Raw genomic sequence first — 576,716 nt, 5'->3', positions numbered from 1 at the left:
ATGTTTGATATTTGTATGATCAGCAATTGCTATAGATCAAATATTAGACTGTCTTCTAGGACTACAGAGATGGAAAAATGACATTCCTACACTGAATGAGTTCAAATTCTAACAGCGGATATTGATAAGTAAATAAACAAAGTCAAGCTACTGTGATTAAAGGACACATGAAGACTAGGGGCACTCAGGAGGATCATCTAAACCAGACTCAGAAATTCAAAGGTTTCCCTGAGAAGTCATGCTTGAGCTGGACCTTGGAGACCATATTGACATAAGCTAGGTGAAGAATGGGGTAAATGCTCTTCTGGGTACAGGAATATGTTCAAAGACATGGAGATAATGGAGAGTGCATGACAAATTCAAAGAAATGCAGATCAGCAGCAATCCACCTAAAAGATTAATAAATTTGACAGCACAGGATCTTGGTGCTTATGCTTCCACTGGTATCGTATCATCTCTTCTCTGTTTTATAATCACCTAGTTGTTCATCTTTCTCACCTAGTACACAGTACATCCCATGAAGGGAGGGACACTGGCTATCTTGTTCAATGTTGTATCTCAAACAAAAAGCACAGTAACTAGACCATAGAAGGAACACAATAAATTTTGAAGAAATAAATGAATGTTACTCACCCCATCTATTTATCTTAAAATATGAAAGCACAGACTCCAAGAGTTTAATTCCCTTGTCTAAAGACACATAGTAGACCTGATCTCAAACTCTGAACTACTGTCATCCTTCTGCCAGGTCTCCTTGACGACCACTTCCACTTCAAGTGGTTAAGAACTGCTGTTGGACCACATCAGGAATGAGTGAGAATAAGCCATTTAATAGCATTTAGTACAGCTCTCGGCATTTAACCAGCCTGAAATCTCTGAATTAAGAATGCAATTTAACCTTTTCTCAGGTAATCAGGTAAGAGGATTAGAGCACAGGAACACACAAATTGCAAAATTTGTAAATTCTACTCTGGCAACTATAAAGAATTAATACACTTCTTAAAAGTAAGCAGTTTTTTGGTCAAAGGATACAAATTTTCAGTAATGAGATGAGTAAGTCATGGGGATCTAATGTACAACATGGTGACTGTAGGTAATAATACTGTATTGTACACTAGAAATTTGTTAAAAGAGTAGATAGATCTTAAGTGTTCTTACCACCACTACCAAAAAATAAAAATAAAAACAAAAACTATGAGGTGATAGATGTGTTAATTAACTTGATTGTAGTAATCATTTCACAATGTGTGTATATATATAAAATCATCACACTGTATACCTTAAATATATACAATTTTTATTTATCGGTTATATTTCAATAAAGCTGGGGATGGGGGAGTAAACAGTTTTTTTTTTCCCTTCCAAAAGATTCAAGGCCTTTCACTGAAAAAATCTTATTAGATGAGCATCACAATAGTAATAACCTAGGAGCAGGAGGTATGGCCATTAAAGTAGAAGTTTCTAGAAACACAGAGTTAAGCCAACAGAGAGAAATAAGCATGAATTCATCTTCACTGTCTAAAGTAGCCCATAGTACATCCAGATAGAAATAAGACATTGTCATGCAGAAGTTTGCAGGTAGGTACTATTTACATGGTCCCCTGGAATAATCACAGTGTCCTGACTTTAGAAGTCATTTGGAGTCAAACCTGTTAAAGAACACTGTGTACAACAATATGCACCTTCATCAATATGAAAAATGACTATCTGAGAACTGAACTCATATTTGAGAATGAGAATATATTTGACTATAGAATTAACCTAAATATAGTTACATAAGCTATAAATAATACTCAAAATTCCAAGTCTTCCTCATTAGAAATAAGCCTAGCATGCCTAAAGGGAATATTTTTCTTTTTGTTTTCTCAGGATTTCTCACCTTTTATTGACCATCTGCTTTGGAGTTTGAACTCTTTTCCTCTCATTTCATCCTCTGCTGACATGGCCATTTGCATTTATCAAGAACTGCTATAATTCTGCCTCTCAAAGTTCATACTTTTTAAGTTAAGAATGATTATCAAGTCTATTGCTCAATGTGACAGTTTCTCTAGTTCCCTGGAGCTCCCAGGCTCTAACAATTTCATGAGATGCGAGCTTCCCTGAAAAGCTGGGTGAAAGATGGGATTTAATAGTTGGCGCAGAGGTGGAAAGACAGAAAAGAAAAAAGCAAAGACAATGATGATCACAGGCAAAAATTAAGAGAGGTAGGCAAAGATATCTTGAAGGCCTGGATGGAGACAGCTGAGCACAAGAGAGAATGTGGCAATCAGAGGGATGCCTGAATTTGGTACGGTGCATTGTTTGAAGGGAAAAGAAGCAAGGCTTCAACTTGCTGATTGCTCTTGAAATAGGGCCTGGAGAGCTTGGGAATATCTTCTCTTCATAGGTAATCAAACAGACAGATATCAGTGTCAGTGCTTTCTTTAAACTAATAAGCTTGACTACATCAAAAACTAATGATGTAATATATGTTGGCTAATTGAAATTAATAAAAAAAACAGTTTCAAGACAAAAAAAAAACTCTAATAAGCTTGAGTCTAAGACTTCAAAATCCTTTGACATAATGGCAGTAGCATGTAGAAAAACAAAAATTCTAAAAAGAAATATTTGTTTCATCGAATATGATTCAAAATGGGAGGCAACTTAGCATGTTGATCAAGACCCTTGACTGGGTACAAACTCAGATGTCCTTATTTGTTGCCTTTGGGATTGGGCAAGTTAGTCAACCTATCTAATTGTCAGTTTCCTCATCCACAAAAGTAGAACAACCAAACCTATCTAGCTATTCAGTTATTCAACAAATATTGAGGGCCTACTCTGTGCCAAGCAGTTCTAGGCACTGGGAAGCAACAAAGAGCAAGATGTAGAAAATTCCAGGCCCTCACAGAGCTTCCATTCTAGTATGCTATGGGAATTGGGCTGATGAAAGTAAAAAAATTAGCACTTCCCCTGGCACATTTAGTATCTATTATGATAAACAATATGTCTTGCAGAAATGCCTCTTGCCAGCTTCTTACTTCTTAGAAGTCTGATATGTGGTGTGTGTGTGTGTGTGTGTGTGTGTGTGGTTTGCCTTCCAGCTTTCTGTTCTGCCTGTGGCATCTCTGTCCCTGCCCAGCTGCCTCTATGCTTTTTCCACACTGTGGCAATATCTTCAAATCCTTGCTACGTCCTAGACACTTGCCATTATCACTCAGATGTGGTACAGTCTCTCTCATTAAAACAACAAAAACCGCATAACAACATTAAACCTCCTTGACTCACACATGCTCCTCAAGCTCCTGACCCCTCTCTCTCTCCCTCTAACCGCAAGTGTCATCCAAAGAACTTCTTTGCAAACATCCTTCACTTCCACACGTTTCATTCACTCTCAGATGATTCCATTTTGGCATCTGTTCCCATCACCCAAATAGCCTGTTCTTGCTTAGGTCACAGGTGACCTCCCTCCATGTTCTTAAACCCATTGTACATTTTCTAATCCTTCCAAATCTTAGGCAATTTCTCATCAGCTTCCTCCTGTTAGAAAAATCTCTGTCCTTGGATTCCGACCTTTCCAACAATTCCATTTTAGTCCCCTTTGGAAACTTCTCACACACCATCTACCTTTTAAATGTTGAAATTCTGTTTGGTCTTGGTCCTCTTTGTGTCTTCGCTCTTTCTCATAATCACTTCTTATTTGCGTCTTACTTCACTGTCATTTACCATCTCACCCTCTCTTCATAACTTCAAATACATTTAATATTCTCTGTGTGTCCTTCCAAGACCTTCTTCAGGGCTCTAGATGCACACAACCAGCTTCCCACCCTAGATCTCCATTTGACTGTCTCACTAGAATCTCAAATTGGAACATGCCCAACTTGCACTTCTTTTCTTCCTAAACACCCATCCACATTTCTGATATGTTCCTCCTCCATTCTTCAATACCATTCATCCAGTTGCTCCTGCCAGAAACATGGGGCCATGCTTGGTACCTTCCTGTCCCTTAGCCCCGGAAAGCCCATCACTGAGTCCTGTCCCCACTACCCCTTAGCTATACCATGCAACTGTTCATTTCTCAAAATCTCCACTCCCTCACCCAGATCAAGCTGCCACCATGTCCAAAGAACTTCCTCACTGTTCTACTTCATTCACTTTTATCCTGTTCCAATCTATTTTCTACTCAGGAGCTGCAGTATAGTATTAAAATTAATATCTGATTATTTCACAACCCTACTTAACATTTTTTAAAGATTTTTAATGTATTTACTTGAGAGAACGAGAAGAAAAGAGAGAGCACAAGTGGGGGATAGGGCAGAGAGAGAGCGAGAAGCAGACTCCCTGCTGAGCAGGGAGCCTCATGAGGGGCTTGACCCCAGGACCCTGATATCATGACCTGAGCTGAAGGCAGATGCTTAACCGACTGAGCCACCCAGGCACCCCAACATTTTAAAGATACTGTACATCTCTTACAAATACCAAAAGTCTTAATATGATTCTTGAACCCTTAAACAATTCAACTTACTAACTGTACTAAAACCTACAAAGCATTTTTGTCTATGTATATGAAATAGGGAAATAAAAAATAATTTCCCTTTAGCAGAACTGAGTATGAGCATCATGTCCTCACTACACAGAGTCAGGAATCAAGAAACACAGACTGCAGTTTCTAGAACAAGAAATAATACAGACAAGATATTTATATCATTTAAATGTCTTGTTCTGATTTTAATGGGAATGCTTACAAAGTTTTACTAGTAAATATCATGTTTTCTGTAAAAATATATTCTTTCCCTTTAATCCTACGAATTTTAAAATCCTTAAGTCAGTAACTATGTACACACACTGTCATTCATATGCATACAAGTGAGTACACATGCACACACACACATCACAGTGTGAATCCAAACCCGGCTGGAACTCATATTTTTTATACATTGAGTGTCTGTTCTTAGCTCTTAACTTGCATTTGAGTAAGGGCTTAACAATTCTAACACAAAAAGAAAGTCCTAATCACCTTGATAGGCCATGACGCTAGAGAATATGAAGGGATTCCCTTTCTAAACTTCTCTCTTTCCCTCACCCCTACTTCTCTCACAGAAACCATGCTCTGTGACATGAGACAGATGATATCCTCTCAAGAAGTTATTACAGAGATTTTCTGGGCTCTACTTGTCCTTAATATACAGATCAATCTAGGGGGGAAAATGCCCTCTGCATCTTCACCAATAGAATCCTGAGAGGAGCAGTCAGATCTGCTAAACAAGCATGTGTAAAAAGTTGCTCTTCATTCATGTTGTTTCTCTTGGTGTTGATCTATGTGCCTGATGAGACACCCACAAATTCTCCCTTTTGTCCCTTTCCACACTATTATTCTGTCTGTCTCAAAATAAATGTTGTAATCACTGGATCATTCGCTGGATGTCAATCTCTGTCCCTTGAAGCTGATTGTTAGAGAGAACAACCACCCTATTGCTTATTTTTTAGTGCCTCTCACCAATCTGCACATTTGTCCAGATGTCTGAGGTTCAGCTGGGCAGAATATTTACCTATTTACTCAGGTGTTTAGGAAAAAAAATATCGAGTTTACAAACAAGTCTTTATGGTGAAGATATATTCCTGTTGTACAAAATGCATTTAAATAAATCAGTTTCTGAAGAGTGGTAAACCACTGACACCATTTATACTACATGACGGTGCTTCCCAATGGGCCAGAGAGGTTTCAATTATCTTGGATGGGGACCACTTCAGAAGTGACATGATCTATATTAAGTTAGCCTTTATTGTCTTCATAGCCATCATAATGGGGCTATGTCGCAGTGTAATAGAAAGAGAAAGTGGCTGGCATTAAAATGACTTGTTTGTGCAAACTCCATCTCAAATTTCTGAGACCATCGGGCACCGAATCTATACCAGAGCATCACTAATCAAACCACCTGAGACACACTGAATGCATATTGTGCGCATATACCACACATAAACACACAACTCACAAACATTTAAACATTTGCCCATTAAAACACAAATTCATAAGCACTCTCCTTATATCAGATAACAGTGATATGATGATAATAAGAAACTTTTATTTCATCGCAGGTCTTCCCTGTCTTTAGTTACAGATTATTGGCAATGAGCAGATGACTTTCTAATGACGGACAAGAGAAAGTGAAAGAAAGCTCCATGTGAAATGGTGGATGGAAGCCTAGGAAAAAGGCAAAGTAATGTCCAAAGTCACAGACAGGCCTGCAAAGAATCAGGAAGAATTAGAACACAGTGGTAACTACAAGGAAATACGTGCTTCACAAGATTATATGGAGGAAGTGTAAAAATTAGGAAGGAAAGTCCCATGCTGTCCATTTGGCTTGATGTTATGTAATGATGAGGAATCCTAACAGGAGTTGAACTGGTCAAGTAACACAGATGCTTTCTAAAGTCCAAGTGTAATTGACATTTTTGTAACCTAATTGTAAGGAATGTAATGTGTGTGGTGATATTGCTGTTTTTAGGTTTACAAAGGGAGTGCCCACTGCACTCTGGGCTCACTCCTGAGCTTGGAAGAAACTAGTATTCGTCATGTACAGGTCGTAAGTAATGAGACTGTACTGTCAGGTTACAAAGGAACATGGCCTCACATAGGATATCAGCCACCCCTTCTGAAGACCAACACAGAGCAGGTATCCTGTTAAACTGCTTCCAGAATATAGAGGCCTGGCTCATGGCCTACAGTTCCCCTGCTCCCTTAAATGTTCTTAAATTGCTTTTTCAGAGCACACCAATGCCTTTAAGGCATCCTGGATTACCCAGCAGGTCAGCAAACAGGCTGCAAGGGTTCCTCACTGGATTTCCTTTTCTGTTTTACCTCCTCTTAGAAAAAAAAACACAGAGAGAGAGGCTTGGAGGATGGTAGTAAGGGGACTTAACAGTTTAAGCAGAGGTGTGAGTCTTAAGTAAACAAGTAAAAAGCATACGTAGACAAAATTACCATTGAAAAATCTCTTTCTTATAGATATCAAAATTTGAAAATGACTCATCTCTACTAAAGAAAGAAAAAAAAGGGAACTCTAAAGTCAGATGTCAAGGCATGAAAGCTATTCTGTTTCTAGGATAATTGTGAAATCCCTAGTGGTAAGTGAGGGATCAATAGAGAATTTTAAAATATACCCCTTTATGAAATAATTGTCCCATTCTATTTTAAAATCAAGTCTAAAAACCTTAACATATGACAGTGGATTGTGGATCTGCTGTGGTATGAGGGCTTGGGAGGAGAGAGGTGACCATGAAATGCAAGTAAGAGGGGACTCCACTAGAATGAAGAGGATGTTGAGGTTGACTTAATAGCCTTCCCTTACATCTCCAATGGACACAACAATGGTCCCCAGAGGTCTATAAGGGGGGACATTTCAATTCCCTTTATTCCTTCCATGATTTCTTACTCTGTATTACTCAAGTCAAAAAGAATCCCCCCAAAATGACAAATTGAAGTCAGTAGCCTTGTCCTTATTCTCAGAGAGAAAGCTCCTAGCTCCAGTGGATCTATTTAGCTCTTTCCCTAGTAGGGAGGATATTCAGGGTTATGCAGAGCTTTTTCAGTGCTTTCTCTTCTTCCCATCTCCCTCTGAGATGCCCTGATGCACATATAAGTGCATGCAGGTACATGCACGTGCCCACACGTGTGCACACACACACACACACACACCCCATTTAACATAGAAGATCAAAGAGCAAGAACCAACTTCATGTTTCCAAGAGGTAAGGTGATATTTCTTTTTCTTTGCATGAATGCAAGTTTGGTTGGGGTGTAAAGATTAATCATTGACCTGTAATTAGAGACTACAGTTGAATAAATGTTATGTGATGATGGTGGTAATTATATTCTCACTTGGAAGTCCATTCAGAACACCAATCCCTCATAAAACTCAAGGAGGGTATCAGTTCCAGATGTGAAGTTCCAATCACGGGCTTTTTTATCATGACACGTCTCTGACTGATTTTTTTTCCCTTTGTCATCACTGAATTTGCTTTTTAAGAAGGGGTAAACATTCTCAAATTAACTAACTTTCAATAAGGAAAGGAACTTATATAAACAATTGTTCTTTTCCATCATTAATCTAATGGAAATAGTGCAATTATAGTAAGAGAGGAAATTGCAATCACCAACTCTTCTCTGCTGCTCATTCTTCCTGTGTTTAAAAATAAAAATTATCCTCCCAGCAAATGTTCTTCACAAAGATATAAGTTGCAGGGTAGGATTATCTCATGACTTCAAATAAGTTCTGTTATTCCAAGAAAACACTTTGCAAAGTTTCCAAAAGTTAAGCCAAGCTACAAGATATATAAGCAGTTTAGATATGACCAAGACAGTATCTTCCCCTCCTGGCTAACCTTTTATTAAAAACTACACACTTTATTTCAACATTCTGAGCAGATCCTAGACAACTATGTGCATACAAGTCCCAGAGCAGACATAAAAACCAGATGGGAAAGAGATTTACAAGAACCAATCTCAAAAGAATATTTGCAAGCAGAATGTCAACTCAACATTGATTTCAGCAATGTATTTTGATTTACAATACAGATGTCTTTTCAGAATTTTCATTTCTCCTTATGTATGAACAAAGTGCAAGGAGGATATAGTCCCAGCTGCTCACTTCAAATGTTCCAACCCTAAACAACAACAACAAAAAATTATCATTTACGTTTATCCCCTGGGAAGTTCAGATTTTTTTTTTAAGCAGACTTTAAAGGCAAATTGTTAAATCAAGCAAGCAGTTGCCCCTATACTTATGAATATTTTTCTGAGGATACCACCTTGTCATATCTCAAAGATCTTAACAAGGTAGAGAAAGAATGAAAGTATTTCTTTTGTTATTCTCTTATTATACAACAGTATAGTGAGATTCTTTATGGTGGGGACCCTGGGCACTGTGCTAGGTACTGAAGATATAAACAACAACAACAAACTCCAAAGAGTTCAGAGTCCTTGAGTCCTTGAAAGAATTTTTTTTAATGCAATGTTGTGAAATATACAAAGAATTACTTGAATACATGAAGGAAGCACATAACTTTATCAGAAAAGACAAGGTAAGAAGGAAATGATGGGAGTAATGAGATAGAACTGTCATCAGTACCTAACTATAATGACACTTGAACCTCTAAGGACAGATTGTTTCTCATCTTCTTTGGTCGTAATAAAATAAATTCTGAAATCATTCAATATGAGAATCATCAGCAAACATTTACTGAGCCAATTATATAACGATTTCCACTTGATAAGGAGCACTCACTCCATGGAAAAATACCTGAGGTATAGTCCACATAATGAGCTGCCTCTGATTATTTTTCAATGTTGAAAAATTATAATATTTAATTTCAACATTATTCCAGGGGCTTGATATTTCTACCATATGTGAGTATAATGATTACTTTCAACCAAGATTTATTGAGCTCCTACATGTGATTGGATTTGTGACATGGAAAAGGAGAAATGTAGTCAGGAATAGATACTGATAAAGCTGAGCACAGTAACTAGGTACACACATTCTGGCAGCACTGGGATCACACAATCTAATTTATTTTTGAAGGACTATATGCATCAGTTGGCTTATGTTGACTTTGACAGCGCAATTTATGCAAAAATACTCAAATTTCACTGATACTACTGAACTATGAAAAGCTAGAAATATCTGCTCACTCAAAAAAGAAATCCACAATAAACTCTCCAAGATGAAATTTCACTTTTTCTCTTTCTTTGCAAATGGAGAACTGGGTTTAGAAAAATAACAGCAGTTAAAAAATAAACAAACAACAAAACTGGTGTATTTCTATTATGTGAAAAGATACCATTCTCCGTTAGGCCAAATGTTACTTGGTTAATTAGCTGGTCCTCATGATAAAGCTATGACATGTAGTATGTCTCTATATTAATAATATTAATTCCCACATATGATACTCATTCACAGATTTCATTATAAAGTTCGGCGAGTCTGAAAACATCTATCTCACTGCTTCATAGCCATATCTCCTATAATAGGTTTTATGGTGTTTACAAGGTACTTTTGCATTCATTATTTCACTAAATGTTTGGAACAAACCTTTGAGGTAGGTAATGTGTTAATAGCCCCATTTTTGGATAAAGACACATCTTCAAAATGCTTATGTAACTTAATAAAGGTTATACAGTTAGCAATGAATATTAATAATGGTGAACCCTAGACCTCACCAGAATGGTTGAACATGGCCTATATAGTTTGTGCTAATTATCTGGTCTTATTTTATTCCAGTTTGTTGAAATATGCAATCCAAGTATGATAAAAGCAGTCACTCAGAATTAACTGGAATATCTGATTAACCCAAATGCCCTAAAATAATGTTAAATATCTGAGTTTTTATTTTTTAGAAAGATAGCCCAAATTTGTAAACTTTCTTAAAGAAAACACAGTGACCCTGGGGTAGAACTTTTGGGATGTAAATCTCCAACTCTTTCTTGAAAGAAATAACTCATGAAGGTGCATTTGATGAAAAACTGGACTAGGACCTTGAAGGCATGTGATTACAGTCAGTTTATGCTCCAAGCTTCCAAGAACATATTCTGAGGGGCCAACGGGATTCGAGAGTGACGAAGTTGCTGCAGAGAGTTTTTCTTTTTCTCTGCAGTTCAGCCTCCTCAGAATGATAAATGGGCTTACTTGCAGCTTTTCTGAACGACATTATTCAATGTTCTGTTGGTTTAATCTGCTGGTGCTGGGTGGAGTACATGCAGGAAGGGGAACTTCTTGATGGAAGGTAGATAGTAGGCAAAAGCTTTAAAGTTTAGAATCCAGTGGAGGGAGCTCTTACTCAAGTACTAACTTGGCCTTACTCGGAGGAGAAACACATTGAAACTTGTAAAGAAATGCTGGAGTCTAATTACCTACACTTAAGAAAAATACAGGAAGCACCAACCTAGAAGCTTACCCCAGGCTTATGTTTACATATCGTTCAATACAGTACAAGATTTCACTATAAGGAAAAGGAGATTTGGGAAAATAAAGTGTGTGTGTGTGTATGTGTGTGTGTGTGTGTGTGGTCTCAATTAGGGCATATTTGACAAACTTAGTTTTTTTAATATGAATTATATGACTAATATATTAATTCTACAAATATTTATTATTGCAAGTGAAATCAAGAATTAACTCAATTATCCTGATCATGGAAGCAAAATGAAAAGACCTCATTTACTTTGATTAACTTGATTATTATAAGTGTTTCATTGTTTTATGTCTAGAAACAGTTTCACTACTTTTCTGCTAGAAAATATTTTCAGTCTGTTGGAAGTCAAACACTTTTAAGAGATTCTAAAGGAGCTGCAAAGAATAAATAACATTATTCTCCAAGGAACTTAAGAGTCCTTTATAGGCAATGTAGTACTTACAATATACAGGTAGGAGCTCATTGTAATGAATTCCCCAAGACATGCAATTTGGTTGTAGTGGATCTATGTAGTAATGAAGGCATTGATAGAAATAACTTTTCCCGTCTTCTGGAGCAGGGAATGAAACAGCCACTTTGCAGCAAACTAACAAGCAAAAGAAAAAATTAGGCCAAATCAAGCAGGGACAAAATGGGATGTGTCATGCACATGATCTCACTCTCCCGTCTCTTCTCCCAAGCCCTAGTTTAGATACATGTTTTGGATGAGCATGTTCAAGGTGAGAGCAGGGAAGAACAAGAAAATGTAAAAGGTTAAATTATCTTCTTGAGAGCACCCAGCATCCTTTAGTCTATCTTGTACATGGAACCTTATCAAAGTTGCTCTAAAACTTCTATTGCTAAGCTACTCTTTTACAAAACAAAACAAAACAAAAAAATGAATGGCTCCCAAGTGCCCACAGGAGAAGGACTATATTCTTCAGAGGAGCACTGAAGGCTCTCCACCCTTGACTTGGGCCCATTCACCTCTCTCTCTTTCCTGCCTTACCTCCCTTCCTCACCCCCACGTGCTCTCTGCCCTAATGAGACTGAGTTCCAAAGGGTCTGCTGCCCAGGGGGCTACAACCTGGACCTGCTGCAGAATCCTCTGCTCATTCGAAGACCTCATTCAAAGTGGGCAGCCTTTCTTGTCACTCACTATCAGGATCAGAGCAGTATTCCTAGGTACAGAATGTGTTGCCTTCAGACCCTGAAGTGGGTGAGCAGGCACTCTGAGAGCTTCCTTTGGGATAGAGGACCACAACTTACTTGGAAAACTTACTTGGAAAGGGGTGACCCAGCACATCATTAGCCCCAGGACCCCTAAAATCTTCAGTGAATGGTAAGTCCCTGAGTGTTCCAAGTATTTATCTCTCACCCTCTGGAGCGCATGTGTCCTTCCCTGCATGCTGGCCCCTTCTTGCTCATCCTGCTTGATCGACATGGCGCCGCCAATGTGATGGATCAGTGTGATATTCTGCGGGATGTCCACATGCTCTAGAGCTCTCTGACTGTAACATGACTGACAGTGAGAGAGTTTTGTCTTGGGGCAAAACAGTAAATTAAAGAGTATTCTTTGTTCTGTATGAAGGGAAATTGTTTCTGATCCTTTTTCCTGATCTAAATAAAAAATACATTTGCAAAATCAGTAGCTCTATATAATATACCTGAGTCCTTATTAATCTGCGATAGCAATAAAACCACATCATACACAGCAGCTATACCAGAGAGAAAACCTGGTTGATCTTGGGGTTGTCTATAGTCATTCTCCAGGATCCATCTGGTTTGTGCATGGGGCAAATGGGATTAATGTAGATATGAATCACTGAATCCTTTAGATTTTTAAGAGTAGCATTACTCTCTCTAGCATCTGTCCACAGGATGCTGTTTTTTATTGACCATCCTAAACAAAGCATGGAAGGCAGTTTCAGAAGCTCCCACTTGGCCTTCTCTACCATGATAGCTTCTATCTCACAGAACCAGGATACAATGTGGGAGTTATTCCAAAATTCAAGTGTGTTAATTCCAAATAAACATTCACAGAATGGGCAAATGACCAATGGGTGCATCCACAGACCTGTAGCCCAACCATAGCTGGAATGTGGCCAGGACCCTTTTTATTTCCTGACTCCCATATGCCCCACTCTAATGAAGAAAGCATGGTAACATATCAGGTCACTTGATATCAGTGTCAGAACACATCCTGTGTCCAATAGGCCTCGGTATGTTTGGATATTGCCCTTTTCCCAGCATACAGTCACTGGACTAGGTTGTTGGCTCTTTTGGAGAAGGGCTGGGGGAACCATCACAGGGTATAATAGAGTCTTTTCCCTGAGGATCCCAATCCTCTTGAGTCAGTGGATCCTAATCTGCAAATTGGCTCCGATCCAGAAACTGGGCAGGAGAATGTGGCTTTGTTTAGGCAACAGAACCCAGACTCCTGTTCATCAATTCTGGTTTTCTTTTGATCGTGTTGGCAACCCATCTATTTTCACTTGGCAAAATATAATAACATTCTACAAACCACCTTCATAGTTCTCTGTGGGTTAGGCTCCCTTGGCTGTCACTCTGATCTTATCTGTGCTCAGGAAAGCAATGATCTCCAAGGTGTGGTGTTAAGAACTATTTCCTGGACTCATCTGTGTTAGAACCCAATTATCCCCATTGCTATTACTGAGCCAATTTTCTCTGACAGTCTCTTCTACCTTCAGCTCCTCCATGGAGGAGTGACAGCACGGAACACCACAGTGATACTGATGTCCTTCTCTCCAGTGAATTCCTGATGGCCTCGGGCAAAGTTTGATGTGGGGACCTCCCCCCATGGAACATAAGAACATCTGGTGATTCTTTTTGCCTCATGTAATATAACCAATCCAGCACATCTACCTCATTCAGTCTTTTATTTCCATTCTCTTGTGTGTATCCCTAGGCAATGTTAACTATTTCAACCTCACTCAGTGTGAGCTGTTGCCTTGTCTAGGCTCCAGGACCCATCCTAGACACAAGTTTGCATCATCTCTTTGGGCCCTTGCCAGGGTATTACCCACAAACAAGTGTCCCAAGTCAATAAACTCTCTGATAACCAGTCTTTTATGTTTGGACTCCCTTGATCAAGCACCCTCAGCCTCCAGCACAGAGGTTCACCCCAGCCCCTGCTGATCCCTGCTAGCCAGGTCTTGTAGCTCCTTTGGAGTGTGGTCCCTCTTTTCCCCTTTCAGATGTAGTTCATCCCTGGCTGGGGTATGCTGCTCCTTAACCCCGGTTATAGGCCTGGAGTCGGGAAAGCAGTGGGGGCAGCTTCTGAGGTGGGATCCCTCCTTCCATATCTTCTGGCTTGGCAGGGCATGGGAGTTAGGGAAGCAGGTACTAGCTCTTAAGGGGAGGAGTGGGCAACTTCTTCAAGGCCAGAAGACCAGATAAGTCTGGGAAATCAAATTTTTAAGCCAAATATCCTCATCCCATGTAGAGGGTCCTAAGTTTTTCCATCTTGTCATGACTTTCACGTAACAGATCTGCCTCATTTGAACATTCAATCATCTTTGAAGTTCAGCCACTCTATCAAATCTTATGCTTGATCTTCAGCTTTTTCTGCTCCTCTGCTGCATAAGATGATTGCTTCTTTATAAGTTAGCCAAGAGACTCAATGCAATTTAGCAATAATCATCCAATTCCATAGTCTTGATTTTTATTATATCATAACACATTTTAAACCCTGAATGATTGCACTGGCCAGCACATGTCCCATCCCAGCTCAACCTCCCAGCTCACCATGGGTAAACATTATAACAACTGGACCACCACCTTGTACCAGGAGCTATCTGTGAGGGGATCGGATCCTCATTACTAGCAAGCCAGTGAGTGGCCCATTTCCAAAGTCCCATTTTACCACCTGCTTTTTCAGACCACTGCTGGTACAACTGTACCATTTTGGATTCGTCGGAAAGGAAAGGCTGAGACGGACTTTGAAGTACAAATAATTTCTTAGAAAGTAAACTCCTATAAAAGGAAAAGGAAGGAAGCAGATTGGGCAGGGGAGCCAGGAGGCTGCAATACAGATCTCACAAGTCTCTCTCAGCCGAAAGGAGAACTCCACAGCAAGGACCGCTCATTGAAGGAGCCACACACTGGGTGGAAATGGCCAGGCGTCATACCACCACCGTGCTTAGCCATTGGCCTGAGATTGCCCTGAGAATAGCAAGACCTTGTCTCAAAGGTTAAGGTGGGCCAGGAGGAAGCAAATGTCTGGAGACCATCAGCTAACCACACCCTTTGCAGTGGGGCAGGGAGTCCTTTCTCAAAAGGAGAAGAGCTGCACATGTCCACGTCTGCTACGTCTAGGCAAATCACAAGGTGATTATTGTACTGTGTTTTCAGTAGATGCATACACACAAAAAAAAACTTTGACATTTAGGCAAAGTGAGGAAGGAGAGAAGGAAGGTTGGGACTATTTAATTTTAAGATGGTGTTTCTCAGGGGCGCCTGGGTGGCTCAGTTGGTTAAGCGACTGCCTTCGGCTCAGGTCATGATCCTGGAGTCCCTGGATCGAGTCCTGCATCGGGCTCCCTGCTGAGCAGGGAGCCTGCTTCTCCCTCTGACCCTCCCCCCTCTCATGTGCTCTCTCTCATTCTCTCTCTCTCAAATAAATAAATAAAATCTTTAAAAAAAAAAAAAAAGATGGTGATTCTCAGCAGGGGCTCTCTGGAATCCTAGGGTTCTCAGACTTGTGGCTGGGGGTTCCACAGCAGATTGTGACCAACCCCCCCACACACACACACACACAAATATTTTAACTTAATGTGCCATTCAATACTTACAGAGATAAACAGTGATTGAATGTCTCTGGTAGGTATATTTTGATAGAGGTCTTTTAGTTCTGTATGACAGGACTTAGTAGGACCATGTTCATTTGCTTGAGCCAATTTTCAGTTTTTGATGTAGGTTTGAGAAGGTCATTGATAACTGGTGAGCATTTTGCACAAAAGGAAGGACAAGAGTGTATGATAGTGATATTGTCAGCTTATCACATCCAACCTCCCATCATGTCCTACCAACTCATTTATGAGAAATTCCTATTCTAAAAAAGGAATTTTTCCATGCCATGGCTTAGCTGCCTGCCCCTGCTACTTAGCTGTTGCTGTGAAGGTTGCACAATATAAATTGTGTAAATTCAAACTCAACTGTGTTGAAAAGTTTTGATACTTTGGGTGATTTTCTCATTTAGTTCTTTTCTTATGCCCTTAGTTTCATAGGTTGTTAGTGTTTGTGTTTTCATATCTGATGATACAATGTGGTAAGTTTTTAGGGCATATATAAGATGGAAAAGAAGGATTCTAGCCCTTGGTCTAAAAATAAGTCTGATATGTTTACTGATGAAGAACTACAATCCTCTGAGTCATTTCACTGTGCTAGTGAAACACACACACACACACAGTCTGGCACTAAAGTGAAAGCTACTTATCAATGATTTTAAATGGGCTGGTCATCCAAGTTGTCCAATTTTTTGTGCCTCCTCTATAGCCAGAAAATTAGAATTGCAGCAAAGTGAAAAAGACACAACAACAAATCATGTTCATTTGACAAATAAAAGGGATAATTATTTTAAAGGGCTATTGGAATCTCAAAACAGAGTAAAGCTTTTGTTAAAAAAGAAAAAAACTGGGCGCCTGGGTGGCTCAGTCGTTAAGCGTCTGCCTTCAGCTCGGGTCATGATCCCGGGGTCCTGGGATCGAGTCCCGCATCGGGCTCCCTGCTCCGTGGGAAGCCTGCTTCTCCCTCTCCCCCGACTCCCCCTGCTTGTGTTCCTGCTCTCACTATGTCTCTCTCTGTCAAATAAATAAACAAAATCTTAAAAAAAAAAAAAAAAAAACTAGTAACATTCAGTGAAAAGGCTCAGAAGCCAAGTTATTTAGCAACAGAACTTACTGCCCAGAAAAGTAAAGGTAACACAATCGTTAAGAACCCAATAATGCCAGCATGTAGTACGCAGGTGAGTAAAACACTAGGATACATGCAGTATCAAAACTTGAAAAGGCTCCACTATTTGTATAATAAGTCAATGTATTAATAACACTATCAATAATTTTCATATCATAAACATCTATTCAACTCTATTTTGCAACTTTCATTTAAATTAAATCTACCAAGCCTATCTTTGGTAGCCTACCAAAGCCCTTTTTTGACTTAAGTCATTTATTTAACAGAAATTTGTTATCTTTGCCTTATGAGTTTTAAAATTTTGTTAAAAGGAAAGAAGGGAACAATTTCAAAAAAGGTAAGCTGAGCTTACTTACTTACCTGGCTTTTTAAAAAAATTTTTAGTAGCTCTTGACCAGTTTTTTATTTTTTAATGAAATATACTAGAATATAATGGCATAGAAAACACCAGAGTTTCATCATAAGGATGTTTAGCAAAAACTGCATATTGCACCAATTGCAATGAATGGGGACAGAGGGAGGGATATGATGAATACATGAGTTGGTTAGGATTGGGTCATTTGATTTTTACCTGGTATATGATGATCAATTTGAATACCTGGTTTTTTTTTAAAGAAAGTTTGGCTACAAAGATTTTCTTAGTTTTAAGTAGGGACTAACACTATTCTTTTTTTTTTTTTTTTTAAGATTTTATTTATTTGAGAGAGAGAGAATGAGAGACAGAGAGCATGAGAGGGAGGAGGGTCAGAGGGAGAAGCAGACTCCCTGCTGAGCAGGGAGCCCGATGTGGGACTCGATCCCGGGACTCCAGGATCATGACCTGAGCCGAAGGCAGTCGCTTAACCAACTGAGCCACCCAGGCACCCGGGACTAACACTATTCTTTTATGTATCATCCTCAGCAACTGTGTGGTAGAAATTAGTGATCAGACTGTCAAACCTACTTGGATGGGGTTTAAAAAATATCAAGCAAGAATTTAAAAACCAAAAGAACTGATGTTTCCTCCCCCTTCACTACTGACTAACATTAGTATGTGAGAAGGAAGAAAGATACAAAAAGAGTATCTTAGAAGCTGGCCAAATAAACTGATCTATAGGAAAATATTTTTTACACTCAAAAGAGCACTGAGAGTTTAGTTGGATTATTATATTTAAAACTTATAGATTACACCAATGTATAGAGGACTAAAGATATAATAATACCATGCAGGGATTCTCTGAGACCTGAATATTATTTCAAGGGTTCTTCTGGGATAACAAGAGTAAGAAAGGTTGCTCTGAGGTCTTCCTCACCCTCCCTCTTTCCTGCCATGTATAACTTCCAAATGAGGGTGAACATTTCCAAAAACTAAATTTTTTTTAAATGACTTGGGAACAATTTCCTTGATTCTTTGCTGAACTGACAAACATCATTCCTTCTTAACTATATTAGGGCTTAGTCTGTGACACAAACTACTAGCTCAAATACTGGGAAGATAAGAAATATGAATGGTTAAAATGGACAGTTCTCTAGTGAAAGAGACCAAAATATACTCAGGAGAAAGATCTTGGAATAAATTAAAGTCTAAACTTGGAAAAATAAATTTGGAGGGTTGCCATGGCTGATTTAGAGGCAAGCAAATTAAACTTAGTGAAATTCAAATTAATTTCACAGATGGTATCCAATTCTGGTGTGGCTGGCAGGGTTCCAGGTTATACTGGAAACATAAAGAAAAAGCAAAAATCTTATTTCAGTTTTCTTTGGAGATGTGAGATGCCTGATCTTTATAATTGTGTGTTTATATGCATGTTTGTGTGTGTTTGTGCATATGAGTATATGTGTTTTTGTGTGTATCTAGTCAATATGAGACAAAAATTAACAAAGGGAGAAAAGTAACCCAGTCTGCTAGACGGGTAGGAAATAAATTCTCAGACACATGTCAAGGGAAATATCAAGTAAATATTTATTGGGTCTAGTTTTCAGAACTGCCAGATACATCTTGTTATGACATTGAAAATAAACTTGAACCTTACTCAAGGGGCAGGATTATATACTAGTGGCGTATGTATTATAGCTGAATTCTTGGTTCCATACTTCTTGTATAAATTTTTTTTTAAAAAAACAGCCACCTGAAATATACATATAATGTCTTATATTTAATATGCAATATTATGTATAAATGCATTTTTACTATCCTAGGATATTATTTATTGATAGTTATATATATGGAGATTATTTACCTTCTGATTGATTCTTGTCCTCGGAGACATTCTGCTCTTTTTAGATATTAGCAAGCAGGTCCATGTCTGTCATGAGACCTTCTTGGTCACCCAGCATTCTAAAGTCTGGAGGCTCCCACCCAATATCATTTCAAATATATAAAAACACACTCATATCACATGTTAAATATAACTTCTCTAAAAATTTTTGGAAGTTTTTTTTATTATTTTTATAAATTTGAGTTTTCTTAAAGATAATTTATTTTGTTCTTAAGGTTTAAACTTACCATGTTTACATTTAGGTAGAGCTGGATCGAATTGTGCTTAGCTATTTGACATGACATTACATCCTACAGAAACTTATTTATACTTTTATTGATTCTAATTTTCCAGGAATAATTTTTCTTCTCATTTTTAAGCTGATGATTTTTTTTCCAGATCTTAAAAAAAGCCTTTGACAAGCTCACAGACTAGTCTAGACACTAAGCCTACAGGAGGCTAATAGATAAAACTGCCGTGTAGATACCACTAATAATGCAATCTTCTTCATTGTACTTGGTAGAAAACCAAGTTTTGTTTTATGACCTATAAAATGCTCCATATGAATTTTTCTATGTCTTCTCTGGCCCCAGTTCCTGCACTATTCCCTTTTTTACTGAGTCCAAGTCATACCAGCAATCTTTTTGTTCTAAAGACCCATCATGCTTTGAAAAGAAAAAGGATAGTAGTTTGAGAGAGTATCAGTTGTTAAGGGAAGGGCTTTCGGGTTTTCATCTTTATTTGTATAGGATAGGGAAAACCTGAGCATGCTTATAGGGAGACAGCAAGTAGCTTTGGAAACAATGACAACCAGAAAATAAGAAAGGGCCTCTCTGTCTTTTTCATTATTGAACCACTGCCTAGCTTTGTACCTGGGTAGCACATGGTAGGAGAGCTGAAATAAACCTTTCTTGAAGGACAGTGGGATGCAGTAGATGCATTGATATCAAAGAGAGTGTGTTGGTTTTCTACTGCTGGGAAAGAATCTTTTTTCCAAGCTCCCTCATATGCTTCCTGATAGGATTCAGTTCCTCACAAGCTATTGGGCTTACGGCCTCACTTCCTCACTGACAGTTTGCCACAAACCACCCTCAGTTTCTTGTCATGGGGGCCTCTCCAGAGGGCAGCTCACAATAAGGCAGCCAGCAACCCTGAGAGGGAGCGAGAGAGCGATAGAAGGTGAGCTTCCAAGACAGAAACCAAAGTCTTATATAACTGAATTTTGGAAGGGACATCCCAATATTTGTGCCACACTAATCATCAGAAGTGAGTCAGTAAGTCCAGCCCACATTCAAGGAAAGGAGCTACACAGGCACGAATGTGTGGAGGTTAAGAATCACTGGAAACCTTCTTACAGCCAATTCACTATCTAGTAGATGATTTGGACACTAAACAAATAACAGCATAGGACATTGAAGAATAATTCAAAAAGCAAAAACCTATAATATTTATCCCTATCTGGAGCAGAAAAGAAAATCTTTAGAGAAGGTAATGTTTGAACTAAGATTTGAAAAAAGAATAGAAAAAAAAAAACAACATTATGAGCAGAAGAAAGATGCATAGATGTTTACAGCATGTTTCTGGGACTTTAAGAACTTCAGTAAGCTTAGGGGCGCCTGGGTAGCTCAGTCGGTTGAGTGCCTGCCTTCGACTCAGGTCATGATCCCAGGGTTCTGGGATCGAGCCCTACATCAGGCTCCCTGCTCAGTGGGGAGTCTGCTTATCCCCTGCTCATGCTCCCTCTCTCTCTCTCTCTAATAAATATATAAAAAAAATCTTTTAAAAAAAGGAGAATTTCAGTGAGCTTGAAGGAAGTGTTGGAGAACATGGCCATTGATGAGAGGGAAACATGTAGACAACTGTAGACCATGGGGTTTCTCATCTCTTCTGCTGAAGAGTTTAGACTCCATATCATACTTGAGAATATTTCCAAAAGAGAAGAGATGAAACTCATATCTTAGAAAAATAACACTAGAAATAGAGTGTAGAATGACTTAAAATAGGGGGAAAAAGAAGTCAAGTAGGCCATTTAGAAGCATGTTGTGCCAACCTACACAAAGATTGGATGCAGTAGCCTACGGCAGCAGTCGTAGATATGGAGAAGTAGTGACATGACTTGACAGATATGGACAGGGGTTGTTTAAAGAGAGCAAAGAAAGGATGGCTTCAGAATTCCTTGCTTACATGATTAGGCAGATGTTAATGACATGACTCATGGATGGATGGATGACAAAGGATGATTTTGAGTAAACTACAAGACATTGTAGATATAATACACATAGGCTTTACTTCACAGACAGGAAAAGGGGAAGGAAATAAGGAACAATCATTACTCAGATGGAGACAGCAAGATCAGGTCCAGTTTCACAAATATTTATTGAACCTACTATATTCTTGGCACTATACTAAATGTGGTACCATAATGAGTTACGCCAGAGTACTAATACACAGATTATATTTTAAAGAAAAAGTAAAAGATCTTATGAATTATAAAGTCATTAAGTCCAGATTCACCATTCTAAGTATACTATTCCCAGAGTATAAATTCTGGACTTCCAAAATAAACACAGCGATCAAGGGGAGCATGAAAAAGAAAGTACACGATCAAAGTCCGTGCACACCAAGCAACTATATTTCAATCACATATACTGTTTCCCAGAGTTTGCCTTTTATTGATATTTATTTTCTCTTGATCCAATTAGGAGTTTAGCCTGTAATTTTGGTGCAATTTTACATTTTATGCGTTTATGAGTTTCACAGAAACCATTAATAAAATGTAGGAAAGGATAATACTCAATGAATCTCTTAGGTATTCACTTGATTACTAGAATTAAGTTGGCTAGTTCCATTCTCAAGTCCTGTTTAACACATAATGCTTATGTAGCTTAGAACAACTTGCATTTCACAGCTCGTTAATTAAAGTTTGTCATTGTTAAAATTGTAACTGCACAGTGCCGTGACTGGGGTCTTTTAAAAATCAAATTATTATTTACCCAAGTGACACTGATTTTTAGTGTGTGTGTGTGTGTGTGTGTATGTAGGTGGGTGTAGATGTGTGTGCACACACTTGTGGGCATGTTTTAACAATACAGTATCTAAGACTTTTTGTCCTTCATTAATCTGTTTTTGAAAAAATGTATGTGCTGTAGCTGCTTAGTTTTGGTGACAGGCTTGTGTGTTCTGTCCCCAGATGTTCCCCTAACTTACTTTTTCTCACTCCTAACAAGCACAGCTATAGGCTTTTGCTTATCTTAGGTATCACATGTTTTCAAATATATCGATCAATCGATTGATCAATCAATAGATACTGCCCCCTAAAAAGAGAAAGCACCTTAAACTATATGAAGTGGGATAACTATCAAATGGCAGTAGAAGATGAATTCAAACACTTCCCACAGTTTCATACTCTACCCAAAGCTATTATGAAAATTTGCACCTCTCCTTATGTTTAGACCTGAAAAATAGTATAATAGACTTAAAAATGCATTTATTTAACTAGCTTTACCTTCACCTTTCTAATGTAGTTGACTTTGCCACTTAGTTGGCTTTTTTACAGAAATGTGCTTGTAAGCAAACTTTGCTTCCTTAAGATTCTCTATGAATGCTTGAAACGCATCAGTATATGTTAACATTTAGACGCAACCTGACCAGAACTTTGTAGAAGTCAAAGGTTTTCATGAAGAAATGCAAGCACATCAATACAGGAATTGTTCAATATTGGAAGAATCTTGTCTATTTTATTCACAAATACACACCTTGGACGTAACAAAAGGCCTGGCACCTAGAAGGTACTCAACTGTGTTGATTTAAATAAATGATAGGTGAATGAATGAATGAATGGGCTGCACAAATGAAACATGGTCCTGTATTCAAAACATGAGAGTCGAGGAAGGGAGAGTAGACAGATGCTGAATTAGATCTACCAAAGGCAATGCCTTGGACACGTGGGAAGGCAGGCCAAAATGAGAAGAGATTAAGTGTTGAGGTGTTAAGCAATTTGCCCCGGGCCCTACAGCTAGTAAGCATTTCTTATGTGACTCTGCACATTCTTTCATGGGTGAAGGACTTAGGGAAAGGCTTGGAACTCTCTTGCTTTTGTGAGAGAGACCTTCGGAGAAAAGTTGGAAAGCGAGGTACCAGATTGACAATGAAGTCTTTCTAGTAGTTGAGGGTCTCCTTCTAGCTAGAAATCTCCATAGACCTCTAAGGAGGATTCTTACAATGGGGCCAGCAGCTTGGGGATGCACCAAGAAAGGTTTGAGTTTTATTTGCATGGCCCCATCTGGAAGTTGAGAATCATGGTTCTGATCAGATGAATACTTGAAACTCACTTTGCTTTCTTGTCACTGCTTTAATAAAAATGAAGACCAGGCAAGAGAAGTCCAAAGTCAAATGATTTGGGTTCTGTTAACGTCTTACACAGTTCGCTTTCCTATCTCCTGAAAGTTATCTAGTTAATTCATGCTGACATGCACTGTAATATACTGTTCTTACCCTTTTTCTGTTTCAAATTGAAGCACTGTGTTGGTTTCCCTGACTCTGCATGTTCCTGCTCAAGCAGAATGGGACCTTGCCCTTAGCTCCCATTTAGAGGTACTGCTGCAGGCTTCCTCTGTCCTTTCTTATCCACTGGCATTGCAACCGGTATTAGCTTCACATCTTGGAGTGTCTTCCAGGGGATCCTGATCCCGCTTGGATTTTCAGGTTGGATTCCCTGTACTCATGCAAGAGACATGAGTCAGAAGCTTCTCTCTCTCTTTTTTTTTTAATGTTTTATTTATTTATTCATGAAAGTCAGCGAGAGAGAGAGAGAGGCAGAGGCAGAGGCAGAGGGAGAAGCAGGCTCCCCACCTAGCAGGGAGCCCAATACGGGACTCGATCCCAGAACCCTGGGATCATGACCTGAGCCAAAGGCAGACGCTTAACCATCTGAGCCACCCAGGCGCCCCAGTCAGGAGCTTCTCTTAAATTGTGCCTCTCAAATATCAGCTTCTCTTCCCACCAGTGACCTCAAAGTCTAAGAAATACGAAAAATATTTCTATATCTCAAAGGACCAATGACTTTTAAACTAGGTTGTCTGAGGTTTAAGTGGTACTCATCCCCAAAAGTTTTATTTTCATCAGCTGCCTGCTTACCATCAGTTCTCTTGTGTGTTTGCACATTCATCTGTCCCTAAGAAGTAAGGAGTTCTGATGAGTGACGTCTTCAGACAACTGAAATGCATTTCCTAAAATGTTAAAACACTTACTTGAATCGCATGTGACTTAATTATTTCCCTATCTTAATAGAAGATATTGAAAATAATTTAACCTTTTGGGTAACTCAGGAGCATGATTTGATATTTCATTACTAGGAATGATATATAAGAGACTACATTAGATTTGAGTCAAGGAACCTGGATTTCCGATCTGGTTCTACCACCTATGGCTCTGTAACCTTAGATGAGTTACTTAACTGCTTTGATATATCAATTTCTTCACCTGCAAAATGGGTCACGGTCATGCACAACTCATGATTTTTGTGATGGTTGGATGAAATAATATGAAAGACTACAATTCATGATTTCCTATTACTATATGCTTACTTGGTAATATACTATTTATTGATATAATTTGCTTTCACAAAGAGATATTCCATTTAAAATATTGTGTTTACCAACTGGGATGATACCTTTTTAAATAACCAAGTAACACAATGTAGTGAGCTAAGCACAGGATGATGAGATGGAAACCATGAGTTCTGGTATCAATTCTACCAACAAGTAGCTAATAACTTCTTGGCCTCGGTTTTCTCATCTTGAAAAATGAGACACTGAAAAAGCTAACCCGTTCTAGCTTTTCTTTTTTCCCAGTAAAATCAAGAATTTTTATTATGCCTTTATGTTATATGCCAACATCGTTTTAAATTTTTTCATCTTCCTTTATATCAACCAAAAGTTTTGCAATTGGAAGGCAAATGCCACATGCACCTGTGTATCTGCCAAGGGCGTCAGTCTTCCCTCTTCTTTGCTCTGGATGAGTTGTCCATCCTCTCCTCTAATACCAGCCCCTTCCTGGTGCACTAGCCTCCATCCCCTTCCTGCTTTTGTCAGTATTTTTCCCCATTGCCTCCTACATCATCACTTCTTCCTCTTTCATGGATCATTTCCAGGAGCACCCAAACAAACACCTTGCAATTTCTCCCATCTTATTAAATTAAAAAAAAAAACACAAAAACTCTTGGCCCTACACCTGTCTGTAGATACCCCAGTCTCTGCCTCTCTTTTAGAGGGAAATTCCTGAAAAGCCTTCTCTACACTCATTGTTTGAAGTTCCTCTCTTCCAATTAACTCTAAAATATTTTTGCAACCAGTCTTCTGGCCCTTTTGCTCTAATAAAACTGTTTTTAATGTGGTCATGATCTCCAATGACCTCCACATTGTTATCCCTCAACTTACTCGACCTGTTAGAAGCAGCTGACACACTGATTGCTCCCTCCCCTGAAATATTTTCTTAATTTGAGTTCCAGGACAAGCTACTCTCCCGGTGTGCCTCCTACCTCACTGACCATACCTTCCCCATCTATTGTTCCTATTGTTCTTCATCTCCTAGATCTCTTCATTTTATAGCACTCCAGGGATCAGTGGTAATCTTGACCATATCCATGGTATTGACTCTTATCTATACTCTGACAACTCACAATTGTGTCTCTAGCCCAACCTGTTCCCTAAACTCTGGATTCACATGTAAAAACTATATTCTTATTCTTTTGCAACATACTCTTCTCAAGGCCTTCTCTTTCTCAGTTAATAACAACTACATTGTTCCTAATGCTCAGGTCACAATTTGGCATTCATCCTTGACTTCCTCTTTTCTCTCATTCCACTCAGCAAACCCTTTTGGTTCTGTCTTCAAAATGTACCCAGAGCGTGACCACTTCTCTCCTCTTCTCCTGTCACTACCCTGACCCAATCCTTCAGGATCTTGCTTCTGAATTATTTTCATTGTCTCTACTATTTTGTTCCTTTGATCTTGGTCTCCTAGAGTCCATTCTATTCAGAGAAACCTGCTAAAACAAAAGTCAGAGCATCTCCCTCCCCTGCTCAAGCCAACCCTCCACTCCCACGTCTTCCTCAGAAACAGCGCTCTATGTGATGTAGCGACCTCAGTCCTCCTGCCCCCCCCACCCCCTTGCTTGCAGTGAGGTGGCCCCACCGGCCACCAGCCTACTTTCTGTGCCTTGAATGTGCCAGGTAGCTCCTTCTTCAGGGCCCCCCTACACGGGGCCCTCAAACCATTGGTTTTTCATCATCAACAAGCCATTAAAGACTCTCAAGCTGTCGGGCATGCTTTGTACTCAGAAAACCCGCAGCCTGATTCCTCATCTCCTTCAGGTTTTGGCCCAAAGATTATCTACCATGTGAGGTATTCTCTTATTTAAAACAGCACTATCTCCTTTCTCTGACTTATTTTTCTCCACAGCCCTTATCACCCCTGGCATAGTGTATATTTCACATTTTTGTTTGTTATTTTATTAATTTATTTGTCTATCATCTGTCTCCCCCACTAGAAGGTGAAGCTCATGTGTCCAGAAATCTTTTTTTTTCTTCATTGCTTTAGCCCCAGGGCTCAGAACAGTGTCCAGTACATGCTAGCTACTAAATAAATGTTTGCAAAATGAACACTGACTGAGTCATAGGGGGAAAAAAAAAAAAAAAAGCCCTACCCTTTCCAGAAATAACCAAGTTCACAGACATAAACAGAACTATAATGTTATAGATAGAAAAGAATTCATGAACAACACCCCTGTGTTTTTAACTCTGAAAGATCTTAAGAAATGTTGAGAAATTTCTTAGGAATGTATAAAACTTCTCTGATTTTAGTATGTACATCCATTAGTCCTCATCTCTTCTTTTGTGAAGCAGAACAAGAAAAAAAATCTTGTTAAGTGAAAGCAGACCATTGATCATACAAGACAGAGAACAGGCTGTTAATGAGTTTCAAGTTGTTACAATGTATGCGTTAAGGTACAACCATAGTGCTATTAGATCTTTTAAATTCTATATGATTTTGAACTGTCATGGTTATTTCACTGATTCACTTGATCTCACTAAATACTTTCCCAAGGACTCAATTCATTTCAACAAGCACTTATTGAAGATTTTTGTGAGCAAATATCTGGAATGTACTTTTTGATAAAGAGAACTATCTAGAGAAATGAGGCCGGGCTTCCCTTTGTAATGCAAATAAAATTCTTCTTCAGCCCCCAGTTTTTGTGCAGATCTGGAAACATAGTGCATAGATGGTAACACTTTTGGGAAGGATCGTCAGTCCCCTAAGTCAATAAAAGTAAACAGTGCCTATGTCAAAATAATATCAAGAGACAAAGAGATACTACCATAAAAATCGAGCCCAAGAAGTAGAGTGATGAAGGAGGACGATTCGAGTCCCCAGCTCCACTGCTTATAAACTATGCGACATTGCACATGGTGTTTAACCTTCCTGAGACCCACTCCCGAACATAGGGAGATAGAGTTGAAAAAAAAATCTTCAATCCTTGCACACATACAGATGAAACATAATGTATATAAAGCACCAAGTACAATGTCCAGCACAGAGTAGATGTTCAATGCCAGTATTTATTATAAATAGGCAGAAAAAAATTAGATACAGTCCATGTATCAGGAAACCCACTTAAGATAAAGTATCTCTTCTGTGATGGTTAGGAAAACCTTGACACTTTTGGTCTCTCCCCCAACCACATCCCCAGCTTCCCCACTTTGGTTTATTGCCTGTATGTCCTTTAATTTGTCTTGGCTTTGCATAGTCATGAAGAAGCTGAGAGAAAAACAGTGACCTGATCTCTAAATCCCTGCTCTGGCTCTAAAGCAATTAGAGCAAGGAATAAAAGAGATAAAAGAAAACAGTATGAGATAACTCAGAAAGTTAAAAATAGAACTACCCAGGGGCGCCTGGGTGGCTCAGTTCGTTGGGCGGCTGCCTTCGGCTTGGGTCATGATCCCGGAGTCCCGGGATCGAGTCCCGCATCAGGCTCCCTGCTCGGTGGGGAGTCTATTTCTCCCTCTGACCCTACCCCCTCTTGTGCTCTCTCTTTCACTCTCTCTCTCTCAAATAAAATAAAATTAAAAAATAAATAAATAAAAATAAAACTAGAACTACCCTACAACCCAGCAATTGCACTACTAGGTTTGTTTTTTTTTAAGAAACTTTTATTTTTTTTATGTTTCTTTTTTTATTTAAATTTAATTAACATATAATGTATTATTAGTTTCAGAGGCAGAGTTCAGTAATTCATCAGTTTTATATAATACCCAGGGCTCATTACATCATATGCCCTCCTCAATATCCATCACCCAGTTACCCCATCCCCCCACATCCCTCCCCTCCAGCAATCCTCAGTTTGTTTCCTATGATTAAGAGTCTCTTATGGTTTGTCTCCCTCTCTGATTTCATCTTATTTTATTTTTCCTTCCCTTCCCTTGTTTTGTTTCTTAAATTCCACATATGAATGAATTGTCTTTCTCTGATTGACTTATTTCACTTAGCATAATACCCTCTAGTTCCATCTACATCATTGTAAATGGCAAGATTTCATTTTTTTGATGACTAAGTAGTATTCCATAGTATATATATATACCACATCTTTACCCATTCATCTGTCAGTAGATATCTGGGCTCTTCCATAGTTTGGCTATTGTGGACATTGCTGCTATAAACATTGGGGTGCAGATGCCCCTTCAGATTACTACCTTTGTATCTTTGTGGTAAATACCCAGTAGTGCAATTGCTGGGTCATAGGGTAGCTCTATTTTTAACTTCTTGAGGAACCTCCATATTGTTTTCCAGAGTGGCTGCACCAGCTTGCATTCCCACCAACAGTGCAAGAGGGTTCCCCTTTCTCCACAACCTCGCCACCATCTGTTGTTGCCTGAGTTGTTAATTTTAGCCATTCCGACTGGTGTGAGATGGTATCTCATTGTGGTTTTGATTTGTATTTCCCTGATGCCAAGTGATGTTGAGCATTTTTTCATGTGTGTGTTGGCCATTTGGATGTCTTCTTTGCAGAATGTCTGTCCATGTCTTCCGCCCATTTCTTGATTAGATTATTTGTTCTTTGGGTATTGAGTTTGATTAAGTTCTTTATAGATTTTGGATACTAGCCCTTTACCTGATAAGACATTTGCAAATACCTTCTCCCATTGCATAGGCTGCCTTCTAGTTTTATTGACTGTTTCCTTTGCTGTGCAAAAGCTTTTTATCTTGATGAAGTCCCAGTATTTCATTTTTACTTTTGTTTCCCTTGCCTTTGGAGACATGTCTAGCAAGAAGTTACTGTGGCCAAGGTCAAAGAGGTTGCCACCTGTGTTCTCCTCTATGATTTTGATGGATTCCTGTCTCACGTTTAGGTCTTTCATCCATTTTGAGTTTATTTTTGTGTATGTTGTAAGAAAATGGTACAGCTACGTATTTATATGTGTGTATGTGTATATGTGTGTATGTATATCTATATCTATATATCTATATCTATATATATGAAATAGAATATTTCTCAGCCATCAAAAAGAATGAAATCTTGCTATTTGCAATGACATGGATGGAACTAGAGGGTATCATACTAAGCAAAATAAGTCATTGAAGAAAGACAGATACCATATGATTTCACTAACATGCGAAATGTAAGAAACAAAACAGATGAACATAGCGGAAGGGAAGGAAAAATAAAATAACATGAAAATTGAGAGGGAGGCAAAGCATAAGAGACTCTTAATTATAGGGAACAAACTGAGGGTTGCTGGAGGGGAGGTGGGTGGGGGATGGGGTAATTGGGTGATGGCCATTAAGGAGGATACCTGATGTAATGAGCATTGGGTGTTATATGAAAGTGAAGAATCACTAAATTCTACCCCCTGAAACTAATAATAACATTATATGTTAACTAACCTGAATTTAAATAAAATAAAATATAAAATAAAATAAAATAAAAATAAAACGAACATATGGTAGGTAGAGTTCTACTTCCGGCAAGATGGTGTAACTTCTTTTACAGACAATCCTCCCACTCATAACAACAACAGACCTAGAAAAGAATTCAAAGAATTTTGAAGAGTAAACAAAAGCAGGCAGATTATGCAGGGAAGTAGAAATTTGCAGGAGCAACAAGCATGGGGGTGAGTTTTGTGTTTTCCTGTGGCTTTGCCCCACAGTTGGGCTGCAGTTACAGACTTTTACTGTGGCACAGGAAGCTTAAACTATGAGAGAAGCACCACCATCGTTCTGGATGGAAGAGCCAACGGGAGAGCCTGGGCAACCACAGCTGCCACTGGAAAGTGAGAAGGAAAATCCCAGAGGGAAAAAGTAAGATGAGTAAACCTCCTAGTTCTATGTATGAAAACTAAAAAAGGTTCAGTTTGCCGTCTTAACCATACATATGAGTGACAGATTTAAAACAACACAATAAAGGCATAAAGAATTGAACTAAGAGTTAGAGTACTGCCCACATAAAATAATAAAATGTTATAGGTTATGTCATGCCTGGTTAATTGATGGCAAAAAAAAAAAAAAAAGGAAACATCAACAAAATTCCTCAAAGAATATATTAGAATGCAGAGTCTATGCAACAAAATTTTCAGAATGACCATGATAGAAAATTTCTTAAAATATGAAGAACCAGAAAAATAGAACCCATTCTCAATGACCTAAAATTCTACCTCAAATGTAAATATTTAAAAATTATATCAGGCAATGGACTTGAGTCCAAAATATATAAAGAACTCTTTATACAACTTGCCAGTTTACAAATGGACAAAAGATTTGATGGACATTTCACAGAAGAATATATACAAATGAATAATAAACACGGAAAAAAATGTTCATCATTTGTCATCAACAGAAAAAACTAAAACAATGATATACCTTTAAACACCCTTCAAAATAGCTAGAATTAAAAACACTGGCAATACCAAGTGTTGGTAGCCATGTGTCCTCATAAACTGCTGGGAATGTAAATGGTACAACCACTTTGGAGAACAGTTTAGCAGACTTTAAAAGTTAAACATACACCAACTATAACCCAGTGATTCCATCACCTATAATCCTATTCTGTATGAAAACATGTCCACACAAAGGCTTGTTCATAAATGTTCTTAGTAATTTGTCATTTCTAATATTCTAAAACTGGAAATAACCCAAATGTCCATCAGCAGTGAATAAACAAAATATGGTATAATCATACAATGGAATGGTATTCAACAGCCAAAACGTACTACCTGCTAATATATGGTACTAATCTTGAAAGTCACAGAATGACTTTCAAAATTATCCTATCAAAAAAAAAAAAAGAATTCAGGCAATAAAAGTGTATATATTGTATGTTTGCATTTCTATAAAAGTCCCTAAAATGTAAATGTAAATTTACCTATAATGCTAGAAACAGGTCAGTGGTCGCATGACACAAGGAATGAAGTGACGCATGAACTGCAAGGGACACACAGAACTTTTGGATGCACTAGAAATGTTCAGTATTAAGGAAGAATAGGACCAAACGTAGAGCTAAGGACAATAATTTTGAATTTCATGCTAGTCAATCTAAAATCTAATTTTTAGATGAATAAGCAGGGCCCATTTACCATTTAATGACTTTGTTCATGCAAAGTTAATCATGAATCTGATTATTAGTACTCAAAGCACAAAAGCAAGTCTTAGTTGTCTAAGTTTTGATTGAAAAACATTTTAGAACTATGTTTGAAAGTGGACCTTAAAACTTTCCCAGTGCTTACTCCAGAGTTCTGCACCTGTGGGCCTTTACTTCTCAATTACTGGGACAAAGATGATAGAAAGCACAGCTCTTTCTCCTGAAAAAGCGTTATTGTTAATAAAAGTATGTCTAGAACTTCAAGTTGCCCTGCATCTAAAACTTTTGGTGAAAGGGACTTTGTCTTAGGTGGTCAAGTATTTATTATATTTTCATAACAAGTCTGGTACTGTGTGAGGCACTTTGGGGAAGGAGGAGATACAGGGCATGAGCCACTGTCCCTGCTTTCACCAGTGTATAAATTAACCCAGCACACATAAAACAATTAAGGAAAAACAGATAATAGAATAATAAACGTCAAGTGTGCTTGCAGTGGTCAAACTATAAATGTGAAAGATTAGAAAAGAAATAAACAATGAGACAGAAAAAGAAGTGAAGGGTCTATGTGTGGACTTGAGAAAGGTAGATGGGAATGAGCAGAAATGGGGGAACTGTTTATTACCATTCATTCATTCATTCATTCATTCATTCATTCATTCATTCAATGATATTGAGAATCTACCATGTCATAGGCATTGAGCTAAGTGCTAAGAACACATTGGTGAACAAAAATGCACATAACCCCTACCCTACATATTGCTTCCAGACTAATGGACGGAGCCATTGTCAAATAAACACACAAATAAAAACATAATTGAATGCTAGGAATGAATGGAACACGAAGTGCTAAGAATAAAACAGGGATAATATTTCAGTTGGCAGGGTCCAAGGAAGTGACATTTCACCTGAGACTTAACTGACAGGAAGCTGCCAGGAAAATAATAGGGTTGGGAGTGAGTGGGATGAAGTAGAGTGATCCGTACAGAGAGAAGAATCTATATGAAAACACAGAGGAAGGAAAGAACTTGGTACCTTGGAAAAGCTTCCAGGACAATGTGACAATAGGCAGTGCATGGGTGGAAGAGAGGCAAGAGCTGAGAAAAGGTAGGATATGAACAAAAGGGGCAGGACCCACTGGTCTTGTTCAAGATTCCAGATTTTATGTGTAAATTTGTGACCAACTGGTGTAAAACAACATGCCCTCTGAGGTCAAATAAATTAGTGTAGATAGACAGTACACTAGGTTCTACATTCCTGAAAGGCAAGCTCCTTCCACCATCCCTCCTAACACCACCGGCTTCTCTGTCTCTGCTTCTCCTGGGGTTCACTTCTCTAGCTCCCAACCATCCTGTTCCCTTCGACTATCGCCTGATTCACTCTTTACCCCTTCAAAGTCCTGAGAAAGACTATCTGACTGGCACAGTTCATTACTTTCAGCCTTGTTTGGGCAGAGAGTTTTGTAAAAGGCTATATGATTCATTGCTGGCCAACTTATGAATTGGTTGCCTTTGGGTCACACATGCACCCCTAATCAAATGAGCTGTGACCAGGGATTACATGGTATAGAGGTGATTCCCGGAGACTGCCACTGAAGTAGAAAGAGCAGTTTCCATTATAGGAAGGGTCGTGAGGATGGCAAGCCCTGTGATTGGTCTGCTCCCTACAGTGAGAAACAAGGCTGCTCAAGTAGAGTAGGAACAAAAAATGGGAGGCCTTGAAAAGTCAAAGTAACTGAGACTTTTTGCGTCAGTGACTAGAATCATATGAAGAGATAAACAGAAATTGACATGATAAAAGCAGTTTCAGGGAGACAGTAAGTTTATCTTAATTTTCTGCTTCTTTTCCAATTAGACCATGCATTGAGATTTAAAGGTCATATAATATTGCCTTTCTTTTAAACTCTCGGATCAAATGTGATGAGAAATATGCACAGAAGTCAAAGGGATGAGGATACAACACCAGCCTTCTTACTGATAAAGCTAGAATATAGAAAATGGCTTAGCTTTGTCTTCCCCTAGAATTGTCTGCCAGTCCCAGGCAGGGTGGGCATAGCCTGAGGGAGAGGAGGAAAAGGTACCGCTCTGTGGCAGGGCTAACCTAAGACTAAGCGAGACAGAAGGAGATCCTGGGTCCAATCTCATCACAATCACCTCTCTGACCTTGGGTGGGAGTGAATGAAAGGTGGGAGCTGTTTGTCATAACTGGTACTTTCTGAAAATTTGGCAAGTGGCAAGTAAATTCTTTCCCCCAACATCATCTCTATCCCAAACACTTATGATTCCTCACCCATAATTTGTGTTTCATCTTTTGCTAATACACAAGATGCCTTCCTCTTCCTCCTTACCATCATCTGTTACTCCTTTCAAAAATATGCTCAAAATTCAATCTGTGCATGATGTCCCCGTGAGAGAAACATCTTGACTTAGCAGACCTTTATTGTTTACCTCAGAATGTGTGTAAATAATTTACAACATAGGTAATTTCCACTTTATATCATTACCCTAACTCAACAAATCCATTGTAAGATGATTCTCTCTGAAGGAATGACATTTTTTTTCCAACAAAGGGCCTACTCTGTTTTTTTGGATCAGAGGTTCTCAAGAGGATGAGGTGGGAGGAAGGAGAAAATTATATCAGAATATAAATAGAATTGAGAGGCTAAGGGAAGGAGAGAATGGACACAATTTGAAATAGTTTTTAGGGCATCATCCCATTACATACTAAAGCAGTAGATTTTGTGTGGTTTTGAGCAGGAGGAGTAGGGGCAATATTTGCATTTTTGAACAAGTATCCAATCATTCTAATGTATTAAAAAATCTGAAGACTACTCTTTAGGGCATTAAAAAAAATGCAGAAGGTATTTCCATGTAGGACTCTATGAAAAAGTTTGGGGGAAAAAAAAACTTCAAGAGAAGTGTTAGCAGAGTTAGGGGACTGGAAATTCTGGCAAGTAAATTATTTGCTTTATTCTGCCTCGCTTACTACTCATCTTGAAGTATCAGTAATCACAAAGGTCTTGTAATAAGTTTTGAATAGTTTGCTTGATGACTAAAAAACCTGAAAAGGAGGATTAAAATATATATTTCTAGCACAACGCAGGCACATCCATTACTGGCACATGTGGTTGTGAGAATCAACCACAAACAATACACAAATTCATAGATAGCCTGACTCCTTTCATCTCCAACCATGTTTCTTTAATTAAAGTCTCATGCTTTCATTAATGGTATTTACAAATGTCTCCTGGTCCTGGCTAAGTGTTTCTGAATACTGGTCTTTGATGCCTAAATAGTCCAAAACAGTTTACCAGGGCATACAAAATCTCTAAATTTGGGGGAGGAACCGTTCTTAAGCGTGAAGTTGCGATTTAATTCATGCATTTCTTAAGTATGGAATTCTAAGTGAGCATTTGTGAAGCAAAGGAAACCTTTACTAATGAACCTTCAGGGACCAGTTAGCACGGTTTGTTAAATTGGAATACTAATTAGGTGTAGGCAGTAGTCTAAATCAACCTAAATGCTTGTTAGTTTGACCAATTACAGGTGCCCAATAAGTGTTTGCTTAAATCCAATAATTCTATGTCCAGAGGGAATATTCCTGACCTGTATGGCTGAATTGAAAAATATAGGCAAAAAAAAAGAAAAATATAGGCTATTAGTCATGAATAAATTGCACATAAACTGGGGCATTTCAACATAGCTACTGGAAGGCCAAGGTCATGGCAGTAATGGTTTACGCACATCCTGTTCCTTTGTTAGGTCCTGTGCAGTGATAGTTCCAAATGTACCTACATTATTTTGAAGCTTTTCCATGTTTGTGTAATATAATGAAAAGTGCAAGAGTCTTAGAGTGACAAACCTGGACTATAAGGCAATCAAGGACCACCCAACTCTTTAAAGACAAAGCAAGTCTGGTACCCACTGCACTGACTTGAGAGAAGTTTTCCTTCCATTATGTCCCACTACTTCTTTCTGTAATCTTTATTTCTCCCTTTCCTACCCCAAAATCCCACACTGCTTTCCACTCAATGTATTCTCAAATATTGGCTTTTTTAGGTTCAGACTAACAGCTGTGGCCTATAGCCTTTGTTTCAACCACCACAGTGTTTCTAACTCCACAAAACCAACCCAGAATTGTTCACACCTCCCAGATGCCAGAGAATGCACAGGCCAGTGTTTTCCATGACAGCACAAACAAAGCTAGCTCAAAACCTACAATTACACAAGGGCCTGAGGCATTGCTGGGGATAGTAACTAGACCAGGTCAGAAGGGACTCCAGTTTGCCTTTTGGGTCGTCTAAAACAGAGGTGGTAAATCACTGTGTTAGGAGAACCTACCTTGCTTTGGTATCAGAAAGAACCATATGAAACATAGGGCAAATTCCAAATTGTCACTTGAGAGGTTAGTATTAGATTCATTGCATGTGACAGAAAATCCCCCAAATAGGAGCTTATTTGAGCTGCAGCCATGGTAACTGCATCCCAGCTAGTTAGAAGAAGGAACTGGAGGGTCTCCTTTTTCATGCAGATTTTTCGAATTATAATTAGTATACAAAAAAAATAGCACATAATCTGTGTCTCAATTTGGTGAGTTTGGACACATGTATACACTCATTTTCCCATCTCACCACAATCAAGGCAATAAACATATCTATCACCTCCAAAAAGTTCCTTGTGTCCCTTTGGGGTTTTTTGTTGGTGTGGGGAGATTGGGGGACAAGGACACTTAACATAAGATGAATTCTTAAAAAATTTCTAGGTACACAATACTTCATTGCTAGCTCTAGGCATTATATTGTACAGCAGATCTCTGGAACTTACTCATTTTGTTTAACTCTAACCTTTACCCATTGAACAACTCCCCATATCCCCCTCCCCCATCCCTAGTAACCAACATTCTATTGTCTACTTCTATACATTTGACTATACATTCTACTATACATTTGATATTTTAAATGCTTCATATAAAAGGAATCATGCAGTATTTGACTTTCTGTGACTTATTTCACTTAGCATAATGTCTTCCAGGTCCATCACAAATGATAGGGTTCTCTGTTTATTAAATACTGAATACACAAACACACACCCCACATTTTCATTATCCATTCATCTGTTGATGGATATTTGGGTTATTTCCATATCTTGGCTATTGTGAACAATGTTGCCGTAAACATGGGAGTGTAGATATCTCTTTGAAACCCTGATTTCTTTTTAATACGGTAGATATGGGGACACTGATTTATATGTTTTAACATGTAAATAAATTGAATCAAACAGTCCTAATGACAAACACATAAAATAAAGTAAATGAGTGCAGTTACCCAGGTTGACTTTTGGTTAGTCATTCCTGCTGTATGGGCCCAGCAGGTGAGGAACACCTTTGTGATTCCTTCCAACTACGAGATGTTGTACACTATTAAAGCCAGAGACAGCTTTAAGATTTCAGTCCTGTTGGGTGTATACTCAGAAGTGCTGGATAATGTGGTAGTTCTATTTTTAATTTTTTGAGGAACCTCCATATTCTTCTCTATGGCAACTGTACCATTTTACATTGCCACCAAAAGTGCACAGGGTGCGATTTTATCCACATCCTTGCTAACACTTGTTATCTCTTTTTAACAATTGTCATGCGAACAGGTATGAATGATATCTCAGTGTGTTTTTGAGTTGCATTTCCCTGATGATTAGTGATGCGGAGCATCTTTTCATGTGTCGGTTAGCTATTTGCGTTTTCTCTGGAAAAAAATGTCTATTTAGATCCTCTGCCCATTTTTTAATGGATTACTTGTCTTTCTGCTATTGAGTTATATGAGTCCCTTATATATTTTGGACACTAACCCCTTATCTGATACATGGTTTGCAGATATTTTCTCCCATCCCAGAGGTTTCCTCTTCATTTTGTTGACTGTTTATTTTGCCCTGCAGAGGCCTCCCTTCTTTTAAAGATAACTGCCCATAGTCTCACATCACTCATACCTTTAGCCCACTGGCTAGAACATACTTAAGTGGCCTTGCCAATATGCAAAGACAACGGAGATACACCTTTACTCTGGGTGACTTGCTAAAACAGCGAAAAACCAGATGTTCTTTTGCAAAAGAAGAAAGCAGAGCAGAGACCAGGTAAAAATCATGGTCTCTGTTTCACTCTCTCACTACCTATGGGACTTTGGGCAAAAAATGTCCTCTGATGAATATTCTCATTCTTTAAATTAAGATAATACCTCCTTCATGTGAATTATTTTGCTTCGCCTCTCAACAGTATCTGACGCTGCTCACCATGAGCTCCTTCCTGAAACCATCCATGCTTCCTGAGACTTCCATGGTGTGACACTGTCTTGATTTTCCTCCAATCTCCCTGGCTATTCTCAACTTCAGTTGCTACTGTTGCCTCCTCTCCCTCAGGCTCTTAGTGTTCCTATTGGCTCTGTCCTGAGGCAACTTCATGCCTCACTTCCCACTTTATCCATTCTTTTCACTGTTCCACGTGGCGAAAGAAAGTATAACACACGTTTATTGAATAAATATGCCAGGAACTATTAGCACTTTATACATAGAATCTAGCTTAATCCTATCAACAACCCCAAAAGTAGATGCCGCAGTTACTCCCATGTTTTACATGGAGGTTGATGGGATTTGTCCACACTTGGATTGTGCTGGGTGTGCTTTTTAGTCCAGGATATCTGTTTTTTGAGCTTACTACTACATCCTACCCATCAAATACAAAACAAAACACCATATTCCATGCATATACTCAATTGCTTACTGCATAGCTCTGCTTGGCCATCTTGCAAGCATTTCAAACTCAAGATGCCCCAGAGTAAACTCACAGTTCTTCCAACGATTATTTATTGAGCACTTACTGTGCATCAGCTGCTGCTCTAGGTGCTGGATCTACCAATGTAACTAACCTAAATAGACAATCTCTGACTTCATGCAATTTTACTGTCTAGCTGGGGAGACAAAGAGTAAAACAAGCAGTATCTGTTGTGATCAGTGCTGTAAAGAAAAATGAAGCAGAGTAAGTAGACAGAGAGAGATGGAGAGGGCCATGTGGTAGGTAGAATAATTGCCCCACAAAGATGTTGACCTCATCCACTAAACTCTGGAAGCAGCAAATGTGTTTCACCATTTGGGAAAAGGGATTTTGCAGATGTGATTAAGGTTAAGAACCTTTAGATGGGTAGATTATCCAGGATTATGTAGATGGACCTAGTACAATCACATGGAAGAGGAAGGCAGAATGGTGAGTCCGAGAGATGTGACAATGACAATGGAAGAAGAGTCAGGAGAGATTCAAAGTGTGCGAGGGACTCAACCCACCACTGCTGGCTTTGAAGATGGAGGAAGGGGTCACAAGGCAAGGAATGTAGCAGCCTATAGAGGCTAGAAATGGCCCTCAGTTTACAAGAAGCAGAAAATGGGGATATCAGTCCTACATCCACAAAGAACTAAATACTGACAACAACTTGAATGAATAGAAAACAGGTTCTCCCCCAGAGTCTCCAGAAAGTAACAGAGCCTTGTCAGTACCTTGATGCTAGCCTGGCAAACCTTTGGCCACTGACCTCTAGAACAACAAGCTAATAAATTTGTATTGTGTTTTTTTCTTTTTAAAGATTTCATTTATTTATTTGAAAGAGAGAGAACACACAGGGAGAGGGAGAGGGAGAAACAGACTCCATGCTGAGCAGAGAGCCCAACATGGAGCTTGATCCCAGGACCCTGAAATCATGACCTGAGCCGAAGGCTGATGCTTAACTGACTGAGCCACCCAGGCACCCAAATTTGTGTTGTTCTAAGGCACTAAATTCTGGTGATTTGTTTTGGCAGCAGTAGAAAACTAATGCAGGCTATTTTAAGTAGAGTGGTCAGGGAAAACCACTCTAAGCAGAGTCCTGCAGAAATACCTGGGGGAAGAGCTTACTGGGCCAAAATGAATGACCCTGAAGCCAGAGGAGCTTGGAATATCTGAGGAACAGCAAAGAGTCCGATGTGTCTGGAATGAAGGGAGAGCAGTAGGAGCTGAGATGGCAGGAGAGGCCAGGAGCCAGCACATGTGAAGCTCTGTGGGTCACAGAACTTTGGATTATATTCTAAGCATGATGGGAAGGCACTTTGGCAGAGTAGGGACACAAGCTGACTTACACTCTTAAAAGGCTCCCTGCGGGTGTTGTAATGAGAGTGGACTGAATAGAGCAAGAGGAGAAGCAAGGAAGTTCTCTTAGGGAGCATTTTTTACTGTTATTCAATGATCTAAATAAGAGAAGAAGACACTTAGACTTGGGTGGAAGAGGCAAAGTCATGAGAAGTGATCACATAGAGGATACATCTGAAGGTTAGAGTCCACTGTATTTTCTGATGGCTAGGAAGTAGGGTGGGAAAGAGAAGTCAGATGAGCAACTGAGCACATGGTGGTGCCAATTATTGAACTGGGAATAATCACAGAAGAAAGTTGGGGGGATCATGGGTTTGCTTTTGGACATGTTGAGTTTTAGAAGCTAATTAGCTGTTCAAGTCAAGATGTCAGATAACTGTTAGGTACTTGAGTCTGAAGTTCAGGGGCACAGCACAGAGGACCACAGGGGAAGGGAGGAAAACTGAATGGGAAGTCATCAGAGAAGGAGAAAAATCATGAGAAACTCAACTATAGGAAACAAACTGAGGGTGGCTGGAGGGGAAGGGGGTGGGGGATGGAGTAACTGGGTGATGGGCATCAAAGAGGGCACATAATGTGATGAGCACTGGTTGTTATACACAACTGATAAATAATTGAACACTACATCTGAAACTAATGATGTACTATATGTTGGCTAATTGAATTCAAATAATAAAAAAAAAAATGAAGTTCAGGGGCAATTTGGGCTAGAGGCATGTGGTGTATAGAATAATGCCCTCCACCCTGAAGATGTTGGTGTCCTGATCCCCAGAACCTGTGATTACGTTATCTAACATGCCAAGGGGAGATTAAAGTAGCAAACCAGCTTATTTTAAAACAAAACAAAACAAAATCCTAGATCATCTGGATTGGTCCAGTGTAGTCAAAAGGGTTCTTAAGAGACGCCTGGGTGGCTCAGTCAGTTAAGCATCTGCCTTCAGCTCAGGTAATGATCTCGAGGTCCTGGGATCAAGCCCCACATCAGGCTCCCTGCTCAGAGAGGAGCCTGCTTCTCCCTCTCCCTCTGCACGCGCCCCCCCCCCCCACCCCATGTGCTCTCTTGCTCTCTCAAATAAATAAATAAAATATTTTTTTTAAAGCATTCTTAAATAGGATGAGAAAGACAGAGGACTTAGAACCAGAGAGAAAGCATCATGAAATAGATTTGACTGACCATTATTGGCTCTGAAGAAGGTGGAGGGACCACAACACAAGGAATGCTGGCAGTCTCCAGAAGCTGGAAAACACAAGGAAACAGATTCCTCCTGATAGCCTCCAGAAAGGAACACAGCACTGATAACACCTTGATTTTAGCCCAGTGAGACTCATTTCTGACTTCTGATCTTACAGAACTGTAAAATAATAACCTTTGATGTTTGATTTTGTTTTTAAGATTTTATTTATTTTATTTGACACAGAGAGAGAGAGAGCATGCGTGCACAAGCAGGGGAAGCGGCAGAGCAGGGAGCCAGATGTGGGACTCAATCCCAGGACCCCGGGATTATGACCTGAGCCAAAGGCAGACGCTTAACCAACTGAGCCACCCAGGCCCCCCAGACTTTGATGTTTTTAAGACACTAAGTTCACAGTAGGTAATTTGTTAGAGCAGCAATAGGAAACTAATACAAGTCATAATTTCACAGAAACATGTTTTTTTCTTCAGTGTACCCTGTTGGTAAGTGGCATAAACATCACCCATCTGTTCAAGGCAGAAATATGTATCATATTTAATTCTTTCCTCTCCTTCATGCTCCAATCCAGTCAACAGCAAGTTCTCTAGATTGAACTTATAAATATTTATTCAAAGTTATCCACTGTACTATTTCTCTAATACAGATCATCATCATCATCTTTCTTCGGGAAGGAAGAAGGAGACAGTACATACCCACCATTCTCCATTTAGCAAGCCAGAATAAGCCTTCCAAACTGAGTATTTCTGGTAATTATTCCTCTCTCCTGAAACTCTTTGATGGCTTGCTGTTTTTTTCTTTTCTTTTCTTTATTTTATTTTATTTATTTATTTGAGAGCATGAAAGGGAGGAGGGTCAGAGGATAGAAGCAGACTCCCCGCCGAGCAGGGAGCCCGTTGCAGGACTCCATCCTGGGACTCCAGGATCATGACCTGAGCCAAAGGCAGTCGCTTAACCAACTGAGCCACTCAGGCACCCTGGCTTGCTGTTTCATTCAGAATATAGTCCAGACTGTTTGACATGTCTTGGAAGGTCCTCCAGGGTTTGCCTTGGTCCTCAGCCTTACTTCTTGACGCTCATCTTCACACTAAACTTCAGACCCTAGAAAGCATTTGGAGGCCTCCTCACTTGCCACTGGCCTTCCTTGTCCCATGACCGCCTCATAGAAAAGGCTCTAATGTTCAACATCCTCCTCCATTCACCATCAGGGCTCAACTTAATCCCTTCAGATTGTTCCTGATCTCCTAAATTGTAGCCACCTTGGTATGAGGACCTTGAACATTTGCTTCAAACTACTCATCACAATAATCAGTGTTCTGTCTCAGGAGAACAGGGCTTTGCCCTACCTGTCCACTACTGCTATCTCCATTCTTAGCACCCAGCATATAGGATATTTGTCAAATAATATTTGTCAGATAATAATTGCTCACTAAGGAGCTGTAAATCACTATCTTTAAAATCTCGACAATGGTTCCTGCGTAATTTTTAGTAACCACTTTCTTTATAAAGTCCTTACTAATAGAGTGTTCAGATACTTTTTTAAATGCAATACTTTTGTGCCTGTCGCCATTTTCACATTCTTGACTCGCCCCCACCCCCACTTTAGAAATGGGCAGTAAAAGATAGGTGGGAGAATGGCTTTATTTTTCTTACATTTATGTCACTCAACATGTAGCTATTGAGCACCTAAATATGCCAATCACTAAGCGCTGAGAACACAAGAAGGGAATACAATACGCATAGTCTCTGTTTTTACGGAGTTTGCATTCTAGTATGTGTGTAAGGTGAGGGGAAATCAGAAAGTAAACAAACCGAAAATTACATAGAACATGGACAGTAATAAGTCAAAGTCAGAAAGGTAGGTGGTGTGTGGGGGTGTGTGCGTTACGTTAATTCTACCCTTAGGGTAATCGGGAAAGCTATTCGAATAAACCGGCATTTAAGCCGGGACCAAGAGCAAATGAGGAGTCCGGATCCGGTCACAGTGAAGCAGGCAAGATCAGGAATTTCGTTTTCTAAATTCAAATCGCAGCTTTACCAACTGCAAGCTGTATGCGACTAAACAAATCAAACTAGCCCGAGTCTGCTTCCTGGCTGTTAAAGGAAAATAATACCGCAAACCTCACAGGCTTGTGACGAGGTCATGTTCAGCAAACCAACACAAAGTAAGAGCTCTTCTCAGGAACTCTGAGGACAGGCTGAGACTCTAGGCAAGAACTCCGGGAAAGCCCAACCGCCTCACAGCACGAGCACAGCCCACTGGCTGAAGTGCAGGCGGTGATTGGCTACTCAACTCCTCCGCCCCGCCCCACCCGGGCGTCCGGTCCAGTCGTGGCCGACTTTGTGCCGGCGTAAGTTCCCAGGGGCCACCAAGTGGGCGGACGGTCCCCGTGACGTTAAGATGACGCGTTACGTCACGGCGGGCGGAAGTCCCGGCCGCTGTTTTGAAATCAGGCCGCCGGAGCCCTCGAAGCTCCTTCCACCGCGGAGGCGGGCAGTAGCCCAGCGCCGGGTAGACCCCCTGACGCTTCCTCCCAAGCCCCGCGGGCCTGAGGCCGCAGCCTCGCCATGTCCACCCCTCCGTTGGCGGCGTCGGGGATGGCGGCGGGGCCCTTCGGCGGGCCCCAGGCTCAGCAGGCCGCCCGGGAGGTCAACACGGCATCGCTCTGCCGAATCGGGCAGGAGACGGTGCAGGACATCGTGTACCGCACCATGGAGATCTTCCAGCTCCTAAGGAACATGCAGGTGGGAAGGAAGGCGCGCGCGCGCCTGGCTGTGCGTGGAGAGAGCGGGATGCTTCTTGGAAGAAACGGGCGCTGGCTTAGTCGTTACGTGGGGCCCCTGGGCGTCAGCGGGGCTGTCCTGGGCAAACCTGAATTATAGCATCGCTCCATTTGCATTCATAAGTATTCCCCAGTGATGCGCCTGTCCCCAAGAGTCTGTGATGTAAAGGTGATGTCTTCCAGAGAGGAATTCTGAAAGACTGAAGGCTCATTTTCTGCATTCGCCCGGATTCTCTTAATTCCTAGGCAAACTCTTGTGTACCTTTCAGGGTAAACGTGGATCTCTCACTATTTAACCTCATTAGACTGTCTTAGCTTTCATCTCCTTTTCAAGTAAAATACTTTCTGAGGGTCTGAGGAGCTGAAGAATTCAGATTCTGCCAGCCAGTTTTGTTAAACATTTTTGGCATAATTGACATACAATTAAATACATTTATATAAAGTTTTGACATATGTATATACTTAGGAAACCACCAGCCACCACCACCCTAGGAAGTTTCCTCAATGCCCCTTTGAACTCTTTACTTCTGGCGCTTCCGTCCGCAGACAACTTCTGATTTGCTTTCTGGCACCATAAATTCGTTTGTATTTTCTAGAGTTTCATATAAATAAAGTTATACACTATGTAGTTTTTTGTTTTGTTTTTTGGGTCTGGCTCCTTTGACTCAGGATGTATCAATAGTTCATTCCTTTTGATTGCTTAATAGTGTTCCATTGTGTGACTGTATCACAATTTGTGTAACTGTTCATCTGTTGATGGGCATTTGGGCTGTTTCCACTTTGGAGCCATTATAAATAATGCTATGAATGTTTACCTAACAAATGTTTGTGTGAACACGTTTCATTTCTCTAGAACGGATAGATGGGTAGGAGTGGAACTGCAACTGCTGGGTCATATGGCAAATAACTCTAATGTTTTGAGAAACTTTTCCAAAGTGGCCACATCATTCTGCATTCCCACCAGCAGGGTTTGAGGGTTCCAGTTACTCCTCATCTTGACAGCACTTGTTAGTGTATGTCTTTTTGCTTTACAGATTCACTCTCCCAGTCTGTGGCTTTTCATTCTCTTCACATGGCCTTTTGAAGAACAGACATTTTAAATTTTGATGGAATCGAACTTATCAATTTGTTCTTTTACAGATTTTGCTTTTGGCGTCATACCTAAAAAAATCTTTGCCTCACCCAAAGTGACAAACATTTTCTCCTATTTGTTTTCTTTTGGAAGTTTTATAGTGTTAGGTCTATGATGCACACTGACTTTGTTTTCTTATATATAATGATAAATACGGATTCAAGTGCATTTTTTTGCATTTGGATATCCAATTATTCCAGCACCATTTTGCTTATCTTACTACTGTGTCATGTGGATATCATTCTTGTTTTATGAGGGTTCTGCCAGAGAGGTGAAGTGACTTGTCCAAAGCTAGTTGGTGACGGTAAATTTGAAACCAGGTCTTCAGACTCTTACAACTCTGATTTCAGTGGGTGCGCTGTAAAAGTAATTTGAGTGCATAGAAATCTTAACCGTGTCAATACGCCAGTGTGAAACACAATACACAAAAGGAATCCAAAAGAAGATATGAAATCTTTAGCAATCATTTTTAAAAATTAATAGATTAATATCTAAAAATGACTGAAGTAGGATTAAATTGTTTTTCAGAATTTGGTAAATATTTATTTTTACCCTGCTATATGCAAAGTACTGAATTAGGACTAGATCTTACAGCTATCATTTATCAAGTACTTTCCTTGGTCAGGCACACTGTTTTACGAACGTTTCTAAGAAGTCTTTTTACCCTTATTTTACAGTTAAGGAAACAGGCTTAAAGAGAGAACTGAAGAGGAACAAATAAGAGAGGGACACAAACCATATGAGACTCTTGACTCCGGGAAACAAACTGAGGGTTGCTGAAAGGAGGGATGGGGTAACTCAGTTGATGGCCATTAAGGAAGCCATGTGATGTGATGAGCACTGGGTGTTATATGCAACTAATGAACCATTGAACATTATATCAAAAACTAATGATGGTACTATACGTTGGCTAACTGAATTTAAATAAAAAAGAGAATTTACCAACACACCTAACTAGTAGTACTTCCTACTAATCTATAATGCTAACTTGCTGTCCAACACTTTGTATGATTAAGAGAGATATAATACACACCCGTGACCTACACTAAGAGAACCAAACTCTTTCCAAAAAGTATTATCAATAACTAGATTACATGTGGTCATATATTCAAAACCAATTTGTAAGGGACTATGATAGTTATTTCTTTGGGCCTCTTACGTTGTGAATTCTGTGGTTTAACTAATGTAAGACCCTTTGACGTGTGTCATAATTGGCTGAAAAAGAACAACAATGTGATCCACTGGAAGAAGTGGCACAAAACAGACTACATGTAACCTTGTTATTTCTTAATACATTTTTAAGGTATTAAAAAAAATTTAATTATCTTCTATATTATTAATCCAGAAGGATGAAGTGCCATAAATACAAACCACTGAGATTATTTCTAAGTATTTGTTTTAGAGAAATGGTTCTTTATTTGTTAGTTCTCCATTAGCCTCTTGAGAATTTGATGAAAAGTACAGATTCTCTTTTTTTTATGTTATGTTAATCACCATACATTACATCATTAGTTTTTAATGAAGTGTTCCATGATTCATTGTTTGCATATAACACCCAGTGCTCCATGCAGAACGTGCCCTCTTTAATACCCATCACCAGGCTAACCCATCCCCCCAACAGATTCTCTTCTGAGAAGAAGGCACATGTGAATATCCTGAGTAAAATTTGAGGGGTAATTTTATTCAAGGATTGCTAGGTCCCAGGTTAAGGTTCCCTGAATAAGAAAATACTGCTTTGGTTTTGTTATCCTTTAAATCTTAAAAAAAAAAATTAATATAAAATCAGATTTCAGAAATTAAAAGAGGACATTAAAGTGAACAGTATCCCTCCCATCCCTGTCTGCTGGCTGTCTAACCTCTTTCCACAGGCAATGAATGTTAATGCTTATTACTATTCTTGTGTATCCCTCCAGATATTCTATGCATATTTAAGCAAATGTACGTTTGTTCTTTCATTTTTCCCCTCTTTGCACAAATAATATATATCATACACAACACTTTGCACCTTCTTTTTTATTTGGTATATTTTGGATTATTCATATCTGTCCAGAATATATTTCCTTTTCCTTTTAAGGTGTATATACAGTAATACACTGCATGGAAATACTGTAATTTATTCAACCAGTTCTCTAGGCATTTGGGTTGATTTTAATCTCTCACTATTATGCTGCAGTGAATAACCTCCTACATAAATGTGCAACTATACCTATAGGATAAATTCTTAGAAACGGCTTTGTGCTTCTGTAATTAGATAAATTCTGATGAATTGCCCTCCATGGGTGTTGTACCACCTTCTGCTACCATGTCCTAACCAAGACCAACAACCAGGCTCTGACTAATAGCAAGTTATATTTTGGGACCTTGGATCATGTGATAGATGAAAATCTACTTTACATTCTTCTAGTTTGAATGAGTTTGAGCATCTCTTCATATATTTATGAATCATTTCTATTTCCCTTTCTGCTAGCTGCTTGTTATAACCCTCTCCCTCAATTTATAAGATTTGGCTATTTCCATATTGGAAAAACTTGGTCTATGTGATAGAACTTGCAAATATTTCTTTTCCCTGGTCTGTTGTTTGCCCTGCTTATGGAAGTTCTGCCATACATATGTACTTTTTAAGGCAGCTGAATTTATCAGTCTCTTAGGACTTTCAGGTTCTCTGTTTAGTAAGGAAGGACTTTTCCCATCCCCAAATCAGGAAGATTTCTGGGTTTTGTTTCAATTTTTACATCTAAAACTTTGACCCATATGGAATTTATCCTTCTATAAAGTGTGAGGTATGGCCCCAGCCCTACTTTTTCTAAAAGGGTGAATAATTTGTTTTCTTTCCTCCATTGATTTCAGATGCTACTTTATACAAACGAATCTATTTCTGGATGCTCTATTCCATTTGGCTGCCTGTCTTTTATGTAGTAATCCCAAACATTCTTATATTTATTGTGACTCTATAATGTGTTCACACTTATTTCCAAAATTGCCCTGGATGTCCTTATTTATTTTCCACCTGTACTTTAGCATCAGCTTGATTAGTTCTGAGAAAAACCTGTTAAGGTTTTATTAGGTTGATTTAACCTGGAGAGATTTTACATCAGTGTGATGTTGAGTCTTACCAACCAAGAATACAAGTATCTTTTTTTGTGTCCCTGTGAAGTATTTTAAGTTTTCATCTATATCTTGAAATTTTTGAAGTCTACTGGATATTTTATCTTTACTGCTGCTATTGTAAATGGTGTCTCTTTCCTTTCTCATTTTCGTTTGTTTCCGTATATGAAAGCAAAGCTATTTTCTCTATATTAATTTTGTACCCACTCTTTCTTGACTACCTTTGTTGATAATAGCACTCTATCATATCATTTTATATCATATCAATAGTGATGATTATACTACTTCCTTTTTAATGTTTCAGCTTTTTCTTTTTTTTTTCCAATTGCCTTGGCCAGTGCCTCCAGAACAGTGTTCACTAGTAGTATTAGTGATCTTAGTAGACTTCTTGTTCTGTTCCTGACTTCAGTGAGGATGCTTTTAATGTTTGCACATTAATCATGGTGCCGACTTTTTAACTGAGATAAATGTATTTTATAGTGCTGGGGAATTTTTACTCAGTGTTTTATATTTGTTTTAAGACTGGATATTGAATTTAGCCTTTTGGTGTCAAGGGGTGTGATCATATATTTACAGATATTTATTAGTATTCAAGAGTGAGATGGTTATTGATGAGCTTTTCAGCTAAACATGTATACTACTGGTTGATATCAGGAGATCTTAAGCACTATTACAACTTATATTCTGTGGTAGAGGGACCTTGTCTCCCTCCTGTTAACTACTGTGCTGTAGCTTCTCGATCAGTGCCTCACACATGAAAAGTGTGCAAGAATTTTTCTAAGTAATTAAATCTTCCCTTCTTTGAAAATCTGATGTTGAGGTGCCTGGGTGGCTCAGTCGTTAAGCGTCTGCCTTTGGCTCAGGTCATGATCCCAGGGTCCTGGGATTGAGCCCCACATCAAGCCCCACATTGGGCTCCCTGCTTGGCGGGAAGCCTGCTTCTCCCTCTCCCACTCCCCCTGCTTGTGTTTCCTCTCTCACTGTGTCTCTCTCTGTCAAATAAATAAGTAAAATCTTAAAAAAAAAAAAGAAAATCTGATGCTATCTATGAAAGGGTGAACTTGAGGAGGGTGATTCTTTGCATTTCAAAAGGATTTTGTTTTTCTTTATGCAAGGATTTACTTCTTTTACATAACACACTTCTTAGTTTTAAGTACAGATTTATGGATAAAATAATTCACTGAAGTAAAATAATTCAGACTGTACTTTAAAACCTTCCATGAGTGTTCACTATACTAAATACAGGGATTATAAATGTGAATAACTTACAGTCTTCACAAAGTAGGAAATATAGGCCAAGTATTAAACCTAGTAAATAAAGGTACAATGCTTCTGTACGCAAGATGTAATCATTATACTGCTTATTGTCACCCAAACAGGAAAGCAGGATCCTTTAAAACTTTTCTCTGATGGGTGAAAGTTCATAAATTGAAGGTTCATGAGAAATACTACATTGTATTTAGTTCTTCACCTTTGGGGGGATGAACTTTCAATGCCTTTTCCCTTTAAAAGTTTTGACTGAGGGCGCCTGGGTGGCTCAGTTGGTTGGGCGACTGCCTTCGGCTCAGGTCATGATCCTGGAGTCCCGGGATCGAGTCCCGCATCGGGCTCCCTGCTCAGCGGGGAGCCTGCTTCTCCCTCTGACCCTCCCCCCTCTCATGTGCTCTCTCTCTCTCATTCTCTCTGTCTCAAATAAATAAATAAAATCTTTAAAAAAAAAAAAAAAGTTTTGACTGATTCAGCCTTTGATGTTTTATCACGTTTCTTGGAGTTATTGTCCTCAGAGTGTTTTAATGCTTGAGAATTTCTGAAAATCCTAATAAATACTCATTTATCTTTAACTTGTAAACCATAACACTGCAGGGAATTTGGAAATGATAGAAAAGAAGAAAATAATTATTCAAGTAGATCTCCCTGTTACATCTTCTATCAACTATGTTTAGGCCTTTCCAGTCTTTTTTTCATGTTTACTGTTTTATCTACTTGTAATGATAGTGTTTCCTGTTTTCTTTTTTTTCCAAATACTGTACCATGCACCCTTTTTTGCATTCCTACCCCATCTGTTAAGAGTAAACTGAGGTTTAGAAAAACAGGCTGATCTTCTAGCTATTGGATAGTTGTGTCTTGGTTTTTAAGGCACTTTAATCCCCAAGATAAGTGTATGAGTATACACTTATAATCAAAGCATCTCATGTACTAGAAAACATGGTCTAAATATTATTAATTCTAACGGTAGGATGATTTCACAGATCAAATTGTGGGAATAAAATATTGCACAGAATATTTTGATGTACAGAGATGTACAGAGAAAGGAATATTTTGTTCATGAGGTTCAGCAGTGCACAAAAGGTATATTAAGTTCTAAATAATAGTCAATTTCCACGTGTCTGTGATTTTACCATTTCAGTACATACTTTTGGCTTTTTTTTTTTAATAAAACTCCCGAATTAAAAATATATAAGCATCCAAGACAGAACTGTGATCATAAGCAGTTACTTATAATAATTTATTAATGGTGCTCAAGTGCAGATTGATTTGCACCTCTCTCTCCTGCTGTTGATTTTTTTTTTTTTTAAAGATTTTATTTATTTATTTGACAGAGAGAGACACAGCGAGAGAGGGAACACAAGCAGGGGGAGTGGGAGAGGGAGAAGCAGGCTTCCTGCCTAACAGGGAGCCTGATGCGGGGCTCGATCCCAGGATCCTGGGATCATGACCTGAGCCCGAAGGCAGATGCTTAACGACTGAGCCACCCAGGCGCCCCTGTTGATTTCTTTTTATAGTAAAACTTTTGGTGACAGCTTTGTGTTTCATTGCATGCCTTGAGCTTCGTAATTACCTTATAGTTAAGGTATTTTGAGGTTTTTTTTTTTTTACAGCAGTATACTGTTCCTTTCTTCTGCTGAAAAGTCCTGATCTTCACTTTTTACTTTTCTTGTGCTGCTGCTTTTTCTTTAAATTTATTTTGTTTTTGATTTCCCAGTTGAGTTCAGCAGCTTGCTGTCTTTATGTAATAGTAATATTAAAATCGTGGCATTATTTTTAAAGTTATAATCTACTTCAAAAATTAGAGGGAAACGTCTTTCAACTGGTCAGAGAGGCCTATCATGAAGTTTTTTCCGGGGCTGTCTTACAGCACTGAAACAAGTACACCAAGGAGCTAACAAATGAGCGAGTATAACTCTTAAATTCTTAAAATTACCCTTGATTAAGTGTGAAGAACAGTTTGCTTTTATGCAGTGCTTAAAAAGTGTTTCTGTTTTGCTAGCTTTACTTTTAGAAAATCTTGATTGTCATTACTTCATATTTTTCTTGTTTTTGTTTTGCCTGATAAGCTGCCAAATGGTGTCACTTACCATACTGGAACGTATCAAGACCGACTAGCAAAGCTACAAGACCATCTTCGCCAACTTTCTATTCTCTTCAGGAAGCTGAGATTGGTCTATGACAAATGCAACGAAAACTGTGGAGGGATGGATCCCATTCCAGTGGAGGCAAGTTGTAGTGGTAGAGGGAGGATGAATGTAAGATGCCAGACATTTGTAATCTTTTCCTTTTTCTCCTTTCCTTTTCAGATTTCAAACTGTACTGGTTTTACTTTTGACTAGAGAAGGTGAAACTGATATATATGCATAGAATTAGTACTATCTTTTCATGTTAATAATTTGTAGATTTGAACATCCAAGCCTGTAGTGAATTTTTGTTGTTGGGAGGAAAGAGTGGTCTGTGGCAATTTTTATTCTTGCTGCCAGGGTCTATTTAATTAAATCAGTGCATGATTTTTTTAAATAGGAGTTTTAATAGTATTGTCAAATACTCTTACAGTGGTCTTCAGGGCAGTTCTCTATAGATGAAATATTATGTTTTCATCATTATTAATTTAAATTAGCTTAGTGGAATCACTTCTTTTTGAAAATATATTTCTTAAACTTAATCTTGGGTCACAGATATATTTTAGTTCACTAGGTATATGATATTTTTATAGGTGGCCCTTTCCTGTTGACAAGTTCTATCTCTGCCAACAAAAGTAGCTGGGAAGGTTTGGATGTTCTCTCACTACATATGGAGAACAATTTCATGTGACAGGTGCCTCCTTTCTGAGTGATCAGCATGTAAGGGATGAACAGAGAAAAGAGTAAACTGCAAAATGGCCTGAAAAGAAGTGGTCAGAGATACAGGAGAAAGATCAAAAATGTGGGCGACATTGTCAGATGCTGGAGAGAATTCAAAGGAAATAAGGAATGAAAATTGTCCAGTAGATTTTGCTAGAGGAAAATTGTTGGTATATGTAAGGAGAACTTTGTTGAAAAGTTTGTTAGCAACAAGAAGTCAGATTGCAGTGGGTTGAAGATTAAACAGGAAATAAGGAACTGGAGCTAACAAGTGGATATCTATCTTTCAAAAAGCTTAGATAAAAAGAGGAAAACAGTAGATAGAAGGAGGGTTGGTGTCAAGGGTTTTGGGGAAAGGAAAGGAAAAAAAGGGGGGGAAAACCTTTAAATGAGAGAGTAGACATGTTTAGATTGTAAAGGAAGAAAACAGTAGGGACAGCTTGGGAGCAGGGAGATAAATAATGGAAGACGAGGATAAATCAGAGAACAGGAATAGAAATTAATCATCTTCAGGAGGGAGGACAGCTCTGCATTAGGAGAGAGGAAAGGAAGAAAGGGTGGTTGTTATGTGGATGAGTTTTTATTTGTCCCAGGAATTTGAAGAAGTTTGGCCAGATGACTCCTGGTTGTACCATTTGTTTACCTCTGGCCTGTTCCTGCATTGTTGATATAAGATGGTAGAGACCAAATGATTCCTAAAATCTGTCACATTTATGAGGGGCCTCGAATAAACCTTATCACAAACCATACGTATTTCATTATAATTCTGCTAGATGTTTCATTGCTATATAATTTTTTTTCTCCTACAAAAACTTTCTCCCAACTAAACAAGTTAAAACCTCTAGAAATTTGCATAAACACTGAGGTTCTAGATAGCAACGTAAATGAATGACATTTATATAATGCACATCTGTGAAGTTCTTTTCTTTCTAGTATAGATGAAAGAAAGCCTATTCTATCTCAATGGACTATAAATTTTTTAGGGGCAAGTATCACATCTTGTCATTTTTGCAGTATCTCACCCAGTGTCTGAAAGTTAAATATTTGCTGACTAAATGGATAGGCTATTATTTAACTGCATGTAATGACTAATGTTATAAGGCCTATTTTGCAAAAGAAACCTGAAAATAATGTATAGGAGGCACTGAAATGATAAACTTCTAATGCTGTTATTTTAGGCCATCACCTGAATTAAAATTTATTTGTATAATACTAAAAGAAAAGCATAAAAATTAACCTTAATCAGAGAGACTTTCTATACCAGTGTAATCGGAAACTTTGCATCATGTTTTTGACTTTGAACTCTGTCACTCCCAGCAACTAATTCCATATGTGGAAGAAGATGGCTCAAAGAATGACGATCGGGCTGGCCCACCTCGTTTTGCTAGTGAAGAGAGGCGAGAAATTGCTGAAGTAAATAAAGTGAGTTATTAGCCTGTGTATTTTATATTTCAGAATTATGGATAAAAATTACAAGGGAGTCTATGTAACTCAAAGACATAGTTTAAATTATAGAATTACACAAAGTTGTTTCTGTGGCAAATTTAACCTAGTTAGAGTATAACCAAACACTAAAAAGGTAAGTAGAAATGTCACTTGAATAGTCAAAAGAGAGATCGCAGAATTCATGCCATAAAACTCTTAGAAAAGCTTCATAGGCACTCAGTCACAACTCATTTACTTTTTTATTTTCTAGGCAAAATTCTGGTTTTTGAGCTTATAGCATATTTGGAGGAGTAAATGATAAAAATTTACAAATAGAAAATGTGAATATCTCAACACCTGAATAAGAAATTAAGAGTTATCCTTTAAAAAACAAAAAAAGGTGCCTGGATGGCTCAGATAGTTAAGCATCTGCCTTCGGCTCAGGTCATGATCCCAGGGTCCTGGGATCGAGTTCCGCATCGGGCTCCCTGCTCAGTGGAGAGCCTGCTTCTCCCTCTGCCTCTCTCTCTCTCTGTCTCTTATGAATAAATAAATAAAATCTTTAAAAAAAAAAGAAATTAAGAGTTATCAAAGCATTAGATAACACCACCCTCCATCTTGCAAAAATTCCTAACTTGAATGTATTTATTACTGAATACTTTTAGAAGTTTAGAAGATAATGTTCAGATAGTTCTTGTGAAACAAAAAGATACAGGGAAAGTTGTCAGTTCATTCTGTGGTGGAAATATGGCCCACACTTACCAAAACGTAACAAATAGCACAATAAATAAAACTACCAATCTCACTAATTCACTTACAAATACACACCCCTCCACCACCTGTTCTGATCCTGAAATTCTTAATTCTAGTTAATAGAATGCATCAGGGGTATTAACAATTAATCCATCACAGCTGAAAAGGGGTTCTGAAGGTAGATGAGGATAATTTAGTTTACATGTATAATACGTAACATCAGTAGATTAAATTGGAAAAAAAAATTTTTTTCTCAGATCTAAAAGACATTTGATAGAATTCAAATGTTACTAATTCAAAGAACACTTAAAACTATTAGTCTTTTAAAAAAAAAAAAAAAAAAAACTTATTTCAGGGGCGCCTGGGTGGCTCAGTTGGTTAAGCGACTGCCTTCGGCTCAGGTCATGATCCTGGAGTCCCAGGATCGAGTCCCACATCGGGCTCCCTGCTCGGCAGGGAGTCTGCTTCTCCCTCTGACCCTCCTCCCTCTCATGCTCTCTGTCTCTCATTCTCTCTCTCTCAAATAAATAAAAATAAAATCTAAAAAAAAAAAAAAAAAAACTTATTTCAGATAAATAGCCAGCATTTTTATACAGGTGAAATATAGAACTAGTTCTGTTAAAAACAGGCCTAAAATAAGATGCCTTACACCACTGTGTTTATTATTATCTTAGAAGTTACAGTCAGAACAGAAAGAAAGGAAACAAACAAACTTTGGGAAACAGGGGTTATAATATTATACACAAGCTTGTTAAGCTTAACATAATATTATAACTCAAGCTTGTTAAGCTCAAAGAAAGTTGACTAACAACTAGAGTCATTTAGAGTTTGATAAAAGGGCTTAATATGAATGATACCGTTTTCTTATAATGCTATAAACCAACTAGATTATAAGATCCTATTCACAATTGCAACAGGTATTAAGTAGTTAGGAATTATCAATGATATATGTGACTAAACTTACACATAAAAGAAGTTTTGAATAATTAAAAGAACACATGAAGTTCTTGTGTGGGCAATAAATATTCTAAAAATGCCAGTCTTGAGTATGAATTCTCTTGAAAGTACACAAAATAAGATTTTAGTGCAATACCAATGAAAAAACAAGTCCAAATTGGAATTTGTGTGTGTGAACATACTAAAACATCAAAGAAAATTCTCGTAAGAGTAATAAAACAACTCTTTGCTTCAAAAATTAAAACATGATATGGACAATATTATAAAAAACAGTAACTGTGTAATAATGGTACAAGAACAGAGAGATTAGTAAAATAATAGCCAGAAAAATATTCTTCCTATTGTATATGAAAATTTATTATGTCAGAAGAGGGATTGTGTGGGAAATTTGTCTTTAAAAATAGAAACTTTGGGGGGAGATTATCTAGCTTTTACCTTATGCCCTATGTCAAAATTAATTTCAGAGACCTGAAAAGCAAAATATTGGAAAATTAAGAGAAAAATGTATATCAAAACACAGGAGAAAGGAAAAAGCTGGATTTTATAAAATTTTCATTTTTTTCATTAAAAGGAGAGATACGAATTAAGAATATTTCCAGCAAATTTGACAGTAATGAATGAGCATAAAGAACTTAGAGTAAGAAATTTGTAGGGAGTGAGGAGAGGATTGGGGAACTTCTAATTTATATATCTTGAAGAATAAATGGCATTTGGTAGTCTGGAGATACGAGGCATTCATTTTTAAGAAGTGTTACAGGTTTCTGTTGATTATTTCAAATTTTATCATAATTATCAAATAATAAATTAATGAATAGATTATAGATTAATTCACAGTAGATGTGCTCTGTTACTTTTCTCTGTAATAAGGGTGTTTTTTATAAGATAGTGAAATATGTATATAAATAAAACAGTGTTATAATGGTAACTTTGATTTAAGAGCATGTGACATCGAGTTTGTTCTCTACCATAGAAGATTTTATGGTATTTTAGAAAAAAAAAAAAGTCTGTGTAAATTAAGAAAGATATAATTTTTCTAAATATATGTTTCATTTCACCTTTTATTTCTCTGGGTTGTTCTTCCTTTTTTTTCCAATTTGATGGCTTAGAAATAACTCACTCTTGATTTTCTTTAAAAGACCTTTCATATAATCAGAATACAATAATACTTTGACAGTGTATAATCAAAAAAATCCTATTAGCTATTGATTTAGAATTTTGTGAAGGATATAATTGGGTATAAGGGAAGGGTATAATTGATACAAAGGATAAGATGTATAAAAAAATTTCTTTCCCCCCTTGAGAATTTAGCTTTTATCCAGTCTCTCTCTCCTGGACCCACCTACATACTTTCCTTCCCCCAGTCTTTTCAATGCAGTTATATCATAATTGGGGTTCAATAAATATTCTGTGTTTTTATTATTAAGGCACATAAATATTGTTTATTGCTTAGCCACATAGTAAACTAGGGTCACATTTCCTTGAACAATTTTTTGTCCTCCTGGAGTTAATAATTCTGTAATTTTTTAAAATTTTTCATTCTTTATGTATCTGGGGCAGCATCTCAGCACTGTTTTCTAACTTTTCCACAGAGTCAAAATTACCAGGCAATTTAATGGTTCTTTTTTTCTCCCTAGAGTCTTCCATTTTCTCTATGGGTCTGGATTAAATGCTCTCTAGGCCTGCTGTTCAGCACTGTCCTGGGGCTTCCTTCACCTCTTCCGTTGGCTTCACTGTTTCCTCAGCCTCATATCTTCCTCTTTCTTGGTTTACTGCCTTGTTGGTAAGGTACATACATCAGTGGCTTCTTCAGAAGGAATGTAGGGACTTAAGTTTTAGTCCTCCCATAGCTGTCCACTTGATAGTTTGGCTGGCTATAAAATTCTATGTTGTAAATTGATTTCCGTCAGAAATTTGAAGGTATTCTTCCATAATCTTCTCAAATAGGTTTGGCAAACTTTAAAGGACCAGATAATAAATATTTTAGACTTCATGGGACATATATGATCTTTGCTGTAATGTAAAAACCATCCTTAGCTCACAGGCCTTACAAAAACAGGTCATGTGCCATAGATTGCAACCCCTATCTATTTCATTTTGTTGTCTTTCCAAATGGAGGCTCTGAAAGATCTGGTGAACTCTGATGCTTAATCATGAGGCATTTATATTTAAGAATGAGACACTAGAAAGCTAATACTAGGCTTTGTGAGTAGACTTAATCATGTTGAGTTTGAGAAGCAAGTTGGCTTTTTGTGGGGGGAGACCCCCAACTATCATTTTCTGAGGGTTTGTTTTTTTTTTTCTTTAAGGCTGTTTAGTTTCTTCAGAAAAGAATCTTCCAGTGCCCTACACAGAGAGATGTGCTCTTGTCTTCTTGCCTTCTGCTGTGCTGGTGACACTGAATCCACAGCCGTTGTAGTTCAGTTTCATGGGAAACAAACCTCCTAATCCTTAGAGGTGGGGTGGGGCACAGGGAGAGAGTACTCAGTCAGTCACCTACTCATGAGGCGTGGGAGTGAGCACCTGGCACTCTTGCTAGTCCCTGGAGCTCTTTCAGCTGTTCCTCCAGTTCTTATCCCCAGGCCTCACCTGGTGCTGTTGCCATGGCACCGCCTCATCTCCATGGAGGGGCAGCCCTGTTCTCAGTGGTGCTGTCCCTGAGTCCACCTGGGCTGTAGTTTCCTCCCAAGTCATTTACCACTCCCCTTCTACTTTTCCTCTCAAACTACCACTGCGCATCTGCTACCGTCTCCTTTCTGATCATTTTTCTCCACATAGGATTATAGGTTTTTCCATTCCTCTCCTGCCGTCTTATTAGGGTTTTGAGAAAAAGAAGAGAGATAAACACACGTATTTAGTCCACAGTATTTACCTGCAACAAATTGATTTCAATACACAGAACAGATATACAGTATTTCTGAAGATTTGTCTACTTATGGAATAAAAGCCCATATTCAAATTTTGTGTTCCCATTTATACTTCAGGCATTTAAGAACTCTTTGATTAAATCATTTGAATCTGCTGATTTTGCTGTTATAGGTGCTTCTAACTTTGGGATAAAACTTGTTTTAGTTAACATACTGAATTGAAGGTTATTACAAAGAAAAAAGAATCTATTTAGATGTTTTAATTGAACAGATTTAAAGCTTAGCCCTGTATATCTATAGGAATTCTTTTTTTTTTTTTTTAAAGATTTTATTATTTATTTATTTGAGAGAGAGAATGAGACAGAGAGAGAGAGGATCAGAGGGAGAAGCAGACTCCCCGCCGAGCAGGGAGCCCGATGCGGGACTCGATCCCGGGACTCCAGGATCATGACCTGAGCCGAAGGCAGTCGCTTAACCAACTGAGCCACCCAGGCGCCCCAGGAATTCTTTTTTTAAAGAGAATTTAGGGGGAAAGTATCTTGAGTGGCAGGGGAAGTCCTCATTTGATGGCCTCACAGCTCTCTCCCTTCCTAGGAACTGTTACTATATTTTGAAACAGGACTAGAACATTAGGTAGTAAACAGGAGGTTTAAAAAAAAAAAAGGGAGGAGGGAGGACTAAGATATGGTTAACTCAAACTAAAATCCAAAAAATAAAGAAGACAGGAGAGATTAAATAGCTAAAAACCAAGCAGAGTGGATTTTTTTTAACCTAAAGATGTCTGTGAATTGAATGTAACACATATTTTGACTCTTAATAAAGTTATGTATTAATTAGTGCTACTAACATTATTTATTCTTTTTTTCCAACTTCATCCAACTTTGTACTTCCCTTCTAGAATAGAAGATAACTGGAAATTTTTATAGTACTGAGTAAGGTCATGACCAAGGGATATGTTTTTCTCCCTTGATGGCTCACACACCTGAATGTTTCTGTGAAGAATGTTTTCTTAATAGCTACCTGCAGATGGTAAAATGTTGCCCTAATCTAATTATTTAATCACACAGATACTACTAAAAAAGTTTAAATTCTTTAATTTTCAACTAATAAATATCTGTATTCATAAACTTAAATTTTTATATTCCTTTTGTCTATTCTTATCAATTCTCTTACCTGTTACACACATTTTTTTAAGTTATTAGGTGGTGATAGGAGAGCTTTAAGGTTCACAGCAATCTGAGCTAGTAACAAACATCAAAGTAATTTGATGATAGAGAATATTAAAATGAATAATTTTTAACGGCAGCCATATATTTTTTTTAATACCAACAGGCCATATTTAACTGGAAAACAAAGAACAAGCTTAAAAATGATTGCTAGGGAATTTTTTTCCTTGTTTGTTTTTTCTCTTCTAGGATTTGGAAAGCTTTTGATTTGGCTTTTTGGTTTTTTTACTGAATATTAAAATATTCATATATTTGGGTACCTGCTCTGTGCCAATTATCATTCTAAGTGTGGGAGTTGCTGCGATGAATAGGTCAGATGTGTTGTCTACCACTGTGCACACACATTTCACACAAATGGGTAAGTGTCTTCTCTGAGGACAGAAGACTCTAATGGAAACAAAGCAGCATCCTTCCATGTACCCATTTGTTGTGATATTTACAAAAAAACCTGGAATTTAAATAAAGACTTTTTAAAAAATCAGACCAGGGCGCCTGGGTGGCTCAGTTGGTTAAGCAACTGCCTTCGGCTCAGGTCATGATCCTGGAGTCCCAGGATGGAGTCCTGCATCAGGCTCCCTGCTCAGTGGGGAGTCTGCTTCTCCCCCTAACCCTCCCCCCCATGCTCTCTCTCTCATTCCCTCTCTCAAATAAATAAAATCTTTAAAAAAAAAATCAGACCATATTTTTAATACATTGACATTTGCTTATTTTAAATGATTAAGTTGCTTTATGGACCTATATAACAGGAATAAAATTATATTCTTGGCATTCAATTAAAAATATTCAAAAACTTATTACAATGTATATTTTATTTTTATTCTAAATAAGCTACATAAAATAAGTAGCTTTATGTACCCCTCATTTAACTTTCATTTTCAAAATATCATTATATCTTTGTGTATTTAAAATTGTACAGAACAACATGTTGGTGTGTTTACTACTTAATATACAGTCTGATTTCTTTTTTTTTTTTAAGATTTTATTTATTTATTTGACAGAGAGAGACACAGTGAGATAGGGAACACAAGCAGGGGGAGTGGGAGAGGGAGAAGCAGGCTCCCCGCAGAGCAGGGAGCCCGATGCGGGGCTTGATCCCAGCACCCTGGGACCATGACCTGAGCTGAAGGCAGACGCTTAACAACTGAGCCACCCAGGCGCCCCTACAGTCTGATTTCTAACGACGAATATACCACCAATACCTACCATAGGCCATGAAATTTGGGGGCACAAAATTTTGTAATCCGTATTTGATGTAAATCATGAGTTGATAGGGTGGCCTAGTTCAGTAGTCAGATTTTCGGCTTATTTAAATACTTTTCATTTTCTCTTCATACATTCTGGAATCTATAAGCCCTGATACTCACGTAAAGACAAAAACACTTGTTTGAGACTATATGTATGAAGGACATCAGAATGAGTTCGATTTTGCTTAAACTCTTTTGTTGATGGGAAAACGAAAGAGGTACATGGGTATTTTTTACAGGTTTGATGTGTAATTGAGTCCATGCACTTAGCAATTAAAGCATTTTTGACCAGTGGTCACAGCCTTTATAGGAATATTACATGGCATGACTTAACATAAACATATTTTTTAAGTGTCTGCTCTACTTAACACATTCACCTGTTGATGTAACAAATTAGGCACAGCTGATGGATTTTGATAATAGCAGCTGTCAACCTCTGTTAAAATCAATCAGGGGCAAGACTGTATATATTAAATCCTGTATCATGTCATGAAAATTTATTTACAATTTAACCACTAATAAGCATAACTGTCAGCTTGCTGTTGATGTGTTTTGGCTCTGGGTATCTTTCTTGTATGCTAATTTTTAATTTAAAACTTTGTGGCATCTTTGAGAAAAACTTCCCAAGTGCTTTAAAATACATATTTTTTTAATTACTATTACCTAGAGTTGAACATTACCTTGAAAATACCCTACATTTTTTAGTTTTCTTAACTTTTTTTTTTAAAGATTTTATTTATTTATTTGACAGAGAGTGAGAGATCACAAGTAGGCAGACAGGCAGGCAGAGGGAGAGGGAGAAGCAGGCTCGCCGCTGAGCAGGGAGCCTGATGCACGGGGCTCGATCCCAGGACCCCGGGATCATGACCTGAGCCGAAGGCAGACGCTTAACCAACTGAGCCACCCAGGCGCCCCATAGTTCTCTTAATTTCTTAAGAATGAGACTACTTTTTTTTTTTAAACAAGTATATTAGAATTTGTATTTCCAAATGACTATTCTTTAAAAGTAGTCCTATTGGCTAAATTGCACATTTATGCCAGTGATGCATCCGTTATGGAAGCCATCAGACCTGTTTTGATACTGATTTTAAACTGTATTTTTAACTGACCAAGAATATAATTTTATTGCTTCTAATAATTTATACTGAAAATTTGACCAGTGAGCTCATTTCACTGGACTTGGCCTTTGAGTGGTTTTCAGTTTTTAAAACTTATTAAATTATTCCTCCTCCTTCTTTTCTATGGACAGAGTTTTCACCACCGAAATGATTCAGGAGACTCCACCCCACACATTTGTCCAGTTAACCTTTTTCATTCAAGTTTAAATCATATTTTTTCTTCAAGAATTTTAATGGATCCCTGTTGCCCACTACCAAGCTCAAGTTTATCCCCTTCCACTATGGCTGACCACCAGTTTCTCTAGGCCCTGTGTTTGCTGACCAGTAAGAGGCAGTGTCTCTATCTTTTTGGGTGACACAGCATCTGCCTTACCAGGTTATACAGTCTAGTCATGTGGGCATTATCTTCCTCCTCCTTGATGCAGAATCTCTTCAAGGCAGGGACTGTTCCTCATCTCCCCTCACAATGCCTAACCCAGAGCCTGGTACATAATATACCCTCAGTAAATGTAGAACAGAAAGTGTTACAGGCTCTGAATCCCATTCCAAAGAAAAGTTGTGAAACTTAAAATAAGCATACTCAAAGTATGTCAGAAGGTACTAATTCAAATAAGACTTTCTTTTTTTTTTAATCTCACATTTTAATCTTCCTTTTATTCTTCGTCAGTAGCTCTTTCCCATTCTCCCTGAAAAGTTAGATTTGAGAGGGGAGGTCGCAGGAGCTGCAGTCCCTCACAGCTAGGGGGCAAGTGATGGCTCAGTGTGACGGGCAGCTGACTCTGAACCGTGCTGAAGCCAGTCATTAGTTCATTCAACTAAACGTAACTGGTTTTCAGCACATGTGTTCGCGTAACTGACTGTCCTCTTGGGTCTAGGTGTACAGGGAGTAGAACTGGCAGGGCCTCGTAAGTTATATGATGCCATCTGATGAGAACACTGAGGAGGAACTCATCTAAGATGAAAGAGCAAGTCAGAGGCAGAGTTAGCACTGGGACTGAGGTTCCCAGCCTCCCAGGATACGGCAGAGCACCTTTACCCTTCTAGCCATCTGTGTGCTGCCACCCTAGCCTGCTGGCAGAGGTGTCCATTTCTTGCTCTCTAGGATGCAGAGGACTTCATGGGCTTGGTACTGGCCATCTGGTCATCCGTCAGCTCACCATTATGAGGGTCCATTTGATTAGATTCTGTACACAGTGGCTTCAGTAGCTGCCACATACTTCTGACAACAGAGCCCAGAGGATGGAGACTGAGTCACTAAAATTCCAACAGTATCTTCCTCCCAAAAACAGTGTTAAAGTGAGCTTCATGATACTGTATACTGTACATATGCCCTGTTGTTTTATCTGTATTGTATTAGTTATCTTCACAAATATGAATTAAATTTAATATTCAACATTAAAATCTATATAAGTTGTTTTTCTGTTCCAGTAAGTTTCTTGGTCCTCCCTTTTAGCTACTTCCTATTACTTCTCTAACTCTAGATAAAATAGGAGTAACTTACTTAATCTTAGTTGGCTCTTTAATGAAATCAAAATGAAGATTTTTAGGCCTCTTTATAATAAGCATATATACTACTTTATCTGGAGGTATTTTAATATAGCATCTTTAAAATTATCTGATTAAAGATATTTCCTAATGTAATGTTTCTAAAAGGTTAGTGAATAACATTATTATTATTATAATAACTAGTAAGTACTTTGACCGGAAGTTCTCTATTTTGTTTTACCTAAGCAGACATTTGCCACATAGGATTTGAAGGAAGGATGCTTAAAGAGAAACCCAGATACAGAGACACAGAGCTGTGGGCCATGGGCCTTCAGGGCATCCAGCAGATCTCAGTCATGAACAAGATTATGTCAGAGACTGTGCCACTGGGTCTGCAGTTTTCAGAGTCAGAAGTGGATCCCACTTCATCCTGTGGTCAGTGACTTCTGCCACATTTTTGAAAGCCCAGTTGCTTCAGGCATTGTATTTTCATTAAACTTCATTTCTTATATTGACAGTTTTTTACATTTAGTGTCTACAAGGAACATTTGTTGAATGCTTACTTATATGCCATGCCCAATTTTAACACAGTTATGTCATTCAGATCTTTTAATCCTCTTAGCAACTCTTATGAGGTAGGTTCAGTTATTATCCCCATTTTTCTGACGTGGAAACTGAGGCACAGAGAGGTTAGGTAATTTGGCCAACGTCACATATTTAGCTAGTGAAGGAGGGGAGTATAAACACAGAGAATCTGACTCGAGGTTATGCTCTTGACCATTATGTTACACTGCATCTTGGAAAACCTGTATCTTGGGTTTTGTAACAATTAAATGTTTAGCTTAATTTCTTTGATGGTGGGAGTGGAGGCAGAAAGGGAGGGTCAGGGGCTGGAGCCAGAGGCCTCTGAGGGCTGAATTAGAATTCAGTATGCCTTCAGGGAGTGTTAGTGGCCAGAAAAGGATTGAGACCTTCCACATTGAGGAAATACTTAGCTTAATTTCCATCTGGATCATTAGAGTTCTAACTTAACGACATTTTAATCTTCGTAATAACTTCATGGTCTATAATTCATGAAACATTTTTGATAAATTCTTTTGTTTCTACAGAAACTCAAACAGAAGAATCAACAGCTGAAGCAAATTATGGATCAATTACGAAATCTCATCTGGGATATAAATGCCATGTTGGCAATGAGGAACTAAACTGATACTTAAATTTCCTGCTTTACACGTTATGCCATTTTCCCCCCCTCAAGTGTTTTTTCCCTTTGAAGAAGATTATCTGCTTTTATTCTACTCACTAGAATTAAAGTTCCTATTTTTACATTGCAATTTTATATTAAAGTATTCATTGGCAGTTTTTTTTAAGCTATTGATTCTATGGAAGATTATTGTAATAAACTTTGATAGGGCTTATGTTTTGGTTAATCTTCATGAATTGAATTCTTTAAGCAAAATAAGTTTTGTAAATAAATTTTTCAATTTGATCAATGGTGGTTTTGCTCATTTTATTACCCTTTTAGGAGAGTTAAGGGTTTAAACATTTTTGCAAACGAAAATATCAAGTACAGTCTATCTGTGGTACAAACTAATTAAAATTAAACATGTAAGTCTCCATTTCAGCTCAATTTTTTAAAAAATGTAGAGTCCCAAACAGGTTAAAATGAGAAAATAGTTAACCTGTATATTGCTGTAAATAGATGAAAATTACTTTTACCATGTGTTTCATGTGTTGGGTCTTAACTAGAATGACCTGTCTCTAACAGGACGGAACGAAATAACTTGAGTCTGGCACAAATGGAAATCACAACTATGTGCTTCTGTGCTCCCTGCTTTAGCCCAAGAAGCAACACCCTAGCTGATTCTTCAGATACACCCTAAAGTAATCGTGAGTGCCTTTTGGAAACAGTAAATTTTTAAGAGTTTTAAATGAGATAGCTCTACATGACAAGTGCTTTTGTAGACTGGTAGTTGGTCTATACTAAGTCCTTCATAGACAGGAGCTAGTCTCTCAGACTATAAACAATATATCCTCAAATAAGAGATGCAGATTCTCAGACTGATCCAGAAGCCCCTATCTATCTTGCCTGGTTCTGACTCAATAATATTATTAATACTGCTATTCAACTTCTCCTGTATATGGACAAGGTTTCTCTGGAAGGTTACACAAGAAACCGGAAACCAGCTTCCTCTGGGGAGAGGACCCTGGGTGGTTGAGGATGAGGGTAAAGAAGATGCTTACTTTTCACTGTATACCCTTTGGTGCCTTTGAAATTTATAGCATGCAAATACCACCTATTCAAAAATAGGTGAAATTTCATTTTAAGTTATATAGATTCCCACCTATACCAAGTGGCAGAAGCATAAGAAAACAAGCCTAACCATGTACATGGGCATCTTTAGACCCTCTAACTTATATTTGTCAAAACAGTTGTCCTGAGCAAGCCCAATGTTAGATGAGGAGTTAACTGCCCACACTGGGAGGCACTGCAGTTCCAAGCATAGGTAAAGGCATATGAAGCCAGGACAAGGACAAGAATTAGGACTGATAATTCAGTCTACCTCAGAAATCTGTAGTAGTATCTAAGGGTATTATATTTAGCCTATCACCAATTGGACATGCAAGGTTTTTACAGATGTTCACGACTAGTACATTCTTTGCATGGTAGATTGCTGGTTACTATTGCAAATTTAGTGCTTGGGTATTGACTAACCAAGCAGTCATAAAAATTTTTTTAACCGAATGGTTTTTTGTTGTTTTAACTGTCACACTCAATGCCTTAGATCATTCAAGGTGCCACAAACTCAGCTCTTGGAGGGAATGTGGAAATCGCATCTTTTGGGCCTCGGTTCTATAGAGACTATCTCCCCTGCAGAACGACGGTCAATGCAGCTACATTCCGCCACAGGGCAGTAGCCCCACATTCTGGGCGTGTGCTTTCAGCCCTCAGAACTCAGGCGGTTTACCCAGTTACTCACAAGTCTACTTGGGACCAATTAGGACTGTGTTGGGGGTTATTAAACACATAGACCCCACTAACCCTGAGAGTTCCAGCTTTTTCTTGAGGGATAGCATGCCAGTGAGCAGACTGAAGAGCCAGAAAGGCAATTCAGTTGAGATGTGTGGCCTTGGGCAAGTTAATCTCCATTTTCTTGTCTGTAAAGGGATACGTGGCATTTTGATCTGTGTTAGAATTTCAGCTGCAAATGTTAGAAACCCAATTCAAAATGGCTTAAGCCAAAGGGGATTTATTAGTTCCTGTAGTAAAAGAAAGGATGCTAGGGAAGAGAGCTCGCAGGATCAAAGAAACTCTGCAGGAACTCAGGCTTCAGGAATTAGAACCCAGGATTCTCAGTGCCTCCTCTAATTTCTGCTGGCTCTCTGCTCCATTCTCTCCACTGCAAATAGGCTTTCCACCTTTACATCTTTTCTGTACCCCAACCCCCAAGGCTGGGCCACTTCTCCCACTCTAAATGGAGAACTCTAATGGACCCTGATTAGCACAGCTTGGAGCCTTATAACCAACCTTTGGACCAACTGTTGCATATGGGGTACTACGATTAGACTGAGGCAGGTTATGAGCCCATCTCTGCGGCCAGGAATTGGGTGTGAGAGTCATGGAAAAGTTATCGAGCAGGTAACAAATTTTAGGGGAAAAAGGCACCAATCAGGTAAAACTGCAGGAAAAACAAACAATGGCAAAGAGTCCACTGATGCTCCCTCTTCCTTAGTTATACTACTACCTTAAATAATGAGTTATTAAACTCTCAAAAAAAAAACCCACAAGGAGTCTACAGAAAATCAAATGCATTATTCACTACCATGAGAAAACTGTTAAAATGTTTTCTGGAATTTGTGGACTTCTGTGTTGACATCTTTCTTTGCAGCTGTTTTAATTAATGACGGTGTGATCTTGTCAGGTCTTGGTTAGCCTAGCTTGGGTAAAAGCACAGGTAGCAAAGAGCTAAGAAAATAAGATAAAATGAAAACTCCAGCATCCTGGTAATAAAATTATCTTTAAAATGATTTAGAAACCTAAGGCCCTGATCATTCAAACAGTAGATCCCTTGGCATCATTACGAGCCAAAATGTGTTAACTTGACATTTTGATGTAGTTCCAGTTTGAGTAATTCATTTTATTTCCTTAAACTCCCAAGGAAGTTTAAGCTAGATAGAGGAGTCTTTCAGCCTTAAACTAAAATGTGTGCTTGTCCCACAGCTCATAGAGTTTGTTATCCTGAGTCCAACGTAACTGAATGCCTTAAAATTTTTTCTATTTCTAGAAGACATTTGTGGACTAAGGGCTGATTTTTTTTTTTTTTAAGCATAAATTGAAAGGTATTCCAGATGCTTATATATTTTTTTGACATGGTAGCAGTCTTGAATTCTTTCACATCTTTTTAAATTAAAGAATTAGATTTATTTAAGACTTAAGTTTATATTTTCACATAGGCTTAAATTATGCACTAATGCATTTACATCAGTAAACGTATGCATTGATGATTCACACTTCATCAATGCATCAATTTTTTTTCAAAAATTCTTACTGTTGTTAATTTGTATCTGCATTCCAAAACTAAACTATTTAGACATTTACAAAGAAAATGTAAACTTGTATTTTCTCTGTACTTTAAGGTCTTATTCTTCTGTGACATAGGAACATAAGACCACCGAGGGGCACGCTCCATGTTGGAACTACCACACCTGTTTGAACTTACTCAGATGTCTGTTTGTGGCAGCATCGCTTCTAGTTTAGTGCAGACAAGAATCACGGGGGTGCACTTTTTTAAAATGCAGATTTTTTGAATTACCACAAATGTACTGAACCGGAATGCCTAAAGTAAGGCCTAAAAATCTGCATATTAAACAAGCTTTCTAGGTGATCTACCACTGACACTGGAAAACTATTTTTCTATGCAGTTTAGTGATAGTCATTATGAGTATTTTTATATGAAAAACTGTTGAAAAATAGCTATATTAAGGTAAAACAAAATGTATTATGCTGCATTAAGACTTCTAGCCTTTTGAGTATTTAAAAATAATACTCTATTGTCAACAGTTCTCAACCTTGGCTGCACATTAGAATCAACTGGGGAACTGTTAAAATCCCCTGTGCCAAGGCCACACCCCAAAATTAAATCAGAATTCTGGGGTGAGATCCAGACACCAATGTGTTTTAAAGCTTCCCAGGTGACCCCCATGTGTAGCCAAGGTAAGAACCAATAAGAATCAATATGTTGATTCATATGTGCTATATGTGGAAAGGATCTTGAGCAATTGATTTTCTAGTAATAAACATTTGGAGCAAAGAACTTCAAGAGGTCAAAGTCCTAAAACTCACCTATACTCAATGGTATTTTTGCAAGGATACGTAATTCTACACTCCTGGATGTCAGAAGCAAAGAACCCTCACTCTCATCATCCACAAGCATACTGCCACTCGGAGAAAAACTAGAGGATGCCATCCAGTCAACAACTCTTATAGGCAAAGTGAAAGATGGGAACTGATGCATGGTCTTCCATCCTCATAGGTCATAATACTTCCAAGACATTAACGAGGTCGAGTGAAGACAAAAGGAAGGCAATATTTCTCTTTGTTCCCTATTCCATGCTGAAAATGGCCGTATCTTCTTTTAGACTGATAAAAATAACGAACCTGGATTTGTAATTTACTCATCTAACAGTCATTTATTGATCACCTCCAGACTCCAGGCACAAGGGAAGGAACTGGGTATACCAAGATGGAAAGGACACTTCACTCAAAGTTATGGAATATAAGCTAGAAGAGAGCTATTCATATGTACAAACTCTAATAGTCAGGGGACTTCCACACATTCACAAGATGGATGCTCACCAACCAACCCAAAGAACCAATGAACTCTGTGGAACTCTTATTACACTGAGACTTGCATTTTCATAATGCCTGTAGAGCAAATTACAGAGCTCAAATTAGAGCTCTCCTTCCCATGGGCTACCGCACAAAAATTGTATCTATGGGGTTAAAAAGTTCTATTGTTGTGTATGCCCAGAACTGTTACCCTAAGTTAACAGTCTAACTTAGGGTAAAAGGTACAAGAAGGCAACACTATAAAAATGTTCAACTCCGGAAGATGAGAATGTAGCACAGATTTAATTGCAATAAGGTGAGGGAAATAGTTTTCAAAACAGCTTTCAGAGGGGGAAGAAAAGTCATTTGTGAAAGCTCAGTACTTAAAATCTACAGATGGCATAGCTAACAAATAAATCAATTAAAGAATGCAAAGTGTGAACAGAAACATAAATGTGAATTAAAACCATACAAACTTGAAGTTATGTATGAAGTAAGTATTTTAACCACTGGCACTAAAATTTTAAATGGAATTCTCTGATGAAACAGGAAACTGGTATAATTGCCTGAGTAAAGGGTGATTTGAGAATTACAGCTGGTGGGGGAAAAAATAAATGTGTTTCTGGGTTTTGAATAGACAGTAAAAGCATGACAGATGAACAGAAAGGGCTTGCCAAGGAACCAACAATAGTCCAGGTGAGAAATAACTAAGGCATAAAACAGTCGTAGCAGTAGACCTTGAATTAAGTAGTAGCAAGTTTCTTTTCTATGATGCTCAACTTGATGGATTCCTACATGTTTGTTCTTGCCAATCCATGCAAGGTTGTAGCAATACAGTCCGCTGGCCTGGAAAGGTCAGAAAGGGCACTTCCTGGAGCTACCAGCCTCTTTTCTGAGCATCTGATTTTTTTGGGGGGGGGGGGAGTGGGCAGGGGGAGGACCTCTACAGAATTTTTGTACAAGTATTGGGTTATTTATTTACTTGTTTACAACACTCCCTGTAGGGGGGTATTTTCAGGGGAGGGGAAAAAGCGTGAAGAGGGAAGGGTCTTCTGCTCTCAGATGGTGGAGAATGGGATCACCTCGGCTCTTAGAGAATTCTCACCCTCTCCCATGACTGAGTCCTGAAGAGTGGGGGAAAGTGTGGGGCCTGGAGACAAACTGCCTGCATCCCACCTCTGCTGTTTACTAGCTGCTCCCTGGGGCAAACTGTTCAACTCACTCAGGACTTGGCTTTCTCCTCTGTAAAAGGGACAAAAAGCATATTCTCATATGGATTTTTTTAAAAAGATTTATTTATTTGAGAGAGAAAGAGAGAAAGAGCAGGGGGAGAGGCAGAGGGAGAGGGAGAGAGAGTCTTAAGCAGACTCTGAGCTGAGCATGGAGCCTGGCGCAGGGCTCAATCGATCCCACGACCCTGAGATCATGACCTGAGCCAAAACCAAGAGTCTGATGCTTAACCAACAGCACCACCCAAGCGCCCCATACAGATTTTATTTTTAAACAGCTCTGAAAACAGGAAAGTTTATGTTTACAGGAGCTAAATACCATCTACAATGACCTCACCTAACAAACAACTCAATAATTTTCAAGGATGAGATGAGAGGGGGGCTTATCACTGTTCAGCCCTGTGCCCCCACAGAGAACAGAAGGGGATCAGCAGATGTCACATATCAGTTATTTCCACTTGGACTTCAGTCCAAAGTAAAGATTTCTAAAAATAAATTCATCATTTCTTTCCCCATCTTCACAAGCCATCCTCCCTCTAACTGCCTTCAGCAAAGCAACACAAAACATTCCTCACATTCACAGTGGGATTTAAAAACTCAATTAGACGCATCCCCATTGCCACTGTCTGTCCGCAAGGCCCTAACTCCTCACCCTACCCTGAGCTTTCCTGATCACATCTGTGTCATTCTATCACTCTTGTCCTGTCAGTCTCCAATTTCTGGCTCTCTTTTATCTTTCATTCCAAATGTGTTTTCTAAATGCTAACCTCCTCCAGAGGCACCAGGTAACTACAATGGCTACCATTCAGTATGCTCTGCACTTAGCCCAGCTAATCTCACATGTTGGCATATCCAACACTGGCTTAGCCTCTTCGGCAATCTGAATGCCCTGTCCTCTCTTCCCTCTGTCTGGTGAAATCATTAAACATCCTTTGAGATTCATCTGCAAACCCCATCTTTCCATACTGATTTCTGACATCTCTGAGCTATGGGGGCTCATGGCCCGACCGTACCCTGCCTTCTGCTCATATGTTACATTTTCCTATGTGTGCCCTGTCTGCTTGGGGTCAGGATTAATTCTCCCTCTTCCCCCACCCAGCACAATGCTATGACCGTCACAGATAATCAGTTCACAGAGGCTGAGTTTGCTGGAGTCAAAACCCATTGCAGTTCACAAGTTCCCACTGATGAGGAAATGATATTTTTACATTGCCTTACACAGTTCTTTTTTTTTTTTTTCATTCCACTTGATGCAAGAAATAATTCTTTTGAGGTCAAAATAATTTATACATTAATCTATATATATTAAGATAGGAAATCATTAAAACAATCATAGAAAATAGATACTATTATTCTCTTTTTATAGATCAGGAAGCTTAATACCTGCTTGAAAAGGGGTGAAGACTGAATGCAAAAAATGCATTTTTCCTCTGGGAAGATATCCCAGATAATCAACAAAGGTAAGAGACTTTGTGTGTCACACCCTGTACCACATGGAATAACCCATGTTGCCCCAATAACTTCATGAAATAGGAACTATTATTGCTCCCACTGTAGAGACGGGGAGACATGAACCCAGACAGGTTAGCTCACTTGCCCTGGGGCCACTCAGCCAGAAGGGAGCTGCACTGGGTTCAAATCTCACTCAGTCTGGCTTCAGGTCCCCATTCCTGACCAGTAGGCTGACTTAGAGGAGGTCAAGACACAGCTGGGCTCCATGATAATCACACTGCCCCTGGGAGACTTTAGACTGTTCAGACCTCAAACTCCTCCTGGGAATCAGCTGAGCCCTTACCGAAGGGGAAAACAAAATTAAGTGTGATAATATCTGTACATCTCTGAGCCTGGGTCTGGTTCATCCCAGCACTCAGTAAGTAAGTACTCCACCACTACTCTCCCTTCCAGTGTGGCGGGTCGACCAGCACCACTTAAGAACTTTGGCTCCCTACAACATAAAAACGGCATCTCACTTGCCTTCTTAGGGTCTCTTCACACAGAGGGATTTAAAATCCTTTTTCTTATTTTCTCCTCCTGCAGTGTTTTAAAGGCCTCTTTGAACAAGGCAGGTCATGGAAAAGGAAAAAGAACATAATCTCTGAAAAAAAAAAAAGAGAACATCATCTTCCCTTATATTTTCTGCCCCCAGAATTCCTTTGTACTTTCTTTCATCTATTCTCCTTGTCTCTGGTTACACACTTGTTCAGAAGCCACCAGGCAAACTCAAGGCATTTCACCATAAGGGGATCCAAACGCATCTAGCAAATCAAAGCAATACTTGGGCTGAGCAGAGCGCTTCACTATGTGAGGCCTGTTAGGTAAAAATCCACCAAGCCCTGTGCTCCCAGAACTCGCAGCAGATCTGAGACACTCTCACAAGCCAGGTTTGGTTACAGGGCACAAAAGCTGGCTGAGACAGGGCTTGACTCTGCGCTAGGGGGTGGACTGCCCTCCTCAGCCAGGGTTGTGCTTTCTGTGAGAAGCTGCTCATAACAGCAGCTCCTTGGAGGCGATGGAGAGCCGACCAGCGCCGGGCTTGTAAGCCACACTCTTTCAAGTGAACCTTGGCAGGAAGGGGACAGTTCCTGGCATGAGAACAGTGCCGGCACATAGCAGGCGCCCATGAATATTTGTTGAATTAATGGGAGTTCAGAAGGAGATTATAACGAATTTATGAAAACAGTACATAACAGGTGTGGATTTCTATGCCTTGTGGTTTTTATCCACAGCTTCACCTTGTCCTTACAAGACACGACGACGACGAGGTAGTGATAATATCTGTACATCTCTGAGCCTGGGTCTGGTTCATCCCAGCGCTCGGTAAGTAAGTACTCCACCACTACTCTCCCTTCCAGTGTGGCGGGTCGACCAGCACCACTTAAGAACTTTGGCTCCCTACAACATAAAAACGGCATCTCACTTGCCTTCTTAGGGTCTCTAAAACCCTCATTTTGCAAGTCACAAAGTGGACGTGAAGAACTTGGCCCGGGGACATGGAGCTGGTAATTGACAGAAGATTCACACTCAGGTCATCACAGTGGAAGATGAATGCTCTGAAGAACCACATGCCACTCTTGAAGGAGTTCTTTTGCTTGACCAGGTGTGTTCCAGAATGTTCTGGAAAGCATGTATTGAGTCTCTGACTCCAGGGGTTGGCACCACTTGTGAAAGCTTACCTTTTAAGCAATATTTGGGCTCTGGATTTAGGGGGATGTCACAATCATATGACTTCTATCTGCATGGCAAATGTGGGTATGTGTAATGGGGCCCCCTTGCCCAACTCAGCACCAGCCTCTGCCGGACCACCTACCACAGCCACTTTTACCCAAGGGATGGATCTCTGAGTCTTGGCATAGAGCCTACCGCGGATAAGAGGAAAAAGCAGATAAGAGGGAAATACAAGAAGTTGTCGCTTTGACCCCTCTTGAAATTTTCCCAGTGAGGACGGGCCATTTTGTTGGGTATTTACCCTTCCTTGAGAAGGAAGACACAGGATTACCTTACTCAGACACATAAGGAGCAAAACTTCAGCTGCTCTCTTCCCCTTTGGAATTCGAAGAGACCAACACTTTCTGAATTCCATTTGAGGACAGAGAGAAGGCTGCAAGAGCCATTGTTGGCCTGACAATGGAGATGATTTTCATAGACAAGTTGATTGCTTTCTAAGAAGCAGAAAAATAAAGCCAATCTCAGCAACCACCCAAGAGTTGTGAGAGCAGCCACTTCTGAAGGGACAAAGAGAGGGGAAACAAAGGAGAAGCAGCTTTACCAGCAAGTGCACTTCCCCCATCTGGGAGGAAAATGGGTTTCACAATATTTTCATATTAGATCAATGAGCATTCTGTGCAAGGTTCTAGTAAAGCCTGCTGAAGCTTATAAAATCTTAAAAATGTTACCAGGAAAATCTGATATGAGGAGGCTTAAACCAGCCTGGACAGATGTAGAGGGAATTCTTAAATGGAGAGCTATTGTTAAGTCAACAGACTGTTTTCTGAGCCTTTCAACTCTGCTGTGATAAACCTTCTTCCCCAGAGAAAGAGGAGAATAGTCTGCTCCCTAACAAAGCACTGAAAAAGACATTAGAAGAAAAAATATATATAAATGTAGGTTGTTTATAAAAATGAATAAATGCATATTTATACACAAGATATTTATAAATCAAGTCATAACATAAAACAATATGAAGCAAAAAGTCATCATACTATTCATTCTATACATTAGAAGCTTCACCAAGTAGCTGTGGCAATATTCATATTCAGCCAAAAACAGGGCTTCCCACTCCCAGTTTTTCTCCACACTTAACTAAAACATACTGAGTACCTACTTGGAGGCAGCATTATGTCAGGGGACCTCTGCATACCCAATTCTTTAATTATCCCCAACTCTCAGGGTGCCTGGGTAGCTCAGTCGTTAAGCATCTGCCTTTGGCTCAGGTCAGGATCCCAGGATCCTGGGATCGAGCCTGGCATTAGGCTCCCTGCTCAGTGGGAAGCCTGCTTCTCCCTCTGCCATCCCCCTGCTTGTGTTCCCTCTCTCGCTGTGTCTCTCTCAGTCAAATAAATAAATAAAATCTTTAAAATAATAATAATAATTATCCCCAACTCTCCTAGGTGGTGTTAGCCTCACTTTTTAGATAAGAAAGTTTAGGTTCAGAGAGATGATAAAACTTGTCTATCACTCAGGATGCTTTGAACAGCAAGTAACAGAATACCAAACAATGACTTCAACAAAAACACTCCGAGTTATCACCCAGAGCAAGGAGTCCAAAAGTCTGGGCCCCAGGGTTAGGTGAGGAGCCTAATGATGACATCAAGGACCCTATTATCTAACAAATAATCCAATTAAAAATGGGCAGAGGACCTGAACAGACATTCCTCCAAAGAACACATACAGATGGCCAACAGACACATGAAAAGATGCTCAACATCACTCATCATCAGGGAAATGCAAATCAAAACCACAATGAGATATCACCTCACACCTGTCAGAATGGCTAAAATCAACAACACAGGTAACGACAGGTGTTGGCAAGTATGTGGAGAAAGGGGAACCCTCTTGTACACATGGTGGGAACACAAACTGGTGCAGCCACTCTGGAAAACAGTATGGAGGTTCCTCAAAAAATTGAAAATAGAACTGCCCTACAATCCAGTAATCATGGTATTGGGTATTTACCCTAAGAATACAAAAATACTAATTTGAAGGGATACATGCACCCTGATGTTTATAGCAGCATTATTTACGATAGCCAAATTACAGAAGCAGCCCAAATGTCCAGCAACTGATGAATGGATAAAGAAGGTGTGGTGTATATATACGATGGAATATTACTCAGCCATAAAAAGAGAATGAAATCTTGCCATTTGCAACAACATGGATTGATCTAAGAGTATTATGCTAAGTGAAATAAGTCAGTCAGAGAAAGACAAATACCATATGGTTTCACTCATATGTGAAACTTAAGAAACAAAACAAATGAACAAAGTAAAAAAAAAAAGAGACAAACCAAAAAATAGACTCTTAACTATGGAGAACAGACTAATGGTCACCAGAGGGGAGGTGGGGGGGAATGGGTAAAATAGGTGAAGGGGATTAAGAGTGCACTTATTGTGACAAGCACTGTGTAATATATGGAATTGTTGAATCACTATATTGTTCACCTGCAACTAATATAACACTGTATGTTAACTATACTGGAATTAAAATAAAATAAAATAAATAAAATATAAAATAAATAAAATAAAAGTAAAACAAAACAAAAAAGAAGGCCCTGGCTCTATCCATTTTTCCGCCCCTCCATCCCTGCTGTGTTGCCTTCCAGTCTTTGGGCTTCCTGTCTCATGACTGCATGACGGTGCTGCCGTTCCAGCCATCACATGTTCACCCTGCCAACACCACATGCGAAACAGAGAGGGGCTGGGACAGGTCTTGCTGCAGCATCTCCTTCATCAGGAAAGAAGATTTTACTCAGAACTCTCTAACACGCTTCTCTTGAAATCTCATTTGGCAGAAATGGGTCACGTGCCACCTGTAGCCATAAGGGACACTGGGAAAGGGGATATATGGCATTTGAGACACTATCACTGGAAGCTGGGTTTGCCAGGAAGGAGGAGGAGAACAGCAATCTGGCCAACGCCAACAGCATCGGGCACATTTTCAAAGATTTGAGGTTGACAGAGCTGCCTCCCATGTCAAAACGCATGTACCTTTTACCCCACAGCATGCTGAGGGTGAGGGAAGCCCTTCCTCGGGTAGTTGCAGCCTACAACTTCAATACCGCTGCCGTGTTCTTTAAGGAGCAGTAAAGGGCTACCAGGAAGACTGTTGGCAGCCGTGAAATAAAGACTCTTTCTTTAAAGCCTGGGAAATCTTAGTCCCTTTCCTGAGGGTCTCTTGAGTTTGAGGTCTCTAGGGAGCCAAGCGGACCTCCCCTTGGGCCACACAAAGTCATCCAGGCTTTGTCCAACCTGCCCTGGGGTCTGAGAAGGGCACCTCAGACCTGGCTTGACTCAGACTTCTCACTGGGTCAAGGGACTTGCCAGGCTTTTAAATGTCCTTCAGTGTTGTGCCCACTGCAATGAAAAATGTTTCTCCGACTCCATTCTGCTGTTGGGTTTATTGGTTTCTCCCTGAGTGGTCCAGATGTGTTCTCATACCACACACATACACATTTCTTGTACATCATTAGTGGATTCTATCAGTTGCATATTGAGAATTATATGCAATAATTATGTTTTTTAAAGATTTTTTATTTATTTATTTGAGAGAGAGAGAGAATGAGAGAAAGAGTACGAGAGGGGGAGGGTCAAAGGGAGAAGCAGACTCCCCGCCGAGCAGGGAGCCCGATGCGGGACTCGATCCCGGGACTCCAGGATCATGACCTGAGCCGAAGGCAGTCGCCCAACCGACTGAGCCACCCAGGCGCCCAGAAATCCTTATTCTTTATGACTGTTGGGATTCCATGTCTCTCTCTCTCTCTCTCTCTCTGTTTTATTACCTTTCACATCATATGCCAGCCCAATTATTTCTGAAGCAGGTTTTATAGGATAATATTTTAAGAAAACCTCTTATATCCCAGTATAATTTCTTTTTTTTTTTAAGATTTTATTTATTTATTTGAGACAGAGAGAATTAGAGAGAGAGCACATGAGAGGGGAGAAGGGCAGAGGGAGAAGCAGGGAGCCCGATGCGGGACTCGATCCAGGGACTCCAGGATCATGACCTGAGCCGAAGGCAGTCGCCCAACCGACTGAGCCACCCAGGCGCCCCCTGAATACGCTTAGTCTTATTGCATCTGAAAATGTCTTTATTTTGCCTTCATTTTTGAAGGTTATTTTCATGGGATGTAGATTTCTGGGTTGACAGTTTTGTTTTTCTTTCAGCTTTAAAGATGTTTTCCCACTGTCTTATGGCTTTCTTAGTTTCTGATGAGAATTCAGGAGTCTTTTGAATTGCTGCATCCCTGTACATTGTGTATTGCTTTTCTCTAGCTGCTTTTTAGAGTTTTCATCTTTGGGTTTCAGTAGATTGACTATGATTCCTAGCTGTGGTTTACTTCTTAACTATTCTGCTGTGGGTTCACTGAACTTTTTTTTTTTTTTTTTAAAGATTTTATTTATTTATTTGAGAGAGAGAGAAGGAGAGAGAGAGAGCACATGAGAGGGGGGAGGGTCAGAGGACGAAGCAGACTCCCTGCTGAGCAGAGAACCTGATGCGGGACTCGATCCCGGGACTCCAGGATCCTGACCTGAGCCGAAGGCAGTCGCCCAACCGGCTGAGCCACCCAGGCGCCCAACTTTATTGTTTTTTTTAAGATTTATTTATTTTAGAGAGAGAGAGAAAGAGTGCATGAGCAGGGGGAGGGGCAAAGAGAGAGAGAGTGGAGTAGCAGACTCCCCGCTGAGCAGGGAGCCTGACAGGGGGCTGGATTTCAGAACCCTGAGATCATGACCCGAGCTGAAACCAAGAGTCAGACACTTAACCGGCTGAGCCACCCAGGCGCCCAAGATGCACTAATTACAAAACAGTTTTGGAATTGTTTGCAGCACACTGACTAGTATGAACATGTAACTATATGAATAATGTGGATTTCACATTTTTATTTTCTTTCATTTGCACAGTTATCAGGCCCCAAGAAACAAAGCGTCGCATACAGACTTTTTGTGTATATAAACACACGCGTACGCACATAACCTACACCTGGGTCCTCAAGGATGAAATAAAAGCAAAAAGAATGGGCATAATCCTTATCCCCAAAAGTTTAAAGGTAAGAAGAAGCAAAAAGGTCAAACATCCACAGAAAATGCAGAAACAAACTTGGGTTTAAGTTCCGGCTCCACCACCTACTCGTATCTTGGCACTAGCCATGTTCTACCATCTCACTGTGCCCACTTCTCACTTGAGAATGGGGGTGATAATACCCACTCTGCCTGACCGGTGGGGGACTTGGAGGAAAAGAAGATAAAACATCTAGCACAACGTTTAACACCCATAAACACTCAAAAACACTCTATTGTTCAGACAGCGGGAGGAGGTATTTATTATTTTCAGTAACAAGACTGGTTTTCCTGGCCCCAAAAGTCAGTCCTAACCCTTCAAGGATGTTTTAGGAACCCTAAAGTGGTGTATCTAAAAGAGGGATATGAGGCAGAACCCCCTACTTTCAGTGGATGTCCCTGGTCCTCCAAGGTCCTTTATGGCCTCTCTGGGCAATCAAGGTTATCATGTCGGTAATCATCTCTAATAAGGCAGATTTCAGTCAGCCTTTGTTAATGATCCCCATTTGCAGACACCCACCTAGGCAGGGGATTGCCCTTTATGCTGGTCTCTAGGCAAAAGGGGTCTTCCTTTCTATTCCAACTACTCCATTCCAGAAGAAGAACACTATGGAACTGGTTGGCCAAATACCAGGACAATTCTTCTAGTATTAGGAGCTCTCAGTGTCTATTTCCTCTGGTGCTAGTTAGGACATGGCTTTCAACCTCTTGGAATGTAAGTTTTGAGGCTCTGATTAGTGTTTGAGGAAAGGGGGCAAAGTCAGTCAACTTGCTTGGTTCTCAAAGTGTGGTCCTTGGACCAGCATCAGTAGCCCTCCTAGGAGCTTGTGAGAAACACAGACTCTCTGACCACAACCCAGAGCCTACTCAACCAGAATCTATCTGCAGTTTAACAAGACCCACAGGTGATTCATATGGACATTCTGAGAAGCCCAGCCCAGGTCTATAAACTGCACACGGCACTGGGATTTGGATTAACTTTCTACTTGGTTAAAACAACAACAACAGTATTGTTCCTTTATATAGCAATGCCATTGTTCCCTGCACTTAAATTTCACTCTGGGACTGATGCATTAGGGGCTGTTGTGGGGGCGGGAGCCAGCGGGCACAGGCTAGTGACAGCCGATTCTTCATGTCCCTTCCCATCTTCCCATTCAATGATGACACACTGGTGGCATGAAATTGGTCATGGTGAGAGTATGCGCACCACGGAACTAGGAAAACACTACGAACAGGAGCACTGCGCCCCAGAGAACTGGGTTACAGCACACCACCTACACCTCGTCTAAGTCAGAGGTGCTCTTTCATTGGCATAACACCATCATTCAAGCGTCTCAATCCTACTGGCATTTCCAAAACATTCTAAATCTTTTTGCAACAGATCAGGTGCATTTCTGTTTACTCTGTCCTCAGTAGACATGGAGAACAATCGGTTACCACCTCACATCATCTCATTCAGATGCTATAGCTCTACAATTTTAATAAACATAAAAATGATCTGGGGTATCTGCTAAAAGTGCCTTTTCATGGCTTCACTCCCTGGATTGGTATTTAATAGATTTGTAACTACACCTGGGATTCTGCATCTGAAAAATGCACGGCAAGTCATTTGAACACAGGTGGTCTTTAGGCAACACCTTGAAAACCATTCAGTTCTGGGGCACATCCCCAGGGAAGCGGCGTACTATACTCATCCAGGGATTCAGAGCAATCCCACTCCTTGCCACGGCTCACCACCCTCCCCCCCCGCCCCGCAATGCCCAGTGTCTTCCTAGACAAATAAAACTCCATTAATCAAACACCCCCAATCTGAACTCAGTTGCAGATCACCACACTGCAAAGCTTATAGTAGCCACCTGTTCGGATAGTAATGCATGGTTAGGCAGGGTGTTTTCTGAACCTTTGGACTGAGCAACAGAAAATCAAGCCCCCACTGGAAAGCTGCTGATATCCACTGATGTCAACTCCAACTGAAATCCGCAATGTATTCTCAGAGCCTTTGGTTTAGGTCTCCTAAGCACATCATTATTATTCTAATGGATTTGGGAAATTACATGTTCCCTAATAATAGCCAATGAAAGGAACACACAAACAGAAATAGGGAGAGGAGAAGTGACTTGCTGTGGGCCCTTTTAAGGAGCTGGTGACTAAGTAAACTCAGTTGTTATTAGCTGATAGAATTAGATTTAGTCTACTGGGCCTCACTGAATAAAAATCAGGAAATTTTCCATTAAAATGTATATTCTGGGCTTCTAAGAAAGTCAGAAGGTCTGACAACACTGGGCCCCCGCTTCCATGTGGCAACGGGCCAGGAGGAGGTGTGGGAGCCAGCTTAGGAGGAGGCATGAATTTTCCGGTTCACATGACTCCCATCCCTTCTGCATTTGTTTCCCTGACTGGCCTTGTCCCTGTCAGTATCTGACTTTGCAACTTCTAAGTTCTTCTTCCCTTCCTGATGCTTCTTCACAAAGGGCCCACAGTGTAAAGTCCTCAGAAATGTTCCTTCTTGCTTTCTGTTGCAAAGTGGCCCAAGCCCATCTCATGCTTCATGATTATTAGATTTTTTTTTTTTTTGGTATCAACAAATATCTAAAGTCAGAGGGAGGTGAAGTCAGTAACAGAACTCCTCAAACTTTAATGTGTGTATGAATCACCTGGGATCCTATTAAAATACCGAGTTTAATTCAGTAGGTCTGAGGTGGGCCTGATGCTGTATTTCTAGCAAACTCCCAGGTGATGATTGTGCTGCTGGTTGCATGCGCCACATTTTGAATAGCAAAGGTATAAGTTTCTGCCCCCAAAACTTTGTTCCCAGGTTCTACTGGAAACAGACCGCAAACCAATGTTGGCCACATGTAAGAGTTTATTAGCAAAAGAACGAGACAGTCATATAACCTGCTCTAGAAACTAGATGGGGTCCCAGATCTTTGCCCTCTTAATTGTTTCGACCATACCTATATGCATCAACCAAAAGTGACAGTGTTCTGGAAAGAGGAGATTCAGTTAACCTCAGAGGATGAAATCAGACAATCCCAGAATCGATTGCTAGACGAAGGACAGTTTCAGAATCAAACTCCGGGCACTGCTGTGAAGGGTACAGAATGCCGGGTTCCCCAGATTGTTATGCTCTATGCAAGTGCAATTAGGGCTTCTATAATATGTATACTATTTCTAGCATCCATATATTTTGAATGCCAGCAATCGCCATCGATGCAAACCCATCTATAACAACAGGCTAACATCTGAGTCTCTAGTGTCGCTGAAGATACAGTGGGCTGGATGCTTCCAGGAACCATCCGTGCAGCGAACCAACACCATGATGCGTGTCCCAGTCAGGTGCAACTCGCAGCACCTATTTTTATGATACTGTCTTTGATAACACACATTAAATTACAGACTACATAACACACGCTTAACATTTCTGCCCATAACCGGAAGCAGGAAGGACTAGTTCTGCACTTGAGAGAGATCGATGTGAAGGAGGCAGAAGGAAACGGCCCCTCTGGCGCAGAACCTTTCCACTGCTGCTTCCTACATAGGACCCAAGGGTTCCCTGACCCAAAGCCCTTGTATCCTGCGCACACTTGTTTTTTCCAATTAAGTTTTATCTGGGCCCTTTCTTCCCCACCATGTTTTCAGCACAATATAGTCTCATGTCACCTCGTAAGAAACAGAAACAGAAAATAAGAGGCAAAAGCAATCTAGAGATGGTGGAACCAATGGGTTTCCAACCTCAGCCTTCAAGCCCTTTTTAAGACCTAACATCTCCCACAGCGCAATCCCACAGTTCATGTAAGACAGTCATTCTACACAAGCCAGATGTAATTGTGTGCAAAGCTGAAACACAACATTTCCCCATGTTTCCCATCCCCTCACGCCTTTGTCCTCGAATGGCTTCCAAAGGACACCGTCAATAACACTAACCTGATCTGAAGTCACTCTTCTCTCACCTGTTCTGGAGATAAGGCAGCTGAGTCCTCGAAGGGATAAGCAATTTGCCCAAGTTCACATGGTGAGATGGGGCAGAACTCACTCTCTGTCGTGGGTCATGGAACACAGGCTTCAGACATGTGAGTCACACTCTTGTCCTCAGACCCATGAAACTCAGTGGGGCTCAGGCGAATAAACAAGGCAGGGTCCCAGCCCAGTTGTCCATCTCTCTACACCTCTCCCAGAAGAGTGTTCGAGCCTCTCACTCTGGGTGTTGGTCAGTTCGTCCTTTCTGGTTTTCAGATCCCACTCCCCAGTTCCAGATGACGACTTCTCTCCCTGGTGTCACCTGAAACCATAAGAAGGATTTTCTACTCTCGTCAATGTTCTCCAGCACTTCAGAACATACTGCCAGCCAGACACACAGCAGCTTCTTCATGGTGAAGATAGCAGCTCCCCAAAAGAGGGGGCATTTTCTGGCTTTCCGCATGTGAGTAAATGCTTTGTATCCACCTCAGTGGCAGCCCTTTGGCTGATACTGTATCAGCCTGTTCATCCCATTTCCCTAAAGGCTACCATGTTGTTCTTGGTCTCCACTTCTCACTACATTTTATATCTTCCCAGCCTTTCTGGTGGCCTGGGAGCACCTCATACATACAAAAGAAGGACTTCCAGAAGCCCACATTCACGTTTCAGGGTTAACCAGAGTAGTGGTTATAACCAAGCATAAACTCCGCCCATCACAAGATGATAAAGACTCTGGAAGATGATTCCATGTTTATGTTCTTTACACCGTGGTACATCCCCTTAAGGGCCTTCTGTGGCTCTTCTCACTCTTCTCTTCCCACCTCCCTCCTCCTCCCTCCTCTTCGCAATGTCTCTGCTCCCTTGCCCCTGTCTCTATCCACCTCCCTTCTGGGCGAGGGATTATAAAAAAGTGTGCGCAACCTTTGTATCATCTCTAAAGTACTAACATTGACCATGCATACCTCCCACTCACCACCATGCCACATTATTTACCAAAATCAAGTGGGTCTACAGCCTATTCTTAGGATATAGTAATAACAATGACATAATGAGACTAATGGGGTGATAATAAGAAAAAAGGAAGAAATGAGTATGAAGAAAAAATCTTTTTTTTTTTTTTAAAGATTTTATTTATTTATTTGAGAGAGAGAGAGAATGAGAGACAGAGAGCATGAGAGGGAGGAGGGTCAGAGGGAGAAGCAGACTCCCTGCCAAACAGGGAGCCCTATGTGGGACTCGATCCCGGGACTCCAGGATCATGACCTGAGCTGAAGGCAGTTGCTTAACCAACTGAGCCACCCAGGCGCCCAAGAAGAAAAAATCTTAAGAGCAAGAAGAAAAAAAGAGAAGAAGGAATTAAAGAAAATAGAAAACTATAGCCAATAACCTTAATAATATGAATAAATAACACTGATTATGTAATTTTTGTATCAGGTACTACTGTGTGTGTGTGTATACAGATATATTTATATTGAGCTTTTACAAGCACTCTATTTTTTCCCCTTTTATGAATGAGGAAATTGAGGTGCATCCAAGCCTAAGCAGCAAATAAAGAGCCAGGATTCAGGGGCGCCTGGGTGGCTCAGTCAGTTAAGTGTCTGCCTTCAGCTCAGATTATGACCCCGGGGTCCTGGGATAGAGCCACGCATCGGGCTCCCTGCTGAGCAGGGAGCCTGCTTCTCCCTCTGACTCTCCCCCCGTCGTACTCTCTCTCTCTCTCAAACAAATAAAATCTTAAAAAAAAAAAGAGCCAGGATTCAGTGCCAAGATCCAGATATGGGCAGTCTGATTGCAGAGTCGAGGCTCTGCAGGCCCAGCACCTGTGAGTCACGACTCAGAATGATGACACAGATGTACCCATGCATTAGGATTATACCCATTGGTGGCGCAGAGATTCAAAGGTCCAAAGATGTCATAATACGTGGGGTTCCTCCACAAGGAGAACACAGGATGATGGGGAGTCTGAGATGTTAAAGACAAAGCTGTTTCTCATCAACAATCCAGAAGATATGTTTTTACGGCAGGTGGAGCGATGAGGAGGAAAAGGCTAAAGCCTGGTTTGTGAGACACTTGCATATGCTTTTAGGAGGCATGTGCTAATTTGTTTCCTTTGTAAAATCACTTCATAAACTCTGGGGGTTGTTTCATCTCAACTGCTGTCTTATTGTTGCAGAATTTCAGTCACCTGCTAGTCACATATGGATTATCTGCTTTGTGGAACCATTTCTAGGACGTTTTTAACACTGGCTGGCGTGGCTTTCCTGAGCCAAATACTGGGCTCCTGCCTCCTTTTTCCATTGCCCAGCCATGGAAACAAATTAATTTTTACATCCACTACTTCTAAGTGATTTTCTCAGACAGTAGCCAAACGAATTCCCACTTATTCTGAATTCTCTGTGTCACAATTCCTCCTTCTCCATCCCCAAGCTGAGAAGGGCTGATGGTCAGTTATGTCACTGCACTTTATTTTAAGATTTTATTTATTTATTTGACAGAGAGAGAGCACAAGCAGGGGGAGAGGGAGAAGCAGGCTTCCCGCGGAGTAAGGAGCCCGACTTGGGGCTCGATCCCAGGACCCTGGGATCATGACCTGAGCCAAAGGCAGACGCTTCACTGACTGAGCCACCCAGGCACCCCTCACTGCACTTTAAAGGAGACTCCTAATGTACAGAAATAACTTTCATTTCAAATTTGAAGGAATGCAAAACACAACCTTGCCTGTGAGGTCCTCCTCCTCTTCACAGGCTCCTTTTCAGCACTGACAGACCCATCCTTTGAGAACATTTAGGAGCCCAACATTCTGGCCTTCATCTTGGATGAAATAATACTCTTAAAACATAAATGAGAAGAGAGACTTCTCACCTCAGAATACAAGCCAAGCTTCCCTGCCATTAAAATCCAACATGCTCTGCTTCCTGCCTGCTCTCATGTCCTACACTTTCCCTCTTGTTCTCACTGCTTCTACCACCCCAGCCCCCTTTCTACACCCTCAGGTGTCCGCCTCGGGGCTTTTGCACTTGCCCTTCTCTGCCTGGAATTCTCCCGCCCCAGACATCTGCCCGCTCACTGCTATCCCCTTCTGATCCAACATCATCCGTCAGAAAGCCCTTCCCTGCCAGCCCAGTTCAGAACATTTTCTCCTTCTTAACCTGCTTATTTTTTTCTTCACACCACATCGCAGCATTTGGGGATAGAGTTCTTTACTTGTTTGTGGCCTATCTTGTCCTCTAGAATGTATTAATAAAACAACCACAAAACATGACCGTACCCTCAGCACCTGCAACCCCCTTGGCGTGCAGAAGAACTTGTGGCATAAATGGAGGCTGACGTAGGAGGTGGGGGAGGGACACTTGCATTTGTGGGAAAGGCACCAAATCTCTAGAACCAAGTTCTCATAAGTTTCTGGGTCTACCCCTGTCCCTGGGATGTATATTGCTGACTTGCCCATGAGAGAGTCTTCTCCTTCGTCAGTGCCCAGTCCTGAGGCACTGCATCCTGATTCCCCTTCTACTGGACAGCGGCCACCTTCTCCCAGAGGGCTTGCTTCCACTCATCCTTGACAAAAGAAGACTTTTACCAAACAGGACACGGCTCTCCCATGCTCAGTGACTGCCTGGGGCCTCACAGCTACAGGCCCGGGGCCGGTTCTCACTTCCCACTTCCCAACCCTCCTGGGCCGATCTCAATCTGCCTTCCCCCTGGGGCTCCCCGTGTGCACCAAACAGGAGACTTCCAGCAATTGAGGGGACCAGTCCAGGAGGAGTCCGAGAGGCTTGGCAACATATTTAGTGTCTCGTTCCAGGCACAATGCCAAGTTTATAACTCACTCTCTTAAGTTTGGAATCGAATGTGAGCACTTGAGTGGTACCTGAAACACAGACCTACAATCCTCTTCCCATCTCTCTCTCTCTCTCTCTGCCTCAGTTCTGCTTTGTACCGCAGTTGCCTACATTATAGTACATTTTGGGAGCGGGCTTTCGAGTCTGACAGCCCTGTGTTCAAATCCCAGTTCTCACAGTACTATTTGTATCCCTTGGAAACCGGACAACTCAGAATCCCTCTTAGGAGCCAACAGTTACTGGGCAGTTACCTCGGTTCTGTATCAAGCCTTACAGGTTTTAATTATTTTCTAATCCTTACCATTCTGAGGTTGGTACCACACTCAACCATGGTTCACATATATAAGAAAATCAAGGCTTAGAGACTTTAGGTAACTTACCTAACAAAAAATATCAAGGCAAGGGTTTGAACCACTTCGCTATATCGTCACCATCATCATCACCATCACGACAATTCTCATTTGTGATGTGATGAGATCCCGGTCCACAAGGCCAGTCTATCCTGCTGGCCTCCTCAAATGCCCCTACCTTTGTTTAAAGGAGCCAGATCATGTCCCACTTGTATAAGTGGCAAGAACAGCCAGAAGCTCTTAAGAGGGGGCCTCCCCTTCTATCAACTTCTTTTCAATAGGACACAGAGCGACATCATGGACAAAGGCTTTCTCAGGGACTCATACTTTCTCCGGGGCATGTCCTTAGAAAAGTTCTGATCTAACCTCTTGATGCCTCAATATTCTCAACTATTAAAGAAGGCTCTGGATGAAAGTCTCAAAAATATTCATAAATGAATAATTGGATAATGTTTACTCTCCCACATCCAATGATTCTGTAATCAACATCCACCTTCTGATGGATTTGGGTTCCATAACCCCTCTAGGCTGTTTGCAGGGCTCTGTGGACCCACTTCTTCCAGCACAGAAGTCCTCATTCAGACCCATGACTCTTCACTTCGATCAGATAATAATATCTAGTAGTCCAGTCACCTAGCTGCCTCCTTAAGCAAACTGTACCTCTTATATCCTCGTCCATCTCTCAAATACTGATACGGTGACCATCATTATGAATGACGGCTCACACTGTTGAACTGCACATTGTTCTAATACCTTCCATTTAACTAAGAACTCCTTTAATCCTCACAACAACCCTGTGAGGTGGGTACTATTACTAATATCTAGCAGTCAAAGAAGGGATGCTCATGCCAAATCATTTAAACTCTTCTTCTGCAGAATTTTCTCAGCCACCTTCGGCTGCCGGCCTCAGCATCTGTGAGGGCCTTCGGAATCAGCAAGAGGAGCAGCGTTTGCCCAGGCTTCACAAGAAGAAAAGCGCAGGGAGGCCTCTTCTTGGGTCCCTGCAAGAAGAGGCTGCCAAGCTGCTGCTTGGGGCTCACGTGTCCTTTCGGCGCCAACAGAGGCGGCAGCTGCTTCTCACCAGCCCGGCATAAATCTGGACGCTGCAGAACATTGCTGGCCTCCCTCCTGCGGCACAGGATCTTCTCTCCCTGAGGTGGTGCCCTCGAGACGGAAATGTCCTTCTGTTCTGGGATGTGAACACAAGACGCTGCTGCCTCCAGGTTCTTGTCCTTCTTTTCCCCAAACACCCCAAGGAAGCCAGATGCGTCTGGCCCCACCTCAGAGAGGACACCTTGATTTGTCATTAAGATGTCCTGCACGTACTGATGGTGGAGGTGGCGGCTTTCTGGAAGTCAACAAAGATGAGAAAATGCACCAAGAGGGAGCTGTGTGCTACTTTGCTCTTTAACCAGCTCTCTCATTTTATAACTTGGGGATGAATTTTTAGGCTTGTTGATAAAGATGGGGCTGTAGGTCACCATCCATTCAAAGAGGCCTGGGGACTTAGTCTCAGTGAGCTTTGCCTAATGAGGCTGCAAGATGACCCACCCTTTATGTTTACCCCCTCAAGACCTAGCCCATGTTGCTCTTTTCCTGCCAGTAAAGGCAACTCTCACCAGTTACATTAGTTTTGCAACAAGAAGGGTCGGAAATTTTTCAAAAGTGACATAAATTCACCTTTAACTTTGTTCAAAGGGATTGATTTTTCTTTCCTTAAAAGAAAAAAAAAATGCTTTCAGTGATTTGGAAGTTTCTACACCTCAGCAGTCTCCAATTCAAGCTGAGAGAGTTCATGCGTCTGTCTTTGCGTTCAACAGTTGTAAATATGCAGCCTGCCTAATAAAGCAGCGGGTCTGCTCCTCACAAGTAGTACAGACGTCAGACTTTGGGGAAGGAAGCCTTTTCCTCTTAACCCACTCCAGTGCCAGAGCTGCTGTGTCTTCTCTCTCTAAAAACCAAGGAGCAGCTGTAACTCCTAGCTCTTTAGATTTCCCCCTTCTTTTGATCTTCCCTAGACTCCTTGCTAGAGGTTGATATCTACTAATACTTCAATGTACCAGGGGAGGCTGATATTTAAAGAAATCCTCACAAACACATCAATAAACAAACAAATTCTTTCCTGATGTCAGAAATCTATTCATAATTTATTTGCTTGGTTTGTTTGGTATTAGTTCAATAAATCTTTGACATTCATAGGGATATAACCAAAGAGCTTCAAGAATTTCCAAATGTGAAAAAGTCATTATAATATATTCTTTGCCTCCTGTCCCAATAAAATTCAGCAAAGTATAGTTGAATACTGTAAGTGACATCTTCAGATGCTTTTTTTAAAATACAGTATATCCTACTTTCCATTTTTTAATAGAACCAGTCAATTGCATAGACCTATTCAGTACCTTTCTAAACATTTTATCAATGCTTTTCATTCTTTAATTAATTTTTATTTTTATCAAAGCAATACATAAGCATTGTTAAGAAGTCAAATAGTAGTAAAAGGTTTATAAAAGAAAATAGCAGTTCTGCTTCCCAGTAACAACCACTTTTAACTTTCAGTTGTTTCTTCCAGAATACACCTCCATCATTTCATATGTACTGATTCTATTTTTTCATGTATCAATTTGAGACACTCACTACTTATATCCTGGTAGATAAAGGTTAGCTCTCCTCTTCCTCACAGATATTGACCCACACAGTCTCACCCACACACACACTGTCCTTTAAAGATATTTCTGTCCACATTTTTTTGGTAAAGTCATATTGTGTGTTTATGTTTTATGACTAAGCAAAGTTTCCTTTCTTGTAGAATCTTTATTTTTCCTGGAGTTTATAGTTGTCTTGCTTTTTTCCATGTGATTAATTTTCTTAGGTGTCAATCATTAACTCTTCCCTATGGCTCTGGCAGATCTACTCTCCCTCCCCGCCCAAAACACACACACACACACACACTATTCTCCACATTTGGGTCAAATGCATTCGATAATCCATCAGCTCCAACTCTATTCTGGATCCCTCATCTTCCTGCTCAAATCTGAGCAATTGCCTTTAAGGCCAGCTCACTACCTGTTCCAGAACTTTCCTTCATCTCATCTTTATACTGATGGCCTATTCCTTGATTTCATGTCTTGTGTTTTTTTGGCTATCTTGTTTAGCAAGAGCACATCTTCTAGCACTTTCAGAAGAAATAGAGCCTGAGAGGTATAATGTTTGAGTCCTAGCATATATGAAAATATTTTTAATGCTATGCTCCCACTTGATCAAGATCTGCAAGGATTTGCAATTTGAAGTTAAAGACATGTTCCTCAAAATTTTCATGATATCTTTTTGTTGTCTTCTGTGATAGCTTCTAGTGTTTCTCCCAAGAAATCCAGTTTCATTCTGATTTTGGAATCTTTTCTGTATCCTTGGAATCTGAAATTTTATCATAATATATTTGATGTGAGTTTTCTTTTGCTCATTGTGCTGGGCATGCCACAAATCACTTCAATCTGGAAACTCATTTTCTTCAGTTCTAGGCATTCTTTACTACTTCTTCAATAATTTAACCCCTTCTACTTTCTTTTCTTCAAAAATTTCTACATGCTGGATTTTTTAAATGTTATATTGAATTTCTGATTTTCTTACATTTTTTCTTGAATTTTCTTTTTATTGTCTTTTTGTTCTGTCTTCTGTAATGTTACCTCAACTTTATTTTCAAAATTTTGAATTGAATTTTTATTTTAGCAATCACATTTTTTTTTCATTTCCAAGAGCTCTTTCTAATTTTTTGACGGTTCCTGTTCCCAGAATAGGAACACATATCCTTGTATCTCCCTGAGGTAAATACGTGTGCATTTTCTTCAGCAGCTTGCATTTCTTTGCCCACTCATGTCATTCTCATCTCAGTTCCTTTATTATTTTAGTCTCAGTCTTTCATGTTGAAGATTTTTGCCAAATGTCAGGCAGTATATGGATAAGGTACTAAAATTTCAATTTTGGGACACCTGGGTGGCTCAGTCGGTTAAGTGGCTGCCTTCGGCCCAGCTCATGATCCCAGGATCCTGGGATCGAGTCCCACATCGGGCTCCTTGCTCAGCAGGGAGCCTGCTTCTCCCTCTCTCTCCCTCTGCTTGTGCTCTCTCTGTCAAATAAATAAATAAATAAATATCTTTAAAATTTCAATTTTGTGTGAGTAGGTGGGGCTTGATGACTGGCAGGATTTACCATAAGGTGACTGAGCCCTGAGTTGGCTTTTTCACTGCAGGGTCTCCTGCATTACAGGTACCAATATCTGTAGAGCTGTTCAGTTCCTCTACTGACAAATCCTTGCATTTCTTACTTGTGGTTGTATATATGTCTGTGGTGATCCTAGGATGGGACGGAAAGGAAGCTGAAGGTCCCCTAGTTCTGCAGGCTTTCACGTAGCTCCTCTTTCGCCATATCAGCCTCACCTTCACCTTCCTACTTTCTCTGCTATGCTTGGTTCAGTTCTGTTTTGCTTAGTTCTGTTCCTGTAGTTAAGTTTCTCTAAAGAATAAACTTGTATGCCTGCATGCGTGTGTGTGTGTGTGTGTGTGTGTGTGTGTCGAGGGCAAGTGAGTAAGAAAATATCTGGCTGTAAGAGTTGGGGAAAAGGACCTGGGAATCCAGATAATTAGCACAACATTTTCTATCAACCCATCTGTCTTTAGTCCTATGCCTTTCTCCCACTTGCCAAGATACTGAATGTCTAAATCATGCAGTACCTGTATCTGTGGGCTCTCAGTGTGTAACTTCCTCTGCTTTGTAAATTAGTTACTACTCCTTAATCCACTGCCCATTTTTCAAAAATCTGTTACTATCCTTTGCCTCCTATTTTCACCTTCCTTAGCTCTCTTGGTTCTGATTAGTTTCTACTTTATAAATTCCCTTACTCAGTTTTAGAGACATTTCAAGGAGGAAAGATACATACCTATGTGTAATCTCCCATATTTAACCCAAAGCCCTCCTGACTTCTGTTGCCATTCCCTCCGGGAAATGGCATACATTTCAGGACTTTCTGTTTTTAACAAAGAAATCAGGTCATTGCTCTATCTTAAAGAGTTGTTATTCTTCTACAAAAAAACTCCTCCACTGTGATGTGCTTGCTGAGTTGGCAGTTAAGTTCTCAATACATAAATCACTCAAACCCTGCAGGAAAAATTTCAAACTTGTGCCTCAGCCAAAGGAGAGATCATCAAATCAAGAATTTTGGGGGGTTTTGTGAGTGGTTAATACCTCTAAGGTTAATCATCCCCAAATACCATTCTATAGGCCCAGTTCAGATGTGGAGATAGGTAGGGGAGCACAGACACATTAATGCTTGTTTCCTCTAAATCAAGTGAGAGAGCAATTGATAATATGTGTGAAATGGAATGAGCCTCTAAAACACAAGTGTGTGTGGAGGTTAGGCAAGCCTGTGGAGGACTTGTAACACATGAGTGTTCACACACACACACACACACACACACACACACACAAATGCATGCATTTGCCCTAGGTCCTAATAAGTAGAGAGTATCTGGGTACACAGGAAGCCATTTTTGGTTCCCAATACTTTAGAGAGGGAGGTTCGCTTTAAAGGACAAGGCACTTACTATCTATCCTGGGACTGTCAGTTCTATCTCCGTGCCTTGTAACCTTGCCTCTAGGCATCTTTCCTGATTGTTGTTCACCTGGAATGTGTTCTTGCCAAATGGGACTACATTTGCTTTCTACACCCTTCTTCCTCTGCCAAACAGGGATGCAGCTGCAATCAATAACAGACTGCTTCCAATTTCTGATGCAGTGCAGGCTTCCAGACGATGAGGGGCTTCAAAACCCAAGTCCCATAAAGAAAATTTAGAGTCCTTAATGGAGGATAAAGCCCTCATGTTGCTCAACCATCAGAGGCCCCCACCTCTTCTGACTCTCTCTCTGGCTGCATTCGAGAATAACGGGCACACCTGGAGCCAAGGGCAACTGGGAGCGGTGGCAGAAGAGTGTGTATGGAAACCCATCACTGTCAGTAGGATGTTGAGAAAAATCACCTTGACTTCTGCTTAAATGTATCATAATCCTGTTGTAATGAATCTTGTCTATTTATTCTAATGCATAGTCTTCCTCTTTTAAAAAGAAATTGGAATAGTTATTTTTATCTGCAGTTATCAGAGTGGGAGATAACAGACATGGTCCAGGAGTGAAGTTGAGAGGAGCTTTTAAATGGACACCAAGAGTTGAGACAGAATTTTCTGGAAGCTGTGAAATGAAGAAGAAAGACTTTGTCACTCACTCAAATGGCCAAAATCAGGTGTGTTTTATAGAACCATCATAAAAAGCTTCAATGATATGGTTTTTTCTTTGATGTGATTGGACATTTGGGGTCTCATAGCCATGTCTTCAATTTTTGTGAAATATGCCTTTTTTAAATAATAGTTTTAGTTGCCAGCCATTCAAATGGGGATGATACATTAATACACCATTACATTACCAATTCAGACTGAGTCAACAACAGCTTGATGAGGCACCTGATTTTGCATACAGAACACAGCACATTGAACTCTATGTTCCTTGAACAAGCAAAGGAATCTGTTCTTCTGTTTATCAACATTAGATCATTCTGAGGTGTGGTGCCAAGGGTTCCGTTTTAAATCATGTTTAGTAGCTCCTGAGACAGCCTGGAAATTAACTGGTCAATTAGACACACAGCCTGGATGTACATCTAATTGACAATGAATACATTTTGATACTGTATCTGCTTAGGAGATTAGCTACAAATTGCTTTATGCATTGGATGGTTCCAAATTGTTATATGGACATCTGCTTTTGTTGGCCATGAACATGCTATTTGCAAAACAGTTTTACCATTAACTCAAATCATGGCCTCACCTACCTTATTATTCTGTAAATCTTTAACTTCTTTATAAATACCTGGTGCGTGTGTGTGTCAGAGAGAGAGATTTCTGCAGTGAAGGATTTCTTACGAAACGTGTCCTTCTATTCATTCATCCAAAACAATGTAGCTGTCCTTGCTGTATATATGTGCACTTTTCCTAAATGGCCCATTTAAAACTGACCATGGAATAGCACAGAAGAATTCATACTTTCATCTCCATGCCTAGGCTTTGACAGTATAAAGCTTATTCAAGAAACTCTCCTGATGATGCTATCATGCATTTATTTAACAGTCAAAAGAGATCCCAGAGAAAATCAACAGATAAACCCACACTAAAAGACATTCTACAAAATATCTGATCAGTACTCCTCAAAACTGTCAAGGTCATCAAAAACAAGGGAAGTCTGAGAAACTGTCAAAGTCCAGAAGAGTCTAAAGAGACATGATAACTCGGGCGCCTGGGTGGCTCAGTCGTTAAGCGTCTGCCTTCGGCTCAGGTCATGATCCCAGGGTCCTGGGATCGAGTCCCACATCGGACTTCTGGCTCTGCGGGAAGACTGCTTCTCCCTCTCCCACTCCCCCTGCTTGTGTTCCTGCTCTTGCTATGTCTCTCTCTGTTAAATAAATAAAATCTTTAAAAAAAAAATAAAAAATAAAGAGACATGATAACTAAATAAAATAGTGTTATTCTGGATAGGATTCTGAGACATAGAAAGGACATTAGGCAAAAACTGAAGAAATACAAATAAATTACAGAAATTTAGTGAATAATAATGTAACGATACTGGTTCATTAGTTGTGACAAATGTGTCATATTAATGTAAGATACTAACAGTAGGGGAAACTGGTTTCAGGGGATATGGGAGTTCTCTGTATTATCCTAGCAACTTTTCCTTAAGTCTAAACTATTCTAAAATTAAAAACTTATTCTAAAAGGCTAAAAAAAAAAAAAAAAGCTAAACTTATTTTAAAAAACTAAATAAAAGCTAAAAAATCCCATCAAGAGGGATTTTCCAATTCACTTCTGAGAGGGACATTTCACTCTGGGTGAAAACTGTGAGTCTCTAATTTCATTTTGTGCTGCAGTTGGGAGTATAGGTCTGGTCTGAAATCGCTTTAGACAAGTGACTTCATTTCTCTGAAGTTCTGCCTCCTTATCTGTAAGATGGGAGTAATGATGCCCACCTCGTAGGTACCTCCAGAGAATCTTATGAGACAAGGTTCAAAAATGCTACCACGGTGCCTGCACATAGAAAGTGTTCCCAGAAACAGTAAGTCTTGTTACAAATAATAACAGAAGAAACGGATTTTCCTATTGTGCAGCCTCAGGCTTCCAGAAGAAGATCTTAAAGAACAGTGTTCAGTTTTTTGCCAACAGAGCTCCAGGGTCACAAGAAGCTGTTGGGGGGATGAAGACATAAGGCATACCCTATGTAAATGAGGATGGCAAGAGGGATCTCTATGAAGGAGGGAAAGTTGTTCAATGCAGAAGCCTCTGCTAACCCAAAACGGAGGAAAGGACTTTGAAGCTGCATATAGATTATTACTTGACTTAAATTCACTGACACATGTCAACAGCAGATCAGGGTGGTGGGAGCAGAAGGCAGAGAGAGAAGGAAGTAAATAAAGCCAACCTGTCTGTTCTTCAAGCATGTCCTTCCCTGCAGTGCTCTACTCCTCTGTACGCTTGTGATGATGATGGGTCATTGATTTTCACATTCAGTTTGGTACCTGCCTGGTGATTTGTGATTTGAAAATCTATTTTACTCTGAGGAGGCTACAAAGGACCACCAAACATAACAAATCTTGAACTCTACCCAGAGAATGACAGCCTCTGAAATGGATGAGCTGATGGTCAAGGGCATTCTATCTTCTGTTTCAAAAGCTCTGAGAAACATCAAGTCTTTTAAAGGAAGATGGACATATCCTCCATGTTTCTAATCAATTGACAAACATAAGTTCTTCTTGAAAACCATTTGTCTGCCTCTTCTAAAAGTCTTAAGAAGGACAAAATTATTTTAATGTGCTACAAGATGATTACTCATTTGGGTTAGTACCTTACATTTGTCAACTGGCTTATTGTACATCGAAATAGTCTCCTGTATCAATAATGTATGAAAATCAGTGGCTAGAATCAACAGTTTAAAGAGTAGGTCAAAGCCAGTGGGTATCTAACAATCTACTTCTCATTTTCTCATTATTAACCAGTAGAGAGGCTCAGTGATTGGCCACTTCAAGACAGTGTTGTCACCTGGTTGCATAAAACCCAACTAGAATAGCATTACATTTATTAATCTTCAGTTCAAGTTCATCCTAGTAAAAAGCATCACAAGAATATAAGTGACCTTTACAGATAGGCCAGGAAAAAACTGATACGATTCCTAGCTAAGAAAAACAGTATTAAAAGTCCACAACAAATAATGTAAAGCAATACTATTCCTTTCAAGTAGATCAGAGGGCAGCTGATTCTATTCACACATAAGCAGAGTAGTAATAAAAATGGAGTCAACTTACCTATTAGGATGAGCTAAATGGCTTATAGGTAAGAACCCATCTTTAACAAGCACCCATTGGAGCATTAACCGTCGCATAAAAAGACTCTCAAGCCCCAACCAATTGGATCCAATCGTCTTAAGTCATTGTTCATTCAAGAAAATTCCATGACAGTGGAAGAGTCTATGATACTCATCGGGTGTTTTAGCAAAAACTCTAAAGGGAAAGGAGGAATTGATCTGTGGGAGAGTTCAAACCTACTTCAGAAACATACCTATTACATGAAGTGAAATACATCCTGTGGGATTGCCGCACAGAAGAGATGACATACTTTCTCCCTTTAACTCTCTCTAGATCACCTTTGCCCTTGCTAAAAGAAAGGAATCAGATGGGGGCAAGGGAGAGGTGTACTGTCAGGTTATCCTCGGTAAGTACCAGCCTCACAGTTCCCTGGAACCTGGGCAGTATGGCAACACCCCTACCTCTCTGTACCTCAGTTCATTCATCTTTAAAATGGACATCATAAAGGGCCCATGTAATCCATGGGTTGTGATGCAGATTATATGTGTTCATGTATGCAAAGACATTCAACAAGGATTTACTATCATTATCATTATTGTCTAAGCTGGAGAAGATGATGAGGTTGCCCTATGCAGTGCTAGCCTGAGGATGAAGAGAGGAATAGAAAGTATCATTTAGATAGTGAGATACTGGGGACAAGGCAGAGCTGTCCTCCAATATATGAGCTTTGCTGGATGGCAGCAGGAGTCTCCAGTCCTCTGAACAAAGTAACTGATTCAGGGACACACACCCCACCTTAGTTACTCCAGTGAGGTGGCGACCAGAAAGGGCAGAGGTTTCACCAGCCTTGCCCGCTGCTGTCCTTCCTTCCAGTGGCTTGAGAAATGTTAAATGAATCTTGGGACTTAAGAAGAAAGAAACACTCACTTTCCATTGGGGTTGCTGAACTGATGGAAAATAAGCCTCGAGAGACTGGTGGCCATTTTTCTTTCATGAAGGGACAGCCTGCTAGGGAATGAAGCCAAAGCAGAGGACAAGAGCCAGGGGAAAAAAACGTTCCTGAAAACATTTTAGCATTCGGATACAGCTATGTCTGAAGGAAATTATACTTGTACCTTTTAGTACAAGCTTTTTACAACTGACAATAACATTTCTCTCTCTCTCCCTCTCTCTCTCTCTCTCTCAGGGTTGTTACTGTTATTACTGTCTTTTTAAAATCAATTTGGGGGGCACCTGGGTGGCTCAGTTGGTTAAGCCTCTGCCTTCGGCTCAGGTCATGATGCCAGGGTCGTGGGACTGAGCCCCGCACTGGGCCCTTGCTCAGCAGGGAGCCTGCCTCTCCCTCTCCCGTGTCTGTTGTTCCCCCTACTTGTGCTCTCTCTCTCTCTGTCAAATAAATAAATGAAATCTTTTAAAATATCAATTTGAATACGGCTTCTGTAACTTGCAACTCACAGAGTCCTGACTTCTGTCTCTGTGTCAGAGCGTGCTCAAACACCATGGCTTAGACTGAACTGAGAAGCAGAGCAGAGTTCACAACCCCAGAGGAGATGCTAGGATGTACAAGAGGCAAGTGAGGGTCTTCAGAGCCATACTTCAGATGGAGTCCTGAGGCGCCACCCTTCTCTTGTCTCATTTGGAGCTGCAAGAAGACAGAAAGCTCACTCACTACAGTTTCCATCAGAGTCCGGTGGCCAAGATACTTTCTAGATAATCCAATCCTGCCCCACATTTTTATGGAGAAAGGACCCTGGGTAGCCTGGCCCAACTTTACGTGGCCACACAATCTTTGCACCCAAATAATTTTCATTCCAACCCATGCAAAGCTGACATATTTGGAAGCACTTAGGTCTGGGTCAAAAGAACATCTTTTTGAAAAACTTTTCAATTTTTTTTTTTAAACTAAGATTCTCCTTTGAACTGGCCTCAGTCACTCCCACTTTAGAGGGAGAAAAACCTCGCCATCAAAATCACTCAAGTTAAGGACAACATCTTGTTTGCATTTTAATTCCTATTGGACAGGGTACCAGCAAGCAAGCAAACGCCTCCTTTAATCAATTCCTGCAGTGGCCAAGGCAGACGTATTTCATCTTCTGATTGGGCCCTGAGGGCTGAATTTGCAAAGAATGCATCTTAAGCCATTAAGCCAACAAATGAACCCATTTTCAAAAGGACTGTTTAAGTAATTAGTTCAGTTACTTATAGGGAATTGAAAGGTATAAAATCATTGGTGTGGGAATGGAGATCTGAGCTAGCTGCAGATCGGAGCTCATCCTGCACTGATACTGAGTTGTCATGGCTCTACCCGCAGCTACTCAGAACAGTCACCCTGAGCAGTCGCTCTGACCACTTGTAACCGGAAACACACAAAAAGATGTCCCCATGACATCTGTCTCAACAGCAGCCTGTCTAAGGAAAAACACTGAAACTGCATATCCTACAGCTGTCACCACACGGAATTGCAACAGAAAGTGAGTGGTAAACAATTTCTGCAAGAAAGAATTTAACAGCTTAATCTAGATTCAGAAGCAATAGCTCTGAAATTTCTGCAGTTTTGCTTCAACCTGTGCTAAAGTCCAACAGCTCTCTTTCCTAAAAGGGCAGGTGCTCCTAGCAAGCTGAGCTCTGGACCTAAGGAGACCTGCTAGTAGTTATATATAAACTGTTATAAATACAGTGTACTCTGGGAATTGCCATTTCAAAGTTTGAAAAGGTAAAACAATCAAAGAAGAAAAAAAGAATTAAAAGGTTTAATTCCATCCTGTTAATGTGAAAATGGTGTCAATGTCTTCTCTTCCTCGTGATCAAATCTTTCTGACCCCTTGCTTATTATAATTAACCCCATGTTAATTATGATCCAGTTATCAAATGGAACCTGATGTCCTGTCTTCTCTCTTGCACCGTAAGGAAAGTCAGGATCTCTCCACTCGGCTTTCTCTCATTTCACATTCCAAATCTGCCCCCTAAAGATCCTGGGTGTCTTTGAGTTTTCATTCATGGATGCACCCCCACATAAGAGTCACGTGTAATGCTTCTGTTTCTCACACAGAAATCATCCACACTGATTTATACTTCTCACTAGTGTTCTCCAGAACGTGTTCCCCAGAAAACTAGTCTTACAGATGCCCTTGGAAAAAAAAGGGTTTGGGGGCTCCATGGTGAAATCACTATGGGAAACATTCCATGCTATATTCTCCCTCCAAGATTCACAATCCCTGGCATAGCATGCTAACGGCTTGGAAAGTCTTGCACAAAACAAAAACAAACTCTGTTAGTCAAATTAGTTTCACTGAGCATTTCAAAAATAAATTTTGCCAACATACTCTTCTCCATGGACCTCTATTAAGAATGTGCAAAGGTAAACAGTCTGAGAACCCAGGTTTGAATCTGGCTTCAGAGACAGTTGCTAAAGCTTTCTTGATGCCCAGAGCTAAGGAAAAACAATTTAAAAGCACACTTATGGTATGTCAGTATTTATGCATAAGACTACATTGATTTATTTGAGACCCTCGGCTTTATTCAGAGGTGTTTCAGGTTGAAAATGACTGGTCATCACAGTTTCCTGATCTATAGTACAAGACCTCTGCTAAGATATTTTCAAATGCATATTTCGATATACTAGACAATATGGTTTTTAAAAATAGTGCTGGCAATACAAATAGTAACACAGCTCATAAAAGTTCTTATCACTGATTTGATATTTTTTCTAGACAGGATCTGTGTTGGGCTCCTCTGGAAACCTAAGTCTAACCAGGCTCCCCACCTTCCAGCTCAGCCAGCACCCCCTTATCCTCCATCCTCACCAGTCTGTCATTTGGGCGTTGAGGAAGAAGGAAGGAGGCAAAAGATGGAACAGCAGGAAAAAGAAGGCACTGAAGGAGAAGTGGGAACCACTCAAGAGTGGTGGATGGAATTAACGTGACAGGTAATTAAATTAATTGGTTAAATTAATTAAAGGTAGAAAGCAGTATCTCAGAGGGGGAAAACTACAGTTGAATTCTTCCAATATTTTTGATGCTAAGAGCTTACAATGTTTTCATATGTTATATATATCATTACTTACTTTGTTTTGAAATATCTTTTGTTTTTGAAAGATGCCTGTGACATTTGGGTATGGTTGTTAGTATCCTCATTTGGTCACTGAGATCACAAAGCTTACCCAATGAGTCTAATTGCCCAAGGTCACAAAGGGAGGGAGGTGTGCCTCCCACTTCTTTCTTTTTACCCAATATACTGAATTATGTTACCACACGCAAAAAATAAAGCCAATACACGTGGCTTTAATTTATTGTCAGTGAAGTATCACCAGATGTATATCTGTCCTGAATATGTCCTCCCTTTCTCCTATTTCTCATCCCCCACGCCCAAACTGTTAAGGGATGATATATTTCTGAGAGAAGTAACAGATTAACATCTGTAGAGTATCTTAAATATCTAAGGGCATTTTATATAACAGCAAAAATCACCATACAAAGTAGAGGAAATTCAATCTACTTGCTGTTTTGTCTACAAATGTCAAACAGCCAAATACCTGGTTTGATTGATTTTCTAAACTGTGTTGATTGAGTGGATTGTAACCAACACGCCACTTACTCGTTCTCTTTCCTAAACATAGCTTCGTGTTCAGCATCAAAGTCTATTTTCATGGTTATTAGGATGTCCGTGTTAGGAAATATTCCCTACTCTGAACTATGTCATTCCATTGTGTCAAGAGGTGTCTGTCTGTGATAGACTTTTTTGGTAGATAAAAATTCTGATAGATTTTTTTTTTTTTTTTTTTGAGTAGAGAGTCTCCACATGTCATTGAGGAAAAGACAAAGGTCAAACAGAGAGGCCTCTGCCCTAAGAACTGTAGAAAGCAATGATCCTTATGTGCAGCTATCATGAACAACAGAAGTAAGGACCATCAGAGGGCATCCTGGAGATGTGGCATTTGCCTTGAGCCCAGAAGTGGAGAAAGATTTGAATAGGTTGACAAGAAGGGCACAGTGAAAGCAGAATCATGGACGTGGCAACACCACGTCTGTTTGGCTAAAGGCCAGGGTGTGACGGCTGAGGGCGGATGCCATGTTTGGAAAGGGGGGTTGCAGCCAGCCTGAGTAGTCCTGGATGCTTGGCTATGAACACTGAGCCTCATCAGGTGTGCGCAGAGGATTTTGATTCCTCGTCGCTCTCTCAGAGAGACAGAAAACAGTGGCTGAGAATAGGGGCTCAGATCCCAGGGCCACTGCTTCCCAGGCTGATTACCTAACCTCTCCAAGCTTAAGCTGTCTCACCTGGAAAATGAAAAAAACAATAGCTCCTTCCTCCCCAGGCTGAAATGCAAGGTAGGTGAGTCAATTCACGTATGCACAAATACTTACTGAGCACATACTACGTGCCAGATACTCTTCCAAGTGCTGGTGATGCAACTATGACCAAAAAAGACAAACACCAGCCCTCAGGTGTCTTACATTCTAAGAGGGGGAAACAGGACACCAAAGAAATCACACATACAGATCCTGTTATGTGCTGTGAAGAAAAAATAAATCAGGAAAGGAAGATTTGAAGTAACAGGTTAGTAGACTGTTCAAAAAAGACCTCACTGAGAAGGTGACTTTTTTTTTTTAAACTCTTACAACCATTTTTTTTTTTTAAGATTTTATTTATTTATTCATGAGAGACAGAGAGAGAGAGAGGCAGAAGCAGAGGGAGAAGCAGGATCCCCCGCGGAGCAGGGAGCCCGATGCGGGACTCGATCCCAGGACCCTGGGACCATGACCTGAGCCGAAGGCAGACGCTTAACCGACTGAGCCACCCAGGCACCCCGAGAAGGTGACTTCTAAGACCAGAAGAAAGTGGTTGTGTACCTAAAGATATCAGTTGTCAAAATATCCCATGCAGAGTAGAGAGCATAGGCAAAGATCCTGAGGCAGAAGTGTGCCTGGCTGTTTGAGGAAGAGCGGAGAGGTCCAGTGTGCCTGGAGCAGAGAAAGAGATGAGTTCATGTAGGTTGCAGCGGGATGGATAGGTAGGGGAACCACACAGAGCAACTGAAACACTTGTCTTTGAAGTGATATGGGAAGCTACTGAAGAATTTCAACAGGGGGTGACATAATCTTATGTTTTAACAGAATCCTTCAGACTGCTGGATAATACATACAAAGTAGTTAGCACAGGGCTGGCAATATAGTATGATTTGAATAAATGTTAGTTATTATTCTTATTATGCTTCTTAATACTGACATTATAGGGTCTGGGGAATACCAAGATCTGCAGGACACCAAAGCCTGTACAAATCCTTTTCCTAGTCCTGTTTTATGAGAAGGGCTTACACAACTGTCACAAATGGGCTGCCCACCTTGATAACAGGATTAGACAGATCTGGCTACTGAGTATGCCTTCCTCGGTGATAGCACCCCCTGGATTTGCAGGGTGAGGTGATCACACGTGGAAATATCAGGCTCCTGTCAAGCTGCCAGGCACAGACCCAGTTGAAGTGTGTAGGCAGCAATTAGACAAGAAAACACTTTTCTGGAAGTGCCAGAAACTTCTGGATGCTGCTGATGATAGTCTGCCATCACCAAGGAGCCCCACTGCACAGAAAGCCCCAGAGTTACCCAGGTTTGAGAGGTGGCAACTTCTAGTGTGTGTTGGGAACCTATTTGTTCCTTCCTATTCTCAGGAATTTATGATCATATACTGAGTTAAACATAATAACAACCATATCATAGGTGAGGTTACATTCTGTCCACCAAGAAAGTCACTTTCATCCTCGGCCAGTGGAAGCATCAATTGGTAAAATTTTTTTAAAAGGTAATTTGGGTAATAGGGATCAAAAGCCTTCAAAAAATGCAGAGCCCTTTACCCAGTAATTCCTCATATAGACAAAAATGTCATGAAGTGATCTGTGCACGTAGAAAAGGAACTGAATATCTACTCTGATTCTCCATCACTTAAAACCTAAGGGCTGGACTTCGTGTTTTTCCAGACGGTTTCAAATGCTTACTCGGCATGATGCTGGGACTCAGTACAGTGTCGTCACGCAGCCAATGAGTGGTCCGAGCAGGAAATAGAAGTGACTCTGGGATGGGGTCACCCACAAAAATACCATGGGCAGGAAGGGGCTGGGCTGAGCCTTGCAGAGAAAGTGCACGGCCTCTCAATCACTAGCTAGTCTCTCACCAGTTCACAGGACCCTGGCCTGCATTTTCCAGGCAACCCCACATCGTTCTGCTCCTCTTTTTCCACAATTAGACTTGTTTGCTCACATTTGGGAAGCCACGTTTCAGGGAAAGAGAGCCTTTTTCCTACATGTGTATTTTCCAAAATGCATCCTACACAATGTTGACAGGTGTTAAGGATACAAAGAGATGCTTTTGGAAACTATTCCACAGTCAATTACTTGGGGTAATGTGGTTGAAATGATATAAGCATCTTGGCTCCAGAGCTTCTCAGAACTTGTATTGTATATCATGAAACTCCACGAGTGAGGCATTGAGGGCGGAAGAGTGGTCTAGTTCCACTACATAGTTTTATGGGGATTTTTGCACCTATTAACGTTCCATAAGCCACCTGTCCTGAGCAATGCAGTACTGAACACTTCTAGATTGGCCAGAACACTGGACCTGGCCAAAGTAGGAAAAAAACCTCCCCAGACAAACCCTTGTTACTGTGCTTTCAGGAATGTGACTTCTAATTACCAGCTCTGGGAAGGTCAGTGAAGAAGCCAAATGTACAAACTATAGGAAGAACCATCACACTCGAGATCTTAAACCCCTTCTATCAACAACACGTGTGTCAGTTGCCAGAAGATTTACATGTTTAGATGACAAGACTTCTGTGCTAGCTGTCAGTCAAGAGGAGCCTGGAGAATTCTCAAGAGGGTTTTTAAAAAAAATTCCCAGGCAGATGTGCATCTGGAACAAAATCCCACATTCCATTCTCACCCTGCATGTTGTCTAGAAGCAAAGAGCCACATATCTAAGAGCACTGCAAGATTCACCTTATATCATCAACAGTAAATATGCCAATCACAATCAGAAAGTGCCTGACAGACTGTGATTCCCATTTGCATCAAATCCAAAATAGCTGCCTACAGCTGCCTCTGGATGAGTGTCCGTCCCAGGCCCCGCCAAGAGAAGTCTCTCCGGATCACACAGTCGCTTTCTCTTGATTTAACGTCTTGGGGATAGTGTGTTTGGCAGCCATGACTTTGGGAACTTGGGCCTCTGGTTCTGCTTTCCATTTCACAACACAGAATTGCACAATACCGCACCTCAAGTGAATGACAAGGGAAACAGAATAATGTAGGCCAGCCCAGCCAAGCCCCTTCCCACCAGAAAGCTTCTGCATGCTGGCACACAATCAGATTTCTGCAGAATTAGGACCCACAAGTCAAGTGAGAGGAACTGAGCTCATAGCTAGAGCGACAGCATTCTTTCAAGTAAAATGTAAACTTGCTTAAGAAGGGAAGGTCAGGGACACTGTCAAGTATGTAACAAGTACTCGACACATTGTAGCCACTATTACAACCTAGATGTTCTCTTTTACTAGGCTTAGGTCAATACGGAATATACATATATTTTCCTATTTAACAGAATGGAAAGTCGGGACACTGGATACTTTTTCCAAAGCAGAGAAATGCTCTTTCCGAGCCAAAAGTCAAATGAAGGATGCTTACATTTTTCTTTTTTTATTATTATTATGTTATGTTCAAACATTTCCTCTACTTCTCTGTTTCTCCCTCTTTTCCCAAGTACCGTCTCCAAAGCATATGATTCTCGTGGGCATATGAATATGACCAAACTCATCAAATTATATAAATATGTGCAAGCTTTTGTATCTCAATACAAAATAAGACAAAATTGACTCAACTCTTTTTTTTAAGTTTTTAAATTCCAGTTAGTTAACAAACAGTTAGTTAACTAATACAGTAATATTAGTTTCAGGTGTACAATACAGCGATTCAACACTTTCATACAACACACGCGGTGCTCATCATAAAACTGACTTGACTATTACAAAAATATGAATCCCTGTGGACCAAACAACTATACTCACATATTCCTTTCTTTGTCCAAAATGTGTTTATAAACCATACCAAGTAGGTAAGAAAGGATTATATGTATAGAGATAGAGGGTTTCATGGTATTGCTGGGGTACCTGGCCTGCCTGGTTACTTCGATTCCTATCAACCTTTTGCAGGGAGGTATTTTAAGGACTTTCGTGGGTACCTGAGATAAAGTATTTGCTTTAGTTTGGCAAGGACTTTTTTGGGAGGCCGTTTCTGGGAAGCTAGTTAATTCCATCCCAAAGAATGAGTGTATCCCATTAAGACAAAGGGATACAGTAAACAGAAGTCACCCATGACCAGAGGGGCCTGGCTACTAGGGTGGGATCTGGCAGTGAAGCCTTGTCCTCGGAGGACAGATGGACACCAAAGAGCCAGTCTTCATGCCAAGCAGGACCTCAGGGAAAGCTGGAAAATAAACGCTGTGCCATGGGGTCAAGCCCAGCATCACAGAGCGGAGCAGAAGAAAATGAAAGGCAAGCAGCACCAAAGCAGAAAGGCGAAGTGAAGTCACGGGAGGCGATGCTGAGGGCACGCAGTGGCTGGAGCTGGGGAAGACTCAGAGAGGGCAATGACAGAAGAAGGGGCAGAGCATCCAAGGACAGGCAGAAGGAGAGCGAGCATCCAAGGACAGATTATGAGAGCAATCATGAGAGCAAAACCTGTTTACTGGGTAAATCCAGTGGGAGGCGAGAAGCATCCTGCCACACACACTCGGAGCAAAGGTAAAAGAGAAGCAACTCAAGATCCAGAGGTCCCAGGGACTGGGCTGGGAGCCTGTCCTAGGAAGGCAGCACAACCCAAACCAGGACTATACTGTGGCCCTAGGTTTATAACCAGTCATAAGATTCAACTACTCAGTCATTTGAGTGATATTTAATTTATAGGGTATAATCCATTATCCACAATGAAATAACTTTTATTTGAAAGTAGGTTTTCAGCACCTTTTTAAAATCTCCAGGTCAAGGAAGTGAGACAAGGCAGAAGCACAGGTGGAGCCTGGAATGTCCCCCACCCTGGGGCCCACTGCCCCCCACTAAAGGCCGGCTGAGGGCTCTGTGCACCTCTGCCTCTCTAGTGGCAAGAAGCAGAGGCTGGGGCGCCTGGGTGGCTCAGTCATTAAGCATCTGCCTTCGGTCAGGTCATGATCCCAGGGTCCTGGGTTCGAACCCTGCATCGGGCTCCCTGCTCAGCAGGAAGCCTGCTTCTCCCTCTCCCACTCCCCCTGCTTGTGTTCCCTCTCTCGCTGTGTCTCTCTCTGTCAAATAAATAAATAATATCTTTACCAAAAAAATTAAAAAAAAAAAAAGCAGAGGCTGGATGGGGAATGTGAAACAGCGCTCTTGGGTCTCATAGGGAGATCAGCTGTCTTCTCTCTGTTTTGAGGAAATGGAGCCCAACAAAGGTTAACACTAAAGAGTTTAAGGATATAGAAGACACCAAGAAAACCCAGCTAGAATCCAGAGCCCTCAATCCTTTAGGGGAAAAAAAAAAATTTCAAAAACCAGTGCAAAAGTTAACAGCACATTGGACCCTGGAGTTGGGATTAAGAAAGGAAAAGATATGAATGAATACCAGTGAATAAATCCCCAGTCCCACTGTGGGCGTGGGCATCCTTCCTTGCTGCACTGGAGAGCTTTTCAGTCTTGGGAAACTGGGCACAGGCATATGATATTAACAGCAATAGCTACCATTGACTGAGGACTTGTTTCAGGCCAGGCATTGTCCTAAGCACCAGATATAAATTAATTCGCTAACCATTCACAACAATGCCACGAAGTAGATATTATTATTATCTCCAGTTTACAGATAAGGATATTGCGGCACAGAAATGTAACCTGCCTGAGGTCACACAGCAGTGACGATCAGATCCGGGCTGGGTACCCAGACTGACTGCAGAGCCTTTGATCTTAACAGCCGTGTTTCACGGCGTCTCATCAGGGTGCGACTGCATCATCCTTGGACATGATCTGCAAACTCCCGTGAATGTATTCCCTTCCCATTCATAATCCAAGCCTCCAGATTAGAGCACGGGCATTCACAGGTTCACGTGCCACTCGTGCCATGACCAAGACCCACGTAAGCCTCAGAAAAAAAAAAAAAAAGACCCTGAGCTTCTGGAAGATGAGGCCCTGGTTCTACTTGTCCATGTGTTCTTACCAACTAATGAAATGCCTGGCATAAAGCAGCTGCCTGTTGTGCATTTGGTGAATGAATAAAACAGTTACTGGCTTCTGCAATCAGTAACACTCATCTGCCCAGAACAGCTCTGATTCTGCAGCACAGTGAATTGTAAATTTGTGACCTATACATCTCTCCCTAGGCGCTCAGCCTCTGTGAGCACAAGGACTGTATTTTACTTTTATTTCATCCCAACTGAAAGGCAAAGTGCATGGGACATAACTGTGCTCAATAACTTTTGGTGAATAGGTAAATGAGATTTATACACCTACCTACAAAAAAAAAAAAAAAACAACAACAACTGGATCCAATGCCACCAACAGATGAGTGTTGCCTGTGATCTCATCTTGACCACAGGGTGGGATGCGTTGAGTCAAGTCAACCAATACCTAGTGAAAGGACAAAAGGTGCAGTTCTAGAGCAGTGAGCAATGCAGGTAGCAGAGGGGGAGGGGTGGCAAAAGCTGCTCAACTGGGGAAGATGCCCCTGGAAAAGGAGGGGGGCTTAGTCACTAATGAAACCCCAAGCGCTCTTCAGAGGGAACCTTCTGCCCTGAGCAAAGGCATGTAACTGGATGTTCACTGGATGTGCGGAGAATTAGCACCAGAAGGAGAGGATGGGATCCACAAGGGAAGACAATCAGGAGCCTTGGTTGAAAAGGGGGGTGATGACGGAAGCTGTGGCATTTCAGGAGCAGTCCCAGGGTTCTTGCTGACAGAATGGGGATTCAAGTAGGGACACTTGTGTAGAAAGTTTTGGAATAGGGTGGGATGTTTCTGTTTATTTTATTTTGATTTGGAAGGTAGAATCTTTTTAACTGGTGGAATGGCTGCCAGCATGGCTGAGTAAAAAGATGATAATTTTGAACAAGGAAGGGTCTTCTCAGGGTCTCAAGTCACACCTTTCTACTAATGATGCCAATCCTAATATGTAACATGAGACTGTAGAAATGGATTTGCCAAGTTCTTACAAAGACAGAGATGGTCCTTGAGCGATCAGGGATTCTCAGGTGTTTGTGTTCCTGGACGAGTTCTCATTCAGCTCTTCCCACAAATTCCACAGCCATGGGATTAGACATAGATTATCCTAAGTGCTTTCCTAAAGGTACTAATTGATATTCAAGGAAAAAAAAAATGGTTCCATGGTCAAATAAGATTGGGAAACATAGCTGTAATGGAAAAAGCTCTGGGTAAAAGTCAGAAAACCTGACTTGGGAGTCCTTGCTTTGCCATTTCTGGGCCATGTGACCTTGAAAAATCACTTTTATTTCTTCTCAGTGTTTCAAATCTGAAATGTATTAACATCAATCATTAATCAAATGAAAGAAGGTATGTTTAGTGAAGTAAAATCACATAAAAATGTAATGAGAATTTGATGGGAAACTTTAAATACTTCTTCATTGTATAGACTGAATTGTGTCCCCCCATCAAATTTGTATGTTGAAACCATAACCTCCAATGTGACTGTGTTTGGAGATAGGGCTTTTAGGAGGTAAATAAGGTTAAATGAGGTCATATGGGTAGGGTCCTTATCTGAGGGGACTTGGGGCCTTAGAAAAGGAAAAGAAGAGAAAGAGAGATCATTTCCTCTTCTTATGAAAAAGAGGAACATGTACATGCATGGAGGGAAGGCCATTTGAGGGCATAGCAAGAAGTAACCCAGGAAGAGCGCCCTTACCAGAACCCAATCATGCTGGTACCCTGATCTTGGACTTCTAGCCTCCAGAACTTTAAGAAAATAAATGTCCACTATTTAAGCCACCAGTCTATGGTATTTTGTTATGTCAGTCTGGGAAGACTAAGACATCCATACATGTTTATATTATTATGATGCTTCTATTTATATTTTCCCAGTTGATATGAAGCATTCAGAAATGAAAGCTGGCATAAACATGAGAAGGAAACTACTCTTGTCATAAAAATCCTCTGTGGGAGCAGAACTAGATTTTTGAGACTTGGGAAGGAAGATTAAATGCACAGAAATTGTATTCTTTTTTAAAGTTTGTTTGTTCACTTATTTGAGCGAGAGAGCGTGCACACAGGGGGAGGGGCAGAAAGAATCTCTAGCAGATTCTATGCTGAGAGCAGAACATGACATGGGGCTCTATCTCAAGACCCTGAGATCATGACCTGAGCCCAAATCAAGAGTCAAACGCTTAACCGACCAAGCCACCCAAGTGCCCCAAAATGCATAGTTTTTAAAAAAGAAAAAGTCTTCAGTGATACAGGTGACTCCTGTTAGAACTCAGTGCAAGATTTCTAAGATGCAAAGTGAAGCTGCAAAGAAGGCAAGTGCCATCAGGAAGATACTAGTATATAAGGTTGCAGAGTTTAGTCAACAGTCTTTTTTATATAAGTGCCAGTTCAAGGAATATTAAAATTAATGGAACAGAATAGAAAACCCAGAAATAAACTCATGCTTATATGGTCAATTTAACTATGACAAGGGAGGCAAGAATATAAGACAGACTCTTCAATAAATAGTGTTGGGAAAACTGGACACCTAGCTACATGCAAGAGAATGAAACTGGACCACTTTCTTATACCATATACAAAACTAAACTCAAAATAGATTAAAAACCTAAATTTTAGACCTGAAACCATAAAACTCCTAAAAGAAAGCATAGCCAGTAAACTCTTAGACATCAGTCTTAGCAATATTTTTTTGGATCTGTCTTCTCAGGCAACAAAAACAAAAAAAAAAAAAATTAGGACTACATCAAACTAAAAAGCTTTTTCACAGCGAAGGAAACTATCAACAAAATGAAATGGCAACCTATTGAATGGGAGAAGAGATTTGCAAATCATATGTCCAATAAGGGGTTAATATCTAAAACATATAAACTCACACATCTCAACACCAAAAAAAAACCCAATCTGATTTAAAAATGGGCAGAGGACCTGAACAGACATTTCTTAGAGAAGACATACAGATGGCCAACAGACACATCACTCAGATGCTTAACGTCACTAAACAGCAGGGAAATGTAAATCAAAACTACAATGAGATATCACCTCACACCTGTTAGGGTGGCTATTATCAAAAAGACAAGAAATAGCAAGTGTTGGCAAGGATGTGGAAGAAAGGGAACCCTCATGCACTATTGGTGGGGGTGTAAATTGGTGCAGTCACTACAGAAAACAGTATGAAGGTTCCTCAAAAAATTAAAAATAGTGGGGCACCTGGGTGGCTCAGTCATTAAGTGTCTGCCTTCGGCTCAGGTCACGATCCCAGAGTCCTGGGATCGAGCCCCGCATCGGGCTCCCTGCTCTGCGGGAAGCCTGCTTCTCCCTCTTCCACTCCCCCTGCTTGTGTTCCCTCTCTGGCTGTCTTTCTGTCAAATAAATAAAATCTTTTAAAAAAAATTAAAAATAGAAATACCATACAATTCAGTAACTGCACTACTTGGTATTTACCCAAAGAAAACAAAAACACAAATCCAAAAAGATACATGCACCCATATGTTTATAAGCTGCATTATTCACAACAGACAATTTATAGAATAAACTTTCATCTCCCTCATTAGATGAATGGATAAAGATGTGGTGTATATATATATATACACACACAATGGAATATTACTCAGCCATAAAAAGAATGAAATGTTGCCATTTGTGACAACACTGATGGACCTAGACAGTATCACGCTAAGTAAAATGAGTCAAAGAAAGACAAATACCTTATGATTTCACTTACATGTGGAATCGAAAAAAAAAAAATGAACAAAAAAACAGCAAGACTCATAAAGACAGAGGACAAACTGATCATTGCAAGAAGGGGGAGGTAAAGGGGATTAAGAGGCACAAACTTCCAGATATAAGTCACAGAGTTGAAAAGTGCAGCATAAGGAATATAGTCAGTAATAATGAAATAACTTTATATTGTGACAGATGGTAACTATACTTGTGGTATTTCATAATGTATATAAATGTGAAATCACTATGTTGTACACCTAAAACTAATATAATATTGTATGTCAACTATACTTCAATTAAAAATTTTTTAAATTAGAATTGATACATTTTATATTTTCTCATCCAAAATAAAACTATTAAGACTCAGGTCAAAAAATTACATTCCTACACCTAAGATTATCTCTTTTACTGAGTAGAAAATTATAAGTGAGAATATTGATCAGCCCACTTAACTTGTTCTTTGAGAAACAGGGCAGGAGCTCTGAAACCAGAGAGAATTTGCTTATAATGCTAGTCTGCATCTTTCTTAATCCTCTCCTAAAATGTTAGGCAAAAAAATTTTTTTAATTAAAAAAAAATAAAATAAAATTTAAAAAATATGTTAGGGTAACCTCATCTCCGTATGTTGCAGTCTACTAGTTTCATGGGCCATTTTTCTTAGAAGATTCTAAGGAAGAATTCATTATTATTTATTGAGGTAAAATTTACATAAACATAAAATTAACCATATTGTAGTGTATGATTCCATGGTATTAAGTATATTCAAAATGTTGTACAACAATCACCTTAATATCCAGAACCTTCTCAACACCCCCAAAGGAAACCTCATAACCATTAATAGGTAGTCCCTATTCTTCCCACCTCCCCCAACCTCTGGAGCAACCAATCAGTTTTTTTCTATTAAGACTTTATTTTTTTAGAGTAGTTTCAGGTTCACAGCAAAATTGAGGGTAAGATACAGAGACTTCCCTCACATCTCTGCTCCCATGCGGGCAGAGCCTCCTCCATTGTCAACATACTCCACTCCAGTGGTAACTTTGTTACAACTGATGAACCTGTATCAACACATCATAATCACCCAAAGTCCATAGTTCACAGTTCACTCTTGGTGTTACACATTCTCTGCATTTGAAAATGCATAATGCCATGTTTCCATCATCATGGTATTATACAAGGCATTGTCACTATCCTAAAAATCCTGTGTTCTGCCTATTTATTCCTCTCCCTCCCCCAAATTCTGGCAATCACTGGTCTTTTTTCTGTTTCCATAGCTTTGCCTTTCCCAGAATGTCATATAGTTGGAATTATACAACTTCAACATACAGTATGTAGTCTTTTCAGATTGGTTTCTTTCACTTGGTATAACACGTTTAAGTTTCTTCCATCTTTTCATGGCTCCATACCTCACTTTCTTCTAGTGCTGAGTATTATTCCACTGTGCTTATTTTCACATTTACTGGGTAAGCATTTTAACTTCTCTGTAGGTGGCTGACTTAGTAGCTTAAGAGGACCTATGAAATGTTACTTTGGAGGTCATTACCCACCTCCTCCTACTCTCTTTCTTAATCTATGACATTAATTCATTAGTTCACTCCCTGATTCATACTTTCAACAAATAATTATTGTTCATACTAGTGCCACAGAATTCCGCGGAGCTTATAGCATAAAGGAGAAGGCAGATGATAAACAGCTAATTATATAATTAAATTTGTTTCACTACTATTATGATAATGACTACAAAGGAAATATCAAGTACTCTGAGAGTGTAAAATAAGATATCCTAACCTAGACCAGGATGGGACAGAAAAGTCCTGAGAACTTACTGTTACAACTGGGGATATGAAGTGTGAGAAGGTGGTAAGAAGAAAAGGAAAAGGCAGGAGAGCCTCACAGGATAGGGTTCAGATGGGGGAAGGAAGAAGGTGAAATGTGAGAGCTGGGAAAGACTGATGTGACCAGAGTACAGAAAACAACTGGGAGCTTGGCATAGGAAAAACCCGGTGTTGGAAGCAAAGGCCGGGTAACTTAGGACTTGTGAGCTTTGGCACTAAATTTATACTTTAGGAGCACAGAAAACCACTAAGGGTTTTAAACAGGGAGTTGGATGATTGCAGGGTAATCTTTCTCTGCTTCCTAGAGCATCTCCTGTCCTATCAGGGCTTTGCTCTCCAAAGCAACATAATCCTGGTTAGAGGAAAGTGGGAAGTGCTATCTGCCATTGGATAATGTCACGTGCTTGCCAACTTAGGGATTTTGTTGTTCTTTTCTGAACATAGTTAAATATTTAAAGGCAACACACTGGACAGCTATGGACTCTGATCAAAAAGTAATTAGTTAATGGCTGCAAAGGGTTTTGTGGATGGAAAGCAAAATGGAAATATTATTACAATGACCCTGTATGAGTAGTAGCAGGTGGTAGAGCCTCAGGGCAAGCTTTTCTGCTGTGGTGTTCTCCCTGTATCAGCTCATCTTGTATTGCTGCTGCATGGGATAAACACAGACCATTCTGGGGGAAGAGAAAATCTACAGCACGAGTAAGGCTTTGTTTGCTTCACTTTAATCTCAGAGAAATGTTGTCCCATGAAGAAGAGTCAAGATGGGCACTCATTCCCAGTTTAATATAAAGGCATTAGACGTTGTGTAATTAATGTAGTCATTTCCTGAACAGTATATAGTTGAGTCAGAAAACCCACCACCCACAACCAACTGTATGAATGTAGACAAGTGACCTAAGCAAATTGTAGTTAATTGCCCTTAGTTAAGTCAAGCCTTAGATTACTCAAAAAGGGAGATTCACTCATTCATTCATTCATTCATTCATTCGAGTGCACATTCAATAGTTTGGTAACAATTTGCTGAATGCCAGGTTAGACCTGGAGCTACAACAGGAAGCAAGACTAGGTTCTGGTCCTCACAAGGGAAAGATATGAAAACAGTAAGTTAAGTTACACTAAAAAAACAATAGGAGTTATTAGAAAAGCGTGCATAAATAATATTAATACATGTTTTTTTAATAAAATACTCATTATGAATTAATTATAGACTCACAGGAGGTTTCAAAAGTAGTTCAGAGAAGTCTAGTGTACCCTTCACCCAGCTCCCCCCTAGGGGCAGCATCTTAGAGACCTATGGTACAATATATCAAAGCCAGGACATTGGCATTAGTAGAATCCATGGAATTTATTCAAATTGTACCTATTTTGCATGCCTTCATTTAAATATCTGTGTGAATTGTTCTATGCAATTTTATCACATGTACACATTGTGTAACAACCACTACAATCAAGATACAGAACTATTCCATCACCATGCAAGATCTTTCCCATGCTATCCTTTAGAATAATACATCTTTTTTTTTAAATGTGTATGTGAAGCAGGCTTTAAAGACACACAGAAGAAAAGTAAAAGTTGCTGCCCTCAAAGGAACCTACAATTTAGTTTTTGATGATCGGGCATTTTTTAACTTTTGATTAGTTATTTTGAGATGAAAGCTGACGTTCCTGAGTCTCAGCTGAAGCTCCCAAGGGAAAGAGGAAGAGCGCTATTATTTCGATGACCTACTGTATACTAGGAATCTTGTTAGGAGCTTTACCCTATTAAATCACGCTCATCCAACAAATCTCCTCTTCCAGCTCTATGGCCCTGTCCATTGCTAAACCCACAAATGGACTCGGCCAGTTCTTCCTGTGGGGCTTTTTATTCCTAGACAATCAGATCCTTAGTGAAGGTCATGGAAAAGTCAGTGAGTAGAGATGGGATACTGAACTCTTTAGCGAGAGGCTCAAGTTCTCAGTGTCACTCCTGAGCGCCACCAAATTAGAAATGCCTCGCTGGCAGGAACCATCCCATAGACACATTCATATCCTCATGGCCCAGTGAACACAGTAGGTGCCAATAGAGCTAATATAGATTAGCTGCTCTCTCCCACCCTGGCAACGACTCTCAGCCAGAACCAGAGTCAACCTTTACATCAAGCCAAACGTAGAGGGTCATTCAGGATGGGGTGAGGGGGAGGTGAACTTTGCTGTGAGTCTACTTTTTGCCAGGCACAGACAGCAAAGAGTCCATTACATTACCTAATTGAATCCTACAGTAAGTGTTGAAGTATATATTACTAATCCTGTTCTATTGATGAAGGTACAGTGGCTCAGAGAGGTCAAGTAAATTGCCAAAACCTAGGATTCTACTGAGCACTTTAACTCCATCAGAACCCAGATCTCGGAGGAAGAACTCTGTTTTTCCGTAGGGAGGCAATTCCAGGAGAAGGATACTTTCTGCCCAGCATCAACTTATTGTCCAATGCCTAAACCTCTACACCTGGCACTCTCTTCCTTTTGGTTCACTCCATGAAAAGGCCAGGGAGACTCATTGCATTCTGCCTTTATCAGTCATTTTTACCCAGTGGGAAATAATTTATAAGCTTCTTCCCTAAACACTGCTGAAAAGCAGATTTGAAAAGTGGAAAGTAACTGAAGGCTGGATCAAAGGCAGACGAGCGAGATGCCAAAGACAAGCTACCTCTGTCAGAGCGTGGCCAGTCTACAAATCTAATTCAGGAAGGACTGACAGAAGTACTAACTGCTCTTATACAGGGCTAGTCTGATTTTGACTGGCTTATCATGAACCATTTAGCAATAAATTATCCTTTTCCCTCAAACTTTTCTGCACAACTGGGTATGGTAAACTGATTGCAAAAAAGGCTCCCAATTCTCCATCCCCCCACGAATCCATGCCCTCTGCATGTGGTTTTGAAGCTCTTCCCATTCTCTTGACTCTGGATTGCCACTGTGATTTGCTTTAGCCACAGAATGCAGAGAAGGTAATGGCCTGCCAATTCCGAGTCCAGGCCTCAAGAGGCCTTGAAGGTCTCTTAGACCCTGCCTCACCTGGCAAACAATCCTGGATTAGTCTACTGGAGGATGAGAGGCCCTGTGGAGTAAAACTGAGGCCACCCGAGACATGCAGCCCCCAGACCCCCTGTCGGCTGACCACAGATGCATGAGTGAGCCCAGCTGAGGTCACCCAAACTTGACCCAGGTTAGCATTACCACCTCACCGACCCAGAGATGCATGAGCAAAACTAAATGTTTATTAACATATGCCCCTGAGGTTCGTGGTTGTTTTTATGCAGCATTACTGACAGAGCAAGAACCTTAATCCCTTTCCTATGCTGGGAATCTAGTTTCCTCTGCCTAGATACAGAGTCCAGAATTCTATGAGTTATGCTGGATTTCTGCCTGTGTGAGGGAACAGCAGGCCTCTGGTAGAACGACAGTGATGTGTTTCGCTCTTGTGTACAATACAGCCCACAAATCTCCTGTAGGCTGCTCTCTGGCAGGGCGAGAGGCAGGTGGCTGCATCAGCCTTCAACCGGAGAGAAGGTAAATCGAACACTAGCTCCTCGGCCCCACCACCTCCCACCCAATCCTCGGCAAGAGTAAGAGCTGACTGGGGAACTTCTGCACTAGGTTTCTAGTTTCCTAGGCCAGAGCCACAGTATATCCACATGCAGATATTTGTTACAAATATTTACAGGAGGGGGGAGGTAATCTCTCAGCACAGCCTCCACTGTGATACTCCCCACCGTCAGTAGATGGCATGTAACTCCATAGTTTCTCTGACCCTGATAGATTTTTTTTTTTTTTTGCAAAAATATGCTTCAAACAGAATATTGACCTTGCTAAATTCTTTTTCAAAGGCTGAAATTTTCTCCAATAGACAAGGGAAGAATGCATGATGATGATCTATTAATAAGCATTTCACCAATTAATTCTCATTCATACTTTATGGCCAAATCCAGCAAATCAACTAGCCCTTGTGTGGCCTGGTTACTGATTCCAAACAAAAAGCCATCAATAATTTCGATGACTACCTGCTTTCATTACCCATCCTCACAATAACCTAATAAAAAGCTTTCATTTCTAGGTAAGCCACAAAAACAACTCAACAACTCAATACGGCCATTACTGCACATCATCAGACTCAAACTGGTATCCAATCAATATGAAGACTGAGCTCGCTCACTCTCTCTCTCTCGCTCTCTCTCTCCAGTAGAAAACAGAGTCCAAGGACCCAGAATCAGCAAATCAGTCTGGACTTGAACACACCTAAATGCTGTCTCTTAAAGAAACTATCATTTCCCCTACCCCAAAGTCTGCCCACTCCCAAGATCAAATTGCTCCACATGGGCTGCACTTAAAGGAAAATGCAGGTCAATGCAACACTGTTCTGGGGCTGGCTGGCACCTAAGAAAATTAGGTAGACTAGACGATAGATATCTAGACCCAGCTTAAATTTTATATCTAGCTACATGCATTAGACCTACTCAGAAGCTTCCATAAATGGGTGCCCCTCCACTCACAATCTGTGTTCTCATTTTTTATAAACAGTAGGTAAGTGGTTAAGCTAACCTTAAAAATTAAACTGAAAAAATTAAAAGTTAATATCAGTAGAATAATGCCCAACACAGCCGTTAGGTTCCATCAGGCTAAGTTCTGATTGAGAAAACAGTTATTTTACATCGCCCATCTCCTGCTAAGTTCGGGGTATGCATTCACCGAGTTGGTGCTGGGCAAAAAGAACCCACCCCATTGAATTTGTTAAATCTTTTTTCTTTCTGAGTGTATGTAATTTAACTAGTTATTGTTAATATACACAAAGTGAAATTCCATATTGTGGTGGAATTATTTCCCTAACTAGGACGTAAGCCCCTTTGAGGTCCGGGACCATCTCTTCCTAGTTCACTGGTTATCTATCCAGTGCCGAGAGGGGCAGCATTTGCCACATATAGGCATGCAATACATATTTGCTGAATGAATGCATAAGTGAATGCATGAATGAATTAATGCATCACCAAACTAACTAGCACATCAAGGCTCGTGGTCATACTACTCACTCTTCTCCAACAGAGTTTAAGGCCCTCCATATTTATGGCAGCTTCCTGCACCATTCAGCCTGCAGAGACCTCTCTCACTATAACAGATTCATTGGCACCTTGCCCAGATCCCTTTGAAAGTCTGGTGGCATGCACAGGGGTCCAAGAACCAAGGGATAAAGTCGGAATGGTCCTGTTCTCCATCACTCTCAGTGACCTAATTAGGAATTTGTGCTTCTCATCCCTGTAACTTTAGTTTGCGTGGTGATAGAGGTCCTGATTCACAAAGAGAGGATGTTTCCATCAGAAACACAGTAAGAGTCTCATTAAACTTAAAACTATTGCTCTTGCCCAATCACTTTGGGCTCCTTGTAGCAGGAGAACAAGAGGAAGAAAAAAAGACGTGCCACGTGTGCAGAGGTAATTGACCCTGTTAACACGAAAAGTTAGAGCTACTGCAACATAATAAGGGTAGATAAAAACATGTTGGGAACCCAAAGGATGAATTGGGCACCTCTTGCTCAGTTTAGTTGTAAATAGGCAAGGACAGCAACCATAACTAGATAAGAGCATGGGAACTAGGGGCTTAGAACATCCCCTCTCCAAGGATGAAGATCTGAATCACACTACCAAGCAAGCCATATTGACCAGCAGAGGTCCCAGGTAAGAGGGAGGGGAATCCAGAAAGGATAGTAGAGGAGGGATGATGTGTCCCAATTATGACCTTGGGATATTACCTTCACTAATCCCTAGTCTTAGAAATTTCCCTAGAAACTATGATCAATCAGAATCTTAGTGGAGCTTTGCATGAATGGAGTAAACATAATGTGAGAAATGAGTGGGAACAGAGTATATGATTTGGGCCCCATTCATATTCTCTTATTAAGGGCAGTGCACCCTCTCAGAAACCGTGACAGTGGCTACTGATAATCCCTGGCTCTATATCCTTCTTTGGAAAATTGCCATTGGTCAATGGGAACCACCTTGTACAGGAGTGTCTGGGAAGTTCTACACCTCACCTCAGGCAACAGTCCACAGCAAATGAGTGACTGATGCCTCAAGGTGGAATACATCTGCGATACCCTTCCTGCGGCAGATGATGCCAGACTTCCCCCTAAACCACATCATGCTTAGCTTCTTCCTCTGTCTTATCTTGCTCCTCTCACTTCTTTACTGGTTTCTTTGGGAAACAGACTCACCTGCACAAGAATCCCTATCTCAAGCTCAGCTTCCAGGGAATCTAACCAGGATGCCAACCTCTAAATTCCTGTGGTTCTTATTACCACTTGTCAAGAACATCCATTGCTAAGACTTGCTGACAGTTGCCCTTCCCTTCTGTGCAAGATGAGCTAGGTCTGTTTCCTCCAGTGCTCCCTAAGTGCCTACAAGTCCCTTTCCCTTATCACTGATCCATTGACGTTGAAATGGGAGGCTTGTCTGTCACCAGTATTCCTACTAGGCCTGAATCTTGGGTTCAATACAACTTCACATTTTTCATATAAAGAGGGTATGAAATGATGAAAGGACATTTTGAGGAGAGACAACATCTCTCACACTAAATATTATGACGGACTAGCCTGTAACCAAAGACTGTGAAATGTGTATATTTTAATCAAACTAGTATTTTGGCATCACATAAACACACACACACACACACACACCAATGGAATCATGGGTTATTTGACAGTGTTCAAGTGTGAACCGTCCTTTTCACTCACTTATGTTAAACTGTTTTCTGTTTGTAAATGCAAGCCGAGGGCCATCCTGTAGTGTGTTCCTGCATTCTAGGCCATGAAGCATGTCCTCCGTAACATCAGGTATTTTGGAGAAAGACTTGATTTCAGGCCTTGTCGTGTGGAACAATGGCTGTATTAGTCAGGGAAGGCTAACTGCTGTCACAAATATCCCCAAATCTCCATGGCTTAGCACAGCAACACTTTGTTTCTCATTCACATCAGACAGAGGATTGTGCATGGGAGATTTTATGGGCTAGTCCAGGAAATGGCATCCCCTCCCTTCTGCCCGCACTATAGTCTATGGCTCCACCTAAATGAAAGGGGTCTGGTACCATTTAGTACTGTGGCCAGGACGAAAGGAAGAAACAAAGCCATCGGTGAGCACCAGCTCTCTTGGCCAGCGTGCAATTTCCACTTAAGTGTTGTGCCCCTTAGCACCTCCAGAGACACTCAAATAGCCCCTTGTAAGAGGGGCCTGTAGGGACCTTGATTCCCACTTCTCCAAAACACACTGCTGTCTTTACCAGTGGCGATGCTAAGCAGCTTGTTCACCACCTCATCCTGAGACAAACACATCTCAGCAGTAGGTGTTTCTAACACACACCGTTCTGGAAACAAAATACTACAGGCTATGTGGCTCTCGAGCTTTGGCAGGACATTACATTTTTTTGTGCTACTGATCATCATAGTTGTTAATGGATCAATAAACACAATTCACAGCTGTCAACATTAGAAAGTACCTCTGCTATTCTCAACACCTCTGCTTCAACACAGTTTGAAACAAAATAAGTTTCTACTACTAGAGGACAGTCTGATTTACCTAAACCGTCATCTCTGTTTTTCTCCAGCCTGTGCCTTCACATGTACCCATCACAATCATGTCTGCCATCATGGGAAGTTAAGGCTGGCACCCTACATTCTGGCCTCAGAAAATACTCTGATAATGTACACCAGCCTCCTCCTTCATGGTTCCCCTCTGTCTTTAATTTGATTTTATACCTTCTATCCATCTCATTGCCAAAGCACACTAGGACAGACAACTCAACTGTCAATTATCTACCAGGTCCTGACTCTTCAGCCCTTGCATGTTGAAAGAATGGAATTAGGGCGCCTGGGTGGCTCAGTCGGTTAAGCATCTGCCTTCAGCTCCGGTCATGATCCAGGGTCTTGAACCTGCTTCTCCCTCTCCCTCTCCTGCTCCCCCTGCTTGTGCTCGCGCTCTCTCTCTCAAATAAATAAATAAAATCTTTAAAAAAAAGATTGCATTCAATTTACTTACTGAATGGCTAACATATGCCAAAATATAATGATGAACAAGAGGGTCATAGTCCCAACTATTAGCACCTGGGATGGTAGACAATGGCTGACATAGGGTATATGCACCACATGCACACACATACACACATTCAAGCATGCACTTACCATCATCACCACCATAATCCTGGCTCCCTTGGCCAGCAAGTCCCTTTCACCATTGGCACTCAGCACGTATTGACTGAAAAGAAGACTCACTAAGCCCCACTATGATCAATACACCATATCCAATACTTCTGGCAACACCCATTTCTAGAGAAAATTCTCTAGCCATTCCTCAATGCTCAATACTCCAGAGTACGCTGTTCAAAATTCATTTAGCTAACAGTTAGCTGAGTCTGTCACACTGTTATCTATCATCTTGTGGGATAAAGAGTTGGACAGAACCTTGCCCATGGGGTAGACACATTGCGAGTCTGGGCTTTTGGTGGACAGCCCAAATATTCCACCAGCAGGCCACGGGTACAGCGCATAACTACCAAGGGCCCATCTAGGCTACCAGTGGCAGGACAACCCTATTCCAATTCTCAGCCCAAGTTCAATTCTGGCTACACCAAATGATGATTTATGTCTCAGTGGGACCTAGGGTAGAAGACCTTGCCTCTAAGACTATAAGGCTTTAGAAGTTTCCCACCGGATTAATGCAGACAACCAGCATGCCCTCCATTGAGAAGACCAGTCCTCATGAATATAATGCCAGAAAATTTAGCATGGAGAAAAACGGCTTGTTGGTGATCCTCACCCTGGTTCTAACTTTCCCAACCTGCAAAGGCATAATCGGGTATATCTTGAAATAAATATCCACAATATTTACTCTTCGTATCAGGGTCTTTACTACTATTTGCAAGAAATCTTTGATATTTGCTTATGAGTTTACTGATGTCCCTCTCAGTACAGTCTTTGACATTGTTATTGCTGTAGAGGTTTGCTTCTTTTAATAGACCAAAAAATACCAGTTGGCTGCCTCAGTTTTTAGCCTCAGAATGGCTACTCACTGCCAGAGCTGTATCAGACTTCCTCCAATATGATCACTGTGTATTCTATCATTTCCTCATATTGTGTCAAAAAGAAGGATATTTTTTAAAGGCCATGGTGGTAGACAACCTCTAAGATGGTTCCCAATGATCCCTAGTTCCTAATGTTCCTCGTGTAACCCCCTCCCCCTGAGTGTCAGCTGGGTTTTTTGACTCATTTCTAATGAAGAGACTATGACAGAAAAAAATGGGATGTCACCTCCAAGTTTAGATTCTAAAAAGACTATGGGTGCCATCTAAGTGCTCACCCACTCTCTCTCACTTGCTTTAAGAAAGGTCAGCTGCCATGTTGTGAGCTGATTTAGGGAAAGGCCCCAGTGGTAAGAAACTGAGGGAGAACTCTAGCCAACAACCAGCAAGGGACTGAGGTTCTCAGTCCAATGATCCATGAGGAACTGAATCTTGCCAAGAGTCACATGAATGAGCTTAGAAGCAGATTATCCTTCCGTGCAGCCTTCAGATGATTTCTCAGCTCCAGCCCACAGCTTCACTGAAACTTCATGAAAGACCTTGAGTCAGACATACCCACCATTGTATTTCTGACCAATGGGGACTATGTGATAATAACTGTTTATAGGTGTTTCTTTTAAGTTTTTTTTAAAATGTTTTTACTTTGAAATAATTACGGATTCACAGGAAATCTCAGGAATCATACAGAGAGGTCTCATGTCTACTTCATGCAGTTTCCCCCAATGATTACATCTTATAAAAACTACAGTACAAAATCAAAACCAAAAACAAAACCAGGTAGCATATGTGTGTAGAATTCTAAGCCATCTTACCCACTGTGTAGATTCACAGAACCACCATCACAATCAAGATACAGAACTTCTCTATAACCACAAAGGTCTCCCTCATGCTACCCTTTTACAGTCATATCCATCCCACACACCATCCTGAACCCCTGGCCACCAATGATCTCTTCTCCATTTCTATAATTTTGTTTTGTTGAGAATGTTATATAATTTCTATCATATATGATCTTTTGAGGTTAGCTTTGTCATTCTGCATATCCTTCATATGCATCTATTTTTTTATTGTAAGCCATTGAGTTTTGTAGTGGCTTGTTACACAGCAATAGATAACAATACGTCACTCGTGGGAAAAATTACTTCCTGAATAAAATGTAAGCTGAAAAAAGATTTCCCACTGGGTACAGGAACTTGAACACCTATTGAATGCCTCTTAGAAATGGCCATCATACCACGGCAAAGAAATTTACAATAACCTCAAATTCATGTTTCTAGAGCTCCACTATTCAAACAACAGATGAAATATGAACCAGCATTTCTCAAAATGTGCTTCACTAACCAACAGTGCCATGAGAAGAATCTCCTTGAAGAACACTCCCTTTAAGTTAAGCACAGAGAACAAATTAAGACATATTGATGGTCATGGTTGGTTTCTAAGTGTGCATGAGAATCACATTAGCTTCTTGAGGAAAAAAAAGAAATAATGTTATATCCTTGAGCCCCACATCTAGGGATTCTGATCCCATAGTCTAAAGTGGGAAGACCTGGGATTTTTCATTTTTTACAAACTTCTAACGTGCTTCTGAGGCACATGACTCAGGGCCATACTTGAGGAAATGCCACCGAACAGCATTTTCCCCTTACTTTGGATTCTGCCAGTCAGAACACTTCCCCCATTTCATTCATATCTTAACTTGCTACCTCAATATTCACTGACTCTTAGAGAACACACGAGATTGAGAGTCGAGCAGATAGGAGACATCCTCCTAGCTCTGCTACCTCCTCCCTGCACAACCTTGAGATAGATACGTAAGCTATTTCAGCCTCAGCTGTTACCTTCACCTCATACAATGGTGTGAGTCTTTCAAAATATTGTATAAATTATGCTGATTCACGGTAGGAGCACTGAAATCCTAGCTGGGTTTTGGTGCTGTCCCCTTCCTTCCTTCCATTAATTATTCGGAAGCTCAGGTGCTCCATCTTATGGTTCCCCAGCAAACTCGTCTCTCCTCAGCTCCTGGTAGTCTCATGCTCTGCCATTGTGCCTGCGACACCGATAACCAGAATGCATTTTGTCATTGCTTTTACCACTGTTGTTCAGGTAGCAACTCCATGGCATGATTTTCCTCCATTATATAAATCATTTGTGGACCAATTGCCAATAAAAATAACCACAGGAAGTATCTAGAGCCTGATTTTGTTTCCTAGTACATTTTTCCCCTTTGTAAAGGACACCATTATTAAAATATCTTTAACAATTTCTGGAACCAGTTACCTCTTTACAACAGTCTCTGGTTGGTAATGAAAGAATGAACATTAAATGCTTTTACATAAGTGGCTGGAGGAAAAATAGGAACGGCTGTGTTAAGAAAAACAGTTATTTAATTATGAGTATTTTATGGTGCTCTTAAGGTATGAGAACCCCACAGCTTGCTTTACTAACACTGCATTTCTAAATCTAGCTTGTGCTGGTTTCCTTCCATTTTCAACATTTCGTTTCCTGGGCAATTTGAAAACAGCAGGCCAGTTTGGAGATAAACATTAAAATACAAATACTTCAGCTCTAGTGATTTTGCGAAGCAACCACACAAAGCACTTGCAGTTTTAAGCATATTTTTAAAAACACAAATTGCTTGGGGACCGCTGTGCCATAATACCTTACCCTGAATAGGTTGTTGATTCGTGGCAACACATTTAATGCCAGTGCTTTTATTATTTAACATAAAATTTGGGCAATGGACCTGGCCCAGATTCAGAGGGAGGGAAAGCTGACAAGCTCCTATCTTGTTGATGTGCTGGTTCCCTTTAAGGGAGAACCTGGGTTTGTAAAACACATTGACCTGTCATTTCTGGGGACTTCCATGGGACCTCCTTTTATGACCATACAATTCATCATGGCAATTATTTCTGCAAATACACTTATGGCCAAGTATACTAATAAGGAGGTCTCATATATGCTTGCAGTTTACAAAAGGTTTCCCCCTTATGTACTGGCTCAAAGCTCACCACAGCTCAGTGAGGATGAACACTGCTACTTCCATTATATAGATGTGGACGCTGAGGCTCACGTGAGTTAAGCGACATGTGTAGAGCTCCTCACTGGCAGAAATAGAACATGAACTGAGATGCCTGACCCAGATATGGCAGTAAGTTTATCTCGCTTAGTAAATATCTCTCCAAAATGTCAAAATGATCACATACTTCAGCTCAACAGTGGGTCTGAGCGGTTGGAACAAGTCAGGCAGCTTAGTTATTTGGGAGTGCACAGTGGGTTTTTAATGGCCAAACATGCATTTCCTCCATGGAACTCCTCTGTACCCTTCAAAGCCCAGTTCCTCCTCTGTGTACCTTCCGTCAGCTCTGCCAGGCAGGACCTTCCACTTCTGTTCTTTCTACAAATAGTTATACTTTTGTGCCTGGTGTTGCGCTAGGAATTGGGGAGTTAGTAGTGAGAAGGGCAGACATGGTCTTGGGTTTCAAGAGGTTACTGTCAAATGGGATGAAAGTTGCAAAAACAATTTTTGAAGTTACGTGATGATACAGGCTGCAAAGGATAGAACATGGAGCGGTAGGGTATATAATATAGATGCCTAGGCTAGGTAGAGAGAGAGAGAGGACAGAGGATAGAGATGAAGGGGGTGGAGAGCTAACTAATTGCAGTGAAAGAGCCAAAGGTGGCTTTGTCTGAGAAAAGAATATGGCTCTTATTCTTTGGAGGAGAGCTAGTGGCTTCTGTTATTCTATGTTATTCTCCCCTGTTATTCTATGTAGCCTTTGATGACAGGAACTATATTTTATCTATATTTCTTTAATCTCTGAGATTATAGTAGAAGCTCAATGATATGTGTAGTTGTTCTGTTGTGCCCGTTGAACCAATGAGCCAATGACCTTCCCTTTAAACTCCAAGATAAAAGCTCTATGCTACCAAGTTTCCAGCTGATTGTTACTTGGTGTTCTAGGGAGATTAGGTAACCTAAAAGATTTCTTGCTAGTATTCCCTTAATCATTGCCTCAAGTAATATTATTACTACCATTAATAATCTTATGTCAGTTATGTTTCTACATATGTGTTTAAAGCATATGCCCTATTCATCTATCACTTCCTTATGTCAACAGAGCTGTCTGTATTTATATAATATTTATTATTAATTTGGTTAATAATTAATATTTATAGAGCACTTATATTGTTACATCCTCTTCTAAGCCCTTCATAAATATTTCCTAATTTAATCTTCACAATATTCTGAAGAGAAGGGAATTATTCTTACATTTTACAGATGAAGAAACTGATACAGCAAAAGGTTAAATAACTTGTCCAAAGACCCAATAAAGGAGAGTGGCATGATTTAAATTAGGCAGTCCACATGTGGAGCCTGCAATCTTAGACACTATTCTAAAATATACTTTTCCATGATTTGTGTAATCTGGAGCCCACCTAGTCCAGTGGTCTTCCTTATTCAGCATTTGATTGCTGCCAAATTTTACCACTTCATCTAACAAAGTCACTCTATAGATGTATCACATGAGTCAGGACATCCCAACATCATAACCTCTCAAAGGATTATTTATCCAATAAGGGAAGTTGGCATTGCCCAGGATCTATAGATGAGGAAACACAATGGCTATATTCATTATATCTTATCAGGTAACCATTTGGACTGAATTGACCCATTAACAGAATGATTGACCAGTTGGCTGTTTGATTAAACAGGCTTCATGGTCAACCAGAGGACCTGACATGTTCCAATTGGTCAGCCATTCCCAGGGAATTCAGAGCTATTGTCCTATAGTCAAATCTTTAGTAATTCTTAATAAACATAAAATAAAATTTCCATTTTCTTTTCAGTTCCATTGATTTTTTTTTTCCCCTTCACATTAAAGAAGCCCTAAGCATCCAGACCAGAAGCTCTGGCTCCAGCTTACCTATTCCCCATAATGGCACATGTGTCTGTTCTCCAGTGGATCAAGCCCATTGAGATGGGAGGCTGACACACTTTCACTGCCTTCCCTCTCTTTTATATAGCTGACTGGTTCAGTGTTAGATTTTCCAGAACAAGAAATATCAAGACAAAATCACCTTTGGTTCATTCAATCATTCATTTGTTCATCTCCTTGGAGGGCCATCAGTGCTCACTCCCTTTAATATTTAACAGACTTTTAATTTTCACGTTTAAATATTAACATACTCCTTTATTCACATGCATATCAAATTCTTTTGCTTTCTTAGAATTGTACTCAGTCTGCAAATGTCTCTCGCGCAGACCTTCTCTTTGTAGACTTTTCCTAGTTTTCTTCTTTTCTGCTATTCAACTCATCTTCAGAGCATCCTGCTTCTCAAACTATGAATACCAGAAAATACTTTGCCCTGGTTGTCAAGAGTTTGGGGCCCTAGACTGGGTTCTGATTGTAAGCCAGTTACATGATTACCTCCTGTCCCAAGTCCTCAACTTTCTCACCTGTAAAATGAGGTGTGGATGGGTAACTGCATGATCATAAAGAAACTTGCTGGTTGTAATTTTTTTTTCCTGTTCTATTTTTTTTTTTTTTTTTTTTTAGTTAGGTGCTGGGGTTACTTAAGGCCCGAGTAGGTGGAGGGAGATCTGGGGAAAAGGTGGCTGGCTATTTCCTTGTGTGACTTGACCAAATTGCTCTAAAGGGGAGAGAGGAAGAAACTGTCATTCCCAGCCTACAAAGACAGTGTCTGATAAAACAAATCTCCCTGCCTTCTTGGATCCCTTAAATGACAGAGCACTGGTGGCAAGGATAAACTGGAACTCAACTTTTGCTGTGACCACACTTGACCCAGTTGGCATGTCTTCTCCAAGTGACTGTCAACTAACAAGAGACGGAGGCAGAAATATGTACGTCTCTGGATTTGGGTGGTTCTCCCTGATATTAATCACTTGTCAGTAGATTTGTCCCTGAGCCCAGAGCTGGCAAGGTGTGTAGTATAAGAAACTAAAAGGACTGATTTCATTCATTTAATGTTTTTAAAACTTTACATATCTCCGGGCACAGCTGTAACCCCTACAGATTTGAAGTCCACCCTTCCCACATATCCCAAGAGACTCCTGGGCTTTTAGCTCTGACAGGTTTCTTATCTCTTTCCATTTCTGACTCTCCAAACTCAGATAGGGATAGCACATCAAAATAGACACTGATATCTACACTTTCTGCTGCAGCCATAGGCATCCATTATAGTAGATGGATCCATTCCTTCAAAGCCTTCCCAGTAATCTGAACCCAGGGAGAAAGTCTGGCCTTGGAGTTGACAACCAAAGCCCTCCAACAGCTAGTCTATACCCTCAGTTAATGTCCTTGACATGTCTTGAATTTTATGTTGTTGGAATTTTTAATTAAATATTGAAGAATTTTTGTGGTAGAAGATGACAGCCTGTTGCCAAATAATTTACACTACCGTGCTCTATTACTTTTTAAAACACTTTGTCTAGTATGCCAAATCCTCTGAGACATGCCACCAACCAAAAGCACTAGGTTCTTACATAAATCAAATTTTAAGAAAAGATACTTGTGACTTAGGTTAGCATTTCTCCTTTTAAAGGATTTGGAGAAAAAAAATCTTTCCATAGCAGAGTTATTAACATTAAGCAGTTCAACATATTTAAGGGAATTTCTTTTACAAACATTTATTGAACTATTGAACATATTTTAATACACTATCTTGTTTAATCTTTATAAAAGTTCTAGCATAGTAATTTATTCCCTTTGAAGAGGTAAGAAAACTGAGGCCCAACTAGGATAGCAACTTGTACAAGGTTACAGAAGGAGAAATGGCAAAGCCAGGATCCAAACTGACTTCAATTCAAAACCTTTCTCAAACTCCAGCCCTTTGCTTCTTTGAATTAGGCTGGTTAACACTGTTGAATGTCATCTCTTTGAGGTTTTTAGTTTGTTTGTTTGGTTGGTTGATTGGTTGGTTTGGTTGTTTCGTTCTGCTCTTACTCAGACTTTTCCTGGAGGTTTAAGGGAAGAACCAATGATCTCACAAGTTTCCTTCTAGTCCTGTGATCCTATGATATTAATTCCCTCTCTCATTTTCTTCCTGCTTTCCTTCCACATTTATAGAACATCTAGTATGTGTTACCCACCAAGCCTAACGATGAAAAGACACTGCATGCACCTCGCTCCTCGCTACATATTACAATATGCGTTTCCTGGGCACCTGGGTGGCTCAGTTGGTTAAGCGACTGCCTTCGGCTCAGGTCATGATCCTGGAGTCCCTGGATCGAGTCCCTTATCGGGCTCCCTGCTCGACAGGGAGTCTGCTTCTCCCTCTGACCCTCCCCCCTCTCATGTGCTCTCTCTCATTCTCTCTCTCTCAAATAAATAAATAAAATCTTTAAAAAAAAAAAATATGCGTTTCCAGTTCTATGCTAATCTCCAGCATTTCCCCATGCATCCATTCATTCATTAACTGAGCAAATATTTATTGGGCATCTACTAAAACATTATACTAAGCCCTGGGGATTCCACAAATAATTCAGGCTTTGTCCCTGAACTCAGGGAGCTTAGGCTCTGCTGTCTCCTTCTGGGTTCCTCTTTAATTTCTTTTCTCTCCACATATTTATTCTATAAGCATCTTTCTGAATCATGACAGATTAGTAGGCTCATGAGTTTAGGGTACACATTTTTAAGTGGAAACTGAGATCGTGAACCCCGCAGGCTGATCTCGGAACCCAGCTATCAGATGCTGATTTCCACTTATTCAATAGTACCTACCGAATCATGGTACCTAAGGATATTTTCATTTATTCATTTCTTAACTTCATTTTATTTTTATTTAACCTTTTATATTTGCAGTTCACACCTCCCCCAACTCGTCTATAAGCTTCTTGAGTCATTCCATGGTGACTCTACACACAGCGCAGGTTATAAAAATATCCATGGGATAAATTCCAAGCCTATTTCTTTGTCCCTTGTTGTTGCTATGTGTCTATAAACATGAGGTAGCAACTCTAAAGTCTTGCTATACAGGCAAGCCCGTAAATATGAATAATACATATATCCCAAGTAAGTTCCCCACCCCAGGCAGCAGATACTGCCAGTGAACAATACTACCAGGGACCAGAACTTTTTGATAAATATAGCAAGGGCTCTGCCAGAAGTCATACAATTCCCTAAAGTGGATTTTAGATGTCTCTCCCCTTCTCGATAAAAACATTGCAGAGCTAGACAAGAAAGATGGGGTGGGAAGAGGCAATAGAACAGAAGTTGCCAGATTTGTCTTCATCTGTGCCTTGGTTTCCTTATTTTGAATGTATTCTTAAATAGTAAAAGATGCTCTACCTACACCTCTTGGGCTAGTTCTAACTATCCAATGAGACAACATGTTTAAGTGTTTTATAAGCAATAAGCATAATATTTATGTTGTGAACAAGGTTTAAATTATATATTGTGTTACAGACAAAATTTAATTTGTATTCCTTCATTTTTCACTTGTGCTTTCGACTCACCAGATTTGTGACCCATTCCTCCTGGCTATGCTCCCAGCTCCAATAACTTCATCAGCTAACACCCAGATGCTAGTGCTTAATAATGGTTTAATTATCAACTATCTTCAGATACTAGTAAGGTTTAATCGGTGGGTATTGTGACTGTCCCAACTAGAGGAAATATTGCAGAACAGAGAATGGTTAATGCTGCTCTTTTGCAACAGAGAAAGGGGCGTCTAATGCACCCATCCACTCCCAGGGTCAACCCTGTTAGAAGATCCAACTTTGGAATGTTGCAGAACATGCCCTTTATTGATGTGTGAAAAAGAATGCACATGACAGTTAATGTTTTCTGCACTCTAATACCTATGCCAGGCACAATTCTAAATGTCTTACATGGATTAATTAAATCTTTCCTGCAACCCTGTGAAGGAGACAGTATCATCCTCATTTTAAAGATGAGAAAAGGTGAAGCCCAGAGAAGCCAGGTCAACTATCCAGGGGCACTAGGCCAGCAAGAAGAAGAGAACCCCGCAGGCTGATCTCGGAACCCAGCTAGCCCCCAAGCCACTCTGAGAACCACCGCAGCAATTAAGATACAGAAGAGCGATTCCAAGTTTCCGAATTCCCCAAGAGGAAAACAAAGACCCTTACTGAGAAGACGAAAGGTATCTGCCTAGCCACCTTTGATTTATTTATTTTTTTTAATTCCAGCTCCACTTTTCATGCCTTCTTATGCCCACTCGCACCTTCATTTTTCGTGCACAGTGTGTTTCTCACATTAGCCTAATGCTTATTCATTTTCCAGGAGTTCGCTTAAGGCTCCCCTCCTGTAGACAAATGTAGATGCTTCCCACAGTGGGTTCCCATTGCCCAATATACACACCCCTGTGGGTGCATTTATCTTCACATACTGCAATCACCCATTTATCTGACAGCCAGTCCTTGAGAGCTGAAATGGGTCTTTTCATCTCCATTTCACTGGGGTCTGGCATGACATCTAGCACAGGCAGCAAGATTTGTACAAGCCCATCAACTCGGAGTGGGGATAGAAGGAAACAGATTATCTATTAAGGAAAACTACATCCCGAATCAGATTCACTTACAAATTCATTTCCACAATTTGAAGCAGAATTCTAAAACAAGAATTCTGGAAAGCATTAAACATTTCCATTTTCTCTTGCGGTTTTCCAAATCAGAAAACCACCTGGGAGGCATATTAGATGGCTTAAAAAAATCAAGTAATGAAATAAATCACGTTTCTGGTCATCAGCACTCTGCCATGTGCAACCCGAACAAGATCTAGGAGTGTGTGTTTCTTGGTTTTCCACTCTCCTGCTCCCAAAGGAAGTCTTTCCCAGACCAGGTTCTAGAACGTTTGTGATGCCAAATAGGAAATATGGGTGGAGGGCAGGCCCAGCAAGAGAAGATAAGGAGAAAGGACGAAGCCAAAGCAACCAAGCTGACCTACATAATATAGAGTAAGGCCACGGGGAGAAGGCCAGAGAGGAAAATTAGTAGCCGGGACTGGGACAGAGAATATGGAGGGGTACCGTGTGAAGGGCTTTGCAACAGCTGTGGGACAAGGGAACGAGGATTTGCAGTGGAAACTATGAGAAATACGACATGGCATGGATATGTTTTCATTTTTATGAGAGATGGGGGTAAAAAGTTTTTATTATTATTTGTGGTTGCTCAACTACAGTTCTCCTTGAAGAAATAACCACTTAGGTCTCCAGGATACTTAGGATTATGTATATTATTTAATTCCCGAATTTTGGTTATGACTACATGGGTGCTTTCCAAAAACACTCAAAAGTCTGAAGTTTCAATTTTTAATTTCACTCAAGGGCAATGTCCAGGAGTGAGATGAATTTGCATTTCTTTTTCAATTTATTCCAGTAATGACTTAGCATTCCTTATAGAGGGCACTCCAGGAAGCTAACTCTATTCTTTCCTTTAACCTAGCTTTGCCTAAGGCTAGAGACATCCTGGATTTAGACAGATTTGTGCTATTCACTATGGAGCAGTATTTCCAAAATTTTCCAGGACTAGATCCCTTTAAGAATCCAGCGGAAAGTATGGATGTTCCTCAGAAAAATTAATGCATATAAGAAAATACACAAAAAATTTGCTTACACTTTGAACAGACTCACAAATACCTTGAAGGCTTTCCATGGACCTTCCAGGTATCCATGAACCCCAGTTACCATGGGTAACTACATGGACCCAAGTAGGGACAGTTATAACCTACTGTCCCTAGATGGGCTCACTTGCCTACCATGTTTAACCACACTAGAACATTTCATCTTACTTCCCGTCCCAAATAAGCAACATCTATAGCCAAAGTAACTCTGGGAAAATCTGGAGTTTTGCTTAACCCTAATGTGATTCTGGTATCTAGAAATCCCAAATCTGATCCCTTCACTTATGACTGGAGACAAAGAATTACTCAGTGGGTTAACAAAGACAAATGTTGGCCTTTATCATTTCTGAGACTATTTAAAGTCACTGTCATGCATTGGGCATTGTTTAATAATTGATACACAGTGTGGAGTGGCAGGTTTGCGATAAACAGTTGAGGTCTTCAGGTAAGAAAGGTCACCCGTGAAGGAAGAAGTGGTTAGAGGAGGTCAGAGATAACAGGTTCCTTCAAATTCCCTGGACAAAAGCCCTCGAGGGTACCCGAGGCTACTACACCAACTACCATCTGTAACTGATGAGTGGTTTTCAAAGCCGTCCCCAGCTGAAGCATTCAGCAGTAATCCACTCAGGCAATACTTGCTGCCAGTAAGTCCCATAATTCAGGCTGTCCACCTGAATCATCCCTCAAGAAGAGTAAGTAAAGGCTTCTTCCTCCACCCCACCTCCTTCCTCTCAGTCCCCTCTCTCTCAGGAACAGGCCAGCACTACTGAAGGCCAGTTAAATTCATCTCTTACCTGACTGCCAAATGAAATGTTAAAATTCCCTCGGCCCCTCGAAAGAAACTTTCGACAGTCAAATAACATAACAATTCCAACCAGATGTCAGATACTTTTAGAATACAATTTCTCATATCTTTCTACTTTGCTCTAATCATTTTTTATGGGGAACATTTATAAAAATATTATGCTCTTAAGAATTATATGACACTGATGTTTTTTTCTTAACTGAAGCATGAGCCTTTCTTTCCCAAGAAGATATAAAGAGCAAAAAAAAAAAATTATTTTAATGTCTAATGCACAAATAGCACTTAACTACCAGGCCAGAACAAGACCTCAATATTATATATTATATGTGATATGTTATATAATTATATTTCTATTACCTAATAAAACAAAGTTTGAGTAAGAAACAAAAGTATGTTGAGTCTCAGTTATGGACTAGATATTGGACCAGAGCTGAGGGCTGGGTTTTCTTCCTGAGAGACACCAACGGAGTATTTTCCAAAGCAAGAAGAGTTAGCCTCATGTGAAATAACCCAATCGCTTATATAAAAAGAAATAGCAAAGGGGGAAACTTTAAAGAGTGTGAAAGAGAATGAAAAAGATACCAACATCCAGAATCAAGAATATTCAGAATAAAATCAATCTGGCTGACAACAAAGGGCTCTGCAAGGTCAGAAAGAGGTTGAATCACATCAAGGCTAATTGCTTCCATATCAACCCCTACTGCGTGAGAGTGTATGTGAGAGTGAGGACCCAACATCTGTGAATACTTTACTCCCTTCAAGTTGAGAGAAAGCGATCTTCCTTTGCTCCTATCTTCAAGGAGACAACACCCAGAGTGTATTTTGACATCCCAAGGGAGTGAGCTACGAACACTATCTTGCAACGGACATCTGTCCTCCTTGTGGGTTGCGCAGTATCTGAAACTCATTCCTCCTTGGGGATTCCTCCCTTTGTGGCAAAGCAGAACTTGTGTGTCACACTGGAGATTGCAAATTCTCCATACTCCTATTACAAGCCTGACTTGCACCTACGTACAAGCCCACGACGGGGGCTCTCTCAGTCTGACTCTTGCACTGTGGACTTTGAATTTAACGTGGCAAAGTTAAAATGCGGAGATCCTCAGGACACTCCTTGGCAGTGGTGGTGGCATAAAAAGACTCATCATCTGGGAGAAGCAGTAGCAACTGTGTGGTGTGGCATCCGGTGCTAGCCCCAGCAATAAGGCAAAGGGCTATGTCGGGCCCACCATGAAGGTGGCCGTTCTGTGGCAGGTCCAGCTCCATGGTGGGATTCAGAGCATTGTTTCCAGTTCTAGAGCCTTTTGGACTGGATTTCGTGCAATCTAGGCTACTCTCGAGCTCACCACTAAGTATCTTCCTCATTGTCTTTAGGGATTTACTAAAGCAAGTTGTTGGAACTGATAAAACACTGCAACCTTAACCCTGCATCTCTTTACATCATTAAATTTTTTTTAATTGAGTATAATTTCAAATTTACACAAAAGTTACAAGAGCAGTTCCAAGAATTTCTGGACACTCTTCAGCATTGTATTATTCTCTCTCTCTCTCTTTATAATTCTTCTAAACAGCTTAATAGTAAGTTATAGACATGTTATCTTTTCCCTAAAATGTCATTCATATTTACTTAAAAAGTTATCTCACATAATCACAGCAAAATTTTCAAAATCATCATATTAATATGGATACACTACTATTAATGAACCTGCAGAACTTTATTCAGAATTTGCGTAGTGTCCCAATAATGTCCTTTATAGCAAAAGGAAATTCAAGATCATTCTGGAATATTTAGTACGTTTTAAATAAATGTCTGTCCTGCCTAAATCAGCCAGAGTTGTTTTCTGTGGCTTGCGGCAGATAACCCAAATTGATAAAAACGATTGGAACTAGGAGTGAGAATCTGCAAGTAACAGACTTTAAAATGTGCCACTGCCCATGTTAAAAAAAAAAAAGGTAGGGGCAGAAAGAAGAGAGGACACCAGTGTGCTGAACTAGCAAGGTGTTCAACTGTTTTATGCTGAACTCTTGAGACCATCTACATGCCTAAGGAAGGCTGCCAATGCTAGCAATTTCTTACAGTCATCAGCGGGATCCTATAAGAAAGAGACATAAGGAAAAGGACCCTACTTTCCCTAGACACACCCATACCTGGAGGGTCACCACTCTGTGACCAGAGAAGGACAAGTTTAAAGACAAGGACAAGCCTTTGAAGATGGCATGGCATCAGTGTGGAAGCAATGGATCCTTCAGGATGTAGCTGAACTATCTCACCTCTGGACTTTTAGCTTTGTGAGATACATTTTTCTATTATTTAAGCCAGTTTCTGTCAAGGTTTTCCATTACATGCAGCTGAAAACACCCTAAAGATAAACATACTCCGCCAAATGACCCCAGCTCTGTGTTGACATTTTGTTTGATGGGTTAGACATTCTCATAAATATAAAACTGGAGGAGGTGCCATTATCCTCTACTATATCATAAAGCTAGTTTCCTAGATCCTCCCAACATGGTATTTCATTTTTTTTTTAAGCATCACAGGGGATGGAATAAAATGTTTAAACCACCAGTGACATGTAAAATACCATTAGTGAAAATAACAGCATGAAGAAGTCTCTTAAAATGAGTTTCTCAGTGTTCTTGCATAATATGGATTAAATATCCCATCAACATTTATAAAAGACTAATAGTACAGTTAACACTTGAACAACATGGGTTTGAACTATGCAGGTTCACTTCGACGAGGATTTTTTTTCAATAAACACAGTACAGTACTGTGTATTTTATCTTCCTTATGATTTTCTTAACATTTTATTTAGCTCACTTCATTGTAAGAATACAGTACATAATACATGTAACATACAAAATATGTGTTAATTGACTGTTTAGGTTATGGTAAGGCTTCCAGTCAACAGTAAGCGATGAGTAGTTCAGCGTTGGGGAGTCAAAAGCTATATGCAGATTTTTGACAGTGCAGGGCAAGTGGCTCCCCTAACCCCCCACCCCTGCGGTGTTTCAAGGGTCAACCGTTCTAAGTTAATAATGCTAAAGAAGTCTTTTGTGTGGATTAATTTATTACTCTACATAACATGTTATACAATAGTTAGTCCCATTTTATAGATGAAGAGACAGGATTGGGAAGATTTTACCAATTTCATCAAGATCACGGAGGTCTTAAATGCTGAACTCAAGATTCAAACGGAGTCCTGCTCCACAGCAAGTGGGCTGCCTTTCTGATAATTAGGCCAAAGCGGTAACTCTCCTCAAGGGAAAATTAATTTAACAGGTTAAGTTGAACTGAAAACTAGACATGTGAGTGGAAGGGTAGGTATGGAGTATCATTCCCAAATTCAAGATGAGATGCTCTCAAAGAGACCGGGTTGGCGGGGGCGGGGGGGGGGGGGGGGGGAGGGTGTCAGTTGGAGGAAGGGGCTGATCCATCTCTACGGGCATGGAGTCCCTGCCCTACTCAGGGCAGCCACAATCACTCAACAGCCACCACAGATGAAAGTGGCTGGCACAGAGGGACGATAAGAGGAACTGTAACATTTTCAGAAGAATTGTTATGTTTAACAAAAACCTCTCTGAGAGCAGCTAGGGCTAACGGCCTCATTTTCTGCAAAATGAATCTGAGACACTTGCTCAATTACATCCCTGATGCACTCTCTTGTGCTTCAGAGGATAAGGTAGGCTTGTGAGCTGCCCAAAGGTGGGGAAATGCCTGCTTATTTTAACAGAGTTCACGACCCTCTTTTAGCTCTATGGAGGCCCTGGTCCCCACCTTATCTGTTCACTGGCAGCCTGATTCACCAGTCTCACGGCCAGGCCTGGATAATTCTCTACAGAGAAGCACAGAGGTATATTTCTATCACCGATTCTCCATCTCTTAAAACATCACTCATCTGAATTTTACACATCCTGACTCGGAAAAGGATGAGTTTTAGTAGTGAGGATTAAGGCAGCAGGGAGCATCTGTTTATAAGGTGAGTGTTTGCCTTCTATCCTATAGCAACACTGGGTAGAAATCATCTCTCCAACATAGTTCTAAACAATTAACCAATTCATCTTCTCAGGATTACTTGATACTGATCCATTTCCATAGTTAGCCAATAGCATCAGGGAAAAAATAGGAAAGCTACCATTTTTTATCTACTTACCTTCTTACAGGCACTGAGCTTGGTGCTTTCTATATATTAACAACCCCTATAACAAAGCTCTGGGTATTGTCATCCCCAGAGAACAAAGTTCTGAGAGATTAGGAAACCTTCCCACAGTCTCACAGCAAGTGAGTTCTTGTCATCAGTCCTGTCAGTGTAGACCAAAGACCCTCGGGATCCATCAAGATGCCACTTCATCTACCTCTTGATATAACTGACCAAAAGGGAATAATAATACAAACAATGACTATTCTGTAAGTAACGTCCTTTCTAGTAGGATCAAATGCTAAGGAGAAGGGCATGGTACTGTGGTACATGTTCAGAAAAAATGTAAACAGGGAACAGAATTAGGGCATTAATCAAATTTCAGCATTTGACCTTCTTCTTACAGAAATATCTTTATCACTCTTGATTTTCCCCCAACCTCAACTTTGCTCCTTCTTAATATCCATTTCTGGTTCCTCCTCCTCTGCTAACCCTTAACTCTGCTGTCCACCCTCTTTTCTCTCCAAATTCCTTCTCTAGGTGATCTCATCCTCTTCCATGGCTTAAAATAACGCTTTTGTACCGATGACTCATAAATCTCTATCTCCAGCTCTTAACACTCCCCTGGGCTGTAGATTTATATATCCAACTGCCTACTTGACATCGCCTCTTAGCTGTCTAATAGACATCTCAAACTTCGTATGTCCAAAATAAAATTCTTGATTTACCCCCAGCTGTCTTCCTTATCACAGTTGATGGTATCACCACCACCAAGTTTCTTGGGCCAAAAAACCTTTTCTCATTCCTCCTGAACAATCTATCAGTAAATCTTGCCAACTCTTATCTCCAAAACACTTTCAAAATCCCACCACTTATCACCATCTCCATTGCTACAGCCCTAATCCCAGCGACCAATATGTCACACCTGGGCTGCAATGGGCTGTTGCAAGTCTTCCTCTGCCACAGTTCATTCTCCACACGGCAACCAGCCAGAATGATCTTTTTAAAGAATAAAACAGGTCAAATTGATCTACTGCTTAAAAGCCTCCAATAGTTCCATTGGGCTTAGAATAAAACACAAACTCCTCCGTATCACCAACAAAGCTGTCCATGATACATCCCTTGCCAATCTCTCAGACACGACTACATACCTCTCTTCTCACCATTCTCCTGCAGCCCTTGCCTTCTTCCTATCCTTCCAGCACATTCCTTCATGTCGCTAGCCTTTGAAACTGCTATTCCTCTGCATACAACATTCTTTCCTCAGATCTTCTATGATTACCTCTTTCCCCTCATTTGAGTCTCAGCTCTGATGTCCCCTCCTTAGAATGACTTTCATTGGCCACTCCAGCTAAAATGTCTTTCTCCATTCCTTCCTGCAAGTTCCCCTACATCCCATCACCTAGTTTTATTAGTTTAAAAGCACTTACATTATGTGGTAAGTGATATTTTGTCTTCACTATTTGTTCTCTCTCTGCCCCCCAGCATGTAAACTATAAGGAGACAGCCTAGTCCAAGAGAAAGTGTCCCAGTCAATGAATATCTGACTCAGTGGTGAGCTTCTACAGAGAATGAATGAAATCTCCCACAATGATATCCACTCATGATTGAGCAATACTAGTTTCTGGAATCTCTTGACTCAGAGAATAATGTGTTCTGGCTAGAGAACACTTAAGTAGACTTTCAATTTTCAGTTAACAAATCAGCACTTTTATCCATAATCTCTTAAGGGTTTGAATGTATATTCCAGTTGCCTGGGACAAAATCATTTGATGACAATCAAATTAAAGGAACCTACAAAACTAAGGACTAGAGAGCTCTCCATCCTAGTCAATACAAAAATAAGAACCTAGAATTGCAGTAATAACATATCAAAAACCTAAAGTATGTGGCATTCGCTCATGCTCAGCTCGTAGGCAGCAAGGAATCTTTGGTTGCAGCTGCAAAGATCATAATCTAGGCATAGATGACCTATTTTGTAAAACTGTCACCTGTGATAACTTAAAAGGTAATATACTTTTTGAACTTGTAGCTTTACAGGAAGTGATTTGGAAAGAGAACTTTTCTAGCAGGTGTTGATTGCTGTTGGCTGCATTTGACAAGATACTACAATAAAAACAATGAGCTAAGAACAGAATTGACTGATTTTTAAGCAAGTATGGAAGGCAAGACAGATGGTCCAGAAAACTGGACATCTGCAGGATTGGAAAAAACCATTGTTTCTTATCACTACTTGGTGGAAAGCTGAAAGATTAGAACCCAGTGTTGTGTCAAAGAATAAATCAACTGTATGGTTTTCACACCCAGTGTTACACTTCTGAACAAGGTAAGATGGCACTTAGCCTTTCATTTGGACAAAACAGCCCAAATAAAAAAGACTGAAGCTGTGGCTCTTCCAATGAAGCCTGGTGGGCTCAATACGCCTGCAGTTAAGATGAAACAGAGGGAAGGGTGTCTCAGTAAAGAACCGTGTATGTGGCTAGTGGCACAAGGAACTGCCCAGAATCAACCATAAAAAGAAGCTGATTAAATTCTTGAGAAAGTTGTGCAGCCAAAGAAACTATGAGCCTTCTAAAAACGTTTGTGCAGTTTTGTGTAGTCTAAAGACAGAAACCTTAACAACAGTTGGGCTTGTGAGCTTCTATGATCAAGCTGAAGGCTAAGAAAGCTTCTCGACCTTGAAAGAGGACACATTCAATGCACTTTCCAGAAGTAGCCAAGCCAACTAAAAGAAAAGGAAAGGCCCCTAAAGTGCAGAGTCCGGGGCCATGGAGAACAATGGGCTGGAAAACCCCTTCCCTGGGGCCCAATCAGCACCTAATTGAGAAGCTTTCTCACCCCCAGGGGATTGGGACTTGCAGTTAAATTTCAGAATTGATGTGAATCAGTGACTTCCCCTTTCCAAATGGGAATGCTGTAGACACCGGGCCTCTACTCTACTATTCTGTATTAGGTATGGGGGAAAGAGATCATCTATTCTTTTCCAATTGGTTTGGAGATTTAAAAAAAAAAAAAAAAAAGCACACACACATCCAGACCATCAGGCATCACCCAAAAATCATGGGCTTGGAGTTTGATGCTTTGACTGAATAGGACTCTTGAGCTGTCTCTGCAGGGACACACCGTGAGCTGAGTATCGATGACCATAAGTCGTATCTTTAGTGCTACTCACTATTTCTAATTCTCTCATCCCCAATTGCATGGGAGGATTTATAATACCTTGTTCCCTTTTTGGGTGGGTGGGTGGGACATGTGACTAGACCTGGTCAATGAGTTGTGACCGGAAGTGTCATCTTTTACCTCCAGGTCAGAGCATTTAATTCCTAGTGTGAAAGCTTCCAAAGCTCTTTTCCACATGGCACAGTGATCAGCACTGGTTTTGATGCATGCTTCATTTGGGAGCCTGAGCAACCATGATATGCAGAGTTTCCCTAGTGATTTATAATAGCCATATAGCTATATAGCTATTGTTTTAAGCCACTGCAGTTTTAGGGTTTTTTGTTGTTGTTGTTGTTGTTGTTAGAGGCAATGCCTAAGCCTCTAGTAAACTCCTTTCTCTGACAGGCTTTTAAAAATTCTTATTTATAATTTTATGACAATGGATTAAGACTGTTTATGACCTACTTACAAAACAGTCACATGCATATTTTGATACCATTTATATATTTTTTCTGCAACATTATCATTTATGGCTGCCTAATAACCCATAGTAGGGATGTTATGTAATTTTTACTCTATCCTGTATTGGTAAACCTAAATGAGTTGTTCTGAGCTTTTAGTATTATAAGTAACAACATAATGTATATTCTTACAGCTAAGTCTTAATAGTTGGTTCATACAATTTCTAATTTTTATAATTAAAATTTGTGCATCAAAGCATATGCAAAATTTTAAAGATTTTGGCATTTATTATTAATTTATTCAAGTTGAATTTTCGGCATTAGGGGCTGAGTAGTACTTGAGATGCACAAAGCCTTCATGGAGCATGTTACCAAACTGCTTCCAGAGAGAATCGACTAATGTCCTCTGATACACCCTACGACCAACAAAGTATGAATGCCCACCTTCCCACAGCCTTAGCTACAAGAATATCTTCTTGCCATCATAAAACCATCCATTCAGAATGTCCTGCCCAGATTTGAGGATGACGAGAATAAGCCGAATACACTTGTCTATTTTCAGAAGACTGTGCCTCAAAAACTAAAATGAGCAGTCAACATCCTCTATCAACTTGGGAGAAGGGACAGATCCCACATGTTCACGGTGCTTTGTTCAGTCCACTTCAGCGCACTTCTCTCTCCGTATGAGTTATTTGTTCTCACCAGATTATCATGTCCTTGAAAAAGAATAAGGAAGAATGAATGCTGAAGGAAGGGTTAAGGTGGCCAATTCCTCATGCCACATCTTCAGATAAGGGTAAATCAGTCCCTGCTTACACTCTCCAGCTTCACTTTCTCAGGAACAACCAACGATGAATGTCCGTTCATCCCACCTCCCTGAAAGGCAAGTTCATTATGCAAATGAAGGCAGAAACCGTTGTGCTGTTGAAAGAGCCTGGTCACAATTACTGGTCATCTTTTGCAGACTCATAAAATTGGAATTGGAGAAATAGCTGTAGGCCGGCATTATTTACGTGGATATAAATTTTCTTACATTATAAGAAACCAGAAATTAAAAAGAAGTAGAATGCTATAGGTTCTTTGTCCATACCAATTTCACGCACACATGCAAAGGCAATACACGGGGATGTTACGGAACAGAATTTGGTACACCAAACCCATGGAAGTTAAAACCCAAACTCAAAACACCTGCCCGGAAAATTCACGGGCCAATTTGTATGATGGAGCTTTAGGCAGATTATTTTTTAAGCCTCTCAAGGGAGACTTTTGGGAACAGTATAAAAGGAATATGATTCCGATACTTTATAAGGAAAATATTATTTTTCAATAAGATATAAAGTATTTACTATCTGCCAGTGATGGTATTCTGAGTGATTTGTAGGTATTACTGTGATAGCATAGTGTTTAAGGATACATTTCATCCTACATAAGCAGTAATTTGAGCAGTATATCAAACCTTAAAAAAAAAATCCAAACCCCAGTGGAGTACAAATGGACTATTTCTGAAAATAAGTGTGTGCATATCCTTATTATTATTAGTTTTCAGGGTTTTGTTTTTTTTTCCCAACTATTCTCATTTAGATTTTCCCACCAACCTAGTAAATTTTGATCAGACATCAGGAAGTGGTGTGCAAATATAAAGATATGAAAAAGGAAACATGATACACTTAACTGCCATACTTATTTAATTTGCCAGAATGATTTTCTTTCCTTTTGGGTTCCTTGCTGGGTCCTTGAGGAATACTTTGTCTTTCTCTAGAGTGGAAATGCATTGTATAAATCTTCCAAAAACCTGGCTAACACTTTAGTCTCTTACTAATAGAGGAAAACTTCTCCAGCAGGCATTCAACCTTCTTACATCGATGGCTCTCCCCTTGCTGACCCAATCTCATCCCACCTGCTTCCCCACTTGGAGGCCCTCTGCTCCCCTCAGGGTCACCTCCACCACTTCTGTTGATACTTATCTGCCCTAATTGTCTCTCTTTCCTTTCTCTTCTTAATTCCCCTACCCTTGCATTTTTCTCTCTTGTAGGTCACACCTAGAGTATCTTCTCTCTACCATGTATGACACTAAGTTCTGGATTTCCTTTAAATCTAGCTCCACGGGGCACCTGGGTGGCTCAGTCGGTTAAGCATCTGCCTTTGGCTCAGATCATGATCCCAGGGTCCTGGGATCGAGCCCCGCATCAGGCTCTCTGCTCAGCGGGAAGCCTGCTTCGCCCTCTCCCACTCCCCCTGCTTGTGTTCCCTCTCTCGCTGTGTCTCTTTCTGTCAAATAAATAAATAAAATCTTAAAAAAATAAATACATAAATGTAGCTCCACACACCTCTACCCTACCATCTTCCTTTTACCTTGCTCATTTGTGAATATTCTTCAAAATCCCCCAAAGCAGGCATGCCTGATGATCCTACACTTGCTTACATGATGACTTGCAATTACTCATTCTCTCACTTTTTAGGTGGATAGATACGTCTGACTTACCCAACTGGTATCAGTAGAAAACTTACTGGACTAGGAACTAGGGTCCTGTGGCCCACCATAAAATTCTTTGAGTATTACATTATGCAAATTACCTAACAACTGTTTTTTCTTCTCTCTAAATAAGAGTGTTGAATTACAGTAACATCCTCTTTAAAGTATCTTCACACCTAGATGATTCTTCTTAGATTCATAGAACTGTCTTTTGTTTCCCTTGTATCTCTCATTAACATCTACTACAGAGCTGGACAAACACTAATTTAGTAAATGTAACTTAATAAATTTAATAAATGACTTTGGTAGATTGCTAGATGAGTGGGTGGATGGGTGGAAAGATGCAGCTCTGTGATTTTATCAACTTTATAATCCCTCATTTCTCTGAACTAGCTAACATAAAAATCATCAAATATTTAATTTTCTTTTTCTATATTGATCACATATGTTACTAATGAATATTACTCTTTTTCTTTTGTTTGCTTCCCAAATCTGCTCTAATAAAAGAAAACTCTCTGCCTCCCTTCAGAAAAGCCCTGTGGAATCTACCTGCTCTAATGAATATATTGAGTTGCTTTTACAACTTTAATTACTAAAAAAGAAAAGATCCAACTCAACACTGAGACATGTTATGATTTTTTTTAAATGACTCGTTCTTATGAGATGAGATAATGTTCATAACCAAGACCTGAATTTGATTCTCATCTATGGTAACCCTGGCTGTTTCAATTTTGTGAAATAATTTTCATCAACAATTTGACAGAGAAAAGCAAAAGAAAATGATTTTGTGTCTTCTAACAGCTGCAGATTTGTGAGCAGAGAGCAAGTGACAGGCATATATTTGGATCAAAGTGTGAAGATGTACTTAATTCTCTTCCAACACTCATTCTCAGTCCCATTTTTAAGATATAAAAATTAATTCCCATGCACAAAAACCAGATTCAGATTTCCATGTGAATCACTGCTTTAAATTTCTAGGCAAAAACTGCCTGTGAAAGATTGTATGGGAAGAACCTACAGGAAAATTACATCTAGGAATCCTTTCTAGAAGATCAGGATCTCTTGCAAAAGGACAGGAATATTGCTTTCCCAGGAGCCTCTTTGTTGGTCCTGAGTCCCCATCACCACCATCCCTAGGTCCCCGATTCCATTCTACAAATCAGTAGAGCACACAGCTTCTTATCAGGATGACCAGTCATATGGGACAGCGAAGGTTTTTATGATCTAACCCCTTAACCCAAATATCCAACCTGTGAAAGAACACTCCTTCTCACTTACACAGCACTCCATCCCATTTCAGGCATAATTAAAATATCTCTGTCTACTTCCAAATAAAGATATTCCACGATGGGGGCGTCTGGGTGGCTCAGTCGGTTAAGCGTCTGCCTTCAGCTCAGGTCATGATCCCAGGGTCCTGGGATTGAGCCCCACGTTGGGCTCCCTGCTCATCAGGGAGCCTGCTTCTCCCTCTGCCTGCCGCTCCCCCTGCTTGTGCTCTCTCTCTCACACTCTCTCTCTCTCGAATAAATAAATAAAATCTTTAAAAAGAAAAAAAAGATACTCCATGATGACAGAGTGGGGACCACGTATTCTGGGGTTTTAAAGAGAGTTCCCAGTTTAAATGTTGTATGTGCTTACTACCCAAGTATACACCTACTTATCAGGCTAATTTTCAATTTCTAGTTCCAGTCATAGGCTCATCACAGCTGCGGGTCATAAACTAATTTCAGTGATGATCCTGGCAATACAATTCCCAAACTTGTATTCACTCAACATTTATTAAACACGTATTCACTCAACAAACATTTATTATGTGCCAGGTATCACACAATGATTTGGAGATAGAATGATGCATAAAATGCAGTATCAGCCTTTTAGGATAGAGGTCAGCAAACTTTTTGTAAAGGGAGAAGTAGCAAATATTTTAGACTTGTGGGCCACACAGTCTCTATCATAACTGCTCAACTTTGCTGCTGTAATGGGAAATATGTTAATGGATGAGCCAGCTATATCCCAATAAAACTTTATTTACACAGATAGGTAGCAGACTAGATTTGGCCCACTGGGTACAGTTTGCTGAACCCTGCTCTCGTTGTCTACAGTCTAGACCAGTACCATCCAATGAGAATGATTCGAGACACAAAGGTGAGCCATAAATATACTTTTAAGTTTTCTTGTAGGCCCATTCTAGGAAGTAAAAAGCAACAGGTGAATTTAATTTTAATAATACATTTAATTTGACTCGGTTATGAAACCAGTATTTAAAAATTACTAATTAAATAATTTGTATTTTTTAATACTATTTCATTAAAATATGGTATTTTATACTTCACAGCACATCTCAATTCATCCCAGCCACATGTCAAGTACTTGATAGCTACTATGGGTGGTTAAGGCCACTGTATTGCATAGCCCAGGTCTAGACATACGAGTAAACAGGTAATTATAGGGATAAGCACAAAATACTAAGAGTGAACACAAAGGAGGAAAAATCCAACTTCATCTCCATTGATAGCTGTGGCTGGTGGTCAGAGAGAGTTCTTCCAAGGAGAAGCATCCTATGTTATGAAGAGGAGTACTGTAGCTGAGGATCTAGGGAAGAGGATAATTCTGGACAGAGAGAAAGATTGGCCCAAAAACCTAGAGGGAAAGGTGCAGCTTCTTCAAAGAACTGAAAGTAGCTCAGGATGCACAGAACCAGCGTGGAGGATGTTGACCACAAGCTAAGACAGTGGCGGTGGGAACAGAGTGCAGCGCATTAGATGTGAGAGATATTAATGAGACAGTATTGACGGAAATCGGAGATTGACTGGACATAGGGGATGAGAAAGAAGGACGAGGAAAGGATGAGGCTGAGGGCTTTGGCTTATATAAAATGCAAAGACAGAGCAGTCGTTTGTCAAGATGGGATGTTCGGGAGTAGGAACAGATTTGGGGCAAAATGAACGGTTTAGCCTTGAACACCCTGGGCTTTGAGGCCTCAGGGAACACACACAAAGATCATGGGAGACACAAACAAGCAACACGCACACACAGAAGATGTCTTCACAAACTCAGGAAAACCCTTCACGTCAGCGGCTGCCCTCATTCTGTGATCGGAAGTCTCTCTCTCTCCCCTCCCTGCAACCAAGATTTTTTTCTAGCAGCTCTGCCACCACGTAAAGGGCCTAAAATCCTGATTCTGTCTGCCTGGAATGTTAGCTCTCTCTACTCCTCTTTATCTAATTAGCTCCTGTTCATTTTCAGGTCCCAATTCAAATGTCACTTCTGAGAGAGACTTCTTAGATCCCCCCAGATGAGGTCAGATCCCCTTGCTATATGTTCCACATTTCTTTCTCCTCAGTGGCAAATTCCCGCATTTGTAATTTCACATCTATTTGATTAATTACTTTCTGCCTTGCAGGTAAAGATTATTCATTCAGCAAGAGCCATGTCTATTCTTGCCCCACATTGTTAATACTAGCCTCTACCACTTACCTGGTACTTAGTAGATGCTCTGTATATATATGTTGAATGGGTGAATACAGTATTAAAAGTCACTGCTGAGGGGCGCCTGGGTGGCTCGTTTGTTAAGCGTCTGTCTTTGGCTCAGGTCAGGATCCCAGGGTCCTGGGATGGGCCCGCATTGGGCTTCCTGCTCCACAGGAAGCCTGCTTCTCCCTATTCCACTCCCCCTGCTTGTGTTCCCTCTCTCGCTGCCTCTCTCTCTCTCAAATAAATAAATAAAATCTTAAAAAAAAAAAAAAGTCATTGTTGAAATCGAAAATTATCTAGAAAGGATCATAAACCTTAACATGAATCAGTGCAATAGATTCATGTCCAATATTATCTACCAACACAAGCAGGCAAGAAGTATTAACCTTTTTTAATTTTCCTTATACTTTGAACTTTTTTTCTTTTTTTTTTTCTTTCAAGATTTTATTTAAATTCAAGTTCATTAACATACAGTGTAGTATCAGTTTCAGGGGTGGAATTCAGTGATTAATCACTTGCATATAACACCCAGCGTTCATTACAAGTGCCCTCCTTGATGCCCTCACCCATTTACCCCATCCCCCCACCCACCTCCCCTCCAGCAACCCTCAAGGCAGCAGAAATGTTAATCCCAGGCATTTCCCAACCTTGCTAGAGCCATTCCCTGCCAAGAAAGCCTTTTCTAACTGGGATGGGTTATGCCTAGAGTCCTATCTCTTCCTTTGAGGGCGTAGGCTTTTATAAACTACTGACTTTTCCTGTCAATTTGCTGTAATATCCATTTCTTTAGGCAATGTGTGTACAAAGCTTCAGCTGCAGGAATGTGGAGGTTGGGGGCAGAAGAGAGAGATAAAAGATAAATGCTGGGGGAGGCATAGAGCGGGACAATAATTTCAAAATGTTATCCTATCACATTAATTTAATTAAAAATTAAGAGATCATAAGTAACTGAATGAATGGATTCTAGACCAGAGACATTTCCACTGCAGCAAGCAAAATACGCAGTTGCAAGAAACATGAAGCAAAGAACATAAAGTACTTCCTGGGGAAGGTCTAACTACTGAACAGAACAGAATCATGTCTTACTCCCACTCTTGGGTCCCTCATGAAATGTAGCACAGCCTGGCATGGAGTAAGCCCTCAGTGTGGAGTTCCTGAATTAAACAGCATCCTAAGTTTCTCCTTCACCATTACTTATTAAATGCCTGTTGGACCACCATCCCCACCTCTGATCTTAAGTTCCACCCAGCATGGACACTGAATCAGGGACATTGTGCTAAGCTTCGTCACCAGCATCTACCACAATGCCTGGTGAAAATAGATGCTGGATAAATATTTACTGAGTCAAGAAATACGTTGAACAGGAAAAGGGCAGATGAAAATTGTGCAGAGCCAAAAATCCTCCTATCCTTCGAGTCCCAGCTCAAAGCCTTTATCATATTAGCAGTTCCTTCTAGAAAGTTTTCACTCCTACCTCTGACCCCTCCAAACTGCCTTGGCTATCTCTCCTGGAGCATTTATTAAGGAGCAATATACATAGTGGTTAAGGGTAGGAGCCCTGGAAGCAGAATGCTGTTGTGTAGATATCAGCTAAGGCATTTACAAGCTGTGGTCCCTTGGGCAAATTACTTAAGGTCCCTGAGTCCTGCTTCTCATCTACAAAATGAAGAAAATTATACCATCAGTTTCAGAGGGGTTGTTGTAAGGATTGATGAGATAATACATCAAAAACTTAGTTTGGTAGCCAACACATAGTGAGCACTCAAAAATTATCCATATTTATCACTTTCTACTTTCATGATGAAAGTGTTAAAAACTGCTACCTTTATCGAACACATACTATACTCTGGGCGTGGTGGAAAGCATTTTATACGGGCTTTCACAAGGAAACCATAGTTGGTCTTAGGGGCTGTTATTTTCCCTATCTACCATTATGAAGCTGATGCTCAGAGGGGTTACATAAATTGTCTGAGGTCACATAACTAATCATCAGATTTACTGTCATTTGAGCCCGGATGATAATACAGCAGCCCCACTCCCTGCCTCCATGCAGGTACACACCTTGTGCCTCACGCTAGGTTATAAATTCCATCGCAAGCAAGGGTTTGATCTGATCTATCTTTGTATCCCCCAAAGCATCTAGCTTAATGCCTTACGTGCCAACAGTGGGTAAGTACTAATTAACTGAATAAACATAGAGGGAAGGGACTCCAAAGTCGAATTTCACCAATGTCATCATTTTGTCCTAGCCTTGGCTCTGCAGAAATTGTTCAAGTGCATTTCAAGTAGAGTCCTCTCTGCATCTGACCAGCACCCACGCCAACACGCACATTAAAAAGAGCAGTGTTCCCCTAAAAGACATGTCATGCACATACGTCCTTCGTACAACCAAATCCATCAGTATGTTCGCTGGGTTCATCAAATGTGTAGTATCCTAAAAAATCTGCATTTATACCACGTCAGGTGCATGGCAACACAATTCATGAATGCCGTCTACACATGTGAAACTTCCAAAAAGCACTCATGATGGCTGCAGTGGGTGGCCTCAGGAAACACCAATGGCAACCATTGCACCAGAATGAGGCAGTGAGAATATGTGAAGCTTCAGACACAAAACAGGAGCAACCAGGCAGTGAGTCACCAGCTCTGGAGAGAGGACTTAAATGACAGAGAGTCTGAGTTCACCAGATCACAAAAATGCTAGAGCGGCAGTTCTCAAAGTTGGGTCCGTGGACCGTCAGCATCGGCACCACCTGGGAACTCCACAGGAATGCAAACTCTCAGGTCCCAGCCAGACCTTCCGAATCCGAAACTCTGATGTGGGGCTCAACAATCTGGGTTTGCTCACACTAACAGTGACTCTACTGAGCGCTCAAGTGTGATAACCACTGATCTAGAGCACAGAGCTGTGCAGCGCACATCCTATTTTAGACAAATGAATATGAGGTGCATGATTTCTCCAAGGTCACACGGCTAGTTGGTAAAGAGCAGAACATGTATCTCCTGGAACACAGTAAGGAAGGTTGGAAGAGGTGAAGACAGGTACAAAGGGACTTTACGTCCCTGCAAGTCTAAGTCCCATTTATATTGAAAGATTGTGTTCATTTGTTTTTATTTGAGCATAGCTGACCCACAATGTTACATTAGTTTCAGGTGTACAACTTAGTGATCCCACAAGTCTATAGGTGATGCTGTGCTCACGGTGAGTGCAGCTCCCCTCTGTCACCATACGATGCTATTACAGTATCACGGACTCATTTGTTCCATAACTGGAAGCCTGTGTCTCCCACTCCCCCTCACCCATTTTGCCCATCCCCGCCCCCCCTCCGGCAACCATCGGTTTGTTTTGTCCGTATTTATAGGTTTGATTCTGCTTTTTGCTTGTGTATGTATTTGTTTTTTTCAGATTCCACCCAGGAGTTAAATCATATGCAACACGTGGTCTGTAATTCCACTCCTAGGTATATACATAAGAGAATTAAAACAGGTGTTCAAACAAAAACTTATACATGAACCTTCACAGCAACATGATTTATAATAGTCAAAAGGTATGCATAAAATATAGACTCTTGTTTAGATGGCAAAAACTGCCATTACATAGTCCAAGCTCTCTTCAAATGAAAAAATAAATGTAGCCAAGTTCTACTAGCATGCTAATATGGTAGTCACACAACACATACAGCTATTTAAATTTAAATGTAATAAAATTGAGGGGCACCTGGGTGGTTCAGTCAGTTACGTGTCTGCCTTCGGCTCAGGTCATGATCCCAGGGTCCCTGGATGGAGCAAGCCCCACCTCGGGCTCCTTGCTCAGCAGGGAGTCTGCTTCTCCCTCTGCCTCTGCTTTTCCCCCTGCTCGTGCTTTCTCTTTCTTTCTCTCTCTCTCTCTCTCAAATAAATAAAATCTTTTTTAAAAAAGTCAAAAGGTGGAAATAACCCAAATGTCTATCACTGGATAAATGAACAAATGAAATGTGGTGCATCCATATAATGGAATATTTCAGCCATTAAAAAGTACTGATACACACTATACAACATGAATAAACCTTGAAAACATCATGCTAAGCAAAAGAGGCCAGATGCAAAAGGTTACATATTGCATGATTCCATATATATGACAGTTAGCATAGTTATACAGGCAGAGAGTAGATGAGTGGTTGCTTAGGGCAAGGGGGAGGCTAAGGGGATAGGAGAGGGATAGCTAAAGGGTACACGGTTTCTCTTTATGGTGATAAAAATGTTCTAAATTGACTGTCGTGATGGTTTGCATATATCTGTAAATATACTAAAATCCATTGAATTGTACGCTGTGAATGAGAAACTGGATGGCATGTGAATGATCTCAATAAAACTGTCAAAAAATATAAATTTTAAAAATGAAAATAAACAAATAACCAAAGACTGTGAGAGCATGGACCAGTCATCTGTGGGTGGAGACTGCAGGCATGGGCTCTGACAAGCCTTAGGTCAATGGCTGGAAGTCCTGAAGTGAACAGTTAAGCCAGTGTTCTTTACTGCAGAACATTTAATAAGAAGATAAATAATATTAGTCTTGCAGAGGATAACAGAGTATGTAGCAATTTCCCAAACTGTTGGACCACAAACTCTGTACTGGAAAATGCTGATTTGTATAATGTTCAAATAGTGTACCATTTTTGTTATATGACTGATTGACTCATTGTTTAAGTGCTGATCAAATTGGTCAGACTCACAGGTGCTTAATTTGTAGTCCACAGGTTCCTAAATGGTCCCTGGCTCTCGGGGATCTGTAAAGCCCCTAAAATTATAAGCAACATTTCATGAATACATGCAAATGCGATTTTTACTGGAGCGTTTCCAGAGATTTTTTTATATTTTCTAAGGGATCTATGGCTTATTCAATCACTAGATGTGCTGGCTTCATGAAGATGCAGCCGATGAAATCTGGGTTTTTCCTTCAGCTTAGGCTCTTGAGATTTCTCACTTAGGCCATTACAAAATTCTCCTGACTGCTAATTCCACTTGCCTTCCAGTCTCTCTCCAGCCTACACTCTGATTTTCTTAAACTCCAAACCTATTAACATTCATGCTTAAAACCACTGCCTACCAATTCAAGTGCAAATGTTTCAGGCCTCCACAATCAGTCTCCGCTTGCCCAGGCTCCTGCCTCCGACCTTCACTCCTTGTTTGTATCCCAGGGTCAGACAACTGGTTTCCCCAAAGACACATTCACCTCCACCACCTCCACATGTGGATCCTCTCAATTCTATTTTCTCTTTAGGCACTCTTTATACCCTTCCTAAAACCTTCTCTTCCATGAAGTCATTTTGGGTCCCCAGATAGTCATTACCTTCTCCTCCCACCATGTCCGCAAAGCAAATACACATCAGGCTCTTATGATACTAATCATACTCAGAATATATATATAGTCATGAACTGGTGCGTTTACCTACCCCCCCCCTTCTGGCACCAGTTCATGACTATATATGGGGGGCACAGTCGCCATTATGACTCTTGTTTTTAATTTGTCACTGGATCCTTCTGCTAGGTCACCCCATTCAGGGCTGTCACCAGGAAAGCAATATTGACCTATCATATGTTTTATCCTGAAATGATCAGATTTTGTTAGGAAAAAAAAAAAAAGTTCCTTTCTGTTCAGAAACAAATTCTTATCCATTTAGAAATCAAAAGATCTTTAGATGTTTTGTATGATTTTGTTTGTATTATAACAGGCCGCCTTTGACAAGGGCTGGGGAATGGCAAAAGCAATAGGAATCACAGGGATACAGAAACATCCAGCCACCCAGCATGTACAGGCAGAAGCTTCTAGGCAGCTTATTTCTGAGATGAAAGAATACAATTAAGGCAGTTCAATAAAACAACAAAGATTTTCTCTTTCTCTTTGTTCATCTTTTTCCTTGTGATGAAGAACCATCACCTACATTTTCACAAGACATAAATCAAAAATAATCATTTTTGGCTTTAATACATTAATCAACCTCCAGTATTCATCATTCCCTATTTCCACTTTCTTTTCTCCTTCAGTAGAAATGCCTTTATTTGAATAAAGGAAAAGAATAAAAACAAGATGCGGGGGGTGGGGTACAGGAGGCCAAAAGACTTATTACTTTGTTAGAAATTTCTAAAATACAAAATTCCAGACCAAGCTGGAATTTCCCAGGAAGAAGAGCAGAGGATTAGAGTCCTATTTATAGACTTTCTAGGAAGCCTCCCTTCAAAGAGATTGGCAGGGCCCAGCCTAAAGTAAGACACATATCTCCTCCTCCCCCCAACCCAGGCCTGTAAGCAGCCTGCTTCAGCCAGAGACCCACAGTCAAAATCACAGTACAGTTTGGGTTAGAACAGAGTAGAGGCCATCCAAGACCATGGAAACAGCAGGAAAGAGCTCAGAGTCAGCTCTATGTTGGGGGGTGTGGGGAGGTTTGCAACTAGGAGGCTAAAATCCCCTGGTGGTCTCGGATCCCTTTTATTCCAATCAAAAAGGAGGATTTTAAACAAACCCCCTGGCTCTCGGTCTACTGACAAAACCAGAATGTTTTTCGAAATAAACTAGGCACAGAACTTTGAGCTTCCACATTGGAAAAAATGTCTATCCTATTCCTCAATTTACACACTTATAAAAGATAATCTGGGGGTGCCAGGATGCCTCAGTCGTTTAAGCATCTGCCTTGGGCTCAGGTCACGATCCCAGGGTCCTGGTATTGAGCCCCACATTTGGCTCCCTGCTCAGCGGGGAGCCTGCTTCTGCTTCTCCCTCTCCCTCTCCCTCTGCTCCTCCCCACCCTCATACTCTGTCTTGCATAAATAAATAAAATCTTAAAAAAAATATTACCCGGGTTTCCTATTTTCCTTTCCTGTCCCTTCCTTATCTCGTTGGTTAGTGACTGATCTCAACTGGCAAAAACTGGCAAATGCAAACTGAATAATGGCAAAGTAAATACAGGTGTTTAACCACCACCCCTCTAAGTATTTATGCTGAAGCATCCCAACTACCATTCTAAGAGTCTAGGAATTAAGTCTTCTTTTTCTCAATACATTTTGTTTCTTCCTGAGATATATTTTTCCAGCAAACTCAGCTTATGTTCCAATGAAAAGAGGAATCGACTGAGGATAGCCTCGTTGGGTTCTAGGCTTCTCTGAAAATTATCTGTCCCACTTTGGATGAGTCTTTCCCCTACCCACCTGCCTTAGTTACCCTTGCTACAAAATGGGAATAATGTCTTGTTCTTCTCACTACATCTAGCATCTGCTCTAAGTTATGTGATCATAATTCAATAAATGTGAAATGATGCTAACAATTTGCATCATATCCTTCAAAAGCACCCTGAGTGCTTAGGATTAATCCAGTAAATAAACTGTAATAAATTCGATCCCTAGGAGAACCGCTTAATGGAAGAGTAACTGAGATGCTCCCAAGTTAATTACCACCAATCAGGGGAGGTGCGAGAGATGATTTGCTTTTTTCCCAACTTCAATTTGAGGGATTGATTTTATGGCTTCTCAGGTCTCTTTCACTGTTGAAATCCTACAAAATAAATGGATAATCAATAAAAGAAAAATCTGCTGTTGCTTAAGCCTGGGTTGCTGTTCCCTCCATCTTTTTTTTTTTTTCCCCCAAAATAAGTGTTGCCATCATGGTAAACACCCCTTAGAGTCTGTTCTGATTAAAAATCTGGATGCATAGTTTTCCTTTCATAATACAAATATGTGTGGGTAACGAGATTCATTGCCATGGCCTTGTGCACGTGCTGGACACCGGAAAACCTCACATTCAAATATTAAAACAGAAGACCTACATGAAACATATACTTATGTTCACTGGAGTTTATCTATTTGGTAAGCCATTTGGTCTAGCATCTCATTCTGTTACTATGCCTGAAATTTGACTAATTTGCTGCTTAGGAACCACTATAAAGTTGTGATATTGCCAAAATCATATTTTATTATAATATAAAATATATGTTCTGCATCACACAATGGCAGACTCAGCAACAAAGAGTAAAGCTGCATTGATCAGGAGTGTTGGGTAATGCGGTGGTCCACTGTGATTTGCCCTGATAACCGAGACCAATTCCCTTCCCGTGCCAAAAAGTTTGATTTGAACTAATTTTGATGGAAAGATTTCTCAAACGTAGTACACAATTTCTAGCTGAATTAAATATGTACAAAAGCTGTTAAGATATCCTTAGTGGTAAAGTTATCACATGGCTATTAGCCACTGCACAGGGCAACATCACAGAGGGAAGTGTGGGACAGGAAGACTTGCTTGCTCCTTTGCTAAAGGTTAGCTCCTTCTGCTTTCAGAGTCAGGTCTAAGAAAGCCTTTCTTATATCCTTTCTCACTATTAGTTTTCCTTTTACCAGTCTTCAATGCTCTTGCTCCAAGCAATTTTTCATTCCTTTAAATTCTTGTTTTTCATTTGTAGAAAGCTCGACAACAATGCCTTGCAAGGAGTCATTTCCATTTTTGCATATAAGCTCGAAGAGGGCACAATCAGGAATCAGAAAGAAGAAATGAGGGCTCCCGGAACAGTCTAGCAGCAGATGCTCCAGCCACATGGTTCTTTACCAGGACCCAGAGAGCAACGTTGCTGAGAGCCTTCCATAAGAGCAACTCCCTTATTCTGTCTCATATTTTTATCTCATTATTCCACCCTGCTGGTGTGTCCTTAACTAGATTATAAAGTATGTGCAGGCAGGAAACCTATCTTATTGTTCCTATGATTTGCCACACGACTTAACATAGTGCTGAGCGCATAAAAAGTTCTCGTGATTTGGCTATGCTGTGCCTTCCCCCAGAAACCTGGAGAAATCCACCTTTAAATGTTAATACAGTACAATACTTAAAATTTCTGTCACTTAGCATTATTTGTGCCAAACTTTCCTTCAATAAATCTAACTAACTTGCCCTAGGCATTGCTATAAATAAATGTAAAGACTCCTTGTTTAATCTGTGGCACAAATTGGAAACCAGCCTCCATTTTAGTTACTCTCTTTTCCTGATTCACAATTCTTTCAGAGATAATTGTTACTGGTCTGTGTCATTTGTAAGCAAAATTTCCAGCTCTGTGTTGAAGCTCAACTGTAGCCCTTATTTTTTTTATACCTTGCATGTCCAGTAACTCATTGAAATTTCTTAAGCTGTGCCTAAATCAAACTGTTTTGGCCAAAGGATCTCTTCCCTTGGATCATGACTGTCAAAAGAATTTGAGTGGAGACTGGTCCTCAGACGCAAAACGCAAAGGCACTTTATATCAATTTAAATATATCTGACCCATTTCGATATTTATTCTGAAATTTTCATTTATCTCAATTATTTTCACCCTGCAAAAGTCACTTTGGCAAATCATCTTCCTTATGACATCAATTTTCTCACCTCGGGTTCTTGATTTGCCCAGGATGTGAAAGTACGTGTTCTCTTGGCCACACTGCACACGTGTCCTGCCTCCGTCTGTAATGTTTTGATTGCTTCTGAAAACATTCTCTAAACCTGTAATGTGTCCACGCCACTTGTCTGTAGATGCTTGGAAAGTGGAGTCAGCGATCTAACCACAATATGCTAACACCAAGCACTGGTTTTCATTTTGCACCTGCCCAGGGACTTGCAGAGTGACACAGCCTTATATCTATTACCTAAGACCAAATCCTCCGGGGAAGGTCTGCTCAGATTCTAATCTTACTGCAATAATTCACTGGGCATCTCCTTTAGCATGCCCTTCTTCTCTCAAAGCTAAATTTTTTAAATACCATCTCATTTAGCTGCAAAAGTCACTTTTGTGCTCACTGCAAACATTCATTTTTCTTCACGACGCTTTTAAAACTCAGAATGACTACAGCCTATCCTGATTCCTAAGCCATAGTCTCTGTAAATAGAACATGGGAATAACACAATATAGTCTCACAGCTGGCTGAATATATTTTTGCAATAAAATATATGTATTCAAGAGTGAATAAAAATATACACATACCTCTGAGAGAGAAATAATAAAATACTCATGCGCTCCCTCAAGCTTTGAGATATGCAGCATTATAACCCGATTAGTACTCTGAGTAGCCATCCCCAATATTTCCCTTCCTCCCCTCCAGAGGGAACAACCATTCTGAAATTGATCTGTCATTTTCTCTCCCTCTCCTTCTCTTTCTTCCTCTTCTCTTTTCCTATCAAAATACCAGCTGCCTTTTTTTTTTTGCAGAAATTTACAAACTTACCCTGAAATTCATAGGGAAATGAAAATGAGACAGCAAAGGCAAAATAGCTTTGTAAAAGCACCATAAAGTTAGAGGACTCTCTCACTTCCCACTCTCAGAACTTACCACAAAGCTATAGTAATCAAGACTGTGTGGTGTTGTTATAAGGGTAGACAAATAGATCAACAGAATAGAACTCACAGTCCAGAGACTGACCTATATACATTTAGGGTCAATTTCTTTGCAACAAAGCTGCCAAGACCACCCAATGAGGGAGAACAGTCTTTTCAACAAACGATGCGAAAACAACTGGAGTTCATATGCAAGAGAATGAAGCTGGACCAGTATTATCAAACCATACACAAAAAATAACTAAAAATTAAAAATACCTAAATATAAAGGCTGAAACTATACAGCTCTTGGACAAAAACAAGGTAATAAATATTCGAGACTTCGGATCAGGCAATGGTTCTTAGATCTGACACCAAAAGTACAAGCCACAAAACTAAAAATGCATAAATTGGGCCTTGATAGAAAGTCTGGGTTGCGCGGATCTTCCAGCTGAGGGGCCGCCCACCGACTCCACCTTGGCGGCTCCTCCGGGAGTCAGAGGGCCTGGCTATCCCTCTCAGTGGTTCCTCCAGGAGTCTAAGGGCAGCACCCTTTCAAGGTTCCCTGCTGTCCCCTGCCTGGGGCAGCTGTGGCCACGGCCTAGGGGGCCCTGGAGCAGGAACCACGACCAAGTGTACCCCGAGCTCCTGGCCGTCTGGCGGAGCTTCCAGCAGAAGCCCAAGGAGCTTGTGGGTCCTGCGGGTGTCTGACCAAGGGGCCCGGCCCGGTCCCTGCACCCTGGCAGCAGCCACCGTTCCAGCGCCACCATCTACAACCACGCGGCAAGGCCCGCGGAGCGGCCGCAAGACGCTGCTCACCCGGCTGCCGCTGGCCCGGCGCCCGCGCGGGGAGTCCTCCTGGCACTTCGAGGCCACCGCGCTGCCTTCGGCCCCAGGAGCACCACGGAGGAGGACGGCCGGCTGGCGCGCGCGCTGGGCACGCCGCTCGGGACCTCCCGCCAGCGCCCCGGCCCCGCGCGGGACGCCGCGCCCTTCACGCCGGGCCTGCGGCGGCTCAGGAGCACGCGGCGCGCGCTCGTCCGCCTGCTGGTCCACGGCGGCCGCCGCAGGCGGTGGTGCAGACCCCGCTCCTGGCCCGCGCCGCCAGGCTCACGCTGGGCCGCTCCCCGCTCGCAAGGACCCGGGGGGCCGGCTCCTGGAGCCCCGAGTGCGCACGGGCGGCGTGCGCAAGCAGCCGCATGGTCCTGCTGGGGCCGGGCCCCCGAGGGGCCCGAGGCGCTGGGAGAGGACCCGCCCCTGCCCCCGCGCTGCTCCACCAGGCCCGCGGGGAGGAGCCGCCGTGCTCTCCCCCCAGGGAAGACCACAGGGCAGGAAGCTGGGGACAGGGTAGGGGAAACGCAGAGCCTCCGCCGGTGTCCCCTGAGCACCACCAGGATGGACTGAGGGACGCGCGCCGTCTCTCCAGCTCCCAGGAGGGAGGCCACCCCGCGGTAGCGGAGCCCGGAAGAGAGAGGCCAGATGGGCATGGTGCCTGGACCCAGCGGGGCCCCCACTCTGCCACATGGGTCCCCAAAGCACTACAGCCTAAACGGGGACACCCCATGGCTCGGGACATGAAAGCATCTTGAAGTTTGTACCCTTTTTCTTAATGTTTTTAAAGTGCACTATTTTTATTTAATACTTGACCTTAAGTATATAGAACACTTTGGTTTGGGGACTTCTCATTTCCCATTCTGTAGTGGTTCTGCTCTTAAGAATTCTTTTTCCCCCAGTGTCTTTCCTTTTGTGCTTTTGCTATAGGTTCACCTGGGGAAACGGCGACGAGTCTTTCTCCGTTTCTCTGACTTCATGTGCGGGCCTCCAGCCAGGGTGTATATATTACACCTGGGTTAAGGGTGTTGCGGCCAAGATTAGCAGCTTTTGAGGCAGTCAGTGCTGGGCACACGGGCACCCATAAATCCATAAATGGTGTGCTCGTTTAAAAAAAAAAAAACTGGACTTCATCAAAATTAAACATTCTTGTACTGCCAATGACATCATCAATAAAGTAAGAATGGGACAAATTATTTTTAAATCACCTATCCTTATAGGCCTAGTATCCAGAATATATAAAGAACTCTTAACAACTCAATAACTAAAAAGACAACCCAATTAAAATATGAATAAGCATTTTTACAAAAAAGATACGTAAATGGGCCAAGAAGTACATGAAAAGATGCTCAACATAATTAGTCACCGGAGAAAAACCACTTCACACTCACAATGGCTATAATAAAAAAGATAGGAAGTAACAGGTGTTGGCGTCAATATGAAGAAATTGGAACCCTCAGACACTGTTAATGGGAATGGAAAATGGTACAGCTGCTTTGAGAAACAGTTTGGCAGTTCCTCAAAAAAGTTAAACATAGAATTACCGTAAGACCCAGCAATTCTACTCCTAGGTATATACCCAACATAATTGAGTATATGTAAATATAAATATACACACCCTTTATATCCATGTACACCCTTGGATATATATAGGTATAAACATATGTCCACACAAAAACTTGCATATGAGTGTTCATGAAAGCATTATTCGTTGTAGCCAGAAGGTTGAAACAACCTAAATAGCCATCAACTGATGACCGGATAAATAAGTGCGATATATCCATACAATGGAATATTATTTGACCATAAGAAAGATGAAGGTCTAATGCATGCTATAATCTAGATTTTTTAAAAAAGCATTGAAAACATTATGAAAAGCATTGAAAGCATTATGCAAAATGAAAGATAGCAGTCTCAAAAGGCCGTGTATTGTACGATTCCATTTATATGAAATGTCAAGAATAGGCAAACTTTTAGTGGCAGAAAGTATATTAGTGGTTGCCAGGGGCTGAGAGGAGGGAGAAATGGGCAGTGATTGCCTATAGCTACAGGGTTTCTTTTAGGGGTGATGGAAATGTTATGGAATTAGCTCGTGATGATGGGCACACATATCTATGAGTATAGTACAGAACACTTTAGTGAATTGTGCACTTTAAAATGGTGAAATTTAGGGGCACCTGGGTGGCTCAGTTGGCTAAGCATCAGCCTTTGGCTCAGGTCATGATCCCAGGGTCCTGGGATAGAGCCCCACATGGGGCTCCCTGCTTAGTGGGGAGTCTGCTTCTACATCTGCCCCTCCCCTCCACTTGTGCTCTCTCTTTGGCTCTCTTTCTCTCTCTCTCAAATAAATACATAAAATCTTTAAAAAATAAAAATAAAATGGTGAGCTTTATGGTGCCTGAATTATATTTTAGTTTAAAAAATCAACCTTTGGCTTATTGACCCTCTCTTTTATATGTTTGCTTTCTCTTTTATTAATTTCTGCTCTGCTCTTCATTCTGTTATTTTTCTAATTCCTTCAGTTAGAAATCTAGCTAAATATTTTTGAGCTCTCATCATTTTTAATGTTAACATTTAAGACTACATATTTTCCTATAAATACCCTTTAAGCTATTACCTACACATCTTGATAATTAGTAATTATTATACAGTTTTAAGTACATTCTAATTTCCATCATTATTTGCTCGCTCGAGTTGTTTAAGAATGCATTTTTAGACTTCGAAGGGTATACGTTTTTTTCCTCATTATTATTTATTCTAGATTTTTAACCTACTGCAATTTGTCAGAGAATGTAGTTTGTCCAATTCTATTTTAGTCAGCTACTGGATATGATGAGCTGTTCTAAAATCTCAGCGGCTTGACACACAGAAGTTTATTCCTTAGTAAGGCAACCAGTCATTTGGGCTTTCCAAAGTGGCTCTCCTCCAACCAACAACCTAGAGGGCCAGGCAGCATCCCTTGAATAGTCTTCCCCTGCTAACACCTCACTGGACACCGTGCCACACTGAGCTGGCAGATGAGTAAAGAGAAAATATGGAGAGATCACATAGGATGCATGCAGGTACCATAACCACGTGCACCTGCTTTCCTTTAACTGGGATGGATCCCATGTTCCCATCTAGATGCAAGAAGAAAATGTGGACTCAGGAAGAGGAAGCATGGTGAGCGGACAACTAGCTAGTCTTTGCCACAGACATCCATCTTCTGAAATCTGTTCAGACCAATCTGTTTGTGGCTTAGCTATGGTAAAATTTCATCAATCTTTTATGTTTGCTTGGAAACAATATGTATTCTGCCATTGTTGGATACAGCACTCTATAAATGTCTATCAGGTCCCATTCAAACCTTCAACACTCTTACTGATTTTCTTTTTTTCTTTCTTTTTTATTTAAAGATTTTATTTATTCATTTGAGAGAGAGAGAGCACAAGCAGGGAGAGACGCACAGGGAAAGGGAGAAGCAGACTCCCCGCCGAGCAGGGAGCCCGACATGGGGCTCCATCCCAGGACCCTGGGATCATGGCCCGAGCTAAAGCAGACACTTAACCATCTGAGCCACCCAGGCACCCCTCTTACTGCTTTTCTTATGTGCTTGATCGACCAACTGAGAGACAAATTGGGTCCCCAAAGCACTATAGTGCCACTTGGATAGCGAAATAGTCACTTTCTCCTTATAGTCTTAATAACTTTTATTGTATATATTTGAGGCTGTTAAGGGCATACAAGTTTAGAATTATGACATCACCCTGGCAAATTGAATATTTTACCATTATTTAGTGGTCATCTTTAGCTCTAGTAGTCCTTATTTCCTTAAAGTACATTTTGTCAGTTACTGATATAATTGCAACGGCTAGCTGGAATTATGTATGTTTTCAACCAGTACAGTAATTTTTTAAAAGATATTTTTACATTTGATGTACCATTAATGTGTTACATTAATAATAATAATTCGGGCGCTTTTTGATTTTATAAGGTATTTTCGGATGTAGCCTTATATTTTTTTCATCAAAATATTTCATTCAAGAGCATCTGATGTTACTGTCTCCCATCTAATAACTATGATGAGCTGCTAACCAGCATGCAATCATGTCCCCGTCTTGAATGATCTCAAATGATACCTAAGAATGCTGACTTACTTAACATCACATAGAGAACCTTCTTAATTCATCAGCTGACTAATTCTAATCAGAAATTAGAATGACATAGTTTTAAAACTAGGCTGAAATGTTTTCTCTGTCCTGAACATAGTTAAAATGTGCTTTGACCTAGCTAGACAGCAAAATGAGTCATTGATTTTTCACCAACACTTGCTTTGGACTTATGTTCACTGTACAAAATATAAACCTTCTTGATCAATAACTTCAACCCATCAGTTTATTATTTCATCCCTGTTCATTGCCTGCTCTTGCTGACCTGTGTTGTCCTTGCAATTTCAAGTATGGTGCCATATTCCAACAGCAATGGTACCTTTCATCTCAGATACTTCATTGAAGTATGCAGAACACTTCTAGATAGATCAGTAGGTATTCAATACCATTTTTTAATTGAATTACTGTCCTTTGTCATGATTACCAAATAGGAGTTCAATAGTGACACAATCAAGAATTTCCTTTTTGTGGCACTGAATGCCCTAAAAGCTGGATTTGTGCCCAGTCTCAACATTGCATGCCTGCAGCCCCATGCACTTGAAATGTCTGCTGCAATCTCATTCTTTCTGATGTGCTAAGAATGCAGCCAAGAAAGACTGCTCACTTCTAAGAAGTAAATCTAAGCCAAGGACATTAAATCCACCTTTACCGTTGAGTACAGATTTCTATGAAAAGGCCAACCCATTTTTAAAAGCTGAATGGATAACCTCGAAATTAATTTACGGCTGATTAGTATTTAGGAATCCCCCCAAAAAATCCAACACAAGAATATTTCCCAGATTTATTGAACTTTGCTTTGATTAGGACTTGATTGAATTTTCATTCCCTCAATTCTTACCTTTCTTCAGTTCTGAACGAGGCAATGGTATGTCGCTGCCATGTTGAGCCCCGCAGTTCCGCCACCCTTATTGAGATGATCTATTTCTATGGCAAGACTGCCAGCTTGAGAAAGTCTTTTTCCTGCTGAGCCATTTGCAGTGATAGATGATACAAGGAACAGTAACACTTCCCAATTTGGCGTCTTTTAGGCATTAACTGGGTCTTTTATTCCATATCCTTTCAGTCCTATCCTTATTTTTCTTTGAGCTCATTGACTTCTAGACAAGAAAATGACACATTTCCTTAAGGAATTCCCGTTAGCTAGGACCTGGTGTCATTTTTTAAAAGAACTTTTTAGAAAAGACAGAAGTGATTCTCAAACCTCATGTTCTTCCATTGGAAACAAGGTGAAAATTGTATTAAAATATGCGAACAAGGATTTGTTTATCTGATAGCAGAATGTATTAGGGGGAGGGAACCACCTGAAGCTCGAAATAGGGCATTTTCTAAAAAGAGAGAATAATGAATTACAACATTTGCAATAACTTTAAGTAGAGCAGTGATTATTGCTGTTCGCCAATTATTTTCATTTCTTCCTTTCCATACACATGGCAGAATTGTACTTCCTGGCCCTCTTGTTGCTTGGGTGGGGCTGTGGGGCTAGTGTTGCCCAGTGAATTACCTGGAGATGTGAGTGGGTCACTTGTGAGCTGGATCATGCACTGTGAGACCCTCAAGACCTCTCTCCCCTCTGGCTGGTAACTGGCAATGACTATCTTGTGGGTCTGATTCCCAGAGGTACCACCTTGAGGAGTCAACTCAACCCCTGCTAATTTGCAATAGGCGGGTAGCATGACCACGAAACAATCCCTTGTTACCTGAAGGTATTGAAATCTGGAAGTTACCTGCCTACACTGCAGCATTGGCTATTTCTATGCTTTGTGGCTAAGACATTGCGGAACTTACTATTGCCAATAGGTAAGAATTACAAATAGGCTCAGAATAGTGTTCAGATAAACTTAGAGATAAACCATCCCTGATGGGCGTTTATGGACTTCTGACTTTTTGAGGTTGTTAGTAAGAAAGGACAACCCCATCTTTTCATAAAATCCTACTTAGTGTTGATGAACAGACTCATAGGTTGGACATTCTAGATATGGGTAAACTAGGCACGTTGTTAACTTCTGAAAAGTAATGTAGTCAGAGGTAAAAAGTATGGATTTAGGAGCTGTGTTTTATTTCTGACGACATTCCTTGTAAGCTCTTGCTCTCTAACCTCTTGAATCCTCAGTTTGCGCCTCTGTAAAATGGAGGCGATGGTGATACTGCCCCCATGTGGCAGTTATGGGGAAAGCACCAGTAGGAATGCTATTATTGCCCCGTTAACAGAGTAAAGACTTGTTCCAGTACTGGACTTTGAGTAAGTGCTTATAAATCGTGGTTCTCCTCCTGTGTTGAAGAGCTAATGACCCAGATTGAAACCACCTTACCAATACTGCAGGACGTTACTCCACGTTACCACCTACCTACTTTTCTTCCCTTTTCTGTTTGCCCTGATTCTTTCTGATCCCACTTCATTTTTTATGGGAAAAGATTAGCCTGAGTAACAATCATCCCGTGGCATTGGTGCCTAGTAAGTCACTGGTAAGAGAAGCATGGTAATAATAACAGTTCTGTCTCATGTCGTGATCTGTTGTTTTGTACACCTGGTCCTTGCTCTAGGTACTCTTCATGCATTTTTCTCCTTACAATACGCTGGTCAAGCAGACATTTTTGCCCTCCTTTTGCAAATGAGAAGGTTGAGGGTCGATATTTACCTACGATCATGTGGCTATTAACTGATACAGCCAGAATTCGGTCCAGGATGGTCTGATTATTGGGCTCTTAACTGCCAAGTAGGGAAAGCATATACCAGGTTTGCCTCCAACAGTCTCTATTTATGTCTAGTATACTGACATTCCATCTGGCTTAGCATGTGTCTCAGAGTTTTTTTGTTTTTATAAAAGTATTATTATTAATAATCGCATTTAAAAAATGCCGGATTTGCTAGGATTTCGCTTTTACCTCCTGCTTCTGCCAGTTCCATCTAGTCTATGTGTGAAACATGCATGCCATAAGAGTTCAGAATTTAACACTTGGCTATATTTGGAAAACAACCAGAGATGACCTTTCTTTCTTCTTTCGACCCTTTCTAGATGCAATGCAATAATACGTCCCTTTGAAGGAGACAAAGTGATCTTGGACACTAGGGGCTGGGAAGGAGTGTTCAACACGGCTGCCCCTTCCAAGCAGCATATGCACAATTGGGGGCTTGGCCAGTGCTGCAGTCTGCAAGATGCTCGAGGCCACCAGAGCACCAGGCCACGGAGGCAGGGCAGCGGGGAATTTTAGGTTAGCTGTTTATAAAATGTGTGGGAGGGGCGCCTGGGTGGCTCAGTTGTTCGGCGTCTGCCTTCGGCTCGGGTCATGATCCCAGTGTCCTGGGATCGAGCCCCGCATTGGGCTCCCTGCTCAGCTGGAAGCCTGCTTCTCCCTCTCCTACTCCCCCTGCTTGTGTTCCCTCTCTCTCTGTCTCTATGTCAAATAAATAAAATTAAAAAAAAAAAAAATGTGTGGGAAACAAAGACTGAGAGTCCTTCCCTAGAATGTATAGAGCATAGCCCCTACTACTATGATTTTCACATTTATTTTTTTTAAAGATTGTATTTATTTATTTGAGACAGAGGGAGAGAGCGCACAAGCAGGGGGAGGAGCAGAGGGAGAAGCAGGCACCCCGCTGAGCAGGGAGCCCCATGTGGGGGCTCGATCCCAGGACCCCAGGATTATGACCTGAGCTGCAGATGCTTAACTGACTGAGCCACCCAGGCGCCCCTGGTTTCAGCATTTATTACATACTCAAAATGTACAACTTTTTATTTATGGCATTGTTTAGCAACTTCTTAAAAACTTTTTAATAAATCTTTTCAGCAGCAATGACTTCCAGGAGGGAAAAGTGCATGTTTAATAAAAATTTAAGTACTGAGTTTCTAGTTCTGAAGAAACTTTATGAACACAAACTTACACAAAATGTTTTCTGGTGTTCCACATCTAACTTGGGGGCCATATTGATATTTGCGACCACATGAAAACTTAAGGTGCAGATCTACTGAAAAGACATGGGCATCTATTTCAAACTCTAGTAGTTACTTTGTGCAGGTCTTCCTGAAAGTAACAGTTTGATGAAATTTATCACTGAACTTATGATCAAAGGAGGAAGTGAGCAAATAAAAAGATGAACCCTCATGCTGTGTATAATATTTAAATTTGAAATTCTATACATGTACTTTGGAATGTCTCAATTTGTGGTGAGACTCTGGATGGAACTCTTATTGTTAATTAAATAAATTTATATTCTGTATGTGGAATGGAGTGAAAGTAAGAATGCCTATATGATTTTGCAGCATTGGAGTCTGGAGAAACATTCAAAAGATTCATAAAGGCATCTTAACCAAAGAACTTTGATTAAAATATTTTTCCAGAAAGAGATTCTAAATGGAGGCAAAAAGAGTTTATGTCTGAAAACATTTGGGATGCCATATTTACACATTTTGATCTTAAAAATGAAGTTGAGATTATACTCCATTAGCAATATTTTCTCTTAGCTCACCAGGTACTTCTGTATCTAAAGAGAATTTTCTTAACTAAAAACATTATGGTCAATACATGAGTCAATTAAATATGCTAATAATTTGAAATTTAATAGCCATAAATTACACTTAGAAGAAGACTGCAGGCAATTTTGTGGGAAAAAATTTTAAATGAGGCCATTTGAAAAAAAATACATTTTTGAGAGTACCAGAAAAAAAGGCACTGGAAATAGATAATGTCAAGAAATTGATTAGTAGATGTAAAGTAGATCAAGCATAGTTATCCTGTTTATTTTTAATGTTTCCTATGATCACATAATAACCAATGTAAAACCAAGACATAATAACCAAGGTAATAACCAAGGCCTTTTTATTTGGCTTAAATATAAATGGATATATGCTATGTTTTAGAAAGAATTTTATTTTTGAAAATGGTTTTTCCATAGAACTATTCTACAAACACAAATGTGTTCTATAAAAACAAATATATTGATCAGTAAGCAAATGTTTCAAAAAGCATAATTTTAATTTTGAAGCATCGCCTTTTGATCTAACAATTAGAGTCTAACTCATCCCAAACAGGGAGTCCATATGCCACCCAAAAGAAGCATAGCCTTTGGGGCGCGGTGACCTCCTCTGTTTCCTTCCCAGCCCTCTGGATGTGGTAGGTCAGCTTCATCTCAGGAATGCTGGTGAGCTGTTTTAAGTGAAGAACTGAACATAATCTTCTTGCTGCCTCTCCTACTTTTAAAAGGAAGTGTCTTTCTTCTGGGTTCTTTTTGATTCGATGGTATCAAGGATTCCAGGACACGCAGTCACCTGAGAGTTATGGCTGATAAATGTCTTCATTGCCTCGAAGAAATGTTCTGGGGCTGTGACGCTCTCCAATGTTGCCTGAATTCCAAACAGAACTACATGCCTTTGTGACTTTGAAGATTAATCTCCGTCACTCACAGCTCGTTGGCTTCCCCTGCTCATTTCTGCAATGTCTGCAGATGGTGCGGAGCTCTGTGCCAGAGTTATTTATCTACAAATTCACTTCTCACATAGCTCCCTCTTTGAGCCATTCCAGGGAGAGTTAAATACTGAACAATTACGCAACTCTTCTGTCAACCCATGAGTCTTTGCAGCTCTTGTCCAAAAGGGTACCTCTCCAGTAATACCCACTATTCCTGCAGGCTGCTGCTCATCTCACAACTGAAGGCAACAGGGACGTTGCCTTCAGGAAGTCTCTCAAACCAGAAAACCAAACATTTTCAAAATACACATGAACAACAAACTTTAAAGTTGTAAGCATTCCTTACTACCTTTCCAGTGCTGTTTGCTGCTTTACTATTTCTTCTAGAACCTGAGTCATGGAATTCACCAGTCCACCACCTTTTTATTAATTTATAAGTCTGCAAGCTTTGGAAGAAAGAGGTAAGGTGGAAGGGAAAGTTGGAAAAACAGAAGAGGGGAACACAGTAATTGTACTAGTAAGTCCTTTACATTCATTATTAATTTTTCCATCGACTCTATGAGTATTTTGATATCCTATTTTGCATATGAGGAACCTGAGACTCAAAGCGATAAACTAACTTACACAAAGTCACATCCCTAATAATGACAGAAAGAGGGACCTGAATCCAAGCAGTTTGCATTTAGAGCCTGCAATCATAAACCCCTAAGCTGGATCTCTTCAACACTCTCGAGAGAGGAGGAGCAGAAGGAAAGGGAGGAAAATATATATGGGGAAAGGATATGGGAAAGAGAAGGCATGTGGGAAGAAGAAAAGTAGGAGATGATGGAAAGAGGAGTGAGGAGGGATAAAGGGGGAAACATGGGAGAGAGACTGAGGAAGAGGGACAGAGCGGGAAGAGGAGGGGGAGAGAGGGAGGGATTGGGAGCAAGAGAAAGGCATACGGAGCCAGTGATGGTCCCAGAACCTTCTATGGTTCACAGCTTAAGTAATCTATGCCTTGATAAATCTTGCATAAATTTAACAATTATTAAAATAGCTACTGTCTTTTTAAATAGTCATCTTTTTTCTTACATGTTGTAAGAGTCTACTGCTGCTCATTTGCTAGAGGAAGCTTCAAGTATTAGAAGAGCACTGGCTTTCAAATTAGTGAAGTTCATTTTCCTCTTCTAGACATTGGGAACAAATACCCACCCACCTCATATCTCATAAAAAAGGTACTATAAGTAAAGCATTGGAAATTACAAGTCCAACCTCCTTTGCACTAAGTATCATTGTTTTGGTCAAGAAACTAAGGTATAAAAATGGAGAATTGGACAAAGGAAGAGGAAGAAATAATAATACAAATAGTATTCACTGAGCACTCGCTATGGGCCAAGGACAGTGTATACTACCATGATGCACTCAGGAAGTTTAAGGTCTCTTCCTCTCTTCTCTGGAGTGAAAGCAAGCACTGGCTGTTACTTTCAGAACTCCTAAACCCCAGGCAAGGGGTGGAATATAAAGTAGCATTATGAGAATAGGCTCAGAGCAATACTGGGCTTAACTGCCCCTCCACCATCAAGCTAATTATTCTCATTGCCCCCTCAGGTGCATTCTCTGCTTTGTGCTAACCTCTATCCACTGCACCTTTGGGCTCCTTCACCTTCTGACTACTACTTAGATCTGGCCTTTGGGAGGCACAGGCTCTCATCTTTGCCCCATTCCTCCAGCCAGCCTAGACATGGTTGGTTTGGACAGTAAAGGACATCTTCTCCTTAAGGAGACAGCTCACATCTGAGGATCTCTCTCACACACCTGTTTTTGCTGTTTCCGTAACACTGTGTTGAAGATGGTAAAGGATTCCAATTGTCTCTTATCTCTGAAGACTTGGAACCATCCTTTACTGGTTCCCTCACCTACCCTCACCTTTGTAATATTTTCTTTCTCTGAACTGTCTTCAGTTATCTTTTAGAATCTGCCATCTGTTTCCATCAAGACTTTGTCCAACACAGACTTGTACTTAGAAGTGATCTTAGGTAAGTTTCCTAGCATTGTAAGTCTCAGTTTCATCATCCATAAAATGGGCATGTTGTAATTCAGAGGGATGTCATGAAGATTAATTAAATTGCATGTCCTTTGGTGCCTGACACCTCATCAGGTACATAAACGGTAGCAGTTCTTATGTAAGGCCTATGCAGGAAATATGAATGCAAATAAGATCAGATCTTAAATACAAGTCCTCCCACCCCTCATAAACACACACACACACACACACACACACACACCTCTTTACTCCAGGAAGTTCTATACAGTTTCCATAATTTAAGTGATTATCTTAGTTTTAAGATCTCTGGTAGTTCCTGATTCATTCTATTTCAAATGGGTCTAGGATTCTCAGCATTTTTATTGAGTTTGTGAAACTCAGAGTATAAAGGAGGAAGGGATACAGGTATATGAGGAAGCAGTCTGCCTGAAAGACAAAACACTGGCCCTTTATCCAACTAGATAGAGGCCAATACAAATCCTAGTGGATTCTTCCAGAACCCAAAGATCCCCAAAGCCATACTTTAAATTTAAGGAATAAATCCCAATAGTATCCCAACAGTAAATTGGCCTAATACCTCCAATTATCGCATCTGTTAGATATATCAGATATAAAAACACCCCACTGCTCTATCATTGTTCTCTGTCTGGAGATTGCAAATAGGTTTCTTTTTAAGTTCCAACTTGAATCAGTTGGCAGTGGTTGCCTGGAGTGCTGGGTGGAGAAAAATTCTCAGGCCAAGTGCAGGCTCAGCAGGAAAATTAAGTGTTGTAATTGATTAACAATGTCTGTTATGGACATGGAATGAGGGGGAGCACTCCCACACTTGCCCATTTGCTGACCATGCATTCAAGTACTGAGATTTTTCTGGAAAATAGTAGAATTTTTCCTTCTTCATGCAGGGATGCTCTAATGATACTCTTCCTTGTGCCCTTCTCCTACAGAACCTATTTCAAATAAAAGGTAATGACGGAGATTACAGATACATTTTCTCATTTGGATCTTCCATTTTTACATCAATTTGCATTCAGCAGTGAAATTATAACACATATTTGGTATCTGTTGTAAGCATCTGGGGATGGTTTATATTAAATAGATTCAAGAAATAGAACTCTCTACCGGACAGTGATTCAGCCAAAGATTTTCAACATAGCTCACTGAGCTCATCTCGTCAATGACACGTTCACGCAGCTAAAGGCAAATGTTTAAACATTTAGTTAATGCACCATATGTCTTAAATGCTTTCGTTCCATCTGACATTTTAAAAAATCTATTTTAGAGGGAAGATGCCAGGCTAGGTACCTCCATATGATATGGTTTGTTTATATCCTGAAGGCTACATAGCTCCTTATAGGCAAAGAAGTCCCCAAGAGAAACCAATTGTCAAGGATGGGGGCTCACCGGAGTGGTAAGAGAAGAACAAAATGGAGGACTAATAAAACAAAAGGGACAAGGTCACAGAGGTCAAAGAAGTGGAAGGGAATAAAAGACAAAGGCAAAAAAAGAACATTTGCAATAGGATGTAGTTATAACTCCTTTCAGGGCATACTTTCCTATGGATTACAAACAACACAGGGATAAAAATAATAACCATATAACTCTGAGGTTTAGGCACAGTGATTAGAACCACAAACTTTGATACCAGATAAATTAAATCTTGACTCTACCAACTGCTAACTGTGACCCGAGCTAAGTATTTCATCTCTCTGAGCCCAATTTCCTTATAGAATTGATTAAAATATCAAGCAAGCATAGTGGGTAAGTATAAAAATTCAGATTTGAGAAAAAAAGTAGCTTTTTTTAAAATAAGTGAATTCAACTTAAAGTATAAACTTCCAGTCTGCTCATAGCAGAAGATATATTTTATCACATTCCAGTACTGTCCATTCTTATTCAGGGATTTTTATAAAGCCAACTTAAAGTATAATTTTCTACATTTTTATCCCATTCAAATCTAAGATGCTCTGGGGTAAAAATCATTCTTTCTAAAGTTTCTCCTGCTGCACCTCACCTTCTACCCGAGGGCAAATAAGTTTGTGGAGAAGAGTGTTATATAATGTCCTGGCTTCTAATTCTTTCTGGTTTGCATTTGAGACATCCTATTCTGCTTGGCCTTTGGTGGCTGGCCTCTTTCCTTTCTCTTCTGTTCTGGTAAAGTTGGGCCCATCAAGCCTTGGGTAACCCAAGTTGGTATCTATTCAAGTAGAGCTGGTTCTGCCTGATTTTTGTGATGTCTTGCTGGTACTCCCAACCAATGCTTCTGATCAAAAGATCCTTGCCTTCCTTGGCTTCCCTCTCCTTACCTCAGACCTTTTCCTGTCCATCAGTTTTTTCTTTAATTCTGTAGCCCCCTTGGGAGTCTGGGTAACTCTCAATGACCCCATCTACACCATACTAGAGTGCGTGAGACCCTGAGAGGCAGCTCACCACTATATCCAACCTTGATCATTGCTCCTCTACACTTACTTTACTGCATTGGACACTGAATATAGACAATAATAGAATTTCTCTGGGAGGATGTCTATCTCCCCAGTCTTTCCCCAGACAGTGAAGTAGGGACTCTAGACTAATCACAAACTCTACGCTTGAAGCTCTGCTCTCTCTACCTACTGAGGAAGTATGCAGAATAACCAAAAAAGAAAAAACCAAATGGAAGAAGAAAAGGATGAGCAAGTGAAGCAACTTCAAAGTCCATTTCTTAAAATCTAAATCTCTGAAAGAACCAAAATCTTTCCTGGAAAGGGAAGGGTAATTCTAGCAACTACAAGTCACATCCTCAATTCAGTGATTTGGACAGGCTATGTTTTAGAGAAAGAAACCAGATTCCAAAGTCAGGCTGGACAGACAACCCATAACTTGGATTACAAAGAAGTAAGCTTGAGGTCATACCCTGGAACCTGCTCTTGCTCTCTGGTGGCCTCTGTTCAACCAGTGCTACTCTTTGGCTTTCTGAGACCGGAGACAAATGGTCAGTCTGGGAAGTGATGAGGATTAGGGTCAGAGTGGCAGCCTTTGCTTTCTCTAGATTTTAACCCAAAAAAGCTGCTTAACACCCTCTAGTCATTCAAGGTCATTCCATGGCTTATCCCTACTCCCCCCAAAATCTCTGCCTGCTGTCTTTGAACTCCTTCAAAAAGAGGGAGAAGAGATGAAAACAGAATGTAGGGAGACCAAGCTCCCACTTTGTTTGAAAGGAGGAAGATACCAAGATAAGGCTAAAGATATTTGAGGGGAAGTGTTGGGTGTGGAAAAATTTACTAAGAGAAGAGTATAGCAGGAAGAGTATGTTTGAAAATATTTAATCAATGCACTGCCTTCCCTTTAAGTCCTTAATTATTGTTCACTTCCCTCTCACCCTTGAGGCATTCAGTGTTTCCAGAGGGAAAGTCGAACATCCTAGGTCAAATAAATCGTTGCTTTGCTTTGAGTTTTAAAAGATAGATTTGTATTGTTCATGGTAGGACAATAGGCTGAAGACAAGATCTTTAATTTTCAGAATCTAAGATTTTGATGACGTGTGTTCTTTGAACTCCAAAAAGTGAGCCAAACCTAGAAAGACTAGAGCAGGTTTTATACATCAGGAGCTAAAGCTAGAAAGACTAGAGCAGGTTTTAACATAAGCCTTGAGTTGGGGAAGGGGAGGATGGGACTGAAGGGCAGTTTCTGTCACTGGGGTTGAAGTGAAAAATGAGAAGATAGAGCCTAGGAATGGGAGAAGAGGAGACATTGGGGAGCAGACCTAAGTGAATTTGTTTCCCTGTCACTTTGAAGTCAATATTGGGGGGGTATCTAAAAACCTCTAGTTAGGGTCAGGGATTTCAAAGCAGGGTGCTTATTCCTTGCCTCCCCAGAGCTCATGCCTTTCACAGATGACCTGAGTCTATGTGGCAGCAAGGCAAACATGGTGTCTAATTGTTAAAGTAGAAATGACCTAGGAAAGTGCCAGGTGGAAGTGCTCCAGAGAACATTCTTCTACCCTCTACCTTCAGCCCTGCCCCCACCTCATTCCCAAGGTCTGTGGAGGATTTGAGGTTCCCAGGAGTCCTAGCGATGCAACAGGAGTCATATCCAGCTCCAAAGGACCAGTAATCCCAGGGATAGCTAAAGTGAAGCCCAAGTCAACCATGGAGGAAATCACCAGGCTCTTAAATGTGACACAAACTAGTTATGCTACTGCAAATACTTCAGCAATGGATGCAGCACAAACTCCTTCCAAGGAAAAGACAAGAATGACTTCATGCCGCAAAACCTCAAGAAGAAGTAAGTGTTCCTCTACTCCCAGGTGCCATCTTGGGAAAGCGGGTGTGGGGGTGTGGGGGTGTGGGGGTGGGGTTGTAACTAAACAAACAGTTGGTTATAAACCATAAAGCCAAGAAATCCTTTATTGATAAGACTAACTGGTCTCCCCATCGATAGGGTAGGAAAACAAAAAGTAAAGTCATAGAAAATAATTGGAATTATGGAGAATAAATGATTTGGGAGGAAGGATTGGCTTTATTTTTGTTTCCAATGTATGTATTAAATCTGCTCAGGGTTTCATAACAGAATATCACAGACTGGGTGGCTTAAACAACAGAAATTTATTTTCTCACAGTTCTAGAGGCTGGAAATCCAAGATCAAGGTTCCTGCAGGATTGGTTTCTAGTGAAACCTCTCTCCTTGGCTTACAGATAGCATCTTGTCCCTGTGCCCTCACATGGCCCTTTCTCTGTGCTCACTCTGGTGTCTCTTCCTCTTCTTATAAAGACACCAGTCCTCTCAAATTAGGGCCCCAGCCTTTTGACCTCATTTAGCCTTCATTACCTCCTTAGGGGCCCATCTCCAAATACAGTTCCTACAGGACTTAAAGCTTCAACATATGGATTTGGGAAGGATACAATTCAGTCCATACCAATATATAAACTAAAGTTGAATGATAAAAAAAATTTGTCCATCTTAGATAAGTAAAAACCTTAGTCCAGCCCCTGGTCTTAATAAATGCTTAACAAGAGGGAACAGTAATGATAATATTATATTATATTAATAAAATTATCTAGTTTTTAATGTGTGCCAGGCATTGTTTCATGTGCTTTATACCTACTAGTTCATTTAATGCCATAGTCTTACATGACATATACCATTACTCTCTGACTTTGTTTTGATCAGCTCTACTGGAAAATTAACTTCCCCACCCCATACCCAAGCCTCAGCCACAGATAATCTACAGTAGGTATTGTCCTTGGAACACTAGTTTAATTGCAAACCACAGTGTTTCAATTCTTTTTCTCCCCACTCTCTTTTAACTGCCATGGCTAGATCTTCAGCTACTCCTGACACCAAAAATGTCAATTGCCATTGGTATCCACTGAAGACACCAGGGCAACTGCTTTGTTCTGATGACAGTCACTGGTGCTGCTGCTGCCACCACTGACAATATATATGGAACAACAAGTCGACTGAAGCAGCCAATCATTGATGACCACAGCCAACCATGTTCCTGTCACCACCAATGTCATTGTAGCTATACCAACCTGCTGCTTGTCCAAGCAATGCCACCTTGTTATCACCCAAGCCAATGACCCTTCAGATCAGACTGCTGCTAGAGATTCAGTCATTGAGTCCTACTGTGCTATGCCCAGAATCAACTGTCCCTTCCAAACTTTTGCATCTTTCCTACCCTCAATTCTACCCATCCTCAATACTTATGTTGATATTTCTAAATTGTATGATAAATACACCTTAGGCTCAACATACAGTTAAAAGAGCAAACGGAGTAACAAAAATTGAATAAGAAAAACAATACTCAAAGTGGACGAGAATTTAGGACTAATGTTGGAGGTGCAAAAGATAAAATAAAAATAGTTTCAGATTACATAATATGATAAAGACAATATCTATCACCATGAATGTTTGTCTTGGAACTTAATTCCAATGCACATCATCCCTTTCGTGTTCAGTAGTTGGTTGGTAAGTAGTTAATACCTCTAGAGATTTTCCCTGCCATTCAAGAAAAATATACTTTAAATATTAAGTAAAAGTAATCCTATGTGCACATTCCACTACCTTTTTTTTTTTTTTGAGCCTTATTTAATAAAAATCTACCATTTTTTTTGGAACACACCAAAGCCCCGAGCTTACAGAGCGAAATAAATCTGCAGTTCATCTTCCCACAGATAATCATTTTGGAGTGACTCCATTAGATGTCTCCTAGATAAAGCAATCAACCTGGAAAGGAATGAGGAGCCCATATACTAAAAAGTGACATATAATTATTACCACACCTATTACGAGAATATACCAGCCAGAGCCCAATTACATCTTTGCAACATACAATGAAATACCTCTTAAACAGTTCTTCAACAAAGAAATAAACCTGTCATGGAAGAAAAATTTGCTGTACATCAAGGCTATGTATTGAGGAAGTAATATTGGTGTCAGGGTCATGCCGGCTGTAATTCAATGTGCAATTAAGGGAAATTAGAGGCAGCCCTCATTATATACATTTTACACTTTGTTTATTGTGCTACAAATTCTGTAGTGGAACCACTGACTTGTAGCAACAATAGCTCATTTAATGGAAAATGAGAATGTTAACAAAGGATGTTTGATGGCTGAGGAGCAGAGCACAGCAATTTACGATTCGTACCACATGTCCCTGCTCCAAAAGCACATCTCTGGATTGACTTGAGCAGGAAGTAGCCACAGGCAGGGCCAATGTGATTATATCTGAAATTATACTTGAGATTCAAAAGAATAGAAAAAAGACAGAAAACAAAACTACGTCGATGATATTTAGCCCAAAGAACAAATTTCCAATCAATCATTTCACAAAGAACTAAAAAGGAGGTGCACACAAATGGCTGAGAAGCCATGTTGGACTGAAACACATCAAGAAGAAAATGCTGGTCAATAAAGATCACTTTTGAAAGTTAATGGTCTCCTCAGGGAATATTCATTGAAAATTCTATAAATCTTAAATTCTGACATATTCAGTGTCAAAACCCCACAGTTCCTTCCAAGCATTATTTCTACAAACTTCCACCATCCAATCACAGGCAAATAATAGAAAATAAAGGTATAAAAAGATGAATTATAAGGTAATAATGTGGTATGCAGATGACTGCCCTTGCTGGAAACCTCCAGCTTAGGGGGCAAAGAGAGGAGAGTGGTCTCATGGAATGTTGATTCATAAACTGGCCCCTGTTCATGGAGGTACTTAGATAGTAGGCTTGTCCTGGTCATCCACAAGATGGGTAGATCTCTAACCCTCCTCACCAGAATTTTAAACATTTATATAGAGGTCTTAACTGGGTTGTTAGTATACTATCCAGATGGTGTCAACAACACCTCATTCTCTCAAGGCTACAAACTTGGAACAGCTCCTACAGTGGGAACAATGAGCAGAACATCCATTCCAAGGGCGGGGGAGGCACTATTGAGCCTCCAATTGTCCCAGTCCAGATCACAGGTCAATTGGCCCTCACATCCTCTCAATGACCTCCTCCCAGAAAGAGTCAGGTAAGCTTTTAACTTGCCTCTTGGGTACTCGATCACTTTGTAGACCTCTGGCAGAAAGCAAGTGTTCAATTTCCAAAATTAGAAAGGATTCATGGCTTCCTATAACCTTATTTAGACTTTGGAGGAGAAATTCAGGTCTGGGGCAGTAGTAGCAGCAGAAAAATGAGAACACACTAGCTTTGGAAAGCCTCTTACGGGAAATAGAAGTCCAGGATTACTTTTGGATGAAGTCTCTGCATCTGAGAAGTTTGAGCTTCTGCAATCCCTGGCATCTTGACTGGTAATTCTCTCCAAATGAATCAGGCATATGCATATCTGATGCTAACTACCCATGTTATCAAACTACAGTTAACATTATTTTCTTTCAAGAAAAATTAAAATGACCCAATGACATTGAAATATCCCTTGCCCCTTTCACTTTAGAAACTCTTCCAAAAAAAAAAAAAAAGTGTGCCTGGAAGATGAGGTCAAATAAACCCTCACTCATGCTTAGCAACTGCACAGATGTGTGCTGGGTGGGAGAATGATAGGGAGGGCAAGGAAAGCTGCAAAGAAACAGTAAAGTGCCTAAATCTTTTGCCAGGATTCTCAAGGAGAGAAGGTTGTGTTTCTGAGCAATTAGAGGCATCCTCCGAAGTCAGAATACTGCCAAGCATGGGAAGAGGAGCTATTTAAAATTCTACTTTTCTTCCATGGGGAGAAAAGGAAAAGAGACGATCATCCTTAACCCTTCCCAGACTTCACAGAAATATTTCTGAAATAATGATTTTAAATTGTGTGTTCTCAGGCTTCTTTTATGTTCCTCTTCTAAAAGTAGGTTTGCATTGCTAGAAAATTTTTCCTGTTAGTACTTTGATATCCAGTCTTAAGCAGACCTTTGATTCATTGGACACTATTGGGGAGGGTGCCTAAAATTACTGAAAGGACTGAGTTTGGGAATTTAGCTTCACCTCCTACCTCCTCTCTTTGGGTAAATGACTTGGTAAATATTTTCTATCAACATCATTTTGAAGTCTTTCTCCCAATTATCCCTCACAGTGGATCTGGCTTATTGCCTGGCTCTGCCTTAAATCCTGGTTCCATCACTTTTAAGCTGTACGTCCTTAGCCAAGTTATTTAATCTTTCTGTACCTCAGTTTCTTCATAATAATAACGTCCTTTACCTTATGGGCTTGCTGAGAAGAATAAATTACTTAAAATATGTAAATTACTTGGAACTGTGCCTGGTACATTGAAAGTGCTCATTACCTATTAACTATTATTTGGAGAACAGGGAAATGTGTGGCTAATTCTATCTTGATTCATCAGGAGAGATTTTAGCAATGAAGTGCCAACAGAATTATGTCTGGGACATCAAATCAAAAGAATGCCTAACAAAGAAGATGGGAAAGTACATACGTGGCATAGTGAATTGCAAGGGCAAATGTATGGAGGCTTAATCAGCAGAGCATATTGAGAAAGTCAGAAGAATTCCAAAGAAAAAAATGAATGGCTTCCAGTCCCTCAACCTTACCTAAATTCTGACCTCTTTTCTCAAACTTTTAACTTAGGAAGATGTGGCAGATGGTATTTTCCAAAGATGACCACAACAATATCTACCAGCCTACATGCTCATCTTACAATGTAAACTTAACATTCTCCTCATCAGGTGATAGGGTCTATGTCTATGTTGAACCTGGATAGAACTTTGTTTTTCCCTCAACCAATAAAATAGGACAGGAGGGTATATCAAGAATGCCATGCCCCTGGGACGCCTGGGTGGCTCAGTCATTAAGCATCTGTCTTCGGCTCAGGTCGTGATCCCAGGACCCTGGGATCGAGCCCCGCATTGGGCTCCCTGCTCAGCCAGGAGCCTGCTTCTCCCCCTCCCACTCCCCCCCTGCTTGTGTTCCCTCTCTAGCTGTCTCTCTCTCTGTGTCAAATAAATAAATAAAATCTTAAAAAAAAAAAAAAAAAAGAATGCCATGCCCTCTTACTGTCTTCGAACACTTGCTCTTGGAAAATAGCTGCCATGCTGTAAGGGAGCCCAATTAGTCCATGCAGAGAGACTATAGGGAGAGGAAACCACGGGGAGGTGCTCCAGCCAACATCTCAGCTGACAGCCAGCATCAACCTTTAAAGATAAAAGTAGGGGCGCCTGGGTGGCTCAATCAGTTGAGTGTCCATCTCTTGGTTTTGGCTCAGGTCATGATCTCAGGGTTGTGGGATCAAGCCCTATTGGGCTCCACTCTCAGCACAGAGTCTGCTTGAAAGATTCTCTCTTTCCTTCCCCCTTCCCCTCTCCCCCTCTCCCCAATCATGCTCTCTCTCTCTCTCAAATAAATAAAATCTTTTTAAAAAATAAAAAGATAAAAGTAAAGATGCTTCCAGATAGTTCTAGCCTCCATCTATTACACCACTTCTGGTCTTCAGATTTTTCCAGCTGAGGTGCCAGACATAATGGAGCAGAGACAAACCATCCCTGCTTTGTACTGTCCTAATTCCTGCCCCACAGAATCTGTGAGCAAAATAAAATAGTTGTCTTATTCCACTAAGTTTTATGGTGGCTTATTACTCAGCAATAGTAGCTAGGACATTCCTTCTTTTCTTTCTGTGGGGACAGATGCTGCTTGCCATCTCACCAGTCAAGGTTACCACTCCCATTTTGAGGAGTCAGCTCTACCCAGAGCCACAGGAGAAGCCAACAAAGGCAGGCATCATGAACATTCCCAGAATAAGAGGCTTATCCAGGTATTAACATGAGGAGAGCAGGCCTAAGGTGAGGATAGGGAAAGGAAGAAGGAAAGGGCTATGCAGTCAATCTTTGATGTCTTTCCCTCTGTCTCCTTCTCCCTGTATTTCACTGTCTTACCTTTATACTGATTTTTCTACCATTTTATTATCAATTTCAACAACTATCCTGTCAACATGTTATCTTTAAAAAAATATTTTGAAAACATCCCTTTTGTGGATTGTGCTTCCACCTAGAAACACACCAGCTTGGTGTTCATACCCAGGGTGCCCTTAGAGCCTCACCCAGTGGACTGAAGGAATGAGGAAAGTCACAGATGTAACTGCTCATTATGTGCCACTGCCACTGAGAACAATACAGCTGTGAATAGGTGCCCAGCAGGTATTTGTTGACTGAATAAATGCTAATAAACCACTGCTCTTTTCGAACTGATGCTCTCTTTGCCCCTTCTCACCCGAGCCTCTAACTGGCCCTGAACAGAAGCTCAGACGGAAGCACAGAGAAGTGAGGAAGACTGTGGAGAGTTTCAAAGCTTCGCCCAGCCACAGTTTGGAGGAGATCCCCATTTGGTGTAATCTGATGCTTCCAGAGAAAACATCAGTGTTCTGGAGAAGACTGAGCTGTTGGGAGCAGGGATCTGGTTCAGTCTCAGCTGTCTTCTGGGAGAGCCCTTCGTGCTCCATCACAGCCGGAGTGCAGCTGCCAGCCAGAGAACTGGTTTCCCGCCGGAGTCTAGATTTGGAAATCCCCGTAAGTCACAGCTGTGCCCACCAGCTGGCCCTAGCCAACCTTTGCCCATGACAGGGAAGGCAGTTTGACTTCTGGTAGAAACCTGCAGACTCAACAGAGACAAGAGCTTGTCTGTTTAGCTGTAGCGTATCAACAGTGCTTGCAAGACTATTTGAGGTGTGTTTGCATAAGGGTCCTTGATTCTCAGCCAGACTGCATAATTTGTGGAAACTTGGAGTATGACTAACAGTCCTGAAACCCTTCTCTCTCTTATCACCACTGCTGGCGTGAGAAGGTTAAGAAGGCAGCATTGGCTCAGCACTGTTCCTGTCACTATAAAAACAGCCAGAGTCCCTGCCCTCTAAGTACTTACACTATTCTCTTAAAAAGCTCTTTGCATTGACTGATAAACTTTTGTGGACACAGCAGGAAAGGACAGGAGAGTTCAATCAACATTCTTTTATGTGTTATAAATAAAGATGCGATTATCCCCTGAGGGGTAGGAGAAATAGCAATATTGGTAATAACCTATTAATTGTGGTATTCTTTCTGAACTCTTGTGAGAGGAGGATGGTACAGCTGAGATCTGTGTATAAGAAGAACTGGTGGTTCATATGTAATTGATCTAAAAGGAGAGTGACCATCCATCCCAATTTGCCCACGACTATTCCTATATTAGCACTGAAAGTCCCAAACACCAGGACCCCTCTGTCCCAGCCAAATCAAGACACTTGGTTACTCTAAGAGTTGGAAGGCTGCTCTGGGGGAAAAAAAAAAACAATGGGTGCCTTAAGAGCCTGTTAATGGAAGAATCTAAAATTTCTGCCCATTTCTATTAAAAGACAAAATTTTCTAAAAAACTAGACATTAACATCTGAATACAGATTACTTTATCAAATCAGCACACTTTGTCAATCGAAGAAATATTCAAATATTTACTGGGCACCTATTGCAATCCAAACCCAGGATGAGTTACTAGGGATATTGTGATAAATAAGCCATGACGCCCAACCTTAAAGAGCTTAACAGGCAAGGAAGACAAGTAAATGGGCATTGACAGCAGAACATGATAGCTCCATACTCTCTTACATGCTGTGATACCAGGACACACAAGAGGGCAGCTACCCGATCTTGGGGGCAGAGGAGGTGTCTGGATGGAGGTGACATCTGAGCTCTGAAGTTTACCAGGAATTACTGAGGTAAAAGTAGAAGTAAGGGAGGGATATTCCATGGAGAGGAAACTGTTAGGAACAATGGCCTCAAGGGAAAAGAGATCTTTGTTTTTCTATCATATGAATCACAAAGGAATAGGACAAAAGAAAGAGGGTTTTCTTGGTCTGGGATAGATTAGGGAAAGGATTACTTCTCAGTTTTGTCTAGGGTTAGGCTTTTTTGTTATTTTTTAAATTAGATGTTAAACACACTGATTATGAGTCCTTGCTTTTCACAGAGAAAAGGGTCAAATCTGGTGAAAGCGAGGGCGAGAGAGAAGAAAGAAAGCACTTGCCAATCTGCTTTCAAATTTCCTTATGTTTGTCCTGGTGATTTGGGAACACAAACCCAGGCAGCAACTCATCACTGCCAAAAACCCTTCCCTCTTCTCCACCTACTTCCTTAGCATTTGGGACTAGTCTCAGGTTAGATCTCAAGTTATGTCTCTAAGGAATGAATACAGACCTTGTTTTTGTTTTGTTTATCAGAGCCTTGACATTTCTTGTGGAATTATTTTCCCCACCAGAACTCACAGTATAATGGCATAATAAAGGTAAAATGACATAATAAGATCAATAATCAAAATTAGAACAAATACCCAAAATAGCAAAAACTAAAAAGGAAAACCTTCCTTAATATTTTTTATTAAAAGTAACCCGTTTATGGGGCGCCTGGGTGGCTCAGTCGTTAAGCTTCTGCCTTCGGCTCAGGTCATGATCCCAGGGTCCTGGGATGGAGCCCTGCCATCGGGCTCCCTGCTCCGCGGGAGGCCTGCTTCTCCCTCTCCAGCTCCCCCTGCTTGTGTTCCCTCTCTCACTGTCTCTCTCTCTGTCAAATAAATAAAATCTTAAAAATAAATAAATAAATAAATAAATAAAAATAAAAGTAACCCGCTTTGATGAAAAACTCAAACAGTTAAGATAACAAATTAAATACTACATGCCTCATCCCTCTATCCCTGCTGCCCTCAACCACTCCAGAGGTACCTACCTTTGACAATTCTCTATACATCTTTTCAGATATTTTCTATACATATACAGGCAAAGATGGATGGGTGGATGGATGGACAGATAGATTTTTTTTAATGTCATTATACTGATTATGTTTTTAGATTATACACTTTCTTCACTTAGCTTATTCCTGACATTTTTTCTAAGTTAGATGTATCAGTCAGGTTTTGTTACAGTAGTGTTATATAACAAACGTCCTCAAAATCTGAGTGGCTTGCTATAAATATTTATTCATTGCTCATGCTACATGATAGTTACAGATCAGCTGTAGTTGCAAGGGCTTTGCTTGACTTAGCTGGGCTCACTTGGCTCTTCCCCAATAAGCTCTGTTCAACTCACTTTCTCATTTTGGAATCTAAGCTGATAAAGTAGCCACTATGTAACATTATGCTTATGTGATAAAGAGTTGGAGCAAAAGGGCTTCAGCCAAGATAGGCAGTCACATTTTAGAATGTGGCAAATATCATACCCATTCACATCTCAGGGGTAAGACATATTATATGGCAAGTATGAAGCCAATGAAACAATGAAGCATAGCTAGGATGAAAAGGAATTGAATGACTATAAAGAAACAATGCCATCCACCATTCTTCTGAATGTCTGCATAGTATTCTTGTGAGAGAAATACAGATTGTACGTTTATTTTTATTTTTGCAATCTGTGTTGCAATATACCCTAAAAATACATATTTTTAAATACTTGTGGAAACATATCTATAGGTAGAATTACTGGGACAAGTGATATGTACATTTCGTTTTTGTTTTGGACTCTCCTAAGCTGACTTCCAAAACTGTGGTGTATCCAATTTCTACTATCCCAAGGTGAATGAGACTACATTTCCTCAAACCTTCCCCAAACTCTTTGCATTATCAAACTTTTAATTCCAAAGGTAAAACATTGATATTTTTAATTGCCTTTCTTTTGTTAATGATGCAGTATTTTTAAGTGTCCTAAATTTGGAGATAATTCCATCACAGCCCGAGATGTCAGATTAGCCCAGATCTCTTGGAAAATACCTTAACTATATTAACACCAACTTGCCCTGCCCACTACCCTCACCCTGTTTCTTTGGCTTTATTCTGGAGGAAAATAGGGCAAGTCAGCTTGCTCTAAAACAGGGATGGTAATAGGTTTTCAACTAGAGAACCAAGTCCTATCATTCAATTGTGGCTATGTTTAGTGTCATGATGAAAAAGACTGTGAATTGAGAAGAGACTCAGCAGGGAAGAGGGGTATGATCCATTAGTGATGTCTGCCATGAACTTGGGAATGGCAGGTGGCAACCCGTCTAGCCTTTGTTTGCTATTCCTGCCTCTGAAACCACTAGAACTCTGCCAGCATTTTAATCTCCTCTTCTACCATTTCATTTGTCTCAAGTCACACAAGGTAAGTACTGAGCAACTACTTCATAAAAAGATTACCTGGGCTCTTTCCCATCCTATACTACTCATCTGGATCATAAGAAACTTTTCAGAAAATGTCACAGGCAGTGATTTTGAAAAGAAGGCCAGCAAATATTTTGGTAATGTTCTGGTGTGGGCTTTGTTTGGCATTTTTATCTTTGCTGAGCTAAGTGGCTTAGGCTTTTAAAGATACTTCTACCATCAGAGTAGTATTATTTTGATAACCCACTTCCTGGTGATGTTTGAAAGATAGTTAATTATTGTGGGGGATTCAAATACAGTGTCAAAGTAAATCATAAAGGATTCTTTGGTCGAGCTCAAGGTTAAAGACAACCACATTTCCCAACAACAGAGCAACATAATTGTTCCTTTTCCCACAGATAACCATGGTCTTCCTGTCAGCCTCCAGGAATCCCATTCCCTTTCCCCCAGTGTAACTGGACTCCCTGCCACAGAGAAACAACACTCTCCTCCTCAGCTGCACCACAGGGCAACCAGTCATTGCTACATGGGCCAATCTCCCAGCGCTCCAGTAACCACAGAAACCACACAGAGCTTGGACCGAGCACGTGATTATGGACACAATCATCATTTTTAACACAGATGAAATCACTCAATCTTCTCTCTGGTGAAAATAAAATATTGAAATACAACATTGGAAACAAATACCCTTCCTCTCAACGGAGAAATGCGTGCTGCAAAGACAAGACACCATTCTAGGTTCCTGAGTAAAGGAAGCAAAGACCAATGAACAAATTCCAGAAAAACCATTAAAAGCCAGACCGAAGGTAAAAGGGAGGTGATTGTCTGCAGGTATGTTCTCCCAGAAGAGAGAAAGACTGAGTCACTTCAGTTGCAAAAGGGTGGGAACCCCACGGAAGAGAAACAGTGAATTCGAAAGCACTGAAAAATAACTAAGCAAAGAAAAGCGTGGCTTTAAAGTGACATTTTTTTCTTCTGGTGTCTGAACAGTAATCTTTTAAGGAGAATAGCAAGAGCCCCTTCCCAACAGACTTTTAAGCTTCAGCTGTGAAAAGGCTATTCTTGGCTCACCAGCTCTGCTGATTTATTCTCACCTTGAGGCAGCTCTGTAACCTTGCTTTCTGCCTCAGCTTCCCAGTCAGCCAAGTGGGACATCCTACTTGCAATCTGCTTCATTTGCCAGGATGTCACGAAGATTAATTAACAACATTAATACACTAAACGTTCTTTGGGATGGTCAGGGAGAAAGTGTGATTATGATCATTATTGCTATGGATTACTAGGTAGAATATTGTCAGAACTATTCAAAATGAGATGGCTGCAGGGACTATATTTGGAAGTAGGAAAGCAGGCCAAATGGTGATCTTTGAATGGTTTCAAGTGCCCCTGGCCCAAAAATACTTCTATATTCTAGCCCAGGGATTTAAAATGGCCACGAATATGCACGTAGAGTGGAAAGTGTAATGGGTTTGGAGTAAGAAAACCTACATTCCATTCTATATTCACCACTTATTAGCTGTGTGATCTTGTACAAACTAATTAATTGTCCTGAGTCTCAGTTTCTTCATCTGTAGAATAGGCATATTGATACCCCCAATGTTTATATGCCTCACAGTGTGCCTGAAAAGTCTAATTGAAATGTATTTCTGAAAACTGGGCTGACTATACAAAGATAAAATATAATCTCTGAGAAAAAAATGCATTATAGGCTATAAGTTGGTTTGGGAGACAATCCACCAACATAAGTACATCGAAGACAGACAATCTTTGACTCTAGAGAAGGAGCAGAAGGTTTGATATGGTTTTCAAACCGACGGTCTCCATTAGCCAGGGATCTATTTGGGGTGCCTGGATGCCAGTGAGACACCAAATAGGGAGATACCAAATAGCAACTCCATCTTTTACTCTTTCCAGTGTGAAGCCTCCTTACATGGATGGAGGGCAAATTTATAATGCCTTAAAATCTTCCTATCTTAAAATGTTAGGCCTGGAAAGGAATTGGAGTTCATGCTAGTTCAATTCCTTTATTTCATAAAACAGAAAACTTAGCCTCAACCTTGCCCTGAAAACTCTTTCTTCCTAATACTTAGACGAGGGTTATTTCCATTATACATCATCCCCAATATGCAACTAGTTATTAAATGCTGTGGGTGCAGTGACATTGAGTTATTACTCATCCCCACATCTTTCATTCCAATCCCACTACCACCACCCAGGTCCAAATCCCTAACATTATAGGTTTGGACTAGTACAACAGTCTCATATCCTATCTTCCTCTAATTTCTTTTCTGACCCCTAGTCTTCTCTAAATATTGCTCTCAGATGAACCTTCTAAAAATGTCCACTGAATAATGCCTCCTCTGCTTAAAACCCCGTAATGGTTATTGTGTACAAGAGAAGAGCAATAGCAGTATCTGCCTGCCCTATCTGAGTTACAGAATACTCACTGTTCCTGAGGGGGTGACACTGTGTGCCATCGCCCCTAGTGCTCAAGTTCTAGAAAGGGATTGACAAAAATGATAAATGCACCACTTCCCTGGGTTTGCTGTTCATCTTAAAAAGAAATCCAATTACAGTTTGCAATTGCATTTTGGTGAAACATAATGAGCTCTCTTTGGAGTTGCCTTATTCAGATCAAATTACTTCTTGGTAATTTAAAGCACATTACATTTCCCAGATACCTCTCAATGCACCCACAGTGTTCGAGGCTCTGTGTAACTATTACACAAACATTGGCGACTCAACTCTGGCTGAGTTCATAACCAAAGGACCACTTCGCGGTTACCCACAGACAGGTCACTTCTCGTTTCCCTCCTGTGGAAAGGTCAAAGGTCATGTAATTCTTCAGGAACAACTTACTTCTCAGGGCCTAAAAATGGCAAATTAGGGAGATCGTTCCTCTAAAAAACATTACTGCAGAAACATCGAGACACTTGTGTATGATCAACATTATCAGTCAATCAAATTTCTTGGTCAATTACTCTCATATATTGACGTAAATGACACAGAGTCATCTAATGACTAACCAAAATGACAGACTCTGAAAACATCGACCAAAACTCCCAAGGATGACATTTTATAAAGCATTTTTATTTCCAAAAAAAGATGTGTGATCAAAAGTTATGTCAGTAAGAGAGAAGAAGTAGAACTAAAACTTTATAATGGTATATTGTCCCTTGATTTCTTCAAGAAAGTTCAGTGCATACAACGTCAATAGATCTGAGTATCATTGAAATTTTCTCCACTAATTTTGACAGGCCAGAAAGGTCATCTAAGAGTTTTTAAAGTGCAGCACAACCTGATTTTTCTGCAGTATTATTGAGCCAGGAGTCTCATAAAGCTACGTTTCCTCATATGGTTAGAACAATAGCCTTTAAGATCTTTTGTTCTTGACATTTTCATCTTTATTTCAGAGATTGTGTGCCATTGGACTATATCAACTCTTATATTTATCTTCTGATGACTTCTCTGCTACTTTTAAGCAAGAGGTTTAAGGGATCTTTGGAAAATGGAGTCAACTTCTCCTTAACTGCTAGAATCACATTTATACCATTTCTGATAGATAATCACCAAACAATGCTTGGATATTTTCAGTGATAGGTTTGGATATTTTCAGTCCATTGTCCATTGTTGGACAATGGTCCTTTTATTAGAAGATCCTTTTGACTTCTAATTAAATTTATGCTCTTTCTGTCTACAGAAAAGAAAGCAAACTTAAGTTAGAAGTACACAAATTTGGAAAGTCACAATTAGGTGACTCTCAGCAACAGAAAAAAAAAGATTGCTTTCTAAATGTTGAATTACAAAATAAGAACTATCGGTCAGAACATATATATATGTAGAGAAGCTTGATGCGGGCAGGATGGCTTTCAGGCCAACAGAACTTTGAGGTAATATCTTTGAATGTATTATCATAGCTTTGAGATTGTGTAAATCTTGGCTTTGGGGATGGAGAAAGGGAGACAGTTGGCCAATTATGAAAACAAACAAAAAAGGAAATCATCAAGGCCAATATTGGTGGTGTCCAGCCAAGTACTGCCCAGGGAGAACACAGCCTTGGCTATTGGACTTAGAGTATTCTAGTCTGTAGAGTAACATAATTCCAATATGTAGCTGGATAGAAACAGTGGATTTTAAGTGGATTTCACTTCAATTTATTCATGATGAAATAGAGGCCTAGATTTAATATAATTTGATGATATATGACATCTGTATTCCCTTGTTCCCCCAGCCCAGAACCACAACTTACACCCATCCTCATGTCACCTTTGAATAGCTTCAGGTTTTAGGTTAGAAGTTATTTTCTCCTGGAAGGCCTTCTCCAACATACCTAATCTAAATTTGATAACTTTCCTATATGTTTCTATAGCAGCCTGCTAATAAAACTCTTTTTATCATAGCCCTTCTTATCTAGTATATTATTATCTGCTCCTTGGTATTTCAATATCTCCTTAAGATTCCTAATATCAGGGTCCAGGCCTTTCTTTTGTCTCCTATATCCTGAGAACCTAGCACAGTGTCTATCACATTATAGATTGCTAAATAAAAAGTGTTGAATTGATGAATACAGTTTGACTACAGAAAGGGAATGTGTTGATCAGACCAATGTTAATCATTCTGCTTGTGGGTCTGCCTTAGATTCCAAAGTGATGTACTTGGTACAAGTTTTCTTAGACTTGGTCATCCCTAGGTCACTGACCAGAGTTAGACTCTCTTTGGCCTTTTAAGAAGATTTGATTCAATTTGCCTTTTCCTTAGATGGTGCCATTTTTATGCAGTTTAAACTTCTTTCTAACTTCTTTAATCGACTCCTACATATACCAGAAGTCCAGTCCATATTTGTATCAACTTTATAATCTCCATGATAAACAACTTGAGTCTTCTATATTCTATTTACAAACTTTACAGAAGAAGCTCCTTGGGGGGGGCAGGGGCAAGTTTATTAAATTGATCATCCAAATTATAAATACCAAAGGAACTGTTTTAAGGACCTTCAAAGTACATGCCAAAGACTTAACTGCATTTGCTGTTTATGTAACCTGTTAGAGAAGAATATGAATGAAAGAGCGGAGAGATACCCTCCCACATTACCCTTATAAAAGAGGATGATAACTTCTTAAAATGGATGGCAGAAAGAATGCAAATAGAAAGCAGTAAAACGTACCCACTGGTACTGACTGGAGAAGTGAATGGTCAGAGTCAGGAGAGAAGAAGAATATAAGATTGAAGGAAAAGTAAGTGGGGAGAGCACACCGAGTCTCCTCTTGGAGATTAATTTCAAACCTCCAGATGAAGTAGGACTACCCTGTACTGACAGCTAGGAAGAATTTAAAGGTTCAGACTTTGGGGAAGAACACAGCTAGTTCCCCAAAGGGAAGTGACTCATCAAGGTGGTTGGTCAGTTTCTTCCATGGGACTCAGACCTGAAAAAGCAATTGCATAGGTTCGTGGTCTTGAAACGTATATCCAAGATGTGGCAGAAATTCTGACAAGGCTCTTCAAGCCCACAGATTGCTACCCACTTTTGATGAATGTGGAACAAATGACAAACCTGGGGAAAATCATTCAAATGTGTCTCTAAAAATTCAACAGTTCTGATTAGAAATCTGAAGGTTAGAAAACTCCAGTGATTTTCTCCCTTTTTCTCCCTTCTTCTAGTTCTAGGACTAAGGAAAGGGAAGAAAACTTCAGCTTTCATGCTACACAAGAGCAAGGAAAATGACCATTTTTTTTTTTAGCACTAAGCAAAAAAATCCACAGAGCCTAGTACTGAACCTGGAACATAAGTACTTTTTTTGATTGAGAATATGGAGGTGCACTTGGGTGGCTCAGTCGGTTAAGGATCCAACCCTTGGTTTCAGCTTAGGTCATGATCTCAGGGTCATGAAAGACTGAGCCCTGCATTAGGCTCTGTGCTCAGCAGGGAGTCTCCTGGAGAGTCTTTCTCCCTCTCCCGCTGTTCCCCCCCCATCACTCCCTGACCTCTTGCTTGCTCTCTCTCTCTCTTAAATAAATAAATAAATAAATAAATAAATAAATAATTTTTAAAAAAATCTTAAAAAAAGAAAGACTATGGAAAATGAATGGATGGCTACATAGATTATATAAAAGAGGAGTTTGTTTTCTGATTTAACTATTGTTAAAGTCATTAAAATAGAAGGGTGGAATGCATATGGGGTAGAAATTGCAATTTAAGATAACAGTGAAGACCATATAAAAAGCCCTTCATTCATCTAATAAGTTTTAATCAAGAATCCGTAAAGAATTGCACTCCAAAACACTAACAAAACTCACAGGTGTGGGCGCCTGGGTGGCTCAGATGGTTAAGCGTCTGCCTTCGGCTCAGGTCATGATCCCAGGGTCCTGGGATCGAGTCCCGCATCGGGCTCCCTGCTCCTTGGGAGCCTGCTTCTCCCTCTGCCTCTCTCTCTCTCTCTCTGTCTCTCATGAATAAATAAATAAAATCTTAAAAAAAAAAAAACCTCACAGGTGCAATCTCACAACTACTATTAACATTCAAGTAATCATGAAAAATGGAAGGGGCTTCAGAAGTTCAGAAATGGGAAAATACTATTCAGAGTTTTATTTATTTATTTTTATTTAAATTTTTTTGGTTAACATACAGGGCAATATTGGTTTCTGGAGAAGTCAGTGATTCATCACTTACATACAATACCCAGTGACTGTTTTAGAAGGAGGGAAAGGAGGATGCCGGGAATGACAAACTGAGAAGTTTGATACCAATCCATAACCAAATTAGCAATTATTTAGTTTGTAGGCATTTAGAAAAGATGGTAGTAATTATGAGGACCCATCAGTAATGACCTCCAAATGATTCTAAAATTAACTTGAAAGAATATGAGTACAATTATTAAGGAATATTCTTAAAAGAAAAACTATGAGGGAAAATTAAACTTACAAGATCTGTTTTAAATCTTATTTTAAGCAATAATAATAAAACTCATATGGTAATATTTCAAAATTAGGAAATTTAATCCATGGAACACAATAATTTAATATATGATTTAAAAATAGTGCAAAAAAAATGAAAGAAGGAAACATCAAATAATATATGGGGTTAAGATAATAGTCTGAGGGAAAACAATGTAGATGTGCCAGTAAAATTAAAGAATCTTAAGTGCTTTCATTTAATCAAGCAATCTGGGAAAAAAACCAGATTAAACATTTATACCATTAAGGAGACATGGTCCCTTTGGAGGATTTGAAGCAATAAAACATATTGTTATTTTTTTATTTTTTTTAAAGATTTTATTTATTTATTTGACAGAGAGAGAATGAGAGAGAGAGCACATGAGAGGGGGGAGGGTCCGAGGGAGAAGCAGACTCCCTGCCGAGCAGGGAGCCCGATGCGGGACTCGATCCAGGGACTCCAGGATCATGACCTGAGCCGAAGGCAGTCGCTTAACCAACTGAGCCACCCAGGCGCCCAAAACATATTTTTATATAATAAACATTTATTAAGCAACTAGTCTGTGCCAGGCACTACTGTAGGTCCTGGGAAGTCGGTACACAGCATATAGACACAGGGCGGACAGAACCCGCGCCTTCAAGGAACCTACATTCCAGGGAGAGGAGTCAGCCACCAAGCAGGTAAACAGATTCGGACAGAAAGCACTTCTGGAGAGTGATAACATGACAGAAAGCCATTATAAAATGTATACACAATGCAAAAGAAACATAACTAAAAAGAAAATATTTGCATCAACAGTGATAGAAAGGAATGTTTCCTTCATGATCTCAGAATGCAACATGTATCTTTAGAAACTACCCATAGGACTGCAGTGGCCAAACGATCAAGTATCAAACAAACAAAATTTACACAAGAGAAAATACAAATAGGAAACAAATGTCTGGAAAAATGTTCAAACGAACTTGTAATCAAGAAATGCAAATTTAAGCAACTTTTTAACATCTGCTAAGTTTAAGAAAACGCTTGAAAAAAGTAAAAACCAGACTTACAGGAAGGATGACAACATAAACACAGTCTCCACTCCCCCCGCCCCCCGGGGAAGTCACTGAAATGACCAAAAAGGAAAGATACAGGGGTGAACATAAAGTCACCCTCTGCGACCCCGGGAATGGTGCCAGCAACATATGAACCACAAAGTGGGAAATTCCTGCCAGCTTCAGTCCCAACAGTGGAGAGAAGTAACTACCTTTTCTCAAAGGCAGCTAGAGGAAGGAAGGGGATGGGGAATTAGGGCAAGGCCCTCGAACAGGTTAAGAGCTGATGGAAGAAAGCCACACTTGGAGTCAATCTCTCCATAGCTAGGGATGTACCTAGACCTACTGGCAAGAAAAGGCAGAGAAATCATCATGCCACCCCTGGTCGTTTGCTCATATTTGGAAAGTCATAATGGCACTAGTAAGGTGAATATGGTGAATATGGGCTTGAAGGGGGAAATTCTGCTGATTTGAAGGGGTAAGATCTAAAAGCAAAGGCATACCATGGGAGAGATAAGGGTTAATCAAATATGAATAACAAGGAAAGGCAGGAGTTTGGGAGGATAGAGTTGCAGCCACATCTAGCAGAAAGCCTACGGGTCAAAGAGTTTTCTCTTAACTGGGTTATTTTTCATAGTGTTCCTTTGCCCTAAGCCCGAAGCTCCCCAAGGGACTGATACTCCCCCAGCTCAGTGAAGCCTCCGAGTCTGCGGTAGTTTCAACAGAGAACACTTATGCAAAATACTCAGGTTTTCAATATTGATGGATCATGGGGCCTTTCTTAGGAAATACAGACTTACCCGTTTTTAGGATGTGGCCTCACCCAGCCCTCTACTTACTTTCTATGGGGAAAAGCCAGGTCACACCCAAATAACCATAGAAGGCAGCTTACCTATGCATTATTTAGGGACAGCAGGTCCGGATAAAATATTCCCCATTCAAAGATGAGAAAGGAGAAAGCCACCAGTACGAATCTAAAAAACATCACAAAGTAACGTAGGAAGCATCTAAGCATGCAGTTTCTAGAATCGGAATCCCAGTTCTACCATTTAGTAGCTATGCAACCTTGATGCTTAACCTTTCTACGCTTCATTTATAAAATAAGGGTAATCATTGTGAAGAAGATGAAGATCATGAAGATTAAATGAGATACGTATGTAAAATACTTCCAAAATGTTTGGCACATGGTACCCATTAGGCATTATTATCCTCACTAAATTATTACGACTTTGCAAAATAAATATTGGATGCATCCTTATTGCTTTTTACCAAGTGTTCTGGTTGCTCTCTCAGGTACGTGAACTTCCCATCTCCTTTAGAGTTAGGCAGGGTGGTGTGACTTGTTTGATCATTCAAATGTGAGTAGAAGTCAATTCTATCCCTTCTGGGAGGCAATTTTAAGAGTTAGTACATGAGGGGCGCCTAGGTGGCTCAGTCGGTTAAGTGTCTGCCTTCAGCTCAGGTCATGATCAGGAGTCCTGGGATCGAGCTCCACGTTGGGCTCCCTGCTCAGTGGGAGCCTGCTTCTCCCTCTGCCTGCCACTCCCCCCGCTCATGCTCTCTTTCTCCGTCTCCCTCTCAAATAAATAAATAAAATCTTAAAAAAAAAAAGAGCTCATGAATTTGCCAAGCTCTTTCTCCCTCTCACAGGAGCGAGCCCCAGCCAATTGCTATAACATGAGTGAAAAATAAATTAGAACAATAAATCTATTGTTCTAAAAAGAAGTTGAGGGTTTTTTTAATTACTGTAGCACAACCTAGCCTATTATACAGAAGTATAAGGTAAATGAGGAGGATGGTTTTCGAAACTTTACCTCTAAAAAAAAAAGCAAAAAGAAAGAAAATAAGTATTGTTTTATACACTTAGAGACCATAAAGATTAAAAAGGCCTATTGAAACAACAGTTAAAACATGAAATGACAAGGTATCTGCTTGTAGACTAAATGTTTGTGTCCCCCCAAAATCTATATGTTAAAATCCTAAGCCCCAGGTGATGGTGTTTGAAGATGGGGCCTTTGGGACCTGATTAGGCCCTGCCCTGATGAGTGGGATTGGTGCCCATATAAAAAGAGATCTCACCTTTCTGCCTTGTGGTTAGAGCAAGAAGACGGCTCTCCTGAACCAGAAAACAGGCTGTCACCAGACAGAGAATCTGCTAATGCCTTGATCTTGAACTTTCCAGTCTCCAGAACTGTGAGAAATAAATGTTTGTTACTTAAGCAGTTTGTCCTGTTTTGATGATAGCAGTCTCAAAGGACAAAAGACAAAATCCAGATGTGATTAACAGTAAGGTAGCAAAGTTAGAAAGAAAATCAGGAACTCAGTGTAGCAAGAGTTGGGTCAGCTCTGAGACGAGCATGTGCCATTATGTTGGAGTTAAGCCCCACCTTGAAGTTTAGGAAGTGATCATGGATCTGCCTGAAGATCGCTACAAAATTATTCCTTGCAGTATTGTTTAGAATAGAGAAAAAAATAAGCTGGCGATAACCTAATATCAAGAATAGAGGATTTGTTCATAAACCTATGCAAACCTTTATAAATATATAACAGTGCTATACAACAGACTTTTCAGCATTAGTGGAAATGTTCCGTATCCATTCTGTGTAGTACCATTGTCATTACTCACATGTGGCTATTGAGTTTTTGACATGTGGCTGGTGGGACTGAGGAAATTGAATTTCTAATTTAATTTATTTTGATACAATTTTAATTAATTTTAACTGAATTTAAATAGCCACATTGCCTAGTGATTTCTGAAAAGATCAGCTCATATTTAAAATAACGGAGATCTGTATTTGTTGGCATAAATAATATCCATAATAGATTGCTAAAGTAGGTTATATAGAGAATATTTATAAGTAACCTTTTTGTGTGTGTGCACAAGTGTGGGTGTTCATGTACATACAACTCGAGGGCTCCACACGAAAATGTCATCAATAGGTACCGGACAGTAGCAATATGGATGATTTTTACTTTCTTCCTTAGACTTTTCTGTAGGGTCTGAAATTCCGAAAGCAGATTGTAGTATTTTTATATACAGAAAGGTGCAACAATTTTCATTAAAAAAAATAAAATTGCTAAAAGCTGATGCTGTAATACTGCAGGAAAATTGCTGATGGTATTGCAAATTGATATAATTACTTTGGAAAAAATTAAGTATGTCTGTACCTCAAGAATGTATCCTAAAATAACTCTCAAAAGAAGGGAAAAGATTTCTTCAGAAATCTTGTCCTTAGAGAATAATTATTCCAAATTATTTTGTAACAAGTTAATTACAACTCTCTTTAAATGTGTCTATAGTTTATAATGGAATGTGAAAAGGGAAAAATATTAAAAGCTGATTTAGGATAGTATAACATTATCTGTTTTATTTTCCTTTAAAGTTTTAGTAATACTATCTTAAGAAATGAATCTTTGTAGAAGAGCTAGTGCATCAAAAGGATAAGCAGCACTAATTACTGAAAAAATAATCCCGTGGTTCTCAGTGACTTAGCACAACTGAGGTTTATCAGTCATTCACATCATAGTCTGATGTAGATGGGACAGCTGTCCTGGATGGCTGTATTTTGAGTGGTAACTGCTTTCATCCCTTGGCCTCCACTGTCACTATGAAAGGGAAGAGAGAATATAGAGGATCATGCAAGAAGTTTGATGGCCAGATCTACATTCCATTGACCAGAATCCAGTCATATGACCCAGATTCAACCACAAGGGACCTTGGTAAATGTAATCTTCCTTAATGCTCAAGAAGAATGATAAACTGGTTGTATTCATTTGCTTTCTTGATAAATGTATTAAGTAGGTTGATCATGTTGGTAGATGCTACTGTGAGAGGGCCAAAGACATATTTCAGATTTTTTTTTTAAATATAGAAAATCACAAGTATCATATAATTGTTTTAGTCCAGTCAGGCTACTATAACAAACTACCATAGACTGGGTAGCTTAAACAACAAACATTCATTTCTCACAATGCTGGAGAAAGAAAAAGTCTGAGATCTAGGTGCTAGCAGATTCTGTGTCTGGTGAGAGCCTGCTTACTGGTTCATAGAGGTCTGTCTTCTTGCTATAACCTCACATGGCAGAAGGAAGTGAGGGAACTCTCTGGAATCTCTCTTATAAGGGCACTAATCCCATTTTGGAGGGCTCCGCACTCATGACCCTCAACTTCCCAAAGGCCCTACTTCTAAACACCATCACATCGGGAATTAGGATTTAACATACAAATTTGGGGGGGGGGGGACAAATATTCAGCCTATGGCAATAATAATTATCCAAGTTCTTACTGCCAATTTAAAATTGATCACATTTAACATCTTGTTATATAACATTTTGTTATAATATCATATTGCATTATACAGATCTGCACAGTTTCTTTGTCATTAGTATGCTTTAGGAACAATGTTCATACTTAGCATTGTAGTTCACTTTTTTAAATTATAGTCATGTAGTTCATTGCATGACTATACCACATGTTTATTTCTCTATTAATTATGGGACATTGTGGTTATTCCCATTTTTCTCTATAACAATTCTGCAAAGGACAGCCTTCAACATGTCTTCTTAAGCATCTGTAAGAGGATTAATGCCTAGAAGAGAATTTGCAAAGTCAAAAATAGTCAACTTTTTTTAACATGTAAAACATGTATAACTTGTATACATGTATGAAGATGTAAAACACACATATATCAAGTTTGCAGATGACACTAACTCAGAAGGGAGAGATAACATGTTAGACGACAAAAATCGACTTTCAAACTTTACGTAAGTTAGAATATGGAGTTATAGCCACCAAGATGGAACTCTTGCATTTATTCAAAAGAATTAACTGCCCATTGTAGAAAGGCAGAAATAGAACTAGATAGCAGTTTATCTGAAAAACGTCTAGGGATGTTAGTTAATCTCTACTTTGCTGTGAACCAACTCCCAACTTTTCTGTGACTCTCATCATGTACACTATATTAATAGAAGAATGAGCTTTACAGGGTCTCAACTCTAAACTAAATCCACTCTACCAAGTCAGAACTCCATGACATTTAAATGAAACCAGTTCATATTAACATAAGCAAAAGGCAGAAAGCAGTGACTTCACATACTACACTGCAGAGAGGGTGGGGTTGGAGTAAAGCTATAAGAACTAAACCAGGCCTCCATGCTGCTATGACCCCGTATCTCCCTTTTACTAACCCCCATCAGTGTATCTCTCTGCCTGCTGGATTTATTCTCTAAGCCACCAACTGTCATGGTTGAGGCTAGTCATGGCCATAGCAGATCTAGATGATCCTCATCTGCAGTTTTTTTTTTTTTTTAATTTTATTATGTTATGTTAGTCACCATACAATACATCATTAGTTTTTGATGTGGTGATCCACGATCCATTGTTTTCGTATAACACCCAGTGCTCCATGCAGTATGTGCCCTTCTTAATACCCATCACCAGGCGAACCAATCCCCCCTCCCCTCTAAAACCCTGTTTGTTTCTCAGAATCCATAGTCTCCCATGGTTCATCTCTCCCTCCGATTTCCCCCCTCCTTCATTTTTCCCTTCCTTCGCCTAATGTCCTCCATACTATTCCTTATGTTCCACAAAGAAGTGAAACCATATGATAATTGACTTTCTCTGCTTGACTTATTTCACTTAGCATAATCTCCTCCAGTCCCATCCATTTGATGTAAAAGTTGGGTATTCATCAGGTATCTGCACTAAGTTTGGCATCAGTATGGTGACCTCCTGGGAGCGGGGGACCACCAGGTTGCCTAAGGAGGGGTGAACCGGCCCAGGTCGGAAACAGAACAGGTCAAAACTGCCGTGCTGATCATCTGCAGTTTCAACTCAGAAATTCCCAGGGGAAGCTTCTATTCAACCAATGCAATGGTCTGAATTTTGTGTGCCCCAAATTCATATGTTAAATCCTAACCCCCAGTGTGATAGTATTAGCCCCTGGAGCTTTGGGCAGGTAATTAGGTCATGAGGGTGGACCCCTCATAAACGTGATTAGTGGCCTAATAAAAGGACCCCAGAGAGCTCTCTTACCATTTTTTTTCCTGCCATTTGGGGATACGAGAAGTCAGTCACCTGCAACTTGGCACAGGGCTCTCACCAGAACCCAGCAATGTTGTCACTCTGATCTGGAACCTCCAGCCTCCAGATGTGTAAGAAACAATGATCTGTGGTTTATAAGCCAGCCAAAACACCCAACACGGGTCTTGTGCCCATACCCTGGACAAATCAGGATGGCAACCCCCTCTAGAATCAGTGGTTGGAGCAGGAGAGGAATAGCTAATCTATAGCCTTAGGAGGATCATCTTTGACCTGGAAGCCAATCTGTATCTTCTAAAGTTATTGTCCTTCCTGTTGAAGTCATTAAGAATATAGTTATCTGCAAGCATGTTTATTTTACTTGCCTTTCTTAGAACTATCTCCTGATTCTGTGAGTCTTATTTAGGCTCTGGGGTCAATGTCACATAGACAATGAGTCCTGGGTATATAAAAGTAAAAGAAAATACGTGACATCTTATTCACTATGTGATTTTTTTCCCATTGATTTCGTATTTTTTTTTAAAGATTTTATTTATTTATTTGAGAGAGAGAATGAGAGAGAGAGAGCATGAGAGGGGGGAGGGTCAGAGGGAGAAGCAGATTCCCCGCCGAGCAGGGAGCCCAATGAGGGACTTGATCCCGGGACTCCAGGATCACGACCTGAGCCGAAGGCAGTCGCTTAACCAACTGAGCCACCCAGGCGCCCGATTTCATATTTTTAAGACTTATTACAGTAGAATACTTATTTATCATGGCTGATATCAAGAAAAATGCTTCTATCAGTTGAATGGAGCCCTTGCAAGGGTTTGCATCAGGTATAACCAGAATACCTGCTAGAACTATGTGTCTCAGTCATTACCAAACTTGCTATTTCTTGAGCTCTGATTGTGGGCAACCCCATAGATGTGGGTCTACACCAAGGGATTGGTAATCTTACAGGTCCAACAAAACTGTGTGAATAACAACCAGAGAAGATGGATCATACACAGGGGAAGGGCCTAATCAGCCACTAGTTTCTGAGTAGTGGTTCCTGATCAACATCAGATCTTCAGAGGGGACCTCAACAGAAACCAGACAAGAAAAAGATGTTTGGAAGAAATGAGATTCTAACAGGACATAAAGGAGTAAAGACAACTGTTTATAAAGAGAGAAAGAGACCTAGGACAGGACACAGACTCGTATTTAAGAATATTTCACTGGACACGCCACATCAGTCGGTCTAAAACAAGACCTAGAGGCAGAATCACCTGAAAAATAAAAAATAAATAAATAAATAAATAAATATTTTAAAATAAGGATCCTGGGCCCCAAGTCCAAAAGTTCCCATCCAATCCATCTGAGCAGAGTTTCGTGATTTATACATTTAAGTAATAATATAGCTGATAATCTGTAGCACTTACTATTTGGCAGACACTTAGCTTCTAAGTGTTTTATGTATAATATTCACTCTATAAATCCTCATTATAACTGTATGAATTAGGAACTAATGATTATCATCCTTTATGGTGAGAAAACTGAAACCCGGAGAGGCTAAGTAACTTGACCAATGCCACGTACAGCTGGGATTTGAACCCAGGCAGTGAGGCTGCAGAGTCTGTCTCTAATCACTTTGCTGCATGATTCTCAAAAAAGAAAAAGTGCTGGCTGCAAATCTCTCTGGGCGATTCTGATGAATCCAGTTGTCAGACCGGCATTTGGAAAGCAAGGCCCTGTAAACATGAGAAAATTATCATTCACTGAACTCTACTTAAGAGAAAGGAATCTGTCTTCCTCAGTGCCTGGCACATAGTAGGTATGGAATGCTGTTGACTATACTGCAGAGAGAGGGAGTCCACAGAAGCAAGGGCTTGCAAGGGGAAATCTGGTGAGCCTGCTACTGCAGGAAGAAAGTAGGGCGAACCGAGTGACTCACACCATGTTTCCTGTCCGCATTAAAGGAAAGTGCCAAGAAGTAGAGAATAAGAGATGCATCATTCTGACCGGACTTGCAATGCCCCGCCCAGCCTCTTAATCCTTTGCCTCTTCATTACTTGGAGAAACAAGGCTCTCCACTTTTCTCTTTCAGCACATTCTTCCCCTAGTTCTATCCTCTTTAGAAACATTACGGAAGAGTAAGGGGGATGCAAAACTCCAAGCAGTTGGTTTCCCTGCTTGTTAAGGAAGCCAATAAATTGTTTGTACATAACAGATACTTTTGGGATGGGTGAGCAGATGAAAGAATGCACAAAGAGATGGATAGATGTCGAATAGTTAACCATTATTTATGTCACCTGTGGATTTAGCAGGACTGGCTTTTCCTCTGGTGACATGCAATATGATGTTATGATAAGTGTACTGTCCTTAGAATCAGGTAGCTTAGGTTCAATCCTGACTCTACCACTTACTAGCTGTGTGACCTTCAGCAAATGACTTGTCCTCTTTTTTCTTTAAGATTTTATTTATTTATGAGACAGAAAGAAAGAGAGAGTGCATGAGAGCAGAAGTGGGGGAAGGGGTAGAGGGAGAGGGAGAAGTAGACTCCCCACTGAGCAGGGAGCCCGATGCGGGGCTCCAACCCAGGACCCTAGGATCATGACCTGAGCCAAAGGCAGACGCTTAATAGACTGAGCCACCTAGGTGTCCCTCCTCTATATTTTTTAAAATGAAGAAAATAATATCATTTCATTTAAACTTGTGATAATAACAGCACTTACTTCCAAAAGGTGTTGTGAGATAATGTATATGCTAAGCACAATGGCCAGTACATTAAAAAAAAAAAAAGCTCAATTGTTGATAATGATATCATAAGAAATGATATTGAATTTGGTTGTTTGAAATTGCCCTTCTAATATCATTTCAAGGTAAAACTTTGCGGGTGTTATTTCTTCTGGAAGGCAAGACTTGAATTTTGGAATCTGAAAGGCAACATCAGACTTTATTCGGATTGGCATGGAAGGGGAAAAAAATGAAGGAAAAAGGAAAGAAGGGAAGGAGGAAAAAATACAAAAGAATAGATAACATTTCTTTTTCTGAAAACCACATCAGTATTTCTTTATACTCACGGTAATTCAAAATGTTTGGCTACCAGTGATGAAGTTATCCCAATTATAATTCTCAGCAAGGAAATAGTCCGTTTCTGAGAAAATCGTATATCTAGAAAGTCCTGAGGACCTAACTAGTCCATGTTCAGAAAAGGTAAAATGTCAAGGTTATGACCTAAGATTACCCCAACCAGAGAACTCAATTAATATCCTCAGGGTTAAGTTTGTTCTAAATGTGTATATTATTTATTTATATAAGAATGTATTTTAGTGCATCAGAATCATTATGGTACATTAGAGTTAAACAAACCTTCCTTTGAATTCCAGCTCCAACATTTAATGGTTGCACGGCATGGACAGATTGCTAGCAACTGTACACCTCAGTTTCTTCATGGGTAAAGGGGAAAACATGTTGGGATGATTAAATAAGATCATACACCTAAAGCACTTAGCCCAAAACCTACCATATGGTAAGAACTCAGTAAATATTGTCTATACTTATGTTCTTTGTTATTAGTATTTTCATATTATTTTCTGCTCACTTGTTTTATAAAGTGCATCCTACTCTGGGGTGTCAATACAGACTCAACATGGCCTAGAGTGGGGAGTCCCGCAGGTTTGCTTTGCTCAGGTCATACCCAGAGCCCACCCATCCAAACAAATGTACCATTCCTTTTGTCCCATCTTAATTTTTCTCTTGTTCCACATCCTGCATCTGGAGATTGTCTCTTTACCAAAATGGCTTTAGGCCGCCTCCCCTCTCTGTACAAAAGTCCTTAAAACCTCCACTCTTACGAGCAATTTTTTTCTTCCAACTAACTGGAAGTGAAGAAAGATTCCCCTCCCTTCATCTAGCACTGATTTTTGACTTATAATTCCATTTCAACAAAACCACTTGCACTAATGCTTATACATGATGTAAATAATTCATTAGAAATGTATATTTGTTTATGTTTATATACTTGCCATGTGTCTGCATAGTCTGTTATATCAATCAAGGAAATAACAAGACTCTCGGTCACCAAGGAGAATGGAAAATCCCCCTCTTTAAATAGGTAACAATGTAAGGGGCATGCAAGTCAGTCTTGGAAATACAGAATGGTAGCACAGCAAGGGACTTTGGAACCTATATATTTTAAAACTATCACTTTATAAATGTGGAAAATAAGTCCCAGAGTATTACACCATGGCCGTAGAAGGCCTTACAACATTCTGGATTGGGAGGAAGGCTAGATGCTGGGAAGGGAAAAAAGATAGGAATGGCAAAGCCAGATATACAGGGGTTAAAACCAGGATTTTGACACTGTAGACCACACCTTAGGAAGTATTTCACCCTGGGCAGGAAATACCAATATTCCAGTAGTAGATCCTAGACCAAAGTAAAGGAAAATAGTCCTTGTACCTAAAGAGGTAGCTAAGTATTTCTCGCCTCTCCCCAAAATAGTGGATTGTCTTCAAACAGCCAGGATCATTACCATCACCTCACTGCCTTCTCCACTAAGACCAAGAATGAAATACAGAGAACTAAATTTTAGTATTTCCTGATATTGGAGAGGAACAGGGTGGTATAGTCTCTGCTGAGTTTCTTTACTGAGCAGGAGTGCTGATAGCCCCGGGTTTCCTGGGCCCAGATCTTAAACCCACCTCAGCTTTGGCGACACACAGAGTGCCCAGAGCTGGCAGGGGCAGCTTATCATGGGCCACATTACTACTCCATTGTCATCTTCAAGCATGGCTGTGGAAGCCTCAAGGTAGCAACAGTGAGAGACGGTTGGGTATCCAGAGTAGAAAGTTCTATATGCTTACCATTATTTGCTCTACAGAGTATTTGAGAGGGACTCACATATGGAGCACTGTGGGAGTGGAAGGGTAATGTCCCTGTCCCTCTGGAAGAGGGACAGCATAGCCCCTGGCATCCAGGGGCTAAGAAAGTTTCATACCCTAAGGCCGAAGCTAGACGGAGTAGAAAGTGGGCAGAACTCACTCATGAACTATAAGAGGGAAAAGAGAAAGAAAAAGAAGTCAAAGGAAATTCTAGGCCCAAATGGCTTTATTCGTGAATTCTACCAAATGTTTAAGGAATAATTTAAACCAATTCTACATTGTTTATCGACTCATCCTATGAGGCCAGCATTATTCTGACACCAAAACCAGACAAAGACATTTCAAGAAAAGGAAACCACAGACCGGTATCAATATCTTGAAAATAGATACCAAAATTCTTAACACAGTGTAGCAGCAAAACTTTATGGTCCCCCAGGGCTGTTGATCCACAGGAACGGGGAAGACCGAGAAAATTCAGGAAAGGGCAGCAAAAAGGAAATGTGGGAAACTCAATCCAGAGAAGGTGGTTGGAAGCAAGTGATGGATGGCATTGCCTATAAGAATTTCCCAGGCATTTGATCCTACTGGAGAGTGTTTTATAAAGAGTCCCTGCTGTTTAGTTCATGAAGATTCATGGGTTGGGCTGCCCAGAGGCAGAGCCTGAGACGAGATTCTGGTGCATATGATTTGCTGAGGGATTGTTCTCTAGGAAAAATAGAGAAGTGAAGGGAAAGGATAAGGAAAGAGCAGACACATAGCAAGGATACAGTCCCAGATAAAGTTTATCCTTGACCTGATCCACAGGGTGTGCTGGAGTCTAAACTGCACCTGAAAATTCTTCCACTTTGAGGCAAGGGGGTGGGCATCGTATGTACTCCGATTCAGTCGGTCGTTAGACACTAGGCTAGAGGGTATAGCCATCCAGTATTCGTGGGTTAGATGGATCACAAGCTAAGGGTAATTCTCTGCAGAAGTCAACAGGTATAAGCTGTTAGCTGCCACACTCGCTACACATGGGGGAGTAGGTGTAGTGGCTGCAGAGGGACCCTTGGTGTGGCACCAATGGTATCTACCACGGAGAACCCAGGACACGTGGTGTCTGAAGTAAGTATGGTAGTGGAGTGAGTTAGGATGGGAGGCATCCAGCAACTGTTTAGATGGTAGAAGTAGGAGGACATACAGCTAATTGCCCATGGAGCGGCAAGGAGAGTTTAGCTGATGGACCCTAAGAAGTACAAGACCATACTTAGGTTGCTGGCCCTAAGGGAGGAGTGGTGGGGCCATTTTCAAAGGTAAGGAAAGAAAGGAAAAGAGCAGGACTTGGAAGGATATATCAATTCTGCCTTGGGTATTTTCAGTTTGAAAAGGAGAGAGTTGGCTCTTGAATAGCATACCTGGAGCTCCATAGGAGTTTCAGGGACCAACTGCATGAGGAGGATGGGGCCGGAGCCATGAGGAAAGGACATGAGAAAGCCAAGTTGTCTTACCCGGGGCTCCTCATCCTTTTTATACCAGAGCAGGTCTGTCTTTCAGATTCTGAGGAAAGGATTAAGGCACAGGTGGTGATATTAAAAGAGGATTCCCAGGAAGCACAGGTGCAGAGAGTGAAGCTGGAAAGGAAGAGCGAGCCACAAAGCGTGTATTAATGAATAGATTTTCTCTGAGGACAGCAGAGTCTGTCGGAGAGCCTCCGAAGATTTGTATGGAACCCACTGCAAATATTTCCCACAGAGTGGCAGGAAACTAGAGTATTTTTCCACCATGTTTGGAACCACATTGGTTGAGGGTGGCCCCGAGGGGGTCTCAAACCCCTCAGTTCTACACACCCCTGCAGGCCAGCTGAGGGATCCTCTGTAGAGGCTACAGAAGAAAACTCTTGGGCAGAGAAGCAAGGACACCATCTGCCTGTCCCAGCTGGCTAACTCAAGCCAGGCCAATGCAACTTGGAGCAAGGCTCCTCTACATCTGCTCCTCTCTGTTTCATATACTGAATTTCCACATGGGATATTTTTTTTAAGAGAAGATCTCCTGTGAGGAAGAACAGGCTGGTCAATAGTTCTATAATCAAAAGTCCACAGCAAAAAGCACTTTGAAAGAGGGGCTATTGCCTTCTCTGGTCTCACCTCCACTTCTCCACGTAGTGTTCCCTGGGGACATCCCTCCCATTATCTAGTCTTGGTGAAAAGGGACCACGGTTGACGCAGGATAATCTTTGCTGTATTGATTTCCTTTGTGAGCTCCTCATGCCTCCAGGGAGACACCACTGCTTTCAGTGCCTATTAGCAGTTGTGTCCTTTAACCTCCCGGTCTGCCTGGCAGTGGGAGTCCAGCAGAGGCTCCAGGCCCAGTGACTTCACCAACACACAGCCTGGCTAGACGGGAGCCCATGGTACCCCGGTGTCGAAGCTGGAAATTGCACTTTCCACCAACACAGGGACAAGCAAAGAATGGCATTCAATAAAGCCTAAGCTACAGCCCAGTGTGGCAGGGAAGCAGGAAGGACCCACACACCAATTAGCCAGGCAGCTGTGGCCATCAATCAAGTGTGACCTGGGTTCCCAGCATGTAGGTAGAGCCTGGATCCTGCCATGGAAATCACACGAAAAACCTCTTTCCAGAGGAGGAACTAGGACAGCCAACCCTGCAAATGGCAAAGGCCATCATTCCAGAAAAGTAGTTCAATCCCACAACCTGGAAAGGAAGGATCCTATAACCAGTATGATACTAAAAATATGCCCTATGTACAGGAAATAATATTCTGTTTGTATTCATTTCTAGGTAATTGTTGGCAAAGGCCCTCCCTTCCCAGGGAAATTAGATACAGAAATGACAATAAAACATATTGGATATTTATCACCTTTTTTAAAGATTTTATTTATTTGAGAGAGAGAGAGAGAGTGAGAGAGCACAAGCAGTGGGGTAGTGGAGGGGAGAGGCAGAAGGAGAAGCAGAATCCCCGATGAGCAGGGAGCCCAATGTGGGGCTCGATCCCAGGACCAGGACCCTGGGATCATGACCTGAGCCGAAGGCAGACACTTAGCCAACTGAGCCACCCAGGCGCGCCGATATTTATCACCTTTTTAAAGATGTAGAACCACTTTACTATGGCTGAGACTGAGGTTCTTATTGATACTTTAACATTTCCTTTAGGTTGGACTAAGGCCCAAGGGGAAGCTGTAATTATCTGCCACTTATTTGTGTTTGGTAAAAAATTTTATGATGGCAATTTAATTCAGTACTTGCTGTAGTCTTTATTATGCTCTTTATGTAACAGGCAACATTCCTGTTAATTTGTGAATTACTATTAACCTGCACCTTCTGCAGTTTTCAGTGCTTTCTCTTAGACCTCAGAAACCCATGCAAACATACAGTCTTCTGGGCTCGTAACTTAGCCTTCTTACTGTGAATATTCACTAAGGGTGTATAACATGGTACTTCAGAACGGGCTCTGGGGCCAGGCTGCCTGGGTTGGATTCCTATTCTGTGATTCATCGACCATGCAACATTAAGCAACTTACTTAACCTCTCTGAGCCTCGATTTCATCATCTGTGAGTTGAGGATATTAGTGCCCACCAAATAGGGTTGTTATAAGAGCACACAGAATCATGCAGAGCACAAGTGCTAATTTTGATCTCATTACTTCTCAGCTCTTTACTGCCTGCTCCCCTGGTCACAGGTATAGTTATGAAGTGCCCTTGAATTGAAAGGCCTGACAAACTGCTCCCTAAGCAGGTAATGCAGAGTACTTGGAGCATGGGAGCGATGAGAAGAGTTAAGATTCCTGAGAGGCCAGCAGGAAGGTCAGAGTATGCTTCAAAGTCCGAAGCAACCCACAGTGGCCGTGGCCCTAAGCACCCAGCACGTGATGGAGCAAAGGAACCCCTTCTGGAGGGAGGAGTGCAGTCACCAGGTGACAGCAAAGGTGGTAAGCATGACCCTAGACCAGACGGGTGAGGCAGAGCCCCAAGCCAGCTAAGAAACCAACATGGGGTTGGGCTGCATCATCTCCATAGTGAGGCTCCTCTCCATTGTCATTCTCCTCTTGCCCCATGGAACCATCCCCACACCGCCATGCTGCTCGCGGGCCCTGCTCTCTGGGAAAGGCCTGATAGAAACCCGGCCTTCTGTAGCATGGAAAAACAGGCCTGTTATCTCAGCGTCTGCGGACTTCCCCCTTCCTGACTCCATGTTTTCCGAAGCAGGTCCATTGTTCGGCCTTACAAAGAGTTGATCGTAAGGGGGACTTATCGGAGCACAGCACAAAGAAAACACTTAGAATGAGAACATTTGGAAGGGTCACAAAATGTTGGAGAAAGAGGTCCTCATTGTTAGAGTACCTGCTGGGGTTTCTAACTTTATTGACAGATGAATTGTTTTGGCAAATGAAATTTAACATGGAAACTCAGGGTATAAAAACACGAGATGCAGAGCTGCTCTGTTGAAAGAGGAGCCTGTGGGCCCCTTGGCTTGGCCTCCTCTGGCCCTGAGGCAGCTCAGAGCAGCTTCCATCTCTGAGGAAGCTGTTGGGAGGAAACTGCTCTAGTGCCTGAGGGACAGACAGAAGAAGAAGCATGGTCCCTCCTCTTTGGACCCCAGTATGAGTTTCTTAGGGCTGCCATTACAAAGTGTATAAACCAAGTGGCTTAACCAATAGATGGCTTCACAGTTCGAAAGGCTAGAAGTCCAAAATCAAGGTGTTGGCAGGGTTGTTGGCTCCTCCTGAGAGAGAGGAGGGAGAATCTGTTCTGTGCCTCTCTCCTAGCTGCAGGTGGTTTGCAGGCAATCATTTGTGTTCCTTGGCTTGTAGAAACATCACCCTAACCTCTACCTTCATGTTCGCATGGAGTTCTGTGTGTCTGTCCATCTCTGCGTCCAAATTCCCCTTTTTATAAGGACATCAGTTATATTGGATTAGAGTCCACACTAATGACCACATCTTAACTAATTATATCTACAATGACTCGATTTGCAAATAAGGTCAAATTTTGAAATACTGAAAATTAGGACCTCAACATATAAATGTTGAGGGACAGCATTCAATGCGTAACAGTTCCTGCTGGTCACCTACAAAGCTGGTCATCTACTAAAGGATTGAAGAGCAGGACGGAAAAGGGGAAAGTACAGTAGGGAGGTGAAAATAACATCCTTAGCTGAGAAATTACAGAATAAGTGGCTCCAGGTAGCCCAAGGCTCCCAAGAAGAAAGCCAGCTGAAGCTCTTCATAAAGGACACGGCCGACAGTGGAGCCATCTATGCAAAGAGAATGCCTGGGAAATCCAAGGTTTGATATGCTGCCCTTTCTGCCCCCAGCAGCACATGCAAGATCTTTCTCCTGCTTACAGAAGCTCGCACCTCCACACACCCTTTACAGACTGGCTATGCCATCTTTATAGGCTACCAGATTCCCAACAGAAAATACTGATTCTGCACAGGTTTGGAGTTCTGCTATTTTAGCCAGCCAGTTAAGGAGCTATTTGGATGTCCTGCTCTTATAATGAAGAGTAATGAGACCAAGGAGAATCTGGATGGCATAAAACCTGAAGAATCCAGGAAGATGGTACAGGATTCCTTCCCCATGACTTAAAAGAACCTCTCTGCATTTACAGAAAGTCTCCCCTAGGAGAAGGGATAAAGGTCATTATCAGGGCAGACTTTGGAAAATTCTGATGCCCATGTTACATCCCAAACCACTTAAAGCAAAATCTCTGGAGCCAGTATCCAGGTACCAGTCACAGTGCACTACCAAGCTGCAATATTGCTGCTTTAGAAGTTAGGGAGGTTTGGGGCACCTGGGTGGCCCAGTTGGTTGAGCGTCTGACTCTTGGTTTCGGCTCAGGTCATGATCTCAAGGTGATGAGATCAAGCCCTGTGTTGGGCTCCTCGCTCAGCAAGGAGTCTGCTTGAGATTCTCTCTCTCCTCTCCCTTTGCCCCTCCCCCCACTCGTGCATACTGTCTCTCTAAAATAAATAAATCTTAAAAAAAATAGAAGTTAGGGAGATTTATGTATATATCTATAAAATAGAAATATAAGTATATATGTGTATGTCTGTATATATATAAACATAGACCGTATATATTATTATATATAAATATATATGTATATACTATATATTATATATATAGTTTGGATATATATCATATATACAGTACATATGTTTACACATATATACACGTACATGGATATAAAAAATCCATTTTCCAACACTTGGAAAAAAGAAAGTATGTTGTTTCCAGTGTCACGCTACAATATTATTTCACAGGCCTATCCAAAAATCGTTTAATTACCTAGGGGAATATACCTCCGTTTGACTTCTTCCTTGCTATTGATTAGAGCTCAGCACTTTTACTAGTTAACATGTATGGTTTTTATCCAGTCCACATGCAAAAACAATCTTTGTCCAGCAGTAAAGATAATGCCTGAGCTTATGCTTATATTGCCCTATAGGACACTACGCAGTTTTGTATCTTACCTAGCAACATATTTCTAACATATCAATCTTATTCTAACCGTCTTTGTTCATTGTCTATAAATATCTAGTTCCTCTATTTTTCCTTGAATTAGTTTTGTCACATTATTGGTTCCCTCATTAATGAACTGAATACATTTTGACATAAATTCATGGTATTTTGTATGAAACTCCTTTTTTCAACTTTTAAAAAATTATGCTTTGACAGTATTCAGACTCTTGTATACTCTTCACCAACCCCCTTAACTTGCCTGCCATGTTGGCACTCTAAAAAGCTTCTCCAAACAGCTCCCCTGATGCTGTAAATTCCCATATAGGTCATTCACAGTTGAGTTAAATCTGTAATTCACCTTAGGTGAATGGTTAACCAGATTGTCCAGCTAGTCACTCATCAGAGCTCTGTGAGAATAAACCCATGGAAGGGTATGTTTTGGTGAAGTAGCAAGAGTAGAGAGAAGAAATGCAATGCTTAAGAGGAAGGAGAGGGGGTCATTTAGTAAAGGAGAGAGCAAATATGGTGGCCCTTAACACCTGAGGATGGAAGGGAGAAGCAGAGCACCTCGACTAAGGAGGAGGTGAGAGGCACAGGAGGTATTACTGATTTCACAATTTGGGCCCAGAGCTAGCCTAGACCTGTTACATAAGGATGAATAAATGAAAGATGAATGACTGGGCAAAACAGATCTAAATGGTTAGAGACTGGATCAAACAGGCTATACTGATCTCATCTCCAAATATTGCTAACCTACTGGACCTGCCTAATAGGCAGCTTCAGGAAGGATGCCTGCCTGCTTCCCCATATATGCTCCACTGGTATTCAGGACCCATGGCTAGACCCAAAGATCATTGACCCTGCCTTGTCCCTTGATTATGACCCTGACAAAGTCATTTGTAGGCTGATTCAAAGGAACCTCAGCCTCAATTTGGAAATTCATCAACCTCTGGCCATTTTCCTACTTAATGGTCATATGCTATAATTTACCATGGAAAGTAACCCTTCTTCCTTCTTTACTATTGCTAGTAGGACTTGTTCTCTGTGACATTAGCCTCTGAGAGACTCAACTGAGCAAGCAAATTATAGAACTGAAGTCAGGGATATGTCCCACTCCAGTCCCTGACATGGTCACACGCTAAACTGAAGTCAGCATTTTTCAGATAGTTCATCAGTAATGCTAGGAAACCTTTCCAGCAAGGTCGCTGTACCACTAAAGCAATCATGTGTGTGAGTGCCCCCAGCCAGGCTGAGCTAATTTAACATGAAGTAATCAGAGATAAGAAAAAGCCACAGGAGTTATAAAAATATACACATTGGGTATCCTTGCTGAGGAGGAAAGGGAAGTTTACTAAAGGTGAAGGCAGTGCACCACAATGATAAGAAAAGTGAAGTCAAGAATGAAATGAAGATTTTATGAGAAGTTAAGATAAATAATAGAGCAACCCTTTTTCAACTATAAACAGAGTAAGAGGCCAACTAAGGATTCAGCAGGGTTTGCCAAGATTGGAAGGAAGGTCACTTGTCAGAGGAGTTAGACATTACAGAAAAGATGGATGAATGTGTCTTTTCAGCACTCGCCAGGGAGGAAAATTCACAGGGAGCCAAGGCAGAGGGTTTTCCTTTAAGGAAGAAAATACAGTAGTGACAACCACTGGGCAAAGACATCTCCAGGATAGAGAGAGTCTGGAAGTCAATTTGGAAATGCTCAAGTCAGGAATCCCTGGTGCTCCTGAAGAGGAAGAGAAACAGTTATGAGCACAAGCCCAGTGAGAGAGGCTTAGTTTTCCATATTTTCAGAGTCTCAATTCCAGAAGTCCAGAGATCAGGCATTCCCTCTCATGGCAAACCTCAGACATGGTGGTAGGACCTCACTGCTTGAGCTGAAAGTCAAGGCTAGGCATGAACCCCCTTCCTTACAGCCAAATTTCATCACTCCTCTCTCCATTTCCTGCTCATTCTGGGGGTAGAGCTGATAGGAACACTTGGTCTTAGACCAAGGAGAACTAGTAAGGGAGCTAGAAATAACAACTTTACCAAAAGCTTGTGCTCTCAACTTCTACACCCAGGTTGGTACCAAACAGCAATTTCCAGCTTTTTCTGGCCCTATTAGGCCCCGATGGTCTATTTCAGTGACTGGTGTTAAGAAGACTCATTAGGAAAAGATCATTTTATATCTCTATCTCACACCAGATTGAAAAAAATAATTCCAGGTAGGCTTTTTTAAACCATAAAGATATTAGAAGAAAATATGTTAATGTTGGAGACCATTCTTCTACCTATGAGCCAAGTGTTAGGAAGAATGAAGCAAAAGATGTGTTGTAAATGCCGTTGGTACCTGGTCTGGGTCCCCTGCGATCTTTTTTCTCTTGGGAGTGCCATAGCCTAGCTTCTTCAGGTACTGCTACAGTAGATTCTCTGGAGAATTGTCCATTGTCAATTTAAGGCAAAGTTGCTGTGAGCTTCTTTCCTCACCTTCTTGAAGCTGAGGTTGGACCTAACCCAAAACTATATCCTTGCTTCTTCCCCATCCATCCTCATTCCCTCCGTTCATTTACAGTTTTCTCCTGAGAGTATTTCTCTAACAAATCATTTGTAGACAAATCTCCATTTCAGCCTCTGTTTCTAGGTACCTCAACTATGGTACCTGATATAACTAAATAAAAATGTAAGTAAGTGTTATGTGGAAAGATATCATGAATAAATTTGAAAAGATATTTTATACATGTATACATATATGTATATAGAGGTATATTTGTATACATCTTTTACATTTGTATACAAGATATTTTATACATGTATACATATATGTATATAGATGTATATTTGTATACATCTTTTACATTTGTATACAAGATATTTTATACATGTATACATATATGTATATAGATGTATATTTGATATATATCTATGTTGTGTGTGTAATTGTGTGCCCCAAAATTTATATATTGAAGTCCTAATGCCCAGTATCTACGAATGTGACTGTATTTGAAGATAAGGTCTTAAGAGAGGTGATTAGGTTAAAATGAGGTCATTAGAGTGGGCTCTAATCCAATTTGACTCATCTCCTTAGAGAAAGGAATTGGACACACAGAGAGACACCAGGGGCATACTTGCACATTGGGAGGACCATCTAAAGACACAGTGAAAAGGCAGCTGTCTAGGAAAAACTCTGTGTTTTTCCTTTACTCACACATAAAATACTTCTGACACCAGATGTGTAGGGTTTTTTCCCTCCTACCCTCAACCTCAGGTTGCAAATAGTGGGTCCCCAGGTTGCCCACAACTTCTGTTGACTTGGCTACAAATTAGAGGTTCCCACTACACCCTCCTTTAATTCAGTTGTTTGCTAGAACAACTCACAGAACTCAGAAAAACACTTACATTTACTATTTTATTATACACTAAAAGATACGATAAAAGATATAGATGAACAATCAGTTGAAGAGATACACAGGGCAATGCTTAAAGAGTCCCAAGTTCAGGGGCTTCTGTCCCTGTGGAGTTGGGGTACCCCATCCTCCTAGTGCATTGATGTGTTCACCAACTTAGAAGCTCTTCAAATTCTCTACTTTTGGAGTTTTTATGGAGTCTTCATCATGTTGATATAATCAATCAATAAGTTTCCAGCCCCTCTCTCCTTCTCAGAGGATGGAAGTAGAGCTGAAATTTCCAAGCTTCTAATCATGATTTGCTGATCAGCCCTCATCCTGAAACTGTCCAGGAACCCACCAAGAATCATTTCATTATAACAGAAGATACTCTTATCACCCAGGAAATTCCAAGGGATATAGGGACTTGCGCCAGGAACCAGGGTCAAAGACCAAATGTTAGAACAAAAGATGTTCCTAGTGCTCTTATCACTTAGGAAACTACAAGGGGTTTAGGAGCCTGTGTCAGGAACCAGGGGCCAAAATATGGGGGAGGGGGATTCCTATTATTTCACAGAGGCCATCTACAAGCCAGAGAGAGAGAGGCTTCAGGAAAAAACAAACCTATAGATATCTTGATCTTGGACTTTGAGCCTCCAGAACTGTAAGAAAATATATTTCTGTTGCTCAAGCCCCCCAGACTGTGGTATTTAACTATGAGAGCCCTAGAAAACTAATCCAATCTATATAGAGACATATAGATATCTTTGTCTCTCTCATATACATATACAAAAAACATTCCAAGACATAATCAAAATATAAAAAAAGAGGGGTGGCTGGCTAGCTGCGTCAGTATAAGATGCGAATCTTGATCTCGGGGTCATGAGGTCAAGCCCCACATTGGGCATAGAGATTACTTAAAAAAATAAATAAATAAAGTAAAACTTAAATATATACAAAGAGCATTCAAGAAAAAAATAGGAAAATGGACAAAGGACTTAAATGGACAACTCACAAAAAATAAACCAAATGCCAATAAATATCCAAGAAGATGTTCAGCCTCATTATGTCCTCTTTTGGGCTGCATCTTTTCTACTGACTAAGTCCAAGCCCTGTCTCTCTACCAGTCCTCTGCATGTTGTTGCCCATTCCAGCTCTCCCCCATTATTATACCCACACCAAGTGCCTGGACAGTTCTGTGCACAGGTTCATACTTAATAACCATTGGTGACAGTTTAATAGTGTTCTGAGGTAGAGAAAAAAAACTAGTTTTTAGATAATTCAATTCAAGAAGCTATCATAATGGTCCTAAACAAATTCACAAAGAGGAAGAATAACCAGCTCTAGTAAGTAAAAAAGAAAACTGTTTATCACAAGTCATGAAAGAAATGCAAATCAAAAGACAATGAGATTACTTTTTGTAAGTTTCCATAATATACATAACCAAAAGCTAGAAAGCCTTGCTACTTGGAGTTCAGTAAAATGTATTTTTAGTTTGTTGGTGGCATTGTCAGTTGGTAAATACAATTTGGCAAAGCATCTCTTTTCCTAAACTCTAAAGAATAAGTCAAACTATGGAAAACATCATATGAAAGACAATGTTTATAAACATGATATTTATGATAATCAAAAATTAGAAATACTTCCAAATGTTCAGTATTAAAGGAATTGTCATAGCAACTACGGCACAGTCACTCAAGGGAATAATATAGAGACACCAAAAAGGACAAATATAAAGACAAGATATCAATACAAAGTTAATATAAATGCATATGTTAGGGTATAATATTACATATGCATAATGACTATAGTTATGCAAACACATGCAAATAAAGAAAAACTAGAAAGAATACAGAAAAGAATCTCAATTTTAGGAGTTATTTTTCTCTTCCTTTTTCTCTATTTCAAACTTTTAACATTTTTGTAGTGTACATTTCTTAAAACACTAAAATTTTATTAGGATAAACACATCATTCATATGTGTATAGATGAGTGAAGCAGACAATGCCTGCAATTTTAAAAAGGTTATTCCCAACATAGGAATCCCAAAATAAAGACTTTGATACTTATAAAAAAAATAGACTTTGATACTTATAATAACAGCTGACACTTCCTGAAATCTCACTCTATGTCAGCACTGTGCTCAGCACATTAAAAGAACTATCCCATGTAGTCCTCCAACAATCAAGTGAAGTAGATATGATTATCTTCTCATCTAATGGATGAAAACATGGGGAACTAGAGAGGTGAAGTAACCCCTCCAGGTGCAAAAGTTTGCAAGTAGTTGTCACAAAGATGGCTAGCTGCCCCCCAAAATGCATGCCTTCTCTTCCGTGATGGAGAATCATGGCTGGGAAGTAGCTTTGAACCCAGGACTATTCCCCAGGGCCCTCACCACCCACCCCCAACTTTGCATCCAGGTGGAGCCATCCTACTAGAAGGCATACAACACAACCTGTGACAACACAATTTGTCCACAGGGCAAACGCTGATCTATCAAGGAGGATCAGATCTACAAATCAGTCAAAAGTCTGAAACTAAAGGTGAGTGATTAGCAGAAATAATTGCCCTTTTAATTTAAAAAATGGTGTTAAAATATAGCAATATCATTTGTCACCAATTCAACTGCCAACATTTGAAAAGGATTGAACAGAGTGCCAGGAAATGGGCCATTTCTGCTGGTGAAGAGTAAGTTGATGCTCCGTTTCTGTGGCAGTTTATCAACATGTATTGGGAGTCCAAAAACTTCAGAATTCTGTAAAATCTTTGACCTAGGAATTCTTTGGGAAGCTATCCTAATGAAATAAGAGATATGAGTACAGATATATAGCAAAAGTATTGTCAATGTCAGAAATTTTTATAAGACTAGTGGAAACCACATAAATAGTTATAGGGAAGTGGACAAATTCTACTTTGGCTACACAGTGAGTTACTAGGCAGCTATTTTAAATTACATTCCAAAAGAATATTTAACAGCATGGAATGATCATGATACATTATACAGTGTGATTCCATTCTTACTGTGTTTTAAAAACACATCTATATCAGGCATGAATTTTCTCCTTCCATACAGGTGCAAGAACTATCACATTTCCTTATTTCCCTAAATGGAATGAAATCTGGCTAAGAGTCCCATCCTGCCAGGCTGAAAGGAAGAACTGTGTCAGGGACTGTTGCCCACCCTCATACACACACACACACACGCATACACACTCACACACTCACACATCTTCCTCTGGATCTTCCTACTATCCTGGGGCTTATGTGGTACCAAGAAATGGAAGAGGTGCCCATCTTTAGACCATGGTCAGTACCTCTGTCCAACCACAATTCCTCAAAGTACCCCTTGATATTGACAAGGGCTGTAGTCCTGGAGGTGGGAGAAGGGGGGAAGTTTGTAGCAATGGATTTGTCATTGGATTGGCTTTGGGAGGCTTGTACTGATGATCTCAAAACAGTGATGTTCAGTGTTCTGTCCCCAGGGATAGATCATAGAGGCTTTGCCACTCTGGGGGTGCTGGGTGGGAGGGGCACAGATCTCTGACCCTGAAGGCACCTGTGCTCTCCTCTCTATCTCTCTTAGGGACTTCAGCTCTTTTCTAGGACCACTCCACTCTTCAAGCTCCATTATACTGTCCTCTCCTTATAGGACAATTCTGCCTTAATTCCATGATAAGCCTAATCTTCCAAACTAAGGAAGGCCTTGGTTGATTATTTCTTCAATGACTCCTGAGACCCAAATAAACTATCACTCTCCATCCCTTAAACTCAATCCACATACACATGCACACTTACACTCAAACCCACACATAAGCCCACACACAGATGAGCTTAAACCTTAGAATACAAAGGGAAGAGTGGTTTTTATATTTCTTCTCAGAGGTATGTATGTGTGTGTTGAGAGAAGAGGATAAAAATGTAAGGGATGGGGGGCGCCTGGGTGGCTCAGTCGTTAAGCGTCTGCCTTCGGCTCAGGTCATGATCCCAGGGTCCTGGGATCGAGCCCCGCGTTGGGCTCCCTGCTCCACGGGAAGCCAGCTTCTCCCTCTCCTGCTCCCCCTGCTTGTGTTCCCTCTCTCGCTATGTCTCTCTCTGTCAAATAAATAAATAAGATCTTTAAAAAAAATTGAAGGGATGGAACGGGAGAAGTGGGGGAATTAATTATATTTTTATCCCCTTTCAACTAAGCAGTGAGAACAAGTAATCAAACTGGCCACATATGCATGCATTAAAGAGCCTGAAAGATATCAACTATACTTCAATAAAAACAAAACAAAACAAAACAAAAAGATGTTAAAAGTGTTTTTCATTGAGTACTGGGATTATAGGAAATTCTTATATTCTTCTTTGTATTTATTATAATTTTCTCAATTTTCTACAATTAGTATAGGTCATTTTATTATTTAAAAGAATGCAAGTAATTTTTTCCATGCCAACACATCAACTATATTTCTTTTTTCTAATTTTCTCACCACTGTTCCTAATATGCCAATGTATTTTTAAAACAAAGAATAACTAGAAAACAAAGAGATTTACTTTATTGGAAGTCACAGGCTACGGCTATGAGGGCATTAAAAAAAAAATGAGAAAGGGGGCATCTGGGTGGCTCAGCCAGTTAAGCCCATCCAATGCTTGATTTTGGCTCAGGTCATAATCTCAGGGATGTGAGATGGAGCCCTGAGTTGGGCTCCATGCTGAATAGGGAGTCTGCTTGAGATTCTCTTCTCTCCCTCTCCCTCTGCCCCTCCTCCCACACATACTCTTTCTCTCTCAAATTAAATAAATAAATAAAATCTTTTTTTAAAAATGAGAAAGATTCTAAAAATGTTTTTAAGTGGTAGCTTTACAGGTAACTTTCTGAGGTGATTAAGTTAATGTTAACATTGATTTTAGGTGTAAACATCTGGATTGATGGCTTTACTTGCTTGATTTAAATCTTTTTCTCTTCTTCTGTAGATATTCCAAGCTTGATACCATTATGAGCACCCACACATAGGTGTGCACCCACATTGTGACTAAATGTCTCTGTCCTTAAAGAAATAACATATAGTCATTTCTCCAACTCAAAACATAATCTCTTTAGAGGATGGGGTCCTAGATGGCCTCAAGTTCCACAAAAATTGCTATCATCTTCCATTTTTCCTCTTTCAGAATCAGAGATTCTCTTGCCAACTGTTAACAGCCCAACCATCAAATAGGAGTAGAGATAGTGATCATCCCACAAAAAAGCCAGCAGCCCCATAGAGGTGCCTGGAATAATGAGAATCCCACACACTCCCACTTCATTTTCCGTTCTAGAGGCATTCTATTTCAGTGCTCTCTTCTCCTTTACATACTTTTTTTTCCCATTTGGGCACCCATCCAGACATTAAAATTCATATCTTCCTTTAAGAAATCTCCATCACAAACCATCATTATCTTTGCCTCTAGCATAGATAAGTCTACATATGTGGTTCAAAGTTCCCTGGAGGGAGACAGGCAGTGGATGGAAAACAAAGAGTAATATATAGAAGTATTCAGCAACATTTCCCCCATGTTGGGCCCATCTGATTCAGGAATGCCTCATGTTCAATACCAAACCCACGGATGATTTAATACAGATGTATTTAAGGGGTTCTTGTCTTTTTTCCTCTAGGTTGCCCTTCGTCACCCTGAAATCATGACCAGGTTTTTTAGTACAAAAGGCAACTCTTACAGGCCCAAGAAATGAACTCATCTGCTAGTCACTGGCTTGAAGTTCAGGTACTTCCTGCCTGGGTTCTGTATGTCCTCTGTTTTCAGAGCAGATCCTACTCACAGGGAGCTCAGGGAAAGAGAATGTACATGAGAGACACTGAGAAGACAGACCTGGGTCCAACAGTTTTCCACAGCCAGCACATCCAAAGATGGCCTTTTGGTTTGCAGCTGTAGCCAAGATAATGATGTTCAGAACAACCTTTCCCAAATTCACATTGTTCTGAAACTGAACTAAAGGACTGTGAGGTCCCTGAGGGTTATGTCTTTAATTAATTCAGTATTTATTATATACTACTATTTGCCAAGCATTGTGCATACTTGTCTTTGTAACACCAGTCTTAATCATAATAAGCATACAATAAGCGTTTGTTTCAATGGATGAATTTTTTCCCAATTAGAATGTGAGCTCTAAGAAGTCAGGGACTTGATCCTGACATATCCTGGGTGCTTAAAAAACTTTTGTTGAAGTGATGGGTTGATTAATTAATTAGTGTGTGACTAAAGTAATCAATCCGCACCAAAAAAAAAGTTGTAGCAGACAGTAGTGGGAAAAAGTATGTTTGTACAATGGAAATATTTTGGGCTTTTGAAGTTAGACCTGAATGCAAATTCCAGGCTTATCTTACCAATTTTGATTTCCCCATATGTAAAAGAAAATAGGGGTGCTTGGGTGGCTCAGTTGATTGAGCATCCAACTCTTGATTTCAGATCAGGTCATGATCTCAGCGTTGTGAAATCAAGCCCCCATTGGGCTCTGTGCTGGGAATGGAGCCTGCTTAAGATTCTCTCCCTACCTCTCCCCCTGCCCCTCACCCCAGGAAAAACAAACAAACAAATAAATAAAGTGCAGGTGATGATGCTTATTTCATAATGGTGGTGGAAGATTAATGTGCTGCAGAAAGTTCCTAGAAGAGTGCTCAACAAATAGTCTGTCTTCTCCTTCCACTTTCCCCAATCTCATCGGGAGGCTGAAGTGGGGCTGGAAGAAAGACAGTAGATTAGCCCTTGTCAGGAATCTCAGTGCCTGTGTTTCTTCAAGGGCCTCCTGGAAAGGAGAGTGTAACAGAGATCAGTTGTACCCTAAAATGTATGCTTCTCTTTTCCTCAAGGCTAGAATCCCTGGGTTTCAACACATGGATGCTGAGAAGAAAACTACATTTCCCAGCCCCTCTTGTCACTAGCTGTGGCCATATGACTGAGTTCTATCCAATGGAATATAAATGTATTTCTAGGGCCTGCCTTTATAGGGTGTGTTTCCTCCCCTTTCTTTTTCCCAGGCCCTGTGTAAGACTCAGATATAATGGTGAGCCATCTTGGACAAGGGGCAAGGGCACTACCTTCTGGAAAGCTGACATCAAGAGAATAGTGTCATTAAGTCCCTGAACCCTAGAGAAACCATGTTAGCCACCAAATGATGAGAGAGAAACGAACATCTCTCTTGTTTAAATCACAGATATTTTCAGTCTCTGTTATTGCAGATGAAAATAAATCTAATCTAACACAGGTGTATCAGGAGATCTGTGAATATCCCAGTCTTGTTAAGGACAAATCACCTCAGGCACTTTTTCAGCCTCCCCTGAAGTGCTCCCAGGCACCAGGCAAGGCTGATCTGCTTGGGGGCTGCTGCCTGCCCATCTTCTTCCTGGCTTGCTTCCCCACAGATTTAAAGTCCCCAGCTGCATCATGGCAACCAATCAGAATCCAACCTAGTCTTGAAAGCCTCTTCCAAGGTCAACCTTGTTTATGAAGCCTTCCTCAGTGAATGGTAGCCCTCCTGGATCACTCCCTTGTCAGCTCCATAACGGCTGACCATACCACTGTCCCTGGGGCTCAACTCCAGACGTTTTTCTAGGCCCTGGATTTTCATTTTGTTTTGTTGAAAGCCCTTCCTCCTTATTTGACAGCAAACTCATCAACAGCTAGAACTGTGTTTTAGACATTTTAATCAAAATTTTATATCTTTATCTGATTTTGGAAGTTATCTTTACCCATGAAATATCATGCTCTGAACTTTCAAAACATATGTGGACTTTAGTGATTGGTTTACATATCATCTTAAACTGTGATGTCCTCAAAAGGAAAAAATCTGTTATAATAACCTCTGCATCCACAACACCTGATTCATGCATGTACTTCAGTACTACTTATTAATAGATGAATACATGAATTTTGGTAGCCTGCTAACATTTAGAACGCTGTCTTGTACTTAATGCTTGCATGGCTCTAGGCTAATGAGTTAATGTGGGTGATGCCAAGATTTGGTACTTATAAGACTTAAAACATTTTCAATTGCAAGCAGTAGATGCTTGATAAAGTGACTTCTGCAAAATGGAAATTTTAGTCTCATGTAACAGGGAAGTCAAGTAAGTGACTTCAGATAGTGCTAGACCCAAAGGTTCAAAATAAATCATCAGCACCCTGTTTCTCTCATTGTCTTAGATGTGTCTCTCTATGGTGTCTCTTCGTGATGGTTTCTAGTAGCCCAAGACTTACCCTAGCAACCCCGGCAGCCTAACAAAAAATACATTCCCTAATATCTATGTCAAAAGGGGATCAGAGTGTTTTGATTGATTGGTCCAGTCTGGGAATATGTGTCCATTCTTGAGTCACTATGGCTAAAAAGTTTGGGTATTTTCCTGAACACACTAGGTCACATGGCCACCTCTGTGGCTACAAGAGAGGGACAGCTAGTTAAGTCTCACGAAAGACCCAATGAAGAGAAGGATTATATTACCAGAAGAAGAGGGAAGGAATATAAAACAGTCAAACCAACAGATGTATATCACCATCCTGGAGCTGGTGGCTCTTCCTAGATTGTCTGCCCAAACCTTTTGCCTGGGATCCACACCATTCTGGATTTCTTCTTGCCATCTTCTTGCCACTGTTATTATCCTGCAGTCACCTAAACATTTCTTCAGTATCTCTTTCTTGCCCACCCCTTGCACTATCAAAGTATGTTAGTAGTTTATCAAAAAGAAAGGGAGTAGGCACCCCAAGACTTAGGACTCTGCTTTGCCTCCTGACTACCTCAAACCGAGGGTCTGGGGTAATTAGAGCAAGTACCTGGTGATGTCACACAAGGGGACTCTGCTTCTAGGCATTCCTTTCTGGCAGGAAAGAAATTCATTTTGACTTTATTGACTGGCCCCAGCAGCCTGTCAAGAAAGTACTTGGTAATCTAATGAAACAATTTGCTTTTTTACTGTGATCAGATTTATTCTCCAAACTCTTAAGAAGGTACTGGATTGCTCCAGCTACTGTGAAAAAAAAAAAAATGGAATCCTTGAATAAAACAAGAATCTCAAAGTCTCTGTTCTTAGTTTGCCAAATTTTGTAGCACTTGTTGAACACAGTTGGCTCCCAGCAGAAGAGCCTTTCAAGGTTGAGCACTGAGTGGTTCGGAAAATGAATTCGGGATATAACTCTGCCCCAGAGTCACCCCACCTTTTTCCATGCCCTTGCCTCCTCCTACGGAACCACACCCATGACTTCTTTGAAATCTCAACCCAAGCTAGACTTTGTGCAAAACTTCCTGGAGTGCTTTGCCTTGCCTAAGTGTTCCTAGAAGTCAGTGCCTTCCTCTGGTTTCTCTCCAGCATGTCCCAGGGTATCTTTAACATTCCTGTGATTGCCTTTCATTACTAACGTGGTGTAATAACTTCACAGCTTGCAAACCACTTTCCCAAGCATTTTGTATGAGTGTCACAACAGCTATGAGAGATAAATATTACTGTTGTGCCCTGAGAGACAAGGAAGCTGAGGCCCAAAAGGAAAATGTAATAACTTGAGGTCACATGGCTGGTAAGTGGTAGAGCCAGCCCCTTAACTCAGGGCCTCTCATTACAAATCCCTTGCTTTCCTTCCCATAACACACCGCCTCTAATTATATTCTCTTTGATGATCTTGTCTCCCCAGTAAGTCAGCGATCTTCTTGAAGGTAGGATGCAGGTCTTTTTGCCTGTGTTCTACCTCCAGAAAGCCCAGCACAGTACCATGTATAGGATTGGGATTCCAAAATAATTTGTTGGCTGAAGCAATGGGCACCTGGCTGCTGTGAGCTGGGTCATTTTGGGAATTCAGCCTGGCAGGCAGGGTGGTGCATCCATAGACAGGCTATATGCTCACTAGCATCTGGAGGATGTACAAAGTGAAGGCTTCATCTAATAGTGGTTAGAATTAATTATTCATGTATCCATTCATTCAGCTGATTCTTTTCTGTACACGGAAATGTACCAGGCAGACTGATAGGTGCTGGCTATACCTTGGTAAATAAAACAGACACAACCCCAGCCCTGAGGAGCTTATACCTCTGGAAGAGTCTTAGAATCAAATAGGTACAATCTAAAGATGAACTCTGCATTATTCTTTCCTGTGTGAGTTTTCTGTTGATGCAGAACAAGTAACTACAAACTTAGTAGTTAAGAATAACACCCACTTATTAACTCACAATTCTATTTCAAAAAACCAGGCAAACTCAACTGAGTTCTCTGCTGAAGGTCCTGCAAGGCCAAAATCAAGGTGCTAGCTAGGCTGAGCTATTATCTGAAGGCTCTGGAGAAGAATCCACTTTGAAGCTCATTTCTGGTTGTAGGTAGAATCTAGTTCCTTGTGGTTGTAGGATTAAGGTCCCTGTTTTCTTGATGGTTGCCAACTGGGGGTTGCTCTCAGCTACTAGAGGCCACCCTCAAGCCTTTCCCATGTAACCACATCCATCTTTAGCTTTTGCTACCAGCTGGAGAAAACTTTCTGCTCCTAAAGGGTTCATGTGCTTAGGCCAGGCCCACGAGACCTCACTTTATAATAGTCAGCTGTGCTATATAAAATGACCTAGTCATAAGTAATATGTCATCATATTCATAGATTCCATTCACGCTCAAAAAGGAGAAGATTATACAAGGATATTAATCATTGGGTATCATATTAGAATCTGCCTACTGCACACTCCTGCTCAAATTGGGGAATTTATAACTTCACATGAACTTTTGCTACAATCTAACAAGTGCTCTTTCCCGGTCCTGTCTCATCTGTGTTTAACCATATGATGCACTTCTATTCCTTTGCATATGCCAGTGTCTCTGCTAGGAATGCTTCCCTTGCTTTCCGTTCCTTCAACAAAATCCTCCAAACTTTGAGATTCAAAGTCTTAAGTGACCTCTAAGGGGAGCTTCTCAGCACCTCGCCACCCCTCTTCTCTGTGTTTTCATGGCACTTTGTCCATCCCACCACCATAGAACCTCCTAGACTAGTAGAGTCTTAGTCACCAGACTGTGAGATCTCTGACAGCAAAAGTTGCATTCATCGTTGCTTTTCCAGAGCCTCCCATGGATCTTGACACATAAGTACTTGCTGAATGTTTGTTGAATTGTACTAGACATTCTATCCTCTGTTGGGGGACTCATGATTAGAACAACACAGACCTGAAACCTAGTTTAGGTATGGAGTAGAATATCTGTAATTTTTACCTCCCCAGCACACATTCATTAACATTCTGTTTACTGCACTCCAATTTGCCATTAGGGAACCACCACACTCCCACTTCCACTCATGTGGTTCATATGGGAATGACCCTATTACCCCTTTCAAGGACATGACTCAGGCTTTGCTAGGAAGAGGAACCGGGATTGATTCCAAAATGGACACAGTGCAATTCAGCTAATGAGAGTCCCTTAGCACTCTTACACTGAAACCTGTGGGAAAGGAGTTCCCCCGTTTATGTTGAGTTTGCGCAGCTAGTAGAATAAAGGCTTAGACAGCTCTCTCTGCCATCTTTTGGGGGAAACCTCCCACATAATGAACAAGATAGAAAAATGTAAAGCTAAGAGATGACAATAGAGAAATACTGAGTCTTGAAGACATCATTAGTCTCTGGATTGAGCCATGGCCGAGGCTTGTCATCCTCTGGAATTTACCAATAAACAAAATCTCCTTGGACTTAAATTTCCAATGACACAAAAATTTTCTCATTTATTAATCTGAGTTTTTTTTATCCCTTGCAACAACAAAAAAGGTGAGTGGGGGTTGCTGAAAACTTAGGGTGGTAATCTCAGGTCTTGAGAAAATTTTTATTTTTATTTGTTTTAGATTTTATTTATTTATTTGACAGAGAGAGAGAGAGAGTGTGTGTGTACAAGCAGGGGGAGCGGCAGGCAGAAAGAGAGGGAGAAGCAGACACCCTGCTGAGCAGGGAGCCCGATGCAGGGCTCTATCCCAGGCAGACTCTCAACCGACTGAGCCACCCAGGCGCTGCATTGGGAAAATTTTTAAAGAACAACCCTCCTTCAAGGACTAAACCTCAGGGCCTGAGATCTCTTAGCTTGTTATCAGTCTTCCTGAAAACAAACAAATGGGACCATCAGACAATGCAAGGGAAAGTACCCCTCTGCCTCTAGCATCTCCAAACTAACTTGCTGGGTCCTTTGTATTCTGTTTTGGAATCCAGATAGCAAGGATCTTTGGGTTGATACTGCGATGACTGATGGGACACAGAGTAATTACTGTTCTAACCTTCAGAAGCAGTAATGTAAGTCTAGTGGCCAAGATTTTCTGAGGGACACCAGGTGTGCAATTTGCAAGCAAATGACAATTGACATGACTATTGATTGCTCTGACCAGCTAATTATGAGCCTGTAATTTCCTGACCCTAGGATTTCTCCCCCACTGCCCACACTGGAATCTCCCACAGGATCTCATTTGTTTGCCTCAGGTCATCCCCTGAGAGGAACTTCTCTCATCAGCCTTCCCCAGGTCCTTCTCCAGTGCTAGCCTCTCAATAGCTGTGTCACCTGATTTCAAAGGGGCTTTCAGCGTGTTGCATAATCAGCTCTTCCTATAAATGGTTTCCCCATCCCCACCATTTCCTCAGGGTGCTGGAACTTTGCTAGGAGCTGCTGACGGATCATTAAAGATCCCAGCTGTTCCTGATCCATAACAACCCCTTTCAACTGGGTCTCCTTCCAGGAACAGCTGCAAAAGCTCCAGAAAGGAAGGGAGGAGACACATTTAACATGATAACAAATCAGTAGGGAGTGACCACTTTACCCCAAAAAGCTGTGATGCAGATGTATCCACCCAGCAACAATCCCCACCCCCCAGGAGAGAAGCAAATGTGTGCGGTCTCTGTGTGAAAACTCTCCTGTAACCAATGGAATGAGATCAAGAATCCCCACCCTTGCTCCCAGGAGAGGAGTTTGAAAAAGCTTCTTGCTTTCCTCACACCAATTCACTGAAAGATCTCTCAATGCTTACAAAAAGTTTGTTATCTCGTACACTCACACAAGTAATATGTACTCATTTATTCCACATCATCTGATCACATACAGGGCACTGGGCAAAGTGCTCTACATACATTTTCTCATGGATACACAACAGCAAGTATTGATGGGTGAGGAAACCAAGGCACAGAGAGATTGAATAACTTGCCCAAGCTTGCACAACTCAGAAGAGACAAGATTTGTGCTGGAGTCTGGCAGACACCAGAGCCTATGGTCTGAATTTCTACCCCAGGTTGCTGCCTGCAAGCCAGCCTTTCTGAACCCCTGCAGTTAGTTCCCTGCTGGACCAAAGCCTGACAGTTAGTGAGCACTCTGTGAAGTTCAGCTGAATGATTATTTTTTAATATGAAGATTGATTCATACCACTATGTTTTTATACATATTACTTTCTCTTCTCAAAACACTCTTCATTCACACTACTTTGTCTACCTGCAAAACATCAAATGGTTCTTCAAGATTTATCTTAGTTATTATGTACAGTATGACAAAATTTTAGAGAAAAGCCCCTGCCCGCATCTAGTGGATAGTCTTAATCTTTGCTTCATCATTTCCTTCACACTTCCACATATCCCTATTATGGCACAATTCTATATGTATCAGAGATTTTAATTCTCTCCCTACCCATGACAACTAGGCAAAATTGCCTGGAATCCCCCATTCCGTGACCACAGGAAGTACTCCCTCAATATTTTTGCTAATTCCCAAGGGTTTTGCATCTCCTGATTTGCTCTCTCTTTCAAGCTTCACCTTTCTCTGTTATTGTGTGTGTCTATCATATTACCACTTTGAGATGAAACTCAACATCTTCTTTGATTTCTAAAATCAATACCAGGCACTCATGCATCTCATAATTTGGGAGAGAGGGCATCAAAAAGAGTCAGGTAGTGCAGTACTCTGCCTTTCACTGTCTTCTTAACTCCAACCTTTACGCCTTTCCTCCTCTGTCATATAAGCAAGATAATTCCTCAAATTCTTCATATGGTCTACGCAGAGCAATTTCCCCCAGAATCCTGGCACCAACTACCAACAAGGTCTTGGAATGAAGGAACCACAAGGAAGTGGGCATAGAGTATTGAGGGTGGAGGGTCACATCCTACTCCAAGCCCTCATGTATTCAACAATTATTTATTGAGCACCCACTATATGGGAGGAAATTGGGATATAGAGATGAAGAAAAACAGATAAGAGCTCTACTGTTACGAAACTTACATCTTGTAGAGGGGACACAAAAAAAATGAATAAATGAGATGATTTCAGGTTCTGGTGATATGAAATTTACTTGGTGGGGTGGACAGTGACAAATTATGACAGAGTGGTCAGGCATGGACTGTCTGTGGAAGTGATATTTGAACTGAGAGTTGAAGATGTAACAGAATCAGCCTTGTGATGAGCTTGAGACAAATGTTATAAACTGAAAAAACTATAAAGACAAAAACTCTGAGTTAACAACAAATTTTGTGTGTCCTGAAAAAAAGGTAAGTGAGAGTGTGACCATAAAGGACAACAACACAGACAGGTAGTAGCAGATCGTGTAGAATGTTTAGATCTTTTTCCTAAATTTAATGGAAATCTATTGGAGATTTTGGAGATGCCGGTGACCTAATTAAATTACCAAACTATTTGAACAAAACAAGAACTTCTTCATATCTATTCACACATGTTTTATCTACTAGATTATAAGTTCCTTGAAAACAGAAACTGTATCTGTTATTTTCATCATTTTATACTAGGCAACCAGCCCAGAACCTACATACACAGTCAGTTGTTTTATAGATGAATGAACAAGCGTTTACTAGATAAATAAATAAATAATCCTATGAAAAAATATATACTTAGCAAGCACTTTGATATTTCTGCATTATTTACAAAAGATCGGACAATGAGGAATTTCAAGGAGAAGGCTTATTATTAGAGTAGGTAGTTAATTAGGTTTTAACAGGATGCTTGGAGGCCAGCAAAGGGAAAGTCAGAATCAACTATCTGCAAAGTTAGAGACCTGTCCTGGCAGCACTCCAAAAACAAAGCCACGAGAAGATGGATCAAGCCAGACAGGCCCAAGACAAAGAAGGCCAGAAACCCTGACGAAGTAAGGGAGAAAAGGTGTGAAATCTGGCTCCCAGGAAATGCCTTCCCCAAGTAATAAATATTCCACCCCTAGTTAAGAACTGTCAATAAAAGATAGAAACCCAAAGCCTGGGGCATGTAGCTCTTTCTTGAGCTCACCTGCTTTCACATCTCAAGAGTATACTCTCACTTTAATAAACTTTCCCACTTCCACTGCTCAACTGCTATGTCTGGTCTCTCCTTGAATTCTTTCTTGCTAGGAGACCAAGAACCTCCAGAAACATCCTAGGGATAGGCTGGGTAGAGGCCTCAGGGCCAGGGGGTCTCCTTGGTCCACTAGGCAACAATATCAGAGAGTTCTTGGCCTACTCCTCCTTCCCCTCATTCTCCCTCATGTCCCCCTTCATCAAGCATTAAGCAGGATTTTTTGCTAGCAGCAAATTTATTCTGGCCTCATCCTGACCCCAAGGTTTTCAAAAGAATTCTGGTAACAACTATTAATATAAAAATAAGTAATAACTACTTCAGGTAACAACAATATTAATATCTTATAGAGTCTATAATATGTAACATATTTACAAAATATATACTTGATTAATCCAAAAGAAGACAAGAAAAAGAAATAAGGGAAATAAAACCCCAGATGTAATAAAAAAAATAGGATGGTAAGCATGAAACCTGTATCAGAATTACATTTAATGTAAATAATTTTTAAAAATCAAATTAAAAGGCATATATTGTCAAACTAGATTAAACAAAAATCTATATGTTGTATGTAAAAAACAGAACTTATATAAAAGCCCACAAAAAATGTGAAAGTAAAAGAATAATAAAAGCTATACAATGCAAACCCAATCAAAAGAAGCTGATGCTACATTAATATCAGATAAAGTAGACTTCAAGGCAAAAAAAAAAAAAAGGAGAACATTTCTTAATAATAGAAGGGACAACTCAGTAGAAAGATATAGCATTCTGAAGTTTTTATACAATTAACATAGCTTCCACATATATAAAGCAATGTTGACAGAACTAAAAGGGGAAATAAGCAAACCTGCAACCATATGTAAAGTCAAAGAAAAGTCATAAGGAAAATAAGAAATTATTTTGAACTGAATGGCAGTAAGAATACTACATGTTAAAGTGTGTGATCTAAAGCTAAAACAATGGATATATTAGAAAAGACAAAGAGGTTTAAAACCAGTGCTCTAAGTTTTCATTTCAAGAAGCTGAAAAATGAAGAAAAATTAAACCTGAAGTAAGTAGAAAAAAGTAAGTAACAACAACAAAAGTAGACATCAATTAAATAGAAAACAGAAAGGCAATTGAGAAAACCAACCAAGTCAAAGAAAATGTTTTCTTAAAGATCAACAAAATTTATAAACCCCAAACAATACTGATCAATAAAGAGAGAGAAGATACAATATTAAGGGGAAAAGAGAGCCACCACTATAGTTCCTACAGACGTTATAAGGGTAATATAATACATAAATCCTACAAAATACTCATAGTCCAAATAGGTAAAGAATACCTACAAATAAGAAAAAGAAATAATCCGGGGCGCCTGGGTGGCTCAGTTGATTAAGCGACTGCCTTCAGCTCAGGTCATGATCCCAGGGTCCTGGGATCAAGTCCCACATCGGGCTCCCTGCTCTGCGGGGAGCCTGCTTCTCCCTCTTCCACTCCCCTTGCTTGTGTTCCCTCTCTCGCTATGTCTCTCTCTGTCAAATAAATAAAAGAAAAAAAAAAAAAAGAAATAATCCAACTTTTTAAAAGGCAAAATCATTAAAAGGCAGTTCACATAAGAGAATATACAAATGTCAACAAACAAATAAATGTATTAGTCACCAAGGGAATGAAAATTAAAGCCACAATAAGATGCCATCATACCTGCATGAGGATGAGTAAAACTAAAGAGCTAACAAAACCAAGCTTTGGTGGGCGCCTGGGTGGCTCAGTTGTTAAGCTTCTGCTCAGGTCATTATCCCTGGGTCCTGGGATTGAGCCCCACATTGGGCTCCCTGCTCAGCGGGAAGCCTACTTCTTCCTCTCCCACTCCCCCTGCTTGTGTTCCTTTTCTCGCTGTGTCTCTCTCTGTCAAATAAATAATAAATAAAATCTTAAAAAAAAAAAAAAAGCAAGCTTTGGTGAGGTTAGAAAATAACTTGAATTCTCAAATACTGCTGAAGGAAATATTGATACACTTTGGATGGCTGCTTACTGGTATCTACTAAAGCAAACCTATGTGTCCATATGACCCAGCAATTCTAATCCCATGTATACAGCCTTCCAAAATGAGTGCTTATAGACAACAAATGTCCATACAAGAATGTTCACTGTTCTCAATCATAAAATCCCCAAACTAGAAATAGCAAAAATATCCCAGAGCAGGATGGGTGAATCTCATTGAATAGCATGAATCTTACAGATAGTATTAAGCCAAAGAAGCTGGACACAAGCAGATTCATATATGTCCATTTCAATGAAATTTAAAACCACAAAACTAAACTATAATGTCAGAGGTATCCTTTTGGATGGTGTGTCTTGTTTAATAAGAGGCACCAATAAATCAGCCTTCTGGGGTGCTTGGAATGTTCTATACTTTGAACTGAATGATAGTTTCATGAGTGTGTATATATGTAAAAATATACTGAGAATTATACAAATTGAGATTCATGTACTTCACTGTAAATGAACTCTACCTCAGTTAGAAGGTACAAAAGTTGTGCATTAATTAGGCATTTTTTAAGCAAAGAAAAACAAGTTAGCAAAAAAAAAACAAAACAAGTTAGCTATTAAAAACAAGTCATGTAATAACAATAATAATATAATAATAATAAGCCTTTTTCTTCCCCACAAGCCTATGGGTTCCCCCAGACAAAACAGAAACTTATTCATAATTATACTCCTACTTCCTGGTACCTCATAGGTGTTTAATATGTAATTGTTGAATTATACAGAATTACAGTAATGAGAGGGCATAAATTTATATCATGTTTCCCCTTTTAGAGTGCTTTCTCTAACTCATCCAATGGCGTAGTCCAGATGGTAAATCTCTAGGAATCCATTGTTTCCACTGTGTTGGGCCAACAAATCATGCCAGCTACCACATGGAGATAGTCAAGGTTCTGAAAGCATCAGCCCCAAATAAGCCTGGGAGCTGGCAGATACCTAGCAATGCTGAGATGTAAAAGAATGTCCATTGATGTTAAATGACCTCAGTGAAAGCTTGAAGGGCACAGATATAAATGAAATTCAACACAGTCAGGCAATAGTATGGACAAAAGTGAGGTGACTTTAAGAACTTAAAAATGAGGTTACTCTGAAAATAACATTACTAAAACTGATGCCTAAAATATGACTTGAGACATCTGTCAATGTTGACCAATCAGTTCTTAAAGAGTAATTCCAATCAAGCTCACTCGAGAATAGTGTCAAGGAAGTACACATTATATGAGTGTATCTCAAACCAACTTAGAAAAAAAAAATGATTCTTGGTAACTTGGCCAAAGCTTTTATCTCATCAGGTGCATTGAATCTTGTTGGAAGAAAGGATATGCAAGCACAATTGGGCTAAAGGACATGCCTTCTATAAAAGGCTATTCTAAAGGGAGCAAATGTATCAACATTTACCCAGCTGTGTCTTGACTCTGAATCAGAAGCAGAAGTATCATGGTCAGTAGAAAGGGGTTCATTATTGAGGGAGAAGTGGAGTTTGTATCACTGCTGCCTGGATAAAATTGTTTTTGGGTGTTAACACTCCTTTCCTCTGATGCCTTTGCTCATAAATGTTTTGAGAAATATAAAGAGGCCTTATTTAATTTCCCATGTGGAACCACATATGGAGAGAGAATGGGCCTTGAGCATTACGGTCTGATTGCTGGCAATCATTATTAACTAACGTTTGTTAATCATTTTGATCAGCTACAGTGCTATATTACTCAGGACAGGCTAAAAGTGCTACTTCAAAAACCCTGAATCTCAGTGGATTAACCCAATAAAACTTTAAAAATTTCCACCTCACTCATTGTCAAATATGGGTCTTGGGTAAGAAAGAGCAGAGAGGCTTTTTTTTTTTTTTTTTTTAATGTTATTTTAGTCACCATACATTACATCATTAGTTGTTTTTTTTTCTTTTTTTATTCTTATGTTAATCCCCATACATTACATCATTAGTTTTAGATGAAGTGTTCCATGATTCATTGTTTGTGCATAACACCCAGTGCTCCATGCAGTACGTGCCCTCCTTAATACCCATCACCGGGCTAACCCATTCCCCCCACCCACCTCCCCTCCAAAACCCTCAGTTTGTTTCTCGGGGTCCGTAGTCTCTCATGGTTCATCTCCCCCTTCGATTCCCACCCCCCCATTTTCCCTTCCTTCTCCTAATGTCCTCTGTGCTATTCCTTATGTTCCACAAATAAGTGAAACCATATGATAATTGACTTTCTCTGCTTGACTTATTTCACTTAGCATAATCTCCTCCAGTTCCATCCATGTTGATGCAGAAGTTGGGTATTCACCCTTTCTGATGGCTGAGTAATATTCCATTGTAAATATGGACCACATCTTCTTTAACCATTCGTCTGTTAAAGGGCATCTCGACCCTTTCCACAGTTTGGCTAATGTGGACATTGCTGCTATGAACACTGGGGTGCATATGGCCCTTCTTTTCACTACATCTGTGTCATTGGGATAAATACACAGTAGTGCAATTGCTGGGTCATAGGGTAGCTCTATTTTTAATTCTTTGAGGCACCTCCACATTGTTTTCCAAAGTGGCTATACCAACTTGCATTCCCACCAACAGTGTAAGAGGGTTCCCCTTTCTCCACAACTTCTCTAACATTTGTTGTTTCTTGCCTTGTCAATTTTTGCCATTCTAACTGGTGTAAGGTGGTATCTCAGTGTGGTTTTGATTTGAATTTTCCTGATGGCTAATGATGATGAACATTTTTTCATGTGTCTGTTAGCCATTTCTGTGTTTTCTTTTGAGAAGTGTCTGTTCATGTCTTCTGCCCTTTTTTTACTTGATTATTTGTTCCTTGGGTGTTGAGTTTGAGAAGTTCTTTATAGATCTTGGATATCAGCCCTTTGTCTGTAGTGTCATTTGCAAATATCTTCTCCCATTCCGTGGGTTCCCTCTTCGTTTTGTTGACCGTTTCCTTTGCTGTTCAGAAGCTTTTTATCTTGATGAAGTCCCAAAAGTTCACTTTTGCTTTTGTTTCCCTTGCCTTTGGAGACGTGTCTTGAAAGAAGTTGCTGTGGCCAATGTCGAAGAGGTTACTGTCCATGTTCTCCTCTAGGATTTTGATGGATTCCTGTCTCACGTTCAGGTCTTTCATCCATTTTGAGAGTATGGTGTAAGAGAATGGTCGAGTTTCATTCTTCTGTATATAGCTGTCCAATTGTCCCAGCACCATTTATTGAAGAGACTGTCCTTTTTCCATTGCATATTTTTTCCTGCTTTGTCAAAGATTATTTGACCATAGAGTTGAGGTCATACAGCAATTCAGTAATGTGGCAGGATACAAAATCAATGCACAGAAATCAGTTGCTTTCTTATACACTAACAATATAACTGTAGAAAGAGAAATTAGAGAATCGATTCCATTTACAATAGCACCAAAAACCATAAGGTACCTTGGAATAAACTTAACCAAAGAGGTAAAGGATCTATACTCTAGGAACTACAGAACACACATGAAAGAAACTGAAGACACAAAAAGATGGAAAAACATTCCATGCTCATGGATCAGAAGAATAAACATTGTTAAAATGTCTATGCTGCCCAGAACAATCTATACTTTCAACACCATCCCGATCAAAATACCAATGGCATTTTTCAAAGTGCTAGAAGAAACAATCCTAAAATTTGTATGGAATCAGAAAAGACTCCAAATCGCCAAGGAAATGTTGAAAAAGAAAAACAAAGCTGGGGGCATCACGTTGCCCGATTTCAAGTTATATTACAAAGCTGTGATCACCAAGACAGCATGGTACTGGCACAAAAACAGACACATAGACCAATGGAACAGAATAGAGAGCCCAGATATGGACTCTCAACTCTCTGGGAGGCTTTAATCTAGGCATTCAGTCAGAAACCCAGGCCCTCATATCACTGGCACCATTGTCCCCCACATCCTCAGAAACTTATTAATTCAGTTGGTGCGTGGAGAAAGACAGCAAAGACAGTACATAGCAGGTTTGTTGAGCCAGTCTGCAGTTGATGCACATCACATGTGTCCACATTCAAACGGCCAGAATTCAGGCACATGGTCACATCTAACTACAAGGGAAGTTGAGAAATGTCTTTCTGAGTACTCAGAAAGGAGAACCTACTAACCGACAGATCCAAATAGTTTCTTCTACTAAGTTCTTTACCTGAATTATAGTATATAATCCTCATCCCATTCCTTAAAAGGGAGTACTCATATTATCTTAATCTTACAGGAGAGGAAACAAGCACAGCTAGGCCAAGTAACTTGCCCTAGAATGGGCAACTACTTCTGACCAAAAGCAAGGTTAGAACACATCTCTAGCATCCATACTTTTACACTACAATACATAATAATTCTATTTATTGTGACAAATTAATAAATTGGCCTTCAGATTTTTTTAAAGATTTATTTATTTGATAGAAAGAGAGAGAGAGCAGGGGGAGGGGCAAAGAATCTCAAGCAGACTACCCCTGATCCCGGAGCCCGATGCAGGGCTTGATCCCATGACCCTGAGATCATGATCTGAGCTGAAATCAAGAGTTGGATGTTTAACCAACTGAGCCACCCGGGCGGGCATCCCTTGCCTTCAGATGTTTAAGTTTCAGTGCATTGATGTAACTGCGAGTCTGAACATGTAAATGGAGAACTAGATTCTAGAACACAGTGATCCAGCAAGAGTCTTCCTCTTGTGAGGCCGTGATGGATAGCCAACGAAATCTTCTAGAGAACAATACATGCTGACTGTTCAAACTACCACAAATAAGGATATGAGGTAACAGTAAAACCTACCACCAAGCCAGGTATAACTCTGAATGTCTTACATGAATTGAGCGTTTTAAATCACTACAAAAACTCTATGCAATAGGTACTATTATGAAGTAGCTACAACATGGAGAGATTAAGAAACTTGCCAAGATCACATAGCCAGAAAGAGCCAGAGGTAGGATTTGATCCAAAGTAGTTTTAGTTCTAGAATCCATGTTCTGAGACACTATGTTAAAGAAACATCCAATAAAGATGGTACCAACACTGTTATTGGTATATTGTTTTCCTCCACAGTGGTTCCCATAATTACCCACATAGAATCAAAACTTGACACAACTCAACTAATATCAGCTCCTCTTCCCAGGAAGTGAGAGCACTTCTTTAAATAGTTACACAGGAAATATTTATGACATTGAAGTTATTTCAATTGTGTTAAATTGAAGTTTGCAGTGTGGTACATTTTTTCCTTTAGTCTACACCCATAAAATAAAAAATAGCTAAAGCACTTTATGTAAATCATCTCATTTAATCCTAATAAAACCCTACCACAAATGTAACTTTACCTCCACTTCTCCAGGTCATAACACCAAATTTTAACATAAGGAAACAAAGTCCGGTGATAACTGACTTAGATATGAGTATCACCCTCCTGGTAACATGTTCATAATGAGTTCTGAACATCTGTCTAGATGAAAAGAAATAGCCTACTCTGGCATTGCGAGAATATAGTCTGTTGAAAATTCCGGACTTTGCTTTCACAATTCTGTCTTTTTTACTTCCAGGGAAGTCACTTCCGTGAAGCACTGGTGTGAACAACAGTCACAAGTGGGAAGAGCAATGGGACAAGAAGGAAGGAAACAGTTCCATAATTTTAGAAAAAGTGTGAAGAAAAAAAGAAGACTTCTAGGTTCTATTTCTGGCTCTGGCTCTGTTTTCTAACCAGCCAGCCATTTCTACCTTTCTCTCCATTAATTGGAAAAAGTAGAGAAGAATATAGACTGGGTATAAAGCACCTTGTCATTTTTGGATGACAGATCCTATGTAATGGCCAGCGCAAACCCTGACCTAATCATGTTGTGAAATCCACACTGTGTTGTAATATATTGCTTTCAAGTTTTGCAGGAATACTTTTACTCTGAATTCATGAGGTCAGAGAAAGTAAAATTGCATTTTGAGGTGGAACACCAAAGATGGGTATAGCACACTGAAAACAGGATGGTTGTGAGCAAAGCTTGCCCTGTGCCAACTTGTAATGTCAATGAAATTTGTGATCCATCCAATCCTTTCTCTTCCTGCACTCTTTCTTCTTCATCAAGAGTTCCCTTTCCTTAAGTCATTTTTTTTTCCATATCATTCTCCGTCATCAGTATCAATTAGATAGGTTACTTCTCTCAGGAGTATTGCATGTTAGAAGGAAACCGAAAGAAGAATGAGGTTGTGTGCCCAGCACTGTGGTCCATTAACTGTCCTCCTTTTTTTTTTTTTTTTTAGATTTTATTTATTTATTTATGAGAGAGCGAGCGAGAGAGAAACAGCATGAGAGAGGAGAGGGTCAGAGGGAGAAGCAGGCTCCCCGCTGAGCCGGGAGCCCGATGTGGGACTCGATCCCAGGACCCCGGGATCATGACCTGAGCCGAAGGCAGTCACTTAACCAACTGAGCCACCCAGGTGCCCAACTATCCTCCTTTTTAATAGTCACATCAACATCCTCTTGTTTGGAGAGGATGGTGAAGGAGGAGCAGGGCTAAAGAAGGCTGAGGTCCTTCTCAATATTGTGACATACTCTTAATCTGTGTAGAACACTTGTTCAACTTTGATGATTAATGTTTTCCCTCCAGCATCACCAGCAATGACCATCCTAAATTGCATTGATTATGGCGGTTTTCAACCTTAGAGAGACAAATGAAGAGCTTCCATGAAGGAAAGTATAATCATAGTGACATCCTAAGTGTGGACCTCAGTCCAAATAGTCCTGGTCCTGGGATGGAGTTTTGACTATAAGCCATTCATTTGCCATAGAGTTCCAAGACTATCAGGTTTCTATTAAGTTCTTCCTTTATCCAACTTAAACAAGTGATCCGAGATCATGTCAACAGTGATGTCCATACCAAGTTTTAATTCCTTGTGATCCATAAGCAAATCTTTATGTCAAAGTAGTGTCCTTCAGAAGTACGGAGATAAACCTCTTTTTCACAGTCACCATCATATCATTATCCCAGATTTCTCCAAACAGGATCACTTTCTTCTCAAGTCTCACTGGTCGAAATGGGACCTCCAACTTCTAGCAGTAAGTAGTCCTTGTACACCCACCACCCTCACCAATATGAATCCATGGGTCTGGGTTCAGACACTCGGATATTTACCTCATGTCCCCCAACCCTCTTTCCTTTCATGGACCAAGGTATCAATCTCTCTCTCTTTTTTTTTTCACCTAAGATTTTATTTACTTATTTAACAGAGAGAGAGAGAGAGAGAGTGCACAAGCAGGGGTAGCAGCTGAGGGAGAGGGAGAAGCAGGATCCCCACTAAGCAAGGAGCCCGATGCAGGACTTGATCCCAGGACCTGGGATCATGACCTGAGCCGAAGGCAGATGCTTAACTGACTGAGCCACCCAGGCGCCCCGGCATCAATCTCTTTTTAAAAGAAGCCCTCCTAACCTCATATAAGTCATTTCAGATAAATAGATAGCTGAAGGTTATTGCTCCCACCACTTTATAAATATGCCAAAATATCCTGAATTTCTTTTAGGCTCATCTGAGACCTTCATCCCTCACCCTACACACAAAAGTATAGAATCTAGGCTCATATAGCTCAGTGTCACAAATCTCCCCCCAGTCCTGTTTTATTTAATGTCTAAGGTTTCTAAGTACCCAAAAATAGCTAATATCTATATATTTTTTTTAAATATCTAATATCTAATAAAATATCTAAAAGCAATCTTCAATAAATCCCTAAAACTGAGAACCCTTCATCGAATAACTTAATATACTTTTTCTCTCTCTTTGCTCTACATGCAACAATTATCCACATTCCAAACATATAGATGTGACCCTCATAACAACTAAGTTCCCATATTAGAAATCTTACTACTATCATGTTTGGTCTCAAATCTCTGAATAGTTCCTGCTGGCTTTAAGAAGTGTTATGCGGTAAACGTGTACATTTTCACTCCTGCTTTGACATGGTTGATCCCGTCTTGGGGACTGATGCATCTCGCTGATTACACAGCAAAGAGAAAAACATAGTTCTTAGTTTAAAACATGAGCAGCTGTGTCATACATCCCTGTGTTTTGGTAAATCCATCATTAGAGACAGAAAGAGAGAGACCTCAGCTTAAGCCCTTTGTCTTGTTATGTAGCATAGAAATTCTTGGACTAAATTAGCTGTGTAGCATCAAGTTCATGCTGGTTCTATGATCTCATTATTTCTGGGTCCTTATTAAAAGCAAGGTACTAGTTATTCTCATTTCAAAGTGTCTCCTTGCACTCTCACACACAAAAGCTTGGTTAAAAAATAAAAAGCATACTCTTATTCAGACACACACAAGGAGATTAGTCACTTTGGTTCATTATTTGTAAATAATGCAACAAGCCCCAGAGATTTTTTTTGTAAGCTTAGAATGGTTCTGCAAATCTATATGAACAGTGCATGTCTAGAATCATGATTGCCTATTGTCTCTCCCTGGATTATTTAGGGGAATAAAGGTATAAAAATATATACTTTTCCTGAATTATTTGGAGAATTACCAAATTATAATTATCAGGGACTAACTATAGTGATTCAGAACAGTATGGGAGCTACATAAGTACCAGCAAAGACAGGGAGCCTCCTAAGTACCAGCAAATACAAGAATTGTATTATCCTAAAATATGGGATAATACAAATACCACCTCATCATCTTCAGATCCTGACCATTTTTCTTTTACATGTATATTCATTTAACAAATACTATTGAGAATAAAATGTGCCAAAATCTGCATAGACCTAGGAGTTACAACAATGAAAAGATGCTCTTTCCTCCAAAAGCTCAAACTGTTGGGAGACATTGATTCATAAGGAGATAATAATCTAATAATAATAATCTAATATATCTATAGCTAATAATATATGGGATATAAAGAATGCAAATACAAGGCGTAGTGGGAAATCATCACACAAGGAGAAAATTCTTAGGATTCTCTCCATAGGTGCTCATAGCATTCAATCTCCTGGCCATAAGGTGAGAAACCTTATTTTTTATCTTCACTAAAAGAACTTTTGCTCCCTGCCAATAATGGGGGCCATATGAGTACAAGCATTTAGCTCCCTTATTCTACCAGCTACTGATTTACTCTCCTCAGGAGAGAGTAGCCAGGCTAATTAGTTAGTTGCCATTCATCGAGCCCCTCAAAGTGGCTTCTTGCTCACTTGGACATTTGGGCTTATAGGCAGAAAGGGTCTTTCTTTTCTGCTTCTTGTCTCAGTGTGGGAAGGGCCTCCTTTCCATACAGGATCTGTCTCTTCCTCTATCCTTATCTCTTTATGTGTTTACCTCCATCTCCACCCCCACCTCCAACGCTACCTCTTCCTCCATCTCCTTCTTCATCTCCACCTCCATCTTGTACCAGTGACTGGGTGTGTGAATTAGGCCCAAGATTCTAGGTGGGTAAGCTTCTCCAGCAAGGCTACCAGGAGCTCTGAATTATAGGAGAAGAATAACTCTTGCTCAGCATTATTAGGTAGACACTTCAGTCCTATATGACTAGTGATCCTCATTGTCTCTTCTCTATAGTTTGGTATACAGAACAGAAGAGGGAAGAATCTTAGCCTCTCTATCTCCAACATTTTATGCTGCTTCACCATGCCAGTTCTCTCTCCTGAGTCTTCCTGGACACCCCAATTCTCTTACCATCATTTACATCCTGAAATTTAACTATTGTCAATGATTCATTCACTCATTCACCAGATATTTGAGTGTTCAGTGTCTGGTTCTGTGAAATGTCCTAGGGATTCAGCAGTAAACAAAAGAGATATGGCCTCTGTCCTTAGGAACTTAGAGCCTGGCCTGGGCAATAGATAGTAAATAAATAACTATGTGAATAATTTATAACTGCACTTTTGATACATGCTGTGAAAGGAAAGTTGAGTAAACAACAGATTATGAGCAAGACAGTTTTAACCTGGTCAGTGGAGTGATGGAAGGCCTCCTTCAGAAAAGTCACATTTGGAGTGAGGTATGAATTACCCAGATTGAGAGTAGGGAAGGTAGCGACCTTTGAACAAAGAAAGAATTTGAGTGACAGAGAAGAGGGGATGAGATTGGAGAGCTATATCATAGAGGGTCTTCTTGATCTTTAGAACTTGATCTTAAAAGCAATGGGAAATCACTGGAAGATTCCAAGCAGGAGAGAGTACATGATCAGTTCTGTGACTTTAAAGAGTACCCTGGCAGCCATGTAATGAATGGATTGCAGAGAGGCTGCTGAGAGACGAATCCAGAGGCCACTGCTTGACCCACTGTGGGAGCAGTAGAGATGGAGAAAAGTGGATGGATTCAAGAGACACCTTAGAGGCAGAATCAACAACCCTAAGTAATTGGAGATTACAAAGGAGGAGGGAAAGGAAACTGACGAAGATCATTTCTAAATTTCTGGCTTGAGCAACTGCATGGATACAGGTGCCATTTTTTAAAATGGAAAACTGTAGAAGCAGCCCCTTCAGGACCTCAGAGAAGGATCAAGAGTTTCCTTCTAGATAAGTTGAGTTTTAGGAGATGTCCACACAAGCTGTCAGCAGTCAGTTGGATATCTGAGTCTGTAGCACAAAAAAAGATGACTGAAATGAAGATATAAATTTAGAATTTGTCAACATATAGATGGTATTTAAAGCCCTGTGAGTGAGGAGATCCCCCAGGGAGAGTGAAAATGAAAAAGAGAAGAGATTGAGAGCGTGAGATCCAGTTACCAACAGAATTAACTACTGTTAACCGTCACTGGGGAGAGCTTGGCTTTGAGTGCTCAAAGAATAATGGACAGATTTTCTTTCAATTAAAACGATAGGATTAGGATGTGGGAAAGAGAGAATGCCTATGACTTTTCTAGGCCACCCCAGTAGCTGGTATCTCCTCCCTCTCCTGATTCCTAAATTCATCTGTAAAAGTACAGCACTTTGGGATGTAAGAAGCCCTGTTAAGTGAGAGTAGAGAAATACTCTCTCAGATGTGTGTTATTTACTTCTGGGGATTAGGTTTTCTCTACACAAGGGCCATCTGCAAATCTGTAGTGTTAACATTCTCAGTAGCCCTGTTAACCAAGCGAAATCTCCGTGTGAGGAGCCAGAGAGCAGCTCTCCTACCAAATCCTACCATGCAGATGCTTTACAGAAATTCAGTGAGTAGATCACAAAAGGAAGAGACAAACACCAAAAAGCAGTCTTCCCACACCAGCCCCTAGGTTGGTATTTAGGCAACAACCCGCGTCTTCAAGACCTCTGAGTCTATGAAGTTTTCTGAAACCTAACCAAGTATATGTAAAACTTCACATCAAGAGCCAGTGGGTCTTTGTCACTCAGCTTGTTTCAAGTAGGCCAACTTTAATATACACTTCTTCTTGTTTTCTTTTTTTCTATGATTCTCATAAATGGTGCCCAACTCACCACAGGTCAAGCACAAGGAAAAGAGGTCTCAGTGTGAGAAGAAATACGTGACAGCTGGTGAAGTAGGGCCCCAGCGAGAAAAAAATAGAATAAGGCCAATTTCAAAGTTTCCCACAGTGTTCTGGAAACATTACCTTGTAAGCCAAATTTGGGCATAATTGTGGAAAGCACTTCATTGCACAGAATTATTCTATACCTAAAATGCCAATCAATTCACTCAAGGTTATAGTATAACCATTTACTTTCTTTTTTTTTTTAATGGCCCCAAAGAAATGAGTTAGTAGGAAACCACACCCAATATTTTGCTGTTCGTGGGGGCTAACACTAAAGCATAAATAGTTTAATGGGTGCTGGCCTCAGAAATTTTAATTCAGTAGGTCAGAGTGGAGCCTGTGAATTGTACTCCCAACATGTTCATAGGCAATGCTGGCTCTGCTGGCCTTAGGAGCCTATTTTAAGAATTACTTTCTACCTGATCTCCCAGAAATCCCTGCGGAATGGAGCCCCAGTTGCTCACAGTGGTAATCTGCTAAAATAGGACACTTTTTCTGTCTTGTTTCCCTTCCCTGTTTGATGTTCCCATTCTTCTACCAGTGTTTTCAGGGATCATCTCCCTAACAGACCACTTGCACTCAAATCCTAGGCTCAACATCAGCTTCTGGGACTAATCCAAACCAAGACAAAGGCAGAGCCAGAAGACAAATAAACAATAAGAGGGCAAAGGAAATCAATCAGAAACATGGCATCAGGGCGGCTTTTCTGTGGGGCATTTCTGCTGACCAGGGGGCTTAAAATATTCCAGAATTGCATTGTCTTTGCATGCCTCACTCCAGATCCAAAGTCTCAGACTAGAGCATCAGATGGACAAAGCCTTGGGCACATACCTGCTTTTTGGTTGTCTAAATGCCCAGATCCAAAATCCTGAAATAATCTTGGATACCTTGCTGTCCCTTTACATTCCTCATCCACTGATCATTACACCTCGCCACTTCAGCCTTCTCGTTTCAAAGACATCTCCTTGTCCATATCATCTGTGTCTGGTTCAGGAACCCATCTCTTTTAACCCTGTTAAGAGTCAAGCGACTGCTCTAGTTGTCCTTAATCCATTTCCTCTCCTTTGCATTCCTCACACCCATGCTAGAATGAGCTTAACAGAATGAGAATACGACCAGTCCCTTAAAAGCTTCTATAGTTCTTCAGGGCAAAAGCCAAGATCAAAGAAGGCCTTCTGTGATCAAGTCCCTGCTTACTTCTCCAGCCTAATTCCTTATTTCTTCAAAGCATATAGTCTACATTTAAGCCATATCAAATTACTGTCATTTTCCTAAACAGATGTTCTCTTTCACTTCCATGCTTCTGCCCACATGCCTGGAATTCATTTATTTAACAAATATTTATTGAACTCCAGCTCTGTGCCAGCCCAGCCACTGTTCTAGAATCTAGATGGTGGTTATATAGCTGTGTAATGTAAGAGAAATTCTGTCTTCGTGGACCCTACCTACGAGCAGGCATTAAACAAAATCAGCAAGTAAGATGTCAGATGGTGACATGTGCCAAGGGGAAAAATAGAGCAAGAGGGAAGATAGGACGTAAAAGAATGAGTTCAATTTTAAATAGAATGTGGATGGAAGACCTCAATGACCAAAATTCTGCTGGAGGAAGTCTTACAGATATCTGAGGAAGGTCGTTCTAGCAGAGGGAACAGCAGAGTTGAAAATCCCTCCTTGTCCCTCTCACTCTGCCAAGCTTCTAACTTCTCCTTTTGCAGAACTCCTACTGGGTGTCTCCCACCTTTCCTGCTCCCATTGCCAATTCTCAATTAAGGATCCTATCTCAATGCCCTCAGAGCATGCAGGCATATTGTGATAGCATTTAAAATATTGATAATAAATTGCAGTTAACATGTATAAAGTACTTGCTGAAGGCCAGGCACGGTGCTGATGGCTTACTTGGTTGAGCTCTTTTCGGTTCTCACCAACACTGTAAGAAGATATGTATTTATATTACCTCATTTTACAAAGGAAAAAAATCGAGACACAGAGGTGTTAATTAAATTAAGATTGCTATGAATTCTACTCTTTGTTCCCTGAGCTCTGGCATAAGAGGGACGATGTGTCCCTCATAGTTGTGTGCTTCATAATGGCTGGGCTCTAATAAAAAGCCTCTATCTCAGTGCTTTGAATAGACCTTAACACATTTGTATAATAAAATGCAAGTGCTCTCTGCACGTATCTTACCAAATCATGCAAAAATGGCCGGATGAATTTGGACACAATTGCTGAGTATGTTTGTGATGGTCCGGCTTAGAAGTCAAATTTATTTGGTGAGACTCTGGGGTCACCACACAAAGAAAGGCTGGTATCTTTCAGAGAAGCTGGTATGGAATGCAACGCAAAGCTGGTTTGGCTGCCGATTGGGAGCGATCTATTCTATGCATTAACTCCATAGACTGAGGAAATCAACTCTGGTTTCAATTACGAGTTCCAAATGGAAAGTCATTTACTGATGATTTTCAGATGTTTGAATCACAGGTGTTAATGTATTGTCAAGCTGCTTCTCATACCTTAAGTTACTCCCCAGGTGAGTAGCTCCAGAGAGTTATTTATATAATAATAATAATCAACAATTCTCCCAGGCAACCCTATGTAGGCCTGCAAGTGTCTAAGATTTCTAAAGTTCTATTAACGACTTTACCACTTTTCAGGTCCACAATTGTCCGCCCTGTCTTTCTAGCCATTGTTTCGCAATTGGGGGTAATTTTGTCCCTCGGGGGACATTTGGCAATCTCTGGAGACATTTCAAGTTGTGACAACTGGCGGAGGTGGGGTACTACTAGCATATAGCGGGTAGAGGCCAGGGTTACTGCTAAACGTCCTACAGTGCACAGGGCAGCCCCTCCAAAACAAATTATCCCACCCCAAATGCTGAGAGTGCCACAGTCCTATCTTGTTCCCATGTACAAACCCTATTGTCTCTCTTTGATTCCCATCCTCGGATATGGCAGGGATCCAATGATAGTTAAGCACTGTCCTTATTCTTGTTTATTGTGGAGAATGCTTGTCGCATTACACAAATTCCCTGACGTCATTTTAGGATGAATCACTGGAGCAAAGATGCCCTCCACCCCTATCTGGGAGGTGAACACCTATTCTTCTTTAAAGCTCTGAAGTATCACCTCCAATATGAAGACTTCCCTGACACCTCCCAGGAAGAACGGACCACCCTTTCTTTTGTACCCCAGCCATGACTTATGCATCATGCTAGCATGGGAACTATAACAGGTTCATTGCCATTATTGATTATATGCTTGTCTCCTTTACAACCTCCTGATGAGCTCCTCATCGGAGCTCAGAGAACATGTCTAATTATTTTTAGTTTCCCAAGAGCTTACCTAGCACAGCACCTAGCCCTTAGTAAGCACTCAATACAAGTGTTGGAAATGAATGCATTTTCAGGGGAAATCTAGGGCAGCAGTGGTTGTACACCCAGCTACTCGAATTCTCACTGTAAATGTGACTTTCTTCTCCAGTTTCCAAATGGAATAAAAGTCAAGCAAACCACACGGTCCATCCCTTTGCCCTCCGCCTCATAGCCCACTGCTAACGTTCACGTTCAGAAGACATTACTCCAGTGTCCTCCAAACAACAATATGAAGCCCTGGTAAGTGTGGGAAATGATGACAAAAATAGGCTGCTTAAAAATCAAGCACTTTTGCACAGAAAAAGGAGACGCAAACAGCCTCTGGCACCTTCCTGTGAGTAACAGAAGTTTCTATTTTAAAAGAAAGGCAGTCAAATAAGAAGCAACTTTATCACAATGCTGCTTTCCCAGATTTCTTGGCCAAGACAACACATCAGCCTGTATTAGGCTCTTGGCGTTCCATGACGGATCCGGCTCCAGGGATGATTCATAGCCGCCATGTGAGGAATGGAAGCTTTCACACAAACTCGCCCCTTTAAAAAAGGAAGAAAATGCAGTCCAGTAAAAGGCCCAGCTCTGTCATTCATGTGTGTGGCACTCAACTTCTCCCCCTGGCAGATAACGAGGAAAGTGATGAGCTTTGCCAAAGGCATGGTCTTCCGGTGGCTCCCCACTTTCTGCTCTTAAGTAGCTAAGGATGTCCACTTCCTCCCTTGACTCTGATGTGCAAATCTCCCAGAAGTTTCACGAACACTGTGGAGAAACTGCGCTCATGAATCTAATCCTCCTCTTTCTTCCTCATCCTTCAAATGTCTTTGGTTTTGAGTGATCCATATGGGTTCTAGAAGAACTTCATGTTCGGCATTAAAAAATAGTCCCACTTACATCCTTTCGAGTTACAAAGTATTACTTAGTTGGGGCGCCTGGGTGGCTCAGTCGTTGAGCGTCTGCCTTCGGCTCAGGTCATGATCCCAGGGTCTTGGGATCGAGCCCCACATCGGGCTCCCTGCTCAGCGGGAAGCCTGCTTCTCCCTCTCCCACTCCCCTTGCTTGTGTTCCCTCTCTCGCTGTGTCTCTCTCTGTCAAATAAATAAATAAAGTCTTTAAAAAAAAAAAAGTATTACTTAGTTAAGATTAAGTTTGTTTATATTTTCATTGAGGGAAGATTTCTAGCACCGGCTGCTCCTGATAGGATTTGAGAAACAATGCTAACTATTTAAGAATAAAACAGAAGAGTTCATCTGAAGGAAACAGAAGCGATAAGTGTTATGCGTAGCCTCAACTGAGTGGATTATCATTCTTGGGCAAAATGTTGCCTTAAAGTTTTCCTGAAGTGAAGCCAGAGAAGAGGAACAGATTGAAAGTGTGTGCAAGTCAGCATGGAGGAATTTGAATATGGAGAAGCTGGGAGGCAGGCTTCAGCGTCTCTCTCCTGAGGGAGCTCTGGGGGCAGCAGGAACGCTCTCCCGCCCAGCCTGGGAGTGGGAGCTCCCACCTGACGCCAAGCCTCAGGGGCCTGAGAAGAAGAGGTCACACCCGGACTCTCCTGATGAAAACACCGAAGTTTCTCATGACGTGATGGAGGTCATGGAGACAAGAGAGAAGCACTAGAACCCACAACTTGTCCTCTCGGGCAGGGCAGGATGAGCAGTGTGTTTTAGGTTCCTTATGCCTGACTTCAAAAGCAGACCCATCACGGAATTCCTAAAAGTCAGGTAATTCCCTTAAATAGTGAAGTCCTTACAACCCCCATTGCTAGTAGCAGGAGCTACCACTTAATAGGCATTGCTCATAGGCCAGGTGCTGCACTCATTCAAGAATGATAATTAAGAATAGTGAGAACAGGAATAAAGACGCTTATTAAGAACTTATGGGTGTCAGGCACTGTTCCATGCTCTTTATATATTTTAAGGCATTAAGTCTTCTCCACAGCCCCATAGAGTAGGTACTATGATCCCAATCTTACCAGTGAGGAAGTGGGGCATAGAATTACTTACTGGGGCCGCCGGCACATGGGTATTTGACTGGGGGAGTTCTGATAGGAACATAGACAAGGATTCTGTCTCTCAGACCACACTCTTTTTTTAAAGGCAGATTTACTGACGTATAATTCATATACCATACAATTCAACCATTTAAGGCGCCCAATTCAATGGTTTTTAGTATATTCACAGAGTTTGCAACCATCACCACAATCAAATGTAGAACGTTTTTATCATCCCCAAAAGAAACCCCATATCCTTCAACTGTATCTCCCCATCCCCCATAGCTCTAGGCAACCACTAATCTACTTCTTATTTCTATAGATTTGCCTCATCTGGACTTTTAATAGAAATAGGATCATATAATAGATGATCTTTTATGACTGGTTTCTTTCACTTAGCATCAGGTTTTCAAGGTTCACCCGTGTGGTAGCTTGTGTTAATATTTCATTTCTTTTATTACCAAATAGGCCATAATCTTAACCATGACACTGTGTTCCTCTCTGAGGCTGGTATTCTTATTTTCATTCTATACATAAGAAAACTGAGGTTCACTGAATGGCAATCAATTGCCCAAGGTCACACAGACAGTCAAAGATGGATCTGGCATCTTCTGTCCACAACACCAGGTTCTCAAAACCCTTACTGCCTCCAAACCATCTTTCCCTGGAGAAGTCACCACAGGGAAATCAGCCTCATGTGTCCTGGTAACATTCTCTTACTTCCATGGAAGGCAATAAAGTCATAATTGAAAAGTGAACTTTCGATTGAAGCTCAGGACCAAGCACAGTGACTTTAGACAAATCACTTATATGTTCTACACCCTGGTTTCCTCATTTATAAAAGAAGATTAACGACATCTACTTCTTAGAGTTGAGAGGTATTGCAAGTCAACGGCATTGCCTGGTGCCAGGCACATTACTGACCCCATTCTACGGGGTTGTACATTTTGAGGCAAGTCTAGGACAAGAGGGAGGTTGAGGAAGAAGGAGGGAGAGAAAGCAACAAAATTGTAATTGTGTGGGACTGTTGAGGCTATTTTCCTGCTTCTTGCTCTAGGAGAAATCAGCACCATCGACCATTTGCAAGCACGACGTGATCGACACAAAGATATCCGGAGAGGGACTCCAGGGACAGCGCTGTCCTCCCTTCCTTTGGTACGCCTGCAGGTGCCCCGTTTGTCATCTACCTGCTTCCACCCCTAAACCTATTTGATGCCAAAGAATTCAAAAGCTTTCGGTGGGAGTGGAGACTTCAGTACATTCTCTGGGAAGCCTAACTGGGCTAAAACAATAACCTTAATACGAGCATGCCAATTATATATTCAACTACATTTATTTCTACATTCTCCTTCATGCAATTAGAGGAGATAAGTATTAGGTTCAGGCTTCGCAGTAGGTTTCGCAGAGTTGTGAAATGAAATCATTTATAATTAATTGAAAATTGTCTTTCTCAAAAGTAATGCAAGCCTATTTTTAAGATCTTACTAGCAGACCCTGTATCAATTTGGAAAAGGCAGACATAAAACAAGGGGTATGGAAAAGGCAACAATTAAAACATGCTCTTTTTAAAGGGGGAGATAAAAGGGGAGGCTAATTAATATTACAAGCTATAAAAGAGCAAGTTGTTTCAATCACTAAATGGATTTTTTCCCCTTGCAAATAAAGCCTTTTATTCATTTATTCAGGTAATGTGCACCTATCATTAAAATACAATGGTTCTGCTCCTGGTTTCTGAGAATTCACTCCTTGTCAATAAAATATTTTTAAAAAGTTGTTCATGCAGGGTGAACAGAGGGATGTGAGCCGATCTGAGGACATTTTTAGATGGTTCACCTCAGGCTCAAGAAACTGCACATATTAGACCTAAATCATTGATCCACCCAGCCCTGGACTTCTTGCACATTAATCTAAAATGTTTATATTTTGGGAAATGGAGGGTGAGGGATGCAACGCATTAACAAAGCCTCCTTGGCACCTTCCAGGGCTATTTGAAGATTGTGTGCATTGATTGAAAGAATAATTCATAGGAATCTATTATAATGAAGAACAGAAGCTAGTAGATAATCTGTTTGAATTCACAGAATTTTGCTGATAAATTCTCACTTCTCACTTTTTTTCATAAACCTCACTTTGGTGGCCACTAACAAACCATGCATGCCGACATCCATGACTTGCGTCATTCCCTACTTTGCCCACCCTCTATTCCCCACCTTGATCGGGGCATGGCCACAGGACTGGCTTTGGCCAACGGGACATTAGCAAGCATGATGTACAGAGAGACTTCTCTTGGAATGCTCACTTTGGAGACATACCCTCTCAAATTCCAGCCACCATGTTGTGAGCAGTTCAAATTAACCACATGGAGGAGAATTAAGGCTCTTACTGAGAGTCCCAGCTAAGCTCTCCATCAGTAGCCAGCATCAGCTCACTAGCCATCTTGCTGAGTGAACCACAGTGAGTGAAGATCCTCCAGTCCCTGTTGACCCTCTACAGATGAGCCATGCTAGCCAGTGCTACATGGAGCAGAGATGAGCTGGTTCCGCTAAATCCCATCCAAATTGCAGAATCATGACTAAATAAGTAAATGTTGCCATGTTAAGCTACTGTTTGGGGGTGCTTTGTTATATAGCTTTAGATAATCAAAACAGTGATTGAAGCACAGCACCAGACAAGGATGTGAGTGAACTCTGCTTTTCCAGTCCACTATCCACCTTTCTGAACCATCAAGAGGAAGACAGTCTGCCTCTGACCTAAGCTGAGAGTTCAGGAAGACTGGCTCATGCCCTGCTGTTCTCCCAAAAGGCTATCCTTTAACCACAATGGCAAAAGCATCATTTATTTAGCTCTAAGGGCCAGGGACTGTGCCAAGGGCTATATCTGTATAGATACACAGGCATACCTCCTTTTATTATCTTCACTTTATTGCTCTGCACAGATAATTGCATTTTTTACAAAATGAAGGTTTGTGGCAACCCCGTGGCACCATTTTTCCAACAGCATTTGCTCACTTCGTGTCTCTATGTCCCGTTTTGGTAATCCCTGAAATATTTCAAACTTTCGGGGCGCCCGGGTGGCTCAGTTGGTTAAGCCACTGCCTTCAGCTCGGGTCATGATCCCGTCCTGGGATCGAGTCCCGCATCGGGCTCCTTGCTCAGCGAGGAGCCTGCTTCTCCCTCTGCCTGACGCTCCCCCTGCTTGTGCTCTCTCTCGCTCTCTCTCTCTCTCTGTCAAATAAATAAATAAAATCTTTAAAAAAAATATTTCAAACTTTCTCATTATTATTATATTTGTTATGGTGATCTGTGATCAGTGATTATGACTCACTGAAAGCTCAGTGGATGGTTAGCGTTTTTTAGCAATAAAGTATTTTTTAATAAGGGTATGTGCATTTTTTTAGATATAATTCTACTGCACACTTAACAAGCTACAGTATAGTATAAACATAACTTTTATATATGCTAGAAAACCAAAAAAATTCATTTGGTTCACTTCATGGTGATATTCGCTTTATTGCAGTGGTCTAGAGCTAAATCCTCAATGTCTCTAAGGTATGCCTGTATGGAATATCATTCTGTGCACATAATAGCTCTATGAGAAAAGAACTCCATATAACAGATGAGGAAATGGAGACTTTGAGAAGTTAAGTCACTTGCCCAAGAGGTTCCAGCCAATAAGTGGTAGCATTAGCATTCCATCAGTCCTCTACTACCAATGCATCCATCCAGGATACACTGCCTCTACACCAGGAAGGTAATGCTGACCCACCTCCATAACCTGGACCTTGCATTCCCTTTTTTCCCCCTTTGTCTTTATGCATTTATTTATTTTAAATTTTATTTTATTATGGGAAGAACATGTAACATGAGATCTACCCCTTAGCAAAATTTTAAGTGTACAGACATTATTGTTGGCTAGAGCTAAAATGTTGAACAGCAGATCTCTAGAACTTATTCAACTTGCTTAACTGAAATTTTATGCCTGTATATTGGGCCTTGCATTTCTTTACCAGCAGCCATAAGGGGATTCTACTAACCTTTTCATTGTCTCTAGCCATTGTCCTCCCAACTGCCCAAGCATTTTTCTTTTTTCTTATTCATTCATTCATTCATTTTTTTGAGATGTAGATGCCAAATATCAGACAACTTCTGTCTTCTGGGAGGGAAATAAAAAGAAACCTATTCTCTTCAACACAACGTACCTCAGAGGAATTCTCGCCCCTCATTTGTATTCAGCCACCACACACCCACCTCAGCCTCATTAGAGAGCTGGAATCATCATGGTAAACACCACCCTATCCTATCATAGCCACAGTCCTTTATGTTCACAGGAGACAGGGCCAGGAAAAGGAAGGGTCCTTGCTCAGTGAGGCTTGGGTCCCAGGTGCCAGTAATCACTCTTGGTGAGATAGACTAGATCACACGACACATCAAGAATGTGCCATGTGTTGGCATGAAAATCCCATATGTTTTCCTTCCTGGAGCTGGGATATCAATCAGGAAATACATATATATACAAATAATAATAAAAACTACACATATCCTTTTGCCTTCAGTTGATAAGTATGATTTTTGGACTCCAAGCATACTGCTCTCTTAGGCTCTAACTTTTTGTGGTATTTTTTGTGTGTGTGGTAATTTTTATATCAACTTAAAGTACCCTTGAAATCCCTTGAGACTTTTGAAAGATTTAAGCCTTCAAGGGAAGAAGCAGAGGTGCCTCTCCTTACACCTCACACCCCTCCCATTTCAAGTAGTTGGGTAAGGACAGACGTCTAAAACTGGTGTTTAAGGTGTTGAGCTGCAGTCTTTACCATGAGGACCTCCCTCCAAAGCCGCTTCAATCCTCTCTCCAGAGCATTGACTAACAGCTGACAAGACTGAGCATTGAGTTAATACCCAACATTAAGCTAAGTCAAAAATCAAATACATCAATCACTTAACTAAAAGCACATTTCAAAGGAGGACACAGCCAACCGGATAGCAATCCTGAGCAAAGCTTGTCCTGGCAGGGGTCTGACGAAGACACTACTCTGTAATGCTTCCAAAGTCCTTCTAAGCAGTCAGCTTGGCAGTCCACCGTTTTGTTGGAAAGAGATGCCTCCAGTTCCAGGAGCCAGAGCTGAAGAAGGGGCGGGTAGACCACCCATAAGCAATAACAGTTTGTCATACTTCCCTAATGCCACACCAACACTAGCAAGTTGATCTTGCCTACAGCCTTCACAAAAGTAGATCAGAATCCCCATGCTACAGTTGAGGAAGCAGATATATGTTTTCCTCTCAAAGTCAGTAGGTCAGCTTTGCCTTTGAATTCCTGAGATCTGGAATTCCCACCCATGGGCCACTAAGTCACCAGTGCACTCACCAAAATCAGGGCACTGTCACAGCTAAAAAAATTAAGGGAGAAGACTGAGGATTGGAGGGATAGGAGGGTAATGTTGCTACTGGTATTTCTCAGTCTTCTCCAGTGTTTCATATGCTCCATCATTTCTCTCATCAGATCTCTCAGGGAACACTGCCATCTTAGGTTACCAGGGACTACCTAAAGCAGAGGATAAGATAATGCATTTCCCAAGGCCACAGGGCAAGCTGTTGGAGGTCCTGATTTGCTCCATCAATCCCACTTCCCAGATTTATGTTTGAACTATTCCATCCTGGTGCTCAGATAGAGGAACAGGACACTCAAGTGTGAAACAACAAAATACACCTTCTCTTTCATAAAGCAAAGGAATATACTTCAGTCACAACACTTGTCATGATGTTAAAATGCAGTGGTAGAAACAGACAGGAAGAAGAGCCACAAGAAAGAGCCCGAGAGGGGCTCCTGGGTGGCTCAGTCGTTAAGCGTCTGCCTTCGGCTTAGGTCATGATCCCAGGGTTCTAGGATCGAGCTCCGCATCGGGCTCCCTGCTCCGCGGGAAGCCTGCTTCTCCCTCTCCCACTCCCCCTGCTTGTGTTCCCTCTCTCGCTGTGTCTCTCTCTGTCAAATAAATAAATAAAATCTTAAATAAAAAAAAAAAAAGAGCCCGAGAGTTTGTAAGGGCTCTCAAAAGGAAGTGGTGCCCCTTGAGAATAGTCCTTGAGTGCATACCTGTTACTAAAAGATACCCAGGTCACCCACCCTACACCAATTCCCATGTGTGGGTCTGCTGTAAGTAACCAGGGAGGGGCACAGATATATTCAATTCTGTAAAAAGCAGCTTTTAAAAATAAAATTCAATTCTTGGCATGTGTTGTAATACTTCCTCTGTTCCAAACTTAATACTGAAGCCACCCACAGGAGTGCTGTCTTAGCCAAATACAGTAAAGGAAACGAGCCTTCTCACAGAAGGCCCCCATGAACAGCATCCAACAAGCAGTCAGGCTGAGAAGGCTTCCATGATACAGCACCCCTGGACATGCTTCAGCCAGGCAAGCTAGAGCTGTTCTGCTCCTGCTTTCTCAAAGTACTGCTCAGAAAGATATTTCCATAGACTGCAGGGAAAGATGCCCCTGGCACTTGGAAGTTCCCATTCCAGGGACAACAATGTCCAGTTTTTGCCTGTGAATCCAATCTATATTAAACACCGAATGATGACAGCTGAGAGACCTCTCACACAATCTGCACAATCCACAAAGTCCATTCAGTTGCCCTCAAGTATCTACATTCTTATGTAATTTACTAGTATTTTCCATATATAATTCTTATCTTCTCAGCTAGATCATAAGTTGTATGAGGGAAGAGACTATCCAGTTCCTGAACTATTTAAGCTATTAGAACTCACTCTCCCAACATATCATACACTTGGCTTCATCTATAAGAAGGACTTCATTCAATGTTTTGCATTATTCACAACTGAGTCCTGAACCATTTGCTCTAATTCATTACATTTCTTGCTTCCTGAACTCTTTTTTCCTGGTTTTAACCTTCTAGTCTTTCTTCTTATAGATGACTTTTCCTTGTTCCTTGTATTTAGCCTTGAATTTGAGACATTCTTCAGTAGTAGGTAAGAGCACAGACTCTAAACCAGCCTAACTGAATTCAAATCTTGAGACTACCATTTATTAACAGTATGACCTTGGAAAGGCTATTTTAATTCTCTAAATCTTAATTTTCTCAACTGCAAAATGGTGCTCATGATAGCACCTACATCCTGGGATTGTTGAGAAGATAAAATGGCTTATATGAAAAGCAATTAAAACAATGCCTGGCATCATAGAATTGCTTAGTAAATGTTAGCAGTTGCAAGGCATTTTTCTACCACTTCTATGGCATGTGGACACTTTAGTCAACCTGGCACAGCTCATCCTCTCACTGCTGCTTATCTTCCAGGTACTTTACACCTGAAAACCCACGCCAAGTTCACTCCAGCAGACAGAGAAAAGAGCACTTATTTCAGTTATGCAGACACATTGTGCCTAAGCATTATAGTAAGTGCTAAGAATTTCTGATCCAGCGATTAATATCTTGTTGACTCCAGATTATTTAAATTGAGCTTCACAGAGCCTTTGTGAAATTAAACACAAAAAGTCCTTTTCCCCTTTTTAACTGGTCTCCTATCAAAGAAACACAGGCCTTGCTCTTTACTAGAGAATAAAATTCACAAATAACCCACTACATGTATTACATGTCCATTCTTGGTCTCCACATTGCAAAGGACACCAAGAAAGCATTCTTCATTCATTCAACTAACACTTACTTGCCATGGATCATGCCTTTAGGTAGTTGATATCTCTTAAGTCAAGACTAACACATACAAAATTATCAAAGAGCAATAGAAAGTATATAATTAAGTAAAGGGTGCTGATTATAAAGACAGTATTGCTGAAAAGGGCATATTAGATAAAGGGCCATGATAATTCACTTATTCATTTCACAAACACATATTGAGCATTATCTAAGTACCACATCCTGTGCTAGGTATTGGACATAGCATTGGGGAACATTGTGACTTCTTCCCTATTGTCCCCCATTCTTCCCTGCAGTCTTCCCTGGGATAACAGCCATATGGTTAGGGGAACTGATTCACCTAAGCCAATCTTGACACCCTCATTCATCTTGCCAGTGACTTATTTCTACATGGTCATTGAGATTAAGAAGAGTTGGCTGGGGGCTTCCAGGAAAGGTCTTCCTTGGTCTGAAGAAACCATCACAGGAAAACACATCCCTTTCCCTCTGGTTATGGCCTTGTATGGATGTGAAGTCCCTAACTGCTGCTCACATCCTGCCACCAGTTTGAAGATAGAGAAGCAAGGGCCAAGAGAACTATAGGGAAATAGGATCAGTACTACCAGATTAACTCAGCTTATAACACTGCTCTATGTCTGAGTTTCCAGTTATGTAATCTCATACATTTCCTTATAGCTTACATTAACTTGAGTTTTTCCTGTTACTTGCATCCATATACATCCTCATAGAACATATGAAGATCACTGAGAGATGATCAACCCTCAAGGAACTTATGGCCTAATGTCGGCAAATATGGAATCATATAGCATTTTTTTTAGGATTAGTTAAGTACAATAGAAAAAGGTTCCAGAAATAAAACTAGATCAGAAGAAGGAGAAGTTGGCAAAAACGTAAGAGAGGTAGCTTCACCAATTTCAATTAGTCCTTGAAGGACAGTCAGTGACTGATGGTAAAACAGTGAGAAATTGGCAATATCCCCAACCTATCACTATAGAACTTGGCTTAATTCTTATGTCTTCATCAATTTTTGTCATTACTCCAGACATCTTAAATGAAAGAAAAAAACACACCTTCTAAAAGTAAAAGCTAAGGTACTAAACACGTTCCTTCAGTTTGATTCCTGTTCCTGGAATCAGCCTGAAAGTTTCTCTTTTAAAGGCTATTTTTGATCTCTGAAGATGCAACTGGCTGCAGAATTATAGAAAATCAGAACACATTACCCAGTGTGCATAGATCTTGGTAATTACGTACATGGAAGAAAAAAATTTTTTCTCTCTTTGATTTCATTAGATGGTTGAAACTACACTTTCAGCCACTTTTCTCTACAGAAAAAAATGTTTGCTGTCAGTTTAAAAAGCAGATACCTCTTGACGCGACGTGTAATTGTTTATTTTACATTCACTGTGTGCCTATAACATTGGAGACTTCCAAACCAGATTTTAGAAATAAAATTAAAGTCTTGCTATGTTTGTGGTTAGGAGGAGCCGTAGTATGGAAGCTTTGTTTAGTTGAAGTTCAGACCCCCAGATCAATTTCCAACTTTCTCCAAGCACTAGCACTGGAGGGGGATTTAGGCCCTTAGTGTCATGAGTTCAAAGAAACATGCAAACCTTAGAAAGAAGCTTTCTCATACCTCATTTAAAGATAAGGAGATGGAGACCCAGGGATGTGGCGAGGCTTACAGAATTTAGTGTTAGAGCCTGGCCAAGAGCCCAAAACTCCTAAGGTTCAGGCAAGTGGTCATTACATGACCCACGCCTTAATACTGTTCTGTTGGACCCATGCCTCTTCTGACCCTCTAGATTGGCAAGAAGAGAGCAATGATGTTTGAAATCACACCAACCACTTCATAGAAGTTAGACAAGGACTGGGATAAGGATGAGAACTATGCTACTAAAACTAAGGGAAGAAAAGATGGGACCAGAGAAAGTGCTAGAACACAGAATCCCACCAAAATATATACTCCTCTGTTGCCATAAGTGAATGGGACCTCAGATTAGCAGTTACCAGTTGTTGACATTGGAAGTATGTATTGAAGTTCATTCTGATTAATAGAATTCAAAAATCTCAGCATGGAAAGAGACCTCTGTGGTTTCTACAACCCTCCTCAGATGTTTGACACCATTTACAATATGTCTGCCTAGAAGTCATCAGTCTTATTTTAAATATCTCCAGTGAGAAAGACTCATTGCCTCTCAGGGAAGCTCATTTTGCCTTCCAACAGCTTTGACCATAAGAACATTCTTCATTACACTGAGCTAACAGTCCACTCTCTAAATTCTCTTGATTCTAGTTTTGCCATTTATGGATATCTACAAAGCAGCTGTCATATCATCCCTGAGTTTCCCTTTTGCCAGGTCCTTCAATTACTTCTCACATGGAATGATCTTTCACTGACATAGGATTTTCTTGCCAATCTCTCCCTCTCCTGTAGTCAAATGTATCAACTTTCCTCATCAAGTAGGGCTTCAGGTGTAGGGTGAGCAGCTTAGAAGCCAGAACTTTCCTTACTCTGGAGATTAAATCTATGTGATGGAACTAAAGTTATTAGTCTTTGAGAGCTCACAGCCACCCCCACTCCACCTCCAGTCCAATAAAAATAATCCTGCATTGTCTGCTTGGTTCCCACTCCTTTCTAGTCCTGCTAAGGAAGGATTTTTGCTTACAGAGAGAAGCTAAGTCAACCCACATAATGAAGTGATAGAAAGAGGGTTAAGGAGAAGAAAGATCAAAAAACTTTGTAGCCTATTACAGAAGAAGAGTTTTTTTGGAGCTGAGTTTTATAAGAAAGACACTGGAGTGGCTACAGGATGTAAGGGAATTGGAAGAAAAAAGGGAAAGCCATGTTACAAAGTGCCAAGGTGGCTTAGTAATGGGATTCTCTTTGATGTTCTCCAAGAAATGCAAATAGAAGATTTCCATTGCTTTTAACTGCCTTTGTTAGATTGTTTCCTTGAATGTGACATACCACTCTTGTGATTGGACCATATGGGTCACTGAATTTATTAGGTTATGCACATTAAAAATAATCCTGTAACAATTTTTTTTTAAGATTTTATTTATTTATTTGACAGAGAGAGACACAGCAAGAGAGGGAACACAAGCAGGGGGAGTGGGAGAAGGAGAAGCAGTCTTCCTGCTGAGCAGGGAGCCCAATGCGGGTCTCGATCCCAGGACCCCGGGATCATGACCTGAGCCGAAGGCATACGCTTAACAACTGAGCCACCCAGGCGCCCCTAAAAATAATCCTATAACAATTATAATGATTTGTGTTCAGAGTGACTTACTATGTACCATGAACTATACTAAAGATTTTACATTTATTATCTTATTCGATTCTTTTTTTAAAGATGTTATTTATTGATTTATTTATTTGAAAGAGAGAGAAAGAGAATGTGAGTGGGGGAGGAGTAGAGAGGGGAGGCAGAGGGAGGAGGGGAAAGAATCCCAAGCAGACTCCACGCTGATCGCAGAGCCCGACATGGGGCTCAATCCCAGGACCCTGAGATCATGACCTGAGCTGAAACTAAGAGTCAGATGCTTAAGTGACTGAGCCAACCAGGAGCCCCTTATCTTATTTAATTCTTACAGCACCTCTTTGAGATATCAATTATAGTCCTCATTGTTTAGATGAATAGAATATAGATGGCTGTAGAATATAGATGGGTGAAAGCAATTGCTCATGGACAGACAGGTAAGGAATGATTTAGTTGTTTCTCAGACCTATGTCTGTTTAACCAAATCCCGTACATTCTCTTATGGTAGCCTTGGAGCAGAATGGCTCCATTTTTTGTCCAAAAATAAAAAGAGAAAGAACCAGAACTATGAGTCTGGAGTCCAGGAATCTTCTGATGACCCAGGGAGATCACGCTACTTAAAATTTGTCTCATGAATAGATAGTCAAGTGCTGATCCAACATTGAGATCAGAGCCAAAAGCAACACAGTAGTTGAGATTTGGGGCATATTCCTTAGAAAGAGATTCAGACTTTCAAAAACTTCAATCTCATTTCCCATAATGCTTATTACATAATTTTAGCCCATGGGTATTTTTTCCTTGAACATATCAATTCAGAAACCTTAGAAAAACAAAACTGGGTTCACAAAAATGTAATTGATAAAGCTAACTCTTTCCTAGCTGACTTTATGGTTTTAGCTAAAATGCAAGCTAAACCAAATTCCATAATGGACCATACTTCATAATAATTGTAGTCTATTTGTATGCAAATAGCTGAACGGCATCTCTCAATTTCAGGCTCTGGCTGTAAACTCACATCAGTTTTGGGTAGATTCTAATTATGCATCTGATACAGTAGGTATGAATCAATGAGAAATTCTGACACCTGTTTTGAGAGTTAACACTTACTATTCACTATTTGAACCTTGGGTTCAAAAGATGTGCCTTTATAATAAAATGTATTGTGTTGTACCATTATTTAGTAACTGTTTAATCTACAACAGGTTATTTAATTTCTCTAAGCCATAGTGTTGCAAAAATGGAAATACTAATGACTCTCTTATAGGATTATTGGATAATTAAATAAGATAATGTATATAAAGTACTTGGAACAATATTTGGATCAATAAGTTACAGTTTTTGGGCACCTGGGTGGCTCAGTTGGTTGGGCGACTGCCTTCGGCTCAGGTCATGATTCTGGAGTCCCTGGATCGAGTCCCGCATCGGGCTCCCTGCTCGGCAGGGAGTCTGCTTCTCCCTCTGACCCTCCCCCCCTCATGTGCTTGCTCTCTCTCATTCTCTCTCTCTCAAATAAATAAATAAAATCTTAAAAAAAAAAAAAAGTTACAGATTTTCCTCTTCTCTGTTGCCAGATCACCCTGATAGCCATTGGTACCTCAAGGGGCTAAATTTTAATAACTTCCTTGCATTTCATTGGCTTGCTAAAAACACCCCAGAAAGGGGTCCCTCTATGACTCCAGTCTGACCCTGAATGAGAAGACAGAGCTAATATTCAGTAGGAGCTGAGGGAACAGGAAGCACACTCAATGGGCAAGGTCAAATAGATACATACTTAAGGTTTGCTCTGGGTCCAAAACCTGCTCACCTAGTCTCACATGATATCCTCAGGCATGACGGATGCTTACCCAGCCCTGTATTTCTGAGGACAAGGGCCATGGAAGGAAAAAAACAGTCTTTACAGGAGATGTTTATTTTCCCATTAATAAAGGGAAATTACTTGGTTGGTTGGGAGCCCAGATTTTTAAATTACTCCCATGGCTGTATCTAAAACCAATTCAATATTTTAAAACTCAAATTTGTTTGGTATAATAGACTGGAGGATGTCATAACTCGTGACATGGCCAGTCATAAAATGCTCCATGGGAACAGGAGAAGTGGGAAGAGGAAAATTGCAATCATTTATGTCTAGAGGGGTCTAGTAAATTCCTGGGACAAACCTAGCTTCAGAGAACAGGGAAAAATTCATCCAAATGAGTGGAAGATGCTCATATTATTTGTTGACAGGGAAGTGTGATAGAAGGAGGTCAAGCTTTAGAGTTGGACAAACAGATCTTGGCTCAAATCCAGGCTCTGCCCTTTCTTTGCTGGGTAATCTTGGGTAAGTTACTGATCTGGCTAAACCTTATATTCTTTGTCTATGAAATGTGGATCACAGTATTAATTTCATTATGGGAAGAAGAATAAATAAAGCACTTGGTTCAATGCCTCATACATGTTAAGTTCTCAATAAATTAGAACTATTGTTAGTGTTATTCTCTTGTTGTTGTTCATGTGTTAGCAGCTACTATGTGCTAGGTCCTCCACAGTTGTCTATTTTCCTCTCAGATATAATGCCCTGCCATATTTATTAATATCCCCATTTTACAGATGAGAAAAATGACCCAGATGTCCAAAGCCACATAGTTAAGAAAAATCAAGCTGAAACAAACCGAGGTCTAGCTGATTTCCAAGTGTGTATTATCTCCACTGCCTATCCTGACCCTGTGGAAGTGAAAAGGCTCACTCAAAAGATGTCAGCTATAATCTAAGAAAGGCTTTGACCTTTGAAAGCAAGAGGTGCCAGCACATCCTGAGTATGTAGAATCCAGAAAGAAAAATCACTTCAGGGAGACGACCAGCTGCATTCAAGGACATCAGAAAGGTGGATCCCAACCTCAAGGCAACATGGCCAGACTCAGAGCAGAACTGGCTTAGATACCAGGGTGGGTGGCGCTAGTTTACCTGGAAGCCTTCTAGAGTTCTTAAAATCCCTGTTGACAGCAGGAAGGATTAGGCTCAGGGTTTAGGGTGGCACCAGCTGAGCTGCAGGTGGGACTCAGGTAGATCTAGCCATGGAAAGGAATAGATGAGAAGCAGACAAGTCTTGACATCAGCCACCAGTTGATTGGCACATTTTTTTTTTTAACTTTGCAAACAGTTTCCCTGAGATTGTGCAGACACAGTCTTAAACCTGTCAATTCTAGAGGCTCCAGATTTACACATGCACACTGCACTGTCATTCCCCAAGTACAAGACTGCAGAATGCAATGTTTCTTTCTCATTATTGCTAACCACTGTTCCATGACCTTGGGTTTAATGACAGCTGCTTCTCTAGCCTCTTCAAACTAGCCAGTACCTTCACCTTGAGCTTTGGCAGTTCTGGAAGTTATATAGTAACACTCCTTGGCCTATAACTTGCACCTGTGACCTATGACCCCAGGGTTTATGCAGAGTCAACACATATAGGGAACTGGTGAAGTCATTACCCCTAACCATGTCCATGGCAGACATCACTAATCAATCACACCGTTCCTTTCAATTTGGCCAAGAAAATCCTCATGACCATGTCCCAGGTGGTCACCACCAACGGATTAGATTTTGCAGATGATAAAAGTTACTGACCAGAAAGAGCTAGTGATTTACCTTTCAACAAGTCACTGAATTAAAAATAAAGCAAATACTGGATGCTTTAAATTGACCTCCTTGGTTAACTGTATAAAGAAATGTCCAAGTACACTGGAATTTCGTGACCTTAAAAACAAAAACAAAAACAACCAACCAACCAACCCTCCCCCCAAAACCTTATTATATAAGAAGGAATAAGGAACCCTGGATTCTCTCAATAGCTATCTAATTAAATTTAGCTATGTGAATACCTGCTATGTGCCAGGCTGTATTCTAAGAACTTTATATATGTTATCTCATTGAAAACACATAACACACTAAGTAGATACTTTTAGTATTTCCTTTCACCAGTGAATAAGAGAATATTAAAGGAGCTAAATAACTTTGGTCATGTGAGGTCATCAGATAGCAATGAGGTTCAAAAGCAGGTCCACCTAACTTTACAAACAGACCTCTAAACCTCTACATTTATATTGTCTTGACTAGATACATGAGTCTGCTGTCTCAGGGACCAGATAATAATAAAGAGCCATAGCAATGGGACATTGCCAGGACAGTTACTCACCACAGTCCCAGTGGGACCAGGATATCAGAAAATTTCCCCTTCTAGCAATATTACAGCAGTTGATTGGGAGATACAAGAAGATTACATGGGCGAACAGACCATTGGTTTCCTCTGCTCTGACAGAACCTGTCTTCTGTCCATAGCTATGTGCAACAGACATCTCCATAGCCTCAACAGGTGCCCTTGCCATGGGAGGGAGTTTGAGATATGATGGTCCATGCCAAACCATCAATTACAAGATAGACATCAGTCCCAAAGGCCTTACCATTCCCTAGGTCTGTGGCTGCTACCACCCATTCTTTCTTTTCCTTGACTCTTGGGGTGTTCCAGAGGAGGAGCATATCACCAGCCCCAGAGGGACCCCATCTCTGTCCAAATAGCAATTTAAGTCTGCAAATTTTCTCTGGCCCTGAGAAAATTGTGGCTACCCCAGCATGCGCTTCCTTGACTTCTCTTCATCTTTCAGATTTTCTCTATTTTCACCTCTTTCTTTACAGTGCTCTCAAAGGAGAAGTGTCTCCCTCCTGACCAATGTTACCGCCTCTTCTGGCACGGTGTTCTGCATTTCTCCTAGAATTGGTTATTTCTGCATTTCTCCTAGAATAGTACTCCATTGGTTATTCTCTCCCTGTCTACAAGAGAAGTGAGATAATTCAGGCTAAAGCTCTCCTCTAGCCTGAAAAACATAACTTCCCTTGAGTCTGCTACCCTACTAATAAGATTTACTGTTTTTACAACACCAGAATGTTTCTGACACCAAATGTGTAGCTTTTTTTCCACAACAACAACCAATTCTTCAACTCTCCAGACACCAACTGTGTGTCCAACAATTCAATTCAATCCTGACACTAACTACCTGGAGTTGGTGTCAGACCATACAAGTTAGAGGCACAGACCCACAAGACTACTCATACTTGAGATGCCGGTCCAGGCCTCCCATATGTCTGTCTGACCAGTTATAAATCAGGGGTGCCCATGACCCCCTCCTCAGGCTCTATAAACTGCTAGAACAGCTCTTAGAACTCAGGGAAACACTTTATTCACTAGCACTAGTTTATTATAGAAGATAATATAAATGACACAAATGAACAGCCGGATGAAAGGTACATAGGGCAAGGTTCAGAAGGGTCTCGAGAGCAGGAGCTTCTGTTCCTCTGGAGTTTGGGGAGTGCCACTCTCCTGGCATGTGGATGAGTTCATCAACCCAGAAGCTCTCAGAGCTCCTTCAATGTAGTATTTGTATAGAAGTTCCATTCTGTAGGGATGGTTGATTAAATCAATGGTCATTGGTGATTAAATCAATTTCCAGCCCCACTCCACCCTCCAGAAGTCAGAGGGTGGGGCTAAAAGTTCCAACCCTCTAATCACATGGTTGGTTTCTCTGGCAACCAGCTCCCAGCCAGAAGCTATCTAGGGGCCTACTGAGAGTCACATTATTAGCATAAACTCAGGTAAGGCGGAAAAGGGTTTACTGTGAATAATAAGACACTCCTCTCATCCCTATTACTCTGGAAATTCCAAGGGTTTTAGAAGTTCTGTGCCAAGAACCAGGGAGGAAGACCAAATATATATTTCTTATTATATCACAGTATCACACCTACTATTGTCTGATCTCTTTCTTTTCCTCTCTCCACTAACATTCTTGCAAGAGTAATTTTTCCCACCAGACTCTGTTTATTTATTTATTTTTTTAAAGATTTTATTTGTTTATTTGACAGAGAGAGCACAAGCAGGGGGAGCAGGAGGAGGAGAGGGAAAAGCAGGTTCCCTGTTGAGCAGGGAGCCTGACGTGGGGCTCAATCCCAGGACCCTGGGATCATGACCCGAGCCGAAGGCAGACGCTTAACCATCTGAGTCACCCAGGCGCCCCACCAGCCTCTGTTTAATCACTGTACCTCCTCACTCTATTGCCTCTGTAATATCATGTCTGTTACTATAACTCCAAGAGAAATGACTTCTTGTTGGTTATCCATATGCATGTTTGTATTAGATTATACAATGAGGACTTCTGTTCATAAGTGACAGGAACCAACTCAAACTGCTCAAGGATTTAAGGCAGGGAGAGGGCATACTGGTTCACATAGTCAAACCTTGGGAAGGGCAGGAATGGACCTGGCTAGAACATCATCGGGGTGCTGTGTATGACTGTCCATCTGTCTCATTTCTGTAACTGTGTACCGAGAAAGAAATTAGGTGGAGACCACTCTGGCCTCACATTTTTCCTTGTGTTGACCAGTTTGTTGGGAAAATCCAGAGAAAGGGGGACAAAATTGGCCTGCCTTGAGTCACATGGCCACCTCTTGACCCATTCATTCTGACAGGGAAGCTATGGTTATTGGGTCGACCTCGGTCCAGGGTCTTCAAGGCTGGCTAGAGTTGCGAGTGTCTGTTGCTAAAAGAGCTGAGAATCACATACACAGCTGCGAGGGAAATCATGAACTGTGTAGCCACCATGATTTTGTGTCCACCAAACACTTATGTGTAATGCTGAGAATTACACATAATAAAATAATAGATGACAGAAGTGGGGTCATTATCAATATGGAACAATCATTAAGGCTGAAAGAAATGTTAAGATATACTTGCATTTCTAGCTAAATATGTATTTAAGATCCTGGACTTGTGTAGTGTCTGAGCTGTATGTTTTGAAGGTACATGCAATAGGGTGAGGCATCTGCGAAGTCTTTCAGTTCAAGCCCAAGTCCCTCTAAGAGAGCTACCACCATAGCTATAAGTTAACTCCTTGGGAAGAGTAGGTAACAACTCTGAACAAAAGACTCTGTGGCACCAGAACCAGAAAACTAGTGGAAATTTGGGGCCAGTGGAAGGTCGAAGAGGAGCTGCAGGGGGGATTCGAATTCCCCAGCTCGAATTCAGCACATGGGAATATCCTATGGCAGGAGAGTGCTTTTAAGTTTTCTAAATATTATTATCCCAATCAGCAGAAAAGTGAAGCCAAGAAAGATTTGTTAAGGACTTGCCACATGTCAGGTGTGCTAATACTCCCCAGGACCGACTCCAACCCATTTGACAGATGAGAACAACTCAGCTCAGAGAGCATGAAGAGCCTGCCCAAGTTTACACGTGATAGGCAGTTAATAAGAAAATTTGCATCAGAAACCAGGTGTTTTGACTGCCAGGATAGTGCCCTTGTCTACGGAGTACAACACCTTGTTTGTGCGTGCCATAACGTCAAACAAAGCGCTCTCACGAGAGCGGCGTTCTTTTGTCTCTTTTCAACATCTGTGAGATGGGCCACAGGTGGGTCATGTTCCCTACTTCCCAGTGAGAGGCACTGAGCCTCTGAAAGGACAAACTTAGTCCAGTAAGGTTGTCATTCTCAACCCAGCAGGGCTGGACCCCTGTAAACATCTTGCTTCTGCTTTTAGTAACCACATCCCCACAGTTCAGCAGATCCTGGAACCAGGCCAGGCGGGTTGTTTTCTCGTGAACTCATCTCTCCCGTTTTTAGCTTCAATTCCTCATGACTGTTTTATATGCTGAGACCTGCCCTTATTTTCAGTCTCTCATAAAGAAAAGTTGTTACATTAGAATTGAGTGACTCTGTCTGCCTCTTTCCTCATCTCAGACTGTATTTTTACATTATCAAGTAAATTAAAAGCCATACATTATGTGTACGTGCGTTATGGAAACTCATTTAAAATTCTGTTTAGCACACATTTGCAGAGCTTTCGCTGATCCAGGGACTGCCACGATCATCAATCAGGTGTAAATCAACATTTTGCTGTGAGGAATACTGAGGCGCTGGCCAACCTGACAGGGTCCATTTTGTCCTTTCTCAAGTTTCAAGTTATCTCCCGGCCTCTTCGTCTGAGGAGGTGAAGGAGGGAACAGCCGAGCGCAGGAAGGTCACATGAACCTGTGGGGCTCTTGGCCAGGACGTCACGCCTCAGAGAGAAAGGTGAGACACCCCATCCTTGGGGTGGGGGCAACATCTCCCACAGAATCACCACAAGAAGAGCAAGACGGTCAATACCCAGGGCCGGCTTGCTGGGTTTGCAAAGTGTACAACTGCAAAGCATCTGGTTCTGAGGAGGGCCTCGTGCTTGGTTTCGAGTTCTGTCGCCACCTTGAAATTCTTAATAACTTTTTCACAAGGGGCCCTGCGTTTTCATTTGGCACTGGGCCCCACAAATTGTGCAACCAGTTTTATCATTTGCTACCATTAGTGAACATTTTCTCCAAGTCGACGTTGAGCGAATGTTTCTCTTACATTATCTAATTTAATCCTTGGGATATTCAGTTATTCAATAAGTATTGGGCCAGCCTTTAGGGCCAGGTGCTGTGTGAGACCCCAAGGATATCAGAAGAAAACGAGATGGCCTGGTTCCTGCCTTCGTGGAAATGACATTCAAACCTGTATAGACACCAGTAATTTCGAGTTGTAATAATTGCTCTCACAGAAAAAAAAAATAGTAATAAAGTACTGAGGTAAATATAATAGGAAGGATCCATGTAAAATAAGGTAGCCAGAAAGGGTCTTTCTGAAAGCCTGAGAAGTAAGAACTGCTGTACTCATTGCCCAGATGAGGACACTGAGTCTCAGAGCAGGTGACTGAGCCAAGGTCACAGGGTCAGACAGTAGCAGAGCCAAGCTTTGAAGTCAGGTCTGGCTAGCTTGGTGGCCAGTATTCTAGGACAAAGCGTCTCAAAACTTAATATGCATAAAAATCACTGGGGATTGTATTAAACCCTAGATTGTGATTCAATCAATCTTGGGTCGTGCTGATCCTGTGGAGCCCAGAACCATATTTTGAGTTCAAGATCCTAAACCCCTATGCAGGGGAACATGGTTGGGGGTGGTCATCAGATAGACTCATGGCACCAAGACCTGGGGGGCCAGCTGTCACTATAGGAAGTCTCATGGGGTCCGTGCTTGTGGATAGGCCCAGAGGGGCAGAGCAGGAACTCGGGGGCCATAAGCTCTCAGGGATCTCATGGATCTGCCTAAACCTTGGGGGAAAGAATGAAAAGATCCAACCATAACAGTTTCTGACCAAGAATTTGGAGGGAGAGAACTGACCAGCAAGAAAAGGAGCCTTCCCCTCCTCTACAGGTTCTTCCCAGATCCCAGAGCCTAGGTTTCTCACCTTGAGTGTTAAGAAATGTTTCTTCCTTAAGGTCCAACCACAATCTCTTCCACTGTACCTGAAGTTCATTTTCTTTTGCAAAATTCTCTGTGAAGACAGAGCATGGCCAAGTAACATAACTTGAGTTAGTTTTAAGTCATCTTTAGGTTTCTAAATTCTAACTTAAATACCTCACTTTCATTTATTTTTGTCCTCATAGAAGTATGGGAGTCATTTTAAAAATCTCTGTAATAAATCTTTTTTTTTCTGATTCTTCCACAATTTTCATGAGCCAAATATGACATTATAAGATCTGACTAATTTATAGCAAAAATAATCATTTCCCAGCTCTCATAGAGCATCTTCCTTTTATTCCCCAACAATGTATTAAATGTATGGCCAACTGTGAATGCCAGGCCTTTCTCTACTGTATACGCATGTGTGCAGTCTCTCTGTTCTCTGTAGTTGTGTGAGGTGTTTTTTGTTTGCTTATTTGTTTGCTGTTTACTGAAAGCATGGCGATTAACACAGTAAACTGGCACATAGTAGGTGATTAATAAACACCTGTCGAATGAATGTATAAACAACCTTGAACTAGTTTCTGCTGAACTATAACCTGTATTTAAACTATGACCTGTCTTTCAGAGGAGTAGGACCCTCCCCAAAGGGGGACGTGACCTTACTTAGAGCAAAAATGTTAATGGGTGACATCTAAGAAATATTTTTCATGAGTGGTGTTTGGTAAAGGGGTACAGAGTCTGTTATTTTTGAGAAGATAGGAAGAAAAGAGAGTGGGAAGGAGCCCTGGTCTGGAAGTCAGGCAGCCAAGCTTCTGGCTAGCTATATGACCTTGGAGAATTCATTACACCTCTCTGGGCTTTAGTAAACTTAGCCAGGAAATGGCAGGGTAGAACTAGATGATCTCGAAGGATCTCTTTAGCACTAGCAGTCTGTGAGTCCATATGAGCACTTGGAGTCAGGTTTTGAAAATAGAAACCAGTGCCAACAGGGAAAGATTTGCGTAGAAATACAAGTATCTATCTGTCAGAGAGGATCCTTGGACAAAAATAACTCCCGCTCCCTAACCTGGAGTCGTACAGCCTACCTTGTGGTTATTACAAAGCCTTTATGAACACAGTTGCCTGTTTGACTATTTTTTGTTCTTCAGAAACATCTGGATGTATGCAGTGTCCTATCATATCACTGGGCTCAGCCTCTGCCCATGTTTGGCTCCAAAGTCCACAGTCTTCCTAGTGGTGTATTTGATCTGCCCTCAGAACTCCCACTGACTTGGGGCACTCCCTGCCGGATCAGGCCCATTTAACCTACACAACCATCTGACACCAAGGTGGGTAATCAAACACCCTGTGGATTTCAGCTCTATTCTCCAAGGTATCGTCTCTCTGAGGCCCTGCGCTCCCTCTCATGTCCTTCAGATAGATCACTCCCTCTTCTACTTTGTACATGGGCGGTGGGCGAGAGATCCTGGCTTCAGTTACCATCAGTCAGCCTCCATTAGCCTCTGCTTCTTCCCACCTGCCCTATACGGGGAGCCCATTTTTGCCAAGAAATTTTGTTTTTGTCTGTTTCCAATTCAATACACAAGCTTCCCACAGGTACCTAATGTGCCATCTGCATTTGAGCAAATATCATCCCTGCATTCAGCCTGAATCAAGGGCTTTTCTCTCAGCATCTGGAATTTGTAGGTCTGCTGGAGGCTTTGGCAGAGCAAACCACGAGTGGAAACAAAACAGCATCTGTGAAATGGGATAACCTACAGACAGAGGCCTAGGAGCTTTGGAGTCGGCAAAGGAGGAAACTCTGGCTGTGGGTCAGGAAGAGGGAAGCAAACAAACGTGGACTGGGGGCTGTGGATCCTCTGTGTGCCTAGCAACGCAAGGAGGGCTTTTAACATCAGTGAATCATCTCAGCGACTCTCTGTGTGTGAGGTTCCTTCCAATGTACTGATGCAGGGAGTGAGGCTGGGAGAAGGGAAACAACTTGCCCAAAGTCAAGTAATCAATAAGGGGTTCACACCCAGGCCTGCTTAACTTCAAAGTTCTCTTCTTTCACTTTGAGTCAAACTGCTCTGAGGGAAGGAGGATGAGTCAGGACAGGAGAAGGAGGTACGGCCAAGGGTCATGAGTTCGAGCCCCACGTTGGGTGGAGAGATCACTTAAAAAAGTAAGTAAGCTTAAAAAAAAAAGACATAGTTTATTAAACAGTATATTAGGCCCCGAATTTAAGCATTTAGGTGAGTTATCTCATTTAATCCTTGGCAGTCCTGGTAAGTAAAATCATCTCTAATTCCAGATGATAAAAATAAAGCCCAGAGAAGCTAGGTGATCAAAATCTCACAGCTACAAAAAGGGGATCTTTAGCTCCTCAATGAAACAAACTTAATTCACATTATGTAAGACAAATTATGAATACCTTACCACTTGGCTAACTTAAGCATAATTTATATTCAGCCATAATTCTCAAAGTGTCCACAGACTGCTGGGAGTCCCTGAGACAATTTCAGAATGTCCAAGAGGTCAAAACTAGTTTTGTAATCACATCAAGACTCTACTTGCCCCTTTCGCTTGACATTTGCACTGATGATGCAAAGCAGTAGGAGCAGAAAGGAATCAGCCCTCCTTGAAGAAATAACTGAGCCAGGGACTGCACAGTGGGCACAAGGTGAGCCAGGAACACCTATGCCAGAAAGTAAGAAAGGGCTCAAGAAAGCAAAAGTGATCGGGACACATCATAGAGACACAGGAAACAGCTTAGAAGGCTTCCTTTGGCCAAATCTGGGTCAATTTTATCACCCAAACAATTAAGTACAGGAATATATTATAAACAATTGAAAGAATTCATGAGTTCATATCAATAAAAGACGACAGATGGATGAATGAACAGAGAAATAGACAGAGAGACATATATACCTAGGTACAAAAGAGGGGGAGAAAAGAGGGCTCCTGCTCACAATAGAATGCCATGGCCAATGAGGAAACATGGAGAGAGTGCTGGAGTTGGAGCATCATTCTGCAACCATCAGAACATAGGCAAGAATCATCAAGAAACACCAAATCCAGGGGCGCCTGGGTGGCTCAGTCGTTAAGCGTCTGCCTTCGGCCCAGGTCATGATCCCAGGGTCCTGGGATCGAGCCCCGCATTGGGCTCCCTGCTCCGTGGGAAGCCTGCTTCTCCCTCTCCCGCTCCCCCTGCTTGTGTTCCCTCTCTCTCTGTCAAATAAATAAAATTAAAAAAAAAAAAAAAGAAACACCAAATCCAGAGAGAATTTGGATGAGAGGTAGGATATTTGCATGGTCTTCAAGTGTCTCCCCACAGATTACTTCCTGTGGTAAAGGAGAAAGATAAAGCATAGTAATTATACAGTGAAGAGCTTGGACCACACCTTGACTGGTGATCACAATTATCATCAACATTACCAACAAAAGACATATGGCGATGGCGGGCCTCCAGATGTGGTTCCTGAGAAAGATACTCTGCAGGATTCTGGCCTGGAACACATACTCTGAATCTAATCACAATGAAACATTAAGCAAACACAAGATGAAGAATGTTTTTGTTTTGGGGTTTGTTGTTGTTGTTGTTGTTGTTGTTTCCCACGAAGACATGGAGAAGTGTGGCTTTTACTCTCAAAAACATCAGCATCTTAGGGACCCTGGGTGGCTCAGTGGGTTAAGCATCTGCCTTTGGCTTAGATCATGATCTCAGGGTCCTGAGATCGAGTCCCACATCAGGCTCCTTGCTCAGCGGGGAGCCTGCTTCTCCCTCTGCCTGCCTCTCTCTCTCTCTGACAAATAAATAAATAAAATCCTAAAAAAAAAAAAAAAATCAGTGTCTTAAAAGGAAAAAAAAAAAAAGGTGTGGAAAAATATTCCAGATTAAAGGATGCTGAGGAGACAAGAGAACTAAATTCAAAACCCAACTCCACACGGGATCTTGTACATATAACCTCATTAGGTCAATTGACAAAACTGGAAAATGGGCAATAAAAAATTGTTTTGTTAATGTAATTTCATAAAGTGCATAACTGTGTTGTGGTTATGGAAGAGAACACCCCTCTTCTTAGGAAATAGGAACTGAAATATATAGGGGTAAATGGTGATGATGTATGCAACTCACCCTCAAATGATTTAACAACAACAAAAAAGATTTGGGGAGGGTGGAAAAAAGGCAAATAGTAAAGCCAAGGGAATGTTTAAAATGGTGACTCAAAATAAAGAATATATGGAGGTTTTTTGTGTTACTTTTATTTTTGAAAATTTTTAAAGTTGAAAATTATTTCCAAATAAAAAGTGATGAAAAAGCAATGAGTCAAACCACTGGTACCTCCACCCACGTTCCTGGGACGCCCCCAAACAGCACCAACAGCCACTGGATTGCTTTCTTTACCACCTCATGCTAACAACTTTTTAAAAGCCACTTTCATTTTATTTATTTATGTTTTAAGCTTTTATTTATTTATTTGACAAAGAGAGAGAGAGCACAAGCAGGGGGTGGCAGCAGGCAGAGGGAGAGGGAGAAACAGGCTCATCATTGAGCAGGGAGCCCGACGTGGGGCTCGATCCCAGGACCCTGGGATCACAACCTGAGCCGAAGGCAGACGCTTAACTGACTGAGCCACCCAGGCGCCCCAAGCCACTTTCATTTTAAAATATCATTGATGTTGCAATAAGAATTGTTACCTTAATAAGCCTCGGCCCCCGGGTTCACATCATTTTAATATTCTTTATGGTGAAATGGAAAGTACACCCACTACAGACAAAATTATGATCATTGTCTCAAGGAAAAGCATGTGTGCAATTGCTTGAGTGAGAGCTGGGTTAACTGTTTTTTTCCCCCTCATGGAATTCCATTTTGGCTCAAAAGGATGACTTACAGACAAACTATGGTTATTCAGACCCGAGTACTGATTAGGCAGACACTTTCTCAAAAAATGAATGACGTGAGCCTGTCACTTCAAGGAAAACAGCTGACAGTATTTTTGCTACTAATAACATTTAAGATTTCATGAAAAAACTAGAAAATATTAGAAAAGTTAGTATCCGCCACTGTGAGTTTGGCAGTGTCCCGATGCTTATTTTTCTCATGAGATTGGTGGTGATAGCAATCACTGTAATTTTGTGCATTGTAAATAAAATGTGTCAATATTTGGAAGATCTGCATAAACTCAGTGAACCAATATTTTCCAAATGACCAATGCATGATTATATGAAATCATGAGTGGGTAAAAAACCCATTCAAAGTGCAAGAGATACTAATGGATTTTAAAGTATCTGGGCAAGAAAATTTTACTAACAAGGTTTCAGATTTTTAAGAAGCTACTCTTTGTTGAGTTTTGGTAGAATATCAAAGAAGAATCTCCACAATTACGTGAAAGGCTATTCGCTCACTGAGTTCACAGCTGTGTGAAGACAGCTTTTTTTCCAAATACTTTAAGCAGAATAAAATATCACAACAGACTGAGTGCAACAGCTGTCTTCTATTAAACCAGACATAAAGAAATTTGCAAAAATATAAGACAAAACTCCTCTTCTTACTGTTTCTGGCTCTAGAAAATACAGATATTTTATTTTTAAAATATACCATTTACATTAAAAATGAAATAGGTTTGGGGCGCCTGGGTGGCTCAGTCATTAAGCGTCTGCCTTCGGCTCAGGTCATGATCCCGGAGTCCTGGGATGGAGCCCCGCATAGGGCTCCCTGCTTGGCAGGAAGCCTGTTTCTCCCTCTGCCTGCCACTCCCCCTGCTTGTGCTCTCTCTGACAAATAAATAAATAAAATCTTTAAAAAAAAATGAAATGGGTTTATTGTTTCTTTTAAATGAATTAGTAAATAAATATTTTAAAATTCATCAGTTTTAATTTCTAATAGGATATCTACATAAGCCAAAAGCTCTTTGGGGTCCCCAGTCACTTTAAAGAGCATAAAACATCCTGAGATCATTTTGTAATCTCAGTGGGAAGGATGGTAAGCCTAGGGGCCTTCTATCAGGGCAACTGGAACTGTCCTTGGAGGCTAGCTCTGCAGGTATTTTTGTTAACCACAGCACCTAGTCGGCAGCAGGCACATAACCTCAGCTTGGCCAACTGTACTTCCTCTTCTGGGATTTTAATTCTAGAATGAAATGAAACTATGGCAGAACATACGGTTTCTATTCATTCATTCTAGTTTTTGAGACAATCTGGAGTTACCGGCTTCCTCTCTGTTCTAAGCCTGATTTCTTCAGCCTTCCTTTTCATCCCATGAGGTACCTTAGGGTAGGATAATGCATTTCTTATCTTTATTTTTTCCTCTCTATTTTAGCCAGCAGAAGATTCTGTTGCTTGCTACCAAGGATATATTCATGATATATTCATTTCTCGCTTTACCCTGGGAATGCCTCCTCTTTGTGTTTGCTCCAGACTGCAGTTCTGTTCTTTACACTGAGTCCTGTGCGGTCCTGATTCTGAAAAGTTTTGCTCTCTGCCTCAGCATGACGACCAAGAGAGTTAAAGTCTGCTCCTTCAAGTCAGTCTTCCTGACCTTCCTGACCGGGATCCAGGATTAAAAAAAACAACAACCCCAAATTGTTGAGAAACAGGACTGCTGAGACGTCTCCCTTCAGCCTGATTACATTTCTCTTCGCCTAGAAGAGCCCAGGGCATTTCCCGCTTAGCCAATTAAAGCCCATTGTTTTGTTTTGTTTTGTTTTAAATGTAATTAGGTGAAAACATTATGAGAACACAAAGGCACTCTAAAAATAACAATATGGTTTTGGGTTATCATTATGTGGTAGACAAAGAACCAGAGGGACATCATGGGGATAGAGTAAAGAATACTAGATTTGGAATCAGAAAACCAGAATTATAGTTCTAACTTTTTCATTCACCCAAGGTACCTCTTGGAGCGAGGCCTGGATGATCTCATCAGTCCCTTCCAGCTCTAGTTATGTAATTTCAAGTTCAGGGAAGTGTCACTAGCTATCACTTTCTCCTCCATGCCTCCCTAAACAAAAACCAGCCACGCTTTTCCTTAGCAATACTTCTTGGTGGTTATAGCACCAGCCAGACCAGAGCCCAAATCTGCGCTCAGTACCCTCACTTCCCAAAGTGCTCATTTTTCCCATCTAAAACCTGGGAGTGATGATATCAAGGCATTGTTTGTGAATTAACGAGGTGGCAAACATAACCAATTGAGCACCAAACCTGTAATAGAACAAACGTTTAATGAAGGCGATCTATAATTGTGTTAGAGCTAAAGGTGCACATGATCTCCGTGGATTATAGGCATCCTGCCACTGAATACATTTTTGCAGACAGCTTGCTATTTCTTCATCTGTAATTCTAACTGCGTTTTACCTACAACTCAGAAGGGCTTTGGCTAAATTTATCACTTTGCATAGAATCAGCAAAAACAGTAATAGGATGTCCTGTCAGTGAGTAATGGCATATAGTTGTAGAGGATCAGAGTTCCCTGCAAAGAAGAGGAGGGAATCAGACCCCATCTAAGAGAGCTCCTTTGCTATTCTGGTTGCTCCCCGGCAGTCTATCACTCCACCGAGAGGTGGCTCAGGAAACAAACCAAGAGAGCATCATGGGCAAACTGCTCACACTCAAAAGAAGCTGCCTCTCAGGATTTGTGTTTCTGCCACCCAGCTGTATCCCATCTGCTGTGGCCTGAATTGTGTTTCCCCCCAAAGTCCACATGTTGAAGCCCTTAAACCCTAGTATCTCAGAATGTAAATGTATTTGGAGATAAGGTCTTTAAAGAGGTAATGAAATCAAAGTGAGTTTTGTTTTTTTTTAAGATTTTATTTTTAAGTGCTCTCTACTCCCAACATGGGGCTTGAACTCACAAACCCTGAGATCAAGAGTCCGTGCTCCACTGACTGAGCCACCCAGGCGCTCCAGTATGAGTTCTGTAGAGTAGGCCCTAATCCAATATAACTGGTGATCTCCTAAGAATGGGAAATGTGAACACAGACATGTGCCCACGCAGAGGAAAGGGCACGTGACGACAGTAAGGGAAGATGGCCACCGACAAGGCAAGGAGATTGGCCTCAGAAGGAATCGGTCCTGCCAATTGGTATCTTGGTCTCAGCCTTCTTGCCTCCAGAACTATGAGAAAATAAAGTTCTGTTGTTTGAGCCACCCAAGCTGCGGTATTTTGTTATGGCAGCTCTAACAAACTGATACCGTCCCCAAGGCCTAGCCCTGTGTCTGGCACACAGTAGGTGTTCAGTAATTATTTGTTGAATGAATCCAAGAAAAAAATGGTGCAGTGGGCAGAAGACACCCAGGTTTTGACGAAAGGAAGTCTAAGACCACATCCGGCCACGTGTGTATTGTGACTAGACAGAAGCTTGTCACACAAGCAGGTCCGGAAGCTCAGTGGACTCCCAGCTCTCTGTCCTCTGTGAGGCTCAGAAGATGTTCTGCGTGAAAGGTCATTGAGGCAGAGGCAACAATAGGCCAGCACATCCATAGAAAACGTCAGGACCAGGGCCATTTCGGAATCAAGAACAGAAAAAGAAGATGCTGCTTCTCATCTCTCAAGAAAAAGATGCCAATTATTGAGTCATGCCACGGAGTCCTGCCCAGCGAGAAACCTCTCAACCTAGTTAGAAGAATCCATGGCTTTGAAAGGAAATGCAACATGAGAAAAGTCAACTTTGATGGTCCCAGGCACCACAACTCAACAGGTGGATTGTTGTCATCTTTCCAGAAACTCTCCATTCCTTGTCTTTTTTCCTTTTCTGGGTATGGAGGCTAACCTAGTGAAGCAACCTGCCTAAATCCCAAACTGGTTAGTGGCTGTTATCAATTAAGCTGCTTTCAGCAACAAGTAATAGTAGTAAGGATTCAAACAGCTGTAAACAGTTAGGAAATTTACTGGCTCACAAACCTGCAAGTCCAGAAATGGTACATAATTTAGGGTTATTCTATCCAGAAGCTCCAAAGTGTGTGCAAGGATTCATGTTCCTTGTGCCAGACATTCACAGTTCAGGGTCATCCTGAAGGCAGTTCCTTTCACACCCATGGGATGGTGGCTCCCACTTCATATTTAGTAGTAAGAGCCACTTTTAGAAGATGTCCCTGAAGGGTGAGCAAGAATTCTCTTAGAATGCCCCAGCAGAGCTCTCCTCATTTCTTAGAGGCCCAGTCTGGGTTCATATGCCCATTCATGAACCAATCATTGGTAAAGGGAGAGAGAAGTATCTAAAGCCAATCAGTCATATTCCTGAACCACAAAAATGCTACTCTCTTCAGGAGGAAGGCAGAAAATACGAAATAGGCAATCAACCATACCCACTACGGTGGTCCCACTAGAACATGAACTGGGTCTTTCTCATACCAATGCCCAGGCTCTTTCCTGTCTACCTCACTATTTCCTATCTGAAGAAACTTTAAAACTTACAAGCCAAGTAAATGAGAAAATGGTTAGCCACCTTAACAACTTTTTCCTTACACAAGTGTAGATTAGTTTCTTTAAGTAATGAGATTCTTGCTAGTAATTAAGTGGCTACAATATAGGAATTCCGACTTTCCTAGAACTTTCAAGAATAAGTTACTAACAACAAGCAGGGTCTTTCCGTATAAAAACCATCCCCTTGGGGCACCTGGGTGGCTCAGTCAGGTAAGCATCTGACTTCAGCTCAGGTCATGATCTCAGGGTCCTGGGATTGGCCAGTTGGGCTCAACAGGGAGTCTGCTTGTCCCTCTCCCTCTTTCCCTCCCCCCACTCATGCACATGCACACACACTCTGTCTCAAATAAATAAAATCTTAAAAAAAAAAATCCCCTCCCTTGTCCCCCCCCCTTTCTATACATTAAATACAACTGGGGCTACTCCAGGAATACCAGAAGCCACTATTTCATACAAACTGTATTTCACTGCTCATTAAAGTAGATACACTACTCTTAACAAAAGCTAAGTTATCGACAAGCATCTCGAGAGGAATCCATCATGATTGCCAACCTTGTGCTTTCAGCGGCAGAGCCTCCCTGGGGGCAACGCGGGGGCACTCTAGAGAAGCTCTAGCTCCGTCCTGCAGATACCTTGGCCCTGGAGGCTGCTTTCTTCGAGCCCAGCCCTCCAGGCAATTGGTCCTGATCCTTTGGCTCAGAGAATCATTATCCTCTTTAGGCTTTGCAGCAGGAAAGCAATTGAGCCAAATGAAGAAATTAGAACCATACTTAGGCTTCACTGAAGCTTGAGCCCCAGCGCAGAAGAGCGCACCGAGAGAATTCATACACACTCCACCGCACTTGAGCGGGTAATACATCAGGTCGGACTCAAATGTGTGGGATTCCGTAGGAATCGTGGCCCAGGAAGGAGAAGGGGTAGAGCCTAGAAAAAGATAAAGGTGCCACAAGCAATTCCAGATCCAATCAAGAACCCAAATCCTAACTCTCTATTGGTACACCAAATGACTAAGATACCCTCTTTGCCCTCACTTATCTCCCCATCTGGGACAGACAGGCACCTAAGCAGAAAGCTCCAGCATAACGTGGTATGTGCTGTGAAAGGAATATGCACAGGATGCTAAGGTAAAACAGGTGAAGGGACCTAATACACTTTGGAAAGGGGGCTGGGGAGAATGGGTCAGAAATTCTGGAGGAAGTATTGGCTGAGTTTACTCTTAAAGAATACATGAAAAATTAGGTTTGAGAAAGATAGAATAGGATCCCAGGCAGAAGGGACAACATGAGCAAAGGCCACAAGGCTAAAAACAAACAAACAAACAAATAGGAAAAGAAAAGAAAGACACAAGAGGCTTCAGTGGTGAGATTATGGGAGACCTAGAAAACCATGTAAAGGAGTCTGAGAATCTGAAAATCCTAGGCAATAGAGAACTCTCTAGTGCAGCAGAGAGATGTGATCAAACATGTTATTTAGACGAACCACTCCACATACTTTTTTGGGGTATATATGCTTTTTTTTTCCTTTTACAAAATTGGCCCATACTTTTCATCAGATTCTAAAAGGCATCAATAACACAAAAGGATTATGGACCCTGGTATAGGAAGGAATAGTAAATGTAACCATGTATCAGAAATGTCTGGTGATGGGGTGCCTGGGTGGCTTAGTTGGTTGAGAGCCCAACTCTTGATTTCAGCTCAGGCCATGATCTTATAGTCCCGGGATTGAGCCCTGTGTCAGGCTCTGTGCTCAGTGCGGAGTCTGCTTGAGGATTTCTCTCTCTCCCTTTCCCTCTGCCCCTCCCCTCCTCCTGAATAAATAAATATACTTTTTAAAAAAGAAAGAAATGTCTGGTCATATTTTAAAATATTTAGATGATAGAACTCACCTCAGGCTTATTGAATCAGACTCTGGACATGGGCTTAGGAATCTATGTATATTTGTAAATCTCCTTTGGTAGAGCTGATAGCCAGATAAATTCAGGACCAAGAGGGCTAGGCCCCAACTCTTGCCTCCCCAGGACTCACCCACATGCTTCCGTTTCCTGTGTCTTTTTATTTATTCACATCATGAATGACCTCACGCCTCAAGTAAGGTCCTAACTTCACATAAGAATGTGGTTTTACTCTCAAAGGTTACAATAGAATAATCATAACTGAATAAGGTAATCCCAGTTTTCATGTAATAGCCTCCACAACCCACCTGGAGTAATGTAGTGGGGTGAATCTCCTAGATGATCCGGATGACCTGGATGACCTAAGGGTAGTTGGCTTCTGCGCGGCCATCTTGGGAGTAGTTTTTAGCATCCGCGTAGAATGCCTAAGGTATTCACCTAAATAACGTGAGGACAGTTGTTTTTGTAATTAAAGATTCAGCGATATACTGCAGAGTTGTTGCCTTTAAGCAGCCTAACGCTTTATTTTTACAGACACTATGAGTTGATGGGTGAGGAAAAAAGGGGCCTCAAAATAAAGTATTTAGACAATGTTATGCAAAGAATAGCTGTAGGAATTTGTTCCTGCCAATATCTAGAAGCTATAAATAAGGAGTTAGGGAGTGAAAGGAAGAAACTAGCATGAAATGCTTCTGAGATATGCTTGGCTTAAGAGATTTTTTCCTTCAAAAAAGTTGGAAACAGGTTGTAGATATGATACTCTAAAAAATCTGAATGTTCTCTTCCTCATCTAAGGAAGGGGGTGGAATATCATACCCATTTACTGGAAAAACTGGGTCAGCTAATACCCATTCATAAATCGTCTAAACCAGAGCTAGTCCAAGCATTTGGGATCATTAAGAAAAACAAATTAATTTGCAAAGATAATTTTCCACATCTGTCAAAAATGCCAAATGTCTACCAACCCATAGCCCTGGCCTCTCCTCCCATTTTAGGGAGCAGTTTTACATATCATGGCCGTGCAGGCATTTGCTTCTACTAAGTGGCTCTGTGTCGTGAATCATATTCTTGGTATTATCTTCTCACTGGTTGATCCTTTGACTCAGAGTGACTCACATTTAGAGTTGGGTTCATTTTCCCAGCAAGAATCCTCAGGCCAATGAATCCAATTCCATTTTAGGACCACAGGTAACTGATAATTTTCATTAACCTTGGGTGCTCCCACCAGTTTGGATAATAAACAGTAACAGAAGGTTTGGCGGGATTTGACATGTTATATTGAGTGGAAATGTCATATAAACTGGAGGATGAAATGTTCTTACAAAACTGCAATGCGTATTTGCAAAGAGCACTTAGGAAACATGACTGTCTTCTTTAGTAAAAGGTAGTCTTTTTGTGCTGTAACTTTCTATGGCTTTGAGGAGTTAGGGACGCTTTCTTATCCTGGTGTCACTGGAATCATGGGAGCTCATGGATAGCCTTCAGGGAGTTCATGGAGCTCTTCTATAGTATGTCAAATATTTCAAAGATTGTGTGTGTGTGTGTGTGTCTTATGCGTATCTCTGGGCCAGAGATCATAGATCGATTGAATTTCAAAGGAGTCTGAGACCCAAAAAAGTTGAAAAACAATTGCTCTACCATCTCATGGTAGCGTAAAACCTAGATTCCTAAGTTCCAAATGTCTCACTATGGTGCACCCACTCTACTTTTAGGAAATGTCTTACTTTGTCTTCTCATTGGCTAACATTTGAGGCCTCCATTTGACCAGGGTTGGAGTCTTCACACCCTATTTTAATTTGTTTTCAAAATTGTGTTTATTTTATTGCTAGTGAATTTATATATTTTTAACATTTTTTTAAATTGAGGTATATAAATAACATATAATAAAATACACAGATACTAGGTGTACAATTCCTTAGGTTTTGCAAATTATACACACTGATATAATCATCTCCTATTTCAAGATACAGAAAGATATTCATCACCCTAGGCTCTTCCCTCATACTGTTTTCTAGTTATTCTCACCTCTACCCCAACCCAGAGGCAACCACTGTTCTTGTTTATATCACCGTGTATTAGTTTTGCCTATTTCAAACTTCATAAAAATATTTTCCTAATGGTGTCTTATAAACAGAAACTATGTATTTTAATGGAGATCAATTTTTTATTCTTTATGGTTGATCATTTTTTAAAAATACTTAGAAATTTTTGCTTACTCTAAGGCCAAGGTCAAGAAGATCATTTCCAATCTTTTCTTAAAAGCCACTGATTTTGACATGTTGAACTTATTTTTTCCCCAGCTTTACTGAGATATAATTGACATATAACATTGTGTAAGTTTAAGGTGTATGATGTAATGTAATGTAATTGTAAGTACAATGTAGTGATTTGATATATGTGTATATTGCAAAATTATTACCACAATAAATTTAGTTAATACATCCATCACCCCACATAATCACATTTGTGTGTGTGTGGTGAGAACTTTTAAGATTTCTCTTAGCAACTTTCAAATATACAGTACAGTATTGTCAACTATAGTCATCATGTTGGACATTACATCCCCAGAATTTATTCATTTGATAACTGGAAGTTTTTTTTTTTTTTTTAAGATTTTTTTATTTATTTGACAAAGAGTGAAAGCAGGAACACAATTAGGGGGAGTGGTAGAGGGAGAAGCAGGCTTCCCACCGAGCAGGGAGCCCGATGTGGGACTCGATCCCAGGACCCTGGGATCATGACCTGAGCCGAAGGCAGACGCTTAATGACTGAGCTACCCAGGTGCCCGATAACTGGAAGTTTTTACCTTTGATCACCTCCACCCATTTCCCTACCCCCGAACCACCAATCCCCGTTACCACCATTCTATTCTCTATTCCTATGAGTTTGGTTTTTTTAGATTCCACATATAAGTGAGAACATACGGTGTTTGTCTTTCTGTGTTTGACTTATTTCACTTAGTGTAACATCCTCAAAGTCTGTCCATATTGTTGCAAATGACAGGATGTCTTTATTTTTAAGGCTGAATGATATCATATATAATTATTACGTATATGTAATGTATATTATACACAAAATATATATAATATTACATATTATATGTATATATATTACATTTTCTTTATCCATTCATGCATTGATGGACACTTACATTGTTTCCCTATGTTGGCTCTTGTAAATAATGCTACAGTGAACATGGGGGTGTAGATATCTCTTCCAGAAAGTGATCTCATTTCCTTCACGTATGTACTCATGAGTGGGATTGCCAGATCATATGGTAGTTCTATTTTTAATATTTCGAGGAACCTTCATATTGTTTTCCATAGTCGCTGTGGCAATTTACATTTGTTCTAATAGTGCACAAGGGTTGCCTTTTCTTCATGTTCTTGCCAAATGGATGGTTCTACGTACTTCAGGGCATTTATCTCTATTCTCCTGCCCCTGGTCCTCCATAAGCCACTAAATTGCATTTGATAAGGGCCCTATGTACCTTGAAGGCACCCTCTCAGCTTTCAGCCCTGTTTCCAAAATTTGAGGAGTTTCTGCTCTGCATTTGGTGAGGATCCCATGAACCTCAGGGGGATTTGTCTTAAATTTCCTGTCCTGCCCCCAGCCTTTGGTTGGTCATGGTAATGCACTCAGTGGGAGTCTAGTGAATCTTGAAGGGGTCTCTCCTGTGTGCTTTTGGGGGATCTTAGGTTTCCTGCTCTTCCCCCCACCTTCAGTGGACCACTGCCTTGCACTGTGATGGTCCTGTACATGTTGGGATGGGAAGGATTTTCTGTTTTCCTTTCCTTCCCTTCCCTCAGATATTGGTGGACACAGCCCTCCAACCAGTGAAGACCCAGTGTGTCTCAAGGGGATTTCTCTGAGTTCTCTTGTCCTGCACTCAGTTTCCTGCTGCATCCACTTCATGAGGCTGTCATGGGGAAGAACTGGTAGGTAGGTGTGGATCAATATGTGACTGGGTCACCTAGGAATTTGAGTCCCTCATGGCAGCCTACACATGGCTGCTAAAAGTTCATTAGCAATTCACCTGGTTTCTCCTTCCCCCACTCTCTGATGGCTTAACATTCTGGTGTTGTTAGGATGAAAGCAACCATAGGATACTCTTCTCTCAGGAATGGATAGATAGTCTCTTCCTAAGATTCAGCTCATTTAAATTTCTTTGCATCTGCAGCTCTCTGCCAGGCTTTAAATTTCCATGATATTGTAACTTACTCAACTTATACTCATTGTAAGGATGAGTGTGACAATCTCCTGCAACATTCAACATCCTAACCAGAAAATGAAGTCAATTTTTCCATTTTGAAAGTCTTCAGGGCCAGACCTTTCCTAAAGATTTTAAGAACATGCTTTCTGCTACCTTCTCCATACTTTGGTGAATGCAGTAGAATCAGATTGACCCACAATTCCAGTATTTTGCACTGAAACTTTTGCATCAGGAGAAAAGAGAATGGGATTTAATGAAGTTATTGCTATTATTATTATTATTACCTACTTCCTTTAGTTTTTACTGAGAGCACTTGTCATTAGCCACACAGTCATCCTGAGCCATGTCAAACCAAACCAACCCACGTCTTTGTGTGATGATGATGCCTCCACACCTATCTAGGCTCTCACTTTTCCTTCTGTACATACTTCTGATGGAGAGTGTTTGAGTTCACATCCCTTTGCAAGTAGTATCCTTTCCACTCTTTTCTGTTGGTTAAATTGCTACTTATTTCTTAAGGTCTCACTTAAACACACATCTTCCATCAAGTCTGCCCCAAGACATGTGAAATGCCTACTCTCTGACATCTGGCCTTGCTATACTGTTAGTGTAAAGCTTACTCCGTTGTATTATGCACATAATGCTAGAGGAAAGATGGTACCTCCTTTTTAAAGTACCAACAGATGATCTAGAATTGGGTCTAAATGACTTGACAGGCACATCCTCCCCTGGAGTCAGGAGGAGGGGGGCAGCACCATAGAAATCATGACTCTTAAGAGGGAAAGAAGAAAAATAGGTTGCTACTGATAAATGAGAGGCACTAGCTGCCATGGAGGATGATGTTTAAAATGCCTTTATTGGGGCACCTGGGTGGCTCAGTCAGTTAAGCAGCTGCCTTCGGCTCAGGTCATGATCTCAGGGTCCTGGGACCGAGCCCCACATCTGGCTCCCTGCTCAGCGGGGAGCCTGCTTCTCCCTCTCCCTCTGCCTGCCACTCTGCCTACTTGTGTTCTCTGTCAAATAAATAAATAAAATCTTTAAAAAAATAAATAAAATGCCTTTATTAAAACTTAATTGATATGGATATTACCAGAAGGAAGAAGAAAATATTTGAGAAGGAAGATTCATTTTTACTGTCTATTGCAAACCGAAGACAAGACATAAGGGACATGTTACCTAGAAAAATTTTTCCAACATCCAAAAAGAGGGCTAATACAAGTAAATTAGTTTCTCCAGGGGAATGATATCCAGCTTTTTTTTTTTTTAACCACTGAAGACGACCCTTTGTTAATTTTGCCTTTAGGGACCCCAATTTTTAAAAACATTATGGCTGCCAAACTGCAATTATGAGATTTTCTAGATAGCTTTTTCTCACATTAATTTACTTTTTCTTTCAGTAGGCATTACGATACATTGAAATATCTTATGCATATGTAGCAAAAGTCTTTAAAATGTTTATAAGGGGTGCCTAGGTGGCTCAGTCAGTTAAGTGTCTGCCTTTGGCTCAGGTCATGATCTCAGGGGCCTGGGATGGAGCCCTGCATTGGTCTCTCTGCTCAGTGGGGAGTCTGCTTCTCCTTCTCCCTCCACTCTGTGCCCTCTCTCTCTCAAATAAATAAATAAAATCTTAAAAAAATAAAATAAAATGTTTATAATATTTGACCTGCTAATTTTATGTCTATCACTTACCCTAAGAGACTGGTCATAGATGTGAACAAAGATTTTTTTTAATGAATATTTATCATAGCATGGCTCGCATTGATCAAATGTTGATTACAACATTTATCACATAAGAAATTTAAAAATACCTAAATTTCCAAAAGTTAGGAATTGGGCAAAGAAAATACAGAATAGCTATACAATGGAGTACTATGCATTCATTACAGTTTGATGGTTAAAGATGATGTAATGACACGGAAATATGTTCGCTATATATTAAGTTTTTAAAAAGCATGTTATAAAATAACGTATATATGGGTCTTTGGGGAGCAGAGCAAATAGCCTCCAAGTCTCCTTATTCATAGCTTAATATGGGATAACTCTAAAATGGGATAACTGATCCTTTTAAAGACATATTTTGGATTTGATTTACAAGTAGATCTAGCCAAGGAAACCAGGTTATTTGCAGTTTAGGTTGGACAAGAAATTCAAGCTTGGCAAATCATTTACATATTGGCAAGAGCATGTTCTCTTTCTTCATGTAATTGAAGTCACAAGAAAAGAAACACTAATAATTAGCACCTAAACTTCATTTTAGTCCTGAGCCACCTTAACTATATTCCCTTAAATGAGAATAAAAAAACCCCAGCCATTCCCCAAAGAAGTTCAGCCAGAAAATAAAAACTTGACTTTATGTAATTTCTGCTGATGGATTGCCTGTTCCTGGATGCTAGGATGATTTCATGTTGACAGACATTAAAATATAATTGAAGTTGGAAACAAGAGATGCCTGACACTAGAAAGATCACAGTTTAATCTGGGTCAGTATTAATATCCTGAACATTAAACTCAGAATGTTTCCTTTTTAACAGGTTAAGGAAAAGATTCTTAAAATAAACCATTTTGGCAAAATATTAACTACTAGTAATAGGTAAGACTTACATACTTCTTATTATATCCTGGCTGCTATTTGAAGAACTTGGTATTTATTCATTTATTTTATCCTCATGAGAACCCTATGAGGTACAGACTAGCACAATTCTGAGGAAATGAGGCACAGAGAGGGCAGGAAATCTCCATAAGGTCACAGAACAATCAAGAGCAGAATCAGGGTTCAAACCGAGGTGGTCCTGTTCCGAAGACTGTGACTTTAACCAGCACACGTGAGCAGTTCATGTGAGTGAGGTCAAAAGCAAACACAAACGTTGGACCCACTGTAGTAGACAAGCACCTCCACTATCCCCTCCAAAGTGTAGTTGAGCCTCAAATGGAAGGCAACATAGTGAAATTCGTTCCCCCTATATTTTGAGTCCCTGCAAATCGGAAAGACCGCATCACGTTAGGTGTGGCCAATATGGAACAACTCAAGTGTCCACCAGTAACTTCTAGTTTTCTCTTGTCGTGTGCAGACTTGGCGGAAATGCTCAGATTCTAATGCAACACCATCGTTTATTTATTAAGTAGGTTGGCTCGAGGTATTTTTGCATGCTCTGGCATTCGTTGAAACATCTGTGAGGTAGGGTTGGGCTGAATTTTAAAGCTACTTCTCCAACGAGCCTTCTAGTGCGCCCTCACACTGGGGATTCTATCATCAGTCACATTGCCGGGCCAGATTCTACAAGCAGCACTGTCAGGACCACGTTCCAGTATGGAACCTGGGACTTGGCGAATTCCTTGCTGAGACTCCTCTGATGACTTGCCTTAGACTTGCCTTGTCCAACCTCACCCTGACTTCTCTCTCCCTTGCTTGGGGACGGGGAGTAGGATTTTTTTTTTTTTTTTTTCATTTTAATTCCCTCCAAAGCACCTAGCACAGGGCTGAGTAGTCAGTAGCTGTTCAGAAAACACTTGTAAATATTCTGAAGTCACCATTTTACAGATCGACAAACTGAAATACAAAACAAAAAACTCGACTGACATCAGAAAACAAATCAACACCCCCAAGCGCAATTTGGCATTTGCTCCCTGCAAACATGTCCATTGGTGGCGGACGTTTTTTCTCTAAAAACGCCCCTAAGAAAGAGGGTGGATGAAGCCGAACAGAGAGGAGGAGAAGATGCCGCTGGCAAGGAAGGTGGGAAGGGGCGATCGAAAGCAGGTTCGTTACTGGGTACACCTGACTACCGTGGTCCCGATGCTTGGAGCTGCATGCCCACCTGGAACCATTTACAAACTCTTCTGAGAAATACCAGTCTAATAAATGCTTCGCCAGCCAGTAATTCATGAGCTCTCCACAGTAGTTGAAACCAAAGGGGGGAATGGACACAGCTGTCAGGCTCCAGATGCTCTGGGCCCGGCCCTGCCACATTGTCCCAGCATCTGTGTGGAGGAACGCTGGGAGCTGGGCATGTCACCACCGCTCACCCTGGCCTGCTTCCAACAGCACCAGCTGCATCTGGCCTGGAAGATGGCTGTCGCTGGCAGCACGCGTTCCCCGCCAGGCTGGCCGCTGGGCTGCATCCAGGCGGGGAGGGTTGGGTCTGCCCCCAGCACACGTGGTCCCACCTCATGGGCCTGTCTCCCCCAGGATCTCCGCGCAGGCTCTGCCGCCCCCAGGGCGCAGAATCCTCCTGAGAATGGACCCCTTTTTGTCATCCACAGAAAAGATGGAATGAGAACCACGCCGGTGAAAAGTCATGTCATTTATTAATAATTTCTCTTTTTTTCTTCTTCTATAAATTGGAAGGAAAAAGTCTTTGGTGACACTCGCTATAAAACAATCTATCTCGGATGGCAAAACCCAGACATCAAGTTACACAGGTCAGTGAAGTCAATCAAGATCTATGGCTTTGTATTTTCTCGCACACGCTCTCTCCAACACACTTCAGGGCTTCGTTGCACTAAGTGATTAATAGTCTATCACAAATGGGGTAAACACTCCAGAGAAGACCTGGGGGATACTACAAAGACTTTGGCAGCATATTAGAAAACTCTCCCAGGTGTACATCGGATACAAAATAAGGTATACTTTCTTCTTTTTCTTTTTTTGCTTTACAATTTGCCACCTAAAATAGTTCCAGTTTTCTGTGCCTTTCTTCTACCCCTCAACATCTCCTACACATAATTTTTCTCCCAAAGTAAACATACAAGGCTCATTACGTGGTAACCAGGGCATTTGCATGGCCCTAAATTGGTAATAATTATAACCGAAAGGAAAGGGACCTAGTCCTGTAGAACAGAGAACTATGGTGGAAATCAAATGGCCCTTGAAGCCTAAAAGGCAAATTATTATGGAAGTAGAGTGACTGAAAGATTAGCTTGACTTGATTTTAAACAAGGGTGAGACCATGCTAATCGGAGGGCTTTCTAGATGGTTGCTACTTGCCTCTCGTTCCAGACGATAATACAGACTTCCTCACCTACTTAACTGGGCGATGGAGATCCAACTTTGGAGAGTCCATCTAGGCTCCCGATATGAAACAAGGTGGATTTTAATGACAACTACAGACAGTCCTTACTAAGTAAAAACCATGATAATACAATTCTTTGATTTCTTGAAAAGGCAAAAAGAGGAGATGGTTTTCAGGAGTCATCTTCATTGTTGAGATTCTGTTGTAAATAGCAGCTTTTCTATCCATCCACAGCATCTGGACAGGGTTACTGACTTGAAGGGGGATGCTGTGTTCTTAAGGATGCTGGATCTCATTTTTCAAAAGTAGACCTGGAGTCGAAAGAATAATCTAATGTCTGCATGCTGAGGTTCTAAGACTGAGGGAGACAAGTTTAGCACCGTCTGATATTAATGCTTATTCACTGAAAAGTCAAAACAACTTCGCACCCCTCAAGCATGCCCAAGAAAAGGAGGCCAGCAGTAAAAGAACTTTTTTGGTTAAATCTGGCCAAGAATGACAAAGCCATCTGAAAATGGAAACGAGGCAAATGAATTCAGCAACTCAAGGCCTGCTGGACCGGCCGCTTGTCGATTATATTAACCATTAGAAGGCAGGGACATTTTTATTTAAGAGTTCATGGCAATAACTGGTCCTTTTTAAAACTGGAGCTCTCAGAGACCAGAGAGAATGCAAGACATCTTCAGGTCTGGAAGTCTGCCTTGGCCTTTGCATCCTTAATTCAGCCTGTCCAGCAAGAGTCTTAGATTCTCACCCAGCAGAGCTGTCTTCTCCCCACTCTTGCCCTTCAAACAGGTTTGACTAAAATTTCCTTAGTTCTTAAATCAAGAGCTCACTTCGAAAGAAAAAAAAAAAAAGGCAGTATATGGGTCTACTCATATTCATTCATCTCACCCCCAATTAAAGTTGAGTAACCTTTATGAAAGGCCACCAGCATAACAGTCCTTCAAGTGACCAGGTATCCGGAACCACTAAAATAAAGGCTAACATCGCCCACTGGAAACGAAAACACAAAAATCACTCCAAAAGGAACATGGAAGGAAGCAACTGAGAGCGGTCCTTCTCTGAGCACCATGTGTAACAAGAAAGTAACCTGTAATGAACATCCGATTCCAGGTAGGAGAGATTTCACTTTCTTCTGAAGCATCCTTTGGAAAACGGGCTGCTCTGTCCAGGTGGGCCCGCCCAGCGGCGTGATCTTCTCAGGCAGGACCACAAGGATGATTTCCTGGGTTTTCCTCTACAGCCTCCATTTTGGTTTTTGACAAAGGTGGTCTACTCCACGGATCTGCAAACTTGACTTGCTATTTATAAACCTTTTTATATACATACATAAGCCAGCTTAAAAAAATGATTCTTAAGATCTTATGTCCTAACATGGAGCTGGAAGAAGATGGTTGTGTAGAAATCATAAGCGGCCGAGTCCTCTATGGAGTGTCTGCATGTAATTTGTTACAGGGTTGGTGCTGCACTCTCCGGCCTTGGCTTCTTCCCAATTCATGTTGGCCCACTTAGGGACACCTGGTTATCATTAAACTTGACTGAGCGATAACTCCTGACACCCCACAGAGATGGTTATCATTTGTCAACTTGCTGCAGTGAAATAGAACTCTTGCCTAAGTGAATTAAAATTACATCTTACTATGGGGCCTCACGGATGTGCTAAGCATTGTTCAATTCCCAGCTGTATGTTCCAAATGGGAAAAGAACACACCAGCTAGCATCCCAAAGAGATTGGCTCAGACAATGACATGAAATGAAACCATGGAGATTTAAAGTGGCCGAGTGTGTCAGATCCTGTTCTCATTTATAATTACCGTCTTTTTTCTTTCACGTAACACATACCATTTGTGGAGAATATGCCCTGGGAGCTTTGTGACAGGTAAATCTCACAAAGCGGGTTCCTGAATCTATTCATGTGACTGGTACAATTAGGGACACGGCTCTGCCAGCCAAGTGACAACAGGAGGTTCAAGTTGGCTAGGGGGTCGTTGAACAAAACATTGCATTCACATTTTTGCAAAGGAGGAAGCTACGAGAATATTTTGGCAATCCTAAAAAATTAAATACAATCTTGCCAAGGCCAGGCGAATAAGGATTCACTGCTAACCCTTGACATCGCTCAGACCTCCAGCTTCAATGGCACCGAACGTGTCAAACCGGACATTTCAGAGGAAGAAACAAGTGCAAGTACCATGGACCTAAGAATTATTTTTCAACAAATACAGAAGAGCGAATCACATCCATTTGGGAGAAAATGTCACGTGTTTGAGAATGGGCTAACGCTGGGTCACACTGTATGCCAGAGAGCCTTCGAGAACTGTTCTGAGGCACGAGGCTGCAGAGAAAAGCCCCCCTTTCATGGAGCTTCCTTGCCCTCATGCCACTCCCAGCGCAGTGTCCGGGATGCACAGGCTGGCCCTCACTCTGTTGCCACGCAGCCCTGTGTCACCTCTCTGGACCTCTGCAAACACCCAGTTTCTCTCTTGTCCGCGGGGCCCTTCCTCCTTGTTCTCTCGCCAGTCCCTCTTTCCCTTCCGGATGTCTACAAAGCAAGATGAGTTCAAGTCTGCCGGATTTATGGTTCCTATTGACCTGAGCCAGGCACTTGGAAGAATTTGAACATAATTTTGTGATGGAATTTTCTTTCCAGCCAACACTAGAAATAAATTTATAAGCTCTCTGAGAGTTTAGGGGGAAAAAAAATTTAAAGTACTTCTGTTTATTCAGAATAAGAGGTGGTAGGACCCACTAATGATCCCCTCTGTTCTCTCTTGCCTCTTCCAAGTAGAAGAAGGCATTTAATATCAGAAATCTTCATCTTCTACAAGGGAGTTAAGGGACATGTATGTATGTATATATATATATATATATATATATATATATATTTTTTTTTTTTTTTTCCTGTTTATAGTTGCAGTTTTACAATCATCAGAAACTCAAAGCAGCATTTGCAGGGGTAGAAATGTTCTTTTTAACAAGAAGCACAACTCAGCTTCTCCACAGATTTAAAAATTAAAGCGACAGAAAATGGTATTTACATTTGTTTCTGATTATTTTGTTTGCCAAGTTCTTGCTCGAAACAAGGCTTGACCCAAAGAGGTATCAGGATCCCAGTGGTGAGGTACACCCTCGGTGACTTCTCAGCAATGCTTGTGTTCAACGGGGAGAATTTACATGTGAGTACTACTTTCTCAACAGAGAAGCCTCTCAAACTTGAGGTTTTCACAAACATCAAGAGCTTGTCTTGTGATTCCTGGTCTGCCACGGACACATTCATTGTTCTTCTGCCTCTAAACCAAAGCTTTCCCCCAGCGCTCAGCAGCCCTGTGTCAAAGGTTCAATGCATAATGTAGCCCACATCCCTGAAGAGCCTTGGGTTACTGTTGCGGGTCAATATTTCCATCTAATATGCTGGTGGATTGTCTGGATGGTTCCTTGTGTAAGCTGAACATTCTTAATTATACTAGTGTTTTCTGAGTCCTAACTACCCCCCAACCCCCAGTGCAAAAGATGATCATACCTCTATATCTCAGACATAAAGTTTTCTGTTACAACTGTCTACCTGGAGGTCATAATACTTTCTCTCATGCAGTAACATATTAGAGACAGAAGTTCAAGTGGATCTGCAAATTCAAAGTGGAAAACAATTTGCACTGGCAAAGTGGAATAATGAACTTGTCTTAACTTATGCTTGGTTATTTCTTGACACTGGGTGGAGTGACTTCTTGTGTCTTCCAGGAAGTCTGAACATTTGTAACCGCAGGAAACCCTGCATGACCAAGGGCAATGATGTTTGTGGGAAGAAGAGTAGCAGCTTTGAAATAGTCACGACCAACACAATTTTGATTAAAGAAAGAACTCTGGTTTTTAATAGTTTTGATCATTAAAAAAGTTTAAACCTGCATAGCAATAATTTCAAAAATAATTATTTAATGTTCCATAATTAAACTGTACACAACCTAGTCTTGGGACATAGAAGCCAGTGAGGTGAGTGTGGAGCAGTCCTGTGCAGTCCCAGGAGCCGGGAGTCGAGTTTTCATTGGCCTTTTTTTTTTTTCCTTTTTTCCTTTTTTTTTTTGTTATCATTCTGTTCATCTAAGATTATTTGGATACTTGGCACAATCTGGCTCCGCTGCTGAGCAGATCTGCACTGGGAAGAGAGAGCAGCTTGACCCCGTCCCTTCTCGCTTCCCCTCCCCCACTTGGCTGGATTCCTCAAAGTCGCTCAATGTCTCGGTATTTCTTCCTCAGAATAGAGACCTGGTCTTTAAAGAGGACAGGGTCGAGCCTCATCTGCGAGTGGATCAGCGGCATGTAGCCAAACCAGCTGGCAAACGTATTCATGCAGCTCTGTCGCTGGGCAAAGTGGTCAGGGTCAGCCCAGCGGGAAGCCCGAGAAGTCTGGGGAAAGGGAGACAAACCAGGAAGACAATGAGCGAGGTGCAAGGTACGATGGGGATGCTGCAGAGAACCACAGTCAGGTTCGAGGGCAAGCGGCAGAGCTTGGGGTCTGGACGGGCCACCCAACCTCCCCTGTGCTGGGGAAGGTGCAAGCACCAGTCCTGGGTTTCAGCCTTGCCAGAAGGTTTTCCCAAGATCTGCTACATTCCTTGACGTTAAAAACATACAAACAAAGCTCCACATGGACTGATTCTCTGGTCTGGGAATGATTTACCATTGAGCCTCAACTACTATGGTCAGTAAACATAAAAATTCTCTTCATACATGTGAACAAATACGATGACTCACAATGTGTTTATGGTTTCAAAGACAGTTTTCTAAAACCTTCTGGTTTACTTGGTTGATTCTGGGTAAGCAGAAAAGATGGCTACCATCTCTTTAGCTCTCGGTGTTTGCCTTAAGGCTGGTTAAACACTTTTAGATCATGTAGAGGACACTGAATTAAAAGAAAGCTTTAAATGACTTAAGTGCTGACATTTAAATAAGCATCATGTCGTTCAAACCACATTTTTATGAAATAAAGAAAAAGGGAGCTACCGGATTTTGGGGGAACCCCCCCACTCATTTATCAATGGGCAACTGTACAATGATGTATATACGCATGGGTGTGTGTTCAGTGTGTTTTTATTCTCATGCACTGTTGGAAAATGCTTTCGCAGGAAGGTACATTTTACTGTGAGAATCACTCAGAGTCACTTAAAAACCACAAGTGTCAACATGCTTGAAAGGAACCACTGAAGGTAAATACAAATGTCAAGTTACCTCTGAGCAGCAGAATAACAAACAAAACACTACTTGTAAAGTGTTTCCATGAAGCTCATTTGAGTCTCATCACAACAACCTGGTCAAGTTCCCTACCCAGTGGGGTAATACCATCCCCACCGCATAGAGGAGGAAGCAGGTTCAGGGAAGCTACACTTAAACTTGTTCAAGGCTGGAAAGGGGCAGAGCTCAGGTTCCATCCTTTACCATTTATACTACGAGAACTCTGCTTGGTAAGCCAGAGAAAGTTTCTAATTAAGCTAACCAGATGAGTTCAGATCAGAGCACACGGTCCCAAAGGGACCTCATTTTGTTTCTCAATTGGTATGGGGCCAGGCTCCCTACCCCCAGGCAAGTGCACACATATGCAAACGGACTAATGTCAAGAGCTTAAGCTTATTCTTACTCTCTTTTACAAATGGAAAAAAAAAAAAAAGAATTCAGAATCATCCAAGTATCATTTTTGCCTGTAGATTTTAACATTTATTTTGGGTCAACCAACATATGAGAGAAGATAGAGTTCCTTTGTAATAAAAACATAATCTTATTAGCACATGATATCCTTTTACCAGTCATACATTCAATAAACTCATGTGCATGATAGGAAGGCGGGGGGCATATACAGTACATATCTAACAAGACACATCGAGTTATATCTAAGGCTAAATTCAGATTTGTCCCAAAGTATGTGTAAAATCACTTGAAATATTGGTTTGGTAGGATTAGGCAAATCTATGCAAAGAATATAAAACAAGGGGCGCCTGGGTGGCTCAGTCAGTTAAGCGGCTGCCTTCGGCTCAGGTCATGATCCCAGGGTCCTGGGATCAAGCCCCACATCGGGCTCCCTGCTCAGCGGGGAGTCTGCTTCTCCCTCTCCTTCTGCCTGCCACTCCCTCTGCTTGTGCTCTCTCTGGCAAACAAATAAAATCTTAAAATATATATATATATAAAACAAACTCCTAAGGAACCACGTGTTATCAGAGTTCCACTCCTAATGAGTGTATAACCTCAGGGAAGTTCATAGAACTCTCTGAGCAAACAATATTAAAGGAATGTTGTGTCCTTAAATGACATAGATAAAAACGCCTGGGCACACAGTAGCCACTCAATACATCTTGCTTGAATTGGAATAGTCTGTTAGCCTTAAAGATGAAAAATTCTTGCAAATCCTCTTTCCTGTTCTTTTAGTAGTTAGAGGGAAATAAAATTTTCCACTAGACTCATTGCTCACTAAGGACAGTGCCTGATAATCAGTACATATTTGTAAATACTGAATTATGAAATTCTATAAACTTAAGATCCTGCAAGATTTTTGCTCTTACTAAATTTAGTGAATGAAAATCCATCAATTTTGTTAACATGAGGTCTGGTTAAGTTTTCCTTTGCAAAAGCTAGATCTGTATATGATTTTCAATAATGATTGGAACAAGGTACATGGAAAACCTCAACAAGCAAACTAATCCAACCCTCAAGTAAGTCCTTCCAGGTTGACTCAAATGCTGTTGGATTCTCCAGGATTTAACTTGGGTGTGTCTAAATGGTCTACAGGTTTTTGATTTCTTCCATATAGTACTGGGCTCTGTCCAAGACGAATAAAGGTGAATGAGCCTCGGCATATCCAGATCAGCCTGATATAGTAGCCGGAGGTATAAAATAAAGAGTAGTGGAAGGAACAGAGCATGGGATTCAACTCCCACTTCTGTCTCTAATACTAGGTGACTTGTGGCAATATGTTTAAATTCTCTGAGTCCTCGTTTTCTTACTTGTAAAAAGAGAAAGTTGGATTAGATTTCCTTGCAAGTATCTTTAGTTCTAAACTTATGTGACTCAACAATATTTTACTTTCATAGAAGTTTTCATACATGTTATCTCAACCCTGTGAGGTCGATTTTTACCGTTTCCATTTTAGAGATGAGCCAACTGTGTTTCAGGAGGTAACCGACTTGTCTATAGCTTCTATGTGCCAGTTCCAGGTGAAAATCAAGGATTGTGATTCCTGGTCTGTCACCAAGATGCTCACCCAACTCAAAAGCAATCACCAGAAGGCTGTGTTGAGGACAATATTATTAGCTATTTACTAAATAAAGCACCTACAATAAGCTTACACAAATTCTTTGTAGGTCTTAAACTCTGGAGAAGGTTGATGTTTCTCATGCCACTTTGTAGGTTATATGAGAGCTTTTACAATCTCGAGAGAAAGATACCCTTGACTTACGTCTTCCCAATCATCCATGTGCCAACCATATACTCCCTTGGGACTTTCAGATATTTTTTTAAAATTTCCTCATTATCCTTCCTAGAGGAACTGTGAGTCATTACCCCATGCTGAACCACCAGCGAGCAAAGCAGGGAAGGAGAGTTCTATTCTTACCTGCCCCATCATTGTCTCCTTATACTGCTTCTTCTGGGTGACTTTGATTGGAGGCAATTTTGTCACAGCAGACACCAGGAAATTCATGAGGATGTCCTCACAGTTGGCCAGTTGGTCCACCATGTTCTTCAGGCTGGCTGGCAGGTAATGGGTGTACAGGTAGTGATAATATCTGTAAAAGCAAGACAGGTTTCATAGGTGGCCATCATTATATAATCACAGGTGGTCTTCTTTGATAGGAAACCTATACTGATTGTTTGAATCCCTAAACATGTAATGGATGACGATGACGACAGCCATCACTTATACGGTACTTACTATATGCCAGATAACGTTCTAAAGTGCTTTACAAGGAATGCCCCATATAATCCTCATAAGGAACCTATGATATAGGTACTATTATTATCCTTGCTTTACAGACAAGGAAAGAAGGTACAAGAGATACACACAGATGCAGATACTGCTTGGCCAGCCTGACTTTAATATCAGGGTGGTTGGTTAGGAACTGAATACTCGGATGGTAAGAGAAGTTACTTACACATAATCTGTATATCCTTACAAACTGCTTTACAATTTTAATTACTGGCTTAATCAGAACTGTAGTCAATACTATCCTATAACTCTGAGTCCAACAATATACTATTCCATTTTTGTGTTCTATAAACCATATTATTTTGACAGTTAGATCAAAACTTTAATTAATCTGGTGGTCAGGCATTATGGAGGACCCATAATTAAGTTGACTTATTTCTCACTCTACTCTTTTTTTAAGAGGGACATAATAGCATATACTTATAGGAAAAATAACTTGAATGAATAAGATTCACTGTGTGTGTGTTAGTGGCAGGGAAGAAAGGGGAACAATGAACTTTTAAGAGGCAGGGTCTTAAGATCAAGATTCGGCTCACCTAAATGCTTATTGTTTATGCACTTCCAACTCTATCCCTGAGATAGCAAGATTTTTTATCCTTTACTAAAAAAGACTAGGCAGAAGAATGGATGAAAATGACTGAGTCAGTAATGTTAACCATCTAAACTCACTAATTTGGCAGTCTTACCCAAGTCCCCTGGCTTTAAAGACCAAATATATTCAAACAACTCCCAAATGTATATCTCCATCCCTGCTGTTTTTCCAACATACCCTTTTGGATGTCTTAACATGCCCAAGACTGAACTCTGTATTTTCCCTAAAACCTAAATCCATCCATAGGGCTTTCCCCATCTCTTGATGGCCTCTCTATCCTTCCAGTTCCTTAGGTCAAAAAAGCTTAACCATCAAACTCTATAACCAATCTGTCAAGACATCATGTTAGAGCATCTTCAAAATATGCCCACAATCTGATCACTACTTACCACCTCTGGCTCCCAGGCTCCATCATCTTTTGCCTAGATGTCAATCACCTCCTAATAGATCTCCCTGCATCTACCCTGGCCCCCATATAGTCTGCTCTCAACACAGCAACCAGAGGGGATGCCCTAAAATATAAAAAAGATGTCTCCACTCTGCTCAAAGCCCTGCACTGGCTCCCACGTCACTCAGAGTGAAGTCCTCATGATGGGCACCAAGGTCCTGCATCTGGGCCCCCCATGACCTCTCTCTCTTGCTTTCCACTCAGTCTACTCTCAGCACATTGGTCTTCCTGATATTCCTCCAACATTCTGGTTCAGAGCATTTATCCAACATTCTGGCTCAGCTGTTCCTTACACTAGAGCACTCTTCTTACAAAAATCTTGGATGATTTCCCCTCTTTCTTTCAAGTCTCTGCTCTGATCTCACCTGTTCAATGAGAATCACTGGCCACCCTTGAACCTCCCCTCTACCTTCACCATTCATGATCCTTGATCTGCTTGACTTTGCCTTTTTGCTATATAACTCACCCCCTTAACCTATTATAGAATTATTACAAATATCATGTCCTCCCCTTGTTGGAATAGAAAACCTACTTAGGCAAGAAAAAAAAATTTTTTTAACTCTTTGGTAAATCCCAAGCACTCAGAATGATGTCTGGGGGTGCACAATTAAGTATGTACTTTTGTTGCTGTTATTCTAAATGTTCAGTTACTCAATATGTCCTCCAACTCCAGACAACCTGATATGTTTCTCTACCATTATTTCTGGAAATGCAGTAGTAAGCCAGGGGGTTTTATTGGTTTCAAAGACACAGGCTGGCCACACCGACAGAACTTAAACAGCGATGCAAACTAATTTTTGTTATTGTTGCTCACGAGATTTGGCCCAAGTTCCTCTTTATGCAACAGCCAGAAGCTACGATAGAAGGAGTTACGTAAAAATCGACAGGCGGGATTTCTAAATTCCTCACTTGTGGTAAATAGCAGCTCCTGTCAACACCATGGAGTAGTCGTTTGTCCACTTGGATGTGTACCCCCACCGCTCCTTAGAGTTATCCCAGAAATGGCTGCGCGCCGGGTACCCCACAATCCTCTCGGGGAAGCTCTGCCACACGGTGAAGGCAAAATCCACCTGCAGGCAGAACACAAGCCAAACAAGCAATCAACAGTGTTAACAAATGTCAACAAAACATTACCTTCCCCCTGCTAATTCATGATGCGAAATCCCAGGACTGTTGCGAAACATTAATTCCATGTATTCATCAGCAAATTAAACTGACTGCTTGACATTTTGCCCCGTAATTATGCACATTTTAATGTTTTCTGTTGAAGAAACTTCAGATTAGTGCAGAAACGAAAGAAGAAAAGAAACTGCTGATATGTCCTTTAGAATCCAGTTTGTTCAAGCAAAAACACAAGTCAGAAAAGCAACCGCTGTCTCCCCCTCCTCCGTCCTTGGTGCACGTGACCACTGTTTCATGCGAGGCACACATGCATCTGTTTTGTAAACGAGAGATTTCCCATGCACATCCAGAGTATGAATATACAGCATGCATCATGACTAGCATCCAGCAAAGCCAAAGTGACTAAAATAAAAGCATCCTCTTAAGAGCAAGAGAAAAGAAGTTTAAAAACTACACAAGTTCTAACAGGAATTCAGAGCAGGTATCATAGAGAAATGTGAGTCAGGCCTCTCAGGTTTGAAGATGCTCAGCAAAAAGGAAAGCTAGAAAAAGCATCCACAGTGAAAAATCACTAAGAGTAAGTAGGGAAGAGGCCAAGTGAAGCCACATGATTATTATTATTTTTTTTAAAGATTTTATTTATTTATTTGCAAGAGAGAGCGAGCGAGAGGGCAGGGGGAGCAGCAGAGGGAGAGGGAGAAACAGGCTTCCCGCAGAGCAGGGAGCCCGATGCGGGGCTTGATCTCAGGACCCTGGGATCATGACCTGAGCCGAAGGCAGACGCTTAACCGACTGAGCCACCCAGGCACCCCTAAACGTGATTATTTTAAAGAAAATGCAGGTAAATGACTGTCCAGTGCTTATGATAACCCAGAGCAGGTACTTCTCAACCTGCTAAAAACCGACATTTATAATTAGCAAATAGTCTGTTTTCAAACGTGTGAGCAAATTTCTTACTTGCTATGACTGATGAATGATAAAGAAGTACACAGACAGTAAAAAAAAATTTAGAACAGTAACAGCAAACAATCACATAATGCTCATAATCATGTAATGCTTTGGTTAGAGTACTTACACGTAAGTACTCTGACCAAAGTTTTAACTCACGTAATCCTCACAATATCACCCTGTGAAGTCGGTAATTTTATAGTCTCAATTTACAGAGAGGGAAGCTAAGGTACATGGAGGTGCAGTAAGTGGCAGAGTCAAGATTTAAATCCAGCCATCTGGTTTCAAATGTGTCATGTACTGTTACCATAGCCTCCTTTTTAGCTCTCCGGCTACAGTATTGAGCACAATTCAACTCTTCTACAGGTTACACACTCAGCCTACAAACTTTCTTGTCTCTTCTCCATAAGCAACGCAAATGGACATTTCATTTATTCCACAAATATTTCCAGGCGCGGCGCTGTGATGGTGGCTGGGAACGGAGTGATGCTGTTAAGTCCGGTTCCCATCCCCCAGAGGTCGAAGAGCAGTAACTATTTGCAACAGCCAACAGTGGAAACAACCCAGGTTCTATCAACTGACGAATATATAAACCAACCACGGTATATCCATACGACGGAACATTATTCGGCGCTAAGAAGTAATGAATACTTAGGATATGGATGAGCCTGCAAAGAGTGTGCTGAGTGAAAGAAGCCATCCACAAAAGGCCACATATTGTATGAATTGCCCGAAGAAGCGAATCCACAGAGACAAAAAACAGATGTGTGGTTCTAAAAGCTAGGGAGTGACTGATGAGTGGATATGGGGTCTCCTTTTTGGGTGATGAAAATGTTTTTGAATAAGACAGAATTGATGACTGCCCAGCATCGTGAATGCAGTAAATGCCACTCAATTATTCATTTTAAGATGGTTAATTTCATGCTGTGAATGTTACCTCAATTAAAAGAAAAAGCAATTCAGCCTAGATCAGTAGTCCCCATGCTTTCCCCACATGCACAATGTCATTCCCGTTTTGCCACATTCCCACACCATACAATCACTTCTTTCCTGTTGTTCTTTAAATTGCCCATGCTTGGCTCCCCCCGCCCCCCCATTAGCCTCATCCTAGGCAAACCTGTCAGCGAAACCCTAGGTCTGGTTGCTGGCTATATTGTTTTCCAACAAACAGTAAATATAATTGCTGAAATATGCTTGCCATGGACCATGCAAAACTAAGGGGCACACACCATCCTTCCAGAACACTGGCCTGAGGGATCTGTGAGGGTCCTTTTATCTCTGAATCCTTTGGGTCTGGAAGTCACTGTTTTTGTGAACAGCCATATATTCAAATTTTTAGGAAAATCTAGTTTGGCCCCCTAACTCAAGATAAGAGAGCCTTAAGCATATAGCTTGTCCCCCCCACCCAAATGGAAACATCCAGAAAAAAAAGTAGGGGTGTTGGAAAATACGTTAAGAAAGCCTGTTGGGGAACAGGGCATCTCAAAACCAGCAGCAGGGGAGTGGACAGTATTTGCCAGAAGATGGAAATCGGGTTGTGATAACCTGCACACCAGCACTGGTGCTTAATATTAATGGTGTCAACTGATAGGACGGTATCTCATGCAGCCCGTCGTCAAGCAGGCCGGCTGCCAGTGCTCTTTCGGGTTTTCCATGATTCTTTGAAAAGGAAACACACACCCTGGCAACGCCTATAGAACCCGATGGGGTTTTCTCATCACATGAATTTCTTACTCTCTCAAAGCTGTTTCAAGTCATTTCAAAGGAACTCAAAAAGTAAATTCAGATAAAACTATGATTCTTGTGATAGTTTCGCTTTCCCGAAGATCATTAACACACCAAAGGAGGCAGAGGTCAGCTTAAAAACCAACATCTGTTTTCTTTTGAGAATTTGCAGCAACGCAGATAAATGTAAATAACTGTAAACCAACTAAATCTAATACCGTTTGCAGAATGCTGTTTAAAAATCTATCCTTAATACTACAGGGAGGCATTTAAACAGGCGGAGACTCCTTAGAGAGGAAATAAAATGAACCACCATCTATTCACTTAAAAAAAGAGAAGCCCTTCGTCCTTGACCATCTTAGGTGATGCGATCACGCCATGATCAGCAGGCAAAAGTAAACCAGACCACCGGCCTCTTAAATTTACATATCACTTTCCATCCACACGGACTTCTAATTACTTCCTAGAGGTCACACGTTCCTCCCAGCGCGTACCAGCGGCTGGAATTGCTCGTCTTTGAAAAGAAATTCACCAGCCCCATGGAAACGTCACAGAAGCCGAAACAGATGTGACCGTGGGACAGGGAAAAAAACAACTCTAGAGTGGGACTGATTGCCCAGGGGAAGACATACACTGCATGAGTACCTGAGGTCAAGGGATAAGGATTTAAATATATGCCATCGCTGTCTTGACCACACATTCCTGCGAGGTGCTGTTCTCCCTGTGTTTGCCCTCCAAGGTCCACTTTGGAAGGCACAGCCCGGTCTTCCTGACAGGCCAGTGGCTGACCGGGTTAGGTCAGTGGGAGTCACCCGCCGGCAAACGGAGGCGGGACAGAGGGCGAGAGGTCGGAGTATTTCTCCCTGGCTCCCTCCTAGGTTTGGCAGCAGAGTTTCGGGCAGTTGCCACATCCCCCCGTGATCATAGCTCCCATCGGGCAGGTCCTCTCCCCAGTTACACCTCTCAGAGACTCTGAAACACTATTTCCTTCAGACCTGGGGGAAGGGGCAGGGGGAGCTGCTGCTTGTTTTGCTGCTCTCCAGGTACCTCAGCGTCTTTAACCCCACCCACCTAAGTCATCCGAAATCCCTTCGCTGGAATCACCTGACTTGAATTCTGTTTGCTGCCAGGACTCGGAGGGCCATTGGCAGGAACTGTGTAATCCCAGTACCCGGCACGGAGAGTAGAACAAAGAGATCCCTTGATAGATACTTGGGGAGCGAATGTGCTCCTCAGATGCCAGCTTCCCTTGCAGGAAGCAGCAGAAACATGCAAGCCAGAGTGTCCCATACCCCGTAGTCCATAGCTGCCGTTCCCTTGGAACATTAAACCTATCTTCCCCCCGGCCCCCCGAGCCCCCTTCTCCCGCTAACTTGCACAGGACACAATCGGCTGTGCGTTCACACTTTGCTTCCCTCAGCATGCATCCCTTCAATCATTCATTCACCGAGTATTTATAGAGCCTGGGATGCAGAGAAAGCCTTTTACCAAGGTGAGGCCCAGGGCATTTTGTCCTGGGGTTGTTCAGGCTGCACATAATGTCTGTTCAACTCCATCGTATGGAAATTGGAAGCATCCATGGAATTTCAAGAAGGAGACAGTGGGACTGCTAGCCTAGGTTAACACCCAGTGCCGGCTACATGGATGGCAGGCTATTAGAATCGGACTGGCGTCCAGGAAAGTGCATGCTGGTAAGTGTCGATGTTTAAATTGAAAAGAAAATGATTATGAATAAGAGGGGGAAAAGAAAGGGAAAGGTATAAGTAGCTCAGATTCCATGCTTTTTAGCAGCTACTATTAATAATGCATTTCCAATATACGACATTTTTATAGAACTGTCTTTGGTCCCCTCGATGGTTTAAAGTAAGGTTTCTGAGATCAATACTCATTCGAGTTGTAAAAATTGGTTTTCTATCATATCTATCTCTCCTCCTCTCTCTCTCTCTCCTCCTCACACGTTTTTTGTGCAATCTTATTTTTGGCACAAATACCTGAACATCTGAAATAGCAAGGATCTCCCGTCTCAGTCTTAAAGTGAAACCGTTTGCTCTTGTGCGGGTGAAAGAAAATGAGCACTTAAAACTGAGACAGAGAGGCTGCCTTCAGAACCCAGAATAGTGTTCGCCAACAAAGGCAACACACACCCACACAGGCATTCGGATCACTGGGGAAGGATGGGCCGTTTGCTCTGCACCGTGTGGTCTCAAGATGATGCTAAGCAGGTGCCCCCCCTTCTCTTCTGGGTACCACACACCTGCCGGTAGCTGTGCTGTTTAAAAACAAAAGGAGGGCAGGCAGGAGGGAAGAGGTGAGGCACAGCCATGCAAATGAGAAGCCAATTAGCAGAGAAAACGAAGGGGAAAATGCCCTTTTCCGGGCACCAGGTGGTGGCAAGGTGCTCACAGGAACTGGGTTGATTAGAACCGACTCTGCAGGAAGTTTTGAAAAAGGTTTTCAGGTTGGCCATGGCCCGGGGAAAAGGAAGCGCCGGCACCTTGGGGCTTGGGGCAACTGCCTGAAGAGCCCCCCGCCCGCTCCTCAGGTGGGGGCGCTTACCTCCGTGGTTGAAAGCACAGTGTCCTCATCGAGGCTGAGCACGGCGTCTGTGACGATGTTGTCATAGGGCAGGAAACGGCTGCTCATAACCTGGGAGTGGGTGGAAAGCAGGCAGGAGGGAAGGAATTAAGGAAAGGAGAGGTAAACTTCGAGACCTGTTTTCGGGAAAACTCCCCCATCCTCACCTTCAAAAAGAATGTTCTGCCACCATGTCACCCCTCAACATTGAAGACTTCCATTTCCCATCAGTGTAGTCATTTGTTCTACAGTTGTTGGGCACCTATTGTGTGCTAGTCAAAGGGAGTACATAAAGGTAAGTGAGACATATTCTCTCGTCTCGGAGGAGTTCACAGTCCGCAGAGACATCAAGATGCAGACGATCTGTCCCAGCCTGCAACCAGCCGCTCGGAAGGGCAGATGAAGGCCTCGGAGAAGAAATGACACTGCAGGAGGACTTGATGGGTAGGAATTCACCAGGTATAAACAGAAGTGAGGCAGAAACAGGGCTGAGCGGATGTGAAGGCACAGAGGAGAGAACCCGCACACTGAGGCCTGGAGAGACTAGACGGATGGAGCTGTGATTCCAAATGTGGGGCCCACACCGCTGGAAGGCCACGTCGTTTTGGGAGGTACATAGACAAACATTTAAAAATTCTCCTCTTTACGGATGTTAGCATAGATTAGAAAAAAAATATACACACATGTATCAGTAGCTACAGCAATAACAGGTAGTAGTACAGTTATTTAAAAATCATCTCATTGAAATGAAAAGTAAGCTGATTTATAGACAAATATTAAATTAAAAATAGCCGACGTGGTCCATGGATTTAGGCAAACTGTGAAGGTAGTATATGAATAAAGTTTGGGCAGCTCCAGGATAAGGCATGGTGAAGTGTGTGCGGGCGGTCTGGGGTGAGGGCTTTGGGCATGAGAGGACCAGCTGGAAAATTAAGACTAGAGAGACTCCAGGGCGCCTGGGTGGCGCAGTCGGTTAAGCGTTCAACTCTTGGTTTCGGCTCAGGTCATGATCTCAGGGTCTTGAGATCGAGCCCCACTTCGGGCTCTGTGCTCAGTGTGGAATTTGCTTTAGATTCTCTCTCTCTCTCTGCCCCTCCCCCAGCTCATGCTCTCTCTCTCTCTCTCAAATAAATAAATCAATCTTAAAAAAAAAAAAAAAGACTAGAGAGACTTCTCTGTGACAGTCATACCTTAAACCTCTGTGGTGAATGTACTCTGCAGAACAACTAACCATGAGAATGATAAGAATAACTAACATTGTAATAGCATCGCATTTCTCCTTTGTAATAACCCCATTTTACGGCTGAGAAAGCTAAGGCATAGAAAGATTAGGTGTCTTGCTCAGGACGGACCTGCCCGCATTTCATCCCCCACGGTGAGATTCTGTAGAGCACCTCAGCCACTATGTGACACCTGTCTCAGGTTCGAGAAGGACCTCAAAAGTGAATTGGGGGCACATCAGGCAACCTCATCTTCACCACCTTCCTCTGCAAGTCATATCAACAGTTACGACACCCACAAATCTGAGGACCTCCACCGCCGGGAAGCTCAAGCTTGTATTTACAACAAGAAGCCAGCTGATCTATGCGATTTGGTTTCCACGCCCATGAAGCTACTGGAGGGCTGCTGACATTAAAGGATGGGAAGTGCCCAACTCTGGGAGCTCAAGGGATGTATCTACAGCATAAATGGCTCCGGGGTCTGCTCCTACACATCCGTCAACTGGGTCAAGTTTTCTTTTTCTTTCTCAGGCTTTCAAAATAAAATAAAATATAAAGCGATCAGCAACCCCATATACACGGTGCTCAGAAATCTCAGCCTGAAGCAATTCTCCTGATACAGTTTACATGTCCACCGACTAACACAGAAACCATTAGCTGCCAGCTTAGCGATGCCCTGACCTTTCCCTTGTTAAGTCTATAGGGGAGAGCTGCACAGACAAGGCCTATAAATTCAAAATAGAATGTTGCAGCCAAAACAGTGAACAGATCAACCCTAAACTCAAGGCTAGATATGGAAATGTACAATGGGGAATGAGCAGGACCTATGACTTCCTTCCCATTACATTCCCAACCACTGGTTTTATAAAAGGATCCATTTCCTTTTTCTGAACCTGCTTCATCAACAGAGGTTATGAGCCCATCGTCCAGCAACTTCAAATTCTAGTGTAGAAACTAGACGCTCTCTTCCAAATACCTTGCCTCAGCCACATTCCAAAAGTTCAGTGGTTTAACATGAAAGGAACTAGAGTACTTAGAAAGTCAATCCTAAGTGAAATGGGTTTTGCTTATTAGTTCATGTAAGAAATATTTAGCTACCATATACCAGCCCAACCCCTTCTGGAATTAGCAAACATGGGTAGGAAATGACCAAGACTCAAGTTTATTGCCTAATGGGGAAGATAAGGAATATCCCTAAGTAATTATACAAAGCACAGTAAGAGTTAACATTTATCAAGCACCCACCATGTGCATCCACACTTCCGAGTGCATTTACACGTCTAGTATTGTACCACTTGATCTTTTAGCAACCCTGTTTTAGGTATTATGATTGCTTCCATTTACTGAAGGAGAAATTGAGGTACAGAGACTTGAATAACTCGCTTCACAGCCCATAAAACAAACTGTAATGTTCCAATGCCACACAGAAGAGCAGCTGACATTTAGTGGACCCTGGGTGCATCATAGGCCCAGGGCTAAGCCCCTGTAATGTACTATCTCACTGAATCCTCAAAATGGGCCTGAGTCTTGGCCGAGGTTCCAGAATACAGAGCCTGAAGTGATACTTAATTAAGTACAAATGCTTTACTAGGTGGTGCAATCCCAGGGCAGTGAGAGTGAGGGAAAAGGAATGGCCCACTGGAATCACAGGCCAAGGCAGAGGCTAGGACTCAACAAACGGCCAGAAGCCCAGACACAGATATGGCTGGGACAATGCACAACACTTGATCCTAGCCAAAAGGCCGAGTAGCAATTGATATGGCTGGGAGAATGTGAAATATCTTATAAGCTACAGCTGATCGAGCCACCATCTTGTTCATAAAGAAACTGGGACTACTCACAGAGTGAGAATAAAAAATCAATCAGTGAATCTGTGTGTAAAAATGCAATACTAACTATACAAGTCAGAATGGCACCCAGTCTGACTGGATCCTGTTTGATATCCTGACATATTCAAAGGAAGACTTATCCACCAGAAGGAGAGCTAGTCACCCATGGAAGCACAAAAAACAATGAATTCCCAAGTCCAAAGTTGACAGCAGCCATCTGAGCACTGTTTAGGACCTCGGGCATTGGCACTGGTGAGATGGATTTCATAAGGGTAAGTAAGACCCATGCCTAGAGGCAGGTGATTTTCTAATTCCCACCTTTACTCATTAAATGCTTATGAAGCAGCTCTTGGATAACCATGTTACTTGACTCCAGCCCTGCAAATGCTGGGACTTTATCCGTCATATCGCGCACTGCGTTCCAACATACTACATGGTGCCTGGCACAGAGCAGGCGGTCATACACTGGAAATGAATAGATAATGCATTGATCATCTTGCCCACGTGACAGTTGTAATTCTCACTGCATCATGTCGAACTACATGAAACTGCTACTTTTAGCAAGCCAAATGATGATTTTCAAATGGTTTGACCTAATTGCTATTTTTTATCCTGGCTCAAAGATGTTTTACTTAGTGTGAGATAATCTCTCAAGACCTGCCTTCTTGGGGACTAACAAAGGATGTCTCTTAGATGACATGCTTCACCAATCTGTTCCATTTAGTAGCAACTAATTTCTTCACAATGGATATGAACTACAAGAAAGCAACAAGCAGAAGCTAGAGAAAAAAGAACTCACCCCTGGCTGCCAAGAGCAGAAGAAATTCCAAAAGGAGGTAGCATGGGAACAGGGGCTTAAAGAATGCATGGAAATTTTGATAACAGAGATAAAGCATTGAGACTTAGAGCACAAGGGAAAGGCAAGAATTAGAGGCAGGAGGGGATACAGTGCAATTTAGAGAACTGTGAATGATCAAATTTGGTGAGAGGACAGGGTCTGGGTGGGGGAAGCAATGAGAGAGAAGAAGACGGCAAGGGTGGCCAAGGCCAGATTACACACGGCCTCAAATGCTGATTTCGAGCATTAGCAAATAGAGTCCCTTAAGGCTGAGAGATGATTAGAAGATCATTCAGTTCCAGGCAAAATGAATTGGAGAATGGAAGCAAGGGGACAGCTAGGCAGCACGTGTGAGTCTCTGATGGAGACACCCATATGGAATTAAAGTGCAGATGTCCTTTTGAAGATAAATGTGAGGACGAGCCACTATTCTGAAAGACACAACCGATCCTGATGAACCAGCTAAGCAAACCTCATGCTTGGCCGCCGTCAGCAGCTTTGTCTTGATCCTTTTCGTTTATACAAGGATCACTATTGCCAGGCCCTGAATTCATTGTATCCTAGTAGCAACCCTAGGAATATGTTATTACTTCCATTTTGTAGATGAGGAGGAAACCGACGGTCAGAGAAGGAAAGGATATGTGGGGCCACAAAGCTCCTAAAGAGGTGGTGTTAGGACCCACGAATCCCCAATTCAAGAACCGAGAGCTGTCAAAGCTGAGGATTTTCAGTGACAGGGAAAATTTTAGGAAAAAGAGTCCAGAGCCAGAAGCTCCCCGGGGAGGGGGGGGGGCAGGAAGAAGCTGTCTAGTGCCAACACCCACGGTGCCCCACGGAGAAACAAACAGTCCATGGCGGTTCCATGCTCAGGGCCCCTTTTCGTCCTACCTTGCTTTCTCCTTCGATGACAATGACAGGCACAGCTGTGGCAGGCCAGCGGTGTTTGGCTGGTAGGGGCTTGTCACAATTCCATAGAACTATAATCTGAAAGGGACAGGAGGCCATGAACGGCTTGGTAAGGCTGACTTTAGTGAGGCCTCCACCCAGCTTCTTCTTAGAGACAGAAAGAGGCCTAAGCAAGGCAGAGAGGGAGACATCAAACTTGAATTTTAAAGAGAGCCCCCCTCCCACACAATCTCCAGAACCCAGTCACCTCAATAACTAGAGAGAGAGAGGACAAAAAGAGAACCCTGAAAAAAACTACATCAAGAGGGCAGGAGAAAGCTGGGGAGAAAAGAAGTAAATTTCAGGGTTGCTGAATCTTGATACAGTGGCTTCTTAAATTCTGATATTGTTTGATGAGCGAGATACCAACACTGACCAAAATTAAATAAAAATGGGTAGTGAGCTCCAGAACATTGGCTGGGAAGCGGTGCTACTCCAGGCAGTGTGGGAGAGAGGAGAATTCAAGATTTAACTAGTAGGGTGAGCTCATGATTTGGATTCTCTAGAATGGTTGCTGATTTTATGTGACTTTATTATTCCCAATAAGTGTGTTCAGTTCAGAAGGGCATACTTCAATATGATTTAATTCTTTCCAGGTTTGTAAGCCTTCTTGTACAACCTAATTTACAAATCCGAAATGCCACTGTGGAAAGAGTATGGGAGTGACACTGATTTGGAAAATTCTGTTATCATAGATAGAATCTTCTGCTCCCAATTTTATAATGAAGGCACAGGTGCTACGAAAGAAAAGTGGACACCTCCTGACACCAACAAGTCTGTTTCTTCCGTTGAAAACTTCCGTCTTCTGGGTCCTCCCATGGCATGTCTGAGGTTATCGTAACACTTTGACATTTAAAAACAAAATAACGTCCTTACGCGTTCTTTCAAGAACGTGTTGGTATATATGTTTTAACTTTACCCCAGTGAAACATCTCTTTGTAACCCGTCCCTTACCTGTGCTAAATTTCACTTCCAAGAATGTTTAGCTAATCGGATGAAAGGGAGGAGTAACAAGCATGACAAGTGAAAGGGGAGTAACAGGGCATGCCGCTGGATGAGCCCCAGGGAGCAGAGCACAGAGCAGGTAAAAAGCAGGGTCTGCAGGAGGCAGGAGCGGCGGTTGGCCCCCCACTCACCTGGGCACAGTACTGCGATCTGGCTGCAGCCACGAGAAGCTTCAACACTGGCTGGGACTGCGAGACCAGGGGGGTCACTGCGTGGATGACTGCAGTGAATTTGGGGGGGGGCTTTAAACCTGAAATAGAAACGCCAGAGAAGCCCAATGAAACACCGGGAAACAACACTTAGAAAATCATTCCTCCTCGCTCCATTGCCTCGCCCTGAAGCTGATGTTCCCTCCTCGCGTATTTTTCCTTTCCCTCTTCTGTCCTGACAGAACAAAAACAAGGTGAAAAGCTGCTGGTTAACTGCTGCCTGAGACCTTGATAACTTACAGCTCCACGTCCACCTGTACGCTCTTCCTCGGATAACCTGTCCTCCCCTGGGGATGTGTCTTTGACCTCCCTGCAGCTTTTTAGGGACCCGAAGTCTGAACACACAGCCCACCACTCACCACCCTCTACTCCCAGAAGAGTCTACTCCAGCCACTGACATTGTAAGGTGGATTTAAGGAAATGTGCTCTCTCCCTGGGTATTTGAAGAGCTCTTATTCTTCATAATAGAGTTAAGGGTTTTGGGGTGGTTTTTTTTGTCTTTTTGGCCTGATTAATACTATTTCCAATAATGACCAGCAAGTGGTAAACGTTCAAAGAACAGCACCCAGAGCCTCGCTGTCTAGGTGTGAGTCCCTCTGCTCCTGCTCACTGGGGCTGGGATCTTCCCCTCGGTGTCTCCAAAGCCGTGAAACGGGGCTGAGAGTCAGAGCATCAAACCTATGGGGCTGTGAGGAGAACAGAATGAAAGGCGTGAATGCAGACACAGCAGTGAGAACAGGGCCCAGCGAACAGTTAAGTGCTCAATATTGTTCACAGCTATCCCTCAGCCCCATCATCATCATTTTGGACAGAAGCCTCTACACTGTCGAGAAGCTCTTTTTGTGTGGCTCTGACATAAGCTGAGGGAAAAAGTACATGACCCAGACCTCCGCTGCTGCGTGCTCTGAAGCCCTGGGTGGAAAGGTTTAGATAAATATGTAAAACGAGCAGGAGCCACGGAAGAGAAAGCAGCGAGATGGCTTCTCCCCCCAAATGAGGTTTTCCGGAAGAACTCACTAGGAAACTGGAGACACATTTAAAAGCTTTCTAAAACTTCCGTAGTTCAGACCCAGGAATTTTGTGTTTTGGTAGCTTCAATGCAAACGAGAGTGTGCAGTGACATTCGAGTTAAGCTTTGATGTTGATAGAATAAAGGTAGGAATCAGACAACGTCTACTAAAGGATTCTGCGAGTGTTTTGTAGAGCAAATTAGATCATCCGATTGGTACTTTAATTGCATGTTAGAAAGAAGCTGACTTCTCCACTTTCTCAAAACTTTGCCGAAGAAGAAGAAATAGGGTGGAGGGGTTTCCTTTCTCCTGGTGAGGACAAGCACCACGTCTACATTTTCCTGTACTAGTTTAGGAAGCATCACGTACACACTTTTTTTTTTTTTTAAGATTTTATTTATTTATTTGACAGAGAGAGACACAGCGAGAGAGGGAACACAAGCAGGGGGAGTGGGAGAGGGAGAAGCAGGCTTCCCGCTGAGCAGGGAGCCTGATGCGGGGCTCAATCCCAGGACCCCGGGATCATGACCTGAGCCGAAGGCAGTCGCTTAACCAACTGAGCCACCCAGGCGCCCCATGTACACACTTCTAATGTGCTCCCTCCACATGGAGATCTCACTGCTCGCAGGAAATATGTAGACATTTTTTAATGACTCTGGCCTTTTTCTGAAAATTACCAAATTCTAAATACATTACCCTGTGTGGGCCATTCACTGATTTTAATACAGTCCCCATAATATGTTTGATTTGGCTGAAAGGGTTCTTTGTCACTGGTTGGTATTTCGGGCCACCACTTCTTTTAAGTTTCTTTTTATCAGTTTCAAATTAAACACGCACAACTCAAAAAAAAAAAAAAAAGAGGTGAGATGGCTACGGAGAATATCGGGACAGGGTGGAAAATCTAGAATCTTTTTCCCACATTGACTTGAAAGATGCTTTACTATCCCAGAGTTTCTCCAACTCGGAACTGTGAATGAGGGAAAAGGTCTAAAATGTTACTAACGCTAGCACAAGTGGGGCTCCATGTACAGAGGGTCTACGGCAATAACAATAGCCTTTTGGAGAGCTTTCTCCCTCTGTCCATTCTCTTTCCCCATTATGATTAGACGAAAAGCTGCTTGAGAGCAGAGATTGTATCTCATCTGACTTTTTGTTTCTAAACACCTAGCATTGCATTAACAGAGTACATAAGACAAGCACAATAAACGTTAAATGCGTGAACAGAGTTATCTCGTCATCCATTCTTAAATCTTTCTCCTTCCCCTTTATTAATTCAAATTTTCTTTGGTAGGAGAGAGAGAAGTTGAGATTGTAGAAAAAAAGAAAAAAGAAAAAAGAAATTAGGGAGAGCTCTCCTGGTTCGATCTTATATACGAGAAGACATAAAATTACAGCAAACCCATCGTCATGTTCGAAATGATCTGTAGTTTGGGGAACCTGTTTCTCAAAAAGGAATGAGTCTACTCTATGTGAAGTCCAGCTGCTTAGACAAGAAAGGAGTTTTTTCATTTTGCAATGCTCTGCTGGATTTATAATTCTTGATCCTGATACACCGTTTAAGGATAGGGTTCTAGAAAGCCATCTCCAATGTAGGCTGGTGGGAAGACCCTGCTACAGGATGGAGAAATCAAGGGACTCGGAGTCTGGACAACATCTGGAGGGTAAACAAGGGGCAGCACCCTGGAAGGAACTCACTTACCTAAATTAGCATAGTAGTAAGGAAAGTCTCCCAGATAAGATGAATACTGTGGTAGTACGAACAATCCTCCAGGATGTTTGTTCCATATTAAACTGTTACGTGATATGTGCTTGAATATTCTGTCCTGAATAATCTAGAAGATAAAAACACAGTATGTGGTGAGAATGAGACCTTGATGGTATTTGATAAGGAGCATGTTCAATCCAAATGTGAGGAATGATGTCCCTCAAAGTAGTGACTCTATCCCCAAATTTTCCACTGATAAAAGCGTCCGGGACACAGACAGAGTGACAGAGCAGTGGAAGAGAGTGGGAGAGAGAAAGAGATGAATGATGGCTAATGAAATTTCCTAATTAAACTTCAGTTTTACCATAAATTCTACCTTGTCTTTCTATAATAATAAGTACATTCTCATTTCAAAGCAGAGTGCATGGAACAGCTTCCTTGATGGCTGAGCCAGGAAGATCTGTTCTCGGTCCACAGAGATGTGCATGTGGAGACCGGTTTGGGAGGGTACAGGAGGCATGGAACATTCTAGAAACTGTTGAAGTTCCAATTTGTTCCTTTAATTGGGGAGGCAGATTTATCTGTCATATTTTGTTTTCCTTTCAAAGTCAATTGTAGGACTCTGGGGTGCTGGTTAGCTGAAGTTTTTCTACATTTCATCTCAAAAAGCAGTGAGTTAACAATTGTTCAAAACATCCCACATAATAGGACAAGCACCATGGCATATGAAGACTAATAGCCATGCTAGTTCATTAGTTTCTTTGGACTTTGGGACCTCGCAGATCATTAAATTCTACATTTAGAGTCAAACATTCTCCCATCCTGAATCATTTGTCAGATGAACGTGATTAGTCCACTTTACAGATTTCTCTCTGTGACTTTCAAACTCTTGTAATTATACCATCCACTCATTAAGACATGATTTGGCAAATAATTAACTTGATACAGGATTTCATGTTTGCAGCAATTTTTTTCTGTACTTAAAAAAAAAAAAAAGTCTGCCATGTCTCTCAAGAGATTTAAGACCTAAATCATTATTTTCAAGGCCCCCATTTAATGCAATGTGACTTTAAGTAAAGACCATTTTCAATGGAGCTTTATCATTTAAGGTTATTAACACAATCGTCTCATCCCACATAGTGATAGATAAGTAATAAAGTGAGCTACATTTATTTTGCAAACCTTATCATGTTTACATTTCTTAATGAGAGAGAAGAAAGGAAGCAAGGAGGTAATTCGGAAGAACTCAAATATTTTAGTTCAATGATTTCTGCATTTTTCTCTTTCCCCCAGATCAAAACTGCTGATTTTACATGGCTAGGAAGAAGTTTCTAATTTGGTGGAGAGTTTAGGAACCTAGCTAAATTATTAACATTTACTTTCTTTGGGACAACAGAGATGTGTTAAAAAGCTGTTGTCTAGGCATTAATTATGAGAAACTTCTTACGGTTGTGAAGGGTTTTCATATGGTGAGCAATTTCACTTCATATACCATTTATCCTAGTTTTATATTATTTATATCTTCCAAATCTACTGTCTATTTTCCCTTACAGCTTTTTGTTTAGATCCACTTTTCTTGCTTTCCAGATTTATGTTCTTTCTAGCATGTGGTTACTTAAATGAACTCGGATATCAAGACACAGAATAAATTGAAAGTAGACAGCATCATAAGTCCCACACATTTACAAATGACATGTATCCAAGGGATGCCACAAAATGGGTCACCATCTTTCGGCAGTATGCTTCTCATTGTCATACTCTTTCTGTTTCAGCATCACAACACTGTTATTGTTTTGAATTCAAGGATACAACAAGTTATAGTATTCTTCCGAGATAGCAATGAGCATGTCATACTCTCTTCAAATGAATCTTGATAGGAAGATATCAACAAAGGTACAAAAGCAACAGCAAATATTTAATTTAATCTGGGCCAAGCAATTTGCCACTTTTATGTCTCACTTTTCTCATTTGTAATAGAACAATAAAATATCACATAAATTATAATAACCTCTCAGAATTTGTTAGGAATAGCTACCTAAGTTTTTACACTTAAGACTTGACTTTTTTGCCTTAAAAAAAAAAAATCTCATTCCTGCATTCATTTTCTAGGCATAGATTTTTCCATTTTTACACTGCTATAATATCATAGATATTATATATTATAGATAACTTTCCATATTATTAATAGTATTCATGGGTTACTTAGCCTAAATGACCAAGGATAGTGTAAATTTTTTCATGCAAAGCAATGAATGTAGTTATGAATTAAAATTTACCCCATCTAGAATTGATTCTTTAGAAGTTTGTCAATGGGCATAAATATTTTTAAGGCTGTTCATACGTACTGACAAACATTTTCTAAAGGGTTTGTAACCACTTGCCTTCTCAAAAGTCTAAAAGAGCATGGATCTCATTTCACCAAACAGAAAAGTCGTTCTGTCCCTCTCCTAATGTCCAATTTTCCCTATCGCTACACTGGACAGCTCCCAGGATCCTTTCAGAGTACTAGAGCTCACTCTTTATTGTGGAAGAAGACATCACACTTAGAAGTTGCTATAAAGAAAATCAACAACATACACACAGACACACATACACAATACAAAAGCTTTTCATTACAGATGTAACTGACACCCCTGATAAGGATAATATTTCTCATTAATATGAATTCAAAGGGAAGAATGACAGGCTCCTTACTTTTCTTTTTTCTGTGCCACCTGTTTTATGAATAATGGACTATTGGTTACAGGTTACTATCATTCTGTGTGGCCCCGATTTGGTCTTTTGACCAATGCAAGGCTGCCTCACACACACAGTGCCACCGAATGCTACCCCACTTGGAGCCAAAGCATTCTACTTCCATCATCTCACTGGTTTTTAATATCCCACCACACAACAGCATCAGCAATACCATGGTTTGAATGTGCATTGTTAGGTAAGAGAGAAAGAGGAAAAATTGGCGCATACTTCATAAAACTCCATTAAAAATGTGCTGTCCAAACTACCATTAGTTCTTCTCACACATTATTACAGTCGTGTGTACTTTTCTTTCACTCACCTCGATTCTGACTGAGCTCTCATGGTTCAATCATCAGTGCCAGGTTACTGCTGTGTAATATTCTGACAAACAATGGCATCTATGAAGGAACACTGTCTCTGCAATATTTTATCACTCTCCCCATCATTACTTCTCAATTTGCATACACACACAAAAACTGAGCTCCAAAGAGCCTAGCTCTGATCCAACGGCTCCTTAATTCCAAGATGCAGAATTAGGAAGCTTCTATCAGTCCAAGTCCCAAGTATGACAGAGTGCGGGGCACTGTAATGTATTAACAACTTGATACGGGCACTGGAAAGAAGGGGTCCTGCTTCCAGTTGTGTCTAAGCATCACCTGCAACACTAAGGCTCATACTCTCCAAACACAGAGTCATCCCCTTCCCATGGCCTAGAGTACAGCAAACAGGAAGAAAGGCCCAGGGTTTGAGAGTCTGAGTGTAGAACATCCTGAAAGCAAAGGATCCTCAAATCTATGTTGTCTAAGGGTAACTTTGAATTATCTTCATAACTTAGGAGCTCCAACACATACTGACTTATATCATCTAAGTTCTAAGCCAAGTAGGCATTTTTGACATGTGATACTTAAGTCGTTCTCATAAACATGTTGGCTTTATTTGTGTATGTGGATGGCATTTTCTGCTATGTTCTCTGCTTTTCTATTTACATTGAATTCTGGGGTAATCTGAGTTCTGAATTAAAAAGGGAAACTGGATGGTATCTTTCATGCAATTCGGTTGAGGGGTCAAACTGTTACAATCCAATCTTGGAACGATATAAGGAGAATTTGACAGTTGCTATAAATTTGAATGAAGTACATGGTTCATAGTGTTTTCAAAACAACTTTGTCGCTGAAGAACTGCATGGCTTAAATCCAAGCGGAAGGCCTTTCTAGCACAGAGATGACAACAGCTTGACTTGAGATTCTATTCTGATGAATCTAACACATCCAACTGTTCTTACAGGATAATTGAGCACTGCTAACTGAATAGGCAAGAGATCAGCTCTATGCAATAAACCATACTCAAAAGAAATGTAATTAAGGAGATGCCATCTTTCATCTGGCAAATCTGCACAGTCGTGTGTGTGTGTGTATGTGTGTGTGTGTGTTTTAATTATGATCCTTAAGGCTAACAAGAGGGCCGCTAGAGAAGGTCTCCCCGCAGAGGGCTTATGAGAGTCCAGAATGATGCATCCTCTTAAAGAGTAATTTGGCATGCAGATCATGAACCTAGACTCTGGCTTAGTAATAATCCCACTTTAAGGACTCCATCCCAGAAAAATAGAAATATAGCCTAAGATACATGAAGAAACGCATTGCTTGGATTAAAGACATCTATATCTAGATCTCTACAAAACAAACAACTAGAAACAACATTAATAGCCAACAGTAGATTAGTTAAATAAATGGAGGTCCACCAAAGGAGGGCAAAAGGTAGGAAAAATGAAAATATGTGGCCTTTGTGTTTTAGAGTGGACAACAGGGCAGAATCAAAAGGCCAGAAGCAGACCCAGAGGTGCATAAACGTGGCATGTGACAATATTGAGGCAAGACAACTTCGTATATTGGGACAAACTACCTAACAATCTGTCAAAGAAGAAAAAGAAATAGACTTTTCAGTACAGATCATATGTATAAAAGTAAATTGGATTAAATAGCTAAATGTAAAAAGTTAACCGCGGAAGTACTAGAAAAATATAAGGGAGTGTGTGTATATAAATTATGTGTCAAAAGGTCCTTTCTGAACAGTAGCAAATGGAAAAGCCACAGAAGAAAAGATTGCCTCCTTATAAACAAAAGAGAAAGGGATGCCACAAGTTGGGGGAAATATTTGCAACAAAAGAGTCAAAGGGTTAATATTTTTAATATAATAAGCTCTTAAAAATTTATGAGAAAAATTTATGAGCTCTTAAAAAATTATGTCACTACGGGACAATGCTGTGGCCATTTCTATTTCTTTCTTTGTGAGTTGCCTAAGAAATATGAAAAAAATCATTCTTACTATTATCCCAAGAAATATAAATTAAGAAAATAATGATTTATCATTTTGAAAGATATAATGTCCAGTATTGGTGGAAGTGAAAAATACCAGAAATAATAAAAACAGGTCCTCTCATATAAGTTGGAGGGAATATAAATTAATTTCATTCTATTGCAGGAAAATTGACAATTTATTAGAAATCTTAGCATATGTCATATTCTTTAAACCAGGACTTTGTATTCAAGGAATTAATCCTAAGGAAGTAATCTTGAACCCGCAGAACAATTTAGTGCTGAGGCTATCTGCTTCAACAATGTGTCTAATAATGAAAAAGCAGAAACAATGGCAATATCTTCAAACTGAGGATAATGAAAGAAATTAAGTGATATCATGAATGGAATATTATATAGTCATTAAAATAATTGCAGAAAAATCCAACAGCATGAGAAAATGTTAACAATACATTATTAAAAGGAGAAAAAAACATAAACTAAGTTTAGAAAGACTCCTCTTTATTGATTCATTTATTTTTAAGCAGGCTCCACACCCAACGTGGGGCTTGAACTTACAACCCTGAGCTTAAGAGTCGCAGGCTCTGCTGACCCAGCCAGCTAGACACTCCTGAAAGACTCCTTAAAAATTACAACATGTGTATAAATTTGCCTAGAAAAAACGAATATATATGTTTGTGTGTGTATATATATATATGTCAACAGTGATTTTGTATGGGTAGATTATTTTATTTTTATGCTTTAAGTATCTTCCATTATTTTCTAAAATGAACATGTACTCTTCATAAAAAGCACTCATTCCACAAAGAAAAAAAAATTGACATTCAACTTTCCTTATGAAGGGCCTAGGAAAGGTCTTGGATGGAAAACAGGATAGAAGAGTAAAATCTATTACATATTCAAACCTGCTGCTATGAACAGATGAACAAATGCAATCAATTTTAAGGAACAAGAGGTTTGCTTGCAAGAAGGAAGCCCCTGGAGGCCATTCTGACCTTGTCCCCTTCATGGGGTGAGCCTGGCTCCTAAAGAGCCCCTTTCACCTAGTTCCAGGATGAAAAAAAAAAAAAAATGTGCACCATTCCTGAGAAGATACTCTGACCAGAGCAGGAGCCCAGGCTTGGCTTGGGGTAGGGAAATGCCCCACTGTGCCCAGGGCATGGCCAGCACAGGCTCTGATACCCAGGATGGCAAGAGAACAGCAGTGTGGACAAAACAGGGTGATTTTCAGTTTTCTTGGTATTACTCAGACTCCTCAGTGTATGCTGCAAATTACATTAGCTTTCGGAGCAATAAACACTTTTCCAAAGCAAATACTCCAAAGTGAGGCCACAGATGCCCCCGTGGCATTATGTGAACACCTCAGAATCACCTCAATGGTGTGCCTCATCAGAGGACCTCTGCTCTCCTTCCTGCAGGTCTGTAATTCATGAGTGTGCCCTTTTCTAACTCTTTTCTTAGCTCTTTGTGCTATTGTGGTGTAGCCTCAGGACATCACTATCTGTTCTACTTCCAAAGGTTTTAATCATCTCCATGCTTCCCTCTCCTTTTTCCTTACTGCCTTAAAAAAAAAAAAAAAAAAAAAAGCAACTTACAAGGGGCACCCATATGCCTAGGAGATTTTCTGCACCAGATAAGTGTAATCCCGGTTTTCTTCTTAAAACATCCTTGCAACACTGATGCTGGTTGGGATGCACGTCTTGAGAACCAATGCCACTGGCGCCCAGTAAACTGTTAACATTTCTAGAATGTTCTGTAGAAGATTTCCCCTACTTGGTCACTATCTGATCTCTAACTGGGCTCCAGAAACAAGTCTTCAAAGGATGCCACTGAGTGTGAAGGATGGGAGGACAGTCATTAACCACATATTGCTGAAATGATGGAAGACAGAGCCGATCCCTGTGCCAAGAAGGGTCATTCCTCCTCCTGTCAGTTTTCCTCTGTGGAGTTATGGGAGGAACGGAGGGATTTGCTTGGGCATGGCAGAGCAGGTAAAAGAGGGTTAATTGACATATCCCAGTACAAAAAATTCAGTTTTGTCCCATTTGACCAATTACACCTCACAAGTAACAAAAGAGAAGGCCAACAGAAGTGTATAAAGGACCATTATTCAAGACCAAGAGCCAAGGGGTCTCACTTACCTCTAGTGTAGTTAATACAATCTTCTCAACTGAAGAAAAATAAGCCTCCCACAAGAATTGTGTCTGCTGTCTAAGTGCTAGGATTTTATCCTGATGAATAGACCTGATTGTAGAAGGGATCTGTAACACAAGGTGAACACATAATAACTATAACTCTCAAACAATGAGATGCCATTTGATCGAAATAACCGACCTGGGTTAGGCTTTTATACTTCTTAGTATTCAGGTGTTAGTGTACAGATCGGCTAAAAATCACCAACCCCTAAGTTGAAATGTCCTTAACAGGCATCAGGTACAAACAGTACTTACTGGGGATCAGCTTTAACAACCTTTAATGCATGGAAATTAAAGTCCCCTCTAAGATTTGGTAACAGCTTATCAGTTGCTTAGGGTCTCACAAATCCTCAGTCTTAACACATGGAAAACCACATTCTACACAGAAGGGAGCTATCAGCTTTGGGGAGAGGCTGAAAGACATTATCCCCCAAACACTTCCAAGACATGCCCATGCCAGGGACTCCAAATGATCTACAAAGGGGCTTCTAAAGGAATGTCTCTGAGCCTCTCCACTTCTATGTGCACACACCTGTGACCTTACCCCAAGGACTCTTCTGCTCCCCGGCCTCTCTTTTTGGCTTGAGCACTTACCCCAACCTACCACGATGTGTCAAACATCATACATGTCCAGTCATCACCGTTCTCTACCAGGCTACATGATTTTAAAGGAAAGAGCTAAGTCCTGTCCATCCTGCTACACAGTTTATGGCTATAAGAATGGCTTTTATATAGTAGTTATTCAAGAAATATGAGTTGAATTGAACATGGCCAGTTGAACCCACCATAGGGATATCATTATTTTTACCAGCAATATAGATTTAATGGTTAAACACGGGGACACAGAAATTAGACCAAGGTGGGAATTCTTGGTTCTACCATTTACTAGCCATGCTTTCTTGGACAAATTATTTGATCTCTCAAAGATTCCATCTCTTCATTTATAACATGGGGATACAGTAGTAACATCAGAAGGTTGTAACGGAGATCATATAAGTGCTTAGCACAGTGCCTAGAACATGGGAAGCTTAATTAACACAGCAAATTATTACTACCACTATTATTATTATTGACATAAAGGTGTTGATATTCAACGTTGGACCAATTGCTTAATGTCTGTATGTGAACTTGTTTGGATCTGGAGCTCTGACACGTACTTCTTGGGTTTCTGGTAGGTTTGCTGGGCTTGCTCCCTATCTTCACTTATAGTTCAAGGTCTATTTCATTTATGGAGTCTATACTCTTAGAGGAGATTCCTTGTGATTAGCAACTGCCCTCTTGTGCTCACCTCTTTCTGCATGCTTGCTTCGCTAACATGTAACTAATCAGAAAGACATGGGGGCCTGGGCTGGAGCAGGAATGCTCTGTTAGCTGCTTTAATAAGAAAGTTACTTATGGCATTGTGACTAAGGCTATATCTGAATTTCATGGAGGGGAAGGAGGCGGTAGCAAATTTTTTTGACTCAAGACTATTCCACAGAGGAGCAATGAAATAGCTTTACAGTAAGAACAAAAGGACAAGCTCACTTGCCAAAGCAGATCCTAAATCTGTGGCCCAGAGTGTGTATCTGGATGCCCAAAGCTGAAGAAGCATGGAGGCCACGGGTAAAGGAGCAGCACTGTCAGGCAAATGTTAGCCCGCAATTAGAACTCAAGGTCAAGTGGAAGTAAAATATCCTTGGAGAAGGTAGAGAAACCATCAATGTTATGGATCCTTGATAAGTCAAGGACAATTTATTTTTATTTACTCAGAAAATTACCTAGGTTGCCAAAAAAGACTAGAAAAAAGTTACTCTGCTCAATTTTCATAATCACACCTTCTTCTAAATGTCAGTGGCCTCTTCGAAGAGTCATATAGGTTGACTTCATTATTTTGTCATGATCACAAGAAACCAGTCCATTAGAAAAATGCCAAAAGCTACTGTGACTACATAGTCTCCAGAAAACTAGGTAGGCTATGGTTATGAATGAGTAAAGGGAGTATCATGTATTTTTTTTAAAGATTTTATTTATTCTAGAGAGAGAAAGAGAGAGAGACAGAGAGAGAGCACATGGGGGGGAAGGGGCAGAGGGAGAAGAGAATCTCAAGCAGACTTCACGCTGAGCATGACCTGAGCTGAAACCAAGAGTCGGACGCCCACCTGACTAAGCCACCCAGGCGTCCAGAGGGAATATCACACATTAACCTACCAATATATTCCCCTTTTTATAAAGCCACAATTTGATGTTATGACGTCAAGTGAACCATATGCTGCCCGTTTGTACGTACAATATAAATGATAGCTCTTTGCAAAGTGCTCTGGAAGAGAATTCCAACTGCCCGAAAAGACAAGAGTTCCAGCTTTTCATGGCATTTGGCTATTGGTTATTAGTCTGCTTGTCCTGAGAGACAGGTACGCGAGAGTGATAAATTAATTCCAATTTGGTCGGATTGTTCAGCGTTGCAGAACTCAGCGAAGTCTTAATAAAAGGTCATGGATGGTAACAAAACTAATGGAATCTACCAAAATAGATACAGGAAAGCAACATTCAGCTCTCTTGGTGACATAATGACAAGAATATATGCAAATAAAAACATCGGAGCTGTTCTAAAACAGGAAACAGAAAGTTGTAACATAACAACAACATCTCCCGGAGCAGACATTTGGGCTCGGCACCAGCTCTTTTTTTTTAAAGGTTTATTTATTTGAGAGAGAGAGAGAGCACGAGCAGAGGGAGAGGGAGAAGCAGACTTCCCACTGAGCAGGGAGCCCGATGCAGGGCTCGATTCCAGGACCCTGGGATCACGACCTGAGCCGAAGGCAGACGCTTAACGACTGAGCCACCCAGGCGCCCCTCGGCACCAGCTCTTCACCACGACTGTCAATGACAGCACAGTCGCTGTTCAATATGGAGGCAGCTGGGCAAAGACAGACTGCGAACGAGAGGGGGAAACACCAGCAAGTTTGGGCGGGGGCAGGACGGAAAACAAAATCTTCAGAGGCAAGGCCAAAACAACTGCTTCAGAAGGTGAAATCCACACCAGCTTTGGTGAAATGGTAGAAAGTGGACAACCACAATTCAGTTTCCTGGAGTGCTCTCCTCTCCGAGACAAACTCCCAAGTTACCCACGTCAAACTCACAGGGCGCGTTGGTGTATAACTGGAGAGATTATGGCTGATGTTTTTTTATTCCTTTTATGTCCCAAGTTTCCTTTGATGAGGATGCATTCTTTAAAAAAAAATCATAAAAGGAAGGAGAAAGGCAACATGGGAAAGAACTACACATATCACTTTTGTCTGGCCTTTCATGAGTCAATGTTTCCCACATACACCATTCGGGCCGGGGAGGATTTTGCTAGGTCACGTACTCCTCTTTCGTTTTGGAGGTCCCAGGGGCCACGGAGATCACATACCTGAGTACCAGAGGGAAGGAATGTTCTGGGGGCTGTGTTCAGCCTGGCTTGCCTAATTCACAGCCCCGTGGGTACAGATCTCTCACTGTTACTCTAGGAAGAGAACTGGGCTACTTCATCAGCCAGCTAGCAGACTGGCCGGCAGCAGAAGCAGAATCAACAACAGAGTTAGAAACTCAATTTTCTTGATATTAAAAAAAGAAAAAAGGAAAAAAAGCTAGGACATTAAAAACCATTCTACAATATTTGTGGTAGTTCAAGTATATATGCCATCAATGAAAAACATTAAAATACTCTGTAATTTTAGAGAAGGGGGTATGGCAATTTATGTGGAACCTAAAACATTATTGCACAAAAGGGCTTCAGAAATCCTTAGTGGGGGCGCCTGGGTTGCTCAGTTGGTTAAATGTCCAATTCTTGATTTAGACTCAGTTCATAATCTCAGGGTTGTGAGCTCAAACCCTGCATCAGGCTCTGCCCTGGGTGTGGAGCCTGTTGAAGAGACTCTCTCTCCCTCTCCCTCTGCTCCCTGCCCCACCTGGCCCTCCTGCGCACGCTCTCTCTAAAAGAAAAAAAGGAAAAGAAAAAGGAAATCCTTAGTACTGACAACTGCTGCCCTTAGATTTCTCTGTGAGTATCATATTCCTCTCCCTAGACAGCTCGTGAGAAGTTCAAACTTTTCTTAGGCATCCTTGTTGAAGATTAGTTGACTGTATATGGGTAGATTTATTTCTGGTCTTTCTATTTTGTTCTATTGGTCTATCTGTCTTTCTCTACGGCAGTACAATATCATTTTGATGACTGCAGCTTTGTGATATATTCTGAAATCAGGAAATATAATGCCTCCAGCTTTGTTCTTTTTCAAGACTGATTCGGCTATTTGGGGTCTTTTATGGTTCTATAGGAATTTTAGAATTATTTTTCATTTTCTGTAAAAAACGCCATTAGGATTTTAATAGGGAGTGCATTGAATCTGTGGATCAATTAGGGTAATATGGTCATTTTAATCATATTAAGTCTGACTTCTACAATATAGGACTACATGGATGAACCCTTGAGGACATTAGGCTAAGGGACATAAACCAGTCACGGAAAGACAAATACTACATGATTCCACATACATGAGGTATCTATCTAAAATAGTCAAATTCACAGAATTACAGAGTAGAATGAGAGTTGCCAGGGTTGGGGGTGAGGAAGAAATGGGGAGTTACTAAATCAGGGGGCACAAAGTTTAGTTGAATAAGATGAATAAGCTCCAGAGATGTCTAATACATTGAACCCACAGTCAACAATAATCCTGCATTTAAAAATAAGAAGGTAAATCCCATGCTAAATGTTCTTGATACAATAAAATAAAATAAAGAGATCCAAGTGGCAAAAAATACATTTAAAAAATCATTTTTTTATTAGAGGCTGCTCTTTTAAATATACATGTTAAAGATAACACTGCTCAGGCTCCCAGACTGGATCATTTGAGCAATGATAACACTAATTATAAGAATCAACCCTAGAGACTTCCCTCTTTCCGAAAATTAATCTGAGGGCCATTACAGAAATAGGGGAAAGGAATATGAAGTGGCAGGATGGTACAAAAACTCTCTGGTACAATTTCTAAAAATTCTGGATATGGAAGAGGATGGACACACACCTCTTCTGACCATTAAAGTTCATATCCTTTACCTGCCACACCTCCTTTGCCAAATACCTTCCCTGCAGCGGGGTGGGTTTTGTGTGGGAAAGTGAACAATGTCATATTAAACGACTTCATATTCGCCATGACACAGGAGATTTTCTCCTGATAAAATTTCTTTTACAGAGCTGACCTTTTGGATTCATCTTCTTTGAAAGTTTAGACAGGGGCAGCAATAATCCACTGATGTGCTGAAGGCCAGCGCCCCTTCCTTACCTGTAATAACAATCTCTCATCGCCTATGACGGCGGCTTGGTTCCAACTGATCACTTCAGAGAACGGCAACTCCCATCCGTTGCTGAGCATCACAGGGATACAGGCAGCCTGGGTGAAGAAGGGGGCTTCGTGAATGTAAGGGCAGCGGCAGGGGGAGCCTTTCCAATGGGAGGTGACAGCAGGACAAGCCCAACTACTGGCGTTTCTTACTCGGATCGCTGCATGGATCCTGGGCCGCTTGGGCCAGAAGAAGAGTAAGCTCGCATGAGTTACCGAGTCGCGGGAAGGCTATACAGATCGAGCCGAGATTTTGACGTGGGCAGGCCTTGCCCCCAAAGGCTAAAACCCCATTTCTATTCTAGTGCGTGGTTCGGCTAACCTTATCGCCATGGCGACAACTGGCCTCATCCAAGAAGTTTTACTGAGGTAACAAAAATCGTCCACCAACAGCATCCCAGCCTAAAACCAACCTTGAGTATAAACGGTTTTGTCAGGGTAACTGCCACACGTCTGCTTGTGGGGTGGCTGACCCCACCGTGAGGAGCAAAAGGGGTAGAATGGGGGTTGGCCCTCCTGATGAAGCATGCTGTGGACTGAACTACTACCGGCTGCTCCCCTTTCCCCTGCGGTGTAAACATCGGAGCCAGAACCTCGTTCCGCTCACTGTGGACGGATCCAAACCACTTGTCGTACCAACGTCCTGCTTGCACAGAGATCTGTCAGCCAGGGAACGCCAGGTTAAGGCGAATAACTCCTAATCCAAAGTGGAAAACTACTTGCTTCATGCGACATCCCACAGAGGCGACGAGAACATTAGTGTTAGGGTTATGCTCCACAGAACACACTGGAAAGGGCCAGGAGCAAGCTCTTCGGTTGGAGGACACAACAGAAGGATGTATGTTAGGAAGCACTGCACACAAAAGCAGACTCTGGCAAGGTGCAGAACATAGAGGGGGAAAGAACAGAGAAGCCAGGAAGCAAGGAGTGGAGGAGGAGAGAGTCTTGGCTGAGAGTATGCTTTCTCAAGATCACGGAAGGCTGAGTGCAACTCCCAGGTGCAGGAAATGAGCACAGGTGTCTCAGCAGGTCTTTCTGCAGAGTGAGGCTAATGAGCAGATCCCCCCCACCCCCACAGGCCCCAGAGCTGCGGAGCCTGGGGATAGGTGGGCCAAAGTGAGGAGCACGACCCCCTGGGCATCACTCTCAGAATTTAGAGGCACCAAGAGACGACAGAGTGGGGTGGGCAGAAAAGACAATTTGCTTTTGGGAAGCACCACCAAGAAGCCATTGTCTGAAGTCAGTGCTCTTGAGACTGGCTTCCAGGCAGGGCAGTGTGTCTGCAGGTTGCCCAATGAGGCCGCTGTTGGGCAGTCAGATCTACCCTCCGTTTGCAAACGTGTCCCCAAAGAACCTATCCTCCCTGGTGGTGAACCATTTAATCTTCCCATGTCCGAAGACAGGGAGTAAATCCTCTTCCCCCCACCCCCCTTATACAAAGTGTTGCAGACTTTCTTGGGAAAACAGACTTCAGGTGTTCAAGGCAAACTGTGCATTCTGTTTCGATCCCAGCAGAAGGGCTAAGGGGAAACCCACCCCATCTGACTTCAGTCCTCAGCCCTAGTCTGGGGAGGGTTCAGAGTCTCTTACCTGCAGAGCCTCCAGGAACCTGAAGGACCCAAGCCTGCGACCACGAGGAACCAGACAGAAAGTGGCATTGTGCAGCATTTCCCGATAATCATACCTACAAGGAGAGGAGGAGCAATCAGCAAACGAAGACCCGTTAGGAGTGGGGGATGAATGAACATCTGTGGGTGCACACCTGCAAGAAATTACCCAGAGCAACTCAGGAAATACACTGGCTGGCGGGCAGTTCTCAGGTCCCCTTTGTGGAGGTGGGGGTGTTGCACGAGGGAGAGCACATGTGAAGTTTCATGGGGGACAAAGCAATTAGGGGTACATAAGAGACAAGTCTGATGGTCCCAGGAACAATTTGGCTTGCCTAGGTTTGGCTTCCAAAAATCAGAGTTTTGTGTCTTGATGAAATGTCTTGTTCCTATAAGCTTAAAAAAAAAAAACAAAAACAAAACACCACAACGCGTCACTCTTGATGCCATGTTATTCAGCAAAACTAAGACTGTCCTTGTTCCCCACCCCGTGCTATTAAAACCTACTCAGGAGGGCGCCTGGGTGGCTCAGTTGGTTAAGCGACTGCCTTCGGCTCAGGTCATGATCCTGGAGTTCTGGGATCGAGTCCCGCATCGGGCTCCTTGCTCAGCAGGGGGTCTGCTTCTCCCTCTGACCCTCCCCCCTGTCATGTGCTCTCTCTCATTCTCTCTGTCTCAAATAAATAAATAAAATCTTAAAAAAAAAAAAAAAAACCTACTCAGGAAACCTCCATTACAAGCACACAACAACATTCACTTTCTCCTTCACGCTGGAGTTTCTACATTTAACCAAGAATATTCAGCTACGCCAAATACTCCTGTTATAAGAATGGTTGACACGACTTACAGGGGAAAGACAAGGGAGATGGAAGGAGCTGGCCTAAGAAATGGGGAAATAAGAATAACAAGAGAAAAAAAAAAAACAGAGCAGGGGGGTGCAGAAAACCGGGGTGCAGAGAACCAGGGGGCAGAAGAGAGGATTGTGGCTTTTACTCAAAGACCACTTGGCGGTATCACACGGTTTTTGCACTTGAAAAAAGGCAAAATATAACACGAGCGTCAGCTGTCTCTTTCTGCTGGTGAAGTGCAGGAAAAGCAAGGAGCATTTCATTTTGTTGAGGGCTATCACTTTAAACGTGAGACCCACAAACACAGTCCTAAACACAGAGTTTCAGGTTCATTATGAGTTTAAGCAAACTTGGGAAGCCAGAAATGGCTCCTGTCCTATGAAAGCGTGGATTCTGAGAGCTAAGATGAAATCACTCTCATTTTTCAAGAGCTTCCAGTGCTCGGCAGACAGGTGTGACTTTGACCGTGGCATACGTCGCCAGCATTTTCTGACTCTAATAGTCTAATTTAGTCATAGCCTCAAGGCATCAGATTCTTCCCTCCTCGTTTTGGGATACTGATATATACATTTATATTTTTAAAGTCCACATCTATTTTTATATTCTCATACAAACTAGGCATATGGGAGTAAGCCAATTTTCAATTATAAACCCGTCATTAAGAAGAGACATCATGCAAAGGACCATTTGCTTAAACAAGCTTGTACAACTAATTTGCACAAGAAAAGGTCACCGTGAATGGATTAAGATTATCTCCATTGAGAGTAAAATAAAAACCCTTGCTGCATTAATTAAACTGCAAAATAGACTTGAAAGTAGAAAAGATTTTCAAGAGGGCTCAAATTTGGCTAAATAAGAAATATTAAATCATGATGGTAATGGCTTCTTCTTTGCTCACCAAACATAGGGAAATAATTGATAAGTATCTTCAAATTCAACTGTTAAAAATGTTGGGATCTCTACCTAATGAATGAAGAGGGGAATATGTATAGACACACACACACACATAAATATACATATAAACTTTAAACTCAAATTGTTTTTAATATAAAAAGGTCAAACATGCTTCAGACTACAGCAAAGTTTAATAAACGCCCAGAATAGAAACCCCTGAGGGACTAGCACAGAAGGTCCTACATCCTCATCATTAGGCTGCTAAAAATGTAAAACCCTATTAATGTTCTGGATGGTAACAAGTTTCAAAGTTGCCAGTTGCAGAATTTACTTTAGGGAAGGAGTGGAGGTAGAGGGAAGGCAGAAAACTTACAGCAAAAATTCAAATGACAGTTATTCTAGGATGTTGATTTTTAAGTGGTGGTAGAGAAGCAGGATTTGCTTATGCTGGGGATAAAACTTACACGATTGAAGCTTGTGTTCATTCACACAACAGGTAACAGGAGATATGGGATGAACATTCTTGCCCCTAGGTAGCTGTGACATTATGAATGAAACACATGAGCTCTCTGGGACTCAGTTTCCTCATCAGCAAAATGACAAGAGATTGTTTGAATGTCCTGTTATTCTTTATGTTACTTTTAGGTAAGACAGAATGTCCTTTCAGAATATCTCACTGCTCCAAAGGTTTCCATAACCCTTGTACAAATAAGTGTATGTGTATCTGTACGTACACATAGGTATCTGCTCATGTGTGTACAATGTATGTTTGACGTTTGTGTATCCCTAGAACCACATAAAGACACATACAGGACATGTACACATAAAACTTAAAACAATGATTTTCAGATTTCTAACCATGCTCAGCCCATGAATCTGCAAGGGGTCAGTCGTTTTAGGTGGGCCACATATGTGTTTGGTACCCTTCCACTCAGCCCTTCTATGGACCCCCCTCTCCATTTGGATGTGCTCACACATCCCACATCTATCTCCTTCTAGATGCTTAAACTCATTCATTTTTTTTTGCAGTCATTCTCTCAAGAAGCACAACGTTCCGGGCCCTGTTCTAGTCCTGCAGAGTTGTGCGGAGAAGATCTTACTCTAGTTGCTAGACCTACCAGAGAATCATCTGATAATTCAGAAAGGCAGATGAGAACGGAGGGCGTAAAATCTCCTGGGCGTGTGTGCATCATAGAGTTCATTCGAGAAGGCTGGCCTTGCACAGTGAGGCACTAGCTCTGTGGATACTCTCCCAGCAAAACAACAACTTAACTGGTAAAAATTATAAAAACATTCATTAAAAGTTTCTGGAAATTGTCCTAAGGATATAATGACAAATGGAAAAACATTTGTTCAAGAAAACCTACCAGATCTTGGCAAGAACAGTGAGTGTCTGTGGCATTTGAGCCATGACCTGCTCCATTACCAACCCCTCCCAGCTCCGCCTTCCAGAAGCTCCATCTTAGGCAAGTTTAGTCAAGAAGACTGGGCTCCCTCTCCTCCCAGCTGCCATCAAGAAAGTGAAAAGACAACCCACAGAAAAAAAGAAAATATTTGCAAATCATCGACCTGATAAGAGACTTTTGTCCAGAATATGTAAAGAATTCTGACATTCAACAATCAAAAGATAATCCAGTTTGAAAACATGCCAAGGATGGACTAGATATGTTCCAAAGAAAATACACAAAGTGCCAATAAGCATGTAAAAAGATACTCAACATTATGAACCATTAGGGAAATGCGAATCACCCACGAGGATGGCTACCCTCAGGAGAACAGCTGCTGAGGAGGCTGCAGAGAAACCGGAACCCTCACATATTGCCGGTATGAAGGTAAAACGGTGCGGTCACACTGGAAAAAAGTGTGGCAGTTTCTTTTACTAAAACTAAAAATGGGATTAGCATATGACCCAACAATTGCACTCTCGGGCATTTATCCCAGAGAAAATGAAAACTTATTTTCACGCAGAAACCTGCCCATGAATGTTCACAGCAGTTTTATCCTTAATAGCCCCAAACGGGAAACTATCCAAATGTCCTTCAATAGGTGAATGATTCAACAAACTGTGGCATATCTATAGCCTCGAATACTCAGCAATAAAACGAAATGAACTCTTGATACACACAACATCCTCAAGGAAATTATGCTAAGTGAAAAAGCCAATCTCAAAAGAATATATACTGCATTATTTATTTATATAGCATTCATAAAATAACAACTGTAGGGATAGATAATAGGTTAGTGGTTATCAGTGGTTAGAGATGGGGGGAAGAAAGATAGGGAGGAGACACGTCAAGTGAGGGGGGCGCCTTCTTAAAGGGAATCATTCTCCACGATTAAGTTTAGAAACGTAAATCACATCAAAATCATAAACTTCTTCAAAATAAGAGATAATTAACACATGATATCCTAAGCAAGAAGGTAAGTAGATAAGGCAGGCAACTCTCTCAGAGAACTTTCAGCTTTAATTAATAAATGGTTTTGTTACCCTTTTCAGATGGGCATTAAGCTCCCCATTGTATAGGTAGTGACCCAGAAGTTAGAACAGTTCTCATAAATGACTGCAAAGAAAAATGCAATAAAATGACAAGATCTGAATTTAACCTAGAAACCAGGAACCACTCTATGGCCATAATAATTTTCTCCTTAAAGTTGTACAGAATAATGGATGGGATACACCCCATTTAAAATGGGCCATGTAATAATGCATAATTGAAGTCCTTCCCCTCCATATGAAACACATTTTTGCTGGCAGTAATTCAGTGCACCTAGTGGGGGAGGGGCAATGTGGCGGGGGCGGGGGTTCTCCAAACGTGTTCTCCCAACCAGGAGCATCATCCGCACCACCTGGGAACCTGGTAGAAATGGGAATTCCCAGCCTCACCAAGGCCCACTGAGGTAGCAACTCCGGGGAAAAGGTCCAGAATTCTGTTTTAACAAGCCCCTCTAGGTAATAAGGATGCATCCTAAATTTTGTGCTAAGAGCTCAAAAAATTTTTGAGTTAAGACGTTAGGAAAACAAAGCTTAGTGAATAAGCAGATTTAGACACAGCCAAACCTGGGTTCAAATTTCATCTTTGCTATTTCCAAGCTGAGTGATCTTGGGAAAGGTATTTGTCTAAATCTTGGCTTCCTGGTTGGCAAAATGGAGATACTTCTACTATGAGGCTTAGATGATACCACTTAACTCAAACACAGGCATATCATAAACAATCCATAAATGGTAGCTATTATCATTATGGCTCAAAGAAGGCAACAGAATATAATGGAAAACAGAGCTGACTTGTTAGAAGACATGGCTTGAGGACTTTGGGTTCTGGATCTACCACTTTCTATGGGGTCCTATGCAAATGGAGTTCTCTGTACATCAAAGTCGTGACGGTCAAATGAGATCATGCCCATGTCCTATAAACTGCCATGCACTATGCAACTGCAAGTTATTGTGGTAAATGACATCAGGATGAGAGGAATAAAAACATTAAAAAAAAGAAAAAAGTAACAATGAAAAAAGAAAGAAAAGAAAGGACTGATCCCCAAAGACAGAGCCAGAGAGAAATGTGGAACAGACCCTTTAAAATAAAATGCAAATAGAAGCTGGGAATCAGAACAGAACAGCAGCTTCTAATTCAAAGGATTCTGCCTTATTAATCAAAAGCTGCATAGACAAGGATGCTGCTGGTGCAGGGTGCCTACCGTAGGTCCTCCTGCACGTCCCACAACTCCTCCGGGGTGTGCACAGTTTCCATGAGGGCCTGTTTTCTGCTAATCAAAGAGGGTAGGCCCAAAGCAAGTGATCCGGCCTCTCATCTCTGTAGTCATACAATTCTAGTCATCCCGTGATGTTGCTACAGTTTGTCTCAAGTATTTATTTGTAAAGTAAGTGAACATCTATGCTATCTGTTCCCTCCAGTCTCCATCCTCATAAGTACTTAATCTTTGCTTACACCCAGGTTTGAATCACGTCCCTTAAGAGAAAAAGAAAGAAACCAAAAACAATTTATGACTGCTGTAGTTCCATAAAGTACACTGGAAGAAGGGAAATAAAATAGCTTCCTCAGCACCTCCTCTGTGCTTTCTTTTATTCAATCAACAAACATTAATTAGTTGAATGCCTACCATGCGTCAGACACTACTCAAGGAACTCATGGTCCAGTGAAAAGGCAGATGCGTTACTGCTATTCAGTGAGGGAATATGATGATCAATGATTGTTATTTAGCGGTAGGATGGAGGCATGAGGTGGATTATGCGAAGAGAAACAAGAACGACAACCTGGCTTTGGTGGGGAGACTGAGAAGCAGGGTGCCTCCACGAGCAAGGGAAACTGAACTAATTATTAAGTGAAGAGCAAGAATCAGCTTGGCAAGGCTGAGAGGAGGGGCAGTCGGAATTTTGGGGGGGTAGAAACAGCACAGCAGGAACAAACACCAAGACGAGAGAACCCACCACAGTTTGGGGGAGGGGGAGGTGGATGGGGGGAGGGGAAGGAAACTGCTGGTAGGTACGGGGTCCCCCTGGGCAGACTATGTGTGGTATCTCTCCTAGAGCTCAGATGCGATTCTGTGCAGTGGTCGTGAGTCACCGAAGGGCTTAGCAGAAGAATGACACTTTCCCAATGGCATTCTTAGGACCTGCTAACCTTGCCAAGAATGCAGGTCACAGCTCTGGAGCCATTAGGGCTCCAACTCCAGGCTTTCTGATTCTAAAGGGTGATTGCCTTCCACCACGTCACGCTGCCTCTTTGGTCAGCTCACACAAATGCAGAGACTGAAAAGACATTTCTTTCTTTTTTCTTTTTTTTTAAGATTTTATTTTTAAGTAATCCCTACACCCAACGTGGCGCTCACACTCACAACCCCGAGATCAAGAGTTGCATGCTCCACCAACTGAGCCGGCCAGGCACCCCTGAAAATACATTTCTTATGGAGCGAAGTCCTATGCAGTTCACCTGGTTTCGAGCACTAGCCACAAATGGTTACCACTGAGAGGACCCTTTCTCCCCGATCCAAAACTCTGTGTCACGTCCCACCAGCCGTTCAGTCCAAGATGGTGCTCTGTTTTTTATGAACCATATTGCCGTAGACCCTTTCTTGGACTTGATAGACTTAACACGTAAAATCTCAATTATGTTTGAGAAAACCCAAAGTCCGTAACACGTAATAACATGAAATTGGCCCAAGACATAAATGTGAACAGAGAAACATACCTTTAGTTAGAAAATGGGTCCAGCTGGCCCCCAGAGTACGGCCATGTGATACCTTGTAAGCATTCCTACGGAAGTACAGGCCCCTGCGGTCTCTGAGGATTCGTGGGACACACTAAGCCTGTTTCTCTGCCAGCGACTCACACAGCTTTTGAGCACACGAATGAGCTCCATGTGTTCCGGCGTCGGGCAAATGCTGAGAGCTAACTCACGTGTGGTGCTGGACCGGGCTGACCAGAGGGGCGGCAGTCTCGGGGACACTTAGCAGCCCGCAGTCAGAAGGCACTCGCCAGGTGGAGGTGGTGATTTCTCATTCCGGCGACGCGTGCCTTGAGCAGTGCCTGCTGCTAGAACCTCGGGGGCACCCAGTCAGGCCCCACAGTAGGATTTTCTTACAGTGCTCCTCAGAAGGCTGTTGCTGGTCCCACACTGTGCACCGCAGAGAGCAGTGGTTGGCTATGATGAGGGACGGGTAGCGACATCCACCCTTTCACATTTCTTGGCTATCCACAAAAAACCATCTCCGTTTTATTGTCCATTTAAAACCCATTTCAGTATTGGGAAGGGAGGGAGCTCTGGCTGGAGCATGAGGCTCCAGGGGAAGCGGGGACTCTTGCACACACACGGTCTCACTGAAGCCTCACGTCCACGCTGGGAGGTAGGTATGGTTATGCCAGCTTCCCATGGGGGAGAAGAGAGAGTCAGAAGACACTTGGAAGCAAACACCCTGTCTGACTACACTGGATCATAACCCCATATCATGTCAAAATTCCCCCACCCCATCTCTACCCTAAACATCTACTGACAGTTCAGAACTTTAACTTGGACTTCGTGGTAATCACCACCTACGTAAACTAACAAATCCAGCATGAACCAGGGGCACCTCTTCCTTCAACATGGGTAGAAGACCATCTTGGTTCCCTCTATTAAATAGCAGCTCAACGGCGAATATGTAAAAGCAAGTGATAAAATATGACAGCCATTAAAGGTAACAATTATTTTTTTCTAAAGATTTATTTATTTGAGAGAGATGGGGGGAGGGGCAAGGGAAGGGAGAGAGGGAGAGAGAATCCCAAGCAGACTCCCTGCTGAGCATGGAACCCAATGTGGGACTCGATCCCATGACCCTCAGATCATGACCTGAGCCGAAATCAAGACCATCTGACTTCACCAATGGAGCCACCCAGGTGCCCCTAAAGGTGACAATTATAATAATGATACCTCTACCCCCCTACACTGATTACAAGTTTCCTGTGGGCAGGGCAACAACCTGGGCTCATTATTGTACTTTATCTCTACAACTACATGTGAAATGGCCCCATTTTACAGATGATGAAGTAGAGCAACAAAGGTTTTACGGGGCTCGTACAAGAGCACATATTGTGCAGAATCCACAATATGCTCTCTTGTCTCTCAGAGCTGCTGAGAAGGAGTGATATGGTGACGTAAGATTTCTACCGCATTGGGCCAGGTGACGTAGATCTCAGAATGTTGTCAGGCAGAGATGATTGGAGCACCAGCTTCTGTGCTCAGCAACACCAAATTTCAAACGGTCCCGAGATAGATGCACCTCTGGGACACGTGGGTCTCAACAATTCTTTGGTCAGAAAGAAAGCATTTCTGGAAATGCTACCTAAAGTGTGACCTGGGTACAGGGGAGACAGAAGAGGGAGGGGTGATAAAAAAGCCAGCAGCAACAATGACCTCGCGTGGATAAAATGGGTCTGCCAGAGGTACACCAAGGTCTTGGCTGCAGGAGCTAAGTGCCTGTGACCGGCCCGAGGGCAAGTGGGAAGCCCGAGGTCATTATCTTACCATTAACTTTCACCAGGCTCTGTGCCAAGGAGTCTGGCCGAGGGGAGCGGGGCCAGGGAGCGTGGCCCGAAGCTGAGAACACCAGCACGGAGCATCTGTCCTAAATGGCAGCTCCTCATCAGGGACAGGCCGAATCTCAGGGAGCAGGCAGCAGCAGGGGGCACCTCTCCCCAACACAACCCTCTTTCCTTCCTCTGCTTTTCCTGCACTCCTGGAAGAAGCCTCCTTGGATCCCTGAGTCTTGGCCAGAGACCCTCTCACTGCTCACACAGCGCCCAAGGCCGACCTTCTATTGCTCATACTACATTAAGTTGCCCATTTTCCTGTTTTCCTTCCCTGGACTCCAGAAGACAGAGCCATGGTCCCACTTTCTGCTGAACCAGCCCCCCACCCACCCCACCCCAGGGCCTGGCCTACAGCAGCCACTCGAAAAATAGTAAATGGATGACAAATGCTCAGATGCTCAGCATCCATCGGTTTCCATTTAGGCGTGCAGGGGGCTATGAGAGCAAGACGAAGACCAAGAGAGGCAAGCCCTTCTTCACGACGATTCCCTCTATTCAGCCATAACAACGTGTCCAGCTCTTGGTTATGCCTGATCTTCCCAGGATGATCTTCACTTCTGTGTTTAGGCTGAGCCGAAGTTAGAGAATGGAAAACAGTGTCTTTTATTTATTTATTTTTGTCTTCCTTTTGTACACTTCCTATCCCTTCTTCTCTGTCTTTAATTCTAAAGGCCTGGCAGCTTGTTAAAAATTTCATTTTCTTTCTGCACACTGGTGAGGGTGGGAAATGTGCTTCACCGGCCCTGATAAATAGCATTATTTGCAAATCGAGTCAAATGTGCAGTGCTACTCAAAGTGAACCCTCACCTGGCTCTCCTCCACGTCAGAGCTGAAGAAAAGCAAACAAATGGTAGAACTTCCTCCTGGCTTCCTAAGGATAAACACTGCTTTGGTCCAAAGGCAATGACTCCCCATCCCCCAAAGAAAACTGGGCTCAACCTGGCGTTCTGACCGCTTCCCTTCTTGAGCCAAGACATTCTTTCCTGCCCGGCCGGACTTGGTCAGCCCTGGGATTAGGAGGATGTCTGGAATTCCTGCTGGGCTGTTCTCATCACCAGAGCAGGCACTAGCCAGTGGTGAATAGGACATGCCCCTGCATTCTTTGTCAGCACATAAGCCTTTCGTCTGGTCCTTGCACTTAAGTGATTATAAAATACCTTGAGAATCCAATTACAGTTAATGAAATGACAGCTGGCTCGGCTAACCTCACCTTCCTAACTCTGCTCCTATTTTTGCCATTCCTGGGGTCTACCTTCTGACTTGGACAGTCAGGGCCAGCTCACTTCTGCGCCCTTCGCGCTGAATCAGCAAATGAGGCCTCAGAAGTCTGCGGAGGTAAAGATGGTGCATCCTCAAGAAATAATGGGACCCCAACATCATATAAAAGCTGCGTGAAGCTGGTCGACTATGAAGAGTTTATTCTTTCCCTCTGGGTATGTGAATGTATAAACATGCAGGTGCATGTGTGTCCCTGGGACATAAACATCTGTGTTATGGTTAACAACCTGATAGCACGTATTGTTTATTTACCAGATCACTCTCCCATAAGGGTTTGGTCAGGGGAGACTGGAAAGGCCCATAAATCCAGATTCCGCCATTTCCTTTGGCAGAAGAACAACAGTGCCCTGGGGGAGAGAGTCTGAGCTCGGTGTCACCCCTCCCTTCTCCTCCAACTGGCTCTGCTCAGCCCAGCTCCCCTTGAGCAGCAGCTAAGGAGCTAGCCAACTCCTAGGTGGCCTCATTTTGGGAAAGGCCTATGGGACAGAGAAAATTTAAGTACCTAATAGGGGAGGGGTATACCAGGTGGCCTTTAAGATGCCTCTTGCTCTGATACTTGTTCACTGGACAAATGAATCCTGAGCAGCTCCTATGCGCCTGGTAGCACACTGAGCAGAGGGGAAACAAAGATGCAAACACCCAGTGGTTTTTGTAATTACACGGGAACCCCAATCTCCACACACCCCTCTTTCCTAGATCTCCTTAATTCTACTCCTTTGGGTCTCCACACGAATAGAACAACAAGAAGCATACTTTGGTTCATATTAGTTTCAGGTCAGAGTAAGTTCAGTCTTACAGGTTCAATCCATTTTTTCCCAGAGTAACCAAAAATACCCTTAAAATGCTAACCCCAAGGCTGAAAACCCCCCAGGGGCTCCTCATGGCACTTAGAATAGTATTCACACCCCTTGCCCTGGCCAACGGGACTCCATGAGAACCGGCCTCTGCCCACAGCATGCCCCTCTCCTCACCTACCATCTACTGCTAGCAGCTTTTCTACACACAACTGGCTCATTACCATCTGCTGGACTTGTACTTGCTATGTCCTCTGTCTGGAATATTCTCCCCAATCTGCCCCAAGATGCAAATCAGCAGTCAGAGAAACAGGCCCTCCTCAGAGAGGCCCTCACAGACCAGCCTGCGTTCCCTGCACTCTCTGTCCCACTGGCCTGTTTCCTCTCTGTCCTAGGATTCACCGCTGTCTGAATTCACCCATCTGCTTGTTTTACCAACTCACTCACCTTCTCCATAAATATCATACACATATACCATGAGAAAAGGAGCTTACCTGCTCTTATTCACCACCGTGACCTCAGCCCCTAGACCTGTGCCTGGACCATGGTAATCTTAAGAAATATTTGTTGTTGAATGAATACCAGATCTCCTCTCATTCCTCAGGGAATAATACCCATGAGGTCACAAAGTGTCCAAGTTGCTGGCCAAGTACGCCAGGATAACTCCTAGGACAACTTTCTACACGAACACAGAAGAGCACAGAGAAATTTTCTTCTGTCTTTGTGTGTGTGTGTGTGTGTGTGTCCAATACTAGCCTCTCTTCTCTGGTTACTATTAAGATTCATCAACTGCTCTAAATGCCATCTGCTATGAAAGCAAAATCTCATTAAAAATGTCTTTGGAGAAAATTTTTTTTTAAAAAGAATGCCTTTAAGAGAGGTTTATGTAGAGGGATGGAATGAAAGCTGCATGAACAAACATTAGAAAGTATAGTTTCTGGTCTTGACTTTGTCATTAATGGTTTGATTTTAAAAGAGGCACTTTGGTTCTAAATCCATCTCATTTATAACATGGACCAATCATGCTAGTCTTGCTTACCTAACAAGGTCTACTGAGGATCTAAGGGGACAGAGTACATGAGAACTTCATATAAACTAAAGTGCCCCTGAGAATTTTATATAAACGGAAGTGCGTAGGAATATTGGAGAGCACAAGGCAAGGGCTTTCTTGGAACGGTCTTTGTATATGAGGAGGTCATAATGTAGATGATGTCAAAGGCTTGGCATTGTTTTGGTTCTTGTCCTCTTTTTTTTCTGTAAGATTTTATTTATTTATTTGACAGAGAGAGCACGCACAAGCAGGGAGATCACAGAGGCAGAGGGAGAAGCAGGCTTTCTGTTGAGCAGGAGCCCAATTCGAGGCTCAATCCCAGGACCCTGTGACCATGACCTGAGCGGAAGGCAGACGCTTAACCAACTGAGCCACCCAGGCACCCCTCTTGTCCTCTTTTTTGAGTCCCAAATTATTATGGCCTATACCCCAAACCCAACCAATGCTTCAGAAGTGCAGATCATTTTCCAAAAGAAGCATCTGGAATAGCTAATTTGTTACCAAAGACAATGATGAAACACACACAATCCTGGAAGGGTCTGGAAAGCCAGCCACGATTCCCAGGGCTCCACTGTGCGAGTTCTCAGCTATTAGCCAATCGGTCCATTTTCAGGGTATGCATCTGTAATGAAGATGGCTCAGAACTCTTGGCTACGGGGCTCCTAAAGAGAGAGCAACTCTGTCACATGGACCGTCTTGTTGCTTAGTTTCCACTAAGGTATCTTGGCTTTTCAATAAACCGTCAAGTAAAACTTGGCATCAAACACAAAGTGAGTAACTTCCTCTGTAGAGGAGCTGACGGCTCAGCTGTGTGTCCGACAGATAGCTGCTCAGAGTTGTCTCCAAAGGCGACTGTGTCCTCTCGGGAAGGGAGCTGGTACCACAGTTCCCTGTCCTACAGTTTACCACTGTCTGAATTCACCCATCTGCTTTGACCAGTCACCAGGCGAGCGAGCTGGTAAAAGGCGTAAAGTCAAAGCAACATTTAGGGATGATCTTTATGGAAAGTTAACCCTGCAACGCCCATCGACCACATCCCTCTCCACAACTGTTGGTTTTGGAATTATAAAAGTTTTGGAGGTGTGAAAACATAACTGGAAAACTTTTTTTTTCCTGCTTAAAGGGCTAATTGATTTCACAGGTGTTTAATTATCATTTGCTGTGAGGTAATACCTTGTAGTGCCATAAAAAATGGATTTAATTTTCGAGTGCTTGCAAAACCACTGCCAAAGTCAAGTGAGAGCTAAAGCTAGATAATCATTCTATAAATCAAACACACTGTCTCCTTTCTTTGAAATTTTTAATACTTGGAGATAATGATATCTGACAACCTTGAAACGAACATGAAAAGGATTTTCTTGCCACGTGCCAAAAGGCAACGACTGGAGCATTTTAGGCAGTTTGGTTCATTAACAGTGACTCGGGCAGCCTTGAGGTCCTGCCTGTGGGCTCCCAAAACATGCCAAGGGTAAGGGCATTGGTGTATGTCAAGATAGAGTATACTCTACCAACATCAAATGGCCACACGTCCAGTAAGGTCCACAGAAAAACAGGAATGAAACCCAAACCACCCTTAGCACCAAAAACTGCCTGAAAACAACTGTGAGCCCAAACTCAGAGTCCTGGAATGTGGAAAGTGGAGGTTTTTCAACTTGATCAATGAATACTTTCCTATCTCATGCTTATGGCAGAACACTCATGCTTTCTGTAATAATGAGAGAGAGAGAGAAATCATGAAATAATAATTAAAAAAATGTTAACAGCTGGAAGGCACTGCCAAGATCGTCCACTCCAAACGTTCCAGATGAAAAAAGCAAAGCCAGGAGAGGTCAAGTAACTTGCCCAAGATACCACCACCAGGGGCAGAAGCAAGATAAAAAAAGGTGAGTTCCGAGCGAGCAGAGAAAAAGACAGCTTGAAAATAGATTTGGAGTCCCAATCTCAACCAAAATCTAAAAATAAAAGGATTTTTATAAAAGGGGGGAAAAATCATTCCATAAGAGGAGTGGCTATTTCTTCAGCAGAGCCCAGTTTCCGAGGAAATGTTGAAACTGCCTTAAATAACCACATGGGGGTTTTAGTTGCTGCCACGTTTAAAATTTTTTTTCTCCAACTTTTATTCAGAAGCTGCCGAAGTCATAATACATTCCACTAGATCAAGGGTGCTTACGTGATTTCAGAAAGTGGGGTGATGTGGTGGGGCACACACGCTGTCCGCACTATTTAATTTAATGCACGCCCCACAAATCACTGGACAGTATGGATTTTCAGGTGGTTCGAGGTGGCCTTTATGGTAATGGTTAAGGCATTAGAAGGCAAAAGGCAGTATAACTGGTGCCATTCCTGGACACCGTGCTTGGGTCCTCATGGTAAAAGTAAAAAAAAAACTGTGTGCAGAGTAGGCAGGGGAAAACGTGGGTACCCATGTAGACTAAAAGGGGTAGGATGGACAGGCATTCTCAGGGACTGGCTTGGAAGTGCAATGGAAACTCTTGCTATCAGTAAGAATGATGATAATAATTAGAACTAACACTTCTTGTGAGCTTATTCCATGCCCAACCTTCTGCAGAGCACGTTATAGCTGGCCATTTGATCTTCTGAGAACCCTGTGAGGTAGGGAATATTATGTCTCCTACTTTATAGAAGAAGAAATTGAGGATTATATCTAAGTTGTCTACATTCATTTAATAAGCAGACAGGTGGGATCTGAACTCAGGCATTCTGACTGTAGGGCCCAATTTATCATAGAGTAGCACAATGCCTTGCTTCTAGAATGCTTCTTGGAGATGTTCTGTGTACTAGCTAAGTGAGCTCTGTCTTGAGGGACACCAGGGGAACCCCTATGGAATCCCCTGGACTGATTCACGGTCTTCTGGTTGGAAACAGCCTGGTACTGCACCGGATCTTTTATCTGGTTCTGAATTAGAGAAGATGTCCTTCCCGGGGTCACCTCCCTTCTCAAATATTACTCCTGGATCCTGGGGAGTAGACAGAGCAGGTAAGAAACAAATGGCTGCTCATTTGCTATATTTTATCCCAGAAAGGACCGCTTTTAGAACAGAGAAACCTCAAGGCCTCGTTCTAAGAATTTATATAATTTTACGTTCCCCATCCACCACAAGGCTTTGGTACCAAGACCCACAACCCACCTTTTAGTTAACTAGAAAACCGTGTGGAACCCCTCCAATGTGTGCAGGTCCCTAATCCCATATGAACAGGACAGGGAAGAGACACAGAATAAACACTGCAGGAGACACTGGTATCTTGTTCATGCACTCACTTACTCATCCATCCACCCATCTACCAATAATACTTATTGTGGGGGCGCCTGGGTGGCTCAGTCCGTTAAGCGTCCGACTCATGATTTCAGCTCAGGTCATGATCTCAGGGTGGAGAGATTCAGCCCAGCGTTGGGCTCCTTGCTAGGCGTGGAGCCTGCTTAAGGTTCTCTCTCCCTCCCCCCAATCCTCCCCCCTCCCTCTTTCTCTCTAAAAAAAAAAAAAGAAAAAGAAATAATAATAATACTTATTGTGAACCTACCTAAGAACCAGGCATGCTGTTGTTAGGAGCAAGGAATACACGGTGAGCAAAAATTCATCATCGCCATCATCACATTTCGTTACCTTGGGGACTTCTCTCTTGTTGGGGAGACTGATATTAAGTGATTTTTAATGAGAGGAGAGACTAATGGTACTCCAAACGCACGCAGAAGACAGTGACCTTGTCAGGATGAGGGGACTGAGCTGGGACCGTAGGGTGAAGCAGGCCTGGGGTTGAAAGGAAGCACAGTGAGCAGTGTTGATGGGCAAACCGGCAAAGGCCACCAAGATGGCCTGGGTGCAAAGACTGCCAAGAACTTTAAAATACGTTTGGGCAAGCAAAATACACATACAACAACTACTCATCTCAACAAGTCAAAAACATCTTGCTGCGACAAAGACTAACTCTCAGGATGTTTGTACAAAACAAAGGCTGGGGCTTCTCGCTGCCTGGAAACAGGAGTGTGGTGAAAGTCGGCCTGTCTGGAAGGATGAGCGCTTCCTGTGACACCTGTCGATTGTACGGAACGTTCTAGAGTCCACACACCTGTGAAGCAATGGCAACCGGCAGCTGGTCTGAACCCACGTTAGAGACAGGAAAGCTGCTGCAGGAAGGAGCCATCACATCCCGGTGAGAGCGAACGAGCGCCCCCTGCAGACTGCTCCGTCCATTTCCCCTGCTCTCCCCCCAGGACAGGCCAACTCACCTAGCGTGGCCCTTATTTACGAGGGCCACAAAATTCTACAAGCTCTGTAGAGATTGTGCTGAGTCCCTAAATCATCATATTTTCACAGTAATTAAAAGCCAAATTCCCCAACTCCCTAAATGTCACGAGCAGCTTGAATGCCGGCATTTTGCCCTAACGTAGAACATCTCTAGGGTGAAGGAAATCATGAGAGGAAAGGCAGAGATGCCATAATCGCAGAAAGCGGCGGCCTCACAGGGCAGGGGACGTGGGCCGAGAGGAGAAGGAAGCCAGGGCTCCCGCTGGGAGGGCGCACCCGGGATCTGCCCCGGGGGGCTGGCTTCTGCCCAGCGGCCTCGAGGGCTACCTGCTGGCGGGCCTGACCCAGGGCCCGCGGACAGGAGAGGCCCCGTGAAGGCATCTCTCTGCCACCGTGATGTGTCCTTCCTGCTGATTTAATACTCCTTCAGGTGAGGGCGTGAAAGAGGGAATTTCAGTTATTAAGGCATTAGTTTGGGTTGGAGCCAAGAACAAAAGAAAAGCCACCACTGGGCTTCGCCCAACAAAGACACGGCTTTCATGCATCTGCCTTCTGGACTAATTTAGGGATTATAGGACCTACCCAAGAACCTCTGACACCAGAGCAAGCCACTGCCACCTGGATCTTTAAGGCTGCTAATCCCCTTAGGGGGAAAAAAAAACCGGAAGAAAAGATGGGGGGACAATCTACATACATATTCCAGCATCACAAAACACATTTTGCATTCTTTCAGTCAAAATCCTGCCTAGAAAAAGAAAGCTGATGACAAGAGTCCAAGGAAGGGCTCCCAGTAAAAAAATAATAATAAATTCATTCATTCATTCATTCATTCATTCATTCATTCATTCATTCCCATGCAGGAATTACCATAATGCTCAGAACACAGCAACTGCCACAATGATATGGTAAGCACTGTGCTAAGGGCTCTCTGCACAGTGGATCACAATCTGAAGTTAGTACGATTATCCCCATTTTACAACTGAGCACGGAGGCTGACAGAGGTTCAATAATCTGCCCAGAATTATATAGCCAGTAAATAAAGACAACTGGAAATCAAATGTGGTTGGTCCAAACCCGAAGTACGAGAACCTGCTGGACTGTCAGCCGTGTTTTGTACCTGCGGTATCTGATGTCTTAAGAAAGAGGCACAGCTGAGATCCTTCACAGCATTAGCACTGAAAATATTTTGATGCTTGTTGCAACAGGTAATTCAAATAAAGTATTACCAAACCTTAACATACAGACCTCACGTGTACGCTGACATTTAAATGGCTTATTTCTAGGTTTTTCCTGATTGCAGCACTCTGGATAAGTTAATATATTTGTTGTCTGGCTTTCTCTCTCTCTCAAGCCTCTGCTCTGATAGGATGCTAGGCACTCTCTCATGTGTCTGAAATCATCCTGAGCCGAGAAAAACCAAAGTAAGCTATTAGTCTGTTCAGTGTACTTGACACCATGGAATCCTTCCGTGCTAAATAACTCAGGGATGAGACACACAGGCACAAAAGTCAGCGAGCATTCAAACCTTCCCCTTTGTGGACTCAGTGGAGACTACTGAATCCTAGTGAGGAACAAGAAGTTAACAACTACTTAATAATTTTTAAAAGAAGAAAAAAACCTCTGTAATTCAGAGTAAGTGACCTTAAACCAAATTAAGATGGCTTCATGTTTTTGCTACTTCTGAGGTGGAAATCTGGAGGAGGTGGTATGAGGTGAGATACTTTTGGATGGAGATGTTAGATAAATCCTTGTAAGGGAGGGCAAGTTATGAAAAAGCTATAAAATTCATGTTCACACAGCTGCGTCCCCAGCATAACAGAAGGGGAGAGTCAGAAAGGCTACCCGCTTAGCCCTCAGCCCTCAGCCCACAGCCCTGCTGGGCATCCTTTGCTACGTCTACTTATAAGCTAATTCATCATTTACACACGGTATCCTGGCATGCAAGTTACGACATAAAACATTTATTGACAAAGGGACCGGTTTGTCATTTTAAAATAATTATGTTTCTTTAAGCAAACCGGCAAATTCCACCTGCTCCAATTTACTTATTGAGCCTTATAAGCAATTTAAGTCCTTCGTGTGTGTGGGTGGGTGTGTGTGTGAGTGTGTGAAAGAAGAGCAAGGAGATTCTATTTTCTCCCTGCAACTTTTCTCTCGTGAACTCATGAAGACTGAACAAAGTGTGATGACCCCATCTCCTTGAGCTATCCTGCAGAGAACGTTTATTCCATAAACGCTGCAAACCTGGTCAAAGTAATGCATGCGGGGAACAACGAAATGGTGCACATGGACGTTCAACAACAGAGTTTAACCTGTGGACACAAGCGTGAAACTCTTCAGCCTTGCAAACCCCACACAACAGAATGTGTGTGACTCCACTGAAAATCTAGGCGAGATGCCAAAAACGTGTGCTCCATGAGCAAACCATGCTTTACCTTTCATTTTGTTGCCAGCAGGATAACAATGTGTGGCCGAAACCCCAGCACCATCTCAGCGGCGTCTAAAGACTGGGAGGGCCAGCATTATTAACTGCGCGGGGTAATGCTGTCCATGAAGGATGTGGCCACCCGATTCAACCAGTAGTTGGGGTACAGCCACACACAAGTGTCCCCACTAAACTGGCCTGATGCGAAAGGAGAACACTGCCCGCTTCCTCCTCCCCGCTCCCAAAGAGTAAAGAGCAGACATAGGGAGGGGGAAGACAGATCTCATCTCTAGAAGAGGCATTCGATTATTTCCCGGACTTCCCTTTCCCTCCTATTACCATGTACATAAAATGGGGTAAAGACTAGTTCGGATTGGGCGGAATGAGAATTGGCCAGCTCAGAAGGAAGAAATGCTCTGCCCACACCACTGTGAATGTACTCTATAAAGCACACTGGTTACTCAGTCACTTACTTATTCTAACTTTGGACTAGTATTTTCTGAATGCCTAAGATATGCTGATCCTGGATTGGATGCTAAATCTACAGTGGAGACTCAAACAGAAATGGGGCGTGCTCCATCCTCTCCTGCGGGTACAAACCGTGTTAAAATGCACATGCAGGTCATAGGTAGCTACGAATCCCAAAGATGCTCAAGACCGGGTGGGCATCAAAGCAGTTCTGGGTGGGAGGGGGCACGGAAGCAGAGATGAGTTGATCGGGGAAGCCCTTTCAGAAGAAGCAACACTGGAAACAGGCCTAAGGGCCAAAGACAAGCCAGCGTCCCAGAAGGCGTGTGGAAAGAACAGTTCAGCAAGTGGGAGCTGTTTGTACAGAGTCCCAATTCGAACACTCCTGACACACTCCAGGAACAAGGGAGAGAGACCAAGCCAGTCCGGGTGGTGGCGGCAGAGGTGAGGGCAGAAGGAAGGTCAGTCAGGCATCTGACAAGGCAGTGGGTGTCCCAGACTTTGATACACACTCATGCCCTCCAGGCAAAAAATTATATAGAGCTTTAATTTGCCAGGTTTATTTCCAGCTTTATTTTAAATTCCTTACATATATAAACCTCATTTACTTCTCAAAAGAAACCTAAAAGGTAAATACTATTATTACCATCCCCTTTTTACAGATGAGGAAACTAGGGCACAGAGAGGCTAAGTGTTCTCCCCACAGTCACACAGCTCTGCGTGTACAGCCTGCACTGGAAACCCCGTGGTCTGACTCCAAAGGGCGTGCTCTTAACTTCTACGTTCTAAAGACTGCGAGAAGCATCATTTTATTTCATTATTGCTGTGTCCATTCTGATGCATTAAGTCCAGGCCTTTTTTTTTCCTTTGCATTTTTTTCTTTTCTTTTTTTTTTTAAAGATTTTATTTATTTATTTGAGACAGAGAGCATGAGAGGGAGGAGGGTCAGAGGGAGAAGCAGACGCCCTGCCGAGCAGGGAGCCCAATGCGGGACTCGATCCCAGGACTCCAGGATCATGACCTGAGCCGAAGGCAGTTGCTTAACCAACTGAGCCACCCAGGCGCCCTTTCCTTTGCATTTTTGTTTTGTTTTTGGTGGCACGGATGACCGATGTGGCCCCAAATAAGAAATCTACAATTTGGCATTGAATACAAGACTAGACAGACTCATCACATGTCCTGATAATCAAGCACAATTGTGTACCCCGACTCCTGCCAGACACCAGCTTCCTCCTGAGTCTGGGTTCTGTACACAGGCTCCCCAAAGGACTGTAAATCAGTGCACTACATATCTCCACCAAGTCTCAAACAGATGTTCGTCCTGTGCTTACTCTCCCAGGCTCCAGATGGCTCCAGATCCTGGCTCTTTGCTCCTGCAGACCGTCAAATCACACTTCAGATGTGTCAGCAACACAGGCTAAGGAAGAAGGCTGCAATGAGGAGATCTGGCGCAGTTCTGGAAGCAACCCTGTGGAGCCCAGTGGTATTTCCTATATGCATATAAGGAGCTGAGAGCCGAGGCAGCATAAATCACTGTCAGCCTTTCCTACCTGGATACAATTTTCCAAAAGATGAAGTTGTTTAACATGTTGGGGAAAGTTTCTGCTGCCAGTTAGTCTGGGTCAGCTACAAAGTATTCCGAGCTCTTACATAGGCAACAAGTTGCAAGGAATTTTACTACCCTGCCTTAATAGCAACACAATTCCACGCCTACCCCATCCCTCAAAAGGGTGAGGAGTAATGCTGAAAAACAGGTTACAGCAACATGTTTTTCAGAAGTTCTCAAGTACAGGTTCCAAACCAACTGCAAAAACACAAAAATCTGAAATTAAAAAAAAAAAAATTCCATTCTTTCCCAGACCGAGGAACAGGTTCACCCGCTTTTCTTTCATCCTAAATTATAAGTATCCTTGACATTATCTAGTGATTTATGCACATGGGTGATAAGAAACCAAGCCTTGCATGTTTTCTTTAGGGAAGTCTAGAGATTCCCTCCCTTATTCCCTTCCCTTCAAAGATACACAGACTTAAAAAAATAAATAAAAAGCAGAAGCTGGGGTTTCTTTATGGATTCATGCCTCTAGTATTCATTCATCTGCATAAGAGATGAATTACCACGACAGAAGCCCAAAGAAAGTCTGCAGGCCAGAAGTGTTTGAGCTGCGCTGTGAACCCCATGCAAACATTTGTTGATTTTGTTAGCATTGCCTGTAAATTTCACCTCCCATTTGACTTTTCATGGAGGCCTGGAGGCTCAAATCAAACCTCCCTGACGGGGTCAAGCCTATCAGGTCATCTTCCATTCAGTTGTATGTAGGCCTTCAGATTCCAGAGCCAGAAAAGTATCAAATGGGCTCACTTTGAAATGACTTTCTTTTGTTTTACACTTCATGAAAACTTTCTCTATTTCCTTCATCCTTCTTAGACCCTAGGGGGCTGGAGTGCTTCATACCCACCATTCCTTATCTGCCACACTCTACAGATAGAGATAATTATGGGTAAAGTTATGTATTTCTGACTGTCAAAACTCACAGCAAAGCTTCCTAGAAGCAGGTATTCGATAGATATTCATTCTACCTAGAGATAATGGCACTCACTGTATAAATTGTGTAAATAACCAGGTGTCTGTACACACTGAATCTCTGGAAATGCATTTGGGCTGACAAATGTTTGCACTGAGTTATACTGCTTTAATTTACCCGCAGTTGGGGGGAGAAAGGTGTGGGCAATATCACATTAATAAAGGAAGAATGTATTACAGCTTATTACATGGAGGTTTCCCTTCTTTAGGTAAAACCCAAATGTATACAAAAGTTAAGCCATTTAGAACTGAAGATTATTAAAAAGATATTATTTAATTATAAGATATAATTTTCAATTAAGCAGAGACCTTATCTCAAGAATGGTTGATAAAAAACCTGAAAACACAGGGAGGTTAAGTGGTTGCCCAAGGTCACCCCAGGATTCAGCCCAGCTCCAGAGCTCCAACTTAACTGCTACAAAGTACCACTACTTTCCCAGCTAGCAAACTGAACAGATCCTTTAACAAAATGGTGGGAATGCTACGAATCCCACCTGCCCCTTAGAAATGCCCAATCAAGTAAGCGCAGAGGTAGGCAGTGCTTGATAAAGCCAACTTTCAGGTGTAAGGGGTAATTATTTATTCAGGATCCAGCTATCAAAGTTATATAAACCTACATGTTTATACTATTTTGGGGGGGGTGTCTCTCAATAGTACATGATGAGCCATCCTTGCAGATGATTCTGTGGACTGGTAGTTTTAGTGGGTCAGTAGACCTTTCTGAAACTGTTACTAGGCTGTATGAATCTTGGTCTAGGAATTTGTTTCCTTGGTCATCCAAAACATGAAGTGCATTTTGCTTTGTTCACAGATAACTTCCCTTCTACTACCCTTGGCAATGAAACCAACTTTGACAATACAAATGACCCTGAAAAGGTCCCAAGGACATCCAGTTTACTTCCCTTACCTCTAATCCACTCCCTCTTTTAGGAAGAAAGCTTGGGGAAATTTATAGCCCAGGAAGATGTATGGAAAAATGATGCTATTTAAATGCAAAATCACTCTAACAGATTTTGTATGTGTGTGTGTGTGCATGTGTGTGTGGGGGGGTGGGGGTGGGTGGTTCCGGTCAGGGCGAGGAGAAGAGTTGAAAGAAGGGGGTGGGTGGACGGAAACGTCCATCTCCATCTCCACAGGCAATTCAATTTTGGCTGCTCCATGGAGACAACCCAATTAGTATGGATTGTCAAGGTGTTTTGTATGAATTGGCTACCTGCCCATTATGAATTGGAATGGGATTAACTAGCTATTCCACACACCCCACCAAACAGCAAATGGTCATAAAATAATGATTTTCAGTCACCAACACCCTGGCTGGACTGGAGGCTTTGAGGTAAAAAGGCTGGATGTAACAATCTTCAGAGAGACTTGGATTCCTTCAAACCTACCTACCTTGTCTAAACATATCCTTTTCTTTTTTCCCCCTCTTTTCTCTCTTAGCTTTTATTTTTAAAAAAGCTCTCCTGCTAATTGGGAGGCTGAACGTTCTTCTGAACATAACCAGACCTACCTTCCACCACACCTGCAATCATCAACTTGTATGCTCTAGCATATGAGTTTGCTGGTCCCCTATTCTTGTAGTCTTCAAAACCCCACAGTGACACACATGACCACCACATTTGCAATTTAATTCAACCCAAGGTTCTAGAACCAGTCCTTCCTCTGAGAGAGAAGCCCTGAGAAACCTGAGTTCAATTTGAGGGATTCAGGACGCAACCAATGCCATTAGTTCTTTTTAATCATTTGTCTCAACTACTTATAACTGGACTTCCCCCCACCCCCCCTTGTTCCAGACTCCAAGTCCATATTTTATATTCCAGGCTCAAGAAATTGGCTCCAGGAACCACCCACCACTAGCCAATAGCATCTCTGTTTGCACTTCTGGTCCAGGGAAATGGAGCCAGGGTGAACAATCTGATGTGATCTAAGTATAAGCCATCAGCACAAAACCACATTCCCCAGCCCACAGTTTTCCAGGTATGGTGCTAGGAATCCTTAACACCAATATGGCTGCTTCCTCTGGTCAGGGTCTTTTGGTCAATATTGGTAGCATCTGCAATAGTGTAGGAAAAAAAACCCATATATATATAAAATATCGTTCCCCACATCCTCACTAACAACTGGTATGTTTGTTACAATGAAAACATGTCTCAGAACAAATTCTGGAGTCCTGCCAAAAATCCTAGCCCAGGAAGTAGGGCCTGATACCAATGTCAGACCACATTAAAGTTGACGGAAAGTAGCCAAGCGTTCTCTCCATACATCTGTTCCTAGACTTCCTCCACTCACCTGCCCTGGGGCTCTCAGGACCTCCCCAGTGCCAAGTGCCTGCCAAAAATCTCACCTTTTGCACAACTCCACATTCCCTGCTGTGTATGTTCTGCCTGGTGGGCTGGACTTGTTGCCAACACCAGCAGATTCCCGTCCTGCGTCTGCCCCAATCCAGTGGCTAGGGCTTTTCTCCAAGCGCAGGTCTTCTGATCTGCTCTGTGACCCTCAACTAATCTGTCCATACCTGTTTCTACATCCAGAATGCGGTCTGTGCCTGCCTCCACATCCAGAATGGGGAAGAACTTAATGAAAGAAACCCAATTTACCAATCTATGGTATTCAAATGGAAATTCCAACAGAAATTCCAAAGAAGCTCCATCTTGCCCATAAACAGCAGTCTATCTCTTCAACCCACTCAGGATTGGCTAAAGGGTAATTCTCATTCCAGAGTACAGGATGCATGGGAATGTTCGGGTCTCAAGTGAATTCAATTACCAGAAACTTTTGAAATTTTCAAAACATCTATCTCCCTCCCTCATAAACCATGACTGGAAATTAAATAAAATAAAACATCGCAGTAAATTTCCTTTCTTTCTGGCCATATTGGCTCTTACTGAAGGACGGCATAGCAGGAACAAAGTCCATTTTCAATATAGTATTTCATTTTATGGTATTCCTATCTTAATGTCAAGTATAAAAACCACCAGCATATAGGTTTCTGATTTTAAAGTAATCTTATTTGATTAAGTTACATTTTAATGGATTGTGTTTAGAAAAGGAAGAATGGAGTTTAATTCTTTTGCCATAAATATTTATTGTCCCTCACATTTAAAAAAATATATAGTATATGAATGTTGAAATTTTCTCCTTGAAATAAGGTTATGCTAGGTGAATAGTGCTGTTAATAACACAGCTCTGAGAAAATAAAATCGAATATAACAGTACTTTTGGGGTGCCTGGCTGGCTCAGTTGGTGTAGTGTGTGACTCTTAATCTCAGGGTATGAGCTGGAGCCCCACGCTGGGTATAGTGATTACTTAAAAAATTTTTAAAAATTAAAAAAATATATATACAATGGTACTTTAGACTATGAATTAATTTTCTAAGCTTTAGGAAAAAAACTAGTTACCATGGGAGATAATACAAGAAAATAGTATGAGGGGACAAAACTATACCTATTGCAAGAAGCAATGGCCCCCAAAGCTTAAAGCAGGACTGATTTCAAATGAGAATATCATTTTTTTGTGTTTTTTTTTTTTAAAGATTTATTTATTTATTTTAGAGAGAGAGGGAGACAGAGAGTGGTGGAGAGAGGCAGAGGGAGAGGGAGAATCCCAAGCAGACTCCTTGCTGAGCGTGGAGCCCAATATGGGGCTCAATCTCACAACCCTGAGATCATGACCTGAGCCAAAAATCAAGAGTTGGACACTTAACTGAACCACCCAGGTGTCCCTGTTTTTGTGTTTTCAAGGCTATGCTTCTTACTTAAAAAAATAAAAATCAGATTTAGGAAATGGAAAACTTCATTTAAAGATGACCCAATTATTTGTAAATTATTTCCGTGATGACTCATTTTTCTTAACACGTAGGCAAAACTAAAATTGAAGCAATTAACTATGACAATATGACATATCTCTCAAATCTTGGTAAAACAGGATGCACGGTCCCATTAAAAATCCATCTTCGGCCCCTAATTTTCCCCTATGATTTTCCAGGTGTGGGTCTCCTTTATTCAAACAGCTGAGAATCGCTATGTCTGGGCATCTGTTCATATTCAACATTCGCTGCCAGTCTGTTGTTTGCTAGGGACTTTTCTAGGCACAGGTGACACAAAGGTGTCCTCAGGGAGCTGACAATCAATGTAACAAGTGGGCACCAAATAGAAAGAGGAAGGAAAGGTCCAATGTTGATGTTTATATCTTGGATACTCCATTTGTTGCCAATTTCTAGCACGCTCTAGAACCAGTTCAATGGCTCTGCTAACGTTGAGTTCCAAATTGTGGACCTGTGGCTCATTTATAAACAATCTTCAGCTCTGCATTTTTTTTTCCCCGTTATGCAACCTGTTCCAGAGTGGCTGCCTCTTCCCACTGCAAATATAAACCAGTTTTACCATTCTGGGAAGCATCAAGAGACTGAGAGCCAATTGAAAGTAGGGACTGTGGTCATTCTATTTTGTGTCTGGCATCCATCTCAGCACCCAGTAGGTGCACCATAAATGCTTCATGAGAAAAAAAAAATTAAAATGAAATTTACTTTAATGATTCAGTTAGAAAAATCATGTATTATAAACAATACTCACAGGAATGTCAACTGAGTTTCCGTTCTACAGTAAAGCAATACAGAAGAAAATGAAAGTTAAAGGACAAATATTAGCTGATTTCTAACTCCCAGGCCTGAGCTCAAGCTTTTGCTTTTTAATGGTTTTTTCATATGCATCGCCTATGTCTTACAGAATTATTTAAAAGCATCCTTCTTTAGTTGTAACTGGATCCCCATATGGTTTCCGGACATAATCAAGAAAGAATCAACTCTACTAGTACTTTATTTCACAGTACAGTCATTTGAAGAGTATGGCACCTTCTGAGCATGTCCTTATAACAATGAACTCCAAGGCAGAATTGTAGTTCCGCTGCTTTATGCATAACTGCAGATATTGGAATACTCTGGCAACAGCAAGAGGATCAAGTGATAGGAGAACTCTTCCTTCAGAAAAGCTCAGCAAGAAGCCCTCATCCCCTGCTCTGTGAGGGGCTTTTGCACACATCTGTTTCAGCTCAGGCCCCCAGAGATGTCTAAAATCTAATTAACCAATTAATTTGCAAATATATTCTAATTTATTCAAGGAAGATTTTCTTGGGTGTTAAATTATCTGACAGTGAACCATATGCAGTACACCAGAGCAGGACCTCACCGAAATTCCGCAGGTTACGCCAATGCAAGAATGATTGTGCATACTCGGGTCCACGAAAATTTCTATCCCCTAATGAGAAAACGAGCCGGCGTTTCCTCCATCCTGATTAAGCTGTGTATGCTTTGGTGAAGCACCTCTAAGTGCAACTGAGAGAGCAGAGGGGTGATAAAGCAGACTGAAGCATGTTTCCTAACAGTGCTTCCTCAGTATCCCCCGGGGTAGTGCTGGGGTGGGCATGGTTGCCTGTGGCCAAGGAATCGGAGAAAAAGGATAATATGACGATGACTTTATCTGAATTGGTTTTCCTGGGGTGGGAGAAGGGAAATTTAAGGTATAAAAAAGTATGCTCTGTCATACTGGGAATCACTAACTGTTGTTAATTTGCATGCAGAACTCTGTTCTACAACAAAGCAACCATAGCAGGCAACATTGTTTACTCAATCAAGTCATAATTTACTGAACTGTGGATTAAAGGGAAAAAAAAAAGGATGTTCTTAATTGCTACATTGCAACATTTTATTCAGCTCAATGACTGTATAGCTACAGATAAGAATTGAGAGGAACACTATCAACTGTTAAGGGGATTACCTAATTTACAAAATGAAGAGTATCTCAATGCACCTTTTGTTACCTAAAAATACTGAGTGTGGATTTTAATATGCTTACCACGAGATGTTTGGATAGCTACTAATTGTGTAGCATTAAGAAAAAAAAAAGTTGACTCTTTTTGGTTATTGGTATTTTATTCAAAAGATAAATTACTATTTTTAATATGAGCAATATGGAAAAGAAAGAAATGGCAACATCATACGATGCAATTTGATGTCTAATTTCTGTAATATACATTCTTCTACTATTCACTCAATTTCCAAGATTTCTAAGCCCTTAAAATCAAACACTGAGGTAGAGAAAAAACTAAAAGGAAATACCTAGTTTAAGGCTAATGAAGCCAAGATGGAATTTTACATAACAGATTATGAATTTTGTACAAGGACTAGGGAGAAGTTAAAGAAAGAAGGTTTTAGAAGTTTTACAGTAAATACTTGGGTTGGTCAGTTCAAAATAGCTCCCTAAAAGAGAAATCTCTGAATACAAAACTCTTTTTGAAGGTAATTATAATTTCCGCTGAAACTGGGAGAGGTTAAGGACCTGGAGAAAATTAGCAAGCACAGTTAATACCAACACTGACCTCTCTCTCACTTGTAAAAAGAGAACCAAAGAGGTATCTATAGATGTGCATGCCCATAGGACCAGAGTGATTTTTGAGATCCATATACAGATAATAGTTCATTAATACTTGAAAGGGATTCATTTGGTATTTCTGCTTTGCATTTCTGGTTTGTTTGTTTAAAATGCTAAGATAATATAACACACAGCCTATCTCCCTCCATCCTGAAACACAGGTGGAAACAAATGTAAGGTTACCAGTGACCTGGGTGAATTTCTCAGGTATCTCCTCTGCTCCAGACACTTCAGTCCTCTTCACCCTTGTTAACCTCAGCATTAATTTATGTGTTAATCAGTGGCTGAGTAAATCTGGATATGAGTTGGTCCAATTTATTCTGTGAGAAATTCCCAAATTTCAAATAACCATTATTTTCTAAAAGAAATGAACGCAGAGGTGTGAAATAGTTTTGGTCAACTATTTCATAATGCATAATTATGAGTGGATACATACTGACAAGTTTGATGATTTTTCCAACTACATCTTAAAATAAAAACCCTATCCCTTTCCCCCAATTATCCTGGGTCATTAGCAAATGAGCTTTCATACATTCCCACCAACTGATCTCCTGTTACTCATGTGTCCATAAAGACGTAGGCAACACTTCACTGACAACACGAACCTCACAAGGTCTCTCATCCAAATGGATTCCAATACTAATGATCATAGAAACTAGTAAATGCATTCCTTTTCCATCTTCCTTCGTGTCCAATCACAGATACAGGTGACTGACTGCATTTTGGAAATATTGCTTTATTTCCTGAATTTCTTCTCTCCGGTGGTACATTAGGAGATCCTACAGTGGAGTTAGCCTTCTTTCTACATATAGAAGCTGCAAGAGGGAAAGATTTTAAACTGTAGCTGGCAGAGGAAATATTCAGATGTTGGTCAGGTTTTCCACGGATGAGACATCTAAGGAAACTGTCAACAGAAATGGTGGTACTCTTCTCTACGCTTTGATATCCAGGCTGAGAATCACCTGCGTAGGATGATCAGCTAGAGGTAAAGGATGAAGAAGGAAAAAGCCTCTGTATGGGTCCCTTCTAGCCTCTTGCTTCTAAAGCAGCAGCCAGGATTTCAGAGCTCTGGCTGCTAATTCCACATGCAAAACTGTTTCAGGCAATGTTCCAACTGTGTTTGGTGACTGGTCAGGGTCACTCTTTCATTTGCTATATTTCTGTGACATTTAAGGGAGCAAAATAATCAGTTGCCAAGCTCCCCCCACCAACTTTAGGGGAGAGGAGTGGAGGGGAGAAGGAAAAACAAGGACAGGGAATACAGGAGGAAACCGAGCAAACAGGTATCAGGACCCAGGATGTCAGGCTTCCGGTTCAGCAAATGTCAGTCTGGCCCTTCTGCCCACACAAGCAGTGGACAGTGGCTGTGGGCTCTGCAGCAGCGAGTACAATCAAGCCCTACATCCAAACCTCCCCGGCGACAAAGAAGGCAATTGCCTAATGTAAAGCCAGATGCTAAAGATGATAAGCACCCAGCTGAGGCTTTCTTCAGAACATAAACAATTCAATTCATGCAACAAGTATTCTGAGCACCAGTGGGTGCCAGGTACTATGCTAGATGCCCACCATACAGAGATGAATAATATTCAGGCCTTGACCTAGAGGAGCTAAGAGTCTAACCATCTAACTGTTAATCAAACAGCAACAATAAAGGCGATAAATACTATATGTTGGAAGTGTACTCACAGTGTATATCAGGGTACACAGACATTGAGAAGCATGTAATTCCCAGGGGGGCCGATCCAGAGGCAGCAACACTTGAAATGAATCTTAAAAGGACAGGAATCTTAAAGGGACAGGATGGTCAGGACTGGGAAAGGAGGAAATGCATTTGTGCAGTAGGAGAGAATGCAAAAGAGCATACGAGAAGTGAGAACTTTGCAACAGAAACAGGCAGAAGCAGAGAGCGATTTATTTCAGAAACATTCAAATTCATTTTAAAAGATACTAGACTCTAGACCCAGAGGCTGAACAAGCATTCTCATAAAACCGCTTTTTTAAAAAAAATGCCTCACACGTGTGGTCAAAATGGGAGTTAAGAGAAATGTGTTCCATTCCTTGTCACTAAGACAGAGTTGGGATCATTTGCCATTTTTTAAAAAGGATTTTTCTATTTGCTGGTAGAGGTAAGGGCATGGGGTAAATAATTACCGATGATGAGGAGGATGATGATGAATGGGGGTCATGGTGAAGCTTCTCATTGCAAAAGATCTGAACAGTCAAAACTTTATGAGTCCTTTTCCTGATACAGTCAGGAAACAGACCCAATAGCCAGTAAAGAACCGAACACAGACCTAGAATTAAAACAATGACTGATCACCAGTAGATGGAGATTCATTTATCTGGCTGTCATTCATTCTTCATTCCACACCTATTTATTGAGCATGTAATAAGTCCCAGGTACTTATTAAGGTAGTCCCATTAAGGTAGTACAGCTTCAGCAATAACACAAGGAAAACTATAAGGCATAGACACTGGGCTCCTAGGCTGTGGTTAAGGGGATGACATTAAAATAAGAAAACGATACAGCTGGTCACAGAGAGGCCCTGCAGGTGTCTCGAACTAACCAAGTCAGGGAAGCTTGACTTAACCAGCCCTAGCAACTGAGCATACGGAGGATACTGTATCTTAATTACTGTCTCTTCGGCATGCTATTCTCCTTTCAGTCCTTCAACTTGGCCCAGTGCAGATGTCAACGTTTGCAATGACCAGAGGCCGGTGTAGCCGACATGGCGAGGCCTTAGCTGGCCTCACATGGGGAAGTCAGTGAATTCATGAGGAACTCGATGTAGGGCTTCAAAGCTGGACCCACTGCTCCAAGAAAAGCCCCAGGGAGGGGAGGGGACGCAAGCTACGGCCAACTCAATACAAACCCACAGGAAGTAGAGGGCCTCGCCAGCCAGATTCTATAAAATTGAGACTTGTTGTTCCCACTGCAGCGCAACTACAGCTAAGCTAAGGTGAGAAAAAATAATTAGGTTCCAAATCTGCATTAAAACATTTTTGCAGGATTTTGTTCTTGAAGTGGAAAACTGTTCCCACAAGGTCTATTTTTAACCATTTTATTTTAAAGAGATCAGAAAACCTCTTCGTGTTGAAATTTCTCAGCGGGAAATTTTACAGTAACGCTACTTAAAACCTGCCTAACAATGACAAAGCAGAGGAAAGGAGTGAATGCGCTAAGTCTGCGGAAATACACCAGCACCTCACCCTTAGATGGGAGGCATGGCTTAGAGGGGCCATGAATACAACATAACGTGTGTTTCATTTCTGATCCAGTTCAGTTATCAGAATACCAAAGTCAAACAGAATCTCCTATTTTGGAAAGGTACTTATTCATGATCAACTTTTCCTTTCAACTACCAGTTTGTTTGTTTGTTTGTTTTTTAACTTTTTCACCAAAATGAGAAAGGCAATATTTGAAGCAACTGATGATACCTTAGTTATAATAAACTGAGGTTTATGAATCTTGGTAACTTAACCTTGTGGTGTCTATTAATTTACTGAGAAAAATAAATATTTAACTTATTAACCAGAATCTGATTTTCTATTAGAGGCATAGTTAAAGAATGTGATTATTCTGACTATATACTTCACTAAAATCAAAACAGAAACCCAATGAAAGTAAATTACATAGTTCATGAATTCACCAAATGTTTGGTCAGCATCTACTGTATGCCAGGTACTTGATATCCATCATTGAAAATAAACTCTTGCCCACATGAAGCTTTTAATCTCATCATTAAATATACAAAGAATCCTCTAGAAATCAGGTATTCTAGCATAAAGATGGCCAAGTTGCTTGCGACTCCGTTTAAACTCTCTCAAGCGCAAATCTGAGGAGAATCAGGGAAAGGGAAAGAGGATTATAAAGCCACCAATCACTGCACACAGAAACATCCATTGTCCTAAAGGCCAGTGGCTCAAAGCCCTCCCTTCGTCCCACAATCACACAAGTCCAGGTTGATAATCTTTCCATGACTCCATTCCAGAACCAGAGAAGTAGGAACAGTTTCTCCCATCCAAGGGTGGCAAGCCGGTCAGCCTCGGTGAAGCTCTGTAGCTGCAGTAAAAAATGACCTCAGCACTAGATCAGTGGTTTCCTACAACAGGTCCCACATGGGTCAGCCGTGGGCTATGCTCCACATCTGCACCAGGGCACCCAGGCTAGGGGCAGCCTGCCTCGAGGACATGACTGCTTCATGGCAGAAGGAGCATTTGATGGCTCTTAGAGCTTTTCCTCTTAAGTGGCACATTGGCCAAAGCAGCTAACCCAGTCAACGGGGCAAGAATCTATTATTATCCCACAGGCAGGAGTGGTGAACAAAACAAAAAATGATGGGTAGGTTGTAGCATTTATTGGAGTGAAGCCAACTACCAAAAAAGATGTAGAAAACACTTCGAATCCTTCAATTTTCCCAAACTTGTGATTACTATTAAATTGTGACCGAATCTTCTGAAGGTAAATAACTCCCTTTCACCTCGTAATTCCTCACAAGACCAGAAGCACACTGGATGGAGAATGAAACAAAAACAGAGCCCAGCGAAGTTTGAGGAGACTCGTTTTTCCTTCTGTGGTTAGATGTCAAACAATTGCTTTTCCCCCTCAATCATTCCCTTCCACATGAAGGAAAAGGAACTCGAGAAATTACAGTGTGGAAGACTGCGTTTTACTTTGCAGCTAGTAAATTCTTCCTGGGATCCACGTGACACTTTACACTGCCAGGTGGAAGGAGACGGGGCTGGGCTAACACAGACCTCTTGAATTTTCATTCTGCAGCAATTAAATGGAATTGTATTAGGGGAAAGACATACCTTAACAATTCAAAAGGCCATCCTAGCCCTTCTGGTTTCTTAGCAATGTGCTGAGGAATAAACTTCAGGATTCAGCCCCCCGGGTTCACACCCAGCATTAAAACGTTTGGTGCTGATTTCAGCTACTGTAAGGCTTGGTAATGGGGATTCTGTGACACTTAAAGAAACCTAGCAGACACAAGGTTTTTTTAAACTCTTTGAAAGTGAGAGTGAGCAAGTGTGACCTAAGGTGAAGGGAATATTTCATGGTTTTCCCCAAGAAACACAAAGGAGAACCAGACATTGTTCAGTTCAGCCTCTGGTCACTCCTGAAAAGATGCGGTCCTAAAAATGATCTGCGCTGGTATTCTTTTAGCCGCTTTGGAAATGGAGAGCCTATCGCTTAGGATTAAAAATTCATGGGGCGCTTGGCTGGCTCAGTCAGTAGAGCACGTGACTCTTGATCTTGGGGTTGTGAGTTCAAGTCCCACATTGGGTGTAGAGATTATGTAAAAATAAGATCTCTAAAAAGAAACGTAAAAAATAAAAATTCATAACTATTCTTTCAACTTTTCTACATGTTTGAGAATTTATAAATGCTAAATTTATAAATAAAATGTTAGGGGGAAAATTATAAGAAGCCCAGAACTGAATCAGCCTTTGAACTCCAGAAGCAAACGCTTCCTATACATAATCACAGAAGAAATTTCTTGTCGTATAGGAACTTTTGATAAGCCCTATAACCTAAACAACTAATATCATGCTACTAGCAAGTTTGGTCCCATGCGTGTATTCATAATGGATTGATAAATTCAAAGAGCATTTTAAGTCACATGTACCTAGAACTATGCTTATCTGTTCTAGATTCACTTCCAAAAATCGACTTGCCAAGCTACCAAATCAATGAAAGGCCATTTCACCAAACAGCATGCTGAATAACCAGTTGCTGAATTCACCAAATTTGTGAACATCTTGTTTCTTTAAACTCTTTATGGAGTTTAGATGGAGCAGTCGTAAAAACTTTAGACTTTTGATGTTAATGATGAGTTTCCATCTTGTCTTCATAGCATTGAAGGAATGGTCAATTCATCCAAATCTACAGATGACTTAGTTTTCTTATGAACGTTTAATATCTGGGAAATATATTCCATAATTATTAATCATAATTAGTAATGAGTCAGCAGGATTTAAGAAAATATAATCGCTTTGTTTTGACTCTTTTGTGAGTCATTCTGTTGGTTGGTTTTATTGACACTGTAACCATTTCAGGAATCCTTTACCTTGTGCACCTAAGCTTTCAAGTTTTGAAATTTTCTTCTTTTGAATTAGGTGAGGTGTTTAGGAACAGATCTTCCCTATAAAATATAACCATCTAGCAGAAATCAAATGCAGGTTACTAGAATGTATGCTCATCAAGGGCAAAAAATATTATGGTCTAGTTCAGGGGTGGTAAACTATGGGCCATGCACTGCCTGTTTTTATAAATCAAGTTTCATTAGAATACATAGCCAATACTTGCTGTACATTGCTATGGTTCTATTGTGCAAAACATAGCAGAAATGGGGAGCTGCAACAGAAATGGTAAAGCCTAAAATACTGACCATCTGACACTTCAAAGAAAGAAGAAGTCTGCAATTGCTGGTCCAGTTCATTACTTTATCCACAGCTCCCCAAGCCATGCCTGGCTAGTTTGGGGGGTTCCATAAATACTAGTTGAAGGGACGAATGAATGAATGACTCTTGGTTTTTAACCCAGGCTGGCCAACATTGTCCACTCTTTCAGTGTTCACTGTCTTCCAACCGTACGAGCTGGTGGGTGGTGCTGGTTCTTTATGGCGACACCAGAGTTAGGCAGCATGAGTCAACTGGTAGAGCGAACCACTTCTGTGGTTCCAGGACAGAGGCCAACCTTAGCGCAGAGACTGGTTTGTAGCAACGTGGAAACTAAGCCACATTTCTGCAAAGACTATATTGAGGAACTCCAAAGGCAACTAAGCTGGCTGGTCTCTAAAAACCCAAGTCACTGCCTGTCCTTAAAAAAAGGAAAGAAAATGTAGGTTGGCCAATATTTCTTTCCCCTTTGAAGGTTGGCAGTGATTTTGTGGTTGAAGTAATGAGCTGCCCTGAAAAGAAGGAAACCACAAAACCACGCCCACCTCTCCTCCCAAACTAGAGCTGCGGCGGCAATATAACAAAATACACGTCTCCTTCCAGAGATTCCCTGGGATTGTCCTGCCATAAAGTAGCTTCCCCAAACATTATTCTCTTGAGAAATATGATTAAGCAAGGAAAACAGTGAGAAGCCTAATGGGAATTTTTTGCCATTTAATACTTACCTCAAGACTGAAGCCTATGAGGAAACTATAACCAGATAAAACCAAGTGAGCTGGATTTTTATCGTTGTTAGTTTATTTTAAGTAGCAAGTGGAGGGTTTGTTTGTTTGTTGGGCAGGGTGAGAGATGTCTAGCAACCCGCCTTAATTTCCTATTGTCTATTAATGTCACTGCTATTAAGATCCTCTACCCCAGGGACGTCTAGGTGGCTCAGCCGGTTAAGGGTATGCCTTCGGCTCAGGTCATGATCCCAAGGTTCTGGGATTGCCTGTGTGGGGCTCCCTGCTCAGCGGAGAGACTGCTTCTCCCTCTCCCCTACTGCTTGTGCGTGCTCTCTCTCACTCTTGCAAATAAATAAATAATAAAATCCTAAAAAAAAAAAAAATCCTCTACCCCAATCAATACTCGGTTCTACCAATTCCCAGTTAGCCTCAGTAAAGTCTTCAGGGTAGAATAAGACACGGATCATTACTTTGCAGCTTTAGAGGTGCTGTAAGTCAACTCATTTCCTCCAAGGCAGGGTCATGCAGTCAGTCCTTTGTGTTTGTCACTGTGCTAGGTGCTCTGGGTATAAAAATATGATACGCCATTATACTTTTATTTAAAATGGTTTTTCTGTCTGGGAGAAAGAGAGGCCTAAGCCCATGATATATGAAGGACTAAAAAAAGAAGAAAAAAAAAAGTAAAGAAAACTAAATACTACAACACTCCATTTTCAGTGAAGGCTTCTAATCCAGTTAGCCTACCCCAAAGGTATGCATGTTGTCCTCAATCACACCTAAGAAATGGTCTTGAATTGCCTTTTAAATATTAGGACATTTAAAAAGTGGTCCTGGGCACCCAGTGTTTGAAAAAAAAAAAAAATCAACTTTTAAGGTTCTATTTGTTTGGCATCATCTGGTCAACATCCACTTCCTTTATAAACTTCTTTCTGGACTCTGCACTACCATTCCTGAGATTACAACCCACTTTCAAATAATTTCAGGAACTACTCTTCACCAGACAGAGCTTATATTCTTATTGCCTTGGGATGGCGCTGTTAGTGAAAGCAACAACAACATCCCATCAAAATCATCACAGCTTTGAAACACCCACTGGTAATTCTGAAAGCCAGGAGCTAACTCTTAAATCAACTCACGCTCCCTTCCAAAGGCACTTCTCTCCATACCACTTCTCTTTCTGGCTTTCTTAGATCCTTGTTACCTTCACAGCATACAACTAGACTAACACGAACCAGAGCTATCCTTAGGAAAGTCCCCTAGCTAAGCATGGGCTACAATGGAGTGCACACCCTGGAGAAGTCTTTAAGAGGGCTAGGCTTTATGCAGCTGTCTTCCTGGGGACCACAGATCAGCTGGAATCTAGGCCAGACATCACTGGGACAGCATTAGCAGGTAAACTGCAGTCAGTCTTGAACGTACATTTAATATTTTGGATTACATGCGGTACTTTCTCTGTAAGAAGACATCAAAGTGGTCATGCCACAAAGGTGCAAATCTGCTTCTGCCTTCACAACCCGAGCTTTTAACTCTCTCAACCAGCTTTGAGTAGCACTGGTGACTTGGAGAGGGTTGGAAGGGGTGGTAAATCTTTTTTCTGCATCTTCAAAGAGACTCAGGAGCTTCTATTTATGAAAGTAGAGGTTAATAAGTGACTCTAATTGAAAAAAAATAGCCATACACTTGAAACAAGATTCTGCTCTGAAAATTCTTTAAATCTGTTTAAGCATGCAAAGAATAAAAGTAAATATTATCATATGCCCCTCTCACTTCTTCACCCCATTCCCTGGCATCAGCTGCTCCATACTAGACAGCAGAAAGACAGAGGTGTCTGGCATTCACAAGAGTCCCCCTGCCCCGCCCCCCCCATTAAGGCAGAAAGGGATTAGCAAGTATCTCCTTGGAGTAACTGCTTGGTGAAGAGTGAAATTAGTCACAAGTCAAGTTTACCGCCCTCGCCCCCTCACCTCCACCTGTCCAGCTATTGGCATTTGCACCCACTTGGAGGTGGCAGATGCAGATGAGTGACTTTCCTAGATGTGATCATGAATGTCAAATGTGTGAGGTGGGCCATCAGTTTCCTACCACCTGTATTAAGCAAGTTGTTTTATTCCAATGCTTTTGACATCTGGGGTCTTACAGATACTAGAAGGCCTGCCCCTTCCTACCATCTGCCCCCTGCTAATTCCTAGAGATAGGAAATAGTTTGAGTGTGTCTTTCGTATGCAAAGCAACCAGTCCAGAGCCCATACCCCCACCACCTCCTCTATCAGACTTGTACCCCCCATTCCTGCCACTATTCCCTTGCTGTAATCACCCCAAGGGCAGAGTACCAGACAACTCGAGGTAGCCCCTGTGTTCCAGAGTTGGCTGAAATTATTAAAATTAGCCAACCCTAAACCTGCTTACTCTGCCTCACTCCTTCCTTCCAACAGAAACCACAAGAAAGATTCTTGACCATGTTTTCCCCTCATTCCCTCTACCTCCTGACCAACCCAGGGGCTTCCCCATGGGGCCCTGAGAGGCAGGGCATGCCCCCCCACCCCCTGTTTTGGTCAGTAACAAACTGTCTTTTCAATAGCAACTGCAATCATCTGTCGACCCCACCATACCTGAATAATAATGAAAGCTTCATTTTAAAACAGCACCCAAGGATGAACAGCCACTAATTACAGTAAACATATGCACCAAATGCACAAACACATCATGCTTCAAATTACCATTGTGTCCTTAATGTATAATAGTCTGCACACTTTCCTTAACAGCATGCTGGAAATAGCCCCTGCCTCCATTCTTTTCTATTCTCCCTGTTGCACTGAAATGAAACTATCTGGATCCCCACTAACACCTAAATATTCACCTGCTGGGTTACTTTATTAAACAAGCACTTAGGAGAGGGGTTTGTTGGGGAAGGGAGTGGGCACGGAACCAAGCTGTATGTGCATGATTAATAAAAAAGAAACTTACCATTACATCCGTTCTTCTCTCTGGCTTTCCAAAGTAACAACATGGCTCAATTTCCCTTGATTAGCACAAGGATTTAGATTCACTTTTCAAAGAGTGCTAATCAGCTTTAGCTTAAATGGATCGAAATGCAACACAAAAGTGGTTTCCCAGTTAATACAGGTCTCCTGAGGTTTTTTTTTTTGTTTTTTTTTTTTACCTCTGAGTGCTACATTAGAGATGAATCTAAAAAACCAGCTACAAATAATTATTTATTTTGACAACATCCAGCTACCATACACTGTCGAAGTACAGAAAATGGTGTCAAGACATGGCACCAATATACTCTTCAGGATGAACAGTGAGCTGATATAATGACCCCCTTCTAACTCATTCCAATACAGATGGCATTATCTACTAAAGAACAAACCAAATAAATCAATACTCATCTTAAATGCATTCTTACCAAGTGCTGTGTATACGTATAAAAGTAAATATTTTAAGTAAATATTAAATGATGAGAACTCGCCTAGAGATTTACATGTAAATTAAACAGTAAAATCAAATTGTTATATTAACTCCATGTCTCTTAATATGTCTCATCTAAAGTTGTTCTAGCAATATTGACATTACTACTGGTGGAGGAGAGGAAAGGAACCCCATAATATTTTTTTCTGAAAATGAAAAACAGAAGAAAAAAATCTAGACTATCAATTCATATAGTTAGGAAGATGCATGTCAGTGCCTCCTACAGGTTTAAAAGGATGACGCACCAGTAAGAGGGCAAACAATACATCTCTTGGCTCAAAAGTAGCTCTGGAATTCTTGACAGGACTCTTTCCCAACTAACTGGTACCATTAAGACTTTCCTTCCCGTCTTGACTCTGTATTTTTAATAGCCATTCACATATTGAAAGAAATTCAGGGCTTTTCTTTAGTGACTAAAACATGCAAGAATTCACTAATTTTTTTTTTTTTTAAACCAGCCTCACACTTCACTCTAATCTCATGTATATGTGGGGACTTCCCAATTCCACAACCTCCCTGAAAGATGCAATGTCTACAGTCTTCTCAGGACCTTGGCCTTTGGGTCCTTAATCTACGACTGGTAGAAGATGCCAAGGGAATGGTGGAATGAATTTAAAATTATGAGTCCACTGGACGCAATTTCAAACACCAGTTAAAGATTGTGGACAAATTCAGCTGTGTGACCTCTGAGTCTCAATTTTCATGTTTATATGATGGATCTAATAATACACACCTCATAAGGTAATTAGCCATGAATGATATATTTGTTAAATACCTGGCACATAACAGAGAGAAGAAAAAAAATGGCAACTCCATTAAATGTAAAATTATACCTTTTAAGTGAGCTTCCTCAGAATCAAGTTCTTTTCATGTTTTAGCACTTAAATCCTCTTGGGTGTGGTACAGAATGGACCACCTTGTACCACGTTGCCTTCACTAGGGTTCTTCCGTGTTCGGTTCTCCCCAGCTCCAACAGAAATGCTACCCAAGCAACTTGTCAATCTGATTCCACAAATATTTGATAGCTACCTATTGTGTCCTCCATACAAAAAGGAGTGTGAACATTCCTACCCTCAAAGACGAAGTAGCTTGGTTGTTGACTCAGTAAACATCTACTAACCTGAACCATCAGCATTACTCAGCATATGTGACTGATTCACCCGCAACTGGCTGAGCACAAAAACTGTTACATTCCAAAGGAAAGTTACACCTCAGAGCTAGAAACTAGATGATTCCCCAGTCACTGGGCAGGACCCTGAAGAAACTCCTAGGTCTCTTCTTTTCCCTCTGTCTTCTCTTTCCATGCTCAGGCTAACCGAGCCAATTATGTTCACCTCACTTACTAGTTTCAGAAGGTGAACTTACCTGCTCTGAGGTGGTGCTTAAATGGGCAAAATTATTCAAGGGCTTCCATCTTCCTAGTTGGAAAACTTACTGGTTTGCAACTTACTAGTGTGTGACTTTGGGCATGTTGCTGAATCTCTCTGTGCCTCAACTGCACATCTGCTAAACAGGAATGAAGTAAGTCCTGGGAGCGTGCCATGATAACACCACCTTGGCTCTACCGTTCGACCAAGAACGCTTGTCATGAAAAGAGGTCTCCCTTGTCTTACTTTGGTGAGGTGTAACAGATATTGTTATATTTTCCAGGCCATACCTTAACATTCTAAGACATCTGCTGGCCAACAGTTCATTAGACAGATCTATGGGTTCATTCAGAAATGATACATATTGGGCGCCTGGGTGGCTCAGTTGGTTAAGCGACTGCCTTTGGCTCAGGTCATGATCCTGGAGTCCCTGAATCGAGTCCCGCATCGGGCTCCCTGCTCGGCGGGGTGTCTGCTTCTCCCTCTGACCCTCCCCCCTCTCATGTGCTTGCTCTCTCTCATTCTCTCTCTCTCAAATAAATAAATAAAATCTTTAAAAAAAAAGATACATATTTATATGACTCAGATAGTTTTCATTCTTCCTCTAACACTGACTATGCCATAGTCAATCTTCCAGAAATATTGTAAGGACTCAGCACCAAGCGGAGCATGTTTTCAGGATGTCTCCAAACCCTTCCCTATTCTTTTCATCCAACAATCTCTCTTTCCCTCATTGCTTATCTGACTTCTCTTTTTATCAAATATCCAGTTTGAAGGATTATTGTCCAAAAATGGATAACAACAAGACTACTCTCTTTAAATAAAATGCCACTCCTCTGAATACTTACTTTTAAGAACATATTAAAAGCAAACATTCTGCAGACTTGTGGTGCTTAGACACACATATGAAGTTAGAAGTACATGTCAAGCCATTTGCACAGAGGTTATCATTTTGTGCTGTAATGAACTGTCTTGAGATTATGGTGATAATAAAAATAATAGATGATATAATAATAGATTAAATAATATAGTTACATTCATATAGATTCATGATCCTTGTAGATGTTAATAGCATGAGTCGCAGACCTTCTAAATTGGTTGCTTAACAGCTTGGGAAATAGGCTGAATCAAGTCATAGGATATTTCTCATTCTGCAAAATCCTGAAAGCCATCACCACACATTCTATATATATATATATAAAGAGAGAGAGAGAGGGGGAGGGAGGGAGAGATTATATATAGAAAGGGCAATATGATTTAGATAAGGGTCTTGTAAATGGTCTTGAGAAAACCAAATACTTGCTGGACCTCCAGGTACCTGTCCATTCTGTATTCTTGGGTCTTAGCTAAACGCTCTTAAACTATGCTTCTAAAGAAACCAGAAGCTGGTATATGTCTTTTTAGTGGACTCTGTCTGGGTTCCCTCTTTGTCTGCTTATCTAAGCTCTGTCTTTCTATCAAGACCTGTTCAAGTTCCACCGCCTTGCCTTTGCCTTCCTTGACTGCCAAGGCCCCTGATCTCACACTTTGTTTAAATTCTGGTAACATCTGTTGTCAACTGGCACTTATTTTCTGCTCCCTTAACTAGTAAGTAATGCAGACTACATTCATATTTCAGCCTGCCCAAACCCATTCTCTTTCTACTATTAAAGAACCAATCTTCTTCCCTGAGGCAAGAACCTAATCTGATGATGTTCACTGGGTCAATCCAAACACATTACTAGCCTTGGTGGCTTGCTGGGAGCTAGCTCCTGTAGAACCAAGAAAGGTAGAATGTGTAATTTCCTGGAAATGTTAAGGGAGGGGGCCCTTCTCAATCCCTTTCCTTCTTCTCTAAGAGATGGAATACAGTTGTGATAGCTGGAGCTGGGGCAGCCACCTTGGATTGCAAGGTGAAAGCTATATGTTTAATGAATAAGGTGGAGAAACAAAACAGGAGCTTGGGTCCCTAATGATAATGGAGCCTGCTTACCAGTCCTGAGCTACCTACATTTAGGTGATTGAGAGTCAAACATCTATCTTGCTTGAGGCACTGCTTCATTGAGTTTTCTGTCATTCATAGCTATCACCCTAATTAATACCGCAGCTGTCAAGCAGAACAGTGGGTTGTTTGAACTTTCCTATGCAGTTTGACCTAATGATGATTTCATATCTTTGGCACATTGAGTTCCTTCCATAATAAAGGACCACTGAATGCACAGTAATTCCCGCATACTTTTTCTGGGGATAGATGGGGAGATGGAACACATCTAATATGTCAGCAATATCAAAACAGGTCTACAGAGCACCTTTCCTCTGTACAGCCATGGAGTTAGGGATTAAAAGTGGTTGCTGACTTTTAGGAACTTGCATATCATCATGGAGATAACATACACATCCTTTGACATTCATCAAAGATTTATTGGGGCTTTCCTGAGCCAGGCTCTGTATAAGCCCTCCAGGGATGTGAAATCACATAAGAAAACCCCCAGCTTTTAAGGAAATTATGATCTAGTCGGTTATGGATTAAAATATGCAAATACCAGTGCAAGCAATAGAACAGAGTGTCCCTGGGCCAAATCTATTGTACACATGTTTTTTCTACCTCACAGCGTCTATTTTGAGTCTTTAGATTATTCAGTTAATAACAGTTCCTCATGTCCACCAGCTGAAGCTGAAGGTGTGAACAAGTTCAAGGTAACAGGTCCTCCAATATCTCATCTTGTTGCCTAAGATCCAAAGAGTCTATCTAAGCATTCTTTTTATTTTTTTTTCCTTTTTATAGACATTTTCTTCCTGTTTCATTACAGTCCCTAATACAAAAACTGTCGCCTGTAGCTTGAAAGAGAACCAAACACGGAGGGTGGTTATTTTTCCTCTGTTACCCACTGCTCGCCTTCCTCCAAGTAACTCCCAATCCCACGCTGCAGACCCGTCCTGACCTCACCGCCCAGCCCCTTCGATTCCCATAGGCTCAGTCAAGCTTCTCAGGGGGACCGGGTTACCTGGAGCATATTTGTATGCAGCTTATTTATAAGCAAAGCATAAAAAATTTCAATCACCTCCATCTTTCCTGAGCTTTGTGCACAAGCGTACCAAAAAGCCCTGTACTGTCTTTGGAAAGTAGGCTGCCCTTCCTAATTAGAAGCAGTTTTGCTAATAAAGATTACCACAAGGCGTTATGAGCATCACTAAAGGCAGCTCTCAGGCGGGTCAGTGGGGGTTTTCCTAAACATTCTGATTACAACTTTAACTGCTCTAAAACACATGTGAAAGTCTTATCATTAAATTTAAACAGCCTGATGATATGCTGAACAAGACTATGAGAACGGCAAATAAATTGCTGTAATCTGCCAGACCGTCACTTTCCCCGCTCTTCAGCAGCTGTAATTGACTAATAGGATAATAAGGTGGCAGTTTACAAATCTGAAAGCTATACTCCTTTGTTGGAAATGCCCTTGAGGAAAAAAAAAAAAAAGGCTCCAAGTCAGGAAGACAGAGTGGGTGTGATCAACATCATGGCCCTGGATTCAATATATTTAAATATGCTTCTCATAGGAAGTCAAAAGAAGTCACCGAGCACCCTTGGATGTAGTAGCAGCACCAAATGTCACGTTGTTTATTTTGCTTTTTATTACTCCAGACACAGAAAATATTCAGAAGGGCCTTCCCCATCCTGGGGACATGGGCTGACAGCGCTGTCCTAAGCAGGAAATGCCTTCTTAACACAAGTCTGCTAATGGCTGAGGCTGACCCCTGACAGTGGCTTCTGTTTCCAATTTAACCATCTCCTGAGCTTTGCACAGTCAAAGAAAGATTCCAGCCACTCCAAGCTACATAGCCCACTGCTAGGTGCTGCCCCAGGACTGGTCAGCAAGGTGTCAAATGCACCCACCTGGGGAAATGCCCTAAGTGAATGATCTTACAAGGCTATTTTTGATGTGAGGATTCTAGCCAGCAAGAGTCAGCTTAAATCTGGTAAGAAAATTACCCCCACTACTACTATGACTACTAGTACTACTGTTTGAAGAATACCCATAAACTGGGAGACGGGTGAGGAAGTGTCAGAAGATGACATCAGACTATAGCACTTTGCAGGTCACAGGAAGGGATGGATCCTACTCTTGAGACTGGGAAGCCACTGAGGAGTGTGAGCAGAGGAGGGATAAGAACTGACTTTTTAAAAAGATTTATTTATTTTAGAGAGAGACTATGTGAACAGGGGTTGAGGGTTGCGGGGGGTAGGGGCAGAAGGAGAGAGAGAATCCCAAGCTGAGCGTGGAGCCCACCGCAGGGCTCCCTCTCACCACTCTGAGATCACCACCTGAGCTGAAATCAAGAGTTGGACGCTTAACCGACTGAGCCACACAGGCGCCCCACAACTTATTTTTTAAAAGAATTCTCTGGTGGCTGCTGTGTGGAGAAGAATCCGTAGCGGGGCAAAGGTGGGCGGCAGGAGCATGGAAGGCCATTGGGAAGCTGCTATGGTCTGAATGTCTGTGTTCTCCTAAAACTCTTGTAGAAATCCTAATGCCCACGGTGATGGTATTAGGAGGTGGGGTCTTTGGGAGGTGATTAGGTCATGAATGAAATTAATGACCTTATAAAAGAGGCCCCGGAGAGATCCACAGCCCCTCTACCAAGTGAGGACACAGTGAGAAGTCTGTGACCCACAAGAGGGCTCCTGCCTGACCATGCTGGCACCCTGGATTTCAGGCTTCCAGCTTCCAGAACTGTGAGGAATAACTGTTTGTTGATACACCATCCCATGTGTAGTATTTTGCTACAGCAGCCCGCAGGGACTTAGAGGCTATTGCAATGGTCAGATGAGCGGTGCCCACAGCGTGCGTGCGGGAGAGAGCCGTGGAGACAGTAAGTTGTTAAATTCTACAACAAACAGGATGTTCAGGTGAGTTGGACATGGTTTATGAGAGAAGGGAAGGAGTCAAGGACAACACCAAGGCCTTGGCCTGAGCAACTGAGAGAGAAGGGTTTTGCTTTTCACTGAGATGGGGTTACTACAGATACAGCACATCTGGGAGGGTGAACAGGGAAAAATTAAGAACTTGGTTTTGAACATGTTATTCCAAATGTATTACAATCTTCTATGTTTAAAAATTTGCTGTTTCATTTCTGGACATTTCTGAAAAAGTAACACATTATAACCACATTTATACACACATGTGTGTACACGTGTGTATGTATATTTATGTATACATATGTATGTATATATTTATATGTACATCTATGTGCATACATACATGTCTGTATATTGCAAATAAGAATGGACTGATGGACAGATAACATGCTCTCCTTTCCTCTTCTCTCGAGCTGGTCATTTCTTTCGGAACGAAAAGGGCTATGATACTCCATCTTTCTTGCCTAAGTGAACTCTCTGCTAAATAAATAATTAAGAGTGTAAGTATAATGAAGTAAAAGGAAAACTACTAGCATTTTCTAATCTTTCAAGAGGTGAGACACAGAAAAGCCATTTGGATCGAACCAAAGGTCTCCGAGAACAGCCAAAGCCATGCTGTTAATACCACAGGGCTAGATCAACCTGTTCCAGGCCAAGGCCATATGGGAGACTTCCCGGGAGAATGGCACAAAGAAACAAAAGGTCTCTGGAATCCTCTGAGGATTGCTGGGTGAAAATGGAATTTGGGCAGTGAGGCAAGAAGCATCCAGGCTGACATCTGTGGGGTATTGCACATAAATTCGAGATATTTGCACTCAAGCAGGCGGGTAAACCCCAAGCAGTGCCTAATATCTGAGCCCGTCCCTAATCCCCGGTGCCTTCTGCTCTCACCCTGCATGGACCTAACTGCGCTTTGAATGGGTGCAACTTGTGTCCTCTTGCTGCACTTCTGGTTGCATTTGTGGAGACGAAACAATGGCCGGCGGAGCAGACACCCCTTTCGGTATTTCCCTCCATGGCAGCCCTGGGGGAGGTATGAATGAAGCTGGCGATAAGGTGAGCAAGGGGTCGGGTCCCAGCACAAGGGTCCTGGTTCCATCCTTATGGCACAATGCGGTTAAAATGAACAGAATCAGTCCAGAGAGAAAAGAACAAAGACAAGAGCCCTTTCTGTAACTTAGGGTCCTAAGATAGCTTGCTCCCCTCACCCCCACCCCGAATTCCTTTTTAAGTAATACAGGAGAAACATGTCCCTGCTGGCACTGAATTTAAAGTGACTATGAATTCCTTATGCTACATCCTTCCCACCTCATCCAGGGCCATGTTTCAAAGCAGAGAATGGACCGTATCTGTATCTCCACCCAGGACTGCCATCTCTGTCCCTTGTAGAGACACCTCGGCTTATCCTTGACAGTGGCAAATTAAATACAGTGTAAGAAACAGGCCCCCAATGATGCTGCCCCCTTCATCAGGATTGTCCAGTTTAATCCTGGCACCACATCTGGGGAGGGGCGAGGGCAGCAGAGAAAAATGACAGGAAGCGATAAAGGAGCTAAAAATAAATGTGGAAGTGTGTAGATGTGAGTTTATGTGAGTTTAACCGAATATAAACAGGCTGACTGGATCAGGCATCAACCGGTGAACACAAGGTTTGTAAGCTCCGTGCGCTTGCTGTATCAAATTGGCAAAACCTCTGGATGGGTGAACTAATCCACTGTCAATGGGAAATCTTAGATGACACGATGAAAATGGTTGTAAACCAAGGAAGGCTGTGAAGTACAGAGAGTGATCTGATAACATCCCGGCTTGCTTGGGCTCAGCTCTAATAGAGTCTACGTAGGGGTTTATCTGTGATTGGGAAAAGCACTCCACAGTCCCAAAATATAGCAAGGTGTCCACAGACATAAGCCAGTCATGATGACAAGAGTTATAAAAAGACTCCCATGTTTTGGTTAACAAATATGGTAAGAACTGCTATGATCTATCAATTTATTAACTGCCACCTTGGCCAGACTTTAGGCCAGTGCAGAAATAATGGAGATGATCTGACTGGCAAGGCAAATGCAGTCCTATTGTATAATACAGCAGGCTGGCCCAGCAGAGTCCACTCTGAGCCAGAACCCATAAGTAGTTTCAAGCACTCAAAAATCTAACAGTAAATAACTTCATGCAAGACTGAAGGCAAGTCATTAAGACCCATCCAGGTCTAAGTGTTATATGAAAATGTTCATGTCGTTCATTACCTTCCAATCATAATGCAAATTATGGAAAATAATGAGAATGTTTACCCACCAAACTAATAGGGACTGGTATTTCAAAGTCTATCAGAATTAAGCCAGGCCATAAGAAATGTTCTTATTCTCTGACATTTGACTGGCTTTGCTTTTCCTTCCTTTCCTGCTGACCCACTTCAAAGGTTTCAAGCTGGAAACACTAATCACATTCTCGTTTGCTGGAGTAAGTCCCCACTCCTTTTGCTTCCTGCCTAGTGTCTCCGTTCACACCCAAAGTCATGCTCATTACCTGGATACTCATGTCTTCAGGAGCTCACACCGCACACCCCCAAACATAGCTGTTTGCTTGTACGCTGGCCTCCCTGGCCTCCCGTCTTAAAGATGGCATGGGTTTCTAAAAGGCATATAAAATCTTTTTTTTTTTTTAAAGATTTTATTTATTTATTTGACAGAGAGCGAGCGAGAGAGGGAACACAAGCAGGAGGAGTGGGAGAGGGAGAAGCAGGCTTTGCGCTGAGCAGGGAGCCCGATGTGGGGCTCGATCCCAGGACCCTGGGATCATGACCTGAACCGAAGGCAGACGCTTAACGACTGAGCCACCCAGGCGCCCCTCTAAAAGGCATATAAATGGGCACTCCAGTTAAGTAGTGAGATTTTAAAATGTGAAGGAGGTTATGTGTTTATATTTTATCTGGAACACTGCCAGACTTGATGATATCTGTTGGGTTTTATTTCTACACGGAAAATACAGGATTTCAAGGGTATAAATGCAGAAAATCATGTTCGTGTGCACATATGCATGAATGTATGTGCACATGAGCACACAACTGCTAAGAGTTTATATTTTTTAAAAACTTGTACCCCCTAGCCCCTCAGATTACTTTATAAGGCAAATAATCATCTCATATTTTATTACACAAATCCTCCTGTTAGTATATTAACTTCTAAGCATCTTTAGTGCAAATGATCATATACATACATGCTTTGGTGCTAAAATTCAGATTCAGAGAATAGTTAAAAATCGGCCAAAAAGAACATTAAAAAAAAAATAACAAAAACCCACTGGGGATATGGGAGGGAGCGTACGCGGAGCAAAAGGACAAAGCCAGCTGGTTAGCTGGCCTTTTAAAAGGTATCTGGGAATTAGGCTCAAGGCCATTAATCCTACAGTTTTCGCTCCTCTGCCAACTCACTGCTTACATTACCAAGCCATCATCCAGATTAAAAACGGGTGTCCACAAGGGTTTCTGCTTCCCCAGGAACCCTCCTCTTTACCCTCCCCACCTGCGCCCCCTCAACACAGCAGCAAAGGGGAATCTAAAAGAACAATATTAAAATAAAACGAGGCTTTAGGGATTTGGGGAAGTGGACAGAGAGCAGGTTCTTATCTAGGCTTTAGCACAATATTGCTTCTTCAAAGTCTTCTTAATTACATTTAGAGAGAACAGGGGACAGACTAGCTGCCTTCGAAATTCACTGCTCTTTAACAAAGGGGTCGCTTTCACAGGTTTTATCCCCAAGGGAGAGCAGTGAACTTCTGAGCTGAACTTCCCTCCACTGGCCTCCACCCACCAGCTCCTGTCCCCATCATCAGTTTTAAGGACAGCATTCGGCATCCTCCCCACTCCCGAGGGCCCCTACTCGCCAGCTATCTGTCCACAGAATTTCTCTGCCGTGCAACTGCGCAATATTTTCAACTGGAAAGAATATGTGGCTAATAAGGTTGTGTTTCAACGATGCCAAAGCAGCAATTAGTTAAAAACTGATTAATTCAAACAGAGCTAGTTGTTCTCTCCATTCAGGACAAAACCAGCCTCATGTGGCTTCTTCACCTGTAATGTATGACCTGCTGACACTCCCCCTAATATAAACAGAGAATATTAAACAGTATGCAGCAGGGCATAGACCATGCACAGCACCCACCTGAGTGGAGGTGAGTTTTCAAAAGTGGCTGGTCATCTGGTAATGGGGTATGGTGGTCTTAACTGCTTTCGCCAAGGAATGGACGCTCCAGGTTCACCTCTATTGTGGCCCTCCTATGTGCCAGAATCCAGTGCTAGGCACTCTTCGAATATTATGTCAATGAACACTTGTAACCATTTGTAAGGTCATATTGGTTAAGAACCTGAGTTCTGGAGGGGCACCTGGGTGGCTCAGTTGGTTGAGCATCTGACTCTGGATTTTGGCTCAGGTCATGTTCTCAGAGTCTTGAGATCAAGCCCTGCATGAGACTCCACGTGCTGGGCATGGAGCTGCTTAAGATTCTCTCTCTCCCTCTCCCTTTGCCCCTCCCTCTGCTCTCTCTCAAAAAAAGTAATCATAAAAAGAAAGAAAGAACATGAGCTCTGGATCTAAAGCACGCCTTGGTTTCCATCCCACATCCACCACTTTCTAAGAGTGTCATCTTGGCTGGTCACCTGGCATTTTTAAGCCTCTAAGTTTGCTCCTTTTGAATGTAAGAACCTACCTTATAAGGTGGTTATGAGAATAATACTGAGCACACAGCTTGGCACATAAGAAGTGCTTTCTAGGTGGCTCTGGTTATTATTATAATACCCATTTTATATAGAGGCAAATCCAGGAATGGGCTCCTAATTTGCTTTGACTCCAAAGTGTGTACTCTTTCATACACCTTATTATCTCATGAATCCACACCATACGGAGACACACCAAGATGTGGAGTTATCTAGGCTCTTTTACAACCAAACCTTCAAATTAGCCACTCATGCTCTCAGGTCTTCCCTAACCCCACACTGGGGTCTCTGCATTGATTTCCTTTGTCTCCGAGGTAATGTGTGGGGAGCAGCTCTTCAGGGGACATGCCTCCCTGTGGGATCCCAGGCACAAGGTCCCAGACGGTCATCTTGAGGATGTTCCGAAGATTCACTATATTTCCTAGTTTCAGTCTTGCTAGTTTGGTGGATATACAAGGTTGGGACTTTCTGCTACGGAAATGCTGAATGAGACAGAGGTGGCTCGGAAGCATCATGGTGTCCTTACCTTTTCAAGTGTGATTAATCATATCTTTTTAATTCAGCTATTGTTAACTTACACCTCTGTGACAAGCTGACTTCCAACCTCCTCCCCCACTGCCACCTCTGCGGGTTGTGTAAAATGTGTGAACAGCTGAGGGCCACCTGAAGCTTTGTAAGTTATAATGGTGAACATCCTAAAAAGTACACTAATGGCCTTTCCAGGCAGAGCTGGATATAAGGGAGGAAAAGAAACAGAACAAAACAGATGCAAGCACAGATTCCAACTCTGTTATCTTGCAGCAATTTATTTATGGTAGATGGTTGCAACATTACCTACTAAACTCAGTCTGCAGAAGAAAAATAAAAATGAATGAACACGGCTCTCCCAAGCTCAGAAAATGATACCAATCAGGTCAGTAAATAGGAAACAACAGTGTTACCGATTCCTGATTTGTTTTGATTTAAAAAAAAAAAAAAACTGGCCCCCAAATGCTTTCTTTCTCTAACCTCCAAATCTGTAGGTGGAGAAAAATGAAGTGATTGATAATAAACTGTTCACTATTAAAAAAATATATATGCAATTTGAGTAAAAGGCCATTTACTCTATTTTTTGAATGCATTTATTCCATACTGTAAATATGCATTTACACTGGAGAGAAGACTGTCTTCAGAATAGGCATTTACCAGGATTAAATTTACATTCTCTGTCTAAACACACACACACACACACACACACAAATGCACATACTTTAAGGTACAGCGGAGCACATTGCTCTCACATTTGCAAACACCAGAAAGGCAAGTTTTTTAAAGAACAGTTTTACAACTTTGGAAGCTGGCAGAAATATAATTTTCTAATAGCAGCTTTAAGATTTTGGAAAACATAAAAGAAAAGTGACCTGTTTTAATGACAAAGCATTCATAACGTGTCTTCGTACTTGAGAGCCAGCTCAGTCTCAGCCTACCATTGCAAAGGGGAGAAATCTGGGTGTATGAATAATTAGGCAATCTCCAAATGAGTCTGCAGCTGCCCTAAGATGAGCCTGCTGATAGTGTGTTCACAGAACATCAGTTTCTCTTAAAAGTTGCTTTTGGAAGGATCAGCTGGGTTCCTATGGGTTAAAACACAAGCATTCTGAGACAGCTTGTGTTCAACAACCACATAAATCTATTAATCCAATCTAGAGGGATGGGGGAGACCAAAGATTATGTCTCAAAGGCAACGTAGGCCCGTGTCTCGAAGACGCAGCAAGATAAAGGCAATGAACGTAAAGTCAACGCTTACTAGCTGTCCGGGTTTTGTACTTGATGCTGCTTTTTGGGGCTGGAGAATCAGGAAAGTAGATGTCTGAGGAAAGTGGTTCTCTATGTGTGGCAATTTGAGCAAAGAACGCTCTATGTCAAAATATCTTCCCTTGCGCTCTATGTGTGCTCCTAAGCGTTGGTCTAAATGCAGACAGGAGTTAGGAGGGGAATGGAACTCCTCTAATGCATCGGGGGAGGTTTTAGGTCAACCACAGCAAAAACAGATCCAGCTCCCGCTTCATACTAGGTGTTGGGCTGAGAGAGAGATTCATCACGATGACTCTAGGAAGATTCTCGGCTTCATGGGGCTTGAGCCTTGTGGGCTAAGCCAACACGTAAACAGGTCATTTGTACACAATGAGAGAAGTGTTCCATGGGAGCACGAGGAGGACGAAGACCTGCCTGGAGGTGAGACAGATGGCCAGAAGGGACATCTGAGTTGAGGCACTCAGCTAAGCAGAACAAGGCTAAGGCAGCATGAACACTGTCACTCTTCAAACACGTGGGATTTTATAAATGTTACATACTTTTTACGTATCAAAAAAACACAAGGAAGCTCTTTTCTCTGTTTTTAAAAGCAAGCTGAAAACAGTGGACTCTTTGTGTCTGGCAGAGAATACCTACAACAGGGTTGCTTACTGAGTTCATTCCAGTTCAAGATCTAGAATGGCTCGATACCAGGCTGATGCCATGAACTCACTGTTGGAGGCCACTATTCACCACAAGTCTAATTCTGGAGCAGAAATCCATTCTACGCTGATTCATCCCGTTACTGACAAATAGGGAAAAACTCCCACATATGGCTGAGCTGCAGCCACCACGGGCAGCGGACTCCACTCCTTTGGCTTGGAATCAGCAGAAGCCTAGAATTAGCTGGAGACCCGACCGCCACAACACAGTCTACTGTCTCTAAACTCGGGATCCCACAACCCCCGTGTGATTCACTTTCAGCAGTAAGAGGTGTGACGGCTCCTGGAACTGGTGGGAAGAAAAAGCAGAGGAAAAGGGAAAGTTGGTACCATGATGGGTAGTGACTTTTCCTCAAGTCATCGTTACTTTTGGAAGTAGGTAATACCATCCCTGGATTTACTGATGAAGTTCAGAGGTTAAGTAACATGCCCAGGGACATAGAGTTGAGGAGCGGAACATCCATGGTTCAGGCCCAGGTCGGCCTGACCCGAAAGCCTACGACACCATTAAAAGAGTTTTCTGAGTCCTACTGAGGTAGACACTGTGTAAACTGTGCAAAGACTCAGTCAGTCCTTTGTGGAAGTAGAGGACCCTGTAAGAAGTGCTACTGAAGCCAGAATTCTGATCTGCCAGAAATGAGATCCAGCAGAGCTGAGTCCAGCGTTTTCCAAGGCACTACTTGGCAAAATCAGAGCATTTTACAGTACTCGGCCAAGCATTGTTACGATAATTAGCTCCCCGGCACTTATAGGGGAAACAAGGTGCCAAGCAAGGTGGACGGCAAAACTTATGAAGAAAACAACCCAACGCCCTGCTCCAGCCTCCAGGAACCCTGCTCCAGCCTCCAGTAACCCTGCGCAGAGCGCGGAACAGAGCGGAACAGATCAGGCTCCTGCGGGTGAAACAATGCATTACCTATCTTCTCCTGCTCCTTTCTTCCTTTCTCCTCTATTAAGGCCAAGGAGCAGCTCAGGTTTGTGAGTTAGCTCACATACCCTTAAATAGAATCCTTGTCATTGTCAGACATGGGAAGGGATGTTACAAATACATTCAACAATCTGGGAGTAAGAAATTTCTTTCTTTCGTCACTAAGGTGTTGCTTGATTTTCCCATCAAATCTCTAATTTTAAAAAGGGAAAAGTTTGTTTTTATTCCACAAATGAGAGAGAGAGAGAAACGAGGATCGGTGTACATCACCACTGAACTACGCAATCTTCGGTGTCATCAGGCATTCATTCATTCATGCCATTAAGGGTATTCGTTAAACTCTTAATATGCACACAGCACTATGTTTGTCTACAACTAGGCCTGGCACGAAGGAAGCATAGGCCATGTATTTTCCTTGTGGTATTCGCCTATTTGAGGGGTGTTTTATTAAGTTTGGCCATATATGAAGGCTCAAACTAAGAAGAGGAAGTAGGAAGCTCTCAAGGCAAAAACTCCAATACTCTCAGAAGATATTAAGGAAAGGAACAGGGGAAGGAGAGGGGTGTTCATTTAGTTCCATGGATTCCCTAGACATCCATATAACACACTCCACTGATGAGCCAAAACTCCCTGATGAGTGATAGGAGGAAAGAAAATATTCATTTTCCACTTTAAAAACTCTGTTTATTATGAATATATTACATCATTTTATAAATTTCCCGAAGTGTCAGATCACCCATGCTAGAACTGACTCTTAAAAAATACAAATGTGTAGGGGAGCCTGGGTGGCAGAGTAGGTTAAGCATCTGACTCTTGGTTTTGGCTCAGGCTGTGATCTCAGGGTCATGAGATCGAGCCCCGCGTCTGGCTCTGCACTCAGCGTGGAGTCTGTTTAAGACTCTCTCTCCCTCTGCCCCTTCTACCTGCTCTCTCTCAAAATGAATAAACCTTAAAAAAAAAAACCCACAAATGTGTAAAGATTTATCATGGATTCAACTAAACATAAATCAAAATGGCATTCCTGAAAGGACCTGGGCAGTGTTAAAAATTGTCAGTCTCTGGTGATCTGTACTGAATCTTCCATTTCTCCTCCTTGCACAAACAAGTTAGTCGTAAAACTTGAGACAATCTTTATCAAAATCTTAAATGGTGCCTATAATCAGGAATCCAAGGACGACAGGCTCAGTCCCAACAGGTTAGTATTCCTGCATTTGCAATGACATGAGAAAGAACTAGAAATAATAAAGGAGACTCAGCCCACAAAACTCAATCTGTAAGACTGTTCTAATGATGGAAGGTGGAAGGGGAAACAATCACGTTCTCAGATGCCCTTCTTTTGAACTTCATGTGTATCAATTCAAAGGGCATGTAAAATATTTCCTAGGTTACTCAAGGGACAGTTATTGATCTTCAGTTCTTAAAATTTGTTTTTATAATTAACTAGAAGGCAAAGAGATTTATCTCTTGTTGGCATCTCTTCAGGAACTTCTAGTCCTGCTAAGAAAATCAGTTGCAACAGCTCTAAGATAACAATGCTAGTAAACAATGCTGCAAAGACCTGCTCTTACAGAGATCTGGAAATGTGAGAACAGCTCCTTAAAGTATGGGACTTAGTCCTATTTCCAGGACTGCAATTATCTGGAATCAGAGTTCTTATTCTAAAAAAGAAAGGGAAGAAAAAAAAAAGCAGGTCCTATAACAAACCTGGTGTCGATGTTCTTCTTTGTTAATTCAGTTTTATTTTTAAGCGTGCAAACTTATGTTTAGCAAAGAGTGAAGGTAAAAGCAGGCAGCTATGGTGTATTTTAAGGAAAAATGGAGGCGTGTAAAGAAATTTCCCATTTACGAGGTAGTGTATAACTTTGTATAAGTCACTTAAGTTCTTTGAACTTCAGTTTCTTTGTACGGGTCTACTTGTGAAGAGTGAAATGACTATATTCTTTGATATATTCCAGGTATGATAGAAGTAGAATGTGGCTTGAAGTAGAATTAAATCAGCACTCATTAGTCCTGTTACTTCTCATATTCATTCTCTAATAAGTGATTCCCAGACAAGGGGCACCTCAGGGCATTGTCCCCTCCACTCGCTCAGGTGGCTTCATGGAATTCCTTGGGACAAAGTTCTGTGATGGAGAAGCCCAAGGGATCACATTTCAGCCTGGAGGAACTCAGGAGGTGGGGAGAGGTAGGGGAGGGGGGACTAGGATAAAAAGAAAGAAGGAGGAAGACAGAGAAAGAAAGAGAAAGGAAGAAGTATGCAGGAAAAAATCACTCTATGGATAGTTTCCACTCCAAGTGAAATCAAAGCACATTCCTCCAGGTAGTGGTTATGAAGGGTGCGTTCACTTTGTAAAAACTGGTCAAGTTGTCGACTTATGATTTGTGGACTTTTTTGTATGTATATTATGTATATTATAATGATGTATATTATGCTTCAATAAAAATGCTTCCTTTAAATGTCTTTCAAAAAGAACTACAAGAACTTTTTTTTGTTTGTTTGTTTAAAGATTTTACCCATTTATTTGAGACAGAGAGAATGAGAGAGAGAGAGCACATGAGAGGGGGGAGGGTCAGAGGGAGAAGCAGGCTCCCTGCCGAGCAGGGAGCCCGATGCGGGACTCGATCCAGGGACTCCAGGATCATGACCTGAGCCAAAAGCAGTCGCTTAACCAACTGAGCCACCCAGGCGCCCGAGAACTTTTTTTTTTTAAAGATTTTATTTATTTATTTCACAGAGAGACACAGCGAGAGAGGGAACACAAGCAGAGGGAGTGGGAGAGGGAGAAGCAGGCCTCCCACCGCGCAGGAGTCTGATGCGGGGCTCGATCCCAGGACCCTGGGATCATGACCTGAGCCGAAGGCAGACACTTAACGACTGAGCCACTCAGGCGCCCCTTACAAGAACTTTCTATCTCTAGCTCTGAGCAAAGGAGAATTTAAATCAAGGAGGCTCATAAATACACCATCTGATCCAAATGTACTCGTAAGAACTCCTGTGAAAAGAAGCCAGAATTCAAGTTCAAGAGATCTAGATTCAAATCTAGCTCTGCAGGCTGACCTTGGGCAAGTTAAGATGTTTGGGGCCCTGGTTTTCCCTTCTGTATAATGGTGCTAACACTAAGTTCCTTAAAGGCACATATAGGTATGAAAGGGTAGTAATTTCCTTCCTGATTCCTACTCTACTCTGAAAAACCCTCAAGGTCAGAGTCTATACCAGGTAGTCCTGCCATCTTAATATGGTGCCTAGCACATGGTGAGCAGCTCAATAAATCTTTGCTGAATGCAAGAAGCTGACTAATAGCCAGTTTTTTTCACCTTCTAGGGACCTATAATCTAGAACAGAGTAGCAAGAATAAGTCCATAAAAACCATTCACTTCCAAGGCCCTCTACCAGCTTGCGGCTCCCATTTTCTCCCAACCACAATTAACTTCTCCAAATAGGCTGATGTCTTCACATCCCTCTGAAAAGACTATACTTTTGCTAGCTGCCTTTGCGTATCTAAAACCATCCCTCTCTGCAGGAGTGGCTTCCCCTTTGCCATTCCTTGATGTCCCGATTCCATGGTTGTCCTGACTCTTGCCTCGTATTTGCTTATTCTCAATTCCCACAGCAGTTGCTGCCTGACCGTTCCCCACCATTCGATCGCTGACCTAATGCTTCAACCTTACACTTTGCATATCTGGTTTTCTTCACAGCAAGTAGCACATGGTAAAGAGCTCGACAAATAATGAGTTTTCATTAACTTAATTCTTGGGACACTGGAACAGAACCCATCTAAATAGTGGTTTAGACGAAGTCATGGCTGGATCGGTCTCATGGAAGAAGAATATATAAACCAGCAATGCCAAAACACAAGACAAGACTGATGCCCGTAGTGATGGATTTCTTTCCCATTGAATTCAGGAACCCTCAGAACCCTTCTCAACACAGCAGTCCAGGAAGCCACTGCCAATTGTTCTGAGTTGCCATCAGTTGAAATCTATCAACTTACCCCATAAATAAATATCCTCCCAAATGACATCTCTCCAAGACCTTATAACCTCAGAGCACATTTCCAAAATCTGCCCTAACACATGCACTACTTCCTGTGGACCTTAGAGCACAAGACATTCATACTTTGTATGTTAAACTTCTTATATACAACTGGTATACCTCAAAACCCAAACAACAAAAAGGTGGTGTACCATGGGCACCTGAAAAACTAATGAATGAAAAATATTCTACAGGGAAAACACTTGTCTTCTTGGGAAAGCAGAGTGTATGTTTTACATCTATTTTAAGGAGAATGATGATGACATTAACAGGTATGAGCTTTATGAGATCAGAAGGCAGAGGTCATGTCATACAGGTCTTATCCCACATCATAAACTCATTCTATATTATTTGGCGGATATGGAGCTATCATTATTCAAAATTTGAAGAATTCCAAGTGCAGAAAATGAATGAGACAAGACAGGTTGCTTGTTTTAACATATCTCCTGCATCCCTCGGTATTAGGATGGCCCAGACCATGCCTAACTCTACATATTTGCCCAAAAACAGCCCTAAATTCTAGTAAGAGACCTGGCATCTTGCCCAAAGACAAACAGGTGACAAGGACTTGCTCGCATTTTCATAGTTAAGACGATCAGCCCATTGAAGGGCCTAGCAATTTTCACCATTAACAATTCTGTTCCACCCTTGTCCCCATTTTTCAGACTTCAAACACTGTAAAACGCTTAGTCTAGGTACCTACCAACAGAGTCCTGTGCAAATGGTGGGGGAACAATCCACAAAGCCTCTGTTTCAGAATGATGCCCCTTTCTGATAATAAGTGTGTTTCCTGCCCATCCTCTGACTTCTGTGGTTAGTGGGAACACCACTACCTTAAAATAACACTGTAATCGCTGACTGCTGAGCACACTGGTGCTTTCAGTGCTGACACTTACAAATGAAAAGCTCTATTAATTAATAATAATGGAAAATGAGATACTCTGAATGAGAAATATCCTCTTGCTTTGCTGTTTTTAGTAGCCACTAGTTCTGCCGTATTACGCATGAATTAATAAAACATGCTGTGAGGTTTACTGTCCTACCACACTTAACTTGGTCTTCCTGGTTAAACTGACATTTTTTTAAACAAAGGAACTGGTAGGTATTTATCCACCATTAGGAAGTGCTCACTTTTTAGAGCAACCTAAAAAGTTTGCTGATCAGCCTGTTAGTAAATTCAGGTATTTATATGCCTATGAAACACACCAGCCACATAGGGCGTTTGTTTGTTTTGAAATACACTTGGATAGTAAGAGAGAGCGTTATAAAACATTTTGGAAGGAGTCAAACACCGACTTCCTCATCGTTTGTAACATCAAGGGACAATCTACCAAACTGGACTACATTTCTCTTTCTCAAATAAGGGATAAACTTCAAAGAAACACATTTCTGGCTCATTTTAGCCAACGTTAGTTTTCCACTGATTTAGGCGATGTTTGTTTGCTATCCACAAATGAGCTTAAATACCATGTACAAAGTCTTTTTACGCAAAGAAATGTTATCAAAAATATAGAATTATAGGCGAATGGTATTTTTTCCGCTGAGAGAACTATGCTCCAAACCTGGGGGGAATAATAAATGACCTTAAAACTGCTATATATCTCATACAAATCAGTTTCTAAATAATTCATTTTACAATAGGCTCAGACAATGACTAAAAACAGAACCAGCCAGGTAAAGGTAACTGTGGCCTAAAGAGATACTTCCTGCCCTCCACTGACAAACAGCTTAGTTGGTGACAGGAAGGGAAGCAGGCAGGACCCCTGGCTTCCTGGGTCCATATCTGGTCCTTCTTCTCAAGGAGCTCATGCTCAGCCTAAGTTTGGTGGTTTTGTGCACTTGAAATAAATATGAAACAAAATGGGAACAAAACCCAAAGCCCTTTTTTTGGATTTATTCATCATTAATACTGTTCACTAAATAAACAAGGATAATGCCTACTGGTCCATGAACACGATCAAATACATTTATGTTTATAATTTTAAAAGGGGGCGCCTGGCTGGCTCATCAGTGGAGCATGCGACTCTTGATCTCAGGATTGTGAGTTCAAGCCCCACGTTGGACACAGGGATTACTTACAAATAAAATCTTAAAAAAAAAAAAAAGACTTGGGTTCACGTTTCATTGCCTATTATTACCTGATCTCTTTGAACTCCAGTGTCCTCATCCATAAAATGGACTGGTAACATTAGCTAGAAATGGATTTTTTTCCTTGTAAGTGAAAAGGGTAGCCTCGCGTTTCTAATCGCATCGGAACGGCCTCATTTGGCATTTCTTAATGTCTTACTCTTAGGTGAGCATAGCTCCCCATTACCTCTGTTTTGTTCATTTCTAGCCATGGCAGCAGGGTTATCTGCAGCAGCCCCCGTAAATCATGCCAAATGAGTTGGCAAAGTAAACTTCGTTAGAAAGGGAAAAAATTAAACAATAAAAGCCTGCCCAGCTCTCAAATAAAACAGGTCTCCATCCAGATGTAACAGTACAAAGTGTAGGGGCGGGGTGAGGTACAGGCCCCAGGAAGGGAAGCACTGCCCTTTTGTTTCAGGCCCTGGATCCCCAAGTAAGGCACTTCCGTTCTTTTGATCTGCCAGCAAAGGCCCTTCAAGGCTCCCGCATGGCCACCCCCATGACAATGCTGTAATAACTGAGCTGTCAGAAGTAATAGAAATGTGTTTAAACCATGGCATTTTATTATCCTTTAAAGGCCCTAATTCTACTCCAAATGCTAGGGAATGAGGTGTCTTGAAACACCTTTAAGGGAAGGGGAGGGTTCTCCATGAAAAGAACACACCAAAGGCCTAGGGCAGTGCCGACATTAATTTAAATACCTTTGAAATGCTCATCAGTTTTGCTGTCTATTCAAGTTAAACAGGAAAAAAAAAAAAAAAAAAAAAAGGATGGGCAGCTTTAACAAAAGCGCTATTATGCTGCGAGGTACAGAGACCTCCAATAAATTCTTGTTGACTAGGACCCAGGAAAGACTTCTCAAATGCTCCAGAAGAGAGGTTAAGGGTAGAGTTCCTCTTCTTGTAACTGCTGCTCTCAGAAAATATACTCACTTGGTCAACTTCTTTATTGAGCTACTTCTTAGATGCCCAGGGATGGGTTCTGGGCCCAGGGGGACAGCCTGGAGCATGAGGAGGTTCCTACTCTCATGGAGCTCCCGTTCTACTGGGGGATAGAGACAAGAAACAAGCAACAGTAACAGGTGAGGGAAAGAAAGTAAGTCAGAGTAGAGCAAGCGAAAGTGACAAGGGGGCACCCCATATTAAAAAGGACGGCCAAGGAAGGCCTGTCTGAAGAGACTACCCTTGAATATTGGAGAGGCCAGAATGGGCAGAAGGATGTAAGTAGCCCTGTGAAGATTAGACAGAAAGCTATGCTGGTAGAGGGAATGACAAGTGCAAGGGCCCTGTGGTGGGAGGTAAGAATAAGCTTGGAATGTCTGAGGAAAAGAAATGGCCCCTGTAGCTAGAAACTCATGAGGGAGGTGAGGAAATAGTACAGATGTGGTGGGGAGGCAAGCCATGGCTAGGTTTCTGAGAACCTTGTAGACAACAGGACTGGATTTAATTCCAAGTACAATGGGAAAACTTTGCAGGTCTTAAGGAAGGTTTTTAATACAAGGACAATGCCATGCCTCCCTTATCTTTAAAGCCCATCTCCAGCTTTGGGGATGGGAGCCATGCTTGTGATCATGCCTAGACAGATAAAGAAGGTCCCCACATACCAACGAACCGGGGCTGGGGGTCTCCATTGACCATCAAAGTCTGTGTGTATCCCTGACATGTCCCCTCACTCCACCACCCTCAGTTTCTTTATGGGTAAGACAGGGTGGTGAAGAAAATTACCAGTCCTGTTGTTTGCTCATTCTGTGATTATTAGGTTATAAGAACTGAATCACTGACCAAACCCTAACATTTACTGCAGATAGAAATTCTAGCCACTTAACATGCCATCCATTGAAAGTTTCTTACATTGGGATGTTAAATGGAAAAACAGAACTACAGTACAATAATGTTGACTAGAAAACAAATTAGAGAGAAGGACTGAAAAACAGCATTAAAATGAATGAATGACTGTCAATGTCATGAGAGACAGGACTGGGGACAGCCACAGACTTGGAGGAGTTGAAGGGGACATGAGGACTAACTGCAGTGTGGGTTCTTGGATTGGATCCTGGAACAGAAAGAGAAGCAAGGAAAAATCTGATAGAATCCAAATAAAGTCTGTAGTTTAATTCATGGTATTATACCAATGCTAATTTCTTAGTTTGGATAATTATACTATGGTTATGTAATAGGTATACTTTAGGGAAAGATGGGTGAAGGATAGGAAGGAACTCTTGATACTACTTTCAGAACTTTCCTGCAAGTATAACATTATTTCAAAATCAAAAGTTAAAACAGGAAAGGCTGATTTGTAGCATATAATTGCTGGTGATATATATCTCTTAAAAACTTACTATTTTTATTTCTTATGTCTATAACTTTATACTATTAATAATTCCAAAAGGAAAAAAAATCACAGTAGGAGGTTATATTCACTGTCACCATTTCTCAGATCATTTTCCTTTTCTGGAAACTTCTACTGGCGAAAATGTATAAAGGAATTCATTTCCAGGATGTCCAGGATGGGGCCTCATATGTTTTCCCTCGGACGAGTGCAATCTGCCTTCCAGTTCCTCTTAGGAGGCTGTCTCCGTAGTGGGTTAAAGGCCTCGGCCAGACTGGCAACAGAAGGGCCAACATTTTCAGGAGCCCCTGTGAGACTACATGAGTCAAGCCTTGGGAGGCCAAGATGGACTGCTAATGAAGATGGAAATCACGACGCCGCAAGCAGAGCGCGATCAGAACTGCAGAGTGTTCCAGCAGCGGGCGACCTCCTCCCGTGATGCCTGTGTCTGCTTGCAGGCTGGGCCTCTCCAGAGCTCCGGGAAAGCCGGGCCGCCTGGTGCCAGGGTCTGACCGCCGCTAACCCACGCCACCCGCTCTCCCTGAGAGCTCAAGGCCGCCGGAAACACAGCCAGTTCGGCTTTCCTGTGACTTGAAACTACAGCCTGGCAGTAGATGTACTGAGCTGTTGTGACAGCAAATGAGAACAGCAGGCCACAGAGGGAGGAAGGAAGAAGAAACTGTGGGGAACAGGAAAAGAAATGAACTGAGAACCAATCACATGGGAGCCCGTCTCTGCTTCACATGTTCTGGAGCTTAAACCATCACAACCCCGTCAAAGTGTCAGAGTCCTCATTTCACAGATGAGTTGACCAAGGCTTAGAAAAGTCTAGTAACGTGACTGTTTTGACTCTACCTTGAGAACACTTTCTACAAGATTGTGGCAAGATCCGTAAGATCCTGGACTAGTGAAACAATACAATTAGTGCTGTGTGTGTGTCTCAGAGAGAGCTTTGCTGTTAGGTGCCCCTGGTATGCAGTGAACCACAGCCACGCCCAGGAGGCATAAATCTGTGAGATGTCAAGCTCCAGGGATGGATGATGCTGCAAGGCATCAGGCAAAGAGCTTGGAATCGGGAGTCAAATGCCCAAGGCTGACTTCCGGTTCCAAGACTTACTAGCTGAGTGACTCCGGCAAATCACTTGTCCCCTCCAAACTTCATCTTCCTTATCTTTACAATGGGCATAATCGTACTTGCCTCCGGGTGCAAGCAGGTGCTTAGTGCAGAGTCTGGCACACAGTGAGTTCTTTAGAATTACTAAGTAAGTTCTTCCGTGATTAATTTTCCCCAGTTATGTAATCAGACCAAAGGCAGGAGAGGATCACAGATTAGATGATCTCCAAAATGGCCGTAGACACAGGCCAAGGTTTCCTATCTCCTGGTAGCCGATGGGCCAGCTGGAAAACACGTTCCACCAACCATCAGAAGAAAGCAGAGACCCTGAAATGTGATTACTCCAACCATTATAACTCTAAAGATGAAATCCACTCAGTCTGAATGGCCTGCTCACACCCCCTACCCAATGCGTAACTGAGTCTAAATACCATAAATGAAGACAAGGGGCAAAAGCCTGCAAATGATGGTCAACAAAAAGCAACAAACACTCGACAGCCAAACAGAAAGCAAATCGAGAGCCAAGAGCAAATGGGGAACCCTCTTGGGGAATCGGCCCTGGGGAGAAGGCAAATGGTGGATCCGAATTTTACATTTCCCATATACGCTTTTAGAGGAGCTTGTGAAAAAGCATCATCGTTAACATCTGTTTCCTATTCTCAACTCAGGAAAGAGTGTCGGCTTCCAGGATACCTAGAAACCTCTCTCAGCTTTCATTTCCCTCTGAGCTGGACAGCCACAAATTTGAATTTCATACCACATAATCGTACCTTTCTCTAGGACTCAGTTTGACATCTTATACAGAGCAAGCACTTTGTGGATTGGACCCATGGAATTAGTTTATTTTTTAAAAACACCAACAGTCTACAACACCAACATTCTCTTTTCACAGGAAGTTACCAACAAGTAACTAGGACACCCTTTTAGAAATGCAGAAGAGGAAAGAAAAATGAAAGAGGAGAAGAAGAATGAGGGGAGCAGGATGGAGGAAGAGGGGAAAGAAAGAAGATAAGAGAGCTACTTTTTTAAAAAAGGATTTTATTTATTTATTTGACACACAGAGAGAGCGAGCGAGCATAAGCAGGGGGAGCGGCAGGCAGAGGAAGAGGGAAAAGCAGGCTCCCAGCTGAGCAAGGAACATGATGCAAGACTCGATCCCAGGACCCTGAGATCATGACCAGAGCCAAACGCAGAAGCTTAACTGATTGAGCCACCCAGGTGCCCCAGAGAGCTACTTTTTACACATAAGAAGAAGAAACAAAGACTACTAGAGTCACGATGTCAGAAACAGAGACATGCCAGTCACTGGCCCTCCGTGGCACCAGTCACAATGGAGAGACAAAGACCAGAAAGAGGACCCCTTCCCAGGGAATGGTTCTGCCTGTGGCAAAGCACACCACAGGATACCTTAGACAACCTGACAGGGTCACACGACGCCATCTTTAGAGGATAACCTCAAGAACTTTCAAGTCCAGCTATTTCTCTCTTTATATTTTGGGACCTAAGGAGGGGGTGCAACTTCTACTTTTCACTTGATTCCTTTCATTCTCTTTTGTTTAGTTTATGTCTTTCAATGAGCAAGTACTAGATTTGTGTTTAAAAAATAATGAGAAAGAAAAAATAATCTTCCTCTGGGCCGAGAAGAGGTCTTGAAAACAATTAATTTCATTGGCCTCATTTAGTGAAGAGAAAACTGGGGGCATAAACAAGAGTACTTCAGGGCCAGGACGCAGGCCTGCTAACCCTGGCCTCAGGGTTCTTTGAGCTTCCTGCAAGGACCATGTCGACACTCAGAGCCCCGGGTTGGAGAGGCCAAGGTGAGGCAGCAAAGTGTGATGAGTTTATCCTGCTGAGATTGGACCCTGACCCAACTAGTGAAAAGTCTACCTCTAAACAACATGGCCACCAGAAAGCATACAAATATAATGTCCCAAAGTCAAGACCAATGTTAAGAAAACTTCCCCTCCCAGAATTTATATAAATATCTGGAAACCAGTATCTCTCTTGGTAATAACAGTGGGCAGGCTATCATGTGAAAACTGTGATAGGTTCCAGATTATTACAGCCCAATACAGGGAGATACACATGGAAGATCCTCTTAACTATGACCATGAGTTGGGTATAAAATCAAGAGTGGAGACTTTCTTCACTCAATATGGCCCCTTTTCCGGAGAACACCCAGGAGAACCTTATACCTGGTCTGGCCCTAAACTGGTTCCTAGCCAATTTATGTATCAAAGCCAACAATCACTATTGAGACAAGACCTGAAATATTCCATTTATGCTGAAAGCAAAAACCTGTAACTATAAAGCAGAGTCGCTGTGGGCTGTGTCAAAGCCAGTTTTATAGCAGGAAACCACTGTCTTCTGTGGACTTTTTTTTGACAGAAACGGCTTTTTTTTAGCATTTCACTTTTTTCATGGAAGAGACGTTATTCTGGAGGGACTGAATGATACTACGTCTTGACACAGAGAAGTTATTTATACATAAATTACAGTAACTTTACCCATGTTAACGAGGCTGGCATCCTCTTGTGTGATTTACTGCAATCTTGTAATAGAAAAGCTTCATTTCTTTGACACCTGGGTGGTAATGGGACCGATAATTCCACGCAGCAAATGTTTTCTACTCTCTTCTACTGGAGGTGTGTTAAAATCTAGAGTGCATTTTTAGGTCAAAGTCATTCTGATACCAGTCTCCAGGGCCCAGGGCACAAACACGCATGCACACACGCACACTTGTGCGAACACGTGAACACACACACACACACACAGCCACAGCGATTTCTTGGAAACCCGGCTAGACTTCCTCTTTTTCTTTCTTCAAGAGATTTAGAGTTATCAGGATGGACGCCTTCATGTGTTCTGAAACTTCGTTTTCGGAATGACAATGTGTACGTAATTAAAATGGCATGAGAAGGTAGAAAAGTTAAAAGTGACTGAGAATTAAAGTAGGAAATTAGCACTTTTAACAAAGAATTCAGATTTCTGTCCAAATGTTATTAACAATACTGATTAAGAAAAATGCTATCTCAGAGTATCATGAATAAGAGGGAATTACACATAATCAACAACACCTATCAAAATCAATTCCTTTTCTCTGGACAATACCAAAACAATGACCTTAGTAAAAAAGTATTGATGGGAAGAAACACACAAGGAGAGGAGGAAAAGGATTTTCAGAAGCTACCACAACCTAAAAGACATCTTTTCATTGGCAGCTATAATCTTTTTAAAAATCTTCATCCTAAAACTCATAGGAAAATCTAAGAACCCATGTATGCTTCTCTAAGAGTTCACTGTTAAAATGCTTCCATAAAACCCTCACCTGAATGTTTTGAGATGGACGGTCTAATACTCATTTTTTAATTAATTTTTTATTGTTATGTTAATCACCATACATTACATCATTAGTTTTTGATGTAGTGTTCCACGATTCATTGTTTGTGCATAACACCCAGTCTCCATGCAGTACGTGCCCTCTTTAATACCCATCACCAGGCTAACCCATCCCCCCACCCCCTCCCCTCTAGAACCCTCAGTTTGTTTTTCAGAGTCCATCGTCTCTCATGGTTCATGTCTCCCCCTCCGATTCCCCCCCCCCTCATTCTTCCCCTCCTGCTATCTTTTTTTTTTTCTTAACATATATTACATTATTTGTTTCAAAGGTACAGATCTGAGATTCAACAGTCTTACACAATTCACAGCACTCACCATAGCACATACCCTCCCCATTGTCTATCACCCAGTCACCCCATCCCGCCCACCCCCCACCACTCCAGCAACCCTCAGTTTGTTTCCTGAGATTAAGAATTCCTCATATCAGTGAGGTCATATGATACATGTCTTTCTCTGTTTGACTTATTTCGCTCAGCATAACACCCTCCAGTTCCATCCACGTTGTTGCAAATGGCAAGATCTCATTCCTTTTGATGGCTGCATAATATTCCATTGCATATATATATATATATACACCACAGCTTCTTTATCCATTCATCTGTCGATGGACATCTTGGCTCTTTGGTCTAATACTCATTTAACAGAGCGGATGGGGTCGGATGCAAGCACAGTTGCACGTGCTCAGGAACATTTGCTACAGATGTCCCTTCTGTGTGTCCAATAGAATGGTCTCAGTCGGTACAGGAGACAGAACAGGCCACGAGGGTGTGGCTGGACAAGGAATTATACATTCCATCCCGGAAGTCTTCCCTTGGTGCTGGTACTGGTACACAGGACCTACCTTCCCTCCTTTCTTTTCACTCACTCACCAACTTAGCATTTATCAAATGCCGAGCATGCATCCTGTGCCTTTCTGGAGATCTGCAGATGCCAGATCCCTGTTAGGGGGCTGGCAGCAAGGATCCCTCCATAGTGGATGTTAATGTGGAGAGTTCTCTGCTCTTTCCAGGGATGCTACTGAAGCCACCAGTTAGCACTGCTATCTGCCAAATGACTTCCTTTCTGGACTTCAAAGACTCCGTAATGCAGCTTGCAGCAGTGTGAAAGGCTGGAACAAGAGACATCACTACACTAAATGTGAACTTGGTATTTCCTATTCCTCAGCAATGTGACTTCTTGGGATTGATATCATACTTAACTTTCTAAAACTTCACAGCATGTTCTTTCATTCAACAAGAGTGAGCTTCTGCCCTGCACGAGGCACACCGCCAGGTCCGATGAGTGACACGAAGAATACTATGGTTCCTGCCCCAAAGGAACTCCATCTATCAGTGGCACCTGGAAATAGGGTCCAGCATACATAGCAATGACCATGTGGCCCGGTATAATGCATGTGCTGGTCTCTACTGACGGCCTCCATCAGTTCCTCCCTTCCCTGAATGTGCATGCTGCTTCTCCCATCAAGAAGGGAAATCTGGGGAGCCTGGGTGGCTCAGTTGGTTAGGCGACTGCCTTCAGCTCAGGTCATGATCCTGGAGTCCCGGGATCGAGTCCCGCATCGGGCTCCCTGCTCAGCGGGGAGTCTGCTTCTCCCTCTGACCCTCCCCCCTCTCATGTGCTCTCTCTCTCTCTCAAATAAACAAATAAAATCTTTGGGAAAAAAAAAAGAAGAAGGGAAATCTGGGGCTGCCTGGGTGGCTCAGTCGTTAAGCGTCTGCCTTCGGCTCAGGTCATGATCCCAGGGTCCTGGGATCGAGCCCCACATTGGGCTCCCTGCTGGGCAGGAAGCCTGCTTCTCCCTCTCTCACTCCCCCTATTTGTGTTCCCTCTCTTGCTGTGCCTCTCTCTGTCAAATAAATAAATAAAATCTTTAAAAAAAAGAGAGAGAAGGGAAATCTGTTTCCCCTCTTCCAGAATCTGGGCTGTTCCTGTGACTTGCTTTAACCAGCAGCACTGCCGCAGATGGGACACTATTTTGAGTGTGGCCCTTAAGTGGCCTCGTATTTCTGCTTTTGCTCTCTAGGAATCTGCGCTTGGGACCCACTATAGGGAAGTCCAAGGTCTTCTGCTGGAGAGAGGTTGCACAGAGGTGAACCACAGTGCCCCAGCGGAGCTGCCTGCTGAACACAGTTGCACCAGTGACCCCAGATGACACCCCAAGGAATGGGCCAAAACCCCAGTCAATGTAGGGGATTCTAAGAAACTATAAGTTGTCATTTTAAGTCCCTGTGTTTGGGAGTATCTTATTACTCATGTGAATAATCACTGCCATGATGCATCAGCTCCCCTACGTGAACTATCTAAAATTCTTGAGAATAAAAAATCTACAGGTTTGCTACATTCAGTACCCCTTTCTTCCACTGTGGAGGACACTCTTGTTTTTGCCCCGCATGTCCTTGGAGAACCAAGAATGCCCCTTTATAGAAAAAATAATAAAAGAATTTCTCTTTAGGTTCATGCTCATTAAAGTGAAAATTAAAAGGACACCTGACTTTTGAAGAAATAACCACTCTATATTTCAAGTCCAAATTCAAAATCATGGCAAAATGACTTAGTCTATGTTATTTAGAAGGTCAGCTAATATTTTATTTTATAAACAATGAATGTAGTACAAAAAATTAATTCTCTACATGTCAAGAGTTTTTACCGTCTGGTTCATTTTTCTCAGATTCATATGGGGCAAGATCGCCCCACGGTGTAGACAACTGATGTGGTGGCATTGGTGAGGGAGGGAAAGGAGATGGGAGTGGAAGGAACAGAATAAGGAAAAATCAAATTTCTATTTTCTAACCGCATCAATGAGATTTTTAACAGCAGAATTATTTACCAATTAGTAACACATTCCTGGATCCTAGTCTAGAGGGTCTTTCCCCGCATTATCTCGTAAGCAGGGGCAGCATTTTCACTTAGCAAAGAAAACACAAGGGAAAAATCATCATCATATAAAATCTCCTGGGAAGTAAGAGGGGCTGCTCTTTTATTAGTTACCGTAGTTAGTGTTTACTGCGTGCCTTTATCCATCTGAAATGCCTTTACAACCATTCCCTAGGTACTCCTTCCCAACACCTGGGGAAGCAGGTCAGCATTATCATTTTAGGGATTACTCGAGGGAGGAGGAAACAGACCTACGGCCTTAAGTAACTAATCCACCGCTGCCCTGGGATAATAGGAGTGGCTGGTGCAGAAAGAAGCCCAGGGTGCTCCCAATTTGGGCCTCCAAAAATTTAGCCTGACCCCACCCACAGCATGGATCCATCGGCACCTCCCGGCCCTAAAGCCCGGGAGATTCAAAACTCAGAACAAGCCTAGATCTTCAAATTCGTGGAACAGAGGATCACAGTCACAGGCTGTCCTTTATCATTTTACATCAAAAAGATGACTTCTATTTTCCTTTCTCTGTTTTAAAAATGCACTTACAGCATATAAAGTAACATCCCGGTAGGGGTGCGTTTCCTGACAGTAATGACTAGTAAAGGCTCCAGGCAAAGCCCAGGAACCTACAGTTCCTCTGGCCAGCGTCATTAACAACAAGGCAGCGGCTCCTCAAGGGGCTCTGCTCTTTCCTAATAAATACGAACAGGGGTTCCTCTTATCTGAGGATCCTGATGCACCTTACGGATACTACTCATTAAGTCTCATGAGGCGGCTCCGAGACAGACCCAAGCAGAACATAAAAGGCCACCCCATTCACCGGAGGGAGAAAACAGCAAGCAGTTCCTATTCTAGATGGAGTAACAACAGTTTTGCCGGAGGATGTCATTATAAACATTACCTAAAAATCTCTAATCTGGACGCTTTCTTCAGAGCCTCCTTCCCTCATTGGCAAAATGAGAATAATAATGTCGGACTGGCCGACTTCACGGGGTTAGAGTGAAGATCACATCAAGGAACAGATGTAAAGGTGCTGAGTAAACTCTGATGCCCTACAAAGAAAAGGCCTTATTTCTGTGATCTAAGCCAACACCCAGATTTGAAGGCAAAAATGCCAGCTCTAAACATTTTGCCCTAGACAGGGAGCCTGTCCTCTGAACAGCTTGGGCATTATTTATATAAATGCAAATTCTATTTCTATGTCTGTGATCGTATTCCTATAGGGTACAGGAGATGAAAAAGAGAAAGCAAAATCAGAGTCAGAGCATACAGACACAACAATTATCCTTGATTGTAATGTTTGCATATATTCAACATTCAAATTTTTTTTTTTTCCCCTCTGCCTGGAAAACATTCAGGATAGAAGAAATAGGACTGTATGCTCAAACTCTGCATAGGATTATCTTGCCTTATTCAGATTTGTTTTCTTTTCTGCACCCCAGTTATAAAAATTGCAACTTCAAAATTGCACTTAAATCCCTGTAAGAACTGCGAATGTTCAATTGCCAATTGGATTTGCTGCTGGAGGAAGTAATCCACTTTGGCTCATAGACGGCTGCTCTTGGAAAGGAGACCGGTCTTCTCAAAACTGCCGTGGGCTACCTGAGCTACACAGCCCTTAGCACTTCGCCCAAAATGCCTTCCTGCAACTCCCAAAGGTCTTCCTTCCTCAAGAAGAAAGGGACACGCCTCCATCCATTTGAAGAGGTCAACTGATTTTTATCTCACAAGGTCTAAGGCAAAAGAAACCTGGCAATTTGCTCTAACTCATATACAGTACTTTCCCAAGGGGTTGACAGTGTCATGAGAAACTATCAGTAGCCATTGGAATTCAAAAGCACAGAGGGGCGGGTTGCTATGCTCCTTGAGTGGGCCAGTGGCCAACTTTAGTTTCATTGAGAAACTTTTGCTATGTAACTTTCCACGAGCATAAAAGTGATGGGGGACGTGTGTCATCTTTTTGACTTCCTAATCTTCTGTGATTGAGGAATTCTCCACTGTGAGAGGCTTTGGGAGGGGGCAGGGTTTGCCTCTTGTTATGGAAGCAGGAAAAGGCTAGCTCTCTCTCTCCTTGCCCGGGTAGGGTCAGACCTGGGACCTCAGGTAGCCAGCCAGATGCAGCCTTTAGCAATCAGTTGTGGCGCTGTCCAGGACCCACTGTATCTGGGATTTGCTGCCAAGGACCCAGTCAGGGTTCTCACCAGTATTTCTAGCCTACTCCTCACCATCCTGTCAATGCTGTGAACTTGTCCAATAGTTCTCACTAATTTCTTCTTCTGGTGAATTCAGCGAGAGTCAGTTTCTATTGTGTGTTGTGAGGAACCTTCACTGGACTCATCATAGGACAGAGGCAACATTTTCTAATGCTAATGCTAGATGGGGCTGTGCAGTATCTATATGGCAACCGACTGGCAGAAAAACGGGGTAGAGGATGACTTTCTTTGCCGCCTCCCCCCAAGTGTGATCTGGAACAAAGCTCTACTCAGCTGGTAGTTGGGGCATGAAGCACCCCATTGAGAATGATTGTGACGCTGCATCTTGGGGCCTCAGTAGGAACGAGCTCACCAATCAAGCAGGGTTAAGGGCTATGTGAGAGGGAGAAGGAAACACAGGGGCATGCATTCGCCATCACCTACGTATGGGAAAGGACTCGAGGACTGGGAGTTAAAACAGCTGGGTTCTGATCCCAGCACTGCCTTGCTTGTACTCAAGGAGGCCCTTGGATCCGAGGAACTGACAGTACATGGTAGCAGGTAGGACACATAGAATTTTAGACTCTACCTTCAACCTACTGAATCACAAACTGCATTTTAAGAAATTAAATAAGTGACTTAGATAGCCAACCCTAAAACTGCCTGATTTGGAAATAATTCTTTTCTCTTTTTCTACTTATTTATTAAATACCCTCTCTGTGCCTGGCACTGGGTTAGAGCTATTGGAATGTTTACAAGGAACTGACTGATCTGATCTATAGCTCACATACTACTAAGAAATTTACTTTATATGTCATCAGCTACCCTCCAGAGTAGTACTGGGGGGGGGCAGTGAGGAGAGGGGGGATATTTTGGCTGCTATAAAAGCCAATGGGAGCAATGCTAAATGAGTGGAATCCCTTTAGGTTGTATTGCTAACAGAAGCTAAAATAAAATTATCTGTTTACACCTTGATGCAACATCTTTCCAAATCTTCTGAGCACAAAGGCAATCAACAGTTCCCAGTAATTACTATGCCACCTCACACTAGCCTCCTTGGTTACATCATGAGTTTTAGAGAAAAACAATTCTCACTACAGGCCAAAACAGGTAGAGTAAGTAGGAAATCCAGGGAAACACTGCCTTCTACGCAACTGACTTAGACAGAAGGGCAGGGGGAGGACCTGGGAGGGGGTTAGGGGGTGGTGGGTGGAATCTGGTCCAGTAAGGTTTAGAAAGACATAAAACCTAACCCAAGGTTGATAAAGATTAGGGAAAATTAACATCCCCTTATTCTGCATGTTGGCATCTGCCGATTTAAAAGCGATTTTGTATCAGAGATATGTTATTAATAAAGCATTTAAGTATATGGCCCTTGAAATATATACAATTTTTGATATGTAATGAGCTTACTACTATAAGATGCCCAAAACTGCAACCTATTTCCCTAATAATCTAACAACTCCTAAGTATGTGTTCTGTTAATTTTGTCTCCCAAATGATTTTTATTATAAATGGAGACATGCCTCCGTGGAGGAAAATATCCCAAAAGATAGATTTGAAATCTTTTAGGTAGTTAGGGATTATACTAAAGCCACCCCAATTCCACAGTAGATATCTTTAGACTAGAAATAAGAATGCTTTTGAAATGTTTTATAAATACAGTAGCCCTCCCCCAACCTTATCCACAGGGGACACACTCCAAGACCTCCAGTAGATACCTGAAACCACAGAGAGTATATATAGGTTCGGTAATATGTTTTTTCCTCTACATACATACCTATGATAAAGTTTAATTTGTAAATTAAGCACAGTAAGAGATTAACAATAACTAATAATTAAACAGAATTCTAACACTATACTGTCATAAAAGTTAAATGAATGGTCTCCCTCTCAAAATGTCTTTCTGTCCTGTACTCACCCTTTGTCTTGTGACAATGGGAAATGATGAAATGTCTCTGTGAGGGGATGACGGGAGGGGAATGACCTAGGCACATGACATAGCCTTAGGCTGCTCCTGATCTTCTGATGGTCGGTCAGAAGGACAATCATCAGCTTCTGGACCGTGGTCGGCCGGCCGCAGGTCACTGAATCTGTGGCAACAGAAACCACAGAGAAGGGGGGCCTACCATACCTGTCACTCCCCCTCACCCATGCTGTGTTCTAGAGCTTTCCTCATGGGACAGGGCAAGGCTGTAAGGGCCATGTGGACTGGAGCTGCACTGGTCTTATTGGTCATTCTTGCCACAGCATTTAATATAGTCTTTGGCACAGAAATGGTGAACGAAGGAACGGGTCAATTAAACAAAACAACAGCAGCTGCCACAATAAGACTTATTATTAGAGGGGTAAAACGTGGCAATGTATTCCAGAGTCAGAGTGGAAGTTTGCAGAGAGCAGTGTCTTGCTCTCAAAAAGCCTGCAGGCAAATGGTACCGGGAGCTCACGGCATTGCCTAAGCCTTCTCCAGTTGTGGAAGGCACAGGAGTCCAAGTATATGAGAATATATCAGGGGTAGTTTGGGCATAAAAACAAGAAACTGCGGGGGCACCTGGCTGGCCTTAGTCAGTAGGACACCCAACACTTGATCTCAGGGTCTTGAGTTCGAGCCTCATATTGGGTGGAGAGATTACTTTAAAAAAAACAACAACAGGGGCACCTGGGTGGCTCAGTCGTTAAGCATCTGCCTTCGGCTCAGGTCATGATCCCAGGGGCCTGGGATCAAGCCCCGCATCAGGCTCCCTGCTCAGCGGGAAGCCTGCTTCTCCCTTTCCCACTCCCCCTGCTTGTGTTCCCTCTCTCACTGTCTCTCTGTCAAATAAATAAAATCTTTAAAAAAATAAAAATAAAAAAACAACGAATAATTGCTTTTGTCGCTAGTATCTTGCAATAGCCATTTCACACGAGATCTCATTGAGCTGCTTCCTTTGCTTCCTTTCAAAATTAAGGAAACCAAGACCCAGAGGGCTAATCGATCCACCTCAGGTGTGCACGAAGAGCCTGCACTAGAACCCAGGCTGGCTGGCTCCCAGCCCAGTCCAGCCTCCTTTTGACTCCGGCACTAAGGTGGAATGGTGGTCCTCCCCTACAGGGACATAGGTCCGTAACCTCAGTATAATCCTAGGGCAAGGGGCAGGTCACAGGGGACTTTGACCCTGTTCTTTAGATCACTCAGGTGGTAGAACTTCTCTGTTTCTCTCTATAGTCAGAATATTTCAGAAAGATCTACTGGTCCCCAAATGGACCTGAGACGACCACTGCTTCATGGCCTGTAATCCCCGGGGTTGGGACGCAAGTGAGTTCCTTTCAAGACAGACCAGGTAAGAGGTAGGGCACCTGCTAGTTCAGTCGGTAGAGCATGGGACTCTTGATCTCGGGGTTGTAAGTTCAAGCCCCACCCTGGGTGTAGAGATTACTTAAAAATAAAAATTAAAAAAAAAAAAAAAAAGACTACTTAAAACCGTAGATCAGGACTCCTCATCAATGACTACTCTTTAGAAATGGTCCCCTAGTTTCTTATATTTGCTGTTTCCTCCTTCAGGCTTCATCATGAATGTACACTGTCACGGCCAGGTGCAGGGATGCAGTAATGGGGCCTGGTTATGGAACCCATAAAAAATCATTAACTGCCAAAATCACTGAGTAAATCCAAAGGACCTAAATGCATTAGCTCCTAATGACAACCTGCTTCTAGGAAATTGGGGGGGAGCGTGGTCATGAAGCCAAAGCCACAAAACAGAAGGTCAAATAGACCAAGGAAAATAGGGTGGACAGTTCAACTCTGTTGAAGATCCACACCCAACAAAAAAGTGCTTTACAGAAAAGGCTTTGCCTATAAACATCTTTATTTACCTTCTATTTGGACGGATTTCTAAATTTTCCTAGAGAGTCCAGGTTATTGAAAATAACTGCACTGCTGATGCCTCCTGGTTAAAGAACTGCCAAAAATTCTAAAAGAAAACTAGCAACTAAAGCCCCAAATGTCACAATGTATTTCATCAATCTCCACTCAGAGGCTCTACCAACACTCAAAAGTCCAGCCGTTTCCATGTGCAATTTATAGCTCCTTCGGTGAGCCCTCTTTGGGGTTCTCTGCTATGTGGGATATACACGGTAATAACTATCCCCTACATAAGAAAACCATTTATTTAAAATATCACACAGAATAAATGCAGAATTATGAACACTGCAAGCCTGTAAATTTTGTTCACTGATTTTCTTAGCTCTGCCTCAGTGGGCTACCATCTTGCACAAAGTCTCTACTAGCAACAAAAATACTCATTTGTGTTGCACTGCAAGGGTTTTTTTAAAAACACGATGGAACAACTCATTGTGATAGGTCTCTTCCCCTATTACACTGTACTGGCCTGGTTTGATTTCAGAGCACTTCACCAAATAGCCCATCTTAGTTCCTACAAACACCTAACTAAATGTTACTCTTCTTTCAACTGGATTTTTCAAACCCATTTCCCTGGGAGAAAAAAAAGGAGTCTTGGGGAAAAAAAAAAAATCACAATCCTTACAACAAATGAACACTGCATTCAGTGCATTCACACACACATCGTGCCAGTCATCTGGCTGGAAGAAATCATAAATTATGTAAACTGCAGACCCTGTCTCAAGGAGATTATACTCTTGTAAGAGAAGCTAGGCATGGGGGTGGTGTCACTGAAAATAATCCTAGTAAGAATAAAAATAATAACACATTGTAAAACAGTAATGTACCCACTTAACCTGCTTCCAAAGTAGGAAGATCCTCCTGTCTCTAATTAGATTCACGTGAAGGCAGGGCTGGCGTCATGGGTGTGCGGCCAACACAGTGACACAGGAACTCTGTGTTTCCAGAACAATCTTGTGCTTGGTTTAATGCTCTGTGGTGTCTCGACATTCTTTACGATTTTTGAACTAGGGGCCCACGTTTTTCTTTTGTGTGAGACCCTGTAAATTGTGTAGTTGGTCCTGCTTGCAGGCTAAGACCTGCAAACATTAGTCTCGCTGGTGTATGAACAGCTTCCTTTCATATTAGCCACCACGGTCAAATGAGAAACCCTACCCCCGGCGGAACAGGGAGCGTTATTTGCTCAGGAGAGAACTCCAGCTGCCAGGGCAGCTTCCCCACTGAACATGCCTGATATGAATGATGCCTGCTGATCTTTGCTGGGTGGACACATGCCTCATCATAAATCCCTCAGACCTTGGAGTTGACAGAGAACATGGCCAACAGCCTCATTTTGCAGGTGAAGAGCCTGGACATTTGGGTGACTCACCGAAGAATAAACAGTTCACGGAAGAGAGCATAAAACCAAGGCCACTGCTCTTTTAACTACTTTAAGTTCTATTTGATGAGCCCAATGAGCCAGGGCAGGAGTCTGTCCATCTGGCTAGCTCATTATTATAAATTATCGCCTCTGCGCAGTGCCTGGCACATGGTCGCTATGTAGTAAATAAATATCTGCTTGAATGCATGTGTGTATGTATGTTTGCATGAACAAACAAAAAAGGTAATAAAATAATCTGTATCCCACCAGGTACAGAATCTAAAAATTCTGATGTTTTGTTTACTTAAACTTTATCAAAAACCTTCAGATCCTTTTTGTTTTTTGGTTTTGTTTGTTTGTTTGTTTTGATCTTTCAAGGAAGGAATGCCCCTCCGGAAAAATATCAAACAGGGCTCACAATATAATGGTGATGATAATTACAGCAATAACATTTACTGAGAACACAACAGTTGAGGGAGGCCGAGACACCTCGCTGGCAACTTGCTCCAACCTCACATCCAACAGAAATTAGCTATACCAACCTGGTAACCCTTGAATACATGAAACCTCGGGCCAGGGCCTGAGTGTCTAGCAGACAGGACTGGAGATGTGTGTGCTCAGAGCCCACAGGGTCTTTTGGCGCATCAGTCCACATCCAGCCACACAAAGATTAAGCCAATGCGTTACAGAGTAGGAATTTTTTATTTTTAAGACTAAAGTAAAAGTGAGACTACTTCTTTATGGAGCAAGTACTTGTGACACAGATTAAAGTGGGTATGAAAAGGGCAAAGACTTTGAGTTACGTTCCCATTAAAACAACCCAAAAGCCCAAGGCCAAAACAAACACGGAGATAACTGAGCTGCTGGTTGATTAATCAAGCCTCCTTCATTTCAGTAGGTCATGTGAGCTAGGTCTGACTCCTTTCTGATCCTTGGCTTTCCAGCTGGGGTGCTAACGGAGCCATATACCTCTTCAGTCGCTGAGAGGAGGGAATGAGAGCAGACATATATATGCAGTGCGTGGAAGCGTGCTGGGTATGCAGTAAGTGCTCGATAAGTGTTGTCTGTTTATGGGTTAAGCCTGACCAGGTAGTGTTCTGTAGTGTGTGCAAGGCTCAGCTCAAGAAAGACATATGCAAGGAAGGTGAAGAAACACACCTGTAGCGAAGTCACTGGACACATGCTCGAAAAAGATCATCTGCAGGCAGGGGCCCTAAATATAGGGAGCATCACATTCTCTGCGCACTTCCCCAATCATTCCATGCACAGATATGAATATGAGCACCTACTTCATGCAATGCAATGTGACAGACACAGGGGACACAACATCAAACAATATACATTGCCCTCCTGTGGTCATGCTCATGACCAGCCAGAAAAGCAGTTAGGAGACATGGAGTCAGAGCTCAGTATTTGCTGAATGAGTGAACCAATGAACACTAATGACCAAAAAAAAAAAAAAAAAAAAAAAAATCAAAGAATCAGAAGTCGGCTCAACAGATCTTTCTGGTAGGTCACCATGTCAGAGCCCCTGGGACTGCTCCTATTAGGGCCATAGGGATGAAGTCGAAGCAATGCCCCAAAGAGGCAGATTTTCCAAGCAATTCCTAACTTCAAGGCTTGTACGGCCATTAACATGCTTCTCTCAATACATGTTCGATAGGAACGTGGAGGAGCTAGCCAAATGTGCGATTTTTGTCATTAATCAAGAGGTGCGATACTACCTTTCACTCACTGTCACCCCCACCCGTGGGCCAGTCACATTTTTCTTGAGATGCTCACACACTGAGAGGAAGAGATGAGGCACCAAATGAAATTGATGGGGAGGGGGAGAAAGAGTGACACCAAGTGACAAACCATCATTTCTCCCCAGCCTATGAACACAGATTTAGGCAATTAAATGCAAATTAATTCTTTTATCCATACACCCAAAAGAGTAGAACAGTGACACACACAATCCAGGTGTCAAAGACCAACACAGACTTCTTCATTCGGAAAACTGGGAGACTTATCTCTGAATATCCACATCTGGTCTTACCCCCACCCCCAAAAATCATTTATAAAAATGGACCAGGCTAGAGAATGTGGGCGAGAATAAGAGAATGTGATGGCAAAATGTCTACTGAGTTTTAAATATATATTTCTATATTTATATAAGTGACATGACAGGTTGACAAAGTTTTCTCCAACAGCCACGCAGACTGATCTATGGAAACATTTCCTGTACATGAGCCATTGAGGAGGCATGATTAGGAACAAGGTGGACAGATATATTAGAAATGGATAAATCTTTATAAATTACAAGCGACATTGATGTGTACGTGTGTAAAGGAGGGAGGGGAGGAGGAACAGAAGGAGAAAAGAGGAGGGTGGGAAGGCGAGAGGGAAAACCAAACAGAGAAGTGGTTATTAGCCAGATACTAAGATGACCCTTTCACCAAGTTTATCAGTATTTCAGAAACCAAGTGAAAAGGCATAGAGAGGCTGAAGATGGTAATTTTCAAAAAATATGCTTCCAAAGGGGCCTGACTCCAGATACACCAGTGAACAGCAGCTACATGCTGCAAAATCCCATTCCTTGATCACACCCATTCCCTTATTGGGACATCACAGCAGTAACTGTATGTACCCTTCAAGGCGCAAACGTCAGAATCCCAAAGCTTTGCATTCATCTCATCTGGGTCTTGGATTTTTGACCACCTGAAATGCTCTGCAGCTAGTCTGTAAACTGGGGCAGTGAATCTCAAGTAACTGTGGACCCCATTTGAAGAAGAAAATGCCCACATGGAGAATGCATTAAGTAAATGCATTTACTTACTTTTACTGAAACGTTCCTCCTTCTGCACAAATACAAAATTTTAAAAACCAGAGAAATTTAAATTATTTTCATTGAAATCATGTTTTTTGCTAAAACCTGCTGGGTCCATATTGAGTTTTACCGTAGCAAAATAGAGCTCTGGTTGGGTTCTGTATTTAAGGGTTTTTTTGTTTTTGTTTTTTGTTTTTTGTGGGTTTTTTGGTGCTTTAACTTCCTTTTACAGAAGCAGATTGAACAAAAAGTTATTAGGAACTTCCAAGTTTTGTTTGCAGGTTTTCAAGATAATCAGACTTCAATTTAAGGTAGACAAGGCAGCAATCCTTTCATGCTGGTTTTATTGAGCAGTCACTAGGGTAAATCTGAAAAGGTGTTTTGAAGATAAGGCTAGTTTTGAGGCACTGAAAGCTGCGTTAAATGGTATCTAATCCAATTACTGAGACAGGGAGTGGGGATGGTGGAGGGGAGCCACAGCATACAGCTGCTAAGCCTGCTTCTAACCAACGCGGCGAGCTCAGATGTGAAAGTGGAATCCCACTCAACGGGCACGCACGTACTGCCTGCCTGGCCCAGGGTCCTGAGTGCAGCGTGCACACGCCTCAGCATCTAGGATGGCTCACTTGCCCTGCCCCTTTTTTCTATTCAAACTACTGAGAAAATCTTCCTGCACGAAGCATGCCCCCACTTCCTGGGCCTCCATTTTGGCACAAGCCAACTGCGAAAACAAACACAAATGGTTGTGAAATCCACAGCTTTGCTCAGACCTGGGATCATCAAGATGACCCAGAAAACGCTTTTATGACTGTTCTTAAGATTATGATCAAAACGAACAACGCAGAGTGAAAGACAACTTGGATTCACATCTGTGGACACCCAGAATCTAGTTTGTGAAGCCCAGAGCCAGCAGCAAGGGCACAGCAGCGTAGAGAGGCTGAGTAATTTGCTCAAGGACACTCACCCGGGATATAAAAACGAACACTACGAACACTCTTCCCCTTGCTCACCCAACTCCAGCCACACTGGTGTTCTTGCTGTTCCCTGAACATACATACTACTCTTTTGTCTACCTCAGGGCCTTTGCATTGGCTCTTCTCACTCCCTGGTATGTTCTTCCTCAACCTTCACAATGACGTCATCCTATATTCACGTTTTACCTCAAAGTCCCCCTCAGATAGGTCTCCTGGTCTTGGCATATCAGTCACTTTCTAGCATTACCATAAACCTATTTTAATTTTCTACATAGCTTTCGCCACTTGGGGATATTCTATTCTAAGCATTGTCTAATTTGGTTATTTTCGGTCTACTAGAACATAAGCCCCACGACAACTGGGTCCTTCTAGGTCTTATTTACAGCTGTGTCCTATGTACCTGGACCATGTTTTCCATTATAACTAATCAATAATCACCTGTTGAATAAACAAATGAAGAAAGGAGGAAATGTGTGGCACAGGGCATAGAAAGAGGATACATCTGCCCCTCTATTTGACTCTGTTCACGACCCCCCATTCTCAATGTTGTCACATCACACTCCTCCGCTTGCTGTGTTTTCAAACGACCAAGTTCAGACTTGCTCGCAGGCCTGCCTCCCCCCGCGCCCCCCCCCCCCCCCCCCCCCGCCGCCGTCCTTGCCTCGCCCGACCCTCCCCCTCCAGGCCCCAGCTCTGAGAGCTTCCTCTCCTGGGCAGACTCTGGACAGAGGTTATCTTCCCACCCAGAACAGCCTCTGCCTTCTCCAGCGGCCATGGCTTCGGCGCCATGTTTCGCAACCTTTTCGGTGTGGGACACACCTGTAAATTTTCATTAACATCCTACACACACACACACACACATACACACACACGGGAGGGGCAGGGTTCAGAAGAGCTTGTTTTGTTCTCTTCCATCTGTTTCCCCACAGAGCTTACTGTCCTACATGAAGACAAGGCCTGTTACTTGCCTTCAGGACAAGGACAGAGGGAGACAGAGCTGGCTCTGAACAGGGAGGCAGGCAAGCTTCTGGGCCTCTATGGAGTAAGGAGAGACAGAGGAGTCTGGGGAGTCAGCAGGGTGTGCGAAGAGGCCCCCAGGGCATCAGTAGAGACCGGAAAGCGATTTCCCATTAAGCTTTAGTGTGGAAGCTCTGGAGGCAGTGCCCTCTGGGGAAATTCCCTCAGAGGAATGTCACACTCCATTTCTCTTCCTTCTCATCTTGATGGCCCTCTTTGCTCTCCTGGATCTCTTCAAAGGGCCCCTTCCTTTCAGCTTCCCACAGAAAAGAAAGCTGGAAGGCAGTGACCACAGAGGGAGCCCCCCACCTGGGCCCCAGAAAAGCCAGGACTCCTCCATAACCACCAGGCACCTGTTACAAGCCCTGTGGCTGAGGACAGCCTGGTGCATGCTCCTTTCTTTCCTTCTGTATCAAAGCACAGAATCTTTCCCTCCACAGAAGTGGGTATGTTGAAATTCAAGATATAACCTGATTAAGAGCAGAGGTTGGCAGTCTTCAAGCCACTCCCTTCTCCCTGAATCGATCGCAGACATGCATCTGTCCTCCACCGTCTCTAGGACTCAGCAGAACATGGCCTGAAGAGCACCGTCAGGGAGGAAGCACGGGAGCTTTGTTATCAAAACAGACCTGGGCTTGCAAATCCACTATTGCTTACTAAACTCTCTGCCTCAATTTATCTCTGACATGGGGACCTGCGAACTTCTCAGGGTTGTGGTGACCATGAAGTGGTAAGGGGGTTAAGGAAGTGAGCTCTCAAGTGGGCAGGGGACCAAAACGGTCACTGCCATGGACAGGCTGCCCATTTCTACTCCCCTGCTCAAACCCAGATCTGTTTTCTGCATAATATCCTGTTTCGTCACCTATCACACTTAAAATCCTGTGCCATCCAAACTACTTTCCTGAAATTTCCCAATGCAAATATGTAATTCTATAACTCATAGCCTTATTATTATTATTATTATTTTCATTTTGGACCTCTAAACTTGTCGCAACACAGAAACTCAGTACAAAGAGAGCCTGGATTGTCAAAACACTAGGTTGTGAAACTTACAGGTAGGTATGATATTTAATGAAAACCATCCTCTATAGTTCAATGCTATGTTCTAAGCTCCCTGCTTCTGGTTTACAGGAGAACACCAGGAAGAGGGGAATGAACAAAGATGCTTTTATAAAATCTTGCCTTGGTCAACAGAAGGGCTAAGGAAAGAGTGGGGTTGTTCCTTCTTCAGTTCAGCCCAACACCCCACAAAACTTTGGTTGGAAAACCAGGCACCATATTTACTCAAGTTGAATGGTGGTCTGACTTGGCAACCTAATCCCACTGAGACTTGTGCCAAGAAAACAAAACAGGTGGGGGGGCAGGGGGTTACCTCCATATCCATGTTCTCAAACAAAAACCTCTGAGACTGGAATTTCCCTGCCTGGCCTCTGGCAAGGTAAGGGCTTGAGCCTGGTCTTCATTAGCTCCTCCAACGGGGGAGGCTGGGGGGTGGATCTAGAATCTCCAAATCCCTGGGTCCCAGATGCCTCCCGGGATCTCTACATGGGATTCCTCACGTCCCAGGCACCTCATTGGTCAATGAAATCCGCACCGGGCAAGAAGGATAGAGGTAGCTGCTATTTTTACTTCTCAACTTAAACGTCACCACACAGGACCCATGTCGAGAAAACCAAGGGAAGTAAAGAGACGCCAACGTGGAACCCTGACATTCGGGACTGCTGATTTACACACAGAGAACACAAGAAGCATCACCACTTTAGAAGTGTCTAACGTTGTCAATTCTTTTTAGGTTAGATAATAAATTTCTTATTTTTAAACTACTTGCAGTTGGACAGTCTCTTATGTGCGGCCCAAAGCATTCTGATACACTCACTCAACCCAGAGCTTGCCATATGGGAGATCAATAAGCACGGCCATTACTGGAGCTATTCTTACTGTCTTCCTCCATCCCCTCATCCATCCCCTTCCCCCATTACAACTCGCACCCCCCTATTTCCCCCCCAAAAAAACCCATTTAGCTAATTCAAAACCTTTTTTAACTTTATGCTTATTTGGCATTTTTTTCCAGAGCGGCTGTGTGTATTTAATATGATTAACAGCTTTAGTCATTAAACAGTGCTTTCTTTAAGAGGATTGCACGAGATTACCCTTAGGGTCTTGGGCTGAAATCATTGTACAGACGACTTGAACACAGCCGAGGTAGGTAATGGAAGTTCATCATAATGTAACAACTTCACTCAGTACTTAATATAATCGACGACACAACCCATAAAAATATTCTTCCTAAACTAATCAAATCATTAAAATGTCAGCTTCCATGCAGACACTCCATGGCACTCCTGCCCCTGGCCCAGATTCAATTCAAATGGAATCTTGCTGAATCGTCCTGATTTATGAAGTCTGTGTTTCTTCATGCTGCCCCCTCCCCATTGCTCAACTCTGCCTGCCTGAATATAGTTGTCCCAGCAAGCAAATAAACTGGCTGGAGGCCAGAAGCCAGGACACAAAGCATGCTCTTGTCAAACGGTTTCCTCATTAGCTGTTGACGCACAATAAAGGCTGTAAGGTTTTCCCCAGTACTCAATGCGTTTCAGAGCATTTTCCCATTTGTTTAAAAGCCGAGGCTGGGTAGAAAAATAACTCTTGTGCACTCTGTGGCAGAGTGAGCACTGGATTGAGAGGGAGAGGAGAGAGAGGGAGAGAAAGAGGAAGGGTGGGGGAAAGAACACACATTGGCTTGTGATCTGTAGTTTATTAACAGAGCCTGATTATGACAATTGCTTCCTGTGGTTCCCTAATCAGCCTGGTATTTCTCAAGGCACTCTACTGAGCACTGCTTACCCTAGTCATAGATTGCCTGAATATTCTCTGAAACAATACTTATCAAAATAAACAGCTAGTTTTTGTAGCCCTTCCTTTTGGAATTACAGCAGCAGAAGCCTCTGTAGGAAACCTCTCCTTATCCCACACCAATCCAAAACCAATGCTTCACCTTTGCACATTCCCTCTATGGCTACCCTAAATAATTTCTACACTGGGGTGCTGTCATTATGGTAGCCCTTAGCCACATGGGGCTACTTAAATTTAACTTAATTAAACAACAACAAAAAAATTTTTTTAAAGATTTTATTTATTTATTTGACAGAGAGAGACATAGCGAGTGAGGGAACACAAGCAGGGGGAGTGAGAGGGAGAAGCAGGCTTCCCGCGGAGCAGGGAGCCCGATGCGGGGCTCGATCCCAAGACCTTGGGATCATGACCTGAGCCGAAGGCAGACACTTAACGACTGAGCCACCCAGGAGCCCCGGAAATCTGTTGTTCTTGAAATGTGTATATGTTTATATGTGTGTGCTTAACGACTGAGCCACCCAGGCACCCCTAAAATTAAACAAAATTTAAGATTCAGTTTCGTTGTCCTATTAGTCACATTTTGAGTGCTTACTGGCCTGATGTGATTTAGGGCTGGTGCACTGGACAGCCCAGATTAGGAAGCATGCCAATCTCTGAAGATCCCCACCTGGTAAAGGAGGTGTACTCATGATTATTTTCATTTTGTAATAAGATAAATTTGGACCCAGTGCCTACCTACTAGCATTCTTTAACATAAATGAATGTTAACACATGAACAAAAAAAGTAATTCAAAGTTTACACAGATCAAAGAAATTGAGGAAATATTTAGTGAGTATTCACTGTCTGGAGGGTACTGGATCCCAGACTATCTTTACAGCCTCAGCACCCACAGAAACCCATCGAACATTCATCAGTATATCCTGGATAGTCCAAACCACTTGCTAATTCCCTAATAAATTACCCCCTCACTTTTTTTTTCCCAGGCTGTTTCTTCTCCTTGGAAGCCTCTCTTGCCTGTGCAAATTCAAGACTTCAATCAAACGCCACCTATTCTGTGGACCCTTCCCCTCTCTGAGAGTTGGCCCATCAGTAACATTCTTAATAATAGCTAACATTTATCAATTGTGCCAAGCTAAATACTTTACACAGATAATCTTATTTAATTCTCACAAACCCTGTGAGGTGGATACTACCATTATTTCCATTTGACAGATGGAAAAGGTGAAGCCTAGAAAAATGACTTGCCCAAAGTCCCACAGCTAATAAATAACAGAGCGGGCCCTCCAACTTTAGAGACTAAATTCTTAACCAATGCCTTATATGTTTCTTTTCTTGTGGCGCAGCGCATGTCCTATTATTCCTTTGATGATTGAGAGTTGTGTACCCATCTGTCTCAATCCCAACTCCTTCCTTGGATTAGAAATTCCTTGAGTGCAGAGACTACACTTTGTTCATTTCTCCCCTCACCTGGTACACAATAAAAACCAAGGAATAAAAGACTGAGTAAGTGAATGAGTGAATAAATATTTTCCATTTGACCACTGACTTCGTCTTTCAGAATCTAGTTCTGGACCAAACTACAAAGTGGTAGCCCTTTTCAATCACCAGAAATGGTAACTGCCAAAGGGGTATGCCAAGGAGGTCTCAACTGTCCTCTGAACGATTTTCACAGTTACACCAATAAGCCATGACATTCAATGACACAAGCCAGGATTTACCAACTGCCAGATTCTGAGTGGCAGCCAGAGTGTCATCCAAGAAGTGATGCTTGTTTCAACTCATCTCCTTTGGGGCACAGCCCCTGCAACCAGCAGGGACAGCAAGATATTGGCCTGGGCTGATTGGTGATGAAGTAGGGCAACATGCAGAGGAGCAAGTGGAAGAAAATGCCAGCCCAGAAAGAAAACCTAGATAGGGTGATACAATCTCGATGGCTCTTGAATTCTGCAGATAAAAGAGCAGCAAGTAGAGCTAACATTACTGGAAAAAAACCCATGGACCCCAAATTGGACAGGCTTGGAGGAATACTCCCTTGGAGCCAAAGCACTAGGCAGTCTGGAAGAATGTTCTAGCTCGTTCAAATTCAAAGGACCTTTACTAAACAGCTACACAGGAACAGTCCTGGGGTCTGGAGAGTATCTCTTTGAAGGTGAATTAAAACATGCTGTGCCCTCAAGAAATTCATTAGCCTTGCAGGGAGCCAGACATTAAGCCAATGCACAGTGACACACGGGAAGGCTTGATAAGCAAAAGCAGAGACAAAACACATCATTAATTCCAAATGAGGATTTCTGGGCTGGGGAAAACTTTACACAGGTGGAATCTGTCTGGGTCTTGATGTATCAGCAGGAGTTTGAATGGTGAGTAGAGTGGAAGCTGCTATCCTACCCAGACCCCCTTTCTTTGACCAGTACAGTCTTCCCTATGCTACCCGTGTTGGCTGTTAATGTCTTCAGAGAGCCGTCCTCGTAGCTAGCCTTGCCACCTCTAGGGGAAAGGCCTGGGTGTTTACCGCTCCCACCTGGAGGGCAGCCTGGAGCCAATGACTCACTGATGTGGGCATCTGAAGGCTGTAGAGCTCCCCAGGCTGCAGACTATAGCTGAACCCACATCTTTGCCTCCCTGCTTGTCCTGCCCTATCCGGCTTCCCTCACGCCTTTACTGGTTTCCATAAAGAATACTGTCTCAGAGGCGCCTGGGTGGCTCAGTTGGTTGAGCGTCTGACTCTTGATTTTGTCTCAGGTCCTAGTCTCAGGGTCATGTCAGGCTCTGTGCTCAGCATGGAGTCTGCTTGAGATTCTCTCTCTCCCTCTGCCTTTGCCCCTCCCCCTGCTCGCTAGCAGGTGCACTCTCTCTCTCTCGAAAAATAAATAGGTGAAAAACTTAAAAAAAAAAAAAAAAAGGAATACTATCTCAATCTTAATCACTTTGCAGGAGAACTCCCATATCAGGCCCTGCCTCTGAGGAAGCCTACCCATTACAGCGGGCAAGAGGAGAAACAGTAACCAAGAGAGAGAAGCTCTCTCATATTGTCATGGGCAGGGGGTGCAGACAGGGTGGTGGCCACCTGATGAACACAGTCAGCCTGTCAAACGCCATGCTAAGAAGCTTGGCATTTTGTTATGAAAGCCACGCAAAGCCACTGGACAGTTTTAGAGGCGGAAAGGGTCACCAGAGTCTCTAACTTGCAAGACTTGAAAGCTGCAACTTGACTACTATCATCTATGGAGGGAAGAAATCCCTTGGCCTAGGTTTGTCATTTTAAAAGACTGGTGGTCTGGGCAAACTCCAGGGAAGCTGGATCTAGGTCTGTGGCAATGGGACTGGGAAGGGGGCTGGACGCAGAAGGAGCCACTCGAGAAACAGCAACAAACAAGCTTTGCGGACTAGCCGCGGCAGCAGCAAAGCCAGGCCTTCGCCACACACCGTGCAGGAAGGGCCGGTCGTAAATGAACCTTGTCCAGCCAAACCCCACGCGGGCCTCCTAAAAGGGCTGGCACAGAAGGGCTCTGTTCTGACACGTTTCACACCCTCAGACTAAGCCCTCCCTGATTCCACAGCGGGTCCTTCAGAAAGCTCCAGACACAAAGCTCACTGTCCCTTCTCTTTAAACCACCCGTCATTTTGTCATGAAACCACAGGGCAGACACCACAACCATCCAATGCAGGACACAGTAAGAAACGCGAGAGGTGGAGCAGTCCGCGCCCCTCTCCTGCTGGGTCGCTCCATATTGTTGATGCCGCCACCATCAGTCTCCGCCATTTCTGCCTGCCATTTACGCTGCCAGGCACGGGGCTAATCCCACAATCCGACTTCTACATTTCAGTACATATTCTCATCCTATTTCCGGATGGGACAATTGAGGCTCACAGAAAAGATAAACTGTTCAAGGGGCCGGACCTAACTGTTCATGTGTTTAGGTCTGTCTCCAGAGCTCACGACCTCATTAATGTCCAAACTCATTAACTTTAACATGGAGGGCACATTGCTCGATTAAATCCCAATTCCTCATCCCCTTAAACTCAGCTCATGCTTTATTCCTAGTATTTTACCCCAAATAAACCACACCTTCTTCTGCATCCTCTCTGTACCCTTGCGCACAGACCAAAATCATATGACCTCTACACTTGAGGCATTTATTTATTTACCACAGCTCTTCTAGGTCTTTCCCCTAGGAGACTATAATGGCAAGGGCAGAGACAGACCTAGCCCATGTTTTTTATATCCCCAGAGCCCTGAACAGTAGCTGGTATGACTACATGGTAAGAAAACTTCTAATCTCGGGGTGCCTGGGTGGCTCAGTTGGTTAAGCATCCAACTCTTGATTTTGGCTAAGATCATGATCTCAGGGTCGTGAGACTGAGCCCTGCATCAGGCTCCACACTCAGCGTGGAGTCTGCTTGAGATTCTCCTCCGTCTCCCTTTGCCCCTCCCCCCACTCATACTCTTTCTTTCAAATAAATCAATCTTAAAAAAAAAAAAACTTCTAATCTCAAAAATCTACCAAGTTCTGAACAATCTCATACAACAAGAGTTACATCTGATAAAGTCAAAGGATCTAGGGGTCTAATTCCTAGCAAGGCACATAATAATCAAGTGATGTGGGAAAATATGCAGTTTCCCAGGCCCATGGATCACAGGAACATGAGGCCACTGGGTTAGAAACTCTCCAGTGATTACACAGATCTTTTCCAATCTAATCAATATACCATTTATGCTAAAACAAGATTGTCCATATCTAATTTTCTAGCAGCTCTCTTAAATGTGTATTTGTGGAAAATACTCATGTAGAAGCTCTAAGCCATTTAACCAAAAGCCTGACTTTCTCCTTTGCAGAGTATTTAAGGAAACATTTATTTAGGCAAATTTTAAAAGTGGTTTTATAAAATCTTTAATGTAAACAAGATATTCTGCCCTGAACCATCCAGATTTAAACTATGAATATCTCGACACTGTACCACAACTGCTTTGCAGATGCAACTTTCGCTTACTCCGTCTTTATTAAAAGGCAGAGGTAGAGAATCACTAGCTGCTCTTAATGGTCTAATAATAAAGTAGTCACTGACTGTTTTGTCTCAAGACCATCCGCTGAGTACATATACCTCATTCTTGTAGAAGCCTATCCTCTTTACGTAAAGCAACCAATCCCTAAACCGTCTCCAAAGTACGGCTTCCTATTTGTGAAGAAACAAGGAATCTGTTGTACTTGGGTTTTCTTTTTCTCCTGCTTACAGAGGATCCTACAGTCCCTAGGATATTCCCTTTCCTGGAAGATCATCTTCTTGTCATGAGAAAATTCTGCCAGGATTTATGACCAACAATGAGATAATGGATTACATATGTAAAGAGTTCTTATAAAATAAGAAAAAGAGAGCCATCATAATAGACAATTAGGCAAAGGGCACCAGCGGGCACCTCACAAAAGAAAAAAAATGCATATGGTCAATAAATATATGAAGAGATTTGCAAGCTGACCAGTAACCACAAACACACAAATGAAAGCAAGATACCTTTTTTTAGTCTAACAGACTGGCAAGACTTTTTTTTTGTTTCCTTAAAGATAATTACCTGATACCAGCAAGGGTGAGAATAAACAGACCCATAAAAGCTCCTGGTAAGAAAGTGAACTGGGAGGGCAACTTGACTATTTTTTTTTTTTTAAAGATTTTTATTTATTTATTTGACAGAGAGAGAGATAGCGAGAGCAGGAACACAAGCAGGGGGAGTGGGAGAGGGAGAAGCAGGCTTCCTGCTGAGCAGGGAGCCCAATGTGGGACTCGATCCCAGGACCCTGGGATCATAACCTGAGCCGAAGGCAGACGCTTAACGACTGAGCCACCCAGGCGCCCCCTTGACAATTTATCCTACAGAAATACCTAAGGAGGTATGTAAAAAAAGGTCTATATTTATTATAATCACAACACCAATTATAACAAGACATACAGCAAACAACCAAATGACCAACAATAAGTACTTTGATAAAAAATTACAGTCCATCTATGCCAAGGAACACTACATGGCCACATACAAAAAAATTACGTTTACAGAGGAGTATTTGATAGAATGGAAAACTGCCTCTAGTGGACTGTTGGGTGAAGAAAGCATGTTAAGAAGCAAGGGCAGTATTCTTGCAAAATAAAGTATGTACGTATACGTACACGTGTGCAGCGTAAACACCCACACGTGGGCACCCAGGGCACAATGCACAGGAGTATCTGAGGTGGAACGATGAGTAACTTCTAACACTGATATTTTATTACATGTGTATTACCGTGTGGATTTGGTTTCTATTTTGCCATGGGAAATAACCTCCAGATCTTAATCCGGTGATAGGTAGCTTGGGCACAACAGTGCCGTCACCTATGATGCTCACCTGCTTCTTTACACCTCCTACTCCCGGTGCCATCCCTGCTCTGGTTTCCAGCACCCGTGGCAAACCTCACCGAGCTACCTAGTATGACTTCACCCCCCTCCCCCCACCCTACTCTCTGTTCCCTCGGTGACTGTCCCCTTATCTACTGGCTGTTCAGTTCCAATTTCTCAGAAATGCTCTTTTTTGTATAATGGGTATAAGGGAGATCAGGAGGATGTGGTGGTTTTTAATCTGTTGATCTTTCCCCAATTCTACCTTTAACTACAGGAAAGGAAATGGGTATAGGGAGTATAATGCCCCTAAGGCTGTCTGTGAACCCAGGGCTCAGTTACTTTTAACTGTTCTCTTGCTGCTCTTTAGAGCTATTGATTTGGTATTTCTTTCACATGTGATGAATGTGAAGTAAAAATTCATCAGATAACAGCTTTGCCCTGCTACAGCTGAACTGTGAACATAGGCTCTACTTAGACTTCCATGATAGGTTTTAAGACAGAGAACCAATTCTTGACTTTCCAACTGGAAAAACTCATATCGTGGTTGGAATGCCTACTAAGAATACACCTATTACAAGAACAGGCAATGTTTATTACTGATACTGTTTCTGTTTTCAAACCTACTCTCCCCAATGCAAAGTACAATTATTGATTTTTTTATAACAACAGAAATACTATTGCCATAACTCACTGAGCACTATGTGCAGGGCTATAAGAGACATGAGCCCATTGACTGCCCCCACTTTACTGATGAAGAAACTGAGGCTTGAACAGGTTAAGGAACTAAGAGCACACAGTCAGCACGTTGGCACAGCTGGGAACTGATGTCAGAGCTCCCAGTCCCCTGTGTACTACCCTTCCCCAGTCATGCCATAAGGCTCTCCCTCGGTGAGGCTCCATTTTAGCACTTAGAGGCCCTGGAGCTTTGGCCATGCTGCACTCCAGAGAGTCCCCTCAGAGGCCATTTGGACAGAGGGGGCTGAGTTTAATGGATCCGGGAGACCTCCACTCTCCTCTTTCAGATACTGGACTTTACCATGAGATTCTAGAGTTACGGAATATTTGACAAGTGTCGATGTCTAAAATTCCTACTTTGTCTTCTATTCGAGGAAATGAATCAAATGTAAAAAAGGAGGACTGGGGTTTTGAGGTTGCCCATTTTAACCAGGACTCTCATTTGTGAGGCACACTTGACTTGCCTATCTCAACTTCCCCTTTGGCATTAAAACCTGTGTAATGATTTTTCACTTTACATCAATGCTCTGAGTGAGAACCAATAAAAGGGAATGCAAAGCACTGAGCACACAGGAAAGCCCTATGTAAGTGTTGTGCGGTGCTTAATCCTGGTCCCCTCCGGGGCCTGTTCCTGAAGCCAGTCACACAGAAGGAAGGTAGAGACAGGCCAAGGCCTGCTGAGACACAACCAGGGAGTTGAACAACCCACAGGAGCCAGCACGTAGACTGGGATCATAAGAAAGCAGACGAAAAGCTTCCTCAACAATGGGGCTTTGGCATGAGGGCCAGGAGCGGGCTTGCAGCTAGCTTCAGCAAACAACAGGCACTGATCCAGGGGAGGGTGGGAGGCCCATGGCTTCGTAATTATTAACTTCTCGTGCTCCCATGTGGACCTCACCACTGGCCCTCATGCCACCTGGCACTGTCCTAAGGGAGTTTCCACCAACCTCTTTGGGGAAAGTGAAACTTACATTGGGGAACAGAAAAGAAATTGACTTCGGGCTCCTCCTTGAGAATGCTTCTTCCTTCTTTCCTTCTGCAACTGCTTCATCAGCATTTCACAGAGGAAACCATGGAGGACTCTGTGGCCAATTTCATAACATTTATAGGACGTATTTTTGAGAACTATATGGGCTACCTGAGCCAGGAACTGTTATAAAGGAACCTCCTAAGCTTTAAGCAGAGATCTGTTCTGTCTTGTTGAAAGGGACCATAATAAGTTATTAATTCCACTTAGGACTTGAGGGAGAGGAAAAGGGCAGACATGATGATACACAGAAGTGCTTAATCCACATAAACTAGGAAAAGAAGCCACTTTTGTGGGTAAATACACTTGCATCCCAATTGCAGGGGGTAGAATGTTCTGTATTTCAGCAGCCTCAAGATCTAGCCCTTAGTTCGGGGCTCAAACATGTAAGTTATACTTGACACTTCTCTAAATTCACCCTTTTCTTTGAGATAATGTTTACATGGAAAATACACAACCGCATCTTATAATTTTCAGGGATCAGCTACTATGAGTTAAACGTGATCACCTCAATTTGAAAAGGAATGTTTCTCAGGCACCGGCACAGCAAATTGTCTTGGGAAAGCACAGATCATTACTAAGTTCTGAAACTTTGGGGGAAGCTGATGACACTTTAACCACAAACAAGTCACGGGGGCTCAAGTTAGGATCCTCCACAAAGCAGACAACGGTAGGCTCCTAGGTAGGAAAGTCAAAAGTTGGTAACTCCCACTGGTGAGAGATTAGCATCTTGATCATTAACTTAAATCACATTCTTGCCTACTTTGTGGGACACAACTGATAAACAGGCACAATAACCCTCACTGTTAAGGAGCTCAAAGTCTACTGGGGGACACACGTGAACCAGCAACAGAAGCACAGCCCCGGGGAAAAGCATTAAAAAAGAATGTCAGCATATTAGAATACTTAGCTTAAAGTAGTCCTATGAAGGCAGAAATTATAGTAGTTTCATTTCAAAGGTCAGCCAAAGTCCCCGTTCCTCCCTTCCGGGGCCTCTCATTTGAAGGGAACTTTTCCCAGTTGCTATCAGAACAATTAGAGGATGTAGGTATCCCCTCAACCGTCAAGGGGGACAGAAAAATGGCCCCCACCCTCCTTATTCTGTAATCAGCCAGCACTCTGAGATCTTGGGGAGGCCTGTCTGTATTTATATTCCACCTGCTCCCATAAAAGATTTACAGTGGCTTACAATAAACACACATATGTCCAGAGCAATTTAAAAAAAAAAAAAGGAATAAAGTGAAATACCTAAATATGTATATGGTAAGAAGAGAGAGAGAGAAAGATGCTCTGAACTCATAACAAACAAGCCGGTCTTACTAGAAAGCACCAAATTTGGTTGAAAGCATTCTAGCCCTCACAACAGGGTTGGGGGTGGGCAGGGAGCAGAAGAGTCATTTAACTCTGCTTGACTTAAAAAAAAGAAGCTACACGTTTATGAGAAGATAACTTTTAGTTAATTTAAATGACAGAGCACAAAGTTAACAGATGGCCATAGCAGCTTTGACTCTGTTTTAGGAGCATGGATGCCAGTGAGAATCTAAGGCAAGTTCTAGACCCTGTCCCCTCATCAGCTTATAATCACATAGTTTTGTATATACTCTTAGAGTTCCATGGGCCTTGGCTATATACTTGCTTTGGGGATGCTCTGTAAAGTTTAAATTCACATAGGAAATCCTCAATATTTATTCTTCACTGAATGCATACAAGGCCACTTACTGAAGCCAGACACCTTGGAGTAACCCTATGAATATGGTTTCTTCCACCTGCCATGTAGAGCCAACAATGGCTTGTAATCATAAATCAGAATCGTTCCGCTTGAAAGGAGCTTTAGTAAAACCCTAGTAATTTGTCTTGATCTTGTTTTTTTTTTTCTTTCTTTATCTTGGGACCTGCTTGCACTCGTATGTGGAGATATTTTCCCTGTTTATCTACTTATGTTTTTGAGTTGTTGGTTTTGAATTCTTGGCTTTCACATATTCTGCATCTTAAATTCCCCTAATTTACTGTGTAATTAAAACACCCATGCACACTTGTTCTCAATTAATGGAGACAAATTATTCCCCAGTGGAAGACAACTCTATTCCAACTTGGAACTGGAAGGGCGGAGAGGCCTGAATTTTAAATGCTGTCTAATGACGCTAATATTCTTTGTTGAGTGTGTCTAAGAGATAGGTTAATGTATCCTTGGGAGACAGATAACCCAAACACTCATTCTCACCCTCAGAACCAGATGATTTTGCAAATTCCCAATCAATTTTCTAATCCTTATTATCTTAAATATGTCAACAATTTGTTAAGATCATTTTCAGAAGAAAAAATTAAGTCAGATAAAAGAAAAGGCAGTTGAACTGGCTGAATAGCATTTAGATTGAATAAGAAATATCTACTTGAAGTCAATGGATCCATCATAAGCTTACATACTTATAGCTTTGGAAATATTTGAGAGCATTAGAAAAAAAAATCACAGTGGACTGGAGAGATAGCTTACATTTATAATTTGCAGGTAAAACTAATGAAAATACCTGTATTTTTAATATCATTTAATATCATTTAATATCATTATCTGTATTCATATATATATATACACATATATATTTTTCTGCCTTGATATTTGTGTCATTTATATATATATAAATATCAAGGCAGAAAAAGCCAAACATCTGAAAGTTGTTCTCTTGGGCTTCCTTGTGACTTAATTGTGAAAAATAAAATAAATGAATTGAAATTAGAATTCAGCTCTTTTATATATAAGTAATAATATGAAAGGAAGTCCCCAATGATATAAAACAGTAACTAGGTTATATGGCAAAATTTCAATGTGGTAAAAAAAAAAAAAGAAAGAAAGAGAGATCTTTTACTAATTAAGACTTTTTTGGGGGGAGGGTGTTCAGAAAAGGAAAGAGAACAGTAGGTAACAGTCACTCAGTCTTGAGGACATGCTAATCTGAGAAACTGTGCTAAGTATTTAAAACCACTTCTTTTAAGCCCAACTTCAATCCCACATGGGAAGTTAAATTATGTCCATTTTGTAGACAAGGTAACTGGGGCTCAGAGAGGGGTGACTAGGGGGCATCCAAGTGCTCTTCTAAAATTACTACCAAGGAAATCTCTAGTAGGCTGACCATCAAATCTACAACATGACCTTGGAGAGGCCACAGACCTTCCAAGCAGCAGGTAATTCATATCACTGATTCTAAGCCAGCTGGCTGTAAGGGACAAATGGGGATTTACATTGGGTACTTTGTTCAGGGTTCAACACACTTTAATTACATCAGATAATGCTTGCTGTTCCCATTTTTTCTTGGAAATGCAGTATGAGTCCAATTCCTATTTAAGCTTCTCCCACAATGAATCTTTACTTTGTCAAAACAGGACAACATGACAGCTAAATGAAAGTGATCACAAAAGGATGTCTTGGGCTAGCATCATGGTCAGGTCCGAATCTTCCCTTTGGGGCTTACATAATCCTGACATGAAAGAACCAGGAGGAGCACACCACGGTAAGAAACAGGTTGAAAAGATAGGCGTTGAAAGAGGTTAAAAAAACACCTGTATACTGGACCATTAAATGGATGCCCTATGAACTGTGCTCAAAGATAATATTCAAAGTCACCTTGATTATTTTAGTGGAAACCAGCCCAGAGCTTTAACTACACTGAGTTATATCCCCTTATATGTTTAATAGGATTTTCCTGGCTCTCTACACTCTATCCATGGAGAAACAAAAATGTGGATTTCTTTACTTTAAACAAAAGGGGATGTGTATTTGGGGGGAGGTGTTATTGAACTTTGGGCCTTAATTAAGATAAGGATTAATTAAATCAATGTCAGAATTAAGAGTATCAATACATACAAAAGGATGGTTCCTAGTTTAAAAATCTAATCCTATTTGAGATCATTTACTAATAGAAACCTTCCCTGGGGGTTGCTTAATCAAGCTGGAGAAAAGGTAACATTTTAGAGTATCATTAATGACAGATCATTTTAGGGGAAGAACCGAAATACCTTGTCAACCCTGAGTCAGTAGGAATGGAAATCTTTTAAAAATAATTTGCATATTTCCCAACTTAAACGGCCCCCCTTCACTGGGCACTCCTCCAGAGGTCCTACAAAAGCCTATGTATGAAGGTGGGAAGTCTCCAGGCAAAATGACGGCAGTGCAGTGGGTCCCCTGTTTTTGTTTTTCCTCCAAAGAAATTTCATCCTTGGTAATTCAGGAATCAGAAGCACCTCTTGTATATGTAAGTCTGATTCTTTGATTCTTTTGCTCGTTCACTCATAAGCACTAGACCCTTGGACTACAGGGAAGAATGAACCAGGACTCTGGCTTCACTGGGGATACCTGCTGCCTAAGGAAAAAGACAGTAAGAACCAGTGGAATTAGGACTGTACTACGGGTAGGTGCAAATGGCTACCTACAAGCCATTGTTCTGTCTACTCCTGACTTTTTTAGGTTTTTTTTTTTTTTTAATTTGAGAGAGAGAGAGAGCATGAGCAGGGGAGAGGCAGATGGAGAGGGAGAAGGAGACTCCCCACTCAGCGGGGAGCCTGACTTGGGGCTCGATCCCAGAACCCCGGGATCATGACCTGAGCTGAAGGCAGATATTTAACCATCTGAGCCACCCAGGCGCCCCAAATTAGGTTTTTTTAATACAGACCGCTTCCTCTGCTGACAGCACACTGAGTAAGAAGTAGATGACTTCAGTCTACATCGGGGTCTGCAAACTACAGCCCATGGCCAAATTTGGTCTGCAGGCTGTTTTTGTACAGCCTGCAAACTCAGAATGATTTTCACCTTTTTTTTTAATGGTTGGGAATAAAAAAAAAAGATAAGAAAGTCAATTATGTGAAATTCAAATTTCAAAGTTCCTAAATGGTTTTACTGGAACACAGCCCATGCTCTTTCATTTAAGTATCATCTATGGCTATTTTCAGCTACAACGGCAGAAGTGAATAGTTAAGACAGAGTCCAGATGGCTCACAAAACCAGAAATATTTACTATTTGGCTTATCAAAGAAAAAAGTTTGCTGACCCCTGGTCTAGAAGGTTTGGACCTTATCAAAGAGTAAATGAAATCACTATCAGCAATTATTAGTATCGGAAAACACAAAAACATGGCTCCTAGGTGGCTTCCGAAGCTCTTTTTGTGATCATCCGAGGACAATCCTAGGACCCGCCCACGTCAGTCACAAAGAATCCTTTTTTTCTTTTTTAATACACATCGCCACATTGTCTTTATTAAATAGCACGTGCATTAGGATAGATAAGAAAGAGTGAAATATTAAAATGTTACCTGAATACAATATTAGTGTCATATTTACAAGACCGCTGGTTCACACGTTCAAGGCCTCAGCCAACACTGACAGAGTAAACACTTCATCCCAGGTCCTCTGCTAATGGAGACGAAAATTTGAGGAGGGCACAGTGCCTTAAAGGAATCTGTCCTTTAGCAGGAAAACAAAATCAACTCTCAAAAATGTGGGTGAGAAGACATTTTCCAATGAAGCCTCAGGATCCTTTTCCTGTTCAGTCTGCATTGTCTTAAATGAGGTTCAGCCGCGGAAGAACGGAAGATGGGTTTGTGTGCACCGAAGAGGTTCGTCAACTTTATAGTAACACGTTATTCACTGACTGACCTATTTACAAGCCATATTTAGTACAGGACTGAATAAGATAGTTAGAAAACCCAATATGTGATAGCTTTTAATACTGGCAAGGATGTGTGCATTTTATTTGCTTTTCTTTTTACCCACTTTGCCCCCTGTGCCCCAAATAACAATTCCCTCGTTTGTTTCTCAAGCCTTCCAGGGATTTGTAGATTATTATCTTATTTTGAGCTCTAACCGAGCTGGCCCCTCAGCTGTCACTTAGCCAAGCTACACAAATATATGTATTGCCGCTTTAATCTTTCCTCATAAAATCATCCGGTCAATGTAACTGTGCTTGGGTCCCCAGATTATGGGAGGAGCAGTTATTCTGCTCCCATGATTCTGAGAATATTTTTTTTCCACCAGTAGTGGAAACCCCAATAAAGCTTGCAACCTAAACACTGGCCTGAGGTCTCACTCAGTTGTTATGCTTGGCTTCTGCGGCTCCTGTCCACCCGGTGGGCCACACTTCTGACAATGCCTTCCTGAAAGCCCCAAACACTTACAGCTCAATATGCCAAATGATGAGCCCCAAGTTTCCAAGACCAAATGATGCCTGTGCTTCTGGTCCAGACTGTAGTCTGTTACGCAGCCTTGGCATTGAGTCATTCCCACAAGAATATCATTCCTCTCTCATTTTTTTAACTTAACGTTTATTATGAGACCAAGGGATGATAAGGCTTTTGGTACTGTAATAATCAATCATAGCTACCATTTGTTGAATGTTTCTAATGTGCCTGGCACTCTCTCAGATGCTGTACTGTATATATACTAACTCACTGGATTCTCACAATGATCCTATTAAGTACTATTGTTATCCTTATTTTACCACTGAAGAAACTGAGGCTGTGGTAGGCATCTTGATTATCACTCCAACAGCCACTTCTGTCCTGGACCCTCCTTTCTAGAAGAATCCCCATTGCATATCTGCTCCCTTCCAGGGCTATCTGCTTGGGGGAAGGCTAACCCCAGCTCCAGCTCATTCAGACTGGGTCAGCCTATCATGAAGAAGTGAGGAAGTCTGCTAAGGGGTTCCAAGAAAGGTCTCCTTTCTCCCAAGAGACTGAGGAGAGGGGGAAGAATCAGCTTGTGACCCAAACTGGAGTGCTGACTTGGCAAAGTGGAAAGGTACAAAGTACCTGGAATCCCACGGATGTGTCCGAGCCATGGAATGAACCAACTCTGGAGCTCCCCACCCACCTCTGTACTCCTTCTCAGGTAGGTTAACCTATGTCCTTGCTAAATGGTACAAACAATGAACAGAACGGAGGTTCAAATGCTGTCCTGGATCTGGAGCCTTACTTTAAATCCCACCAGTGCCCAGCAGGGTTATAATTTAAAACTCCATTCTGCAAACTCTTTGCATGTGTGGATTATTTAAAACAAATGTGCTACCCAGAGCATACCACCAGCCAACCCAGCCTCGCCTAGAACAATGTTCCATCCCAAGTGTACCCTGGGCATGACTAGTTCTCTCATTATAATGAACGATATTCAAAGAAGATGGACTCTTAAAGTAACGACAAAAGCAGCTCATTTAAAAGGTACATCAAAAGGATTTTAGAATATCTGCTGTTTACAGATAATCTGAACCTCCTTGCATCTTAATTTTTTTTTTTTTATAATCATGACACTAGAGAAAAAGGTCCCGAAGTTGTAACCATGGATTTGTTTTCAAATAGCAAATTGGAAAGTAAAAATAATATTTCCCTACTACTGTTGGAAGACCCTAACTACCATCCCAGGGGCAGGCAAAAATGATTCTGAGAAAGTGTTTTAAAACAGAGAAGAGAGCTACCTTTGCTTTCTCAGCTTAAGATTCTCACATGCGGGGCAATGGGCAGACCAGGCTAGGGTTCCTTACCAATGGGCATATATCCTCCACGGGGAAAGAGGAAAGTCTGGGGGGTATAAATACACGGGAGAGTGGGCTTAAGATACCTGCCTCCATGAGGAAGGCCCCGCCAGTTGGGAGATGGAAAGTGTTGTGCAGAACTCAGTCCTTATGACCGAGGCAATTTCTACCCTGACAGATGAAGTGGCAAGTTTGAAATACACCGTTTCACTTTTCCCAGGCTGTAACAACACAGTCATGATTTCCTGTGTAACTTGAACCATCTGACAGCTCCCGAAGAGTGGTTCTCCTTGTTTTGTGTCCTGGCAACAAGAGTGTGTCACCAGGCAACAAGAGCGTGTCACCAGTCACCAAGAGTTATACACAGACCGAGGGGAAGAGGCTTGTAAGTGCCAAGGAATCGTAGCAGATATGAAAAGCAGAAAATCCCACGTGTAAGTGTTTTAAGAGTATTCTGCATCACCTCATTATAGCTGACATTCTTCGAAGACTGCTAAGCCACCAAGATAAAAGCAGGGAATTGGTTAAATCTATTACTTTTGACAAAGTTGCAAACTATTCAACCAGCAACACAGTGTGCTAAATTAAATTGTCTAAAGAGATGCCAGGGCCTCTGATAAACAGCCAATAATTCCTTGAATGCCAAGGAGTTCGAGGTGCCCCTGCTCAGAACAGAAAGACTGCTCTTCATCAGCTACAGACCTTACCTAGGTGGCTGGAAAGAGTAGACAGGCCCTGAGACAGGAACCGAGAAAGCTCTGGCACAGTCCTGCCCCTTCCTTGAAGAGGTCCCTGCCACTCCCTGGGCCTCTGTTTTCTTGCCTAGAAGATCAGAAATCCAACATACTTTTTACCCATCCATGACTCTGGGATGGAATATAACCAAAGTTGCAGACTAGAAAATCCAAACTTTTACTGAAAGAGTAAAGGAGGCAAGTTCTTACTAGGTACCATGCATGCAACGTTTTAATCAGGCCTGTGTCTTACTATAAAATTGTGCCCGTAGGTCCTAAACTCATCTGAAAGGATTAGGGGTTTGAAGGAGACAGTTTGCCATGTATTCGAGTGTGTGTGTGTGTGTGCGTGCACCCGCACGTGCATACACAGGTGCTTATAGAAATACAAACTCCTCAAGGTCCCCCAGGTAAGTTTTCAAAACAACTACACGCTGTCCTGCATATGATACACTCAGAGAAAACGTGTGAGACATTTTAATGGCGCACCGCAGACTTTCAAGGAATGTCGGCCTATTTGTACTTGCTTTTTATTTTTTAATGGAGGGTTTGGGGTGGAAGGAGTGTAAAAAGTTCACTGTTTTCTTTCGCTCTTTGCCCAGGCTCTAAAGAAGATAAAAATGCTCACTTCCAGCTTAAAGTTGAAAGCATGTCTGTGCAGTTCAAGATACTTAAGTATGTTTCTGTTGAAATGGGCTTCCGTGGAATATCACCACTAGGTATCAAAATGATCTTATCTTTACAGCCATTACAATCAACTCATTCTAAAACTGAGACTAGTAAAAGCAGAACTCTGGTTACTTTGGAAAGGGGTGGGGACAGGACAGCTTCTGATTCCTATAACAAAACCAAATACCACCTCAAGAGTTCCTGCTAACAAGTCTTCTGAATAGGTGTATTCTATTTTCAAAGGTTTAGAGGCTTATTGAAATGGGGACTCAGCAGAAGGGGGATCCTTCAAGGATTTTCTCAAGTGCAGGGTTCTTTGTGAACAAGATTCCAATCCCATAGGAATGCATCCAGATGTTAAAGCACACAGGAGAACAGAAGTTGAGGCAAAGTGAGAAACAGTGCCAGGGTGTGGACAGGGCCCAGAAAATGAAACCTACAGAGACAGATTGTCACAGTTTCACGGATGACCCTAAACCTTCTAAAAAAGAATGTGAATCCCAAAAAGAACCAAACGTATGTGAAAAGTGTGTGCTTCACACTTGAGTTCAGCACAAATCACTCCCCTTCCTGCCCCACTGTTTAGTAATGGAGAGCTAGAGATGCAGAATACACGTATAAACTAAGATAAAACCTGGGACATCAAAATATTCTCCGAATCAAATCTGGACTAAAAATTCATCTTTCCTTCTACTGAAATTGCTACTTCTAACATAATTATTTGGCTGTTTATTTGCTTTCCAAATTAAAACAGCAACAATAATAAACTATACAAATTTTATATCAAAGCAACACAATAATCTTTGATCCACTGGTTAGCAGATATTTATTGAGCATTTAACGGTGACCCACAGGCACCAGTTTTAGTCCCTGCTAAGTAGAACTGGGCCCTTTTCTCAATTCACCCAGTCAAAAGTAAGTGATTTACTAAAGTTTAAATTATTCAGTTAAAAATACATTCAAAGATCCCCCCCCACCCCCGAATACACCATTTCCATCAAGAAGTCTTGCACTTCTCGGCTTCACTGGCTTTGCTATTAAGCATCCCCATTTTATTCCACCACGAAGTCTCTTCACTGAAGCCACTGAGAACCAGCAGTAGGATGGATTTGTCCGCACTGTTTGATTTCCCATTACTGCCCTTTATCAAAGGGTCTGGGTCTTGCTAAAATCAGCTTAAGGGAACCAGGGATGAACTCCGGGGTCTAATGTTTGACACCTCCTCCAACTAGCATCACTTTGCACCTGGGAAAATTGCAACATGCTGGTGCCTGGAGTGAGAGAATGCGAATGGCCTGAGAAAGGCTAGTTTGTGGGAGAGCTGCACTCACCGGGGAACGCTGGCCTAAGGACAGGCCATCTTCCTGTAGGAGACACAGGGTCCCCCTGCCTGCCTCGTACCTCCCGCCCTGGCCCCGCCGCAGCCCATCACTGCCTCGTTACTGTCACTTCCAACACGCTGCTCTGCTTCTGGTTCCCCACACACCAAAGAGGTCTCATCCTTCTGTGTCAGACATGCCCTCAAGCTATAGGCACAGGGGGCGGGGGGCGCGTGTCACTGAGGAAGTTACCTACCCCACCCTCATCGCCTTCACTGTGTCATTGTCATTGCCTGCTTGATGCAGGTGCTGTATGAACACTTTTGACTATCTTACTTAACCTCCCAGTCACCCTCCGTGGTAACTATCCATTGTCCCCATTTCACAGATGGGAACACTAGAGGTCACAGAGAGGAGAAAAGAATGAGACTGAGCCCATGTTTGTCTGATTCCAGAGTCCAGGCTCATAGGAATGCATTGCAATGTTCCCTCATGATACAATTGTCCAAGCCTCATTGAACCAGGCACTGGAGCCTGGTGTTAGAGGTTAGGAACCCAGGCTGAAGGAGGCTGGATGTTTAAGGGCATATCCCACCTCTGCTCTAGATGCCCAATTTTGCCACTTACTTTCTCTATAACTATAGTTAAGTTACTCAGAATCTCAAGGCTTCGATGTGACCTCACTGGGCTATGACCACCAATGACTAGAACACGAGATTTAGCACAGTGAGTACACATAATAAATACCCAATATAATATAAAATGTAAGTTATAGACTTACCTGCAAATTAAATAAAATTTGCGTTTTCCATGGTAAAACTTGATACTATTTTGTGTAAGTAATTTAAATGCATCCCCCCCACAACACACACACACACACATCTTACCCTCACTATGCCTTTGCTTTCTTCAAAAACTTACAAAAAGCTCCAAACCTAATAGACTCTTCTGGTTTTTATTCACCTAAGTGAAAAACAAATCATTCACCACTACCTCATCTTAGAGGTACTCAACTGGGATTACACAGAAATCAGGGAAATGAATCAATCTTAGAAAACAGTTTCACTTCTTTTGTACATAATTATAAGTACCCAGATCTGTACAACGAGGAATTTTTCACCATGCATAACAAATGGAGAAAATTGTGAAGGCAGGTGTTTAAAACTAAGTGGTTTTTTTTTTTTTTTTTTTGTCAAAGATTTATTTATTTGAGAGAGAGAGAGAGAGCATGAGTGTGGGGAGGAACAGAGGGACAGAATAACAAGCAGACTCCCCGCTTAGTGCGAAGCCTAAGGTTGGGCTCGATGCCATGACCCTGAGATCATGACCTGAGCCGAAATCAAGAGTCAGACGCTCAGCCATTTGAGCCACTCAGGCACCCCAAAACTAAAACAGTTTAATTACAATTTGGGTTTGACTAAGTTGACTGCCTAAGGCGGCCATCTTGGGGAAGTGATAATGAGCATCCTGGATACTGTGCCGACAAAGGATGTTTAAGCAGTGAAATTAGACATTTAATTTTGGATACTGCTACTTATGAGAAGCCTGGGGCAAATCATGCGAGTGTTAGTGCACTGAAGGGCTACAAGGAATCCTTTGTTTTTCAAATAATAATGAGGAAGAATTCCACAGTGGTGAAATATTCTCGAGATATTCTATGCTATGCCCTTACCCTGGTGATTCTAGCTGCAAGAAAAGGAAACCAAATGAGGTACAATACGCTACTTAGTGATCACAACTTTTTTTAATGGGGAAATAATCTCAATACTGTTTGCTTTGGTATTGAGGAGACTCTAACCCTGATGAAATTTCAGGGCATTTGTTTGTCCAAAGCATTTCTTGAGTTTGAAGCAGATGTCAAAGAAAGAATATATGGAATTGGGTGGGGAGGGGAATCCTAGCATACAGGCCTGAGGATAAATAGGTATCTTTGACATTAATCACGGACTTGAATATGCTTTGCAATTAAAATTTATAGTGAGGGGTGCCTGGGTGGCTCAGTCGGTTAGGTGTCTGCCTTCAGCTCAGGTCATGATCTGGAGGTCCCAGGATCGAGCCCCAAGTTGGGCTCCTTGCTCAGCAGGGAGCCTGCTTCCTCCTCTCTGTCTGCCGCTCCCCCAGCTTGTGCTCTGTCAAATAAATAAATAAAATCTTTAAAAAATTAAATTAAATTTATAGTGAATTTAAGCAAACCCAGCATACAGAAATCTGGATGTACCAAAAGAATCATTAGGAGGTGAGCTGACATTTTATGAGTCTATATATGTGAATTTCTTAAAGCTTTTAAGTTTTTCAAACTGGATGCTATTTGCAAACATGAAACTTACATGCCCTTAATTTCAGAATTCACATATAAAGTGAGATTCAGCTGTATTCTGTTGAGGACAAATATTCTCACAGAAAATAAGTATTGGCCTTGCAGCTGAAAGATAGAGGTCTTTCTCAGGAGAGCATCCAAGAGAATCTGCAGGTCCCTACAGTAAGATGCACCTGGAAACAGGCCCTTTACACGGCAGCCCGGGGCCTTGAAACATAGTGAACAACTCTTTCCCCTGTGGTTGTCTTGCACAGAACTACAGATCTCACAGTTGAAAGGGGTCTTAGAGGGGTGCCCGGCTGGCTCAGTTGGTAAGCACGTGTGGCACGTGATCTCAGGGTCATGAGTTTGAGCCCACGTTGGGCATAGATCCTATTTAAAAAATGGGGGGGGTCTTAGAGATCCCCCAACTCTCTGAGCGAACTATGAATTCTTCACTCAGTAGCCTCCATAAATTAGTGATTCAGTATCTGTTTTGTAGTGAGACCTCAGATTGTAATTAAGAATGATCAATGCAGGGGGAAAAAGCTAACAAGGCATCAATTCCTTCTTTCAGTTGCCTCAAATTTCGTCCGTTTATATACTGCTCATTTGTCAGTTCTGATCACTGGTTTCTCCCTCATTCAGTTACCAGGTAATCTCAATCTTGGTCAGGGGCTCAGCCTCCTGAATTGAAAGAACCGCCGCCTCCTGGTAGAAGAATGGACTGCAGGCTACACAGTGGCTACAGAAAGCCATTATCCACGTGGAATACTCTTCTTTCTAGGAATCTATGCCATGAAAAGCAGAAATTGCTTACATTGCAGCTATAAATGTGGCAAATCAAATTTAGCCACTGCTAACTACTTTATTCCCAAGAGTATAATGTGTGTGGCTGTTTACCCCAAATATAAATTGATTTTATTACATGCAACCCACCTCCTTCTCCCACCCCTGAGGAATCAGGTTCATTTGATGAAGGTCCCGATAATTTTGACTAAATGGTTATGCTGATTAAAGCTGGTGAAAGCTATAAAATATGGAATATTAATTTTAAGTATAAAACCATTGTGCATTCTCAAACTGCTTTGGGGAATTACAGTGCTTTTTATCATTTGTTTACTTATATACTTTAAATATTTCCCCTCTATCCTCTTAATTTACATTATCTTTGAAGATAGCAATGTAAAGCAAAGAGAAGCTTCAGTCTAGACAACCCTCCCAGTTGATCCGAACTCCAGAATTAGTAGAATTCCAATGACGTGCTTACAATTCTTGTCTGCTGAGTTTTTATAAGGATCCCCTGAGGTCAGCCATCACATTGGCTTGTAGAGTACTTAACTGCATGTGAAAGAGAAGGAAATAAAAACTGCCATAATCATAAATTTATGGAGAAGGTAGAACTTTTGGTACCAGGAAGATGAGGAACTGTCCACTGAGGGCAACAAGGAGCGAGTCAATGCTGATTCTATAAAGTACCAGTTATTGAGACTGGAGACTGAGTTATATAGACCTTTGGTATGATCACAGCAAACACTGCCATGTACAGTATATTTTATCTTGTCTTCCCATCCTCCTCCCACCAAGGTATGTGTGTGTATAAGTGTGGTAGTGGTGGGGGGTATGGGAAGAGAGATTTGTTTAACAAAATATGATTTGTAGAGTATTTTGCCTTCTGGTTTAATTCTTCATTCCAAATACAACCACAGGAGACAAAGAACACATTGAAGAATCCCAACAACTTGCATTCAGGAGTGTGAATTTCACACAAATGGAAATCTTTGTTTTACTCACTGTTGCATTCACTCACAGATGCCTAGAAGAGTAGAGCAAATTCAGTTAAGTATTTGTTGGCTCAACAAATGAAGCAAAAGGGAGAGTCAGAAAGAAATGAATTCACCGTAATATACTCTCCTTATCCTTCACATTGTGCTTGAGATAATGGAGTACTTGAGAGTTAACCTGACCATGGAAAGATACAACCAGTATATCCACTGGAACTTGAGGACAGAGATAAAACTTGGTCTCAATTATGTGTTATGTTTCTTCCATTTTGAGTACAGAATGATTTCATATTCAATTACCAAACGTCTGGTGTCCTGGGCATCAGTCAGCAGCATTAGAATATTAAAGATCACAAGGGCTGATTGCTACCGTTCAATTAACAACCTGGAGCCAAGTCAGGCCTGTCAATTGGAGGACTCCCCCAGCAGCACAGCACTAAATATCTCCATTTCATTTTTCAATGGTTACATGGAAAACAAGGGGAAATTAGCTCCCAAGTCCACTAAAGATGATGCTGGCATTTTGGGGTCAGAAGCCTCTGGTTACATAGATTCAATCGATATGGTTCAATTGAGAAGACCATATATAAACCTCAGAACTTAAAGGGTCCTTCCCTGATTCATACAGAGATCTTTTTCTTCCTCTTCCCTTCCAGTTATTCTTAAGTGAAAGCACTACTCCATTGCCAGCTATGTAATAGGCTCAATAAATATTAATCTCTTGAACTTCCCCCTTAGGCTCAAAAAGAAGCAACATTTTCAGAATTCGAAAAGAAAAAAAAAAAAAAGACTTTCTGTAATTAGTTAATTTTTAACCCTAAGGATGTGTTAACTATTCACACAGATGGTTCAGACCTGGGGAGAGAATAGAAACTCCCCACCAAGAACAGAGGGGCAATGTCCAAATTTCCCCCTGGAAGAATAACCAAGAAAAGTCTTTCTTCTTCATCAAGGGCAGGTCCATGACAAAAACAAAACAAACCTTCACAGAAACCACCTATTTTGCTAGCCAAATTACCACGAATAGGTCTATTTCATAATTTAATTCTCATTAAAAGGTAAAAAAAAAGAAAACATCACTATCCAATGGGTGCACAGTTGTAAACTCTCTATCATCCTCCTCATGACTGGTCCACAAAGCAGCACCCAATTCCAACACAGAATGAGAGCTCTCCCTTTTGTGTATTATACGACTGTTTAGGGTTCCAAGGTTTAAACTTTTCCCCCTTGCTCTCCAGACTTTTTTTTTTTTTAATATTTTATTTATTTATTCATGAGAGACAGAGAGAGAGAGAGAGAGAGAGGCAGAGGCAGAGGGAGAAGCAGGGAGCCCGATGCAGGGCTCGATCCCAGGACCCTGGGATCATGACCTGAGCCGAAGGCAGACGCCTAACTGACTGGGCCACCCAGGTGCCCTCCAGACTACTTTTAATCAGCCACAGCCCTAGTTGACGTGATAACAACATCTAATAGTAATTTATCACTACTATACAATAAATGCATCTAAGTGCTTTATATACCTTATGTCATTTAATCTTTACAGCAAGGTCTGTGGCACTGACATCCCCACTTTGTTGATAAAAGAAACTGAAGGACAGAGGTTAAGGAACATGGAGGAAGGAGGTCAGGGAGCTAGTAAGCACGGGAACTAGGCTTCAACTTTGGGATTTGTTTGAAGTCTGGCTTTTTACTCTCTCATACGAAGGCTAACATAGGTCTTTCCTTTCTTACATGAGACATTTATTTTTTCCTGGATTTAATCAAATCTGAAATACGCCAACTTCACTGCTCTCTAAATGCAAACAAATCATTCCCCATTTTGATCAAGGGAAAGACTAAAACAATAATTTCCTTAACACTGAGGAGAAGGTCCACTGATAATTTACATGAAAAATTTTTTTTTTCCGTTTCCCTATCTCTTTTTCATTTCTCAATCTAATCCAGTTCGCTTTGTCCCTTAAATAAGGTGTTCTACTGCTATTGGGAAACCAATTTTCTCTCAAGACTTTATTGCAATATTATCAGGAAACTGGCTACTTAAACAGCAGGTAATCTTTTATTTCATGCATAATTACCATGCACTATATTTTGATTTGATCCTAATGGCCCTAAGTACATTTTAAATAAACCCTCAACCTGCCCAAATGAAAAACATTTTGCTTCCTCTGTTGCACTTGTGGGGCGATGATAATTAACACATCTTGGGAAATTCGAGCTACATCTGATTAAATCATAACACGCCATAAAGGTCTTTACAAATAATCCTTTGAAGAATCCAGCTGAGAAAATCATGAAAAGAAGAATTATGAGAAAGGAAGCTCATTATAGTTTTGCGCCTGGCACTTAAAGGTGACCCTGTCAAGGTGAGTGTTTTGAATTCAGTTAACTTTCCCAGAATGCACCTGAATGAGAGAAGAGAGCCACTGAGATGACCAAGTCTTCACTCGCAGACTCCCCATTTCTATTCAGTTATTAGTTCCTATTATTATTTTTTTGTTTGGGCCCACAGCCAAGGAAATGCTGCCCTTTCCTCAGACCAAAAACTTGAGAAGAAACAGTCATCAAACAACAACAAAAAATTCTTTCAGAGTAGCAGACATCTTCAGACTTCCATGCTTAGAAGTTCAGCTTGGTTAGCTTGGGAGAATATCTTTAAAATGGAAACATCATAAAATATAGATATGAACTGAACACACCAAATATTGAAACAACAAACAAACAAAAAAACCCCCAAACTCAGAAATGAAGCCTAGCTGTTCCTTCCAAAGGTCAAAAGTCAAATGAAATGAGCACCTAGATAATTCAGTACCACCATTCCCTTCAAAAATGGACCTACTGGGGCGCCTGGCTGGCTCAGTCAGAAGAGCATGTGACTCTTGATCTCTGGGTTTTGAGTTCAAGGCCCACATTAGGTGTAGAGATTACTTAAATAAATAAAACTTTAAAAATATATTTAAATAACAAAACAAAAACGGACCTACTGCTATTGTTATTGTTCTTGCTAAAAATAATAGCCATTGCACTTAGCATTTGAGCACTTACTCATGCATTCTGCGACTTAATCCTCATAACACCGCCAAGCTACTATTAACTCATGGATAACGAAGGTGAAGTGGTGTTTAGCAACTTGTCCAAGATCATACAAGGGGCAGTAAGAATCACTGCTGGGAATCAGAAAGCCTGCCTCATTCCAAAGTGCATGTTCTTAATTAAGCCTTACCCATTCATTCCACCTTATGCAAAACAATAAATATTTGACTATAAACTACCTATTGTATACAGTTGTGTTCAGTAATCTGTACGGAGTATAACTAACATTAACCACAGAAGGCACTCAAAAATACTGTACTGAAAGAAAAAACAAATAGGTACCTCCTTTTGTGCCCCAAACTATTTATTAAGCAAAAAAAGGTTCTATGATGGTGTATAATTAAACAAAAAATGCAAAAAGCAGACCGAGTCCAAGGGAGTTGGACTTTCAACGGAAAGTAAGACTTACAAATGAAACAATTCGGGAACAAAACATAGCACCCATATTTATTACTGAAGGCCTGGGGACAAGGTCCAAGCCTTCGTTGGGAAGCCCCAATATTTGGAATACAAAGTGAAAGTGCAAACAAACAGGATTGGTGTCTTCCCCATGGCCCCCCACCCAAGAAGTTATCTTTCACGCTATTCATTCAATGAGAAATCATCAATAATATATAAATTGTACTCAGGAATTTGTTTCTTAACTGAATTGAACAGTTTTCCAAAGCAATCTCTTTCTCATTTTGTTTCTCCAGGACTGTACAGCAATCGATGTGCTCAGCCCTGAAACTAAAAATGTCAACCACCGCGTGAGACCCTCCGTGCCACAAAAAGTGAAATGCCTATGTTAAAATATACACGTGGATCCCAGAGATGCAAATTCTCTTACTTTGGAGGCCACGGTGAAATTCCAGCTTCATCTTTGTGGCAGTGTTTCAATGTATACTTTAAGAAATCATCTCCCAATACTGAAAAAAATCCACGAAAATCTTGCATAAATTACGCACGTGCGCCAGTCAACCTTCCCTCATGTTGTGATAGATCCAGCTGTATGGATGTGTGCGCGTGTGCACGTGTGCGCCTGCGTGAGATGGTCCCCCTTTTAGCTAGCTTATTCAATCTTTCCACCTCCTACAGAGAACTCTGAAGAAATGGACGTGTTTTTTTTTTTTTTCCAACATTCAAATGAGTGTGAATCAGAACAGTGGTTCTCACAGCACTCATCTTTTATGTGGACTGTAGGGTCACTGTCAGGATTGAAATGGATCCAGGTTTCCTCGATTAGCTGATTTTTAAAAGGCTGGAGGCAGAGCGTTTCAGCGAGGAGAAAGGAGAACTGGTTCTAGTCCCCACTCTACCACAAATAAGCCATGAGAATTTTAACAAGTCACTTTTAAACCCTGTAAACCACAGCCTCCTTTTTTGTAAAAGGAGATAAAACCAGATGCTCTTCAGGCAGAATTCACATCCTGGCAGCTTGCAGACATCCTTGGTTAGCCATCCCGATCCCCAAGATCTTTGTTGGCGGGTGGGGGTGGGGGGTGGGGACTCTATAAAACTGGTTGCATCGCATGGTTCTCACAGTTTAGTACACAAGTGACTCTCCCTGAGTGCTTATACCTGGGCCCCACCCCCAGAACTTCTGATCTAGTTGGTCTGTGGCAGGGCCCAGGAATCAGCATTTTCAACACATTCCCCCACCTCTTCTTCCTGGCCCCCCAAGTGATTTCAAGGTAAGTGGTCCACAACCACACTTGAGAAACTGGTTTAGCTGAAATTCTTGGAGATCTGGATGCTTTGAGAAATTGGTTTAGTTGAAATTCTTGGGAGATCTGGATCATGATTTAGCAATTATAAGCTTGACTGAGATGGATCCAAAATTCCTTGCAAATCTGATTTAAATGAACTGAGAACACATATGAGAGAGAATGCACAATTCTACTTGAAAAACACGTGTTCTAATTTGGCTACTTCTGCTACTTCTAGGCAGCGTAACCACGGGTTATCTCAGTTTTTCCATGGGGAAAAATAAAGGCAATAAAAATTACCTTACAGGATTCTAGGGAGGATGAGGGACCTTGAGGGATTACCTAGTGTGGTCCTTCATACAGAGAAGGTCTTCAAACGCTGTGACGTCCTCTCCTGGCCCCAGTCCCAGGCCCCAGGTGTCCTCCCCCCATGCAGGCTTGCCTTCAGCTCCCTGAAAGAGCAAAATGACCTTAATCTGTCCTGTTTGGAAAGGGAGTGGCCTGTAACCACCTGCACTTATTTCAAACTTAACCGTTTCACCTGCTATAGAAAGTCAAAGGAAAAATGTCTCTCTTAACCCCCTTCCCCAACACTACTCCATTTTCTCCCATCGCCCGGAGCCTGAGTAATGGGCAGATTCCTGGAGTGGAAATTATGTGATAAACTCTGGCCAACCCACAAAACATGGAGCTAGAAGTCACAAAACAGTTACGGACACATGTTCCCTGATCAAAATCATTCCATGGCACTTATTGCTTGGAGTTAAGGGGACCACCAAAACCTGAAGGGAAAAAAGCAGTTTTAAGGATAAATTAGATAAACAGTCTATAGTCAAAGACTATTACTCTTTAAGTTTCACTTTTTAGTGAAGATTAAATCCGAAGTTTATAGACTCTTCATGATTCTTAATGATTTAACTGCAAGGAAATAAAGAAGCCACTGAAATATCAGTGATGAAGAGCTAAAGAATGCTGAGCATTCCTCCTCTGCCCCCCCCAAAACCCACTGAATGAATGGGCATGTAAATTCTAGATGCCTGATGATCATCTGGGTTGGGTCTTACTGCAAATGCTACCCCATCTTGATTTTTTTCCAAAAAGACATTCTTAAGGTCTCTGCCAACATGTTCAGGATCACCAAGAGGACCATTCATAACATATGACAACCTGAGCAACAGAAAAATTAAATCAAGTTTGGCACTAGAAGAGGCTCCTAGATGTCCGGAGAACAGTTGAAGAATCCATAGTGCGGTCCACAATATTTTATAACCTCTGCCCATTTATTTTGCAGAGCAATAGAACATTGTAGAGGAATATTTACTGTTTTCTACTTGAAAGGCAAATTTGTGGCAAGGTTGCTGGACACAAATAAAATTAGTAACTAACAGCTAAACCTAGGAAAGGTCAGTTGCTGGAAGACAGTATGAAACCACTCTCATTCAGATGGTAGGAAGAGGTGAAGAGCTGTCAGGGGAGTAACTTCATTATACCCCAAGCACCTTCTTTCTATTCCAGGGGAGAAAGAAGGCACACGTTCACACAACACACACGCGCACACGTACTAGGGTGGCAAATGCAAAGTCACTGAATACCAATAACTTTTCTTCGCTAGTTTCACGAGAAGCCAAAGAAAGATCCTGAAAACCAAGAAAAGACCTGGCTTGACATTGCCTTAGGGCTTCACGACATTTTCAGACACAAACTACGGGATGGTGGTGTAGGAGAACTTGCAGAACCCCTGGAAATATTTCATTTTTATAAGAAATTAAGTGTTGGTGCTCCTCCTTTATCTGATGTGGACATTTCTCGTGCAACAATGAACTGATGGCCACACGTGATACAAGGACAGGAGACAAAATGACAGGAGAGTGGAGGTGGCCAGTAAGTCCCTCCCCTTCCACCATATCTGTTCTACTGGAAACCGTCTGGGCTCTGATGCATTGGTTCATCCTCAGGGTCGTTCTAGAACCAAAACTACGGGAGAATGTGTAATGTGTGTGAAGAATAGAGGAAAACTCTGGCAGCCTTCAGGATCTCCATCCCCAAATATGTTGTTGGCTATTTGCAAATTAGCAATTGTTAGCAATATGCGGCCTTGACACCTTATAGAAAAAGTCTGTAAATACAGCTGAAAGAAAGATGCTAGCAAAAACTGATTTGGGAACCTAATTACTTGGAAGTACACGGGGTATATGCGTTTTTGTTTAAGCCAAGTTAAAGATAACAACTTGAGTAAACTTTTAAATTAGTGGAAACAAGTAAGTGACAAATAGGACTCTATGTAAGCTTGTAGACCAGTGTAGACCAGCCCCGATAGTCCCTCATTGAATAAAGTCTTTACATAAGGTGAAAAGTTTATCATTCTTCCCATCCCCTTTCACCACACTCGGTCATAAAACAATCCCCATCTTCAAAAATAACTCAGATTGATTAAAAACAGGGAAAAATAACAGATAAGACCTACATTGACAGTACGAAGGCTTTTGGTTTATTTTTGTTTACATGTCAGAGGAGCCAATGAACTAAGAAAAGGTCAACTCAAAATATACGGCTAGGGGCAAGGCATTTAACTGACTGCTGCTTAGTTGGGGCCAGCTTCCATGACTCACCAGGCTCCTAGGCCCTCTTCTCTGCTCTATTACCCTCCCTCATCCTTCCCCTGCTGCTCCATGGCCCCATGGATCTGCCTGCTGGCCTAAATCAGGCTGATACCCCCGGTGACCATCACCTGGAGTTTGCTTTTGCTTGTCAGTGTTGTCTCCCAGATGACCCTTGTTTCCATAGGTTACAAGCCAGTATCACCAAGTTTAGGGCTAGTTACAATGTTACAAGAATAAAGCTCTTCAAATGGCACTTGGACTTACAATAAGGCACATCCACCATCTCTCACCATATAAAATGATCCAATTTTGACCAAGAAAAATCTCTAAAATAGAAACTTGGTTGAAAGCTGAGTCTTTGGGAACCTGAACCTCAACCTGAAGACGTTACAGACTTATTCCAATGTTAAGTGCTTTCTGCACACAAGTGGCATTTTGGAATTGATTCCTGAGTCCTGAGACACACAAGCTTTTGAATGTTCTTAATAGTGGTAAGTCTTAAAACCTTCTTTAGACAGATTATATTTCTTTGGAATGAGCCAAAAGTGTTTAGGAGGCAACTCTGGTGAGTATCCAGCTGGAGCATACCATTTGGGTCAAAGCTATAAGGTATCAACAATGATTTTCTGGTGTGGTTTGAAAATTAGCTCTGAAAGTCATTCCAAAAGAGGTATTTCAGAAATGTATACAGCAATAACACCATCAATGGAATGAAAACTGTTTTTAAAAATGGCTGCCAGATGGATAATACTATTTTATGCCTCCATTCCTTTAAATATGCTGTTTGGACCCTTTGCCTGGAGTACAAGTCCGTCATCCCCAGCCTGTCTCCCAAAAGATCTAAATTCTTCTCTTCCTTCAAAATCTCCTCCTCCAGGAAGCCTTCCCTGAATCCCCAGGCTGATGCGGATGCCCTTGAGGCATGCTCCCACACCCCCACCCTCCCCTCTCATTGCAGAGCAATATGTAAAGGACATTAAAAACACTGGTTTCCTTTTCTGCACACCCCCTCACCTCCCACTACCAAACTGTCAGCTCCTTACAAATAATGGCTATATTTTCTGGTACTTGACAGAGTGATGGCTTCATACAACGCTCCATAAATGCTTGTTGCCCAAATACATCCATTTGAAAAATTAACCTCCTCACTTTAGTTTTAGTTTTGCTTCATATAATTTGGCAAACTTGTCATCTGTAGTTCAGTGTCAACCCAGGAGTAATTTTACACGAAAGACTCTGGCAGTGTTGACCCTGGCCCCATATGTTATTATTTTTTCAAAAAGACTCTGAATGTTGGAAGGGAAAGGAAGCAAAGAGAGAAAATAGTAACGTGAGCTAAAAGAAGTGGGCTAAGACTTACAGAAAACAAACAGACCTGAAATTGGGTTCAAAATGGCACTGGTAACTTGGACAAATAGTTTCTCCAAAGGATCAAGCAAAAGGTATTCCGACCTTGATTAGAGCTATTTCCCAACTCATGGAAAAATAAACCCCACCAAGTTTGCTATGAAGCATAATTCTCAATATCAAATTCCATTTCTCCCATGAAAAATCTCACATGAATGACCTTCTACTTAGCAATTCCACTTGTGGCTATACAGCCGACAGGGAAAAAAAAAAAAGTGTTTCCATCAAAAGATACTGTAAAATAATGTTTATACAAGCTATATACATAACGAGCCCCAAACTGGAAACAAACGGTATGTTCATCCGTAACAGTAATGGGTAAACACACTGTGGCATATTCACACAATGGAATACTGCAAGAACAAAGAGTGAACCGAGATAAATAACCCCGTGGATGAATCTCACAGATACAACGTTGAGTTAGAAAAGTCAGAGCGAAAAGAGTCCATACAGTATGGTTCTATTTGTTGTTTTTTTGTTTTTTTTTTTTAAGATTTTATTTATTTGCGAGAGAGAGAATGAGAGACAGAGAGCATGAGAGGGAGGAGGGTCACAGGGAGAAGCAGACTCCCCGCCGAGCAGGGAGCCCGATGCGGGACTCGATCCCGGGACTCCAGGACCATGACCTGAGCCGAAGGCAGACGCTTAACTGACTGAGCCACCCAGGTGTCCCAAATCTGTTCAATTTTGACACTAACCGGAGTTAGCACAGACCCCCCCCAGGCTAAAGGGTCAGACGCACAAAACCGCCTGCCAATCGGACGCCAATCACAGCTGCCGCGGTCCCCCGTATCTGTGGTTTCGATTTCGGCAGTTTCGAGCGAGGCCGGCCGGCGCGGGAGGCCAGGGAGCAGCTGAGCCTCCTTCCGTCGAATCATCAGAAGGTCAATTGTAGGCTGACTCTGCGTCACGAGCCTGCGTCATTCCCGCACTTCACCTCCTCCCCGGGGCGTTTTATCACCTCGTAGCGTCACCAGAAGGGTGAGTACAGTACAAAAAGATACTTTGAAACAGAGAGCGAGCGAGAGAGACCACGTTGACACACCTTTTCTTACAGTACAGGCAGAGCTTGTTTTATTGCACTTGGCGGGAATCGCGTTCTTTACCAGCTGGAGGTGTACCTGGTGTGGACAAGTCTACTGTCACCGGTTTTTCTTTTTTTTAAGATTTATTTATTAGAGAGAGAGAGCACGAGAGGGGGGAAGGGCAGAGGGAGAAGCAGACTCCCTGCCGAGCAGGGAGCCCGATGCGGGACTCGATCCAGGGACTCCAGGATCATGACCTGAGCCAAAGGCAGTCGCTTAACCAACTGAGCCACCCAGGCGCCCCTGGTTTTACCAGGGTTTGTTTTTTGTTTTTGTTTTTTTTTAAGATTTTATTTATTTATCTGAGAGAGAGAATGAGAGACAGAGAGCACATGAGAGGGGGGAGGGTCAGAGGGAGAAGCAGGCTCCCCGCCAAACAGGGAGCCCGATGCGGGACTCGATCCCGGGACTCCAGGATCATGACCTGAGCCGAAGGCAGTCGCTTAACCGACTGAACCACCCAGGCGCCCCTAAATCTATCTTTTTTTTTTTTTTTTTAAGATTTTATTTATTTATTTGAGAGAGAGAATGAGATAGAGCATGAGAGGGGGGAGGGTCAGGGGGAGAAGCAGACTCCCCGCCAAGCAGGGAGCCTGATGCGGGACTCGATCCCAGAACTCCGGGATCATGACCCCAGCCGAAGGCAGTCGCTTAACCGACTGAGCCACCCAGGTGCCCAGTATGGTTCTATTTGTATGAAGTCTAAAAATCATGCAAGAGAGAGTATCAACAGAATGTGGGGGATGTTACCGTGTGCTGGGAATGTTCTGTATCTTGAACCTGGTGCTAATGACATGGGTGCCTACATGCACATTTCATAAGGTTTATACTTCAATGAGGGTTTAAAACAGTATACGCTTGTTTAACAACTCCAACGGAGACTTAATCCTGAAATAGCACAGTAGGAGCAGAAGGGCTGGTGGTGGAGAGGGAGCTGATGTGGGGGAGAGAGGGATAGGGACTTTCTTGGATGAGCTGAGGACTGATAGCAAAAAAGATGCCAGGGAATGGGTATCCCAGGCGTGACCCCTGGAGGGAGTGGCTCTGGGTATTAAGGTTCTAGTGTTTGCATCCCTGGAGAGAGTGAGCAGTATCTTTTGGAACCGATCTCTCAGGGAACCCATTGCTACACAGTGCATTAAGGTTTACAAGGACCTTGAATCCTGAGATTTTTCACACATCCAAGTGCCTCCTCAGTGGGGACACGACACAGTATGGCAAAGGAGTAAGAGAAAGTACTTGCAGGAAAAGAAACTGCCTGATGCTTGATGAAGTTAGAATGAGTTGGTAACTTTGAGAGGCAAAGAACTTTGCGGTCCACAGTGGACCACAAGCCATTTTAAATCTGTGAACCTAATACAAAGAACATATATAAAAGGGGCAAGGAACACAGATGGTAGAAGAGGTAGAGAAATCCTTGCATGAAATGAAGCACAGGTTAGTCTCTCAGTTGGGTTTTTGGGTCCTCTCCATCACAGCCTGGCCTTGGTCATAAGAAGGATCAGGTGAGAGGGTATGAGATCCACATAAACATCTCTGAACTCAGTATCCAAGATCAGTGACCTGGTAAGTACACAATAAATGTAAAACCCCGAACCCTGAAGTTAGCCACAAAGTTTTCTTTCCACACTGAGAGCTCCTGAAGAGGAGCTATGCACAACCCAGGCATCTAACACAAGAGTAAATGAGGCAATAGGCGGAGTGATGGGAGTTTCATTTCAAGGAAAAAAATTCCTGACCACAATAATTAACAGTGAAGTTGCTTTAACTCAGTGTCTAGGACCTTATCTGTTCGGAGAAAGGTGGCAGAATGCACATGCTCTTAGTATCCACTCGGTCCCATGACATGTGGGTGCCTCTTTGCTGATGAAAGGTGTAGGTGCTATGGAATCAATGGAAATATTCTCCCTCGTTTCAAGGGCTGTGCTGCCAGATGTAGTCAACAACAACAACAACGCAGGAAGCCCAGTGAAATGTGAATGTTGGGCAACCCGTTGCTTACTTATTTCTGAACAACCACATCTGGCCCTAACTAAAACCACATCATTACGCCCCTATTTTATACAGAGACTTATTCTAAGTGGTTACAAAACAAAAACTGAGTAATGAGTTAATGACTTGTTCCCATCCCCTCCATGTCAGCTCCCTCAGCCAGGAGATCACGCCTCTGGAATTTTAATGCAAATGCTAGAAGACATAAAAGAATGTAGAGGTCACATTAAACTATGGAAAAGTACTTTTCTTATCTGAAATGCTCTCCCTAAAAAAATCACAATTTATTTAAACTAGTGAGGGGGAAAAAAAAAAAACCCAGCCTGGGTGACGTTTCTATATGAGGCTGTGGTAGGGTGGGGTGGGGAGAGATCTCCTTGAGAGAATAGAGATAGACGAAAAATTAACTCAACATTCCCACGACAGTCCAGAGAGGCTTATCTTTCTTCAAATGTGCTGTAGCTGCATTCACTCCCACTTTCAGTTTTGGCCCTTTGGTGCTTGTTTGAAAATGGTGATTACCACTAGAAGAAAGAGACTCTGGAAAGGCTAGGTTTGGTTTGGGGTACACCTAATATTCCCGCAACTAGTGGAGAAAGGACACCAACCATGGATGCTAACAGAGTCTGTACAACCAACCAAGCCAACTCCATGTTTGACTTTCCCCTCCCACTTAATTTTCACGCCAACCCTGTGATGGAGGCAGGGCAGGTGTTATTACCACATTACACATGAGGCAACAGAGCAGAGCTATAGGGTTATTTAAGCTAAGGTCCCATTGCTAGTACAGCATGGACTGTGCTAGTAATCAGCACAGCTCAGCATGGACTCTGTGGAAATGACTCCAGAAGACATCTTTCCCACCATCTCAAGCTAAGTCCCCCAGGCTGGGGGTTCCCAAGAGGGAGAGATTACCATGATGGGTTAAAAACCAAATGGGATCACTTAGTCTCCAGTCCCCATCTGCCATTTATTTCTGCCTTCATTACTGATTCCAAGGGCATATTTTTATGATAATTTGGGAGGGGGGGTAGGTAGTCATGGTAAAACAGGTAGCAAGAGTTGTAATGAAGGGAAAAATGGGGGTGCCTGGGTGGCTCAGTCAGGTAAGCGTCTGATTCTTAATTGATTTCGGCTCAGGTCATGATCTCAGGGTTGTGAGATCAAGCCCTGCATTGAGCTTCATGCTAGGCATGGAGCCTGCTTAAGATTCTCTCCCCAATGGTGCATGCTCTCTATTAAAAAAAAAAAAAAGAGAGAGAGAGAGAGAGAGAAATGTACTCTAGACAATGGAAGACACCAGAGTATTATGGTAGACAGACAATGAAAAAGAGTAACACAAAAACAGGACAAAGACAGCTCTCCTCCACAGTTTAGTAACTAGACCAGGCAACACGTAGTTGACAGTAAATGCATCATCTCCGCAACAAAATGTTCCAAATTTCCACCCCTAATTTCTACCTTTGAATGAGTAAAGTGACTCTTTTCATCTTTCCAAAGCTCTGTAATAAAAGAGTGCCATGGGGAAATATACATACAAAACAACCTTTATTTGGACCACTGTGCCTTTAGTGAGTGACATGCAAAAGCTAGAAAAATAAACTCCCACTTAACTAAACTGTTTCATTATATGTGTGCATCCCACTATTTCCCCCAGAGTCCCAAGGGTTACTGCAGGTGTTCAGTGATGCACTGGGACCAAAGTCTTCAATGTGAAGCTTGTAGACACGATGGACAAGGGAGCAAAGCTGTAATGAAGAGAGCCCCACGGTGCTAAGTGACTATGGTTGCCTGTCTACGATAGCGTGGGTATGTTATTAATTCACAGTGGGTCAGCACTCTCTATCAATGTCCAGAGGCCTTAAGAAGCTCTGCACAGAATTCTAGATCATTGGATTCTGGCACTGACTGATCAAAGCAATGATCTCATAAGCCCATTCTTATTTTTCCTGAGATGATAATAGATAGGATAGGGGCAAGGTGAAAGGGAAAAAAATGGCCTGGGTGTCATCCTGGCCCTTCCCCGCCATCATCCCCCATTCCCTACCTCCCACATGCAATTCATCACCAAGTCCTGCTGAGCCTTCTGCCAGAGGATTGCTCCAATCCATCCCCATCTGCCTCCACAGTCACCTCACTTCTTGCCTCTCTGCTTCCGCTCTACAGTCCCTTCTTCATAAAAGTAGGCAGAAAGGTTTGAAATGCACAGCAGAGCAGGGCACTTCCCTATTGTATAACCTTCAATGGCTCCCCAGCACTCTGACGCTAAAGCAAAACCTCTTTGAAGACCATGTGTGAGGAAGCCCAGCTTAACCTCTCCATCCCCATCTGGTGACATCCTTCGAGTGATCATTGTCCCAGCCACACCGGCCTCTTTGGAGTTCTCCGACTATACCAAACTCCTTCCTGAGTCAGGCTCTGACTTTGTTTTCCCCCCATCTGGAAGATTCTTCCCCAACTCTTCAAGGGCTGATTCATCCTGAATTCCTGTCTCTGCTTAAATGCCACCTCCTTAAAGAGGCCTTCTCTGATGGCTGTGCCTTATTGCCACTGTGCCCGCCCCAGCATACTGTGGATCACTACATTCTCTAAGTTTCTTCCATTTCACAGCAAAATTTCTAATGATAAGGTTACACTGTGCAATTATTATATCTAAATTCTAATTTAAAATAATTGGTATTTTCTATCTCCCCCCAGGAGAGCACAAGCTCCAGGAAAGCAGAGATCGTGGTATATTTACACCAGTCCTCCCCAGACAACCTAAGCCTGGTTCCCGAGACACAGTGAACGCCCCCCTTCCCACTAGTTTCAGGCCATACGAAGCCAGATACCCAGCGCCTACTTCACTTTGGGGGAGACCTTCAGAGATGGGGCTTCTTTAACCAGCATGCACAATTAATCCCACTGCTAAAATCTTCATTACAAACCGTACAAACCACATTTCAGTCAGTTTCCGGTGTCTCACCACTGGGCCCTCTGCCAACTTAATATATGGAAATCCCATTCGGAAAGTTTGCTAAAGCACAGCTATTCTCATGACGTTTTTCCTGTCGTCTGGGCTCTAACCCTGAGGGCTGTGTTTGAACACAGATGGTCTTTCGTTAAAAAAGGTTTGTTTGTTTGGGCAGGTTTTTTCCAGGGTAGTAAGTTCTTGAGGGGAACTTCGCTCTGGTTTTCCAACCCTGTTTTTACAGCAGCTGCTGTCCTCTCCCCTGTAAACAAAAAGGCCAAACCACAGTCCCCAGGCAGCAGGACAAACACACCCTCCTGCTGGGAGGGCAGCCCTGCGCGGCGTGTGCTGGGGGGCGTGTGCTGGGGGGCCTCGGTGGCTCAGGGAGCCGCTGTCTGCCTTCCTGTTACTTCGCTGTCATTCATGAAAAGCCAGCCCACGATCGCATCCGCGGCTTCCTTGCAAAAAGGACTATCGGCAGGAGTTTCCTGCCTGCACGAATACGACATCCATGCAAAGATGCTTCGCCCAAGTCTTAGCAAAGGGGCCTCATTTACTCAAAACGTCTATGAACCTCATGATAGTCATCAAAGGCTATCATCTCTCTACGCAAAACCAGCAACACTGGGAAGTTTAAATGCTTTATTTACTTTTTTTTTTCTTTTTTCTTCAAGACAATCAATTCCATTCCTACTAATTCAGAAACTACAGTATTCAGATGGGAGGAAAGCCAAAAAGAATCTTTTACTGTCTAGGAAGAAAGAACTGCTAAATTATAATGCATGAACAAGGCTGTTCCAAGATTGGATAAAACACTTGGCAGAAACTATTTCAGGTCTTCTCTAGTACTTTGGAGCTACCCATTAATTTACAAACAGTTGATCTACTAATTACAAAAACGCTTTATCTATTCATTCAACCAGGAACAAGGCAATTGACCAGGAGCTTGATTCCACCCGCAGTGTGTGCTGCCTATTTGTACCTGGGAGAAATACCTTCCTTCAGAAAGCAAACCATTTTGTTTCTAAAAGTTTAGGGTTGGTTTTTTGTTTTCCATATTTAATATGAATGAGATCTCCCTCTATATTAGCTTTCTATTGCTGTTATAATCAATTACTATAAACATAGTAGCTTAAAAAAACACCAATTCATTAATGCAGAGTACTGTAGGTCAGAAGTCCCAGCACCACAGGACTGGTTTCTCTCTGCTTGGGGGGTCTCACAAAGTGTCAGGCCTACATTCTCATCTGGAGCCTGGGGGCTTCTTCCAAGCACAGATGGCTGTGGTGAAATTCAGTTCCTGGTGGTTGTAGGACTGACATCCGTCTTTGCTGGACATCTGTTGAGGGCCACCTGCATGTCTTGCCACATCTCCCACACCTCACACCCCCAATCTTCAAAGCCAGCAATGGAGAAGCTCCCTCGGGAAGAATCCCTCTCAGGCTTGCATCTTATCTTAAGAAAGCATCCAGTCCCTTTTTAAAGGCTCATCTGATTAGGTCAGATCCACTTAAGATAATTTCCTATCTTAAGGTTGACTACTTAGGGCCTTAATTACATCTGCAATCATCTTTTCAGAGTGACACCCACATTAACATTTGATTAGGCAGCTAGGATAAGATGTGTGGACGCCAGGGCCTGGAAATCTTGCGGGTCATTTTAGTTTTCTGCCTACCCCCAGTTATTCAAAAATTAATGTTTTCATGAGACAAAAAACAAATTTAAATGTGCTCCCCAACCAGCACCAGTCTCCTGCTCTTGACTTAAGTGTTCTCAACACTTCATCAAGGCCCGTATAAAATAGTTTTACTTTAAGACACCCCCCAACACACAAGATTTGTAGTTTCCTTGAAGGCAGCTAATAAGGCCTGTCTTTTCTTTTCTTTTCTCCCACATAGGTTAACACCAGGCAGGGCAGGGGAGAGGGAGTAATGAATATCTGCCTTCAACATTACAATAAAAAAATATCAGAAAACTGCAAATATCAACAGGACTCAGTAATGGTAGCCCTCCACTTCACTTGCATGTTCTAAACACCTACCAGCAGTTACAGTACCCTCCCTTGCCCTCAAAAGACTAGAGGCAGTCCTACTTCAAACAAGGTCAACATTACAGCATTAAAAAAAAAATGTAATACAGTTTTAATAGGGCCTTTTAGGGGAATCTAATGATTTGATATATGTGTGTGTTGCAAAGGGCTACACAAAGAGATGTATTATTGTTTTTAGAACTAACAATAATATTTAAGCAGAGGTATTTTTCTTAGTCATGATTATGCATCCTGCCTGGTCCTCCATACTCTGACTTTATCTATCTTGCCTTCTTTTGTTTACAGTATCTGTCTTCCCTGGCTCCCCCTCCTACTGTAATGTTCAGAGACTATGTAATTGAGAAATGGAAAACAAAACAACAACAACAAAAAACAACCACTATTCACCATGCAATAAATATTTCCTGAGCCCCTACGATGTGCCAGGCACTGTTCCAGGTGCTAAGGAGAGATTAATTAACAGAGAACTACCCTACGTTTATGGCACCCTACTTTATTCCAGGGGGAAAGACAAATAAGCAAGTGGTAATTAGGAAAAATAAAGCAGGGTGGTGGCGGCAGGGGCTGTAGGCACTTTTAGATGGGGCAATCAAGGAATGCCTCTGGATGACTGCGCTCAAAGGGAAGGCGTGAAGAAGGATGTAGATGTCCTGGGGAAGGATGGTCCAGGAGGGAACCCCGAGGCTGGAGTGTTGGAAGCCAAGTCTGCAGGGAGAGTGAGCTGAGCAAGCAGCATGGTAAGAAGGGAGGCCTGAGGGATGGGAACCACATCTCCCAGATGAGAAGCCATTGACAGGTTTTAAACAGATGAACGCCATGATCTGGCTTAACACACAAAAAAGAACATTCTGATGGGGTGCAGGGAGAGAGGCCAGATGGCATTTGAAAGAGGGTCTTGGTAAGAATCTGAAGGAGACATGGAGTTGATTAGAAACTGGCTGAGTGACTCTCTTCTCCAGTAAAAAAAAAAAAAAAAAAAAAAAATTTTTGTTTTAACTCCTTCCACCACCTAAAAAAATGCCCCCAAGAACCAGAAAAGCCTGGACCAGGTGGAGAAAAGCTACCAGAGAAGATGTAACACACTGAGGACACTAGGAGTGGGCAAGTCCCCGCAGCTCTGACTCCCCACTTGTGATCTCAGAGAAATGTCCTCAAGATGGTTGCTTAAGAGAAAGAGGTGCTTGCTGGTCAGGCTACCCAAGAATCAGGAAGAAACTCTGTGAACCACCCTCTGGAACTCTGGAACACTGAATCCACTGAATGAAGGAATTAATAAAAAGAACCCATGTGGACCCAATCAAACCTTTGGGGGACAAGGAGTGGCCTGGTAATTTTGGAATATTCACCAAGCCTGTGCTCACTCATCCTGGCAACTCTCAAAGGCACAAGCCACGCATCTCTCTCCACAACTTCCCTCTGGCTTTGCACACGGCGGCCCTTTCAGTTGCCATGCCCTCCCTGCCGTGATAGTAGGGAGAAAGCCCCTGGTAAGCACTGATCCTATAACCCAGTCCCTCAGTTAGGGAGACTTAGGTACAGCCCAATGTTTGCAGATTTTTCTATTCATGGAGAGGGTTAGAATGGGACCCCTGGAGTAGAATGTCTTCCCGGTGAGGCAAAAAGCCAAAAGAAAAGATGCCTTTGAGTCTGCACCTTCAGGGTGCTCTTAGTACGAAGAGACCCTACGCCTTCGATGAAATGAGGAAATGGGACATAAATTAAGAGGTCATTTGAAGAAAAATACTAGAAATACTTCAGCTGAAAACTAAAAGAAATAAACTGTCCAAAACTTTATAAACTATTTATAGATGAAGTGACAGGGGGGCAGGGCAGCACACCTTGATTACATTTGTATTATTTTAGTAAAAATTTATACGAACATGAAATGACATCAATTGTTGGCTCCTTGGCTAATTTATCATTTTTATGATGTAAACAATTCTAAAATATTTCAGTCAACTCACAGATCCCTGTTCCGTAATGCTGGAATAAAGGACAGCTCTGGTGTTTTCCCACTTGAACAGTATAATGTGGTGATGTGTCCTCATTTCAGTGATTTGGAGTGTACATTTCTTCTTTAACAGAAACCTACTGTACTCTTATCTTGTTGAAAAAGGAAAGTGATGGCTCCTAAATGTTAGGCTATTCCTTTCATAGAGGTACTAAATATTTTATTACTGTTTGTGACCCTAAGTATTCTGAGTTAAAATAAAAAGGAACCGATTCACAGTCGATATCCCACATCCACTCCAGGAATAAAAGGGTATCAAGGTCTTTCTGTGATGTCTAAAATGAATCCTACAATTAGGTACATATGTACGCACGTGCGTGCACACACCCCACACACGCTTTGCGCAAAGCCTCCTCTTTCTGCTCTTGATAGAAAGCTAGAAATTGGTCTCTCTTTGGCCTGCACTCCACTTCTATGAAGTTCAAACTTTCTGGTGTCCCTGTCTCACCTCAAAAATGCCTTTATTTACCTCTTCCTTTCGTAGAGAATAACTTTAAGACTAAAAATAAGACCAAAGCTCATTAATCCAGAACATAAGGGAAATAAAGTCTCCACATGGCACATCTCTCCAGTATGTGTGTTTGATACCCAGCCCTTTCAACAGAGGGAGGAAACTCAAAATAACAATGAGATACAAGCTCTAGAGAAAATTGTACATTGATCATTGGTTCATTTTCCAAAAACACGCCAGAAAATCTTAAGAGTTCTTATTATAAACAACTTGTAAAATGCATACCAAGATACAGGGAACATCTAGCAAATAGTTAATGGGACAGTTAGTCTTAAATCTTCATGTTGCCACAAACAAACCTAACGTGCAAATGTTTAGGGTGAAAGACCATTCATTTAAAAATTATTCTCGTTTGAGGGAGAGAAAGAGGGAGATAGAGAGTGTTCACACGTGGTGGTGGTGGGGGGGGGATGCAGAAGGAGAAAGAGAGAATCTTAAACAGGCTCCATGCCCAGCATGAGCTGGATCTCAGGACCCTGAGATCGTGACCTGAGCTGATATCAAGAGTCAGACGCTTAACTGACTGAGCCACCCAGGAGCCCCTAAAATTACTGTTAAATAAAGATTAGGCTTTGGATTTTCAATGCGGTAACAAATGCTAGTGAAGCTTAATTAAAGCCAACAAAACTACTTTCAGAAATGCGATTGTGAATCAGTGTGAGGGCCAAGTAGCACTTTTTTGGTAAAGGTTCAGAACTAGAGATGCAAGGAGAACACATTGGTAGAAATCTCCACCCACCCATCCTATCCTAAATAATATTCCCTAATAAACCTCAGGTCCATACATATTGAAAATCTCTCTCCACCTTAAGTTACTTGTGAGGTCGTTTATTTAGCAAATTCCTCCCTGGAGTTGGAAGCAACAGGAATCTGAAGAAAGTACTATGAATGGAATGATTGATTTTTATCTTCAAACCTGCTTGGGCTGGTCCTATTTTGATGGCCAACTTTTCTCAGACACTAACCTGGAATCATGAAGAAGAAAAATAAATACTTCCAGCGACCTCCAGACACCAGGGGGAAAACCCCAGATTCTCTGTCTCTTCACACAGCCTCCCAGGAAGCAGAATGGCGGTGAGGGGGGTGGGGAGGAGCGTGGCATTCAAACTGCACAGGTCCTGGCCCAGGACGGCAAGAGCGTCTCGGGGCACACAAAGTAGCACAGCAGAGAAAAGTTTATGAGAGAAGAAGAGCCACACACCAGAGCCTGATTTACCAAAGTGAACAAGGGAGAATATTCCTTAAAAATAACTTACTCGGGATGGACACTGACGTCAAAACCCTAGCCAAATGCCAGGCTTTAATGTGAAGTGGAAGCTCGATTTTAAAATATTCTATGTATAATCTGTTAGCTTTTACATAACAGGAGATCACCCTACACTCAGTTTAAACTTGGAAGATTCATTCATGTAATCTCACTACCTAAGAGAGGCTGAAGAGAAAGGGAGAAGGACAAGGGCTGGGGACCTGGGTGTAAATCCTGGCTCTTTAATCCATGTTTGAGCAACTTGTTGAAATCCTTTATGCCTCAGTTTACCCACCCATGAGACAAGTATATTATTAGGATCTGTCCCACATGGTTATGACATGCAGAACACTGAGCAGCGTCATACAATAAACACACAACAAATATGAGTGATTATTGTTACTCCAAAAACAAAATCAGATTTCCTGAAATGGAGAGGTTCCCAAAATTTAGAGCGCACAAGGCTCGCACAGATAGCTTATCAGAAAATGCAGATTCTTGGGTCCAGCCCCAGTGATGCCGATTCAGGAGGTCAGGGGTGAGGCCGAGAGTCTGCAGGTTTGGCAATTACCTCAGGTGGTTCTGCTGCACCGGAAACACATGGCGAGAACCACTGCTCTAAGGGTCTAAGGGGTAAGCACCGCGTTATCGGGGAAGTCTGTGGCATCTGCTAGGAACTGAGAGAGTACAGGAGTGACCTCGAAGAGGGAGGGCCACAGTGCAGGGGGGCGGCTCCCTCCTCCCAACCCCCAACTGCTCCACCTCCAGCCCCCCACGGGGTTGGCAGCAGCCGTGCAGAGGCAACCGCAGGAACAGCGCCGTCTGCCTCTTCCCTGCGGCAGACCAGGCAACGGGGGGAGCTCCTGCCTCCTAAGGCCAAGGGCCAACCTGCTCCCTGTGGACAGAGCAGCCCATGCTCCTCCTGCTCCAACTCAGAGCCAGGCCAGTGGCCACACAGAGAGAGGGAGGGGCTGTCCCCTGAAAATCAGCTTGTTCTCATATAGCTACTCAAAATAACAACTAAAACACAGGTGCATTTTAAACTCTGTCTTCGCGGCCCACAATCTGATTTCCTAGAGATTTCCAAAGCCGTGGGCATGTTCTCGTGCTTCATCACCTTACTTGCATGAGGTAGAACCTGTCCTATTTTCATCTCTTCTTTTGCAGGGAGTTGGGACTCCTGAGTAACTGCCCAGTTTGTAGTGTGCTGGGCACCATGAATGCATGGAGACCAAGCTCTTGCATTCAACCTGCAAAATGAGGGGGGTGTGGCCTGCAGGGGTCAAAAGGCTTCTTAGGTAATGACAGAAACAATAACCACCACTCCAGCACAAGGGTCCATCCCAGGCCAGGTGCTGGGCTCGAATTCTCTCTAATCTTCAGATCAAACACGTGCAAATGGTGTCTATGGTGCCTATTTCACAGACGGGAAAACTGAGGTACCAAGAAGTTAAACCACCTGCCTAAGATCCATACACGGGATGAAAGGTTTCAAATTCAGTTCTTCCAGACCCACAGGTCTCCAATGTAGTTCTTCAAATATTATCTTCTTCAAACTCACTAAATCTTGAGAATACAAAAGAGATGGGTGAGGCTTGTCACAGAGGAGGGACAGCAAGAAGACCACCATCAAGGTCAACAGCCCCGTCTGACCTGCCACGTGACACTCTCGCCATTCGTATCAGGAGGCACTTGTAATCCCTAGCTTGTCTGTTATTCCTGCTCAGAAATAAAGGTTTGTGACTGGCACGAAACTTCTGGCCCAGACAAGCGTCTTACCACCTATAAAAGAGGCTGGCACCTGCCCGGAGGGGTTCCTCGCTTCTCTGGGGTTTCACATCCCTACTTCACTTCTGTGAACAGTGGCTAAAGTAAATATGGCAGAGGTCTCTTAGGAAGAAAAGTCTTATATAAGTGCAAAGAAGAATTATTGCCCCGACTTCAGAAGCCTCCCAAACACATTATAAACTCTTCCTTATGCTATTGTAAATATTAAGGTTTGCATTAAACATTCAGGAGAGCTGCTCTGGGTACATAATTAGGGAGAGCAAATATTTGTTCAAATAAGCCTCAATGGGACCTCCTCTTTTCGACTAGGTATAAAAAATTTTTTTAAGCAGATGGATATAGGATACGAAGACTTGGCCCCAAATCTTCCCCTTGCCCTGATCACGCCACTCCTCAGAGACCCATGAATCTTCTTAACAAAGAAGAAGCTTCCAGGCCTCATACATTAGCCCGGCATTTTCTCCCCAGGCCTTCGGAGTTCCTGCTCCCCACAGAGATGCTGTTGACACTCCTCACAGGCACCTGCTTTGCAGACCCTTTGTCTCCTGACAAGATAATCAGTGCAAGCCAGATAAGCATGGAGGCAGAGGGAGGAGAGAGGGCTCCTGCTCCTCAGGCAGTGTGCCCCCAGTAACAAGGACATAGGGACGGACAGCTGTAGACCCCTCGTCTCTGAGTCTCTTCTTTCCGGAATGCTTTCTTAACTGGCAACGGTGATACCGTCAAGCAGAAAACCACCACTTTTTGCCATTTTATTGTCGTCTCATCAAGCTCAATATTTCAGCTTCCCAGACAGCATCTGGCTGATTTCACTTCTGTCGTGCGGCAGAAATTCTTCCCTCCAACCAGAGGGGGACAAGCCGAGTTCAGAAACCAAATTACATTGATTCTTTGGGAGACAGATGTTTTCTGCAGATAACTTGTTGAACAATTTTTAAGGGGTAGGGGAGAAAGAGTAGGATGAGGGGGAAATAGTTCTCTTTCAGTTTTGCAGTTCTTTCTTTTCCCCACCTTCAGTGACTCACTTGATTAAATGAACAGGGAGCTAGGCTCTGCTGTGTTTGTCTCCTGCTGGCTCATCAAGTTATATATATATATAAAAAAAGGCATGCATTCCTACACACGTCTATATGAGGATCAAGAAAAAAGAGAGTGAGTGAGTAATTGCGGGTGGAGGAGAAACCAGCATCTCCCCAGTACAAGAACTGAATTCGACCATTCAGAAAGTCAACAGCAAAGGCACCGAAGAAGTAGAGGTATAAAGTCCCACGCTTTCCTACCAGGGGCCAAAGGCAGGCCACCCCAAGATGGGCCACGTAGGCATGCAGATAGTTTTGAGTTAAAAAGCAATCAAAACCCAGCAGGTTCAGGAAAAGCTCTGTACTCCCCTCCCCCGCCCCCCACCCAATTGCCTGAAAAGAATTTAGATAGAAGACCTGAGCCCGGAAGAGAGCTATTACCGTAGATAACCACATTATCCTTTGAACTAGGTATGGCAGACAGGGAGGAACTTAGCAAGGCCTGTTTGATTTAAGTCCTCTATGTCCCATTGTTTCTGAGTGGACCAGCAAACATTTGTTTACCAAACGTTGACTCTTTTTCATCTTCCGTGAATTACATTCCCAAATCCCTAACCCATTCTCTTGAATTCAGAATGATACATATACATCTCATTTTGCCTCACTATCATCGGAATGTGTATGTCTGTGTGGATTCCCTATACATATGAAATTAAATTTGATTTTTTTCCTATTAATCTGTCTCGTGTCAGTTTGAGTCTTAGTCCCTCTGGAAGGACTCTGAGGGAACAGGACAGCCTTGCTCCCCGACACCTACAGTCAGGCCTTTTGTGCCAACGCTGGGTTGAAAGGAGAAGGCTGTACGAAGAAGACACTTGTGTCCGTGGCCTTGTAGGGTATACAATCGAGCCAGGCCAGCCTGGATATTTATGGACTGGAAGAGTTAACCAACAATGCACACACAGTGAAGGAATGATCAGACTCAAAACACAAAAGCTGATTTTAAACTCTGCAGAAATCCAGAAGAGGACAGATTCATGGCCTATAACACACCTTAAGTTTATCATCTATTGTGGCAGTCTTTGCTCAAATCCCTATTTCCCAAAGCAGGTTTCACAGAATAGCACAAGAGAAAAGGGGTCTGTTCTGATCAAATATTTTGGTACTGATATATTTGGTCCCCTCTGGAGATTCACAAGCCATATTAGTATATTTAAGGCTGAGAAAACCTTCGGAAAGGAAACCTACATAATTGCAATTAACCAGGCCTTCCCCCAATTTTTCTGGCTATTGAACCCACTAGCAATATCCTGCTTGTCTTGCAGAGAATGCTATAGCAAAAATAAGTATTATGGCTGGCCTGGTGGTCCTTTCTCAATCCTGTCCCATTGCACCCCTGTCCCAGCCCTTGTCTGCCAACAGCACCCTCAGCCATGCTTCTTCCAGAGATGGCTGCCGCAGGAAAAAAATGACTCCTGAATTAAGATACTGCTAAGAAGTTGGAGAGTTGGCCAGCCAGAAGAGTGCAAGACTCTTGATCTTAGAGTCATAAGTTCAAGCCCCATGTTGGGTGTGGAGATTACTAAAAATCAATTTTAAAATGAATAAACAAATAAATAAACTTAAAAAAAAAAGTGAGTGAGTTAGCAAAGTTCTTATGCTGACCTCAGTAAATACCATTTCTAAAAACAGATCCTAGAACTGTGTTGCCCAGTTCCCAGCGCCATGTCACTAAATTTAAATTAAATTTTAAACTTGAACTCCTCAGTTGTGCTAGCCACATTTCAAGTACTCAGTATCCACATGTGGTTAATGATTATCCTGAACGTTTAGAATATTTCATTGCTGCAGAAAGTTCTACTGAGAATACAGCTCTAGAAGGGCAAACAAATCACAGGTTTCAAAGTAAAGGAGCAGAATTTGAAAATCTTCATTGAAAGGACTCTAGATCAGACTTCTAAAGTCCTGTATTTAAAAGAAATGACTGAATCAAATCCAGACTTATCCCTTGAATAACAAACTGTTTCAGTCAATCTAGATCCATTGGAGCTAGCAAGTCTAATTTGCTAGAGAAAATGCTCCTTTTACAGTATCTTGTACATCTGGCAGTGAAGGAGATATTTCTAACTCAGTTGACAGTCAGATGCAATCAGATAGAGCCAGAGCATTTTTCTACTAGTTTATTAAGAACCCAGCAGACAGTCTGAATCCTAAATCTGAACACCACTGAACATCAGCTGTTTGGACGGTTCTTGTTCAATTAAGTGGATTTCGCACAGCATTAAGAAATAGTCAGAGGTCCAGAAAAATGCCATGCAGAATAGGAGACAGAGAAGTGTGGTCCAAGTCCTGCGGCCAGAGTAACAGAGGCCAACGGGGAGAGAGGCTCTTTGCCCAGCCGTGGGTTCTCACCATCACTTCTGCCCCCTCCACTCGTTTAAATATTTCACCCTCATTTTTGAGATCTTAAAAATAGATGGAGCTTTTATTCTGGTCAATCAGCACAGTTAATGGTTTTCCACACCCCAGCACTTTTTGACATCAGACTCTAACCCACTCTAGCTCAGCACCCTAGCAGGGGCCAATCAATATTTGTTTTCAATGCTGACCATGTGTGTTCAGGCATCTTTGTTCCTCTCTCAGAGCCAGACCTTCTTTAGAAAAGCCAGCATGGTATGAGGATTCTCTAATCCAATCCATGTTTCCTGCTGACAGGCAACTTGTCTGTAATTCATCAATGATATCCCCTTGGGCTATGGATTTTTCTGGATTGGCAACCTGCTAGGTATGCGGCTGGTTCTCAATATGCATGGTGTGGGTAGGCACACACACTCAAAAATGAAGGATGTGGTTGGCAGGGTAACTGTAAAGTCTTATTTCTTGAAGAAGCACTGTAGAATTGAGGCATCCCCAGGAAAAGCTTAGCTTTGCGCCTTTCCTCCTCTGGAATATGTTCAATCTTTTGCCTAAATTACTCATCTCTCTCTCTGGTAAACTCTTCAGTCAGTCTAGTCTGACTCTAAGATCCAGTTTTCATGTTACTTCTTCAAAGAGATTCCTATGCATCTGAGCTACTCATCTCTTCTCCACTTTCTATATATTATCATGGCACATACCACACTACCTTGGAAATACTTCTGTGTGCCCTTCCCACCCACACTTTCTACTTTATGCTTCATCACTCTCAACTGTCATCCCCTAAATAACTCGATGCCAGCCACAGAGTAGGCACTCTGTGTCTGATGAATGAATAAATGAATGAATGAACTGGTTATCTGAACAACTGGGCAGACTGTATTTTCCAGAAATCACTAAAGCAGTATTGCTAATGCTAATGGTCTTCCAGAACCTTGCCACTTGTCATCAGGAAATGGAGTCTACTGCCCCTCCTATTAAACCTGGATAGGACTTTATAGTTGCTTTGATGAATATAACATGGTAGAAGCAATACTGTCTATTCCAATGCGAGGTTCCTTAGCTCCTTCTCTCAAGAAGCTCACCCTGGGAACCCAACCACTGTATGATGAGGAGGAGCAGGCCATGTGGAGAAGTCACACAGAGGTGTTCCAATGGAGAGAGCCCAACTTAAATTATCAACTAGTAGCTACTGGTTACCATACTAAACAGTGCAAATCTATATTTAGCTAAGTGAACAAGCTTTCAGATTTGTATGTTCCAATATGGTAGTCACTAGCGGCTATTTAAATCTGAATTAATTAAAGTAAAAATTCAGTTCCATAACTACACCAGCCATACTTCAATTGCTTAGTAGTCATGTGTGATTAGTGGCTGCCATATTGGACAGTGCAGATATAGAATATTTTCATCATCACAGGAAGTTTTATTAGACAACACAGTTTCAGATGATTCCAACCCCAGTCTTTGAGCTCTTCAGCTGAGGCCCCATTCAACACAGAGCAAAGACAAGTCATCTCTGCTCTGCCCTGTCTTAATGCTTGACCCACAGAATCCGTCAATAAACAGCTGTTTATGCCAGTAAATTTCGGAGTAATTTGTGATACAGTCCCAGTAAGTGGAAAAACAATTTTTTGCATTACAATTTCTGGCAAAACTACATTCTTCCTACATTCCTGAAAGCAGGATTGGAAAAAGGGAAGAGAAAAGTAATAGGCAGAGGGCAGTCATTGTTGAGATGGCTTACTGTAACAACCGAACACTCAGTATCTGTCACTAACTGCTCTACCCAGAATGGGCTGAGGGTCAACATTTTAGGGGAGAAGCAGCTAAAATTTCTACCAGTACTTTTTCGGAGTATAGGCCAGTGGAACACCTCTTTCAGTCTGGAACACTTCTTTAGTCTTATCCTGCCCTTGCACATACCAAGAGGTAAGATGCCAAAATGCTGTCAGTTAGACTTCCACCCCACCTGTGTTCAGGAAGGTATTTGCAGTTGTTTGCAATAAATGCACAGATGCAACAATCAAGCCAAAATCATGAATATAGGTCATGATTTACAGACTTTTTCTGTAAAGGGCCTGGGCCACAGTTTGCTGACCCTCTATGCAGACTGAAAGACAAGGGGTTAATGCCATGAATTCAAACAGAAATTGCTTTGGGAAAGAGATCAAGAAAAATTAAAACTTCAACTGGCTGAACTGACATACACATTTTCCATCATTCAGTAGAGGCATGGAATAATAAACAGCCTACTCTGGCCTTTGACTGAAAGCATGAGCTCAGATGCAGCTTATTCTGATTATTTGTTGTAAGATAATAAGCACAACTTCTGTTCCATTAATAGCCCAATGCACATGAAGCCATAAAATTTAAAACCTTTTCCCCTATGGGGCGCCTGGGTGGCTCAGATGGTTAAGCATCTGCCTTCGGCTCGGGTCATGATCCCAGGGTCCTGGGATCAAGCCCCATGTCCAGCTCCTGGCTTAGCGGGGAGCCTGCTTCTCCCTCTGCCTCTCCCCCTGCCCGTGCTCTCTCTCTCTCTCTCTCTGTCTTGAATGAATAACTAAAATCTTAAAAAAAAAAAAACAAAACCTTTTCCCCTCATGTGGCAGGTATGTACAAAGGGAAATAGTTTGCTTGGATGGTTACTGGATTAATCAACTGTCCAGACTGTTCTCTTCTTATTGGAATCAAAGGCAATAGATCACCCAACCTTAGGGTTGGGTGAGCATTTCGACACTTTCCATCCTCACTTTACAGGAGCACATGGTTTGTACCCCAAGGTACACACTGGCCAATCTGTGAACAGAGCCATCGAAGCCTGATGCTGTTTCCATGACATCCTAGTGGCCTGTGTGATCACACAGGATCTAAAGTCACAAAGCAAATGGGAGCAAGTACTGGGTAGCTCATATGCTTTTCCAGTTCTTTCCCACAGTAAAGTTCATGCCCTCCACAGATGACTCTGGTCTCAAGACCCCAAACTTACATTTTAAAAAAAAATTCAGTAACGGTGGTTCTCTTCCTTCCTCCTAAGAAACTCCACAGCATGTAGGCTCTCCTCTGTGACTATTCCCAGATGGCACAGAATCTGACCTCCCACGCTGGTTTTCCCTACCAAGCCTTCCACAGGCCATCTACACGCTGCCAAGGGAGAGCTCTCCCAGAAGGCTCTTCAAATGACACACACATGGAGTCCTGAGATGTCCTCCTTGGTAAAGCACGCCCTTTATTTTACTGAAATCGGCCTCCGCAAGTATCTCTTAGTAAGAGATAATAAGCGAGTCCCTTAGCAAGCTAATGAGCGTCCATTGCCCGGATGCTTGCTTTCCACTCCCTCCCCATCTCCCATCCCCTCACCCGATGGTTTTGGCTGCTTCACGTGGGGTTACCCCTGCTCCACAAGGATTTCCCACGACCCCCTGTCCCCAGGGAAGTCACGCTGACCATGCAGCCCTTCCCTGCAGTATCCTCTGTGACTGTGGTGTGATGCTTTTGCAAAGCATCTCCTCCTTTGAAAGAGGGAACCCATCATCATTGATGCGTGTGGGTAAATTCTGCATTTTGAGGGAGCGGGTTTGTTTCTGTTGGTAGGATCCTGCTGCTCTTGCAAACAAGAAAGCACACATATGAAAGTGGTCTGTGCCTATCACAAGATACAAGACAATCGAACACAGGTGAAGGCTTCTAGGCCCCTGGGACCAAACACTAACTGGTGAAACCCCGGGTGAGTCCACATGAGCCCATTTTCATGAAACTGAAGCGGAACGATTCCAGGCACTGAAGTCAGACACTGTCTTCCAATCGCAGCTTGACTACGCCCCAACTAGGTGGCCGGGCCCAGATAAACCAACCTTACTTCACTTGTGAAAGGCAGGGGATATCGCTAACACCCCAGGGTTCTGAGAAAGGGGAGAACACATGTCTTGTATAACACGATGCCTGGACCAACCAGGCCCTGGGTAAATGCTAATTCGCTTTCCCTTCATCCTCTCAGAAATTCCGGAATGAGAGGCTGGCACACAGAAAACCAGCTAGATTTAAAGGAGAATGTGAAAAACCAACAGTAGCTGAACGGTTCCATCATTTATAAAGTTGGCTGTTCTAATTTAGTGTTTGACAGAATTATTTACAGCTAATAGGATGCCTAACTTTAGGGTTAAGAACAACCAGATTCTGCTCACCCTGTTACCTGAAACAATGAAAATTTGACCAAAGAATGCCCAACTAACAAACAAGTCAATATCTGATTCCAATTTTAAAGGAGGACGGCTCTGGTTAAATTGATATGAAATGCTCCACAATTTAACTCCCATACTTCGATCATATAGAGAGGAGAATTGCACGACGTACGGGGTGGTCACGAAGATTCGTGTCCCCACCCTGACCCCTCTCCTCTCAGACACACGCCAGTCATCACCTTTGTAGATTCCTTAAATGTGATTAAACAACAGAATACAAAATGTATCTGTGCTTTAATTTAGATACCCTTTTTTCACTCCTAATGCCATGCTCATCGATCCTCCCCACCCCCCACAACATAGAGCCCCTAACTTGCTAAAAATTTCCACTGTAAGGCAAGTGGTTAGAAAAACCCATGAATCACAAACTTTTGCGAGGCTTACACAAACCTAATCCTCAGTGCTATTTCAATTTGAGGAACCAAAATGAAATTATCATCTTACTTTGGGCGTAGGGGAGATGAGTTGAGAAACACTAGTTTTTACTCCTTAGGGCCTTGGAGTCTGGATTCCTATTGTTTTCCCTGCTCTAGCCTCTCCTTCCTCCTTTGATAATTCACAAAAATAGTACTTTTTTTCATTTAAGAGAGAAGAAATATTCTTTTAAAACTTCATAAAATTTTTTTAAATTTTTTCACAGCCAGAACATAAACCTGAAGAGTTGGGCTTCAGAACACAACATAAAGTGAAAAGGCGATTTTCACTACATATTTCTTTAAAAAATACATATATATATATCATATGTTATGTTATAACATAATAACATGTAATTATAGGTTAAATATAACATGTTCTATTTAACCTATAATTATATATGATTATTATGTAATATAATATATATTATTATATTATTATAGTTTGATTTTTTCCCTGATTAATGCACATCTGAGTCTTTATTCATTGAGGTATAGGCAAAATGTGCTTGTATTTCAGCAAATATTACCAAAATCTCTCCTGTCCCTCCCTCATTTAATGCTAACTTATACTTTCAAAGGAAAGAAAATTACAAATAGGTTTGTGTATTTAAAGAAGATAAATAGGGCGCCTGGGTGGCTCAGTTGGTTAAGCGACTGCCTTCGGCTCAGGTCATGATCCTGGAGTCCCGGGATCGAGTCCCACATCGGGCTCCCTGCTCGGCAGGGAGTCTGCTTCTCCCTCTGACCCTCCTCCCTCTCATGCTCTCTGTCTCTCATTCTCTCTGTCTCAAATAAATAAATAAAATCTTTAAAAAAATAAATAAATAAGATAAATAGTAGACAGATAGATAGAAGATAGATCAATCTATCAGCATTAGGAAACACGAACCAGAACCAGAACATCTCACCCAAGCAAAACCTTGCAGTGAACTTGTGTGTAGCTACAGAGGTTTCAAAATGAACAATCCCTGTCAACCTTAAGGAGGGCTGAGTCAAAAAATGCACAGCATCATAGACCTGTCTGCAGACCTTTCCACCATGACCCAATAAGCTGAAATTCTGACAGAAACATGGGATGCCGAGAGCTGCAAGCCTTGTTTCCATTTGCACACCCGTTCATGTAAACGGAAGTGGCCTGAGGTGATGTCTTGTCTTCCTGACTCCAAAGCAATGTCTTAGCCGCTGTTAGAAGGCACTGTTTAACTTCTTAGTGGTCAATAACATGCCCCAGCAAGCAATAAGTATGCCCTGACCCTGCAGCTGCCCTTTGGCACTACGCGCATCATTGATCTTATGGGTCCTTGGCAAGGAGCCAATCTGAAAAAAGCTAAGCGGAGGCCAAGTGCCACTTACCAAAACCTTCTTAAAATTCCTTAGGAACTATGACTAGAAATAGAGCACTTGGAAATCATCATATCATGGATACTGGAGTTAACATTATTTCCATGAAAGAGAGGGAGGGAGAGAGGGAGGGGACCAGGAGAGGGAGAAGGAGGGAGGGAGGGAGGGAGATCTTACATGCTCTAAAAAAGGTAATCTGACCCATACATAGCAAAATCTCCCAGTCTACGTCATTAAAACTGGGAGTTCAGCATATCCTAGAGAAGGGGATCTGAAAAGATGGACTAAGAAGGGAGAAATCTTTCCCCATTATCATGTATGTTTTTCCTCACTCGATAATAAAAATGCATGTCATTCATAAAATATCTACAATAAAACATACAATGAGCCTGTTCCTGGGAGGTCCCTGCCAGGTGAGTAACACACCCGAGAGTGAAGTATTATTAACCCTTTGGCATTCATAGGATATCATCTCAATTACTAGTTTTCTTAATTCCCTACTGTATACAGTGCCTCATAAAAAAAGAAATTGAGCATGCAGCCCCTATACACTGGTTTATTTTTAGGTAATATATGTGTTCTACTCTACCAATAAAAATACATATTATGAAATGTACACAAATAAAAAGAACAAAATTAACATACAATATTTTAAAATAAATATCTTATTAATAGTAAGAACAAATTTAGTAAAAACTATAAGTGATAGAACACGCTTCATTATTTTTATACTGTTTATATTTTACAAGCCAATCATTCAAAGATCAGGTTTGAAATTCAAAGTTTTCCCCAACACTTGGGATTAATGAGGTTACGGCTACAATAACAAAGCTGCCAAAGAGGGGCACCTGGGTGACTCAGTCGGTTAAGTATCTGACTCCGGATTTCAGCTCAGGTCATGATCTCAGGGTTGTGAGATGGAGCCTCTGTGCTGGGCTCTGCCTTCAGCAGGTAGTCTGCTTGAGACTCCCTCCCTCTCCCTTTGCCCCTTCTCCAGCCCTCTTTCTCTCTCTCTCTCTCTCTCAAAAAAAAAAAAAAAAAAAAGAAAAGAAAAGTAAATCTAAAGAGAAGAAGTGCATTTAGGGCTACACGTAAATAACCATGACTGAGATGATAAATCCTACCCAGCAAGTTCAGAGAAAAGGGTCTATTGAAATTCACTAATATACTGTTACTTTCCTAATGTTCTTGAAAACAAATGAATTTTAAAAAGAAAGCCACTGAGATATTTGCTGGCAGATTTTCAAAGTAAAATAGTCATTTTCTAATGTTTTAAAATGAGAAGATAGGAAAGCTTTGAGGGGGCAGGGGGCCCTCCACTCTCTATAGCAAAAAAATCTAACAATGGAAATACATCCATAAACTATTTTCAAAATCACTTTTCCTTACCATGAATTCCATTCAAAAAGGTGTCATTTCTGACACACTGTTAACTATTACCTTCACATTAAAGGGACTTAAATAAATGTGTTTGTATGTTTTCTAAAGTTCCAACCAGCCACTAAGGAATGAGATTTTTCTAGTTCCCAGGCACTATTAGACCTTTATGCACAATGTTTATGGGAATCTGGACTCCTCAAGTCGAGAGGCAAAAAGCTAGAAACAAAGAAATGGAAAAGAAAACCATTAGTTCCCTTATGGGCCAGACAGATGCACGGTAAGCTCAGAGATTTTGCTGATTTTATCTACAAGCTCAAATTGAAGTTTAATTTCATTGTCAGCAAATTTTATTCCTCTATAATTAGACATACATGTTCTGGTCACAAAATAGATTTATTCCACTTTGATTTCAATTTAAATATTGCTCAACATACCAACCCACCAGTTACTAAATTTCTCAAGAAAAATCCCACAGAAAAAACAGAATACATTTGAAACTGACCTCCAGCATAGCTTAATAATATACTTCATTTCATATTTATTGACTTCAAACAGGTATATTTTCACATTTTGTGTGCTTATTTATACTTTTGCTTTTAGCACAACAAATAGAAAAACAAGATTACCACCACATTCTCATATGTTAACAAAATTTTGAATGAATTGTGGATCACACCTTGCTTCCTGAACTCTTAAGGACAGTGGGAAGAGGATTTATGAACTTTGCATAAGTCCTTCAAAGAAGAGAAGTAGAAGACACAGCCTCCCAAATAACAGAGGAAAAAAAAAAATGCGGAGAAACTCACAACAACCCTGAGGAGAACAAACTATACGAATCCTGAATTCTTAAAAAAAAACAAAAAAAAACAACTTTCTGTCCTCCTCAACTAGAATGGAAATTCTATAAAGGGAGGGATTCACGTGCACATGTGCATATATGTACATATAGATATGTATGTGTGAGCATGTGTGTTTTACTGTTGCACCTCATGACCTGACACATAGTAGAAGACAAATATCAATTAATTAATTTATTTATTCATATTTTTAAAGAGTCCCAATGTGGGACTCAAACCTACAACCCCAAGATCAAGAATCATATGCTCTTGAGACAGGCAGGCGCTCCTGAAGCTCAAAACTTACTGAATGCATCAGCAAATGCAGGCAAGAGAGTGTGGACGAAATACAGGAAAAAAATGAAACTGTTTTTGGCTGGGGAGGAAGGGCTCAGACACTCCAAATCTTTAAGCCACTGAAAGGAAGAACTGGACCCAAAGCACAGGTCCGGGTAGATGTCCAACTAAACTCAGTCCAACTAAACTCAGTCCAAGCATTATCCTTGGTCCTGCACATGGGGTTTCGGTTCCTCCGTATTCTAACCACCACTGTCACCAAGAACTTCCTTCACTTCACAGACCCAGGAAATTCTTTTTGATTTAATCTCAAGCACGTCACCCCCTGCCTGGCTGCAATTTGTTTACCCACATTCTCCAAGTAATACACAATCTGTATGATTTTAGGCAAAAAATATTGCCTAAGGAGTTAGGGGAAAGTACTTTTGATTTCCGGGATCTGAGATCAGAATTTTTCTTTGATAATAACACTGAGAGCCGAGGCCACTTACTGAGCATCTCCAAGGCCACCACACTCTCTGGACATTTACCAAACATTATCTATTTATTCCCCACACAGATCCTGAAAGATGATATTTTTATCCCACTCTCAGATGGGGGTGAGGGAGACCAAGTCCTGAAATAAAAGTGGGTTGTACAAGATCCTAGAGCTCGGGAGTGATAGGGTCAGAACTCAAGGTCAAGTCTCATGCTCCTCCCCAAGGTCACCTGTCTTTTGATAGCCAGGGGTTTGTATGCAAGGGGATACCCCAGCCTCACAGATCATCAAGCACTTAATAATGCTTCTCGTGATAGAAGGGTATCCCAGACTTGTTTGCAGCTAGACAGACTATGGGGGATTCGTCTAATGTCCTCACATTAAGCTTAGGAGAGGAAGCCCCAAACGGGACCCATTTACAGTGTCCGTGCCCACCACTTTCTTGGCTCTAGATCCCGAGCTCTGTCTGCTACAACAGAGCAATTCAGAAACAGGCATGTCAACAATGATAAAAACCAGCAGCAGCAGAGTACCTATGCACTATTTAGCGGGTGCCAACCTCTGTGCTCAATGTTTTGGTTTTTTTTTTTGTTTGGTTTTTTGTTGTTGTTTTTAAAGATTTTATTTATTTATTTGAGAGAGAATGAGAGAGAGAGAGAGCAGGAGAGGGGAGACGGTCAGAGGGAGAAGCAGACTCCCCGCTGAGCAGGGAGCCCGATGCGGGACTCGATCCCGGGACTCCAGGATCATGACCTGAGCCGAAGGCAGTCACTTAACCAACTGAGCCACCCAGGCGCCCTGTCCTCAATGTTTTTCACATGTAAACTCATTGAATTTCACAACAACCCTATGGCCTATGAATTTTTTATTTTCTCGGTTTTACAGAGGAGAAATAGGAGGCGACAGACAGTCAAATAAACGAACAATCTAAGGTCACACAACTGCTAAGGGATGGAGCCAGGATTTAAACCTGGCAGGCTGGCTCTGAGTCCAGGAGCTTCAGCAAGGTACCTACTGTCTTTGCAATACTGGGTCCCCTCTCTGCTCCTTTTCTTCCCCATTATGTGTAAGTGAAGATTGTCGGCTGCCTGCCAACTCTTCAACAGGCAACCTCATCCAGGTAAATAGCACACCTCATGTTTCTTCATTCCTGGCAGAGAACCTCCACCTGACAAATTTAGTGGCGGGATACAGACATTAATTAATGTGATCCAAATATCACTATACAGGGGCTTATAAGACCTCTCCATCAAGCAGCCATATCTAACTTGGTATCATATGGCACAACATCCCTTTTCCTCTAGAAGAACACAGTTAAAATAACATTAACATGTACTTATTGAGGTGTAGTCTTTATAAATCCTTCCAGGTGGATACACCTAGGTCCCCATCAAAGTTTATAGGGTTCTAGAAAGCAATCTGTTATCCTTGCTCACATCTGACCCCAGGAACTTCCCACTCATTCTAAAACAGCATCAACAATGAGGCTCCCTCCACCTTTCCTGGTTCTGTTTGGAATCAAATATGTTGGAATCATTAACGTCTTGGCTGTGAAGAAGCTCCGAATTCATATAGATCTATGTAGTTTGTGGGTACAACTAGAAGGGTATGGTGTCTGGATTCAGAACACCTGTCACTGGATGCCAGTGCTGTCCTTTTGGCACCTTCCTTTTTCAGAGCAGTACCAAGGTTTGGTTTGGTCATCTGAAAAATGGATAGAATGCTTTACCTATCTCTAGTCATGCTATGAAGGTCAAATAAAATCATAATGGGAGACCACTGTGGTTTGGTGAAGAAAATATTTAAAGTCAGATGATCTGAGTTCAAGTTTCATATTACTCTAATCCACTTCACTGTGCAACATGGGCTAAAGTCATTTAATATTTCAGAGTCTCATTTCCATCATCAGCCAAAAAATGATGTGCATCATTGTAAGAGTTGCTTTAGGGAGAAAAGAAACTAGAACCCACTTCTCCTCAGGCCAAGCCGATGCCATTTAGACTAGAGCTGGGCTTGACTCACATGGAGTGTGATCTGATGCAAACGTGAGAACACAACCCCCCATGCGCCTCCAGAAGACTGGTACCAAGTGGAAATGCAAGCCAAGCGCTGTCAGGCTTTCTGATTCTTCTACCTAAGCACTGAACCCAGGCACTTCTGTGAAACTTCCCAATCGGTGGAGTTGGTAATGAATTCCATTTTTTTAAACCATTTTTTAACCATTTGATGGCCACAGAAAACAGGCCTGCAGACGTGTCACATAAGAATCACTATGCCCTCTGAGGGAGGGTAAATGAAGTTACAGTAGCCCTAAGCAACTTCAGGGGAACCTAAACATCTGTTAACTTGGAATAAAACTACCCCTCACCCGCAAAAAATGCCCCCATGCAAACCTAATACACACACAAGTTTGCCAACAGTTTCATGAAGGGACACAAATCATCCGAGATATCATTTTTCCCAGTTTCTGAATCTTGCCAGAACAACCCAGAGCAGAAAAACCAGACAAAAGGACTCTACAGTCTTATTCCTAAAAATAAGATCTCAAAGGAATAAAGAATAAAATAATTTAGAGAAGCATTCATTTTAGAAAAGCATTATCAAGGGTCTCATATTCTGAGATGGACATTTTAAAGCATAACCAACTCACCATTGAGCCCTCAAATTAACCTAGTAACATGTGGTTTTGTAATTTGATCAAATTAGTTGAACTTACTTTGCCCAGGTGCACTTTCAAATAGGTGCAAAGGATCCACCAAGATGGAATAATCAAACTACAATGGGCTTCAGAATTAGCCAGGCCTCCTGACAGAGCTGGGGCCTTTACCCGTTGGTTTCCTGTGAGCCTCAGTTTCCCACCTGTGATCAGTGATAATAACATATACCATGCAAGGGGTGTTGGGATTAAATAATGTACGGAAAGTGCCTAGGCCAATAAACATTTGTGGTAGGTCATTTTATTGTTTTAACTACAAAGTCAGCTAGTTCATTCATGTTTTGTCCATAATAGTTAGTGCTGCAGAGATTTTTATCATTATCATTTTACTTTATTTAGGTAATCATGGATAGATAATATATTCACGTAGTTAAAAAAAAAATAAAGTATAGTGAAAAAAATTTCCTTTCTTCCCGTGTCTCTGCCAGTCGGGCCCCTTCCTACCATAATCATTACCATTTGTCTCTTGGATATTATTTAAAAAGGTATCGTCTTCCTTCCAACCAACCCCATAGACAATTATAGCACATTATATTCTATATACAGGCCCGCTTGTTTTCACTTACTATATTGTGGAGATTTTTACATATTAACACATGAAGATACTTAATACCATTTTTCTCTGGCTACACAGTATTCCATGGCATGAATGAAGAACCTTATATTTAATTAGACATACACTGAATAGGTTGTTTCCAATCTGCTACTAAAAACACAAGTGTAGTAAAAAAAAAAAAAAAGTCAAGTTACTTCTTCCTGCCTCTGGAAATAAAGACACGATCAGTCCTATCTCTGAGTTGTTAAATCCTTAGTTCCTGAAATCCAGTAAGTGCTCAGTAAGTGTTAGGTGTGATTATTAATTCCCCAGGTCATCTCCTATCTATGTAAGTATATCTGTGGGATAAATTCCTAGTGGTAGAACTGCCAGGACATTTAAGAAGTGGAAGAGGGGTTTACTGCTGGAAATCCCACAGGACTGGGGAAATCAACCTGTGAAATGAGGTGTCCACTGGCTTCAGCCTAGGGGGATAGAAGCCCCAGGTGCCCCAAAGGCCACTGCACAATAGCAACCTCAGAAGCTTGCAAGTCCTTTCTGGTCAAAGTGGCTTCTGAGCTGCTTTGGGGAAAATAACCACACCTCCCAGATTCTAATACTCTCCTCTGTTATTCTAAGGAACCACCAAAGTGTCCTGGAAATGCCAAATTCTTGGCAGCCAAACTACATTTCCCAGATTACCTCTCCAATCCTGGAAGAAACATCAACAACTTGGCCAAGATCACATGTCCCTATTCTCAGTACTAGACAATGAGGTCTTAGGTGATTCATGGCTCTGGTGCACAGAGGGGCAGCGTGAGAAAAGGGTGAAAGAGACTAGGTCGAAGCAAGTAGCGGCCAGATACCAGCCAACGTCTGCAGGCTCCGGAATGGCACGGAGTATCACACACACCACACCAACATCGGGGCTCTATCTGCCTGCACCAGAAGCATGTCCATTAAAAAAGAAAGAGGGGAAGAGGCTGTGAAGTGTATCGAGAGGGCGGAGGTGGTCAAGAGTTAGGGACTGGCTTAAGAACCAGTGAGGGCAAGCCCACAGCCGGACCCTGTATCATGTACGAGAGAGATGGTAAGTCAGAGCAGTCTTTAGCCCCTCGGTGTCATTACTTGCCTATAAAAAGACAGATACTGGGACTCAAGAGTCAGCAGGACCCACGTATATTTTCACACTTGTTGGCTTATTAGCCCCCCACCCCCACCTCTACTTCACCTCTCCCCAGATCTCAGCAAATAACAAGAAGAAAACAGCACTTTGACTACCAGCTGGGGAAACTTCCAACTGTGGCTGTTTACAAAGAAAACCCACATAAATTTTACTTGCATGTGTTACACTCACCTCCCAAAATCCATCACACCTATTTAAAAGGAGAAGCTTTAGCACAGTTAGTGCTGATATTAGCTTTCAGGACCATCAAGGAGTGTATTTACAGAGCACCTCAGTTTGCAGGGAGCCTTCCATTAGCCTGGCTGAAGGCCCCAAATCTCTCGAGCAACAGAGTGGGCCCCCACATGTTGTCACGGGTCTACAGAACCTCATGAAACTTTCAAGAATGTCGTCAGCTCGCATCTCCCTTTTTCTCACGCTCTCCCATCTCAGGCTTCGGTTTCTCCTTTTGCTGGAAGCTACTGTGGTGGCCGGCTCTCATGGTGCTGAGCTTCCCGGTAACACTCCGACGCGAGAGCTACATTAACGGTAGCTTTCTGTGGGTATTTCTATTCTGTTCGGTAATGTGACGCTGGGAGGGCAACCGTAAAGGAGAGAAGAGAGCTAAGAAAAGTGAGAGCCAGAAAGACGCACGACAGAAAACTTAAGTCTCCAGGAGGGAAGGCTGTGTGTGGCAGCCACGGCTAGTGGTCAGCTCCAACAAAGCAGCCATCGCCTCGGGGAAGCCCTCCCTGCCACCACAGCTAAATCCACTCGTAGCCCTTTCCCGCACGATGACACCTGCCTTTAAAAGCACAATCCCTCTACTGATTTGCCTATTAACCATCTTCCGACCTGGAATGGAAGCTGAAATCGTGCCTGCCCCGTTAATATCCTATCCCCAAGTGGCTCGAGGAGTACCTGGAATACAGTCGGCTTTGACAAAATATTTCTATTATGAACACCAATGAGTGAATACCTGGAATTATGCAATAGCTATTTTTTAAGTTAAAAAGTGCCTATAAAATGAGATTTCTATAAATCAAAATCCATTTCCCACCACCCTAATATGAGGAGGACCAGTGAGGGCAAGCCCACAGCCGGAGGAGGAGAAAAGCATTGAGTGAATCCTGGGTCTGAGTGCCTGTGCCTGGTATTTTGTATATAATGTTCAGCTGAATTCTTACGATTCTCTGAGATCAGCGTTCCCAGTGTTATTTCAGATTAGGAAATGTGAGGTCCTGGGAAGCTAAGACAACTTACCCCAAATCACAGATGTGAAGGTGGTCGTTTCCGGTTTGTCTGACTCCAAAACTCCCTGCACTGTTGTCCCCACCCCACCCCCCGCCTTCTCTGATTCGGAAGGCTTTTGGTTTTCAAGGATCAGGTTTCACTCTGCCCTGCCTCTGATACACAGTTAATATTACCTTAAAGACAAATCCCCAACTGCATCTTTGATCTATTTCAAGGAAGCCTTTCAATTGCTTAGAAACGGGAAGCGTTCTGTTTTTATCAGTGGTTCTGGAAGGGAGGACGTCTGCTGTCGTCAGAGGACCAGGGAGAACCAGAGAACATCAGAAGCAGCTGGCCCCGGTGCAAAGGGAGAGGCTCACACCTGCGGGACAGGAGCACAAGGCCAGGGCACGTCTCAAGTCCTAGTCTCAGTCTTCATGCTTTTTCTTCACAACAGCATCAACTACTACCCTGGATGTGTTTCCTTTCTTCAAGGTGCTTCATTATCATTTACTTATAAACGAAAACTCATAGATGCAGACTTTCCAAAGCTCTCACCACAAGCAGGGAAGCTTTGTTTCCCCGCGTGCCAGACGCCAGTTTTAAGTCCAAAGCAAGTCTGCAATCATCCTGCACTCAGAAGCTTGCTGGAAGCTTCCGCCGCGCACAGGACCCATCTGACAGTACTTCCCGCCCCCCCGGGCCACCATCTAAATCCTGAAGAAGTCGCAGTGGTCTCTCAGCTCGCTACAGGTCACGTGTCACAGGGCACGTCTGCGAGGCCCCGTTCCTGGGAGGCTTCTCCGTCTAAAACTACGGGGAGCGAACTGGTGGCCCCACTCTCCTCCGGGGCACGCCGGGGCAGGGCTCCCCCAACCCTCCTGGGCGGCGGGTCTCTGGCGCCAGGGCACAGGATCCTGCGAGGCCAGGTGACAGGACAGCCTGCAGCCAGGGGGCTGTGCCCGGCGAGCGGCGGTGGTGGCGCCGGGCCGTGAAGAACAGGGCTGCAGGGAGAGACGCCTGGTTGAGACTCCAGTCCTGCGCGTCACGTCATCACGTCGTCACGTCGTCACGTCGTCACTTCTCTATCAGCTTCCGCTTCCTTAAAAATGGCGCCGCCGATAATGACCGCCTCACGGGGCAGCCCGTGAGAGTGAGGCATGTCAACTGCCCGGCACATAACAGGCCCTCCGTCTAACATTAACTGGAAAATAATGATTATCCGGCATTGAATCTAATGTTAGCCAAAAAAACAATTATTTTTCTCACAAAAACTTTACTGCAGGAAGATCCCCCCCCCAACTCACCTTTACAACAGCTCTGACTGTAATCATACCCCAAATAAAAGCCTTTTCCTAAATTTGTTGCGGCTGAGGGGTGGCCTGATTCTTCCTATCCTCACTAAGAAAGTACCTGACTCCGGCTCTTGCCCTTAGCTCTAAAATTAAGCACATGAAAATACCCATGGTATGGGTGAAGGCGGTGTGAGCTGTGTCCAGGTGTTCTGACTTGACGCAGCTCCTATTGGATTTACCTACCTATGGACAGAGGACCAGAGTGGACAGACCATTCTTTTTAGCCCCAAAGAGGAGAAGGAAGAACACAAGATACCAGGGCAGAATGCAGCACTTAGAAAGAAGGAGGGAATGGACTTGGAGTCAGAAGTCAGGATAGAACCCTATAAGGTGAAACCCACTAGCCATATACAGGGTGACCAGATTTAGCAAATAAAAGCAGAGGATGCCCAGTTAAATGTGAATTTCAGATAAACAATGAATTTTTTAAGAATAAATATACCCCACTAATTCTGAAAAGTCTAAGTATATCCCACTAAAGTTTTAATAGAAGTATGTCCCAAATACTTCCTGAGCCATACTAAGAATATTCATTGTTCACTGGAAATTCAGTTTAAGCTGGGCATCCTGTATTTTATCTGACAACACTAGCCATGGAAAGATCTTAAATCTACCTACTGTAATAAAAAGACAATGGGTTTTGGAGTCAAATAGAGCTATGTGTGAATCCCAACTCGACCAAAAACTAGATGTGTAATCCTTGCAAGTTACCTGAACAACCTCTCACTTTCTGTACCTGTTAAGTGGTGATGACACCTCACAGGGCTGTTCTACAGGGTAAATGAAATAAAGATAATGATAATAACAATGAATACTGCAGCTGCTTTGTTTCTTAAGTGATCAACAAATGTTAGTTTTCATTGCTCTCTGAGCCTCGAGTATTTCCCATCTGTAAAATGGGATTAAAGGGACTGAAAATAGAATTCTAATATATTTTTTGGTAAGAATAACTTTTTAGCCTTCCTCCCCACAGATCTCTGGGGAAATCTCCAGAATTTATTTCCTCTGGGTTGGCAAAATACCCCCTTCTACTAAAAAAAAACCACCAGAAAATAGAAAATAAAAAAACAACGTAATATTTGATCCATCTAGTTGTGATACATATATTTAGAGGGAAACCATCTTGAGTTCACATACTCTTCCCTCACATCCCCTAAACCAGTATTTCTTTTGCATGTGGTCTGAGGATGTCGGCACGAGAACCACCAGTGGTTCCAAAGGACTTTCCTGGACCCAAACCCAGTCCTACCGAGTCAGAGTTTCTGGAGTGGGGCACAGAAAGTATTCTTCCTAGCAAACTCCCTGGGTGACCTGGCAGCACACCGAAGTCTGGACACCATCACCTCAAACTCTCAACTCCGGGCCCAGGAGCCACACTGGCAGACTCACCTTTCCTAAAGTTAACGTCCTCAAGGAAAATGAATGGGCCCTCACTATGCTGTGAGAGAGGGGAATGGCAAGTTCTAGAGTGATACAGGAATGGAAGTTTCAAAGCTTTTATATGAGGAACAGATCAGCTCATCTAACACTCTGTTTTGAAGCGTTTGTGTCAAATTGACATTCCAATTTCAAGACCGTACATAAAACCCCATTCAATTATTTAGCACTGTACAGGTTTTACATAACTCTTGAAGTTACTGACTCAATTCATTTTCCTTCGAACTACAAGACAGATTAATCTAAAATGAATTAAGACAGGCAACCAGAAGTAATGTTACCATGGCCAGTAAACAGTCTTTAAGCTGCTTACGGTCCTCCGGAGTGCTGGATGCCACATCTGTTCCATGATCGTATGATCTCAAGCCAAGGATTTAGAAACTGCCTTTGTCCACACTGACAAAAACTAGGGAGAGGGGTTAATGTTTCACCCGTGGTTTTGCCTTTACTGGTAAGTATCCCTTTTCCCCCAAGAGAGATGATAAAGATGACTTTGCTACCAGTATCTTGTTACATCAAAATGCATAAAGGTCTCCGTACTTCTATAACGTAACACTTCCAAGAATTTGAAAAAATGTTTCTAAAATAATCCTAAATTATCTCTGACATCAGGGTGCTTAGAGTCTAACAGAGAGTAAAAACACAGAATCAATTAGGAGATGTGCTAAAAAGCATTACAGTGAGGAAGTTCTGGTGTCAAAAGGGACATCAAGGCCAGAAGTTGGAGAAAGGAGTATCACAGAAGACTTCCCAGAGAAGGGGACATGTAAACCAAGAATGAGGGAAAGCTAGATGTTATGGCTTGACCTGTGTCCCCAAAACCTACGCTGACACCACAACCCCAGTACTTCTGAATGTGATCCTATTTCAAACTGGGCTTGTGGGAAACAGAATTGGTTAAGATGAGATCATACTAGAGCAGGTTAGGTCCTCCCTCCAATATGACTGGAGTCCCTGTAAGAAAAGGAAAGAGACAGACGGGAGAACGCTTTGTGAAGAGCGAGACACACACAGATACACAGAAGGGGGAAGCAGAGACTGGAGCTATCCTGCCACAAACCAGGGGCATCTGGGGCTACCCCGGAAGCTGGAACAGGCATGGAAAGAAGTCTGGGGGTCTTGAGAGAGAACCTGGCTCTGACAACAGCTTAGGCTGGGGCTTCTAGGCTCCAGCTCTGTGAGAGAACAAATTTCTGTCGTCTAAATCCCCCCCAGTTTGTGGGACTTGGTGACAGGAGCCTTGGAACAAACAAACCCAACAGCAGCGAGGCGAAGGGGACCAGATCCCGGCCCGGGTGCGCAAGCAGCCAGGAGGACCCCGTCCCTGCCGCCATCTTCAGCTCTGTGTCCTGCACCAGAAGCCGCAACTCTAAGGGGCGAAACCCGACCTCCAGCAGGCGGGACGAGACGCACGAAAACGCTCCCAGTCAAAATTAACCCACAACTGAAGAAACCCCACGATGGAAGTGTGCTTTAAAAAACTATCAGTATTTACTGCCGGGAGAAAACAAACCACGTTTTCAACACAATTGAAACTCGGAGTTAGCGACCAGAAGGGAGACGCAAGCAGCCTCTGGAGGCTCTGCTTCAACCACCCGGGCGACTTTGTCTGTCTGTGGGGGATGTTTATAAAATTTCCAGTGAAAGAGGGAAAAAGTCAACATGTAGCATCTTCTTACCCCACCTGGACTGGTACCATCCTATTTCTAAGGAGAAGATGTCCGTCATCTTGAATTTAAAATACTTCTATCCATTTGTCTCCTTGGATCCGAACCTGATCACCTTAGGATGAATTTTAAAACTCCAAAACATCACGAAGTAAAATCTACCTCATTCTCCTCATGCATTCTCCTCTCTTTTGTATGCTAATGAAAGAGTGGGTCTTGGCTGGCCTGGGTTAATAATAGAATACTACTTCATATTTAAACAACAGATCTCACTTTCAAAAGGTTTTGTCTCTTGCAAAACCTCAGGTTTTATATGTAACAGAAGAGTTATTTGATTCTTGTTTTTACCTGAGTTGCTAAAGTAAACAATAATAAAGCCACGATTGGGTCCTGAAAAAATCCGGGGTTGGGACCAGACATAGATTCAGAATTCTGCCTCTGGATTTCCAACTCCCCTGGTTGGCATGCAAACACTCCTGCCCTTGGTTTTGAAAAATACTTAAAATGGGCCTGCAGTCTAATGAACAAAACAGGTATCGGATAGAACACCTCCCAACTGGAAGATTATATTTCTAGTTATAACCCCAAAATGGCTTTTGCAAATTACCAAAGCAACTCAAATCTGCACAGTCTTAATGCAAAGCAGTGTAATTCGAGACTGCGAGGAACCTAACTGCCGGCTAAGCAACTGTTTCCAACCGTAACTGGCTTCGCACAACCCTGCACACAATCGTGTACACACATGCCTAAACCAACCGGATGTGGAAGGCATCTGGACTGAACGCAGGGCTGCCAAAGGAATCTTTGGAAGAATGCAACAAAAGGAATGAGCTCTTGCACAGGATTTTCCATGCATCGGCTCAGAGCAATTTCACTTTCCAGAATGTTTCCCTGAAATGTCAAGAAGGAAATTAGTGCTGTTCATTGCACAGAAATTTTTTTCTTGCAATTCTTGCAATTTCTTGATAATTCCCACACTTCTTAGAAATTCTCAACAACCCATAGCAGAACATTGTGATATACACACCAATAGAAACAAATCTACAGGTATATGTTATGGGTTGTTGTGTACCACCCCCCCCCATTCATATTTTGAAGTTCCAACCCTAGTACCTCAGAATGGGATCTTATTTGGAAATAGGGTTATTGCAGATGTAATTGGTAAAGATGTGGTCATTGTGGAGTAGGATGGGCCCCTAATCCAATGAATGGTATCCTTATAAAAAAAGGGAAATTTGGAGGGCTATAGATACACACACACACACACATAAAGGTAGAGTTTGGGGCCTTCTTTGTATAAGCCAAAATACACCAAAGACTGCCAGTAAACCACCAGTTGCCAGGGGAGAGGCATGGAACTGATTGTCTCTAACAGCCCACAGAAGGAAGCCTGCTGACACCTTGATCTTGGATCACTAGCCTGCAGAACTGTGAAGTTTGTGCTGTGGAAGCCATCAAGTTTATAAATTGTGCTATGGCAGCCCTAGCAAACTAATACGGTGTAGATACACAAAATTTTTAACTAAAAACTTGTGTGCAGCGGCGTCCTTTTTGTATACAGTCACCCACCCACCAGTGAATAACCTTAGATCACTAACCTCTTGGTCGGTAGATTTGCAATAGTTGTGCGTATGTGAGGTTAATCACAGGACTGGGGAAATGCTGACTCACAATCCCAAAAGGCTGGAGTTCCAAATTTTGTCATGCAGCCCTGAATTCACTTCAGCTCTGGGAAACCTCAAATCCCAGAGAGAAACATGATCTGGTTTTCTCTCTCTTCCTTCCAATACAGACGCAGGTATAATTTAATAATAGCGCCCCGCTTCCCAAGTGCAATTAAAAATGGCCTTCATTACTCCTCTGAATGAGTGTGTTTTATAATGCTGCAATCTATGGTTCAATAAAAAAGCAACTACTGCACCTATCATGGAAAAGCTGTAAAAAGTGATCGATGTGCTTTTGGGAGCTCCAGAGGTGGGGGGGGGGGGGACTTAAAGAAATATACACAAAATAACTTGGCACAATGTGAGTGGCTTTGGAAATCCACGTTCTTCATTTCTGAAACCTTTGATTTCTCTCCCTTTAATTGATTCCTTTCCCCTTCACTTAGAAACAGTTAAGGTAATGCAGTACAAAAAAGGAGGTGGACAGGAAAGGAAAGGGACTCAAAAAAGGAGGTGGACGTGGAGAAAGAGACTCAAACTTCCATACAGTAGTCCTCTGAGCTGTTATACTCTTTAAAAGGATGTGTGCGTACATACGTGTGCATGTGCGTGGAGAGAGAAAAAGAGAGACTCTGTGTGTGTGTGTGTGTGTGTGTGAATCAGACACCTGCTTGTCTGAACAGGAATAATGATTAATAATGAGCAACCCAACATTAAATTGCTAGCAGAGCCTCAGGTAAATGGTGGGTTCTGGCTCCACTGCAGGAAAGATTCATTGCCGGTGACTACTCATCCCACCTCATCTGGACCCAGAAAGCAATTCCTAAATCTTCTGTAGGCATGGTCTTCTACCATGCCTTCAAGGGGCATCTTTATCTCATTTTCCCCACCATTCCTAACCAGATCTGGTGATCTGAACAGAATGAGGATTCCTGTGGGCCAAAAACTACTTTAAATACTTGATACGGATTATTGTCAGCATCACTTTTTATAGTTGCAAAGGTTCAACAACTGCCCAAAGTTACTTATTCCGTTGGTAAGCGGCAGAGTCAGGATTTGAACCCACTGGGGATCTGGAATCCAGGTTCCAGATCCTGCTTTGTTCTCCCCCACCCCCGCCACTGCTTTCTAAGAAATGGTGGTTAAGTAACCAGAAGCAATACATCCAATGCATGAGGAATGCTTCTTCAAGAGTCTCATGTCCAGAACCCTGATTATTCCAACGTGGAAGAGTGCTCCCAGCAACGCTGGCCGCTCAGTCAGCCTTGGTTACCAATTTGGAGGATTATTCACAGTCTCTGCTCCTCTTCCAGCTTTATTGGCAGTTATCATTTTAATGTTCTTCCAACAGCTTTGGGAAAAAAAAGACCTTGGTTTTGTTTTCATAAAAGAAGGGAACTTGAAATCCATATTTTAGGTTTTATTAGTAATCCTCATAAAAACACTTGTCTGGAGAGAATTTTAATAAAATTTCATTTGGAAATGATCGACAGATGCAATCGACCCATCTGGTCTCAGTTCCTACAGCAACATAAAATGTAAACAGTTCACGCTGACACTCTTAGAGTTCACTCTGACATTAGAGATCCTATTTACAAATTTCTCCCCTTGCTAGAATTGGAGACAGCTCGTGGTCTGTCCTCTGCATACCTTTGCCTGTAATGTTGGAGCTACATTTCAATCCAGACCTAGCTACTGATGTATGTGTCCAAGGTTAGAGGTGGTTTTAGGGGCATCACATAAAACAAGAGCCATTCTAATTGTGTTACCTAAAACATGCTACAGATGCTAGGCTAATCCTCTATAAAACAATGCTTAGTGTATTATCTGATCAAAGATGCAAATACAGAGCTTTTTCAAATACGCAGCTATCCAGCATTAGACACAGGGACAGTGCAGCTAATCCTTGCTGCCATAGTCTTCTTTGATTAAAACACAGCATATGCCCTTCGGCGTTAAGCACTGTCTGAGGTTATTTCAGGACTGTGCCTGATCGAATGGTATATTATGGGTTAGCATGGCTGAAGGGAAAGAGGCCTGGATTTGTGAGTCACGGAGTCTGTGCGTGCTTCAGCCCTCACTTAGCTACTCGGTGACCCTCCAACAAGTCACTTAGCCTCTGGTGACCATAGGTCCCTTGGCTATAAAACCAGGATGGTAACGCCGACCCCTCCTGACTTTACAGGGTTGGTTACACAGATCAAATAAAATGATATACATAAAAGGTACTTTGTAGATTGTTCAGCATCATACAAAGTTATTGCTGAGCCATGTGGGGAAAACAGAGTTTAACCAAATCTACACCCTTTAATGTAGCTTAACTTTTCAGTGATAAACTGCTGTACATTTTATAGCTTCCAGTATATTTTGTATGTTACAACAATATTTATGAGTTCATTTCAAAGCTTTCTAATTTCAGTTAGACTCGGTGGAAAGCTTACACATTAAAATTTCTCTATAAATCATTTATTGTGCAAATATGAACTTTTATTAAAAAAATTTTTTTTTAAAGAGGGAAGCTTTAATTGGTAAGAACTGCCTAACTATACACTTTGGGTTGCTTCTATGAACATATTTTTCATATGGCAGGCAGCTGATAATGTAATACACAGGTTTTGCTATGACCACTAAAATATGAGATCTTTAGGTGTCTCTCTCCAAAGTCTTATGAAACTACTTTTAACCTGAAAATCCTCACTGGGCTAAGTCATTCGGTAGCTAAGTTATAAGATATATGTATTTAATCTCTCTTTTGGACTAAACATTTAGCTAATAATGGTCAGGAAGGTTTTGACATTAAAAATTTATGACTCAAATAAAAATTCTCTGCAGAAGTTCAGGTACTGAGATATGAGCACTGTAAAATGGAGACTTCTAGAAGATGGTCAATTTTAAGAATATAAAAACTGTCACCCTGGGTTGGACCAGAAGTCTACTTTCCACCAGACTTTATGTCTGACAAGGGCATCAAAACATAATGTGTGCGGGCGCCTGGGTGGCTCAGTTGGTTAAGCGACTGCCTTCGGCTCAGGTCATGATCCTGGAGTCCCGGGATCGAGTCCCGCATCGGGCTCCCTGCTCAGCAGGGGGTCTGCTTCTCCCTCTGACCCTCTTCCCTCTCGTGCTCTCTGTCTCTCATTCTCTCTCTCAAATAAATAAATAAAATCTTTAAAAAAAAAAAAGAAAAAAAAACCATAATGTGTGCAACAGAATCATCTGGCTACGTGACGGTGCACTCAGAGATTAGAGGTGTTGTCTGGAGGTGCCTGTATGTCGAGAAGCCATCATTGCGTTCTGCCTAAATCATTCTTGAATACACAGCCCTGGCGTGCCAGACTGCACAGTTGCCTGGGATAATAAGCCGACATGCTTGCTATCCTCTAAGCAAAGACCTTCCATTTCCCTTTATTTGAACTAAAACTACCTCCTTCTAGCTCAGAGAGGTGCCCTTCAGTGCCAGCACTCTGGGGTTGGGTGAACCACTCCACGCTCCATCTGCCCAGACCCTACATGTCTCCCTTCATCCTCCAACTCCGGAGTCCTAATCTTTTTGCTCTTTGCTTTCTGGAACCCACACTATCCTCTTGATCATTTGAGTGGCCCCGATCAACCTATTTTAGTGAATGTAGAGCCAGATTCAGGTTTTCCACCTGCAGTGAAACAGAAACTTGGCTGAAAACCAAGAATCTCAGTAAGCCTCCCGACTCATAAAATTCCAGGGAAACTGACCCATCAGTGAAACCTCAGGCACAGCTTTCATATCAGGTACAGATAATGTTACCTAAGAGCAATAACCTGTTTGGTTATCGGTGAAGTTGATATATATGAATCTATAATAAGGGAAACCAAAAAAAATAGAAGAACAGGGGGGTATATAAAAAAGGATAAATTCTCAATTTCCCTAGGATTAGCTCCCAAGGCCAACCCAGCAACGTCTATAATTATAGCTCATTATTTCAATAATTTCAAAGATTTATTACTTTCTGGAATGCAGCTGAGCAGATTAAAAGAAACAACCAATTACTTCTTATGACAAAAAGAAAGTGTGTCCTATCACTGACGGAGGTTAAAAAAAAAAAAAAAAAGCCTGGAGAAACCAGTGAGGGTCAAATATTTTGAAATCCTGCAATGTTCACAAGCATAAGGCTTGGCACCCGGGCATATTTTTCATGTGTGAGAACTTTATCAAAAGTCAAAAGCCAAACAAATGAAGGGTAGGAAAGAAAGCCAGGTGGCTAGAGGATTTAAGTCTGCCGCTTCCGTCTGGTGTCATAAACCAAGTCACAAAGCACACAAAATTTCAAGGCGAGGTCCCATTATTTCCTAGAAAATAACTGAATGTTATACACATACTCAAAATGTCCCATAAAAGAGCAAAAGAGTTTCAGAACTTGGGATGAGTTAGGGTCAGGCTGACTTTCCTATTGGCTGAGAAAAGAGGAAGCGTGCAGGGAATCAGATAAACAAGGAGAAATCATTGACTTAAACGAGATTAAACTATTTTCAAGCCCTTCAACTACAGTCACATTACCGGTATACAAACAATGGGCTAATTATAAAAAAATTCAAGAATTCTTATTAAGAAGGAATGTCCCTGACCATCGGCAATTAAGCATGGTGCTGCCCCACTGAACGCAAAGGGAGAGAGAGGAGCAAATACTCCTGTCCAGGCTCTGCTCAGGAGAAAGCTCAGTCAGCAGAGGGAGAGCTTCGGGACAGGCATGGCTCACCTCTCCCCCACCACCACCACTTTAGATGCAGGAAGTGGACCGATGGAAATGTAAACCGACTCCCAGGCCACAAGGAAAATGTGGTGATCATCAGCAAATCCTCAGCCTTCAAAACTGAATGAACACCAAGTCCAGCTGCATAGCTATTCCTATTCAGTGTCCTGCCCGGCTCCAAACTCTCCCTATTTTTCCTTTCTTTTTTAGAGACCAAATATGAACACTGAGGAGTTAGATGAAAACACCCAACAGGAAAGAAGCGATGGTCAATTTGGAAGAAAAAGTCACCGCAGCAGTAACACGCAGCTCTAGAAGCTTATTAGGAGCAAGACTTGAGCAAAGAAACAGAGCTGCTCATTAATGATAATGTCAGTTCCAGAATTAGCAGTGCCATTTCTTCTTTTTCTTCCAGCATATTTGTTCATTGTCATGCTTCTGCTTCACACCTCGCATTAAGCACTTAATTTGTGCCACATGCTGGGAACGCAGATCTGACGAGGCTCTTGCCTTCAGCGGACTGTAAGTCTTGCTGGCAGTCACTCACTTCCCCCTTCCTCTTATCTCGGATCTTCCCCTTTTAAGATCCTGGATGCCTCCCTGAGAGATGACAATGTGGGAGAGATTGCAAAATAAAAATAGGGGGTATTCATGTTTGAAAAAATAAACCACAGTTGAAACAAAATAGATCAAGAAAGCTGAGAAAGTGTAAGCACTATGAGTTAATACCCAATAGAACTGCCAAGGTTTTTCCTGACAATGCTTTATGACCAACCTTTCCAGGATGGCTGACTTCTTAGGAATTGGCTAAAAACAACAAGAAATGTCTAGAACCTAAAGATTAAAAAATGTGTTTGGATACTGAAGCGCAACTACTTCCCAAAAGACAGCATTTCCTTCCTACCCAAAGGAAGCTTCTACAACATGTATTCATCCATCCATCCAGCTCCCCACTCGTTTTTTATTCAGATCATCCATCATTCAACGATTATCTATGGAGAACCTGCTATATTCTAGACAATGCACAGGCTCTAGGGATAAAAGGGCAAGAAAGAAAAGGAAGGGAAAGGAAAGAAAAAAATTTCTGAATTCATCGAACTTGTAGTTTAATACGAGGGAGGAAGTGCTATCGGAATAGCTGCACAAATACAGAATTTACACACTGTGGTTAAGTGCTATAAAGGAACAGTCCAGGAAACTATGTGGCACATAGCAGGGTAACTATGTAACGAGGAACCAGGGAAGACTTCTGTTTGAGAAACTAACAGAACAAGGGACAGGCAAGGGAACTCAGAGAGGGAAAATGGCACTAGATGAAGCTGGAGAGTCAGAGAGGAACCAGATCACACGAGGTCAGCAGCACTGCAGGACTTACTGAGGTTGTCTTTCATCCAAATAGCAGGAAGGAGATGCTAGATGTTGATGTGGGTTTTGGTTTTTTTTTTAAGATTTTATTTATTTGAGAGACAGAGAGAACGTGTGAGAGAGAGCACAAGTGGGGAAGAGGAGCATAGAGAGAGGGAGAAGCAGGCTCCCCACTGAGCAGGGAGCCGGATGTGGGACTCGATCCCAGGACCCGGGGATCACGACCTGAGCTGAAGGCAGACGCTTAACCAACTGAGCCACCCAGGTGCCCTAGATGTTAATGTGTTTTAAACAGTAGAGTCATTAAGTCCAGATTTATGAGTTCAAATCCTATCTTGAATACTGTATGCATGTGTGTTTCTATGTATGTGTGTGAGTGAATCCTTACATATCATGAAATATTTCTAGAAGGATACAAAAAGAACTGATATTGGTTGCTTCTGGGGAAGGAAACCAAGAAACTACAAATTACAAGTAGAAGCGAGACTTCATTATCACTGTACCCTGGGGAAAGAGGGGGAAGGAAAAGGAGTAGGTTGCTATTAAAAAAACAAAAACAAACACAGAAAAAACCTGTCACTGTATTAGGAAGGATTGAGGTGAGCAAAATTAGAACAAATGCAACAACAACAAATCATTCTACACATTAAAGAACCAGATCCATTCCTGACTGATCTTCGCTGGCTTTAACTGTGGGGAGAACTCCAAAGTGCAGGAACAGTTTTCTAGGTTGTAAAAGCAGCCAAAGACCTGGAGAGCCTGCATTCCAGCCAAAGAACGCTGGCTTATGGAATAAAAACAAAAACAAAACAAACCACACCAGGTTTAAGATAACGGAAAGAGCTTGATACTATCTAGGCAGGCCCCACTCTGATGTATCTTGAAAGGTTTTTGTTTTTTGGTTTTTTTTACCTTGAAAGACAAAGAAAGCTTCCAGACTTTCTCCAAAGTGCCACTTTCAACAGCTTTTACCATCTGGACTAGAAAAGGCCCCAACAAGCAAAATACAAGGCCCAGCAAATGTAGGCGCAAGACTGTAAAAGGAGAGTGAGGAGTCGTTTGCAAGGTCAGCAAGTCGCTGAGTGGCTAAGTGATGGGGCTGGGAACCTCAGGCAAAGCAGTTTTGGGCACAGGGGAAAAAATGTGGTGAAGGAGCTTTGTTGGCTTTTTTTTTTTTTTTTTACCCTTCCATATTTTTTTTCAGAACTACCACTTCAAAATTTTGACAATTATGAAACATGTCAGCTGATGGTGAGAATTCATCAAATGTGCCATAAATGACAAGAAATGAGAACCTGAATCTTGAAATTGGATGGGCTTCAAAAGTCCCTGACAATCACTGCCATAAATCATCCAGGCACATCAATCTTTGGCTGGAGGAGGGTTTGCAGACAGCAAAATTGGGAGACAAAGGCTCATGCAGAAAAAGGGTTCCACACGCCAGGTGGCAAAGGATGGCTCTCTTTTGTCAAGACTGTCTCTTGAGTTACAGGGGTCAGTTATGAAGAGGTTATGATAAGAGATACCACCCACCACCGTCACCATAATGAAAAATACATGGAGGTTTCCACCTGCACAACAAGAGACCCAGGGGTCAATGCCAAACCCTACTATCTTCCTGGGATCCACGGTGGCTCGAAGAGAATTCTAGCATCTAGCTCACAGGTAACACTCACCCGCCCTGTCCACGACACCCTCAGTTAAGATGAGGACTGGGAGAGAAAACAATGTACCCATGGTGTTTATTTCATCAGAATCTCAAGATGAAAAGTTTGGGTTATTACTTTATTTACTCAGTCTGTGGCATAACCTTGATAATGATCTAAAAAGGTAACAATCTCTAGACTCTTTGCTCTTTCAGCTCCTCTACTTTTATTTCTTTCATTTTAATTAAACATAATAATAAACCTGACTTCGACTTACAGGTTTCTAACGTGAACTGTCAAATTTTCAAAAGGGTAAAATACACTCCTAGCTCTCCCCTTGCGATCATCAACATATTCACCGTCCTCCTCCTCTTGACTGTGACCCACATTAAGCCACTAGGGAAAAAAAAAATCCCCTGAAGCGGTTAAGTTGATTTTCGTTTGATTTCCAGCTCTGCCTCAAACGCTGTTAGAGTCAACTTAATTATTTCCTGGGTCTTTTATCTTTGGGAACAAACCCGGCACTGGCTCCCGGAGACAGAGTCGGTCACTGATTCACTGGGTTGCTTGGACCACGTCTAACACCTTCCATGAGCCGTCAGTCACACACTCTGGACAGTGCTGCCTTTAAACCCAAGAGGGTTCATTTAGAGCACAGAGAAAAGGATCGTCTCGGGCATCAGACTGTCCAAACCAATGACTCAGCGCACAACCACAGGAATCAGGGTTACCAAAAAAGGTACTCCCAGCCCCAGGGAATGAGTCACGAACTGACTTTTTTAACAAAAAAAAAAAAAAAAAAAAAAAATTTTTTTTTCAAAGAGACAAACTACAAGCACTACTCAGGGTTGGTGTTTTGAAAGAAGCTCCAGTACAGAGGATGGTTTTTACAGTGATGCTTCCCCTGGGTCCATTTGTCTCATCAGGAGATGAAGAAAGGGCAGGTGTCCAGGTCCCTCATGTTTAAAGAGTGCTTTCAAGTTTGCAAAGGAGTTTCCCATATATATGTTATCTCAGTCAATGCTCACCACAGCCCTAAAGCAAGAGCTACATTCCACAGGGGGAAGAGACTGAGATCTCTCAATCGAAGGGCTGTGGCTCAGGGGCATTCAGCTAAGGGACAGAGCCAGACTCCAGCCCCCTCCTTCTGATTACCCTCATCCCCTTCTCTACAAGCGCTTGTTCAGAGTGTCAGCTTACAGGACATGTGGATCCAAAAGGCGAGCAGATTCCTTTTTGACCAAGGTTTGGGCTGAGCTGCAATCTTCTGGAAAGCACTTGCCACTGCCCTCTGAGCTCCTAGCAATTATCTCAAGAAACCATCTGCCTCATCAGCGGCCTCATCTCATGTCCCCACATGGACACAAAGTCTTCAATCTCCAGTCACCCTTATTTAGTACCCCCAGCCCCAACTTCCCAACGCATTACCAGCACTCTGATCAGTTCCCACTAATCTAAATAGGGCTAAACAGGGCCTCCTGGGTGGCTCAGTTGGTTAAGTGTCTGCCTTTGGCTCAGGTCATGAATCTGGGGTCCTGGGATCCAGCTCCCTGCTCAGCAGGGAGTCTGCTTCTCCCTCTCCCTCTGTCCCTCCTCCCTCCACTCAAGCTCTTGCTCTCTCTCTAATAAATAAAATAAAATCTTAAAAATAATAATAAACATAGCTAAACAAATGGCAAAAGGGCAAGGACTGAATTTGCATCCACTCTCCAGTACCCTTCCTTGGGAATTATTAGCTTTTATGAGTGTAATCCAGGAGTTTATGGTTATCAACAATAGGCAATTATCAACACATAGGAGCCAGGTGGTTTGATGCAGGAGCTTACTTTTCCATTAATAAAAATGCTGCAGTTTTTAAATGAATTACGCTGGGAATTAATGGTTGCCAAAATGAGTTTTCACCTCCAGTGAAAGTTTTACAACCAATTATGCAGCTGTAATGGAAGAGTCAGAGTTGTAGCCCCAACCCTCAAAGGCCCTTGTGGTGAGGACAACATCTAAAGTCATGAAAGCCTATGACACTGGACAGATGGTGAAGGCCCCACGGCTTGGGCCCCTGAAGCAGTCACTCTCTTCCCAGAGCTACCCCCACTTCACTGGTGGCCTGGAGCCATGTCAGAGAAAGGGCAAGGACACATCTGGCCTCAAGGAAAAAGAAATGCTTTAGAAAAGCACACTTCCGGGTCAACTGGGAGAGCACCAGATATCACCAGAAAATGGACGCACGAGAGAATTCTCAATGGAAATTCCAACATGCCCCATTCACCAGACGCTGTTCTTTTTTACAGAATATTAAAATGTGCCTACTTTATTTAGGTGGGTGTGTGAAAACCTGGTGTTTCCCAACTTTACTAAATGAAAGAAAGGAGATTAAATATGTATTTCTCTCTATATATGGCTGGCTGGTGGCTAAATCCACTACAAGAAGAAAAAAAAGAAAAAGAAAAAGAAAGGTAAGGCATAAAGCAATGTGTTATGCAGTAAGATGTATTCATCATCATATGTACATATGTAAAGAAATATTCATTAAAAATCAAAATCTGTTCAGACACATCAAAAGACGCCCAACATCCCTAATCATCAGGGGAAATGTAAATCAAAACCACAAGGAGATATCACCTCACAGAGTTCAAGAGGCTAGTATCCTTCAAAACTGTGGTCCAGCCACACCGAACTACTTTTCCTTCTAAAAGATACCAAGTATTTTAGTCCCTGGAATAATTTTCTTTTCTGTTACTCCTCTGGCTATACATCCCTCCTAGGTGGTCTGTACGTAACATCTTGGACATCTCCTTTCCCATGGAGAATCCTGTGACATAACTGCCTCTTTCCTGATCTGTACTCCCCTCCATCTCCCACTCTTGTAGTGTTTGTCCGCTTCAGGAAGGGAGAGACAGTTTATCTCCGTTTTGTGCCCTTTTCACCAAGGCCCAACAGAAAATCTGGTCCACAGTAAACTTTTGAAAGAATGAACTGTGCCTAAAGTCTTCTGTTTCATAATATGGTTAATTATTAAGTCCTAGTAATTCTTTTAGAAGGTCTCCTACGTCCACCTCTTTCTTCCCATTTTCATGACAATGCCCAGGGCTGCTCTCATATTCAGGGTCTCTGTCTCAGAGTGGACTGGTTTTAAGAATTTCTTCACTGCCCAGCTTCCTTAAGGTCTGTCCCTTCCATTGTATACTTCACACTTTTGTGATGCTGAGCTTTCTGAAGCACTCTGAACACAAGCCTTTCATCCCTTCAACAGCTTTTCAAGGAATATGACCTATATATGTTGAAGATATTAATACCCTAATAATCATTAAATCTCCCCTAGTTGTACACAAGAGATCTTGTAGATGTACTTCAGAAGATGGGTACAAGCTGACATGTAGAAGTTCTTAGCAACACTAGAAGAGCAAAACACTGCAAACGACCCAAAAGTCAACCAACAGAAAAGTAAATAAATGATGCAGTCATATAAAACAACTAAAACAGAGACAAAGTAGCTAGCGTCAAAGAGACAGAAATAATAAGTTTCAGAGAGAATGTGGAGAAAAAGAGAACCCTCAGGCACTGTTGGTGGGAATCTAAATTGGTGCAACCACTGTGGAAAAGAGTATGGAAGTTGGTCAAAAAATAAAAATAGAAACACCATATGATCCAGTAACTCCACTACTGGGCACTTACCCAAAGAAAACAAAAACACTAATTCAAAAAGATATATGCACCCCTATGTTTACTGCAGCATTATTCAGAATAACCAAGATATCGAAGCAACCAAAGTGCCCAACAATAAATGAATGGACAAAGAAGATGGGGTATACATACAAGGGAATATTATTTGGCCATAAAAAAAGAATAAGATCTTGCCATTTGCAACAACATGGGTGGAACTAGAGGGTCTGACACTAAGTGAAATAAGTCAGACAGAGGAAAACAAGTTACCATATGATTTCACGTACATGTGGAATCTAAAAAAAATTGAACAAATAAACAGACTCTTTAATACAGAGAACTGGTGTTTGAAAGAGGGGTTGTGCGTGGGAGGATGGGCAAAATTGGTAAAGGGGATTAAGAGATATAAACTTCCAATTATAAAATAAGTAAGTCATGGAGATGAAAAGTAGAGCATAGGCAATATAATCAAAACTATTTTAATAATGGTGTACAGTGACAGATGGTTGACTACACTTACCACGGTGAGCAATGAGTAATGCACAGATTTGTCAAATCACTATGTGGTACACCTGAAATAGAATACTGATGTCAACACTTCAATAATAAATATAAAAACTAAAACTAAAACTAAAAATATGTTCAGGGCACCTGGGTGAGCACTGGCTCTTGGTTTTGGCTCAGGTCATGATCTCAGGGTCGTAGGATCAAGCTCCGTGTCCAGCTCTGTGCTCGGCATGGAGTCTGCTTGAGACTCTCTTTCCCCGTCCCCCAACACAGGTGCATGCGTGTGCTCTGTCTCTCTCTCTCTCTCAAATAAATTAATAAATCTTTTTTAAAAAATAAAATTAAAATATGTTCATGCCTAGTTGGATAGAGCGTATATGCTAAGCAATATACAAAGAACTATATGGACCCAGTTTAAAATAAGAAACACAGAGATGAATTTGTAAATTCAACATTTATGAATATAAATAATAAAACTGACAAGGAATCCTCTTCTAAGGCCCATGACATGTACACATAATATGTGATTCAAAATGTGGAGTCAGGCTGAGCTGGATCCAAATCCTAGCTCCTTTACACACGTGTATGAGACCACTATGGAGTAACTGACTCTCAGTTTCCCTAGTTCCCCCATCTCAGAAGTGAGGATCTTGATAGTGTGATGGTGCTAAACTCCTGTGTTGTACCACGTGGCACAAAGAAAATGCTTAACAAATCTTACTGACCATTCATCTGTGACAAAACTTGATTTGTACATGATAAGCCAAGTGGCCAGGAGCAGTGTTTCTTAGCAACTCAATGTGCCTAACCAAGAGTCAACATCTTTGCTCTTCCCTGCTTGCTATTGACGAACACCATCCAGCACTAATCTCAAACGGCAAACCAGTGTTCCCAGAGTGCAGGCAACTTACTTGCACATTCCTTATCGATTCCAAGCACAAATATTTTCCCACAAGTATTTGTTTGCTCTCCCCCAGGTTAAATTACAAGTTCAACCAAACTCTTGAAACACGTCATTTAGACTTCACTGAACTGTTCTATGCCCCAGACAATGTGGGTGGCCTAAATTCCGCATGCTGTCAAAACTTAAGAATGATATTTATCCAGAAAATTCCCAAGCATATTTCCTCATGAAAGTTGCCAAAATATTTAGCTCTCAATCTGATAATGATCAGATTTAAATCCATGGTTTTCTCTCTGAGAATCTTCCACCATCTCCCTCATTGCACCACCCTCAAATGAAATAACCACAGAGCGGTTCAGGCAGGTAAAAGATTTTGTGAGAATTGTCTTTTGACCTGGGTTTTCTCATACTAACAAAAGCTAAGGATATAAAAGCCAACTTGGGCAGGGCAGACTCAAGATGCTGAGAGAAAAATGGGAAAAGAAACAGTATAGTGACAAATAAATAACAGGATTCTGAAATGTTTATACCATATAAACAATAATTAAACCACCTAGGAGCATGTGTTCTCTTATCAGGAATATTCTCATCTGGATCCCAGGTCTACAGTTTAAAAAGAGAAGTAAGAGGGTTCTCTGGGTCTTGGCTTCTGTTTCTGGAAAGGGTAATTCCTCTTTCCTTTTTTTTCCCACTCCCAAAGTAAAGAGGGGGGGGAGCGGGAAGGGGGTGCTGCATGGTGACAACACTGAAGAAGGAACAAAAAGAAATACCTGACTTTCACTGTTAAATTTTTAAAGGTCCTCCAAGGTGATCAGATGCTTCCCTTCCCCCCACTGGAATTTGCACCCAGAAAGGAGAATACATATTCTCCCCAAATGATGCAGAGGGTACAAGAGCAAGTGCCAGTCAGCAGAGCTAGCTAAATGAAAGAGTAGGTCCCTGGGGAAAACCTGGGAAGAACCTGCCTCATCCGAACCAGGTGCAGGGGGAGGAGCAAGCAGCTGCTATCCAGCTCCGGCCAATGGTTGTTGAGAAAGAATCTGGGCCTTGAGTTGCCACAACTTCTAATAAAAGAGAGAAATTTAGGGTATTTTTTATAATGCAAAAAATCTCAAAGTCAGCAACTAACTCAAAACTAAAATGCCTCAGAGCCCATAAAATGCTCCTATGGGCAGCCAGTCTTTGAGCTCTGAACTGCAGTGTCTGCTCTGCCTTGAGTATATTCAGCTCCATCTAACCCCCCAGGTGTAAACAAGGCTTATTTTTCATCCTTCTCCACACTGACCTTCAAAGAGATGGTAAGAGTCTGTCTCACAAGATTAAAGTAGTTTTCTTTCTTCACATACTTTTTTTTTTGATGGTGGTGGTAAAAACACTTGAGATCTATTCTCTTAGTAAATTCCAAGTACGTAATACAGTATTATTAATTATAATCACCATGCTATACATGTTTTCCCCAGAAGTTACTCATCTTATAACTGAAAGCTTATACCCTTTGACTAACATCTCCCCTTTTCCCTATCCCCCAGCCCAGGACAACCACAGTCCTACTTTCTGTTTCTAGGAGTATGACTTTTTTAACTGAGATTCTAAACTGACTGGATGTAATGACCACAAAGAAGGAAGAAGCAGAGGAATGAATAAGTGATGCAGAATATAAAATTATGGAAAATAATGAAGCTGCACAAAAGAGGGAAAGTATGACTTTTTTAGATTCCATATATAAGTGATACCACACAGTATTTGTCTTTCTCTTTCTGGCTCATTTCACTTAGCATAATACCCTCAAGTTTCATCCATGCACCTGCAAATTACAGGATTTCCTTCTTTTTATGGCTGAATAATATTCCATTATATACACACAAAACACATTTTCTTTATCCTCTCATCCACTGACAGACACTGAGTTTGTTTCCTTATCTTGGCTATTATGAATAATGATTCATTAAACATGAGAGTGCAGATATCTCTTTGAGAAACTGATTTCATTTCCTTTGGATACATACCCAGAAGTGGGATTGCTGGATTATGTGGTATTTCTATTTTTCATTTTTTTAGGACTCCCTGTACTGTTTTCCATAATGGCTGCACCAACTTACATTCCCATCAGCAGTGCACGTTCCTACCAACAGTGCACAAGGGTTCCCTTTTCTTAAGGTTACATTTCAACGTAACCTTTGATACTTCCTTATGATTCGGTGGTATAAAGACAGATGATGGTTAAATTTCAGGAATTTTACACAAACTGGTGGATATGATATCCAGTAGCTTTAAACGGACCATGATGGGGGGCGCCTGGGTGGTTCAGTCGTTAGGTGTCTGCCTTCGGCTCAGGTCATGATCCCAGGGTCCTGGGATCGAGCCCCACGTCGGGCTCCCTGCTCAGCAGGAGGCCTGCTTCTCCCTCTGCCACTCCCCCTGCCTGTGTTCCTGCTCTCGCTGTGTCTCTCTCTGTCAAATAAATAAAATCTTAAAAAAAAAAAAAAATGGACCATGATGGGAGTATTTACACCACAGAAACCAGCAACACTGAAATTAGGTCTCCTCCTCAAACATAAAGCCAATTGTTAAATATTTATCAGCACGCCACTGCTTATGATGTTCTAGCTGAGGTGCAATATGGCCGTCAGGTGACTGGCTAAGCAACTAGGTTGAGAATAAAAAGCGCCAAATTAAATGGAATACTTCTGGTACAAATGCAGATACATAACAAGTGTTCAATAAATGTTAGCTCTAAATAAATAAATAAATAAATAAGTGGAACAGTTCTATTAAATTAAGTAAAGAGTTGGGGTTCCTTTAATTCAGTGCTCCTCACAGTGCAGCTGCCACGTCTCCTGGGAACTCGTTAGAAATGCAAGTTCTCAGGCCCCACCCGAGACTTAGTGAATCAGAAATTTGGGGATGAGGGCCAGCAACCTGCAGTAGGGAGCCCTCCAGGTGATGCTGGTGTGCACTGCGCTCTGAGAAACCAGTGCTTGAGGACAACATAGATTGGTTTCAAGAATTTTCATGACTCTAATAATCCAGAATCTAAAATCCCTTCAAGGCTCTAGGGTATCTTTCACAGAGAGGGAGAATGTAACTTTCAAGCAAAGCTGAAATTTGAATCCCAGGAATATAATTTAATTAATAACCAGGCATGAGGTTTAAAATGTGCTTTCAAGTGAAAGTTCTATGTGCGCTTTTTCCCATTTCAACCTCCTTAATTGTGAAACATATTCTTTAGAAAAATGCAGCACAATTTCAGTTTACAGCTTACTGCAAGGAAGTCTAAGGCAGGGGATGCTACCCATTTGGCTGTCAAGGGTCCTCCTGGAAGTTAGGTAACTCTAGGTATTTGTGCCCACTGCAATTCACCAAATACCTGTCCACTCCCCGTCCTCTAACACCAGACCAGTCCACATCATTGTAAAGCCTGTCCGACCACTGTGGCCCAGGAGACCGAGACCCTGATAATTCAGGACCGTCCTCCTCATCCTTTTGCCGTTCGTGAATTCTGTATTTCGTTCCTGCTGTCCAGTGCTCAGAAGTCTTTTGTTAACATAAAGAAATGTGGAAATGGTGTCGGTAATCACACGACACAATCTGTACCAACGCTCAGGTCTTTGTGTCAAGAACATTACCAAAATGTGTATATTCAGATTCAAGGCACGGCCTCTGCCTCTAAGTAACTTCTTCCTAAAGATTCAGTTTCTCATCTATTGAAAGAAAAGTTTGTATATGATAATCTTCTAAATCAACTCCAATTTCTAGGATTCTACACAAGATGCATGTATTAGCAAAATCCATATGCAAGCTGGGGAGCTGGGGAGCTGAACCACCACTATGTAATTTTAATCACTGACTGTTAGAAAAGGGGTGGGGAGAATCTAAGGATCAATTGGGAATAAGAGGCAAACTAAGACTAACAATAATAATAATACAAATAATAAGGCAAGAGCAGAGGAAAGTTTTATTCAACATCCATTACGGTGGATGCAAGATTCAGATTATTCAGATGGTAGGATATTATATCCACGATGTACTGGACTGCTCTTGTGAACAGCGCATTTTTAAAGAGGCAGTTCCTCGTGTACTTTGTTAATTCTTGATACAGTTTCTGGAAGTGACCTAGTTTAATTTCCAATCCCCTTAGAATCTTGTGGGTGATTCTGAGACAATCCCCAAAGGGTACTATCGTTTTTTTCCAAAGGCAGCTTTGGATCGGGGTCATGTTTCCTTGGTTACCAGAATCGCAAGCACGTGTGCCATTTCAAACACTCCCTTCCAGTTATCTCAAGACAACGTTTCTGAAACCTGAGCAGAGTCTACCTTCTCCTCAAAGAGAAAAGTGAGGAAGGCTGATAACATCTCTCAGAGTTGCGGACCGTGGGCTGTTTATTCGAGGCTACATTTTCAGACACAGACACACAGCACCCCTGACAATGACGGAAAAGCAGAACGGCCTTAGATCACACGGATATTCGTGGGACGGTGCCTCCGCCTCAAGCACACGTACGGACTCACAGAGCTCCTGATGACCTGCAGCATCTCGGAAGGGAGTAGCGCTGGAAAAGATTCTTGCTTACTGCCTTCCTGATGTGGTCTATGTGTCGGCGCTGCTATCATACTCGGAAGGACCCCCGGTCCGAAGAGGCGCCTCTCTGATTCTACCCTTGCCACAGGCCACAGAGGCAGGAGAAAGCACTCCACTGATGGTTCTAGCTGGACACAGGGGCTCCACTTATTACTGGACACCAGGGACTAAGCTGCCACCAAAAAAGCAGACATAGAAATCCCTGCCCTGCCAGGTGTCGGCAGCAAAAAAATGAGCTGATGAAACGAAAAAGCTTTAAATTTTTAATGAAAAGTCTGAATTGGAAATTATAAAGTGCACTAGATGCACTGGGAAACATGGTTTCTGATAGTGTAGTAAGTAGCATGTTAAAATAGAGTGTTACAAAAGAGTCTGAGCAGAAGCAGTATGATTTTTTTCAGAAAGGAGAGAACGGTGGGGTGCTTCTGACTCTTGATTTCAGCTCAGGTCAGGATCTCAGGGTCATGAGATCGAGCCCTGAGTCAGGCTCCACAATTGGACACACTGTCTGCTTGAGATTCTCTGTCTCCCTCTTTCTCTCTGCCCTTCCCCCTCTCCTCCTCCCAAAGAAAGAAAGAGAGAGAGAGAGAGAAAGAAAGAGAAAAAGATAGAAAGGCAATGGACATTTTTTGAATACCGACCCTGGGCAGGTTTCAACTGCTCTTGGGCTTTGCATCCAGAGTGTAACTTAATCCTCAAACTATCCTGAGCTGTGCTGGTCGCTATCCTCACCTGCAAACAGGAGGCTGAAGCCCAGAGGCACTGAGTCACCTCCAGAGTGGTGAGCGGCGGTGACTGAAGCTACGGGAGGTCAGCGCACTTTCCAAACCTGAGCTGTTAGAATCCGCCACAAATTCACATACATATAAATAACACCACTATTTTAAATTTTAAAAATAAATTTATTTATTTGCTCTTTTTTAAGTTCAAACTTTTTAAACTAAGATACAATCCTTGTCAATTCTTTCTAATCTAGAATAGAGAAGTAAATAGAAAAATAATTTACAATTATTTAATAATTTCAACAGAATTTACCCCAGAAGACGAATGATTTCAAATGTAACTTCTATGAACTCAACTCAAATGCACACACACACATCCAATATCAAAATTCCAAAACTCATCATAGTCACGGCTTTTCAGTGGTACATTTAAAAGTATAGCCTCAAGAAAGACAATTTCTTCCACCACGTAGCGATGGGATGACAACACTCGGAATCTGAATTGAACGTTTCTCTAAATTTGTAAATATTCTGTATTTGGACTTCTCCGAAGTTAAACAACACATGATGGCTCCTTTGGGAATTTTCAGCATGAGAAGTTACATTTGCTGAATTCATCTGGGAACGTCCTCTATCCCCTCTGACCTGTACAGATACCTCGCTCATCTCTCTTCTGTGACTGCAATCTACGTGTGGGCCCTTATCCGGTGAAGCCTTGCAAACAAAAATACTTACGCAGTTATGGCCCATTTTACTATTGCTTCTGCTGCCTCCATTTCTCTGTATCTCATTTTTCCCCCATGTATCCGTGTGTTCCAAATCTGTATTTCTAAATAACTCACTCCTAAGGTGTACTTCTGTATTTCCAGCAGGTTAACAGACATCTTCATATACACACACACCCCGGACACCTCAAAGTTGACATGTCCCCAACCATATCTCCCACTACATGCCCAAGCATGCTTAATGACACCAGGATCCAGCCAGTGAACCCAGAGCCAGAAACCTCAGAGGTCCCTCAGATTCTTTCCATCTTTTCTGCTCCCCAATGCACCAGCATCCCCCAGCTGCCTCCTCTGTTCTGCATCCCCCTGTGCCTTGGTTCAGAGCCTCATTCACCTCCTGCTGAGGACATGGAAATTGTGTAATATCTCTCTTTCTCCACTACATTCCATTTCACCCACGACCAGAACTATAATTCTAAATCACTCATCATCTGATTCACCAAATGCCTTATAGTGGTAATTTTGTTTGAATTGGGCAGAGTAGATTTATGGGAGAATTTCCCGTTAGGGGTCAACTTAATTCTACAATGTTTCAATTTAATAAACAATTTAATAAACAATATTGTGATGATCAATAAGGACAAAAAAAATACACAGCACTGGGCCCAAGATGAAGGTAGAACTCTTTAGCCTTGAACACAAGGCCCTTCATCAAGTGTCTGTCGAGGCCTTCATAGGCTTTATCTTCCCACCCCCAACCCCCCACACACCCAGGGGCACCCAGGACCACGCACCTTTCTTCAATACTCTGAACCTGCAGGACTTTGCCAACTCTGTTCCTTATTTCTGCAGTACCCTTCCAAGTGAACTTGTATCTTATTCCCCTTTTCTCATCTTCCTATGTGTTCCAAATCTGCCTTAACACGAGAATCACCCGAGGTCAGTGGTACACACCAGACCAAGTCAATCAGCAACTCTAGGGGAAAAATCTTACAAACCAAATTTTGCTCCCCAGGTGCTGCTTGTATCAAACCAAGAGTAGGAAACACTGGCCTCAAAAATGCTCAAGGGTAAAAGGGAGAGGAAGTTTACATTTCTACGTTGGCCTCCTTTTACAAGTCACATTTTCTAATTTCACGATCACTGCATATGACTCTTCAGAATTTTCTCCAGGATGACCTGGGTAAAATAAAATGTCCATGTGAAATAAATTAGCCCCCACTGACCTTGGAAAGTTAGAGGAGTGCAGTTGATAAAGGCGGGAGAGGTGAGGCATGAGCTTGCCCAGGCTTGCACACGTGAACACATGCGTATCTAAAGACACTGATGTCTGCCCTCAAGCACCTTACGGTTTTCAGATGAGAACATTCTTTTTTTTTTTTTTAAAGATTTTATTTATTTATTTGAGACAGAGAGAATGAGAGACAGAGAGCATGAGAGTGGGGAGGGTCAGAGGGAGAAGCAGACTCCCCGCCGAGCAGGGAGCCCGATGCGGGACTCGATCCCAGGACTCCGGGATCATGACCTGAGCCGAAGGCAGTCGCTTAACCAACTGAGCCACCCAGGCGCCCAGATGAGAACATTCTTGAAAGGATTCCCCTCTAAGGACAAACCGTAAAAGAGAAATGCATGTTTCTTCTCTCTTACACACACACACACACACACACACACTTCATGATTCGACTGTTTCTAGGCAGCATGCACATACATTACTGAGTGTGCTGTACCCCAGTTTTAGACATTAGTTAAAGTCAAATAGGAGTTCTCCACTGAAAACGGAGAGATTCAAAATCTCTTCTTTTCTCTATTCCCAATCGGCTAAATATCCTTGGATGGGTTAGTTTTCAGTCTTACCATTTTCCTCCTCCAACACAATTCTAGATCTCTCCTTGTATCAGGAAGAGATTTTAAAGGAAGTAAAAATAAGCTGGAGAAGAAGAATTTGAGTGCCGGGTCCCAGAAGTATTTTGTTCTGAAGCGGGAGAGGGAGAGACATCCTAACAGTATTTAAAAAATGCAACATGTGAAAAGAGAACATGTGGAATAAGAACAAGTTCTATAAAGAGCAACTTCCAATGGAGGATTATTTGCCCCCTGAATGGATTAAATATAATTCAACGGAAGTCAACAGCGGTCTGCAGACTGTAGAGGGCTGTGCTTGCTGCATGCTAGGGACTTTGCAGGATACCCTGGCAGGGGTCAAATCAGCCTATCAGGCAGGAGGGATCACGTTCAGCCACCTTCTCTGTGTTTGGCCTTTGCTGACTGCCAAATTAAATCGAGTGGGTTTAATTTTAATTTAAAAACAGTTCCGATCAGCCATGTCCCCTTCTTCTGAAGTTGTAATTCATGGAGGACCTGCAAATAGGACATCTAATGCTCAAAACAGCCCTTCCTGTTTACCGAGCACAGACTGTGCCCTGGGATGCCGTGTTTGTCTTTGGTCCTTTTAACAGCCCTGCAGACAACTGCTTCTCCTATTTGCTGAGAGGAAATCCAAGAAGGTAAAGCTGAGATTCAGAGCCAGCACTGTCTCATTTGAAGTCATTACCCTATGACTTCGTCCACCCGGACTGCTCTAACAGAATGCCACAGGCTGGGTGGCTTCTAACACCTGAAATGTAGTTCCCACAGTTCTGGAGCCTGGAGAGTCCAAAGTCAAAGTTCTGGCAGGGTTCAGTGTCTGGTTCACTTCGTGGTTCATAGACTCTGTCTTCTTGCTGTGTCTTCACGTGGCGGAAAGGAGCAAGGGAACTCTCTGCGGTTTCTTTTATAAGGGCAAGAATCCCATTCATAAGGGCTCCACCCTCATGACCTAAGCACCTAGCAAAGGCCCCACCTCCAAATACCAACCCACTGAGGATCATTTCAACATGAATGGGGGGAGGGGCAGGACACAAATATTCATCTATCAGTATCCCTCATTAAATTACACCAAAACGATCCTAATAAACCTGCCCACTCACTGCTTCCATCCATTTCAGAAAAGGATCCTTTGAACACTGACCATGAGATCTCTCCTTCTTATCCTCTTCCCTTTCGCATGGACTATTTATCTTTTTCATAGAATTTACTATATTCTCAAACAATCTAGTTAATTCATTAGATTTTCTATCTTCTCTCTCCACACGCACTCCAACAAGAATGTAGGCCCCTTTAGGGCAGTGATTTTGAATTTCTCGTTCAGTCCCCTGTAGCTAGCCATCTGGAACACTGAGCTCAATAAATATTTGTAGGGATGAACGAATAACTCAACAGCTTTTGTGGCATTGTCTAATTCCACACGACGGAAGCTCATTTTTTTTTTTAATGTATGTTGGACTAGATAGGCCCAGATCATTTATTTGCTAATTCTTTCTTTTACTCCAAGGTAAAGCCTATATTCTGTTCCAACATTAAGAACCAAGAAGCACAATGGGAAGACCACCATCTGGTAAAATCGAATCAAAATGACAGAAAAATGAGAATTTTTGGAGAAGATGCTAATGAACTGTTTTCCTGGAACACCCAAGCAGGCCCCAAAAGTTTTCATAAATTACGAGTGAGGGTGAAAGAGTTTGAAAGGGTCTGCCTTCATTGGGCTGGTGAGATCAGGGACTGAGCAGGCTGATGAGTTTTTTTCCAAAAATAAATGAACACACAAACAAAACAAATCCACTAAGGTAGGAGGCAGATAAAAGCACCTCTACTGTGTCCATGTTGGCATTTTTGCTTTGCAAAATGGCTACATTTCAAAAATTCTGTGAAAGCACAACAGCCCCCAAAACATACAGTCCTGCAATGCTGAACCTGCTGTTTAATGAAGAAGCTTTCTGGCTCATAAACATTTCAAATGAGAAGCAGAAAGAGCCAATGTTTGACCTCTTGTACCATCTTTTTCATTATGGTGAGAAACAAGATTTTGATGTATTTTTTTAAACATTATTTTTAACAGACTGCTCTATCGTTCAAAAAAGGAAAAAAAAACAAACACAAACAAACAAAAAAACTGCTGGCCTAATTCCCAGCCCTCAAACTATAGGTTCAGGCTAATCCCCTGTAGCAACTCTCTTCCTGAGAGTCTTTGTTCCCCAGAGACGGGAATCCCAAGTGTCATCAAAGTGATGGAAGGTCGTGGAGAACTCTCTTTATGAAACTACGCTGTGGTCACCTTGGGAGATGAGGGCAGGAGGAGATGCTAGACATAGTTGTTTGGGTTCCTGATGAGTTCAAACATCCTTCACTTCATTTCCTCCTTCCCTTTGTCTATGTTTTTGCTCCATAAGCTGGAGAGCAAGCCTACTGAACCAATGCCATGTTCAGCTCTATTAATGGAAGTTTCCTTTATGCTTCCTTCAGGAACGCCCATGCTACAACTGGAACAAGACAGAAAATCGTGGTGTTCATCCGGATCCAAGGACCACAGAGAAACCTGTGAGACAGTCTCCAACGTTCTTCTCTTCTCTCCTTGTTTCTCCTGCCACAGTCTGCCCCATTTCCATTTTTATCTCTTCTAGCAGACTACAAGCTCCCTGGGGCAAAGAACTTTCCTATTTTCTCCCCGTTGGGAATACTGGGAAGACTCGGAAGACGGAAGATGAGGCCTTAGAAAAGGTCTGTGAAGGCAATGAACTCCTTGGTTTGATAAGGGGCCTGTCAGCTGAGCCACTAAATTTCCAGCTCTGGGGTCAGCCCGGACTTAGGCCCAACCTGGACGCCAGGAGCAGAGTTCATGCTCTAAGCCACAAATTTCCCAATCTGTCAGTTTTGGAGTTGGGTTATTGCAGGGGACCCAATTCTTGTACAAAGCAAGCACTGTCAGATGATGGGATTAGGACAAATACACACACACACACACACACACGTTGTTGCTAATATATGAAATACAAAGCCATTTCTAAACATCATCTCATTTATTGTAAATTTTTTATCCATAACAAATTAGAGAATGACCAGAAGTATTTGTGTTGGGCATTCCACAACTGGAACATTAAGAAGGAGTCCTCAGGTTCAAAAAACAGAGGGATCTCCTCCTGCAGGTGTCAAGGAGATGACAATTGTACAGAGTGAAGAATCCACACGTGGAAATCATACATTTCTGTCTCCAACTGCCACATGGAAACAGGGTGACTTGATTAGATGATGTCTGCAGTTCACCAAACCTTTCAAAACCCAGCACCTACTATGGGCCAGGCCCCTTTCTAGGCATGGGAGACACAGCAAGGAACCGAAAAGATAAGGCCTCTGGCCAGGGCCACAGCAGCAGGGCTAACAGGACCGATCTCACAGGGATATTATGGAATTCCAAAACAAGGATTAGAGGTGAAGCCATTCGAACAGTATCTGGCACATGAATCATGCTCCTCAAGAAATGGTAGCTGTTATTTAAAGGAGGAAATGTCACTTCCTACCACTTCCTACCAAAAAGAAGTACGCACGATACCTTGGCTGAATATGGCATTTGTCCCCGCACCGAGCCCAGGGCTGAGGGAGGGGATCCGGACAACTGAGTGGATGAGGCACGTCCTCTGTACTCTCTCCTGTGTTCGCCCTGCTGAAGAAGATACTTTCCACCTTAAGGATGGGAACACCCATAAGGTCTTTGATACTTAGAACACAAGGAGGGACACCCCAAGAAATCTAACTGTGGTCCCTGCAGAATGTCAAGAAGTCAGCTGCAGTGGGGCTCCAGGTATGTCTATCAATGACCCTTCTCATGAGCCTTTCCCCCCAGGCACAGAGGGCTTGTGAGGACTCCCCGGACCCGTCTTATTCTTTAATGCCACCGTGTCTTTGCCCAGCTATTCCTCTGCTAGGCATGCCCTCCCTGCTCTCCTTGCTCTGGTACGCCTGATGTCATTCCACCCACCCTTAAAGATCAAGTTCCTACAATACCACGACTGAAGCCTCCCTGAACTCTGAGATGGACACCTGGCGCTCTCACCTCTGGCCACCCGAACACTCATCACAGCCCCCATCTGCGGAATAATTCTCCCTCGTCTGATGTCCATTCTGTCACTAGACTACTCTGCTTGTGTATCCCACACCAAATTTAGGGCAACAGGCCAACCTCAAGCATTTCTTTTGCTCACTTAGTCAGAAAATATTGAGCCCCGACTCCAGGGCACACTCTGTTTCAGTACGCTGGGTTTATGGCAGTGAACCCCACAGCCCCAAATACCTGCTCTAGCCGGCTGCCATCCTCACCTCTCCTCCCACCATTGTTCTCACCAGATCAGCCTGACCACCCACAACGAGAATTCCAGGTGCGAGGAGCAGTTGTGTGTGGCATGTTTTCATGAATAAATAAATCACCCTCACTTTGGGGTTCTTTCAAGTGTGAAGGGAAACTAAATGCCTAAAGCCATTACTGTCCCCACGGGCTGTCACCACAAAGTTCCACCCTCTATGTCACTGCTTTGGTGATTCCGTGCCATTTTTAAAATGAGGAGACACTTTATCCACAAAAATCAACCTTGATGCCTGTGGGGAACAGGGCTGAATTATTTCCTAGGAACGATATCTATGCAGCACTCACAAGGCCCCAACCGGATTTTCTCCAAGAAAGGTCCACAGGGGCGAACACCATCTGATTTGGCTTTTTTCCAGAGGCTGAATCGACTCAGCACCTTTACACACACACACACACACACACACACACACACATGTGTCACATAAGCCCTCACTTATTTGTATACTACTATACACATTCACATTGTGCCGGCCGTTTCACGTATATGCGTATTTCTCTTCCGACTCCACAGCAAACTCCAGGGTAACTGAAAACACCACACTCAATCTGAACATACAGCAGGCGCCCAATAAGTGCTTGTTATGTTTCACTTCCAGAAAGTATTCCTTACACCTGTGGTGTTGTGGGGGAAGGGAGGGGAGCCCGAATCTATACCAAAAATTAGGTCGAAGTCGAACTCACTCCCAGAAAGGGAACGACACAGAATTTCCAAGAAGAAAAACCATCCAAAGAATAAACAGTATTGGCCATGTGGAGCTTCCATGATCTCACTGAGTTTTTCTAGTCTATTAAAAGCCGATATATAACTAGTTCATATCTGTTCATTGGGCAGAGCTGGGATCTTAAATGGTCCTTCAAAAATTTTGCTTCATATTCTCTCTGTCTCACCTGAAAACGACTGCAATCAAACATCAGGGTTGTGTATAAGGCAGGCCAAAATGGAACATCACTGTTTTGGTTTTTTTTTTCTTTTCCTTAGCTAACCTTTCTGTGCCCTTCCTATGTTCTGGCCACTATGCAAACCTCCTCGTGTGATCTCATTTAATATCATAATAACCCCTACAAGGTTGGTTCTTCTCCTGGTCCCATTTTACAGCTGATAAAATGGAGGGTCGGTCACACAGCTAAGAACTTGTAGATTAAATCAAAAGCTCTGCCCCCAAGGCCCATATACTATCCGAGGAGTCAGAAAACCCGCGGCCTCAGGGCCAAGTCCGGGCTACCGCGTGTTTTTGTAAACAAAACTTTCCTGAAACCCGGCAAAGCTCGTTTGTTTGCATATTGTCCATGGCTGTGTTCATGTTACCACAGCAGAGCTGAGTAGTCTCCGCAGAGACTGTGGGGCCCACAAAGCCTAAAATATTTACTGTCTGGCACTTTACAGAAAAAGTTTGCCAACCCCTGGTCCAGGCTATACTGGCAAAGATAAAATGTTTAAGTGTTAGCAATCTTTTAAAAGGCTCAACATATCATACACAAAGTACAGAGCTTGCAACAAAAACGGAAACTTTCCAATGACCTTAAAAATCGTGAGTGGGAGCAGTCTTCCCGAGTCATCTGCCTTCTGTTTCTGAATTATAAGTTGAGCCTGGCATTAGTAAATGTCTCATTACTCTAACTCCCCTTTAGAAATAAGTATACTCAGGATACCAGAAGTATATACTGCTTGCAGAACTGTCTGGTAATAAAGAAACTGCTCATTGGTCGAACAGCAATAGAAGATTTATCGATTTCCTGTGCCAAGTATTACACTTGCACCTAAACAGAGCAGGGCAAGAAAGCCCGAGTTCAACATAAAGGACGGATGGGATGGTAATCGTGGCAGGGACCTTTCTTCATTCCAGCTCTTAAACCAGCATAAGTTATAGAGATGCTACATTATCCCCAAATGTGCAACCACGGCATGTACATCGTAAGGCACTGTGCTTGGCTTGTGATGAAGGTTGCAAGAGAACTTTGCCCAGAACTTAATTCATCACCCTATTCCCTTTAAGACTCAGCCTCTCCTCTTGTGCTGTCCGTCTGTGAATGTCACCATCAAGGTTGAAAGTTGTCACCCTCTCTCCCCCACTCACCATATGTAATGTGTTTCTGCGTCCTTGTACCAAAAGCCTTCCCCCTTCCTATTTCTTCTGTGTTCAAGCTAGTGAAGGCCCTTATTTCCTCTAGCTTAGAAATCTTTTTTTTTTTTTTTTTAGCCAACCCAGGGTCTCGGGGTCCTCTCCCAACCCACTCCAGTTTCTACTGGGCCATAGGTTATCTTCCAGAAGTATGTCTGGTTTCCCATTCACGCACCTTCCTGATGCCTCACCAGCTACCAAATTCAGGAAAATTCTTGGCCCTGTGAATTCAAGGAACACTAAAGCTTAGTCACCTGCTACTCATGCTTTGGCTGGGCCTGCGACGGCAGCGGTGTGCGCTCCAGGGGCGCTAACTGACTCCAGCTTCCCATCAGAGGACCGGCGTGGCCCCTGGGCCAAGGAGGGTGTGGAGACAGAAAGGGCACAGGCTAAGTGGCAGAGCAGACATTCGAACCGGGGCTGCGGGCAGCAGGGGCCACTCTCCACACCACCTCTGAATTCCCTCATACTCTGGACTCCTCTGAGGTGACTTTTAGAAAATTAAACCTAGAATCACATTTATATACTTCCCTTCCAAAATTGAAAACTCCTGGAGGGTAGTGGTCTAGTTTTATTAATCTGTAAACCTCCTCAAATACCCAGCCTGGTACCCAGCTGGAGCTAAATGAAGAACAAAGGGATATTCCCTCCTCCAGGAAGTATAATGGGGGAATGAAAAAAGAAAAGACCGCTCAGAAAAATCCATCAACAGAATACCCCCAAGAGGTCTTTCTTTGTGGTTTGTTTATACCCCAACATATATTCACCAGGACTTCCTGAAAATAATTTTGAGGAAACAAAGACCATGAAAAATTAGCTGCCAGATTTGGAATGGTGAGTTTCTGTGGAGGAGGGGTAGGAGCTAAAGGAATGGCCACATAGAGCGACTAGATTTCCTGAGGAGAGTAATTCATTTTACTCCAAAAATGGGGTAAAGCAGCTGGTCTCAACCCTGGCTACACATTAAAATCGCCTAGGGAAGTTTTAAAAATCCTGAGAACCAAGCCAATCTCAGACCAAGTAAATTCAGCTTCTTGGGGGAGGTGGAGGGGGTGGGCCCAGGTATTTGTGGCTTCTAATGCCCCCCCCCCCCGCCCCCAGGGATTCCAATGTGCAGCCAAAGTAAAACTACTGGAAGGGTCCTGCATTGGAATCCTGGCTCCACTAATTACTAACCATGCGACCCTGAGCAAGATACCCCTCATGCATCCCTTTTCTTCAACTCCAAACAATCCCTTACTAGTCACAAGACCTCAGCTCAGCTTCCTCTTTGTCCAATGGGAATCCTAATAGTACTCAACCCTCACAGGGTTATTTTCAGCACTGAATGAGGACTGAAGTTTTTGAAGGCCCTCAATAAATGTTAGCTATTGTCATCTTCAAAGGTAAAAAGGGTTTTTAACACCCATCTCACAAGCTGAGGACTAACTACACAGGACTTGATACAAAAAAATGCCTAATAGATGGCACTCTCTTTTCCCATTTTTTTTAAGTTGGGGCTCGAACTCACGGCCCCGAGATCAAGAGTCACACGTTCCTCCGACTGAGCCAACCGGGTGCCTCTCTTTTCCCATTCTTATATCCCACTCACAATTTTATCTCTGTGTACCTGATCTAACTTGAGGGCCCTCAGGAAACCTAGTGCCCCAAAACTCCCTTAGAGTTGCCAGATAAAATACAGGGGCATATTCAATATTAAAAAGTTATTCACTGTGCCTCTGAAATTCAAATTTGCCCAGCCACCCTGTGTATTTATTAGTTAGATCTTGCAACCTTACATTCACCTGTCCTTTAAGCTTAGGCTGAAATTGAGGTGGGGAAACAGTCTGGTCCATGAAGGCATTAAAAAAAAAAAAAAAAAAAGCAAAGAAAAACAAATCAGTACCTGGGACCTTTACCACTTCACTCCCTGGTAACCAAAAAACATGTTACTACAATTATAAGCAACTAGCCAGCTCCCCTTCACAGGGCAAGTCAGCACATTGTTCACATGAACAAAACACACGAGGAAACCATTCAAAGGCAAAGGAGAGCAGAATGAAGAGATCTTTCCTAAACTGACCCCTCTATTTTGCAGTCACTCATCTGATACATAAATCAAGTGAACTGTAAATTTGAACAGAAACCCTTGCCTCCTGGTGGAACATGCTACAACCACCCCACAGGGCAAACGCTTAACTATCAATTATTTAGCCCTATAAATGATGCAAGACCAAAACCCAAAGCCATGGTGTGGGCTTTGAGAGTTCTATGCCATATAGGTCTCTCTGGTGCCCCATGCTTTCTGTTGTATTTTGTTTTAATCCTCCCTTTACAAGAAAAGCTAAGTTTATTTTGCTTTTTCAAAGCAATTCTTTTCCATTAGAAGAAAGACAGAAAAAAACCAGACCCATCAGAGAAACAATTTTCTTGAAACCCACTTCACAAGGTATTTATTTTGAATTCTCAGAGCAAGGTCCCTGGGGAAATGTCAACTTCCGAACTATGCCCACTATAATATTGGTATATGTGTAAGAAACTGAAGATTAAAACACTGCCCAAGAAGTTAAGAAGCATTAAGAGCCAATGAGTCAGCTAGTTCTGTAAGAATTGAATTAAATCAGCCACTAGATTGTTCATTGATTATCACAAACAGCAAAAGCTCTCCTGCAAAGGCATGTTTTCCAGTTCACTTGGCTAATCCCTTCTGAACAAGGATCCAAGGAATGAATATTATTTATCCAATGGCAAGCTGCACAAATTAATCACACCCAAGCACCATGCTGGCAGCCAAACACAATCTATAAAATAATTCCAGACTATCATCATAAGCCAATAACAAGAACTAAAGCAGCTCTGTTATTTACCTTCCCCCACCAGAAAACTCCCAAATGATAAAAGATTTGAAATGACATTCCCACCCCGCATTACAGACGACTAATTGGGGCTGGTAGGTCACGTGAAAATATTTTTTAAAAGAGGAGAAAGATAGGAAGGTCGACGTTATTATTATTTTTTTTAACAGCAAGAGAAGTAAAAAGCCAAATGGGCACACCATTCATCAATTTGAGCAAAATTCACATTAAAACCCAAACTGTAACGAGCACCCAGCATCAGCATTACTTCCAGCTTACTTAGGTGACTTACCACATACACTAATAACCTAAATGAGTGTGAGACAGTCTGATCAGATTTTTTTTTCTACAAACGGCAGAAATGAACTCATTTTGCTGGACAAGCAGATCTCGACAGCGACCCACGGCATCCAGAAATCAGTTGCTGGCAAAGCTCCGACGTCGCAAGGTGGCTAATAATACATGGCAGAGACAGCACAAAGGGAAAGGGGGCCAGGAGGACAAGAAATGCTCCTTTCATGATGCCCCGCATCCTTGGCTCAGTCTCCTTGAATGCTGTTCTTATGAGGCTGCCAGCTTTGGAAGCAAAAAAGAGGAAAAAAATATGTGTAACTTAAGTCGGAAAGAAGGGAGTTCTCTGTTTGCTGTGCTCACTGAGAGACAGAGGAAGATACTGCCAAAGAACCTTCATCTTCACGCGGAGAAGCTTTTTATTTCTTTTTGGCCTGTGGATATGCAGCTTAGAAAGCAACCACATGGGCTTAACGAGAAGCGTGTTAACAGAAAGAACTGGGCTCTGGAGGTGGAGGTGGCCACGTGACCGCAGGGGTTCCCCCCCCCCCGCCCCCGCTGTCCTCCCCAGGAGCCGCTCCGCACGGGGCTCAGAGACACGGGGCTCAGTGTCACGGGTGAAACTCTCCACCAGAGGCCAATGCCCCACGTTCTTCTCCACCAGCAGCTCCTCTGAAGTTCCACCGACTGGATGCTGCCTGACGCGCTTTTCTCTCATTCAAGGTCAAGACCAATTCTATATACCCATTCGCCTCAAGGTAAAATGACATTTCGCTGCCCTCTCGGGGCTGAATGCTGGCAGTTTCATGGAGGACAGAAAGATACTAAATAAAGGAAAGAGGAGGGTGGGAGGGAAAGAGGAGTTTCTAACTCTTCAGCTATACTTGGGAAAGATATTTTCTGCTATAGCTCTGTTTGAACAGGTGACAGAAGGTAAGGAAATGAACTTGTAATATTGGCAACACTGAAAAGGAAAGACACAAACATTGAGTGCCCACGAGATATATATGTATATATATAAATATGTTATATAGATTATTACAGATTTTTCCACTTCATATATATATAATACATATATAAATCACTAAGTTTCAGTTTGTTTCCTGGGCAAAACTGCCCCTCAGGTATTCTGGAGGGAAAAGAAGTCTAAATAAAAGCAGTTGAAAATCAAAGAAGTAGAGATGATCTGATTGGACAAGCAAATTATCATTTTTTTTATTCTTATGTTAATCCCCATACATTACATCATTAGTTTTAGACGAAGTGTTCCATGATTCATTGTTTGTGCACAACACCCAGTGCTCCATGCAGAACGTGCCCTCTTTAATACCCACCACCAGGCTAACCCATCCTCCCACCCCCCTCCCCTCTAGAACCCTGTTTGTTTTTCAGAGTCCATCGTCGCTCATGGTTCGTCTACCCCTCCGATTTCCCCCGCTTCATTCTTCCCCTCCCGCTACCTTCTTCTTCTTCTTCTTTTTTTTCTTAACATATATTGCATTATTTGTTTCAGAGGTACAGATCTGAGATTTGGACAAGCAAATTAAAGTACAGAGAAGGTGACCCTGGTCAGAGATTAGTAAAACACAGGATACTTGGAATATCCCTCCAAGCCAGCAATGACAGGCTGATTTCCTAACATTAGTGTGGAGTTAACTTAGCATCTAATCAATGTGTTTTCTCCCAGGATTGTTCCCCAACACGGAGTGCTGGCCAGTTAGGTAAATCCAGCCAGCTGTAACCACTATACTAGCAGTATCGATAAGATCAATCATGCACTAAATTGCTCCTGAAAATATACTGTCTCTCCTGGCTTTGTCTCTCCACATGGCTGGCTGGCTATTTTCTGCTATGCATTCCCAACATAAAGTGTAATTACCTTTTGAAAGCAGAAAGGGCCTGGCCATTGGTCTTTGGAAAGGGGGTTACCATACCACATGCTTCCTGAAAAGTAAAAGTATGCCAGGGGGTTGGGAGCGTTGCTAAGTATCAGAAACAACGTGGATGGGAATACGCAGACTAGACTTGGAAGCTGGGAGTCTTTGCCCTCAGTGTCTTTCTGCATCAAAGTCATATGTGAATCATGCGGACTAACCTTACCATTGTCCAATCTTGAGCAATGGTAAACAGACTTACAAGTGAACGTGATTAAGGTGACTCTCTAAAATTCAGAGCCTAAGGTACCACAAAACACTGGTCAGTGGATAACAGGATGGGTTCTAATCAATCAGCTTAAAATGTTTAGGAAAGACTGTCCAAAAAAAATCTTCAGAACATTTTCTCCTGATATTTACATTCTAAGTTTTTAAATCTGTGCACATTCTGTTTTTCTCAATCAATGGGTCTGAATGACAGAACACGGACAGGCATTTTGCTTTTATTTCACTGTCTGTTCTACTAGATTTTTGTTTTGGGTTACTTGTATTTCTCTTGTTTTTCACATCTGAATCAGCCCTAACCCTCATAAAGTTAGCAAGCGTGTCAAATGAATCTAAATTATTGGGAGGATTTTACATACTTTTAAGACAACTGGGCTAATGTAAGCATTGTACTCACAGAATAATATACGTTAGGCCACAGAACAAGCTTCAGCTCTTTAAGGTGAAAAAAAAAATCTCTTTAAACCCTTTTAACAGTCACCTTCTGCAAACAGAGTCGGGGCCAAATGATTCTCACTTTGTTTTGGAACATTTCGAATGATGTTCCAAAGCAGCTTAGATTCACAAAATTAGGCAAGTGAAGAAAGCCCGTGGTAAGAAGCAAGTATTATTAAATACCCTTTATTTAGGACAGATGAAGACCATCTTTCTGTAATTAAAGCAACACAAGGGCTTAAAATAATCTGCCTTCCCCAGGATGATTGCTCGGGCACTAGGGCACCTCCTTTGTGTGTGTGGAATCTGAGGAATTTGGGTGAGAATCCTGGAGTGTTGCAGTGTTGGGGAATCCTTCTTTGAATGTGGGACAATGGGGCCAGCTGCTTCTCCTGACCTTGATAAGCCACTGCATCCGTCATCCTGCCAGGCTCTCTGCTGCTTGCTCCGAACTCCGCCGTAGCTAGGGGTGGCGGGGAGGAAATTCTCATTTGTTGAAGCCTGACACATCCCTAATAGCATTTCCTGAGCGGCCTCTAAAACGACTGTGTTGTAAAAAGCAACAGAAGGCTTCAGTTGGAACTGGTCACAGAAGACAATCTGGCTACCCCACAAGGTCTCCAGTGGCACTGAAAAGTCCCATTGGTATGAAAGGCCCTTTCATGGTCTGCTTTTTGTGTCTGGGATGGTCTTCCTTCAGGGCCAAGAAGATGGAGCTTTCTCTGGGGTCAAGGCTACTCTCAGAAGTTCCTTTACAGCACACTGACAGCCAGTCACTTCAGTGACAGCCACTCACTTCAGTGACAGCCACTTCATGCCCTATATATCATTTTCTGCTCTGCTCAAGGATACCTGGCTCTTACATAGTAACACAAGGACCTCTCAGTGGGTCCACGGAAGAAGAATCGGCTTGGAGACAAAGTACCATTTTCCACACTTATCTTTCAATACCTTCATTTCAGGCTAATTTTTTAACAGGTCCTTTCAAGAGATGGGCATTTTTAAAAATCACCTGCTCGAGACAGAAAGACTTCCTTGTCTTCCCAGATGTGGCTTTCAGAGTCTTCTGAATAAAGGGACACACACGGTAGGCTGCTTTCTTTAAGTAAATAATTAATGGTTTCAGTCACAATGTATTTATTCTCACAACAACCCTATTGGGAGGTACTATAATTGCCCCCCATTTCACAGATAAGTGAACTGAAGTACAAAGAGGTTGTCTGGCAAAGGCCGTGTTTGTAACTGGCAGGACCGGGATCTCAATCAGTTCCAACTCCTGATCAATGCCGAAAACCACTCTACTTCTGCTAAACCTCTATGACCAGAACGGTTTATTCCATTATTGTACGAGCTCCAATCCTTTCTCCCTTCCAATGCAGAAAAGAAAGTATTATCTTCAGTGAAGCCAGGTCTAACCACCAGAGCAGTGGTCCTCAGCGCCCCCCACCCCCAGGGGACACTTGGCAGTCTGGAGATATTTGTGATTGACTGGATAGGGGCGGGGGATGCTGCTCAACATCCTACAATATACAGGGCAGCCCCCACAATAAAGAAGTGTCCAGGACAAAATGTCAATAATGACAATAGGTTAAGTCCTCTCAGGACAAAGATCTTCCCTCCATTCCTTTTCTCCACCACTGCCTTCAAGTCTATTGACTCTTTGCACCCAAAACTATTGAGGAGACCAACTTTCTTAAAGTTTCTTGCTCTTCCTCGACCTGACCTCCTCCCTGCAACCCCCGCCCCCTGAAAACTAACTGATTTATGTAGTCCTATCTCTACACTTGTACTCAGCTCATTCTACTTCATCTAATGCCTGCACAGGCTCCAAAAGCTCTTTCAAGTAAAGTGTTGCCTGAGAAGACCAGCCTGCAGCAAGTATTTCCTCCTCGCCAGTCGGCCAGTTAAAATGCACCCCAGCTCACATGTTTGATAATCGTGGTCACTGCCACTGCATTCCCACCGTGTGCTCCAGACTTTGGCCAAGCATTGGATATTTACTGATATCCTCAAGACAACCTCAAATAAAGACACCGTTCTCTCTGTTTTCCCCCACGACAAATCTGAAGCTTAGAGAAGTTAAAGGAATTCAAACGCTTCAGCCTGAGAAGTGGGAGAGCCCAGATTCAAGTCTGTATCCAGCTGACTACAAAGCTCAGGCTCTTTCTGAATGGGTCCCAGTGCCAGGCATAGGAAAAGCTCAAGTCTCACACAAACCTTCAATTCTCCCAAAGTACCTTGGCAGAGTGTTCAATAAACACCCACTGATAGATTGATCTCACGGTAACAACCTCTCTGGAGTTCAGAGGTCACTCTGCGAATGAGGTTCCCACCATACAAATTTCTCTTTTATTACCCCCACACATAAACACATCATTCTTGATTTTCCCCACTGCATATGTGTGTGTATGTATATATATATATATTTAACAGCTTTATGAAGGTATAATTGACATACCATAAACTGCACATATTTAAAATGTGCACTTTGGTAAGGTAAATCTGACATATATACATAATCCTGAAACCGTCTCCAAAATCAAGTAAATGAGATACCCATCGCCCTGAAAAATTTCTTCACAGTCCTCTCCTTACCACCACCCCCATCTACCCCCAGCTATACCCAGCCAACGGCTGATCCGCTTTTTGTCATTGTAAATTAATTTGCATTTCCCAGAATTTTACATAAAAGGCATCATATAGCACATATACTCTTTTTTTTCCTTTGGCTTCGTTCATTTAGCATAATAGTTTGAGACTCACCCATGTTAAGATGCTTCAATAGTTCATTCCCTCTTACCGCTGGATATTATTCTATTGTATGGATATGCCACAGTCTAGCCATCCAAATGGTGAGGGACATGTGTGTTGTGTCTAGTTTAGGGATATTACAAGTTGCTATGAGCATTAGTGTACAAGTCACCATTCTCTTTTAAATACGGCTGCATCCAAAGAAGAATTTTGCCAGGTCATGAAACTGTGTTAAATTTGAACCCTTTTTCCAGCACCGAGCATGCTCTCCTATTGAGTACACATTGCAGAAATGGCTAGGAGCATGTTCTTCCAGGACAGATGGCTTGTCTTATCATTTGGACTCTTCCCTTAGTAATAATTTAACCTTACTTCATTTTCCTTATGTGTAAAATCAAGATACCAGAACCTCCTTCACAGGGCTGTTACAAAGATTAACTGATGATGATAATCCATACACAGTCATAACCTGCTGCCCAGCATATGGTAAGTGTTCAATAACTATGTGATATGATTACTGTTAACATGAATATCTATTGGGAAAAATGACTAGGCTTCATTATGCCTTCAAACAGAAATTCCTATTATTTCTGCCAAATTCCTCTATAGTGATTTTACCTAAAAGTAATCACACCACCACTTCGAAATCAGACAGCAAACAAAAGATGATCTAACACAGTGCTTCTTAAACTTTTTTTAAATTATGCCTCCTTTGGGCGGGGGGAAGCTTTTAATAAAAGTCTCAGAAGAGGGGCGCCTGGATGGCTCAGTTGGTTAAGCGACTGCCTTCAGCTCAGGTCATGATCCTGGAGTCCCGGAATCGAGCCCTGCATTGGGCTCCCTGCTCGGCGGGGAGTCTGCTTCTCCCTCTGACCCTCCCCCTTCTCATGTGCTCTCTCTCTCTCATTCTCTCTCTTTCAAATACATAAATAAAAAATCTTAAAAAAAAAAAAAAGTCTCAGAAGAATTGACACATTGTGCCTAAAAACACATCAAATATAAGCTTTTCCCCCAGCGTCTAATAGGACAGAACCAGTGAGGACATGTTGCAACCTTCTAACTAGCAGCTCACTATGAGTCACCTGATTATTCATTCATCAGAGAGAAGTAAATGAATGGATTCGGTGAAACCCAACTAGTTTCCAGGAAGACTGTGATAAATAATTCTTGCACACTGGTTTACTTAACCCCACCCCGCCCCCCATCAGCCTGGCCCCTAACATCCACCCCTGTACCTCCCTGCCCGTGTGCAGGCAAGTCTGAAAAGGGAGTGTTCGGAAGGCAAGTAATCGGCCCTGGTGGAGAAGAAATGTGCTCTATAATTTCAGCCTGGGTGACCATCTGTGAGGAGGCCAGCAAGAGATCCTGCACTGGGCGGCCTGACCTCGAACAGTAAGCTTCCCACTAAGAGATGATGGGCACACTGCATAGACACTGATGTAATCGGAAGAACGGTAGGACAGGGCAAAGTGTCAAGGAATTCTCCTAGAGGAGAGAGCCTGGAGGGGGACTTTGTGTGAGTTTCCGACTCTGGCTGGGAATGAAGTGCCCGGTGGGTTTGGTACATGCAGCTGGAGAGCTCAGGAGGTGACTCGGTCAGCTGGAGAAGAGCTCCTGGGAGTGAGAGCCAGCTATGCCCTGCTACCAAACAGGCCTGGGGGTATGACTTAGGTTCCCAAAACAGAGGATGCAGAGCAGAAACACCCTCATGGATGCTCTGCTTTCTGATTACAGTATGCAGAGGGCTGCAGGATAGCTTCATGCAGACACGGCGGAAAGGCTAGTCTCTCTTCCCAGTGCATCTGCTCCTCAAATCCCTGCCTTCTCTCAACAGTCTTGCCCAACCCCCCATGACTAGGTCCCCAATTCATGTTCCCATCACACCTGTTAGCTGCCCTCAGACATTTACCATAGTAAATACACAGACTTGTATGATCATCTGATTGTCTGTTCCCCAGCTACACTGCACGCTCTAACAGGGCTATCTTTTTGCTCACCACTTATATCCTTGGCACTCAGCCCAATGCCTAAGGCACATAGTAGGTGCTCAATAAATGCATGCTAAATTAATGAATGTAGGGGCGCCTGGGTGGCTCAGTTGGTTAAGCGACTGCCTTCGGCTCAGGTCATGATCCTGGAGTCCCGGGATCGAGTCCCACATCAGGCTCCCTGCTCGGCAGGGAGTCGGCTTCTCTCTCTGACCCTCCTCCCTCTCATGCTCTCTGTCTTTCATTCTCTCTCTCTCTCAAATAAATAAAATCTTGGAAAAAATTAAATTAATGAATGTAATGCGTTGAATTCACGAATGTTTAATTTCCATTCTTTTGTTCTGCACCTGGGCATGACCAGTAGGCAATCTTCCTATTGAGTACCTACCGTGGCCAAGGATCCAGGGCAGTGCCTGGCACGTGGAGGAATTCAATAAATGTCTGCTCTCTTAAAAAATCTAAAATGATCTGCACCTGAGCAAAAGGCTATCTCTACTCAGGATGTTTAGCTGCTTCAGGAGAATATTCCTTGATGACAATATCTCCCTCAAAACTTCCACACCACATTAACTCGCCCACCCACACACATATAGACATAAATACACACCAGAAACATACAACGTGAGGAGGAAAAATGGAGTTTGGTCAGTTTTGTGGCAAGGAAAACTTACGGAGAAACATCTACCAAATTGGGAGTAAGGTGATAAGAAGGAGTTCAGTTGCCACATAGGAAATAAGGGGGGAAGCCAGATTCTGTGCTTCGGGACTTCCAAAGTAATGTTCTGAGGTTTGAAAGTAATTTACCTTCTTTTGTTCAGCAGTCATACTACCTACCAGTCAAGAAGTACAAGTAGCCAAAATTTCAATACAAAGATGAAGTATCACCTAAGAGCAGCTCATACTTTGGCAAAAATTGCCAACTTCAGCCATAAACTTACAAAGATGTTTCCCTTCACCACCAAGATTTAATTGTCTAAGAACAACTCTGGAGTCAGGCAGAGGGTGGACAAATTTGGGAGCAGGAGTTCTTATTAACCCTAGCATCTCTTCATATGGAGAGAAACCAATTATCTCACTTTATGGTTGAAAAGAGCAGACATCTAAGACTGCTTTATTTTGTGTGAGAATTTCTAGAATTGAAATTTCCTCCTAAAGAGGATCATTATATTTATCTGATACAGAATACTTTTAACATGAGAGTCAAAAACCCATAAAATTTTCCATTCTAAAGCTTCTCATCTATGTGCATATAGCATGATATAGATTAGATAAAAATATGGTAGATAAATATGTGGATAGATGTATGTGTATGGACTGATAGGAATAGATACACATATATATATATGACTGATGGATGAATGGACTGACTGATAGACAGATAAGCAGATGGACAAAATGATTTACATGGGTTGGGCCCAAGGCAAAACTGAATTCAGCTTCCCTCAACCCAGCCTCCAAAGTTTCTATCTTCCTCCCCTTTGCTTCTCTGCACAGTGGTTCCCAATACCCCTCTTTCCTCCAACCCACCAGACCAAAATTTTCCAGGAAGAAAGATCTGATAAAATAATTACCCCTAATGCGCATGTAAATGGCTAACTGAATATGGAGAGGATCCTCAACAGAAAAACACCTATGTTGACCTGACCACGGCCAGGGTCCTAAACCGTGTTACCCAAGTCCTGTGTTTCAGAATGTGAAGAAGGCTTTTAGGATCAGGAGACAGAATCCAGCAGCTCTCAGTACGTGGGTCTAAGCATGTAATCATTCTTTCTCAGTACATTGATGCTATTACTGTCAACTTGGTTAGCTGTGAAGCCCACTTGAACAGAATACCCTTCCCCCTGTGGTCCAACCACAGCTAGCCACGTGAGGAGCTTGTGTGAGATTTGAAAGTAGAAGTGAAGTCCAGTCCATTACTCTCAGACAGTTGGTAAACAGGTGGAAGGTGCCTAATGGGCCCCAGCTTGCCCCTGTCTCCCTCTGCTCTCTCTCCCTTGTCTTCTCAATGATGGCCCTGCCAACGGCAGTGGCCCCAGCCCACCACCAGACACTTGGCCACAGATGGCAGAGGTGGGAACGACACAGCCACAGAGGCAATGGCCTTCAGATCCCTCTCATGTGCTTCCTTTCCTGGTCCCTCTTGGATAGCCTCCAGATGGAACTTTCTGTAACCCTCTGACACCCCCCACTCCACCAAGACTTTCACTTCCCCAGCTCCTCTCATATTTGAGGAAGGGCCAATTTCTATAAATCCCTTAATCCCATAACACTCACCAAGGCTCTGCTTCTTGAAACCTGGTTGATAAAGAGGATAATATAGAGAAAAGACCTCAGTCCATACCCGTTGTGCATACTACTGATCCCATTTGTGGAATCACTTGGAATCTCATGCAACTAGACCCAAGGACCGGAAAACTGCCCGCTAACGAACGTGCATCTACAGTCCCACACATATGACCCATCTGCACACCAGCACCACACTGAACCCCTGCCAGTCTCCACACCAATCTGACTATCACGGCAGATAGCTCTCTACTGTGCACCAAGGGCCCCAAATGGCTAAGTTTCCAATGTTTTGCTAGTTGAACAAATAACTCTTGAGTAATGATGAGTGACGTCCTTCCTGTGAGTTTGGTTCTCACCCAAAAGATAAATCTTCCCAGATTCCATTTAGCCAAGTACCAGTAAATTCATTTATCAACATGTATTAAACCAGTGGTCACCAACTGGGTTCCTGAAAGCTGATTCTGGCCCACAGGCATGTTTGGTTTGGCCCTCGGACTTTTCCAAAGCTTTGGACTGGTTCCAGTGTTTGAAACACTGGGGGATTTCCCCCAAGAGTCCACATTTCCAACTTGTAAAAGACCGGACAGTCTTGCCCCCTTCCCGCCCCAGCCCCACTTTCCCACGTGGCAAACATCTCAGTGTCCACTGCGCACTCCATGTACTACTATCTGCTTAGGCCCTGAGAACATTCGGGGTTGCAGCCACCGACTTGTATTCATTCTTAGGAAGTCTGTACTCACGGGCCTCCAAGGCTTGAAGACATAGCCTTTGTGTGATGTCTCCATTCCCTCAACTGTTTTATCCTGGGATGTTTCTCAGCTGGTGACTTGTGGTTTTCCGTAGTCCCTGCCAGGGAGGGCCCTTTACGTCTGGGGTTGCCAGAAATGCCTACGTTTTCCAGGTCACAGTGTTGCACAGTTCTTATGTCCAAGTAGAGGTGATTAAGAAGAGGCACACACCTTAAGCAATCAAGGGGCCGTATCAACACGTCCAAGAGCAGGCTGTAACATCACCCAGCTCGGCAGCTCCAAGGAAGAATCACCCTGTCAGAGCCTGTGGAGCACGTCTGTTACTCTCCCCCGAGGAGAGCAGTTTAAGGAAGATATATATATATATATATTCTATTATTCAAAACACTGGCCAGTATTGTTTTCTCTTTCTTTACATCATGAGACAGCAAAAGGAAAAGCAGAAACGGCTGCACAAGGGATGTTCTCAAGCAAGAGTGCTTGGCAGGCCAGATGCCCAAGCCTGAAAGAAGAAAGCAGGAGCATCAGAAACACATGCAAAAACTCCACGAAAAGTCCAATTCCGCAAACTGTGGTCGGGCACCTGGGTAAGCGACTTCCCTCCTTGCTGCCCTGGTTTTCTGGTCTACAATCAGTCATCAGAAGAGCACTGCAGTGGGAAAGAAGTAAGCACTGCATGCAAAGCGCTCAGCAGACGGGCTGGCACACACGTTCAATGAAGGCTCAAATTACTGTTATTGTATTATTATTATCAGCAAAGACAATTCGTGCCAAAATCAAAAGCACATTCCACCCGAAGAGGGAGAGGGATGCCTTTGGCAGCCACTCCAGTGGCTGTGAATCAAGACCTTTGTAAATCACGATCTGTACGTTGGGGCTTGTTTGGGATGCAGTTTGGAGACTGTTTGTGTTTGGTTTGGTTTAAGAGTAACCAGCAAATACATTTGCTAGAAAATGTGGTAATAAAACTGTTCATCTGTGTAGAAACATGGTGTGGCTCATTAGACACCTAAAACCATTTCATAACCTACAAGGTTTCATACCCTAAACTTTCCACCCAAATGTTCAAACAGAAAATAAGAGAAATGCCCCGATGACCGGCTCGGCACACCCTGGGATCGGGGGTAGGACTGGCTAGGTCTCTGGGAAAGTTTGAAAAGCACTCTGTTCAACCTGAACCTCAAGATTCAACCACAAGTCATCTGAAAAGGGGCAAGCTCAGTGAAATACTCATATGTTTAGTTGGTCGGCCAAGTAGCACCCCAAGATTTTAAAAGCACAGGCCGGTTTCTGGTTCAGAGCCCAATAAACTAAGAGTTGTTCACCTCCAAAGACTTGCATTTCCATTTTGTCCCCCTCAAGATAAACTAATAGCAAGGACATTATCCCCACTTTACAGGACAAGAATCCGAGTAACTAGGTGCAATGAAGAAAATGCTTTGATTGGATTTATAAATTTCAAAACCCCAAGGTATTATTACCTTGATAAGGAAAGAAATTCCACCAGAAACTTGGAGAGGGGGAAATGGTTCGTAATGGTAGAGCTTCGTTAACAAAACTTTTTTGTAAAAAAGACACCCACAGTCAGGTAGCATCCATTTGTTAACTGAAGGAACATCCCACATTCAATGACTTTTTTCTAGCTTCATGATCATTATGAGCTCTATGCCTCAACAATCCTTCCCCAATTAACACAGATTCTATGAAAAGATCATTTGGTGCCTGGTAACCTACAATGAAGGCTCATTCATTGACTTGCTCAATATTTAGGCAGCGGCCTACGGCATGTCAAGCCCTTGTTAGCCTAGAGGTCCAAAGATGATTAAGCCATAGCCCAGTGAGGGAGAGAGAATTGCAGACACAGACTTCACAAGGCAAGGCACTTCATGCTTCACAGAAGGATCGCTCAAGGGCTCAGGAAGCAGAGGAGGACCTGACCCGGCCAGCCTTACCTGGGGCATTATCACAAGACTCAACAAAATGAGGGCATTTGATCTAGGTCTACGTCAATCAAGGGAATGTTACCAGCTGGTAGAAGGAGGGGGGTTTTCCAGGTATTCAAAGCAGAAGGAATAGCATGTTATTAGCCCAGGGATGTGAGACATTCATGAGTAACAGAAGTGAGGATGAGTTGGGAAGAATGATTACGGCCAATTTAGGAAGAACTATGTCTCGAAGCTTGAGTGTTTTGCCCACAGCAAAGGGGCAGATATAAAAAGCTTTTTAACAAGAAACTGGCCTAACTGGATCAGTGTTTCAGAAAGAGAAGTTCTAAATGTGGACTAAAGAAAGCAGGGATCTGCATGCTAGACTATTCATCAAAGATAAGAATGTACAATTTATTCCGTTTAACATTCTTCTGTTACTTACCCATGTCCTCTACCCCAACCACCTCATAACTATTACTGGGTCAGTATAAATTCATCAACTCAAAGTAATAGGGATGCCAAGCTTTCTGGAAACTCAAAGGTGCAAATGTGGAAAACGGAAGCAAAAAAACGTCTCCTCTCTACCTGAAAGGAAAAATTAAATGCAAACTTTCTGACAGATGATGGCTTCTATAGAGCTTTTTTTTTCTTTTTTTTAACTTGAGTTACTTTTAAAACTTGACATCACTGACAAGCACAGATGAGGTGGGGAAAATTTTTTTTTGAACATATTAAAGATGATAGAGATGAATCAACTGGCAGTTATAGTAAAAAAAAAAATTCAAGTTCCCTTTTAAAACAAAGAAGCGCATATCTGCTTAGTAACTATAGTGCTCATCAAGGCAATCACACATCATTCAAAATGATCACAAACCCGTATTTTCCATTGCAGTTCCTTTAGAGGTTTTTGTATGAAAGGTGTACACTTCAACAAGGCTGGCAAGGCTCACTGAAAGCAGCTACTTAGTTATTTTTCTGCCTCTCACAAAAGTGGATGAAGCATTTTCCTAAGCTTTGCTGAAGCCCTCATCACAGGATCACACTGTGGACAGAGTTGAAACACGGCAAGTGACGTGACCACCGGGTTCGCTCCATTTGCGGATATTCCCGCCACGTGCAGATGTTTTGCTCTCTGGAGTCTTGGAAACAAATTACTTTATTTATCAGTGGGAAAACGGAGGAGTCTGTTTAACGGGGACAGACCAAATACCCTCTTACAGACAACACTGCAGTCTTTCTTCTAAGTTCTGGCCTTGAGTTTGCAACCGGACTCACCTGGGCGATCACAAGCCTAATTCAGAAGACCGAAGGTTTTACTATAAGTATTAACTTCTCAGGTCTTATATTCCTATTATTTACACAGAGAGGAACATCATACACTTAGTAAGGCTGGAGATACATGCTTTTAAATATGCCTCCAGATGGGAGTCTTTGAAAAGACTCAACTCCCCGGAAGCCAATGGATTACATTCCAGAAGCTCTCTAAAGTAAACACAAGGACAGATCAAGTGGGGAACAAAATGGTAGCAACAAACAGGCCAAGAAAGGCCAGGAATACCATGATTTCACAGAGCTGTGTAAAGGAAGGAAAAAAAAAAAAAATGTCAATTCTCTATTTCTTCTCCAGCTTCAAATCAGAAAAATGTTAAAGGTTTTAAATCAGAGGCTTCAGCAAATGAATCTAAGAATCTTATACATGTTGTAAAACTGCATACTGTTAAAGCATTCAGGAAAAAAAAACAACTCTACATTTGAACCTACACCTTGGGAATTAACTAAAGAAAGTGTGGCTCTAATCATACGTTCTGCAAACCAAGTACAATCAAAGATGAGTTTTTAAGAATTCGAGCATATCGGGGGGGGGGGGGGCGGGGATCAGAAAGATAAAATGTAGTGCGTGAGCATGTTTTCAATCTCCTCTTGTCCCGGTTCTTGCAATGGGGCAGTGGGGCTGCAGAAAGGAGCTGAAGCCCTTGCTCTGTCACTAAATACCTGCCTGACCTTGGACTTGGGTCTGAAATTGCTCTTGGTCTCAGCTGTTCCATTTGGTGAAAAAGAGAGCTCATGAGAAGGAGATGAGAAGAAATTGAACTCAAGAGTCTAAAGGCAATTCTAGTTCTAATAAGGCTACTCTCCTGAACAGTCTTATAAGTTCGTCTTGCTTAGCCCCCACACCTGTTTGAAATTCAGAGTTTCTAGATGTGCTAATCAGCTGCTTGCAGATGGAGTTAAACTTTCTGAAGAAAACGTTAAAAAAACAAAACACTTAAAACCTAATACCAAGACACTTTGCCGTCCAGTATTTGTTTGAAAAATGTTTGCTCCTAAGTGACGAAGCCAAATGGGAAAAAGACAGATGCCATCTCTAAGTCTCTGGTAGATTGTCTGCAACATGGCCACAGCAGTCCTTTCCCCATATGCCTGATGCTGACCAGTCCCCTCCCTCATGGACTCTGGGTTTAGTCAGGTGGCCTGTTTTGACTGAAAGAATGTGGTGGAAATGACAATGGCAAGGCTTTCAAGCCTAAACTGTGAGAAGCCTGGCTGTTTCCACTTACGGCCTTCTTGGGACACTGCCGTCACACAAACAGGCCGGCGCTAACCTGCTGGAGAGGCCTTCCCCCAGGACTACCTAGCCCCGCTCTCTCGCCCCCGCGGAGCGTCCGGCTCCTAGCGAGTGCTCACGAGGTGGCAGATCTTACTTGGACAAGCAGAGCACGCACTGACCTGAAGAGGCAAGCAGTGTGAAGTAACACAGAAGAATGAGAAAGGACACACTGGCAAGATGGACGTGAGCTCCGCAGTGTTCACTGGCTGACGACTGTCTGGCTTGGGAGACCTGCTGGTTCTCTGTTCCTTGCCCAGTTCTCTCCAGTTGGAACAGAGCACAGCCCTGTGCCCCGTTTCAGGTGTGGACAACACACGCCACAGCTGAGGACATCAGACCCACACAAAGGGGTTTCCTCCCAGAGCAGCAGTCAGATCAATACTACCTGGAAATTATGGGAATTAGCCTCCCCCAATTACTAAAATTGCAAAGCAACTATCCAGAGATCTTATCTCAGCAGGGATAAGGCCAGTTAAATGCTGGCTGGTTTTTAGAAATTGCATATTAAGTCAGAGACCTTATCTTGAAACGGGCCTACTTCTGCTGAACTCTCTCCCAGCTTGCTAACAGCTGTGCTGATCCGTGATTCACAGGCCCCATGCTCTCAGTGTTGCAAGGCTGGAGCAAGCGAGTGAGCACTGTGGAAGGGAAGGAAGTCATTCATTTCTTCACTGTGGAAGGTGAGCTTGTGTCGCCGTCCGTAAGAAGTGGCCACCAACGCTTGGTCATAGAGCAGCTTCGGCAACACTCACCACCACGGTCTCTGACTACCTGAGGCAGCGCCTCACTGCAATGTCTTCAGATCTTTAGAAATACACTCTCATTTCATCTTCATATGGAAGATACTATTATTCTCATTTCATAGCTCAGTAAATCAGTTCAGCAAGATTGTGTGGCCGCAGGACTTATATATGCCAGGGCTGGGCCGGGACCGCGGGTCCGGCGGACTCCACAAAGTCTGAGTTCTTAACAATTCCTAAAATAAAGTGGTCAGCTTCTTCTTGGCATCTTGAAAGAGAACTCAAAAATGTAGATACACTTTCAAAATCTTGTCTTGAAGAGAAAGCACATTGGTTTTTGTGTCCACGTGGCTAACGTGGTAACATGATTGGCTAATGCAACATTACAGACAAAGAAACACTAAAAATGATAAACTTGCATAACATCCCTGTCTGAATAAAATCCTGCCTCTTTTCAGGTGGCAGAACATGTTACAAAAGCACATTATTCCAAGTGCACATGCTTGACAAACAACAAACACTCAATTTTTAAAATAATCTTTAAAGGTGAATATTTCTGATATTCAATGAACAAGAGATCTGTCTCAAACTTCCCAGGAGAGCTGTTTGTATTATTACTATTCCTGTTGTTGTTTTGCTGCTGTTGTGATTTGTTCAGAAGCCCTGTGGCTTCGACTCCTGCCATGCTGGAACACTGGGCCAAGCTAACCTGCTGGGGAGGTCTTCCCCCTGAACACCCACCCTCCCCCACAGCAGGATGCCTGGCTCATAGCAAGTGTTCGCTCAATGGCAGGTTTTACTTGGATAAACCCAGCTTGGACCGGCTGGAAGAAGCAAGTAGTGTGAGGTAACCCAAGACAATGAGAAAGGACACAGGAGGCTGAAAACAAGCCACCTAGATCTTTCCACTTGCCCGCGACTTGTCTTTGTCGGTATTATGTGGCAGAGGTCAACTTCCCACCTGTGATACTTTGCAGAGGGAGGCAACAACCTGTCGTTTTTAGCTTAGGGTTTCTTCACACAGAACCGAAGGGTAGCCTTATAGCTGGCACTCCGGCGGTGTCGATCATAAACGGATCTACAGGCGCCCACGTGATCTACAGCCGGTGGGTGCCCTGGCTGCTCCTGTTTTGTCATTCTGATTCCATTTCCTCCTCTCTAGGCTGGTTGTCTCAGAACTCCGGCTGGAGGCCAATATTGCAAACCTAGCATTCTCTCCCTCTTGCAAATCATAGAATTCTCCTGTTTAGCTGAAAATAAAGCAAAAGGTGTTGTGGCAAGTGGCCAAGTGTGTACTTGGCAGGAGGACAGATTTAGAGTTAGTGGAGATGGACCGGCTGAGAGGTGTTGCAGAAATCAAGTGAACACCAAGACAGGTCATCTGGATGGCCAACTTTAACCTCCGGGAAATAGCTTCCCAAGAAGAGTTGAAAGATACTTTGTAGCAATGTCATGGGCATTTGCAAGGGTTTTGTTTTGTATAGTATTGTACCATGCACAATACTATGAAATGATTCATGGTCAGACCCAGCATGAAGCCTACCTCTAGGAATGTAATAAGTAATAATCCTTCTGTACAGGCTACCTGCCATCCAGGCCTACTAGAAAGGTTTGTGCTATATTAGCTAATTTAATTCTGACAGGAACCTCTTCATGAACCGGATGCTATCCTCGAATACCCGCTTCATCCATGGGAATGAGGCTTGAAGCAAAAAAATGTGACCACTTTTATACTGTTACTATTGTCAACAGATGTATCTGGTTATGTCCAAGTTTAAAGTAACCATAAAAAATGTGGATTATTTTTAAACTTCAGCAAATTTAATTTATACAGAAATATAACACTGATGACATATTTTTACTCCAGGAATATATTTTCAAAACCTTTTATTTTACTTACTTTACTTTCTTCTGACAGACCCAAGATTGTAAAAGCACATCATAAATTTCTGTGTGTGTGTATCATAAATGAATGCATGCACACACATACACCTAGGATAAGCATGATGGCTATTTCAAAAAAATACCTCTAAAACACTGGAAGTTCTCTCTCTCTTGTAGGATTTTTGTTTATGTAGTCAATCCACTCAAATAAATTAAGAGTTTGGCATGAAGATCTTTTAAATTAATGTAAATTAAAGTTACTTTTCTTTCAGAAATCTCAGAAGGCGGGATTAACTGGGGATTACCCAAGAGTTGAAAACTCAAAATTGAAAATAACTGATTTAAGAAAAATTGAAAACTGATCTCTGAAGAAAGGCATACCATCTGGGAAAAGATTCAATTTTTGGATTCCAGTATCAATATAAATATAAATAATCTCTGAAACTTCAGAGTTAAATCCAACCGAATGCTTTTATAACTGCTATGTGCAAATTCGTACAAATTCTATTTTATCACATATAAATAACATATTAGAATCACCAGAACAGCACCTATCAATACAGTTAAGTGGAGAAGAAAGAGACAAGGGCAAGAACTTTCTGGTAATCTCCCGACATATATTGAATTGAAATTACTTACTGCAAATGGAGCCTAGTGTAACTTTCTCTCCCACCCGGTTAGAAAAGGGATCTCAAGAGGTGTGAGCACTAAAAAGGGAAAAAAGACTTTACATAAAATATCCAATCTAAATATAAAACCATATAAAATATTAAGACTGTGATTTGAATGTTCCTGAGACTGTTTTAAAGCTTCCATTTATGATCTGACCCTTTCAGCCTAAATGCTAATTTATTTGTTTTGAAGTAGCTTTTATGAACAAAACAGGCTCTCATTTTGGTCGTCTAAGTGGATGTAGTAAACACAGTTAAGCTGTGAAAGTAAGAATTTAAGTAAATAAAAATAGTGTCAATAAAAAGCTACTTCAGTCTGCAAATGATTCCGTCATTCAATTATTGTAAATTGGTAGGTAGTGCATTCTGCAGTGTCTGTCAGCATTCCCTTCCTTCGGACTGAATAAACAGTTGAAGAATAAATAATTGTGCCTGCACCTGGGCTCAGGAGCCATTTTTATAGATTGCTAATGACAATGTATTAATATGCTGTTCTGGTGATTCTAGTATGCTATTTATATGTGATAAAATAGAATTCGTACGAATTTGCACATAGCAGTTATAAAAGCATTCGTTTGGATTTAACTCTGAAGTTTCAGAGTTAATAACAAAAACTGCATAGTTTTTTGTGTCGACACCGTGATGGTACAATACCCTTTACTACGCTCTGGAAGACAAGGCAGGAGTAACGATGCTGTGGGTATTTACTATTCAGACCTCCATGACAGAAAGAGACAGCTTTGTTTGCTTGTGTTTTCCAAAGAAAATAAGTCAGGTGGTGACCATTACCATCACAAAATGGTGGAGGGTAAGGCTCAGAAAGGGACTGTTTCAATTAATAAATGATGAGTCAGGAAAAGAATAACCCCAATGGAAAATGGGGATGGCGCTTCTGCTTGCTATGGGAACTCTCCTGGTCCCTGTCCTATTCTGTCTTTCCACCCATCCATTCGGCAAATGTTCCACAAAGGACTAATGCTATACTTGGTCCCCGGGGTTTTAAAAACTTGTCAAGACCGACAGGTTCCTTTTCTGTATAATTCTAACAGGTCTCTTTGGGTGGAGAATGTGATAATGATATTCTTATCATTACTTTTAATCAGCAACAGTTCCCACTCACTGAGCACCCACTGCACAGGAGGCACTTAAATCCTTAAAACAATCCTGCTGCACTTTACAGCTGAAAAGCTCTGACAGGTTAAGCAACTTGCCCAAGGTCCTGCCTACAGAGGGAAGTAGGTAAAAAGAAGCCAGGATTCAAATCCAGGCTCTCTTCACAGAATGCAACACCACCTCTCCCTGGCTCCCCTAACCGCAGGCCCACCACAGCAAAAAGAGGAAGGAATTAATCAGAGCTCACTTTGAGGGACGATTAGCCAGCCCACCTGAATTTCCTCATCTGTAAAAGGAAGAAAAAAATCACATCCACCTCAGAGGTGTGCGGTGAAGGTCAAATAGTTGATAACAGTACAGTTCTTAGTCCCCTGACATATCCTAGGTGCTCAGAAAATATTAACAATTGTCATTGTTTCAAGAAAGGGAAGTTTCAATGATAGTGAACAGCTTCAGAATAGAGAAGACAGACTTACATGAAACCATTTTGAAACCCGTTCAAGATGTAAGAAATGTAAGTCATTTTTCCCATTCCAGAATACCTATAATTTGTTCCACATAATTTAGCATTTCATTATACATCACCTTACACTGTTACCTCATTGTCTGACCCAGCAAGGCTCTGGCTTACCCCAGGGCATGGCCCCCTTTTGTCTCTCTCTGTCTGTCCTAGTCCCCTGTGACCAGACCCCCAGTACTTGTTGACTTAACATCAATTAATATTTGCACTCAAAGTCTTACTTACAGGAAACATAACGGGATGAGATCAAAAGCAATGTAGAACTTGGTTTATTCGAGAAACGGATCTGGCTATCCGTGTTTTCTGTTCATCCAGCCTAATCATATCAACATCTGTTCACAAGTATGTCAGGATTTTAGCAAAACACTTGACAAGATCTTTCCAGTCTGCCTCATAGCATGATGAAGAAATGGAGAGGGAAAACTGTCAGTGGGAACTCTGACCCAAAGGGACCTACTAATGGGTCTAAGTCAACTCAAAGCAAGCAGGTCCACAGAGATGCACCAAAGAGTTCTTCCTGCTGCTGGTCTGTCAACAAAGCCATCACAGACACCAGGGGCATGCGCATGTTTACCAAATCTGAGGGAAGCCTGAAGCTGAGAGAGAATGATCTGACAGATTTCAGGGGCAGAATACAAAGCTATCTCATCAGCTGGAATTTGGGGCCAAATCCATTAACAAGAAATTTAATACAGGGGCGCCTGGGTGGCTCAGTGGGTTAAGCGTCTGCCTTTGGCTCACGTCACGATCCCAGAGCCCTGAATCGGGCTTCCTGCTCAATGAGGAGTCTGCTTCTCCCTCTCCCTCTGCCCCAGCTCGTGTGTGTGCGCGCACGCTCTCGCTCTCTCTCTCTCTCAAATAAATAAATAAAATCTAAAAAAAAAAAAGAGAAACCAAAAAAGGAATTTAACATAGAAATATGTAAAAGTTGTGGTTAATCTACCAAACAGGGGGCGCCTGGGTGGCTCAGTCAGTTGAGCGGCTGCCTTCGGCTCAGGTCATGATCCCAGAGTCCTGGGATCGAGCCCCAAATCGGGCTCCCTGCTCGGCAGAGAGCCTGCTTCTCCCTCTCCCTCTGTCTGCCGCTCTGCCTACTTGTGCTCTCTCTCTGTGTTAAATAAATAAATAAAAATCTTTAAAAAAAAAAAAATCTACCAAACAGGATAGAGATGTTTAATTAGTAGCCCATGCAGAAATCTTTCCAAGATTTTCACTGATTGTAACTACACTATGAATTAGTGAGATAAGGTTACCCACACGCTAACTGATTAATTTTAGGTAACCCAAAGAGAAATGAAACAACACTCCCATCAATTAAGCACACAGCAGTAGGCGTTCATCAGAGATAGATAAGCACTGAAGGATCTGGTAAAAATAATTCGTTCAGAGAGAGGGACCCACTCACTTCCAGGGCCTGTTATACGTTTTTATGGATTTGCAGATGAATAGGCTCCCAGAAGATAAATCTTACTCACATTCCCATTCAGTTCCTTCAACAGCCATGTGCGTTCTTATGGTTAGTGCCCTGAGCTCACCAGGTTAACAATTATTACTGGTATCCTCACTGGCAGGCAAACAGAATGATCCGACTATAGAAGCCTAAGGGCGGGCTAACTCAGACTCCTATAAAATTTGTTTGGTGATTTTCTCCAAGCTGCAGCAATTTTTTTTTTCACTCTTTCCTATAAGAAATAGCCACTTGATATCCCAAAATAAATCTTAACACACAGGCCTGGTTCACTACTACATTTACAATAAGTTTCACTGGGAAATGTAATAGGATTAGATCTCACTTGGGACATGGTGTTTGCTGTGATGTGACAACATCTTTTAATAGTGTCTGCAATTAAAGGTAGGAGGAGACACAGTATTTTTTGCTGTTTTAAGCAGAGGAAGTGGGAGAGGGATGGAGACTGGCAGAAGTGCCAGCACAATACTTTGCATTCTGGATCAGGAAGAGATACTACTTTTGAAGTTTTATAAAATGTGCTTAGTGGGTAAAATCACACCAAAAGAAACTGAGACTAAAGTCTGATCCAACAGATGGAAGGAAGTAGAAGAGAGACCCAGGATACATGGAAAAAAGGGAAAGTCTGAAGCCAATAAAGGAAAATCCATGTTCGTGCTCCTTAGCTTTCCATTTAACTCTGCAAAAAAAAAAGCTATGTTTGTACACATTAAAAAAAAAAAAAAAAGAATCCAGCTCAGTTGCTCTAACATGTATTCCACTCTATAATTAATTAAATGGGGGAGATTTAGAACCCATGTGAATTTTTGAGACCACATTGATGAATTTCAGAAAAAGGAGTAAATGTGTATAATATTAATTATAACATATACATAACATTTAATGAGCAATTCCTACAGCCAAATACCGTGCTAAACATTTTGTTTGGATTTCCTTGTCTTCCCTTTCAAGGAATCCTTCAGGGCAGGTACCTGGGGATCAGGCATTCAAACAAGTTTGACTTCAATGGGGAGGGAGGCTTTCCTGCGCTTAACCTTGCCCTTCAGTTAAGGATTAGGCCCCTCAGTCCCCTCCCATCCTCACCTGTAGAATCCTCCAGCCCAGGAGTAGACCAGGCTCAAAGGAGAAAGGGAGAGCCGGATTGGAGGTGAGGAGAGGTGGGACAGAGGTGGAGAAAATCCACAGTAAAGGCAGGGACAAGGAGAGGGAGGGGGGAGAAGGGGGGGAGTCTAAGCTACCAATGGGAAAAGTGCATTTTTCTGAGATAACAACCACAAAAGTTCAGAGGTTGCTCTAGACACGGTAAATCTTTCAGTGTCTTCAAAAGTCATTTTGTGTCCCAGACATTCACCCTTTTTGCTGTTGCAAAGAGAAAGGGACCAGCGACCCGTGAAGGGTCAGGAATGCATCTGAGGGAGCCCCAGCGAAGTTGCAGGGCAGCTATTGTGCTGCAGTGAAGTTCAAAGGAAAGGACCGTCCGGCGCTGCTTGGGGTGGCTGGGCTGCAGCTCGGGCGCTGGGCTCCGGACACCCGGCGGAGGCAGAGCCCCAAGCGAGACTGTCCCTGTGCCACTGCGGGCCGCGGTGCCAGGGAACCCCAACTCCTGCAGGAAGAGGAACTGAAAGACAGGGAGGAGGGGGAAAGGGTGCAGAGAAAGGAAAAAAGAAAAAAAAAAAAAACCTTGCCTTATGGGGTCAAGGCTTTGAATTGAGAGAGCCCAGCGCTGCTTTGGGACCAGGCCAGGGGTGCGGGGCTGAGATATTTACATTTCTTCTTGCTGCCTAAGCCGGGGTGGGGGGTGGGGGGGACCGAGGCTGGGAAAGAGAAAAAGAAAACAAACTGTGCTCACCATTAAATATTCATGACAGCAGCTTTGCTAAGGCTAATGGAAAGCATATAAATCCCTTTACAACTTTGTTAAATGCAAAAAAGATGGATGAGGGTCACAGCACGCTCTGGGGCAAATTGAGAAGAATATGAAAATCTGGACCACAGGAGGTTGGGATCCAGGAGAACAGAGCTGGCCACGGGTTTGATTTAGACCCATTCCAGTAGGTGTGGATACCAGTCCTATTCATTTCCAGTGACTACAATAAGTAGTAAAAAAAAGTAGGTTTTCAATGACCCCACACTCCTAAAGGACATTTTTCTCATAAAAATTTTTCCCCTCACATATTATGGCATGGTTAACATTTGACAGAAGTTATTGTTTTGAAGTCAAGCTTAAACACAGGTCCTGATTCTTGACACAGATCATCTATCCTGACAAAGAAAACGGGAGGTCCAATCATCTTTGATCTGAGACCTCTTTCCAGTGTTATCTGCAAGAAGACCTTTCAGAAAGCACCCAAAATCTTGGGCTCTGAGACACCAGGCTGTGTAGTATTTGCCCCTGAAGAAGGACAGAGGCAGGAAATTCTAACGTCAAGGCCTGGCTTGACCCAAGCCTCTGTACTTTTAGGAATCTTGGTTGTGCGGTGTCCCACATCTCATACTCTAGCTTTACAAATGGAAGAGAAGCTAATTTATTCACCTTCAGGAAGGGTCAGGAAGACACTGGGAGGCACAATATATACTAAATAATGTTACTAAGGACACAAGTTTCTCATTATTTAAACAAATAAGTTCCTTTGGAAGAAGAAGTTGTTATTTGTACTGCAGGGGGCCTTATTCTGTTTTCTTTTACATTTTATATACTGAAAAAAGAAAATAAATACAACCAAGGTTATGCTTTTGGTTGGGGGAAGATCTAAATGTTCCCATTATTATAATTTATGGGAGAGGGAAGCATATCTCTGAAACCAAACATAAAGTAATTCCAAAAAAATCTTCAGAGAAAAGTCACCAGTCAATACTACAAGGATTATATGATCTCAAAGCCCATAAAACACAAACTTGGCTTCTTTTAAATGTAAAAGCTATTCTCTCTGACAAGGTTTCCAGGACAGATTTCACTTTCCCCTTTACTCTCCCATTCTACAAGGGAAAGGGAATGGTGTCAACTGTGGAGTTTTGAACACTGTCCATTATAATCTTTGGGTACTTTCATTCCTGAGGATGTAGATATCACTGGCTGCCTTCCATGAGTTTTAACAACAAATGTAAACATTAAAAAGTTTTCAGAATGTCTCCATGTCTCTGTTGCTCTCAGCATCTCTGTGTGCACTTCTATTAACACTCGGTAAGTATTCCTCCCTTGCACCTGTCTGTCCCCTCCACGGCGCACACTCCATCTTTGAGCTGTTGGAGGCCAAGGGCTTTACTTACCATCATGCTTAAGAAGTTTGGGTACCTTGTTGATTCCTCAGGAGGCCCAATGTGGGGTGCAGAGCAAATATTCAATAAACGTGAGCTACTATTATAAAAAAAGTGCCTGCTGAGTGAACATTTGACAGAACTTTTGGAGACAGAGATACTTCTTTTAGAAAAATCAATTATTTCCTGAAGTTATTTTTATCTTGTATTCGGATTCCAAAATTGTGTAACCCCATGGAAATTACATGGTAATTTTTGTTTGACTTCATATAGACAGCAAAAATGATTAATAGTAAAATAAAAACAGAATAATAATGAAAATAATAAAAGACTTTACACAGATTTTACTTGGGGCAGGGGTTTGTTTGTTAAAATATTTCAAAAGCAAGGTTCCAATAAAAACTAGAGAGAAGGGAAGGAGAATGAAAACCAGTTTCCAGACAGAATTTTCAATTAAGGAACCAACACATGGAAAAGTCCAAGCTGTTGCAGTGAAATAAACAGGTTCGTTTTTCTTCCAAAAAGTGCATTTTAGGTTTTATTTTGAAAAATAACGTCTCTCTCACAAAAGTAAATAAAATCTTTTTTAAAAAGGAAGGAAGGAAGGAAATAAATAAATAAAGGACACAAATTATTCCCACAATGTCCAGAATTCCTAGGAGGCAATGAACTGTCTTTCAAGGGGGTACACTAGGAATGCCCAGGCTTCTGCTGTACATGGAAGAACTCACCAGTGAGCACTGAGCCTCTGGCTGCATGCATTCTCATGCCTTCTAGACCACCACTAGGCTTTGGACAATCCCCTAGGATCAAGCTCAGAAGCCTCCCTAATGATTCAATGATGACCACCGTGAGCAAATAAATTCCCACAAAACAGGGCAAAATGTGTATTTTAACCAAAAAAGAAAAGCCATATATAGTAATGGCAGTAACGGCATTGTAGGATGGATCCCAATAAACTTTTACAGCAAAAATAATGAGTCCTCCTATTCAAGGCCCCATCCCGGGAGATCCTTAAAAGCAGGGTCACCCTATGGTATTTACTCACTGTAGCCTCAGCACAAGGTAAGGCACAGGGAAAGTAACCAATAGTATTCGTAGGATGAAGGAAGAAGTCAGAAAATCAAGCAGGATTCAGCGGATGATTTAGATCTTAATTATTCTGAAAAGCAATAAAACCAGAATTAACATAGGGACTCTGGTAATAAATATCAAATACAATGACAATAAATTTACTTCACAGTTTAAAAAAAAAACAAAAACAGAACCACCTTTCTACTTAGTATTCCTGCTAGGCCCATACTTCAGAGACTATTCCTTACATTTTTATTAATAACCCAGAACTTTCACATTAGCTACAATTAACACCTGTGCCTACAGCCTATAATCTGATTTCATTTGTAGTTTCTTAAAAGATTAAAAACATTTGTAAATACCAAAATGCTTCTGTCATAAATTAAGTGATCATTCTGTATACTATTGGCAACATATTTATAGACTACTTTTAATAGTAATATTTTGCATCTCTATAGATAGTTTTATCACCCGTGTGCTTCCCTAAACACTATGATTTAGTCTTGCCCATGTTTTAAAACAAAATTTGTTACATCCTTACGTCATTGTGACTCTACATGTTCCCTTACCAACCCTTTCTTCACATAACTTACTATTTGTTAAAGAATGAGGGGCATTTGACTAGATTCTTAATTTTAAAATTTTAATCATCAGCCTTCCTAGGTCAAGACCGTTTTAGAAAAAAATTTTAAAAATCTCAGCCCCAAAGGTCATCATGAAAGACATTTTACATAATAAATATGTTAGTCATCTTCTAAAAATGAAAGGCGAATAAAGAAATAAAGGCAAACAAGTGGTGGCCTCCAGTTACAATACACATCACATAAGGCCATGCAGGAAAGATTTAAATCACTCTTATTCGTAAGTAGGAAACACTGAGTAATGGATGTATTTAGTTACAAAAAAATTAAGAACAGAAAAACCAAACATCTACATGTGCACAGAAAAAAAACAAAAAACCAACAAAAAACCCCCACAACTCTCAGTAAAAGACAAAATGAAACACATTAGACTTTGAGAATACAAAAAATAGGGGATTCAATTCAAATATTAAGAACCTACTATGTGCAAAAATTTGCTATCAAAATGAGTCATGATTTTCAATTCCATTAAAAGAGAAGTCATGCGAAAAGCACACACTTACAGATTCATGTTTTTACTATAAAAGGTATCATATACTATAAAAATGTTACTAAAAACATGCCTCTCATGGGAAAGCTTTTTCATGAGTAAAATTAACACAAGGAGATGTACTGGAGAATTAGGGGAATATTCAAGTCACCAAAAACAAAAAAACAAAACAAAACAAAAACCTCTCATCAAATTCAATTTTGCATAAGAAAAATAATTTTAAGGGTATTAGAAGCAATATACCAAAGGACTAGAGAAATGTGACCTTCCCATCTTAAAAAACAAAACAAAACAAAAATATAGTCCAAAAAAACTAAGCAAATGAAAGATACTAGTTTTCCCACCATCGCTCTCGAAATCTGCTGCTAATTTCCCTCTGTACCTTAAGAGTATTAATTCCTTGCATAAAAGGTTTTTGGTACAGCACAGAATTCCTTTTGATGTCAAACACACAGAAAGTTCAAAGGTTAGCCTGCCACTCAACATTATGACTCGTCAAAAACCTGAACAGGAAACCCAATTCTAAACTTACCCATACAAGGTACCGCCATCCCAAAGGGAGAGGGGCCAGCCATTGTCTCGCCTGCTGGTGTTTTTGTACTTTGCTTAAGATTTATTCAGAAGGGTGACAATGCCCACCTCATCACCAAGGAGAAACATTCTTTCCCATACAAAGAACTGCAGCTATCTCTTCTAACACTTTCCTTCCCCCTAATTACTTTCTCAATATTCTGGAAGGCTTAAGAGTCTAGTCAAGTTGAATAGCCCTGGATTTAGCCCACATTATATTCTATCTTGTACTTCACACCTCTCCAAACATTTTTTTTTTAAAGAAAGGAAAAAGCATGAGCCACATGGGTGTGGGGGGGAAGGGAGGGGGGAATGGGCACAACAAGATTTACATGGAAAATAAAAAATTACTTCAGGAGAAAAGAAGAGCATAAATGGCTAATTATACAGAAATGGTTTCACTTACAAAAGGTTACGGGGCATATAAGCTCAGAGAAGCCAGGTTTTGGCAGAAAGTGATTCATTCATTCACTCAATGAACATTCACTTCTGCCTCCAGGCACCCTGCTGGGCACTGGATGAAAAGACAAAAGGGGTTCCTGTCCTCACAGAGCTCACAGAGTAACTGGAAGGAGAGACCACTAACCGGAGGACTGCGATGCACCTGTAATACCATGCACCACAGGGCCAGGAGAAGCGGTAAAATCAGGGTGCTACAGAATCCCAGCAAGAGGGGCCCCTGGCCCGGGATGGGCGGAGGAAGCTAAGTCTTCAAAGACATAAAAGTGAGCGACAGAGTCAGGCTAGGTGAGGCCAGAGGCAGCCCGAGCACCGGGAAAAAGCAAATGCCGGAATCTGAGCTGGAAATAGGAATGTCTGTGTCCGTTCGGTAGAGAACTCAGATAATCACAAAAGCGATGCAGAAAATTGTATGGAGCATGTCTCCCCAGCAGTTTGAAGCATCTGTGCTTCCTGAGTTGCTCAACTGATAAATGCCACTTGCCTGTTATCAATAAGAACTTCATACCATACTGAAATCTGCAAGTATGAGACGTGTCAGATATTTCTTAAGCACTTAAACTTCTTCTATTATCTAATGCCATTTTTTAGATTCAATCAAGGCTCTATCAAGCCTGGAAGCTAATAAATGAATTAAGAAAATGATTGCCTTTTCTTTTACCTCCCGATAAATTGGACCTGGCCATCAGCAGACACCGAAGTTCCCTTGAAGAAGGTCAGATGGAGACTCAAACATTAGTCTTTAAGGGAGATTGGTTTTAATCAAATACTTGCCCTTCTTTATCACTTGTAGTTCAAATGCTGTTCTGCGGTCCTCAGGCATAATCAAAAACTGTGAATTTTTCTCTGAAGGTAGTTCGTTGAAAACTCAGACAATGACAATGCCTTCAAAAGTGCAGAAATTTTTGCCACCGAAAGAACCAGGGCAATGGAGGTTCTTAAATACATAAAAATTCATTCTTAAATATATAAAAGTCATACCTCATATATACAATAATAGGGGTTGAGAAGGTATTGAGGCCAAATGGAAAAGTTCATACGACCCCTACGAGCTATGTGATGCCCAGGAAACCAGGCAAAATTCTTAGGGGCACACCCACCTTTAGACAATGCAGAATAACCCCCTACTATGGGAAGCACCATGCTCCAGGGAAAAGTCAGAAGATGTGGATCCTAATTCAGGCTCTATCACTAATTAACACTATCATTTCTCTGGGCTTCAGCTTCCTTCATAGGCCTACCCTTCAATAGAGAGATAAGATCGCTATGTTTTGGGGGGCTTATGGGTTTTTTTGGCCCTAAAATTAAATTGATAATAAAGCCAGTTAATATTTAGAGGGCAGGTCCCTTGTGCCAAGCACTGTGCTGAATGTTTTTCATCCGGTATCTCGTTTAATCTCACAGAGCAACAAGAATTAGACAGATACTAGAATCCTCATTTTCCTGATGAATAAGTGGGGGCTTACATAGTTAAGTGACAGGGACAGAGATGCCAGGTCCGACTCCCCACTACACGGTTTGACGTCAAACATGCTTACCCACTCAACTCAAGCCTTGAAGCTCTCACTAAACCAGGCAGGCAATCAGATTCCAAGTGATCTTGAAAACACATTGTTTTCCTAAATGGAAACATTTTTGCAGTTTTTTACACAAGCCTGCCAAATGTGAATTCAGTATTCTTGCAGAATAAAAAGGTTCTCATCCAAAATCTTCCACAAGACTCCATTTGTTGTACCCTCAAGCAGATTTCTTCTACCTAGTACCTGCTTACAAGGTCAGGAGTGCTTGGGAATGTGGTACCAGATCGTCCCCATTTTCCTTCCCGATGCCTGCAGATGCAAACAGGTACTTGGGGGGTCTTCTATAAAATCTTTTCATCAGAGAACCAGCCCCCGAAGAAGGGGTAACAGAATGGGCATCTAAGTAACTGTGGAACTTCCCTACCTCCCTGAAAATACAGAGTCACAAGAGGACAGAGACCAAAGGGGCTCATAAAGAAATTGCCATTGTGACTTAATGAATTGACGCTGACATACTTTTAAAAATAGCCCCATTTAATTGTACCATCATGGGCGCCTGGGTGGCTCAGATGGTTGGGCGTCTGCCTTCGGCTGGGTTCGTAATCCCAGGGTCCTGGGATCGAGTCCTGCATCGGGCTCCCTGCTAGGCGGGGAGCCTGCTTCTCTCTCTCTGCCTCTGCCTCTCTGTCTCTCTGACTCTCAAGAATAAATAAATAAAACGTTTAAAAAAAAAATAATTGTACCATCATATTTTCTGGAGAAGCGCTCCTACCACTAATGTAATAACAATCTCCTACCCTGCCCCTGGGGGGGTTACAACTGCTCCATTTTCTCCTCCTTCTCCTCTTTCAACCCAACCCCTCCACTACTTGCCTTTGTCTTAACACCATCACAAAAGCAGAGGACAAAACAAAATATTACAGGATTTGAGCCAGGCATTACCTAGGCATATTAAAATATGAGATTTAACTTCTGGAGGGGGTGGTAGGACAGGAGTTTCTCGTAAAAGAGGAGTGTGATTAATAGCCTAAAAATGATAGAGGGCTGCAACCACTATCGTGCGGACAAGAAATGTTAATTTTCAGTTATTTTAAACCCATAACATCATCGAGTCCATTACAGAGAAGTGGCGGCTACATATGACCTCAGACCAAGGCAAGTGGATGGTTTTTCTCACTCTAAGATAACACAGCAAGCCCAAAATAGACAAAATGTATTAAAAATAGTAGATGTCTTAACTAAGACACTGTTGTGTCCAGAGGTGAGTTTATTTCTAAACCTCCATATCATGTGCCATAGCACAAGGCAAGAAGGACAATTCTCATGGAGTAAGTCTCACTGTTGTCCTAAGAAGCACTGTTACTCACACCTGGGGGCAAAATGCATTTCTGAAACTAGATGCCAAGAGAGAGCACCTTAAGATTGCAACTGGAAACCTTCTGACTTTATTACTTGGAAAGTTCTACATTTATTTTCCCATAAGATCTGCCTACTCTTCCTCAATCACACCAATGTGAATAAAGCTCTCCAGAAATGAAACCACTATAAAGTCATAGTTGAGGATATTTTATCAGATGCCCACAGTTTCTTTTAGCAAGAAAAGGATGGGCTAATTTAAGAAAATGTAGGGTACCAGTGTTCTCTATAACAAAAAAAGTTCTGAACACAGATAATGCGACCCCAAACACCATTTCTGCCTTACACACTGAGCTGACCACACTTTTTTTTTTAAAATCCAACTTCAAATAACTTTGTCACAAGTCACCCCTATCCACACCACCAATGACATCTTTGCTGGTCTTCCCAACTTCCTTTTAATTTCCCTCACTCATTCTAAAGTTCTTCTGAAATTGAAAACAGATGAAAGAATTAAGTCTGTGGTAAGGGAAAGAAACCCGAAATCTCAGAACAGTGAGGCCGATGGTAATGATTAAACTTCTCTTCTAATCGGCTTCTCAATCTATGTTACTAGGATATGCTGTGGAGTGGGGTACTTTTGGCTCAAGAAATTTTTATACCTCCTAAAACTGTTTGACAAGACCAATCAATAGCAGAACTGGGGGTTGGGGGGATGGAGAGACAGAGTTTCCCCTCATTTTAAGCATAATTTGATACAATTCTTCTTTGAGATATAACGAAACTTTTGGCTAAGCTCTAAACTTAAGAGATCAAAGAACCAAGTTTAAAATTTAGACTTCTCAATGAGTCTGACATACAAAAAGCACTTAATAAATGCATCTTCAATGCATGAATGAATAAAGCTACAGAACAGTCCTTTTCACAATTAAAGAACACTTATGGAGAACACCGTACTATTTAATACCCTCCATCGGGTCCCCACTGCTCCTACTAGCTGTTAGGAATATATCTTCTTAAAATGTGGCCAATCACCCAACAGTCACCGTAAGTGTTGAATGATCCTGGTTGTCAAAGCCAGCCTGGACTTGATTCATATTCTGAATATAAAGAATTCAAGAACTAAATCCCAGTATCATTACATAGATAGGTCTTCTGCCCATGCCTCAGCTGATACCTCAACACCAGTCTTCCTAACCTAGACAAGTTTACTTGGCTCCTTAAGAACCACTCTCACGCTGGTGTCCTCACTGCCCAGAACAGAAGCAAGCAGCTCAACAGAGGTTTTCTAAACTCAGGAATCAAGCAATAGCTTTTGCTCAATGGGTCTCAAGAAGAAAAGGGTGAGGGGTGCCTGGATGGCTGAGTCGGTTAAGGGTCTGCCTTCAGCTCAGGTCATGATCTCAGGGTTCTGGGATCAAGCCCTGCATTAGGCTCCCCGCTCACTGGGGCTTCTCCCTCTCCCTCTGCCCCTCCACCTGCTTGTGCTCTCTTGCTGTCTCTCTCAAATAAGTAAATAAAATCTTTAAAAAGAAGAAGAAAAGAGTGAAAGAGAACACCATCACAACCAAGCCTGCTTAGTCCGAGCTGGTGCTTTATCCCTGACCTAATAATCCCATTAAAGTGGACCCTACGGAATATACCCATTAGTTTGAGGAGAAAATTGAAGAAATAGAAAAATGACTGGTCTTATCACCCAAGCTGTCCCAGACAAACTGAACGGAGAAGATTCAAGATCCCTGACTGGGACCTTCACGAGAACCTGGACCAAGGCTCTCTGTGATTAATTGTAGGGTTTACAGAGGAAAGATGCCACACCTCTTTGGAGCTAGAATAAATAGCACTTGCTGAAGTGACTATGTTCTAGATGCTGCCTCTTCCGTCATAAGCCCCCTCATCAGAATTATTACAGAACACAGTCTCTATTTCCTGCTACGGTCTAAATGTTTGTGCCCAGCCCCCCACCCCAAATTCGTATGTTGAAACCTAATCCCCAAGATGATGGAATTAGGAGGTGGCGACCTTTGAGAGGTGATTAAAGCATGAACCTGCTGAATGGGATCCGGGCCTTTATAAAAGAGGCTCGCCCCTTCTGCTATGTGAAGACACGGGGAGAAATCAGCAGGCTACAGACCCAAAGCAGCCCTTCATCAGAACCCGATCGTGCTGGCACCCTGATCTCGGCCGGCCAGCCTCCAGAACTGTGAGAAACTCCTTTCTGGTGTTTATAAGGCACTGGTCTGTGGCATTTTGTTATAGCAGCCGAACAGACTAAGACACCACCGCAGCACCTGTCCTAATGCATCGTGCTCAGGATTGGCTGTGTGCACGTGCATTTCCCTCACTGGAATGCAGGTTCAAAGACGGTGAGGATCAGATCAATCAGCAGCTCAACCTAGCAAGAAACTGAGCCGGGCATGTGACAGGATTCAGTTACTGTCTGGCTTGCCTGACCGAGCACTGGGGTCACTTGAGAAACCTTCAAGATCCAGATGCCCAGGGCCCAGTTCCTCAAGATGCTGAGTCTATACTCACCACTGTTTTGAAAAGTCCCGGATGACTCTGAAAACACAGCTCAGGCAGAGACCATGGCATTAAGTAAGTGCCCAGGTTCCAGAGCCCAATCTGAGTGGAGGGCAAATGCCGACTCTGCCTCTTACTCTTTGAGTGACTCCAGGCAAATCATCTAGCAAGTCTGAGCCTCACTGTCCAAATCTGTAAAATGGAGACATGGAGCTTTTGAAGGATGAGAGGACAGAGTATGTTAAGCAAAGCCCCTTTGTGATACACGGTTAGTGCCTAAGACACATCAGGCATTTGGGCAGGGGACCCAAAGCATAGCACCTCAGACAATCCACATCACCTCACAATAGCTGATAATTGAAAGAACGGGGGAGAAGACTTTACTGCTAAAGGGGAGCGGATGTTTCAACTGCTGAGCATTAAATAACATGGCGAACACTCCTCTTGCAAAGATACTGTAACAAATTGATGAAGAGTTAGGACAAAATGTTTAGAAAGAGGTTATTTTCAACTTACATATTTAAGTTGACAAAACAAAACTTGGATGTCAGGTTTATACAGTATGGAGACAGGATGCTGAGACTATTAAAATAACCTACTTGCTAAAACCTTGGTGACTGTTCTCTCTCCCATGGGAACAATGGGAAGAAGGGTGAGGGAAGTGAGTACCACTTTCAGAGCTGCGATACTATTGTGTATTTGCCATTTTGTTATTAAAGTCATATACCCTAGCTTAACTACCACAGGCAGTATTTGGGGTGTCATTAGAAGCTTTATCAGAAGCCTCGTGTTTTCTTTAGATTTATGGTATTTAAAGGGTTTTTCCTGGGGCACCTGGGTGGCTCAGTCGTTAAGCGTCTGCCTTCAGGGCAGGTCACGATCCCAGGGTCCTGGATTGAGCCCCACATCCGGCTCCCTGCTCAGCAGGAAGCCTGCTTCTCCCTCTCCCACCCCCCTGCTTGTGTTCCCTCTCTCGCTGTGTCTCTCTCTGTCAAATAAATTTAAAAAAATAAAAATCTTTTAAAAAAAGGGGGGGTTTCCTTTCTATTCTTTTTTCCTGGTAGTCGAACATGAGAACATACTACATTCACAGCCTAGTGGAAGACAGTGCTATTTTTACAGAAGTCACTAGGGAAAAATAATTCACTTAATAGACATTCATTTTACTGCAAACTTTAATGGAATGCATCTATTATATAATTGGGAAATAAGAGCCCCATGTTCACGTACACTCACCTATCCTATGTTAGGTATATGTGTGTGTGAGTGACTTCACTTAGACAAAAAGCAGTGTTTCTACTTAAATAAAATGGACCTTTTTTCGGTTGTTGCAGAGCATTAAGAAAGGAAAGCTTTATCCATTCTGCATTTCCATAGCCAACAAATCTTGTGTCACTGTGTATCCTCCCTGATAATCTATTTCAAAGGAGCATTTCAAGCACCAGAAAAATAAAAGAATAATACCCCTTAGATGAATCTGACTTGTAAATAAGGAAAGCTATTAAGTGCTTAGTGTTTTTGGTCTTTCTATCATAAACACTATAAATAATCTCAGAATATACAGCTCATCTGGCTCTACTCAGGAAGGCTTCATTTTTTAGTAAGGAACAGCACAATATCTGGCAAATTCTCCAGCACCCAACCCTCATCTCTTGAAAAACATGAAAATAAAATAAAAGGTGGGAGGAGGTTGCCAATCAAATAAAATAGAGTCCGCGAACTTAAGCACTCTTGTAATAATAAAGATTACCTGTCACTTAGGTGGCTAGTTGCAGTTATCAATTGCCTAAAATTTGATGAAAGCACACCACCAAATTTTTTTCACACCACCAGTACTTTTATGGAGTTGGGAGTCTCTTTAGGTAAACCATTTTAGGAGCAAGAGTACAGAAATAACCCATCCTGAAAATGCCTTCCATTCGAAGAACCTGGCATAAAGCTATGGTGTCCAGTGATTTCATATAATGGCCTTCCACACATTAAGGAAACGCTCTGAATCCCAAGGACTAATTGCACGTCCACAGACTTCCTCTTTCTACAGTGCTTTTCAATTGGGCACTTTAAGTTGCCAAATATGTTCAAAAATGGTATTTCAAATAGAGCATACCAATTGGAATATTCAGCCTCCCTTTGGATGAGGAACTGATGTTCTTATTTTCAGCTATTCATTCTCCAACAGATAACAACATGAAGGGAGAGATCAAGTAGCCACGTCTATTTAATTCAGCGTGCATTCATAGTAATACAAATGTTTCAGTGTGATTTCAATGCAAAAGGATAATGTAAAAAAAAGGGTCAGAAATCTAAAATTAGAAGTCACTAGTCAAACTGGATATAAATATTACATACATGTACTTCCACTTCCTATAAGCGATTAGTATAATAGTAGACAGAATGGGATAACTATGTAGGGGCTTAATTTTGTGTTAGACTCCGTTATTTCTGAAGCCTCCCTTCTCCAGAAAAACCCTGTGCTTTGATTCCAAAGAAAGGGGTCGATAGCACATACGGGACTCTGCAACATCGCACAACCACATAAAACTGTCATTGTGAAATACTGCGCTGCATGATTTTGTTACTGCTTCTTTTATTCTTGCAGCAATGGACACACAACCTCAGAGGATGAATTTGCCACTTCAAGGCTCGTGCCTGGCGTTGGATAGAAACAATAAAAACGGTCTTGGGAACAGGAGCCCCCAGGGATGTAGGCACTGCCATCTAATCTGACAGCAAATCCACCGCTGAATTAATAATTTTTATACTTCCCACATTCTGAATTATTTTTTTTCTCAGATGAGAGGGTTCCTCCATTCCTAGAAAGGAGCCCGACCCTGAAATTAAATCCAATGCCACAAAACCAGATTTCTTTCATCAGATATTCATACACTAAAGCTAAAATCTTAGCTTCAGATGATAAGCACACTTTTTAAAATAATTAGCAGATCCTTTAACCAAGAATCAGAATGCCTACAAACTTTATAAAAGCATATGCAAAAGTTTGATGTGTACTTTTCTGAAAGGTTTTAGAATCCACAGAGTGGTCTGAGATCTAAAAAATTCAATAAGGGACTACAAAATTGTTTAATTAATTTAATTAAAAAATAATTAATTTAATTATAGGGAAAAATCAGAATTAAAGCTACACTGAACAGAATGTGTTTGTGTAGAAGAAATGTGATGACAAACTTTTATCATGCACACTATAACAGAAAAAAGGAAACCCATTTGTTTAATAAAAGATAAGTTGAATTCACACATGTAATTGGGAAGCTTTTGTTGTTATTACTGTTATGGATTAATGTACAAAGAGAGTCTTTATCGTATGAGTGGAATTTAAAAACCTGGTAGAAACAAGCCCATTCTCAGGCTTATAAAACAAGCCTTTACAGATAATTATGTTTTATTACTCTTCATTTTATGGGGATTGTGTTATACAAAACAAATACCAGATGCCTATTTGTTTTATTCATTTCAGGGGGAAAAGATCCTACAAGTACCTCTGCGAATAGAACTGCTTTTAATTAAACACAATACATAATGAGCACATAAAAATTAATACTGTTTGAAGCCAGCAGGTAGAAACTAAATGTATCGAACACAATTGTGGAATACCCCTTCTTCTCCTGCTGAGCTGAGAAAGAGGACATTCCCAGGCTTATTACTTGGGAGTTGAAATCAGCAAGGGATGCTCAAAACAATGTTACCACAGACTCATTTGGAGGAAAATTAAGGCCAATGTTCATGGAAATATAAAACCTGGAGGTTTTAATACCACCATATTGAACCAGACTCCACATTAACCCTCTTTTATGAAACCAGTGGTCCATGCTGAGCCCTCTGGGTAAAGCTGTTGAGATGGAATGAACCAGGTTCATTTCTGCTCCATCAGAAAAATGCAAAGTGATTTCTGGCATGGTTCTTTCTGGCATGGTGATCTCTGGCAGACTTGATCTGCAAACACCACAGAAGGACATGTCAGACAGTGGCCAATATCGGATTCATACAGCCGTGCTTAAAAAAAAAAAAAAAAAAGTGGGGGGAGACAGAGAAAAGGAACAAACTAAAATTTGACAGCTTCCTGTCTGTATCATTCTTGCAGCAATGGACACACAACCTCAGAAATAAATCATTATCTGTTCAACTGCCAGTTCTAATCGGAAAGTGAAAATTCAGCACCCAGCATTTTGGTCCCCAAATGAGGAAACTGTGGTCTCCTTCTTTAACTGTTCTCCACCTTTGCTTTTGTTTTCTTGTTGGCGTTTGATGAAATCAGAGTGAGACCCACTGTCTGCCCTTGTGCTAGACTCACTCTCATCCAGCCAGTCCTGATTTGCACGCGCTAGTGCCCAAGAGGGACAATAAACAGACACTTTGAAAGCACTATGTGAAGTAATGTGAAACAGCTTGCAACTGTATCTGGCTACCAACTTTCCACAAAGAGCATCGACAAACCTTTTCCCAATCACACTTATGGAAGGGGTCACACCCCAACTTCCACGACCTGTGCTTCGAATCTCAGTTGTCCTGATGGAGGCAAAGCTTTCCGATTCTTCCTCTACAGGAGACTGAGTCTTTACTATAGTGGACTTTGGTCTCTTGGTTAACTGGAAAAAAAATAAACTGTATATGATTTTTTATATCTAAAAAAACAATTAAAATCCTAAGCCTTTTTTAGCCCTTAAAATAGATTTTTTAACAGGTGTGGGAAACTGAGAAATCAAAGCATTTAAACTAGTTATCCCTCAGAAAAACTCATTTTGCTAAAAAACAAACAAACAAAAACAACTTGGACTACCCCTCATTCTGACCAAGAACTGGGGGTGAATATACAGGAAAACAGACTGGTCAGTAGTCAAATGCACTTTACACTCTATTATAATGTAATCAAAGGATTATTTTCACAAGAGAATACCTTCAGCTGTTAAAGTGAGAGATCTATATGTACGGACATGGGTGCTTGATATATAAGTAAGTGAATAAGATAGGAAATTAGAAAAGAGAACTATATATAAATATAAAAGTAGTAAATGGAAGACATATTACAGGTAACTTTCACTTTCTGTAATACTTGAACTTGGAACAATGCTCAAGTATGACTTCTACAACCTGTAACCTGAATTCTAAAAGAATATTTTTTTCCAAAACATCACCAGATTGTGGTTTATGCTGTAACCCTTGGGTGGCTCTCTCTTCAAAGTTAAATGTAAAATTGAGTTTCCAAGATGAGAACTCTTAGAAGCTAGAAGAGCTTGACTTGAATGGCAGGAGGAGGCCTGACGCAGGATGAGGGGGAGCCGGGACAGGAAGAGAGAGAGAGAGAGAGAGAGAGAGAGAGAGAGAGAGAGAGAGAGTGTGTGTGTGTGTGTGTGTACATGCGCTTGGGCATGCACAACCTTCCAGGAAGAGAGAGAGAGAGAGAGAGAGTGTGTGTGTGTGTGTGTGTGTACATGCGCTTGGGCATGCACAACCTTCACAGGAGGGAGGAAGAGTTTGTTATTAAAAAAAAAAAAAAAGGTAACAAAAAGGAAAAAGTACAGTGTAGGTGGTGTGACTCCAGCTGGGGGGAGGGCTTTCAGAACAGCCACAAAGTGCGTCTGATGGTTCCCTGATAACAGCCAGAGAGCACCTCAGGGAAAAGAGGAGTGGTAAAAAAAAAAATCCATCCTTGTGAGTGGTAGTGGGAGATGGCAGGTGCTGCCCCGCCCAGAAGCGTCATCTGAAGGCCTGTAAAGAAGAATGAAGTGCCTAGGGATGAACCAGGAAGCTCAAGCCAGCTTGTAGGAAGCCATGATGGATGGCTGTGGATGATGGGTAAGGCCACAGAACTGTATCCCTGGACTTCCTCGGTAAGGTTTATGCCACGGGATTAGAGTCCAGGAGAGATGACTGCACCACACGTGGTTGGCTGAGCACGGCAGGCTGGTGTGCCATTTATCAGCAGACAGGAGGACTGAGGCTCTGTTCCTGACAATGCTGTCGGTCCCTTCCTTGGAGGGAGCACTCAAAGCACCAAGGACTGAACGGCCGGTCCTTTCATGGAGGAGTTGCCCGGATCTACCACAATTCTCTGCAATGACTTCACTCTCTCAGCCTGCTCCCCAAAAGGAGGCAAGCTTTGAACAACAGAAAGGATACCTGGCCAAGAACTGAGGCCCATCCTAGGTAATACAATGCACTTCAAGCTCCATAAAGCAGGCTGTTAGGGATATTACAGAATTATGATCAGGAACCTACTCACAGCTAAACTGACAGTCAAAACACAGGTTATTGCAAAGCCACAAATCATCATCTGATGTTGGTGAATCTCTAATTCCACTCCTAGGTTGAACCTCAAGGTGGGGCGGGGGGGTTGCTGTGGAAAGGACAAATTCTTCTAAACATATTTTCCTATCCGACATCCCCTTTGGGTCGTTGATTCCAAACAAAATTAAAGAATTCAAATAATTCAGTTCCACGAGTCTTTTATTCGGCACTAACAGGCCACCATGACCAAAAGACACTCAATCGACAAGTATTTCTTGAGGATCTACGAGCCGCTCAGCACTGTGCTGATGCCAGGGAAACAGATTAAAAAGAAATACACACCGGGACACCTGGGTGGCTCAGTCGTTAAACGGCTGCCTTCAGCTCAGGTCATGATCCCAGGGTCCTGGGATTGAGTCCTGCATAGGGCTCCTTGCTCAGCAGGGAGCCTGCTTCTCCCTCTGCCTGCAGCTCCCCCTGCTTGTACTCTCGCTCACTCTCTCGCCTATGCTCTCTCTAGCAAATAAATAAATAAAATCTAAAAAAAAAAAAAAAAAAGAAAGAAAGAAATACACACCATCTCTGTTCTCCTGGAGCTGACTGACATTCAGGATGATGACCTGATTTATATCCGACTACTACCAACTTATAACTTACAGTGGACTTACCAACTTGATTCGAAGTAGAATATAAAGTGTGAAACATCCCAAAATCTTTGTGATTAAAAACTATTTAGAGGCAAATGGTAGAGAGAGTCTATCGGCTGCATTTTTCCACCATGAACGGAGGTGCTGTATACTTTGATCCCAATTTTTTTTGGTGGGGGGGGGGAGCTGGCCCTCTTGATTGTCTTTGAAAAAGACATATGCTAAAGAAAACTTTAAATGAAGATGAAGGATTCCAAAATATACCATAGTCTTTCCTCCATCTGTTTTGGTTCAGTAATTTCTAGACTTAAAGAAAGGAGGATGACAAGCTAATCAAACACAGTGACATTTACTAGACACTGTCAAGCAAATGGCTGCCATCGGGGGTGGGGATGGGGGTGAACTCTAGAGTACAGAGGAGAAGGAGCCGGCTTTACCCTGTAAGGTATATAAAACCAGAGAGATAAAAACTAAATAATTATAATGCAAGGGAGAATGACATAAGGTTTAAAACTGCCCCGGTCTAAATTCTAGAATTTCTCCAGGCCCTGTCATAACAGGATAGAAGAAGGACCCTCAAAGCCTGCATGCCCAGACCCCTGAAATTATATAGGGTGAGAGAATGGGAATGGGAGGAGAAAAACTTCAGAGAGTCCCTTAGATGATCATCTCACCTGCCCCGCGTGGACAGAGAAATGCTTAATCAAGCCTTCTGTTGATGAGGTTGGTGATAACCAGAGAAAGCCCTGGACTGAAGGGCAGGCCAAACAGTCTGCTGATTTATGCTCTGCTATCTGAAAAATCACTAGACCATTTTTATACCCCCAAGGGGAACTCAAATGACGGCCTTCAAATGATAGGTCTTACACCAGGTCCTCCATAGGAGCAAAGTTACAAAGCGCCCAAGCCACCCTACCTGGGAAATCCAAAAGCGAGTATTTTAGATTTTCAGAGACATGTCAAAAAAATCCAATTAATTCACCTCATCTAATTAAATGAGTTAATTGGAAATACAATATGCTATTGTTTATCTCTCTGCTACCTGAATCGACAAGTCCCCTTACTGGGAGAAAGAAAAGCAGTTTTTATTTTGTGGAGAAGGGATAAGAAGACACTGGGACAAGGAAAGGGGGTACGAAAAAAGTAGTATTTTTAAAAACAGTACCGTGATTCTTGGCAGAAAATAATATCCAACACCTGACTCAGGAATGTTTCCGGGAAAAAGAAAATTTGGGTTTTGAATATTTATTCCATATACAAATACAGGCCTACGGTCACCATTGTGCATAAAATATATGCCTGCTCTTTGTCTGGGACTAAGCAATATCAAACTTGGGATGAGGCCAGGAAGGTCTTGTTTTTACTTATACTTAGTGAACCATTCGCCAGAGTCGCTTTTTCAAAAGCTGTTGTTAGAGAACTCTCTATGTGATTCTGTGATCTTCAACAAGAATATAAACCATTCTAACACGTTCGTTTGTTTGTTTGTTTTGATATGATGAAGTTCCGAGGGACAGGATGTCACCCATGGTATATCCCAATCACAGCAAGGGCTGCTACCGTGTGGAATCCAGTAGGAATCAGATCACATCTGGATCTGGTGGCAAAAATGGCATTATGGAAAAGCTCTTACAATGTGTTTGTGGATCAACTGCAGCTGTGTCCCCTGGGAGAAAGGATGAAAATGTAAGTTACACTGTGTCCGAACCCTCCCAGATCTTCAAAACACAGGCTACAGTTTCCTCCCTAATGTTCACCGGGACCGCCATTAGAAGTTTACCGTCAAGGACAGGCATCGCTGCCGCTGGTAATTCTATCCTCAAGGAAGAGTCATCAATTGTTAATAGCCATGCAAATTGTGGGAAGCAGAAAGTTACTCATTGCTATTGCTTCCTGACTTGCTAAGTACCCCATCATGATGGGATCACTCTCTTGGCTACTTGAATTGCTGGAGGAAAAAAAAAACAACAACTAGTTTTATCTTCTCTATCTGGCACAGGTTTCTCTCAGAAAGCCATTTCAGGTGATCCCAGTGGCACATCTGCCACTGTTTTAATGCATTTTCAAGAGGCAGGGACAAGAAGACCCATGTGATTGCTCCACTTCACAGAACAAGTGGGAAACAGAATACTTCTGTAAAAGGAGAAAGAATTTTTTTAAAGACACAAAGTCATACTAATGACTTGGACTCTTGGTTGAACACCCTCCCAGAAATGAAAATCTACTGTATGTTGGCAATAGTTACAACAGGTGGCTGGAATTCTGGGCACTTGCCAAACCACCTTGAGCGTCTATATGACTGGCAAGCTACTGTATCAGATGGCACACTACCATTATAATGAGCTGTAAACAGGTCAAATAAAAGAAGTGAAATGAAAACAATGACAAACACACACAAATGCTAAGTCTGAAATGATAAAAGTCGAAGGCATTTTAATGGATCAGATTAATGACAATGGTTAACGGTGGTTATTGATGGAGCGCTTACTGTGTACCCAGCACCCTTCTGAGCATAGGGTGTATAATGTTACTCATGTACTCCTCATAGGAACAACACCATGAGGTGGAAATTACCACTATTCCCATGTTACCAGTGCAAAAACTGAAGCAGAGAAGAAAGTCACCCAAGGTTTCATAGTGACACTTGGCTGCAAGTCAAGAGATGTATGTCCATTCCTGACTCTGTCACAACTGGCTACATGACCTTGGGCAAATTGCCTAACATCCCTGGGTCTCTGTTTTCTTATCTATATAATGCAAGAGTTACACTGAATCTTTAAGGTCATTTCCATGATCTTATTGCTCTGCCCTCCAGACAAAACCACCTGACGCCATGATTGACACCAAGCTTGTCTCCTCAGACAAACATATGACAAACATACAGACATAAACGTACGTGCACAGTAGTCACAATCAGCAATGAGCTCCTACGTCTCTGTGCAGGAAAACCAGATGAGGGAAACTGAGGCCCAAGGAGGCTGAAGCAGGCATCAATTCTCCCACAGACTATCTACTTTGTACTTTGAATTTAAGGATGCTCATTTCTTAGCTTATTTTTATAGAAACTTAAGATTTATTCTCATAGCCTTATTTACAATAGTCAAGACATGGAAACAACCTAAGTGCCCACTGACACATGAATGGATAAAGAAAATGTGGTAGCGATATACAGTGGAATATTATTCAGCCTTAAAAAAGAAGAAAATCTTGCCATTTGCAACAACACAGAAGGACCTTGACAGCATTATGCTAAGTAAAAGATGTGAGACAGAGAAAGACAAATACTGTATTATCTCACTTACATGTAGAATCTAAAAAAAAAAACAAAAAAAACAGAGATACAGAGAACAGATCGGTGGTCACCACAGATGGGGTAGGAGACAGGCAAAATGGGGAAGGGGGTCTAAGGTAAAAGCTTCCAGTTATAAGACAAAAAAGTCCCAAGGATGCAATATACAGCATGTTGACTATTGTTAACGATACTGTATTGTATCCTGGAAAGCTGCTGAGAAAGATCTTAAAAATTCTCGTCACAAGAAAAAAAATTGCTATACATCAAATCATTATGGTGTACACCTAAAACTAATACAGTGTTAAATGTCAATTATATCTCAATTTAAAAAAAAAAAAAGGATTTCTTCTGATATTTAATCCTTTTATCCCACTTGGATTACTTCTTATACATGGCTAAATCAAAAGTAAGTATAGGAAAATACTACTGTCTTCCAACTATACTGCGGGATACCTAAGTTTTATCTTAACATAAAATACCGTTCTTTAAAAAAAAAACAAACATGTAATATAACTCACCTAAATACAGAAAATATTAAGCATTTCCACTCTTTGAATCAATACAAGACTGCCCTACATTTACCTGTTGGCAACATTACACTTGCACACTTAAAAATGCAGTTATCATGAAAGGTGTTGCTTAAAGGTAGCTTTTTTAACGCAGTGTGAATTTTAAAGGAGCATGCAGCATATAAGATATGGTGTTCTCAAGAAAAATGTATTCTCTGCCTCTCAGTAAAGCCAAAGCATTTCAGTTAGCAGATTCCCTGTGATTAGATTTTCAGACTGGCTTACATATACAGACCTAGAAATAATTTTGGAGAATGACCTCACCGAGCTTTGTAAAAAACATAAAACATAATTCATATTTAATCAAGCACCGTACAACTGCCACCAAATCTGAATCAATTTTTAAGATCTATTAGAAGTAATTGCGATACAGTGCATCCTCCATTTTATCCACACACCTTGAGCACTTGTATGCCATCTCCCGTAGACAAGCGAACACAAACAAGCCAGGAGATTTTAAATGCAGGAAATGGAAGCCAGTGGGAGAAACAATGGTACACCTTCCCTTTCCTTTTTTTCCCCTTTGCTCTTTAATTAAATGATAAATCTCGGTATGAATTCATTAGGAGCCTGATAGCTCAATTAAGCACTATGTTATTATATACTCTGGGGCAATGCTTCAGTAGCAGTTAACAGAATTTCGATGTAACCCGAGCAAAAAAACGCAAGCCAAAAGTTGTATTCGACCAACTATTAGGAAGAAAAATTGCAGGAGGGACAGAAAGTCCCAATACCTACAGACTGTTAAAATTAAATAATAAAAAGGCCATAATGGTTTCTCCTACAGCAATAAATTCTTTGGGTTCGTATTATGCAGCAAACCCCCTCAGTTCATTTTAATTTGGTTTCACTGATGCTCTTATCCAAAAGAACTGTAAAAAGAAAGGGAGGTGAGGGCAGGGGAGGGCAGGGGAGGGGAGGGGAGGGGAGGGGAGGGGAGGGGAGGGGAGGGAAGGGAAGGGAAGGGAAGGGAAGGGAAGGGAAGGGAAGGGAAGGGAAGGGAAGGGAAGGGAAGGGAAGGGAAGGGAAAGGAAAGGGAAAAGAAAAAAAACTACCTCGGGGGTTAAAAAGTTCATTGGAAGAAAAAGAAAATGAAAGGGGCACCTGGCTGGCTCATTTGGCTGAGCATGTGGCTCTTGATCACTGGGTCATGAGTTTGAGCCCCACGTGGGGCGTAGAGATGACTTAAAGTATTTTTTTTTCTAAAAATTAAAAGAAAATGAAAATGAAAAGAAACTCTGGGTGAATCAGCAAGTGATCCAATAAAGCCGGAGGGCGCGTGGGGAGGTCTGTGCTGTCTACCAGAGCATTTCAACTAGAGAATCCGTACTTTGAACACCCAGCCAGCTGTGGTAATATTTCCATCGGTTAAATAAATAGAAGTTGTTTTCATGTACCCAACAAAATCTGAGTGCCTGGTATGGGTGGGTCAGACGTGGTGCTCGGCTGTGAAGACACAAGGTGAGCTCAATGTCACTTCCCCAACGAGGCTCTCCTTCCCCCCATATTTAACACTCAAAACCCTCCCTCACCCCCACTCTCACAGTGCCCCCAAATTACCTAGTGAGCTTTTTAAAAGCCTGGAACTTCAACCCTAGAGGGTTGGCCTGGCTACAAGTAGGGCCCAGGCCCCATTTTCAGAAACTCCCCAGGTTGAGATCCACTGCCTTACCCCATTCCATGCCCTGCTTTTCTCCACAGCATCTAGCACCTTCTAACCCATGCCACTGCTGGGGGCAAAGACAGTGAGCACCTAGAGGGCTGGGATGTCTTGTTCACTGTTGAATCCCCAGGGCCGGCACACAGTAGGTGCTCAGTACGTATTTGTTGAGGAAAGTAATGAAAAACCAACGTGAATCCTCCCCTCAGGGCCTATACAATCTACTTAGGAAAGAGAAAAATAAATAGTTAAATGAATATAAAACCATAGCTGCAACCAAGTATCACATGTTCTATTAGAACACATTATTCTGACCCAGACTTTGGAAGAAGAAAAACGGAGCAGGGGGGCGGCTTTTCCAGAAAGGCAGAAGAGGGTATGTGGGGAAAGTAAGGAGGAATGGGGCTCTGCCATGGGGCTGGGGATGGACAGGCACGCAGAACTGGACCAACCCCACCTTGATTATCATGTGAATGAACTATGGGAAGCCTCCAAGGCAAGTTCAGCTAAGGTGGTGGCGTGGTCATACTGTTTTGTCGGTGGTGCTGTGGATGATTTCCACCCATCTGTCAGGGTGCTAGATGTATGTAGCAAGTGTGAAATCCATTTTATACCTCCACCCATCAGTTCCCATTCTGGGCACCCCCAGGATTGTGGGGAAAAAAGCAAAGCAAGCTAAGGTTATATGCTCCAACACGCCTGCCAGGACGACCCCTAAGCAACAGTCTTGATGCCCCCTCCCCTCTCCTGGGCACCTCCCTTCTGCAATCCCCAACCTCCATGTGCCATGCCCGGGGCAAGCTGGCCAGCCCTGGCCCAGGGCCACTCTCTCACCTGAGCCCACGGCCAAGTCATTCTGGGTCTTAGTCAATCAGGAGTAGCTCGCGTCATAGGCCCACACCACAATACCAGGAAACTTTTCATTTCTTGTAACTTTAAAGTCCTGGTATGTGTCATGAAACCCAAGAAATCTGAGTTAGCAACAAACATCAGAAATCCAGTGCTAGCTCAGAGGACACCCCAGGTGTCTAGAGCCCTTGGGGAACTTGCTGAGCTTGGCAGACAAGTTTTCAAATGGAGACCTTATGCTTAGGAGCGGGGAACGATTTTTATTCTAACCATCGGGGTTAAAAAAGTTACAAAATGCATTCCTTGTTCATCTACTTTCTTGAACAAAGGGCAGGGTCCACAAACGATGGCTCGCGGTCAGCCCTGTACTGTCCTGCAGTTCATCAGATATTTACGGAAGCTCTGGCCGTGACAGGCAAGGCACTAGGCGGTGGGGCGCCGGGCACACCCCCCAAGACGCTGTAGGACACGCTCCCGGGCACTGGGCCGGCTGCTCGCAGACTGCAATGCTTCCTTTCCTCTTCTGGGCATGACATGTCACCATTTCCTGGCCTACTTCCTCCCATCCAGGTGGCCAGGGATCCCTTCTTCCTAGATCTGTCTGCAGGAGTCCCCTCCTTTCAGATTTACTGCTGCTAATCTACTGTGGGCTGAGAAACCAGATCACCAAACGGGTGAGAACTGTCTACAGCATGGGACGCGATGAGCACTGGGTGTTCTAAGCGACTGAGACATCATGGAACACGACATCTGAAACGAATGGTGTACTCTATGTTGGCTAATTGAATTGAAATTAAAAAAAAAAATTGTCCCTCTACAGTAAGATTAAATAAATACTAGGGGAGAAGTCCGAGTGCTCCTCAGTCCACGACAGTATTGTTGGTGAGTGTGGGGTCTTCGGGACACCCAGTCCAGCTTGCAGAGACCGTTGGGGGCCTGCCGTGGGGAAGAGTGCAGGTCCAGCTGCCAGGCCGGGCCTGGTTCAGATCCCAGCCGTGTGCTCTTACGTGAGTCACCTGTAAAGATCCTCTGTCTCAGTTATGCACCTAGAATGCAGCTCTTCCTGCTAGGGTGGACAGAAAGATTGAAGAAGATACTGCCCAGGACCAGGCACACAGAACGCTCTTAAGCAATATTAGCTGCTATTGCTATTATCGTCACCATCAACCGGGCTCTAATATGTCATGCCAACAGGATATGGCTTCATCAGTGCCTGCCACAGCCAACTTCCCCTAACCACAGGCCCCTGATCCAGGAAGCAACTTCAGGCTGTTCTCTGCAAAAGGATGGCCAACTAAATCAAGAGCGGCAGACTGGCGGGGCAATCTTTTAACTGATGAGACCACCACCATCCCCAAGATGTGTTCTGTGAACGGCTCCCCCCAGAAGGAGTAACGGTGGCCAGTAAAGTCAATCAGGCTGGGTGCCTCCAGGGCCCCGACAGGAGTGGTCAGAAAAGACTGGGCAGGGGGCGCCTGGGTGGCTCAGATGGTTAAGCGTCTGCCTTCGGTTCAGGTCATGATCCCAGCATCCTGGGATGGAGCCCCGCATCAGGCTTCCTGCTCAGCAGGGAGCCTGCTTCTCCCTCTCCCTCTGCCTCTCTCCCTGCTCATGCTCTTTCCCTCTCTCTCTCTCTCTCTCTCTCTCTGTATCTCTGTGTCTCAAATGAATAAATAAAAAAATCTTAAAAAAAAAAAAAAAAGAAAGAAAAGACTGGGCAGTAGCTGGTAGACACGCACAGGGACAGTGGTACCAGTCAAGGGAGATATGAAGGCCCAGAGTGGGAAGAAAGGTATTGTGCTGAGTTCTGAGAACCTGCTGGGGCACTTCCAGATCAGTGTTCTGTTCCACGTCTCCTCAAATAAATCCTGTGACTTCAAGTGGCCTGAGTAATTTTCTGCTTTTTGTCACCTGGGGGCCTGCCGAGAAACAGCCCAAGGGAGGATACCGATGAGCTGAGCTCCATTCATACAAGTCCCTCCCGATGTCACCCTCCACGGGTGAGGGGGCACAAGTCCACTGCAAAAACGGGAAGCTGCGTTCTTAGAGCAGCGAACCAGGGATCATGAAGGATATGGAGTCAGGGAAGTGCTTGACTGCCCCAACAGGCCACCCTCTCCCTGCCCCAGGCCACCTGCAAGCTCCAACTTGAAGGCCCCTTGTAGATCTTTCCACAGCCGAGGGACACGAGAGCCCTGCTTCCCCGGTCCCGACCACAATTTCCTGGGGATTAGGCACCAAGGAAGAGAGGAACAGTTATTTCTGTGGCTTCGTTAAGAAGAGTCAAGTTATGAAATAAGCAAACCACTGTGGTTGACTAGAAGAAAGCAGGAAGACGGTTTTTAATAATTACACCACCCTGTAGAACACATAGGCATTTATAAGGAATGTTCATACGCGCCACCTCATCACAACCCCTTCACGACCCTGTGAGGTGAGTGTCAGGATCTCTACTTGAGGATGTGGAAACTGAGGCAGAGGCTAAGCACCTCGTCCAGGAATCTGTGGGGGTCACTTCCTTCCTCGGCCCGGGGTCACAGGCTGTCTTCTAAAGGTTTTCCAAGAAGACTAGAGGGCACACAAAGCGAGGACGTGTATCCTGACACATGGCCCTTACTGCTCAGAGCAATGAGATGCGAAGCAAGCCCTGAACATAACGAAGCATAAACCGTCTGTTTGCTGTGCTTCTGGTCTCGCTTTGTCAATCACTTAGACGAGTGCCTCCTTCGCACTTAAGAGTCCAGACCTTAACCGGATGCCCAGAGCTCAAGCGACCTGCCCCAACTCACCTCCCCTGCGCCATGGTATCAGCAACCACTGGGAAAACAGAACCGGGGCTCTGATGAACAGTTGGCTGAGAGAATGACATCTCTGAGGGGTAGGCCTGCAGATTCCAAGGTCCCAGGGAAGGCCGCACCGCGTGAGGAGAAAGAAGGCTGAGGGGGCCTGCTCAAGAAGAGACTCACGGAGGTTTTTGGCTCAGGCAAAAAAACCGAAACTTCAAAGGGAACAGAAGCTGTGGGAGCTTCAAAGACCCCCTGCAGGACCAGTTAACACCTACAAATGTTTATCTAAGCAGTCATTTAATGATGGCGACTTAACTAAATGGATGATGCTCAGCCTCACCTCAAAAAAGAGCTGTTCCTCTCAGAAAGGCTGGGCTGGGGGGAGGGAGGGGGGAAGGGGGTAGGGGAAGTTCTGTGTTGTTCTCTGAGAGACCTAACTCAAGGCAAAGACAAACACCCAATACCCAAGTGACAGTCATCACAGACTTACTCATAATAATAAAAAAGCAATAAAGAATTATAAGAAGAACACTAAAAAAATCTTATTTATATAATAACAAAAATGAAAAATAAGAAACAACAAATTTCGGGGTGCCTGGGTGGCTCAGTTGGTTAAGCGACTGCCTTCAGCTCAGGTCGTGATCCTGGAGTCCCGGGATCGAGTCCCGCATCAGGCTCCCTGCTCAGCGGGGAGTCCGCTTCTCCCTCTCATCCTCTTCTCTCTCACGCTCTCTGTCTCTCATTCTTTCTCTCTCAAATAAATAAATAAAATCTTAAAAAACAAACAAACAACAAATTTCTTAAGAAAACGTAAATGGTTAAATAAACTATGGTACAAGCTATGGGTTCATAAAAAAAAAAAAATCCAGCCATTAAAATCCCATTTTAATATTTTATTTTTTTTAAATCCTGTTTTAATATTTTAGTGGGATTTCCCTATTTAGTAGAAGTGGAAAATGTTCTTGGATAATGTTAAGAAAAAAGCAACATGCAAAAATACATTCAAGTCTGACTTCAAACCCGACAGACAGAACGGGAAGAAAGGTCAAGGGTGTGTGGTTCACGGCTACAGCCCCAGGTCCAATGCCTGTGTGTCTGACACAAACAAGGCACTTAAGGAAAATGTGTTGAATTCATTATTTGCTTACAATTAATTAAGTGATAATTATCATATCTATACAAGGTACTTGGGTATGCAGAGGTAGAATGATATAATCATAAAGGCACAGATGTATGCTGTAACCGGCCAAGGACACCGAAGCTTAATCACAGTGGTTAGTTCTTCTAATAGGGAGTTCTTATCAAGGGGATTAGAGAAAAAATTTATTTTCACATTTGTACCTTCTCTCTTTTACCAATTTTTCACAAAGGCACGGTCTAACTTTTATAATTTTCTAATCACTATTTTGCCTTGGGGACCTGGAAGATCTGGGAGCAGTGGGGTAAGGTGAGTTCCAGAAACCTGGCCCATTCTGTCAGAAATGGAATCTTCCATTGGGTTTCCCATTTCTACCAGAACATGCTGTTTACCTGTTTACCTAGGGCAACCTTCACTCCTGTCCTGTCTCACAGTTCACTTGCAACCAGAGGGGGGAAATCCCTGCTCACGACCACATGATCAGTGAGGGCAAAGTTCACACACAGTCCTTTTCCTTGCTTAGAAGAGCTCTAGGAGAGAACTAAAAGCAGAATTTGCACAAAGTTATAACGGGAAGAATTTAAGGAGTTCAATGCTTAAATGTCAAAATTAGGGGCTACTGTGATCACATCTCTGAGCCAGATTTTTTTCTTGGGAAACATGTTATTTAAAAAGCAGTAGAAAAAAAAAGATGATATACAAACACCTGAAACACACTAAACTCACTAATAACGTAAGAACAGGTGGAAATTTCATTCAATTCTTTAAGGCAGTAACATTTCGTAGAGGGAAAAAGAATGGACTCGGGAATCCAAGCGCCCCCGTTAGAAAGCCACCATTTATTCACCAGCTGTGTGACTCTGGGCTCCTTCCCTTACCCTCTCCAGGCCTGCACTCTAATCTGTAAAATGGGGATTTAACCCACCTCACGCTGTTGTTGAAAGGCTGAGATGAGCTAATAAAGGTAAATGCAAATCACAGGCACTCAACAGATCTTCCACTTTTGAGGGAGTCCCTGTTCAGTCGACAAACTTGGTCACAAGCGGAAGAGTTTCTAAGTAAAAGCCATCAGTCATTGAGCTCAGGGCAACACGAGCCCGCAGTCCGCGTGTGAACAGGGAACGTGCTCAGGAGACTGCCAAAGCCAGTGACCACCTAGCCTGACCTGGTCCACTCTCGGGGCGGCGGCAGGCCTCAGTGAGAATGAGAGAACTGGATGAAAAGGCTGGGCTTGTGGCCTCAGTTCAGCCGCTTCCAAAGCTGTGCCCCCTTAGACACACCACCTCGCCACAGCTGGTCTCAGTCTACACACCTGTCAAATGGCCTCGCCAGACACCCTGCAGCCAGGACGGATCAAGTGCAGCCTTTGCAGTGATATTAGTATACTCAAGGTCATTTTCTAGAAGGGTTCTGGGAGGCAGAGCTACAGGCCTTCAGACAAAGACAACAATCGCCACCTGAGGGTGTGACAACTCCCCTTCTGCCAAGTGTGTGTCACCTAGAGCTGCTGGTACAGTCAGGGGGACCAACAGTGGCCTCCCCTTGTAGGGCCTGTCCAAGGCTTATTAGCAAGCCATTCGCTCTATGACGAAATTCTAGCTTAGGTCAGATTCTACTCTAAACCAAGTCATTTGTTGACCTGGACTCAACCCATATGTAAATGTCCCCAGAGGTGGAGCCCCCAGCACCCCTACCTTTATTTGGGGGATTCCCTGGAAATGAGGCTCCCAGGTCCTCTCCAGAAAGCAAGTTCAGATGGAGGTTAAGAAAGGGGTAGCAGAGAGAACTAGAACCTGAGTGCAAGAAGACACATTTGCCAATTTCATAATTCTGCATAATGGTCCCTATCTTTCTTTTTAAACTGTGCTTGTATGGTTTATTTTAGAAATGCTTTTGTGCTATCATACAACTGTAGGGGGAGAGGCACTCATATTTTACATTTAAAACCTAAGAAGCACAATTTCCACCTTTCATTTTAGAGGAGGAAAACATTCACCTTAAGGTTCACTGCTGGATCATGAACTTGCTCAAGGAGTCTGTTAATATAGTTTGGGATGGTGGGAAATAAACAAATAATCATTTACAATTATTACTTGGGCACATTTTCTTTTTCTATGAACATATCTGTATTCAACTTATCATTCGGTTAATTCATAGTCTAGTCCCTAAATCCCTTAGGGCCAAATTGAAAGGTCCAAAAACCTCCTACTTTGACTAAACAGCTCCAGGGACCAACACCTTCGTTAGCAATGAAAAGCAGAAGGTAGGCCCTAGAGCAAGAATTTGAAAGTCTGAGGATGTGGCTGTGTATCAGCCCCTTAAATTCTATGACAAATGGTACACGTATGTCATTTTTGGTTGTTTTTTTTTTTTCTTTCCAAGTTTGTCCAAGGTCTTCCTCAGCTCCCCAAAGGATTCCAAGAGAAATCCCCCAAGAAACAGCATCAGTAAGGATCTCCTAGCCGCTGGAGAGCTTTCAAGTGCATCTACAATTGAAGATGGAACACTGTATGTCAAGAGGGAAAATTCAGAAGGCCTGCATCCTAGGGCTACCCACCCCTGCCACTAACCAGTTTTTTAACCTTAAGCAAGTCCCTCAAACATTCTATCCCTCCGTTTCCACATCTGTAAAATGAAGATCCTGGAAGCTGGATGATCACTTAGCTTCAGGACTCTTAAAAATACCAAGATTGTGAGGCAGAGTTTCAGCAAACACAGGAAAAGACATCAAAAAGGCCTGCACAAAATCCTGCCTGTTCCCAAAAGAGCTGCTTAAAATACTCACCACTGCCTTCCTTGGAGGGGTCAAAGATAGAAGCCACCTCTCATTTCCTTTTTTTCTTCTACTTCAGAAAGCCAAATTTGAAGCTTTGCAATAATGCCCCTTGAAGGGATTTGAACTATGAAGTTCATGCAAAAAAAAAAATATAGTAGCTCTGTAAGGATGCATAAGAAGCTCAAAGGAGTCAAACAGAATTTCTCTAAAGCCTCATTCCAAATCATGTTATCACTGCAGCACCTTATTTTAGCCAGTCTCACCTACACCTGTTAATATGTGCAACTGATGAAAATTAATTATGGGTGCCATGAAAATGGATGTTTTAATATAATCCTGGAAGTCTGGCTCAAAACTATTGCTGTTACAAGAGAAAAGTATTTCCCCTCACACCGTGCAGCTCTTTTATACTTTCAGTAATAAATGTCTGATTTTCACAAAAGTGCAGGTGAGATGGAAGTCCTCAACCACTTAGCACGACTTCCTCATCATCACATAAGGCTAAATTTCACTAAGGGCAACTGTTTTTTTTGTTTTTTTTTTCTGTTGGTACACCTGTGTATATTCTGTAGGACCCTAACTAGGCTGTGGTACCATAAATCATCAACCTACTTATCAGACCTCGTAAGTCCAAAGCAAACTTACATTGTGGGCTGCTGGTGGCAGAAAATTAAACTGAAGGCTTTTCATAGGCACCTGCTAATGAAGAGAAGTGGATGAAAACTGACCGTGTTTTTACAAGCCATTACCAAATGGATGCGTACAGCGCCCCTAAAGGACTCGAAAACCCATTCCACAAAAGGATAAACTAACATCTGAGGTAACAAATCAAAAGTCTCACGATGAGCAAAGTATGACAAGTCAGACTTACATGACCTGAACAGACCTAACTTCAATAGCACTTCCTTCTCTAAGACCCTGAAGAGAGAGATTAGCACCAGACTGGAGTTCTGCATCTCACATACTCGAGACTCACTTCCAGAACACAGCAAACAGGGTGGAAAGGAGTTGTTGGTTCTGAACAGAGCACGCAGTTGCTCGCTACGCATGAGCATTGTCACTGTGTTTCCAGGCTCAGTCTTCATCTTCACGTGCTTCAAAGTCAACAGTAAAAGGCAATCATGTTTGCAAGTACCCTTTCTCAATGATCACAGGTTCTGATAACTCAAGGAGAGGAATGAGTTAGAACTCCAGGTAGACCAGGCTAATGAACATGAACGTTCTACAGCACCATCCCATCCCACTGAACAAGGTTAGAGCTGGGAAGTGTGCAAAAGGGGAACATGAAAAGCATCCAGAAGTGACTCTGCTGGAGAAATCCCTGCTCGGGAGAAAGCGCAAACTTGGCTTTCCTAACTAAATGCCGCTTTCCAGATGAGACCCAATCCGGAGGGCTGGACCCCTTGTGGTCTTTAAACCCAAAACAAGAGCATGGGTGTCAGATTTCCTGGCCCAATCCCAAAGAGGTCAAAAATTAGTTAGATTTAATTGGCAAAAATTAGAGGTTCTACGAAACCAGCCCCTCCTTCCTTCATTGCCAAGCTCTAGGAAAAGCTTCAGCAGGGAATGTGGAGATAAAATATTTATTTGGGGAATAAGAGGGTAAAAAAAGATGACTGTCTTATGGGATCGAGGGTGTTTCCCGAATAAATGTATCATTCAGATTTCCTAAGCTGAGAACTCAGCTCCAGCTCCTTTTAGAAGAATGAGGACCACCGCGATCCTTCCACAAAATTCGGTGAGACTGCTTTAGAAGACACCAAAAGGTTAGACTTCATCTGGAGTTACTCCAGCATAAACCAGACAAAGGAATTCCTGAAAGGCTATAAGCATTTTTTCTTACAAGCACCCACAGGAACAGGTCAATGTAAATGTCGTGTAAACAAAGCAGTTTATTACTAAACCTTAGTTTGTTTCTCTTGTGAGAAAATTTTAATCCATTGCAACTGCACCCAACATTCACACGTAACTACCCCGAAGAAGCGTAACATATGGATTCATAATTGACCCTAGCCTCGGGTTTTCTTATGCTTGGAAGGCAAGGGGTGTTGGGGGTTGGGGAATCCGAGGGTTTGATACTTTCTCCTTCGGTGTCTGTGATCCAGTATAGGAGGACTTTAATTTCCCTTCCAATCACTCCTACAGAGGCCCGAGTGTCTGAGGAAATCCACAGACAACAATCAAACCTTTCATTTCAGGGTTGCCTTCCCACTATAGCCCTTCCTGTGCCAATCAGGTTTGCGAAGCGTTTCCCCTATTCTGCATTTCATGAATCAATTGCAAAATGTGCCAACCTCTGCCAGTTCCTCTTGTACTCAGCTGAGAGGTTCCCCCTTCCCTCCCTGGGTAGCACAAGGCTGCTCTGGTTTTTAACTGGCGTAACGTGGAAATGCACTGTAGGAGCTCACTAACTCTTTCACAGCCAGCTACAAGTGAGAATCTGGGGCTCCGACCCCATCTACTCGGAAACTGACCCGCCAAGCTCAGGTTAAAGCAGATTTGTAGAAACTAGCTTTGACCCCAAATCCTGTGTGTCAGTGACTGTCACCGGAGGGAAAAGGAAGAGAAAGAAAGGCTACAAAGTATCCGACTCAGTTACTTAGCAACTGGACAAAACTAGCCTCACTACAGAGGGTAAGGAGGCATCTCACGCCCATTCAAAGAGTAACAGTCTCCGATTGACATGCAAATAATAAAGACAAAAGGGAAAGGGAAATCTAAATTAGCAACTGGAGTTTACAGCAAGTAGGGCTGGGGCCCAGATTTTAAAAACAGCTTCTCCCTAGGAAGGAGATAGGATACAAACATACAAACACATATACATGAATGAATGAATGGGTGAATGAATGAATGGGTGAATGAATGAATGGGTGAATGAGTGAGTGAGTGAGTGAGTGAATGAATGAATGAATGAATGGAAGAAAGATCACAGGCCCGGATCAGCTTAAGGTCTCCCTTCGCAAAAGTCAATGCCATGGAAGGTAGGGAGAAGCCAGGCACAGAAAGTTCAGTAGCGTAAATTAAAACACTTCCACCACTAACGTAAATTTAAGGTGTACAGAAATCTGACAACTGGAGGCTGCGAAATTCCCGGGAAAGCAGTACCCCTGCTCGTGAGAAAAGCAAATAAAGCATCAATCTTGGAGGGGGGTGGGGAGGTCTCCAGACTGTGGGTGGATTCAGAGCCTCTTCGGGGTCCCTAGACCTCCTCACAGACACCCTCCCTCACCCACTGGTGAAGCACGGTTTCCAAACTTGGCTCAAACCCACGCCTTTCACGGAAGACACATGGCCCTGAAGGATTTCCAAGCCAGAGGGAGACACGGTCGCCTACTTGGCCCAGGAAAGTGCTCCGGGCTTCTCCGTTTGCCCAAGGAGCTCAAGCTCTCCGTCCCCAGCTCCTAGCCACGGGCCTGAACCAGGCTGCTCGGTCCCAGGCTCCCTCCAAGCCGGAGGGGAAGAGGCCAGAGGGCCCCTCTGCCCCACCCCATCCCCCAACCTCACACCTGGCTGAGGTGGGCAGGGCCCCTGGCGGACCGGCAGAGGCCTGACAGCCGAGCCACTTACTTCTCATACTCGGTGTTGTCTCTGTCACAGCGAGAATCCTTGTGCTTTTGCCAGTCTTTGCCGTGCTTGCAGGTGGTGAGGAGCACCACGTCCTCTCCGTTATGGACGTGATATAAGGCATTCCTGGTGTCCGACCCTATCCCTGTCAGGTACCTCTTCCCCTTGAATACCAGCATATACTTCCTGAGAGGAGGGATGGTGTTAAACTTCAAAAACCCCCTCTCCCCTCCTGTCCTCGGATGATCCTTAGAAAAGAGGGGAATGGAAACATCAAAGTTGGGTCGGAAGTTTTCAGTACTGATGCTGGCTTTGGCCAGCATCGCCTGGCCGATGTCAAACCCCACGTCCTCGGTGTAGTCAGGCCAAGTGCCGGAATATAAATTAAAAATTAAATGGTTCCTACCATTGTTCCACAAGTGGAGACTCTGCACTTTGGATCTCAAATTGTGCACATACTGAGGTGACAACTGGTCTCTGTCTAAAGTATCCAGACTCAAGACAAAGAGGCACGCCTGGCTGGGGTCCGAGGTGTAGAACCTGGAGCCCTCGATGGCCGCTAGAATGTTTTGGTAACTTTCGGCGATTTTCTCCCCTTTTTGCTGCGGGTACACGTAGACTTTGAAGCCGTTTTTCTTGCAAAGGGTGAAATCGAAGCAGGACTCCATGCGGCACTTCTTGCCTTTGTAGATGCTCGAGTTGGCGTCTCGCTTCTGCCGGGGGGATATGTGCACGCTGGAATCCTCGTTTTCCAATTGATCCCAAGGAACGAAGGGGCGCAGAGCGTCCGGGAAGCGGGGCCAGAAATGATCCGGACTCGGGTGGTGCAAGCCATTCCGACCGCTGTGCTCTTCTCTCCGGCTGTGGCTCCTTGATGCCCTAAACTGCAAGCCTCCGAAATAAAACAAAAGGGCGAGACAAGAGCCAGCTGAGAGCAGAATGAAATAGCGTTTTTTGGCCTGCATGTGTCCTGCCTGGGTCAAGAGGGTTGTAAATAAACACGAGGATCACCCAAGTTTCCCAATCAACACTTTCAGCTCCAGTCCGCCATCTTCCCGCCTGTAAAGACTTCAAACTCTCCGCTCCCACCTTCTCTGGATGCCTTTCCCCAAGCCGTGGACTGATCCAGCGCATGTGGGCGATTTCTTTAACTTTCTCCCCTTCGGTCTTTCATCTTTGGCTTGCACAATGGACGGGAGAAAGCGGGGCTGAATATTTCTCACCCAGGGCGGGCGAGCAGCGGACTGTAATTTTCTTGCATGCAACAAGACGGAGGAAAAGAAAGAGAGGGGGGAAAAAAAAGCTCCCGATGCCCAATCAATGGCAAGGCGAAGTGATTTCCTTGCCTCTCGGATTCCTCTCGGCAGCGTGGAAAACGAGCCCCGGGAAAGCAACTTCAACTCATCCACACTCCCGTGCAGAGCACTCCGGTTCCAACAAGTCAGCCGATCCCCGGGTTCAGCCGGCTAGTGCATCTTGCAGCTGGGGCGCCGTAACCTCACAAATCCCTGCATCTCTCTTTATTCCCTTCTGCAGCGGCTCCAAGACTCCGGCGGTGTTTACTCCTGCGCTCGCGGGGCCGGCCCCCGGGACGCGCGGCGGCCCGGCTGGAGGCGGCGGCGGCGGCGCTGGGTGACGGCGGCGGCGCGTCCTCCCCGCGGGCAGTGCCGGCCCCGAGCGGCGCTTCGCAGGCCCCCGCGCGATCGCCGCCGACCGCCGCGTTCGGTCGCCGAATGTTACCCGGTTCTGAATGTTACACTTACACATTCCATTCCCGACACGACAGCGCTGACCTCATCCATCCACGCAGCCCGCGCTGCCATTGGCCGAGCGTCACGTCCGGGGGGGCGGTGCTTCCGCTGCGCCCATTCATAACCCCCGGCCGCCTGTCGAGGCGCCGGCGCGGCGCGGGGGCGCGGGGGGCGCGGGGACCCCGGGGCGCCTGGGCTGCGGTCGGCGGGCGGAGCGCGGGGCGGCCCCGTGCGAGCCCCGCGGCCCAGAGGCTCGGCCGGACCGGGACCCGGATCCGGGCCTGGGCCGCACCGCCTACCGTCGCTGCGCCGGGAGCCAGCGCCGCCCAGAGGCGCCCGCGGGAGCAGGGACCGGCCGGCGCTCCCAGGGCACCCCCGAGAATCCGGTCTCCTCGGCTGCCTGCCGGGAACGCCTCCCCGAGCAGGCGGCAGGGAGTGTGCGGGCTCCTGGGGAAAGATGCTCGAGAATGGAGCGGTGTGGCGAGCCCGAGGGGTGGGGGAGAAAAGACTTCACAGAAGGCCACCGCCGACCAGAAGGAAGCCTCTCCCCGCCCACCTTCGACCCTCTAAGGACCAGTATTTTAATTTCCTACCAAGCGTTTAAACAGGTCCTTTATTCCCTACAAAGCCCAGCTTTGCTTTTTCTGCCCCCAAGGACACGCCCAATCCCCCCCAATAAAGAGGAAATATTACAATCAAGAGGAATCGTTGCAATTCTTCGTGTCTCTGTGCTGACAGAAGACATCTATTCTAAATCCTCATTATCTACGTGCACATCCTTTCCTCGCTTCCTGAAGTCCCTTCGTCTATTCTGTAGAAAGCTTCCAAGAGATCCAATCACCGCGGGGGGGGTGTGGGGGGGAGGTTTTCTAATGACTGGAGAGAAACAGGTTAATTTAAGCTGGTCCCAGTCCCTAAAGTGATGTTCTCTTTTTGTAGTGGTGGGGTGGTGGTTTCTAAGGAGATGTCTCTTAGGAATGGAAGACTGGTAGAACTGCCAACTGTCCCAGCTGTAGAAGGGAAACTTGAGGCAGGAAATGACCTTATTTCCAGTCAGTGCTAGATGGTTGGTCCTTCTGGCAACTGCCCTCCCACGCTGCAGCCCCAAGCGCCAGCTACCCCCAGGGAACTTCACTAGACAGCTCCAGTAAAGACCTGCAGTCTCCCTAAAGGTGTCCTCCAGGCCCACAGAGATGTGCCAGCTCCCAAACAACATTTCTGGTCGAAGTCCAGCTCCCCGGCCTCAGAGCCTGAATTTTGCTTTACAGAGAACATCTCCCACCCTCTTCCCTAGCTGAAGTCCACAGAGTCTGGCCAGGCCGGACAAACAGTTGCCTAGGGCTGCAAGCTGTTTAGTGATTGTTTATTATGGGAGTGACTGAGAGCTAGGGACAGACACTTCCCGGCTTCCCTCAGGCTGCAAAAAACTCCAGCAGGGCGTGGACGAAGGGCATGGTTATAACAAGGCAGGGGGAAATGATCCAGTGGAAAATTTTAGACATTTGTTGTTTCAGATCTGTTTTAATAAAGGGGGGAAGGGGTATGGGTGGGACATTACTGTACATTCCTGAAGCCTCTCCCTATTTCTGAACTGCCAAAGATGAGGTAGCTTTTCCAGATTTGATTTGTACCCCCTGCACAATTTGGAGAGGCCTGGGACAGAAATGAGGTTTCAGTCATCTTCCAAATATGATGACAATGATGCAGATAAATGCAGTGATTGAAACCACATGTGACCCTGGGCTCTCCCCAGCCTGGGGTTGCTGAGAGCAGCCATCCAAGGCAGGGATTCTTCTGTTGAGATCAGATTATCTGGGTCCTATGGGAAGTTGGGCATGTGGGGATGTTAGGCCCTCTACATCCTATCAGTTGTCCTGTGTGACCTTAGGGGGAGCCAGCTACCATACTTATTCTTTCGCATTCTCTTCCTGCGTTGGCACATGCTTCTTGCCTTGCCTAACCATTGCTCATTCATTCCCTCATCCTATGTCCCAGGGTTACCCGGCCCTACTGTCCGTTTCATAGCGGTGCACACTGTGAGAAATGTTTTGGTACTGAAAATTAGAGAACACTTGGACTCAGATCCCAAACTCAGATCCCACATGCCTTGGGCATGTGGCCTAATCTCACTGAACCTCAGCTTCTCATTTAAAAAGTCAGAATAATTAACACTTTTTTGTTTTTTGCCAGCCTCTTTGAATTTGTAAACTGTAAATTGTCCCACATGTGTAAGATTTTTTTGCCTAAGTTCCACATTTCAAAATCCAACGGAAATCTAAAGTAGCCCCTACAACGGCATCATCATGACATCTCCCTCTGTTTTATTTTCTTCCTAGCCCTTTATACTAGCTGAAATCTTTTATTTGTTCACTTGTTTACTGTCTGTATTTCTTCACTGTAGAGGGTCCCTGAGAGCAGGGGCCCTGTCCGTCTCACTCTTGAACCCCCAAAGCCTAGGGTAGCTCCTGGCACTTAGGTGGAGCTCAACCACTGATCTGAATGACGAATGAATTACTAAAATTCAACTTTACCACAGCACTTGAGCATGCTTGAAAAGAACCCCCCCACACACCCCCACAGCAGGACTGAGTCTCTTGTTCAAGGTAGAAATATTACTAACCAGGAATATCTTAACAGAGGGCCAATCAAAGCGTCATAAATCCTCCAAGACTGTATATCAGATCGTGTAATGTTTATAGTAAAAGTCCTTAAGGCATCCCCGTCTCTCAGAATAAGAACCAAAGCCCTCACAATGACCTGTAAGATCCTTCAGGATCTTCCCTGTCTTCCTTCTCCTTCCTGGATACCTCTCACCTCATTTCCTGCCAATAACTCTCCCTCCATTCCAATCTACTCTTTCTCCCCCAGGCAGGTTGGTTTCCATACTATTTCTCGTATGTACCAAACATGTCGCCGCCTGTACCAAACATGTCGCCGCCTCAAGGCCTTTGCACAGCCTCATCTCTGCCAGCATGCCCCCAGTATCCACAGGACACACCCCCTCACTTCTTTTAAGTCTCTTTTCATATGCCGTTACTTATGCTGAGGCCACCTTTGACCTCCCTAAATAAAACAGTAATCCCTCCCCCATTTTCCCACCCCCTCACCCTGCTTTATTTTTTTTCCTTAACAGTAATCAACATCCACCATACTATATATCGATTGCTAATTTATCATTTATCTGTTGTAAATGAGCTGCATGAGGCAAGGATGTGGTCTTTTTGTTATCTGTTATATCCCCAGCACCCACAACAGTGCCCATCGCTATATAAGTATGTGTTGAACTAATTAATTAATTTGATCCCATTGCCTATAGGGCAAATAGAGAATGTTCAAGGCTAGAATTCTATTATCACACACACACACACGGACGAGTGCACGTGTACGCACACACACCTCCAAAGCTATCCCAGTGCTCAAGTCTTGCTTAATCTCCTTTTCCAAGAATAATTCTTTCCCACAGCCGACTACAGATCTGAAAATAGAATGGCACCCAAGAAATCCAGGAGATGTGGATTCTCATCTTGGCTTTGCCACTTGCTCTATAACCTTGAACGAGTCCCTACACTTCCCTAAGCTTTGGATTCTCCTTGGTAAAATCAGGAGTAACTGTAATATATATCATGCTCAATTCACTGGACCACTGTGAGAATCAAATGAGGACAAATGGATAATGTATGAGAAAGCCCTTTGCAGTCCACAATGCACATAGCAAATGTGGGGTCTGGTCATCACACTCTTGGACAAATATGGATACAAGATCATGTTTGCAAGTTGACAGCATTAAATAACATGAACTATCACCCACCAAACTGGAAATAACCGTTTCCAGATGCTTTATAGACTCTGGAATGGTCACTGACTGTTGTAAGCAAACAGGAAAAGGGAAGAAGGAAAACCCACCAATGGACAAAAAGCAAAGAAGACTTTTTTTTTAGTATATAAAGCACCAAAGACACAAATGCTTTTCAAGGGCCTATAATTATATTTGCTATCAGAGAATATCATTGACTCCAAAATGGGAAAACAGACTAAAATATTGAAATTAATACATGTTTAAATTCTCTTAAATGTAACTTTAGGCAATCCAATCTTCATAAAGTCATACACTATTTTTTTTTTTCATTTGATGTCGGCACATTTTCATGTTTTGGTGATGTGCGATGGGGTCTCTGATAGTAAGTATTCCTGGCTCCTAAAAAGGCTGGAAACCCTGTTGGGTATATGCTCATTGGTTGCAGAAGGTGAGAAAAGACAAGGAGGACAAAAAGATTTGGGGCATCATGGAGGAGTGGAGAGATTCCCAACCAGGAAACAGGTGCCGGAACTTGGGGAAACCTGAAGCATACTGTTTCTGATTACCAGGCTTTGAGGGTTCCATCTGGAAAACACAGGGTAAGACTTTGTGATACCTTTCCACCGGAAACAGTCAGAGATGCCCCGTATAGACCAATGCACAGTGTCTCTGCGATCCTCACAAGGTCCCCAGCACACATAGTACTATCCTTTTCCTTAGTCACAAATGAGAAAACAAAAGCTCAATCTTGGGAAGGGACTCCTGGCAATTCATTCATTCATTCATTGAACAAATATTTTTTGAGCATCTATTCTGCATAAGGCATGGTGCCAGACACTGAAGGTATTTGTCTATAGTCCTTTGTCATTTATAAAACGCTTTCATGAGAAGAATTTTCCTCGAGCATCATGAGCACCCCATGGATTAGAAAGAGAATATGATCTCGGTTTTACTAATGAGAAAAGAACTACATAAGGCTCTAGTTCAGTCTTCCTTAGCCTGGGCACGGCTGACACTGTGCTCAGCATAATTCTTCGTTGCATGGGGCTGGCCTGTGCACTGTAGGATGTTTAGCCACATCCCTGGCTTCTACCCATCAGGTGCCACAGCACGCCCCACTCCCACCTGCATCTCCAGTTGACACCAAAAACATCTCTAGACATTGCTAAATGCCCATAGGAGGCAAGATCACCTAATCTAGTTAAATGACTTACCCAAGGTCAGTTGATTTTCAAGTCGAGAATTTAGAATTTGACTTTCATCTTCTGACTCCCTCCCTGGGCTTTGCCACAACACTGCAGCTTCCTTTAGAGAATTTAATTTATCTCCCTTCTTCAAGACAGCCTGATCAAAAAAATCTCACAGACATGAATTTAAGAAACTTTTATTGAGAACTTCGTATGTGCAAGGCATGCTTCTAGACACTTGGGATCCAGGGGATAAAAGTAGATAAGGTATCTGCTCTCATTCTAATGGGGGAGATAATAAAATAGCAAATAAATAAATAGGCAAGATAATTTCAGACAGCTCTAATCAAAGGATTATGGCATAGAGTGGGATGAAGAAGGGCAAGGAGGCACATGTCCAATAGGTGGCTAGGGGAAATCTCTCTGAGGGGCTAACCTTTCAGCTGCTGTCTCAATGATGAGGCCAGAGGCCCAGGAATGGTGTGCCAGGTAAAGGGGCTGGCAAGCACACAGATCTGGAGACAGAAGTGAGTTTGAAAAATTAGAGGTGGTTTTCAAACCTCAGCAGTCATCAGAATCACCAGATGGGTTGGTTAAAACACAGATGGCTGGGGCCCACCCCCAGAGTTTCTCATTCGGTAGATCTGCGGTGTGACCCAAGAATTTGTATTCCCAACAGCTTCCCAGGTGCAGATCCAAGGACCACACTTTGAGAATCACTGAGTTAGAGCCATCAGCAGAAAGGGCTACCGTTTCTGGGGTGTGTTGAGTGCAGGGGAAAGGATCAGGAGACGAGATCAGAGAAGCTGCAGAAAACCGAGCATGCCTTGGCCCTGCAGGGGGGTGAAGTGTTGGGATTTTATTTTCTGTGGGGTGAGTAGGCCTTGGAGGATTTGAAGCAGGGGAAGAATATGATGTGATTTCTGTTTTTCACAGCTCCCTCTAGCTGACAGGAAGGTGAAAGTGGAAGCAGGGAGTCAAGTTGATGGGTCTAGTACATATTTTTGAAAATCTTTATTCCTTGCGGTAACAACTACTGTAAGCCAGGATAGCGAGCCCGGAAGGGAAGAAGAAACTATGACCGAGTCAAGCCTGTAAGTCCTAGTCACTGGACTATGCCAGATAGGCAAGATAGCGTGCCTTAGTATTTAGCAAAATAGCACAGTTAAATTGAGAATTCTCTTTATGTTGTTAACTCCAGTGCTCAGTATGCTGATATTCTCTCTCTATGATGTTAACTTCAGTGCTTGATATAGTCCAACCCGTAGATATTTATATTCAGCTGTGCCTTTTGTACGTGTTTAACAACTTGGAACTAACTGCTCTTCCCAGCGATAGGACATCCTCTTGTTGGTGAATGTTTTCCGAGGGACAAAGAGTGACCAAGACGTTGCCCTTAGGGAAGTTGGGATGCCATCCTAGAAGTCTAATAAAAGTTTTACTGACCCCTGGTGGAAGACACAGACATTCGGCCCTGCCGGCTGGTCGTGGTAGCTTCTGGTTCCTCCAAAGACTTTGATCCCTTTAGCAGTTCATGTGCCACACAGCCCCTGCCCTCTACAGACTCAAACTTCAGGGGGAGAAGCAGACATGGACAGCAATGATCGTAATAAAATGGCCCCGCGGTGTCATTAACTAGAGGAGGAAGTGGCTACATTTGTGTGGGTTCCTATTAACTATGTGTGGATCCATTTATAGATGAGTAACTGAAGGAAAATGAGAGATGGAAATGTCAACCATGGAAGGTGATGAAATCAGGAAGTCACCCACGATTCCTGCCAATTTTTCCCATTAGACTGTAACGCATTTTATTACGCAATAGTCTGTCAATGCTCCCTTGACTCCTTTCTTTTTCTTTTTTAACTTCTGATACTCAGTAGATCAAGTTTGTCTTACGTTCTGTCAGCAGATTTTTTTTTTTTTATCATCTGGCGCTTCTAGTTTACTATGGTACAATAATTACTGATGCTCACAATGATAACTGTGAGACCCTGTAGGATCTTAAGGTAACTGCCAACTCGCTGGAGGGAAGTTAAATCATGTCCAGTCCTATTTCAGTGTTTGAAGTGCATTTCATGATTGTCAAAAATCATTTAAAGGTGGTGATCCATGTATAGCATATGGGGTAACTTGTTATTAGCACGGTGATAAGATGAACTCTAGAGGTAGTTGTCTGAATGGTTGGTGCCTTGGATACTCCAAGGTTGTCTGATTAAATTTCTTCTATATCTATGAACCCCAGATTCTTGAGGTCTTAAGGGGACGTCTCCAGGTCAATTTCAGGGAGACTGTTGCCTTCCTAAGTAAGTAAAAATGCACAAATATGTCTACAGAAGTCTGCATGACTGGGGATTCCTTCTGAAAACTTGCAGTCTGAACAAACAAAACCATTCCTCTAATTATAAACTCTACACAACTTTAGGTCCACCCTGAGACATCAACTTCCCAGCAATTCTGCCTCAACTTGTCTCTTTACACTGCTGTATTCTTCATTTCCCAGAGACTGATCGCACTGTGGAAGTGCAGATAGCTCAGGAACTATCAGAAAAAGGTATGAAGAAGACTAGTATTGAAATATATTTTGATATATTTATATGTAAGCTTTGTCTCTCTGAAAATCTGAATATTTAAATGTCACAAAAGCAGACTAAAAATATACATTCTGGCTTTGAGTAAGCCTTGAGAAGGGAATTGCCCACAGAAGCATAATTCACGATTTCTCTACTTATTCTCCCCTACTGGGGATTTTAGCCTGGGTTAGCCTCCCTTAGCCGCTGGCCCAGTAATTCCTTATCACGTGGGAAAAATGCAGACTTTAGTCCCATTTAAGCCTGGAGAAGCCTGGTTCCTTTCTTGTTCTTTTAGGCCTGTGGGGACTTGTTGCTAATGGGAACCCCCAGCCGAAGACTGCTCCAGGCGCATTGCAGACAGGCCTACTGCTTTGTAAAACTTCTCTCCCCGCTACCTCTTGTCCCCCACCCCACCCCCAGCAACTTCTCCATCTAAGCTCAAATCTGACCTGTCACCCCCCTTGGCTTGTCTGCTCTTGGAACTCCTTGCAACAGGAACTGCCAATTGTTATAAATTACATACTGCTTTGACAAGGAGAATGTTAATCCCTTGGAGTCTAAGAAGAGACCACCAAACCTGTTTTTGAGGGTGAGGTCACTCACATCAATTGGAGGTGGTGGGACACTCAACTGCAGTCCTGACCCCCTTTCTTGCGAGCAGCATGGGGGACCCCTGGATGGGGGAAGTGGCCACTGAGAGTGAGCTACCACTTGGCCAGAGCCCAGTTCCCGTGCTCGTGGATACTGTCTCCTGGCTGTGACCCTGAGAACCTTTCTGATACTTCCCTGTCTGGTCTGGGGTTATAGTGTCAGTCTTACCGTTGTTCAACTGTAAACACTTCTATTTGTGCAGAGTATTTACTTAATGAGCTGCGTTCCACTGGACGCAGGACAGTAGAGAAGTTGAACACAAGAGCTTTGGAGTCTGACCACCTGGATTCAATCATGGTCCGACACCAGACTGGCTGGGTCTCTAGGCAAATTAATTAAGGGCCCTAAGCCTCGGTTTCCCCATCTGCCCCCCCCCCCCATGATAGTAATTACTTCAG

The 576,716-nt window shown here is 41.9% G+C and overlaps 2 protein-coding genes across 3 annotated transcripts; one reads left to right on the top strand and one right to left on the bottom strand.

Annotated features, from left to right (window-relative positions):
* The first annotated feature begins 43,480 nt into the window (after positions 1-43,480).
* Positions 43,481-64,762, top strand: MED30 (mediator complex subunit 30). The gene is made up of 4 exons (XM_045896007.2): positions 43,481-43,814; positions 51,425-51,583; positions 53,519-53,623; positions 64,383-64,762. The coding sequence occupies exons 1-4, from the start codon at positions 43,638-43,640 to the stop codon at positions 64,476-64,478; spliced, it is 537 nt and encodes a 178-aa protein (XP_045751963.1). The 5' UTR covers positions 43,481-43,637; the 3' UTR covers positions 64,479-64,762.
* A 226,940-nt stretch (positions 64,763-291,702) lies between these two features.
* Positions 291,703-568,106, bottom strand: EXT1 (exostosin glycosyltransferase 1). 2 transcript variants are annotated; one of them, XM_045896005.3, is made up of 11 exons: positions 566,367-568,104; positions 326,192-326,285; positions 324,545-324,652; positions 319,188-319,307; positions 311,993-312,125; positions 309,206-309,324; positions 308,013-308,108; positions 303,220-303,309; positions 297,778-297,938; positions 295,457-295,628; positions 291,703-292,263 (listed from the first exon to the last, which is right to left on the bottom strand). In XM_045896005.3, exons 1-11 carry the CDS (start codon positions 567,326-567,328, stop codon positions 292,078-292,080), a joined length of 2,241 nt encoding a protein of 746 aa, XP_045751961.1. In that variant the 5' UTR covers positions 567,329-568,104; the 3' UTR covers positions 291,703-292,077. The 2 variants fall into 2 exon arrangements, with proteins under 2 accessions (XP_045751961.1, XP_064444052.1); XM_064587982.1 differs by having other exon boundaries at positions 292,191-295,131; positions 566,367-568,106.
* Positions 568,107-576,716: the final 8,610 nt, after the last annotated feature.

Source organism: Mirounga angustirostris, unplaced genomic scaffold (genome assembly GCF_029215605.1).
Source record: "Mirounga angustirostris isolate CCGP_5_RB_7025 unplaced genomic scaffold, mMirAng1.0.hap1 SCAF_4, whole genome shotgun sequence".
In the NCBI taxonomy this organism is placed as follows: Eukaryota; Metazoa; Chordata; class Mammalia; order Carnivora; family Phocidae; genus Mirounga; species Mirounga angustirostris.
This window is presented reverse-complemented; position numbering and strand designations above follow the sequence as displayed.

What these genes read in the sequence shown, in the direction of transcription:
- MED30 (XM_045896007.2), top strand. Translation starts at nt 43,638, where the DNA reads ATGTCCACCCCTCCGTTGGCGGCGTCGGGGATGGCGGCGGGGCCCTTC. An exon ending in TGGATCCCATTCCAGTGGAG is followed by an intron (nt 51,584 to 53,518) that starts GCAAGTTGTAGT and finishes TGTCACTCCCAG; the next exon opens with CAACTAATTCCATATGTGGA. An exon ending in AAATTGCTGAAGTAAATAAA is followed by an intron (nt 53,624 to 64,382) that starts GTGAGTTATTAG and finishes TTGTTTCTACAG; the next exon opens with AAACTCAAACAGAAGAATCA.
- EXT1 (XM_045896005.3), bottom strand. Translation starts at nt 567,328, where the DNA reads ATGCAGGCCAAAAAACGCTATTTCATTCTGCTCTCAGCTGGCTCTTGT. An exon ending in GACAACACCGAGTATGAGAA is followed by an intron (nt 326,286 to 566,366) that starts GTAAGTGGCTCG and finishes CTCTCCTTGTAG; the next exon opens with GTATGATTATCGGGAAATGC. An exon ending in GGAGCTGCTATTTACCACAA is followed by an intron (nt 295,629 to 297,777) that starts GTGAGGAATTTA and finishes TTGCTTTTACAG; the next exon opens with ATATTATCACTACCTGTACA.